Genomic DNA, 488,310 nt, shown 5'->3' with positions numbered 1-488,310 from the left:
GTGAACAGGTTTCTGGAGAGGCTCCTGGGTGGAAGGGGCCCCAAACTTGAAGGAGTGAGAAGAGAAGAGATAAGGCTGTTTCCAGTCCGGCCCAGGATGGTGGGTGGAGTCGTTCACCAGCAGATAAGGACTATCAGAGGAGGTCCCGTGGGGGAGGAGCCGGGGATTCTAGGTCTGCTCGTGTGGTTAAGGCTGTTTTTCCATTTCTCTTTGTGCTGGCTCTGTGCCCCACAGCACTCTAACCCCTTCAGTTCCCATTGGCAAACGTTTCTGTTGGCCAAATGGGAGCCAGGCCTGTCCTCCCGCAGAGAGTGCACTGACCACAGGGACAGAGCCTTGCCCTGCAAAGCTTGTCATCCAGGAGCACGTGCACACCACGCAGTGACGCAGGATGCCGAGTCCTGCGGTCAGGAGCCCACCAAGGTGGGAGGGGAGCGGGCAGAGAAGATGCAGATGAAGGGACAAGGACGGGACAATGAAGGGAACCTTTGCCTTCATTCAGTGAAGGGAGAGCAGGCTCCGCCTGAGAAGGGAGAATGCAAGGAAAGACACAGGCACCTGGGAGGGGTGAGGGGAGGGGACAAGACAGGAATTCAGGCTGCCTGGTGTGACTGAGTGAGCGGGGTGAGGGAATGGGGTCGGAGGGCCTGCCCAAGGAACCCTGAGCCACTGGAGGGGTCTGAGCAGAGGGTGGATGCAGAGGATGATGGAAGAAAACCCTGAGCCAGAGACCCGATGCGGGAGCTGCTGAACCAGGCAAGGCCAGAGGTACCTGTGGCAGCAGGAAAGGACAGATAAGAATGAACTTTCAGAATGCTCAATGCCACTAATTATCAGAGAAATGCATATCAAAACTACAATGAGGTTCTACCTCACACCAGTCAGAATGGCCATCATTAAAAAGTCCACAGATGATAAATGCTGGAGAGGGTGTGGAGAAAAGGGAACCCTCCTACACTGTTGGTGCGAACGTAGCTTGCTGCAGTCACTGTGGAAAACAGTATGGAGATCCCCTAAAAAACTAAAAATAGACTTACCATATGCTCCAGCAATCCCACTCCTGGGCATATGCTGAAAAGATACATTGAAAAGATCCATGCACCCCAATGTTCACAGCAGCATTATTTACAATAGCCAAGACATAGAAACCATCTAAATGTCCTTTGACAGATGACTGCATAAAGAAGTTGTGGTGTATATACAATGGAATACTACTCAGCCATAAAAAAGAATAAAATTATGCCATTTGCAACAACATGAATGGACTTGGAGATTGTCATTCTAAGTGAAGCAAGCCAGGAAGAGAAAGACAAATATATTGCTTACATGTGGGAACCTAAAACAAGACACAAATGAGCTTATTTACAAAACAGACAGACTCACAGACATAGGAGACAAACTTACGGTCACCAGGGGTAAAAGGGAATGGGAGGGGATAAATTGGGAGTTCCAGATTTGCAGATACTACTATATATAAGATAGATAAACCACAAGTAAATACTGTATAGTACAGAGAACTATGTCCACTATGTTGCAGTGACCTATAATGAAAAAGAATATGAAAAGGAATATATGGATATATACGGATGACTGAAACACTATGCTGTACACCAGAAGTTAACACAACAATGTAAACTGACTATACTTCAATTAAAAAAATTTTAGAAATTTTTTAAAAGAATGAACCTTCAGGGCTGCAAACCACAACACGTGGGGAACAAATGGCGGAGGTTTAGGGAGAGTGACGAGTCAGAGGGCTCTGAGGCTTCTTACCTGCATGGCCTGACTTGGGATGTCACTAACCGAACTGGAGAAAACATGGAAAGATGATGAATGTGGCTATTGAGATCCCAATGGTACGTGACAGTCAGAGCGTGAGACTGCACACCACTTCCAGACACCCACATCCACCCCATCCCCACCCTCCCACTGCCCTTGGCACAGCCATAGACCCCAGATGGAGAGCCTGCACGCAGGAGAGTGTGAGCAGAAAAGAAACCCAGGGAAAGAAAATGGAAAAGAGACTCCTGGGCGCGACGTGAGTGCCCAGTAAATAACTGATTGTTCAGGTTCCATCAGTGAGTCGGGCTTTCCAGTGGACACACAGAATTTACAATTTTAATTTCATCACTGCTAATTTGAATACACAAAGACAGGTCAGATCCCTACTTTAAAAAATGCCATTTTATACACACACACACACACACACACACACACACACACATATGTGTAAATGAATCTCTATGCTGTATACCAGAAATTAATACAACATTGTAAATCGACTATACTTCAATAAAAGGAAACAGCCATTGGACTATGAAAGAATATCTCTGGAAGATAGATAACTCAAGTTGTGATGACAGCTCACCTATTTCAGGAAGGACCACTCGCTACAATGAAGTGATTCTCCATTTTAAGAGGAAGTGACCCGAGCCTCACATGACATTAGGGTTCTGGAATTTTGTAGATGTCATATGCAATATGTAGATAATCATATTTCCAATGCAAGCGTGGGACTTAGTGCTGAGAAATCTATGCAAAGCAACGACTTCTCAGTAAAGTTCATGGCCGTTCCCTTCCCCGAGGTGAGGGATGGCCTGTGATGTCTCAGACAAAAAAGCTGCACTCGTGGGCTCTGTTTCCCCTGCACTTCTTGGACTGGAGAAGAGTATGATTGCTTATTAAATGCAGCTTGGAAGCTTTTTAAAAAAATTATTGCTTTAGTTGTACCAGATTTTTGGACTCATGTGCTCCGCAGATGACAATCAAGAAATGACTTGCTGGCTGTGGATAAATTAGGTTTTTTCCTTAAGGTTTAGCGGATGGAGGAACCATGATCTAAACCCCAGAAACTTTCCCTCGTTCCTGGCCTGGCTTCTGGGGAATTTGCACAGCGTTCTCCTGGGAGCAGTCTAACTAGAACAGCTTTCCAAATTGCTTTCAGAACAGCAAACATCTATATTCGAATGAAGGTTGGAAACTCTCGGTTGTTGATAAGAAAGAGAATTTAACGAGAAGCAGAAATATGATCTTAGCTCCTGTCCCCATCATCTCCGTTTTCCATGCCTTAGGATGCTACGCACGTACAGCCCACGCCACCGCCAGCATGCATTTTACATTTGGAGAATAATTATGAAAATCAGATTACATGCAGCTGCCCCATTAAGGAAAACCATTTGATTTGCTTTTGAACTGTGGCTCCCAAAGAGTCCAGTTCCTCATCAGCTTAATTAAGAATAAGGAACAAACATTCCACGAGCACGTGCCGGATTCCAGACCCTGGGCGATGCCCCATACTGTGTGGTCTGGGTCAACCTCAGTTCCTCAGTATTTTTGCCATTCTTCCCACCTTCCCCGAATGGACAGGCACTGTGTGAGCAAACAGATGTAACTGGTCCTAACCTTTCAGCTGAGGCAAACGGCACAAACAGCCTTAGCAGTGATAAGGCGGGAGAATGAACAAGCCACTGGTGTAAGTCATACAATGGAACACCAGCGAGCCACTGAAGAAAGCAGTGGCACAGATGTGTCTCGGAAACATGCCGAGCAAAGCAGCCACGTGCAACAGTACACAGTGGGCGAATCCACTTATTTGAAGCTCAGTGACAGGTGGTCTCTTTTCCATGTTGAGAGGGGGTCACCCTTGTGGCGAGAAGGTCTTGCCTGGATACGGCCCGGGAAACGCTGGGCGATGCACATGATCCATACCTGGGACTGGCTGGTGGTCACACAGGTTAACAGCGAAGTAAGAAAGCATCACTGGGGGCGCTGGAGAGTCGTGCATTTCACTGCGTGTCGATTTTACCTCCATCAAGTCTTGGGGAAAAGCGAGCGAATACATGACACCCTCAGGCAGGGTAAGTTGAGTTCTCTGCCTCACCTGCATTTGGGTTTCATTCCTTATCGACACGTCTCCTGTGATAATACAGCAGCTCGGGAAGCACCTAAAGAGAGGTTTAAAAGCTTCATTGCCTTCTCTCATTTCCCCTTCGTATAACTAAAATGAAATGGCATCTTTCAAAACACAGAAAGCAGCTTTTAGCTCTGTGGGAGAGGAAGGGGAGCTCATCTGAGGGCACACTGAGACTGTGCAATGTTTCCTTGTGTTGTTCATTTTCAAACCTCCCAGCAATTTCAGGAGAGTTAGAAGTGTGTCGGGAAGTGATGGAAATACTTAATTGATTCAGTGATGGAGAAAATGCCGTATTTCCCCCAGGTTACACTTCTGATGCAATCTGACTGCCCTTCGGGGCAGCATTTTCAAGCCTGCTGTAATCATCACATCCAAAATAGTCTTTTCAACGGCGTTATTTAATCAGTTTGCTAATTTAGTGATCTGGCAAGAGAGGAACCTATGATTTTCACTTTAAATGCTAGGAGCATGCAGAGATGACCATGCTTGCCTGGAATTTTAAAACGGTGGTTCTCACACTTTTTCCTGTACCACGTGAGCAACACAAATCACTGACTGCAGTGATCAACAGCCTTTCACTCAAGTGATTTTGGAAACATCAGCAAACTTTGAGACAAGGGAAGTTGGATTTCCATTTATTGGCAACTCCTCTGAGTTTTCTTTTTGCATATTAGGCGACTACATATACACTTTGTTTCTGTCATTATTTCATAGATGAGGAATGAGTGAAAGGTTGGCACCAGGTTACCTATCTTCCATGGAGGAGAACTAGTAAAGCCCCCTAAAAGATTATACCCTCTTCAAAAAGGCCTGCCACCCTAGCTAGCTTCAGAGAGCAAGTTCCTTGAAAAATGCCAGTACCTCTTACGTGGGAGGAAGAACAAAGGCCAGACCTAGTAGACAGTCACACCTTAGTCTAAATTTCTCTCACCATACATTTGCCACAGCTGTATCACCTGCCTGCAAAATAAAAGGCTTTGCTTTCCTCCTCCCATCTATTTTGGGCACAGGAAGGGAATGAGGGCTGTGCTTTGGGTGGAGGGGAGAACGATGAAGAATGGGGGCACTTTGGGTCAATGAGCTGGCTGCCGGCTGCCGGCTGCCGGATGGAGCAGGAGACTTAGCCATGATAGCACGTCATGAGAACATCACTGGAGCTGGGGAAGACAGGGGTCCAGGGCAGGGGTCTGTAAGGGGCCAGACAGGAAGTATTTCTCACTTGTCGGGCCATACAGCCTGTCACAATTAGTCAGCTTTGCTGTCATGATCTGAAAGCAGCTGCAGGCAATATATATAAGCAAGTGAGTGGCTATATTGCTATACAAGTTTGTTTTGCACACAGAAGTTTGGATTTCCTATCATTTTCACGTGTCACGAACTATTCTTTTGATTTTATTTTTCAAAACATGTAAAACATAAACCCATTCTTAACTCAGAGGCTGGACAAAAGCCGGCACTGGGCGGGATTTGGAAGCAGGTTGTGCCAAAACTGAATTTCATTCACTGCACATTTTTGCCTGAAAGTCCTAATAGTTGTCATGATGATGGTACCGCTGCAAGCCAACGTTTTAAGGTGCTGGTGATTCAGATCCTGCTGCTCTGAACTCCAAGGAAGTGCACAAAATCTTTCCTCACATTAACAATGCACTATGAACACAGCACTTCCAAAGTGGGTCGGTAACAATTCCACTTTTTATATAAGTTTGTCTGTAAAACTGTCTGCACTGTTATACACAGGTAGGAGTCTGTTGCAGTGTGGCTTGTCTTTTTGGAAAATGAGAACCACCAAAACGTGCAGCTGCGATGACACAAGTCATAGCAGAGTCCCACGGGGCCTGGGGACGTTGCAGGGAACGGGGCGGAGCTACGTGGCTGGCCTGTGTCCCCATCCGCGATGCGGGGTTCAGAAGGAAAGCCAGTTGTGCTTTTGACTTCTCACACTTCCGTGCTCACTCATTCCACAAACACCGGGTGTCAAGGTGGGTGTGGGGCGTGAGCCCTGGCCTTGGGACACACCGTGCACAAAACAAAGAAGGCGTGCCCAGTGGGGCTAGTGTTTTCATGGGAAGGGAATTAAATTAGCCATTGAAAAGACCCATGTACATATGTGTGTACATTTTACATATATGCACATACACACATTTATATACGTAGATACAAACCTTTATGGGGGCCTAACTTTGAATCCTCAAATACTCTGTCAAGAGGAAACGGCTGATTTGAACTCTACCTTTCTATCTCTCAGTACAAGCATTACAAACTATTTATGCAGAGCAAATGGAACTGACTTCAGGACTAATCCGAATACATTTTGATGGAGAAAGTGGATACTCAGACAGGAGGCGCACGATCTTCTGCTGAAAACGCGGTCTCCTGCATGAGTGAGACGGATTTCCCTTCGTTCCGGTTCATGACTCGCACATTAGAACGTGTCCCAAGGTCGCCCACCGCACCTGGTGTAGTTCGCGGCTAACAGAGACCCGGAGGCGGAGTGGCTGTGATCCAATTACGCTCTGGTGTCAGGAGAGTATTAAAATGTGAAGCTCAAGTCGGTGTGATAGATTATCTGAAGACTGTCAAAATTTCAAATTTGCAAGGAAATCAGTAAAATGCAAGGATTGAAAAGGCTATTCAATCATTGGTGCTAGTTAAATATTTATTATAAAGAACTGTTCAAATGTGCAGCTGATTTTTTTTTCCCAGAAGCACTATGGCAGCTGCAGCCGGCCCGCCGGGCCCTTGCCCTCGGGTGGCTGACCGTGCAGCTGCCCGTAATACAACCTGCAGAGGGTTATAAAAGTCAGCCTTGGCTATCGCAACTCAAAACGCTTTTCCACAACTAAATGCAGTGGCTTTCTTGTAATTGGAAAGAAAAATGCAAAATGAGTCTTTTTTTCTCTAGATGCATTATGCCTTCCCCACGGTAGATATTCAGTAAATATTTGATGAATCATAAAAGCCTGTCTCTAAAGGTAGAGACAAGCTAACGTCCACCACAGATGAATGGATAAACAAAGTGTGGTCTATGCAGACATGTCAACATGAGAGTCTGACACGCACTTCAATGTGGATGAATCTCGAGGACACAATGCCAAATGAGATAAGCCAGACACAAGAGGACAAATTCTGTAAGGAAGTCACTTGCATGAGGTTCCTAGAGGAGTCAGATTCACAGAGACAGGAAGTTGAATGACGGTGGTCAGGGGCTAGGGGAGGGGAGATGGGGAGTTAGTGTTGATGGGGACAGAGTTTCAGCTTTGCAAAGTGAACGGAGTTCTGGAGATGATGGTGGTGATGGCCGCACAACAATGTGAATGTTCTCAGTGCCACTAACCTGTGCGTTGAAAATGGTTGAAACAGAGAATTTTCCCTTATGTATATTTTACCGCTATTTTTTTAAGACTGCGTCTAAGACCCAATAATAAATCAGGCCCTGAAAGTAAAGGTAATGGAATAAACAGAAAAGTACTGCCTTGGGGTTTGGGGGAGACTAAGACCTTCCTAGGGAGGAGAAGTAACAGAAAAGAGAGAGGGAAGGTCACGCTGATGAGCCAAGTGTGGGAGAGCGGAGAGTAAAGGTCCTGAGAGGCAGGAGAGGGCGCACCAGAGGGCCAGCCCCGGGGAAAGAGGGAAGGAAAGATTGCTGCACCTGCATCCTGGAGGGGAGGGTGGAGACGGGGATGGGGAGAGACACACACAGACCCTGGCCTCCAGTGTGGGCCGCACAGCCCTGCAAGAAGGTCCCCAGCTGAACTGCAGAGCGGGCGCAGGAGAGAACAACGCTTCTCAGAAGAAGGGGCTACAGGTAGTCTGAGCCCTCTCCGTCCTCCTTCCCCTCCTCTCCTCCCCCCACCATCCTCCCATCCTCCCCCATCCTCCCCTATCCTCCTCCCCATCCCCCCCATTTCCCCCATCCTCCTCCCATTCTCCCCCTCCCTGACCTTCCTCCCCATCCCCCTGCAGCATTCCTGCCTCCAGTTTTCCCAGAGCTCCCAGCTGACCTCATCATGGCCCTTTTCCCCCAGACAGGCAATATCATCTCTGCCTTTGCACCCCACCCAAAGCCTTGCACCCACTCAGAGCTCAGTTGGTGTTTGCTGGCTGGCTGGCTGGCTGATGAAAGGCAAATGACTGACAGGCGGTTGGTGGTAATTATTGCCGGAGATTACTCCTGCCACTTGGGATTAGCGTGACATTTGCATCCACGCAGAAAAGCGTTTATCGATTGATGCATAATTATTTATGGCTCCTTCCGACACTCAGCCCAGGTGACAGTATTAGCGATGAGGAAATGAGAGAGGAAAGGGTGGAAATACAAGGACAGATTAGGAAGCAAAGCTTTACTGTCACTCGCTTTCTGGCTGCCTGTTCAGGAAGGAAGGGGGTCCTGACGAAGCCTGTGTTGGCGGGAGGGTTGGGGTCTAGTCTGCAAAGAGAGGGAGGCCTGAAGGGATCAAACCGCATTGACTTCGAGCCTCCCGGGCGTTTCTCAGTCTTGAATGCACACAGGTCACCTGGGGACCGTGAGAAACTAGGTCCTGGAGGAGGAGGGCTGGGCCGGACCGAGACCATGCATTTGTAACGCAGCGCCAAGGGAAGCCCAGGCCTCTGGCTTTTCGGTTCCTGTGTCTCAATCTGAGTGGCCCAGCTATACCGCACTCTTTTCTTAAAGGGTCAGCCCGGGCTTCTGGGATAAGAAAGTCGCCCCCAGGGACACCACTTGTTCTCTCAGCAATGTTGATGTTCAGAAGACATCCCTTGAACACGTGAGCTGTATTAACGAGATGCGCAGCCCGGATCCTATAAGAACAAAAGCTCGGTGGGAACCCAGGCCCGGGCCAGGGAGCTTGCTGGCATTCGCAACGTATTTTGAAATCATCCAACTACTTGTTTCAAATAATTACTTTTAAAAAATCACGTGCTGGCCACTCTCCTGTCCTCCCCCTTTTCCTTCAAGGGTGACCCGGTGGGAGCCGGGCAGCAGGACAGGGAGGAGGTGCGGGGCCATCCGTGCACAGAGGGCCATTGTGAGGGTCTGGGCGGTTGGCCCCCCACTGGCATATAAAGATCTCTCTTTGAAACCCAGCTCCTCATTTTAGTAAAGGATCCATTGTCACCAGAATGAGGCTCCCAAGGCCATTCTGAGGGTCTCTCCCATCCTGACCCCTTCACCTTCCGCCTCTCTTCTCCCAGACACTTTTCTAGAAAGGATGTTCTGTTCTCCGCTGCCCCCTTCACTCCTCCATCCCCTGCTCAGTCCTTCCCAGGGCGTGTTTGTAGTGACAGTGGTTATGCGTTGAATTGTTTCCCCAAAACATGTTGAAACCCTGACCCTGGTACCTGGGAATGTGACCTTATTTGGAAATAGGGTCTTTGCAGGCGTGATCGAGTCAAGATGAGTCCATAGGACGCGGAGAGCCTGTGTGAAGATGGAGGCAGAGGTGGGGGTGCTACGTCCACAAGCCAACACCCACCCAGGGTTCCCTGCGACACCAGAAGCTAGAGAAAGGCGTGGGAAAATTCTCCCAGAGCCTTCAGAGGGAGTGTGGCCCTGCGGATTGGGACCTTGATTTTGGACCTTCCATCCAACACCAGCGCCAAGGGAGCAGAGCAGTGCTCCCCAAAGGAGACCACCCATATTTGGAGGCTATCACCGAGGTCTGCTGTGCTTAGCGAGGTCAGGCAGTCCCCCAGCTGGGATGGGGGATCACCAGGGGCTCCTCCTTCTCCTGGACCTGCAGCTGTGCTGGCGATCTGCCTTCACACCTTATACAGCCCTCCTCTGTGAGCCGGACTTCATCCCCACAACCCGTCGTCTCTTATCTGGACCAAGGCCAAGGTCTCCTAATCAGCCAAACCCAAATCTGATCACTGGCTTAATTATTCAAAGGCTTCCCAAGTGCGGCCAGTCACTCCTTGGCCTGGTGGATGAGGCCCTCCACGGTCCTGGCACCTTCTAACTCTCCAACTTTGTGCCCCATCTCCCCCGACAGCAATTCACAGTTGTCCTAAACCAGCCATCCTCGACACCCCCAGGGCTTTGCACACACAGGTGGCTCTCTCCCCACCTGCCTTCTCCCACCTGACTGTCTCCCAGGCCCGGCTGGTCATCTCCTGGGTGTCTCTCCATCCCTGGACGCTCCTCCAGTAGAGTCATCATACTAAGTAGCAACTGGGTGTTTGCCTGTTACTTATTCATTCATTCGCTCATTCATTCATTCAACAAACATATCACTTACCTGCTCACATGGACAATCACACACACACACACAGTCAGAAGGCAGGTTGTCGTAAGTGAAGAGCAGGCATGTAACCATGTGGTATAAACACCACGTTGATACTGACGATTCTAACATTGACCTCTCCAGTCCGGGCGCCACTGGGCTCCAGACTCACGAACCTCAACAGGTCAGCAAATTACAAGGAGAACTATCCCACCTGTGCCTGCTCTGTAGCTAAGCTCACCCGGGAGCCAAGGGCGGATTTTATGTTTTTAAATGACTGGACTACATCGACAAAGGAATCACGTTTCCTGGCGACTCTGCTTTAACAATCAGATCCTTCATCACTGATGCACGTTTCAATATAAGAACAGTCGTTGTCCTCGGAGAAACGAAAACAGATTTTTAAATGCTTGATTCTTCTTTAATTCTGCTACCGATTATTTGGAAATCTTCACCCAGAGCAGCTGAGAGAACTCTGTTTTAAGTGGAAGCTTAAACTCCATAGAAGCAGCCCTTGGAGACGATCGGCGTATGCCGAGGTTTACCGTCGTTGCTGGAGTTTAAACTTGGGCGCCTGTACAGAACTTGGAACGTTCTTCATCCTGAAGCCTTTAGGCTGTGTGTCTAGTGGTACCTTATTAATTTCAGAGATGCATTATTCATTCCGCCCCGAAGCAGTCAGGAACTTGCAAGAGAATGGCTAACTTCAGCTTCTGTCACTGTGGTCTTCCTGAGTCATCCAGGCTCCGACGGCCGCCCGTGGCCCTATTCAGGAGCTGTCAAATCTGGAGGCAAAAACTGATGAAAGAGCTGCTTTTATTCCTCGTACTCACCAATCTTCTCAGCTCTGCTTGCAGTTCAAATCGATTTCCCTCGTTCTCCAGGCTGTCTCTGCATTTCCATCTCATCCATGAAGGAGGCAAACCATAGATTTTCCGTGGATGCGTCCCAGGATAAACATCAAGATTGGATCAGACTTAAATCACTGAAAAATACACACCTCTCCTCCCTCATCCAAGGTTTTCTTTTACAAATATATATATATATATATATATATATATATATATATATATGTATTTTAATAGAACCTCCTGACACCTCGTCCAAGCGATCAAGGCCAATGTCACAGCGATGAGTCACGTGGATGGCACGTGCCCTGCTGTGATGGGGTGACAATACACTTCACTTCTGTGCTCTTCACTTCTCAGCACCTGTAACTCCAGGCTAATTATGAGAAAAACACCAGACAAACTCTGGTTGATTCTCCACAGCCAGGCCAGTCCTCCTCAAAGCTGTCACGGTCATCAAGAACAAGGAAGGTCTGAGAAGGCGTCACAGCCAGAGGAGCTAAGGAGACAGGACGACAGATGTGATGTGGGGTCCTGGACCAGAAAGGTTGTCAGCTGAAAACTGAGGAAATCTGAGAATAGACGGGGTAATAACCAGGTGTTCATATTGGTCCATTAATTGGAACAAATGTACCCAGACTGATGTAAAGTCTTACTATTGAGGGAAACTGGGTGCGGGGTGTATGGGAACTCCCTGCACTATTTTCAAAATGTTTCTGTAAATCTAAAACTGTAAAGTGGAAAGTATCTTTTTAAAAAAAAATCGTTCATTTTTAAAGAGCTGTTTATTTTTTCCGCCTTTATTGCAGACTAAAGATTTTCAGAGTTTTCAAAGGTGATCAGGAGGTCAGCTGGGGAATCTGTTACACGTAAGCCGCAGTGTCCCCAAGAACCTTTTAGATATTTTTAGAATCCTTTTGGATCGATGGTTCTTAATTTCCCTTAAAACGTATTTCAGGTGCTTAACCCCCCTGCCTGTCCTGGCTTCGTCAGGAGGCAGGAGCAATGTGAGCTCACAGAGGGGTCACCGAGGGGAGCCCAAGCTTGGACAGGGGTGGAGGGGGCACCCCCAAGACTTCACTCAGCAAATATAAGAGGCTGTTGTTTGGTCCCGGGCACCTGCGGCCGGCAGGGGGCGTTCCAGCCACTAGATGCGTTTGCCCTTTTCTGTGCCTTTGGCTCTGCCACTTGGTGACTAACGTTGCCATCCACAGCCATCACCTCGTCGGATTTTTTTTTTTTTTGGCTTCTCAAACCCAGAAAAGGTGGGACTTATTTGCTTATTTTCTCTGACAAGAGAATGACATGCAGAAAGATAGTTTCTTCTCTAGCTCTGGCGTCTTGGAGCCCCAGGGCTGGGAAGGACTGGGTGTCAGCAGGGGGTTTCCAGAGGGCGACGCTATTCATATGTCACCATATATATATGTAAAACCTCCTACATGGATATGCAGATTAGATTGATAGATAAAAAAATACAGAGAGAGACTCCACTGTGGGCATCACCCAATGCATTACGGATCCGAATAAAACAAAACTCAGGAGAAGGAATCTGCCCTTTTTCCTACTTCACTGTTGAGCTGGGACATCACATCTCATCTTCTCCCTCCCTCCAGCTGGGATTGACATCATGGGCTCCCCTGGTTCTCAGGCCCTTGGACTTGGACTGAATTTTACCACCAGCTTTCCTGAGTCTCCAGCTTGCAGACAGCAGGTCATGAGGCTTCTCAGCCTCTAAACTGAGCCAATTCAATATGTTAAATCTCTTTTTATATGCAAAGATCTCCTATCAATTTTGATTCTCTGGGGAACCCTGACCCTCTTTCAATTCCTGGGAGAACCCCAGCTACTCTCCACCTGAGGCCTTTGTATTGGCGGTTCCCCTTCCTAGCATGCTGTTCCCTTCACCTCCTCACCTGCTAGCCTACTTCTGCTTGTTCTTCATGTCTCAGCGTAAGGGTCCCTTCTTCAGAGATGCCTTTTCTGACACCCCAGGCCAGGATCAATACATCCCCCTGGCACCCTGCTGGGTCTCTGAGACCCACTGGAGAGGCAGCCCAGTCTCCACCCAGGAGGCGACCACTGGGCTGAGGAGGAGCTGGCTCTGAAGGAGGGGGAGGGGCAGGCCCTGCTGAAACAAGGACCAACAGCTGCAGCTAATGGTCATTTGAAGCGACTGGTGGGTAGGGGGCACCAGGAGTAAGACAGGAGATAAAGGAATGAGCAGACACAAGGTGCTGAGGGGCCTTTGGGGATAAGAGAGGAGGCCAAAGTTTACTCTGAAATTATGGGGAGGAGGCACCTGCACTGTGCCTGCCCCGGCCCAGCGCCGAGTGTGTGTGTGTTGTGTGTGTGTTGTGTGTGTGTGTGTGTTGAGTGAATGAGTAAAGGAACAAAGGAGTGGGGCTTCCAGGCCTGACTCCTGAACACGTGCTTTCCCACTGGGAGACACAGTTTCCTGTTTCCACACCCGGGAGAGCCGGGAGGAGGCTGTTTTCAGACAGACAGGAAATGGGGCTCAGCCCAGGGCCGAGGCAGTGGAGGTGGGAAGGGTCAGATTCGAGGCCTGGCTGTTCCAACGGGCTCCCAGCGGAGCTTAGGTAACGTCTCTGGACAACAGCTTAGTGATGAATCCGACTTCACCTTTACTGGCCACAGTCACAGCTCAGGAAATTCCACCCCGCTGCATTTCCACACTTCCTCTCAGTGAGGACAGCACGTCAGTTTTCACCCTACATGTTCAATGTCAATTCATACCACAGTCTCTATTGAGTCCTAGTATTTCTAGCAGCAACTCCAGCCACTGAGTATTTCAGGGAATTTACGTTTAGATGAGCGGTAATTTCTGGGTATGATATAAGATGGAAGCAATTGTATTGGGGTCTCTGACTCAGTCTAGGCAGGTCACCTTCTACTTCACATGATGGATGGCTTCAGGCTGGCTGTGATCTCAACCATGCAGTCAGAATATTTTAATTGACCAGCATGTCTACCTCGTGACAGATGTCGTAGGAAAGTGTGTCCTCTGTTAGAAACGATGGAAAAGATGGGGGAGGTGGGAGCTGGAGAGGCTGTAATTTTCGCAGTTGATCCAAATTCATAGGATATGCATTCTTCTCAGAAATGGTTACTGTTTAGTTTCCTAGCAGGATAATGCCGCATCTCCTGCACAAACGTGCTTTGTTCTTTAACGTTATCTAATGATTTGGCAAAGGAATCCAGTCGTTTACTTGTCAGGAAAACGCCACGTATCGAGTCACAACCAGGAGCGAGGACGAGTTGTTCGGGATGACCGTGAGCCCCACTCTGGCGTTCATTCTTAAAGGCGGCTGGTTTGACCCCAGTAAAGGGTGTGGAGACAGCCTCCCGCAGTTCACGTCTCAGAACACAACGGGTGAGTGTAAATGGAAAACATGCCTGTGTTTCATTCCACATTTAAAGCAATCTTCGCTCTCCACAGCACTGCCAGATGATACCCACACTGGAAAGACCGAAACATCTCCTTGACTAACACCATCCCCGGGACGGTACGGACAAGCCAAGGCAGATCCCACCCGCACCGGGCGGGCTGTGCACCCCCGACGGGGGCTGTGGGCCTCAGCTCCCACTGCGTGCCAGGCCCTCCACGTACACTTCCCTGCAACACACGTTCCACCAGCCCTATTACACAGAAGGGAACTCTGAGGGCAGGGAGGTGAGTAAGGTTTATACCTAATAATAAAAGGAAGGGGTTTTGGGTGCCAATTTTTAAAAATTTTATTTTTTATTGACGTGTAGTTGATTTACAGTGTTAGTTTCAGGGGTACAGCAAAGTGAGTCAGTGACACATATACATACATATACATGTATTTTCAGATTCTTTTGGTAGTAAGAGAAGGGGTATTAATTCCTGGCTTGTCCCTCAGCAGACAGCACCCCCCACGTTACTGGCACGCACACAACCGCTACAGTGCAAATGCCGGAATACCACCTGGGGTGGAGTTCTGCAGGCTGACATAATTTGCTTCGGATGATAGATCAGTGGTTCTCATCGCGTGGTCCATGAGCCCCTGGCGTTTTTTATGGAGGCTTTCAGGGGCTCTGCAAGGTCGAAACAATTTTTATGATCAGAGTAAGATGTTACTTAATGACTTAGGTCCCCGGGGTGACGTCTGCACTCGTGCAAACGCGGCAGCGGGTCTCAGTGCTGGAGCCCGAGCTCGGAGGAGGGCGGACACCAGACCGTGCTGGTGGCCACTGTATCCCGTGCCCGGGGAGTGGAGCGAAAATGCCAGGCTCACCAGAGGATGTCCTGGGGGCACAGAAATGATCGATTTCATTAAATCCCAGCCCTTTTAACATTCTGCGCGCTGGCTCAGAAGCACAGATAGCACGTCTGTCTCAAGGAAAAGCGCCGTGCAGCTGGGCTGCAAGGGAACCAGCCGCTCTTTCCACGGATCATCAATCATTTTTACTTGAAGGGATGACTGACAACCTATGGTTATTCAGACTTGGGGATCTGGCAGACATTTCCTTGAAAATGAATAAAGTGAGCTTCAAGGAAAGCAACTAACAGCATTTGCTGCCAATGATAAAATGGGAGCTTTCATGTGAAAATTGGAATTTGGGGAAACTTGTATCCACCACCATCATGAGCTTGGCAGCTTCGCAATACTTAAAGGTTTTTCTAAGGAGATCAGTGGTGACAGTAATGAATGTGATCTTTTAATTCTGCATAATCATGACATGCGTCAGTATTTGGAAGATTTGCATAACTTTGTGAATCAGTATTTCCCAAATGGCCAGTGTAGGATGTTACAAAGTCATGCCTGGGCAAAAGACGCAGTCACAGTGCCAGGTGGACCAGTGGACTTCACGTAACTGAGTGTGAAAAGTCACTGATAAGGTTTCAGATTCCAAATCGCAATTAACCTTTCAAAAACCATCACTTGTTGAGTTTTGGTGAAGTATCAAAGGATATTCACAGACATCTGAAAAGGCTATTAAAATGTTTTCCTCTTTTCCAATGCATATCAATGTGAAGATGGGTTTTCTTCATGTACTTAACTTCAACTGCAACAAACTGAACACAGAATTTTTGTTTTTTGGTTTTTCCCCAGGTATACAAGATAAATATACTGTCAGAGCAAGAACACCTTGTTTCGGATTTCTCCCCTTTCCCTCCTGCCCCCACTCCCAATCCTTGTGTTTTTTAAAATAGACACTAAAGAGATTTCCAAAATTGCAAAACAATGCCACTCTTTTCACTATATTTTTTTGGAAATACTTTTTTTCACAAATGTTATTTATGTCAGCAAATAATAAGTTTGTTATTTTTAAATGAATTAATATTTTTAAAAATTCTGTTCCTAATATGGTAAGTATTAGTACCAACCCACATAAACAAAAGGTCTTTGGGGTCCTCCATACTTTTGACAGTGGTAAGGGGTCCTGAGACCAAAAAGGTTGACAACTGTTGTTATCATAATAATCATCTGATGAGATCAATAAAAAGATTAAAAGGAGGCAAATAAATTTATATTTAGCTATTGCTCCTGAGGTTCAAATGTTGGATTCTGTAAATAAGCTTTTAAGAACTGTCTAGTAAGTGGTTATGTATGCAGCCAATATATACAATGGAATATTACTCAGCCATAAAAAAGAATGAAACAATGCCATTTGTAGCAACATGGATGGACCTAGAGATCGCCATTCTAAGTGAATTAAGCCAGAAAGAGAAAGAAAAAATACTGTATGATATCACTCATATCTGGAATCTAAAAAATGACACAAATGAACTTACTTACAAAACAGAAACAGACTCACAGACATAGAAGACAAACTTACAGTTACCAAAGGGGAAGGTACGGGGGAAGAATTTGGAATATGGGATTAACAGATATATACTACTATCTATAAAACAGATAAACAACAAGGACCTACTGTACAGCACTATATTCAATACCTTATAAAAACCTATAATGGAAAAGAATCTGAAAAAGAATATGGGGGAAGCATAGCTCAGCGGTAGAGTGCATGCCTAGAATGCATGAGGTCCTGGGTTCAAGCCTCAGTACCTCCATTTAAAACAAATAAACCAAATTATACCCCCAAATAAACGTGGGGCCTGCTGCTCGCCCACCTTCTGACCGCTGCCCCCGACCTCACCCCCCACACTGGCCTCGTCCTCGGACATGTTCAGATGCTTCTCCGTCTGATGGGCCGGAGGCAGGAATGGGGCAGAAGGCTGCAACAGCCAGCAGGGCCCGGGCCACCGGGCCACCGGGGGTGGAGGCTGAAGGACCAGCGCCCCAGCTCCAGCCCTGTCCCCTGCAGGCGTGGAGACCTCCTGCTGTCAGACCCAGGTTTTAGAGAGAAGCTAGAAATGTGAGCTTGAGTACAGCCGCCTGACTTTAAACATTTCATTTTACTGAAAACACAGTTCTCCAGTTTTTGTTCCAGACTAAGGAATCCTCTCCTCTTCTGTCGTCTTTCAACACACAGTGCATTCAGCACATCTAATTATCCTAACGGTAAGTTTCTCTGCTCTTTAAAAAGAAAAGCAAATTCACAAATTAAAGAGAATTCTTAGCCTCAGGAGCTGCAGGGGAGGAGATGTCAAAGGGAAGGGCCTCTGCAGGAGTCCCCCCTGGGGCACGTGGCCTGCTGGGCCATGGCACGTCTCCATCAGCCTGGCCTACTTGCCGATCCTTCGTTCCAGTAACTGCAGCGTTTGGCAGCACAGCCTGTTCCCTACCTGATCTTAAAAGACTCACAGACAGCTGACGGGGACACAAGCGGCTGGTGGCACTGCTCAGGGAGCACCGGGCCGATGAAACTTGTGTGAAAGGTCGGAGAGTGTGGACAGAGGCCACCCCACGCTCACGGTAACAGGTAACGTGACCCACCACAGAGGCTTTCTCTTCCGTAAGCACTGTGGCAAGTAGGTTCGCTACAGTCAGCCTCTGCTGCAAACGCGAGACGGCTGGCCAGCAGGTTGGTTGCCCGCAAGGGACACGAGAACATTCTCCACCGGAATGAAGCCGCGGAAGGCTGGGGGCCATTCCTCGCAGAGTGGAGCGGAAGGTCAACTCGACAAATACCGAACCCCATCTAATCCCACGCAGGTATTTAGAGGCACATGGAGTAAAATCAGGATGCAAAGACCCGCTGAGGCAGGGCGGCACTTTGGGAAGGAATCTGCTAGGTTCTTCGTGCTTCTCTTCCACGACCTCCGACGCGCTGAGACGGCTATGGGAAAGTCGCCTCCCCCAGCGAACCGGCCTGGCTTCTGGTCTTTCGTGGAAAGCACTTTGTTAAGGGCTCTCGGCTTTCTGCTCATCTGCCCACTTAATACCACTGAGAAGGAACAGAGTCCCGATTTCTATCCGCCGATTTCATTTCACCTGGAGAAGGAGCAGCCTGCGGAGCGCACCTGCCACAGAGACACGTCTCCCCCTCACTGGAGACAGCGGGACCCAATGCGCCCTAACCTCGGAGCTGGTGCCAGGGACCCGGGGTAAGCCGGCCCTGCTTGGTTAAACACGTACCTTTTCAAAAATGACTTCTTGGGATTCCCACTGTCATGATACGTGAATTCTCCAAGTGTGTCTGAAAGTTTGCGTTATCTGGATCTTTCTGTTCTTAACTTACAGTCTGAACATGACGGTGTTGTAACATGGGTTCCTTATTTTGCCAAATGTATAAAAGTGAACTTGTAAACGACAAAAGAAGTCAGAGGGGAAAGTGTATTTCCCCAGGCTCCCAACTACTAGGAAAGGGAAAACTGTTTCTACTTACGTATCCCCTGAAAAACCCGTCGTTTATGCAGGCAGTGAGGGTGACAGCCCTCAGGTGCCTGAGAGCAGGGGGCCTGAGACTCACGCTGCTCCTGAAGCCCCAGGTGCACTTGGCAGGGACACAGAGCAGGTTTCGGGAGGATGCAAGTGAGGTGGGCTCTGCCCAGCTGGGAGGGGGACACCCAACAGCAAAGCGCCCCAGGGCAGGCCCCTGGGCATCGCCCGCACCCCGGATATCTTGACATGGCACCGTTTTTAGAATTTAAAGGAGGTTTATTCTTTTCAACTTTTTTCTCACGTGGCTAATTACGTATTCCCTGAAATATTACTTTGAGAGACACCAGGTGTGTTAGGCAGAATAATGGTCCCCTAAAGATGTCCGCATTCTAATTCCTGGAGCCTGTGAATATGTTACGTAATACAACCGGGGGTACTAAGACTGCAGATATTAAAATAAGAGCAGCCTGGACTGTCCAGGTCGGCCCAGTGTCACCATAGGGGCCAAAAAGATGGTACCGAGAGGCAAGTATTCAGAGGGTACAGGAAGATGCTACGCTGCTGGCTCTGAAAATAAAGCAAGGGCCCAGGCCAAGGAACATGGGCACCTCTGGAAGCTGGAAAAGGCCGGGAAACAGATCCTCCCTGGGAGCCTCCAGGAGGAGTGCAGCCCTGCTGACGCCGGGTTTCTGCTCTGGGCTGGGTTAGGCCGCTAGGCCTGTGGTTCACTCGTCTTTATTAACACCAACGTTAGCTTCAGTGTCCCTAACGTTACACTGGACTCTCTCTTCCACAGCACTCACACACACTTAGGTGACACTGTGACGGCTGCGCCCGCCAACACAGTCCCTCAGCATCGAGCGGGGGCCTGTGTGCCTAGAACCAGCAGGCCTGCGTCTCTGAGTCTCCCCCGGGGCTCTGCCAATCACTTCTGACACGTGGGACCCAACACTGAGACCGGGGGAGTCCAGGATGACGAGGCGTTTGCAGACCCTCTGACAGGACCCCCACTGGGCGGTACACATGAAAGAACGCAGCTCTGGCCCCCTGTACACTCCACGTGGTCCTCAGGAAAAGCCGCGCGGGACACCCTGCCTGGGGAAAGCTAACCACACCCACGTTGCAGCTCAGTATCTGTCTTTAAAATTTATTGACTTGGCTTCCCACAAGGATCGCAGTCAAGGATCACGTGAAATGTGTTTATTTGGAGAGAAAGTGTGTGGCACCGACTGACTCACTGCTGCCCGAGCTCCAGGGCTTCCTCTGGAGGGACTGGAGGACGCTCAGCATCAGTTACAGGAACCTTATCCCAGCTCCGAACTGGACGCCGTCGCAAATCCTAAAAAAAAAATTACGTTTTAAGGCAGGAAACCAATCCTGTGCTCTGCTCTACCCGCCCCGTCCGTCCACAGTTCCATAAACTTGAGCCTCCGGGAAGACAGTTTGGGCTGCCCGGCTGCTTCCCTCTCTGCTGTTAACCGCCAGCCTCTGGAGAATGGAAAACGGGAATGAGATGGAGATGACAGAGACGTGAACCCCCTTCCCTGCCCCCTCTTCAACTCCTCTGTGTGCCCCCAGTCCCGACCCAACTGGTGACAAGAGAAAAGGGCCTCAGAGAGAAATAGTTATGAACAACAGAGCCCCGGGAGGGAATAAGCTTTGTGTTTCTCTCTAAGGCTACCAGGCAAGAGGGGAGTTGTGCGGTCCTTTATGTGAGAGCAGAGCGGTGATGAGAGACGTGGCCATGGAAGGGCACCCGGCAAAGCACACCGCCCGGGAGGGCCGGGCACGGCGGGAGGACAGAGAGGACGGACGGGAGGGCACTGGGAGGAAGCAGGGCAGCGAGCAGGGAGGCGGGGAGGAGGGAGTGGGGGGACGGCGGAGCTCGGGGCAGCCCAGACCTCGAAGGGTCCCAGGGGCTTACGGCGATGGCAGTGCTCAGCCCACAGGGTTTCCGTGACCGCTCTTTACAGCCTGCTCTGACCCAGGAAAGGCTGCAAACAGGTGATGTGGCTGCAACGCTTGCTGGCTGCGGATGCTCCACAGGTTCTGCTCCCTGTGCAGTCGGGACCGGCTGATGGACCACGGATCCCATTTCCAGATGCACGAACGGGCAGGGCAGTGAGGACAGGGCTGCGGTCACACAGCAGGAGCAGCCGAGCAGGACTCTGGACCAGACGCCCGCGCGCCCGCGGGCCCTGCCGCCTCAGCTGCGAGGGAGGATGCGCAGCTACGGGTCCTCCTGTCTCCACGACGGCCTGGTGCACACCCCGGATGCACTCAGGGTGAGACTCGCGGCCACGGCGTGGGCCCCTGTGTTCTGAGATACCACAGCGTGGCTGGCGCACCACCGCCAGGCCCAGACTGCCCCACGGCGTGGAGGATGGACTCCTACAGTCGCCCAAGGCGACGTGGCCCACCAGCTGGCTGTGCTCGGGGGCAGGACCAGTGCTGAACACAGAACAAAGGGCCTAACCCGGGGGCCTAGACACCAGGAAGCAGATGCTTCAGGGAAAAACCACAGTCCGAATCCCAACCAGCAGCTGATGGTGCATCTGAGGAACGTGGCATCTTCACAAGTTGTGGGCAGTTTCTTGAAAAACTGGACGAGAATGGCTCCTTCCTTCAGAGGAAAGCTGGAATTTCTGTTGTCATAACACCTGTGCCCTAACCCAATCTCCGGATTTACAGCCTATGAAAACTGGCAGCAAGTTGTTCTTTTTCAACCTGACTTGAGCGAGGGATCAAAATATCTCATCAATTAACAGATTCAAGACAGAGAATCATTACTGCTGCTCCTGCCCTCCCGCAGGGTCAAGGGTGCTCATTAACCAGCTGCATCAGCAGAAGCCGTCCAACCGGAAGGGACAGACGCAGACCCCGCGATCCTGAGCAGACCTCACCCTGCCCTTAAAAGGCAAAGATCCACCATCAAAACTGCGACTGTGTTTGTATGACTTGGCGCTGCTCAGATCTGAACAACCCGCTTTTACACCTTACACGGTCAGGTCATCAATGTGCTCTATGCCTGTGTTCACCATTAAGAAAACAATCTGAAAATGAGCTACAAGAAAAATAAGTCAAGCCCCGGGCTTACACGACTCAGAAACAAGCAGGGTGCTAGTAGGGGCTCGTCCACTCGAACTGCAAACGGATCAAGCAGCTCTACGAGCACAGGCTTATGACCGAAGGCATATACGCGCGGCACGGGGGAAAGGCCCACCACGGATACCCCGAACGGCACCGCGGGGGCAGCCACAGGACGCGGGGCACCCAGCCAGCTTTGCCAGAAGCCCATCTTCCTGTCTTGACCGCCGTGCCAGAGTTCTTGTGACTCCATGCAGCAGGCACCTCAAAACAGCCCCCCGCCTCCCCCTCCCACCGCCTGCCGTGGGCAGCCCTGGCTGTGCGAGCGCAGCGCGGCTCTGGAGGCCTCCCTGCCTGCACTGCCCTGCCTCTGGCTCCATACCACCAGGGGGTGTTGATGAAGGTCACGCCAGGGCCCGGGCCCTCTGCTGCCGCTACATCTTCAGCACCCTGCACACGGCCCCCAGCACTGGGAGCAATGCTTCTTCAGCAGGCTCCCACCTCGCACCCAGCCATCACTCGGGGAATGGGCGCCATCCTCAGCACGGGGAAGTCAGCGCAGATGAGGGCCAGGACTCGGAGACCTCAGGGTGTGCCCAAAGGGAAAAGGCCAGAGAGGCTGGAAGGCAGAGCCAGGAAGGGGACAGGACTGAACCTTAGGCTCCACCTGGCATTCAAGGGCCGCCCCACACCTCACTTCTGCACCTGTAGAAGTGTCAGCTGGTGCCTGCTGGCATCTCACGTGTCCACACCTTGGCTCCAGCTGTTCGGTGGCCTGGTAGGCCACCTTGGTCCTTCCAGAAGCTTCAGCTCAGGTGTCACCTCCTCCAGGAGGCCCTCTCACGCCCACCCCAGCCACCATGATCCTCTTTCTCATCTTTCTCCGTTACTAGCCATGAGCTGCCCTCCCAGGGGGCCACCTTTGTCATTAGGGAATCTCCAGGGACCACACTCAGTAAGACACAGAGTGACAGAACGCTCCTGGACCCCAGAGACAACGGTGCCACCAATCACATCCGGTAGAAAACTCAGCAAACATTTCAGACCCGTTGCCACTTCTGTAAAGGTCTGAAACCCTAACTATAGAGTGACTGCATTAACTAAGCGGGGGGGGGGGGGGTCTACGGATGAACTGAACGCACATAATTCCCATCCTGCTAGTTGCCTAATTTTAGAAATAAAGATTAAGCGCTGGCGACATCACTCAAACGTCACAAAATTCCAATTTGGATGCTAAGACTTCAAACAAAGCCTCACACTGAGCGAAGGGCGCGCCCCGTGCAGGATGCCGCACACGGGGAGCATCTGCTGCAGCCACCTCGGTCCCAGAGCTGCCGCTGCAGGGGGAACGCGCTTCCTTATGCTCTGGTCTTTAAATACCATACGCACAGCAGGCTTCCTCCTCCTGGGAGAAACCGCGTTTGAAATTAATATCTGAAACATGCTTTTCAGAGGTAACCTGAGGGGAGAGAGAGGCAGAGCGGGAAGGTGAAGCGGGAGGCTTGGAGGGCAGCACCGCTGATTCCGGGAGCACACTGACACCCAGCGGCCGCCGGCGGTACTGCAGCCACACGCGGCCGCACCACAGGGTGGCCTCGCCCCACCTTCCCGTCTGAAGTCTGAAGGGCAGGAGGCCCAGAACTGGCAGGAGGCAGGACCCGAGGATCACACAGCCAGGGAGGGACAGGGCGGGGGCCAGCCGCGCAGCCCCACCCACAGGCCAGGCCAGTCCGCAGCTGCCTCAAGGCCAGTCCAGGGACCCTGGTCACTCCTCGGGGCTGATGGTCAGTCATGGTGAAACAGACAGTAAGGCTGCGGCTGAAAACCTGCAGGCGCTGCCAGTCTTCTCTGTCATTACACACGTTTATCACGTGCTGACTTGTATAATATGGACTAACATTAAACACGGTTAATCCACACCAACGGATCGTCATGGAAACAGCAATGTATTCTCTGAGACAGAGAAGTTGGTACAGAACTAAAGTCTGAATGAGGACACAAGCAAGAAGAGGGTGATTCTTGTCTTTCCACGGCCGATGCCCGAGGTGAGGGTGACTGCAGCCTCCCCACGCCCTGTCCTGCAGGGAGCGGTGGGGAGCTGGGCTCTGGTCCACCTGGGCTCTGGTGCAGAGGACAGAGCTCACACTCCGGCCTCAACGGGCAGGCCCTCCCCACCCCGGCACTGCAGCTGACCGACGGCTGACACTTCCCAGTCTCGGTTTCCCCATCCGGCAAAAGCCGTGCTTAGCTTGGTGCCTCCCACAAGGGGGGTACTTACCTCCCATCAGTAAGTACCAGTGATCGATCACCTTCCTGCCCCAAATGTTCTAATTGCTCTCAGAAGAGACGTGGAGCTGGTCAGACGCTCCCCACCCCTGGCTCTCTGCCAGGATTCCACTAGCACCTGGTCTTTAAGCCAAGGAGCCTTAAGTCCATACCTCTGGTGGGAATATGGCTTTACAGAAAGCAACCTGCAAAATTAGCTTTATTTACCAAAAACATTTGAAGAATCTCTGCTGTTACCTAATGCAAAACCCTCTTCTAGAAAAAAGTGCCCAGCCCTGAAATCAGGACACAACACCCCATCTACAGCATGTCTCAAACACAGTCAGCCAGGTGCCAGCCATACTGTGACACCACAGAGGCGAGGGGGCACGGTCTGCTTCCTATGTGAACAGGCGGCTGGGCTGAGCGCACCAGGAGCAGGAACAACACGAGAAATAACCAGCTTTGCTGACTACACGCCAGGCACTGCTCTATGAGCAGTGCATGTGTTCATGCATTTAGTTCTCAAACCTGCAAAGTAATCACTACCATTAGTGCCCATTCTCCGGACGTGAAAACGGAGACCCAGAGAGGTTAAGCAACTTACCCGAGGCCACACACTCCAGTGCACACTCAGCCTGTGCAACCAGACCCTTCTCAGCATGTGCTATGCGCCGAGCACGAGGTGTGGAGGGTGATTAACAGTCGACAGAGCAGCTGCGAGCTGAGGGTGCCCCAACACCACGAGGGAGGCACGGCAGCCCCGGCCCGAAGCACCTTCTGGCGAGAGCGGAGAGCAGACCACCATCCTGGCGGCCTGCAGGTCTGGACAACAGACACCGAACTGCACCTGAGAACTAACGCTTTGTTAAAAGCTTTCTTATGTGCTCCTTTCAAAACGCCATCACCCACCAGGCTGGAGACAGCGGGAGTAAAGCTGCAGAGCATTTCCTTAAACCAGGACAAACCACAGCTTCATGCTTGAAACCTGGGCTGTGACTCAGCACCGTGACTGACTGTAGACAGAACACCCAAAAGAAAAAAAAGTAGCCTAGAGCGCTGAGATGGGTGAGCATGAAAACAGGAACACGAGGTCATGGGCGGCACGTCTGTGTCCCCCAGGCCCTCCGTGCGGAAGCCCTCAACGCCCACCCCCGCCAGGTGACAGTATCCGGAGGCGGGGCCTTTGGGAGGTCATTATGGCACCTGAGATGAGGTGCCTCATTCAAGATGGGGCCCGCGTGGTGGGATGAGTGTCTACATAAGAGACACCACAGAGCCTGCTCTCTCTCTGCCAAGTAAGGACACAGAGGGAAGTCGCCATCTGCAGACCAGGCAGAGGACCCTTCATCAGGGCCCAGATCTGCCAGCGCTCTGACCCAGGGCTTCCCGGCCTCCAGACATGAGGCAGAAACGCCTGCCGGGAAGGACCCGGACTGCGGGGCTGTCACACTCGCCGAGCCGACCGCGCGCACTACTGAGGACAGCACTTTGGACTTCTTAAACGTTCTACAACACATACCGAATAATTCAAGAACAAAACCAACTTCCATAAATATAAATGGCCTTATACCACGTTCATCCATGTAATACCCAGCAAACCTTGTTCAGTAAAATGACTGGTGGAGAAAGGCCAAGAGGGCGGGTGCAAACCACCGCGGGGAGCGGCCTGGGGAGCACGGCCTCTGCGGCGGGAGCCTCTGCGCCCACCCCGACCTCCGAGCTCCTGGCTGCTGCCACCGCCCGCAACACCTCCCTCTGCCCTCAGCGCAGGGTCAGCGACGCCAGCGGCCGCCGCCAGCCAGGCCGGGAGAGGGGCTCCTGCTCCTTGGGCACAAGCACCCATAGTGTGAGGCGGGGGCCCGGGACACAGCACATTTTCCCTCACACTGGATGGGGAGAAATCCAACGGAGAAAAACACGGGTGTTTTCATTCTTCAGCTAACGATTCAATTTTCCCTGAAGTCTTGAGTCTTAAAGGCCACTGGTGAGATATTAACTAACGTCCAAAACAAAGTACCGTGACAAGAAAGAGCCATGGACCAGTGGAGAGGAACGCCCGCACCCACCTGTCGCCCCCCTGCACGCCCATGGGGACGCAGTAATTCAGCTCCAGCCGCGCGATGTTGCCGAGCCTGAGGACGATCCCGGCGCCGTAAGACCAGCGGATGCACTCCGCCAGCTTCCGAATGTGAGCTCTGGGGCCCTCCCCTGAAAAGCGAGAAGAGGGACGTGAGCTACAGTGCGTGGCCCCTGCTGCCCTCGGGTAAGTCCTGCCTCCCTCCCCGCTGTGTGGCCTCCGGTGATTTTTCAAGCCAGGCCTAGACAGTCGAGGAGAATGAATGAAGTGAGACAGGACCAAAGTCAAGCGGGCTGGGGGCCGCACTTCCTCCCCATTCTCATGGCCTGGCACACTCTGCTCCCTTTGCCTCGAATAGCATTTCCCCGGCCACTGACCACCCGGGAAGCCCTACTCCAAGCCCTGGTTTCCAGACCCCTCCCCCGTGTCCTCCTAGCTGGACGCACCTGTGACTCTTGGGCCCTGAGCACCCAGACAAGGGACCAGCTCATGCTCAGCTCTGTGGCCTTAATGACTGGCACAGAGTAGGGGCTCAAGAAAGTTTGCTCAATAAATAGACTTTTCTTTGTAAGACAGCATTAGATGATGGTTTTTCCTGCTTTTTTCATTCATTCAGCCAACACCTTTACTCTGGGCACTGCATCAGGAGTGTGGGAACTACGGAGGGCGCAGCCCCTGCACTTTAGACGACGTAATCTGAGTGAGACGCGGACACCTGCCGTGCCTTGCACTCTCGCACGGGCCGCCCGCGCCGCGGGGCTGCCACGTGGTCCTGGCTTTACCGTAGTTGAGGTTGCAGAGGTTTCCCGCGTTGAGGAAAAAGTGTGTTCTGAACAGCTCTCCGAAGCCGCCCTGGCCCGGTCGGAAAGGCAACGGGGTGTACAGGTGCAGGCCGCCGGCCCAGTACGCCTCTCCGCCCAGGTAGTCTCCTAGGTGAGCAAGGAGTGCAGATCAGAACGAGGTCACAGGCTCAAAATCACACTGATGTGCCACCATTTTCACGAGCGAGACGCGTGCTGTGCCCACCACTCTCCGTGCCCGCGTCTGCGAGCAGCTGCTCTTCTAACTCCTGCTGGCCTCATTTCAAACCATCTTTCTGAAATGATCTTCTTCTCCTGCTTTTATAATTTGCTTTAACTGAAAAAAAAAAAAAGCTAGTGTGTAATTAGGAAAGAATGAAATCAGGAATTTATCGTTATCTGTAACATGCTCGGAGTAAAGTAATAAACTCTTGCAAACCACTTCTTCCACAGCTGCGGGTGACCAGTCACTGTCACTTGGCAAAGAAATGCATTATTTTGCAAATGTTAAGACAACGATACAGAGACACAAGGTACACAAAGTGCCTCTGCAGTTCCTGGAAACGGCTGTACAGAACCAGGAAGAATCTGCTACCCACCCACTGCACAAGGAAGCCGTCCTAGCTCGGCTCTACAAAGACGCTCATTTGTAAAGATTTAGGACCACTTGCGGGTTTTGTTTTTTTTTTTTGGACAAAGGTTACCTTTGCTAAAATTCAAGACTATTCACTGAGAGCACACATACGTGTTATTTCTAAAAATGTTCCTATCCATTTCATTTTAACTACAAAGAGCCTCAACATTAACGCAACAACAACAAAAAAACTGAAATGTGTATACTTTGCTACAAAAGACTCTTTGTAAAGCGTCTTAGTCTCCTTTAATACAAAATGACAGATCATGAAAGAGAAAAATACCGGCTGCCTCCAAGATCAGCCTCAAGGAATGAGCTGCTTATTTGTTTAAAGACTCCAGCACCTCCTCCGTCCCTACTGATACTGAAGCTCCAGAGGAAACAAAGACTGAACAGGTAACAGGAGGTCAGCCAGGTCTGCCTTCCTTTCCCAGCAAGTGTCGCTCTCTTTTCTTAAATAACCTATTTTACTTTAATCACAAAGTAATATACTCATTGTGGGAAATCTGATAAATACATAGAAGCAGGAAAAAAAGGAAATTCTCCTTTAATTCCAGCATTCTGAGATAACCAGCTAACACCCTGGTATTCTTTTGTCCAGTGAATTATAACGAATAATAAGAAAATAAAATGTGAGTCATTTTATCCTGGCCTTTTGTTTGTTTGTTTAATATACTGTAAGCACTTCCCTCTAATACTTTGTATTCTTTGAAAATGTGATCTTGATGCTGGAATAATCACTTACATGTGCCGTAATATAATGACCTATCCTTTGACTGCTGCCATATTGGTGTTGAACTTGACAGTGGACGTGAAGAGGTGATGGGCTTCCTTGCACACACACATTTTAAACGGTCTTGAAGTAAAACACACACAAAGTACATACACCTAAGTGTATATGGCTCAGTGACTCTCCACACACGGAGCACAGACTATAGTGAGCACCTAGACTGAGAAACAGACACGTGCAGCCCCCAGAAGGCCCTGTTCTCCTTTGTAATCACAACCTACCACTCAGGCCAAGTGCAGCCAGCGTCCGACGGCACAGACCATCTCACCATGTCTACAAATCACACGGATGGAATCACACAGCATGCACCCTCTGAGTCTGGCTTTTTTTGGGGGGTGGGGGGCACGTTTCCAGTGCTCATTCGTGCCATCCAGCCAGAGGCTCTAACTTGTTCATCCTCACTGCTGTGTAATATTCCACAGTGTGAAGATAGTTTGGGACTATTATTTTCAATAATCCTTGCTCGTATGTTTTAGGCTTTTGATACGAATTGTCAAACTGCTTTCACGAAAAGCCACAGCAGTTTACCTTCTTGCCATGGAATCTTACCAATGGCCTTTTAATAAGGAATTTATGTTTTAACTTTCAAGCAAATTAAATCAGATTCCAAAACTTTCACAGTCACTAAAAGAAACTGTTACTTTTCAAAAAAGAGAGAGAGAGACACACTACTAAATCACTCTAAAAGAACACGCATCCATTTAAATAATGTTTTTAAAGATTCTAATACATGTGGAGATCCTCTGACAAAATGTCAAGTATTAGAGACAGTTCCAGAAACAGGAATTCTCACTCACTGCTGGGGGAGAGTATGAGTGAGACAAACTCTCCAGAGACCAATATGAAAACTGAAGAATCTCAAAACCCTTTGATCTAGCGAGTCCGCATCTGGAGCTTTATGTTATAAAGTCAAACTTACAGACAAACACAGAGATTCAGTTAGGCTATTAAATACGCTGGCACATTGTTATATAATTCTAAGGGAAAAGGAACCAGTCTAAACGTCTGAATCTTGGGGTCTGGTCTATAAAGACTGCAGTAAGGTAGGAGGATGAAGCAAGCAGCCATGAAAGATCACCAGGCTTTTGTCTTTCTGATTTACTGCTGCTGGGAATGCAAAATGCTAGAGCTATTTTGGAAGACAATCTGGCAGTTCCTTACAAAGCTAAACATAGTTCCATCATACAATCCAGCGACTGGGCTCCTTGCTATTTACCCAAATGAGCTGAAACCTTATGTCCAAATAAAAAACTGCACATAGATGTTTATGTCAGCTTTACTCATAATTGCCAAAGACCGGGAGTCCTGCAGGCAAGCTGTCCTTCGGTAGGTGAGTGCATAAACAACCTGTGGTACAGCCACACAGTGGAATATTATTCGGTGATAAAAACACGTGAGCAATCAAGCTGTAAAAAAATACGGAGGGTCGAATCACTAGGTTGTACAACTGAAACTAATTAATATTGTAAATCACTTATATTCAAATTTTTAAATGTATATATGTAAAAACAAAAATCTAAAAAATACATTATAAAGAAAAAAGACATGGGAGAACCTTAAGTGCATACTGCTTAGTCAAGAAGGCCAGTCAGAAAAGGGCACATACCGCATGATTCCAATTATATGCCATTCCGGAAAAGGCAGAACTATGGAGATAGTAAAGGTCAGTGGTTGCCAGGAAGTAAGGAGGGAGAAGAGAGGGAGGAATGAAGAGGTGGATGGAGCGTGGTGAATTTTTAGGCCGGTGAAACCCTTCTGCGGGATACTGTAATGGTAGATACACGCCACTGTGCGCTTGTCAAAGCCCATGAAACAAGGCCACACAAAGCGAGCCCTAATGTGGACATGGGACCTAGTCAGCAATCACACATCAGCGCTGGCTCTCAGCTCTAACGAGGGCCCCACAGGATCGCGAGATGCCACTGACAAAGGGTGCTATGGGCGGGGGCAGCGGAGCACTGCACTTTGTGCCCAAGTTTTCCGTTCACCTAAAACAGTTCTCAAAAATAAAGCCCATTACACAGCAGGTGTAGCCAATGTTTTAGAATAAGTATAAATGGAGCAGAATCTTTTAAGAATCATGACTCACGGAAAAATTTGTTGTAAAAATTGTTGTGCGTCTAAAACTTAGAGTATTGTAAATCATCTATATCTCAATAAACAAACTTAATGGAGACTTGCAGAAAATTTGGAAAGTGCAGAAATGCATTTTAAAAGATGTACTAAAATTATTCGTAATTCTCATCACCCAGATAAAACCATAATTAACGTTGTGCTGTACCTCCTCCAGGTCTTCTTATTGAAATGCATGCTTATCGTGATATTAAAGTTATCATATCATATTTCAAAAAAAATTTTAAGTCCCATTAATTTAAAAAAATCATGGCTTGTCAATAAGACGAATTAAGCAGCCATTAAAAACAGTAAAGTACTTATTCGTATTAAAGTCTTTTTGTACGTCATTACTGCGGGGTGGCGGGAGGACCAGGTCAGAACACAGCACGTCCACACACACGTCCACACAGCACGCATGTGTGGGCGTGTGTGTTTAAACAGGACGCTCACACGTGTCAGCTCTGGGCAACGGGACCAGAGGCCACCGTCGTGAACCTCTGCTTAGTTCTGTTCTCTCGTTTTCTATCATCTCCTCCACAGACGCCTTTCCTGGCCTGCTGTGTGGTGGATGCTGTGTCGGGTGCCAGTTCCACTGGTGACATGTGAACATCTACTATTGAGGCAGTTTAAACACACATATGCTTTCAAAAATGAGAAGCCACCGTCAGCTCAGTTTTTCCAGTTTGGCGTACATATCGTGGGGACAACAGACCTTCGCTCTGCGGCCCGACGCTGTGCATGCTGAAGCCCCGCACGCTCGTGGGTCCCCCGAGGTAGAATCTGCAAGAGGAGGTGGATATCAGAGGAGAGCCAGCGGGGACAGTCGACATCAGGAGGCACACGTGCGTCCTGCCTTGTCCGCAACTTTCCCCGTGCTGAATCATTCATGAATTTGGAAGATGCCCGGGAGTGTGCTGAGTTTCATAAAAATCAAAACTTCTAACCTAACCCAAATCTAAACATCTAAAGAAACACTTCAAACTTCAAGGCTCAGATAAAGACCCTCAGGGGGACAGTTTGCTGTAAAGGAATCGTCCCTGCTTGTAAGAGTTCACTAAGCTGCTCCTTTTCAAAACAGCCTCCTACGTGCTCACAATAATTAAGGTAAAACTTAAGTTACGTAAGTTTAAAAAGAAGAGGGACACAAATTATGTAACAGTATGATCCGAACTTTACAAATAGAGGAAAATACTAGAAAGAAAGAGACCAATACAGAGGTATTGTAATTTTACATTTTTTTGGTATTTTCTATAGTGATTTTTAATTAGGAGAAAAGTATATATTAAAAAATTTTTAATGAATTCCCTTGTGTTTCTTAATGAACTGGGTTATCATACTCTTTTAAACTATATCTGAGTAAAATGAAAAGCATGAATTAAAAAATTACTAGAAATCCCGTCCACTTTCTATAAAATCTAACAGCTTTCATTAGAACCCAGCTGTAGACCCTGGTAATTACTAAACAATGAATTAAAATGACCAGAGAAGCTGTGCCCAGTCTTCCCACCACGTCTGCCATGGGGGCGACAGTAGCACTGGCCCCGCGGCCCCACCAACGTCCCTGGGTCTGAAGCAGTACAAAGGGAACAGCGCGCTGTTCCTCTGATTGTCCCCCTGGATAAAAGCCTTTGTGAATTTATTCATTGGAACTTGAGTTTAAAAGTCTATAAATGTGTTTTTACTATTTGGGATTTCTAAGCAAAGCTTTTCTGAATACCCTATTAACATCCATTACAAAAACAAAGAGCAAGGTCCATTTACTTTTTTTTTTAAATGATAAATTCCATATATTCTTTTGAAAGAATTAAAATGATCCAGGAAGCACAAAAAGAGAAAAAGTTCTTCCTCGCCCTTCATCTGCCCACCGTGTCCCCGCTGCCAGGGCTGACTGCTGTCACTGGTTTGGTGGCTGACTTTCCAGACCCTCAGTGTGGTGGCTGCAAACACACACACACACACACACATTCCCCTGACCAGAGAGCAGGCAACTGAACACACTTCCATGTACACTTCCACTTATGGACGTCACCTCGTCCTTTTAAACAATTACACAGTCTCTTTAGAATGGCTGTGTTTGAATTTAATCATTTTCCTAGAGGCAGTTTTAGAATTTCTGCTATTACCAACAATGCTACTGATGGACATCCTTTTCTATAAATCCTTGTTCTCTCAGGAGTGTATTTCTGTACATTAGATTCACGGAGGTGAAAATGTTAGGTTCCAGAATTTGGAGTTAAAAAAATTTTTTTCTACTTCCAAACTGCCATCTGAAAAGGCTAAAACAACATTTTAACTAATGCAAGATGAAAGAATTCCTTGGCTCCAAGATAACTGTCAGAATTTCTATTAAGAGCAACCAAAATAAGCAACAGGTGCAACTTCACACTCTGCCGGCAGGAGCCGAAGCCGCCAGGAGCTTCCTGACAGGCAGGCTCCAGCACTGTTCTTTACGAGCCTTCCAAATGCTCTTATTCTTTTGAGATAGTGATTCCACACTGAGGAATTGCTCCTCAGAAAATAAAATGAACAAAAATTATTCACAAGGTTATGTTCTTCACAGGGTTACTTATATGCAAATAATGAAACATTAAAACGCTGCTTATGAAAAATTTCCCATGATTTGGTGAATGATTTACTCTATAATTTTAAGAAAGCAGAGAGGACACAAAACTGTATGCAAAACACAGTGTATCAACCATATAGATGTGTGCATAAACTTATCATGTGCACACACACATACACCTGCACAAGGAAACCGACTAAGAGGAAACACAGTTGACCCTTGAATAAGGCAGGTCTGACCTGCACAGGTCCTCCCGTACGCGGGTATTTTTCAACAGCACATACTACAGTGCTGCACGGTCGGTGCTTGGCTGAATCTGCGATGTGGAGGAACAGTGGGTGCAGAGGGCCGACTGTAAATTATACTTGGATGAGCCCCCCAGGGTCGTTCAGGGGTCACTGTAGTCCCAAATGCTAACTCTGCTTATCACTGAGCAGGACTGTTCTACTTTCTAAAATGTTTCTCTATTTTTATATTTCTACAACATCTATGAACTGTATTCTTTCATACTCAAAAGAGAATAGAAAACTGTTAATATAATGAAGTGAGTTAACTCTCCCTCTCCCCCAAAAAGCAAAAAAATATTAAGTATGAGATGTACTGTGTATTCTGAAATGAGCTTAAACACAAAAACTACATTAAAATTCGAAATATCTGCTTTCCTCAACAGTTAAACTTCTCTAAAATATCTTGTAGGAAACCAACCAGAAAGACCCAAAGGAAACCGTCTGCAAACTACCCAGTCCTCTCCTGTTACTTACCTATCGGCAATACTTGATGGTTTATCACCCATGGGTACCAACATTCCACCCCAGAGAGACGCTGAGAAAACCTATTGAAATATAAACAAACAATCGTTTTACTCCAGCGTTGCTTCCATTCCAATGAGCGTTGGCAGACAGAAGCTGCACTGAGACCTGGTCGCTGGCCCTGGGCCCAGCCCCCACGGCGTGCCAAGCCCTGGGCAGGGGCACGCGGGCTGCAGGAGGGGACACCTGGCTCGTGCACTAGAAGAGCTACAGGTCAAGGAGTTTTGTGGATACTTTTATAACTTGCAACTTCAAGTGTCAAATAAAGACATACTGGACACAAGCGAAAAACAAGCCCAAACCCTAAGCAGGGCCTGGCTCCTGCCCCCACACAGGGCAGCAACCTCGTCTCCCCCAAGCCCAGCGGGACCAGCCGTGGCCCCGGCAAGTGATTCCGCAGCTGCCCAGGCCTCTCTGGCTCAGCCGCAAAGCCCAAGGGGGCTGAGGGCCCAGGTGTCGCAGGGAAGGCAGGCGCAGGGTACTCCGCTCCCGCCACTAAGAAGTGCGAAGACAAGCTGCCCGCCCAGTCCTTGGGGACAGAGCCCTGTCTCTCACAGCTCAGGGGCAGTGACCTAAGCCTCGGTCAGGGATGCAACCTCCACACCCACGTAATCCACACAAACCTAACCCCCGACGCCTTACACCAGCACGAGGCTCCCCAGGGCCTCGCCCCGGCCCTCGTCTCCTGAGCAACCCCCACACTCTCCCCTTCCTGCCCTCTCTCGGACTTGCAAGTTCCCAGGCCTTCCAAGCTGCTCCGATACCTCTTCTTCAGAAGCTTCAGTAGGAGAGACAACAGACGAGAACTGGGACAGAGTGGGCAGAGCAGGCCCAATGGACACTATTCTGAGAAATCCAAGTCCTTGTTCAACCACATGACAGATGCTACAGATCAAAGGCCCCGGGCGCTCTGGGGGCAGCTCCCCTCCCGACTGAGAGCCCCCGGTTACCCCGGCACCCGTCCTCCACCCCCCTCCGCCTGCCTGCCCGTCACAACCTAGGGCGCAGGCCTAACAAGGGAGCAACAACAGAGCTGACTACCCACCTGAGACAACTCCACTGTGCCTCATGTCCCCAGGGACCTCAGGACCATGAGCGCCCAAGGCTCCCAGTCAACCCCCCACCTACGTCTTCCCACTGGCTCCCTCTCGCACCAGCCCCCCAATTCTTTGACACCAGCAGGACCTACGAACGGCCCCCTCGTTCCCTCCTGCCCATGCTCCCTCCTTACCCAGGCCCACCACTAAAACTCACCGACTTGTGTCCACCTCACCTGGCAACACCCGAGGCCAGGTCAATTCCAGCCCTCCGCTGCCCGAGCTGAACCTGAGCGGCTCCGCGTGGCGGGAGACGCCATCGTGGGCAGGCAGACGGGGCTCACTTCCAATCGCTCTAAGTGCTAGGGGCCTCAGAGACGCCTCCCCTGACAGTCTCAGCTAAGATGCACCCCTTCTGGTCCCTCTCTAGCCCTTTACTCTGCTGTGCTGTTCATCACATCACTTATCACCACCTGCTAAGCTACATGTAGATCTACAGCTTGCGGGCCACCCTTCACCAGAACGTAAGAGCAGGAACTGTGTTTTATTTACTGAGGCGTTCTTAGTGCCCAGTGCCTGGCAGCTTGTACACCTGCAAGGAGGGAAGGAGGGAGGGGTGGGAGGGAAAAGAGGCTGAGAAGGAGAGACAAGTGTGGAAGGAGAAGGCAGCAATAACGGAGTCGAATGACGAGGGGGTCATGCAGTGGAGGCGACACAGAAGGGGACAGAGAGAGGCCCCGGCAGCCTCCGGAAGAGCAGCGGAGGGGAAAGGCAGGAACCGATCTCAGTGCACCAAGCCCAGGACTGAGCAGAAGCAGTGACGGGATTTTTAAATTACACGCGTGTACCATTTCATTAAAACTCACTCCTTCCCAGAGTTTGTTTTCTTTTTTTAAGAGCAGATTGATTGATTGATTGGCTGCTTGATTTAATGGGGGACGCGAGTTCATTTACTTATTTTAAAGGAGGCACTGGGGATTGAACCCAGGACCTCATGCACGCTAAGCGCGCATTCCATGACTGCACTGTACCCTCCCCCAGCACCCCCTACTTTAAGGTAGCTAAGGGCACAGGCAGCAGCAGGGGTGTGGAGAGCGGTGCTGGGAAGACTGGAGAATAAACACCATGTCTCCCAGGCCAGGGCCCCACTGCCCCAGTGAGAATCCAGCACCTCCTCCTCATGTCCTGAGGGAATTAGAAGGAACTAAACCAAACTGGGTTAAAAAGATTAAACAAAGACATTCCTGGAAGCACCCAGAGCCCTGAAGACCTAGCGCAGTAAGATGCAGACTCCGAGTTTCCAGGGAAGCAGCATCGGGAGGTAAAGCAGGTGGCCCCCTCGGTCCCCCAGACACATTTTCTTGATGGCCCTGAGCTGATAAATGGGGAAGGGGCTCTGCCGTGGCACTGCGTCAGACTGACAGATGACGCTTAAAGAGACTAATCATCACTTCTCCCCGGAGGGTCCTCAATTCTGGCTGAGGTTAAAAGATCGAGCACTTCAGTTTCAAGCATTAGTGTTCCGACTTCCTGTTTAGTGCTGGACATATTCAGGAACTGAGACCTTCCAATAAGATTCCAAAAACGAGGGGCATAAACACAGGTGACTGTATTCTGGCTAGATACTCACCGAATCAAGTATGAGTTGTTTATTCAACTGAAGCTCAACGTCCTCTTTTAGGAAGCTCACGTCCCCTCCAGTGTAGCCTGCCAGCTCCTGTGGGAAGAATCCTCAGGTCAAATGGAGCAAACAGACTCACTACAGAGGTTACTAAATGTCACTGCAATTAGGACTCAGTTTTGCTGTTTTGGATTTTGGGAAAGGCAACAGACTACTTCCATCTCCGAGAAACTAAATCCGAGTTGTTCTAGATGGTACCAGGGGACTGACAGACACAGAGTCATCAAACTCATCAAGTAACTGCAGACAAAGTTATTTATTATTATACGCAAGAGAAATACACTGGCAAGACCAACATTTTATTACAGAGCTTGCAAAGGATGCCACGGCTTGTTTGGCCTAATCAGTGTTTGGGAAAAAAATTAGCCAACCTTTTACAATTTGACATATTTCATATGAAAATCTGATTTCGAGCTGGTCCTCTGAAGCTGAGGATCCAGCCAACAGAGCAATCAGTGCCCCCCTCCCCATGGCCGGCTTCTCCCCCCGAGGTCACCTGCTGGGCCTGCAGGCACAGGGGTTACAGTCCCTGCCTTCAGCTGTTCTTTAAGGGGAACCAGAGGAATCACTCACACCAACTCCTAACTTTCCTCCCGGCCTACCGAGCGACACCGTCACAGAGGCCGGAGCCTTACCCCTACTCTGTGCTCTGCGAAGGCAAAGCCCGAGCTACAGGGAGCAATTCCAGGGCTAGGAACCCCGAGAGTGGACGCACACCTTTGCAAGCCATTCTAGAGAGATTTTTACAATTAAAGGAAAACGTTCAGTGTTAAAACGAGACTACTGTGCATGACGCCCCATCCCTCCAGGGCCGCCAGGCCTGCGGCGGGCACGGGCGAAGGATCACTACCTGGTTAACTTTCAGCAAAGCGCCTCTTCTTGGTAGGATGGAGGAGTTCCGAGAGTCGATGACCATGGCGTGCTGAAAGAAATTTGGACTTGGAGGTATTTGCACTTCAGACAGGACTATATAATAACAACAGATGCTCCCTGGGCACCAACTTTAGCCTAGCACTTGCTAAGCACTCTCAAACTCTTGACAAAACCCCTGCGTTGTGAGCGAGGGAACTGAGTGGGAGAAACAATTCACGTCCATTAGGAGGGAGGCGCCGCCCCCGACACCCAGTTTGTTCATTCAGGGAGTGTGACACCTGACCCGAGTCAGCTCAGCCAGCTTTCAGCTAGAACGCCACAGCCAGCACTTATCACATCGTTTCCCGCTACCATGATGTTACTCAGGAAAAGCGACATGAGGTCACATCTGGAAATTCACAAAGTGACCAGGAGGCACCGCGTTGGCCACCCAAGCCGTGACACCTCTCAGTCCCTCCCGATGTCGGCGGAGACTAGTCTCCCGCGTGCAGCAGGAGCTGCACACCTCCCGGGACGGAAGTCCTTACCGAGAGAGACGACTTCAGCGAGTGCCCGCTCTCCTTTCGGACAGCGAACGACGCCGTCCTGGAGAGGCAGCCCAGCTCTCGCCACACGCCCTCCCACTTGACGGTGTGGCTGGTCTTCCACACGGGAAACTGCAAGGGCACACGGGAGACGGTCAGCTTTGCGGCCGTGCAGGCGGGGGTCGTCCCGAATCAGGTCCCGGGGTGGGGTGTGATTAAATTTCTAACTGACCCAAAACCTAAGACACATTTGTTTCAATGATGGCTGGGAGAGAGGAAGAGAAGAGGGAAGCTGGAGAAGGGGGGAACGGAGGGAGGCAGGCGGGAAGGCGGGAGAAAGGCGGGGTCAGCTGGGAACAGAGGGAAGCTGCGCGGCAGGGCCGCACTCTGGGCCAGCAGACAGGGCCGCTGGTCTGAAAGCGGCACGCAACCCCTCACCGACCGCTGTCTCTCCTGTCTCTAAGCTCACCCGACACAGGCCCCGCCTGGTTGTCTGCCGCCAGGCTGGGTGGCCCACATGCCCCACATCAGCTCCCGGAAAAGGGCAGTAAGACAAGGTTACGGCCGAGTGACGAGCTTCCTTCCTGCAGGCAGAGGCCTGAAGCAAGTGACTCTGGGTCGGGGCAAGTGGGACCCGCCTCTTGGCCTGACCCCCTTCCCCCGAGAACAGGCCAGCCCATCTTAGATTGCCATCTCAGAGAAAGGACCAGGTTGCTTCTGAACAGCGAACGACATTATCTGGTGGTCTCAGGAAGCACAAGCGTGATGCAACTCTTACAAGGGAGCCAGGGCATGTCACAGTCTCCTGAGTGAGCCCCACACTGGGCATGCTCTACAGCCCTCAGGCCTGCAAGAGAACTGAAGGCCCAGACCCCACAGTTGGCTTTCAGGGTGAGAACCTGGGGGAACTCATCTCAGCACGATTACCTGTCAGGCCCCCACAAGGCTCCGAGCCACGCCCCGGGGAAGCAGATGGTGGGAAAGCAGCCCTGTACACCTGCCATCTCTGCCCTGAGGGCCACCAGAGGTTCAGCTATTCTCCCACATGCCCACGGAGGGGGCAGAGCTGACCTAAATTACCTCTTCCTTTCGTATAAGGTGGCTCTTAACAAGAGAAACCCTGTTCTCAGAGCAGACACATTCTACATCTCTGGATTCCCATCAGGAGGATGAGGCAGGGACCAGGTGGCACCACTTTGCTTGCATAGTCAGCCCCTACTTTGTGCAGACACCAAGGACACAGGTGAGGAGGATGCAGTCCCTTCCTCCAGCACCTCTGCTCTCACGGCAGGGCTGGCCCCTTGCCCCCAGCCCCGGGCCTATCCCAGCACTCCTGACGTCTCTCATCTCTATGCTGTGTGGACAAATGAGGTGTTTCTACTCTGCTAGCGTCTGCTCTTTAAAAATGGCTTAGGGGACAGAGGTAAAAGGGACATGGGGGAGAGAGCTGGGGAGAAACCGCCCACCCTGCTGGTGGCCACTGTGAGCTGGGGGAGGGCGGGGCTGAAGAGAACGTCCGCCAGGTGCTGGTGTCCGCATCTCTGCTCAGGGCAGAGGGTCTGAGGGCTACTCCCTGCACACATGATGAGGTGACAATGGGCACACGTGCCTGTGCCTGAGCTGTGTCCTCCTGGGCTACCGCAGAGCGCTCAGAGCTTTCGTGACTTTGGGCTGCGAGGGTGTGCAGGGTGAGTGGCTGTAGTGTCTCGAGGGCCCAGAGGGCGCCGAGCACACAGCGGGAGGCAGGCTCAGGCAGGCACTCGGGGCTCTCAGACCAGAATCACTGGGAGGGGAGGAGGATCGGGCAGAAACACTCTCCTGCCCCCATTCCTGGAGATGCTGATTCAGCAGGTCAGGCAGAGTCAGGAATCTGCAGGTGAGGCCAAGGCTGCCAGTCTGGAGACCACACTTGGGAGCTTACTTTTATACGGCATTGTGTCTCAAGGTCTTTCCTCATTAACTAAAGCCTAGAACAGGAGAGGGAGCAGGCATGGATGCAGAAAGGAAGGCAAAAAGAGCAGCGTTCACCATAAAGCCTGAAAGTGGTCCAGTGATAGTAATTCCACGTGTCTCATCCTGCTAGAAGGAAAACTTAGGCGTAAACCAACACTAAAAGCGTTCGGTAACCTAAAGTAACCTTCACTGGCTGCCTGCAGCGATCGATCTTAGCACAGACGAGGAAGGGCAAACAGGTGGCGTTACAGGAAGTCAGAAGCAGGGAAGAAATCTGACCGGGTCAGAGGAGCTGCCACGGTAGAGGTTAGTCACTCTCCGGCCCTGGCAATGTGTCCTTGGCCAGTGAAGAGGTGCCCGGCGGGGACCACTGACAGGAGGATGGAGAGCAGAGGGTGACCCAGCAACCGTGCCTGCAGCTCCAAGCATCCGACCAGCCAAGTCTGTGCGCTCCCAGCCCGGTCCCTCCTGTCTTTGGGAATCAGTTAAATGGGCTCTTCGTTCTTGCTCAAGTGCACGCAACGAATGACTGCAAAGCCACTTACACTGTACTCGGCTGATATCCCTCTGTCTGTCTCCCGGAGTGAGCTCCAAGGGAACTGCCCAGTCACTTTATACAAGTTCACAGAGAAACTAGGAGACAAGGGGACAGAGCTTGAAAAGCTGGAGTGGTGATTGTAACCTGCACACATTTAAATTAACAGATTTAAACACACTTCTGGGGCTCATCTTCACGAGGAAATCTACAGCACGCTGTGACACTGTACAAGCGTCACCTGATTCTGCCAAGTTTCTTTTCACAAACAAGCCATCTACTTTAACTTTAAACCAGGCCACTGAACTCAATGAGCTGCATGGCTGCCTACTTTCTTTCGAAGTTTCCGGGCTGCGGTTTGAAGAAGGACAGGCCGTACGAAGTTTCTTTGGTTCCATAGGAAAACTGAAAAGTCACCTTTTCTGCACGACCTAGAAGATTAGGGAGTTTGAGGCCAAGGACCTGGGAGGAAAGGAAAAACGGCAGTGGTTTAAACGGAAGGAACAGTAACTTCTAAGAAAGACTGTGCTAGCTCAGGGACTCAAGAAACAGGACAAGAACATAGACCAGGACCGGCTTTCACCTGCAGCTTCACTCTTTAAAGCGCGCCTTCGCTGAGCGCACACACCTGATGGACTGGAGGGCAGGCTAAACCTGCCAGCTGTGAAGCTCAGACAACTCAACCGCATGGGTCTGGGGCTTAGGGGAACCTGACCAAGAAACTAGTACATCTCATAGCCCCGAATCAGGCCTGAACCACCCACGTTTATAGCGAAGCATGTTATAATCAGCTCCAGGAAGGGTCCCGAGAACTACGGGATGTCTTACTAACAAAGATTAAGGGGCAGGAAGGAGCTCTGGGAGCACCGCCAGTTTTTGGAGCACAGTCGTGTTTTACAAGCTCACAAGTGGAAGCTGCACTGTCGGGCAGGAGGGGAGCTGGACCGTACCATGCTGCCTTCGTTGTTCCCGACCATGGTGTTGTAGCTGCCCGTCAACCTTCTTAATTCCGTCACTTCAAAGGTAACGTCTAACCCATTTGGAAGCGCATCATCGCCTATTAAGTCGAAGATATTAAAGAATAAAGACAGCTGGAATGTGTAGTTACATATCCGGCCCCACCACTAGAAATGACAGAACACAAACTGAAGCCTCGTCTCACTTCACAGCCTCCTGTGGGAAACACGCTCTATTTCAAAGCTCAGTACCACGCCCACGTAAAACCACACCACATTTCCACACCAAAACCCGTGTCTGGTTTGTGGTCAATGATCCCAAACAGTCAGACTCAGCTGCAAGGAGTGACCAGAAGTGGATTGTTTAAAACACATATTATTTGCTAAAGGTACGTGTCCCCTACTAGTGTGGTCCTTGAGATTATTTGGGGCCTCGATTCAAATGACATTAAAACGAGGAATTCACGTGACAAGAGGGGGTCCAGTAACCCTGACGGAGAAGCAACAAACTCGATACAGATGTCAGAAGCAAGTGGTTTTATCCTTCCTCAAGCTGGGAGTGTGGGGGCCTTGGGGTGCCTCCTCCCCGCTGCGGGCCCCGGGGTGCAGGGCCGAGCGCCTCTCACAGAAAGGTGGGGGCTGGACATGAGCCGCACCCGGGAGCTGTCAGACTCGCAGGTGCTCAGGCACGGGCTCCCAAGTACCCAGACTCAGTTGGTCAGGGTGGGGCCTTGGCACTATCTTTTTTTTAATTAGGAGGCTTTGTTGTTTAGAGCGGTTTTAGGTTTATGGAAAAATGGAGCTGAAAGCACAGAGCTAGTCCCAGTTTCCATGTACGCCCTCCCCACACCCTCACACACATCCCTCCTCTCAGCAACACCTTGCACTAGTGTGGCACGTTTGCCCCAAGTGACGAACCAACAGTAAGACATCATTAACTCCAGGGTGACCGCACTGAGGCCACTCCTGGTGCTGCGCACCCGCAGCGTCTGACGGACGGATGATGTCGAGCACTCTCCGCTACAGTGTCACACGGAACAGCTGCACTGTCCTGAACCATTCCTTGTGAAAGCTCTCGGGTAGTTCTAACGTGCAGCCAGGGTGGAGGGCCGCTCGCAGAAGTGGACCCGTCACACTTACAACAGACCTGAGAGCGCTGACTACGTGCCACCCACGAGACTCGCCACCGAGACAGCACTCCGGGGTAGGGACAGGGCCACTCAGTCACTCACTTGTCTGACCAGCGGCGTGTTGCTTAAACCTCCCTGAGCCTCTTCCCTTAGCTGAAAAACACTTTTTCCAAAAGAATAACCATGACACTTGACCAGGTTTTCACGAGGACCCAACTGAATCGTGCGCAGAGCTCAGCCCAGGCACGATGGTTACTGCCACCGTCACTCTGAGGATGCAGAGATAACCGGCGGTCCCCCGGCAGCATCCCAGGGCGTCTGCGGCACTGGCACCACCACAGGCAGCTGCCCGGCTTGTCATGGCAGCCTGCCGGCCCCACCCCCAAAGCTTCCGCTTCAGGGGAATGTGCGTTTCTGCCAGGTCCCCAGGTGAGAGCTGAGCTGCTGGCCCGGGACCACACTCTGAGGACCACAGTTCTACTCATAATTGAATCCTCGAGGCTTAGCTGGGTACGTGGCCTCACAGACTTTATTTCCCAGCGTCCCTTGGCCACGTGGGTCTTGGCCGAAGGGATGAGAGGGGAGTGCTGTGTACAGCACCAGGGACAGGTACTTAAAGAGAGCAGTGTGCCCTTTCACCCTCCTCTCCTCCTCCCTGAGGCTGTGTTGGGGAACGTGGATACTAGATGGGTCCTCTGCCTTCACAGCGACCAGGGGACTCTAGAGACGGTAAGTGCCCAGCACCGGGGGGAAAACACACCAGCCCCAGGTGGCTTCCCAACTGTCACCAAAAGAGACTTCCCTCTGGCCTAAGCCTCTGTTGTCTGGGGTCTCTGCTAGTCACAGATGAATCGACATTCCAAATAGTAAAAATCTTCCATTTACACAGCATTTCATATTTTTACAAGCATTTTCATATACTGTGCTTCATTTATATCTCTTCAAAGTTGTCCTCCACTCAATCCTGAAGGTCGCTTGTTCACTGATTCGTTTCAACATGTACTTTTCAGTGGGTGTCTACTCAATCCAGAATCAAGTCCACCACCACCTACCTGCCTCCACGAGCTGGTCTCCCCATCATTTACTGCCTTTTCTTCCATCATGCTCATCCCCACATCTGCTGTCTGGGGCTAGAAGGCACTTGTGGTCCATCCAATGACACTGTCTCTCTCTGGCCACTGGGCCTATTAAACCCTCTCTCTCTCTATGGAACATTCTCCATCCCTCCCCTCACCACCAGCCCTGCTCCCCAAACGAACACAGACACACCTTCCAGGTCCCAGCCATGGATCACCCCTTCCAGGGCACCATCTCTGATCCCCCGTCCCCCCACCCCACCTCAAGAGATGCTGAGTGCCCCCCGCCCCGGCGGCACGACATCTCACCACGTGCTGTCCCCCCGCCCTGCCCCACTTGACCAGAAGCTCCTTCAGGAGGAGACAATGCCTTGTCTGCCGCTGTCTCTCCCCACAGCAGGTCTCAGGAACAAAAGAATAAACACTAAATTGAGACCAAATGAATACGAACAAAAAGTGAAATCTGACTCCTATGCCCACCTCCTTTTAAAACACGCATGTAGGTGGAGTCTGCCCAGGGCCCTTTCGGACACCTTAGTAGGGGGTTTCCCAAAGAAAGCCTGGCTCTCTCCTTCGGGGTCCTTCCTGGAACCCTGGTACCAGCCAGGAGTGCTCAGGCAATGATATCTTCAAACTCACCCGTCCTCCCTTGGCCTGACACAAAAATTCAGTTACTTTCTTGAGGCCACAGGAGCTTTCTATGCCTGGCCACACAAACAGCTTCTGTGTCCCTGGAGGACAGAGGGAGGGAGAGGCAAATCAAAGACAAACTACACCACAATACGGACCTTGACACGTATCAATCAAAACATCCACTTGTCGGAATATCCCTAGACGGAGCAGTTTTTCACGGGCTTCGTGAGATTTCCTCATTACCTGGAAGAGAGAGAAAAACAGAGGATGTATTTCTCTGAGATACAGAAACATAAACGGTGGCTGTAAGGCCGGCTGGAGGCTTAGCACGTGGTGCCAGGTGGCTGAGCACTGAGAAGAGAGCATCACTGAGACCAGACCCGTGAGTAGTTACTTTAGTCAAAAGATGACTTAATGAAAGGTTACTTTAATCTTCCAAAAAAAAAAACACAAAGGCCAAGTAAATCGGGGAGTGAGAGGAGCCAGCTGGACCTGGGCACGAGGCAGCTGCTGGTGACGCTGCCCAGGCACGCAGACGTGGTTCCAAGGGCAGAAGGAACCCATGGAGGAGACGAAGACGGTGCAGCCCAGGAAAGACACTGGTGGACAGCGGCGTAAGGGCCCGAGGAGATGGCGGGAGAGGGTAACAATCAAGAGCCCGCCCCACTGGGTCAGTCAGGGCCCCGAAGGGCGCGCACCAGAGTGCTGAGGGTGCCGGGGAAGGAGTCAGCACTCAACACCGTCAGTGCCCGGGACGACGCTGGGTGGCTGGGAAAAGCACAAGGAGGGGCCAGCCTGGAAAAGAGGACACCTCCTTCTCCAGGGTAAGGGTGAAGGCAAACACATCTAAGCTCGTGGGAAGTGAGGGGGTTCAGTTCCCTTCAGGGGAGCAGGGGCAAAGTCATCAGCAGAGAGGCTGGGGGGGTACTCAGTGAGCAGACAGACACTCCCAGGATCTTCAGAAGGAAACAGGAAAGAAGGCCAAGCAGAGAGGACACTTGCCTCAATGAGGTTTTTAGCCTTAAAAACATCTCCGATTTCACACATGATGATGTCATCTTTAGTTCTTCCAAGTCCATCAAAATGAATGTGTTGAACCACCACCTACATGTGACAAGGGGACACAGATTATTAAGTACAAGGCAGGAGAGATTAGGCACTGAGGCTAAAGACAAATGTCTAAAATTAACTTCAGAGATTTGTGTTCACGTTCAACAATCCATACTTCTTAATTCCACACCTTTTCAAAAAACTGGTCCCAGGAGCTTACCCTTCGTGAGGGCTGTACTTCCTGTGAACGAGGCCTGCAAGGTCTCTGTAGGTCAGCCCTAAACCCCGGAGGGTGCAGAGGTCCCCTCTACGTCCTTCCCATAGGCTCCCCAAGCCCTGGCCCCTGGATGATCTGTCACCGTGTGTATCTGGCCAGAGATCCGGGGTGGGTTTGCGTCTGGCATGGTTAATGCTGGCTCAAGAGCCCACATCCGCCACCTTCATCTACAAGTGTTTGCTTAACTACTTCACTCAACAGAAACGCACTGATCATCTGTGAGCCGAGTGCTGTTCTAAGCACTGAGAACACAGCAGTGAGCAAAACATGAACAGTCCTGTCTCAGTGGAGCTTATATTCTAAAGGAGGTAGAAACAGGCAAAGCGCATCGTCCAGCAGATGGCAGTGAGTCACAGAGACATCATGGCGGGATCGTGGTGTCAGGGAAACGCAGGACTCACAGGCGAGAAGGTCTTAATTAAACAATTAATGAAAATGTCCTGACATTTCCTCCACTGTATTCCATTTCAAAGGCTACAAAGTTTTTTAAAAAGTTTCATTCAAGACCCAGGGTCTTTCGTCTGGGAGCAGAGAACAAAGTATAAACTTAAGCACAATTTGAATCTCTTTGAAATGGTGTTTTTTTGTAACATACATACAAAAATTTGTTTAAATTTCTCACTTAAATAATCACCAAGGAAAAACTATTTCTCTAAAAATCAGAAACTATTTTTCTAAGCCACCAGTCTTTATAAAATGCAGCTGGCTGCAAACCTGTCTTTGATACAGGCGCCACCGCAGGTTCCCGTTTCCCCGCGGCCTGCGGAGCAAGTGTTTCCAGCCACAACAAAGCGGAGCCTCCGCAGGATACTCACATCCTTGTTCTCAAGAATTTCCTGTTTAGCTTCAGGTTCAACTTCAACAAACTCAGCTTCTTCTCCTAATCCTCCAAACTCAGGTCCACTGGCTGGGAGAGGCTCTAGACTCTGAAGGGGAAGAAGGAACCACAGATAAATCGGCTTACATTTAAAAAAAAGCAAAATCTCTCCTTTTTGTCTTCAGATGGTGCTCCAGACAGCTCAGTGCCGGGGCTCCCTCTGGCGCTGGCGGCAGGAGCAGAGCAGGGCGCACACGGGCAGCGTGAGCTCCTGATGAAGTACAAGCCTCAGGCCGGCAGTGAGCCCCCTCCTGCCCAGTGTGTGGTTAATACAGAAAACAAAGGTGAAAATTAATTAACTAAAGGGTCAGGCACAAACCTATGATGACCGTGTCATAAACTGAGGGCTATATCTAATCTAGTTCTGTACACTTGAGCCCCATCTGAAGACAAAAAAAAATTTCCTTTCCTGTGACAGAAAGTACCCTAATCTTTTAAATCAAAATTGGATACATTCTAGGATAATTACATTGACAAACCAAATTACTAAAAAATATTTTTCTGGACCCTGAGAGATTTGTTTAGGTTCAGAAGGTTTCATTCACACACGAAGGGGAATGGCATATGCTCATAACGTGGGCCGGCCAGGAAGAGGTCACTGTCTTCAATCTGAACTGACATTGTCTCAAAAGCATTCTGAATAAAGGTTCCATGACAGCAATTATGGAGACGTAATGATAGAATAGTACGTATAATACATGTCTGATATTACATATTTATTATACACATGACTGCGTAACCACAGGAATTCCCAGACACTCCTGGAAGTGGATTCAGAAGGTCCAGTGTGGCACCAGGTGATGGTGCAAACAGGCGACTGTGGGGAAATCTATGGTCATTACTATCAGGCTGCTTCCTCACTCCACTAGTTCTCTACAAATAAGCACCTCTGAAGCACACAGGAGTGTTTGGCTTCTGCAGCACGTGGAGCGACAGGGACTCTGGGCCACTGTCACCTATTCCCTGGACTATCCAACAGCCTCTTGTCAGCACATCCTCCATAATGTCGTTGGTTCTCTGGAAAGGCAATGACCTGACAGTACCATGTCCTCTTTTCCATCCTTTGCCTCAAAGACTCTGATGGTCCTCCAAGTGCCCTGGGGGAGAGGATGCATCTAGGTTCCTCAGCAGGACAGGCGAGCAACTCCACCATACAGCCCATGTCTGCCATCCCAGTTTCAACCCCCACCACTCCCCTGACCCTCGCATTCATGTCTGTGCACACCTTGTTCTCTCTGCCCAGGATTACGAGCCTCGCAAGGAGTTTAAAGAAACATCTTCAATGTCATCTCCTCTGTGAGCCACGCCTGACTTCTTCAGGCAGCATCAGCCCCTCCCTCACAGGGACACCTCTTACAAGTTTATGACCTTTGCACATACTCTTTCTTTTTCTTATTTTTATCTGCTGGGGCACATCAGAAGTATTCAAATATTTATGCAATAGAAGAGTGAGTGATTTTTTTGTTGTTCTTACATTTACTAGATATCTACTGAGTGCCTACTGTAAGCTGAGCACCAGGCTAAAAGAGCAGGGAATGCAGCTGTGAACAAGACAGACTGAGTACCCTTCCCTCAGTGGTTGAAGTGGGACGTTTACATCAGTAAAAAGGGGAAGACAGTGCTGGGCAAAGAAACAGGATTTATTTCACATAATTATCATTTCACTTTTGTTGTATAATACATAAAAAATGGAATCATTATTCTATTTCTCAAAAATATAAACAAATTAAAATAGGAAATTTTTTCTGCAACATTTCATGTACACGCTTTCTGAATATTTAAGTCCACATAGTGCAAAAAAGTATATTAAAGCTGTCCAGATTGTGTATGCAAAATATATACACTACGGTTAAGAATATATGCCCATAGTCATTCTTCTTAATCTGAATGCTTGGCAAATACATTTCATCTGGCATAAAGTTTATATTCTGTTATGCTAAAAAAAAAATTTCATTACGGTTCCTAAAATCACAAAGCATGAAACATGCTTCATCAAAGATCTGCCAGATCCTTCTACATTCTAAAATGTGAAATTTAGACTTTAAGTTCAAGAGATGACGTCTTTACAGTTGCACTAAAGCCTGATGTCCTAAAATTAACTGTTTCATGCACAGAGATTCATTCATTCACCCAATATCTACCCACTGTGTGACAAGCACTTACAAGATCCTCACCCTCAGAGAATTTACATTCCAGTGTCTGGATAAGTAGTTCGGGAAATGAATTTAAAAAATATTTGGATCTAGCTTCTGACCTTTAAGCTGATTAGTTTACTAGTAAGTCAACAAATTTTATTAAACACCACACGCCAAGCACTGAGCAAGGCAGTGCTAACTGAAGAAAGAGGATAGGAAATAAATCTAATGAGTTATGAACAGCATCTTTAAAGCGATAAAGACTAGACTCAAACTGAAAACATAAGAAAACGTAATACATATTCCTGGTAAATACTATTTTAGGAAACATTTGTTTCACATATAAACTAGACAGCAAATATGAAATGTTTTCTTACTATGAGCTCTGATCCTAAAATTCAAATAACACTCACTAGTGGAGTGTAAAGGTCAAATTAAAGAACTGAAATCATTTTCTGTCAATACATTGATCAGAGGAGCAGCAAATTTAGTGTCAAAAGAGCTCAATAAAAGTGAGACTTTTTTCCCTGTACAATTAGCACCAACTGTGCCAGGCACATAGTTGACCACTGGTAAATATTAGTTGAATAAAAGAATGAATGTTTACTTTGTCAAGATGCTACAAGGGATGCTAGACAAGTAAGATGCAGCCTTAACATCCAGAAACTGCGAGTCTAAAAGGATAAGTCAAAAATGCAAATAGAGCTAAAACAAGGCACCAGAGTAAAAATGTGAAGGAAGCTGGTAACATATAAAACAAGGAAATGAGGGGAGATAAGGAGATTCATGTATTAAGGGACTTTAACTGAGTTCTAAAAGATGGGGATACTTTGACACTAAAAATGGGTGTGGGGGTGAGTGATAAAAGAGGGGGCTGCGCGCAACAGCACAGTCCAAAGAGCGAGTTGGAAGAACAGTGTTTTATTTGAGGGAAATATCTGTAAAAGGAAGTTAACTCCAATTCGGGACACCAGGCTGACAAGTCTGTGCTAAATTTTTTTGGAATCTAATGGGGAACGGCTGAAGACTTATGAACAGGGCAACTGAAACAACCCATGCTGTAAAAGAGAATTCGTGTTGAGGGCTGGGACTCAGGAGGTCTGAGTTTTAGAACCTTCTGAGGTTCCAACGGTGTGACCTCGGTCAAATATTCATTCTCTGGGCCTCAGTTAAGATTACGACCGAGGAGAGCAGTTAGGCCGTTTGGGCAGGCGCCAAACATCCCAGCAAACGCTTTTATATGCATTGTGTCTTCTAATCGTCCCAACAGCCCGGTGAGTACGTACGATTACTGCCTCCACTTTAAAAGGAAGAACTAAAGTGTAGCGAAGTTCGTCTTTGCACGGTAAACAGGAGAAAGGAGGACTCCTAGATGACCTGGGTTGGAAGACTTTAGAAAACACTTGGTGCTCTAAGGAGTCTGGCAAGACTCCAGCAGCGGCTGGGCGGGAGAGGATGGAAAAGGTGACCAGTAAAGAGATTAGACGCTCGAAACCGCTTAAGACTGAACTTATTACTCTGCTCCAGGACATCACGGAAGGTCCGCTAGTCCTTTCTGGGCCACTCCCTGAGTGACCTTGGGCAAATCAGGTGCCTCCTCCGAGTATCGGTCTACCACTAGGAAGTCTGCAGTACCCGCTGGCAGCATCTTTGCGGCCTTCTCCACGCGGCCCGCGGCGGCACCGCGCTGGCGCGCCGCAGGCTAGGGGCCCGGCCGGGTTCGGCTCCCGCCTCCGGACCCCGCCGCACCCTCCCCAGGGCACCGTGGGCGCAGCCGCGAGAGCGTCTCCCCGCGGCGCCCGCCCAGAGGTCACGCAGCTCGCGGGTCGCTGGGCCTCTTACCCGGGCATGCACCGTCCCCATGGCTCCCTCTCTGGCCGCCGCCTCCCAGAGCTGGCTGAGCCCCACCAAGGTTCGGCTGATGAGGGCAGAGGGCGGGTGCTCGGTGGCGGAACTACACGTCGGTGCAACACCCACAAGCCCCCGGACGCGGAGGACTGGGGGCGGCCATGATGCCCCGCCTTCTCCCCGCCCCCTGGCTCGCGATGCCTCCGCTCATTGGCCCCTAAGAGTCCGTGACCCGGATGTTCATGCGGACGCCGGGAAGGCCTGTGACCCAAAGATGTCGCAAGCGCCGAGCGTTCAATGGTGCCCGCGAAGCTCCTGTCTCGTGGTGGGCTGGCCTGCGTGAGAGTCCGCTGGAAGCTGGCCCCGGCGTTGCCCCTGGGAGAGACCGGACCAGGTGGTGGGTGCGCCGGGGCTTCACCCACGTCTCTCCCTTAACCCTCCCGGCACCTCGTCCGGGTGAGTGCGGTGCGTATCCCCACGCCCCCGCGACGCGCGGACCTCCCACGCCCGGCCGCGGCGTCTGGAGCTGCCCAAATCCGGATTGGCGCCCTGCTCCTCTCCTGCTAGCCGCACGGGCCCTTCAAGTCACTGAAACCTCTGGGGCTCAGGCTCCTCGTTGCCAGAATAAAGGTGACAGTCTTGTGTATTTCGCAGGGATGGATTAAAAGTCTCACGCGTGAGACACAGAATGCCTAGCACAGGGCAGGGCACTTAGTGAGCAGTGAGTAAATGACATTATTCTTACAGCCGCAACCAATAAATGTCAGTGAGTGTCACCCAGGGCTTCGCAGGGGGGCCATTCACATCTGAGAGCGAGAGCCCCGGGGCTTCGTTTCCGTGGTGGAAACAGCTTTACCCCCTTAAAAGACAATATATGATAAGTAAGTGTCACGTTGTGGTAAGTGCATTGAGAGAAACAAATCAGAGACAATGAGAGAAGAAGGATTTTCAGTATCACGTGGACTCAGGTTTTCACCCCTTCCTAGAGACACTGACACCCTATTCCATTTAAGTAGCAGCACCCTAATCCTCCAGCATCTCTGGGGTAAATATTGAGACCACATTCCCCTTCTTGCCTGGAAAGAAGTTAGTTCCTTCCAGACCTCTCTGTTTCCTTCACTGCACCCCTTGTCGGTCTTCCCAGTTGGACTGTCGCTCCCAGGAGGTGGAGTCCAGTCCGTCTGGTTCACTCCATGAGCCCAGAGGCTAGCACAGTGCCTGGCATGATGCAGGATCTCGGTGAATATTTGCTGAATTACTGCTCCCCTACTGTAGGCTAGGTTAGACAGACACTGCTTATTAAAAATGCACATCCCTGGGTCTCAGCCCTGACCTACTGGGTCAACCTCTGGAAAGTAGAATCTGGAGATCTGAATTTCTGAAAAGTGTACCAGGGAATTCTTCTGCCTGCTAGATTGACTCTGTTGTTGTCAGGGCGGGGGGTGGGGGTGCTGTTTCTTGCCCACTAGATTTAAGAACCCCTCATTTAAAAAAAGACTTTGTATCCATGTCTTACTTCATCACTAGTTTCTAAAGTCTTTGAAGACAGAGGTCTGCTAACCTGCTTATAAGAAACTTGGCCAGAAACGGGCGGAAGGAGTGCACAGCAGTGGGGAAGTGGGGAAGAGGCAGAGGCAGGGCATCGGGAAGCAGTGCAGGATGAGGATACAGAGCAGTGATACAAGACAGGCACGACAGCCTCCAGGAAAGGGGAAAGGTGTGCAGGGCCAGGCCTCCGGGGGAGAGACTTCTGGGACTGGGCATGGATTCAAGAGGCAGAAGGAAAGCATGGGCTGCGAGCTGAGGAAGAATGGGGCTATACATTAGCTGTCGACCCAGGCAGGTCACATCCTCTTGTCACTTTTCTCCACTGTAAAATAATGGGATGAGATTGCTAAGGATTCTGCCAGTTCTACAAAAGATTTTTTTAAATTGGTTTATATTTCACACTAGGAAGTAATAGGGTCCTGGGTGTTGCAAGCTTTTGAGCGCATTTTGGAGCTCCACCTGCCAGGGGATCGCAATCAAGTTAGCTCCTACTTAGTGTTTGTGAGAGCTGGCTTGATAGACCTGCTGGCTGGGTTCAGCCATTTTTCTGCCACTGCTAAGCTGTGTGGCCTTTAGCAAGGCACGTACCTCTCTGAGTCAGTTTCCTCTTGTAAAGTGTGGGTAGTACTGGTACCTGCCTTATAGGATTGTTCTGAGGGGTCAGTGAGTTAATAGATGTAAAGCTGTGCCTTGCCCAGAGGGAGCACCCCCTGCAAGGATTAGCTGTCTCTATACCCACGTGCCATGCGCTTTCCATAAATGGTCTTATTTAACCATCGCAGGAAGGTGGGCTTTTTTAGAGGATGAAACTGAGGCCTAGAGAGAGTGAGTGACTTACCCTATATCCAGGTGGGACCCAAACACGGGAGAGGGTGACATGGCTCCCTCCCTCCCACCATCTGGCTCTTGGCCACCTCTGAGTAATGCCCACATATTCCAGGGACTGGGGAGAGGAGGCGAAGTGGATGATGGCTCAGAAGCCTTCTGAGCCTGGATTCCCCTCTTTGGGCAGTTTTAGAAGTGGGTGGGGTGTACATAACAGGCTGCAACCACCAGGTATCTGAGTGAGAGAAATTCAAAACAGTGCCCAGCTGTTACTAAGCAAGACACCGCGTGCCCTGGGCTCAGTGCCCTCACGCCCAGCTCTTGGGGCCCGGGAAACCTGCGTCTGGCTAAAATGAGACCCTTTGTGGGTCTCGCTGATCCCCAGCTCAGACTCAAAGGCTGATTTGGGTGTGAAAACTTGGACAGAGATTTCCAAAGAGACTGAGCAAATTTTAAGCACAAATCACACAACTGAGACACAGTCACAATTCATTCTGCTGGTTCCATGAACCTCATTTTTCTCATCTGTAAAATGAGGATAGCAGTTCTTAAGGCAAAATGGTATGGACTTCATGGGCCTGGCACACCGTAAACTGAGTAACCTAGCATTTCCTCCTTGTTCTCTTGAGTAAGCTTCCTCTAAAAGATAAGTCATGAGGTTGACCTGCAGGATGCAAGGAGAGCCCTGACACAAGTATTTGAGAGCCTGTTGTGTACAGGGTGACAGAGGACACCTCAGGAGCACAGGTTTACCCTCGAACACACCATCCCTGGCAGTCGCTGTGTACGTGAGCATTAAAGGCTCTGAGAAATCCTACAGTATGTATGCCTGTTTCTCTTTCTTTAATCCAGTATTTCCTGAATTTCTTCTGTTGTAAAGACTTTTTGGTCTTGGTTTTTTAAGTTTTCTGTGGCTCTCAGTGGTGCTGTTCACCAGAATTTCTGGTGTTCCTCTTTTGGGCAAAGGGTAGAATTGCATTCCCACGCCCCCAGCCGTGTGACTCGCTTTGGTCAACAATTAGGGGCTGAAGGGAGAGGTGGCACTTCTGGATGGAAACCTTTGAGCACCATATTCTTCCCCACCCTGACCCCAACCCTCCAGAGGCTGGGACAGGTCTGCCGGACACGTCGTATGAGTGAGAAGTAAACCTTGTGGGGGTCGGGGAGTCTTTGGCAAGCACAGCATAAGCTGGCCTGTGCTAACTGATGGAGTCACCTGGTGACATCTGTGGGGACACCAGTGTTCCAGAACACGTGGTTTATGAAGTGCTGATCTGGCCCCCCAGATGGAGAAATGCAGTTTAGTGACTACACCGGTTCCCTTCGTAACATGAAAGCCCAAGTCTCAGAGGCCACAAGGAAGGGGTGCTGGGTCTTCATGGATCCCCACTCAGGTCACCCTGACTCTTAGTTTGAGGCACCCCATGGTGTGGCCTCCCCAGGGCTGTAGCCTGTCTCTTTATTCCTCTCCCTGAGGTGTGGGGCTCGCCTCCATCACCCGTCTCCCCAGCCCCTGACATCTGAGGAGCAAAGGTGGGCCAGTGAGAGGACAGAGCACCGGGCGCCTCCATGAGACAGAGGCCCAGGGTGTGCGGCAGGGTGACAAGGACCAGGTCCGAGCCGCTGGTGGTACTGTGGGAGAAATGTGCGGGAGGGTGTGGCCTGGGGAGGCAGGAGGACGGCAGCTTCTCTGTGCTGGCGGTGTGGGAGGGAATGACCAGGTCTGGGCCTGAGGCAGGTGCAGGCTGCCAGACCCTGCCAGGAAGTTGTTGCTGTGGCCCATGGCAGTGTGGGGTGCTGACCAGGGGCCAGTCTCCAGAGATCGTAAGTGGAGGTGGAGACAGCGGGATTGGGACCAGCTGGAGGAGAGGGTGCATCTTGGTTCCTCGGATTTTGTTGGACAGCCAGCCGGGGGTAGGTAGAGGGGTGAGTGGGCCCTCACCCAAGCCAGACCCAGAGTCCTCCAACTGTGTGTGCCAGGCCCCCACGAGTGGCTGTGCGCACTTGGCAGAGCAGGCACATCCGATCCTTGGGGAAGAGCCTGGCTGGAGTCGCAGAGTCCAGGGTCCTAGAGGAAGAGGGACCTGGGAAGGGGGGCGGTCTGGCCCTCAGTGTCCAGGACAGAGCATGTGGAGGCCACCTGGCCTGGCAGGGCCAACTAGGGCAGTGGGACTATAAACCTTGGTGGTGGGGGCTGGCAGGAGAGTTTAAAGGAGCTTGGCTGTGAGGGAAGGAAAGCAAAACTGTGGCTCCTTGCAAAGGATGCAGAGACAAGGGAAAGTGCTTTAAAAATCACATTTATTATGAATTATTTTCTGACGAAAGTAATACATAGAAATTTAACAGAAAATATAATCATGAATAATGGCATGATGGGAAGCGCTGTGTTTTGGCACAGATTCTTTCCGTCTCTGTTCTATAGGTGTGCACGCTTACACATTTTATTCGCTTAACAAGACTGGGCTCATGCTTTGCATCAAGTTTTGCTGTCTGTGTACCAAATAGACTGCTGCTCCCTGGCATTCAGTAGACTGCACGCTGAGCATTGCTGATAGCGGAGTATTCCAAAGATCAGGCCTTGGTCGGGGGGTGGGGATGGGGGGAGGACTTATGGGCCCAGCCAAAGAGGAGGAGATGGGGTAGCATTTAAGGCACAGGTGGGAGGAGAGCCTTGGCCATTTCTTTAGAAAGTACCAGACTTCCTTGTCTTCATGCACATTTTTTAAAAATCGTAAAACATATGCTCATTATAAGGTTGAATAATTGCAAAAAGTAGTAAGAAAATAAGTCCTGTGAAAGCCTATCAGCCGTTAAACATACTTCTTTCCTTGTAACGATCACAGAACCAGGGTACAGGGTCTGTCTAAAGGGAAATACACGGGCTATTGCGAAATACTGCTGAAGTGCGTTGTGTGTGTTTAGGCCTATGCTGTGGTTCTGACAACAAAGGCAGTTGGGAAACCTGAGAGTCTGGCGCCAGGGCAGGCATGAGGGTGTGTCACTGGGAGTCCAGGTGGGTGTCAGGCACGTGTGGCCTCCCCCACTCAGGCCAGCTCTTTGTTTTGTGGCCAAGTGGCTGGGCGAGCCCCCCGCTCACCACCCTCGCCTCACTTGGGGAGCAAGCACTACCACAACAGGAGGCCCCCGGAAACGCAAGGAGCCGGCCAGGAGCCCCCGAGCGGGGCTTCTCTGTGTGATGGCCCTGTATTTTCACAAGCACTCCCTGCCTTCTAGGTGTTCACGTAGAGTCTAGACCCAGAACCACCTTCCCCTCTAAAGGGGACGCCCTCGCAGTGGGGCGCTTTGCCTGAACCCGCCTGTTCTTCGGCTCCGGGACACCTCCACGGCGTGGGCGAGAGTCGCAGCCTTCTGGGCCAACATTTGGGATTTTGAGCTTATCACTGCTTATTTGCTTTCGGTTATTCTCGAATGCATAAATGAGAAAAACAGACACACACAGCTCACCTGCGGTCACTCTGTGCTGTGCTTGCCCACAGAGTGCCGCACCGGAGAGGAGGTGGGTCCCGCCTCCTGCTCGACTCCATTCAAGCTGTGGGGGCACAGACAACAGGGAGAAGGCCAGTTGAGGACCCGGGGGTACCATCTTCTGTGCTGGGTTTTTTTAAAGGCTTATTCCATTCACATCTCACTGATTCCCATAATACATAATTCAACAGATAAGAAGATTTCCTTCTATTTTATGTAAAACTCTTTATCACATATTTAGGTGTAAAAGGTGTCCTAGAATATAAATAAGTTCCTGTCTTTCAATGCCCCCTGGCCAGGGGTGTCCTTGGGAGGATGGCACCCCCCTTGCCCTGCACTGACTGCTTCCTATACAGAGAGATGGGATCACACTTTTCTCTTCCTTCCAACCCCCAAGATGCACAAAGGACAGCCCAGCCCCCAGCCACAAGGTCCCCCCAGCCCAAACTCTGGCCATTTAGGAACCTTCACCTGGACAGCTGAGCGGGCTGAAAGGCAAGTTGGTGGCGGACCCTCCATGCTGGTCTTCCTCATGCAGTTTCCCAACCGTTGGAGCCCACCTCCGATGCATACACATTGGGCTTAAGGAAGCCCTGGACCACCTCCTACACCCTACACCCAAAGTGGCATCCCACCTATTTGTGAAACAAATATATTGCTTTTGGTTTCAATAAATTCATCACAGAGGCCATTTTCTATATATCACAGAGGTCAACTTCGGCCTCTGCTGGACAGTCCACAGGGCGGGCGTCCGGGTCCTAGGAGGAGCACAGAGGCCAGGGGTGCCCCTCATGTTCTGATTTGTGGCAGTCAGGCTGTTGGTCCCTCGCTGGTATTTGGGATCTGAAACAGATGAATTCTAAGTCAGCCACTGACCTGCTGCCCTGAAGTCTTCAGTGTCAGGGAGGACGAATGGACACTGCCAGGGATGCCAAGCATACCGCCACATGCTTTGGGACCTGCAGGGTGGCCCAGCCCCAGACCACAACTCCCTCAGCCCCCAGGGCTGATGTCACCATCCCGGCCCTCCAAAACCTGTGGCCCTCCCAGCCACCTGGACACCTTGCACTGGCTATTCACGGGCACAGAGGAGCCCATCCGTTTCCTCCACTCAAACCAGCTCACCTGCCGGGGCGCCCTACTGCAGCCCGCACGGCCGTCCCCCAGGCCGCCGCCTCCTGCCCCACTCCCTGGAGGATGGGCAGGCACCAGGGCTCACAACCGACAGCTTTTGGCCTAGAGCCTCTGGACGCCTCTCAGTCCTAAAGCGTCTTGAGAGCAAGCCCTGCTCCTTGCTGGGCCAGCGCAGCTGCCCCCTCACGGGTGACCCCACCGCCTCCACATGGCCACTTCCCAGTGCACACTGGGTCGTTCCACAGCCTGCTTTAAACCCTTCCATGTCTGCTAACAGCACTAACAGCTGTGGCCTTGTCTCCCGAGTGCCCCCATGTGCCCGGGACTGTGCTAGGGGCTCCCCAAAGCCTCATGGACGCCCCGTGAGGAGAGGAGCACCCCCCCGAACGAACAGGGGAGGAGGCCGAGACCCACAATGTTCAGGGTAAGGTCCAGCCCTTGTGACTGGAACAAGGCTCTGCTTGCTGAGTTAGTTTTCAGAACCCCGAAAGTAGCAGCAGCATCCAGACCATGGGAAGCACACAGATTGCCGAGTTCCATCACGAGGGACTGTGGTTCAGCAAGTCTGAGGTTAGACGGGAATCTGCCTTAGCTGGCACCTCGCCCCCAAATGGGGCCCCGCCTCTCCATGCCCCACCCACTCCCTGTGCTGCCGGCATCCCCACCTACTTCCCCTAGGCAAACCAGTGCTCTCTGACGCTAGCTGAACTGCATCTTTAGGGACCTGCCCTTCCTCTGCTTCATCGTCCAGCTCTCTCTTCCGCCATCAAAACTGGGCTCAGTGGACACACCTCCCCGCCCCCTCCCCGGGCTTCACCGTGCCCTGTGCAGCTAAGTCTTGACCATCTTTCAGCAGATGCACTGGCACCTCTGATTGGCTCAGCTGTCCCTGGTAAGACAGTGTTCCCTGTGATACAAGATAAACTCCTTGCCACCTACTGGGGCCCAAAGACATTTCTAAAATGGCATGTGAGGCCTGAGCAGATAGGAGGGTGCCTGTGGGACACACACACCCATAGGCACGTTGTTTACCTGGAAGTGGGGAGCAGGTGCACCACCACTCGGGAGCAAACCCGGGACACCGCCCACTGCAGCCACTGGATGTCGTCAGGCACGTGTGGAAGCCACATCACCAGTCTGGGGGAATAAAACAGAGAGACAACACATCATGTGAGCACAGAGACGGGCCGAAGCAAAAAGAACAAAACAAAAACCAAACCAAAGGGAGGTATCTTACAACAATACCACCGGGTCCAGGTAAACCGCCAGGGTCACTTCTAACACCAATCTGAGAAATTCCCGAAGACAAGCCTACCTAAAACCCCTAAGCAAAGGAAGGCCGCTTTTGACTCGGGAAAGCTGAACATAGAAGTAAAAGCAAAAGGCCTTGGTTTTCCAGGATCTGACCCATCTGTGGCCACCGATGCAGAGCATCCTGGGGTCGACATGTCCCGCCCAGCAGCGGAAGCAGCTAAGGAGGCCTGACTGCAGCCCTCCACAGACTCCCAACCCCCCAACACAAAAGGACCCCACGCCTCGGGCTCTGGGAAATGCAGAAACAGACCTCGATGCAGGGCAAGGCTGGGTGGGAGCAGGTGGCTAGTTGAGTAGAGCCAGGAAGGGACCTGGGAAGGTTCATGAAAGCCAGAGAACTGAGCTGGGTTTTGAAGGATGGTTTGGACTTTAAAAGATGGACTGAAGGACATACTTGCTAAAAGGAAGGTAAACCCAAAGTGAATCTGAAGAGGGCCGAGGGGAACAATACGCAGAAATAAAGCAGGCACAGACGTTTGCCTCGGGTCCCTCCCAGCACAGCATGAATGAACTCCCCAAGTACAAGTGCAGACCTAGAAGAAGGGACAAACCTAGAACAGCAATGAAGAGGAGGTGGGATGGGCTGGGGCTCACCGGTGAGACACCTTTCGGGGGCGTTCTACACAGACACAAAGGCACCTGAAACACTCACCTCTGGACCACAGCAATCGCAGACTCCATGGGCAGCGTACAGGGCAGCATCATATAGGACATCACCCTAACAGGGAAGGAGTTGCAGATCTTGCTTATGAACCCATCTTGGTTTCTAACTGCTTCTCTCAGTGCTGAAAATACAATTTAGACATCTTGTCTCCCACCAGCATAAAAATCAGCCTATCTTCCCCACATAGTGCTTGGAATTTCTGTGAAATAGACAGATCTTGGCAGCAGAAAAAGCAGCTTTCACAAATGAGATCAAATGGGGAATGTGCCCAAATAGCCCTTTGATCGCCTACTGGGTACACGGTCCTAGTGAACGGCTCTCTTTTAAACTGACTATTTCAGGAGGCTTAACTGCTCAAACCACCCCCTACCCTGACTTCAGAAGCTCTGCTTTGCACCTTCAGCTGGATTCCATCTCTTCGGCCTGGAATCTCCTAGCCTTCTACTTCCCCTTTGTAATGGCATTGTGATGCCTCAAATCACATTAACCTGGGCAGCTGCCGATTAGTGCAACTCCTACGGTGTAAGTGCCTCAGGGGCCAAGAAATGGGATCCAGTTCATCTTTGAATTTCCCCAAATGTCCCCAAGTGACTGAGAGCTGGATGGTGCACACATCTGTCCATCAGATAGCTGATGACCCGATCAAATGCACCAGCTTCAAAGAAGGTTCAAAACTGTGGTTTGGGGGAAGGGAGAAATTAGGAGGGCCCTTCTAGAGAGAAGGCTTTGAGATGGGTGGACAGGCAGAGAATGGTGTTCTCAAAGAACAGACCACCCCCAGAGTCCCCCGAAATCCGGTGTGCCTGGACCTTGGGAGCAGAGGGCACTGCAGGTTAACTCAAAGCTCAGCTGGAGTTTGTTTTCCTCTGGCCATGACCCCCTGGGAAGGGAGACTGAGCCAGGACCCAGGTGGATAGGAGGCCTGTGCTGCGAGGTGGGGGCCCCGGCGGCCTGCTATGGTTGTTCCACCCCATCTCTTCCCACAGGGCAGCATTACCTCCCTCTAACACACAGGAAAACCACCCTTTCCGCCCCTTGCGGGGTCACAGAGAGCAGCCTCCTCTGCTGTCCACCTCCCCCCCCCCCCGGAGAGCCAGCACCTATCAGGAACTTGGGCGACAGGGTCTCCAGGATGCTCTCATCCCAGTGCAGGATGCTGAGGCGCAGGTGGTCCAGAAGCTCGTCTCCCTGGGGCCTCGCCCCCCAGGCAGCCACCCCGGGGGTAGTCTCCAGGCTCACAGGTTCCCCGGGGAGTTCAAGGACTTCCAACTCTCCCGAGGATGCATTCAGGCATGGCTGGGGCCTGACACGGATGCCTCCGAAGGACATGGAAACAAACCCATCAGGTGAATTCAGGCAGCGAGGTCATCACTCACCCACCCATCTGCCCACCAAACCCGGGAAGCGGCAGGCCGGTTACTAGTACAAGGCAGGGATCCCCGAGGGCAGGCATTCCTAGCAGGGAGAAAGTGGGGGCTCTGGTTGTGTGGGCTCTGTGGCCACATGGGATTCATGAGGTTGAAAGATAAGGATTATAACCCATTTATAATAACCGAACCGCTGGTTAAGTCAGCATTCCAGGCCCTGTGGCAGCTGTTCAATTGCTACCATCATCATCGTCTCCTCTTTTCAGCTGAGGACTCAGAAGCACAGAGAGGTTAAGAAATTCTTCCAAAGCCACACAGCCAATACGTGGCAGAGTGCGATTCAAATGTAGGTCTGATGTCAAAGGTGGTACCCTTCCATCACACGGCCTTGAAAGAAGCATTAGGTAAGGGAGTTTGTGCACCACTGCCCTAGGTGTCGGTGCACAGGCTGATAGAATGAGTGGTTCCTGCTCAGAACTGGCAGGCTGGCTGGGGGCAGCGGGACGGGTAGTTCCGGATGCCCACGACTGCCTTCTATCTCAGGTTAAAAGACCAGGCATGGCTCTGGGATGCCCACACCTTGCTCCTCAGGTTACACGTCCCGGTTACGCTCCCCCAGATCTTTCCAGCCTCTATTAGACACACAGCTCACCCTCTGGGACTTCATTTTTCCCTTAAGAAAGTTTCAAGGACTCTGTTCCCAGAGCACATCTGTCTCACCCTGACTTGTCCTCTGCAGGAGGCCAGCCTGGCCGAGGGAGGACCTCGCTTAGATCATTAAACCCAAACCCAGCCCCCCATGCTGCCAACACCCACCCACATGCCAGTCCTTAGAATGACTGACAATTGCCTGGACATCATTTAATACAAATGCCTTTGCTACAGATGTGGAAACAGAGGCCCAGGGAGGGGAGATGGCTTATCCAAAGGCACCTAGTAACTTCTATAAGATCTATCACCATTATATATTCCCAGATTGCCCCCCAACTCCACCCCCATCCAGACTGCTCTTCAGAACCTCGGACTTTGACATCATTGTGCCTCTTGCACAACCACCCAAAAATGCCCCTGGGTATCGCACACCCATACATCACACACAGGGCACACCAGCTTTCCTGCAGAACCCACGACCCCGCAAGAGCACTGAGCCATGAGCAGAACCCTCTCCTCCCATCCCCACCCTGTCCCCACGGCAGAAGCCAGAGCCCAGGACTTCATCCCTGAGTCTTCCTCCTCCTGAATCTCTGGTTGGTCATCCCCAGGTCCTGTTCCCTTGGGCTCCTTCCGCCACCTCTGCTGCCCCGACCCCAGTCAAGCCTATGGCTGCCTTCTTGGCCTCCTGGATGCTGCTCTCACTTCTCTGCACTGCAGCGAGGGGACTTTCCAGAGCTCTCCCCTGACTGCCCTCACTCTTGGTTCGGCAGCCCTCCACAGCTCCCTATTGCTGTGGGCCCGGCCTTGCCCCTCCACTCTTCACTGATCGCCATTCCTGCCCCTCTCCTCTCTGTCCCCCATCCCCACCCCCATTACTCCAGTTACACAAGTTACATTTTCTGGTACCATTTGGACCAAGCCTGCACCTATGAAACCAACGTCTAGCATGATTCCCAAACCCATGACCGTCACAGCCCAGCCGTCACTCCCCACAGAGGGGGGGCCTTCAAATACCACAACTGGAAGAACTTCCCCGGCCAGTCTTTCCAAAGGAAGAAATCTCAGGACACACTTTGGCCTAAAACAAGGCCAGAAAATACCCAGGCATGTTCAGCCATGCCTTAGCTATCAAGAGAGTTTTGCCTGGAGTCCAAGAATGACTAGAGGTGTGGACATAGCAGCATCTCCTAAATCGTTGCCCAACAATTCCTAGGGAGGAGGTAGGAAGGCACCAAAACCCGCACTGGCAGAAAGGGAAATGGGACACAGTGTCAGGGATCTTTAGCTAAGACTGAGGAGGGAGGAAGCAGGTGACTGTTTTTCACTCCAGGGACATCTTCAAGTCCAGTTACTCCTCTGCCATGCAGAATTTTCCCTCTGCTCTGAACTTCACGACGTTCTGAGTCTGTGGAACCCTACGAACAGTCTGTTCTAATTTTCAGCAGGTTGTGTCTGAGCACACACGGTGGGTGGCTGCGTACGCACCGTGGCTGAAGCCGCCTGGGGGACGTGGAAAGACGTTAAGGACAACAATGACAAAGTGTCCCACATTTACCAAAGGCTTACATGGGCCAGGCCCCGTGCTGAGACTTCACTGCATCATCGCATGCCATTCCGACAACAGCGCTACGACCCTGCACTATCATTAAGCCTCGTTTTGCAGTTCAGTCTCAGAGAGGTGAAGAAGTGTGTCCCAAGTGGCCCAGCTACCTCGTGTGGGCAAAGGGACTTGATTCCAGGTTTGCCTGCCAGGCAGAGCTATATAGATTTGGGGTGGCCACTTCATTGCTCCAGGCCTCAGTTGTCCCACCTGTAAATAGGGACAACTCTGCCTGTTGCGGGTCCGCTCTGGGGCATGAGTGAGGCTGCAGGTAGCCTGCCTTTGCAACTCGCCCAGCAACGTGAGGACAGCGGTGCTCTTAAAGGGTGAACCGGACGGGCTTCTGAAGTGCCTGCCTGCTCCCTGCTCCGAGACACTGGGGTGTCATGTCTTCTCGCCAACAGTTGTGACCACCTAAACTGTTTCCAGACATCACCAGATGTTCTGGGGTTGGGGACACAGTCATCTCTGGTTGACAACCGCTGCCCTGGGGGGAGGCTGCCAGGTCGTCCACTACTAGTAACCACACCATCTCCTTGGTCTTGGTCAAAGACAAATTCAGAGGACCAATGCATGAACCAACTTTTAGTATCAAAGGAAAAGAGCCCCAGACACACCTAATGTTGGGTCCACTCTGACATTTTGAGAGCCCAGCTCCTGCAGCCTGGGTAAGCCAGCGGGGCTCAAAGGCAGGAACTTGCTCCAGGACAGACAGCTGGGCTGATGGGCAGGGCCCGTACCTGGCTGGAAGCAACTATTCTGACTGCTTCACATGAGGCCCAAGCCCAGAATCCCTGTTTATCTTCCTTCCTTGTTAAACTAGAGGTTCACAATAGTTCAAGGAGAAAAGGAGAACAAACGGACTGCCTTCAGCACGTAGACGGGTGACGCTGCGGAGGGAGGGTGAGCCCTGGGGCTGTGACAGCCGGGATTCAGAGCCCAGCCTGGCCTCCCAGGGAGTGGAGCGGGCCCTTGGCTGCCTCTCCGTCTCCCCCACTGTGAAGTGGGGCAAAGATTTCCTGTCTCACAGGGCTAAGGAGAGAGCTGAGCAAGACACTGGGTGAAGGTGCAGGGCGCTGGGTTTTAGAGCCAGCCTCACTCCCCCATTTACCAAGAGTGCAGACAGAAAGCTTGTGAAAAGGGCATGTCTATGCCCTCCTCCGACCAGCGCCACACCTACCGTTCTCTTCCAAGAACCTGGCCGCGTCTAAATAGCCTTGAAGGCATATTGCTCCAAGCACCTGTGAACAAATCAGGGCAGTTGACTGCAGACTCCAAGCTCCGAGTTGCTGCTGTGTGCACAGCCGCAGCGGGGCTGGGCCCAGCTCTGTGCTCCCCGGGGCTCGGCTCGAACAACCCTGCGTCCTCAGACCCCTTGCTGGCACCTCAGCATGATGGGTGCTGGTTTCTGCGGGCTCCCCTGGTCCCAGATGAATCCACCCTAAGAAATCCCGGGGCCTGATCTCATTGTCCTGAGCCCGTGATAGCTGCCTCTTCTGCTCTTCTGTGTACAAACCAGTCCTGCACAGCCTCCTTTCCCTGCCAATTTCCTCACCACGTGAGGGCGGTGAGGCCCACTAGCCACAACCACCACCAAAAACCAAAAAAGGTTAAATCACCAAATGCAGCCTTGACCACAGCCGCAAATAGTAATCATCAGGGTAATTTAAAAAAAAAAAAAATCCTGCTGCCCAGGCTGCCTCTTTGAAACAGGAGGAAAAGGGGCAGAGCACAGCCATTCAAGGAATGACACAGCAGTTAACACCAAGATGGTGGAGATTCAACTCCCAGCTGGCCTTGAGGCCCGAGGTGGCAGGAGATTTGACTTCCAGTAGACCTTGAGCTTCATCATACACTCATTGCAATATATTAACATGGTCAATGGCTCTCAGGTGCCATCACAGTTGCAAGGCTGACCTTGAAAGGTCAAAGAGTGGGCAGTGGCCCAGCTCCTGGGAATCCCAGCCCCCTCCCCAGGGCAGCTGGAATAACCCTCCCACTTGTGAGCATAGCAAGTTACCATAAAAACTAACAACCCTCACACCTCACGGCCTTTCTCTTGCCTTCTGAGACAGCCTGCACTCTGTCTACGGAGTGTGCATCTCTGAGTAAATCTACTTTTAGTCAACTGTGGCTCGCTCTTTGATTCCTTTCTGCACAAAGCCAAGGACCCACACTTGGTGGGGTGCATCCTAGGGACTCAGCTGAGGCCTGGGACATGGCCCTCCTCTCTCCCCACATTCTTTTTCCTGCATCAGTTTCTTAAGACATAGCCCTGACGTGGGATCTGAGCAGCAGCACTGTAGATGTCCCCAGGGGATTCCAGTGACCAGAGCGGGCAGCCCTGAGCTCCAATTTAATGATGGGGTCTGTTTCTGTTGGTAGGTTCGTTCAGAGAACTGGTGGGCCCCCTGGCAAACAGGGATGCAAAGGAGAACAGCACCCCTAGAACACACAGCTTCTCTTACATTGAGATCCGGAGGGAACAGCGTCTGGTATAGCAGGTAGACATTCTCTGAGCAGCAGCGCAGACTCAGCGTGGTAAGGTCCACGTGAAAAAAGTTCGTGGACTTGACTTTAGGGCAGATGTCACTCTCCCCATAGAAGGGGGACACAGTGATGGTCGTTTTGGTATCAAGGAAAGGTAAGATGTCAGTCATTCCTCCATCCACATATCTCTGTTAAGGGGGGGTGTGGAAAGGACACACTGTCAGAAGCCTGGTGTCTTCTGTGTGTTTCAGATTATGGGAAGAGGTTTCTCAGAGCCGCAGGTGGACACAGTGGGAGGACAGGGCTTTGGAATCACTCACCAAATCCTTACTGAGCATTTCTGGGCCAGGCCAGGGCGACTCAGGGTTGTTACATGCTGTTGTGTAGTTTACGCACTGCACAAAAAGTGCCTGGCCAAAAGGCAGATGGAGGCTGGCATCTGGCCCAGGTTCAGATGGCCAAGTCCTCAGCCCAGGTGGGCACCCGTAGGCGTGCCCATGTAATTCACATCAAGAAACCATTTGCCAGGGACGCTGTGTGCAATGGGGACAGAGTGTAATGTAGACCAGGTCCTACAGGAGACAGATGGTTGGCCATGGGCTTCATTCCAGAGGCCTCTTGCTACTTGAGAAATCTTGGACAAGACACTTGACCTGTGAGCCTGTCTCTGTCCACAACTTGGAAGTGAGAACCAGCACTGGAGACTGAAATGACACAGGGACCTGGGGGACTTGGACAGCCCTCAGAAACCGACATCTTATCCCACAACAAGGAGGCATTTGGGGTAAGTACTGTGAGAATCAGTTTTCCTGTATTTATATCCTTAAATAACATTAGTGCCCATGGCCAGGCTGGGGCAGGCAGTCTCTGGTACCGTTTGGACCAAGCCTGCACCTATGAAACCAACGTCTAGAATGATTCCCAAACCCATGACCGTCACAGCCCAGCCGTCACTCCCCACAGAGGGGGGGCCTTCAAATACCACAACTGGAAGAACTTCCCCGGCCAGTCTTTCCAAAGGAAGAAATCTCAGGACACACTTTGGCCTAAAACAAGGCCAGAAAATACCCAGGCATGTTCAGCCATGCCTTAGCTATCAAGAGAGTTTTGCCTGGAGTCCAAGAATGACTAGAGGTGTGGACATAGCAGCATCTCCTAAATCGTTGCCCAACAATTCCTAGGGAGGAGGTAGGAAGGCACCAAAACCCGCACTGGCAGAAAGGGAAATGGGACACAGTGTCAGGGATCTTTAGCTAAGACTGAGGAGGGAGGAAGCAGGTGACTGTTTTTCACTCCAGGGACATCTTCAAGTCCAGTTACTCCTCTGCCATGCAGAATTTTCCCTCTGCTCTGAACTTCACGACGTTCTGAGTCTGTGGAACCCTACGAACAGTCTGTTCTAATTTTCAGCAGGTTGTGTCTGAGCACACACGGTGGGTGGCTGCGTACGCACCGTGGCTGAAGCCGCCTGGGGGACGTGGAAAGACGTTAAGGACAACAATGACAAAGTGTCCCACATTTACCAAAGGCTTACATGGGCCAGGCCCCGTGCTGAGACTTCACTGCATCATTGCATGCCATTCCGACAACAGCGCTACGACCCTGCACTATCATTAAGCCTCGTTTTGCAGTTCAGTCTCAGAGAGGTGAAGAAGTGTGTCCCAAGTGGCCCAGCTACCTCGTGTGGGCAAAGGGACTTGATTCCAGGTTTGCCTGCCAGGCAGAGCTATATAGATTTGGGGTGGCCACTTCATTGCTCCAGGCCTCAGTTGTCCCACCTGTAAATAGGGACAACTCTGCCTGTTGCGGGTCCGCTCTGGGGCATGAGTGAGGCTGCAGGTAGCCTGCCTTTGCAACTCGCCCAGCAACGTGAGGACAGCGGTGCTCTTAAAGGGTGAACCGGACGGGCTTCTGAAGTGCCTGCCTGCTCCCTGCTCCGAGACACTGGGGTGTCATGTCTTCTCGCCAACAGTTGTGACCACCTAAACTGTTTCCAGACATCACCAGATGTTCTGGGGTTGGGGACACAGTCATCTCTGGTTGACAACCGCTGCCCTGGGGGGAGGCTGCCAGGTGGTCCACCACAACCCAGCATCTCGTCCAGAGCCTGCAGAACAAGTACCTGAAGTTCTTTTTCTCCACTGGAGGCGGGGCTCACAATTAACCCACGTGGGTCTGCAGATTTTTTGAATGTAACCGAATGGCAGCCCTGTCGGCAGCTTCTGCCCAGAGCCACGAGCTAAAAAGGACTGAGTCGGATCCAGAGAGGACTGAAATTCTCATCCCCGAAGAATAAAGCTCTTCCCTAAGTAAGTAACTGACTCTTAAGCATCTGATACTTTAACCAGCCCACTGGGCACCTATTTCGGTGCTCACATGAAGATTACATGAACAGCTCACCTTACGGCAGCCAGATAATGATTCTACAGGAAGTTAGTTTTGCTGCCCAGGCAGCCTGGAAGTGGGCAGGGAGCGGGGGCAGCTATGGGATCTCTGCCTGAAGCCTGAGGCAAAGGGCTCTGAGTTCAGAGAGAGGTCCTCAGGTCCCAGGGTCCCAGGGTGCCTGAGCCCAGCGCCACACAGGCAGGAGTTGTGCACACATGGTTCAAAAGAGGACTTACCACGCCTCTGAAGGAGGGAGGGATGAAGCCAAAGATGAAAGGAATGAAGGACGAACAAATTAAAGCCTGTGAAGACAAGAGAGAGAGAAACCACAGTTAAGAACAGTCTGCTTTTTTTTTTTAAATTCCCCTGGGTCTTTCTAAGCCGCCTCCAAGCAACAAGAGCAACAAGCCTGAAAATGCTCTACGTGCAGGGACGGTGCTTTAATAAATGGTTCAGTGACGATGAACCAAACTGCACCCTTACTGTTTCAGGCCCAAGTATATATTATCTGACAGCACTGTCTGCAGACTTCAGCTGCCTGTCCCTGCTACTGCAAGGCTCACCCCGGGCCACCGCGGCAGGACCAAGAATCCTGGACTCCCTGACTGAAATGGAAAGGGGCCAGATTAGGGCTTGGCAAATATGGATCTTCAGCAGAATCACCTGGAATCCTTGTCAAACCAGACTCTACGCCCCACCCCTGAGGGTCTGCCCTTCTAACAAGCTCCCAGGTGATGCAGATTCTGCCGGTCCAGGGACCACACCTGGATCCCACCATGCGAGAGCATCAAGCAGGTATGATGCTGATGCAATGGGAGAAAGGACGCGTGTGGGAACATACTGTGATGGCTGTCTAGAAAAAAGCTTCCGGAAACAAGGGTAAGTGGGAGACGACACTGGTGACTGAGAAGCTGCTGGTGCTACATGCCAGGCTGCTAGCTTGCATAGCCCTGTGTTAAGTGAAGTCATGTCCAAATAAATCTCACAAAAGGCACTGGCCAAATGAAGTGGTATTTTGTTATTGCCCCCGGTCTTCTCTGGGCAAGTAAGACATGCTGCTACCCTCGGGGGGCTTCACTGGAGTGGTCCTCATGACAGAACGGGCATCGTTGGGAGGAGGGACACACATGGGAAGAGGTCCCTGGATCAAGAGGTCATAAGCCAAGTATTGAAGGATGGGGAGGTGTGATTTAAAACTGAAACTGTCCTGGAACACTCAGGGTTGGCATATGCCCTGGACTGCACCACTGGATGCACATGGAGTTTGTGTCACCCTAGTGCGGGAAGCAAACCGGCAATGTGGGCAACCAGGTTCTTTTGTATCTTAAGAAACGAATGAGGCAGCTGGCCGAAACTAGACTGCCCCCTCTGTGTCACTTTCACAACGAAACGGCTTTCTTACTTGACAACACCCAAATAAGCAAACTGCTTACATCTATGACTTCGTCTTTGGACTGAAAATCAGACACCAGCACATTTTCTCCATCGGATACTCTGGTGAGCGAGACGAACAGCCTGCCAGAGAGGAGCTGGTGCACGTTGTCCGGGAGGTGTCTGTGCAGACTGTCTTGGATGCACTTGCTCAGATTGAAGGACGGGGGCAGGATGCTGATGTTCCGGCTCCTGGTGTGCAGGACGAGGTCCCTGAGTACCTGCAGCGTCTGGTCTGGGTGGGTGTGGGGAGGAGGAGACAAACACCCAAAGGAATGGACCACCCTGGAGATGGGCATGCTCTGTGCAAGACCGGAAACCTGAGGGCATGAAAGCTATCAACCTTCCACAGGCGGCTCCTGAGCCCGGGATGTGGCTAGTCCAAACAGAGATGGGTAAAAGACACACTGACCTCAATGCCTTAGCATACATACAAAAAAGTAAAAAAATCTCATAATACTGTGTTGTATTGACTAGATGTGAAAATGATACTTTGGCTCTATTGGGATAAGTGAAATTAATTTCATTTAGGTCATTCCCTTTTTCCATGTGGCTACTAGGAAATAGAAACTACCCATATTTCTATTGGTTAGCGCTGCTCTAGGCCCTGGCCACAGGAACAAGCCTCCAGAGGCCCAGGGGAGCCCCCTCCACACCATCAAGGCCCGAAGCCAGGTGCTCACAGCATCGCAGCGTCAGCACGAGCGGGCCTAATGCCGCAAAGAGCAAGTGCCAACTTGGGCGTGAGTGTGAATCCTGCCTCCACCTCTTATTAGCCAAGTGACTGAAATAAGTCACTTCACTGCCTCTCTAAGTCTCAGACGGTGTGGGTTTTTTCTTTAAACAACTTCACTGTGGTGTAATTTCTTTTTTTTTATTAATTGAGGTATAGTCAGTTTACAAGGTTGTGGGTGTAATTTCTGGACAGCAAACTGCACGTATTTCAGATGTACAATTTGATGAATTCTGATAGATGTACACGCCTATGAAACCACCGCCACAATCAAGATAGCTAACATTTCCATCACTCCCCCAGAGGTGCAAATTTTGAACTCCTGATTTATCCCTTCCCACTCCCTTTACCCTCCGATAACCATGAGTCTGTTTGCTGTCTGTGAGACAGACTGTATGTTTGATGTTTCCTTACCTATTTTTGGAGGCCGTGAGTATTTGATACACTACAATCGGCAGGTGCTCAACCCAAAGGCAGCACCTAATAACTAATGCCAGAACGACCAGCCTGTCCAGTGGGCCCGGGGCACTCTCACGCTCCGTCTGGCCCCACTCACTGGCCTGGTCCCCCTCCGGCTCATCAGCACTGCCCTGACATGCAGGAGTACCTGTCCCAGCCAGAGACCTGGTCACTCATAAATCCTGGGATGCAGAAGGCCAGACACATATCAGCAGGTCCTGACCCACCTCTGCCTTCCATTCAGCTACCCCTGCACTTATGGCCCCACTGAGCCCAGGCAGAAGGGACGATGTTTTGCACACAGATGGCTGGTTCTGCCACTCTTTCCTGCCTGGTTTAGAGGCGCTCTCAGGAGTCCTGTCCAGGTCACAGGCCCTGGGATCTGCTCCCTGGTGGTCCCCAAGTGAGACAGGCAGTTAAAGCAGAAACCTGGGGCTCCCAGAACCTGGGGAGCCACTCTTGCCAAAACCTCCAGACCCACTTTGCAGAGACTCGTGGTCCCGAGCCACTCCCCACAGGGCACAGCTCCAGGCTGCACCTGTCCTCTGCCCGGTAGCAACCCCTCTACACTGGAGTCAGTGCACATCAGGTGCTGGGGTCAGTGCATTTGAATGCAGTCCCAATTAAACATCTGATCATGTGGATGTCACAACCCTGGGACATAAGGTTTGGCTTTTACCGCTGCTAAAGCCCAAGGTGTGTAGGACGGCCATGTGGCCAGTCTGATCCTCCCTAAGGTCATATTTCCTGCCCTTTGCTCTTCCCTTCCTCAATGGGGAAGGCAGCCAGGGTGGCCTCTCCTAATCTCCACCTCTTGATCAGCCCAGGGTCTGCTCACTGATCCTATCCAATGGCAGGGCTGTGCTGATTGGCAAGGGATTCCTGACCACCAGGAACAAAGTCACTTCTGCTGGAAGTGTCCAACACAGTACTCCCTGGGTAGAGCAAAGAGTAAACTTTTAAGGAAGCCCAGATAAACAGAGGCTGATGATAAAGGTGCATTATGTTCCTGTCCCAAGGCCTTTGGGTGCCAACAGCTCCATGCTCCCACTTGCTCCAGGCCCTGCCTCCTGGCTCAGAACCCCAGGTCAAGGATGCTAAATAACTTAGGCCAGCTGGCCACCAGCCCCAGTCCCCCCTCCCACAGGCACCCACACGGAGAGATGCTTCATTAGGACGAGATTCAAATGCACAGGACTTCATTTCCACTGTACTGAGCAGGGCTGTGGTGGCAGAGAGGGTGGGATGGGGATGCCCAGGGATCCCCTCCAGCCCCCTAGGAAGGGTCTCAAACACCGGGAAAAGAGGTGAGGAGACAACTTTTCTACCTCTCCTCCCCGGTCCTCCCACCACAAACCACCTGTCCCGGACCCCCTTCTACTCCAAACCTGCAAGCTGCCCTCTGCCTGTGAGGCATTCAGCCCCCGGAGGGCTGGGCGGAGATCAAAAGCGCCCAGGGCGGGATGTCTCCAGTCCCTGTAGTCCCCAGCGGGAAGCGGCACCCACCCTGGGACACTGGATAAAGCCCCCTGCTGGTCGGACCCAGAGTAAATCTGCTTCCCTCCGACCCCCGCGTCGCGCTCCCTCGTCCCAGTCGCCCCGAGACGACCTGGAGCTCAGTCCCGGGTTGGAGGGCTTCCTTCAAGCCCGGGCTCCAAAAGGAGGTTGGGGAGGGGATCCTCTCGGGGTTCCCACGCTCAGAAGAGCGGTCCACCCGGCGAGCCTCGCTGCCACGCACGGCAACGGAGATGCCCGGGGCGAGGCGAAAGGATACACTGGAGGAGGCAACCGTCTCCTGGGGAAACAGCAGGTGTACCCGCAGCCTGTGTCCAATCCCGGCTCCACCGCGCGCCCCATCCCGGCGGCCCGGACGTACCCACTGGGATCCCGGAGAGGAAGGCGGCGCAGTGCAGCGCCCCGGCCGAGGAACCGAAAAACTTGGGCGCGTTGCGGATCAGGTGCGGGACGCGCTCGCTCAGGCAGTGGGTCACCCCGACGTGGTAGAAGCCTAGGAACCCGCAGCCGGAGAAGGACAGGCTCCAGTCGCGCTCGAGGTCGTACATCGCGGCGGCGGGTCGGGGGTCCCGGGTCCCAGGGCGCAGCGGCTCCGCCTCGCGCCCGCTAGCGCTCTCAGCCGGGCCTCCAAGTGCCTCGCAGGAATTCCCGGCGCAACGTCAGCCCCGCCGGCCCCGCCCACCTCGGACCAGGCGGCCCAATGGGTGCCTTGCCCACCCCGCCCTCCCCGACGGCGGAGGGCTGGGCCCGGGCGCAGGGGAGGGGTGGGCCTGCGCTCGGCGGACGGTAGAGAGAGGTTTTCAGAGAGTTTTCGGTAGTTCAAATGACGGTAGTGGGTGTCCCGGAGCGGAGCAGCCCTCTTCCTGTTCCTTTTCACCCCGTAAATCAGGGAGAAAGTAAGAGTTGCCGATTTGGGCATCTAAATAGAAGTTAATGTCTTTGCTTTGATTTCCCGCAGGTTTTCGCGTGATGTCTTCAATTCATGGCAAGTGGAGATTTTTCAGTTAATGATACTGATCCGAAGTTTCCATTTCGAAGTTTCACTTCTAAGTAAAATTTGCGATAACACGCGCTGGGTGCTGGAGGGTGGGGTGGGCCATGCAGGAGGGTGGGGGTCCCGGAGGCTCAGGCCTAGACGATTCCTGGAGCCCTTGTGGAGTGCCTAGGATTCCCTTGACCTCTGTGTCCTGCCTGGAGTTTTTCCACGGCAACGCACGCAGGGAGGTTAGGCATTTGCCCAACATTGCACAGTCAACAACCCATGTTACTTTGCCATCATGCCCCCTGTTTCATAGACAGAGAAGCCCCCTCCCTTCTCCACCAAGGCCCACGTGGAATGCAGAGTGCGAATTTTGGGGCCAGGCCTCCCACTCTCTGGGCATCAGTGTCCTCATCTGTAAAATGACCGGTAGAGTTGCTGTCAGAACTCAAAGTGTCACCTATGAAGCAACTGGACACATTTATGCACGACCCTGCCGCCCCCGACACACACACAGGTCTGAGGTGTCCCTCACTGGGGCTGGGCCTGTGCCTGGGGGCGTGGGGAGCCAGAAGCAGGGCGGAGGCTGAGGCAGGGCTGCCTCTGGGACTTCAGATCCTCAGAGTGGGTCATCCTGTCTCCCACCTATGGACCACAGAATGCCAGGGCGTGGGAGCTGCAGGCCCTGGTGACCACCTGGTTCAGCATCACACAGACACTTAATAGACTGAGGCCCAGAGTGAGGAAAGGCTGGTTCCTCTCTCTGTCCCCAACCACCTTGGCTTTGCTGGCGTGGGGGTGGGGGGCAGCACTCACAGGCCTGTCCCGGCTGACTACTCTCCGCACCCAACTTACTCAGAGCTGAGACAGCAGTGAGACGGTCAGAAAACTGAGGCTGCTGACAGCGTCAGCAGGGGCCACAATCCCTAGCCTCTTGCTCCTTACCTGGAACCTTCCTCCTGCACCTGCCAGCCCTCCTGGGTTCCATGACTACCCCTAGGACAAATGATAGGAAGGCTGTGCTCGCAGGCCCCAGATGAGTCACCCTTCCATCAGCCTCTGGCATTTGTATTCTCTTCCAGTCCACAAACACATTCATGGCCAGCTGCCCAGGACATCTGTCCACCCTGGCGTGACCCAGATGTGGGCGGGAGAAGATTCGGACTGAGGAGTCACCCCCTCTTCGTGGCTGCATGTTGATAGCAGGTGGACTCTCCCTCTGTTCCCAGATGAAGAGAAGGAAGGACTGGGCAGGGATCCCCTGGTCTGGCTCTCCCAGCCCCTTGCCCAGTGTTCCAGTGGCACAGGCTGTGGCTGGGACTGTGAGCTCTGACATAAGATGGCCAGACCCAAATGCAGGCTTCTCCGCTCATTAGCAGAGTTAGGCCTGGCAGGCATCGTTCACCTCTTAGCTCAGTTTCCTTATCTGGTCCATCAGGGAGAAAACCACCACATGAGGGAAAGTAGTATTTACCCACCACGTTTCTGACACCAATTTTGTCCATGTTTCCAACACCGCTTCTACAGCTTCCTTCTACCACCGACTGGTGTCCAACATTCAGTTCAGTTCTGACACTTGCTACCCAGAGTCAGCATAGAGCCCGCAGGTGAAGGGCTCCGTCCCACAGGACTGACCCCACTTCGGCCCCCAGTGGGAAATTGGGTCCCTAGGTGCCCACTTGGCTACAACGTCGAGGGTTTCCGCAGTTTCTCTCTTATGATTTGCTAGAACAGCTCACAGTACTCAGAAAAACTTTACTGGCCACCGAAGCACTTAGGAATTAACTAGTCAAATCTCTGTCCGATAGCCTGGGGGTAATTAAGGTTGCATGACACACAGGGTGTTACCCAGAAATAAGAAGCATCCATTTTCTTGCTGCCTTTCATGTTCTAATTCGTGGCACTCGTGATACAACGTGGGGAGGATTGGCAATAGCTGTACATACATTGTGCAGTATTAAACAATTCGTATTGCTATTAAGCTCCTGTATTCACAGATCTGGCCTTAACGCCAGAAAACTGACACTTCTTTACTCTGGCAACTAGGTAGGTATGGGGCAGGAACTACAGGTTGTTTTATCTCCATAAAAATATTTCATAAGATTTTAACTGTCTGCCATATTCAGTAATTTGGATTTAAAGCTTGTAAATCATTTTCACATGTATAGAGTGTGTCCAATTCATCTCAGTTTGCCTGGGACTTTCCTGATTTGGGTACTGAAAGACCTACATCTTGGGAAAACTTTCTGTCCCAGACAAACTGGGACAGTTGATCAATCCCAAGATTCTTATCCTGGGTCAGGCAAATGGCAGGAGTAGGTCTACCTGGTCCAGAAGTCTTCAATAGGACAGTCCTGGGATTGTTCATCTTCTTGGATGGGAAGTGGCCAAACCACTGGCCAAGAGACCAATGAGAAGATGCAGAGAATGGGAGATCAGCTCAGAATAGAAACAAACCTTCAGGCAGTCCGTCCTTGTTTACAGGTTCCGTATCTGGGAATTTTCCTGCTTGCCAAAGCGTGTTTGTAATTCCTTAATACCCGCAGCTCCTCCTCTGTCAGTCACGGACATCTGCAGAGCAGCCAGGCAATTCTGAGTTGCCCCATACACCCGCCCCCAGCTCTGCCGTCTTGTTTCAGCTCCTGCAATAAACAAGGATCCTTCTTGTGGTTTGTCTGTTTCTTTCTTTCCCATTTTGGTGCTTTTTGTTGGTGATTTTGCTATTTCAGATGGTCCCCAAGCGTAATGTCGAGGGCCATCTGACGCTGCCATTCTTAAGAAGGCTGTACCCAGCCTTAAGGAAAAATACAAGTGTGAGATGAGCTTGGCTCAGACATGAGTAACAGTGCTGGTGGCTGTGAGTTCAATGTTAATGAATCATAGACATTAAACAAAGTGTCTTCAAACAGAAGCACACATCACACAAGGTTGTGTATTGATCGGCTGACGAGAATGTTGTGAACAGAGGCTCGTGAGGACCCAGTCTTGTCTTTCCCCTAGGATCAGTGGTTCAAAACCCACTAATGAAGCAGTGACCTTCTGGAACATAACTGCTGGGTAGGGACTGGGAACTCTGGGGTTTGCTTCCCCCGTGGGACTGGAAATGCAGACAGCCGGCTGCTTTAGCTGTGCTGACTTAGCACAGACTAGGACGCACTGGGGCAGCATTGCAATCACCTCCTCCCTGCAGTGCGAGGTGGAGCGAAGGCGGGGGCGGGCCTCCTTCACCCAGCTACACCCAGATACCAAATCCCAGTACCTGAGGACTGAGCCTGTGGGAGTCTTTGGCTTCTCGGTCAACTGGCCAGATGCCTCAATTATTATCACTGCCCCGCCTGCAGAGGTCCTTCTGCCCCTATACACCTGGCCTGACATTTGCTGACCACCCTGACCAGCCCAGTGTCTGCCTGACTTCACCCCTCAGCCCAGCCCTTAGCTCAGCTCCCCAGCTCTGACTGTAAATCACTTCCCCTTCACCGCCTAGTTGTGGTTACATATACAGATCCTAAAATTTACCATTTTAACCATTTTAAGTGTACAGTTCAGTGGCATTAAGAACATTCACACTGTTGTCCAATCATCACTGCTATCCATTCCAGAATTTTTTCCATCTCAAAGAACAGAACTCTGTCCCGGTTAAACATTGACTCCCTAGTCCCTCTTTCATTCCCTAGCAACCACCATCCTACCTCCTGTCTCCAGGGATCTGACTACTCTGGGGACCTCAGAGAAGTGCAGTCACACAGTATTTGTCCTTCTGTGTGGGGCTGATTTCACTGAGCATGGTGTCCTCCAGGTGCATCCATGTTGTAGCTGGTATCACCATTTCCTTTTTAAGGCTGAATAATTGTCCATCATGTGTATTGATAGGGTTCAGGACACATTATCCCAGAATATGGCACCTTGGCATATTGAATATTTTAAGCTGAAGGATTTTAGAAAAGGCAGGTACAGGAAGGACTTTCTAACCTTCTCCCAAAGCAGGTCATAAGACCCTCAGTTGAGAGGTGCCCTCCGTATGCCCAAGGAAAGGAGCATCCTTCTTTCCAAAGATGCAGGGACGCAGAGACGTCATTAAGTTCCCCCAGTTCACTGCACTTACCTCAAACTGTCTGTTCCATCATATCTTCCTGTGACTGTCCTTTCTTCATCAAATCCAATAAAAACTCAGGTTGAACCATTTCTCCGGGTCTTCATTTTCTCACAAAGGCTCTCCTGTCATATAAAACTTAAATTACCTTCTAGGCTTCTCTTGTAAATCTGTCTTTTGTTACAGGAGTCCCGGTTAAGAATGTAAACTCGCAAAAGGAAAAGACATTTCTCTTCACTTTCAGTCTATTTCAGTCTATGTCTCTGTCATGCATCCACTGCCTATAAGTGTGCTGGCTCCTGGGGAACAGACTTGCTCTCGCTGGCAGTTGCTGGGAGAGTGTGGAGTCAGCACTGAAGGTCTCGGATAACACTGAGGGCTTATTCACCGAGCCATGAAGAGGTCAGACGGATATTCACTGCTACGGGCCAGAGGTTGCATCACTAGTGACCAGCATCGTCCAGCCTGCCAGATGGCGAACTCTTTTGCCCAAGCATCATGCCCCGCAGTGGGCCCTTAATGGTGTTTATTGAATGAATGACTGAGTGAATGGATGCTAAAGTGATACCCTTTATTCGTGCCTGGTGACATCTGGATGCTTCTTCAGATTTAACCACCTACACGTTTTCTTAACTCATAGACCCACATCTGATCTACAAATTCATTTCAACTATTCTTTAGTGACTTAGGAGATGTCTTAGATGGATCCCTCCAGAAGTGACCCAGAGACCAGGGTTTGAGTGCAGGCTGGTCCCAGGAGGCATTAGGAGGGGAGTGGAGACGTTCAAAGGGAGAGGCTTCTCAGTGGGAGGGTGACTCCTGTGGGCAGATGGGGCTCAGTCCTCTGGGGTACTTGAGGACAAACCGCACATTGTGGTTGGAAGGGGAGGGGGAACTCCGGTGTTTGTCCTCCAGCTCTCGTCTGCCCCTGAGGCCCCAGGAGCAGCCATCTCAGCACTGAGGTCTGCCAGGAGCAGGTCGGGCATAAAGTGGCAGGAGATCGAAGTAGGAAGCTGACCGTGGGCAGGGAGGGCCACGGGGAGGTAAGTGGAGCACAAACAGCAGGCGCCAAGCATCTCGACCAGACAAGTGGCTCGCAGCCTAGGGGAAGGGACAGGAGCCTGCCACAAACGGGAGGGCCCCATGGGATGGTGCGGTCAATGCTGTGTCGGGGGAGCCCGCTGCGCGGCGGGCTGAGCCGGGTGAGCATTTTGGAAGGCTTCCTGGACTCTGTCAGGAAGTTCATAGTCTTCACCGACCACTTCCTTGGTTCTTGGTACCGCACTGCATTGGTGCTGGGGACACAGCTGCGGAAACCAGGGGAAACAGCCACCTGAGAAGCAGCAAAGGCTGTTTACGCGGCGCTGGCTGCAGCAGGGCGTCGGCGCCATCCCGTTCACTTGGCAGAGACTCCAAGGCAGGCAAAGAGGGGGTGGAAGGGAAAGGCTTCAGGTGCTGACAGAGACTCTCCTCCACCAAATGCTAGTCAGCCTCCTCTCAGCTCCTTTCCCAAGACCTGTCCTTGGGCTTTGTCACCAGGAGTAAGAATCCTCCAGGGCAGCTTAGCAAAAGCCCCCGGCCCTCAACGTCTGATCGAATGTCCTCATCTCCCCCCACCCCTCAAGTGATGTCTGATCACCCTGGTCTGCCTTCAGTAAGCATCCTATTAGGAAAGCTTAGCAAGAATCGCCCTACCCTCTTAGTAATTTCCATCCCCCTCCCCAGCCCACCACCATTTACAGAAACTTGGCTGTAAATCCCCACTTTTCCTTGTCGTGTTCCGAGTTGAGCCCAAGCTCTCTCCCCACTGTAAAAGCCCCTTGCAGTGGTCCCCAGACCTGTTGAGATGGCCCTGAAAAAAATCAGTCTTCCCATTTTAACTGGTGTCCTGAACAGTTTGTCCTATGACAGGATGCGCTGCTCAGAGGCTGTCGGTCTGGGGAAGCTGGAGGTGGGCTACCCAGGATGTCCACTGTGATTGGTTAGGGAGCACATTTGGCTTTCTTTGGTACGAAGTGGGAGGCAGGGACAAAAAGGAGGGAAGCTGTCAGGGACTGATCCGGTCCTGGTCATTTGAGGATTTTGGTTACAGGGTTATTGTTTGGCTTCCAGGACTAGTTGCTAGAGATAGTGGTCTGACTTCCTGCAAATCTGACTTAACGAGCTGGCTACTCGTTAGGTGATGGGTTGGTTTCCTGGGCTGCTTGCTGCAGAATTTTATGTTTATATGTGGTTTGGCTGCTGTCCATTCGAGTATTCGTTCTCTAGTCAGGGAAGATGAATGGGAACTATGCTTACAATAAATAAAAAACAACAACAAAGATAAAGTATAGGCAACTCTTCCAAAACAAGGGAATTGCCAGCAATAATCGATGATCATCTTCTCTGTCCATTCATCCAGATTGTTTCTATATCTTGGTTATTGGGAATAAAAGAAATGATAATAATGTGATGAGGTAGAGATTCTAGCCAAGGCTACAATGGCAATTATTTGCAATATATAAATGTATCAAACTGACATGCATATACCTGAAACTTATGTAATGTTGTATGTCAAATATGTTTCAATAAAAACTAATAATAAAAGAACCAAAAAAATCAATCAACCAATCAATCAATAAATGACACAACATCAGGGGGAGTCAAGTGACATTCCAAAGAGAAACAAAGGGAGTGCGTATGGGAGCCACTGAGCTGGGAGTGAGGCAGCGTGCGGGGGAGGGGGGGGTGTGGGGGGGGGCGGCGCGGGGGCGGGGTAGCCAGGGAAGGCTTCTGGGGACGTCAGTTCCCCAACAACACACGGAGCTAGAGGGATGAGCCTAGTGAAAATGGGAGGGGGGAGGGAGCCAGCCAGAAGGAGACACAGTTGACCTGGATCCACAAGGTTGACAAGTTTAGGACCAGGTAAACTTGCCAGAGGCTAGAAGGTAGAGCAGGTATGGTGGAGGGAGTTGCCAAGAGAGGGGCGGGATTGGGCGCCCAAGGGCCTGGGAGGGCCCAGCAAGGAGTCTAGGTCTGGCTTTTTGTTGCAGTGGCAAGCCCTCAAGGATCTGGGCAGGGGAGTGACACAGATTTATTAACCAACCTGCCTGGAGTCCAGCATTCTTTGGATGGGACTTAGTAGGCTTAGTCGGCTTAGTCGGCTTAGTCGGCTTAGTTGGCTTAGTCGGCTCGTGAACTTGGATGGGAAAGCAGTACAGCGTTACAGGCACCACCTCCACCTTTCTGAAGTGTGGGATTGCCCTCAGACACTGGTGGAGGGAACACAACTGCAGTAGAAGTACCTGTGACTTGGTTCTCAATGGAAATCACAGATCTTTCCACATCACATTACAGTTGAAGATCTCAAGATAATAGTTGCGCTTGTTACTTTGAAATTATCGCGTCTGAAGAGACCCCCTGCTAGATCGCATTTAAGGTATGAACAAAGAAGCATATCTCTTACGGGATTACAATTAAAATGTAGTTTGATAATTGTATTTGGCAATAAGTCGTTCCCTTTGTCGTCCTGTGAATTCCATTTCGCATGTTTTAAACATTCTTCTGAGATGCGGTGACTGGCTCCATGATGAACTGGTTGTGGGCAGCTTGCGGAGAAGAGACTCTGGGGGAGGAGGCAGGCCTTGGGGGGACACTACAGGCACCCAGGAGGGGAGCAGCCTGGACTAGTTGGTGATGGAGAGATGTGACTGGCTTTGAGAACTACTTTGGAGGTAGAGAAAAATGGACTTACTGGTGGATTGGAGATGAGTGTGAAGGAAAAGAGGGGACAGGGAAGGATTTGGGAAGACAGATGGGGGTTCTGCCTTGGTCATGCTGAGCTGGAGAGGCTGCTGAACCGCTGAGTGAATGTCAGGTCAGAGAGTTGATGGACAGGTCTGGAGCTCAGGGGAGAAGCCAGAGCACACGATTTGAGGGTCGTTGGGGTAGAGATGATATTTAAAGACTAGAGGAGAATGTCCAGGAGGGTAAATAGAGAAACAGGGAGGACAGGGCCTGGGGCAGCCCCTACTCAGAGGTCTGGGAGGAAGGGGAGGTGCCGGGAAGGAAGGAGAGAGCTGGTGTCCTAGACACCTTGAGAAGGATGATGAGGGCAGGTACCCGGCCTGGCTTTGGCAGTGCAGACAAGACTATCTTGGGGGTGGGGGTGGGAGAGGGACAAAAATCTCAGCAGGATGGGTGGGGAAAGAATGAGGACCCCAGAGGCATCAGCTCTCTGAAGAAGTTGGAGGGAGAGGTGGGCGTCAGTGAAGGGAGGGCTTTTTAAAGAGGTTGGCGTTCAAGTGCATTTGGGGCAGCAGGGACAGGTCAAGGAGAGGCGTGGATGGCGCAGAAGATGGAGGGATCCAGTGAGGGGAGGAGGATGCCGAGGGAGCAATTGCCTTTAGTCAAGGTGGGAAGAAATCAGCCACTGACCACCATGATGGGGACAGGCATGAGTGTTGTCAACACGAGAAGGCATTGTGTTTCTGGGAAGAACCAGGTCACTGATGAGAGAGGTTGAAGGAGGAGGGTGTCGGGTTGTAAGAATGGTGTATAAAGGGCAAGAGTAAGGGAGATGAGTTTCTCAGAGAAGGGCAGAGACCTGAGCTCCCACACTGAAAGGCAGCCCGCAGTCTCACAGATTAGATTCAACAGCCAAATCTAAACCCCAGCCTAAGCCTGTAAATGCCTCAAGGCGACAAGGTAGAAGCCAAAGGACAGCCAATCACGCGCAGCCCTACCAGCTCCCCAGGTAAGGCCAGTGCTTAAGCCACAGCCAGTCGAGCATCGTCCTTGTTTGCTGGGCTTTGCCTTCCTGTCTATTCCCAGCTCCTGTTGGAGCGTTCCTTACCACTTCCTGCTGGTTCCCCCCAAATCGAATTGATTCTTGCTAAAAAAAACCTCAACATTTTTAATATGCCTCAATTTTTCTTTTAAGGTGGACCAGAGAAAGTAACCTGTGAAAGGAGGGAAATGAGGGCCTGAAAGGGGCTGTGGGTCAGGCAAGGCTGTGGGGTCAGTGTCTAGGGTGTCAGTGGGGCTGGAGCATCGCTGGCGCAGGGGAGCGGGTGGGGGTCCTGGGATGGGAGCATTGTAATAGGGTCCTGGGGTGACCTGGTGAGGGTGTGACATGGGCAGGGGGTGGAGGACAAGGCCATCTGAGGAGCCCCTGGGACTGAGAGGCTAGAATGTGGGTGCACAGTCCCCAGGGATGGAGCCGGAGCCGGCGGAGACAAAGCGCTGAGCCAGGGCGTGAGGCCCGCAGGGTGGTTCTCAGCAACCGGGGCAGGTCAGGACGGCGAGGCCGGCCTGGGAGTCACAGCGACGTGGGCTTTGAAGAGGGGAGGGGAGGAGAGGAGAGGAGCTGGAAGAGAGGTGAGGAGCCAGGAGGCTGCGGCAGGGAGGGAACCCAGCCTCTAGGTGGGGCGCAGCGTCTCCCTGTGGGGACAGCGGGGCGGAAGCCGAGGATGGAGGGGGCGGGGTTTGCTAATGACCTCGCGGTCATTAGCAGGGCAGGGCAGGGAGGGGGCTCAGCAGGGACGCAGGAGCTGCGGGAAGCGGGGCAAGGCTGGGCTGCCCTTTTCTGGATATCAAAGAGCGCAGAGCAGTGGGAGAGAGACCCTGACTGCGAGCTTGGTTTCTGAAGTAGCAGCCCAGGTCACCTACTCAGGGCAAGGGCCTGAGGCAGGTGTATCAGTGTTTGAAAATCAGGGGAGAGTTTCTAATTAGGAGACCTAATTATCCTTCTTTTAACGGAAACAACAAGGCCGAGGTTCAGAGGCTCAGAGCCCTGGGACCCATCAAAGGATGACTGACCAGCTCCGGTTCTCACCCTGCCTCAGCGGCCTCCACACTGGGAACATTGACAAGTGAAGGGTGGGGGTATAATTTAGGAGTTGAAATTTACAAATGTTAGCCACTATATATAAAAATAGATTTTTTAAAGTTTCTTTTGTATAGCACAGGGAACTACGTTCAATATCTTGTAATAACCTTTAATTGAAAAAATATGAAAATGAGTATATGTACGCATATGCATGGCTGGGACATTGTGCTGTATACCAGAGATTGACACATTGTAATGGACTGTACTTCAATAAAAATAAGTAATAAAATAAACAAAGTGCGTCTGAGATGATGGGGCCCCCTACCTTCTCTGGCCCAGGCAGGGGTTGGGTAGCACCAAACAGCCACTGGGGGAGGGCCCACGCCAGGCACTCCGGACTGTCCACGGCGAGGCCACTCATCTTTAGTGGATCCAGCCAAGCACCAGCAGACGCAGTTTTGAGACAACGGCTTCTCACCAAAGATCTGTTAAGCGGTACATGTTCATCAGTCTGCAACAGTGTGACAGCCGATGGACACCCTTAAGACTGAGGGACAGTGAGAGTCAACTGGCAGTGTCCCCATCTTTCCCCCAGGGGTGCAGAAAGGCTGCCGAGATCCAGCCTACCCACGGTGGAGGGAACTCAGAGTGCTTCAAACCCAGCTTGGGGCTGTGGGCCAGTCACACTGCATCTACACCCCTGACCTGTGTTTTGGGGCCGAGCCACGGCCACCCTTCATCCTCTCTCTGGGGCCCTTTCCCCAGCCCTCCTCCCTCCCCTCACCAGCCAGGGGACTAGGCTGACCATCAGCAGTCTGCAGCCGACAGGGGCAGAGCTGGGGTGGGGGTGGGGAGCAGACAGTTCAGAAACTCTGTGCGTTGGGGGTGGGGTAGCACCCCAGATGCTCCTGATGTCCTCCCCCAACCCCAGCTTGAAATCCAGTTTTAAAAATCGGAACAGCTGATGGCGGAACTGAAAAGACTGCAGTTTGTGCGTCAGAAACGTGGGTTGCCGCGTCGATCGATGCACATTACTTTACTTAAAAAAGAACCCAAACCCTCTTATATCTAAAGTGGCCTGGAGGCATTTGTGATGAAGGAAACAGGTTCCCCTGGAAAGAAACTTTGAGGAGAGCAGCAGGGCAAGGAGGCACCGAAGCCAGCCTTAGGAACCCATGCCCCACTTTCAAAAACTCGGAGAAGGATCCAGGCCAACTGCAAACTCAAGTAACTCCGGACGCTGCTCTGAATGCTGTGGTGCTGACCGGCGGCCCCTGGGAGTGAGGCAGGCCTGCAGAGCCCGGCTTGCACAAGGGGCCCAGCTGAGCAGGAGCGGCTGGCCCCCTTCTGGAAGAAAAGATCACTGGCTGGAAACAGAAGCACCTGGGTTGACCCAGTTGGCAGGGCACAGACGTGACGGATGAGGTCATCAGAGACACCAGGACACAAACAGCTGCCCCATTTCAAGAGCCTCAGGTGACATGAGGTGGCTGGGGTGGAATTTCTGGCTTGACTCTGCCTCTAGCAACAGCCCTGAGATGGGCTGGCCTGCACTGTTACCCAGAGAGGCCAGCTGGACAGGAGCTGCAGACGTGACCAACTCGTTTGTGGCCTGACATAAACTCGCAGGAGGCGGGGAGCAGGGGGAGGGCTCTCTGGGTCCCTCAGGGAAGTCGGGACCAGGCTGGATTGGCATCTGCATCTGGGTGGCATCACATGAGAATACACCAGATGAGCTTATTTCTTAAAAGCAGGAGGAAAAGTTGGAGACTGTGGGAAACAGGTAGAGCTAACTTTCAAAGGACTCCTGACCTCTGCCAAGACCTTGGAAAAACATCAGTGATAAAGGTCATTCCTCAAATAATTGACTGAAGAAATGGGGGAGGGCGGGGGCAGACCAACTTGGGGCTCTGACAGCAGTGGACACTGCAGGGAGGGTGGCTGGGCTGGAGAGCAAAAGATGGCACCAAGAGAACGGACAGTTGATGGGATGTGGGGACCAGCCTCCAGTGGTCTGTGGGGGCAAACCTGAATTTTTCTTGGATGTGCTTCTGTGCAAGACTGCCCTCGGGTGCCTATCTCCAGGAGATCTCAGACAGCCACCCCAAGGTTTCCAAAACACAATTCCTGAAGCACAAATTACAAAGAAGCTCACCTGATCCCCAGAACTCCTGTCCCCACCCTGCCCACACCTGCCTGGCTGGATCCCAGCCCCTCCCTACTCCTCTCTGCCCCAGGGCCATGGCTCTGCTCCTTCCTAGATGCTTGTCTTCTCATCCCTACCTGGTGAATCCTCTTTCAGTCTCCAAGACCCAGCTCGAATGTTGCCTTTTTTCTAAAGTCTCTTGAGTGTGTCCCCATGGAACCGCTGGCCGCTGAACTCCACCCATCTGAGCTCACACTGGCCATCACAGCCTGCCTCATCCTGGCTTTAGCCCATCATTCCTGAATATGTGTCTTCCCCACTGGATGGGGGTGCTCCCTGGGGTAGCCACCCACTCACTCCTCTCGGAGACACCAGGGGTCTGGGAAGCACTACATGCCAGATGTCAATTTCTTTCTTTCTTGACTATCCGATTTGATCGACACTAGCCATCTGTGCTACTGGGCATTAAAATATGGTTAAGGCACCAGAAGAACTGAATTTATTTTATTTTCAGTCACTAAAATCTCAATTTACACACCAAAGCAGTATGAGATATGGTCTCATTAAGTACAGCTTTATCGTTTTGATAGGATTACGTTTTGTTGAAAATGTAATATCCTAATCGAGATATGTCTTCATAGCAAAAGGTTTAGAAGGTTTAGGAAAAAAAGGATAAAATCTCTTAGTAATCCTTATTTATATTTATTACAAGTTGAAATGATAGTATTTAAGACATTGAGTTAAATAAAATACATTATTAAAAATAATCTCACCTTTTTCTTTTTACTTTTTTAATGTGGCTAGAAAAATAAAAATAGCATATAAGGCTTGCATTCTGTTTTTGTTAGGCTTTACTGTTCTAGACTTTGAGGGGAAAAAAGGCTGGAACAGGCACAGTGCACTAGCAGGCTTCATAACAAAGATCTGGTGTTCAAATGGCTGGAAATTGCCTGTGAGGTATCAGTATGATAAGGTTTACCAGAAGGCTAATGAGATCCTGGGTCACATTAACAGAAGCAGAGTGTCCATAATGAAGGAGGTGAAACTCAGCACCATGGCTATCCCAGGAGTAGGATTTTCCATGCTGGGTCTTGCATCTTAGAGGGGTTCTGGCCACCTGGAATAAGTTCAGAAGACTCACCCGGACATGGGCTGAGTCACAGGGGTATGAGGACCTGTTTGAGGTCCTGGGTACCTGTCCCTGCATGGTTGCTCCAGACAGAGGGAGTGAGTCTGTTCTGGGACCTCGGAGGGCTAAGCTGGAACCAGCAGCAGAAGGTGTGGGTAGGTAGACTCTCATAGTTATATCTCTCTCGGGAAAGAGGGATCCCTTATGAGCAGTAAGTCCCCCATTAACAGAGATGTGCAAGCAAGGCAAAGTGACCATGGGGGTGACGGTAAGGGAACTTGAACACGAGCCATTCCCTAGAGGTTCTCAGGGTCCTCTGGGGTTTCAGGCAGAGCTTCTCCAGGGCCCTGCACAGCTATGCCTGTGGGATGAGGAGGTCCTGGGATTCGTCTGATGTGGTCTGGTTCCCCACCAGGGGCCAGAGTCAGCCATGGCCTCTGATTGCCCCCGAGCTGGGGCCCATTCTACAGATAGCTGGGGGTTGCTTGCCACCAGGCTGGTGGGCCAGTTCAGGACAGTGTGAGCCCCCAGGCCCACAGTCTCGGAGGCAAGGATGCTGCTGCCCCAGCCTTCCCAAGGCAGCTCGGAGAGCCCAAGAAGTGAAGAATCCGACCTCAGAGCAGCAACTACAGGATTCACTGAGTAAGTAACAGGACATTTGCTCATGCACAAGAGATGTCCGGATGGAACTTCTTCATATGGAAATGCTCAAGTATGGACCCAAGTGGAGAGGTTGGTACCATGGGCCTCATGCACCGTCACCTGGCTGCAGCCGTGAGCCACACTTCTGTCCTGATAGGGCAGCTTCTGGGAGCAGGTTAGGGAAGCCAGGCTCTGTTTATAGAAGCCACACTCTGTTCTGCTCATGAGACCTTTCAAAGATAGTGAGGAAGTTGGGCAGGAAACTCCCTGGTGCAGCCAGCGCCTTGCTGTGTGGGGTGGAGCTTGTCACTGTCTGGGTCTCACCTGCCTCAGCTGGAAATGAGGAGCCCAGTTTAGATGTTTTCCGGACCCCAGAGACATGTCTGAAGCTGAGTTCATCACCTGCCCCCAAACCTGCTCAGTCTCCCAATCTCCATCTCAGCCCCGGGCACCGCTGTCCACCCAGTCACCCAGAGCGGAAAGCTGGGTGTCGTCCAGGCTCCTCCGTCTCTTTCACTCCTAGTCTCTTCAGTCACAGGTTCTGCCCCTTTGCCCTTCTGAATGCCTTCCACTGTGACCCTCTTAATCCCAGCCCCATTACCACCACCGTCTCTGCTGCCTACTGCACCAGTCCCAGCCTCTGGTTACACTGCTCTTATTCTTCCACACAGAAGCCACATCCAGTGGGGATCACACTTACATTAAGATCTGGATCTTGATGCCCAAACTGCCACCTGCTTGATTTAGAGGATGGTCCATTTCCCCAAATGTTTATGAGATTCTCTGTGTTTATAACCCTCAAAGCCAGTCCCCACAACACCCTTGTGGAGGGACAAGTGTGATCATGACACCTGCACCTGCTGCTCTCCATAGGTTAAGCGTGTCAGCTGCTCTGGATGGCCGAGGGAGGGGTGCTATTGCTTCCCAGCATCCTTGGGTGTAATCTGAAACTGGACCCCAACTTGGGGGGCAGGGAGAGACCAAAGAAAGGGGTGAGCCACTCCACGTTGGTTGGTGGCAGGTTTAATAAACAAGGGCCCTTACTTGTCAGACTTGTCTTGGGCAGTTGCAAGACAAGTAGATTTCTTCATGCACCCACCAGCATCTTCAAAGTTTGTAGGGGGGCCTTAACTGGACTCAGTCACGTCTCCAGTCTGGGTAGTCCAACACCATCAGCACCACATTTCTAATTCAAGGCCATATGCCTGGAACCCAAGGTAATTTATGGATTCAATGCCATTGAAATACCACTGGCATTTTCCACAGAACTATACAAGTATGTTTCACAGAACAAATAATTTTAAAATGTGTATGGAAACACAAACCCCCCCCAAATAGCCAAAACAATCTTGAGAAAGAAAAACAGAGCTGGAGGGATCACACGCCCTGACTTCAGACTATACTACCAAGCTATGATCATCAAAACAGTATGGTACTAAGCTGCAAGGATATATTGTACAACATGGGGAATATAGCCAACATATTATAATAACTATAAATGGAGTATAATCTTTGAAAATTGTGACTCATTATATTGCACACATGTAACTTATATAAGATTGTATATGAACTACACCTCAATTTTAAAAAACATTATGGTACATGCACAAAAAGAGGCACATAGATCAGTGGAATAGAATAGAGCTCAGAAATAAACCCATGCACTTATGATCAATTAATCTATGACAAAGGTGGCAAGAATATACAACAGAAAAACAGTCTCTTCAATATGTGGTGCTGGAAAAACTGGACAGCTACATGTAACAGAATGAAATTAGAACATTTTCTAACACTGTATACAAAAATAAACTCAAAAGGGATTAAGGCCCTAAGTGTAAGACTGGAAACCATAAAACTCCTAGAAGGGAACACAGGTGGAACACTCTGACGTAAATTGTAGCAGTATTTTTTTGATCTGTCTCCTCAGGCAAAGGAAATAAAAGCAAAAATACACTAATGGGACCTAATTAAACTTAAAAGCTTTCGCATATGAAAGGAAACCATAGACAAAATGAAAAGACAACCTACTGAATGGGAAAAAAATTTGTAAGTGATATGACTGATAAGGGGTTAATATCCAAAATGTATAAACAGATCATGTGACTCACTATGTTGTGCACCTGAAACTTACATAATAGTGTAAATTAGGTATACCTCAATTTTTTTAAAGTGGAAAAAAAAGAAGACTGTATCCTTGGAGCAGCTTCTGGAAGCAGCGAGGACAAGCTGTACGCACATCCTAGGACAGGAAGCAGGGTGGAGCCTCCAGCTGCCCGGGTCCAGCTCGCAGGTCAACTGGCAGTCACATTTTTTGAAGGTCTCCTCCAACATCTGGACAGTGGCTCCCTCGGGGGCACCCCTGCTGTCTGTGTTGTCACGTCCTCGTGGGAATATGATGGCTGATGGGAGAGTGAGCAGGCTCCCCTAGCACCCCAGGCCCCGCGGCCCAGCTGCCTGGGCCCCATGTGATCTGTTCCTTTAATTCACCCTCTCCACCCCCTCCAGTGTTCTTCAATATCTCCTTTTCATTTGTGGTGCTTCTTTGTTCATCTTTACCTCTATGAACTGAGTTGTTCCTTGTTTTGCATGTATGTGTTCCTTCTCATAATTTGGAAGGCCCATTGTCTGCCGGCAGTGATGCACGTAGGCGTCACCCTACCTGGTGAGGAAACAGGCTCAGAGAGGGGAAGTGACTTGCCTAAGGTGGCCCAGCCTGGGAGGCGTGAGCTGGGACCCAGCTCAGGTGTGTCGCCACAGGCTCCCATCAGCTCCGCTGCTGCAAGGCCAGATTTACACCTGTGTGAGTAGGAAGGCAGGGAGTCTGGGGAAGGTTTGTGAGCCACCTTGCAGTGTGCATGGGAGGGACGGGGCTGAGGGGCAGTGGGAGGCAGCCTCAGGGGATGGGGTGAGAGGAGATGAGGCTGGGCCTGCCGGGCACCAGGGGAGGAGGGAAGAGGTGAGATGTTTGAGGAGACCGCAGCAGAGGGCTCGGTGAGAAGAGGCGTGAGCCGGTGGGGCCACAGGGGAGGCCCAGTGGTGCTGGGTTTCTAGCCTGGCACCAGGAGAGGGTGAGGGGGAGTGGAGAGATGTGGGGGGGGGGTGGGGGGAGGGAGGATTGCTCTAGGTGATGGAAAGTTCCAGGCTGCAGGTGCATAGCCTGGAGAGTTGGGGTGGTTGTGTCAAGGGCTGGCAGAGGGCGGCCCCCTCGGGGAGAGAGGCGGGAAGAAGACTGCGTGATGACACGGGGTGTTTCACTTTGCCTGGTGCTGCCCTGGAGACACATGTTTGCCCCCGGCTGGCCCATCCTGCGGCCCACTGAGCAGGAGCTGGGTGGGCAACTGGCTGCGTGGGACAGGTCACCTGGCAGGGCGCACAGACAGGGCTCTCAGTCGCCCTCTCTGGGGGGCTTTCCCGGCGATCTGGGCTGCCCACTAACCGGCTCTGCCCACCCACCCCTTTCACCCCCGAACGGCTGGCCACCCTGCCCCAGCCCACAGAAGTGGTCCTGCTTCAGCCACACTTACTCTTTACAAGCAGGTGGCTGTTGACCTTGATGGCTGGTGAGTTGGGAGTGCTCTGTGCTGCCCCTTCTTCCTCCAGAACCTTGAAGGCCCTCCTAAGTCAGGCTCCCTCTGGTACGTCCCAACCACCACAGGGAGAGACAGGTGATGATGGTGACCCTAGCCCAGTCACCATCCCTCACAAACACTCACCTTCTGCAGAACGCTTGCCAGGTGGAGGCAGCATTGCTATTCCCTTTCCCTAGATGCAGAAACAAGCTCACAGAGGGCAGTGACTCTGCAGCCCTGCTGAGCCCAGTGGTCGCAGCCCAGTTCAAGGTCAGGGGGCTGGAACCAGAAGGCTGAGCCCTACCCTTTGACTGCAGAAGACTCCTTTCTGTTTTCCTTTCTGGAGCCTTGGGCCCTGGGTCCCAAAGGGCAGACATGTGCATTGGGCAGGGCAGGCTGGGTGGGGCCAGGAGCCCTGTGCCCTGACTCCCATCTGTTCTGACGGGGCCTGGGCCCAGCTGCTGATGCCCATGGTCCCTGCTCAGACCCCTGCCTGGCCTGGTCCACCCCACCAGAGCCCCACCTACCTCACCAGCCTCATCTTAAACCCCTCCCATCCACACCCTCTCTTCCCTCCAGTGGGTCCCTTCACTGAGTCCCGGAAACACCCTATGCTTTCCCACCTCAGTTCCTTTGCTCTAGAGCACCCTGCTTGAATCTCAGCCTCCCCCAATCCTCCCTCCCTTCAAAGCCCTGACCAAACTCCTCCTCCAGGCAGTCTTCCCTGACTGGCCCCCTTTCAGGGATGAACACAGCGATGGAAGGGCAGGGTGCAGGGGAAGGGCGCTGGCTCTGGGCCTGCCTGGGCTTCCCCAAGAAACTGCAGCCACTCAGTGGTCACATCTCTGGGTTTTGCGTTTGAGATCCCACCTAAAACACCCTCCTGGACATTGTCTCAGGACCAGTGCAGATGCCCCCTTCTGCTGCATCTCATCATTGACCTCAGTCTTACCTCCAGGACTTCCCCTCATCCCCAGTTTTTTTCTCATTAAAAAAAAAAAAATCATGTCAAGAAGTATTTTATAAATCCTCTGAAGCCCTTTTTGGATCAAGATGACACAATAGATAAAGGGAGGGAGGAAGACTGGCCTTGGGCAGTCAGTGTCCTCCCAGGGCCCCAGCTCCTGTGTCAGTGGGTTCATGGGACCAGAGGCCCTCTTTATCTGTCTTGGGATAGCAGGTCAGATGGCAGCTCCTGGCCCCTCCTTAAGGCTGGGTCTGGGTCACAGGAGTCAGGTTAGTGTCCCGGCTACGTGACCAAAAGAAGCAGCTGCACCTGGTGCCCTGGGAGTGGGCCAGGTCCTGGGGGTGGGAGCGAAGGCTGAAGCTCTGTCACAGCCCTCAGAAGCCCTTCGGATCCCAGGGCCGCCATGATGGGCTCGCCTCGCTCACCTGGACAGTGCACCTTGCTACGCTGAGGCTGACACGTGAACAGGGTTCACCCCTGGGGCTGGGATCTCTGCTTCTGCGGGCGAGTCTTGGTGACACTGTGAAGCGTAGGCCCCCTCTTCCCTTGAAGGACTGAGACAACACGGGCCTGGAGGCCCAGTACCCTGCCTCAGCTTGGCCCTAGCCGGCTGTGTGGCTCAGGCAAGCCCCCTGGCATCTCTGGGCTCCCGTCCCTTCATCTGTGAAGAAGGGATAACAGTTCTGCTTCACAGGACTGCGGGGCTGCCTGGGGAGGCCTCTGCTCGGCACCAGCCCTGGAAAGGCACCGGATGGGGACCTTCCACCCTTGGTCTGCCCCTGGGGACAGTAAGGAAGTTGGATCCTGTGTCCTGAAGGAGGCCTTGGGTGCCATCCCAGCCCCCACCCCCTTCTCAGTGAGCCTCTGTCTGGGTCTGTCTGTCACTCTGCCCTGCCGGCCTCCCACGTCTCATTTGTCTCATGGGCAGAGCCTCAGAGCTGGTGGCCTGAAGTCTTTTTATAAATATTCCGTGGAAATTATTCTCCTGGACTCCTTAAAGTAGGCCTTGGCTGCGCTCTCTGACCCCAGTGCTCACCTCGCAGGAGCTGGACCCACAGACAGGCCTGCCAGCGGGGCCCACGGCCCTGCTGCCTCTGGACTCCACTGGGACAACCTGCCCATTCACAAGCACCTGCTATGCGCAGGCTCTGCGCTGGGCGCTGCCATGTGGAAGGGAGGTGTTGGAGGTGCTGGGCCCCGCGTAGAAGGTAAATAGATTGCTTTGCACCCACAGGGACCAGCATTTTTCAGTATTTGCCGTGACCAATAAACTGCTCATTTTTCCAAAGTGTTACTGAATTCACAGCAGCTTTTGGTCGCAGTATTTTCTCCATCAGTGGAGGCTAAAATGACAACTGTGAGGTGAATCTCCAGGTGCAGCTGTGAAGTGAGAGCCTCGTTCTCAAAACGGTTGGGGTCTATGACATAGTTCAATTTCCCCGACTCACAGGTAGGGGAACTGAGGTCCAGAGAGAGGCAGTGACTTGCCCCAAGCCTCAGCGGCAGAGTCCACTCCAGAGCCCAAGTAGGCTGGTGTCAACTCGTCAAATCTGGGTCTTGCATCTGGGATGAAATGCTCTTGGAAGATCCCGGCCCATCAGGGGCCAGGTGCCACAGTCAGGATGGAGGCAGGGGCTGTGGGAAGGGGGGAAACAGGCTCTGCCTGCCACTGAGTTTTACTGCCTTCTTCTCCTCCTCCCTTTCTGCCAACGGCCTGGGCCATATGGCTTATTGGCGTCATGTGTTTGCCCCACAGCCTTTCACAACCTTCAGGTAATAACTGCACTCCCTCCACCCACCCTGCCCCCATGTGGTCCTTCATGGCCTCAGCCAAGGCCGCCCCGGACTGGGCTCTAAAGATCCACGCCTGGCCCCACCTCCACCTCAGGGCGTCATCAGAGTCCCTCTTCCCTTGGGCTGTTTCCCTGACCTCTGCAATCGCTGTCTCTTTTTGTACCAGTTGATGTTGGATGGTCAGGCCTTCCTAGGGCTCAGATCTGCACCTTTTCTCTTTCAATGTAAAAAGCGTAACAAGTAAATTTTACTAAATTGCTATATTCTTCTCCCAGCCATGAGTGATCTTATCCTTTAGAAGAGGGTGAGGGTCACCACCACTGAGGAACTGGAATAGTTTGGCTTCTGGCACAAACACAAGCCTCCAGATGGTCTTACACGATGGGGGCTGTTGGCACAAGCTGCTGGGAGTGAAAAAAGGAGCGGCCAGGCCCGAGGACACCATGGGCGCTGCGAGTCCTTGCCAGGCCTGTACCCAAAGGGGAAATGTGAATGACACCGGAGTAGACCAGGGTACTCCACCCAGTGAACAATGTGGTTCAGTTACACTGTTTCATGGAGCAGACTTCATTCCTGCAAGTTTTTTTTCAGTTGTGGGCGGGGCTTTGGGGAGGAGGTTGATGGTGTGGAAACTGTAGCTGGTGGCCATGCAGTGCTGGGCCCGAAGCCCAGGCTTCCCAACTTGCACAAGCAGAGGAATCAGTGGTGTCAAATCCACCTCCTTCACCACCCATGTTCTCAAAATAGGGGAAGGTGGAGTGAACACACCAGGTAACATTGCCCAAGGCTCACAGAGCAGCCACCACCTGCCCTTTCCATCACTTATGTCCCATTCCTTCAACAGGTGGAGGAAACACTGCTTCAAGCTGTCTTCATGGCTCAGAAAGTGCTTCCCCACTTCCGACTCCTCTTCTTTTTGGTGATGTCCCTGTCCCCATCTCCCAGCCCACCCCTGCTCTCTAGAACGGCCGTGGCCTTCTGGTCCTCCCCCTCCCCCTCCCTCCAGTCTTTCTCCACATTTTCCTCCTCCTCCTCCTTTTCCTTCTTGCTCAACTAGGGAGCCAGTAGAGAGGTCCCCTTACTTTCATTCTCACCCTCTAGATCCCACTTTGGGGCATTTACTGCCTCAGCAACTACCTCTCTGCAGAACATCTGAAAGAGGTACTGAAAGTTCTACCCTCGGTGAATCCGTGGTCTCTGGCAGATCTAAAGCCACCTTCCAAACACTGATGCTGGAAAGAGCTCACCATTTACCGCTGAAGACGGACTCCCTCTGGAGTCTATCGAGCCAGACCAGAAAGGGATAACTGTCTGCTGTCTTCTTCTTTTTTCATTTTGATGTGACCTCACATTTTCAGAGAAGTTGCAAGAATTGTACAAAAAAAGAGTTCTCATGTCCTCCTTACTCAGTAACATCTGGCACAGTTGCTCTCTCTCTCTCTGGATAATAGGCATATAGATAAGTAGATGTGGATATAAGATCTTGAGAGCTAGAGATTTTTCCCCCTGAACCACAGGAAATTAGGCTGCTGACACCATGCCTCTTTACTTCTAAGTATCTTGGTAAATTTCCTAAGAACAAAGACTTTTTCTTAGGTACTCACAGTACAGTTTCCAAATTGGTAAACGTAACATGAATGCAGCACTGTGATTTAATTCACAGTTCATATTGAGATTTTACCAATTGTCCCCATGATGTCACTTAGGGCTATTTCTCCTGCCGGCTAGGAGAGAATCCAGGACTGAGTATTGCTCAGTTGCCATGCATCATTAATCTGCTTTTCTTTGTCTTTCATAATCTTAACTTTTTTTTAAGACTACAGGCAAGTTATTGAGTAGGATGGTCCTTAATTTGCATTTAAGTTATGTTTCCTCAAGATTATGTTCAGGTTATGCATTTTTGTCAAAAGTGCTTCAGAGGCAGTGTGTATGTTTCCTACTGCCGCTGGGACAAGCTACCACAGACTTCACGGCCCAGGAAAAACACAAATTTATTATTTTACAGTGTGGGAGGTCAGAAATCCAAAATCGGTTTCATTGGGTTAAAATCAAAGCGTTAGCCAGGCTCTGTTCCTTCTGAGGGCTCTAGAGGAGAATCCACCTCCCTGCCTTTTAGGGGCTGCGCATTCTGTGGCTCACGGCCCCTCCCTCCATCAGCACCACAGTATCTTTGTATCTCCCTCTGACTCTTCTGCCACCCTCTTCCGTCGTCTAAGGTTCCCTGTGACTACATCAGACCCACCCAGGTAATCCAGAATAACAGTCCTGCTTTAAGGTCTTTAACTGAATCACATTTGCAAAGACCCTTTTGACACGTAAGAAAACATATTCGCAGGTTCTAAGTGTTTTTAGGATGTGGACGAGTCTCTGTCCCATTGTTTCCTGAGCACTTCCTTGCTTTCTGGCATAAGAAGATGTTCCGTCTTCCAGAATTCTCCGAGAAGCGCTGCTCCCCGCAGAGGGCGGCGAGGCGCCCGCAGCGAGCCTGTGCCTCGGGGCACACCTGATGCTCGCCCGGGGATGCGGGTCGGGGCTCCAGGACCTCATTGGCTGGCGCGCGGCTGACGCAGCGCCCAGGGCCCGCGGGGCGGGGCCCGGGCGCGCACCGAGCTTCATCTCCCGCCGCAGCCCGAGCTCCGTACTCTGGGGCTTCCCCGTGCGGCTCCCGCACCCGGTTCCCGCCCCATCCGCCGCCGAAACCCCTCCCGGCCCCCTTCCGACCCCATCCCCGGCCGAGCCCCGCCGCCATGCGCAGCTTTGAGAAGGAGGGCAGCTGGAGCCTGTCCTTCTCGGGCGCCGGCTTCCAGGCGCTCTACTACGTGGGCGTGACCCAGTGCCTGCGCCAGCGCGCCCCGCGCCTCCTGCAGGGCGCCGGCCGCTTCTACGGCTCCTCGTCCGGGGCGCTCGGCGCCCTCAGCGTCGTCGGCAGCATGTCGGCCTGTGCGTCCGGGAGCCGCGTGGATGGGGCGCAGGGCGGTATCAGCTCGCCGGCGCGAGTCGTGGCTGATTCCGACCCGAGAGGGTGGGCACGGAGAGGGGTGCCTCAGAGCCTCGTGCCCGGCGCGGTGCCCTGCGGCCGCTCCAGCCAGCACGCTCCCGTTTAATCTCGGGACTGAGTCGCCCCCATTTCGCAGAGGACGGACCCGAGGCTCAGAGCCGGGAGCAGTGTTCCCAATGTCAAGAGGTGGACAGAGCATTTGAACACAGGGCTGGGCACAGAAATTCTGAGCTGGAGAGGGGAAGACCCTCCACTCCCATCGCCCCAGGAGGGAGGTTAAGCCTTTGGGAAGGGTATGGTCTGGGCAGGTGTCCTATGTGGCTGAGGGCCCTCTCCCCTCCCCGCACTGCAGACTTCGGCTCCAGCCTTCTGGGCATGATCAAGCACGTGGAGCAGCTGAGCCTGGGCGTCTTCCACCCCGCCTTCGCGCCCATTGAGTACATCCGGCAGGAGCTACAAGACAGTCTGCCCGCGGACATCCACATCCTGGCGTCCAAGCGGCTGGGCATCTCGATAACCCACTGGCCCGATGGCCAGAACTGCATCGTCACTGACTTCGCCACCCGAGATGAGGTCATCCAGGTGAGCAAATGGAGGGACTCAGGGCCTGGTGGCAGGTGGGTGGCCTCCATCTCCTACCAGAGTGACTTACAGGAGCTTTTCAGAGGCAGACACTTCTCTGGGGCCCTTGAGGGGTGGGGATGGAAGCTCAGTTTGTTCACAAATTAGGACGTTGAGATGCACAGAAGAGTGGTAGGGGGAGTAGGACTCCCTAGCCTGCTGTGGGGAGGCCCCTGGGCTACACACGGAAGGAAGGGTATGGCTGGGGAGACCGCAAAGTCAGGCTTGTTTATACAGGGTCCCTGAAAGGGCTGCTTTTCCCAGAGGGGTGCCTGCCCAGCACCACCCCATCCAGGTCTCCAGGCGCATTTTGACAAGGTGGGCAAACATTTATTGAGTATCTATTATGTGCCAGTCACCATTGCAAGCACATTCCAAGTGACTCAACAGGAATGACACAGATGAAAATCTCTGTCATCTTGCGACTTCTATTCAAACATGTTTGGGTGCAGAAACTGACCACATTCTCTAGTAAGAAAGTAAGAAACAACCCAGCATTGGAATCAAACAGGAGGATATGACAGAGAGCCACGTGGTCAGGGAGAGGCCAGGGGCAGACCATGGGGATGCTCAGGAGGGCCATGTAGGGAATGGGTCCCCTGGAGAGCTCAGACAGGTCGAGCGACAGGTCCCGACCCTGTAAGGCCAGGAGGGCTGTGCTTCCCCCGGCTCAAGGACTGTCTCTGAGTGTGTGCTGACTGGTATTCTCAGTGTGTGCAGGGAATGGGCCAGTCCCTTGTGGTGGGCTCCTGAGGAAGCCAACTGGGGACCCCAAAGTGCATCCCAGCATCCGGGCCTGTACTGCACATAGTACCTGGCCTGGCACCTAGGTGCTCAGTAACCATTAGCCGCTGCCACTATGATGATCAGCCTGTGGGCTCGGGGCTCTGCACCTCCATCTGGTCAGAGCTGAGATGGCTTCTACATCTCCCAGGAAGGGTTAGAGGGATGTCTCCAAGTGCCCCTTGAGACAAGGCTCCACGTTCGATGGGTCTGGTAAGCTCTAGGTCAGTGGTTCTGAACCAGGGATGAATTTTTTTTTTCATCCTGGGGACATTTAACAACATTGGAGACATTTTTGGCTGTCACAACTCTGTGTGTGTGTGTGCATGTGCACAAGATACTGGCACCTCATGGGTTGAGGCCAGGGATGCTGCTAAACATCCTGCAAAGCACAGTTCGACAACTCTCCCCACAAAAGAGAATTCTCCAGCATCTTCTCCACTGCAGGACTTGTCAGAGCCTCTACTGGGAAGAGTAGACAGTATTTTCCAAAAAGGAAAGAATCAGGGTTTCCTGTTTGAGGTGTCCCTGGTTGGAATGGTTGGAGGGAACACGCTGTGGGAGACATACCTAGATTCTCGGTGGAGAATTCCTGGCAGGTGGATGAAGGGGAAATGGTACTTGGTGCCTGTCTGTCCTTTGGAGAAAAAATCCCAGCGGCTGTCCAGAGACAGCATTATGACACCCCCCTTGCGGGCTGCTCTGGGATTGGACGCCGTGCCCAGAGCAGGTTCTGAACATGAGGAATGTGAATAATTGTGTTTCCACTGACCTGTCCTCCCAGGCTGTGATCTGCTCCTTGTACATCCCTTTCTACTGTGGGACCATCCCCCCTATGTTCAGAGGGGAGGTAAGTATGCGTCGGGCGCTCAGTGACCGGGCCGCTGCCTTGTGCTCTGGGCTGCCCGGGTACCTACCATTGAGAGGTGCGTGGCTGGAGGAAACAGTGCTCCTTGTGCCCTTACTGTGTGCCAGGCCCTCCCCTATTCCGGGGAGTGCTCCGAGCACCCTGGGTTGGGGTGGACCTACTGACTCAGGGGCAGCTAGAGGTGATCGGCTGCAGCCCGTCTTCGGGGGTGGCTTCCTGGCAGCGTGGGTGCGGAGGACACCCTAAGGGCATCACGGCTGCCTGATTTGCAGCGCTACATCGACGGCGGGTTCAGCAATAACTTGCCTTTCGCGGACTCCCCCTCTGTCATCACTGTGTCACCCTTCCACGGGACAGTGGACATCTGTCCCCAGAGCACCTCGGCCAGCATGCATGAGCTGAACATCTTCAATGTCAGCTTCCAGATCTGCACCCAGAACCTCTACCTGGGCCTCTCCTCCCTCATACCCTTGAGCCCCGAGGTGAGTCTTGCCCCCGTGCCTGGCCTTGAAGGTGTTAGAGGCTTGGCCACGATCAAGTGCCCCATGAGTCATGCTGGTGGCCCTCTGGGTCAGACTCTGTGACAAGGTACCGTTATCATCTTCGTTTCTCAGGGGGGGACACCAAGTCTCAGAGAGGTTAAGCAGCTTTTTCAAAGTCACCCAGCCTGGAAGCAGCAAACCAGGCTTCAGATCCTCAGCCAGCCCAGACCCATGCTCTTAATTGCTGCCCTAGACTGTGGCCCAGTTGACCCTCTGAGTGGTGTCAAGGTACACGGACAGGAAGAGATGGACAAGCAACCCACATTCCCTGCTCTTTGCTCCTTGGTGTTTCTGGGAAATGGGTGATTTGACCACAGTTTATCATCATCTCACACTCCTCCACCTCAGCCACTCCCTGGCCCTCCCCAATTCCTTCACACCTCTTCTGATTGCATAGTATTTTGTAACTTATGAAACAAGGCCCTGTTCATTTAAGCTGATCCTCCCTATACCCACGGGGTAGACAGAAAATTTCAGCCTCATTTTATAGACAAGGAAGCCGAGGTTCTCAGGAAGGTGGGTGGCCATCCCGAGGTCACACAACAAAGGAAGTCAGAGAGCTGTCCTGACCTGCAGGTGCCTTTTCCCCAATAGTGGGGCCCTGACTGAGACAGGCAGGTGTGGGTCTCTGCGTTCCTCTGTCATCCCAGGCTGGTCCTGGAAATGAACATCAAAGGGCAAAGGGAACCCCCATTATTGATCTGTAGGGAAGCAGGTAAGGTCCCAGGCACCCCCAGCCAGGCCTGTTACCCCGTTTTTCCAGAGGAGGGAATTGAGGCCAGAGAGGGGGGTTCTGGAGCAAGAGCCCCCAGCCAGAGGAGTCTCAGAGGAGGGAAGGAATGAGGCTGCGGGGAGGGAGGCAGTTGGAGCAGAGTTGTTCCACCAGCAGCCCGGTGGCCCTCTCTGGCCAAAACTGGGCAGAGACCCCCCAGGGTCCTTGAGCCTGCTGAGGAGTCTCTTGGGAAGCAGAGGCTGGGATCCCAAGAGTGGGGTCGCTTCCAGTTGACGATGAGTCTCTGGTCTGTGACCATCAGCTCCAGGGTCCAGGCCTTCCCCAGCACCCCCTGACCTGTGTGTTGGCAGGTAGTGGCCGACAACTGCAGACAAGGCTACCTGGATGCCCTGAGGTTCCTGGAGAAACATGGTAGGTGGCAGACCCCCAGTAGCTAGGGATCGCCCTCTACATGAGTACCAGGCGGATCCTGCTTGCAGCTGTTTGAGTTTTTAGGGACTTCAGCTCATTTATTTTCCTCCTCGGCATCTGCTCTATGCTTGGCCTGAGCTGGCTGCTGGGGACCCCGAGAGGAATCACACACGTCCTACTCTCAAGCTGCCCGCCACCTGGCGCGGGAGAGGCGGGGACAGACCCAGGGAAAGACATCTCCCCAGGGAGACGGAGGGATGCCCAGGGCTGTGGGACCCCAGCAGGGGCACCTGACCCAGCCTGGTGGCTTGGGTGGTGAAGGAGGGCTTCCTGGAGGCCGGGACAGATAAGTGGGGTTTTAGCAAGAGCAAAGGAACAGAAGCTAGCACCTCGAGGCGCAGACCTCAGCAGAACCGCAGGAGCCCGTGTGTTTGTGTCTGTGTGCGAGCGTGTTTCCAAGGAGCAGGAGGTGGGCCAGAGAGCTCTTCTTAGCTGGGATGTCATCCCGCAGGGTAACGCTCTTCAGAGTGGTAGAGCTGAGATCTGAACCCAAGCCGTCCGGCTCCAGAACCCATGCCCTTGACCCCCACACTAGGGCCCCAAACATACAGCAGTGGGAAGCACGTGCTGAGCACAGAGTGTGTGTCCAGCCCTGGGCTTTAGCCTTATGTGTTTATCTCATCTCATTCTCAGGACGACCAAATAAAGCGGGTCTTAATTTCCCCCTTTCACAGGGAGGGGAACCATTGTGTGGAGAGGTTAGCTCACATTGCTAGCCGCTGTGACCCTAGGATTTGAACCTTGGACTGGGTCTGGGTCTTCAGGCTGTGGGTTGTGTTGACCACTAGAACGTGCACAGGGAGCAGGGAGCAGAGCAGGGCCCGGGGAGGGTAGGAAGGGGTCTTTCAGGATGAGCCGGGGGTCCATCCCTCCTGGGGCTAACAGGGCCCCAGGGCTGGGGCTGAGCACCGAGGGGCAGATGGTATAGGCAGCGGGAGCTCTGGGGAAGTCACTGCGACCGGGACGCTCTAGATGGGCTGAGCTGTCGTGCCCCTCCGCCCACCGACCCAGGACTCACTAAGGAGCCAGTGCTGCGGACTTTGGTGTCCAAGGAGCCCCCGGCCCCAGCTGATGGGAACCAGGATGCTGGCCGCGACGGAGACCTGTCTTTCAACTGCGCAGTGCCCAATGTGCTTGTCAAAGACGTGCCCAACTTTGAGCAGCTCTCCCCAGAGCTGGAGGCTGGTACTGCCCCTTCCCTCCTGCGCTTGCTCGCCGACCAGGTACCCTGAACGCAGAGGCCTGGGGCCAGGGACCCTGCCCTGAAGGTGTTGGTGGCCTGGAAGAGGACATGACTCATTTACTGACAATTAACTAAGTGCCAGGAATGGGGCTGGGGCTTCGAATGTGTTGCCCCTTCACTGTTGACCACCACCGTGGGCCTGAGTGTTTTTCTGACCCCATTTCCTTGCTGGGGAAACTGAAGCTCAGAGAGGGGTAGGGGCTCCCTGGGGTCTCAAAGCCTGCAACTGGTGGATTGAAAGCCAAGTCTGTGCCTGGGGAAGCCAGGTCTTTTCCCACTGCCCAGGAAAGGGTAGGGGGTACTGAGGGACACAGGAGAGGCCCACATGGAGGGTTCTGGACTCTTCAGATGGAGGGGGACTCATTTCATCCCCCTGACAATACTCTGAGGATGGTACTGAATTGTCCCCATTGTACAGATGAGGAAACCACAGCACAGAGAGCTTAAGTGACTTGGCCAAGTTCACACAGCAAACAACTAGCAGAACCAGGACTTCTGCTGTGACCCGTTTAGTCTGCTCTTCTGCTCAGTGAATGTCACAATTGCCACCCCAGGGACATATAGGTACATGTGTCGGTGGTGGGCGTGGGATTTGAGCAGCATTAAGTGAGACCTGACAGGTAGAGCTGGCCAGGCAAAAGAGAGGAAGGCGAGCATCTGGGCCCAGGACATGTCACGTGTGAATGTCCTGGGTTTGATGGGGCAGTTTGGAGGCCCCTGTAGCTGCAGCACAGTGGTTGAGGGAGGGGTGGGGTAGCAGAGATTGGGCTTGGGGAGCCTGGGAGGGTGGGGCAGTTGGCCTGGAAAGCTGCAGGAGGAAAGAGATGGGAAGCACCGGCGGTGGGGGGATGACCCCTCCTTTTCAGAGTTCACTACTGCTCTGAACTCTAGGTCCAGAGTTTATTGCACCTACCCGGGAGGGGATGGGCTGAAGAGGTGGGATGCCAGGAGGAGGGATGATGGTGGTCAAGGCCAGAGCGGGGACAATGGGGCGGGCGCAGGGATAAGGAGGGCACCACTCTCTGCACAGGAGACCACACAGGGCGTACCTGGATGGAACTGGATCTGTGCTGAGCCCCTGCAGTCTAAGCTTGGGGCTCTGGAACCCTGACGGTGTCCCTGCAGCCACACGGGGGCACCAGAGAGCCTCTCTGATGGGGCACTAGCGCAAGGCGCAGCCAGCATGCCCTCCCCGCGGGAAGGAAGTTGCTTCTGGCCCCGCCCTTACAGACACCCCTTAATCCCCACCTGCCCCAGGGAGGTCTGCCCTGTCAGCATCCCCATTTTTCAGAGGAGGTAACCTAGGGATGGGAAGGGACTCGTTCCAGGCCACAGAACAGGTAGTGGGGAGCTGGGTCTTGGCACAGTGTTGCCTGGGGACCCGGAGTCGAGGTTGGTGGGGTATGCGTGGCTGAGCCATGGTCTGGAGGCTGGGATTCGGGCTCTGGCTCTGCCCTGACCAGGATGCCGGGCCCTTGCGCTCTGGTCAGTGAAGGGGCTGGGGGCTTGGAAAATGGTCGTTGTGGTCACAGCTACTGCTGCTGCAGTTAGTAATAATACTGAGGCGCTGTTATCGAGGGAGGTATGGTGTGGCCACTGGTCCCACCCTAGGGGCCACAACAGGCTTTCCCGTAGGGGCGGGAGAGGTGGGAGGAGGTTGAGGAGCCTGACAGTCCATCCTGGCCCTGCCACTTCCGGCCCATGGTCTTTGGAAAGTCACTTCTCCACTCTGAACCTCAGTTTGCTCATCTGTGAAAGGGACACACTCTGCCGTTTAAGGGACAATAATGAGGGAGCACGAGCTGAGAGCCTGGCCCCCTGCCGGCTGAGGGTGGGGGTTCCATCAACGCTGCTGCTCCCGCTGTAGACCGGGAGGGGTGGGGGGGGTCCTCTGTGGACTTTGGGAGGCAGAGAGGGGCTCGGGCTGTCCTCCCTGAGGGTGACGGTGAAGGGGGTGGCTGGAGGGCTGGATGGCCATGCCACGGCTTCTCTTGCAGCACTGAAGGAGGCGTGTATGAGGGACCCCAGCCCCTGGGCCTCCCTCTGCCAGTCGGGGCCCGGGCGGGCGCTCACCTACCTGCTGCTGCCTTGCACACTGCCCTTTGAGTACGTCTACTTCCGGAGCAGAAGGTGAGGCCTGGCCAGGGGTCCTGGGAAGGGCCAGGGTTGTGGCAGAGACCTGTGCCCATTGCAGGAGGGCAGCTGACACGCTGGTGGGGGACGGGGGCGGGCAGAGTCTGGCTGGCCTCCTCGCGCTGCCTGATGTTGGCGGCATGACCTCTAGGAGTCTTGGTGGTGGGTCTGAGGGGGAGGTGGAGCAGCCGCTGGGCTCCATCCCTCGGATCTATCTATCTGAAGTGGGCCTCCTGCTCAGCGCCTGGCCCCTTCCATCTCTAGGACCTTTGGTCATTGCTCCACCTATCGGAGCCTCAGAGAAAATGTGCTGCGAGAGGACACCTCTAGGGGCTGGTCTGTGAGCCCCGGGCCTCTCTTGACCTCTCTGGGTCTCTGATTCCTTTTCTATAAAGTGAGGCCTTTCCAGGGCAAACTGGCTGTGGTTAGACCCCCACTAACCAGTCTGACTCTGCTGATTACTGCATCGTTTGTTCATTCATTCACCAATAGTTATTGAGGGCCTACTAATGGCCACGCCATAGCTGGGGGCTGGGAGGCAGCACTGACTCAGACCTGGTCCCTGGCCTCATGGAGCTCACATCATCACACATTCACCTGGATAATCCAGCGGTGCCTAGGGATACCTAAAGAGGTCTACACTGGCTGTGGATTCCTAGGAGAGGTTTATATTGACAGTAAACTGGGGCAGCTCACAAGAGGGATTCTTTGGTCATGGAAGGCTGCTTAGAGGAGACACTTTTGAGCTATAATCTGAAGGATGGGTAAGAGTCCACTAGGCCAAGAAGGAATGGAAAAGTATTTCAGATGGCTGGAACAGCATGTGCATAGTTCCTGGGGCAAAAGGCAGAAGGGAGGAAGGCTCATTTGAGGAGCTGAAATGGAGGTTAGTGTGTCTGGAACCAAAATGTGGCGTGCTGTCTGTATCTGGTGGGGCTCAGGAGGCCGGCAGGGGCTAGACACTAGGGGATCTGTGGTTAAGTGAGGAGTGTGGTCTTTGTTCTGACAGTTGCAGGAAGGCAGTGAAGGTTTTGGCAGGCAAGTGTCATGGGGAGATCTGTATTTTTCAAAATTCTCTATTCCCTAGAAGAAGGCCTGTGACAGTCTACAAGTCTCTGTCCTGCTCCATGCTGAGTTAGTGACTAGGTCAGCCCTGCTGTCTAGATTGCTGGGTGACCCAAAGCTCAGAGAGAACTTTCTGCTGACATGGATTGTCCTTATGCTGAGCTTTTATGCAAACCCCAGCCTTTTCAATTACAAAAAAAAAAATCCACTTATGAGCATTGATGAGGACGCCTGCCCAGACCACAGGGAAATTTATATCTGCTGTTTTCTATAACTTACATACTCAATATGTAGGTTGCAATAATAGGGGCACAAGGTCCCGAACAAGGGAGGTGACAGTCCAGTTTATGTTTTGCTTGTCACACTGTACCCTGTGGACTGTTTGCCCAGTTTGAGGCCCTGGTTTGGAGGCCCCTCTGAGGGCAATACGTTGTGGGGAGGGGAGCCTGCAGTGTCCAGTGAATCTGAGAAGGTGCCTGGCCACGCTCTCCTTCGGCCATAATTGGGTGATGCATGCCTCTGCTGGTCCTGCGGGGCCCACGTGGGGAGCCACGAGAGGGCTTTGAGCAAGAGAGGACTATGATCAAATGTCAGTTTTAGGAAGTTGCTAGCTGTTGAGAGGAGAGTGGGTGAAGGGGTGTGGAGTGGGGAGAACAGGCTAGTCTGGGGAAGAGAGAGAGGAAGGGACAGAGTTAGGGAGGAGGTTAGGAACTGCTGGTGAGGTGATGGTCCTCATTTGGCTGGTGAGGAAAATGAGGCCCAGAGAGGTGCCCTGACATGCCCAGGTCACAAAGCTGATGAACAGGGGAGCTGGGCTGCGCACCAAGCCAGCCTGACCCCAAAGCCCCACCCTTTCCACCCCTAGGCTTCCCACTTGTGCCCTGTGGGATCAATGACCCTGAGGGCCTGGCCGCCTCCATCAAGTTCACAGTCCATCAGGGATCATTCCCTGTGCCCCCAATGCCTCTGGAGGTGTCTGTGTGTCCGACTCGCTGTGCGATGGAGCCAGCACCACTGGTGCTTCCTACTCCCCACCCCCTTCCTTTAGTCCTGGTGCCTCAGCGCAGGGACCTCGGCCTGGCTCTGGACCCATGGGGAGGGTGGGCTCAGTGGGGCTGCACTCTCGGGCTCAGCCGGGCGAAGCTGTTGCTGCCTCTCTGTCCAGGTTGGTGGCGTGGCTGCCCGACGTGCCGGCTGACTTGTGGTGGATGCAGGCCATGCTGAGGAGCTTGGCCCTCGGCATCTGTTCCAAGACGAAGGACCAGCTCCTCGGGCTGGTCAGGTGAGATGGGCCGAGGGGCCTGGGGCGGAGTGGGAGAGGCTGTGCTGGGAGGGGGAGGCACTGGCTGATTCCCTGGACCCTGGGCAGGCGGCCCACATCATCAGTGTCCTGTTCCGTGCACCCGTGGAGCCCCTAGCGCAGGTGTTTGGTCCCTGCTGTGGGCCAGACCCGTGCTGGGGCTGGGTGTAGGAGCCGTCCAGTCAATCGGCCAGCCTCTGGGGAGTCACCACACCCCGCTTCACAGAGACAGCCTAAGCTCCTGGAAGATGACAAGTCTCCCTGCTCTGTCAGGTCCTCACCAGACCTTCGCCGTCCTTCCAGCCCCTGCCACATGCCCTGTGTGGGATCTGGGTTGGAGCTGCCTGCCTCTCCCTGACCTGCCCTCCCTTTTGGCTGGAGACTCCTGAGGTCCTCCCACACCCACTCCCACAGCTGACAACCATTTGCTAAGCCAGGAAATCAGCACAGCGCTCCCAGGGAGTGACCAGTCCCGGAACCTTCCTGCCATCCTGCTCAGCCAGGACGAGGGTCTCAAGTCCTTCCTTACTACAGGGCTTGGGAGCAAAGTGACCCAGGGCTTCCCCCAATCCCAGGCTCTGAAAATCTGTGTTCACCGGCTCTGCTTCCTCAGCAGGCTGCTGGCTCCCACCCGCTCCACCGTGAGACCGCTCCTCCCACGGACCTGACCAAGGAGCCCAGATCCGCCCATCAGGCCTGAGGGGACCCAGCTGGGCCTGCCCAGTGACTGGCCTCTCCTGACTCCTTTTGTGGCCCTTGCCCTGTGCTCACATCTTCCCTAGTCCCTGAGTCCTGACTTACCTTCCAGAGCTCAGAGCCTGGCCCCCAACCCAGGGCAGGTACCGGAGTTTTCAGCCGCGGGGAGGGTAGGGAGGACGGAGACCCTTGTTTCAGGCCATGTGGGCAGGTGGCTCCCAGGAGCTGGAAGAGGCTCCCCCCAACCCCGAGCCCCTCTGGAGCCTCTGCTCCAGAGCCAGTCCCCTGAGGCCCAGGTACTTTTTTTCTGGGTAAGGCACAGCCTCTTGGTACACCCCTGGGTCACTGTGTGCCCAGGCCACCCCGTCCCTGTCTCATCAGAGGGAGAAAGGAAGGTGGGAGCTGAGACACACATCTTGGTTCTGGAATCTCCATCTGGGGAGCTCAGGGCAGCATCCTCTGAGATGAGGGGTTTGGGGGCTGTGTTAGAGCTGTTGGCAGAGAGCCCTTTAGAGAAGACGGAGATAAGGCCACAGGCTCATATTAGATCAGGGAGCAAATGGAAATGATGGGGTGGGGTGTGTCTCCCCTCTGATCCTTTCTCTGTCCCACAGTGGCCCATGGGGGTGACCCTGACCTCCATGGTCTGCTTCACTCCAGCAACCTTGATCTCTCGCCTCTTACTGGGTCCACCCCCAGGAACTCTTGGCTGGAGGTTGGAGGGTGGGAGGGGAGAGAGGTATGAAAGTATTTTCAGAGTCCCAGCCGCGTGTGCCTCTGTTGGGGTGCCCAAAGGGCCTGGCTCCCACCACCTCAACTCTGCCCTGCCTTGTTCCTCAGGAAGGTCTGTGGTGTAGCAGCGCCTCTCCCCCAACCAGCCCCCTCTCCCTCGGGCACAGAGGATGCCGAGACGCCAGACCTCTTCTGCCCTCTCCTAGGAGTCGCTGCTCTTCCTCCCCTCAAAGCAGAACCCACACTGCACCCCTGGCCAGGCCCTGAAGAGACACTCAGCCCGAGGAGGGATGGGGATGGTGGAGAAGTGGAGGCAGATGTGAGAGGAAAAGGAGCAAAGTAATAAATATGTGAACGACAGACATAATCATTCATTCATTCATTCATTCATTCATTTGACTTATACTTAGTGAGTTACAGGCTCTGGGGACAGAGCTGTGAACAAAACTTACATGCTGCTTTGGGTGCAGGAGCAGATGCTAAACGGCAAACAGGAAAATGTGAAAATAAGACCACCCAGAGGAAGGGCAGTGCTGGGGGAAGCAGCGGGCTGAGAATGACAGGGGTGGGGAATGGGGTGGAGGGTGGAAGCAACGACCAGGTGGTCTGGGAAGGCCTCTCCGAGGAGGTGGAATTTGAGGTGAGACTGGAGATGAGAGACGAGGGCTAGGGAAGAGTTTTGTGAGCTGAGGGAATGGCAAGTGCGAAGGCCCTGGGCTGAGAATGAAGTTGATCTCTTCAAGAAACAGGGCAGCTGATGTGGCTGGAGCCATGGGAGTCACGGGTGCACTGTGAGCGTCGAGGCAGTTGCAGGGTAGACAGAGGCTGGGTTGTGGAGGGCGCTGTCCACGTGATTAGGAGTCTGGATGGGCAGTCATTGGAGGGGCAAGAGCAGGGAAGCCAAAAGATGAGTGATGAGCGAGTGAGTGGAGTTTGGGAGGGCCTGGGGAGGGGTGAAGGGGAGAAAGGAAGAGGAGAGGGGCAGAGAGGGAGGACGTGCGGGAGGTGCTCCAGCTCCCCATCCGTCTCTGTGATCTGCTGGGACTGAACTGGCCTTTGACCCCTCTTGGTGTCAGCTGGGTGGCACAGGCACAGATACTGTCCCTTGCAACAGGAAAGGGGCTATCCTACCTTGAGTCAGGTAATCTTCAGACTCCTGTGGTCCTCTCTGCACAGAGCTGGGATGCTCTGTCCCTCCTCCCAGGTGCTGGGTTTTGGATTTCCTGTGCCAGGAAAGCAGAGGTCTGGCCTTGTGAGTCTCCAGGTTAAGGATTTAGAGGCTCAGGAGGCCTCTGAGAATGTTCTTGCTCCCCATCCTTTGTCCCCCACCAGGGACACAGGCCTCTATTCCCATGGCCATCAGGCCTCCCTCATCACCCCCTCTCTTGTCAGTTCTTTGGGGCTTGCCCTGGGCTCCTCTTTGCTCCATTGCTTTGTTTTGTGTCTTAGACAGAGAGAGAATTGGCCACTCCCACCATCCTCTCCTTCCCTGAGCTGCATGCTGTTAAATGTGTCCTGCTCTCTCGGTTGAATATCTCAGTTGCTTGTAATTCTCTGGCCTGAAAACATCTCTTTGGTCTTTATTACATGTAGCTTACATGTCAAGTTCATCGGTTTGCAGCTTGATAGTTGCAGAGACTGTTGGCAAGCATTCCTCAGCGTATTTCACCGTTTACAAATACTTTCCCGCTTTCTCTCTTGTTTAATTGATTTTCTCAGGTGGCTTTAAAATCCAGCTGCCAGTGGTTTTCTTCCACTAAACCCAGCTCAGCACTCTAGGCCCACGGACCCTGCTGCTCCTTCTGCCTGGGGACAGCCTGGCAGGGGTAGAAAGGTGGAGATCTGATCCCTCTGAAGCTGCTCTTCTCCATGGTGACCAACCAGCCCATGCCTTACAACCACTCCTCAGGGACATCCCCAACCCAGACACGCTGCTCAGCAAGCTCCAGCCCCTACTCCCCATTTGTCCAGGGCCCTCTAAGCATATGGAAGCCAGCACTGCCCTCAATATGATATGACCAGCACCGGACCTAAGTTGCCCATCACCTCTCACCTCCTGGGCACTGTCTCTATTACTGTGGCCTCCAAATGAATGAACTTGGTTTGAGCAACCCCTGTGGATTTCACTGAGCCACTGTCTACCAACAGGGCCATGTTCTTCCTGATGGCTCAGCTGACAAAGCAGACAGCCCACGAGCTGCTCCAGGTCAGAGTTCCCCAATGTGTTACCTCTGTGTCCTCCTGAGAGTGGAGGAAAGATCCTGGGATCTGAATTCAGTTAAACTCAGGTTTGAGTGCCACTTCTGCAACTCAGTATGACGTGACTTAGGGAAATTCCTTTATTTCTCCCAGAGCCTCAGTTTTCCCCTGTATAAAATGGAGACAATAGCACATAACTCATGGAATATTGAGACAATGAAGTGCTCCTTGCAGACTACGTCACATGGTGGGGATTACTGCTCAGAAAAGGGGAGCAGGGAGTGACAATGCGTTCACTACACTTCTGCTTTGTGTTAGGCACCAGACTAGGAGGACCACTGGGCCCCCTTTGGGCCTCACACTGACCCTGGGTGGGAACTAGTCCAGACAAAGCTCAGAGAAGCTGAGATTGGGGCTTGGCCCTGTGTGACAACAGAGCCCTCTTGGACCCTGCACCATGGCGTCCTATCAGTGCGCTTAAGTCATGGGGCCACCACTCTCCTCTTTCTTCCCATGTCCTAGCCAAGGGCCTCTCTGAGCCCTGGAGCCCTGGCACAGCAATGGCCCCATTCTTGAACCACATTCCTGGGCTGGCTGCAGGCTCCCCACCCTGGCTTTCTGAGTGCCAACTGTCTGCTGAGTATGTCCTGATGCCTGAGGCAGAGCCCTGCTCCCAGCAGCTCACAAGCCTCTATTGCTATTTCTGTGGTGGTAATAGGAAATCTAACCCTCACAACTGCATGCCACTTTACAGTTTTCAAAGCCCATCATCTCACTTAATTCTCACAGCAGCCCTAGGAGGTAGGCATTATTCTCCCCCATTTTATGGGTGAGGAAACTAAGGCATGGAGAGGTCATGTTTACTGGTAAGTGTAGACCTGGCAATGCCCAAGTGTGTGCTCCAGGCAGCAGAAAGATCCCTAGACCAACACAGCCTCGGTGTACACTTGCTCTATGACACTGGGCAAATTCTTTCCTCAACCAATTCTTCATTTCCTCGTCTTTAAAATCAAGAATTGGACTAGCTGGTTTCTAAGGGGCCTCCAGCTCTGTTCTGAGTCTGTAACATAGATAATACCACTGTGGTCAGAGGGAAGAGAGATGATTCCAGGAGGAGATGAGCCACAGAAGAATGGGTTTCTGAACTGGATTTTAATGGAAACCTAGAATTCAGGTTGGTAGAAAGTCATTCCATGAGTGGGGACTGCAGGCACAAATGCAGATTGGGGGTGGATCATGACAAATTAAACAGACCAGGAATCTGAGGCTCAGAGAGGTGAAGTTCCTTGTCCAGGGTCCCACAGTCAATCCCTGGTGGAGTTAGCATTCAAGCCCAGATCAGGCTGTGGTTCCATCCTGTCTGTACACTAGAATGCTGGGCTGAAATACTGATACTCAGGACTCTTCTGTAGAAATATCAGTCTTGAACTAGACCTGTCCGGGCACAAATATGGTTGGAGCCTGTAGTTCCTGGACACTGGTGTCCTCAGGGGACACCCTGTGGGTGTGTTCACCTGCTTGAATCAGCACCCTGTGCCTCAGACTTTTCCTAATGTCATCTGTGGCAAGCAGGCTAGAATGGGCTGATCTGTGTCTAGGGTCACGTGATGCTATTGGGGCGACCTCTGCCCCAGCACTAACTCCTGGCTACACTAGGCATCCCCGGGCAGATACCTCAACCCCTCTGAGCTTTGCACCCCACCCATAAATCTGAGAATGCACACTAACTGGATATTTGGTGATGTTAAGGAATAATCATTCCTTCTTAGTCATGTTAATTTATTGGGAATGTGTTTTCAAAGAATTCTTATCTTTTAGAGATTTATGCTGAAATGTTTGTGAAGGAAACGATATAATACATGAGTTGCTTCAAAATAGTCTGAGTGGGGAGGAGTAGGTGAGAGATGATAAAATCTGAATTGGTAACAATCGACATTGGGTGATGAGCACATAAAAGTTCATTATGCTAGTCTCTTTAATTTTGTATATGTTTGACATTTCCTTAATAAAGGAGAACATAACCTTAAAAATTGGGTAGTACATACGAGTAGGAAAATACGCATCAAGATAGAACACAAAGAAAGCAAACCCAGCGCCACTGGGTATTGCAGTTTCCGAGAGTCTCGCGTTGGGGGAGCATTCGGATCTGGTGAGCGAGGCGCGTTCAGCACCGTGGACAGCGACCCGCGGCCGCGTCCCTGCCTCGCCGCCGCCTCGGGGATCTCAGAGCGCAGAGAACTAGCGAAGCCACGTTACTTAGGACAATTCAGCCTCTTACACACCCCCAGAGACGGGGTGTTTACCACCCACGGGGAAGATCAGGATCCGTGGGCAGTTTTGGCTCATAAGAAGATTCTGCTCCTTATTCTTTCAGGATTTTTTTTTCCAAAAATGAATCGATCATATATGTCTTTGTCTGTTCCTGGATTCTCTATCCTGACTCATGGATCTATATGTCTATGCTTATGCCAATCCCACACTGTCTTGATTTATAGTTTTAAGGTAAACAGCTTTATACTAAGTCTTCAAATCAGGTAGTTTGAGTCTTTCAACTTCGGTATTCTTTTTCAAAGTAGTTTTTGACTATTTCTAGTTACTTTGGCTTTCCGTATAGATTTTAGAACCAGCTAGCTCACTTCTACAAAAGAGCCCTTTGGGATTTTGCTTGGGATTGGACAGACTCTATAGATGAATTTTAGGAGACCAGGCATCTTAATGATGTTCAGTCTCCCAACTGATGGACAGAGTATTTATTTCTTTAATTTCTTCAATTTCTCTTGTCAGTATTTTGTAGCTTTTGTTATACAATCTTGCACATATTTTCTTAGATTTATTCCTAAGCATTTAATGTTTTCTGATGCTATTTCAAGTGGTATTTTTTAAATTTTAATTTTCAATTGTTTGTTGCTAGTATGTAGGAATAGAATTGATTTTTGTTTGTTGGCCTTGTGTCTTGTGACCTTGCTAAACTTATTTACTAATTCTAGTACCTTTTAGGTAGGGTCCTCAGGATTTTCTATGTTAACAGAGGTTTTTCTTTAGATTTCTATTCTGAAAAAATTAAACCAAAGGAACAGTTATAAGAAGTAATAAACTGTGGTGGGCAGAATACCACCTCCCCACCCTCCAGAAAAAGTCAGTGTTCTAATCCCCAGAACCTGTAAATATGTTACGTTACATGTCAGAGGGAACTAAGGTTGCAGATGGAATTAAGGTTGTTAATCAGCTAACTGTAAAATAGATTACCCCGAGTTATTTATCAGGTGGACCCAATGTAATTAGAAGGGACCTTAAAAGTGAAAGAGGCAGGAAGAATAGTCTGTATCAGAGTAATATGTTGTGAAAAAGACTAGCCCAGCATTGCTGGCTTTGTAGGTGGAGGAAGGGACCATGAGCCAAAGAATGTGGGCAGCCTCTAGAGGCTGAAAAAGGCAAGTAAATTGATTCATCACTAGAGCCTCCAGAAGGGAACACAGCTTTGCCAACACCTTGATTTTAACATAGTGACAAATGCATTAGACGCATGACCTACAGAACTGTAAGAATAAATTCATGTTGTCAGCCACTGAATGTGTGGTAATTTGTTACAGCATTAATAGAAAACTGATACAACAATGAACGTATACCCTCAGCTACGTTAACCAATTGTGACATTTGCCACATTTTCCTTCTCTTTCAATGTACATATACACACGCAATCACATTTGTGTTATAATTGTGGGGTTTTTGTAGAATCATTTGAAAACAGATTGTAGACATCATAATTCTACACCCCCAAATACTTCACACATACCTCCTAGGAAAAAGAACATTCTTTAGATAAACAAGATTACACTGTATAGCACAGGGAAATATATACAAGATCTTGTGGTAGCTCACAGCGAAAAAAAATGTGACAATGAATATATGTATGTTCATGTATAACTGAAAAATTGTGCTCTACACTGGAATTTGACACAACATTGTAAAATGACTATAAATCAATAAAAAATGTTTAAAAAAAAGAGAAAGAGCATTCTTTTATGTAACCACAGTCCAGTGTTAAAATTTATGGAATTTAAAATTGATACAATATTACTAGCTAATATAAAGCCCATATTCACATGTTGCAAATTGTCCCAGGAACGTCTTTGTCAATTACGTTTAGTCTCCTTTTATCTAGAACAGTTCTTTCAACTTTTTTTTGGTCTTTCATGACACTGATATATTTTTTACTTGACTATTTTATTTGTCTATTTTTGTTTTTTAATTTTTGTTTAAAAATTTTCTTTAAAGTTTTTTTTCGGCGGAGAGAGGTAATTAGGTTTATTTATTTATTTTTAGAGGAGGTACTGGGGATTGAACCCAGGACCTCCTGCATACTAAGCAGGCACCCTGACACTTTAAGCTATACCCTTCCCCTGACACTGACATTTCTGAGGAGTACAGCTCAGGTGTTTTACTGACTGTCCCCTGACTTTGGTTTTGTATTCTGTCCTCATTATTAGATTCAGGATATGAATTTTCGGTGGGAAAACCACACAAGTGATTCTTTGTCCCTCACATCACATCAGGAGGCTCAGGTGTCAGTTTGCCATGTAAACTGGTGATGTCTATTTTGATAACTTGGTTAAGATGGTGTCTGCCAGATTCCTTCAATATAAAGTGATCCCTTTTCCTTTGTAATTGATAAATGATCTGGAGTAAATGCACTGAGACTGGAAAAATACATTTTCCTCAACAAATCTTTATCCATTGATGGCTTTAGCTTCGAATGATATACTTATCTGATTAATTATTATTATGATGGCTGCAAAATGGTGATTTTATAACTCTTATCATTCATTCTGTATTTCTTAGTTGACATTTTACTGAAAAGAAGAGCTTTCTCTTCTCTCCTCATTCATTCATTCACTTATTAATTCATTCATTAATTCATTCGTTTTTCTTAGTTTCAGTATGGAATCATAAGCTTTTTTTTCCTACAGTTCCTTTCCTAATTAATTTTAACATATATCATTTAAAATATTTTCTTTTAGCTTAAATACATACGTGCATACACAGAGTAAATTATTTAGGTATAGCATACATATGCAAATCTTAAGTATACTTCAATAACTTTTTTATACATACATTTATATAAGACATAATTTGCAGGTCCTAGTGCAAGATTAAAATGTAGGGCCTCTTGTTTAAAAGGAGGAAAAAGTGTCATTAAAGTTACTAAAATATAAAACTTTTCACCTTCTCCCACAATCTCTCAACCTGTCATGGTGTTTTCAGTTTTCTATTTAATGCCACTCTCTCCAAAACTGGGATACTCACAGGGCACCTGCAGACCCTCAGCGGAGCTGGGAGACCCACTCCACGACTCATGGAGCAGCTCGTTGGCTGTCCATTTCCTCCTGTCAGCTTTGAGGCAGACCCACGAAGTCCTGGCTGGGAGTGGGGCATCACTCCTTCCCACTGACCTGCTGCCCCAAGGGTATTGCAACATCCCCACCAGAGAAATGGGTACCTGAATGGGTGGTGGGAGAGAAGTTCACCTTTGTTGATTCATCTACCAAATGCACTGGGATGCTGACAGCCTAGGACAGAGACAGGGATGGCTTCTATCCTGCCCCACCCTGAGAAGCTGTAGGGTGTCAGCATCATACCTGACTCTCTAAAGTTTGATCTCCAGACCCCATGGTCACAGGTTGAGACACTAGAGGACAGAGGAGTGGACAGTCAAGAACTTGTCCTGGGAAGGTGGCAGGAGGTGGGACCACACGTGAGTCAAGGCTCCAAGCCCTCAGCCCATGCTTCATTGATCCATCAGACTTCACTTACGAAGCACAAATGCACAGATAAAGTTATTAAGAATTTTAAGATGTGACCACAGAGCTTTAAAGCCCAAGTGCAGGGCTCTTCTGACTCCCCTGTGTCTGCATCTGTATATACATCTATATTCTGCCTATATCATCATGTAACCATCACTAAGAGCATCTTAGTGATGCCAGTATTCTGGAGGGTACTCATGTCTATTCCCAGTCAACCCCCTCCCGTTGCCCCAAATTAAACATTTTTTTGACCTCTGACTACAAATTAGTTTTGTTTGTCCTTGAATTGTATATGAATGGAATTATACAACACACTGCCTTTTGTGTTTGGCTTCTTTTGTTCTTCATTTTGACTGTGAAATTCATCTATGTTGTTGCATATACCAGTAATTCTTTTTTTAAAAAATCACTGTGTAGTAAGAATTCCATTGTATGAATGCATCACAGTTTACCCAGTCTAATGTTGGTGGACATTGGAGTTGTCTCCAATTCTTGTCTAATATGTGCAAATTTTTCCTAATTTGGTCTTTCAAGCTAGATCCTGTGTTCTTTGGACCTATTCCCATCATTTTCAACACTTTCTTTCTTTCTTTTTTTTTTTTGTCCCCAAAGATATTTTAGGCTCATCTTTTACTTTCTTTGCCTAGCCCCAGAGTCAGCCTCTTCTCCAAGAAACTCTAGTTCCTTTTGGTGGGGAAGTATTTAGAAACCAAGATCTGGGAACTGGGTATGCCTAGGGGAATACAGGGCCTAAAGGCCTTTTCAGCAAAGATAAGAAATAGATATGTGAAAAAAAAAACTTCATGTCAATACCCTAGATTCCAATATAAAACCACAAGGTTCTTCCTTGTCTTCTTCCATAGTGAGAACCTCATCTAAACATCAGCTTACTCACTCACTCAGTTCCTCCAGCCTTTGGCTGCCTGTCTTTGTGTCATTACCCAATCGTTCTTCATGATGTCTTGGGTGCTTGGAATGTTCTGTTTCATTTTTGTAAAGACATCCTCAAGCCTCCTCCATCAGGGATAATGCTCTTCTATCTCTGCCCCACTGTGTACACATGGCCCATGCCTCTCAGCCCACGTGTATGTCCCCCATGCCAGACTGCGGGTGTCTCAGTCCAGAGGAGGAAGGAGAGAGAGCAAGAAGGTCCCACCTATCCGCTTTGCCCCGGATTCTTGCTGGTGTAATTATCTCTGTCCTTCCAACTATAAGTACGTAAGGGTGGAGATTATCATTCCGCTTTCACAGCCAGGGACACCAAACCTCACAGAATTAGATCAGGACTTCATCGCTTTCATCTTTGTGTTTCCCCAGCATGTAGTAGGTGCTTAATACTGGCATACCTAAGAGATATTGCAGATGTGGTTCCAGATCACTGTAATGAAGTTAATACTGCAATAAAGCGAGTCACACGACTATTTTTTTTTGGTTTCTCACTGCATATAAGTTATATTTACATAATAAGGTAGTCTATTAAGTGTGTAATAGCATTACTTCTAAAAACCCCCCAATTTTCATGACTTTACTAACAAATATTTTATTGCTAAAAATTACTAACCATCATTTGAGGATGCAGGGTTGTTACAAAACTTCAATTTGTAACAAACACTTCTGCAAAGCGCAATAGAATGATGTACGCCTGTTTATGTTTCTTGAGTGAAAGGACGAGAAGTTGTTCTAAAATCTCTGTAGAAATCGGTTGTTCTTAACTTGTATTCTGCATAAGAAGTACTTTTAAAATGCAGATTTGAGAGGCACCATCTCCAGAGTCTTGGGTATCTTGAGGTCTGGGGTTGGCCCTGGGAATCTGCAATTAACACCGCCCCCCTTTCTGCCACCAGGATACTGTATGCATGTTCATCATAGCACCTGTCACTACCCGAAATTACCTTGGTTATTTACAAATGTAAGGTCCAAGAGGGCCAGGCTTTTGCCAGCCTCACTGGTCGGGACCTCCACCAGTGCCTGGTACCTATCGGATGCTCCCTAAATAATTGCTGAATGAATGAATCTTTAAGGTTGCTCCTAGCTGGAGTATTTCGTGATTCTGTGTTGACGGCTCGCTGTATGACAGAATCACCGGGTTGGTGAACGAACGCGTGATGGAGGTGATGCGGCTGCGGGCTGGGAGAAGCAGGGCGGGCCGGGGTCTTGGGCGGTCCCGGTGGCGGGCGGGTGATGGTGGCCGGGGGTGGGGCGCGGCAGGCAGGAGGCCCCACGACGTCACGTCTGCGGAAGGCAGCGGGCGCCTGGGGGGCGGGGCCATGACGTCATACCGGCCAGGGCGCCGCGGCGTCGTGACGTCACAGCCACGGAGCGCCTTCTCCAGCGCCGGCTGGGGCGGGGCGCGGGCCGGGCGGCGCCGTGACGTCAAGCCTGCGGAGCGGCGCGCGGCGGCTGGGGGCGACGGGTGCGGGTGCGGGCGCGGGCGCGGGCGCGGGCGGCGCGGCTCCGGGGCCGGGCGGCGGCGGCGGCGGCGGCATGGCGGAGAGCGAGGCCGAGACCCCCAGCACGCCGGGCGAGTTCGAGAGCAAGTACTTCGAGTTCCACGGCGTGCGGCTGCCGCCCTTCTGCCGCGGGAAGATGGAGGAGATCGCCAACTTCCCGGTGCGGCCGAGCGATGTGTGGATCGTCACCTACCCCAAGTCCGGTGAGCCCCGCGCGGACCCCGCCCGGCCCGGCTCTGCGGCGCGCCCGCCCAGACGCCGCGCCCGCGCCGGGGGCTTCCTGCCAGGGGCGGCGGGAGGGCGGGGGCGCGGTGGTCGCCCTCGCCGCCCTGCCCACCACCCATCCCGCGCCCGGAACCCGACAGGGCGGGATGGAGGGTGGTCGGCCTGCATTTGGGGAAACCAAGACCAGAGACCTTCGGAGATGGGCCCGGCGTCCATGGCTGGACAGCTTCCCGTGGGGCCTCTTTGGCTGGAGCTGCCAGTAGAGTAGGCCCAGGCCAGGCACCCCTCCCTGCATCCCCTGCCATTGCCCGGCTGGCTGTGTGACCTTGGACAGTCACTTAACCTCTCTGTTCCTGGGCCCGGTTCAGCCTTTGATGAATGCGAAGTCCTGGTGATGATCTGGGAAGGGGATAAAACGGTCGTCAAGGCTGTGTGCGTCCCTCATTCCCTGCATGGGCCCCAGGTGGGGGATGGGACTGACCATGCCCGGAGTGCGTGCCTGCTGTGTTCTCTTGTTTCAGGGCCGCCTCCATCACCCAGGTCAGTCAGGACCCCGGGGCATTCACATTTCCTAGCATTAACTGACGTCATTTTCATGACAACCGGGTGAGGTGGAGATGGTCATCCTCACTTTACAATCTAGGTACTAAGGCCCAGAGAGGGGAAGTGGCTTGCCCAAGGTCACACAGCTGATGAGTGGCAGAGGCGAGATTTAAAGCCAGGCCCATGTGTGTCCAGGACCTGATATAAGAGATTATCCTGTAGTGTCTCTTCTGAGGTTTGTAAGGAAAAGAGGCAGCTTTTCTGTTCTTCGAACATACCTGCAGGTTTCCCTTGTTACCAGTTTGTTGGAGAGGGAGGGAGATGCCTGAAACCAGACAGTGCAGTGCGTCTGTCACCTGGTGTGGAGGGTGGCAGCCTTGAGGTTGTGCTGGATGAGCAGGGGTGTGGGTTGCTGGAAGTCCTGTACACTTGGCAGTCCTTGCTGTGTGGGGCCCCAACACCCAGGGGCAATAGGCGCAGTCCTCTGGTCAGGGGGCTGTGAGTGGAGCGGTGGGGAAAAGAATGGAGGTGCTGCTGAGCTGTCCTTGGGAAGAGGGAAAGGATGGAAGTGCGCCCTGGACGTTCCTTCCACTGCAGCCTCACAGCCCCTCATCCCAATCATGGGGTCCTGAGGGTGTGGGGATTCAGATTTGTTCAGATTTTATAGCCACAGATATCATTCAGACATGTAAGACCCCAGCTGGGTGTCAGGGGTGGGGGCTGTACTTTGGACCCTCACATTAAGTGAGATCAATAAAGACTAAAAATAGCCTCATGTCAGTTTAGGACAGGGTTTGCCTCCCTATGAATTGTGAAAACTTGGTTTGGGGAGCTCTTTAGGATTCTGGAATTGCAGATGAGCAATTGTGGTTCTGTGTTACACCCTCCATTTTGCAGCGAGGAGACCAAGGGTAAGAAGCTAAGTAGCTGGAAGGGTGGGGGAGGCACAGGATTAGCGCTTACTTGAAAAGCGTGTACTTGGGGCTTGTGGGGGATGCTTTAGAAGGGCCCTGTGTTGAGGGCCTGGTAGGGTTCTTTGGGGACCTTTCTTGGCACCTTGGTGGGGAATGAGGCATTAGTTTAAGGAGGTTTTCTAGATAACCCAAACTCACATCTTTTTTGTAACTTACATCTTTCAAAGACAATCAAAAGTATACCCTAGACTTTTTCACAAGGACAATAAACATGTGGCTCTTTCCCCTGGTGACAGAGAACACAGCAGTGGCTGGAGATCCTTATGTGGGGTCCCTTGTACAGAGCCCTAGAGAGCTCCCTTTGTAAAACTTAAAAAAAAAGAAAAATTCCCACAGCCCTGTGGCCTTTGCAGGCTCTGGGTGTTTCCCCATCCGGCCCTGGCTGCTCCTTTGACCTTTGACCTGAGGGCTGGGCGACCTGGACTGCCTTGTTAGAACTGCGTGTAAGCGGGAGCAAGTGACATTGGTCACTTCACAGCTGACTACCTGCCGTGCTCTCTCTTTGTAGCTCACAGAGTCACAGCAGACTCCCCTCGGGGCTCTCTGGTCCCAGTTGGTCTCCCATTTCACAGATGGGACAGGGAGGCGTTGGAGGTTAAGCCACTTGCCCAAGCCCGCGTGGCTGGTGGGAGGCTCGTCTTAGCAGACGCGAGCTCGGGAGTGAAGGGGAAGCAGAATTGGGGGTTTTGTGGAGGCCAGTTTACTCTGTTCCTTGTTTGCTTTCCTCCCGGTTCTCAACCTTGGCCCGGTCCATTCCTCTCCTCCACTCCATGGGATGGTGACAGGATAAATGAGAAGTTTTCTCAGGACAGATGACCTGCACTGTCGTAAACCAGTGCTTCCAAAGGCTTCCACCCCGCCCTCCTGCCACAGCCTGTAAAGTTCATTACATGAACGGTCAATCAGGGAACTGAAGATTGGTCCCAAAAATAGGCACTAAAGGTTCTTTCTCAACCGGAGGACAAGGGTCCTGGAAGTCATCTCTAGTGGCAGCTGGGGTAGCAGGACGAGCAGCCTCGGGGGCAGGATCTGGCTTCCGGCAAGTCATAGCCCTGAGGTGATTCCAAGCCCCCTTTTCCCTGCTGTGAAATCCACAGCATAAACTGCATCGTTGCCGCCCTGGTGCTGGGATCCTTTGAGGGGCTGTTCCTTTGAACTCAGGCGAGTCGCAGTTTGCGATGGGACCTAGGATGCCCTGGGAGTGGTGAAGCGGCCCCTTGCTGAGTCCCATGTGCCAGATGCTCTGCCACGTTAACCTGGAGGCTCAGAGAAGGCAGGAACTTGCTCAGAGACATGCAGCTGCCGAGAGACAGTTAGGTCTAATCAGGTCCCCAGTCCACAGCCAGCCTCTCCCCCTCCAGTGCAGGGTAGCTGGATTCAGGCCCCAAGGAGGAGGGAGGATCCCACCTTCTCTTGTGTACTTTTGATGGAAGTCTCAGACCACTGTGGGATTTTTATGGTTTCTGTCACTGCTCTGAGTCCTGCACATGGACTTCAGGTGGCCCAGTTCGTGTTTCCTTTTCCCCCTGCTTCCTCTCCCTGCCAGGAGTGGTCTGTAGGAGGTACTGGTGATTAGAGATTAAGAGCCTGGCTTTGGAGCTGGAAGTCCTGGATTTGAACTATGATGCTTACCTACTAGATGGCCCTGAGCAGATGACATCATCCCTTTGTGCTGTGGTTCCCAGAGGGGTGGGAGAGACCACCTCACCGCCTTGATGGGCCGCTGTGAGGATGAGTGAGATGCTGGGCTAGGGCTCCGCCTGTACCAGGTGCAGGGTGAGCACCAGAAAGGGCCGTGTATTGATGCTGGCTTTCGCTCCCCAAGCACCTGTGGTGCCCAGATGCTCTCCTAGGTGCTGGAGGTGCAGAGAGAAGTCCCATCTGGTGCCTGTTCTCGGTGAGCGATCAGTCTGCTGGGGGACAGGCAGCTACAGGGTGGTTGTTGCTGGGACCGGGGCAAGTAGAGGACCAGCAGAGGTCCCTTCCCCTGAAGAAACCACAAGGCCCCTTGGGTTTCCGGTGCCCAAGTCTAGGAGATCATTGGAAACTTGCAGGTGGCCTGAGCGAGAAAGGCCTACAGGGTCCCTTGTCCACGCCTGCCATCTCTGGTGGGGACAGGGGTTCACAGGGCTGGGGGATATCTGGTGTTAAAGGCAGTAATAACTAAATCCTGCTTTTGTGTGTGTGTTTCTGATATGTGAGCTCAGATGACAGGCTAACACTACGCTGTCCAGGACAGTAGCCTCTAGCCACAGGTGGATGTTGAAGGCTAATGAACTGAAATGAGATAAACTTAGATGTTCAGTTCCTCGGTAGCACTTGCCGTATTTCAAGTGCTCAGAGCTGCATGTGGCTGGTGGCTGTTGTATTGGACAGCACACGTGACACACTTCCATCATTGCCCCAAATTCTATGGGACAGTGCCAGTTCAGACCGTGGTCCCAGCAGTGGGAGCCGCTGTGCCTTCTGAGGAGGGCCCTTCTCATGATTGCTTGTTGATTGTCATTCATTCTTAAAGCCTCTTTGGTCCCAGGATTTTTGTAGCTTAAGTCTCATTGTGTCTGGGGAGATGTCTTGTAGCTGTCCCCGAGGTCCCAGAGCCTGGCTCTGGAATATGCTCCTTGCCTTGGCCAGAGTGCCCACCTCCTGATTTTATTTTCCTTTTGGTTCCCACCAGTCTTGAGGTGCATCCTCATTGTCTTGTCACTGACTAGGAGGGAAGCAGTGAAATGACTGTGGGGGAGAGAGTGTCTGGCTCCAGTTCTAGCCCTGTCACCACGTGACTTCAGTTTGCTTATGACAGGCGAGAGGCTTGGACCTGATGGTTCATTTAAGTCTTAAATTTTAGAATAACGTGGGGGTGTGTCTCCCTACTGAGGAGAGGGGGCTTGGGGAGCATTGTGAATGAGGCAGTGCTGTCCTCTAGGAACCTGCAGTGACACTGGGAAGCCAGGCTCCTCATGCTGAAAGCTGACCGACAGGCCAGGGTGGTCATTCTCAGTGTTAGGTCAGGGGCTGCTGGAAGGAGGGCTCAGAAGAGGAGGGTCACTGGAGGTCTGCATGGAGGAGGTGGGCTGAGTGGGATCACCGATTGCAGCTCCTGTCCCACTCTCTACCTTGTTTGAGTGTCAGAACAGTCACGTGTTCTCGTGATTGTTTCCTTTTTTGGATAGAAACAGGCCCAGTGAGGGGAAAGGGCGGTATCAGCATTTGAGTGTTTGGTTCTCACATGCACGTGGTGGAGATGAACCAGCGACAGGAGGAGCTGGAAGAGGGACAGCAGGGATGGGAACTGGCATCTGCCCAGCACCTGCTCTGGGCCGGACGCTCCCCAAGTTTTCACATCTGGTCATCACATTTCACTTTCCCACAGGCGGGGAGGAGGCTGCTCGTGGCCTCAATGCGGGTCAGGAAGTAGACTACACAATGTCCAGGGAGGGACTTGTCACCCTCCCTGAGCTCACATTTGTTCCAAGATCAGTGTGAATGTCCCCTCTTCCAGCTCCACCACACAGGGTGATGGTGCACCCCAACCCAGTGCTTAGTTGCTCGCCTTCCAGGAGAGCATGCAGAGGCCCAAAAGTGTAGTGGAAGGCCCCGTTTCCCTTTCTCTCCTCCTCTCTCTTCCTTCCCTTCGCTCTTATTCCAGCTGTTTGCACATAATCAAGAAGGCTTGGAATTAGGGGAGAGGGGGGCAAACCCAAGTGCCTGGGTGGGCCTCGGGAATGTTGCTTGGTGGGGCTTGGAAGAGAAAGCCTGGGGAAGACTCCACAGGGTTCTGGAGAAAGAAAGGAGCAGGGGCATCTGAAGGGAGCATCTTTCTGACGCCAGTGGAACAGGAAGAGACCCCGAGTCCCCTGTCTGAGCTCCAGGGTCTCATCCTGGGCTCCTCATTTCTCATTCCTCTTAGACAGAGATGACCTCTCTCCATTTCCCTCCCATATGCACTCTGTTACTTGCTTCTGTGGATCCTGCACCCAGGAAGCTCTCAGATCTGTCTATGCCTCTCAGCCCCTGCTATTGTCTTGGGGTTCTTCCTCTCTCACCTGGAGTATTGCGTGGCCTTCTCCCTTGGTTCACTTTCCATTCTGCAGCAGAAGTGACCGCTTAGAAACACAGATCTGACCGTGGGCACTCTCTCATTAGACCTCTTCACTGATGCCCTGTTGCCTTCAGGCAGTGGTGAACTCTGTAGCCTGTCCTTCTATTGTGGTCTCATTTCACCTGTTCTGCGCCCTTACTCGCCAGCCACATGGGACCGTCTGAGCACGCCTGGTTCTTTCTTCCCTCTAGTCTTCTGCTCCTTCCGTCTGCTGTGCTCTTCCCCTCCCTTCCCCCCCTCTCCTTTTCCTTCCTTCTAATTACCTGACGAGGATGTCCCATTTCAAAACTCTCATCTGTTCACTGTGGGACTGACCATCCTTCCTGTGTCTCCCTCCTATCTTTCAGCACTTGAGTGATGCCACTTCGTTGTCTCCTGGCTTGCATAGCTTCTGGTGAAAAGTCAGTTGTGATTCGTTGTTCCTTTTGGAATGAATCTGTTTTTCCCTCTGGTTGCCTTCAAGATTTTCTCTTTGTCTCTAATTTTTCTGCACTTGGAATGTTATGTGTCTAGGTATATTTTTTTTTTCGGGGAGAGGGATTTATCAATGCAAATATTTCTTTAGTCCAGTTCTCTCTTCTTTTGAGATTCCACTTATGTACGTGATGGACTCTTCAGTGCTGTCCCACAGCTCCTTCTCTTTGTGTTTCAGCTTGGGTCATTTCTGTTGACTTATCTTCAGGCTTGTTCTTCCTTCTACTGTGTCAGGTCTACTGGTGAGCCCTTGGAAGCATTCTCTACTTCTGTTGCTGTGTTTTTATTTTTCCTATGGCATTTCCATTGTAGTTTCCATATCTCTGCTGAAATACCCATCTGTTCATGTACCTGGTCCACCTTCTCCATGAAATCCTCTAACATTTTAACCAGATTAATTTAAATTCTTTTGAGTCTGGTTCTGTTGAGTGTTTTGTCTCTTGACAGTGGAATAATTTCTTTTCCTTGCGTTTTTAAAAATAAGTAGTGCTTATTTATTTAAAATTTTTTTGAGGGGGGCAGGTAATTCGGTTTATTTATTTATTTATTTTTAGAGAAGGCACTGGCGACTGAACCCAGGACCCTGCGCTTGCTAAGCATGTGCTCTAGGGCTCGAGCGATAGCCTCCCCCTTAATGAGCAGTACTTTTGGATTGAATGCGGACTTAGTGTGCCAGCAGTAGCGCCTGCAGTCACTTGTATTTATGCTTGGAAATGGGCCTGTCTTTTCCTGCCAGGCCATTAGTGTAGGTGGCAAGTCGGTCTGGTAGGAGTTGGGCTGCACTGGGGTTCTGTCACTCTGGCCACTTGCGTGACTGCGGGTTTTAATTCCTGTAGCGTCACCTTGTGCTGAGCATGGGGGTTGAGCTTCCAGAGGTTCTTTCCTCAGTGTTCCTGCCGTACCTTCAGCTTTCGGTCTGAGTCTTAGAAAGGTTTCTCCCCCCCGCCTTGCCCCTCCCCTCAGCGGTGGGCTGCCGTTACTTGTTGCTCCGCTTTACTAGCTGAGGGAGGAGGGTTTTGACTGGGAGGTCCTCTGTCATCTGGTCCAGCTGCAGTCGCAGGCAGGCTCTGGCTTCCTGGGTCTTGGTGGGCTTTCTCGGTGATCCCCCTTAGTGGCAGCCAGCTCTGCCTTGCTGGTGGGTCTTGTGCAGGAAAGGGTTTCACATCCCTCTTTGGCACCTGGGGGGTCTCAGAGTCCAGAGATGGGCTCCTGCCCCGCCCAGAAGGCAGTTCTTTTCTTTCTCCCCGTCTCTAGCCATGTGGGGTCCTCACCAGTGCCCTGGGTGGGAGGGGGACAGGTTTTGCTTCCCCTCCCTCAGTGGCTTGCAGCATTCTTCCCACAGAGAAGGGTCCTGGCAGAGTCTTTTCCTTTCCTGCAGCCGTGATGCTGAGGAACACTGTCTCTACCCTGTCTCCCCAGTCTCTCTCATGAGCACCTGGTGAGTCTGCAGAGAAGAGTCTGTTTGGTGCCAGCTCTCTCCTTGGGTCTCTTGCTCTGTAAGCCCGCAGTTAGCCTTTGTAACTTTGTGGAAATTCTACCTGAGCATAGCACCTGGCTTCTCTTCCTCCTGGACGCGTCTTCCTGGGGTTCCAGCCTGCCATCTGCCCTGCAGCTTCAGCTCTCTGACGGGTGTGGTGTGTTTATGTGCGTGTGAGTGTGTGGTATATGGGTGTGGTGTGTGGTGTGTGTGTGTGTGTGTGTATGTTGAAGCACTCTAGTTCTGGAGTCTGACAGTTTTCGGTCCTGGGTTCATGGCCCACCCGTGTCTGTGGCCCCAGGCAGCTCAGCGCTGAGTCCGCCTGTGTGTGAAGCGTGACGTCGGAAGCCGCCGAGGGGCTTGTGTGGCTCAGATGAGGCCGCGGCTGCATGAGTCCCTGGAACGGTGCCTGGACGCCGCGCTGTCCTCGGCTGCCGTTGGGGCCACAGGGCATCTTGTGTGAGCAGCATGGGCCTCTCGTCCTGGTTCCCGTCCACGTGCAGCTTGGGCCTGGGAACGGGCAGTCGTCCTCGGTCTCCGCGTCCTCACGCGTGTCAGGACTGCCTTGAGAGCTGAGACGGTGTATGTGAACATTCCCAGGATGGGGGCAGGTGCGGAGGAGGGTGCCTCACCTTTGCTCTTTCCTTCCTGAGGAGGAGTGTTCAGGAGGCCTCAGCATCTGTTGGGAGAGCGAGCCCCACCCCTGCTGAGAGGCCTGCAGGAGCCCAGCCCTGGGTCGTGTGTCCAGCCCTGCTGGCTGCAGCTTCAGATGCTCAGCTGTTGCTTTTTTCGAGGGAGCTGGACAGATCCTGGCTGGGGCTTCTTGATGTCTGGCAACTGCAGAATGCCCGTGGGGCCAGTGCTGCTCTCTGCTTCCTCTTAAAACCTCACTGCCTAACAATCAGGTAGAAAGGAGGGGCGGTGACTGCAGAGTTTGGAAGCTCAGATGTGGTGGCTGAGCGTTAACCGACTTTGCAGGTAGAGACCCTGATGACAGCAGACGGGGAGGGCGACAGCTTACTGTAGAGCTGCAGGAATTGTGCACCTAGCACCTTGGGGTGGCAGCCATGATACAGGGAGGGCAGGAGGCTATTGCAAAGACAGGTGTCTTTGGGGGAAGCTGATCCAGAGAGGCTGTGGATTTGGGGGTGTCAGGCACAGCTGGAGGCTGGGATATGGTGCTGAGTTGGATGTGGAGGTCATGTGACAATGATGCACCTGCAGGGAAGGTTCCAGCCCCCTCCCCTCCTTGTATCCTGGAGTGCCTGTGGTCCCCCAGGGCAGAGAGGGGAGGTATCTTCTCTGGAGAAATTGACCCCAAAGAAAAGACTTATAAATATTTGTCTGTGGGCATCTCCCATCTCAGCTGTGAGAGCACCCAGGCCGGGGCTGCGTTCCCAGACACATGGATCCCTGCAGTCAGCAAGCCTTGCTCACTCACAGACAGCTGCGGCCAGTGGCTCATTTTAACCTGTGAATGGACTCAGGGTCTCCAGATCCTAATGTCTCCAACACAAAGGACAGAGACCTGCAAAAACAAAACAAAACAAGCAGCAAAAAGAGTTCAGAGGAATCAAGGACAATGTGCAGAGCAGAAGAAAACCTAAAAAAACAGAACACCTACACCCCTAGCCCTCTGTGAGCCCTCAGAGAGTTAAGGCAGATGTGTGTTCACTAAAGAAAGCAGGTGCACCAGGAAGGATCAAGGAAGGATCATGAAAGAACTCTTGGGGATTAAAGAGGTGGTAGTTGAAATTTTTAAAACTCACTTGTGAGGTTTGGATAGTCATGGAGAAGAAATACCCCAGGGAACAGAACAAAAATGTTTACAAATTGGTGATGAGTAGGTGCAAAAAGATAAGAAAATAGGAAGATCTCAGAGTTCCAGAGAGAACAGAGAAGGGGCGAGAGCAAAGTATTGAAACCAGGATTTCCAGAACCCCAGGACTTGAGTTACAGACCCCCTCGTCCCTGACAGCACCCCGGGCTGATGGATGAGAAGAAGACCATGCTCAAGCCCTTACTGGAAAATCCCAAACCTGAGATGAGGAGAATATCTCAAAGCCTACAGAGATAAAAACGGGCCACTTTCAAAGGACGAGGAACCTGGACCTGAGAGTTCTCCACACAGCACTGGCACCTGGAAGATGGGAGCAGTGCGTTCAGGGTTCTGAGGGGATGTGGTCTCCAGCCTGGAATTGTACACCCAGCCAGACTGCCAGCCCCGGGTGAGCAGAAACGGATGAGCTTTCATCTCAGACAGCCGTCAAGCTCAGGAGGCAGCTGGAGGGTAGGCCCTGCCACCGCGTGAGAGGACATCTACGAGGGGGTTGTGGACAAAGGACATGGTCCGTCCCGCCCGAGGGAGATCACGGGAAGATGGTTGTAGGGAGCCAGGGGGCAGGGGTGTGACCCCAAGAAATACATGGACCTGAGAGAGCACCCTGTGTATTTGGCCATCTGGAGAGGGTTTGCTATGGAATTGGAGAAATAATTATTAATAGGTACATAGAAAACCAAGCAAGCAAGCAAAGAAAAAGCAAAATCTTCTACAAGAAAAGAAGTGTAATCATTTCATGGTGTACTTTGAATTAGGCCAAACATTGTGCCTGGGCAATGCAGGAACTTGGCTGGGTCGTCACCTTCCTTAGTCTCAGGACATATTGATGGTGAAATGACAGTCTAAGCACAGAAGGTAATTGAGGGTAAGGGAACAATCAGCAAAGATTGCTCTGGGTATGACTGGGGTTGAGGGGAACAAGATTTTCTGTATGTATCTTTGACTTTTAAACTGGATACACATGTGATTTTGGTAAATAATAAAAATGAATAGAAATTCCAAATGGTTCCGGCTCCAGGATCCTGGTGGTTAGGGGCCCAGTTCTGACTGGCTCTGAGGGCAGAGTTTTGGTGGGAATTTTCATGGGCTCCACTGCAGCGTTGTGCCGGGTCAGGCTGGATGCCAGTGGTTTCCGGTAGGTCTCGGCCCGGGAGGCCCAGGGCCAGAATCACTGCCGCCACCGCAGGGCTGCCCAGGAGTGATTTCACTGCTGTCAGCAAAAGCGCTCCTGTAAACGATCGCGTAGCATCTGCTGACTTGAAAACGAGCTGTTGGAAAGTGTGTGGCTTGTGTTACTCCCTGCCCGGCCAGCCCTGTGTGTATCTGGGTTGAAAGCCTGGCTCTCCTCTGCCTCACCTTGGACTTGCGGGGAGGCAGACTGGCTTCCTGCCGCAAGCTCATCTCCCCGCGGAGGGTTCAGACGTGGGGGGATGGAGGGGTGGGGGCTCAGCCCCCACTTTGCCTGCACCAGCTTTTGTACATCTTGTCCGGTGGCTACAGGAGTGGAGGAGGTCCCAGTCTACACTGTGGCCCGGGATGGGCCCCGCCCAGACTCTCCGCTTTTACCCCCTTCTCCTCCCAGGGTGCTGGGGAGGCCATGCAGGAAGCGGGGACTCAGACCTGGGTTCCCACCCCAGATCTAGCTCTCCCCTTCCCAGCTGTGGGATCTTGAACTAGAACCAGAACTCCGAGCTTCTGTTTCCTTATCTGAACTGAATGTGCTTTTAAAACCTCTCTCTGCCTTGTGTGGGCGGTGCTCCAGGTGTCACCTGTCATGTGGGGCATGGCTTTGATGGGAGGGCACAAGTCCCGTGTTCGGTTGAGGCTGCCCACTGCAGTGGGAGGCTGCGGTGTGTTCGGGTGTTAGGAGTCCTGGTGAGCGGTGCCTATCCCGTGTTAGGGGCTCAGAGCCCGGCTCTCTTGTACAGCCTCTGGCCCCGAGCCGGTCTCATCTGGCCCTTCCGCTCATCCTCTTCTTTGGCCCAGCAGCCTGTGAAGAAGCAGGGACTCCCAGGGCCAGCCCTCAGCGCAGGCTGGTTGAATGGACAGAGGGGTGGTGGGTGGATACCCCTCTCAGGGGCCAGACCACCGGGTCCTGAGCAAGGACGGCGACCTAATCCCAGTCCTCAGCAGGCAGGAGGGTGGGGGCCTCTGTAGAAAGGACACAAGCTCTGTGACTCGGGCCTGCGTCCAGGTCCTGGCCTTCACGTTCCTCTGTGAGATGGGGATGGCAGTCCTGCCTGGCAGGAGATAAGGTGGAGTCTGGTGCCTTGGCTCTGCCTTCCTAAGAGCACTGTGGCTCGGAGCTGAGGCTGCCAAGATGGGACAGATGTCCATCCAGATGTGGACGGGAAGCCCCTGCGTGGCCCCTCCGCCCTCGCCCCACCCTCTGGGCCCGGCTGCAGTGCCTGCCTGGCCTGGCACCCAGCACAACAGCCACCGGGGAGCTTGGGTGGGGAGTCCTGGGGTGACTTGGAAGGAACAGCATGCTCTGTCTCAGGGACCATGAGTTCATGGGTGACGCTGGAGGGGTCCCTGCTCTGGGAAGTGGGCACTGCCGCCACCTCTGGGGACGGGCTGGGGCTGCGTCCACTGCCTTGGTTACCAGTCCTTCAGACAGAAGGTGTTGCTGCGGCCCCACTGGGTGATGAGCAGGGGGGCTCCACTGGGGTCCCGGCTCCAAGAGGAGGCCCGCGGGGCAGCCAGGCCTGCTGCTGGCCGTGGACACAGGTGAGCAGGAGGAAGCCGGCTGGGAAGGGAGCTCTGAGCGGGGAAGCCTGGGGGGCGCGTCCCCGGCTCAGGAGAGAGTTGGCTGGGGTCAGGAGGGTCACAGACGCCACTCTGACCCTGTGTCCCCTGGAGAAGAGGGGATGTCTGAGCCGGCTGCGTGCCGTCCTTCAGGCCGAGCGTGTTTATTTAGCACCTGCTCTGTGCTGGGAACCGTGTTAGGAATGCGATGTGAATGTGGTCAGCAGGAAAGCAACCCTCGGGTGTCCACGCCCTGATCCCTGGAGCCCGGGAGGGAGGAGTAAGGTTGCTTACCAGCTGCCCTTCAGACGGGGATTATCCTCGGCCATCTGGGAGTGCTCAGTGTGAGCAGAGGGGTCCTGACAGGGGAGGAGGGAGGCGGGAGGGTGCGCTAGTCCTGCAGTGTGACCAGAGGCTGGAAAAGGTGAGAAACGGGTTCTCCCGGGAGCCCAGGAGGGGACGCAGCCTTGCCAACACCTTGATTTTAACACAGTGAGACCTGTGCTGGCCTCCTGGCCTCTAGACCTACAGGATAATAACTTTGTGTAGTTCTAGGCTGCTGAGTTTGTGCTAATTCATTACAGCAACCATGGAAACTAATATAGAACTAAGACACACTCCCTGCCCCCCGTCAGCTCCGCTGTGGTGCGCAGAGTGCTGAGTGCAGTTGGACAAGAGGTACAGGGCCCTCGGGGTTGGGGAAGGGCAGCTGGTGAGACTCGGAGAGGTCAGGAAGGCCTCTGAGGCAGTGGCCCAAAGAGCAAGTCCAAGTTGACCAGGCAGAAGGGCAGCCTGTAGACCGGGGCCGCAGGGTACTGAGCTTGGGGAGATGGAAGACTGGCCGCAGCAGAGTGTCAGGGTGGGGAGAGGAGGCTGGGGGCCAAGTAGGGCTGCATCCCTGGATGTGAGAACGGCGGGGTTGGGTAGGGGTCCAGGCATGGCAGCCAGCATAGTAGATGGAGAGACTGAGTGTGGGCTACAGGGGTGCGGGAAGGGAGCACTAAAAATAGGTCCTGAAGGCCTCACTGAGAGAGGCCTCTTTTGGTGGAAACTGCCTGCAGTCCGAATTTCTAAGGGCATGGTCCCCCACCCCCACCCTTAGTGCAGCTGCCCTAAGCTGCTGGGTAGATGGGCCTCCCCAGGAGCAGCCAGCAGGTGGGAATGATACACCAGCTGTGACTTTGGGCACAGTTAGGCCCCAGGAGTCTCATCTGTAAATGGGGGTGATGATCCCCCCATCTCAGGTTGGTGGGAGGGTCCTGTGGTTAATGGACAGAAGTTCTTTCTGTTTGAATTGAAGAGCTGCCACAACACTTTCTACCTTCAGGGCCTTTACTCCTAAACTGCCTCCTCCAGGAAGTCTTCCTTGATTGACACATCCCCTTCTGATTACTTAGTGTCTAGGGTTTGCTCGTGCATTCAGAAAATGAGGCTTGAGCGTGGCCATGTGCTGGCTCACCTGGTACAGCAAAGAACCAGGCAGAACCACTCATGCCCTTATGAAGGGAGGGGTGGGAGTCCCTAGACTCGAGGCGCTCTGGGACCCCCCCCCCCGCCCCAGCCCTGTGGCCCATCAGCCCTCTTCTTGGGTGGCAGGTGCTGACCCAAGAGCTGGCTGGCCCTCGGGTTTCCTCTGAGCGCCCCTCCTCGGCTTCTCTCCCTCCAGGCACGAGCTTGCTGCAGGAGGTGGTCTACCTGGTGAGCCAGGGGGCCGACCCCGACGAGATCGGCCTGATGAACATTGACGAGCAGCTCCCGGTCCTGGAGTACCCGCAGCCAGGCCTGGACATCATCAAGGTAGGCTCGGGGCCCAGCCCACCTGCTCGGGGTGTTTCCGCCTGAGTGACGGTTGCTCCTGAGGGGTTCCTGGGGGCCCCGTGGGTGGAGGGGGCCCCATGGGTGGAGGGAGAGCAGGGAGCTCCCGGTACCCCCAGGGAGCCTAGAGAGAGACTGACAGGCCTGACCTGGTGACCGTGACCCTGGAATTGAACCAGTGGGTGCTGAGGGTGACTTAGGGGTGGAAGGAGGCTGGTGCCCAGGGTTAGGGGGGACGGGGCAGTGTCGGGGTGAGGTGCCCCTGCTCCACTTCCCCTCCGGCCGCCCGCTGTGGCTCACCCCGTCTGTTGCGGGAACTGGGTCAGATGCGTTTGCATCAAATATTTGGTATCAAGACTGAAATAAATGTGATCCCCAAATCCCATCCATCCTGCCCCTCAGACATGCCCAGAATGTTTTCTCCCCACCCTCCCCTCTGCCACTTTAGTTCAGGCCTCATTTCCTGCGTGGCCTGCCTGTCCTTTCTCCCCATGGACAGGCCTTCTGAAACACAGCTTTGAGGGTGCCCCCACCCCCTGCATCATTGTCCCTTGTGAGCTGGTCTCTGCACCCCTCCTGCAGCGACAGCTCACCTGCGTCCACCCCTCTCACCCCTCTGTTGGCCACAGCACTTCGGCCCCTGGTGACTCATCCACCGTGCCCTCAGCAGAGCGGCAATGGGTGCCTGCCACCCTTTTCCCGCCGAGAACTGAGCTGGCAGGGCGATGTCACAGCCCTCGCAGAACTTACATTCCAGTGAGGGAGCTGACTGGACAGGAAAGCTGAGAGTCCTGGTGCTCAAGGGGTGACCACCCCAGATGGGAGCAGAGCAGGATGGAACGGGGCAGGCCTCTCAGGGGACACGTCTGAGTCAGGGCCTGGGAGAGGGAGGGCCGGGCACATCCCAGGAGCAGCAGGAAGCCCTCAGTCCGGCAGCCTCTGCGCCTCGTGCCCCGGGCTGTTAGGCTGGATGAGCACCTGCGCGTCCTCTGAGCGCCCGCCGCCCCTCTGACCCCGCTGCAGGAACTGACGTCACCCCGCCTCATCAAAAGCCACCTCCCCTACCGCTTCCTGCCCTCCGACCTCCACAACGGCGACTCCAAGGTAACCCCCGCCCCCGAACCGGAGGCTGACAGGCCCTTCCAAGTGGTGGTCTGTCCCAGGTGTGAGTTCCCAGAGAGCCTCGGGGTGGTGACCCCCGTGGGGGCTGTTTTTGAGCCAATATCTCTAGCTTTTATCCATGTTTCTAATTTGGCTTGTCCTCTCAGTTGAACTTGAACTTGAAAGTCCAGCCTCTGCCTGTTTAAGGCCCAAGGACTCATGGCTGCTTTCAGTGTCTCTGATTTTTCCTATTTTCTCAACTGCATTAGATATATGAATCACTTCACCTGTAATTCTCATCACCAGGGTCAGGACTGTAATTTTTCTGTCTTCTGCTGATTTTAAAGTAGTGCTTAGAGGCACCCCAATGTTCATAGCAGCATTACTGACAACTGCCAAGATATGAAAGTGACCTGAGTGTCCATCAGCAGGTGAATGGATAAAGATGTGGTGTATGTATACAGTGGAATACTACTCAGCCATAAAAAAGAATGGAAAACTTGCCATTTGCAACAGTGTAGATGGACTTGAAGGGTATTATGCCAAGTGAAATAAGTCAGACAGAGAAAGATGAATACTGTATGATATCACTTACATGTGTAATCTAAAGAATAAAACAAACTAGTGACTATAACAAAAAAGCAGCAGACTCACAGGTACAGAGAACAAAGTGGTGGTTACCAGTGGGGAGAGGGACGAGGGATGGGGGAAGATAGGGGTAGGGGAGTAAGAGGTACAAACTGTTACATATAAAATAAGCTACAAGGATTTGTTGTACAACATGGGGAATATAGTCAATATTTTATAACCTTTAAAAATTGTGCATCACTATATAGTACACCTGTAACTTATGTTGTACAGCAACTATGCTTCAGTTAAAAAAAATGAAGTAGTGCTAAAGGACAGAAATATGATAAAACTCTGAAATAACTCCTAGCTGGTCCTATTGTATGGACAGGAGTGCATCTCTGCTGAAACAGTGACAGTGAGGAAGCCTCTGCCTTGTGCACAAGGGGCTGACCTCGCTGTGGGAAGCGGGGTCAGAAGGGTGGGTTGTAGGTCAGTGGAGCCCGCACCGGGCGGCCGGCCTGGAACAGAGGGTCACAGACCAAGCTGGTCCATCCCGCCCTCCGCAGGTCATATACATGGCTCGGAACCCCAAGGACCTGGTGGTGTCGTATTACCAGTTCCACCGCTCCCTGCGGACCATGAGCTATCGAGGCACTTTCCAGGAATTCTGCCGGAGATTCATGAATGACAAGTGTAAGTGTTTCAGCCTGTGTGACCTTACAGCAAGGACACTAAGTATTCACTGAACACCCATGAGTGCTTCATGTCGCACCCCAATAACCACGGGGGTCACCTGCTTTCCCACTGGTGGGCGGAGGAGCTGGGGCTAAGGGGCGTCGGGGGCGCATCCCGGGTTGAGCCGGTGCTGGGTAGTGTGGGTGAGCACCGCGGAGGCCCTTCTCTCCTACCATGTCCTTGGGGTTCTGAGAGGTTCCCCAGTTAAATGCAACCCCCTTCCTGCCTGGATTCTGAGCAGTGAGGTACCTCTATTGTCGGTGCCAGAGGTCAGGTTAGAGGCTGTGGCTTCGTGTGAGAGCCCTGCGGGCCTTTTGCTGGACTTGAGGATCAAGCTTGGACCCCAGCCCCAGGCCAGTGTGATGGGTGGGGTGCACTTTGGGGGACAGAGGGAGGCCATGCTCTGTGTAAGAAGCTTGTTCCCAGGGGAGAGGGGTGAGCTGGGGCCACGTGTGCTGGGCCCTTCCATGTCTCCCTGCCCTGGGGCGGAGCAGGCCTGGTCACATCCGCTACACTGGGCCCAGGGAGGGAGCCATCCCTTTGACCGCGTGGTTGGCAGCTCCTCATTATGGTTCTGCACCCATCTGAAAATGTACTTCCTGTTTTATTTCCCAGCTCAAGTAACCCTCTGCCTTATTGTCCACCTGTTCAGCCCAATCAGGGGTTGAGCTTCTATGGCAAGTTAAGGATAGAGTGCGTGGTGATGATCCTGGAGTACAGTGCCCCGAATCTGAATGGAACCCAGGGCGGCCCCCTGGAGCTGCCTCCTGAGCCTGGTTGAAGGCCAGACCCCACTCAGTGCACCCATGCATGAGCCACCCCCAGTGCCTGAAGGCGCTCTGTCCCTGCCCTTGAACCTTTGCTTCAGCTGTGCCGTGGGAGGAGGGCTGAAGGCCTCTGTCCAGCCTCCCTTCCCCCCAGCCCACCCACCATCTGGCTCTGGCCCCTCATGGTCTGCCAGGCATTTGGAGCAGGCCACTCTTGTGGTTCCCAAAGCTGTGTTTTTAAATCCCAGCAGGTGTTCCTCCCTTTTTTAGAACCAGCCACCCGCGTGGGGACCATGCCATCGTAAAGAGCAGGTATCCATCAAGTTCAGACTGACCCTTGGTGCAGGGCTTAAAGCCTCCTGCTCAGGCCAGAGCAGTTGAAAGTTATCTCATACAGGCCTCTCCACGTTGGGAAGGTCCCAGCCCAGCCCCCACTGAGGTTCAAGGCCACGCACACTTGCCCTGGTCCCTCCAAAGCCTCTTCACCTGAGTCCTCCGCCTCCCAGGCTCCCTTTATTCTCAGTGCTCAGAATCCCTGCTGTCCAGGAAGGGCGCCTTCCTTCTCTGTCCGAGGTCCTGAGGGACCTGAGCAGCAGAGGGCAGATCCCCCTGCTCACTAACACTGGGTCCCAGCAAGGCCTCTCGGCTGAATGCCTGTGCCTTGTGTTGATTCGTTCCTGCCCGTTTCTCCTTCGCCTTCCAGAGCCCCCTTCATTCCTCATAAAGTACTGGGTGAGTCCTTGGTGGTCTGAGGAGGGCCTTCTGCTCTGTGCTGGCCCCTAGGCCCCCCCACCCCCGGGACCCCTGACCGGCTGGCACCCGGGTCCCTCCGGAGCCCTCTTTGCGGGGGAGACTGCGGCTGTGCTGCCACCTGTGGCAGGAAGGCAGACAGAGGGGTGACGTCGGCTCCGGCCAGCTGGGTGGGAAATCGATCCCCTGCTTTCCTGGCCTCGCTCACACAAGTAAGTCCAAGAGACTGTCAGCGCCTTGGGGGCACAGGCCACGCTGTTTGAGGTGTGACTGCAGGGGCAGTAGCAGCCCCCCTGCCGCTCAGTGGACTCAGCAGTGGATTCAGCAGAACCCTTACCAGGGCCTTGGGGGTCGGACCCCCAGGGACCTCCACCAGGCACCAGCAGAGAGGAGGAGGCACCGGCACCGCCCCCGGTTGTGTCATCTCGGGTTCACGAGGAGGAGGAGATGCAGAAAGGTCCAGGGCCTGTCCAGTCACAGCCGGGGAGGGTGTGAAAGGCCAGGCTGCCTCAGTCCAAGCCCCCGCCCTCACTGCTCTGCTCTCCTGCCCGCCTCCCGTCGAGTCTTGTTATCTGCTTCTGACCCCGTGGTGGCCTTACATCCTTTACGGTCCCCATGCAGCCCTCGCCTCTGCTCACCGCTTCCCCTGCGGCCTCTTCCTCCATTTCATTGCCTGCTTCGCCCTTCCTGGTCCTTTGAGGCTTGTCCCAGTGTGGGAGGGGCCCTTCTGTGTGCACAGGGCCTCTTTCTGGTCACTCTGTGTCGTCGGCAGTCTCCTTGGTGGTTTCCCACCAGGCCGAAGGCCCCTCAAGCCCTCGACCTTAAAGGGGTATCCGCCGGGCCCAGTGTTTGCAAGGTGGACGGGCGCTTGGGTGAGTGGGGGTGCAGGCAGCGTGGCCACTCCTCTTGACCGGCCCCTGTCATCCAGCATGCCCGGGGCCCCTCACGTTCCTTGGCTGAGACCTTCTTATGATTAACATGGAAGTCCCTCGGAAGGCTCCCACGGGGACCCTTTTAGTGATGGGCATCTCCACTTGACAAGGTGGTGAGAATCAGTTTTTATGAAGAACGTTGTGAAGCAGCCTGGCTGCACTGATCAGGACGTCTGCCCGTGTGACCCCAGCCCCACACCAGAGCCCTAAGGAGTGCAGGAAGTGAGGGGCTGCCCTGTGCCAGGATAGGGCTGGTTGCCTCTCTCAGTCCCTGTGGCTTCCTGATTCTGCCTGGGGTTCTGCTGTGGCACCTGCCTGGCGGGCCCCATTCTCAGCTCTGTCCTGGAGCCTCCCACACCTCATTCTAACCGCAGCAGCGTAACTGACTGGTCCAGTATCCTGGTTTCTCTGGGCATCACTGTCTTCCCAGTCACCACTTGTTAGAGAAATTCATGGGTGCCGGGTCCCATCCATCCCAGGAGAAGAGGCCTTCACCCTAAGGGTCAGAGCTTCTAGGCATCGAGGCGGTGGGGGCTGTGGACCGTGGGCAGGAGAGTCTTAGGACCTGGGACTCGTGAAGGGGCTCGTGTGTGGGGCTGCCCCTGAAGCCCAGGACTTACTCTTTCTTCCTGAACGCAGCTTCTGGGCTGTAGGAGGGGAGCCTTCTGAAAGGGAAGGCAGGGAGCAAGGCCATCTCCCACAGGCCGCTCCCCCGTGACTGACTCACCTGTGCCCTTGTGTCCACAGTGGGCTACGGCTCCTGGTTTGAGCACGTGCAGGAGTTCTGGGAGCACCGCATGGACTCGAATGTGCTTTTCCTCAAGTACGAAGACATGCACCGGGTGAGTGTGGCGGAAGCAGGTACCTGGGGCTGCTCCCGCTACCAGAGCCTCTGGGAGCGCGCACGCGGGGAGGGCGGAGCCTGCAGGGAGCGTCGGGGACTCAGGAGCCCCAGGTGTCCCCTCACCACTGCCCTGAGCCCCGGCCAGGCTCAGCTTCAGGGTCAGGTAGCGTGCAGTGCGTTAGAAAAGCCCCATTTCTTACTGTGTTCCTGCTTCAACTGTCGCAGAGCAGCCAGACTGGCCCTGCTGCCACCCAGCACCCTCTCCGGAGGTGACCAGCTTGGGGCGATGGGCTAAGCTGGCAGAGTCCGAATTTCTCATCTTGGCCTGTTTGCCCGAGGGCAGCAGTTCTCAGACTGCTGAGGGACCCGATGGGTTTACCGGTGAATTGCTTCACAAGCCGAGTGTTTCTGAGGCCTGGCCCGGAGCTGGAGCCGGAGGCGGGCCTCGGGCGGCAGCCGTGAACGTGCCGGGCTGGGCGGCGGGGCCTCGCCCGGGCCCTCGAGAGCTTGCTGTCTGGCAGGGGCCGACGTGTGCGTCCCGGCCCCAGCACCAGCTGCGTCAACACTTCGCAAGCCGCGCTGTGGGCCGAGCGGTGCGAGGCCCCCACGCCCTGCCCTCCTGCGGGTCTGCCCCTCCCTGTCGCCCACAGGTGCCAGCCAGCTTCCTGCTGGCTTCCTTGCTGTTCCTTCAGCCCGTCGGGTGGGTTCTCTGTCTGGCACTCCACGCTTGCCGTGCCTCTGTCTGGAATGTTCTTCCCCAGTTGTCCACATGGGTCACTCCCTCGCTTCTTTCGGGCCTTTGTCCCCGTCAGTGATGCCTTCTGTGACCTTCACTTAGAGCCCCCATCACTTCTCTTTTTTATTTCATTTTCCGCATTTCTCGTCCTGCAGTGCATTTTACTGTTCAGAATTCATCTTACTTACTGTCTCCCGATCAGAGTGAGCTCTGGGGGCTGGGGTTCCATCTGTCTTGTTCACGCTTGTTAAGTTAGTGCCTGACACAGGCGAGGCCTTGGAACACTTGTTGAATGAATGGATGGCCTTCGAAGTAGAAACTCTCATCTCCTTTTCAGGAAACCAGAGGCTGTGCCATGTGCTGTGGGAAGACCCCGGAGGATGGGTTCGGGGGTTTCTGGGGCGCTGGTGGACGGGGCGGAGCATCCACAACCCCCGAGGGAGGCTGTGTGGCAGGAGTGTGGCTGCCTCGCTGCCATCGACTCTGCTTGTTCCTGAGCCCTGCATGTGGAACCAGGAGGCGTGTGTTGGTGTCTGGCCCTGCTCAGTGCGGTGTCTGCACGTCACCTGTGCCTGGAGAGGCAGAGACTTGTCGCTTCCCATCTCCATGCTGCGTTCTTCCACTGCACATGTTTGCCCATCCATTCGGGGCTGCCGGGCATTCGAGATGTTTCCATTCGAGGTGGTTGTGAATAGAGTGCTGTGGGTGTTCTGGTTCCCCGGGGGAAAGCGGGCATCTTTTCCATCGGGCCTGTGCTGGGGTCAGGGCGCGTGGCTCCGTGGTGCAGGCGGGGTGGGAGGAAAAGCCACAGGCCGTCTAGCTGCACACACACCTGTGGGGCCCAGATGCTGGCCGGGCAGGTTCTTCCTGGAGCCTCGATTGACTGAGCGATGAGTAACTTAGTATTGAAATACAAGGGAGTGGGACGCAAGGTTTACATGAACCTCAGAGCTAAACACAGCCTTAGTGCCAGGCTGCCCTGGACTCGGCCCAGAGGCTTCGTGATGCTTGTTGGCTTCATAAACCAGCAAGAGAGGAGACAGCCTCTAGCATCTTCCTGATGTGACCAAGACGCTGCCAGTGTTTGGGGGCTGCCTGGTGGCAGCTCAGGGCTCTGGGCAGAGCACTCGGTGATGCATAAGTTGAGAATATGAGGTGCTTTGGTGTTTTCCAGGGAGACGCTGGCAGCAGTGGGGAGGGGCTGCGTGGTGAGCAGTGTGTGGGGGCCCCTCCCGAGGCTGTTAGGCTGCATGGGTAATTCACCTGCTCCCGGGAATGGTGGAGCGATGGGCCTGGAGATGGCTTTGTGTCCGCAAGCCAAGTGTAACTGCATCTTGTTCCTTCTGCCTGGCAAGGTGGGCTGGCCCTGGAGCCTGCCTGGGGTCCGCAGGGGCCTCCCGGCTCTCCCAAGTGCCAGTCTAGACTCCAGCTGATGGCGTGGAAGGAGGATGAGGAAGAGGTTAAGCTGATCTTGCTCTTGGCACAGTTCCCAAGTGGTGTTACTCCTTGCTGCTGTTGAAAATGACCACAGCCATATTAAGACCTCATGTCTGCTTTCAAATTTCCCAGACAACCTGGATTTGAATCCCAGATCTGCTACCTGAGAGCTGAGTGCCCTTGGGCAGTCTCTTAACCTGGATTTTATTTCCAGACAAGGTCAATGCCAGGCTTGTCCTAGGGACTAGGTAAGGCTGTGTGTACCAAGTGCCCAGAGTCGTGTTTGGTAAATGTGTGGCCTCTGATGGGCTCTCCTGCTCGTGTCTTCCAGGACCTGGTGACGATGGTGGAGCAGCTGGCCAGGTTCCTGGGGGTGTCCTGTGACAAGGCCCAGCTGGAGTCCCTGACTGAGCACTGCCACCAACTGGTGGACCAGTGCTGCAACGCCGAGGCCCTGCCTGTGGGCCGGGGTATGTGCCCCTGCCCCCCTACCGCCCGCCTTCTCACTGCCTCTGCCTGGGAACCCAGGGCCCTCGTCCCCTTCCCTGCCGGGGTCCTCATGCTTTCTGGACCATTACCCTCATGTCAGTGTTTCACTGCCCTGCACCTCCTTTCTCCAGAGCCCTCTGCTTTGTGAGGGTCAAGAAGGTAATTGGAAAAGTGCTGTCAAGGGGCCCTGGAGCGACCCCTGCTGGTGTGTGCGCTGTGACCACGCACACAGTGTTGTAGTTCTCGGGGTGGCTGCCGGGATGTCTCAGGCTTCGTGGGCAAAGGGTGTTCGAGCGAGTGCCTTCCCAGGCGGCCCACAGGGCAGGTGTGAGGCTGTGCAGGTCTGAAGCACAGTGTGTGCAGACGACTCCCTTGAGCTTCTGTGGGCTGTGGAAGAGCAGAGGGAGGGGGCGGGAGGGTCCACACGAGGGGGTGCCAGTCCCCTGCTCCCTCCTGGGAGCCGGTGGTGCAGTGAGCAGCAGCTGCCCCATCTGGGGAAAGGTGTGTGTATGTAGGGTGTGTGCATGCGAGTAGGTGTGTGCGTGTGTAGGGTGTGTGCATGCGTGTAGGTGTGTGCATGTGTAGCTTTGTGTAGGTGTGTGTGCATGTGTGTAGGTGTGTGCCTGTAGCTGTGAGAGAGGAAGAGAGGAGGGGGTGCAGGCAGGAAGCGCAGCCCCACTGGAGTTGGCCAGCAGCCCTCCTGGAGGCCGATGCTCCCTCCAGGCAGCGAGAGCTCTGTCGGGCACCAGGCAGTTGGAGATGGGGAGGTGTCCCAGGAAGGAGTCGCCCCCCAGATCCACCTGGTGGGTTGCTCTCTGGGCCCTGAGGGCTCGTGGGATTTTCAGCGGTTTGTGGAGAGCTTGGGCATTAAAATCCCCTGCACCTGGTGGTGCCGAGGCCCTGTGAGCCACCTGCTGGCTTAGAGTCGCACCTGACTGGCTGCTGCGGACCAAGGCTGGTTCCCGGCTTTGAATTTGGAGCTCCCTCGGGTGTGAGAACGTTCCCAAAACAGTGCTGGGCGCTGCAGGCGGCTGCCCGGAGGGGAGAGAAGGGCTGGGCTCAGGCCCCACCTTTGGGCCTCTCTGGCCTTTTGTCCTCGCTCCGAAGAGGGCCGGTGGTGGCCGCCTTGGCTCTCGGGGCTGTTGGAAGGTGGGTGGAAGGCGCCTTTCCGTGAAGGCAGGGCAGGCGACTCTCTGGGAAGCAGACAGCAAACCACATCACCCTGTCATTTATTTCCTGGCTGCATCTTCACAAATGTTTATTATTTAAAATTTATTTGCTCTTTTTTGGTTTTGCTTTCGCTGTGTTTTGTTACCCTCAGATGTGACCTTCTCCGGATCCCTCTTCTGGTTCATTTGTGTGGTTGAGAAGCGTCGAGAACATGCTGCGTGCCATATGCTCCCTCCGACGTGTTTGTTTTATCATCGTTTACCTTGGTTTTGCTTTATTTCAGTTCTTTGATTTTGTTTTCTTTTAGCACATTGCCTCTTTGCTCAGAAGACCTCCTTGCGTTGGTGAGAACGCAGGGGCTCGAGCAGCCAGCTGCATTGCTTAAATTTGATTCATATCACAACATAAATTGCACTGTCTTGATTCCAAATCCTAAACCAGGTGGGTGACTCCTTTGATGAGCTCTCAGCTGCCTCAGCTGAGAAAAATTATCGTGGAAAAATGTATTTATGGTGTGGCTGGTCTAGAAGCTTCTAATTTTGCCCCTTAGGTATCATTAGAGGGTAGCAAGAAGAGTCTCTCTTGCTTTCTTCTCTCCACTACTTTCTTTTCTTTCTTCACTACCGAAGAGAAAATCCTTGTCACTTTGGTTATGTTAGCTCAGCATTCGCAGGGTTGCAATTTCATATCTGAGGTCCTTCCAGGACAAGGACGACTGCTAATAATGGAGCTAATGAAGGATGTTTGCTGGAGCCGGTTAGAGCTCTGATCTCAGAGATGCTGACGGTGAAGAGAGTTCTAAACTAGCATTTCAGCTCCCCCCGGGCGGTCACGGAAAAGCACGGTGCGGGCTCGGGGGCTGCGCCCATGGCTCCTGCAGGTGGGAAGTCAGGGCCCCACTCCTGACGCCTTCACAGTCGCCATGAACACGTGGCCAGGACAACTGGAGATCTTGGTGTTAAGGAAAGTGGGTTCAGCGGTTTTCAGTCATTTTGGGCACTTTCTTTCCTTTCCCTGCACGAGGGATGCCCAGACCCGGGCCTGCACAGCCGCCTGCAGGACCAGGGGCCTCGCAGGCTGGAGCCGCGCTGGCCGGCTGGCGGTGCCCCGACTCCTGTTGGTGTGGAGTGGGGAGCTCTGGCTGCAGCGCGCAGTCGGCCTCCAGGCTCCAAAGCTCATTCACCCACGGCTGCTTTATTCCCTGCTGTTGCACAGACAGGCGTCCTGAAGCTTTCACTGCTGACCTGTGGTCAGGCGGCTTCCTGCTCCCTATAAAATGTTTTGCCTTTTTGGATGATTTTTCCCCCCTTTTAAAATTCTCCAGAAACAAATGCCACCTTGGTGGAGCTGTTGAGTCCAGTGAACAGTGATGTCACGGAGGCCTCAGACCCACGTGACGCCCAGAGCAGTAGATGTGTCCCCAGACCCTGTCCGTCCTCCGGGGTGTGGTGACTCGCCCGCCCTCTGCCTCGGTGCTGGGGATTCAGCAGTGAACGGGGCCAAGCCCGTCCTCAAGGGCCTCAGCTCTGCGCACCCGTGGTGCCAGGCTTACTGCGCTGGGAACAACTGGGCTCTGGGAAGTGGGTCAGCGTGTAGTGCAGGTGGCTTGTCCTGCCCCCATAGGCCAGGTTCAGAGGGGTCCAGGAGTAGGTCTGGAACCTTCCAGATCCATTGCCAAGGCTTCCTTTGGTTTGGTAGTTGGCTGCCGCTTGTGCACAAGTGAACTCAGCACGTTCTGGTCTTGTCTGTGTTTCAGGAAGAGTCGGGCTATGGAAGGATATCTTCACTGTCTCCATGAACGAGAAGTTTGACTTGGTGTACAAACAGAAGATGGGAAAGTGTGACCTCACGTTTGACTTTTATTTATAATCAAACAACAGCAAACTTGCATGCTCATGGTCCCCGACACTATAGCTAAAGTCCCGTTTGCACTTATTTGTTACTTGCTGGACAAACTCTGGAAGCAGAGTGAAGCCCGGGGGGGGGGGGAGGGAAACGCTGGAGAAATCAGAGGAAATGGGAGTATTTCTGACCCAGAGCAGCTGTCTTGCCTTTGGAATTTGAAGTATACATGTCTGATTATAAAGATTGCAGTTCTGACGGCCTGTCCCATGGGTCTCAAGTCTGTGACATATGCAACTAGAATGTCTACCTTTTACAACCCACATTATTTATTGTATTTTATAGAGCTTTTCACTGGAAATCTAAATAAATGTCAGTAAACCAAATAAAAGTTCATTTCCGAGGGGACTCAGGAGCGAGCCACACCCAAACAGTAGAAGGATCTCAGGGTTGACTCTTTATTTTTGTAGTTTTAGTCTGTAAGGCACAGCCGTTCGGTTCTCGCCTGGTTCTGAGATGCAGGTGAGGACAAGGGTGAGCTGGGTGTGGGGGGACGTGTTTCTCCTGGTGGAGTTCAGGTCTCAGTCACCTCCCTAAAATGCAGCGGGAACTGCTCACGAGGGCGATGTCAGAGAGGATGCCCTGCGGCCGGAGAGCCTGGCGCGCGCTCATACAGGGAACCCAGCGGAACGCCGATGCCGAGACTGGAGACCCCGCCACAGAGACACTGAGTCCACTTGGAACCCGGGTTTTTGTTCCGCCGTCTTACTTTCATCCCCTGAAGCTGAAACCTGCTTACGCTGGCAACCAGATGCTGGTAGTCAATTCTAGAACTCCTGGGTCTTTGCCAGTCAGTTGTTCCACCTGAGTCTGCAGCTCTCAGCCACGGAGACCCGGTTTGCAAGCTGAGCAGCCTGTCTCACCCAGATGGGGCTGGCGATGTCACCCCACTGTATCCAAGGAAGCGGAGGTGGGCTTGTCATCGACCCCCGACCTGCTTCATTAACTGGCCCACATTTTGCTGGAGAAGCGACAGAGACGGCCAGGTGAGCAGCAGGGCCGGTGGCCGGCGGGCACGCAGGTTGCCGCCGCGGTGGGACTGGGCTGTCTTGGCTGCTTACGTGGCTGGGAGGTGCCCGGAGTGGTGGTCAGAGGGGTCACCGCTGTCTAAGGGGTCTGCTGTGCATGCTGACTTTGCAAAGGGCAGATGTACACTTTGTTATTTGTTGAGAGCAGCTTGAACAGGGCCGGTGGTACGTGGCGCTGCGGTGGGCTTGGCAGCACTTTTTCTGTGTATCTGCGAGGGAGGCTGCTTTCTGTGAAATTTCTTTTCTATTTTTCTATTTTTAGTACTGTATGGGTCTTACTGAGCGCCACACGTGGTACTTCTGTGCTTGCTTGCGTCTTTAATAAAGACACGTCCCATGCCTTGTGTCCAGCTTGTGCTGACGGGTGGGGAAGGGGCCCCCGTGGTCCCCTGAGCGTTTCAGGGCGACGAGAGTAGCCCCGCTGACCCCCACCCCTGGAGCTGAGAAGATCCTGGCCCCGAGCTGGGTTTGGCTGTGTCACTCCAAGGGTTGACTTCCCCTCGCTGTTAGTCCACCCGCCTTTGGTATGTCTTTTAAGCTGCAGTGAAAGGAAGGGTTGGGGAAGGAGAAGAGCAGGGAGAGGTTCTGGTGCCCCCGGGGCCCGGGGTCTTGGCCTCTATCTTGGAAGGTCCCCTTTCGACATGGTGGGTGGCAGAGTGTCAGGGACCCAGCCAGCTGACTGCATTTCCCGAGTCCTCGTGGGAAGGTCCAGGACATTGTTTTACTTGGTAGAGCTTGGCCTTTCTGGAAAGTCAAGTTTATTTTCAAATGGACTAGTTCCCTGAAGTCTCAGGTGAAATCCTAGAGTTTATTTTGGTACCTGGGGTGACCCTAGGCTCCCAGACCCCAGGTTAGTGAATAGAATTTCCAGTTTGCTGTGTCCCAGGAGGTCTGCTCCCCAGTCATTTACAAATCACCTAAAATAATATGGAAACTAAAGGTAGAGTCAGTGAATCAGAGGCAGGGCTGGGGTAGCATCAGGGTGTAGGTGGAATTTGTGGGGCCGGGAGGTGAGCACTGTCTGGACAGATGGAGAAGGTGACAGAGGACAGGTTGCTGATTTTACAAAACCACCACCACAGAATTTGTGAATGTCAGTGAGTCAGTGTTTGCCTGGCCTTTTGACTTCACAGGCCAAAAAGATTCCAGAAAGTATTTTGGGGACCAGCAGAGGGTTTTACTCCCCAACAGCAGGGTGGACGGCAGCTCCTCACCAGGCGGGACCGGCCCTGTGCCCCCTTCCTGGCTCTGATGCTCTGCTTCTCGGGACGCATCTTCCCCTCCACGCACTGTTTTCTCCTTAGTCCTAGGAGAGCCTTCCCACCAAAGCAGGTGAGCCACTACATTTTCCTGATCCAGTGTCATATTTGCACAGTGGTGGCAATCTTCGTCCTGCTTACTTTGTGGGATGGTCATAACAAGATTTAAGTGGCTTTGAAAGCATAAATAAAATTCACTGCTGGTGAGCGACCCCTAGTGGCCGAGTCACAAGCGACAGCCAACTTCCTCAGTCCATACTGAGATGTCCCTGGGTCCTGGATGTCAGTCTCAGCCCTGTGGATACAGGCAAGGACCTCCTGTCCCAGGAGGTCCCAAGTGTGGGACAGTTTTACCACCTTTCTGAGCGGTGGCTGCTGTTTGTAATGGGTGGAGGGAGGCCTTGAGTGTCCCTGAGGACTCGGCTCTACAGCTCCAGTTCTCCCATAGAGTTTGGTCCCAGCCCTACCCACACAGCATCATCTCCCACGCTTCACGGCAGAATGAGCACTTTCAGACTCGGAAGGTATGTTGGCCAGATGGTCCAGCCTTACCCAGTTCCTGGCAGTTGGACATCCAGTCCCCAACAAACTCACCATCTCGTGGGACAGCCATTCTATTGCTGGCGGTCCTCTCTGGTCACTTCTGCAGACCCCAGCCCAGGGCTGCCCTCATCTCTGGCCTCCCTCGCCTGAGATGCCCCGCCCTGCCTTCACCTGGTGAACATCTCTCTGTTCTCCGGCATCCCCTGCTTTCCCGCCGCCTCACTGCTCTGCATTTGTCTCCCTATGTGGACAGTGATACCCTGAAAGCGGGACCATGCTGTGTCTTTCCGTAGGTCGGAATTTGGCATATAATCAGCGCCTAATATTTGCTGAGTGAGTGGCATCTTTCATTGTTGGAGTGGATTTTGTTTTTTTTCTGAAAGCCATCTGCCGTGGCCCTTCTGTGCACTGCTTCCGGTCCTGCCCCTCGAGGCTGTGTCTTCCCAAGAAAGACCTATGCGGGCGTCCCACCTCCTCAGCCGGGAACAGGAGGGGTGGTACAGAGAGCCAGCACTCTGGATGTTCCGAGCCAGAAAAGGCACTTTAGGGACAGCAGGCAGACTGCTTTGTGTAAGAAATAGGGCATGAAATGGGTCTGGAAGCAGGTGGCATGCGGACAGGGCGGGGGCCCGAGAGGAGCATGCCAGGTGGGAAGAAATAGGATGCACACAAATGAGTCACCCAACCGGTTCTAATCCCAGCTCCGCCACTATTGGTGGGACCCCTCTCTATCTCCTAATGAGGAGGTCTCAGATCAGGTGTCTTGAAATTCCACCCAGCTCAAATATTCTGCGACTCCTGAGTGGTCAGACTGTCTATCAGCTCAGCCAGAAAGGAGCTGATGACTGGGGGAGATCGTAGAGTTTTAGCAAGTGATGGACTTCGCCAATGAGGGCAAAGACAATTAGTTACAGAAGCACCTGTCACATAGCTTGGGCCCACAACCACCATCTCCAAGGCGTTCTGAGCCTTTGCCAAATCCACACATCAAGTGACAACTTGATTCTCACACTTGGATCCCTGAAAGCTAGTTGGCACTGGATGTCTGAGCTGCAGTCCTTAAATCTGTCCCCTCACCATTGACGGGAGGAATCTGTGCTCTATTAAAAGCATCCTTTAAAAACCAGAGAATGCTAAATGTGTTTAAAATCTAAAAATCAACCAGAAAATGCATGTTATCCTCTTGAAAGTTGTCATCTTTACATAGATCTGTGGTGTTGGGCACCAGCTGGGAACAGTAGTCTTAAAATATTGCGAGCAAGGCCATCTTTGCAGAAGGAAAGTCCCCCAACAGCCAACAAGACTCTCTTCTGCAGTCTTTTGCACCCTCAAAAAACTTAAGAGAATTGGCTAAAATCTCTCCCTCCCCTATTTTTCCTGTCCTTCATTTCTTCCCTTTATAACCCATAGTACATGTCATTTCAGAAATTTTTTTTTTACTCAAATATAGTTGATAACTTAGAGCCCATCTCTGCTCAATAACTGCTGGCTCTTTGCGCCTCTGTGCCCCACTCAGGCTGTTCCCTCTGCCTGGATTGCTGCTCCCCAACTCAGCCCTGATTTAAGCTGGAAGCTCAGCACAGCCATGGTCTGAACCCCCGGATGTCTCCTCCCCGCTGCTGTGCCTCTCCTAACGTGCCCCGCGCCCAGCGACCATCTGCTTCTTGAGGTTAAGACTATGTCTCTTTCACTTTCCCTGGTGTTAGGAAGTTAGCTCAGGTGAGAGGGTCAGTGACGTGTGGATGGTCGGAATGTTTCCACTGTTCACTGAGCTCAGCCTCCCCTGGTCTCCTCAAGTCTCAGACTGCACACGCAGCATCTGTGACTTGCCACGTGGGCCCTCTCTGGCCGGGCCACACTGCTCACCCCGAGGCCCTGACCTTCACACCTCATGCTCTCTTCCCCAATCTTAGTGGATCATTTTGCCCTCCTGGAAAGCCTTCCTGGCCATTTCTAAGTGTTGCCAATTCACGTCCACCACCTGCCTCATATTGGCCTCAAAACTCAACCTCCACGAGGCCATCATGAGTGAATTTAGCTCACTGACACTGTCGTCCTGTGCAGACCCAGGCATCCACGCTTACCGAAGACATCAGGAGGGCTGCCGTGGTGGCAGAAGGCCTGATTTTCAGTGGCTGGTGGCTACTTCTCTCCTGGGTCCCTCCCACACTTGGGGCTTTCCAGAGAAAGGGAAGGCTGGAAACTTCCTTAGCCCAGAGAGTGAGTGACTGGGGTGTCCCCACTCTCACCATGAGACAAGATGTGACAAGTACCTTTCTCCTTAGAATAGAATGTGCCAGGAGTCAGAACCGTGAATTCTGAAAGAGTAATAACTCCCTATAATAGGATATTGGTTTCCACTCATTAAGAAAACACTTGGTACCCGTTTTCAAGACTCCTTTCCAAAGTATACATTTTCAGCCCCAAGTAGACTCATTCATCACTCTGTCCCCATCCTGTGTTTAGCAGGCGCTCCATTCCTATCAGGTAATCAATAAATGCTCGTTACCTAACTAAAGGCAAATTAAATGCTAAACAGCACGAACGACAAGCTGTTGCAAGAGCCTGGCTCTCAGCAAGGAGAATTACTTGTGGTTGTCACGGGTTTGTTAGTTGCCCGAGTGTCCCAGACTGGTACTTTATTACTGCTCCTTTGTTCCGGAGGTGGCAGGGAGGGCGGCATTCTTCTCAGATTGCTGCAAGATAATGTTTGGAGGGCAGGATTCATTAAAATTCTAAACACCAGTATCCTACGCCATGGAATCATGTTCAGTGGTAAGATAAGGAATTTTGATTCCTGTTTTCGTGGAAGGAGACAACCGATAACAAATAAGGGGAATGGAGAGCTTCCTAGCCCACTGGCGCCCTAAAGGGGACAGACTCGCAGGACGTGCTGCTCCGAGCCCGCGTCTGGTCTCTCCATGGACGACCCTGAAATCGGCAGGAAAATGGCTCTCTGTTTACAAACAATAATCAATTATTTGTAGTGATAAAGTTTAAAATGTGCAACTTAGGTTCTGGCTGATTGAACTAAAACGAGCAGCTGCATCATCTGTCAAGGTAAATGTCCATGAGAGAAAGCATCTATTTTAGTAAAGAAAAAATAACTGTGGTGGCTTTTCCAAAAGAGTGACTTACACCTCATTTATTTTAATTTAATTTAATTTTTGTCTAAAGACAACTCAGGAGAGTCCAGCCCCCATCTTGTGAGGCCACCAGAAGGATGGCAGTCAGAGAAATCTCTCCTAGCAGATTTCCCAGGGACGCTCTCCACCTCCCTGTAGAGGCGTCTGTATCCTTGTCATGTGCTCGCTCTTCCCGTCTGTATTAATAGACAAGGTAGAAACCAGCACTCGACTTCTGCGGGGTTAATCAGTTCCTGCTGCTTATTTCTCCACGTGAAGGCATCGCTTCCACTTACAACATCATTACTAATTACCGCGAGATAAGTGCAGGCTTGATCTTATAGCCTAGTCTCCAAGGGGTACTGGATCGCAGTGAAAACGTGGCCATGAGTACTCAGAACCCCGGGGACAGACACAGCTCCCTAGGACCCCTGAGTTTCTCCTTGGTTACTGAGGAAACGAGCTGTCTGCTGGATGTCATAGGTGTATAACAATTATTCCCCCCCCCCCCGTGGTGTGCATCTCCAGACTGTCATCAAAGGTTCTGAGCAGCAGATTCTCTTGGGCAGTGAGTGTTACTGGTTTTTTCAGCGGTGCTGAATGGTATCCTGGACAAGGTAATGGATTCACCCCTGTTAACGTAGACCCACTACCGGGCATCTAAGAAGGCGTCAGTGTTCTTTGGAAGTGTGGTCAAGGAGGACAGCTATCTCCTACCACCTCCTCCACGGAGCCACTGTCACATTACAGAACTCTGGTCTGACCAGTGATCAAGCCTCATCTAATAGACTTTATGGGCTTTTACGGAGACAATAAAAAAAGTGAGGTGAACTTAGAGTCTTGTTTTTTTAAAAAAAAACTAAATTAACTCTTCATATGGAAGTGAAAAATTTCCAGGAGCTGGGAAAATACTTTGGAGTGAAGATGCTCTTAAGGAGATTGGTGGGGGTGTGGGATGGGGCTATGTGGATGACTGAAGTCTGAGTGATCTTTGATACATACCAGTGGAAGTGTCAAAGCTGGCAATAAGTGTAAGAGGACCACGTAGGTCAGAGTGAGAGGGACTCTAATGCCCAAAGGCCATACATAGGGGGAAATTACCAGCGAGGCCTGAGAATGGAGCAGTTGGTGATTTAGTATGACCTCTTGGGACTGTATGATATTACAGTAGCTGATAAGAGTGAGTTTCAGGTAGGAAGCAGTGATTAACTGGGTTGACTGCCATTGAGAGATCAAGTAAGGTCAAGTTCAGAAATATTTATGAAAATTGACCAGATATCAGGGAATAGAGCCACACCTCTGGTAAGACTGGTCAAGAGTGAACAGTAACTGAAAGAGAGACAGCGTGTGTAGATAACTCTACTGGGAAGTGGGTTAAAGGGGAGCAGAGGAATAGCATGGAAACTAGAAAGGCATATTTTTTTGTTAAAGATGTGAAATACCAGAGCATAATGCAAGAGGGAAGGAGGGAGTGAAAGAGAGACAGAGATAGACAGAGTGAGTGAATGAGTGAATGAATGAGATTGTTGGCTATTATGAAAGAGGCAAAAGCCTAAGCCCTTGTGGTCTCAGGACTAACCCTCAGGATCCATCTACACCCTTGAAAAGTACTGAGGATCCCAAAAGGTTTTGTTTTTGTGAGCTGTATCTATCACTATTTACCATACTAGACAATAAAACTGATAAACAATTTAAATATTTGTTTACTAATTCATTTAAAATAACAACAAACCATTACATATTAACATTTTTATGAACAATTATGTTTTCCAAAACAAAAAGAATTAGTGAAAAGAAAGTTTATATTTTTACTAATCTCTTTAATATCTGGCTTAAGAGAAGACAGCTGGATTCTCCTGTCTTTTGCATTCAATCTGTTGCAGTATCACACATTATGTAGCTCTTGGAAAACCCTACTGTACACTTATGAGGAAATTTGAGTGAAAAGGCAAGTAACATCTTAGTATTACTCTGAAGATAGTTTTGACAATAATGGACTCTCTGAAATGGTCTTAGGACACCCAGGGGTTCCCAGACGACACTTTGAGAACTGCTGTCATAAGCAGAGAAGGCAAACGGGGATAGGATTTAGGACACAAGTGGCGGAACTGGCCTCTGTGAAAAGCAACCCTTCATCTTTTGGAACAAGAGCAAAAGAAGGGATGGGGCCAAAGTGGTTGTGAGACAACCTCCCTCCGTTTCCTATCTGTAAAATGGGAATAACCATAATACCTCCCTTGTAGGGCTGTGGGGCTATTATGAAGATTTTTAAAAATGATTAAATAACACGTGAAGTGCTTAGATGAATGCCTGGTAAGGGAAGTGATTGCAAAGGGCCAGTGACAACTACTATTATTGCTATTATTATCATCGACATGACTTGAGCTTCCACTCAGCCTGTGAGTGTGGGTGAGGGTTGGCTCATTTGGTGACTATCTACGGAACTACCTATGTGCCGGCGCGGCAGGGGATGAGAATACAGGGGTGGGCAAAGCAATGCAGTGCTGCCTTCACTGGGTCTCCTGGAGGGGCCAGCAGGACACAGACACACTAATTAATGCAGCAATCACCATTAAGGGCTAACATCTAGGACGGGCGCAGCACGTGGTCAGGGATTTGGACACATTCCTCCCCTCAACCTGACACCAGGCTCCGAGTAGGTACACTTGGTTTTTACAGGTGAGGAGTCTCCTTTGTAGGAAGGGACTGGCTTCCCCGTGGCCACGCGGCCCGAAGCCGTTCTGTGGGACCCGTCCAACCCAGCTCGCGCGGCGGCCACGTTAACAGAAACGCGCTTCCACGACGCCCGCTGCCCCAACCCCGGACAAGTTTCCGAGCTCCCCGGGAAAGGACTTCCGGCGGAAGTTCCTTCCGCGGGAGCGGAGCCACTGGGCGGGCACGGCCGCGCCTCTCCGCTGTCACAGCGCCGCCGTCGACTTGGCCAATCAGCGCTCCGCTTCTTGCCGGGTGCGGATTGTTCTCCAATCATCAGCGAGTATCGTCGTCGCTCAGGCAACAGCGTCCTAGCGACGCCTAGTGGGCTGGGCCTCTGCGGCAGGGGACCCTGGGGTCCGCGCGCGCGGATGTCGCCCCACGAGGCGGAGGATTGAGAAAGGGGCCGGGGTAAGGTGGCGCAGCCTCGGCGAGCGCGCGCGAGCCCGGGGGGCCGAGGAAGACCCCGGCGGGCAGCTCTGGGGGTCTCACAAACCCGGGACGCGGAGCTTCCCCTCCTCCGTGGCATAGGACCGGTGACGCGTTTGCTCGTTCCACACGTGTGTGTGTGTGGCGCGCCTGCCTCTGCCAGGAGCCGTTGTCGGCTCTCGGGCTCTTGCAGTGACTAGTACCGTCCTATTTCCGTGGGGAAGACCGACTACACACAACGTGGAAGGGGTGAACCTCTCTCCCTGCGTCTCTGAGGGTCACATCGCTCCACTTTACACAATGTTTCATGTCCCTTAGTTCATTTGCCCCCACAGCAATCTTTTGAATGTTAGCTCTGCCTTACAGATAACGACTTGAACCCTATGGGGTGAAGGGAATTGTCCCCAAATCACATAACTAGGAAGGTGCAGCGCCAGGATTCAGACTCAGCACTTCTCTCTCAAGTCAGAACCTCTGGTCTTTCTGGAACATTATTCTTCTTCAGACTGCACAATTTATCCCTGCCTCCCTCAGAAATTTTGTCTGGAAGCAGTCTGTGAAATGTTCAGAGGTTGTTTTAAGAGTATTGGCTAAACCACCTCGTATTTCCTTTTCCTTGTCTCCTGAAAAATCTGCCTTTCAAGATGGCTTGTTCGGATTCTTACTTCACTTTCAGGAAGAGTGATTTAATAATATTTCTCAAGTTGTATGTGCCCCTAAATGAATGGACTTAGAGAAATGCTGTAAAAATTTTTTTGAATTCCACATACTTCATCTCTTTCTTATATCCATTGTCTTCAACAAACATTTACTTGGCTAAGTTCTGGGGATTTGAAAGTGAATCAGACAAGGGCCCTTTGATTATCTGTGATGGTATTTGCCTCCCACTCAGCCGTCCTGCCGGCTTTATGAGGGCAAGGATTTATTTCAGTTACTTGCAGTCTCCCTTTCCCTACAACTTCAGTTTAGTGCTTGGCTCAAGATAGGTGCCTTAGATATTTGTCAAGAAATGCTTACCTGATGGATAGCACAGGGAACTATATGCAATACCTTCTAATAGCCTATAATGAATAAGAATGTGAAAAGGAATATATATTCATGTATATGTATAACTGAATCACTATACGGTGCACCACAAGTTAACACAGCATTGTAAACCGACTAAAGAAAAAAAAGGGAACGCTTACCTGAGACGTTAAATTTGCTGTCCATTTTGTCTTCTGTTTCCCTGCCCTTTTCCAGCTGACAACCTCTTCCTGTGCAGCGATCTCTACAGCGCCCATGCTGTGACCCCTCCAGCTGACTGGCACATGGAGACAGCCAGCTCCAGGAGGATGCTCAGCAGTGTGGAGCCTGCCCAGAGCAGGAATCCACTGGGCGACCATTGGCTGCTAAGAAGACAGTTGCTTTAATAAAGCCTCTTTACAGGTGTGTATCGAGTGGATGTTTAAGGTCAGTAGATGCTGAGAATCACTGAAGTTTTTCTTGGATGACTCCTTCCCCTGCCGGGATTTAAAAAATAAGCTGTTTAATTTAGATGAGGAACTGAGACAAGAAGTGAAGAGTTGCTTTCTTCCTTTAAAGACCACAAATGAGCTGACCTTTTTGTAAAGGATATTTATCTAAAAATACCCCAAATCTAGGCTTGTACATTATATAGATTGGATTCTTGTAATATGTGAGTATTAATTCACTTTCAACACAATACCATCTAGGAGAGCCACACCATTTAGAAGGAGGGAAGGACTACGTTTAGAAAACCATGAATAGAAGTGACGTATGAATGTGACGCACTTCCAGTCACAAAGAGCTTTGTTTTCCCACCTTTTTTCTCTGGGTTTTGACCTTTTACTGCAATTTCCTTTTGTTTAATTTGTTGTCATTTCTCTTCGTCTGTGTGTCTGCAGTGTTGCTGCTTCCGCTCTTCTCTGCTGACACTGATGAGCACGTACTATGTTCCGGGTACAGTTTGGGGCCTCACGTACCTTTTAAAAGTTTCTGCCTCACTTCCTGCATATGAAAAAGTAATTACTATTTTCATTTTATAGACGAGGCAGCAGGGATGCAGAGAAGTTGAGGGGCTACAGAGGAGATGGATGGAGGCGTGTGGCTTCTGCTCCAGGACTGCCTGGTACCAGGGCCTGTGTTCTTTTTTTTCCTTTTTAAAATTTCTATTGACGTATAGTCGGTTTACAGTGTTGTATCGATTTCAGGTGTACGGCATACTATTTCAGTCATCCATATACATACATATTTTCCTTTTCATATTCTTATTCGTTATACGTTACTACAAGATACTGAAATATAGTTCCCTGTGCTATACAGTATAAACTTGTTGCTTATCTATTTTATGTATACTAGTTAGTATCTGCAAATCTTGAACTCCCAATTTATCCCTTCCCACCCCCTTTCCCCCGTGGTAACCGTAAGTTTGTTTTCTCTGTGAGTCTGTTTCTGTTTTGTGAATAAGTTCATTTGTGTCTTTTTTTATTTTGATTCCCCATATAAGTGACATCATGTGACATTTTTCTTTCTCTTTCTGACTTACTTCACTTAGAATGATGATCTCCAGGTCCACCCACGTTGCAATTGGCATTATTTTATTCTTTTCTATGGCTGAGTAGTATCCATTGTATAAATATACCACAACTTCTTTATCCAGTCATCTGTTGGTGGACAATTAGGTTGTTTTCATGTCTTGGCTACTTTTAATAGTCAGGCTCTGTGTTCTTGACCAGTATTCTCACACCCTCAAATGTGTGTATACTCTGAAAGTCCTGCTGAGGCTTTGAGGTGACTAGTAAGAATACATACAATGTGGTAAAATGGGGAAGGAACTTCAGGAGGAAAGGGAGCACTCAGATCATCTGTGGTGGTTGACACTGTTGGGCCACACATTTAGCTGTGAGCTTCTTTTTTTTTTTAATTGGATGAAAGATTCTTTAAATTTTGTAGTGCTTTACAGTTTTCAAAAGTTTCCCACACATGACTTCATATAATCCCATAATAACCCCTTTCCCCTACGTTGCCCTCCCCCTTCCCTCTCCCCACTGGTAACCACTAGTTTGTTCTCTGTGTCTGTGAGTCTGCATTATTTTTGTTGTTGTCGTTTTATTAGCTGTAAGCTTCTTGAACTCAGGAAAGGGAAAACTGAAAAAAAAAGAAGAAGAAGGAGGAAATTGAATTTATTTTGCCCAGGAAAGTAAGGCATTTAATTCCTTTGGAAAAAAGAAAGTGTTGCTAACACCTGTGTTTCAAGGATATTTCTCTCCGGGTCCATCACCAAGCCCAGGAAGGCTGGGGTGACTACTTAGGGACAGAATGTGGATGACTACATTTGTATGGAGTTTTTGAAATGGAAAATTTTTTAATAGAAATAGTTTTTAGGAATACCTTCTGAATTTGGTTTTTCCCCTGGGAGTTTGTAAATGGTCCTGCACCCTGGGTTGGTTCCAGCTGTTTGTTTGTTTATTTACATAACATCTGCCATATGCCAAGCCCTGTCCAGGCGTCGGGGACCCTGCAGTGATGATCATGTCACTGTCCTGATACGCCAGGTGCCTCCACTCTCATTTTTCCTACTGGGGTGTTTCTGGGCTTACTTTGGTTTGCCTGCCTTTGTTGCCCAGTGAAACCCGGAGACGACACGCAGGACCTTACACTGTAACTGCCTGCCTGCCTTCCTCTCCAGTTCTGTCTGGTTTATCTTTCTGTACCTTCCCAGGACCTAAAATTAATAACAGCTGTCCAGTAGTGAACACAGCCTGCTGTGTGTCAGGCTCTTTAGATACACTGTGGTCCTGCCACAGCCTTTGGAGTGTGGCGCTTAACTGTTTGGGGTCACTTGTCCCCTGAGAAAGCCATGCATGCTTACTGTGGAAAAATCATCTCACACTTTTGCATTTAATCTCAGAGTGTTTGCAAATCTAAAAATGCACACACGGAGCTTGTCCCTAGATTCTAAATGAAGATTACTTGCCTTGATGAGAGAGATTATTTCCATGTTGCAGATGAAGTCAGGAGGTCAGGGTCAGGAGGTCAGTTAACTTGCCAGTTTGCATTGTAGATAGTGGAACCAGTTTGACTCCATGTCTTCTTGACTCCAAACACTTTGTTTTTCCGCTGTCCAAATGCAGAGATGCTCAGTAAATGAGTAAGAGAGTTTAAAAGGGGAGCTTTAGAGAGTACGGGTCCCACAATACGACAGAACATCCATTTGCTATCAGAACAGACAAGGGGAAGGTTTTTCTCAAGTATTTGCGTTTAACTGCCAGTCTTGTGTGTTGCTTGCAGCTTTTTCCAGTTTTGTCAAGTGACAATCCCCACCCCCACCACGCTACCAGTTCCAGCAGTGCTTGCTTCTGATGCCATTTCTGTTTGGCTGTGCACGGTTCTTACTCTTGTGTTGAACTGTTTTCTCTGGCGGCCAAGGCGCATGGATGGCACTTCTGTTATGGTTCTGATATAAACAGCATGTGTTAAAAACTGGACATCAGTCCTTACCTGGCATGTAGATCAGTGAACTAGCTTTCTGACTGCGCTTTTGCCTGTGGCTAAGAAGTTGTCTGATGGTCTGCGACTCGATGCTTGTTTGGGGGTCACTGGTTTCTATAATCCTTGCTGATTTCCGCCTTACGGTTTTGATGTAACCATATTCACGCATGTCTCAGAATTCTCTTTAATTAGAGAACCTACGCTGAGGGTGAAGTCAGGTCAGGGACGAATGAAAGAACTCATCGCAGTGCCTTGCTCACACTCAGACATTGTTCAGTTTCCAGAATCAAGGGTGAAGCTAGCCCACGCTCCTCGGCCTTGCCGTGTCAGGTGCTGCCAGCTGTGGACTGTGGTCCACGGAGCGTAGTGATGAACGGAGTGCTTCCCGTGCGTCAGGCTGTGTGGGAGGTGCTGGGTTTAGGAAGGTGAGTGCAGCTAATCCCCTCCATTGGAGGGGCTCAGTGATGAGCAGGGCCACAGGTAAACAGCCAGGAGAAAAGTCTGGAAGCAGAGAATGAAAGGGAAAGTAGATGTGGGATTAGACGGATGGGCTGGGAGGGGTTAATGCTTTGTACTTGGTGTCAGCCTGGCCCCCTGGCAAAGTGGTGGGGATATGGGCTCCTTTCACCTTCCTCTCCTTTTCTTTATTAAGTAAAACAACTGGCAGAGTGAAACCCGAAGACCAAGTTCTCCGTGAGGGCCTGGTCAGCTTTGTTTGAGGAGGACAGGAAGGCCTCACGAAGGAGGGGGCTCTACCCTCCGTCTCGAAAGGTGGATTGAAGTGTGGTGGGAAAGGAGGAAGGAGAACTCCAGCAAGAGCATGAATCAGTCCTGAGAGGTGAGGAGCCACGTGCCGTGCTCATCCGGACGCTGCGTGCAAAGACAGTGCGCCAGGAGCCGTGGTGTCTGGGCGCGTCTCCTGGGGCAGGTTGCCAGCCATGTGAAGGATCGTCTGCTGACAGTTAGGAGCGCAACTTCAGTCTGTCTACCCAGGAGGAGTAGTGCATGTTTGGGTTTATTTTAATTTAAAAAATTTAGGTTCACAAGAAAGTTGCAGAATTAGTACAGCGAGTTTCTGTGCGCCCCCAGCTTCCCCCGGCGGTAACGTCTCACGGAATAACCGGAGGCCACTTAGGGTGCTGCCATTGCTACAGAGCTAGTGACAAATAGAGACTTTATTCCGATTTCACCAGTTTTGACACGCACTCATTTTCCCCTTGGTGCATAATCGTATGGAAATTTAACACACGTGTGGTTTTGTCTCGCGAGAGTGTCAGCCAGGGAGCAGCATGACTGTATCTGCGCTTTAGAAAGCTACGTCCTGGCGGCAGAGGAGAGTGGGTCAGAGGAGAGTCAGAGGGAGCGGTTTAGGGGGCTGCTTTTGGAGCCCAGATGAGCAAGGGTGAACAGGGGTAGTGACGTTAGGGGTGGGGCGGGACAAGGATTTGGTGTAGGAGGTGTTCTCCAGGGAAGAGCCATGGTTCCTGCTGGCTGCTTAGAATGACGGCCGGAGGCCAGAGCCGTGGAGAAGCAGGCATGTGACACATCAGGGACTTTGGTCTTAGTAGGAAGCAGTTGGAGTTCTTAAAGCACGGAAATAGCACAAGGATATCAGCATTTTAGAATGACTATCCTGGCTGATGTGAGGAGAACGGAGGGGGCCACAGTAGGGGTAAGTGTGTGAGTGTGTGTGTGTGTGGCATTGCAGCGTGTATGTTTGAGATATACAAATAAGGGTGGTACCCATATAGTGTTGACATAAAGTGTCTCCATCCGAGAAACCTAAAATTTAGTGTGAAATTCATGTACAGGACCTGCCTGATGTTTTCGACCCAGTTCTCCAGTAACTAACAAAACTGCTTGATAGTTTTGCAGACCCAAAGGCTCCGTTCCCTGTGGCTTGAAAAGCTAAAGAAGAAAAGTCATCTAACCCTATTGCTCTTATTTTTCAGAATTTACAAATTCAGAAATAGTTTATCTTGAAGGAAATGAAAGGAAATAGCACCAAAACACATCTTGCTGTGCTCAGCCGCACGGCACCCACAGCACCAAGGCCGGGGGGACGCTGCTCCTTCCCGGCCGCCTGAGTGTCTGACAGGTGGGAGGAACTGGCCAGGTCACTCCACTGTGCTGGGGGAAGGCCTCGAGAGGAGGGTGCTCCAAAAGGTGGTCGTGATGCCGCGATCGCTTCCATGTGCCTTGTTTTAGTTGCTTCCACAGCAAGTGTGCTCTGAACACTGGTTCTCGGGCTACAGCTGTTTGGGAACTTCTGCGTTTATTATAGCAACAAGCACCGCATTATATGTGTCACAGCTGGACGTCCTGAACTTGGTGCTTGACAGCACGTGTTAGACCACCTGGTGAACTTGGAAAATGATTCCGCCTGCCTCCCCCTCGGTGAGGCCCGCAGGGCCGCTGGGCAGTGCAAGGTCACACTTCCTGCTGTAGGTGGCAGCAGCCGCCCAACTTTCTGTTCCTGAACTCGGGCTGGGAAACCATCCCAACTTGCGTTTGTGGCACCCGAGAACTGGCTCACTGGCTCGGGCCTGGCTGCACTATAAATAGGACGAGTTAAACACTCCTTGTCGGCTCCCAGGAGCCGGAGCGGGATGGTTTCCAGCAACTACATGTTAAAAGGCTGCCAGTGACACGGTCTGTGAGAGGGGAACCGGTGTTTGACGGCCGACGGCATGTGGTCAGTGTTTTCTAACCCAGCTTTTTTTTCTGTTCCCTGTTGCCCTGTCCGGCATCACACGAGGTGTGGTGGAGTCTGAAAATACTCATAAGGGGGAGGGAATTTCTGAGGCCCTTTCTGCAGTTAGATTTTTGCATCCATGATAGAGAAGCCACATTATGAACAAAACAAAATAAGCCTTTTCTTTAGGGTCTGTATTCTGGGGCAGCAGGCATTCTTGCTGATAGAAATGATCACAAAGCCACAACACTTAAATCAGTTAAACTCAAGCATGATTTTTTGGCCCCCCCGTAATCAGATGTGGTCCCTGCTCTCGTGACACTGATGACCTCACAGGGAAGTTAGACCTGAACAATCAGAAGGGTCATGGGTGTTAATTAAGGAGGCCTTTGACCCTGGTCACTAGTTCTCAGTACAGGGGATGAGAGGGAGAAATCACAGGAGGTGCTGAGACTTCTGCCTGGGATGGCGGGAGGGAGGGTGAGGATCTTAAACGAGATCCGAGAGTGGAGGGATGTGTGTGTGTATGTGTATGTGTGTGTGTGTGTATGGGTGTGTTTGTATATGTGTGTCTGGGGGCATGTGTCTGTGTGTGTGTGTATCTGTGTGGGTGTGTGTGCGTTGGGAGGAGAGTGCTATGTGAATGACAAGGCTGTGAAAATCCTTCATTAATCTGAGAAATACTCGTGGAGCTCCAGGGACTTGCCGGGTCTCCAGGGCAGGAGTACAGTGGTATAAAACTGCTGTTTTGTTTCATGGAGCCTGTAATCAAGTTTCTGCTTTCCCACGTAAGAGTGTAGTGACCAGCTGTGGTCAGGGCGGTGCCGGGGAAGGACAGGCTGAGGTGGGAGGGTGTGGCCGAGGGGAGCAGTGTGGCTTCTGAGAAGGTGATGTGACAGGCGGACATGGAGGTGGGAGGGGTCGGCTGAGGAGTGGGGAAGGATCTGGGCAGAGGGGCCCGTGTGGCTGAGGGGAGCAAGGAGGGAGAGGGAGTGGCAGGGGCTGCCTGGTTGGCCCGGCGGCATGGTAGACGTAACGTGCTGTGATACGGTTCTTAAAGAGCATCTAAAACGGAAAAGGTTGCTGTCTCCACTGTCCCGAGGCCCTGTACCCCTGTCCACGTGTGAAAATACATTCTTATATCGCTGTGTTTATAGTGTAGCCCCCACTGTACCTTTTCTCTTAACATTGTCCTAAACATGTTTTTATGTTGCGACATAGTATAATCCGATTATTTATAGTTTTGATAAATCATCACCTGATGAAAGCAGATAACTTTGAGAGGTTTGTGGTATATTTGGAGTTGATCTCTAGGCTGGCGTGGGTGTGTCTTGTAGGGGGTGTGGGTAGCCTGGAAATTTATGCTGCAGGAGACGGTATTTGTGAAAATGAGCCCTGGGAGGAAGGTGAGCGTCTGCGAGGCACTTGAGGAGACCCCCGCGTCGGGCAGACCCTTGGCAGGCGGAGGCGTGGCTCAGACACGCCAGGCAGCTGGCGGTGGAGGCAGGTCAGTTTATAACCATGGATTTTTCTGCTAAATTAAATTCAGATGACTGGCTAAATTGTTTTTTACAATACCCTATCATTTGGAATGTATGTGTAAATCAACTTGCATTCTTATAATTCGTATGTGTAGAACAGTAGACTAGGGGTTGCCAGCCGATTCTAAGGTCTTAAGCGAATATGAACCCGAGATGGGGGAGGCGGACTGGGCTTCACTTGTTGGTGTCACGAACCCCAGAATCCTAGTATTTGATTAGATATTTATGTAGATACCTGGCTTTTGACTTTCTACCTGTTCTTGTGAGTAGGTTGCAGAATTGTTAGACAGATTTGCGAATGCAAAGTGTCCATTCTTGAGACTTGACAGATTTTCTTATCACTCTGTGAATCTGTACAGACTTCGCTGTTCTTATCCACGTGCTTATGTGGGAGTGCGCACACCCCAGCCACGTGCACCTGGCCGGCACGTACACGCACAATCCTGGCACAGCTGGGCACAAAGCCCAGGGTATGTTCAGGCGAGTCTGGGCCTTGGCCTCATGAGTAAACTTGGCTTTTCTCTCTGGTGTTTCATTTCTCTGTCTCTAAAAATCAGGATAACAGTATCTAACTCGCCAGGCTGGTGATAAGCCCGTGGCCGGCGTAATAGGCGGCTGCAAGGTTAACCTAGTAGGCTCACCTAGATGGAACATGTGCCGGTCTTTTAACTTCATTTGGATGTCAAGCAGGGCATTTTACACAAGAGCCTTCTTACAAACTATAGACTAATACTTATAAATCAGCTTCAGGTTCTCCTAAAGCAGGGGTCCGGCTTGTTAAAGTACAGAGGGTGGGGCACCCACCCCCAGAGTTCCCCATTGGCCAGTCTGGGTGGAGCCCGAGAATCTGCATTTCTAAGACGGTCCCACGTGGTGCTGCTGTTGCTGGTTGGGACCACATTTTAAGAACCACTGTTTCAAAGCTACCTGTCTGCTTCAAGAGATGTTTAAAATTAATTTTTAAAAATGGAAAATAAATGCATATGAACAAAGAATGGTATTAGTAACAACAGAAGACCATGTTATCTCTGCTTGAGGAATCTAAAAATGGAATAGCTTTTTCCCCGCTTGGAGTGAACTGATGATGACGTCTCTGGGGCAAAGGCTTTGACCCCTGAGATGGGGTGACGTACCTAATCCACGCTCTCATCACCCCTAGGAAGACGGGCGCCACCGGGTTTTCGCGCGCTCTGTCTGTGTGGGTGGACGTGCTGCGGGCATACCTTGTTCCTGTTCTTTTAAAATGTGCTGCCGTTTTCTTTAAATCCCCACTTAAGCGGCAAGCTCCCTGAGGGGGCCAGGTGGGTCACACTTTTCTTTCTGTTCTTCCACTCACTAGTGTGTGGCCTGCAGTGTTTGCTGAAGAGTGAAAATGCTTACACCAAGCATGTTTAGGTGGAACCCTCAGAAAGGCTCCGTTTTCAGAGCTATCCAGATTTGGCGCTTTGGAATATTCATATTGTAACTGAAGTCCCACTAGCTTTTATGATCCTGCAATTGGTAGAAATGAGAACTGGAGAAGACCCAGCAGGTCACCCAGACCACCCTCCCTTTGGGGGAGGGTTACTCCCCACCGTGTGCTCGGTAGCCGTAGGAGGAATTGCTTTTCATGTGATTATTATTTTTCTCTCATGCCGTCTTCAACTAAGTGCTTCTTGAATTGAATCGCTTTGTATTCCAGTAATAAAATGCACAACAGGCAGTACATTTCTGGGTGATTATCTCACTCCTCAGGTGGTGTAATAAGGCATGAGGCCAAAGCCCCGGCATGCCTTATTGTTATTAGGAAGGGAATTTATGGATAAAATAAAGAAAGCAGTTGTTTGCATCAGCGGTAACGGCCACGAGGAATGCAGTTCCAGCGGATCCGGCCCCGGTGCTGGGAGAGCAGGTGAGGCAGGAGGCCAGTGTGTTGACCACGCAGGTAGCGCTGATAGCGAGACTCACCACTGCCTTCAAGGGGCTTGTTAATTTTGCACAAAGCAGCAGGAAAGCCATGGCCCTTGACAACAATGCGACCCTGATACCTGGGGAGAGCCCTTCCCTGGACCCAGCTCTGGGTCTGGCGCTGTGTGCCCCGGGGAAGTTGCTTGCCTGCTCTGAGCGCCCGTTTCCTCACCTAGGAAATGGGATGGCAGTGGCGAGTCTCTGGCATGGGGAGGCTTAAATGATGGGTTTTTCTTGAATCTTAAGCACATTTGCTGGCTCAGAGTGAGTCCCCATTAAATGCTAATTGGATCAGAGTAATTCTTTCCCTTCTTAAAATTCTTCATAAGCCTGAGTTTCTTGTCTCTTAACCTCTTCAGTCTGGTCCAGGTGCTTCACCTGCACAATCGTTCCCGTCACCCTCAGGTTCCTTCCTGAACAACATATGGTCCCGTGTCACCACTTCCCTTGCGCACACCCTCACCCTGCTCTGTCACACTTTTTTTTTTCAAAACTCTGACCCAAATTAGACCCACCTCACCCGCCTCCTCATGCAGCTGAACACGGCTGGAGAAAAGCCGCACCAGCGCCAGTACGGGCTCTTAAGTTCCTGTGCTCGTTCCCCGATGGGCTCTTCGGCCCCCTGGCAGTCATGCCTCTCCTCCCACCCACTGCCTGCCTTTCCTCCGAGATGACTGTTTCATTCTGTGTCCTCTCTCCTCCGTCCTGAGACGCCTCTCCCCGTCCCCCCTTGGTGCTGATGACCCAACTCCCGCTTCACTGGAGACACCAGCAGACGGGTCAGCCACCAGCTCTCCTCTCCGGGTCCGTAGTCACACTCCCTGCCTTCTCCTTTGTCACGCCACGTGAACTGTCCGTGTGCCTAGGAAAGGCTCCGCGGCAGACCCGCGGGGATGGCTATCCGCTCCTCTCTCTCCTGCCTCGCCCCTCTTGGCCTCGCAGCTGGATCACAATCGTGAGTGTTCACACGTGCTCCCGATTCTCCCATCTTAAAGAAGTTTCTCCTTTGCCCCCTCCCTCCTCCAAACGGGGGTCTCTTCCGCTGTCGCAGACTGTTCTGCTGGGAATTTACTGGAACTCACTTAGACAGGCTTCCTCCCAACCACCCAGTTCCACCAGTACAGCTGCTGTTAGGGTCATCGGTGGCTCCCGCCTGGCTTAATCCAAAGGGCAGTTGTTGGTCCTTATCTGACGCGATTATCACTGTAGCTTTTGACACACAGCATCACCCCCTCCTCCTTGAAACGCTCTGCACTCAGTTTCCTGGACGCTCCGTCTCCTGTGCCCCCCCGTGGTTGCCCTCCTCAGCCACCCCTGCTGGTTCCTCCTCACCCCGCTGAGCTCTGAATGCTGAGCACCCCAAGCCCAGCCCTGGCATCTGGCTCTACACCTGCGTTCTTGGTGGGCTGAGCAGGAATCATGCCTTTACACACATCGTACGCTGACAAGCCCCGAACTTCTGTCTTCAGCGCCAGTCGCTCCCCTGCACTCAGGCTCACATACCCAGCTGCCCATTCAGCATCTCCACCGGGATATCTAATAAGCGTCTCCAATTTACCATGTCCAGAACGGAGTTCTTGATCTTTCCCTTTCAACCTGGTCTAGCTGCAGTCTTTCCCACCTTGGTTATCCACTCGATCCAGTCTTTCTCTCGCATGCCAGATCAAATCTGTGGGGAAATACACTGGCTCCTCCTTCAGAATGTATCTGGAATCTGATTGTTTCTCAGCACTTTTCCCTGAAGCACCCTGGTCCGAGCCACAGCTTCTCTTACTTGGATGATTGCAGTAGACTTGTGGTTGGTCTTCCTGTTTCCTCCCTCACCTTTGTAGGTGTGTTCTTGACATCCAGCCAGAGGGACCCTTTAAGCGCAAAGGCCAGATCATAACCCTGTGCATAACCCTCTTCTGTGTGTGTAACCCTCCAGTGGCTTCACGTGGCTGAGTCTCACAGGAGCCCACGTGCTTGTCCTCCATCAGGCCCCTGCTGCCTCTTTGTCCTCCTGATGGCTTGTTCCCCTTCTGGTTTCCTTCAGCTCTTTGCTCAGCGTCACCTGCTCCCCTCCTCTGCCCCCTTTATCTCCACAGCAGTTACGCACGTGTATAGTTCTCCTACTTTGTTCATTCTGTGTCTCCGTAACTAGAATATGAAATAAGGTCCATGATGGGGTCCGTGATTTTGCCAGTCTTGTTTAGTGACCCCCAGGCTTCTAGAAGGGAGCTTTTTAGTACATTTGTTGTGACAGTATGAGCACGTACCAAGCCACGTTCTTTTGGAAGTTTACCTGTGCTGTGATTCCAGGTGTCAGTTCATCAGATGTATTGACTTGAGGAAGGGTGTGTGGGGGGCTGTCAGCCTCACACGGTGTCAGCCCCACAGGGACCTGCGAACCAAAAGCAGGGACTCAGACGGTCCGGGCAGACGTCGGGCCAAGCAGTCAGGGGCTGCCCGTGTGGGTTTCTTACACGTTGAGAAGTTCTGATTCACGTCTCCAACCCTGCAAACTTCAGAGTCTTCAGACCTAGTGCTTTAGAGGTGTTGCCAGGCCTGATCCTCCTGACTCGTGTTGTGCCAGGCACATCCCTCTATTTCTGAATATCATTAATTATGTACTTGCATTTAAATGTGAAGCCCAGTAGGAGAATTTTTTTTAATCCTGAGAAGAATGGCCAAGTTAGGAGCCCCAGACAAGTGATGGCTATAACACTGCCTTGTAGAGCTGAAATTAGACTTCTTAACTTCCTGGAGGGAAGAGAGAGTTTTATTTTCTTGCTCTTATGCTGAGAGTGACCGGAAAGAAGTGAGTGAAAAATTTCCCCGGATTTCTGAAACACCTGTAAGCCACAGACTGGCGGAGTCTGCGAGTTATAAATTCACGAATGCATAGAGTACTGTGGTGACCGTGGTTGGCGAGCGTCAGGGGCACGGCCTGGTTCGCTCTCACAGTTGGGGGGTGCCTCAGTGGGACCCCCTAGTGCCCGTGATAAACAGGGCACCCCCGGGACTATCTCTGGGATACACCTGGGTGTCTGGCTTTGGCCTTGCTTCCTCTAAGGTCTCCTAATCACATTTTCAATGACCATCAAGTAAACATATTATCTTAAAAGTTATTGCAAAGGCCCCCTCCCTCTAGTCAAAGGTGCCCAGCGAGCAACTTCCCCCTCTGCCCACCAAGTGACGCTCCAGCCTCTCGCCTCCTCCTTCCCTCCGTCCCCTCCTTTTTTTACTTGTGATATAATTCACATATCATAACATTAAATCCTTTTCAAGTATACAGTTTAGTGTCTTTCAGTGTATTCACAAAGTTATGTGACCATCACCCACAACTTTTGTCACCGTGGAAAGAAACCCCATATCCATTAGCAGCCCCATTTCCCCTGCTTCCAGCCACTGGTAGCCACGAACCTACTCTCCGTTTCCACAGATCTACTTATTCTGCACATTTTATATCAGTTGAATCATACAGTACATGGTCTTTTGGGTCTGCCTTAATATATTTTCAAGGTTCATTTGTGTTGTAGCATGATTCAGTGTTTACCCCTTTTTATGGCTGAATTGCAGTCCACTGAGTGGACAGACTGCTTTTCACTTACCCATTTACCTGGTGGGGGACCTTTGGGTTGATTCCACTTTTTGGCTGTTGGGGATATGCTGCTGTGAATGTTTGTGTGCAAGTTTTTGTGTGGACATAGGTGTTCAGTTCCCTTGACTATATACCTGGAAGTAAAATTGCTGGGTCGTGTGCTGACTCTGTGTTTCACTCTTTGAGATGCTGCCAGCCTATCTTCCGAAGCAGCCGAGCCATTTTTATCCCTACCAGCAAAGTATGGGGGTCCCAGTATCTCTGCATTCTCGCCAATACTTGTTACTGTTTATTTCTTTGATCAGGGCCATCCTAGTGGGTGTGAGGTGATGTCTTCTTGTGGTTCTGATTCGTGCTTTCCTCATGATTTGTGAAGTTGAGCATTTTTTCGTGTACTTGCCAGCCATTTGGGAGAAATGGCTACTCAGATCCTTTGCCCATTTTTAAATTGGATCATTTGCTTTTTATTATTGAGTTGTAAGAGTTCTTGATATGTTCTGCATATTAGATTCTTATCAGATATATGATTGACAAATAATTGATTCCATTCTGTAGGTTGTCTTTATACTTTTGGGGAAGTGTCTTTTGAAGCACAAACGTCTTTCATTTTGATGGAGTCCAGGTAGCAGCTTCCCTCTTTGGTTGCTTGTGTTTTTGCTGTCGTATCTAAGACGTCATCGCACAACCCAAAGTCACAAAGATTTATAGCTGTGTTTTCTCCTCAGAATTTTATGGTTTCAGTTCTTCAATTTAGGCCTTTGATTAACTTTGAATTAATTTTTGTATGTGCTATGAGATGGGGTCCAGTTTCATTCTTTTGCATGTAGATGTCCATTTGTCCTAGCTCCGTTTGTTAAAAAGACTTTTCCTTCTACATTGAATGATCTTGCAACTATTGTCAAAAATCAGTTAATGCTGCAAGTAAGGGTACATTTCCAGATTCTCAGTTCTGTTCCATTGGTCTGTATGTCTGTGCTTACGCCAGCCCGCACTGTCCTAATTACTGTTGCTTTGTAGCAAGTTTTGAAATCAGGAACTGCAAGTCTTTTAACTTTGTTCTAATTTTTTAAAGATTATTTCGGCTGTACTGAATCTCTTGAATTTCTGTATGAATTTTAGGATACACTTGTTAATTTTGGCAAAAAAGGCAGCCAAGATTTTGATGTGCATTAAGTTGTATTGGTCAGTCAATTTCAGGAGTATTGTAACCTCATCCATAAACATGGGATGTCTTTCCATTTACTCAGATCTTCCTTACTTTCTTTCAGTGATGTTTTGTAGTTTCAGTGTATGAATTGTGCACTTCTTTTTGTTAAGTTTATTCTGAAATATTTTCTTTTTGATACTATTTTAAATGGATTTTTAAACATTTTATTTTCAGAGTGTTCATTGCAATTGTCTTGAACTACAGTTGATTTTTATATATATATTTTAAATTTTGAAATGACTTTCTATATTGATACTGTATCCTACACCTTACTGAACTTTAAAAAAAATTATTTCTAGTAGTGGTGTGTGTGTGAGTATTCCCTAGGATTTTCTATGTAGAAAATCCTGTCATCAACAAATAGAGATGGCTTTGCTTACTAGTCTCCAATCTGGAAACCTTTTATTTCTGTTTCTTGCCTAATTGCCATGGCTAGAACCTTCAGTACAATGTTGAATAGACATCTTTGTCTTGTTCTTGATCTTAGGGGAAAACTGTTACTCTTTTTATTCTTTTATCATTAAGTATGATGTTAGCTATTGGTTTTCATTGATGCCCTTTGTTAGGTCAAGGAAGTTCCCTTCTGTTTCTAGTTTGTTGAGTGTTTTTTTTATCATGAAAGGGTGTAGGATTTTGTGAAATGCTTTTTCAGCATCAGTTGAGATGCTTGTGTGTTTTTTCTTGATTCTATTAATGTGGAATATTACGTTGATTTTTTTTTCTGTTTTATTTTAAACAATTTAAAAATTATGCTCTTTTGTGTTATTACAGTAACTTCATTTAATTAACTTGCTGTCAGCAACTTTTCCATAATATACACTGATTTTTATATATTCAGCCATCCTTGTATTCCTGGAATAAATCCCACTTGATCATGATGTCTAATTCTTTTTATGTGTTGCTGGGTTCCATATGTTTGTGTTTTGTTGAGGATTTTTCCTATGTTCATAAGGAATATTAGTCTTTAGCTTTCTCTTTTGATGTCTTTTTCTGGTTTCGGTATCAAGGTAATACTAACCTCATAGAATGTGTCAAGAAGTGTTCTTTTCTGTTTTAGGGGAGAGTTTGTGAAGAATTGGTTTTAATTATTCTTCTCAAATACTTGGTAGAATTCACCAGTGAACCTGTCTGGTCCTGGGTTTTCTTTGCAAGAAGTTTTTTGACTGCTACTTCAATCTCTTGTTATAGGTCTGTTTCCTTTTCAGTCAGTTTCAGTAGCTTGCATCTTTCAAAGATTTTTTCCCATTTCATATAGGTTATTTAATTTGTTGACATACAGGTAATTATTCATAGTATTGCCTTATAACCCTTTTGTTTTGCTTTGTAAGGTCAGTAGTAACGTCCTCTTTCATTCTTGATTTTAGTAACTTGAGTGTTTCTCCTTTTTTCTTGGTCAGTCTAGCTAAAAATTTGTCAGTTTGCTGATCTTTTAAAGAGCCAACTTTTAATTTTGTTGGATTTCTCTATGGTTTTTCTGTTATCAATTTTATTTATTTATGCTCTAATCTTTATTATTTCCTTCATTCTCCTCACTTTGGGTAGAGTTTACTCTTATTTTTCTAGTTCCTTAAGGAAGAAGGTTAAATTATTAATTTGAAATTTTCTTTTTTAACATGAGGGGCATTTACAGCTATAATTTTTACTCTAAGTACTTTTCTAGCTGCATCCCATAAGTTCTGGTATGTTGTGCCTTCATTTTCATTCATCCAAAAGTATTTGTTTATTTCTCTTATGATTTTCTTTTCTTTGACCCTTTGATGATTTAAGAGTGTGTTGTTTCATTTCCACGCATTTGTGAAGTACCTAATTTCTTTTTGAAACTTATTTCTAATTTCATTCCAGTGTGACTGAAGAACATTTTGACGTTTTCAGTCCTTTTAAATTTAATGAGACTTGTGTTGTGGCCTAACATATGATCTATCCTGGAGAATGTTCCCTGTACACTTGAGAAGAATGTGTGTCCTACTGTTGTTGGATGGAGTGTTGCATAGATGTCCGTTAGGTCTAGTCGGTTTAAACTGGTTCAGCTGTTCCCTTGTTGATCTTCTGGCTAATTGTTCTGCCCATATTGAAAGTGAGTATTGAAATCTCCAGTTGTTATTGTTGAAGTGTCTATTTCTCCTTTCAACTTTATCAGTTTTTACTTCATGTGCATTTGGGCTCTGTTATTAGGTGCATATATGTTTATTTTACCTTCATTCTTTTTATAATGCTCTTCCTTTCTTTATGTAGATTTGAGTTTCTGACCCACATGATTTTTTTCTTCTTTCTGAAGAATTTTAGCATTTCTTACAAGCAGTTCTGCTGGTGTTATTTCCTCAATTTTTGTTTGTATGATAAAGTCTTTACTTGTCCTTAAATTTGAAAGATGTTTTGCTGGATACAGAATTCTAGGTTGGTGGGGCTTTTTCCCTTTTAATTCTTTGAATATTTCAGTCTACTCTTTTCTTTGTTGTGCGGTTTCTGAAGATAAGTATGTATGCACCATACCTTTTTTTTTATTGCATGTCATAAAATTTGTGTTGAAAACTAGCCATCTTAAGAATATGGCAGTTCTCAAAATCATATTCTCTCTCCTTTCCATGGTTTCTTTGTTTAGTGACTTTTCTAAACTAACTTTGTAAAGTCTGCACTACTTGTAATGTATGGCTGCTGAAGTCCCCGACTGGTTGGCTTATTGATCAGCTTATGATGGGACAGAGCTTTCCTTAAATGCCTGGACACAACAGTCTTCTGGTCTTTGCTGAGGGACTCCGTGTGTGTGTTGGAGCCTTCCTCCAACACTCTACAAGGCAGGTGACAGCTCTACCTTGGCCTCTACTTCCTGCTTGTGCAGAGCCTCCAGGTCAGCCAGAGTGACAGCTTAGGGCCTTCCCAGGTCTTCCTAATCCAGCACAGAGCCTTGGACATGCTCACATCCCTTCTAAATCCTCCAGAACACGCAGGAGCTTCTCAAAGCCCCTGTGGACGTCTCATTCTTCAGCTTTTCCATTTAAGCTTTTTGGTTAGTCTATTATTTGCTCCACCTGTTACCCACCCTCTCAGGCAGCTAAGATTTTGAACAACAGTTGCCCCTGAAGTTTTTTCAACAAATGCCTTTTGATAATAGCTTGTTCTTACCGGGCAAACTCTGAATCAGTTCAAATACAGACAGCCTTGTGAGTGGGGTCTTTCAGGAAGCCATCAGGTAAGTCACATGATGAAAATTTTCTGATGATGGGGCTATGAAGGAGCTCCAACCTGTTCTCCGCCTTCCAGTGGCTGGCAGGCTGCCGGGGTTTCACTGTGATGGCAGGCTGTTAGTTTCCAGGCTGCTGCAGGTTCGGGGATGAGGGGAGATGTGAACAGGGGAAGTTAAAATCCCACAGAGCTTGGTGTTCATACCGAAATTCTGGTGTCTTTCCTGAATAAGTGCTCCCCAGATTGCCTCAAACCTTTGGTTAATTTCCAGAGTCCGGAAACAGCTGGTTTTTACAGTTTTTGCCAGTGTTCTCATTACTTTCGTGGAGAGGATTTTTGAGGTCCTGACTCCCCCATTTCTGATGCTGTTGTCGCCAGCTCTGCCTCTGACTGTGCGTTGGATGTGCAGTGAGACGCTTCGGGAGAGCTCAGGGAACCCAACTCTCCCCCACGGCCCCCGTCTAAGAAATGGGTCAATGGTAGTTGAGGTGCAGGTGGATTTTCCTTTCCAAATACCCCTTTGTTTTCCCATTTTTGAAGATTGTTGGATCTGCTATAAAAACAAAGAATCTAAAATCACAATTTTGTGTTCACTTTAGGAATAGTCTTTGAAACATTGGCATGAGGGTCATGACTAGTAGCATTTTTATAGTCCCTGGCTGTCCTTTCAGAAAGGGAATCGATTGGAAGTTGGTCACGTCTGTCATGTGTGCTTGAAGGTAACATAATCTGTTTTGTCTTACACCACAGGGATTTGGTGTGCTCAATGGCGATCGTACCAGATTGGCATACTTTGTATCCTCACACCCGAAAGTTCACACATTTAAGACCTCACTCTTCACCATGTAGAGTGTATTCGAGGAATGGCTTCCAAAATATGTTCAGACCTTCTTCAAGTGAGTACTCCTGAGCAAATCACGCCAACAGAAGATATCACTGTGTATGTTCAGTGTGTACGAGACTCTGCAAAGGCCCCACACGTCACTAGGCCTCACGATAAAGCTGTGACGTAGATTCTGTTATTGTCCCTGTTTTATTTATAGGGAATCTGAGACACAGGTTTCTAAAGCCACTTGTCCAAAAGTTACATAGTTTTTAGGTGGCAGGTTGGGATTTAAACCCAGAAAGTGTGATTCCAGGATCCATGGAATTAACTACTATGTTATCTAGGATACTGCTCCTCTCAGTTTTTGCTTAGTTAATAGTCTTTATTTTTTTGAGTAGTTTTAGGTTATCAGAAAAACTGAGCTAAAGTGAAGAGAGTTCCTGTAACCTGTTCACTCCCCAGCCCGTCTCCCCATCACTTACGTTTGCGTTAGTGTGTTACACTTGTTACAACTGATGAGCCATTATTGATATGTTATTAAAGTTCACACTTTCTGTGTTGTATGTTCTCTGGGTTTTGGTAAATGTATGATGGTGTGTGTCCACTGTTACCGTATCACACAGAGTAGTTTCACAGCCCTGAAAAATCCTCCGTACTCCGCCCACTCACCCCTCCCTCCCCCCACACGCGGACAACGTGGTCTTCCTACTGTCTCGGTAGTTTTGCCTTTCTCAGGATGTCATTTAGTTGGAATCCTACAGTCTGTAGCCTTTTCAGCTTGGCTTCTTTCACTTAGCAATATGCACTTAAGGCTTCTTTGTGTCTTTTCATGATGTGATAGTTCATTTCTTTTTATCTCTGAATAATATTCTCTTGTATGGATGTGTAACAGTTTATTCACTACCGAAGGACATCTTGGTTGCTCTCATGCCGTGGCAGTTATGAATAAAGCTGCTGTAAACATTTGCATGCAGATTTTCGTGTGAACATAAAAATTTAACTTACTTGGATCACTCGGTTTTAAAGCAATAAAATTTGACATTATAATTTCCCCAAAGTGTATGTCTTTTTATTTGTTCATTCCTTCCTCCCTCTCTTCTTTCACAAACATCTTCTGAGCCCTAATATGTGACAAGAATGTCACAGGTACTGAAGACAAAGAGATGGGTCCGATGGAGGGTCTGCCCTGGAAGAGCTCACAGTCTCGAGAGGGAGAGGAAGAACCCCAGGAGGGTGAGGCCAGTGTCCAGCAGAAGCACGCGCGGGGCACTGAGTGCACAGCGCCAGGACTCAGAGGGACGTCACGAACGGCATGACTGGGTTTTGCCTTAAAAGCGGAGGAAAGGCATTCCCGCCAGAAGTCGCCACCTGGGCTCACCTACAGTCAGCGAGACTTCAATCACATGGCCACAGGCATCTTTCACACGGCCACGAAACTCAGACCGTATTTCAGATGGCCACGTGATGTGTCTGCCCAAGTCTCAGGGTGTCTGCTCGTAAGGAAAGAAGGGAGAATGGATATCGGGGGATAACTGGCAATTTTCAGCACAAAGATTTATCATCAATGATACATGTGTCTCTGTCCACGCCTGCGATATACTTTGGATGTGTCTTAGTTTGACTAACCTTCTGACAGTGCAGAGAAGGGGTGAGGTGGGGTTACTGAGTCGGAGCCCTTTCACACTCGTCAGTCTCGCGGGCGCCACCAAGCTGCCTGCGTGTTGCCGTGCATGACGTTTAAACGTACTTGCTTCTGAGTGTCCTTGTACATCTTGTCCATTTGATACTCAAAACAATATTCTGTTGTGATTTTAAGTTGCATTTCTTGAATGGTGAGTTTAACACTGAGTCTCAAGTTTATCAGGCTTCTGTCTTGTTCTCTTGTGAGCTGCCCTTTCATGCCCTTTGCCCACGTACACACTGTGGGTTGGTCTTTTTAGTTATTTGTATGCGCCCTCTATTTTAAAGGTACGCATCCTTTATGGGCTTCATGTGCCATCAGTATCTTTTTTCCTTTGTCATTTGATGGTGTTTTTAATGGACTGAATTGTTTTTTCTTTTCTAAATAAAAATTATATGTATATTTTTATAAATACATTTAAATAAAAATTATATACATGTATGTAACGTCTCCTAGCACCCCCTTTCCTCTCCAAAGTTGATCATCATCCCATGCTTGGCTGGCCTCTCTTGGGTGTGCCATGAGTGTGCACATGTGTGTAGCTATGCACTTGTAAATTTATGGTTACAATTCATGGAGTTAATCTGTGAGCCACAGATATTAGACACCTTGTTTCCTTTTAAGACTTTTTTTGTTTTTTTGCTTCGTGTTTGTATCTCTGTTTGAATACTTTCTACTGACCTGACTATATTCACTAGTCCTTTCTTCTGCCGTGGACGTGGTCTGCTGTTAAGCGAATTAAATGAGTTCATCACTTTGATACTGCGGTCTTAGTTTCTAGCTTTTTCTCTTGCTTTAAAAAAATAGTTTTCACCTCTTTGCTGAAATCCTCCACATGTTTAGCATGTTGTCGGTTTTTCCTTAATCTCTTTAACGCAGTTATTATTCTTTGTTTAAATACCTGATCGTTTCTACACCTGTTCTCACTGGGTCTTCTGATGATTGTTTTGGCTCTTGATCAGGTCACCTTTTCTTATTTCACTCATCTTGCAATTGAAAAAGATTTAACTCCAGACATTTGGGTAAAGGATGGTAGAGACAGAGTAAATCATGTTTATCGCCAGAAAAAGGAATGCCCCTTCTGCTTGGGCTCCCAGTGAGATGGGCGGTGCAGTTCAGTCTCTCAGTTGGGCTGCGTTTGGACTTGGCTGTGGTTTTAGGTGGGTTCAAGTTACCCCTGGCTTCAAGTACTTCCCTGCAGCAGGTCTGGAGATCTGAGCACTGGGGAGACGCCAGAGATCTCTGCCTCACAGTCCAGCCGCTGGCTTGCATATGGCAGGGAGCGCTCTGCTTTCCAGCCCACCTGCCACTTTGGGGGAATTTCTGGGGCTCTCTCTTTGTCCTTCGGCTCAGCCCCTAGCTTTGTGCACCTCAAGAGGTCTCCCTCAGCCCTGCCGCCCTGCCTGCAGCGCCGGTGGGCCACTGGGGTGCACGTGGTGAAGGCCCCGCGTGCTTCAGAGGGACTTGCCTTTGTTCCATACTCAGCCCTCGCGAGCAGCTGCCGCCCACCTACGGAAAGCCCCGCGTGCCCTGCGGCGCGTCGCGCGGCTCTCCTGCCTCGCTCCCAGCTTTGCAGTGCCACCTGTGCCACGTGCGAAGACCCCAGGGGACGGGTGCCGACTTGCTCTGTGACTGAGGCTCTCGGGATGCAAATCCACAGGACTGGTCCACGTGGCTACTATGTGGTTGGTTGTCTTCTCTGTACCCCTGTCTAGAATGAAGTTACTTTACTTCCCAAGGCTCTGCAAGGATGGAAAGAGTCATAGGTCTTTTCTCTCTGAGGAGTGGCTGGTCCTTTCTGGGATTTAGTGTCTTTGCACCCTCAGTTTTCTGATAGGTTTCAAAAGCTCTCTCTTTTTAGCTTATCCTACTTGATCTCGTTAGGGTCAGAGTGATGGTCTGTTGTGACTTTCTATATGCTAAATGGATGTAGAAAATTTTGCCAAATTGCCCTCCGGAACGATTCTATCTGCTTGTACTCCCACTAGCAGGTTATGCAGTTTGGGCTGCTGCTTTCATGTTGAATCTCAGAAGTTACGTTAGGCTTGTGAGATGAAAACTTTTCCTTCAGGTAAATTAAAATAGCTTCAAATCAATATTTTTGGATATTTTTATGTTAGACTTATTGATTGCAAAGATGGGGCTTCTTGAAAAACAACCGGAAACACACATGAAGAATCTGAAAACAGATTTCAAGATGGAGACATAAATTACCAAGAGGGGTCCCTCTGTGATGCTGGGTGCAGGAGGAGGAATTCCAGGCTGGGTGAGCAGAGGAAGGAATATACTGTTCACCAGCTGTTGTGGACTCCCGTGCCTCCACACGTGGACCAGCCGCTTCTGAGGTTCGTAGCGACAAACAGAGAGAGAAGCAGGGAGTGGCCCCTGCGCATCTGGCATCCTCAGGATTCTTCCCCGCCAGGCTCTGTGCCGGTCCTCTTCTCCCTGTCTGCCCTCTCCCAGGTGAGCATCTGGCTCCATGTCCCAAAATACCACCTGTAACGAAACAGCAGCTCTATTCTGACCTCCGTGCCAAGATTCAAGTGGTGTCTGCAGTTGCCTCCCTGACTTTTCCATGTGGACTTCATCCAGCAGGCATCTCAGACACAACTGGCCAAACAGACCTCCTGATGCCTGGTGTTCTCTATCCCGGGAAAGGGCACCACCCTTTATCTACTTCCTCAAGTCTGAGGAATTAGCCTTGATTTCATTTTCTCTTCACTCCCTTGCCCCCACCGTCTCACCAAGCCAATCTCTCAGCGAGACCTTGTCAGCTCTGTTTCTAGGTTGTCGCTCTACTCTGTCTCCTCCCCCGCCCCCCGCACATCCAGGGCTACCACCGCATTCAAGCCACAGTCACCTCTTCTTGGATGCTTGGAGCTGCCTCCTGTCTGGAATTGCACTTCCTCATCTCTTGCCCCTGTGTAATCCACCTTCTACATAGCAGCCAGAGTGATTTAAAAAAAACCAATTTATATTAATAAGATCACTCTGCTGCTTGAACTCTCCCCAGCCTTCCCATTGCCCTTGGAGAAAACCTGGGTCCTTGTGCGGTCCCCGAGGTGTCACCCACCCTGATCTCAGCGATCATTGCTCCCCCCACCCCCAACCCCGTCTTGCTCGACATGTGCCGCCGTCCATCTGGCCTCTTGCTTTCCTGGACGCATCAAGCTCACCCCTGCTCAGGGGCTCTACATCTGAGGCTCTTCTCCCCTGTGGAGGGCATTCTTACCCCAGCCTGTCGGCTGCCTGCCTCATTGTATCATCGAACCACCTAGAGAGGACATCCCGAGCGCTCCACCTTAAACAGCTTCCCAGCTGCCCGCCACCTCTTTGTTCTGTCCTCCTGCCTTTGTGGCCCTTGCCAGCATCTGCCGTTACCTTACCAGTTATTTCTCTGTTTCTTGTCTTCTTCTCCCCTCCAGAGTCTAAGCTCTACAAGAGCAGACCTTCCTGTCTCCTTCCCTGTAGTGCCTTCAGTGCCTGGAGCCGCAGCTGAAATACCATGGGTACTCCGAGATATTTTGTGAATGAATGAACTCCATGTCCTTAAAAGTCAGTGTTTCAAAGGCTCTCTTCTCCTCTTCCTGCTGGCGCGTTTCCCCCATGGTTCCCACATGGCGGTTTCCACACCTGCCTCTCCAGCCCCACCCTCCCTGACCTCCAGAGACATGCATTCACTTTTCAGATGGGCATCCCCGCTCAGATATCCCAAACTGAGCTCATGAGCTTTCCCACGAACTTTTCTCTTCCAGGTATCCGTTGCTATAAACAAACTTCCCCAAACATAGAGGCTTGAAATCACAACAGTTGTCTGTTTTGCTCACAGATCTGCAATTTAAGCAGGTCCCAGAGACGGCTAGTTCCCTGTCCATGTGAGGGAGGTGCAGAGGCTGGGGGCGATTTGACATCCTGGGGTGGAATCATCTGAAGGCTTGTTCCCTCGAGCGGCCAGCAGCCGATGCTGGATCTTGTCTGGAACCTCCACTGGGGCTGTTGGCCGGAGCATCTACACGCGGCCTCTTGTGTGGCTTCTTGACTTCCTCCCAGCCCTGGTGTGAGCATCTTAAGAGGACCAGGCAGCAGCTGTGGTGCCTGTTGTGACCTTGTCTTAGAAATCACTTAGCATCAATTCTGCCCTAGTCACAGACTCATCCAGAGTCAAGGGGAAGGAACACATGCCCCACTTGTTGATGGGAAGAGACTTAAGATGCTCCTGTAAGAAAAGCATGTGCGGTGGGCTCTTGTTGCGGCATCTTGGAAAGTACTGTCAGCCCCATCTTCCCGAATGCCCTTTCTCAGTGAAGGATGTCGCCACTCACCCAGCCACCCACGCCGGACACAGGAGCTTTATCTCTTCTCCTATGTCACCCTGCACATCAAATCTGAAGATTCTGTGGACTTTCCTCCTCTATTCTAACGTATCTTGTATTCACCCTGGCTTTTCCCTCAATGACCATCACATCAGTGCAGATCTCTCTTGTTACTTGCCGGGCAGGCTGTGATCCCCCAGCGTGTCTCACATCGTCCTCTCCTCCCTTTTCTGTTTCTCTCCCATGTGATACCAGAGTAAAATTTAAGAATGAAAACTGTGATGGCATCCTGTACCCAGGGCCCAAAGCCAGAGGACAGGACCGCCCGGGATTTGGCCCCTGCTGACTTTCCCAGTCTCCTCTCCCGGCTGATGCCCGCTCTGCTCGCCCCCCTGTCTGTCCTCCACAGCAGCCCACTTCCCGCCCCTCCCGCTCTCAGGGAGCACAGCGCTGCAGTTGAAGTGTCACTCTTGCCTCTAAGATTTTCCAAGGACCTTCATCCTGTCACCCCAAAGCAACCCCTCTGTGTTCTGGGTCCCCAGTGTATCCCAGTTAAGTGATCCTCTCCCTCAAGGAGGCTCTGGGCCTCATGAGCAAGCAAGCATCAGGGGAGGTGGGCGTCGGCGATGCCACATGCTTTTTGGGAGGCTAGGGCACACGGCAGACCCTCACAGCACGGTGACTGTGGGGGTGCTGGCCCACTCTCTGGTACCACCTCAGACAGAAGACGGCTCCGGCATCCTACAGCTGTGAGGACAGCCCTCAGGGCTTCTGGGAGGGCCCAAGGTGGCAGTTTAAGTCTGTCATCTGGCCCAGGACACTCTGGGACTAAAGCCACCACTGACCTCATGCCAGAAGTTTCCATAGCTTGATAAGAAATTCTCACTGATAGGGAAATAGAGTTAGTACAGAGTTAGAGCTCCTGCTTGGGAATAATTTGACAGCAGGTGAGCCAATGTTAAAGGCACTGAGCATGTCCAGAAGTTACTGTGTAAGACAGAGGCAGGCAGTGAAATACGGTCACCAAGCCTTTGCAGTCTCGTAAACAGTATCAGAGATTTACCAACCACCATCGTGCTCGGCCGCCTCTTTCCCTCGTGGGTCATGAGATGCTGAGATGGAATAATCATGTCTTCCTGCTAACAACACTCATTGCTGCATGAGTTGATTTGTAGTTACTGAATCTACTTGCTTCTACAGCTGTTTTTATCTTAGATGGAGGGAAGGGAGGCTTCAAGTGTTACATCAGCTGCCCTTTGGTGACACAGGGACCCTGGGACCTAAACCGTTACAGCCAAGACTCTTTTTCCTCCCGAGAAGTGCAAGCCCCTGAAAGCTCCTTAGAGCTCTCTAGTGTCCAGCTGACCTCACCTCTTCCTCCTTTGTCTTTGAAAGAGTAATGATGTAGATTTAAGAATTACATGTTTTCCTTCAAAAATTGGCATGGGGATGAAAAGTGGATATAATAATTTGAAGATTTATTTGAGATGATATTGATTCTTAACTAAATTTTATCCCACGATCCAGGTTTTTCACTTGTAATGAGATAGATCCTTTTTAGGGAAGATTATCTTTGCCTTTTTTTTCTTTCTAATGTTATTACTATGACTTTATATTGATTGAAATATAAGTTTCGGAGGTGAAAAAAATGTCTGCACATTTGCAAGTTATCTACTTATAAACCTAGATATGGTAGAAGAAATACAGTTTTAGGAGTTTGATTCTAGTCCACAGTGGAACAGTTTTTAGCATCTTAGCTTTAAGCATGTTTATTAAATAGCCGTCTCTCTTTTCTAGCCACAGCTGTTGCAAATCCAATGCTGTCATCCTTAGATGTTAAACGGATTATATTTCAAAAAATTACTGATAAAGGAGATGAGTTGAAAAAAGCCTTTCACCTGCTCGACACCAGTAACAACATGACGGTGTCAAAGAACGAACTGAGAAGAATCATCGCAACCTTCCTGCTGCCTCTCACCAGAGAACAGTTTCAACATGTGCTGGCTCAGGTAACTGCAGAAAAGATGCCGCAGATTAGAGGAGCGTGTGACCTAGTCTGCCTTCCCCCTCCACTGCCCCAAAAAAAGTTTTGTCACAATCCACTTAATTAAATTCTGGCAATTTGGGATGGTCATCATATACTTGGGGCATATTTTTGTGTGTAGCACTATGACAGCCTTTTTCTTTCAGTTTTTTTTAAGGCTTCCATATAAAGAGTATTTGGTCAACTTATGTTTTGGCACTTAGTATTTGCATTCATCCATGCCTCAAGTGGTTATTGTACAACTACTGTACGCTCGACCCAGCACGGAGCAGGCAGATAGCTTTCGGCCATTGTTTCTTCAAATATTTTTCTTCCTCATCCTCTCCTCTCGCAGACGCTTTGGTGTTGTCCTGCAGACCCCGAGGCTCTGTTCAGTTTTTAAAATATTTTCAAATTACAGAGTGTCCATCCATCTTCAGGTTCCCTGGCTCTTTCTTATTATCTCCATTCTGCTGTTCAGCTCTTTCAGTGAACATTTAATTTCAACATTGTATTTTTCAGTTCCAGAATTTTCATTTGGTTATTTTTTTGTAATTTCTATTTATTTACTTCGATTTATTTTTTTCAATTATAAGCATATTTTTTAAAAACTCTGAGCATACTTAGAATAGCTACTTAAAGATCCTTAATCTGATATTTCTAACATCTGGGTCAGCTTAGGTTTGGCCTGCTTTGATTTTTTTTTTCCCTTAAACATTTCTCTGGTTCTTCATTAAAAAAATTTTTTTTCTTCAGGGGAGGTAATTTGGTTTATTTATCTGTTTTTAATGGAGGTGCTGGGGATTGAACTGAGGACCTTGTGCATGGTGAGCCCACACCCTACCACTGAGCTATATCCTCCCCCTGGTTCTTCATTGTTGAGTGTAGTTGGGTGATATCCTGACCAATGCTAGCCATTAGAAGTATAATGTGGGCCATATATGTACTTTTAAATTTTCTAGTAGCTACATTACAAAAATAAGAAAGAAATAAGTGAAATTTATTGTAATATTTTTACTTAACCAAATATATCCAAAATATGATCACATTTCAACATGTAATCACTGTTTAAAATTGGTAATAAGGTATTTTACATTGTTTTTTGTGTGCTAAGTCTACAAAGCCTGGTGTATATTTACACTTACAGCAGACCTTAATTCTGACACTAAACATCCATTGGAAATACTGTCTCTATTTTTAGATTTCGTAAAATCTGCAACTGAACTACTAGATTCTTACACCCAGTTGTTCAAACTTAGAAGTTTTCCAACAACTGAATTAATTTTAGAATTTAAATTAACTAGCGTCAACTGTAACAGCCGGGCCAGCTCATCAGCTGCCCTCCCACACTTCAGGCGCTCAGGCGTCACCTGCGCCCGGCTGCTCATTGGACGGCGCTGGGCTCTGGGCGCTGGGCGCTGCGGGCACAGTGCTGTGGGGGCCCCGCTTCCGTTGTGCTCCTCCAAGACTGTCTGTGCTACTGCTTTGGCAGGAAGTGAACTTGCAGGTTCGGTCTCTCTTGCTGGGCGGTCACTCAGCTCTTTTGTCTTTGGCTGGGACTCGTTGAGTCTGACCTGCACACGCGTGGTTCAGGCATCAGCTAGAGACACGGACACAGAAAGTGGGCCTCCTCCCCGCCTCTCCTGTGAGACCCCCCTCACATTTTTAATGGCTGTGATTGCTTTGGGTTCTGTGTGCTGGTTCTTCGGGCCAGAAAGACGCTTAACACTTTGCAGAGTCAGACATTATTTTGCAGAGTGTTGAGTGGATGTTTCCGGATGCCGAGACCGTCACAGAAGAGCTGCTGGATTCTTCTCACCGCAGCTCGTAAGGCCCGCGTGACTTCGGTCTGCCCATTACTGCCGATGTTCGCTTTGGCCAGCCAATTAAGAGGGGCTCTTTCAGCTCCATCTGTCTTTCTCATGGTAGAGTACTCTTTATCCACTTCGTAATTAACAGGAGTTTTGTGGGAGATGCTTTGAATCTGTGCATATCTGCCATTCCTCACCAAACTTGCATTTACTCATTATGTTTGCAGGGACTCAAGACTTCCTATTTTATTAAGTGGGTTATGATTCATTACTTTCATTATTTATTTTGATGTTTAAATTATCCCTAAATTAGCCAGCAGGAGCCCCTTCATGCTGGTTTCTAGGTCCTTTGACACGTCCCCATCATTCTTCGAACACTTCCTTGCTTTCTGATGCAAGACATCCCAAACTCACGTGTACTCTCCCTGCCTCAGCTTTAGAATCATCCATTTCTCCAAAGAGCTCTGGTTCCTTTTAATGGGAAAAGGTACCCAGAATCTGGGGTCTGGGCACGAGGGCTGCTCATTGCCACTGGATGTCACTGCCCCAGGCCCTCCAGGTGGGCAGAGCTCCAGGGGATACATTCCCCACCCCAGTGTGTACCCACACATGTACATCTACATCCATTTCTATATCAGTCTCTCTATAGATTGAAAACCATGAGTTCAAACAATACCACCAATTCTCAGCTAGCGCTCCAGGGTTCATTCTCATTTTCTCACCTACCATATTCGTAACTACCTTTTCAGACCACGAGAATCTTGGCTTCTTTTACTCTCAGTATATTTAATTCTTTGATTAGTCTCCCTGGCCTGTGACTCCTCTCCCGTCTCCAGCACTCCCCATCCCCCACGTGGGTGCCCTCCTCACCCAACTTGGGCTCACACACTGGTCTGGACCTCCATGGCTCCCATATTATGGACACCATTCTTCTCTGCCCCGTCTAACGACTTTAGGATGGAATTGTTGGGGAACAGACAGGGAAGAAGGGAAAGGAAAGAAAGATGAAGAGTTTTCTGCTTCTTTAAAAATGTTTCCCCTTTATTCACTTTCAAAATTTCACAAATAGTACATTTTGATTCTTTCACATGTCACCCTTTATTGTATCTACATTTTAAATTAAGGCTTTATTAAAATATAAGTTATGTATCATAAAATTCACCATTTAAAAATGTACAAGTTTGTGGTTTTTAATATATTCACAGAGTTGTGCAGCCGTCACCACTGTCTGATTCGAGAACATTTCATTGCCCCGAAGGAGAGTTTGTATTCATTAGCAGTCACTCCCCCTTCCCCCTTCCCCTGATCCCAGTGATGGACTTTACGTCACAGTAGATTGTCTGTTCTGGACATTTCATACAACTGGAATAATACAATAGATGATCTTTTGTCTCTGGCTTCTTTCACTAAGCATAATGTTTTCAAGTATGAATAAGTACTTCTTTTAATGGCTGAATAACATTCCATTGCATGGATACACCACGTTTTATCATCATCTGTTGAAGGACCTTTGGGTTGTTTCCACTTTTTGGCTTTTGTGAGCAATGCCGCTCTGAAGTTTCACGTACAATCGTTTACGTGGACATACGTTTTCACTTCTCTCGGGCACGTACCTAGGAGTGGAATTGCCGAGTCACGTGGTGTTGTTCTTTTGCTTTTAAAGAACATTTGTCCTCGCAAACACTGCATCAGTTTCCTCGTAAACTTGATTTCACTGCTACTTTATACCAAGTGGAAAGTTAAAATATTATTTCCTGCTAATGTCTCCCTATATTCCTGATCTAATGTTAATTAAAAAATTTGACAACCTTCCCAAGGTAACCAGCTCTTCAGGAAGAGGGAAAGTACACAAAACGTGAAATGTGTAGCCATTTTCAAAAGCTACATCTGTTTTTAAAAGAAATCACTGAGAACTGTAGAACTTCAGAGACTTTAAGAAACAGGTTCTGGTAGTCTATCTTCAATGATAAGCATGTTTTTCTGGAACCTTCAGTCCCTGTGACCATGTTTAACCAGGGAGGCTGGCATGCAGTGCATTTTCAGGAGTCCGGGTTCACTGGGAAAGAAGGGCCTGGCTGCTTCTACAAATCCCAGGACTTCTCAGCGTGTGCGACTTCTAGATCTTGTAATGACTAGTCTGCGTGGTGATACAAACTTTCTTTTCCAATGGTTAATAAAAGCCTAACTAGAAACGTATAAAACTGGTAAAATATTTCACAAGCAGCTCACCTTTAAAATTACAAAACAGTTTTCCTATTACAGTGAATTTTAAATTTCATTTCAATTTTTAATATTCAAGTTTTAATTTAATTTTGAGAGCCACATCAAAAATGTTTGGACCTCGGGGTGTCATGGTGACTGAGGATCAAGGCAAGAACGATGAGGAGGCATTGCTTGTGACCTGCCCTGCACCTTAGTTTTCACTGACAGTAATAGGAATTTTTAAAAAATGTGGCCTCAGTCTCTGAATATTAATATAACATTTTAAAAGAAGTTGAATTGGTGAACAGATTCCAGAGAAGGAGAACAAAGTCCTGTTCTCATCCTAGTGGTTGTGCCGGGCTGGGGAAAGAGAAGTCTTTGAAGACACCTGTCAGCATACTGGCGTTCATTTACAAACCACGCTCCCCCAGCCCCAGCCTAAGAATTTGCTTTCAGTGATTCATCAGGGGGCGGCTTTGATTCTCAGACATTTTGGCCAGAATCACAAATACTGGAGAGGCAAATCCTTAGCAGAATCTCTCCTTTTAGACTAAATTCTTGGGTTTTCTAAGGGCTTAGTTTTGGAGACAAGTCATTGCAAAAGTTGTCTGCCGCCTCAGAATTTGCATTAGATCATAAGTAACAATATGGACATACCACGAAAGCTTCAACAGGTTGATGGACTTTTTTCTTTTTCTTTTCTTTCTTTTTTTTCCCCTTCTTTCTTTCCTTCCTCCCTCCCTCCCTCCTTTCTTTCTTTCCTTCCTCCCTCCCTCCTTTCTTTCTTTCTTTCTTCCTTTCTTCCTTCCTTCCTTCCTTCCTTCCTTTCTTTCTTTCTTTCTTTCTTTCTTTCTTTCTTTCTTTCTTTCTTTCTTTCTTTCTCTTTCTTTCTTTTCTTCCTTCCTTCCTTCCTTCCTTCCTTCCTTCCTTTCTTTCTTTCTTTCTTTCTTTCTTTCTTTCTTTCTTTCTTTCTTTCTTTCTTTCTTTCTTTCTTTCTTTCTTTCTTTCTTTCTTTTCTTTCTTTTCTTTCTTTCTTTCCCTCTCTCTCTCTCTCCTTTTTGCAAGCAGGGTGGTTAGTATAATAGGCCCTGAAGTCACAGATTTCTGTGACTTAACAACTTAATGGCAGCCCCAGGCAGGGAGGTCACACCTGTGCTCTGAAATGCAGAACATTTCAGCATCCTCAGGAGGTGGTTTTGGGTTAGATGAGTTAAAACCGAGAGCAGCGCCTGTGCCTGTGTATAAAGTGTGAGCTGTGCCGGCATAAGTTTCTTCCCTTCCTCGCGAGCACTGTCACTACCGAAACAGTGAGGGTACCCAGCCTTGGAAACTGCACACTGCATCTGGTCTTGCCCTTCTTCTGTAAGATTAGGGGAACTTTGAAGTGTCTGCCCAAATTATATCTACTAAAAAATGCCCTATCAGAAATAGAAGCGCTGCGTGTCCTTTCCAGGAAAAGGCTCCTCGGAGGCCCACCCTGTGAACCCTCCTCCCTCTGGTCCCATTTCCTAGTTCTGAATGTTTTAAATGGTAAAGAGGAACTCGTCCCTTGGGGAAGACTGAGATAACCATGCTAGGCTTTGAGGCTAGAAGTTTAAGCGCTAAGTCAACTTGGTTGTGTAGGGTTGGGGGCCGTTCAGCTCTCTGGGAAATCGTACTTTGTGTATTTGCATGAAGCTTAGGAAAGTATATTTATATTGATTATGTATTTATTTTAATTTTAGTTTCATGATACTCTTTGGGAAATAGCTATTTTCACTTTTTTAAAAAATTGACTTTAGAAGTAATTTCAAACCTCCAGAAAATTTGTACGAATAAGAGTAATACAGATAATACCCATAGAACCATTACCCACATTTGCCGGTTGTGAGTGTTTCATCTCATTTGCTTCTCCGGTGCGTTTTCATTATGTGAGTGTGTATGTGTGTGTGTGTGTGAGAACAATATATGCAATACGTAATGTGTACATAATGTTTTTTTCTGACCCATCTAACAGGAAGTTACTTGTATTATGGTTCTTTACTTCTAAATACTTCAGCGTGTTATTTCCTTAAGAATAAGAACTATTCCCTTACATAATCACCGTACAGTTATCAACTTCAGTAAATTAAACTTTGAGATAATAATGCTTTTATTTAATCTGTAGTCCGTACTGACCCACTTGACCCAATGATATCCTTTATACAATTTTAAACTTAAAGTTGACCTTTATTTACCTTAAAAGCATATGAAAGTTCACGTGACACTCAGAGGATAAATTGTGCTGTGGCCTCAGACTCTTGGGAAATATATTTGTGTGTGTATATATATATATATGTGTGTGTATATATACACACACACACGTATACAAAAATACCTATATATATATATATATATATATATACACAAAATATATGAGAATATGTTTGTACTAATTTTACTTTATTTTTTGGATAGATCTAGATTTTAGATAATTTGGCAGACTACTTGTTGACTTTCAGCTGAGCAGAGATGGGCGTTCTGGCATTCACGCTGTTTATGCCTGTTGTGCTGAGGACGCGTGTCAGCTCAGAGCCCTGGGTTAAACACTGGAAGTGTCACTGGAACGCCCACCCCCGCGTCGTGAGCCTGCTGTGCTGGCCACTGCTCAGATCCAGAGTCTCTGACCAGCTGTCATTCTTCTCGTTTGCGTGTAGATCCCCCTCACCAGCTCTGGCGCCGTTCCGTACCTTGAATTCCTGTCCAGGTTCGGTGGAATTGACCTGAATATAAATGTTATAAAGAGGTAAGCTTTTTTCCTCATAGGAAAATGTGAAATTTGGAATGGTAAGAGTTAGGACATAAGGTCATGAGAGCTGATCACGTCAGCAGATACGTATGGGAGATGTGAGGAAAGAGCTTTGTCCACATAGAATTTAATGGAGTTAATCCTCAGTCCAAAATTTACTTAGAGAAGATTCTAACATCTGTATAGGGTACATTTCAGAACAAGAGAAATAATACTTACTGTATTAAGAATGGAAACATAGCAAATTAAAAACAGATTAACATATTTCATATGCAGTGTATTTCAGATTTGGAAATAAGGAATTTTCACTGAAGTAAAAATATTAAGATGCCAAATTTAAAATGTGTTTCTTATATGCATTTTAAGTGTATTTCTTTGGAAAGCGATCATATTTTGGTAGCTAGAAATAGATGAAACATTTTTAGAAAGAACTTGGTAGGAGCTCCTTTTTATTTAATAGCTGTAACATGAGCGTGGGGATCATTTGCTTTGTTTGCAAAACGAGTGTTCAAGTCTGAACTTTAATGTCTCTCTCAGCTGTAAAGTTCTTTGATTCTAATATATGATTTAGGAAATACTGTTTTAGTAAACAAATTATTTACCCAGATTATCTAACTCTAAGTGAATAAGCACCATTTTTTTCAGGCATTATGTAAATGATTATAAAAATTAAATTGGTCCCAAAATGTTAGCAAGTTTCGGTATTATAGCTTTTATGATTGAATCCGTCGTGGATGCAGCTTAGGTGTAAGACTTAGTGCAGCAGTGGGGAGGGGGAGATGGGGAGTTGTTCAGTGGATGTGGAGGTTCAGTTGTGTAAGATGAGCCAGTCCTAGCCATCTGATGCACAGCAGTGTGAATGTACTTAACCTTGCTGAACTGTATGCTTAAAAATGCTTAAGATGGTAACTTTTATGTCATGTGTTTTTTTACTACAATGAAAAAAAGAAAAGAAAAGAATTAGTGCAGCAGCTCCCACAAGAATGACAGTATTAGCCGCTCCATGATCTGGGACTTCTTTGCGCTCTGATCAGTTGATGCTCCATAATTGGTGGACAAGATAACTTCCAGGTTTATTTGAAAGAGTGACTGGTCATTATATAGGCTGCATATTCATATCCTTGACCTAAAACCATCCCCATTTGTGGGGTAGGTTTGTTGGATGGACAGTAACCTTATTTGAATATTCTTTGTTGAAAAAAGCTAAACAGTTGGAAAAACTGAAAGCAGGAGAGTTCCTTTTTGTTTGTGTTTAATTGTGATACCTCGGTCTAATAATGAAAAGTATCATAACTTACTTCCTTAAACATAAAAGGCTAAACATTTAAACTAAAATTTTCTGACTTACTCTGAAGTCAGAAAGATTTCTTAGTCTGAAAGATTTCTGACTTACTAATGAAGTTAAATTCTCTTTATTGTTGGCCATGCATTATAGTGCATAAAGACATCTCTTCTTAGTACTATGGCAGGCTATCTCCATGAACAACACTTCCATTGAAAACAACTAAAATGGTGGATAAAAGGTAAAATATTTTAATACATTAGTGAGCTGGCAAAAAAGTAATTCTCAGAGGCTATACATGCAGTAAAAATTGGAATCCAGAGAAGTAAGCTTTCTATAAAGCCAGCTTTTTCCCTGAGGGTAGTGGCCAAATCTTGATGAATTTGTGTTTCAGTTTTGTTGGCTATTTGGAGTGAAGGGGACAAGAGACAAGGCTGACAAGATCTGCCCAAGGTATTGGAACCTAATAGAAGACCAGGGCACATACTGTTGGGACCCCTATACTCTCTTGCAAGGATAATTTACAAATATAAACTCACATCACAGAGGGCACAAGGAAACCTACCTGTTTCAACACTGGCATTGGGTGAATAGGGGAAAAATTGTAATCACAAGTTCATTTTCATTAAAATCTGTGCCTAAAATAATGCTACCCATGTGGTCTGAAAAGTCTCAGGCTAGGAACTTACTTAAAACTGCTTTTGGACTGGGTGTGCCCTTCTGTAGAGGAAATCATCTACAACGTAGCCCTTAGAGGATGTCCAGAGGTAATATGTCATAAAAAACAATCTTGAAAACCATGAGGAAACAGAACGAGGCCTGCAAACAAATAACAATAACACCCAGTAGAATCAGATTTCCAAACACCTGGAATACTGCAACTATGAGATACAGAATCTGAAACCAGTGTTTTACTGTCTTTAAAGAAATGAACGGATGGATTCAATATATGAATAGGAAACAAGAGGCAATAAAAATAAAGATTTAGAGACGTACAATACAGAATTTCTGGTACTGAAGGATACGATTATTGTAGAATAAAATTCAGTGGATGGGTGAAAACAGTGGATTAAACACAGCTGAAGAGAGCATTTGTGGAGTAGAAAATAGATCTGAAGATATTATCCAGAATGCAGCACAGGAAGACAGAGAGGTGCGAAACATGGAGGTCAGAGGTAACTAAGCGCATGGAGGGTGGGAAGAGGGGGCCTCGTGATACGTCCTATTGGATTTCCAGATACCTAAGAGAAAGAGTAGGACAGAGTCTGTATGTGAAGAGATAATGGCTGAGAATCTCAAGCCAGATAAATAAAAAGGAATGCCTGTCTAGATGTGTCACATGTATCACAGTGAGCCTGCAGAACATCAAAATCAAAGAGAAAATATTAGAGGCAGTGAGACGAAAAACAGAATTGACTTCAGAGGAGTGACAGTTGGACTGACAGGAATGTCTCAACAGTGACAATCAAAGGTATGAGATTGTGGGAAAAGCTCCTCGGTGTGCTCAACTATAATATTTGCCATCCTAGAATTCTATACTATTTTTGTAAGAATAGAGTGAGAGCTTTTACTGTGGGAACCCCTGGGAGCCCCTCCTCCTCTTGCACTTGTATCTGTCCGTCCACTGATACCAGAGTATTTGCAAAAGGAAGATACTTCTGGCACTCTTGCCTATGGTGTTTGAGGTTACCTTTGACTTAGATCTTGTAGACTTTCTTCACACTGATTTGTATTAAATGAGGCCACCTTTGCACTGCATTATCTGCTTATTAGACCTGGACTCAATCCTAGGACACTGACAGAGTTGTAGTTCAAATTCCCTGAATTCGTGACAGTGGGACTTACTATTCTGGTCACAGCCCTTCCCGTCCGGAAATATGGTTTGAGAGGTCACATTTTGTATCAGCCAAAACTTAATACCCTTGACAGCATAGAGTGAACACAACCAGGAAATGTGTGCCGTCTGTTCTGCCCTGGCCATCTCAGCCTTTCCAGAACTGTCTGACATAAGAAAGTTCCTGAATGTCTGATGGTGGTTGATTAAGGTTGGAGCTAACATGAAGATTAAAGAGGACGTTTTGTGTCAAAAGACATTTAAGACCTAGAATGATACCAGAAAGTCTATGCCTCTGAGGGTATGAGAGCTGGAAGGACTGTTGTGGGCTATTGTATCTACCATGGAGGACCTCATGCCATTTATAATAACGTTAGTATCATCAGTAACCCTTGAGAAATATCCAAGGAATTATTCTACTTAGAATGAGAAAAGCGAACCTTTGAGATTTGCTTCTGATGGACATGTGGGGCATTCCTGCTTATGGGCCGAAAGTGTCTCCTGCTTTGATAGTCCGTGTGGCTCTCAGCACAGTGCTGCCTGCCTTGAAGGACAAGCACAACCTTCCATGCACACAGCAATCAGAACAGAGATCAGGAGAACCTTTGGGAGGCTTTCTCAGCACCATGTGATAAGATTCACTATCCTGAAGAGCTTACTGAAGAACCTGAGAATTACGCTGAAGCTAAATTCATTCATAAGACCATGTATCGCAAAATTCTTTTGCTGGAACAGGTACCACAAATTCAAGTGGATAAAGCAAACCACAGCAGCAGAGCGTTCATCAACAGAGCTGGTGTGACGTTAACTTGAGGCAGGTAGGCTGGGGAGGCAGAGAAGAAAGGAGGAAAGAAGGCTTTTGGCCAAGAGAAGCGGGAGTTGGAGGGGGAGACTGCCGCAAAGAAACAAGCAGCTAAAGGAACTCAGAAGAGAGTTAAGACATTCAAACGAAGGAAAAGGAGCCGTCTGCGCCTTGAATCTGCGTGCCTCTGTAGGTCAGTTCAGTTTGGACAGCTTGTTTGAATTTCTGAAGATTAAAGACACGATGAAAGTCAGTGAGAAACATTTAAAAAAAATAGAGACATTTCAGACAAAAACTGAGACAATTCATCTCCTGCAGATCTTGACTAAAGGAAATTCTAAAAGTTGTGCTAAAGGCAGAAGGAAAGTGATCCTCCTGGGGTCTGCAGGGCCCTCTGACCTGGCTGTCCCCACCCCCCGACTGGCGCACTGCTACTTTCCTCTTTGCTCACTGTGTCCCAAAGCCAATGGCCTTCTGTTGCTCCTGTCTTAGGGCCTTTGACAGGTGGTTGCCACCATCTGCAGTGCTTCTCCCCGGATAAGGCTGTAGGTCACTCTGCTCACACCCATGAGGTTAACACAGAAATGTGACTTTCTTAATCTAGAATGTGAGCGCCATGAAGGCAGGCAACTTGATCAGTTTCATTTATTGATGAATGCCAAACCCCTAGGACACCATTTGGCACATAGTTGGTGCTTAATATATATTTATTGAATAAGTGGATGGAAAAACAGCGATGACAACTAACAAATGACGTCTACAGGCAGCAACCTGACACGGATGCAATATTGAGTGAAAGAGGAAGAGACAAACGAATGCTTCTGTTCATATGTGAAGTTCAAAAACAGACCCACTGAACTGTATTGTTTAGGGATACATATCTTGGTGGTAAAATTGTAACAAAATAAAAGTAAATGCTATCAGAAGGGCTAGGATAGAGGTTACTACCAGGAGGAGAGGAAGGATTGGAGGAGGGCAGATGCGGGGCTCTTTGTGTTTGGCTTTATGCCTTGCTTTGAGCAATTGCTAAACAGGTGTTTGCCTTAATTGTAATTAAACTCTGCATATGTGCTGTATGTACTTTTCTGCATAGAGGTTATACTTCATAATAACAATTTAAAACTCAATGAATTGAATAAACAGATTAGACATAGCTAAAGGAATGAGTGAACTCGAAGATCAGGCAGGAAACATTAGGCAGGATGCAGCACACAGACAGACGGTGTGATGGAGCCTCGAAGCCCTGTAAGGTCTGTAAGCTCTGGAGCAATGAGGGATGCTGTGGGGTAAGAGCCAGAGGAACAGTGGCTGAGGATTTTCCAGAACTGAAGAAAGGTACTATTCCATGGATTCAAGAAGTCAAATCTCAAACAAGATTAAAAACAGAGGTGAGGGCAGAACCAGAGACCAAGAGGCCAAGAGATCTTAAAAGCCACCAAAGGGCAACATCTGCACAGAAGTGACTTATGAGTAGTCACGCTGGAAGCCAGGTGAGGGCGGATTAATGACTACGATGTGCTGGAAGAAAAATCACTGCAATCCTAGAATCGTATACCTGCAGAAAATATCTTTCAATATTGTTAATACTGAAATAAAGACATTTATTGAAACAAAAGTGGATTTGGCCCCCAAACCCAGGACAACTAATTCTAAACATGTACTTTAGGTAGAAGGAAAATGACCCCAGATGTCAGGTTTGAGATAATGCAGGAAGGAATTCCAAGTGAAGCTGTGTAGTTAATGTGAATCCCTGCTGACCACAGGGAACACTCGTGACTGTAGGAAATAATGATGGCTTCTGGAATCCAAAAATAGAATTAGAGCACATGATAGTAGTAATATATAAATTGAGAGGAGGGACTGGAGTTAAAAATCTAGAGTTGTTACACTGTCCAGTAGGAAGATGAAAGTTTGGATTAACTTGAGACTGAAAAGTATGCTGGTTGTAATGTCCAGAGCAATTACTGCAAGCTTAAAAATGAGTGTATAACTCCCAGACGTACAGAGGTACAAAAATGGAATGACAAAGATGGAATCAACCCAAAAGAAGGCAAGAAGCAGCAGAGGACAGGTAGAAATCCGGAACAAATCAGTCAATAGAATAAAGAAACCTCTTAAAAGACAAAGCTAGCCAACAGTAAAATACACTAAAAGAAAAACCTAAATGTTAAGTTTATAGAAAGGTTAAACTTGAAAGGATTTAAGAAGACATACCATTCAAATAAATACTCATCTAGAGAAAGCTGGTGTCACCAAGTTAACATCAGGCGATAGCCGGAGCTCCCCCGAAGCAGACACTGAGATGGAGGTTGGGGTGCAGACTTTCCAGAGGAAGCCCTGGCCGAGTGCGGAGGAGGGAGCCAGGAGGCTGGGCTTGGAAGGGTGGCCTCCTGGCCTCCCGGGCAGGGAGGGACGTCTCCACTTCCCCAGCGGATGGTAGGTACACAGGCATGTCTGACTTTCATTCCTTAAACATATGTTGCAAATAGTGTTTTGTATCTATTCAATATATAATTAAAATAATATTAAATACATTACATTTAACATAGGATCCTAAGGCTGGATTCCTGGTTTCATCTTTAACTCGGCTGGGGCACTTAACCTCTCTGAGCCTCAGTTTCCTCCTGTGTGAAATGAAGTTAGTGTCTGTGTGAAGCGCTCTAACGGTTCCCCTACCCCAGCATGAAGTCCAGTTTCCTTATCACGGCCCCCAGCACCACGGGGCTAATCTGCCTCCATCTCTGAACTCACCCCACATTCCTTGGCCCTGCTTGGAGGGCCCTGGTCCCCTCGGCCCCGCAGTAGCAGCCCTGGGGTGTGCCAGGCTCCTGCCCTCTCTGGGCTTCATGCTGCTGCGTGTTCCCTTCACTTTGCCTGGAGAGCTTTTCCTCCGAGTATATGGCTCCTGATGGCTCCTGGCTCCTCGGCTTGGGGGGTCTCTGTTCACATGACTGTTGCCTGCCCCTCCAGAAGCGTCGGCCCATCTCCCCCAGTCTCTGGTCCATCCCTGCCTGCCTTTATTGTCCTCACAGTAATCATTATTATTTCAGCTCACATTACTTATTTGATTGCTTGTTTCCTGTCTGTCACTGTCACTAACATTAAGCTTTTTCAAGGTTGGGAACGGTGTCCTGCTCAACCTGGTGTAGGAGGTGCTGGATGAATACTGTAAAGTGTCCTCTGTCACTCTCTACCCTGACCCTAGCCCTACAGTTTGTTCCAAAGAGGGGCTTCGAAGCCGTTAATAGATACACAGATAATACAAAATCAAAAATAGTTAATAAAAGCAGATGGAAAGGGGGGAGGGTATAGCTCAGTGGTAGAGTGCGTGCCGAGCATGCACAGATCTTGGGTTCAATCCCCAGTACTTCCAATAACATAAATAAACAAATAAACCTAACTACTTCCCCTGCTCCCCACCAAAAACCAAAAACCAAAAATAAAAAAACAAAAGGGAAAAAAAGTGGCTAAGAAAAGCAGGCAGAGCCAAGGGGTGGTACAGATGTGCACCCATCCTAAGTCCTTTATGGTGTGGGTACGAGAGCCCCGCGGAGTGAACGGGCTGCCCCAGGGGGCAGAACACTGCAGCGGCAGAGGGCTGGGGGTGGGCTGCGAAGCCAGAGCACCTGGGTCTGAACCTGGCGCCGCCACTTCTGCACAGTGACCTTGGGCTTCCCCAGTCTCCTCTGTAAAGTGGGGTGAGGATGGCGCCTAAGCCCATGGAGGTGCTGTGAGGGTCACACGAGACTCCCACCCTACCCTAGGAGGAGTCAGGTGAGGGGACCGAGGCGTGCAGGCGCCAAGTAACTGGCCCAAGTTCACGCTTCTGGCAGCTGGTTGTGCAGAAGGAATATCTTGCATTTAAAAATCTATAATTTAGGAATCCGTATAATTTTGGTCTCTGCATGTCCTCTGTAAACATTTATTTGGTTACAACATTTTAACAAACAGTGTTTCCTCCTTATCTTTAAGGGGAGGTGAGGATGAAACCAATTGCTGTCGGACATTAAAAGAACTTGAAGTCCACGTGGGAGAAAAGGTAACAGAGATCTTTCGAAGTTCTTTCCCCCACCCACCGTCAAAAGTAGTCGCTAGCAGAGGGCGGTGATGTGAAGCGAGCTGCGTCTGCTCACCCGCGTCCTCTTGTCAGTCGCCCAACTGAATAGATGTCCCGTGAAAGCCTGTGTGCAGACCGCTCCGCCGGCCTCGGATGGCATCTCTTGATGCATGGCACCAGCAGAAGTGCTGGAATGTTAATTCCTTTTGTATTAACTTTAGATCATTATTAGTAGGGCTGCCCTTTCTGTTTTTGTCTACGATTGAAGCAGGGTTTTGTTTAGGAAGAGAAAACGACTGCTTTTCAGCAGTAAACACCAATCACAAGCAGCAGGGTAAAAATAACCAGTAAAGCTCGGAGTGATAGATACTTAAGTATCGAGTAATTTAGCCACAAAAGCTACGACGTGTGTTTAGAAAGGGGCATAGAGCTCCGGTCCTGTCTGCCAATTACCGTCGGCTGTCACACTGCACAGCTAAGGAGGGAAGAGATGTTCCTGGCTTTGGGGGCTTGGAATCGGACCCTTTTTTAAAATGCATTTGAGCCTGTCAATTACACGAGCAGTTTGAGAGTCATGGTTTAATTTACTTGATTCAATATGTCAGTTTGCAATGTGATGAATTTTCTTTCCTTTCTGAACTCTTCTGAGTTTTTCATACATTTCAAAATCAAAAATAGCCAGAAACCCACAGAATGTTCGTCTAAATTTCCCTGGCTGGTGCCATTAACACCAGAAAATTCATCCTAGTGTGATCATTCTTTTCGCATTATGTGCTCCTAAAAACCTAGTCTCGCTATAGTTCATATTAGTAGGAACCCTGCTATAGTTATTTGCTTCTTCCACTGTGGTCCACCTGTTATTCTGTAAGAAATACGTTATAGGATTGCTATTATGTGTGGTATACGTCTTTAGTTTGTCTCCTCCTAAGCTCTGTTAATCATGAGATTCCCCTAGGAATGATGACCATCCCAGCCACGTAAATACTGTTACAGATCAATGACGCAACATTACAGCTCGAGTCAAGGGGTGTGGACGCAGGCCCGGCTTGTAAATTACTGAAAATAAGGCTTAGGATCAGGGGCGCGCCACCGCCGGCCACCCTGTCATCTCAGGCCTCCCTTTATCCCAGCCTCCTTCCCGCAGAAGCCCTTCCACTAAGAGTGAGTTTAAGTTAGTGCAGCTTTCGGGCGAGGTCCGGTGAGAACAGAAGGGTGACATGGAGAGGCCGAGGAGCACAAGTTCCCCCTGCGGCCCTGGCCCTGGGCAGGCACGTGGCGTGGGACGGGCTCTGTCATTTACCAGCCGGGTGGCTTGGGCAGCTCCTGGTCATGGGGCCTCTTCATCTGTCGGTGAGGGTGAGAACACCCATCTCGAAGTGCTGTTGTGCGGCTTAAAAATACCCCGCATGAAGCACCGGGAACACTTAGAGGAGGCCAGCGGCCATTATTACGGTTATTACTACAGCTTCCTTTGACTTATAGGTAGCAACGCAAATGAAGGCCATCCCTTCCCACCCACCGCCCCCAGAGAAGCAGAGCAAACCAGACACACTCATCAGCTGCTGGCAGGGCAGGAGCATGATTCCGTCCACTACTCTGGTCCTGCAAGTGGCCTACAGTCGAGCACTGCAGACTGAGAGGAACACCTAGCGGTTACTAAAAGAAGGCTCACTTCAGACATACGTTGTCATTGCTGAGTGATCTACACAGTTTGGAAATGAAAGATGCTAATTATTTTGTTTTAAATATAAGTCCACATGGCTGATTGGAGCCAAGAATGCATGCAAATGTCTCTCTGAATTTTGGGAGCCAGACTTTACTAAATGTGTGTGGTCTAGCCTTCCTAAACCTAAATAGTTAGTAGTTGGCACCCCAAACTGAGCAAACCCCAGGGCTTGTGTTTCCTAACTGTTTTCTTCTGCAGTGAGCTTGGTCTGGTGGCTGGGTCCTCAGCCTCTCCCTAATTCATGTGCACTTAAACCCGCACACCCCAGGCTCTCCGAGTCTCCTTTTCTCCATCAGAGGAGGGCGGGTTGGACAATCCCCAGGTCCCGTCTCTCTGTCCTTTGGTGATGGGGATCCGTGGCTTCATGTGAAGAGGTGGCTGTCTGATCCATGGGGCCCTGTATCTGAGGGAAGAGGAAGCTCTGTGCACCCAGGTGGTCCTCAGGGTGTCATCTTTGGGCTCCAGCTTGCCCCATTTCCTCATTTAGTCTCCACTCGGGTCCCAGGGAGCAGGTGCTTTGAGTCTCCCACGCCCCACTTGCCTTCCCCAGCTTGGCTTCGCTTTTCCTTGGGTCATGAGTCTGGCTGGCCTCTCTGGCTCCCACTCTGTGCCTGTGATGGTGCATGTCCATGACCGCTCCAAGTCCTCTGGTCTTCAGATTCCTTGCCCTCGTAGTCTCCAGGGAGACAGAGGGAGTTAGTGGGAATCGGGCATGTCTGGCCCAGAATCCCGCCTCTGCAGCCTCCCATGGGGCCTTGGGCCGGACTCTCACTGCGCTGCGTTCCCAGCTCTGAAGCAGAGGCAGCACTTAACGTCTCAGGGTGGTTACGAGAGTGAATGAGAATAACGTAAGTGATGCCATTGCATAAAGTCAGTGCTCAATAAGTATTAGTCCCTTCCTCCCTGTCAGTGAGGCTGGTTCTCTCTGTCGGCACTCCTGAAAATTTCCTGCGGTAGTGGTACCCCCTTAGCCACCAAGGTGGTAGGTTGTCCTACCCCACGAGAAACAGAAAACTGTGAACTGGCTGGGACAACAAGGAATTCGCATCTCTTCTAAGAGGTCAGGAGGGGAGCACAGGTCCAGGCTTGGCTAACTCATGACTCCTCCCGTCACCAGGAGGGGCCGCCCTTCCAGGCTTGACACTAGATATTGTGACGTCACATTTTCCCAGCGTGCTGTTTCTTCCTGTGTGACTCATTATAATTAACAGGGGAAAACTTCTCCCCATGGACTCACAGCCCAGGGTCATGTCCCCATCCAAACCAGTGGCCTGGACCAGGCCTGATTACTCCCTGGTGTGGTGGCTGGGCTCCCTCCCCTGCAGCATGTGGCCACCAGAGGGTAGATATCTGAACAAATTGACCAATGGAGGGAGGGTATTGTCAGAAAGGAGAAGGGGGCAGAGGTGAATGGATTTGGAGAAAGCGACCTAATGTCTGCTTCAGCCCTCCCGCAAAAGGACCCCCTCGGCCGGCTGGGCCTTCACCCATTGAACACTGATGTAAATTTTTGGATTTTGCCAACTCTGATAATAATAGTTAGCCTGGAGTGAGCACTTACTGGGAGCTAGTCTAAGTGCTTTACTGCATTGAAGTATTTAATTTCCAGGAGAGCCCCCAAGGCAGGTGCCACTGTTACCCACCTGATGGGAAGGGAAACCAGGACAGAGGCTAAGCAGTTGGGCCAAGTGTGCACAGCTGGTGGGCAGAGAAGCTGCAACTCCTGCCTTGGCAGCTTGGCTCCAGGGTCCTAGCTCTTAACTTCTAGGCCACCCTGCCTCTCAGAGGGCCTCTTTAGGAAGGGCATTGATGCTTACTTTGCATTCAGCAAATGTGACTTCTTGTTCTGCCTGGAGGTAGACCCTGGCCATCACAGAGACATCTCCGTAGTCACCGTCACTGTACCATGAACGGAGGTTGCATTCCAACCAGAGTCATCTTGTCCCTGTAGCATCGCCTTCAAATGGGCACTTGGGGATCTTCTTTCCTCTTCTGTCTGTGGCATCCTGCCCTCTTACACTCGTTCCCAACTCCTCAGTCACTTATGCTCCCTGCCTGCCCTGCAGGGTCCAGTCCCCATCCTGGAGCCATGGCAGCGTCTGAGGCCCGACAGTTAGGTTCCTCACATTCTTCAGGTGGGGAATCTGCCAGGAAAAAAGGACTAAAGCAAAGCTTCAGTGTGTTTCCAAGTTAAACAAGTTTTGGTCTTTTACTCTGTTTTATCTTTTGTCAACTCCTCACATGAGGCTAAGGCAGAAGTAAAAGAAGAGTATGACAAAGGAAAACCTCATCTTGCTTCTCAAGGTTTGGGTGGGGTGCGGTGAATGTTCACTGTAAGCCACGTCCAGGGAATCGCCGAGACACAGAACCCAGTGCGGGTTTAGAAATGTCATGACTCGTCTCCCCCTACATGCAAAACAAACTGTTCTTAATTGAAGACTAGAATTCAAGAATGTGTAATTCAGTTAAAGACATTAAAAGAAAAAACAAACCCTAAACAAACACCACCCAGAGCCCCAGGCTGTTAGCTCTTGTACCATGTCACCACCCAAATCAGGGATGCTCTCCCAAGCCCGGGCGCCGTGATGTCAGAACATCTGGTCTACCCAGTCAGCCATGACTAGCATGTCTGTTGGGCACTGAGTGATCTGACACAGCTTTTATGGGATTACCCTGGTTCCTCGGAGTAGAATAGATGCAGCCTTCGTCATTTCAGAAGCAATTAGTAAATAATCAGAGGTACTAAGCTGCTTGCTTGGTCTGTCATATCTTCATGAAAAAGAGACAAAAGTGATGGGTAGATTCATTTTCTTCAATAGGTGAGTTTTCCTAAAAAAGACATTTAAAAAATAATTGCTTGAGGAATAAAGAAACGGTTGTTTCATAAACACACCTTAGCATCAGAACACCACATTAGCGTGAACGGATGTATCAAATACAGTCTGTTTGCCTAATAAAAAGACTGTGTCAAACTCAACATGAGGCCATTTACTAAAACACACAAGCTTTTGGTTAATTCGTAGTATTCTCCAAATCCCACTTTTATCAGCTCTCCTCTGGTGCACTTGGTATTAATTGCCTATTATCGCAGGTATTTGAACACATCTCCTCTTTCATCAGAAGGAAATATTAGCATATCGCAGAGCTGTTGGGACAGATTGTATCCGAGGCACTTTTTCCTCCCCGCAGAAAGTCTATCAATCATAACTGAATATAGTGATTAATAATGTCACAGCTCTTCTTCGTGTGTCTCTGTGCAACTGAATGAAGAGTAGTGCTTACATTTTGATCTAGAGAATTTCAAATAACAAAACAATCAGCTGCCATTTTATAAAAAAAAATGATATTTAAGATGCTTCTACCCCAGGACCTATTTTTGGTGGCGCTATTATTAATTTACTAAAGGCTATAGCAGGAAGCTAGAGCAAAGATTCTGTTATTTCAGAATTTGTATTATTTCAGACTGAGTTTAATCTTAAAAAAAAATCTTGCATGTGGCAAGTCAGTAGTACCAACGAGGTGGCAGGGAGAAGGGTCTGAAACAGCGTGGCGCTGGTGGGGCAGGCTGCAGCCCTGGGCTCGCCCGGCTGGGAGTGCGTCTGGGTCCCGACACTCACGGTCCGAGGGGCCCTGAGCAGGCTAGTCTCCCCGGAAACTGCTTCCTCAGCTGTGAGATGGGGAAGCAGTACTGCAAGATTTTTCCAATATCGTTGAGATTCTTTGTGGGAATAAATAGAAAATGAACTTGCCATACTTCAGGATCGACAGAAGTTACTCCAAAAATTAGGAATCTGCATTTGGAGGAGAGAAGACAAGAGTGACTATGTGGAAACTTAAATGATACTCTGTGGTCATTTATGATTTATAGCTACAAAGACGGCTGTGTGCTGATGGTCCCCACGTTTCTATCTCCATCTGGGGCTCAGGACTCACCACTGTCCCCAGACCAGACCATAGCAGCTGACCGTCCTCCTCGCCCCACCCCAGGAAGCCTTCCTTCTCTGCTCTCCTTGCGTTTTAGTGCGTGGTTCTACCGTTCACTGAGTCATTCCAGCAGAAGTCTGTGATTAGCCCTGGTTCCTGTCTTTCCCTTACTGGCCCCTCTCCCACATTCGGATCCTCAGGAAGTCCTGTCTGCTGCATACCCTGAACCCATCCGCCTCTCTCCATCCCCACCGCCACCACTGTCTCCAGCCTGGGCTGCTTTTCCTGTTCCCACTCTTGCCCCTTTCAAGCTCTCTTTCACACGACGCCCAGAGCTACCTGTTCAAAACATGAGTTTTGAGTTCTCATCAGACCCCTTTGGTTAAGATACCCCAGGGCTTTTGGTTGCCCACTGAGTAAATGCTGGACAAACACCTTGGCTTCTGGCACACAGCCTGAGAGGGCTCCCCCCGGAGGTCCTTTGGACCACACTATCTAAAATTTCCCATTTTCCTTAACACTTCAGACATTCTGAGGTTTTGTTTGCTTTCTTGTTGATCACGAGGAAGTATGTTCCCTGAGAGTGGGCACCTTCTCTGTCTTGCTCACTGTTGTAACTTTAGTGCCTTGATCAGATCCTGACACCTGATCTGAGCTCACGAAATACTTGCAAGATGAGAAAATAAAGTTCTGCAGGAGACGTTCACAGTAGTTGGAATAGCCAGGAAGACGTTCACGAGGAAGGTGAAATTGGAGCTTGAGTTGGACCATGGATGGGACTGCAGTGCGTGCTGAGGTTGGGCTAGAGGGTGAGATGTGGGGTAGGTTTCGGGATTGTAGTCGGGTGTGTGAAGAGGATGCGGAGGTGGGGACAGTGAGGAGACAAGCTCTGTGACGATTCTGTGGGGAGTTATGTTTCTCAAGGCAAGATGGGACAGATCAATCTTGAAATGTAGGCTGGAGAAAAAAATGGAAGTTTTGAAGGTTAGGTGTTAACCCTAAAATACAGGGCTGGGGGTAGTGGTGGCGGCGGTTCACTGAATGTGTCTGACGGGGCGATGGCATGGGGGAGGCAGTATTTAGGGGATGAGGTCAGCAGCGGAATGGCTGCATTTGATGGGAGAGCCGCAGGAGGCGGGGTACCTGTCATCAGGTACCTTGGAAGTAATCAGTCGCTCTCACATCATCATCTACATTCGTTGAGCACCTCTGCAGTTTAGGGGATGCCGTGGAGTTCCTGAGACGGGGTCGGCTTGCCCCTCCTGGTGTGCCGCACTGTCCTGTGAGTGGTCTAGGGTCAGGGTGACAGTGGCCTCAGTATTCTTGGCCTATAGTGTTTGGAGTGGGGCTCCCATCCTATGAGTGTGGGCTGGGTTAGACAGAAGGAGAGACGGGAAATATTTCTTTTATAGTTGGCGCCCTAGGTATTTAGACTTGGGGCTTCTTTTCATAGTTGTGTCAGAAGTTCAATGAATAGTTAGGATGTCTTATTAGATGTTGCAGGGAGCATTTTGAAAATGAAAATCAAATGTAGAGGAAGGCTTACATGGTCTGTAGTATAGATAACAGCAAGTTTCCCTTTTCACCATGGCTGCAAGGAGACTCAAAATCAGATTTTTGGATTTTCGCTCTGTCATAGCAACCATGACTTTGAGATTGCTTTAGCTCTTTTTTTTTTTTTTTTTAAGTCAGCTCCCTTTTCCCTGTTTCCATGGGTCTCACTGAGATGTCTTGAGCTTGTTCAGGTTTTGGTAAAGGTGGGGTTTGCATCGGTTCAACAAGTAAGTGCCTAGTCCTCGGCTGTGGAGGAGAGCAAAGTCAGCCTTTGTTAAAGGTGAGCCATGCCTGGCCGCCGCCCCTCCCACATGTCCCCACACTGAAAGTTTGTGTTGATGAGGTTCTGAATGCAGTCTAATTTTTTCCTATCTGGTTTGGCTCATCTCTACCAGCTGGTAAATAGGAAATGTTCACGGTAGGAAGCCAATACTCTGCAGAGTGTAAACAGATGGAATCGATATAAAGTGACAAGTTAGACTGTGCTACTGAGAATACAGAGCCAAGACGGAGAACATAACAGTCAAGCTACTTATTTCGTTCCAGTTCATTTAGTCCTGAATGGCGCTTCATATCTGCACAGCTGTGTTGTTCTTTTCTCCCCCCCTTTCTTTCTTCTGGGTTGATAATGACAATTTCAAAGAAAAACTTTAATTAAAGATTTTATACGAAATAGCCAAAAGTAGAATAATAAGGAAAATGAGCATTGATGTGTTTATTGTTAAGAGAAATCCTTTTTCTTGGCTTCATTTAAAACATGTCCTCCTTGAATTCCAAACGAGTCTCGTTGTGGTGACGGAGAGGTGCCAGGCTGAGCCCCGCATTTTGCTGCAGAAACAAGACAGGGGGTGGCCCCAGGCCCCCTCTCGCAGCGTCTCCATCCGGGGGAAGCGGGTGGGAGGCCATTTCCCTCCCTCACCTTCTGCTAGAAACCAGGCGACGGAGGTGGCTCCGGGTGAGGAACCGAGCAGAAAGCAGTCAAACAGGAGGCACGGGGAGTGGCGCGGAAGGAGGTTGACGGTACCGCGCGGGCACCCTCGCCTCCTCCCGCCCCGGGAAGGGCCACCGCAGACCTGGGGCCTATTCTGCAGCCCGAGTGGGAGCTCTGGGCTTCAGGGAGGGTATGTTAGGCCTTTCTCACCTCCTTTAAAGCGTCAGTGGTTCACAGTTTTCCTTCCTGGAGCTCCAGGTGCTGGGAAGAGAGCCTCAGACAGAGGCCCGTGGAGCGGCGCTGCCCCGCCTGCTGGCTCGGCGCGCACACGCGAGGCACCTGGAGGCTTTGCCTCCGGCGGACGCTGGCCAGTCCGCCTTCTTCGTCCCTGGAGGCTGCCTAAGGCCCATCCCCTGGCTCTCTGGTTACACTCAGGTATCAACGAGTCCAGCATAGACTGGTCCAGAGCTAACCCGGAGCTCGGATGAGCTGGGCGCCCGGCTCCGCCCTCCTTCCAGCTCCAGGGGCCGCGGGAGTGGTGGTGGGGGTGCTCCCTGGCTCTTCTTTCCCCGGCTCGGCTTCCTTCCTCCCCAGCTCGGGGCGATGATGAGGGCCGAGGTGAGGGAGCAGGCCCTTCTCCCTTCACTGGTGTCCTCTGCGGGGATCGTGTACGGCTGTGCTCTTGGGGTGCAGGGGAAAGTGATTAGGACAGTCCTCTGGGGGCCCCCGGGCTGTGTGGTTTCCTGGGGAGGAGGGTCAGCTCTGGCTTAACCCGCTCCAGACCTCCTCAGCTCTGCTCCTGGCGGCCCACCCCGCATTCCGTGCTGCTCACATCCCCTCACCTGAGGAGCGGCCCTGGGAGCAGGACAGCTTAAGCCTCCACCTTTCTTTAAAAAAAAAAAACTTTTAATAAACTTTTACACAACTTTCCAAGTTTACTTTCCATTTACAGTTATTACAAAATATTGGCTGTTTCCCATGTCATACGATGCATCCTGGAACCTCTCTTACACCCGGTGGTTTGCACCTCCCACTCTTGCACCCCTACATTGCCCCTCCCGCACCTCCCCGCTGGTAACCACTAGTGTGTTCTCTGTATCTGAGTCTGCTTCTTTTTCTGGTATATTCACTAGTTTGTTGTATTTTTTAGAATCCGCATATGAGTGATATCACAGAATATTTGTCTTTCTCTGACTTATTTCACTTGGCATAATGCCCTCTATGTTGCTGCATGGCAAAATTTCATTCTTTTTATGGCTGAGTAATATTCCATTGCATACAGACCATGTCTTCTTTATCCAGTCATCTGTCAGTGGACACTTAAGTTGCTTCCATATCTTGGCAATTGTAAATAATGCTGCTGTGAACATTGCGGTGCATGTATCCTTTTGAATTAGTGCTTTTGATTTTTTTGGATCTATATGCCCAGGAGTGGAATTGCTGGGTCATATGGTAGTTCTATTTCTAGTTTTTTGAGGCATCTGCATACTGTTTTCCACAGTGGCTGCACTAACTTACATTCCCACCAACAGTGTACAAAGGTTCCCTTTTCTCCACACCCTCACCAACATTTGTTATTTGTGTTCTTTTTGACGATAGCCATGTTGAGCATCTTTTCATGTGCCTGTTGACCATCTGCATTTACTCTTTGGAACATGTCTATTCAGCTTTTCTGCTCATTTTTTAATCAAGTTGTTTGGTTTTTTTGATGCTGAGTTGTATGAGCTGTTTGTACATGTTGGATATTAATCCCTTATCGGTCATGTCGTTTGCAAATATTTTCTCCCATTCTGCAGGTTGTCTTTTTTTTTTTTTGTCAATGGTTTCATTTGCTGTGCAAAAGCTTTTAAGTTTAATTAGGTCCCATTTGTTTATTTTCACTTTTATTTTCTTTACTTTAGGAAACAGATCCAAAAAAAATATTGCTGCAATTTGTGTCAAAGAGTCTTCTGCCTTTATTTTCCTCTAAAAGTTTTATACTATCCAGTCTTACATTTAGGTCTTTAATCCATTTTGAGTTTATTTTTGTATATGGTGTTAGAGAATGTTCTAGTTTCATTCTTTTACAGGTAGCTGTCCAGTTTTCCCAGCACCACTTACTGAAGAGATTGTCTTTTTTCCATTGTATGTTTTCGCTTCCTTTGTCATAGATTAATTGACCACAAGTGCATGGATTTATTTCTGGACTTTCTATCCTGTTCCATTGATCTGTGTGTCTGTTTTTGTGCCAGTACCATACTATTTTGATGACTGTAGCTTTGTAGAATAGTCTGAAGCCAAGCGTGTAATTCCTCCAGCTCTGTTCTTTTTTTCTCAGGATTGTTTTGGCTATTCAAAGTATTTTGTGTTTCTATACAAATTTAAGAATTATTTGTTCTAGTTCTGTGAAAAATACCATTGGTATTTTGATAGGGATTGCATTGAATCTGTAGATTGCCCTGAGTAGTATGATCATTTTAACAATATTGATTCTTCCAATCCAAGAACATGGTGTATCTTTCCATCTTGTTTGTGTCATCTTCAGTTCTTTCATTAGCGTCTCATAGTTTTCAGAGTAAATGTCTTTTGCCTCTTTAGGCAGGTTTGTTCCTAGATATTTTATTCTTTTTGATGCAATGATACATGAGATTGTTTCCTTAATTTCTCTTTCTGATAATTCATTGTTAGCCTTCTACCTTTCTTGATTTCCACTTAACCCATGGAAAATCCACACATCCTGTCCGTGCCAACAACAGGTGTGCAGACTGCCCTAATCTGCCCCTCCTGCTCTGCTATCTCTGTTCAATTCTCAGCTCCTTTCCCCAGGAAGGTGCAGAGCAGATCACTGAGTCCACAGAAATGACGTGCCTGTCTGTCCTTCTGCAGGCACCTGTCCTGTCTCTTTAAGGACTTCCTTGGTTTACCAAAGCCTCTTCCCCATAAATGTTGTAACACCCATCTATCCATCTACCCATCATCCATGCATGCATGCATGCATTTCTCCTTCCCTGCCTCCCCCTGTCCATCCATCTATTTATCATCCATCCATCATCCATTTATTCATCCATCCATTCCTCATCCATCCATCCGCTTAACAAATATTCATGGATCCAGGCCCTATTCTTGGCCCTGGACTCCTGTCCACTGAAGACCTTCTTCCCCACAAGGTGTCTGTTCACTTAGGCTGGGCAGTGGGGAAGTGAAGGGGGCGGTGGAGTTGGGTGGAGCGGGGGAAGTAGTGCCGGTTCGGTCACTTACTGTTCCCCAGCATGGGCGTGTGGCTCTCTGGTTATTTGGAACTCTGTCCTCAGCCTTTGGTACTGATCAGCAATTCCTATCACACCACCATTTATTGAGTATGTTCCCTGCGAGGCACCTGCACACGTGAGCTCATTCCATCCGCACACACCGGTGCAGTGCCCCATTCATTCCCGTTTCATAGAAGCCGGGACTGAAATTCAGAAGAGTCAGGTCGCTGGTCCAAGGTAACCCAGAAAACAGCTGCCCAGGTTCTTTGTGTGGCTTTCCGTGGGAGGTGTCTGGACAAGGTTTCCCTTCCAGTTCCTCCCTGCCTTTGCTCCTCAGGGCAGGCACTCTCTGCTCCTTGTAGTGACACTTGGGAGTCTTCCCTCCATGAATTCATCTAAATCTTCTGGGGAATGTTTTAATTTAATTTTGCTCCTATTACTTTTTTTTCCACTAATCACTTACCACCCCCCCTTTTTTTACTTCTCTCCTCTGTGAAACGGGGTGGTGGTGGTGGTGGTGGTGGTTCTTCTTCTACCCCTCCCCTTCCTTCCCCTCCCCCTCCTTCCTCTCCCCCCCACTCCTTTAAAGCTTTCGATCTTGCTTTTTCCTAGCCCTGCTGTCCAGATGGAACTGTCCAGCCTGTTTAGTCCATCTTCTCTGTGGTTCCCTTCCCTAGATTGCTTGGTTCTCGCATCATCCCCCAGGGCTCTGAGAACACGGAGAGGGTCAGATGCTGCCCTTCTCTCCGTCTGCAGTGCCACAGTGAGAACCTGGGGTGCGGTGGGGAGCTGGGGAGTCTAGTGGGGGGCTGGTTGGGGCAGCTACTCCTAAGCCTGGCGTAGGGCTCAGAGAAGGTGGGAAGCAGCTCTTGGCTGGGCCCCTGGCCCCCTGGATGGGTCGGGCTGAGTCTGGTGCTGAAGATGGGGAAGGGTCGGGAGGAGAAGACTTCCCAGCTGCATCTTCAGAGAGCCTCAGGCCACTTCCTGGCTCCTGAGGCTTTAATTCAGAGTCATAATTAGCTTCTGTTTGGGTTTTCTTTTTAAATTCTCCGGGCTTCTCTTGTTTGTGCACCTGAAGCTGCTGTGACACCTACCACCCACTCAGATGGGAGGGAGGGGAGCAGGGGTTGTGAACTTCCCCTGTGAAGATGGTAACTATTTAGATCTTGGGGGGCCAGGCTGTTCAGTCTGACTGCTCAACTCTGCCCTTGCACGGAGGCAAGCAGCCCCGGGCAGTTTCATTTCCATAAATGAACGGAGTGGCTGGGCGCCAATAAAATTCACTTTTGGATTTTGAAATTTGAAACTCATATAACTTTCATGCATCACAAAATAGCCTTCTTTTGATTTTTTTCAACCATTTAAAAATGTAACACCCATTCTTAGCTTGCAGGCAGACAGAGTCAGGCGGCAGGCAGGAGGTGGCAGCACCCGGAGCCCGGGAGGGGAGCTGGGCCTCTGCAGGCACCGGGTCTGGGCGGGGGCACCTACCCCAGGCTGGTCCCTGCACTCATGGGGCAAGCCCATGCTTTCCTTTCTGAGAAGCTGGATTTGGAAGGAGGCCCTTCTCCTTTTGTGAGCTGTGTGGCAGTTTCCTCCTCTCTCCGTGGATTTGGCCCTCTCTGAGCCCTCCCCCTGAGAAGTGGTGGGGAACTGAAGGGGGGCGGAGCACCTGGAGAGGTGTGGGAGTGGACCCCCTGCTGCAGGGGAGGGGGCTGGGGACCACTTTCAGGCAGAACACACCAAGATGTCCGTGTGGAGGGCAGGGGCCAGCGATGGGCTGGAAGTGCGGCAGGAAAGCCTGGTGTGAAGGTGCCGGCTCCTGCCCCGAGTGGAGAGTGGACGGCAGGGCCGGGGCAGGGCCTTTGGGCAGCAGCATAGCTGTGAACTCATCACGCAAGTATTTATGAGCATCCACTCTGCCCAGGGACTGTTCTCAACTTGGGGGTGCAGCAGCAGATGAAGCCAGGTCCCCTCCGCGGCATTTACATTTCAGTGGAAGAAGAAAGACAGCAAACAGAAAGAGAAACATGAGACGTCCAGGTGTGGATGGACGCGAGGGAGAAAAGGGATGAGGGCGTGCTTTTGTGGAGGTGTCAGGAAGGCCTCCTGGAGCAGGTGGCACATGACCGAGACCTGATCGAAGCCCCTGAGGGAGCTGTCCAGCGGAGGAAACCCAGCATGCAGAAACCCTGAAGGGTGCACGGGCTCGGTGTGTGTGAGAAAGGTCAGGGAAGCTGTAGCTGGGGCAGAGGGAGGTGAGGAGAGCCGGGGGGGCTGGGGGGCGGCGTGGTGGGGAGGTGGAGGGGCTCAGATCAGCTGGAGAGCTTGTGAAATAGTTGGCTGTGGCTGGAGCCCAGGGACCTGGGGTGAGAGTCAGAGCTGGAGTCGGGGGTAAGCAGAGGCTCAGACAGAGTAACTCTGAATGCAGACTTGTCCCATTTTTATCAAAATGGTAGGTCTAGCTGGCCTAGGAAGGAGCCCGAAGCTGCCCACGTCAGCCCGATTTCTCCCTTTACCGTTTCCTCTTCTCATTTCGAGGGGGAGGGAAGTGGGGCGAAGCAGGGGCCGGGGGCTTTTATTCCTTTGTACTTTTTCTTCTTTCCCGTCATATGTGGGACAAGTCTTCACACCACGGCCCTAACTCCGGTGCCTTTGATAAGCCTCACCATCTGCAGCTCCATCTAGATCTTGCCAAACTTCAGTCTGACAAATGATAAGAAACTTGGAGACATACCTCTGGTGGGTGTGAGTTCTGTGCCAGATTCGCTGCTTCCCTGCTTCCCGCGCCGGAGATCCATATGGGTTGCTTTGGGTTTTAAAAAAGCACATCGCCTCATGTCCTCTCGTTTTACCAGGAGAGGTGAATCAGGATTTGGCAGCAGACAAGGTGCTGAGATTTTTCGTTTGCCTGTGGGCACAAGTGCTCTCCGTGGCCGGGGCTCCACTCTTGCAGACAAAGTGATGGGGCTGACGGTGAATGCACGAGCCCGTTTCCTTCCAGCTGACGCTGTGTGGCTCCTCCTCGCTGGGTGTGCCCCGTTCTGAACATTAAGATCATTTCGGCCGAACCCCTCTAGTTGGAGGAGGTGGGAGATGTGCGTACAGTTTAGCACAGGGCTTTTGTTGCACATAACAAACGCCAATTAATATTTGTTCACTTATCATAGTTTTGTCATCTTTGTCACATTGAATGTGACCGTCATTACTGTCAGGATTGGTCCCGAGGAGGCATGTGTTTGTAGACATGTAACAGGGCTTCCTTCGAGTGTGGCTCTTTTCCAAGCAGGTGAAAAGAGGAGGGATTCATTCATCCATTCGCTCAAGCAGATGCACACTGAGTCTCGCACTCCGCCGGTGGCTGTTCTAGACCCCGGGGGCGGGGGGAGGGGGTAGCAGTGAACAGAACCCTGCTCTCAGGAAGCGGATGTGCAGGAGGGAGAGACAGACAATAAAGACAAGCATTAAATTAGTTGATGAGAAGCACTTTGAAGAAGATGAGTGCTGGGGGCAGGGGCGGGGAAGGCCTTCTAGGTAAGATAACATTTGGGCCAAGACCCAAATGAAGTAAGGGAGGAGCCAGTGGGTGCCTGGGGAGGAACGTTCCAGGCAGAAGGAACAGCAAGTGCAAACAGCAAACGCCTTGAGGCAGGAGGAGCCTGGCTGGCATCTTGGGGAGCAGCAGAGTTGAGCCAGGGGCCGGGTGGCGAGATGAGAGCCAGTCTGTGGGGCCCTCGCCTTTGACCTGAGGGGCTGGGAGCCGCTGGAGGGCAGGGAGCAGAGGGCATGCTCAGCCTTCCATTTAAACAGAATGCCCTGGCGGCTGCATGGAGACTTTCTGTGGGGTCGGGCGTGAACACTGGAAGACCAAATGGGAGGCCGTTGCACCAGCCATCGGGCGTAAGGCAGAGAGACAGGGCTGGATGGCAGAAATGTTTTGAAGGGAGGGCTGCGGGCTCTCGGGCTAGGCTAGACGTGGGGTGTGAGATGAGGACCCAGCAGGATGGACCTGCCGGGGGGGACGAGGAGGCTGGGGGATGAGCAGGCTGGTCTGGCGAAGCTGGGATGTCTGTTAGGCTCTCAAGGTGGATGTCAGCAAGGCAGGTGGAGATCCTGACCTGCCTCAGAGGAGGGGACAGAGACAGACACCTGAGGGTGATCCGGTGGTCATTAAGGCCACAGGGCTGAGCCACCTGGGAGTAAGTGGTTAGAGAACCAGGAGGCCCGAGGCCCATGTCTGCAGGCACCCAGAGTTCAGGAGGCAGGGGAGGAACCTGGCAGGCACCAGACAAAGCCAGAAGGAGGAGGAGAACTGGGGGCAGGGGTGTGGGAGCCACGGGAGACGTGTGTCCAGGAAGAAGGGGCAGTGACCTGGGTGGAGGGCTGCAGCGGGGACAGCAAGACGGGCCCCCACGAGCTGCCAGGTCTGGCAGAGTCACCCTCACAAGGTCACAGTTTCTGTGGAGTGGTGGGTCCAAAACTGATTGGGTAGGGGAGACACGTGGGAGTCAGGGAGCAGGCAGCTCCAAGGGGGGATTTCTGCAAAAGGGAAGATGTGGCTGGAGGAGGAGGTGAGGCGAGGAGGGGGCTCGTTTCTAAGGCGTTTCACCGTAGTGGGTGTGAGAGTGGAGTCGGGACCACAGTGCATGAGTGGGTCCTTGCATGCCTGGGAGTGGCGGGGTCACATGTATCACAAGGGCAGCGTCCTGGGACGGGGGGAGGCCGATCGCTGGGTACGGAGGCAGACAGGCTGGGGGTGTGGGGGAGCTTTAGGCTATTGCCTTCCAGTTGCTTCTCTTTTCTCTGTAAATAAAGAGGATTATCAGTGGAGAGGACAGAGGAGGGGTGGGAAGGGAGGGAAGGAGAGTGGAGACTGTGGGAAAGGCTGCCTGGTGGTGGTGGGGCGTGGGGGTTGAGTGGACTACGCCGTAGAGGAGGATTACGATGCATGCCCAGTTGGGGGCGTTGGTGGTCTCGAGTGAGGGGACCCAGGTAAGTGCTCTCCAGCCATATCAGGTGCTTGGAATAGGTGGTGAGTTGGACTTGACATGGGTTAGAAGTTAGAATCTTGCCAAGACAGAGAGATGCAGGAGGAGGAGGGAGGTGGCGGGTGGTTATACAGATGGACCCATGGCTGGAGGGGAACAGTGGTGAGGAGGAGAGGGAGGGGAGTGTGGAAAGGAGCCGGAGCAGCAGGTGGAGGTCTGGAGGGGAGAAGGCTGTTGGAGGTCAGCCGTCAGAGGAGGGAGCTGAAAGGTGGGACTTTCACATGTTAATGTGGGGCTTGGTTTTGGAAAGCGGCAGTTATTGGTGACAAAGTGTGAGTCTGAGCAGGCAGCGGTACCTTCTGGATGGGAGAAGGACCGGGAGCTGAGACTGGGAGTCGGACCCCACGAGTGGTGCTGGAGGCAGGGCAGGTGTGATGGGGGCAGGAGGGCCCCAGATGACCCAGCCAGGAGCAGCCAGGGAGGAGCCCTTCTCCCACCAGCTCAGTGGTTCCTTCCCAGGAGGGCTCTGCCCGAGGGCTCCTTCTGGGTCAGCCCCGGATCAGAGAAGATGCTGAGGAAATAGGGAACAAACCTGATCATCTTGGAATTTTCCCTAAACTCCTTCCTTGAGGTGCACTAATTTCCCTTCAGCTCTGGGCTGGACTTGGATTTGATCTAGTACAGGATGTAGTCAGACCTCCCCGGATCTAGCCCTACTGACAGTCATCACTCTTCATCCACAGTCCCACCGTCATGCCCTCCCGTCCTGCCCTAGCCCCCTCCTAGCTCAGATGTCACCTCCTGCAGGAAGCCTTCCAGACGGCTCCACTGGAAGTGTTTGTTGTCTTCTGTGAAGACGACAGCTCCTTATTTGTCGCTGTTGTTTGGCACTTGTTCCCATGGGTCACCTTGACTGAATATTTATTTGCATGTCTTATCTTCTTCGTGGGAAGTGGGGTTCGGAGATGGACGTGAGTTTGAACCCCAGCATCATTATCATCTAGCCAGGTGATGACAGGTGACTTATGTTGCCTCCCCGAACCTCGGATCTTACTGAAGTTGGGGAAAGGTTACTTCCTTCGTGTGGGTCGGGAGGATTCAGTCACATGGCTGTGGGCTGGACACACGTGAGCCCCCGAGGGTGTTTCTTTCCTTCACATAGAAGTCGCTCAGGGCAAGCACACAGCTCTGCGTCTCCTGACCAAATGCCTTTGCAGGTCTGTGCCCAGTAAATATGCATTTGCTGAATTTGGGAAAGATGGCTATAAAACTTTCCTGTAATATCTTTTAAAAATTCAGAGGGGTTGAAATATATACTCATATTTTTCAGCTCCTAGTAAAAATAGTTTGCATATGGCTATGAAAAATAAAAATTGTCCAAGTCCAGCTATGCCAAAACTATAGTTTTAAAGTATCAATTAACAAAAAAGATTTTTTCATATGACTATAAAAGGGAATAAATTGTATATGAAGCTTACTGCTTTATATCAGAAAGTTTTTTCTAAAAAACTAAGACCATTTACAGAGAAAATTGCTTTGAAAACATTCAATAAATGTAAAGTGTCCTTTTTTTCCATAGACGTGTCATTTTGCAGTATCTACGACTGTGAGTCTTTGAAAACATTTTATTTTACAAGAAGTATTTAAACACTTTCACTTTTTTTTAAATTGTAGTCTTGATTTTTTACCACTGGATCTTTTGACTTTTCCTAAATCTCTTTTTATATACAGATTTTCAAAAACATTAAAACTGTTATCAAAGCCTTTAAGCTCATTGACATTAACAAGACTGGTCTGGTTCAACCACGTGAGCTGAGGAGGGTTCTGGAGACCTTCTGTTTGAAGATGAAAGATGACGAATACAAACAGTAAGTACATGAGAGTGTGGCGGGAGGCTGCTCGGCAGAACTTCAAACCAGCTTCACGGCGGGGCCTGGTCGGGCTCGGTGGGCCCAGGCTGGTCCTCCCTCCCGCCTCCCCTGTTGGCTGGTTCTGAAGGAGGCACTCAATGGGCATTTCTCCCGTGTTGGTGAAGCTCTCCACGGGTTCTCAAAAGCGAGAGCTAATGGTTCTAGTTCCTCAAGCACCCTCGGGGAGAGTCATCTGGCCTACAGCTTTGAGCACATCTCCATTATTTAAGCAATCCATCACCAAGTGTCCCTCTCTGCCTGCTTGGCATCATGCCCGCCATCCCATGTGTTTCCAGTTCACAGTTGATTTTTACTCAAAGCCTGGGGTTAGGAGAAGAGTGAAAAATTTCAGGATTTATTCGTCGGTTGGTATGCTCCCTATTGGCTCTCCATCCTGATATAATAACAGACACTGAATTTGCCTTTGAGGATGGTCGTTGCTGAGGTTGGGGTGGGCATTGTAGCAGGGGGATGGTGAATAACGAATGCTGGGCTGCTTCACGGCATTTGAGAGCCGCCGCCACCTGCTCCTGACTTGAGGGCAGTGTGTGGAGGCCTGCACAGTCATTTTTTTGAGCCTACAATAAACTCTGGATCATTTAGAAGAAGCCAAATGCTTGGCTTCTGTGGCCACTTGAATTTTGAATGGAAGCCACTAGAAGGGGGGCCATGTTGAGCGTAATTTATCTAGTACTCAGCCAAGAGGTACTCTTCCTCTTCCTGCCTCTCCCCTGTGTTTCTAAATACCCTCCAGGCCATTAGCAAAAGTACCAAGCCTTGTTATTTCACTCTGAGCCTGAGAGTTTCGTGATACACTGCAGTTACAAATCGCTATGAAAATGGGTCGTTGTGATTGCTTACATAGTTTTATAAAGACGACGTTGCTTCCGTTAGTAGAGGAATTTGCTCCTATAGCAAGAAGTCTAGAGGGCAGGTGACAGTGTCATGGGCACTGCAGGGTCTGAAAAGCAGAGACTTTTTAAAAAATGGTTATTTCCTAGTCTTTTGACTATTTTCTTCTTTTTCCCTTTTATAACCCACCTCAGAATATAACGGACATAATAGATGTTTTAATTTTTACATCTTTCTGGCTGGGAAAGTGTCCAGAATAAGATCCAAACAAAACAAATTAAATAATTTTGTGCACGCAATTATAGAACAGAAGCAACACTCTTCTAAAACAGGCAATCAAAAAACAAAGCAGTGTTTTATTTGACAATAAACCTTGTGTTTGGCACTGCAGTCTCCAACCTAGTAAATCTATAAAAAATGTTACTGTCTGTTTCCCCATCTCACAAGTATTGAATAATAAAGAACTCCACAAATTTTTATTTGAGATTTTTTTTAAACCTCAAAAACAATACTGTTTGCATGATAAGACTCGAGGAACTTAACATAATAGAATTGCTTTCCTTTAGAACAGAAGCGCGGGGGATCAAAAGGAGACCATTTCTTCAATTGCTTTAATGCTTTTCTTATTGAAGCTCAAGAAGATGCTCTTTCCTTGAGAAGCTGCTTCAGCGTTAACTTTGCCTTTTTAGTGTTTGAGCAGGAAACACAATGCAGTTTTGAATCCTTTCTTTTATCTAACAGCTTTCTACTTAGTATCAGCCTTCAGCGCTTGGTGAGGCAGGAATTGCCTTGGGCTTTGAAGTCAGGCACACCTGGGGTGGGGTCTGTGTCTGCCCTCCCTGGTTCTAGGGCCTCGGGCAGCTCCTGGGCTTCCCTGAGACTCAGCTTTCTCCTAAAGAAATGGGGACCGAGGGAGCCCACCTTGCAGGGCTGGTGTGACAGTTCCACATAACGTGCCAAGCGCACCTGTGATGTGGCCAGCACGCAGTAGGTGCTCGCTTCACAGCGACGCTATCGTAGTCATACAGATTCCACAAATGCCCTTCACTCTGAAAAACAGTTCTCTTTAGGCTGCAGAATATCATCCAGTCCGTGCAGCAAGAGGCAAGGGAGAAGATTATCGCCAAATTTACACTTAACCAGACAGTCCTGAGACCCGCTGGCTTTGGTTCTCGCTTTCCCATTCACCCCACCCTCCCCTCCATTGTCCCGCAGGACAAAGTATTTGAATCTGGGTAAGATAATTTATGAGCAGTCCTGAAAAACAAACAAACTCACTAGAGGTCGGCCTGCTGCTGGGGAGATGAATGAAGCCCAAGGCACAGTTCCGGGTGGTGATGCTGGAGAGGTTTTGGGGTTGATTGGCGTCATTCCCTTTGCACCTAAAGTCGGCTTTCCTGTGTGACTGACTTACCCTAGGTATCTGCAGACGTGTGGGTTCTCCTGCCCAGAGTTCAGCTCCCTGGGAAAGTGGCCTTGGCTGCTGCATCTTAGGTGTGGTTCTGTCTCCCATGCCTTGATTCTTGTTAAAAATAAAAGCCTTTTGAGATACTGCATCCTTGGGAAGTACTGAGGCTTTATTTTTGAAATTTTATCTGTGGGAAATATTACCATGGGATTCTGTCTGTCTGTCCTCAGTGAATACGTGTTGGGTATTATGAATAGGGGGGAGTTTGGCATTAGGACAGGGCAGGATTCTCTTATGAGCAAATACCAGTTTGCAGGAATGCTGAATTTCCCCAGAAAACAGGAGAGTTGGTGATGAGATTTTTGTCCATATCCTGGATATGTTCCCGGAGCCGCAGGGGAGCCGAGACTTTCTGTAGGGCAGCAACTTAAAAGGAACACCCTAGGTGCCACCTTCTGGGTTCCTGCGCTTGCAGCTTATTTGTGGCAGACTGAGACTACAGATGAAAGATGGAGCTGTTCAGGGAGTTTCAGTGTTAACATCTGGCAGCCATCATATCTCAGGATAATTTTTCTTATTAGAACAATAGGCAAGATCCATCAAAGTGGAAAAAAAGGTATGCATTGAAATGAATACATGACATTACTCTTTGTTAAATTTGGAAAACAGAAAAATAACAAATACTTTAAGTGATAATTACTAAATTTTTAGAAAGCATCATGAAATTAGGTAATTATAGAAACCAACACATATGGAGACAATATAACCAAACATTTTAAAACTGTCATTTTTTTTATAAATGTAATAATGCAGAAATTATCTGGAAAACCATTTATCAAGTGGCAGATTTGAATAAAAGAAAATTCATTTTAGAAAGAAAAAAGAATCCAGACATTCTATTTATCTTAACTTAGAAAAAGAGTATCTCAGTATATTTCAGGGAGAGACATTGCTTAAGTGTTTTAAAATTTCTCTTTATATATAGAAATCACAGACTGCTCCAAGAAAAGCTCCCCCCTCCTACCATTAACTGCTTTAAAATGACACGCTGTCCTGGGCATCCATTTCTCTCTGTGAAGTGATCTAGTTGGTGAGGAAGGTGGGCTATTTCTCCCCTCCACCAGCTCTAGATTTCTCTGGCTATAGAAATTTTATGCTGACTCATGGCCCAGATCCATCTCCCCTCCAATTATTAAAGGAAGCAGAACCTGTTTTGCTTTTGAGCACAGAGGTGGCCCCTCCCTCCTGCCAGAGGAGGGAGAAGACCCTCCCCAATGCAGGCAGGGCACAGGTCCTGGACATTCCTGTTTATTCAAATCTGTATGCAGCCATTTGGAGGCTGAGTGGAGTGATCTCCATAAAGTATCTGCATTTTTTATTTTTAATTAATTCATTTTATTTATTTATTTTTAAATTGAAGAACAGTTGATTTACAACGCTGTGTTAGTTTCAGGTGCATCTGCATTTTTTAATCTTACAGTAACATTTCCTAGGGTTTACTTCTTAATTCCAGCTCTAGCTAGAAACACACATTAAAATTAATGCCAACCCCAGTGTAAAGGAATCCTTGGTTAAAAAAAAAAAAACAACTTGCTTCATTTAGATTCTCTGTATCATAATTTCCGAATACTAACGAACATTTCTATTTTAGATTTGCAAAACACTACAACATTGATAAAGATACTGCAGTGAATTATAATGTATTTTTGAAGAACCTCAGTACAAATAATGACTTGAACCTTAAATATTATATAAGAAGTCAAGGTAAGTATTTTTAAAGATTTCAGTAGCCTTTGGCATGGTAATTCCTCATCTGTGAATCTGTCCTGTGGAAATACTTTTCAAATATGGAAAGTGCGTTATCCACAAAGACAGTCATGGTATCCTTATTTATGCGAATAACAAATGTCTAACAACAGGAGAAGGGCTAAGTGAATGACAGCATATCCATGTGGTAGCATGTACAGCCACGAGCAATGATTTCCACAGTGTTAACGATGACATGGAAAATGTATGTGGAATATTAATAAATAATTGGAAAGAACCTCCAAAATACAGATTGTCATTAAGTTTAATATCTCTGGGTGTTTGGTTCTTTCTGCTACTTCTGTATCTTTAAAATGTTTTGATAATGAACATGTTATTCCTTTAATGATGGGAAAAGTTTTAAAACAAAAAGGCAAGCAGTTGAGTAGTTGGTATGCTTACACTGGACCTGGAAAGCCAGGCCCACAGGCGTACACCCTCGAAAAGGAAGAACTTTCCTTGTGCTGGTGGTCTTCATCCCAGCCTCGTGTCTGGGGCTGTTGACCTGCTGCGTAGCTCTGGAGAGAACAGGGGTCCAGGTCCCTGAGGATGAATGTGTGAAGAATGCGACTGGAGATTCTCCCTTCCAGGCCTTGGGTCGTTGGAGATAAGAATTTCTTGCCTCAGAGTGTCACCACCTGTGACTGGCTCATGCAAGATGGGTTGTCACTGTGCGGTTCCAGCTTAATTCATTGCAACAAATATTCATTGAGTACCTTCTGTGAGTCTCAGATCTGTCTGACTAGCAAACTTAAAAATCACGAATTCTCTGATTTCAGCTTAGTTTCACTAACTGAGATAGCTTATAGCAGAGTCCAGGACTCTACTTTTCAAAGCCTTCCAAATCTGGGGAATTACTAGACAGTCTGACCCTGCTTACATTTGGTTAGTTCATGTGCACGTCCCTATGCTCCTAGGCCCCTCGCTGGGTACAAAGCCGAGTAAAATACTCTAAGAAGTGTGTGCGCATGTGTGTTTGTCTATATGTGTGCATGTATGTATCTTTTTCAATAGGGCAAGTAAGACACAAAACAAATCACATAAAAATAATATTAGAAACATCTATTTATTGTACTCTGTGTAGTTACTTTGTAAACCTTGATTCTGACTTTATTTCTCTCAAATAAAAGCACTGCGAGGGGGGTATTATTATCCCATTTTTTAATATGAGGAAACTTGGACTTAAGGACGCTAAGTGAATTTCCCAGTGGTAAATGGTTTGTTTGTGTTGGCATCAACACTTGAACTGTTTGGCTCCAAAACAATTTAAATACCTGTAAGAGAAGAACAAAATGTCACGGGTGCTCACAGGAGGAAAAGGGATGCCTGATTCAGGGGACACTTCTGCAGGACCAGGGTTCACAGGATGCGCGTGACAAACACCATGGGAATGAACATTCTAGTCCAAGCGCCCTTGCCGGGGAGCATGTCTGGCTGAAGCGTGGACTGAGAATTTAGCTCAAGTGGGACAGAAAGTGGTATCCACCCTGATGATAGAGAATTTTCATCACAAATAAGTTCACATATCTAATTTGATAACCATAATAACTGACCTCACCTACTGAACACTTGTTCCATGCCAGGCACCAGGCTGAGCAGGCTTCTCGACTGTCTCTTTTCGTATTCCCTGCAGCCCTGGGAGGCAGGCACTGATGCAGACGAGTAAAAAGATTGAAATAAACAACCAAAGCATTCCTACCACCCAGAAATAACCACTCTCAGCATTATTCCTGGTATCTTTCCATACATAGATATGGAAAGGGGAGACAGATAGAAATACATTTGTAAAGATGGATTTATATAGGTGCTATTTTATGTAAGTATTACCTTTTACTTGAATGTATCAGAAGAATCGAAATGGAAATGATGCTGAAGACAATGTTGAATATATCTCTTTTGGCTGCATGTAATGCCGTGGTCACACTTTCCCCTTCAGAACATCACAGACTTTGATCCCTTGCCTTCTGGTACTGAGTCTGCTATGCAGACGCCTGAAGATGGTCTAATTTTCTCCCTTATTGATGATTTGCTTTTTCTAGCTGGTTGCCTAAAGAATTATTTATCCCTGAATTTTGCTAGCTTAGCTAGGATATGTCTTGGTGTTAATAAGCTTTCTGCATCAGTTTTCCAGAACACAGTGAATTTTCAATCTGAAAATCAATTCTCTCTTCATTTCAAAGATCTTTTGTTTGTCTGTTTTTATACATCTTTGAATAAATCTTCTGTTCCATTTTTCAGATTGACCTCAGTGATACAAACTCTCCTTATGTTGGATTGTTTTCACCTTCTGCATTAAGTTCTCTTGAAGTGCTTTATTCTCTGTCTTTTCCCTCCGTATTCACCATCATCATCTTCAGTCTTTTAGCTAGATTAGTAATTTGATTTTCACTAAGGTCTGTTCTAGTCCTTGCTGTGTCTGCTTTATTTATTACTTCTATAATGCCATTTCCTTTGGCCTGCTATAGTGTTTTCCCCTCTCATTTTATTGTTTTATCATCTTGTTATTGAGCTCTTGTTTTAAAGAATTCATGTTCCTATTAAAATGTTCTGTGAAGTAATTTTGTACCTAAAATTACATTTTCTTCCAAGTTGGGATCTTTGCCTTTTTGCATTATTCTCCTCTCCTTTCTCCTCTTTCCACCAACCCCTTCCCCCAATGTTTTCCCCATAGAGTTTGTGTAATTTTTAGAAATTTGGATTGATTGAGCATTTTTATTCCATTATTCATCTTCAGTTAATCAGAATCTATCTTCAAATAATATTATGCTAATTCACATGAATTATAAAGACTTTAAACAGTATTTTCTGAATTCTTCTCTCCTGTCCTCTGTTACATGACTGTCATACACTGTACTTTTACATGCACTATAAACACAGGATTCATTGCTCAGCTTCTATTTGTCTGCTGAGATTTCCTGTCTGTTCATTCATTAGTATTATATTTTCCTTCAGATTCTCAAAACACTGTTATTTAAAAATTTTAATCTGCAAATTCCAACATCTAAGTCATTTCATGGTTTGGTTTTTATTGGTTAATTTTTTTCTTAAATGTGGATCACAGTTTCCTGGGTTTTATTTTTGTTTTTTGTTTTTTGTTTTGTTTTGTGTGTGTGTGTGTGTGTCTAATAATTTTAGAATTTATCCCAGATATAGTAAATTTTTCATTGTAGACACTATGGATTCTGTTACATTCCTCTGGAGAATTTAAGTTTTTGTTTCAGTAGCCAGTTTACTTTAGTAGAAGGCTAATCTTTGTCTTCCCTGAAGGGGTTAACACAGGAAATGTTGGTCCTGCTGTTTTGGTCTTAGCTGGGCCTCTGGTTGTCTGTTCTACACATCTGTAGTTCAGGGCCTAGCGAGAGATTTTGGCGGAGTTTATTCACAGACTTCGGAGATCCTCTTCGATGCCTTTCTTTTTGGGCTTTCCATCCCACGTTCCAGCTGCTGTGGTAGTCCGGATTCTCTTTTCTGATTCCTAAAACCGGTAAGACCCTGGGTTTATATCCAAACTCCAGCTACTTAGTATGTTTCCAGCTGAGGCCTGCCCTCGGGCAAAAGGCCAAATAACAGGAAACTCAATGAGTCTTACTCCATTTTTCCAAATGTTAACTCCAGTTTATGTCATTTGCTCTCCAATGCCTGCAGATAGTTTTCCGTTTCTATTTTGGCTGGAGTTTATAATTGTTATCTGCTGGGATGGTTGGTTCAGTGTGAGCCAGTTCACCATAACTGGAAACAAAACTTTCTGGCTGCCCATGTAAGTTTCTTCTTGCTTCAGTTTATGCTAGTAAATTTATTTATTTATTTGTTTTGATAATTTTTACTATTTTTTCTTTTGCTTATTTTATTAAGTATTATAAGAAGGGAATCTCCAGTTCATATATTTGCAGCAACCATTATCTATGACTTTTCTAAATATAGAACAATATTTATTTTCCATAATTTTGCTGTGTGTATCACTATGAACCCCCATTAGAGTTCCATTGCCCCAGGGTGGAGCGCGCACAGGACGCGGCGTCAGAAAGTGGGGCCTGGGACCTGCCCCACCAAGCGAGGCCTGCTTGGCTCCCCGTCTCTCTGCGAGGCTCCTGCAGCTTCTACGCTCTGAGAGCCCATGTTTCAAGTGCCGGGCCCACTGAAGCCACAGAATTCCAGACTGAATTCTAAAGGCCTGGCTTATTATTTTATCATGTAGCCAGAGGGATCCACTGGGGAGGACTTACTTTTTTTCTTTTCTTTTTCTTCCTTCTTCTTTTTTTTTTTGAGGTAGGAAATGGAATTCCAGATGACTAGCAGTTTGTTAACTGCAGCTGAGTAGTTATAAATGTGCTTAATTTGAGTGAAGCTTATTTGCAGACATTTTAGGAAATAAATCTGGGAAACCATTTGTGATTCTTTGCAGTCGACTTTGAGACTGAAAATGGCTATATCTTAGATTTATTTTATTCTCTTTTATTATAAAAGTAATACATGCCTGTTGCAAAGAAGGCCAGAAAACACAAAAACACAAAAGCACACTTCCCTGTAATCCTACCACTGTGTTCTTTTGGTATGTTATCCTCCTAGGTTTTATCTCTGCTGTGTAGACGGATGGATGGATGGATGGATGGATGAATAGGAGGAGATATTGGCAAATACTCAAAATAATATTAAAATGAAAATTAAATTATACTGGTTTTCCTCTTTTTCAGTCATGAAACAATATCAAGGAAAAATTTTTGCATTCGTGATTTAGACATGACCTTTTCTCCACCCCCAAACGGTCAAAAAAAAACCCCCAATTTTTATTATGGACATTTTTAAACAGATAAAAATAGAGAGATTAATAAAGTGAACACTTCCCCCTCCATTTACTGACCACCCAAACCAATCAGAGGCAGTTTTTCATACCAAACACATTCAATCACCTACAAAAAGTCTATTCCTAGACAGGCCCCTTGTTTTTAACGCCTGTGCAGAATTTCATAGGCTTGATGAACTGTGATTTATAAAACCAGTCTTCCGTTAATAGACATTTAAATTGTTCCACTTTTTCCCTTCTTATAAACAATACAGAGCATATCTTTACTTTTTTTTAATTAAAAAAGAAAAGAACATACTCTTACACATATGTGTGTGTTGAGTGGGCCTATTGTTCCACTGGTGAAAGGTTCTAGGAGGGGATTTGAGGATGTTCAGGTTGCAGGTTTTCCATACACAGGCCAGAGCTGATTCCTTTCTTTGTCATTTGCCTTAATCCTTGCCTGTTTAACAAGTTTAACCGTGCTGATTAGACTTTTTAAGTTACCAGTGAATTCGAGCAGCGTTTCATACATTTGTTGGCTTTAAGTCTTTTTTCCTGTGAATTATCTTTTTAAACCTTAGTCTATTGTGCAACTGGGGATTTGTAGTTATCTTACTGATTCATAAGAGCTACTCATATACTGTGGAAATTAACCTGCATTTCTCATGTATGTCAACAGTAGTTTTTCCCACTCATTTTTTTCATTGTCATTTGTGTGGTTTTTTACCAAACAAAAATTAAATATTTATATTGTCAGACCTATCTATTATTTAAGCAATTTCTGGCTCTAATGTGTCCTTTGGAACACAGTGATTATGTATTATATATATTATGTCGTATTTACCTTAATTTCCTTCGACTACTTTTACGGTTTTGTTTGTCTACTTGGCGTACATTTACTCTGCCTAGGTTTATCCTCAGTAAAGTAGCAAGTAGCTTCATTTCATTTTTTTCTAAAAGGTTCGTCCAGTTATATCAACATCACTTACTACATAGTTCATGTTTTCAGTTTATTCAAGTCTTAATTTTTACCAGACAGGTAATGATGCAAAGGAAACACTTACTATTTAAGTGTAGCTTTGACAGTCTTAATACACTGAAGTTCTTTTGTTTCAATAGAAGTCTTGTGGGAGGATCGAGTCAGAAATTCCAGAAAAGAGTGCCTCCGCAGTGCTGCTTCATCTGAAGACACCTGGAAAAACTACTCCTTGGATGAAATCGAGAGGACCTTTTGCCAAGAGGTGAGAGTGTCTCCCTAATGCCAGGGTCACCAAGGTGCGACCAGAGGAAGGGCACAGCTGTGGGAAACCAGTAGGCCTAGGTAGTATTTCTAAACTGTGTTTGGAACCTACCTCCACCTCCCCAAACCCTGAGACCTCCTCCAGCTCCTGATAACAACAGTGCACTGTGACAGCAGCGGTGATGAGAGCTGGGTTCCTATGTGCCTCCATGGTGCCACTCGCATACTGAATCCAATAAGAAATGTTTAAGATTTATGTAAAGGCATCATACAGCTTTACTGAGTAAAATAAAGGAAAACTTGAATAATGTTTGAATGCTGAAATGAAGCGGTCTTTTCTAGTTCTTGGAGTGGGAGATTCAATATTAACACCTGTTCTCCCTACACCTGAGTGGAGATGTGTATATATATATATTTTTTTTTTGAAAAGTTACAATAGGAGGCTTAGCCTTTCACGTATAAGGTATTTTATAAAGGTCTAATAATTAAGACAGAATAGCGCTGGTGCAGCAGTGAACATTCAAATTGATTTAAAACATGGTTGGAAAATGGCCTGATCGTTACATATGAATTTAGCCTATGATGGAGGCATTCCAAGAAAGTGGGGTGGAACTAGGGAGTGGAATATTCAGTAATTATTACTGAGATAATTTGCTAGCCAGCCATCTGGGGGAGGAAAGCTTGCACTCTTTCACTCTCCACACCAAAATTAATTCTATGTGCATCAACTATTTAAATTTTAAAATAGATAGTGTGGGTGAAAAATTTTAATCTTGAAATTTAGACTTTTAAGCATGAAGTAAAGCCCCCAAACCATAAAGAAAACAACTGATAAATTTGACTATATTAAAATGAAAAAGGTGTTGTACAGCAAAACTTTGTAAATACAAACAATAAACCTGGCAAAACATGTACCACGTAAGTGACAGATAAATCGTAACTGTCCCTAACATGTAGAACTTTTATAAATTATTAACCTAAAAATTTCAGTAGAAAATTGTCAATGAGGAAAAAATTAACAAAAGCCACTATTGACAGGGGCATTGAGAGGGAACACATTAATATTCTGTTGGTAAACTGGTAAAACTTATTTTCTCTTGCTGTTAATGAATGTATTGTTTTCATGAAAACATGACCATTCCAAAACACATGACCATTACAAAAATGTAAGCAATTCTGAAAAGTACAAAGAGGAAGGTAATAAATTATTAAAACTCTACCACCCAGAAATAATCAAAGGCAGCATTAGGTCACCGTAATTTGAAGCCTGACTTTATTCACACACATAGGAGGACGGCTGCCTCTGTGGGTAGGTGGATACATAGACAGAAATCATTTTATAAGAAGAGATTCATGCTCCTTTTTACAAATAAGGCATGTTCAATTTCAATTTCTTTGAATTTACCAGAAGTTAAAAAAAAATCATCATCGCCCTCGTCATTAGCCCTTTTACGGGGCTGTCCCTGTGCCAGGCAGTGTCGTAAGCCCCGAGCAGCTCCAGGAGTCAGAAAACCCAAGGGCTTCTCCCAGTGCTGTCCTCAGGTGAGGCCGAAGAGATCTCTGAACTTTGGACAAATATTTCTGTATCACAAGAGATATTAGGTCCCAAAAGGGATCCTGAGACAAGAAAAGAGGCTAAGAAAGCCATTAAGAGTTGGAGAGGTGATGGCATTTTAGGTTGTCTCCCTTACAGGCAGTGTGGGCTGGTTCTCTGCTGTGAAACTCCCTGTGACCAGCGCTTCCTGTTTCTTCCACCCTCCCTCCCACCTCATAATTTTTGCTGTTTATATTCTCTTAGTCAGAGTTTATAGCATTTACATTCTGTTCTGTTACCATAATTCCCCCAGTTGTTTTGCCTTCATTTTCTACTTACATGGATTTAGTGCACATCACTGTACTGCAATGCGAGCATGGCTTATCCTTTCCAGAGTTCTTTATTTTGACTTATTCTTTGGTTGGCTGGATTTCATTGTCAAGTAATTCCCTCAAGAAAGGCTCATGGGTGCTTTATTCATATTTGAGACTATCTTCCCCCCGACCCTTTTTTTTAAACTAGAACAACAACTTGGCTGAGTATAATTCTTCCATCATTCTTTCTTTTCCTCAAAGTGTTGTATTTCTACGTTGTCTTCTGGCATTGGGTGTCCTTGAGAAGAATCCTGAGGTCAACTGATTTTTTCCCCCTTTTCTACCAGGATGCCTGAAGTAGTTTTTCTTGATCCTTGAAGTTAGAAAGCAAAACTAAGCTTTCTTGCTTAGTTTTGGAGCATTTTTGTTAAAGTTTCCTGGAACACAGTATGTTCCATTGATGTACAGATTCCGTTCTTCTCAAGTCGCTAAAACCTTCTCCCTCCATCCTTCCCTCCTGTCTTCCTTCCATCTTTCCTTCCTTTGGGGGTGCTCCCAGATATCCTTAGATTGGGTCATCTTTGTCCTTGATGGCTGCTCTGTTCGCTCAGATTGCCATAACCCTTTTGCCTTTTTCCTCTGCCTTCATTGAGAGTCTTCCAAGCCATTCCTTTACTACTAATTTTAATCTCAGCCTTGTCTTGCTGTTGCTAATTTATTAGTTCCTGTAATGATGATGTTTTTGTTTTCTGTTTTCTTAGCTTTGAAGTATCCTTCTAATCTCTTTCATTGTTTTTTCATCTTGTCTTCAAGCTTTTCTTTTAATGAATTTATATTCTTATTTAGTTTCTTTTTTATGGTACAAAAGCTGGTGATGTATATATTTTTTTGTATTGTATTTTCTCACCAAATGGATTCTCTGTCTTTTGCTTGATTTTTGCTTGTTTCTTTCTTTTCTGTAGTGTGTTTGCATAGTTGCAAAACCAGTTATTTTCACTGTTTGTGCCTAGGATGAGATTCACTTACATTATGGGTATAACTGTATTATAATTTTCACTGCTGTACAGTTTTCCATTAGCAAAATATACACAAATTATACATACTCCTGTGGATGGACATTTGGATTGCTTCCTGCTTTGTGCTAACCCAAATGGTGTCACTGTAAGTGGTTGCTTACACATGTTCTAGGGCGTATGTGCAGAGGCTTCCCTGGGAGTTACCCCACAAGTGGCACTCCTTGCTATGCTGGAGGGACTCCGCTCCTCAGTTTGGAATGGCAGTGTCCAGCTGTTTTCTGGAATGCCAGTTTGCACTCCCAGCGGAAAAGCGTGAGCGCTCCCATTGTCCTGTGTGCTCGCCAACACTTGCTATCGGTAGTTTTACATCTTTACCAGGCTGATGCCAAGTGAATGGCATTTCAGCTATGATTTAATTTTCATTTCCCTTTTTACTGACGTGCCCAACAGCTTTTTGGGTTTTGCAACCTTTCCTTAGAACATTTTTGGTCAAAGTGTATCCATTTTTAACAAATATTTATTGAGTGCCTACTGCATGCCAAATTGTGCTTCATCTTAGGTAATTATTAGTGAACAAAACAGGCACAGTCTTGGCTCTTGTGGAGACTGCATGACCTCACATCAGGGAGAGAGACGTCACACAAATACACATTCATGAACACAGTTTTCCTCAAGGGGCTGACAGAAGAGGACAGGCTGTTATAGGAGAGACTAGCAAGGGGGCCTCTTCTAGATGGGGGATCAGGGAAACATTTATAAAAACCAAATGTGTAAACATGGAAATGGGTGTATCTTTCACTTGTCCATCAGTAATATGATGGCAGCCATACGTCATATAGAAGTGCGACGCAGAGACACCTGAGTCCTTAGGGGAAGCGTTTCATGATAAATTGTTAAGTGAAAAGAACATTCGTCAAAACTGAAAGCATAGTATGATCCCACTTTTGTAAACTTATAATATGTGTTTATGTGATCGTTGCAGTTTTGGAGCGCTATGCAAAGCCCTGTGAGTAGCCAGACTTCCAGGTGTCTTTATGTCCTTTTTTATACTTTGCTGAATTGCTTGCATTTTTTCCTTTTGCTTCATCGTGAACAGTCACGATGAAAATTCCTAAAAGGTTCTGCATGTCGCAGAGACATTACTGCTGTTTCACTCCTGTGCTTTTTCTAAGAGCTCTGGATTATGTCGAAACACCCTCCTGAAAAAGACCTTATTGGAGACAAATGTCATTAAGATATTAAAAGTGGATTTCATTAATCCAATAAATACACTGAGACCAGACTTCGTGTCTGGCTCTGGCTTCTCTCTATGAGCATCTTCCCCCAGGCAACCCGCCTCCCCAAGAGATGGGCAAATTTAGCCATATTTTGGGTTAATTCTGTGCAACTTTGTAAGAAGCTTAGGCCCTGTGACTCTAGATCCTTGTAAAGACTTCCCCGTAGGTTGCCAGTGTCCTCGTGCGCCCTAAGGAGTGTCCGTGAATCCGCTGCTTATTCCTTTAGTGGATGGTGGCTCTTGTACTATAGTTCAACATCCCAGCAGCCTTTTAAACAAGTCACCTTTTACACCAAGTTGGCCCTTATCTTCTTTATCTCTTTATTCCAACTAGCAGGAAAAAGTAAATTCAGACCAAGTGGAGAGGGTCGGAAATATTGAAGAATATTGTAGTAAACAGCAGGAAAACCTTTGGAAGGAAAACCAATCTTCACAGCATTTTTATGAATCATATAAAAATCAGTGGTTAACGTACTTTACTGCATTTAGAAGTCCCACAAGCAAAGCTCATTCACCCTGGTTCTTTGTAATTCCCCGTGGGAAAAAAAAAGCTAATTAAAGAAATGTCCAATGTGTACAATGTTTATGAAGTCCTTATATTAACAATTTCCCTTACAGTAAGAGCTACTTCTGTTTTTAATAAAATGTTACCAGCTTTTTGTTTGATTGACCTGACTTAATCAGGAAGAGCATCGCATGGGCTCACAGTAGGAATGGCTTGAAAGTATATTAAGAAAGATGTATCAAACTGGCAGATCCACCAAGTATTTTTAGCTCCGAAATTTGAGTTAGAGCGATTATACGTGCTGTTTTTCCCTGAGAAACTTGTCTGCCTTGTCAGATGAGTAGCTGTGATGGGGGATACTCTTTCGTAGGGAGCTCATCAATTAAACATTTGAAGTTCAGTACATGCCAGGGTAACCTTTTTGATCAGTCTTGGAAAGGAAAATGTGAAGAGGTTTCGATGAAAATAAAGTGGTTGAACAGCTCCGTGCAGCTGATTTCTGTGAATGCAATATTCTTAATTTTAATTCATCACAGTTTTCGAAGTCCTATGAAAAGGTTGAAAAGGCCCTGAGTGCAGGGGACCACTCCAAAGGTGGATACGTATCTCTGAATTACCTAAAGATTGTCCTCGATACCTTTGTGTACCGATTACCAAGAAGAATTTTCATCCAGTTAATGAAAAGGTAAGAGTCTCGTTGTCTCCTTGACTTTTTTTTTCTTTTACAAACGTCAACTGTGAGAATAAGGAACAGCTTCATTTATTTTTTATTAATGTTTTAGACTTTTTTTTTCTTACTATTGAAAATTTCAAACACATGCAAAGGTAAAGAGAATAATATAATGAATCCACTAATGCACCCACTACCCAGCTCCAACATCCCACACACGGTCCGTCATTTTATGCCCAGACTTTTTTTTCAGATTTTGTTATATTTATTTTTAAGTATTTCATGTTTTAAATATTATAATTGGCATTGTTTTTATAAATTTCAATATCCAGTTATTTGTTGTTAGTATATGAAAATATAATTGACTTTTGTATATTGGTTTTCTATTCTGTGACCTTAATAGACTCACTTACTAGTTCTAATTGCTTTTTTTTTAAGCTGTCTTTTTATTGAAAGTAATAAATTAAGACGTTCATCTTCAGGTGGTTTCACCTCTGCATATAAGAATCAACAACATGTACATTAGGACGCTCACAGCGTTGAGTAGACAGGAATTCATCTCAGTAGCAACAACATTCACTGACCTCAGAAAGAAAACTTTCCATTTGTAGTTATTGGCTAGTCTGACACATTGTAACTTTCCAATAATATAATACTTTAAAATTAAAAGGTTTTGAGGAATTCACATCTTCTATGGCTCTTCCTCAAAATGAAGCCGTTGCCCATTTGCTGGAGGCACTAAGACTCCATCCAGTCGTCCTGCGAGCCAGCGCTTACGGTGGAACCGTGGCTGCTGGTGTCGGCAGTCACACAGCACTTTTGGTCTTTGGCAAAGCTGATGAAAACCTGAGTTTTCAAGGGAAATAAAGCCATTAGTACTTGGTAAACTTGGTAAAAGGAAGAAAGAATGTCAGTTCACACACACACATACACACGTGTGTGGGCACAATGGGAGAGCAAATAAGGAGAAAACTAGATTCCATAGGCGTGCCCAGATATTTTTGAAACAAACACCAGACATCATATTTCATTGGAGGGACCTCACCATGTCTCTCAAGAAGAACTCTTAAAAACATGGTGAAAATACTGTTCCACACCTAATGGAATTATCAGTAATATTAAGTATCCAGCAGGGTTCAGATTTAACTGATTGCCTCACATTTTCTTTTATAGTTGGAGCCCAGATCCCAATCGAGTCTGTACATGGCAATTGACTGATATGCCACAATTCTTTTCTAATCTGTAGGATCCCTCTCCATTTGTTCATTTTTTCCCTTATGATACATTTGTAGAAAAAGTCTGGATATGTGAAGTTTCTTATAATTTAAGTCTGACTGATTGGAACCCACAGGGACATTTAACGTGCTCTCCTGTCCCCTCCCCAGCCCTCTGCCCTGAATTGATAGGTATACAGACCCAGGTTCAATTTCTGGGACGAGAACACATCACAGGGCATAGCGAGCATGCTGGCTGTCTTTTTGTGATATTAGCAGCCCCTGTTGACTGAACCCATATCCGTTAATTCACTCGGTATTGTAAAGTGGTGATTCTCTGTGTCTCTCATTTCTTCATTTACTGGTGGGAGCTCTTCTGTCATGGGAACTTCCCCTCTCCAGCTATTTGGTAACAGTGAAACACAAGGTGAGAAAGGCAGGGCATCCTTGGTCCTTTCCCTCCACTTATGACTTTTCAGAGTAATGATTGGTTTCCTAGCATCCTTCCAAAGTGAGCAAGGAGTGATTTTTCTTTAAAAAAAAGTTATTATGCACTCATAAATGTTAGCATATTTGATGTGTTTCGGTTCATTACAGTTACTCTTTTCATTGTTACTCAATTTGTTCCATCTCGGCCAGTGGGAACCTGAGCCCTGTTGCTGTGACTCTGAGAGTCTCTGCTAGCTTTTGTGCCCCCTGGTGCAACCAGATGCTCTGGGCTCTTCTGGTACCTCTCTTGCCCTAGGCCTGGAATCAGCCATTTCTCCAAGGACCCCTGTTTCCTTTCAGTTGGAAGTGGTATATACAGACCACACTGTGGGGGAGGAGTACTGCCTTTAATTTACCTGGTTCTCTGTCCAGGTAACTCAGAGAACCCTTTCTCAGGGGAGGTGGGGTGGAAGCTGATGGAAAGATTGTCTTGTGAAACTCCGAATAGTTGATGGACACCTTGGGGTTACCTGGAAAGGATACACACGAGAGAAGAAGGAAAAACCAGTATTCAACCAGACCAGCTGGACCCGTTTCCCACAGCCCTTGCCTTTCGTTCTCAGCACCCTGTACATCCAGAGGGAGTCACCTGTGTGTTACCAACATGGCTTCTAGAGTGAAAGGCAAAATTTGGCCCTAGGAGTCGGTATTGCCGTGGCTTAGAGGACAGTTCTACTGTCCTGCCCATACATGGTGCCGTCTTTTAGGAACTGCTTCTTGGACAGCTAAAAGTTTACAGCCATTTCTTTTTGTTTCACTTTCAGAATTATACAAATAATAACTTAGCAGCAACAATAGAAATCAAAATCAAAAAGTCACCGTCCACCTTACCTAACAAATTTACTATTTTCATTTTTCTACATTCTCTTCCACTTTGTATCCACATACATGTACAATTTTTATATATTAGTAATCGGAATGCATCCACAGTTCTATATCATGCTTTTCAAATAGGAATGCATATTATAGTCATTCTTCACATTGGTTTCACAGTCTTCAAAATTATAATTTTAATGGTTGCATACTGAGTGCTTTTCTCTGCTAGACATTGTGGGAGGTGCTAAGAATGCAGAAATAAATAACAGATAGCTCCAGAGTGGCTTACCAGAGTGACGATGGCCATGGAGACTATGACGGTGCATAGAGCGAGTGTGTTAGGAGGCTGAGGGTGGCCAGCGTTGCGGTGGCGTGAACCTGTTCTAGGCAGGGGCCCAGGGATTTCTGAGTCCTGACCTATGCGGCATCCACCAGAATTCCCAGTGGAACAGGGCACAAGGGGCAACAGCAAGGTGATCTCCCGAGAGCTGGTGTGAGGAATGATAATGCACAGGAGGCACCTGGATGTGAACGTTGTCGTGTCTTCCTGGCCAGCTGTTCCCTTTATAATCATATTGTTACCACTTTATCCCTCTGGTCTGTGTGGTCTATCTTATCTGCTGTGAAAACACCCAGACAGTTATCTTTTGATTCGTGTTGTCGGGTACCTCTTTTCCCAGCTGCTCACTCTCACTCTTTTATTGTTGTATTTTTGGTTTATTTGGTGTATTTGTAATTGGTGTGTTTCTTGTAAATATCTGTATTTTTTAATTCCACAATGAACATCTTTGCCTTTTCCTTCGTTCAGTTTAGTCTGTTTCCATTTATTGTGATGGATATGTTTGGATTTTCCCAGCACTTTGCTTTGTGCTCTCTGGGATTTACTGGGCTCTTTTTTTTTTTTCTTTTTTCTCCATCATGTTTGGTTCTGGCCGAGTTTTTCTCATCACTCTTTTTTTCCCCCACTGCCTTGAAACTTAAATATTTTGTTTCTATTCTTATATTGATTGCCTTTAAATTTTTAATATGTATTCTAAACTTATAAAGCATAAAGTAAATCAACATTTCTACCATCCCAAATAAAACAAGCACTTTCAACCGGCACGTTACCAGGGCTGGTGGCTTGATCTGCTCTTGCTTTGATAGTACTTGAATTAGTCATTATTATTGGTTATTTGTTTTTTGTACAGTCCATGCTTGTTTAGGTTTTCCCATATTTCCCAGGTTGTTGGTAAACTCCTGGCTTACCCCTTCCCTGCTTCTCAAATCTCACTCCTTCCTTCTGAATTCAACTTCCTGAAGTCTGTCCTTTGGTAGTCTTTTTAGTGAGATCCTGTGAGTGATAAGTCAGTCTTTGTTTTCAGAAATGTCTATTTTCCCCTTATTTTTAAGTGAAGATTTAGCAGGGGATAGAGTTCTTGTTTGAGAGTCTGTCCCTCTCAGCACCTGGAAGATACTCTGCATGGTCTCTGGCCTCCACTGTTGCTCCTAGTGCCAGTCCCTCCCAGGGGCTCTCTTGTGTTCTTTTCCTGGTTGCCTTTAGGATCTTCTCTTTTTATTTCTGTTGCTTTGAAGTTTCCCTACAATGTATTTCAGTGTAGATGTCTGTTATTTAATCTCCCCAGACTCATACTGTCTTGTTCTGAGGATTAATGTCTTTCATGGATTTGAAAACATTCTCAGCTGTTCCTTTTTTCTTTAATTGAAGTATAGTCGATTTATTTAGCTATAATTCTTTGAATGCCATCTCTACCCCATTCTCATTGGTCTTTTTCCTTCTGGAGCTCCTATTAGGTAAGTGTTGGACCTTCTCATTCCAGTTTCCGTATATCTTAGGCTGTCTTTTATATTTCTCATGTCTTTATCTCTGGGCTGCATTCTGACTACTTTCCTAGAACCTGTTTTGATTCACTAATGTTCTTCAACTGTGCCACATCTCCTCCCAGCCTTGCACAACCCCTGTCTCCTAACCTCTAAGCAGACGTTAAAACCCAGACCCCTTAGAGACTCTGTCAAATCCGAGGCTGTATCAGCACACGCTGCTCTGTCCTGGTCTGGTGCCTTAGGATGCTGTGATGACAGCTCACACTCCTACTGCTCTGGAGTTGGTTCCTTCCTTGCTTCTAGCCCCTATGCCTTTCCCTTTCTTGGTTTCAACCTTAGCTGTATATTTAAAATAATTCCACTGACGTGTTTATTCCAGTAGTTGTTGATATGGTTGATGGATTTCTGTGTGATTAGATCAGGAGTTCAGGCAACTGGCAACTGTGTTGGCGGAAACCTTACCTTTATGTATTCATGCTGTGCGGGAAGTTCGAAAAGTCTCTGGAGAGCAAGCAGACTGGGTGGAACCTTTGGGAGGTACACAGGAGTGTCTCATGTGGATAGTTGGAGCATTCCAGCCAGGGAAAGCAAACAGCATTTTTAAAGGGGCTGGTTTGACTGGGTCATGTTCAATTGTTAGGGCCTTTAATTTTATACACCAGCATGTATTTAATCGTTTCACTGTCATTTAAGTCTTTAGGTGCCTTTTAGTTTTGCATATGTTTATTTACTCATTCACTTGTTTAATCAATCAACAAATAATTCTGGAACTTATGTACTAGACATTAGGGACTCGTTGGAGAATAAGGAAGGTGCGATCCCTGCCGTCAAAGAGCTTTACCTGCTCTGTGGGGGAGGCTGACATCAACAAGTATATAAGGAACGAAATAAAATATGGAGTGTGATGAGGGCCATGGGGGACACAGCAGGGACATAATGGAGCATAACAGGAACTCAGACCATCCTAGAGCGGTCTGGAGGGGCTTCATTGAAAAAGCGAGGTTCAAATGAGGACCTGAGAGGTCAGGGGTGCAGCATGGGAAGAGCCTCGGGAGGACGTGGCGTGTTCTGGAGCCTGTTAGAAGTCAGTGTGCCTGGAGCTGGGTTGGCCCAGAGGGTGAGAGGGCCGAGAAGTGAGGACCAGAGGCAGGTGCAGCCTGGGGAGGGGCTGGGGAAGCGACACTGGAGACGGAGTTAGAAACCCCATCTTCAGGCACATTGCTTTCTCCTCTGGCGGGCATTTTCTCTTTCCTCAGAATGTGCTTCTAAAAGTCGGATTTGAGGACAGAGTGTGAATGCTTTTACGAATTTCTATGAGAATTGCAGAATTATTCCCTCAAAACATAGTAACGATGTACATTGCTGTCAACACTGTGTGAGTGTTCTAGTTTCATACTCTTCCCAGCACTGAATATTAACATTGTCTTAAAATATTGATAACTTAGGAGGGATAAAATGGTGCTTCGTTATTGTTTTAATTTGTATTTCTTGGAGGGATATTGAGGTTGGACATTGCATGAGCCTGTGCACGCTGTCTCCCCTGAAGAGAATTCTCTTCGGGTCCTCATTGGTTAATGGCCCTACTGATGGTTTTCCAAGTCAATTTCATCACCTTTTTGTTGAATAATTTTTTATAATTAGATAATGATTAACAGATAACCCTCTTCTGTCACAGGAACTGCTGCTGTTTCCCTATCATTACATGATACCTCATTGTTTCAAAGTTTACATTTTAATATAATCAAACGCATTAATCTTCGTCTTTTGTGATGTCTTCTGTGGCTTGAAAATCTTTAAATTCATCATTCTTACCCAGGCTTGATAAAAACTCTTCTACTCTGCTTGTTTCTCTTGTTCTTGGAAACAAAACACTTTAATCCCTCCCGACATAGGGTGGGGATCCAAATTAAAATAATTTTTCCCAAATAGATAATCTATTTTACCACCCCACTTATTAAATAATCCTTTCTTTCGACCTTATTTTCAATGTCTGCTCTGTCGTATAAATTCTATCCATAATTTGGTTTAATACATGTTTCTGTGTTCTGTCCTGTCGGTCTCGATTCCTCTTGTACGTGGACGCCTCTATACAAGGTTCTGTCTCCAATTGCCCATCCATCCACCTGCCTTTATATTTTCTGTTCTATCTTTAGAGAGAAAACTGGGTTCTCTGCACTGTCAGAGTTCTTTGTTTCTCACCTATTTCTTGAATTACATAGTGATTGTGAAGGACTAACCACTAATTATGTCACCTCCTAAGAAGAGAGAATCTGCTGGGCTCCACCATGTGAAAGCAGTGGGCTACGAAAAGTGAACTGGCAGTGGGACTACTGTCCCGCAGTGGGTGGCCCTGGGGTAGCCCTCGGGTAAAGCTGACATTCCTCTTTTCCTCTGCTCCCCTCTCAAGTCCCCCGCAAAGGTAGTACAGTGTGACTACTGGTATTGCCAGAAGCAAACACCCTTAACTTCCCTCCACCTTTGCACTCAGAGCATCACAAGAAACCATAATTCATCTTCTAAATTTCAGTTTAGTATTTTTGTTAACTTACCAGGATATGTCCATGATTGTATTGGACAGATTCTGAATGACTACTGTATTTAAAAGGTAATTTAAGGGTTCACTAAAAAACCTGTACAAGAGTGTCTCTAGCTCTATTCATAATCACCCCAAACTGGAACCAACACAGCGCACTTCAGCGGATGCTTGGATAAGCAAGCTGGTACATCCCGGCAGTGGGATATTTCTCGGGAATAGGAAGGAATGCACTATTGATACATACAACGTGGGTGAATCCAGAGACATTCTGCTGAGGGAAGTAGCTGGTCTCAAAGGTTTTTACTGTAGGATTCTATTTATAGGACAGTTGGCAAAAGGCCAAACAATAGGATTGGGGCAGAGATCAGTGGTTTCCAGGACTGAGGGCGGGGAGGGCATGACCCCAGAGGGGCAGCCCCAGGGAGGCTGTTGGTGATGAATCTGTTCTGTGTCTTGCGTGTGGTGATGGTTACATGAATCTGTGTGTGTGTTAAAACTCATCAAAGTGTACACACAAAAAAGCCCATTTTGCTGCATTTTAATTTGAGAAATGTTTTAGGCAGACAATACAGAAAAGAATAAAGGCGGAGGTAAAATAAAATGTTAACTCTTATGCCCGACAAAATGACTCAAGAAATTATTCTATCAAATTTAAGAATGGAAAGAAAAAAATTAGGCATCTTTTTGAGTTTGTTATTTTTTTTAAACACTCAAGATCTAGGGCCTAAATTTAAAACCCTTAAAGTTTGGTAATGAGGCATAAAATCTTGATCCAAATAGTATTTTAGGGACTTTAAAAGCTACTTTCCATATGTATATTTTAATGTAATGGCAGATTTAACTGAATAGATAAATTGACCTTTATTACTAACGTACTGTGCTCTTCAATGTCGCCTAGGCTTTCATATAAAGTAGATCTATTCAAAACAAAAGCAATGTTTAAATATGAAGAATGAGGTTTGCAGAATGGTTGAGAGGGTGGGATAAATGCATGACTCGCGCGCGTTCACCAGAGACTGTGCCTCGTCCATCTATCAGGTGCGCAGGTCCTCACTCAGAAGCGTCTCCTGGTGAGAATTTTCCCATTCGCGCAGGCAGCGTGAGTAGCCTGGCAGAAGCTATGCAAACAAAGAATTAGCCGTTGACCCGAATTACAGGAAGCGTAGGAGCAATACCCTGGGATATATTTTCAGTTATTGCCTAAACCTTTTTAACCCACGTTTCCTGGATTTCTTCTGTTTGTGTGACGTTCTAGAAAAGGCCAAACAACAGGAACGGAAGAGAGATCTGAAATTGCCAGGATTGGGGTGGGGGAGGGTGTGGCTCAAGCGGGGCCGCACGAGGGAGATTTTGAGGGTGAGGGAGCGGTTCTGGTTCGTATTCTATTGTGATCATCTCAGGCTGGGCGCGCATTGGTCAGGGTCCAGGCAGAAGGCAAAGTTATATGCCCTGAGTTTATTGAAGGCTCTTTTACCCAGGTGAGGGCGGGACTAAGTGAAATTAGAAGATGGAGAAGCATCTTTCCTGGGCCTGAAGGTGCAAGAAAGGGAGAAGTTACTGAGAGGAGGAAAGAAGGGTCTGAAGGAGAGGGCCACCCAGGAGCAGACAAGGTTTTTGATGTTGGAGAGTAGCCGCCGCCAGGCTGCAGCCCAGCATTTGGGCTAGGGAGTAACTAGCCCACCTGCTCTCTCCTTCCATCTCCTGCTGGTGCCTCCCACCGGCTAACCTGCTGGTGCCTCCCACCGGCTAACCTGCTGCAAGCCAGGAGCCCCAGGGGCCAGATGAAGCAACCCACCATGCAGAATAGAGAAGGGCGGAGAATGGATCTGGAGGGACAAACGAAAAATGTCCAGTGCCACCCACCATCCTGAGCCTCAGCCACCATAGAGGGATGAAAATCCTTGTCCTCTGTAGGGATGAAAACCTTTTACCCCCAAACAGGAGCTACCCAGAGTCCTGCCTCCCATCTGAAATCTAAATGTTAGCTATATCCGTGTTCTTTTTAAATAAGGTGGTGGGAGAATAGGAAACATACAAAACGTACAACACACAGCATGCAAGAGAGCTGTTAAAATTCACGTTATTGTGACTGGTCATGAAGGAGGTCTAAATCAATCACTGCAGCGTCCTTCATCTGCTGTCTACTCTGCATCCCCCTTGCTTTTTTTTTTAAAATTGAAGTATAGTCAGTTACAATGTGTCAATTTCTGATGTACAGGCTAAATTGGAAAATAGAGGAAACCATAAAGAAAAAAATAAATTCCCCATAATTGTAATAGCCAGAGATGGCCACTATTAATATTTTGGTATGTTTCCATCGAGAATTTTTGTATGTGTGCATGTACACACGCTCCATACATGCTTAACATAGTTGAAACCATATGAGGTATAAATTATGTTCTGTTTTCTCACAGAATATTATATCGGGAACATTTTTTATATTGTTTAAAGAAACCTTTGAAATTAATTTTTATTTAATGCATAGTGTTTTGTCAACCCTTGAGTCAAAGGGTTTGAACGCTTCCAAGGTTTACATTACATGTTGCTAAAATGCGCTTCAGAAGGGTGTTAATTTATTCTTACAAGGGAAATTCATGAGAATGTTTTTTACCAGCATTTAACATTGCCATTTTTAAATCCTTGCTAATTTGATAGGTGAAAGCACAGTTTCTCCTTGTTGTTTTGATTTGCATGTTCTTGACTGCTATTGAGTTTGCACGATTTTCATATTATGTTCTTTCTCTGTGAACAATTGTTTGTTCAGGTCTTTTGACCATTTTCTATGTTTCAAAAATATTTTTTACCCCAGTTCAAGTTACATAATATAAAGTTCTTCCTTAAGTGTGTAGTTTAATGGGTTTTGGCAATTGTATATATTTAGTAACCATGACCATAGTCAATACAGAAGACACTTCCATTGCCCTAAAATTCTTCATCTGCATGTAGTAAGCAGTCCCTCCCGTGACCCTCAGCCCCAGCAGCCACTGATCTGCTCTCTGTCGTGGTCGCTGTGGTTTTCCATTTCTCAGGGTTCCCACAAATGGAATCATACATATGTAGTCTTTTGTGTTAGACTAATTTTTCCGCTTTCCAGGTTTTAAGAGTTGTCCGCGTCGTTGCACATCTCAACACTCCATTAATTCTTACTGCTGAGTAGTATCCCACGGTAGTGATAGTTCACAGTTTGCTCAGCCACTCAGCAGTTGATAGACGTCTGGGTTGTTTTCAGTTTGGGGACATCATGGAAGATGCCGCTTATGAACGTTCACACGCAAGTCTTTGTGTGGACATGTCTTTATTTCCCTTGGGTAAAATACATAGTAGTAAGGCTGCTGGATTGTATGATGAGTGTGTTTAAATTTATAAGACACTGTCAAACTACTTTCCAAAGTGGCTGTGTCATTTCGCAATTTCACCAGCAACGTGTAAGAATTCCAGATGCTGCTCGTCCCCACCAATGCTCGGAACTGCCAGTCTTCCTAATTTTAGCCATTCTAGTGTATGTAGAGCTATCTCTGTTTTTATTTTTAAAATTTTTGTGTGTGTTGGAGGGGATTCGGTTTGTTTGTTGGTTTGTTTGTTTTAATGGAGGTGCTGGGGAATGAATGTCTCTGTTTTTAATTTGCATTTTCCTGATGGCTAGTGATACAGAGGTTCTTTTCCTGTGATTATTGGCCATTCTTATATCTTCTTTTGTTAAGTATCCATACAAGCCATTTGTCCATTTTTATTGGATTGTTTGCTTTCTTATTATTGATTTGTAAAATTCTTTATATATTCTGGATATGAGCTCTTTGTCAGATGCAGATTTTTCAAATATTTTCTTTCAGTGTGGCTTGCTTTTTCATTTTCTTAACTCTGTCTTTTGAAGTTCAATTTTTTTTATTTTGATGAAGTTCATTTTATCAATTAAAAAATTTTATGGGAAATTTTTGGGTGGTCCATTTTCAGAAATCTTCGCCTAATCCAGTAGCACAAGAATTTTATCCTATGTTTTCTTCCAGAAGTTTAATCATTTTAGCTCTTACATTTAGGTCCATTTCTAGTTATTTTTTGTGTATGGTATGAGGTAAGGGCCAAGGTTCATTCTGTTTTTGTACAGGTATCCACTTGTTGAAAAGGCTGTCATTTTACTAATGAATTACTTTGCACCTTTGTCAAAAATCAGTTGACCATGTAAGTGTGAGTGTGTTTCTGGACTCTAATCTCTTCCAGAATATGTAAGCATGCATCTGTTTTTACATCAGTACCACACTGTCTTGGTTACTATAGCTAAATAGTCAAGTTTTGAAATCGGGTTGTGTAATTCAGTTTTCCACTCCATGAGCATGGTACGTCTTTCCACTTAATTTCAGTCTTTAGTTTCCCTAGGCAAGGTTTTGTTGTTTACAATGCTCAGGTATTTCACATATTATACTTATTCCTAAGTATTCTTATTTTTTGATGCTATATAAATGGAATTTAAAAAATTCAAGGCTAATACTAACAAATACAGTTGATTTTTTAATATTGACTGTGACCTTATGAAATCCCTTGATTAGTTTGGTCTAATACCTTTGTTGTAGATTCTCTATTGTTTTTCACTGCCTGCAGATAAAGGCAAGTTTACATCTTCCTTTACAATCTGTATGCCTTTTATTTCTTTTTCTTGCCTTATATTACTGGGCAGGACATTAAATACAATGTTGAGCAGAAATGACGAGATTAGACATCCTTGCCTTATTCCTGATCTTAGGTAGTAACCATTCCACCTTACACCATTGTGTGCTGTTAGCCGTGGGTTTCTTGTAGATCCCTTAATTACGTTAAGGGATTTTCCTTTCTATTCCCATTGTGCTGAGTTTTTTAAACCATGGATGCTGATTGTTATCAAATGCTTTTTCTGCATCTGTTCTGATGATTATGTAGTTCTCCATTATTCTATTAATATTGTGAGTTACATTGATTGATTTCCAAATGTTAAGCTAACCTTCCATCCTGGTATTAAACCCCACTTGGTCATGATATATTATCCTTTTTATATATTGTTTGCTTTTATTTGCTAAAATTTGTTAAGATTTTGTTTTGTAGTTTTTTCATGGGTGTTATTTATCTAAAGTTGTTTTTTCTTTTAAAATTTTTTTCTGGGTTTGGGATCAGAGTAACACTGGCCTTGGGAAACATGTTGGGAAATGTCTCCTTCCCCTCTGCTTTCTGACTGGCATTATTATTATTATTATTACTACTACTACTACTACTACTACTACTACTACTACTACTACTACTACTACTACTATTACTATTATTTTCCTTAAGTGTTTGACAGAATTCACCTGAGAAGCCATTTAGGCTTGAAGTAAACATTTTGGGGAATGTTTAAAATCACAAATTTGATTTTTAAAATTAATGTAGAACTAGTTAAGTTTTCTATTTCTTCTTGGGTCATTTTTGGTAATTTATGTTTTTCAACACATTTTATTTCATCTTAGTTATCAAATGTATTGCCATAAAACTAGTCATAATATTCCCTCAATATTCCTTTTTAAAATATCTTTTTAATTTTAGCACAGTTTTACATTCACAAAGTTATCATGAAGGTAGTACAGAGAGTTTCAGTATATCCCATATGCAGCTTCCCTTATTATTAACATCTTACATTAGTGTGGTACATTTTTTACAATAAATGAACTAACATTGACACATTTTTATTAACTGAAGTCCATACTTTATTCATATTTTCTCAATTTTCCCCTAATATTCTTCTTTCTGTTCCAGGATGTCTTCCAGGATACCCCATTACATTTAGTAGTCATGTGTCTTTGGGCTTCTCTTGGTCCTGACAGTTTCTTAGATTTTCCTTATTTTTTATAACCTTGTGAGTTTTGAGGATTACTGGTCAGATATTTTATAGAATGTCCTTCAAGTGGGATTTCACTGATTGGACTAGGATAGTGGGAGGAAGACCACAGAGGTAAAGTACCATTCCCATTACATCATATCAAGGGTGCATAGTATTAATACAACTTGTCACCATTGGTATTGACCTTGATCACATGGCTTAAGGTAGTATCCTTTTCTGTTAACCTGTGTCTTTAAGTTAAATATATCTCTTTTTTGACAGCATAAATTTGGATCTTGCTTTTTAAAAATCTATTCTGATAATCTCTTTTAGTTGAAGCATTTAGTACATTAATATTTAAAATAGTTATTGATATGTTTGGATTTGGGTTTCCCATTTTTTCTCATTTTGTTTTTTGTTTTCTCTAGCCTTCTTTTTAGATTATTAGAATTTTTTTTGAATTTAATTTTAATTTCTGTAGTCTTTTTAGATGTGTTTCTTTGCATAATTTTCAGTGGTTGTTCTGTTGATTATGGCATACATTTTAACTGTTGCCAATCTACATACAGTTAATACTGTACCATTTCACATAAAACGTAGAACCCATGTAAGCATATTGGTCTACATCCTGCCCCACTGTGCCCTTTATACCATGGGTAGATATGTATTATGTCTACCTGTATTGACCTATGTTATAAACCTCACAAAATAATGGGGTGTTGTTTTTTTTTTTTTTTTGCTTTAAATAGCTATAAAGAAATTAAGAAGAAAAAGGCAAAAAAAATAGCTTTTTGTATTTTTCCAGCTATGTACTACATCTGATACTCCTTTTATTCCCTTCTGAGGAGCCAAGTTCTCCATCTGCTATCATTTTCCTTCAGCCTGAAGACTCTCCATAGTTGGGATACTGGTGTACTGAAGACGGGTTCCCTTAATTTTCTTTTATTTAGGAAAGTCTTTATTTCTCCTTCATTTTTGAATGAGATTTTCTTAGATGGAAAACTTTTGGGTAACTTCTTTCTTTCTGCACTTATATGATGTTCCCCTCCTTTTGGCTTCCGTTGTTTTGGATGAGAAGTCGTATGTTAAACTGTTGTCCTCCTGTATGTAATAGTACGTTTTCTCTTGTTATATTCAAGATTCACCCTTTGAACTTGACTTTCAGCTTTGTAACTGTGACGTACCTTGGCATGGCCTCTTTCAGGCATACGCTGCTTGGTGTGTGTTGAGCATCTTAAATCTGTAAATGTGTGTCTTTAATAAAATTGGGGAGAAATTTTGGTCTTTATGTCGTCAAGTATTTTTTCTGCCCCATTCTTTCTCTCCTCTCCTTCTGTGATTCCAATTGCATGTATCTAAGACTGTCTCTATTCATTTTATACATGTATGTTTACTCTGTGTTTGTTAAATTGGATGGTTTTTGTTGATGTGTATTTAAGTTAACTCACTCTCTTCTCTAGCTTCTCCATTCCTCTGTTAACTCTGTCAAGTGATTTTTAAATATTTCAGATAGTATTTTTTTCACTGAAGTAGAGTCAGTTTACAATGTTGTGTCAATTTCTGGTGCACAGCATCATGTTTCAGTCATTTACATACACACATATATTTGTTTTTATATTCTTTTTCATTATAGGATACTACGAGATACTGAATATGGTTCCCTGGGCTACACTGAGGACCTTGTTGTTTATCTGTTTTATATACAGCTGCAGACTTGATTTAAATGTGGGTGGTGCTCCCTCCCCTGTTGCGGGCAAGAATAAAAGGGTCAAAGGTGGCTTCTCCTCTCTGTCCCCCATTGCACCTCCCTCCTTCCTCATGCTGCAGACTCGGTTTCTGACTCCCCCAGGGCTGAGCGCACAGAGGAAGGAGCGGAAGGAAGGGCTGTAGGAACCTGTGACTGTTGGGCTGTTTATTTTTGCCTTTCTTTTTATTGCCTGGGTAGACTGCCCTAGAAGAACATTCTGGCAATTTGTTTTTGAAATGTTTCCAATTATCCTTACTAAGACTCTAAATCAATGCTAGTTTTCCATTACCGCACTTCCAGTGGCTTAAAACAACACAAATAATATCCTTTTACAGTTCAGTAACTTAGAAGCCCGACACGGGCCTCACGGGGCTAAAATCCAGGTGTCAGCAGGGCCGCGTTCCTTCTGGAGGCTCAGAGGACAAACCCATTTCTTGCCTCCTCCAGCTTCTCCAGGCTGCCTGCATTCCCTGGCTTGTGGCCCCCTCCCTACACCTTCAGTGTCACCAGTGTTGCATCTCCTTAACCCTTCTCCTGCTGTGACATCTTTTTCTGGCTGCAGCTGGGAAAAATGATTTTAACAACTCCTGTGTTTACTCTGGGCCCACCTGGATCACCCAGACCACTCTCCCCGTCTCACGGTCCTTACCCTTAGTCATATCCGCAAAGCCCCTTTTGCCACACGAGTTCACATCAGCACAGATCCAAGGGTTAGAACGTGAACATCGTGGGGTCTTTATTCTGCCTGCCACTGTAACTGAGCTCTCTGAAGGATGAATTTGAAAAAATTACTTCACAGACATTAGAATTTTAATCAATTCCCTTTGTTTCTTCCTTCAGTGTATGTTACTGCTAACAGAATATGGAGACAAGGAGATGTGTAATCAGTTTGATTTTTCCTTGCTTTCAAAAAATCAATTTGTAGTACTATTTTACCAAATTATTTTGTCTGCCTTGGATATGAAACTTCATATAGAGTCACTCCTGCCATTTTCAATTCAATATTAAGCATCTAATCTATGCAGTGTTACAGAAAAAAATGTAAAAAAAATACTGTGTTTGATTTTTTTGAATCAGATTTGGACTTAAAACCACCACCAAAGTCAATTGGAAGCAATTTCTAACATCATTGTATGAGCCTCAGTGGTTGGAAGCTAGCAATAAGATTCCCCTGACAAAAAGAATCAGGTATGTAACAAACCTGAACTAAAGTGAACTAAATTTTGGTTACACATGTCAGAATATGTAAAAGGCTCAGGAATGTCTGAATTGCTTTTTCTTCATTTCTTGAGTGACAAATTAGCCTTCACTGAGTGATTACCAACTTTTACGTACTGATTTAGTCTATAAATTATTTTCCATATATTTTTCTTATTTAAAATTGCCTTAAACCAAAAGCAAGGTATAATTATTACTCCAGTTTCTAGATGGAAAAAATAAGGCTATAAGGGGTCTTAACTAGGTCACATGCTCAGTGAGTCGTGGAGGTGGGCTAGGCACCCCCTACACTGCCCGCATCGCTCGCTGAGCGCTACGTGTGTTCTTGCAAAATTGTGAATAAACGCATGTTTGTTAAGTGTTGTGTGAGAAGGAGCAGTATATGCTAATGTGTTTTCCAGCCACTCTCCGGGTGGCACAGACACTGGGGGCCACAGGGATTATCTGCCTTGAGGGCCTTTATTTCTGTTTTCCTTCTAATGTCTATTATAACTTCAGATTTATATTATCACTTAAATTGTGGTGGGGCCCCCAAACATCAAAAAAAAATACTTAATAATATGACATTTTAGAATTTAGACTTTTGCTCTCAGAACTATTTTGTTTATGTTGATGTGCACCCCGGATAGATTGTCCTATATAAATCTTAAAGAGAAAGGCAGGCTTTATAATCTGGGCACGTTCGTTGAAAGCACTGTGCTCTACTGTAAAGTGAAATACACCACAGAGTTAATGTGCACTTCACGGGGTCCTATCCCTGTCTCGGGGATTTGTGAATATTTAATGAACTGCCCGGGTTACCAGCCTTCCAGGTATTCGGAGCCCCTGCGCTCCCATACATTCTGTTCCTGGGACGCCGCTCTGTGAGTTTATTTCTTAAGTGAAGTTACTTCCGTCCCTTTACAACTTTCTTGTGTCACAGCACCTTGCTCAAGACTGTAAGAATTAAACTGTGAATTTTATTTACTTTACAACACTGATTCTCAACTGGGGACAATCTTAGCAATGTCACAAGACGCTTTTGGTTGTCGCAGCTGGGGTGGAGTTCCAGGACAGGCCTCCCCACCCCCCCAACGCACTCGAGGACTACCCAGCCCCCGCCATCAGTGGTCTCGCGGTGGACAAAACTGATGCACAAAGTGCCCACTCTCGTCAGTGCTTGTGGTCGTCAGAAAAGCCAGGTTGTAACAAGTCACAGGAGGAACTCAGACTCAGCATTTCCACCACTTTATATGTTTCTTCGAAGTGGTCGTTATATGTTTTCCCACAACTAGGAAAAGCTAAGGTGGCTGTAAAGATGCAGCGTTAAAATCCCCTACACAATTTGAGAGTCGGTCAGCAGTCAGGCTGATGAGCTTTCATTCTTTCTTTAGTGGGAAATGTCAGCCTGTCTAATTAAACACTGAAAAGGGAGGCCAACAGGAGTGTATTAATATGAGATTCTCCAGCCCCCTTTCTGATCAGAGTCCCTATGGGAGTTGGCTTAGGTCTCCAGAGTGGACGATCAGAGGCCTTCAAGAGGACACATCCTGGACCGGAGCTCAGGGGGTGAAAGCAACAGGGAAGAAACGGGGAGGGGCCTGATGCTATAGGTGGTCACAGTGTTTGTGGCCATTGTCATGGGGGGTGGAGAGAGGCTGTGAAGGTTGGCGTCCTCACTGTTTCAAAGCTGGAAGTGTGTGCCTTCAATTACCACGTGGGTGAGGGGGCCTCAGCTTACAAGCAGGTATTAGGCTCAGCAGTGATCGTGGCGTCTTTCCTGGTCCTTTTTGAGACCAAAGGCACAGATTGGCAAGACGACTGGTCACAGCTACCCGCCCAGGAAGGGGAGGGCGATGGCACAACCAAGCTCACTGACGCCTGTGGGAATTGCAGCCATGCTGGCCCCCCTTACTAGGTGTCACGCTGAGCGAGTGACAGACGGGCCCGCACAAACACATCACACGTTCAGGGAGGGAAGCCGTCCAGAAATAAAGCACTGTTATCGTTGCTTTTAGGGCGATTTTTTTTTTTTGCATTAGGGACAAAGTTCAAGAACATAATCTCATTCCTGTGTTTTTCTTAATTCTTTTGCAGCATCAACTCTAGAAATCAGTCTCGCAAGGAAAATGTCATCACAAAGTTACTTAGACATGAAGATCACTATGTGTCTTTGAAGAAAGCACTGCTGATCATCAATGCTGTAAGGTTTTGAAACCCATCTCGGGTGAAAAACTCATTGTTTCAAAGAATGCTAGCACATAAAATGGGGCCAGTAAAAACTATATTCATTCGTTTATCCATCCAACAAACATGTTTTGAGCTCCCATTACATGCTGGGAATGACTCTGAGTGCTCAGGGATACAAAGCGTGACCTCAAGAGCTGGGTCTGGTTGGGAAGACAGAAGACATAAAATTTACCGCAGTACAGTAAGATAAATGCCAGCGAGTGAGAGCCGTGTGTGGCGCGGTTGTTTAGGATGGAGTGACCGATCATCATTAGCTGTTTAATTCAGGAATAATCCAGACCAACTGACCCTTCCTCCCACTCCCCAGCCTAGAGTTTATGGGTCCATAACTGACTTGTAACCCATAACGGGACCATTTTCTTAGTTCCAAAATAGCCTATTTCATTGTTTAATTGTACTGCAGAGGGAGACTTATTCATGAATTTGCAGCTTGTCTTAACTGTTAGCGCCCATCCTGCTGTACTGCTGATTTCAGACGGCAGCGTTCGGAGGCTCCCAGTGCACAGCAACATTTGCCAAGTGGTTTACTGAGCACGTCCAATAACGGAGTCTCCGGAGAATAACCAGGAGTACAGTGAATTACTTTGCCTCAGACTCAAACATGAGCGTGTACAAATGAGGAGTTTCTTGGCCTCAGTGCCGACCTTACAAAGCCCACCGACCAAGGGGCAGCGCCCTGGGGCAGCCCACACCACCTGGGGGTGGACTTCAGGGTTTGGGGTTCACTCTCTGTTCGAGGCCACAGCCCCACACCTCTGTCCATCTAGAATGCCGCTGCGCTGTGTAGATTCAGGGGTCCTGTCTTCCTGGGGGAGACGCGCTGGCTGGTGTACCTGCTGCAGTTAATCCTTAGGCCAACACGACCTGTCCTCTGAGAGCGGACAACAGTGACTGCTTCCCGGGCCCAGGCCCTGTTTTCGGTGACGTTCTGGTGTTCATTCACCTCAGCCTCTTGGCACCTCTGTCAGGTGGACACTGTCATTGTCTTTGTCTGCTCTTCTCATCTTATCCTCCTGGCTCAGGAAAGGGAGCATGGGGTTAAGTGACCGGCCTGAGGCTCCCAGCTCGTTAGTGGGGGTGGGGGCGGGATCCCCACCAGCTGCTCCAGAGCAGGGACCCGCCAGTGCGGGAAAGATGAGTGAAGGCTTCTGTGTGTTTGCTCACCTCAGCTTCTGTCAGTGTGTTGAAGAAGTAATTTAATTAAAAATAGTGAAACCTTCATCTCCACTAATGCCAACTACTCCCAACAGCAGACTATTTAACAGTCACTGATGTTCGACAAACAGCCTGATCAACACCCACGTAAGAAGGCGAGGAACTGAGTGCCCGCCCCACACTAGGCCCGGCCGTGGGCACTTAGGCTGAACCACAGATGAATAAGGTTAAGTCCCTGCCGGGGATGAGCTCACGCTCTGGAGAATCACACAAGAGCCACAGCCATCAGATACCTTGGACAGGCAGAGTGTGTGGTTTCCCTTTGGGACGCCTGTCCCCACCCCCAACCCCTGACCATTTGTCTGGGTCTTCACAACATTCTGGGACCTGAAAGGAGAAGGAGACGGAGAGGGAGAGCCGGGAGTGGGCAGGGATGGCATTCGCCTGGCTGCAGAGGACAGCCGTGGGAAACAGGTCCCCCTCCTGCTGTAGAGACGGACGCAGACTTATTAGGAGACTCTCTTAACCTGCTCCAAGTCACACATCCCACGTAGCTGCGTGTGCTGCCTCCACACGCTGCCACCCCCTCTCCCAAGTGACCCAGGCACCCTGATCACTTACATCTGAATCAGCTGTGGCTCACTTTCTGACACCCAGGAACAATCTGTCCCCTGCCTGTTCACCTACTCTTATTTCTCGGTGTTATTATTTGCAGCTCACATGATTTCATAAGTAGAAAGTCCAAAAGAACCTTCCAAAAATCTTAGAATTAATAACAGAATTGAGAAGTTCATTCGATGCAAGGTCAATAAGGAAATATCAATTATATTTCTATAAACTGCAACAAGCAATTAGAAGAAGTTTTAAAATATCCTTTCTAATATTTAAAAAATCAAATACCTAGAAATGTAGCTAACAAAAAATGTGCAAATTTTCTACACTGAAGACCACAAAGATTGCTTAAATAGCCATCCTTTACAAATTTTTAGAAAGGAGGAAGAAACACTTCTCTACTCTTTCTCTGAGGCCGATATTACCCTGATGCCAAAGCCAGACAAAGAGATCACAAGAAAAGAAAACCACAGGCCAGTATCCCTCATGAACAGAGCTGCAAACATTCTCAAGAAAATATTAGCAAACTGGATCCAGCAACGTATAAAAAGGATTAAATGCTATGACCGTGCGAGATTTATCCTAGGATTGCAAGGTTGGTTTAACTTCCAAAAGATCAGTTAGTGTAACACACAGTATTAATAGAAACAAGGACAACACTGCATGATCATGACAACAGACACAGAAAAAATATTTGAAAAATTCAACACTTATTCATGATAACTTTCAACCAACCAGGAACAGAAGGGAAACTCTGTAACCTGATAAAGGGCATTTGTAATAAACCCAAAGCTAACAGCATAGTTAAAGGTAGAAGACTGAATACTTTCCCCTGAAATCAGGAAAAATACAAGGATGTCAGCTCTTACTACTTCTTGTCAACATTGTACTGAAGTTCTAGACAGTGCAATCAGGAAAGAAAAGAAATAAAAGCATACGCATTCAGAAGGAAGAAGTAAAACTGTCTTTATTCACAGACAACATGATCCGGTAGCAGAAAATTCTAAGGAATGCACGCACACAATCTGCTGGAACTAATAAGTGAATTCATCAAGGTTGCAGGATACAAGATCAATATACAGCAATCAATTATATTTCTATAAATTAGCTACGAACAACCTGAAAATCAACTTCAGAGAGCAATTTCATTCACAATAGCCTAAAAAGAATGAAATACCTAAGAATAAACTTCACAAGAGAAGTTCCAGACTTGTGCGCTGAAAGTTATAAAACACTGTGAATAGGAAAAGAAGAGGAAAATAAATGAAGAGACAGTCTGTACTCATGGATTGGAAGACTCAGTATTATAAGGTAGCACTTCTTTCCAGATTGATCTGGAGATTCAGTGCAACCTCCATCAAAATTCCAGCTGGTTTTTTTTTTTTTCAGAAATGGAAAAACTCATCTTAAAATTCATTTGGAAATGCAAAGGTTTCAGAATTGTCAAAACAATTTTGGAAAAGAAGAATGAAGTTAGAGTCCTTAAACTTCCGGATTTTGAATCTGAGGCTAAATCTACAGTAAGAAAGACAGTGTGGTACTGGCATAGGATAGACTTAGTGGTGTATGGAACATAATTGAAGGTATGGAAATAGATCCTTACGTTTATGGTCAGTTAATTTTCAACCAGTTCAGTAGGGGGAGGATAATCTTTTCAACAAACAGTGCTGAGACAACTGGATATCCATATGCAAAAAGGTGAGACCGTTTCTTTACATCATACACAAAAATTAACCGAAAATGGACTGTAGACCTAAATAAAAGAGCTAAAACGATAAAAGTCTTAGAAGACATGTATAAATCTTTGTGACTTCGTGTTAGGCAAAGATTTCTTAGACACTAAAAGCATGATCTGTAAAAGAAAAAAATCTATAAATTGGATTCATCAGAATTAAAAACTTTTGTGCTTCAGAAGGTACCATGAAGGAAATGAAAAGACAAACCACAGGCTGGGAGAACACATGTAGTCCTGGTCAAGGACTTGCTTCTAGAATATATGAGAACTCTTGGAACTCAATAAGAAGACAACCCGATTTGTAAAATGGGCAAAAGATTTCAATAGACATTTCACCAAAGAATATGTAGGAGTGGCTGATTAGCACATAGAAAGATGCCCAACTTCACTAGTCACCGGGGAAATGCAAATCAAAGCAGCAATGAGGTATCGCTTCACACCACTAGGACGGCTACCGTCAGAAAGACAGACCACGGTAGGTGTCGGCAAGGTTGCAGAGCTGGGACTTTCATATGCTGGTGGAAATGTAAAATGGTGCAGCTCCTGTGGAAAATGACATGGTAGTGTCTTCAAAATTTAAACAGAAGTGTACCATGGGACCCAGCAATTCCACCCCTAGGTATCTGCCCAAGAGAAAGGAAAGCATGTCCACACAAAGACTTGCCTGCAGGTGTCCATAGCGACATTATTCATAATTTCCATATGGAGGCGATCCAAATGTTCATCATCTCATGCAAGATGAACAAAATGTGCCACTTCATACAATGGAATAGTAATAACAGAAATAAAAAGGAACAAAACGCTGATCCATGCCACATCAAAAACTCCATACTCAGTGATAGAAGCCAGATGGCAGGTGCATACAGGTGCATGTATAGTATGATTCTATTCGCATGAATTATCCATGCCTGGAAGTGAGGAGTGACAGCAAATGGACACAAGGTTTCTTTGGGGGTGACAAAAATATTCTGGAATTATATTGTGATGATGGTGGCACAATGCTATCTACTTATTGAAAACCATAAAAATTAGTTATCAGTGATACCTCTTTGGACATTAAAAGATTATCACTCCCAAACCAGAAAGCAAGCACGCACGCATCCTCTATATTATTTAATTTTCTCCAACAGAACCTTGTATCCTTTTCAGATTTTGGACCCCAAATCACCGTTGACATTTATACACTGCTTAATCACTGAATAAGTCTTTAGTCACATTAATATCCACAATATCTTTCTGTGAGGAAGTGGGGTTCTTTATTTCCTCTGCTTTTCCAGTAAACAGTTTCCCTCAATTTTGATATTCAATTCACTTACTGGTAATTTTTTATTCTGGGGGAAGAAAGTTGCCTCACAGCATTTTGCTCCTAATATGTTTCCTTTATGCAGCATGGCTGAAATTTTTCTCACTAAGTAATTGTCCATTTATGTAATTGATGAGGTTGGTGGTAGTGAAAACAAGCATAATTAATATTCTTAGTAAATTGGCAAGTTGTAATTGAATTTCCAGGAAATTCTATACCCTGTGTGGGTGAGCCACGTGTCCCTCAGGTGGGGTTGGGGCAGAAGGACTGGTTGAAGCTCTCTCTGCCAGCCAGCCTTCAGCCTGTCCTGGGAGGAAGGTCAGCCATTGCCCACAGAATCAGCCTCTTTCCTCACGTAGAGCCTTTTTCCTGCCTTGTTCTGACAGAGAACGTCGTAGGACCCGCACTTGCAAAGTTCTAGCATTCCCTTTCCCCACCCCTGCTCTTGGCACGCAAGTTACATAATCATCGGTTGAAGTATTCCTACTTCAAAGCATCATTCTATTTGGCCAAAACTCAGGCTTTATTAAGTGATGCTAAATGCATGTAATGATTTTCCTTCCCCCCCCCCAAATTCTCTTATATATTCTCATGCTTAGAAACCTGATGGACGGATAACAGGGGAAGAATTGCGACATATTCTGAATTGCCTGGTTGTAAAAATAAGTGATTCAGAATTCAAAGAACTAATGCACACGCTTGACCCTGGGTGCACGGGCTGGGTCAGCGCCAGCACGTTCATGGAGCTGCTTGAGGAGACCCCTAAGGTGAGCGTTACCATGACTTCATGTCTGCTTTTCTATTTATGGTGGGAAATTTAAGCATGCTTAGGGAAATAAAAGATGCAGGTGAAATGTGGTTTAAATAAATGAATGACTTCACTTTTTCAGCTGAGTTAATTTTTATCTTAAGCAAGAGTTAAGTGTTTAAAAGTTGTTTGATTTCAACTTTTAGTTTCTAAACCTCATGAAAAGATGATCTTTGGCATTTCTGAAAACCTTTCCTTGAATGACGGCACCTTTATGTGCCAGATGTAACTTCTTTTCACAGACCTTCAGTTGCCCTGCTCTTGCAATAAAAAATAAAAATAAAAATAAAAAACCTGCTTATTGCCTCTAGTGACTAACACTTGCTTTTAGTATTCATTTCTTTGGGCTGAAAAGTTGACAGTTTTATCATTAGAAATACTTCCATACCTTCAATAGCGATTAGCATTTAAATTTTTTAAAAACTTAAAAAAATCAGCTCAGTTTCAGATAATGCACTCAAAAGGCATTAACAGACTCTTGTTGAAATGTTTGTTAAAGCCTTTCTTTACCAGGTACAGATTAGCTTTTCATTAATACTGTAATTTCCCTAACGCCCACCTTGTGCACATCCGAAACCGTTGTCATTCGGTCCTTCTTCAGCTCTGACTCAAAAGTGGGTCCCAGGGCTCTTTCACATGCAGAAACCAACCACTGCGACTTCTCCAGAATTCTGCTGTGGGACAGACCCTGTGTTAGCGCTCGTAAATCATTACCTCTGACTGTCACATCCTCCCTGCATGTAGCCATCTTACTTTCTTTAAAAGCAAAAATATAGACACGGAAGCAATCTGCCCTCCACGTGGCCAGCAGTGTGATCTTTGTACCAATCAGATCCTGGCAGCCTCGGTGCTCAAACCCTCCAGTGGCTTTGGGACCCGTAGGACGAAGCAGAACTTCCCAGCGTGGTTGATGAGGTACCACGTGGTCCAGCCCTGCTGCCCCTCACAGGGTCTCCTCGCCACCACCAGTCGGGTCCTCGGCTCCCCCCGGGCTCCCTCCGCCAACCTTGGCACCTGCAGCTCCTGCCAGGATTCCCTCCGCTCCTTGTATCCAGGGAGGCCCTTCTCCAGCTCTCATCGCACCAGTGCCTCCCAGGGCCCCACCCTGACACCTCTGATGACCCCTGTCTTGCAGTTATTAACCTCACACACCTGTGGCAGTCACTGGGTCACACTTTTGTCATTCTCTGTTTTCACTGCCATCATACCTGTAGGGCAGATCCCTCTGCCAGGCACACTCACAAAGCAATTTGTTGAGTGAATAATTAACATTAACAAATGAATTAGAAAGATTAGAACATAGTGGTATGCAAATAGAAGGAAATTAAAATCATCACTAAGTCTAACACTAAGGAATTGTTACCCACTCATATTTTGTTGTATAAACTTAGAAGCCCTTATACCTGTGCACACAGACTATTTTTTGCAGCTTTATTGAGGTATAATTGATATATAAAAACTGCATGTATTTAACACACACAATCTGATGAGCTAGAGATATACTTTCGTATATGATATCTGTTTTATTTTAAAATGAGATCATATAATTGATGACTTTTTAGTCTGTTGTCATTTATTAACTTCTTGCTGACATTTAGTGTCAGTAAAGACCCTGGTGTAGAATATTAGAAGACACAGAGTGTTCCCTGCTCTTGTAATCTGGGTGTTCATTTTTCCTCCTTTTATAAATTTTGCTACAATGACTATTGCAGGGCCTGCTTGTTTTTTGCATCACCCCATGATGATTTCTGTAGTATAAATTTCTAGAAATGGGATTACCGGGCCAAATAATGTGTTTATTATTTTTTAAATTATTTTAATCATTTTAAAAGAGAAATAAATGTATGGAAGTACAAAGCACGAAATCTGCAGAAGAGAATACGGTGGAAGTGAGTTTTCCCCAGCTGCTTCCCAGACGCAGTCACCGCCACTCTAGAGTCTGCAGATTGTCGGCCTGTCTAACGTTACCCCTTGTCCACACGGGCAGTGTGCTTCCGTTATTTTTGCCCTTCTGACAGGCAAAAGTGTCATTTTTCTTTCACTTTGCTTTTATCAATTTCTAGGCGATGAATTTTTTTCATGTTTATAATACTCTTTTCAATAAGCGCAAGTTAAATTTTATTATCCCCATCTTCAGGTGGGAATTAGGTGGGCAGACACACTTACTCAAGGTCTACAGCTATCGGCCATCAGGGGCAACGCCGACGGTCCAAGTCCATCTGCCTCCAAAGCCCCTGCTGCCTGTATGAGTGGTTTCTAGTTACACGTCTTCTCTTTCCCAACCAGCTAAGCAAAACGTCCTCCTGTGAAGACACCAAGGCGCCTCTCCTCCTGGCGTGGGACTCAGTAAGTAACCCTTTCCTGCGTGGCCTCAGGGTGCTAGCCGCCCCGCCCAGGTTACACACGTGCAGCTTGGTAAATGTGTTTGTTTTTTGTGTTAGGTGGAAGAAATTGTTCATGACTCGATTATTAAGAATCTACAAGCTTTCTACAATATGCTACGGTCACATGACCTCGGAGACACGGGGCTCATTGGGAGAAATAAATTCAGGAAAATCATGCGCATATTCTGCCCATTTTTAACAACCGAACATCTGGTAAAGTAAGTTTTTTGGTGACAGCTCATGCCACATTTTCCGTAAAGTCTGTCTTACAATTTGAAACCTTTTCTATGTATTTTTGCAGTGTTACTAGGTCACACTGATAACAGCTACTATTGGTTGAGTCCATACTAACCCTGGGACCTTGGCTGAGAGTCTGGTGTGTGCTCTATGATTCAGCCCTCAGCACAAGCATGGAAGCAGCTGTTGCAGCTCCTTTTCGTGGACAAGGAAACGGAGGCCCGGAAAGTTAAACAGCTGCTCAGCGTCATGCGGGTGGAAGCAGCGGAGCCCGGTTCCCTCTCTGGTCTCCATGCCTCCGGTGCTCTTAATCGTTGCGCTGTTTTACCTCCCAGGGTCTGGCCATGATCAGCCATCCCATAAGCAGTGACTTGAATTACATTTTTGTTTCAGTTAGCTTAAAGCTTAATTTGTGGTGGATGAGCTGCAGCTGGAAGGGGGCAGGGATATTAGGAGAAAGAAGAGAGCAGTGTCCTGAAGGCCCCATGGGTCTCCCACCTGGTGTCCCTTTCACGCCCCACGTGGAGGGGCACGCCCCTTGGGGCGGTCCCTCTCTGCAGATGTCACTCTGCAGGAGATGATGAAGGGGAGGAACGGCCGGGCCCGAGGCCGCGGGACGGGCAGGGTCGGGCAGGCAGGACTGTCGGCTCCGCACTGAGGAGCTGGCTGCATCCGGCGGATGGGGTTCTCCTCTACGCCTGAGAGCCACCTGGAGGGCTTTGGAAAGCCCGGTGCCTGTGCCCCGTCCCCAGGCTGGGCCAGGTGCTGCCGCGCTGACGTCCCTGCTGGCCCTGCCGTGGTTGAGAAGCAGAGCTGCAGGGGACCGGAGCCTGGGACGTGGCTCCTGTGAGGAGAGCAGATGTCCTACGGGGAAAGGAAAAGGAAGGGGCTCGAAAAGAGGGGGTGACAGAGGACAGCAGCAGGGCACAGCTACTTTGGGGTGGCTTTGGGCAGTAGAAGGACAGCTCTGGTGACTCTGGACGTGGAAGGTGATGGCAGAGGAGGTGATGGCGCAGGGGCTGCTCGAGCAGGCAGCTGGGAGGCAGTGCCGCTGGCAGTTAGGGAACGCAGAAGGAGTAAGCCAGTTGGGGTGAAAACACCAGAGAAAGACTCCAGAAGGACGCGGGGCTCAGAGAGGAGCCTGGGCGGAGATGAGACTCCAGGATCCTCATCACACCAACAGTGTGTTCCTTCCCTAAACAAGCACTTGTCTGGGGTAGACGGTAGCCCGTCTGGGGTGAGAGGGCCTTGGGTAGGACCTGGCAGAATGCCACCAGATAGCCAGGGCCCCGGCTGGTCAGGGTGATGGGACAGAAGGACAGTGCCTGAGGTGAAGGGGGAGGAAGTCCCAGGGAGCAGGAGGAGGCCAGCGAGGTCACACTTGGCAGAGGAAGCAGGTGGGCTGAGCAGGAAGCGGGGCTGGGAGGGGTGGGGCCAGCAGGTGCCTGCAATGCTGATGCTCCTGTGGGGCAGGAGAATACAGTGCTGAGAAGAGACTCCCCTGCTTCACAGTCATGCTTTGCGCTTGTCCGTGGGCTGGGAGGAGAAATTAATGGAAAGCCAGAGACTAGAACCAGAATCTGGGGAGAAAAAGCAGACAGAGCCGGGACAGGAAGGAGACCTGGAGGAGCTAACAAAGGAGCCCTGCCCTCAGGACTTCTTTCTCAGGGCAGGAGAGGCCAGATCATCCGCTGAGGGGGAGGTTGGAGGTGGAAGAGGGAGCCTGAGAAACTGTTAAAGTTGGGAGCAACTTCCACAGGGCAAGAGAAGAGAACCTCTCGGGGTCTCTGTTTGCTTGTCCATAAAGAGGAAGCTGTCACCCAGACTGCAGGCATTTGTGTTCTACCTTAGTACATTTTATTTTCTTTATATCAACCCCTCTTTTCCTGAATTATATTAATTTATTAAAAAAAAAACAGCCTTTTCTCATCACCATACATGTAAAAACAGCATCACTTGCTATAAAGAAGTTACCCTAGACTGGGTATCATGAAAACAATATGATTAAATCCTGATGAGATGTCTCTGCCAAAGGCTCTGAGCACAAGATTTGCCATCGCTTTGTTCAAATGTAGGTTAAGAAGTAAAAAAAAAAAAAAAAAAACAAACAAACTACATTAGATATCATTTGAAGTAGAAGAAATGCAAATTTGCAAACACATAAAAAGATAGAGCAAGAAGGTGGAGAAATTGCTCCTCTCACGTGTGCGGGTGGAAGTGGAAGTGATAAAGCCTCTTTGGAAATCAGTTTGGTGTAACAAGAACCCACCTCCCGCCTCCCTGCCCACCCCCCCGCCCCACAAATGGAGCGACCCATTGTCTCTGTGGTTCTTCCAGAAATAAGTGTCATGAGCACACTTGGAGGTCCAGGATGTGTTTGGAGCACAGCCAGGGGCATGGAGTGGGATGGGGTGAGAAGGGAGCGGGGGTGAGGCCAAGCTTCTGGCCCCAGCACCTGGGTACTCAGATTACCCTGTGAGATGGGGGAGGCTGTGGGAGGAACAGATTCAGTGGTGAACATCAGAAATTCTGTTCTGGACACGTTAACTTGGAGGGGAGATTGGTGACACGTCAGCACACAGTGGCTGGTCACTCTGTTCACCGCCTTCTCCACCCCCCCCCACCTCCCAGTTACTCTCCACCTGTCACCCAGCTCCATTTTCATGGCTCTTGTCAAAGCTGTAAAGTGCAGGGACTTTGTCTCTTCATCCCGAAGCCCCAGTACCTCAGGGCAGAACAGTGCCTGGCTTGTGGACAGGGAGGGCTTCTTAAGTGTCAAGTGAGGGAATGAATGAATGAACTTTAGTGGGCTGGATGGGTAGGCAATTAGGTATTTGAGATGCAAGCCTCTCTTTTCTGTTCCCCCTTGTGTAGCCAGTCTTTGCCTAAACCACAAAGATGATCACCCTGCTTGAAGCACTTGGATGTCCTCTTGCCATTAGGAAAATACCCTGAAGCTTTAGCAGAGAGTGGCTTCCCAGCCCTTCAGGATCCTCGAACCTCTCCGGAGCTTGGGCTCTGCTGCCAGACTGCCTGAGTTCCAATCCTGGCTCAGCCCTGAACTAGCTGTGAACTTGGGTAAGGTACTTAACCACTCTGAGAGTTGCGGTAAGGATCAAATGAGATCAGATGGACACAAAGCCTTTCCCAAGCCCACAGCAAGCTCTGAATAAACGTTTGCTGCGGCTGGTCCTGTGGGGCTCAACTTGGTTGGGCTGAACCGCTTCCTATTTCTTGAAAGCACCGAGCTCTCTGTTGCCTCTGGGCTCTTGGATGATCTGTTCCCTTGGTTGGAGTGAACAGTTTCCCGGCCCCTTGAAGCTCCACGAGGGGGGCGTCGCTCCGTTCCGCTCACCGTTGTAGCGACGAGGTGCAGTGCTCATCACCTCGCAGCAGCAGCGCTTCCTGCCGCAGTTAGGACCGTTGCCGGTGCTTACCGAGCGAAGGATGGCTTCCGAGCTTGTGTTCTGACCCCTGGCTCCACGTGTGTCGCCCTGATACCATGGTACTGCTGTCGCAGCCACAGAGGGCTGAGCACATGCACATGCAGCATGCCGGCCCGGTGCTAAGACCTTTCTGTCCATCCTTGCACGTAATTTTTACAGTAATCCTCTGAGGCAGGGACTTTTATTATGTGTGAGGACACTGAAGCCTCGAAGGGGTGACGTGCCCCAGCCCAGTGTTTCTTATCCTTTGATGCTCTTGAAAGTTACCGAGGACCTTAAAGAGTTTTTGTTGCTTGGAGTATTGTGTCAGTCCTTACTGTGTTAGAAGTTAAAACGGAGACGTTGAACCTCTGCTGCCGCACGTGAAAGCAGACTCACTGCTTGTGTTCCTGCCGGCTCAGGGGAAACTTTGGGGTTTCAAGATAACGATTCATCAGATGATGACGAGATTACGGAAATTATAGCAGCTGTAGCCAAAGGTAGCTAGTCAGGAGCTAGTGAAACGCTGTAAAGAAGGTCAGCTAACATGTTTGAGTCAGATGACAAAGTCATTTACAGGTATGGTCTACCCGCAGGATGGGAATCAGAGACGGACTAAGCCAGGTTCACCCTGCGTAATTTTATCGGCATGTCCAGCTCCTTTAGTTAGTAATGTCTAGTCCAAAATCATACGTATATCAGACGGGCCATCATATATATGACAGCTCTTCACAGATCGTCTTTTCCTTCGTGTGAGAAGAAGTGAAGGTAAAGAAGGCACTTGCTATTTAGATCCCATGACAGTGATGTATCTTCACTTTGCTCTGACAGTCTTCACTTCAGTGAAGTTTCTTTCCCTTATCACTTCCTTGTGTGATGGCAGCAAGAGAGCACCCTTTAAATGGCCTTCAATAGAAACAATGTGAAAAAAAGAAACTGAGTTAATCTCTGAAAACTCACTGTAGCTCCTCGTGTGTGCCCCGAACGTTCCCGCAGCCCTAGGGCGTGTTAGAACCCAGTCTGCCTGTGCACATGCTCGGCGGTCATCAGAGCAGGGACAATCACACAGCACGTAGCCTCCAAAAGGTCCGCTATACATGCTTGAGAGACTCGGGGTGGGACAGACAAAGGGTGCCTAGTATTCATGCAAAAAGAGTTGCGTCCTCACTGTGCCCTGAAAGTGTCCACAGACCCGTCCCCGTGAACGGCCACCTTCTCTTAGGTCCGAGAGCTGGTGCCGGGGCTCACACCCACACCTACTGTGTGCTATAGCCTTGTGCATTGTAGCGAATCTGTGGGATTTTGTTTGGGGCCTCAGGCTTGACCAAGTTTGCAACACTGAGCACACGCAATGTTTATGATGAGAAAAATATTAACAAGCAGAATGTCGAAAAAGAAAGCAAGTCTGCATAATAGTGGTTTCCTATGTTTTTCTCAAATATTTGCACACCCCAAATTCCAATAAAAGACTTCCATAATTCCATACCCAAATTTCCAGTTAAATTTTTTCTTTATTCTACGTTTGTTAGATCTTTATTGCAATATTCTTACAGACAATAAATCATATACTTAAATGACACGCTCTGACGAACTCCATCATGTGTGTAGATCCATGAACCCATCACAAGCTGTCAGTCAAGATACTGAACTTTTTCATCACCCCCAAAAGGCTCCTGTGGCCTTTGGCAGTTCACCTCTCCCGCCCACCTAGCAGCCATGTCATACAGATGACTACGTTTTCTAGGACTTGATAGAAATGAAAGCGTACGAACTGTTCTCTTTTCTGTCGGGCTTTATTCATAAAGTGTAATGACATAGAGATTCACGCCCGTCGTTACGTGCGTCCTCGGTTGGTTCTTGTTCGTGGCTGAGTCGCATTCTGTTGTGTGGCCTTATCCCTCTTTGTGGATCCATTCATCTGTTGCGGACATTTGGTTTATTTCATTTTTGCTGTTACAAATAATGCTGCGCATATTGTACCAGTCTTTGTGTGGACATACATTTTTATTTCTGTTTGGTAAGTGCCTAGGGGTGGAGCAGCTGGCTCCTCCGGTGAGTGTGTTCAGTGGCCAAACTGTCTTCCAAAGTGGCTGCACCATTTCGCTTCCCACCAGTCGTGGCGGGGAGCTGTAGTTACCTCCTTGCCAACACTTAGTTGGGCCAGTCTTCTTTTAGCCATTCTAACGGATGTTTTCTAATTATTTTAAAAATTCAGACTCTGCAGTAAGTTTCAGGATGTTGCTTCAGGAAGAATCCTTTACAAGAAGCTCTTGGCGTGCATAGGAATTAATGGCCCGCCCACTGCCTCTCCAGTGCTTGTTCCAAAGGATCAGCTGTTCAATGAACATTTTCAAAAAGAGGAACAGCAACAGCCGGATCCTTCTGAGAGGTAAACGAAGGCAAAACACAAGCGTGTATGAAAACCACGGTGCCTGTTGCAGGATGGGTGGTTAGTAAATATTTGTTGACTAAATGAGTATTTAAATATTTTATGATTTAAATAAGAAACATGGCTAACTAGAAATGCAGTGATTAGAGTCAGGGAATTTTAGAGCAAGCAGAGATCTTAGGAATTACTGAATTGACCTATGAGTTCTAGAAATTAGAGCTCTGAGGTCTGAGAGGTTTGGAGACTTGCCTCGGGTTACCCACAAACTTAGTGGTAGTCTTGGGGGCAGGACCCAGGACCTCCACCTCCCAAAGAACCCGTCTGCCACTCAGCTATCACATACCTGCATTCACACTTACGCTTTTCCAGAAACCTAGATTCCTTACCACCGTTTAATATTTATTGCAAAATACACCCCTTAAACTGGTTAGCAGTTTCTAACATGAATGATAGAATTTAAGTATAAATGATTGCCAAATTGAATTGTAACAATAAAACATACTTGGGAAATCTATTAAAAATCGGGCTGATGAATATTCTAAGAGCCCCTCCTCATTTTGAAAAACAAAGGCTTCATCTAATGAAAAGATATTATTTTAATTTGCTTCTTCATAGCTTATGGTAAATCCATAAGGAAGACAGACTTCACTTTGTCACATCCCTTTAAAAAATTCTTAAGTCTAGAGCAATGGGAATCTTTTAATGCTGTGCTAATGAAATTTGAATATCTGGGCATTTTAGTGTAGCTGCTTTATAAATGGGCAGAAGGAAGGTGTTTTAAGAGAAAGGTTAAACATTCTGTGAGGAGCTATGTCTGTGTCCTAAAACCAGTGAAAGAAGTAATAGCAATTAAGCATCTCATAAATGTGGGCATTCCTGGGGAGCTCTTGAAAGTTGACAGAAGCAGCAGGAAAGGAGAAGTCCGTTCTCCAGGACCATCTCACCGCTGTCGAAATGGGCTCCCGAGACTGCTGGAGAAAGAGAAATCGTTATCGTTCAATTACACACACGTTCTCACACTCCCACACACAGCGCATAGAGTCTGCCTTTTATAAATTAAGTTGATTTTATGAATCCACTTGGACTAATCGTGGACTTCCCTTCCTTCCCATGGCTCTTTGATGACCTCTGTGATCCAGTTACCGTGAAACGGCCCGATTAATTTAAAGCTTATTAACAGGTTCTGACTTCTCATTTTCCCAGTTCACGAAAATATCCTTTTCCAGCCATGTCTGCCCAGCCACACGCCATATTCGGCCAGCTCAGCGCACAGCCGAAAATCTTAGCATAGGGATGAGGGCATCCGCTTCCCCGGAGCCCCCCACCCTGGCCTGCCGCCGCAGCGAGAGCTTGCTTGCCTGGCGCGGTCCTGCAGACCTGGCTCTGAACCCACAAGCCCTGCGCTGTAATAGGCCCCCAGGTCACTCCACCCACCTGAGCAGCTGTTTCCTCGGTTGTGAAAAGGGGCTGTGACTCCTTGTTGTCCTGGGCTGGCTCAGGAACGGGGGAGGGCTGTAGGAAGCGCTCTGCTGGATCTGAGCGCCTGCTTGTGATTTTAGAACCAAGCCCGCTGGGAGTAAAAGTGCCGTGACCGAGAACATGACCAAGGATGAAGTTACCGCAAAACTCAAAGCCTGTGTACAGCAGCAGGACCCAGCATTCAGAAAACGATTTCTTGACTTCAGCAAGGAGCCCAGTGGCAAAGTTACTGTGCAAGACTTCAAGAAGGTAAGAGAATGGGCCTCCCTGCGTTTCTGGGTTTCCTCTTTTCCTGAAGAAGTCAGTTGCATTACTGTCCTAACGTGCTCTAGGCGATAGGCAGCAAGTTTCTTCAGTGAGGGTTTATTCCAGGGCAAGGCAGATTCATTCCTGGGCATCTTTCAACAGTTTAAAAGGATTCTTCTGGCCAAAAATGTCTTTGGCAACTTTCTTCAGAGAATGCTTTTGATGTGGATATGGCTGGTTTATGATAGTTAAACTTTCAAAACACGACATCACTGATGCTTTCTTTGGCCGTCCGTGGGGTGCCTGGCTCCGTGTGCACAGTGGGGCAGCCTGGGGATGCGAGTGAAAGCTGCTCAGGCCCCCATCCCTGCCAGCCCGGACTTCCCGTGATGCTGTGATAACAGAGCTGTGGTTTGTTCCTCGAGAAAGTGGGAACAAACCTGGCAGTGAAAATGGGAAGCTCAGAGTACTGATTTGCATGTGCTTATGGGAACCGGTGAGGTTCTGCCAGAAAGGACTCTGAAAGGTTCTACATAGATTTCTAAGGAATTAATTTAAATCATTGCTTAAAGTTCCTATTATGATGCCTCCAGCTAATCATTTTCAGCTGTTTTTTTAAGGGAAACATCGCAGCGTCCGTGTGGACAAATTTAGAAGGCGGTGGAATATATTTCCAAGAAGAGAATGATTGTATCAGTAGCAGCTGTTTATCTGGCGCCTGCCCCCAGGCCAGGCGCTGCAGTAGGCGCTTCCTGGATCTCATTTCCCAGCCTCCTGACAGTGGCATCTTGGAGGGTGGGTAGAGGGGGAGCAGGCGAGAGGCAGAGATGGGATTAGACAGCCATCCAAACAGTCCGGACCCCCCCTCCCCAAACAGAACAAACACGGAGGGTCTGATGCTGTGTGAGCACATGGGGCGTGGTGAGGAGGCCAGATTCCAGAAAGACTTACGAAGAGGGGATAACGTGTAGGGGAGAGGAGAGGTCCAAGGGTGGCTCCTAGATTTCTGGTTTGTGGACCAGGTGGCTGTGTGATCATTAGTCATTGCTAATTCTGACGAGAAAGCAACTTCATGGTGCTAAACGGGTGGGTATCATCGAACCTCCCAGGGCACCTGGTCTTAGATTCTAAGCCCCGGATCTCCTGGCACCAGCTCTGACCCCTGATGCATGACAGCCTCCAGTGACCCCCGTGCTCAGCCGTCTTGATTCACAGAGTCAGTTCACGGGTTCACAGGAAACGAGGCATCAAGCAGAGGGGGAAAGCGGCTGCCTCGGAGAAGGGCTGTCGGTGGTGGCTGAGCGGGGACTGGCACCCAGGGCTCTCAGGACAGCTTCTCACCTGAGGTCACCCTTAGGTCCATCAGCTGAGCTGAAGCTCCTCCCATCTTAGCTTCCTCTGCCACCGATAAGCCAGTGTCTCCTGCGTTCACATCGCAGACCGCTCTCCTGAAACTTCAGTCTCAGGCACCCCCTGCCTGCTGGACCTCCCCACGTGGGGTCTGAGAGATGCTGGTCTCCTCGCCAAGGCTGCCCGGCCAGCGCCACTCCAGTCTCAGTCCAGGGCACCCTGTCTTCCAGCTGTTCAGGGCTGGACGCCTGGCGTCCTCCTTGACTGTCCTCTCTCTCTCACACCCACATCCAGTTCATCACCCAAGCCTGTCGGCCCCCTTGCGATTGTCCCTGATGTGACGATCATCCCCCAGCCCCTCTCCTGGCTATCGCGGCTGCCTCCTCAGCGCTCTCCCTGCTCCTGCCATGCCCTCTGCAGCTGAGTCATAACCCAGCAGCCCGGGTGACCCTCCAATAAATTGGTGACAGGACCCTCCAGTGGCTCCCCGTCTTGCTCAAATAAAAACCAGAGTCCTAGGAAGGCCTGGAAGGCCCCGCACGACCCAGCCACCCATCACCTCTCTGCCTCCACCTCTGACCGCCCTCCCCTTGCTCCGCATGCTCCAGCCGCACCAGCCTCCTGCTCTTCCTCAGATACAGACCCGTTTGGCAAGGGCTGTGCCCCCAACCTGGGGCAGTCCCTCCGATGCCCGTGTGGGTGGCCCCCTCACCTGCAAGTCTCGGTCCGACCGCGCCTCCTCCGCCGAGGCGAGCCTGGCACTCCCTCGGCAGACGTACCTGCCCCGACGCCCATCTCCTTTTCTCTGCTTTCTTTTTCACGGTGTTATCACTGACTGCCACCACATTGTACTTACAGTCCGTGTGCTCATTTCTTTATTGTTTGTTCGCTCATCTTCCTCCACTAAACGTATGCTCACAAGGTAGACATTTTTCTCTTTTGGACTGTGATGCATCCCAAGTGCTTGGCACACAGTAGGGCTCTGCAAACGTTTGCTGAATGATTGGATGAACTTTGAGAGTAACTAGGATCCCCCGTGGAGCCTTGACGCCACCAGCGGAGGGAGGGCAGCAGGTGTTTCAGAAGCCCCCTGGGATCCCTAGACGTGCAGCCGGCCCCCACACTCTGTGGCAGAGCCCCGCACCCCTCGCAGCCGTCACATGTTTCAGACATAAAGAAAGGGGAAAGGGAAGGGCCAAAGGCTTGAGCCAGACAAGTCTTTCCTTTCTAAAGGGCTTTTTTGGAAGCTCCTCCCAGGAGCTTTCGCTTACATTTTGTTAACCAGGATTGTGTTATATGGCCATACTGACAGGGAAGGATGGGAAACGGTATAAATATAAATACAAATATGTATGTATATAACGTTGTTTGGCTGGGTACATTGCTACCTCCAGAAAAGCAAGATTCTGTTCCTGTGGGAGAAGGAGAGAGTAGATACGAGGCAGGCAAACACGACAGCCTGCCATCCTCTCTCTTGTAAACGTTTTGAGGGTTCCTGTTACATGCTCGATATAGGACTAAGCCACATGGGGAACGTGGATAAAGCAGAAGTTTCATTGCTTAAGACCAGTGACTCAGAGGGAAACGCGAAATGACTAAAGGCCCAAGGACACATAAGTCAAGATTAGTCTAACTGAGTAATTAGGCTAATTGAGCTGTTCCATCCATCAGGAGGTTGAGGGCTGCTTCACAATCCCAGTTCCCCGCCATCGGCTGCTCCTGGTGGGGAGCTGTTATTCTTCAGCCTCAGTAAATACGCAGAACATTGTTTAGCTTACTGTTACTCTTAGTCCCAGTTCTGGGGTCCTTGCGGGGGCCCCTGGAGACAGACACAGGCGGCAGAGCTCATCAGCAAACTCACACAGGGCCCCCGAGACGTGGATTAGGGAAGCAGGAGTCTGCGACAGCCCAGCCCAGTGTCCCAGATTCTTAGAGCCTCGGCTCCTTGCTGCTGCACCTGCTTGAAGGCAAGGACATCTCACGCTGCTTAGTCGGAGGTGAGCCTTCCTCTTTCCACCTGGTGGAGCACCTTGGCCCTTTGGGCACTGGGCTCACTCACATATCTGGGGAATTGGCACCCTCCCCACCCACACCATCAATTCCTAATCACACACAGTCTTACCCGCCTAGGGGCAGCGACCTCGATGTAAGCCAAGCCCACAGATACCCTCGTGCATCTTGCAGCCGCTCCTAACAGCTCCCTCCCCTTGCAGATGCTCTGAGGGGGTGACCAGCTATGTGCCTGAGGTCCCGCACATCTTCAGCTTTGTTTATGCAAGCTCCACACAACCACCACAAGTCTAAATTTATTTCTCCGTCTTCCAGCAACAACTCTCTGGCAGAGGCCCAAGCGGGACTGTCTTGGCATCTGGCTGTGCCCAAGCTGGCCAGTTCCTGCCCCATGTTGGGCAGGAGCAGTTGCAGGCCCTCGGTGTCAACTGACCACACCTCTAGGGCTTAGTTTTAGCCTTTGTGTTCTCAGGGCCTTCCTCCCAGGCGGGCCTTTGCCTCCTGCGTACCACAGTCTGGGGGCCTGCATCTTGCTTTTGAAAGTTTTCCATTTAGGTCTTTAGACTCCAGCCCTGAACAGTTCCAGAGGTCAGAAGGGGAAGCCAGCTGCGCTTTGAGCATGCCCCCTCACATCTCCAGTTTTGCCACGTTAGTGCCACACCACCAGGGAACGCTCCGCTGGAGTGGCTGGCCGTTTGCCTGGCCCAAACCTGTTTCTCGGTCCAAAGTCCACTCCCAGAATCATCAGCTGTTCCCAGGGAGAATGCAACTGCATAGCCTCAATTCGCCTCTGAAGGGTCGGTCTTTCCGATCTTGGAATCCTAGTCCCTACAGACCTCATGGTTTCCGCAGCTTTCTGGCGCCTTTTTAGTATCTTTAATTGTTGTCTTTGGGAGTATTTGCCTTCTATGAACTGCTCCATCCTCCCCAAAAGCAGAAGTTGAGGCCTGTCAGTTTTGTCTTTTCAAAGTAACAACTTTGTTACTTTTCTTTGTGTGTTTGTTTCGTATTTCTATATTTCTGCTGTTACCGCCGTTATTTTCTTCCTCCTCCCGGACGGGGATTTGACTTGATTTTCTTTTTCTCATCTCCTGAGACAGAATGTTGGGTCGCTGCTCCTCAGCCTTTGCGTCTCTAAGGCATGAGCTGATGGCTGTCCATTGCCCCGGGGGGCAGGCGTGGCCACGTCATGCAGGTTTCAGTAGATCCCATTTTCATTGTCATTTAGTTCAAAATGTTTTATAATTTCCCTTGTGATTTCTTCTTCTGTCTGATGATTTGTTGTGTAGTTTCCACACAGCTGGGATTTTCTAGTTTACGTTGTATTGTTGATTTTAAAGTTGATTCCATTGTGATTAGAGAGTAGATCTTAAAGCCTAAATGACTTTCATTGACCCTTTGAAATATACCGAGGCTTGGATTATGACCTGATATAGAGACAATTTTGGTAAATGTTCCAGATGCAGTTGAAAAGAATGTGCCCTCATCATGGACCTTTAATTTTCTAAGTGTGTCAATTAGTTTGATCTTACTGTGTTTTTCAGAACTTCTGTATCCTTATCAGATTTTTGCCCGCTCATCCCATTAGCTAGTGAGAGAAGTGTGTTGAGGTCTCCTATCTGATTGTGGACTTGTCTAGTGAGATCCCTTTTAATTCTGTTGATTATTGTTTTAGTCACTTTGAAGCTAAATTATTGGGTACACGTAGACTTAGAATTGCTGAAACTTCCCGTGGTTGTCTCCTTTATCATTATGACATGACTCTCTTGACACAGAGTAATGCTACTTGCCTTCAAGTCTATTTTTGTCTGATAATAGTTGCTTCTGCTTTCTTTTGGCTCATGTTAGCGTAGTATATCCTCTTCTGTCCTTTTACATCGAGCTTTCTGGGTGCTTATATTTGAAGTAACTTTCATATGGACAGCATATAGCTGATTTTTAAAAGCTAGAATGTGACAGTCTCAGTCTTCTACTTGGAGTACTCAGTCCATTTCATATTCAGTTACTGGTATAGCTGATTTTATATCTAACATCTTGCTATTTTTTTCTATTTGACCCAGCTGTCTCATGCATCTTTTCCTGTCCTTTCTTGCCTTCTTTTTAGATTAACTATTTCTATCATTCCATTTTCCCCTGTGTCAGCTTTTTGGGGAATACGTTCTCCTGTCAGTCTTTAGAGGCTGCCCTGGAGATTGTGACATGCACCCTTGTCATCTTATGTGTAGTTAAATATAACTCTTTCTATCTACTGCTAGAATAAAAATACTTCACTTTCACTCACCCCTTCCTCTCTTTCACGCTGTTGTCGTCATGCAGTTAAATTTCGCATCTGCACTAAAGCCCACTAGACACTATTTTGTGTGGTAAGTAGGCCGTCGTGTGCCTCCACATTTACCCGTGCTGTTGTCCTGGCCACCTTACCTTTTTGTGTGCCTGCACCTGGGCTCATTTTCATTCTGCCCAAATACCTGCCTTTTGTCCTCCTTTGATGTAAATGTCCTGGCGACCAGCTCTCTGACTTTCCATAGTTTATCAGGGTTCCTTAGATTTAACCTCACACCCTCCTTCTGTCCAGGACCCCATCCGGGATCCCACATCACGTTTAGTCATCATGTCTCCTTAGGCTCCTCCTGGCTCTGAGTTTCTCAGACTTTCCCTGTTTTTGGCGACCTGACAGCTCTGAGGGGTACTGGTGAGATATTTTGTAGAATGTCCCTCTGTTGGGACTGCTCTGATGTGTTCCCCATGATTAGACTGGGGCAACATTTGGGGGAGGAAGACCACAGTGAAGTGCCCTTCTGTACATCACATCAGGAACGTGCCGTCAGCCTGACTTACACCCTGATGTTGACCCTGATGCCCTGGCCGAGGTGTGTTTTTAGGCTTCTCCACTATGAACCTAATCTTTTTTTCCTCTCTCTTTGCATGCTCTGCTCTTTGGAAAAAAGTCACTACGCGCAGCCCACATGCAAGGAGTGGGGAATGCCCGTGCGCCGCCCCTGTAAGGGCAGAGTATCCGCACAAGTTACTCGGAACCCTTCTGCCTGGAGAGTTGTCTCTTCTCTCGCACCGGCTGATTTGTTCAGTTATTTGCTTGTATCGGTATGGACTCCTGCCTCGTTATCCAGTGCGTGTCTTTATAATCCTTAATAAGGTTTCATTTTCACTCCTGATATTAGTTAACTTTTAATCTTTTCTCTTTGTTTCTTGAATAGTCTGGCTAGAGACGTATCGCTTTTATTGCTCTTTTTATCGAATAAGCTGTGGTTTCACTGATTTTTCACATACTTGATCCGTATTTTATTTCTTTGCTTTCTGCTCCTACCTCTGTTACTTCTTTTCTCCTTCTTATTTACTCCCACTTTCCCACATTCCCTGACGCACCGGGGATTTTTCTTGGAGTGGAGTTCCTGGGGTTAAACTCCAGGAAAGCGTACCCAGCCCGGGACGGGGCCCCTCGGGGTTTCTCCTTCTCAAGATAATCCTCACTCAGGCTCCAGCACTTTGTCAAAATCACCACTTCCCCGTTCCCACCAGTTTGTGGCCGCAGTGGCTTCCGCTCCAGGGGAGCTGATCTTGGCTGTGATCCTGTGTCCATCCTCTGCTCCAGACTTCACATTTCTCTGGTGGTTCTAAGAGAAGTCACTGATTTTCAGTTTGGTTTTTTCTTGTTGGAAGGATGGAAGTGATGACTTAAAAGCTCTTTACATGTTGAAACTGAAAGAAGAATTCTGCTCTTACTTTTGAAAGATATTTTAGCTGGGAATAGTGTTTTAGGTTGGCAGTGTCTTCTAGCATTTGAAAGCTATCATTCTGTTGTCTCTGGCTTCTGTCTGTTCTGTTGTTAAACAAACCAGCCGTCTTACTGTTGCATGTTTGTATGGAATGTCTTTTTTTTTTTTTTTTGTCTTTAGCAGCTTCTAAGCGTTTCCTCTTTGTCCTTGACGCTCAGCGGTTTTACTGGGTGTGGCTAAGTGTGCCTTACTTTATATGCATCCTGCTGGGCTTCACAGTTCTTGAATCTGTAAGTTGTTGTGTTTGAACAAAAATTTTTGTGAAAAATTCTCAGCCGTTATTCCTTCTCCTTTTACTTGTACCCCATTCTCTCGATTCCTCTTGGACTCCAGTCATGTGTGTTAGGCCTGGTCACAGTACCCACTTCTCTCCTTCATTCTGTGATGCATTTCCCATCATTTCTCTCTCAGTGCTTCAGTCCTGTCTTCCAGTTCATTAATCTTCTGTTCCACTTTTTTCCAATCTCCTTTCCTTTGCTAAGCAGGGAGATTAGGGACTGATGACCTTAAGCCAGTTAGGGACTGAGTTGACTTGAGGCTGGATTGCAGTTTTTCAAGGCCCCGTTTGCCTTTTTTTTTAAATTTTAGTGGAGTTACTGGGGATTGAACCCAGGACCTCATGCATGCTGAGGACGTGCTCTACCACTGAGCTATACTCCCCCTTTCTGGCTTTTTTTTTAAACTCCTGTTTCTAGAGGGTGGTCTTTAAAGTTTTTAACTCAGAGCCTGGTTATTCTCTGAGCCGTAACCCCTGAGAAATCCTGAACTCTATCTAACCTTAGTTTCCTCAGGACCACAACAAGGTGATCAAAAAAAAACAAAAAACAAAACAAAAAAAAAACGTAAGCTTTTCTTAAACTTTCTGCCTTGATTCTTAGTCTTCAGCCCCACATGGCTTCCAAATTCAGCAAATATCTTGAGAAAACTGGCAGTGCCAGGCTCAGTTCTCTGTTTTCCCTTCTCACCAGCAGCCTGACCATTCAGGTCTCTGACTTTGGTCCCTGTGGCCCCACGAGCTTATCACGGGCTCTACCTGTTTCCCTGTCTGCTGTTAGCGACCGCCTGCCTGGGCCTCAGCCCCAATGCTGAGCCCTCGCCCTGCTCCCGGAATGGGTGCGCGACCCTCTTCCCGCCCTTCTCTCAGGCTTGTGTCCCTTTGAGGCCTGGTTGTATTGGCAGCGCTCTCTACTTCAGACAGATGTTCTGCTGTTTTGCTGTGTTTTCCCTGGCTTTTCTGTTTGTTCACAATGGAAGCAAAGGTCTGCAAGCTGAACAGCAACCCTTCCCTTTTTGATGGGCACTCACTTCTTTTTCTCTTTTTCTTCCTCTTTAAACAATTGTTCTTTACATATCTCTACATATTAATGCCTCCATCTTCACGGGGTGGATTCCCAGGAGTAGGATGGCTTGGTTGAAGATAATATATATTTTTATTTTAACACATGTTGTCTGTGTGCTTTTCTTTAAATCCACTGTAGCATTTCGTATTTGTAACAGCTGTGTATGAGAGTGTCTTTTTCTCTAACCCCTGTTATATAGCATTATAGCTCTTTTTAATTTTTGCTGGTCTGATAGTTTAAAAGTGATAGCTCAGTTTAACTTTAATTTGCATTTATTTCCCTGACTACTAGTGAATGCATGGGCTGGGTTTTTTTTGTTTTTTTTTGTTTTTTTGCCACTAAGAGTTGTTCTTCTGTGATTTGCCTATTCACATCCTTTGCCTGCTGTGACTTATAAGAGATATTTGTTTACTGTAGACATTGTTATTTATCCCTGTCCTCATGAGAAGCCCAGGACTCCCACTCCACCCCCATCCTCTAGATCGTCGCCCCGGGACTCTCTCCCCGCAAGGGTCTGTATCTCTCTCCCTCCAGCCCCAGCCTCTACTCCCGGCTGCCCCAGCTCTTCACTGACCCTTTCCCTTTTGCATCAGCTCCAGCCTGCTTCTCTCCCAGGGGCACTGCTTCCTGCAGCCCTGCCCTCCTCCCCAAGAGGTACGTGCTACAAGGGCAGCTATCTGCCCCTTTCATTCTTTGCCCTGTCCCCAGCATCTAAAACAGGACCCGGCGCAAAAGAAGTGCTCAATATTTTTGGAACAAATCTAGTCAGTTTGGAAGCATTGTAGAATTGTGGTTCAAAATGCTGACTCTGGAGCCAGGCTGCCAGGGTTCGAATCCCGCTCTGTTACTTAGCAACTGTGTGCCGTTGGGCAAACCCCTCTGAGCCTCAGTTTCCTTATACCTAACTGGAGATCATTTTAGTAGCTACATGGTAGGATTGTTAGAAGCATTAAATGAGCTGATATACATGTATTCGTTTCCTAGAGGTTTGTATCAAATTCCACAAACTGGGTGGCTTAAAACAACACAAATCTGTCTCCCACAGGAGGCTGGAAGCCCGAAATCGAGGTGTTGGCAGAGTCGTGCTTCCTCTGAGGGTTGCAGGGAGAGCTTCCTTGCCTGGCCCAGCTCCTGGCCGATGCTGGCAGTCCCCGTCTTCCCTCGGCTTGGTAGCTGCCATCATTCTGATTTCTGGCCTCTTCCTTCTGTGTCTCTGTTTCTTCCTACGGTGTCCTCCTCTGTGTGTGTCTATGTCCAGACTTCCCTCCTCTTGTAAGGACTCCAGTTGTTGGATTTAGGGCCCACCCCAATGCAGTATGACCTCATCGTAACCCGACTGCATCCACAAAGGACTTGCTTCCATTAAAGGTCACGTCCCCAGGAACCTGGGTTAAGACATCAGCATATCTCTGGGGGACACAGTTCAGCTCGAGACCAGATGTGAACCGTTCCAGTAGGGCCTGGCACCTGAGGGCAGGGACTTTGCTGTTTTAGTCACTCTTGTATCCCTGGTGGCTTGAACAGTGCCTGGCATATAGGCATCCCCAGTATCTCCTGAATTAATTAATAGTCTATTAAGCCTTTGCCTTCTGCACTACAAATATATTTTCAAAATCTATCATTTGTCTCTTTGTTTTATTACATCTCTTGCCATTAAAATGTTTTACATTTTTATACTAACAAATATATCTATCACTTCTTCCTCTTTTCTTTTTCTTTTTAAAATAAATTCTGGGTTTGTAGTCTTGGTCAATACGGTTTCATTCTTCTACCCCACCCCACCCCCACCCAGGCCTCCCTCCTATATTTTACAGATAATCTCCCAGATTTTCTTGCAAGAATCTTTACTGCTTTATTTTTTAAAAAGTGAATGCTTAATCCATATGGAATTGATTTTTGTATGTGGGGTAAGACAGGGCTCTTCCATATCTTGTTTCTGTCATTTGTGAAATTCTCATCATACTAGGGTCTACAGCTGGAAATTCCCATTTTGTTACACTGATCTATACATGGTATTCTGTATCAGAGCAATATGGTTTTTTGTGGGTTTTTTTTTCAGTTTTGTACAACAGATCATTCCTTATTTTCCTTATTTTTCTTCCTTTTTATATTTTCTTGGCTACTCTCAGGCCAGGTTTATATTTTTCCACGTAAACTTTATCCAGTTACCCCCAAGTGCATTATTAGGACCATAAGTGGACTTTTTATTAAGCTTATGTATCAAAAGGTACCTGCTTTTGAAATTGAGAAGAGAGAAACAGACAGGCACAGGGGAGGGTGTGGCCACCCAGGGGCAGCTTTTCCTGCTGCACTTGACTTTGTGCTTGACTTTGGGCCCCGTGGTTTGTCCCCACCTGTCCTTTGAACAACAAGTGCGACTCCAGGCCTTGAGAACAGCCTCCTGTGAGGGAGGAGTGGCTTGTCTGCTTTCATCTGCAATCTTCACAATTTGTCACTGAAGTACTGGGCTCATTCGTTCGTGGAACACTCTTTAAGATTTTACACGTGTGCAAAAGTGTGCTAGGTTCTGGGTATTTGCCCCCAAGGCTAGACATGTCTGGTCGGTTTACTAGTCGCCCCTGGGTTTCCCCTTGATACTGGAAACTGTCAGGTCGCCTGGTCCTCTATGCTCATTTCAGTTTCTGAAGGTTGCGTTTAGACTCAGCATTTTGTCATTCTGAGCCATCGAAACACAACTTTAGTCTTGTTGTGTTCTATGGGGATAATATATTTTTTAAAAAACCACTAAAGTAAATCATCGCCATTGTTTTCATTGTCATCATCATGCCTGCAGCAAAGCAGAAAAGAAAAACCCACTGTTGTACAACTTGGTGGTGGTTGTTACCAAACCATCGGTCTGTCTGAACGGTCCAGAAGGTGGGAGGTTGGATCGTTTTTGGAAACGTGGTTCAGTAGCAGCGCTGACGGGCTGGGTGGAGTTAGATCAGGTGGACCAGACAGGTCTGGCCTACGGACAAGAAACTTGTAGACTGGGGGGGTGGCTGGGTGTGGTCATGGTATCTTCCTAGAGGTCACAACACGGCCACCAAGCTTGCAGAATCCCATAGACTCGAGGAGCTGGAAAGGACCTCAGAGCTCGCCCACCTGCCGTCACTCTGTCTTCCTTCCCCTCCCTCACGGTTGCTCACCTTCTCAGTGGATGCGTCCCTTACCTCACGACGCTGGGCTGGGTTGTGCCCATACTTGACATGGAGTGTGGCGGATGTGCCCTGAGCAGCAGCCTTAGACCTGCTCGCGTGGTGTGGTCTGGCCTGGGGCCCAGCCATCTGCTGTTAGGAGAGCTCGCCCGGGGCAGCGGCTGTGCCTTAGCTTGGTCCCCAGAATGAACGCAGTGAACCCCGACCTGCAGCCTGACTCAGAAACGTCCAGCCAAGCCCATCTCACACCGGTCACACTGCACTTGACCTGCAGACCCACTAGTGCAGGAATAAATGTTTAGTTGTTGCACAAATCACCACAGTTTGGGTGCTTGGTTATGCAGTCACTGGCTCGTAGTGTCTCTGTCCCTGTTGTCGCCCGGTTCCAGACACGTGGTCCACAAAGGGCTGCTCTCTCTGCAGACTGCAGGCGGCTCCTGGCGTGGGACTGGCGCTTTTCAGCGTGCGGCTGGCTAGAAGGAGCCCCCACTGCTGTTATTTGTAGAGCCCGAGCCTCAGCTGTGAGCCCAGACTCAGCCACCACGGCTGCGTTGTTGTCATGGGCTGCCAGGCATCCCCGGGCGGTACCCCCAGCAGTTATCTGGGTGTCTCTGTACTCAGGCTTGACCTTGGGGGCGGGTGCTTGCGTCTCCTCAGCTGCTAGCAGCGCTGTGAATGTGGGGGCTGGTCTCCCCCAGCTCCCCCAGTGCCAAGTCGTGAGACGGTGATGTCTCATGGTGTCCGGCTGACTCGTGTTCAGACCTCTGCTCCACCACTTCCTGCTGGGTCTTCCTAGCGAAAAGATGGCTTATTAGCCTTCAAGGACTTTGATCTCCTCGTTCGTGCGATCGAATTGGTCATGTTTCCACTGAGGAGTTGTGATGTTTAAATAAGAGTGAGTGGAAGTCACTGAGGACAGTGGCCAGCACCTAGGAGATCTGCAGTCACATTCTCTTTCTCGGTGACACTTTTGAAGCTTCCATGACTCCGGAGTCAGTGTTTACACCTCTGAAGCCAGCTCTCGCCCTGGTCATGAGGCCACTGATGCTGGGACTCGGGGCTGGGAATGCTCACCAGCCTTAACTCCCACATCTGAGCCACCGTCTCCAGAACAGCCCCCCACCCCCACCCAACGTCTGCCCACCATCAGTGTTCTCACACAAGGAGCTTTTATCTGAGATGCTCCACGACCTCTGAGCACATCCATTTCATTCTTTGCAGTATTCCTGTCACTTAAGAAACAAAAAGGAAATCCCCTTTCTTTACCTGCACTCGTAACAGGCAACAGCATCTCAAACTAAATACACTGTGGCCTGTGCAAGGGACAACATCCTGTTTGCCTCTCTGTGGGTTTGCCTCAGCTTTGAACACTCTGTCTTGCTGGGGCCACAGGGACAATCAGGTGTGTGTGTCTGAATATTCTGAGAAGCTTTTGCCAAAAGAGTTTCAACGTTCTATTCAGGGACAGATCTGTTTTGAAAGTTCCATAATCTTTTCCAGCCATGTTACTATCATGCCTAGCGCCAGACTTGCATGTGATCAGATAGTCTTGATGATTGGAATTCTCCAATTATTTCCGCATTCTGGAAGACTGTGGCAGCTAATAGGGGGAGAGGAGCTGGAAGAGCAGGTGTCGTTGGGATGGGGGAGTGGAAGGTGGGAGATGGGGTAAGTCTGACTTTCTAGAGAAGACTTTTTTGCCTGTTTCACTTTGACTATGAATGGATATGTCAAGAAATAGAAGTAAAATATTACTTATTAAAAGTAAAACCCAGAACTCTCTTTGGTTTTATCACAAGTATCTTAGATCAGAGGCTCTCCAGCTTGGGAGGAATGGCTGAAAAAGCAGTCTCCAGATTTTGTGCCCCTGAATTCTACCTTCTCTTTGGATTGTGTCCTTTAAATCTCTGGCTTATGAATAAACCTTGGTTCCCCTTAACTGAGGCAGACTGATATTTTCAAAAGAGAATGTTACTAAGTATAGTAGTAAGGGGGAAACAGAAGTTGTCGTTCAACATTTATTGAGTATCTACTATGTGCTCCTGGGGTACCAGGGTGAAAAGGAAGTGCTGGCAGTGTCTCTACCCAACAGCAGTTTGCTGGGGGGCTGCCATGTGTGAGGCCCCACATGAGGGACTGTCTAAGATAGAAGCCAGCCGAAGGGCCATGGAAGCTCACAGCAGAGTTCTGTCACTCAGGCTGGGAGAGATGGGAAGGCCTCCCCTGAGCTGGTGAAAGCTGGAGTTTATTTATTTATTTTAAATCCTTCTTTAAAATTTTTTTCTTCCAGATTTCATTGAGATATAATTGACATACAGCACTATATACTTTTTTGAGGGGAGAGTAATTAGGTTTTATTTATTTATTTTAATGGAGGTACTGGGGATTGAACCCAGGACCTTGTGCGTGCAAGGCATGTGCTCTACCACTGAGCTATGCGTTCCCCACCAGTAGCTGGGTTTTAAGGCTGTGCCTGCTGTAGCAACCAAGCAAGCATTATGGGGAATTCTGCTTCCCATATGGCTGAATAAACCTCTACCAGACCAACCTTCCCAGAGATAGCAGTGTTCAGTAAGTAAGGCCCTGGAGAATGGAACTAAGCAGACAGATTCTGGAGAGGAGTCCACTCTTGGGAGTGGGAATAGCATAGTGTAAGGTTGCTCTTTTTTAGCTTTTCACCTGGGTGAAGGCTGAAGTTGGTGCCACGTAAGGTAGATAAAACTTTGATGGAAATCCAGCAGCCTCTCCAGCCTGAAGAGGAGGAGAGCAGAGAGCGGTCTGACTCACTAATGCCATTGCACAGCAAAGGGAGAGTGCATGCCAGAGAGTGCATGCTCCAAGTTCTGTTCACAAATTCTGCCCAGATCTTTGGCTGACCTCAAACCATACAAGAGCAGGGCAGGTTGCAAAGAGACTAAATAAGGATGAAAGAACCAAACTGAGATTTAAACTGCTGCCCAAGAGACAGAGTCCAGCCGGTCTACTGCCTACTCACGCAAATAAACAAAATGTAACAGAATCCAAAATCTCCACACCAGAACCTTCATTATGTCCAGAATACCATCCAGATTTACTCAACATATGGAGAAATAGGAAAATGTGGCCTTTTTCAAGAGAAAAGACTGTGAGATGATCCAGATGTTAGAATTAGCCAAGTCCTTAAAGTAACTATTCTAACTATGCTCAGTGATGCAAAGGAAAGTATATTCATCATGAATGAAAGTATAGGAAATCTCAGCAGAGAAATAAAATTTATGAAAAGAACCAGATGGAAATTCTAGAACTGAAAAATAAAATATCTGAAATAAAAATTCACCATATGGGCTTAACCACAGAATGGAAATGACAAAAGGAAGAGCCAGTGAGCTTGAAGGTGGATCAATGGAAGTTATACAAACTGAAGAAGAGAAAGGGAAAAAAGTAAAAAAGAGTTTAAAATAGACCAGTGCCTCGGAGACATGTGGAATAACGTCACAGGCCCAGCACAGGTGTAATTGGAGTCACACAAGGAAAGGAAGACCAAGGAGGAAGACATACGTGGAGAAATAATAGCTGAACTTTCCCAATTTTTGGTGAAAAGTTTACATGTATAGATTTCAGGAGCACAGAAAATCCCAAGTAGGATAAATATAAGGAAAATGATAGATAAACTGAACACCAAAAGCAAAGAGAGCAGTCTTAAAGCAGTGTGTGAAAGATGACACATTAAAAGAGGAACAATGCTTTGCATTACCGTGGACCTCTTATCAGAAGCAGTGGAGGCCAGAAGACAGTGGGACAATCATTTTTACATGCTGGGAGGAAGGCAGAAACAAAAACAAACAAAAAAATCTCCCACCCCAGAATTTACATCCAGCGAAAATCTCCTTTAAGAATGAAGGTGAAATAAAGATGTTTTCAGATTAAAAAAAAAACTAAGATAATTCATTGCAGACAGATCTTCACTATGAGAAATGCTAGGAAGTTCTTCAGGCTGAAGGAACGTGGTACTAGGTGGAGACTCAGATGATCATGAAGGAGAAAAGAACATTAAAAATGGTAAATAGCCAATTAAATACAAAAGGCTATTTTTTCTTAATTAAAGCTGCCTTTGAGTGCTTAAAGCAAACATTTTAACATTGTCTTGGGTTTAGAATATATGTAGATGTAAAAAAGTGACACCTACAGCTTAAAGGACGGGCAGGGCACAAACCGTCGTGGTTGCAAGGTTCCTGTGTGTCATGTGACATGGTTCAATATTACTAAATAGACTGTGAAAAGTTAAGGATGTGTATTATACTCCCTAGATCAGTCGCCACAGAAACGATGCCAAGGTAGTGCTCACACAGAGACTGGGTGGTTCCCCCAAAGCACAGGGTGGTCTGCAGGAGCCAGACTCAGAAAGACTGAATCACTCCTTCAACTTCCGGTTACTGGGCACCTGCGGGAGCACCTGTCTTCACCCAGAGAGCCCAGCGACGATTCCATGACATGCTGTGGCCGCCTGTGGAAGAATCAGCCTCCGATCTAAGTCATGTCCCCAGAATGGTGGAAGTGACAATTTGGTGAATCAGAATACACCAGGTCACAGTTTGTTATTCTTTGAGGAACTTTCTTAGGGAACCATGCCTCCTAGAAAAGACCAAAGGACAAGATTTGAATGGTTAAACACTTGAAAATCTGTTTTGTAAACGCTGTAGTTTAGTCCTACATTGTACTGCAGACTGCTTCCAAGGGTTGTGATAAATCGAGTCGATTGCTGCCTGTTCATCTTAGAGATGACTGGTGTGAGGGGGGGAGGCATTAGAGCCTCTGATGTTTGAGAAGGGCTCAGCACCCCTGCTGGCAATGACGCTCTCTGGGTATCCTGTCCTTTGTGGTGCTCTGTGCAGGCGATGCACGCCTGCAACCTCTGGGCAGGCTGCTTAAGGCATGCCCCACCTCCCGGTGATTCTCAGCCCTCCAGGCTGTGAAACATTTGCTTACAGACATTTTCTTACCATCTTTTACATATGTTTTTATGAAGGACTAAGCAGGAGGAATTTGCAATGAATAATTCATGTATAATTGTTTTCAAAATATAAAGTTATTTTTCAAAAAAAGCAACCAATCTGTTTCAGAGCCCCCCGATGCCTGGGGCCGCGGCGTTCTGTCTAACCGCTTGTACCAGCCGTGCTGGGACAGGCTCCTGCGCAGAGCTGGGGCGGGCTGTGTGTGCGGAGCTGTCAGAACTCCCAGCACGCACTCCTGCCCGGGTCCCCAGGCGGGTCCTGGGGATGATCTTGGAATCCAGCGCCGCTCCCCCGAGCCCCCAGGCAACACAGCCACACCTGCGCCCCCTCCCTTTCTCTCTGGTTCCCACACTGCACCACGCACATCCCCAGCTTGTTCACTTCAACACGCACACAAGCCATGCCCAGGCCAGTGAGCCACGGTCATCTTCATAGATGGCCAAAGGTGCCTGCTCCTGGGTCCTTGCCCCACATGCCAGAAAGGCTGGCACCAAAGCAGAAAGAGCTGATGGCTCACAGCTGCTGTTGACACCCTGTTGCCCCGCAGTGGGTTTCGATTCTGCAGCTCTGGTCTTTGAGGGGCAGAGCAGAAGGCGCCACCTGTCAGATCTGGGGGGGCCGAGAACCTGTCTCCTGACAGCCTCCCGCGGAGACAGGGGAAAGTGGGAGATGGCCTCATAGCCGCTCCTTAGAGGCCCCCCGTCCTCCGGTGTTCCAAAGGGCATCTCAAGGTGTTCTGTTGAGACCCAGATTGGCCTTTGCCTGTGTGGCCTGTTTGGATACATGTGGGGACACCCGGGGTCCCTGGAAGAGCCCTTCCCCCACTTCCTACTGTCCTTTCCCATCCGTTTCCACCTGCGTGGTTCTTTGTCGGGGCCCCAAGGACCCTATTCCAACAGTCGGGCTCATCATAGTGGTTAAGAACTGCCTTTGAACCTCAGACCTGTCACTTCCTAATCACATGACTGGGCAACGCTCATAGCCTCAGTTTCCACATCTTTAAAATGGAATTAGTAAGAGTGCTTTTCCCACGGCTTATGTTAAGGATTCAATGAGCTGTAACATCGGTAAAGATCTCAGCAGGATGCCTAGCAGGTGATGGGCAGGAGTATTGGCACTGAATGACGATGATAGTGATGAAGATGATGACGATAGTGGGCGCTGTCTCATCACACCCTCCTCTTCCCTCCCCCCATTCAGCTTCCTATGGCACCAGAAGCCCTGATATGCACTGGCCTGTGTACTGCCCGCCCCCAGCTCTCAGGTACACCTCTTCTCCTAACCCAGCTCCAACCTCGGCACCCCCTGACAGCCTTCCTGCCCCTGTCCTGGGCGAGTCCAGCCATCCTGGGCATCTTTGGCTTCAGATGCACACAGATTTTGAACTGTGATTCAATGTCCTCTTCTGGAAGGAAAGCCATGTTTTCTCCTTTAAGTTGTCACTACTTTGAGAGCAGCAGGGTGGTGTCTTCTGTTACATCTGTATTCCCGGCAGCATCCCTTCTGGGGGCTTCATCTCCAGGCAGGTAGCTCCATCCAGCTCGTTGACTAACTGGCCATTGGCAAAGGGTACCAGCCCCGCCTGCGCCTTGAACAGCCCCGCCGCCAGTTTCTCCTAGGATGGTGTCATCTCCTAGGAAGAGTCAACTAGGTGATTCTGCTCCGCTGTTTGCAATGCAGGGAAGTGTGTCTTCCTGGTTGCCCCCACGCCCCACCCCCATCCCCCCAATGGAAACCATTGGTAAACAGCAGATTATATGTGCTGAAGTGAAGGGGTCACGGATAACTTTTAGCGAGGGACTCACATAAGGAGGGGAGGAAGGGATGTCCATGGGTCCTCCTGCAAAAACCACAGTAACTTGCAGATTAAACTGTGGCCCATAATGTAACTCCTCAATTAAAACTTTAGTTTTTCCTCCTCAAACCACCTTGCTATGTTTTGTTCGTGTTGCCTAGGATGTATGTGAATATAAATCTGGCCTATGAATCTTGAAAGCTGCTGCAGTCACAGCAGATGTGAACTTGGAAAGCCCGGCTGGCCCGGCCTACGGGGAGCTTTGCAATGGGGGCTGCAGCCCGAGTGCCATGTGACAAAGCCTGTGCCTTTGTTTACTCACTGGCTCAGCACACCTTGCACCAGCTGGGATCCAGGACACCTGGCCCCGCCCATGGGTGGGGGCAGATGAGCAACAATCACAGGCTGGGCCAGGCAGGGACCCCGGGACAGCCTAACAGCCTCTCCCCTCGCTGTCTTCCCTGCCAGGTGCTGGAAGATAACGGGATGCCCATGGCCGACGATCAGTATGCCCTGCTGACTGCGAAACTAGGATATAAGAAAGAAGGGATGAGTTATCTCGATTTTGCAACAGGATTTGAAGGTAGCTAACAGCCAAGTGCAAACCAGGCTCCCACCCTTGGCCCTGCCAGCTTTTCCAAGTGGGGCCACAGGGGTCTGGGGTTGAAATAGGGTGAGCAGAGATGTTGAAACGGCGTGTGTTCAAAGACTGGAAACAGACATTATTTGCTTAATTTTATCTGACTGTGTTTCGGCCTTTGTTTTTCACTCAGCAGAACTGTGAGTGTGGAATTTTGTCTGATAGAGCCGTCTGCAAACTCAGAGCACAAATGGTTTCTAAACTTCACTCCCAAGCCTGCCTTCCTCCAGTCACACCTCATGTCCTTTAAGGTTTTCCTCCTAAAAACAGATGCTGGTTGTCTGGAATTCATGACACCCATGCGTGCACGGGCCAGGCACGTATTTTCCTCCGTTTTTGCAGATAAGGACACGGAGATTCTAAAAGATTCCATGACATGCCCAAGATCACCGGCCACTGTCCCTCCCCTCTCCCCACCCCAAGTGGTGGTCAGGAAATTCATCGTGTGCAGTCCAGTCCGGGCCGGAAGCTGGGCCCCCCGTTTGCACCTGCTCCTGATTCTGTTCCCCTAGCCACACGCCAGGCAGACAGATGACCAACACCCAGAGAGCCCCTCACTTTTTGGCTGTGTGGTCCCTCACCCTCGTCTCCACTCTTACGGAGATTTAGGTGGACACATAAATCCTCTGGAAAGGCTGCAGAAATCATGCATATGTGCCAATGGAATATGCTTCTATTCTGATAAATTGTACCACAAGCTGGACGGGGCGGAGCCCGGAACTCTGCATTTTGCCATCCTCCCAAGGTTGGCCTAGGAGACAACTGGGCGATGCGGTGGGTCTCACTGGAGACACTGGGACTCCCCATAAGGAAAAAGAGAAGGTCCCATCCAATCCCCTCAGATTTCATTTGTCAATCCTAGAGGGAAAGAGGTTTTGCAACCCCTGGAAAAGCACGAGAAACTGTAGAATTTTAGAATTTTGACACTTTCTTTGGCTATATGTTTTGAAGTTTTTTGATAGAAATAAAAAGACGGAAAAGGAGCTCACATTTCTTTTTGGGAGTTCATCCAGTGTGCCAGGCGCACCCATTGCGGAGGTGAAGGATCGGGGCCCACCGTGAGCAGTCACGTGCCTGAGGCCCCAGAGCAGTGAGCCTGTTACCGAGCAGGCACCTGACACAGCAGCTGTCGGCCACACTGGCTTCCTCCCTGCCCTGGCTGTTCTTCCCCCACCTTCCCCTCCTCCTCCGTCCTCTGCCAGCGCCCCCAGCACAGGGCCAGATGCTGAGACCGGCCCGGGACAGGCATCAGGCATCGGGGGAGGTGTGACCTGCCAGGCGTAACAGGCTCAGGGGACGCCACTCCAGCCCAGGCGGAGGTGAGGCGAGGTCAGGTTCGAGACCGGACTAACGGATGCCCACAAGCTCCAGATGCGCTGCCTGCATCCATCCCGCAAACCACAGCAGTGGGGAGAAGGTGGCTGCAACGTGTGCAGAACACACGTCCAAAACCAAGTCCCAAGCTTGTGGCCTGGCTTCAGACAAGGCTGCACTTGGGTCATCACGACCTGCGGGAAATGGGTTGATGTTTAAGTAGATGTCTCAGTTTAAAGGGAGGAAGAGGGCCGGGTGCAGCAGTTAACCAGCTGGGCTTTGGATTCAGCTGTGCTGTCACGAGCTCTGTGACCCTGGGGAAGCCGAGCCTTCCTCTCCTCGGGTGTGGATGGGCTATTAATAGGTGTCCTCGTGTGTAAACCAGGCGTAAGAGGAGACTGTACCTCTGAGGGGTGTTTGGAGGGCCAGGAAGTGTAGGGGGCCGGTAGCGCAGCATCTAGCAGATAGACGGTTGGGAGGATTAATGAGTGGTGTCTGCTCACACACTCCTGTGTTTAGGACATGATTCTAGGAAACAGAGCAGGAATCCTCACTCTTTGCCTCTGAGATGGAGAGATGGACGAGACATAGTCCCTGCCCCGGAGGGAGAACGGAGAAGCCAGACGAGGGGACGTGCTGGATGGGAGCACGGCCCCCCGATAGTCTGGAAGACAAGTTCTTCTTGCGATGATGGGAGACACCAGATCAGAACAAAGTTCAGGCTGTGCTCAGTCCACAGGGTCGAATGCCTGTGTAGTGTTCTCCCAGGACTGGGGACACAAGTCAAGTGTCGAAACAGACACCAAGAGGTGTTTGCGCCCCTAATGGAAGTCTTCTGGTTTATGGCATTGTTTCAGATTCTGAAATGAATGGGCCGAAAGTGACTCCATCTCGGACTCCAGTTCTCTCAAAAGGTAGCTCGGACAGCTACTTCATAACTGCTGAGGAATGCCTGAAGCAGTTCCCGCGGAGAATGAAGGAGTCCTTCCGGGTAAAGTATGGCTCGCAGCTGCTTGGCTTCTCTGGACCCCCCGCCCCCTCCCTGTGCACATCGGTTCAGCCACCGTGGGCGTGACTCCTGGGGCCCGGGCACAGAGCGCTTCCTCCAGAGCCTGGGCCTACCTCTTCTCCCCTTCCCGGGGCGGGGGCTTATCTCCGGGTTCCCTTCCCTCCCTGAGGCCCTTCCCTGCTGGCACTTTGCTGGGTCTGCCTTCTGCCTCTCAAAAGCCTTGGAGAAGTAAGGCGACCCCCCTCACAAGAAGGGTAGGTGGGCAGGGGCATGACAGCCCAAGTTATAGCAAATTTAGGATCCTTTCAGCCATTCCTTCCGCTCCATTTCTGCACTCACCAGACAGGCATCACGTACTTACGAGATGCTGGGATCTCTGCTACAAGCTGGGCGTGAAGGATGAGAGGCCTGCTCGGGGAGCTCCATCCAGCCCAAGACACAGACAGTCAGCTGACAATTCAGACACATCATGACTGGCTGTCCAGCAGAGGGACCAGTGGTGTGCTATGGGGGCACAGGGACAAAAACCATTAAGGAGGGCTTCCTGGAAGAGGTTACTGCTGAACCACATCTTAAACCCTCTGCATGTGCTGACCAGAAAAAGAAGGGAGCAAACCTTAGAAGAGGGGGCTTGCTCAAGGGGGTGGCAGCAGGGCATGGACTTTGGTGGAAAGCTCACACAGCTCTGTATGACCAAGGTGTGGGTTGCATGTGGATGCTGTAACGGGTAAGACAGGAGAAAGAGCAGCCATTCAAACACAGAGGCAGATGCAGAATGACCTCAAGTGTTTTTGTGTTAAGAAGTAAAAGAGGGTCATTAAAGTGGGAAGGAAGATCAATTTGATGAGCTGACCACATTAGCTACAAAATGAGGTAGAGGGCACAAGGGAGCTAATAGTGTCCTGACCAGGGCACGGAGACCCCAGGGTGAGCAGGAGCAAACACCTGGATAGGCAAGGATGGGGTGAATCCGGGGGAGGAGAAGTGGGGAGTGCCCAGGGGGAGGAACCAGCCCCCAGGGGTGGGGCAGCTCCAGTTTGCTGTGCTCTGAAACATCTTCCCCACACTGGCTGCCAATTGGAGATCCATTTTGCTTACTGAGCTCCCATTTTAAAATGGATAAACTTACGATGACTCTCTGGCTGGGATTTGCATGATGGTTCTGACTTTGACTATTCTGTCCAGCCATCAGACCATGCGTCCTAATTCTCAGTTTGAAAAAATACAGTCACCATGAGCAGACATGGAGAGGGTTGGTCCTCACTATTTAATTTGATGTGATGCCCAGTTGAGAAGAGCAGGGTGCAGGCAGAGGTCTTTTAGTGGGTGGAGTGCCTGGCTCTGAGGAAGGAAAGCCTGGTGGGGTGGGGGTGGGAGAGGGCAGAAGTGGGAGCAGGGGTGCGGGGAGCACAGTCCCTCTGTCCCTCTGTGCAAGGAGAGGGGGCTGGAGTGGCCACCGGCCGCTGTTGCCTTTTCCTGCCACCTCATCCATCGCAACCCAGACCCCTCGTCTTGGCCCCTCCCCCCCCTTTCCTCCTCCGACCTTTCCCAGTGGGACGCTGGGGAAGGTTAGCTTCCTGCTGGCAGGAAGGTAGGAATTAGCTTCCTACCTTTATTACAGTGCACCTTGGTTCCAACACACATACGTCCCTTGTTTCCAAAGATGGTCATTATTCTAAATAATTAAATCATGAACTGATTGAATAAACATTCACCAACACCCACTCTAGCCTGCAAAGCACTTACGACCTGGTGGGTGAGACAGAGACGTGCACCCCTAATTGCCAGGTTCGCATGGTGCAGCCCAGGATGCGGGACACCCGGGTTCCCTGCAGGGCTGTAAACGGGGCAAAGCGTGGGTCTTGACTTTTGAGTGGGAAGGTACAGTCACTTTATTTACTTTATTGGGTCCGTGTTCGTGAGAAATTCTTGACTATCTCTCTCCATCAATAATGACAAAACGGTTTTATATTAGTTGAAAATGCCTTTGTTGCTGCTGCTGCTGCTGTTGGCCCAGTAATTTTGTAGCCATGTGAGTCCATCTCAGCACAGTTAGGTTTACGGAGTTAGTCTTGCCCTCACAGCCCAGGCCAAGCAAAGTCCAGAAACAGCTGAAGGAAATTATTCTTTGTGACCAAACAAGGGACATCTGTCTCCTTGACTCTGAGGAGGGCAGACACAGACACTCCCTGGGTGGGCTGGGGACATGACCTGGGGACAGGTGCCCGTGGGCGTTCCTTCAGCCTCACCCTCTGGACCGTGTCTGTGCAGGTTCAGGCACGTGTGCATGGATTCATGTATATTTCTAAATACAAAGAAGGTCAAAAAAACCCCCACACAAATAGGACCATTCTCTGCATACACTTCTGTGACTGCAGTTTTCCTTCACAGTCTGTCTTGGACACCTGGCCCTGCAAGGTGGTCCCAGCAAACAGCTCTGGTCAGAGCGTCCCCTTTCTCTAGGATGAGCCCCCATCCTGCCTCAGCCCCGGCTCTACGCCGGCCAGGCTCTCCTCTCTAGCCGCATCTCCACCCCTCTCCTCCTCCCATCACATCACCAGTGCTCTTCCTCCCCTTCCTGTCTTTGTCTGGGTTGTCACTCCTCCCTCCGTGACCAGCTAACTCCTACATAAGCCCAGGACTTTCTTAAGTCCTCTTGGTCCTTTGGTTTGGTCCTTTTTCTGGCCCTTCACGTCTGCGGGGAGATATGGGCTGCCCAACCTCTCCCAGCATGCGGTGCGTGTGGATGTGTGATTCCATGAGACGTTAAGGCCCCAGTTGTTCCTGAATCATTCACCGCAATAACACAACTGACTGCCACGGTGCCTGCCACGCAATAGGTAATCAGCGTGTGTTTGTCGAATGAATAAAAGACTTCACTTTACATGCCAGGCAGTGAACTGGCAGGTTTACATACCTGGCCACAGTTGGTTTACTTCCCACATCCACCCTACCAGGTAGGCATTAGTGTTTCCATTTTATAGATGAAGAAACTGAGGGTCAGAGATGGGGTGAAACTTAAAAAGCCACGTATCTAGTAAGTGTCATGGCCAGGAATTGAAATAACATTTGATTGACTCCAATAAAATCAGGAGACTTCATGCTGGGAAGTCAAAGACTAAGATTCAGGGAATGATTAAAGTTTTAAATTTGTGAAGGTTGTAAATATGGGTTCCCATGGCATCCAGGTTGTCCCTGTGGTCCGGCGGCTCCCGTTGCACGAGGGCACTTCGTTCCCACCTCTGTGGCTGCATGTATCACACTGACTTGCTGTAATCTGCTCACACGTCTTTCTTCCCAACTGGACTGAGGACCTTGATGTCAGGGACCAGGTTTTAGTTATCAGGGTGTCCCTGTGCCTCACAGAGCGCCGGCCAGGAGCTACATACTGCCTCCTTCACACGCAGCAGCCTTGCTCTGTGGATGTTTCCTATGCCGCGCTCTCAGGGCTGGAGCTGTAACGAGGAGCAGATCAGAGCCCAGGCCTCATGCCTACCTTCTAGGTGTGCAGCGAGCAGGAACATACGAATCTCCAGAATGTCAGCTGGCGATAAGTGACAGGCCAGAGATGCATCGGGGTGGTGCACTTTAAGTCAGGTCCACGGGGTTCAGTGCAGTGATTGCACACGTTAGGGGCTGAATAATTTTTGGTGAATGAATAGATGAGTGAATGCAGATAGATCTTTCCACAAAATCTCAAAAGGTTTTAACTAGACACTCGAGTCCCAGCAGGTCTTGCTTTAGGTTGTAAGTGACTTCTGGGGGTGGGGGCGGTCCTGGGACCTGGAGGTCCAGGCGGGGCTTCCAAAGTAGCCAGACAGACCCCTGGGTGGGGCTGCATCGGTGCTGGTGGGACCAGGGCGCTGGGACCACAGCAGCAACTCTTCAAGCCTGAGACACGGGAAGCACGCATGGGGAAAGCAAGGAAACTGACCCAGACATGGTTCAAATCCTGCTTCAAATCCGACTGCCGGGCACTCGCTCAGGCAACAGTAATGACCTCAGGCAACAGTAATAGTAACAAACAACATTTTAGAGCGCTTGCGGAGATTTGGCCAGGTGCCTCCTAAGTGCTTTGCCTCGGTAGCATATTCAGTCCTCACAACCACCCCAGAAGGCAGGGACTCCCCGTGTTACAGACCAGAAGCCCGTTGCAGTTAAATAGCTTGCCCTCCATAACTCTAAGTGCCAGCAGAGCTGGGGTTTGACCCTAAGCAGCCTGCCTCCAGGGTGTGCCCTGAGCCGTGCAGCCCAGCCCCAGGCAGGTTCCCTGCAGGCCTGTTTCTCCATCTGCAGGAGGAGCACCATCATGCAGTCAGACCTCCCTGACGCAGAGGCGGACCCCCGGCAGGTGGGGCCCCCGCACTGGCGACAAACCAGGGCTGGCCTCCGGCGGGCTCCTCAGGGTGCATTCAGCACGGCAGCTGTTTTCCTGTAGACAGAAGTTGCCAAACATGGTGAAAGTTGTGTAAAAGCATCGAGAGCGGGATTTTTGATTATATTGGAAAGTTTCAGCGTATTCTTCCTTCCTTCTGGTAGCACAAGCTGAGGGAGCAGAAGGGAAAGAAAAGCCTTTCTTGTCCCTTTTCCTGAACTCTTTGCATTAAACGAGGGCACCTGAGAACAGAGCTCGTAATTTTGGGGGAAAGCAAACATGGCAAGGCTGTTCCTGGAGCAGTGTCATCTCCAAAAAGCCACAGTGGAAACACTGCCCCGTCCTCATGTGGGGGGTGAGTCCACGCGCAGGGGCACGTTTGTCATCAGGCTCAGGGGACAGGCTCTGACGCGTGCGTCTCGTCCTCAGAACCCCTACTCGGCCTTCTTTAAGATCGACACCGACAGGGACGGCATCGTCAGCATGCGTGACCTCCGCCGGCTGCTGCTGCACCTGCTCCTCAACCTGAAGGACGAGGAGTTCGAGCGCTTCCTGGGCCTCCTCAGCTTGAGGCTCAGCGCCACCTTAAACTTCCGGGAGTTTCGCAACTTGTGTGAGAAGAGACCCTTCCGAGAAGAGGATGACGCACCTCAGAGACTCATCAGGTGAGAGGGCAGCACCAGTAGGCGGCTCCTCTGTGTCTGCAGAGGGGCGCAGAGGGTGCAGTTGCCTCCCAGGCGCTGTTTATTTTGTCTTTTCCATAATTCAAGGGGAAACACATTCAGGAGTATGCATTCGGTGTAGAAAGCCTAGAAAATACAGAAACAGGTTGGAAGATACCCCTGACCTAACCACCTGTGAGTGTCAGTTTTCTGTCTCACTGTGTATCATCCCCTTTTTTTTTCTTTTTTTGGAGGGCAGATAATTAAGTTTATTTATTGATTTTTTCCAGGGGAGGTACTGGGGGTTGAACCCTGGACCTTGTGCATGCTAGGCATGCACTCCACCACTGAGCTATGCCTTCCCCATCAGTCTGTTTTCTTTGCTCATAGATATATACATGTACTTCGATGTTTTTGTCTTTGTGAACCTTGGGTCAGAGTTGTACGTGTGTTGCTCAGTCTTCCAGGACCTCTTGGCACACTGCCCTCTGAGCCGGGGCTCTTTCACAGGCACCCACTGAGGGCTGTGCATGGGTGCCTGTCAAGGGAACACATGATCTTCCTCCAGGCACCAAACACTTAACCTGGGGGAACTGGGGACCCACAGAACACTGTATGGTAATTGATGGAAACTGAGTGTCATTTCAGTCTGTTTTCTATGCACAGCAATACATACATGTACTTGTATATTTTTCTTTTGTAAATCTGGAATCAGCAGTGCCAGCTGCTTTGGGAGATTCAGGGACCCCTTTCAGCCCCTTCCCAGGCAGTACCCCATCTCCCAGACCCCTGGCCACCTCCTGCCAGCCTCATTGATGCAGGACTCTGCGTCCAGCGGAGCTGTGACTCTGTGTGTCTCTTTGGCCTCTCTCAGTAAGAGCATCCGTTCCTTGACGCAGTAACGGGGCCGCCATCTAACCTGGTATCTGTCACATGGGCTCCCCATTGAGATTTGTTGACATATGTGAGCCGCTCTCTTGCTGATTAGTATAAGCACACTATACTAATATTAATACTAATATTTTTTGGAACATCACCATCCCCTGTGATAGCACTGGGTGTGTTTTCTGCTACAGTGATACAGCGCGGTAGCGACATTCACTGGGGCATTCTGCCCTTGAGGCACTTCCAACCCTCCGAGGCTGCAGGCCAGCGCCCCTCCCACCAGGCAAGTGCAGCCCCCTGGAGGGGGAGCCCCCAGAAGCCCCTGTCACTGGGCCAGACTGTGTGACACTTGGCTGGGCTTCAGGGGCCCTCTGATCCTGCACTTTAATTTTTCCCTCTGAATTTGCTGGTTTTATTTTGTCTATACTTAAAAGAAAAAGCCAGCAAGAAAGAAAAGGACTGTAGTCTCCAAATGAAACGATCATACAACACGTGAGTGGGACACCTGCTTCCAATTGCTCACGTTCTGAGGAGCTTTAGTAAGAGACGTGATTGCTTAACATTAAAACAAACAAAAAAATCCTTCAGAAAGAATTTTTTGGAGAATGTATGCAGAATGAACATGGAAAATTTCAACACAAAGTGCAATCTTCCATTCAAATGACTCAGCCTTCTTATATGTATTCATTTGTTTGCTCATCGAACATTTACTGAGGGTCTGGATGGTGCCCCCTGACTCGGTGGTACAAGGATGATAAGACGACCACGCCCTTTGAGAGGTCGGGGCAGAAACAAAAATAAAGAGCCACATTGAGACACAGGGATGTCTGAAGTGCCGCAGGGAGGGGAGAGGCGGAGCCTGCTTGAGGCGCACAAGAAAAGTGGAACATTTCAGCTGGACCTTGAGGTGGGAGTGGGAGTTTGCACGTGCAGGTTACGAGACGGTGGTTCAAGGCCAGTGAAGAGCATTTGCAAAACCACGGGGCGGGAGTGTGGGACTCACTCAGGAAGTGGGCGGAGCATGCAGGCGCAGAAGCGCATGCGCAGGGGAGAGGCGGTGCGCGCGCGGAGGGACGCGGGACCGCTGTGACCCCGCTGAGTGCCGGGCTAAGGCGTTCATCCTCTGTCGGTGGGCTGGAGAAGATTTTATACGCGGAGGCTCACTTCCTTCAGCAGCCCCAGAGGAGAGGATGGACGTCGAGGAAGCGAGCAGGATCCCAGAGAGACTCAGCTTGGGCTCCAAGGGTCCGGTGGAGACAGAGCTCTGAGACCCCAGCGAAGGCGCTGCCTCAGAGCCACGCCTCCCCAGGGCCCCACGCCAAACGTGTGCTTTGTGAGGATGTGTCTTTTAATACCCAGCAGCCCTTCAAGGAGGCATTTCTCCTTGACTTTGCAGACGAAGGAATGGGGTCTAGAGAAGAGTTAAAGTCTCGTCCAGAGGGACCCAGGTGATGGGTGGTGGGGCAGAGATGGACCCCAGGACGCCTGCTGGGAGGGGCCGCTTTCTCTGCATGGAGAGCTCGACTTCTCACCCTCCCCAACCTCACTTTTCTCCACCAGCCACACCTGGACGCCATCCCTTTCTGGAAGCCATCCTGCCCTCTCAGCTGGGCCCCTCTGGGCCCTCGTTTTCCACTCACGTCATCAAAACGCAATACTTTTGAAAACTTTGAAGGTTTATACGTTTGCTGAAGAGAGAGAGACCATCTTGTTTGCATCATAACTACAAAGCATCTTTGTCTTTAGATGTATAAATACCAGTTAGAATGATTGGTCCAATGGCCTGTTTCGTTTACGTCATCTGTTCCCTTCCGGTCGATTCCCTTGTTTAAAACATTCGGGCCTCATCCATTGATTTCCTGACAGCCCTCATCAAGTACATTTTTGTTCATGTACATCATAAAAGATGAAAGAGTACTGTCGAGGGTCCTTTTAGCAAAATCAGATGGTCTAGTTGTCACAAAACAGTGTATGATCAAGTCCCTCCTGATGAATGACTAACTGAATGAAAGTAACATGTTTCCCTATTGTTCTTAGACGTATGTCATTCACTCATCAAGGGATTTGTCTTAATCGTCCTCTGGTTAGTCTAATAATTGTGAAATGTCTCGTCTCTCAGTGTTCTTCCTTTGCCATTTGGACACGAGATAAGAATTCTGAATTTTCCACTACGTTCAGTGAGTCTAACGTCCGACTGCAAGGATGGTGTCACTGTCTTCTGTTACACCTTCTTGAAAGATGCTGTGACACTCTGGACGGTGCAATCAGAAAACTGAAGGGTGACGTATTGGCGGTTCATTTCAATATCGTATCATCCTGCTAGGAGATTCCATCATTTTTAATTTCCTTCTTACTCTTTCAGTCTCTTTTTTTTTCAGCATAACTGGAAATAATTCACGAGTAATGACTATTTCTTAGGATAATGAAATAGATCTAGTAAATTAAAATCAAGAGCACTAAGACCCCATGATGTATCATTATCTAAGAGGGTTCAGTGGACCCATTAGACAATTGCAAGATAGAATGAGTTTTATTTCATAAAGAAAATAAATACATTTTTGTTGTTTTTTTGGAAGACCTCTAGGAAAGAATAAAAGTCAGGAATGCCACTCTCTATTTTCTGGATCATGCAGAATTGTTATCTCTTCCTTAAATGTTTGATAGAATTCACCAATGAAATGATCAGACCCTGGAGTTTCCTTTGTCAGAAGGATTTTAAGTATAAATCTAATTAATTTAATAGTTGCAGGATCATTCAAGGTTTCTGTTCCTTCCTGAATGAATTTCTATTCTATTCCTGAATGAGTTTTATTAGTTTGTGTCTTTTAAGATACTGATCCATTTTTGTCTAAGTTGTTAAATTCATGGGGATGAAGTTGGCCATAGTATTCCCTTACTGTTCCTTTAATATCTGTGGGGTCTTTAGCAATATCCTTTCTTTCATTTCTGATATTGGTAGTTGATGTCTTCTCTCCTTTTTTGATTGATGTAACTAAAGGTTTATTAATTTTAATTTTAATTAATTAATTTTAAAACCATGCTATTTGTTTCATCAGTTTTTTCCTATTGTTTCAATTTCATTGATCTCTCTTCTTTGTTATTTCCTGCTTTCTTCTTGCTTTGAGTATAAGTTGATCCTTGAACAACACAGAGTTAGGGGCACTGACGCCCTGCACAGTTGAAAATCCGTGTATAAATTTTGACTCTCCCCAAAACTTAATTACTGATAGTTTACTGTTAACTGGAAGCCTTACTGATAACATAAAATCAGTTAACACGTATTTTGTATGTTATATGTATTATGTACTATATTCTTACAATAAAGCAAGCTAGAGAAAAGAAAACGTTACTAAGAAAATCATAAGAGAGTGAAAATACATTTTCAGTACTGTACTGTATTTATCGATACTGTAAGTTCCCATTGTCTTTGTACGAGATGAATCATCTGTCAGTTTCCGTAGCCATATTGTCTTATACAACACAAAACGCTGTTGGTGATATGTGTGCTACTAACACTGGACATCAGAAATGAAAAGGTTATGTGAAAAAAGAAATTCATATTTGTTTTCAGGTGTAATGATTCATGCACTGATAACAAAGAAGCTCAGTACGATTGCCATATGGTCGCCTAGTGTAATCGATTCAGTTGCTTCATGGCAGCCTTGCTGACAAGCTAGTGAAAAAATCATTATAAAATTTTCATGGCAGTCAGCATTAAAGTCATATTCATCATACAGGATTGGAAACATTGTTACTTTGAAGAAAACACTTACCTGTATTGATAGGCTGATACACAGTTTCTCCAATTGAGGGCTGCATACTGTACAGTAATGTAATTCTTTGAAAGAAAAGTTATAAAACAGTAAGAAAACTAACACATTATTAATTTTTTAAATGTTTTATTTATTTACCATTGTATTATTTAATTATTTTATTTTGATGGGGCTGGGAGAGGTAATTAGGTTTATTTTTAGAGGAGGTACTGAGGATTGAACCCAGGACCTCCTGCATGCTAAGCACACACTCTACTGCTTGAGCTATACCCTCCCTGACTAACTTTATATTAAATACCACTCCCTTTATGCCCGTGTAAGGATAGACCAGTATCTATGTATATTTTATGCACTCATGACACACCTTTTTCTTAATTTTTAAAATATTTCTGGACTATGCAATCCATCTGTGAGTTTTTTCAAATTGCTACAAATCTCCAAAAAAATTTTCCAGTATATTTATTGAAAAAAATCAGCAAATTTGAACCCATACAGTCCAAACCTGTGTTGTGCAAGGGTCAACTATAGTTTGCTCTTTGTTTTAATTTTCTTAGGCTGGAAACTCAGATTGTTTTATTTGAGAGCTGTCTTTTCTAATATAATCCCTTAATGCTGTCAGTTTCCTTGTAGGCCCTGATTTAGCTGCATTTCACAAATTTGGATACTTTGTAGTTTTTTTTTTCATTCAGTTCAAAATATTTCCTTATTTCCTTTTAGACTTCCTTTTAAAACCATGGATTATTTAGAAGTATGCTTTTAAATTTCAAAGTATTTCCATGGTTTCCAATGATCTTTCTGTTACTGATTTCTAGTTTAATTCTGTTAAGTTTAGACAACATACTTTGTATGATTTTATTTCTTTTAAATTTGTTTATGTTTGTTTTATGACCCTAGAAATGGTCTATCTTGGTGAATATTCCATGTATACTTGAAAAGAATTTGTATTTGGCTGTTGTTAGGTGGAATGTTCTATAAATGTCAATAAGATCAAGTTGGTTGATAGTGTTCAGGTCTTGGAGATTGTTGTTTATTTTCTGTCTGTTTGTTCCATCAGTTACTAAGATGGGACTGTTGAAGTCTCCCAGTTATTTTGTATTTGTCATATTTCCCCTTACACATCTATCAACTTTTGCTTTATGTATTTTGAAATTCTGAGAAAAATCGTGTGTTTGTATTTACCATTTATGCTTCTCTCCCTTTATTTCTGAAGTTCCAAGTTTCTCTTGGCTGTCATTTTCCTTCCCCTGAAGAACTTCCTTTAGCTTGTCTTTTAGAGAAGGTCCACTGGAGACAAATTGCCTTAATTTCCTTCATTAAGAATATCTTCATTGCTCCTTCATTCCTATCAGATTTTATTTTATTTTATTTTATTTTATTTTATTTTATTTTATTTATTTATTTATTTATTTATTTATTTATTTATTTATTTATTTATTTATTTTGCTGGATAGAGAATTCTGGGTTGACAGTTCTTTTGTTAATCACTTTTCAGATGTTGTTCCATTGTCTTCTGGCCTCCACGGTGTGTGGTGAGATATCTGCAGTCATTCAAATGGTAATTCCCCTGTATGCAATGTGTCATTTTTCTCAGGTTGCTTTCAAGATATTTTACCTTTGGTTTTCAGTAGTTTTCATTGTGTTTTGAGCATGATTTTCTTTGAGTTTATGTTTTTGAGGTTTGCTGAACTTCTTGAATATGTAAAGTTGTGTTTTTTCACCAAGTTTGGGCAGGTTTAAGCTATTATTTCCTCAAGTTTTAAAATTTTTTCTATACCCATCTTTTTCTCTTCTTTTGTGCTCCAATGATATGAATGTTTGACCTTTATCTTTGTATCACAGGTCTCCATATCATAGTCCCTGGGGATATTTTTTTTTCTGTTGATCAGATTAGATAATTTCTAGTCATCTGTTCTCAAGCTCACTGACTCACTCCTCTGTCATCTCCATTCTGCCATTGAGCCAATCCAGTGAAAATTTTATTTCAGTTGTTGTATTTTCCATTTTCTAAAGGTTCCACTTGGTTCTTGTTTAAACGATTTCTTTGCTCAAAACTTGTCTTTTCCGTTTATTTCAAGGATGTTTACTCTTGTGTTATGGTCATAACAGCAGCTTTAAAATATGATCATTTCAACATCTGGGTTATCTTGGAAGTGGTGCCTGTTGTCTTTTATCTTGAAAAATGTTGAGATTTTCCTGGATCTGGGTATTCTGAGTTTTTGGACGGTATCGTGGGCAGCTTTAATATTGTATTATGACATGCTGGTTCTGTTAAAATCCTTGGTAGTGTGTTGATTTATTTATTTACTTTTAAAGCAGCAGTCAGTCCAGTTAGTTTCAGAACGCAAGTCCCGCCCTGCCTCCTGCGGTTTCCATGTCAGTTTAGCGTTCGAAGCCGTTGTCGCCCTGTCAGGTCAGCCCACGGGTGCCGCACCCAGGAGCCCGTCTTAACTGCTCTGTAGTCAAGTTCTCAAAGCGTTCGCTGTGCTGCTTTGGGTTAGCTTCACATACGCGCACGTCAGAGGTGCCCCTGGAGCTTCCCTTATGCATCTGGGCATCCCTTTTTCGGGCTCTCTCCTCTCTGTGATTTCTCCCCACACATTCCAGCACCCAGGAGCGCCCTGGTTTTGGTCTTCTGGTTGAAAAATCCTAGGTCTTAGTCTATCTGTGCTGTTGAGTGCTTCTCATGACTGGGTCCACCTCCCGGGCAACACAGTGAAAGAAAAAAAGAGAGAGAGAAAATAATGGGGATTCCTCCAAGCCACCTTGAACACAGGGACCCCTTTTACCATTTCCTCTGATTAGAGAGAAGAATCCCAGCTTTGGGCACTGACTGGGCCAATGCCATTGCTGGCACCATCATAGAAGTGCAGTTTTGTAACTGGGCTTCCCTCAGATCGGGAATTGGGCAATAAAAAGAGACAAAATGGGGGACCCCTCAATACTCTTTGTACTTCAGGGTCTCACCTGTGTAGATCTTTGGTCAGAAGCGTAGGCTTTCTTTGGGGTCTTTTTCTGTCACATCCACTGCACAGTTCCAGAATTAGGACTGCCCTTAAGCAGTCCTTAAGCTGTGAATATGGGAGGAAAAAACCCAGTGAAACTCATCACTGTGTAAGTCATTCTTCAGCTTTTGACTTCCCTCTCCATCATCCTCCTGTTACTCACTGTTTAGTGTCCTCGGAGAGTCACTCTTTGTATCCTCTCTGGAGTTTTTGGAAGTAATCAGCACAAGAGAGAGGATGAACTTGGCCCACTCCACCTTAACTGGGACCCGAAAGCACATCTCAGGACTCTTGCCCTGCCTGGAATACTGTTCCCCAAGATCACACAGCACCTCTGCATCATGCATGTCTCAGGGAATCGCTCTCTGGCCTTCTTAGCCAAAGTGCCCCCAACCCTGCCTTGGTTCTTCACTCTTGGTCACATTCAGTATCTGAAGTTGTTTGATCTGCTTATTTTTCATGTGTTCACTGCACGTTCCCACCATCACAGGATGAGCTCCTTGAGGACGTGGGTTCTGTCCGCCTTGCTCATCACTGTGGTTGTAGGACCTGGAGCAGCACACAGTAAGAGTTCACGTGTGTCTGTGACTGACAGACTGGCTGGTGGGAAGGCTGGATCTTGTCAATCTCTAAAGAGGCAGGCAATAGGAGAGGAAATAAGTAGCTTCTGGAAAAGGCCATAGAAAACCCTTCTGATCTCTCTAGAGGAGACAAGGATGTGAAATGGGATGGGGGGGAATGAATGGGAAATGGGAAATCAGTAGAAGTCCCTGATTTGAGCATGGGCCACTAAGGAAACTAATCATGCCTTATGGCTGAGAGAAGATGTGGGGTTGAGGATACATGTTTGGATAGTGAGATCAGTTTGATAGCGAGTTGACTTTGTAGAGACAGAACATGCCTCTCAGGACCGCCATCCTCTTAGGGGAAGTCCAGGTGAGTCCTCTGGGTACAGGTGGATTTAGGAGGACCCTGACAGTGAAGGCAGGGAACTGCGCATCATTAGGATCTACAGTCCTTTAAGGCAGTAGTTGTGACTGTGCAACATCATCCTCCCAACCCTCCAAAGCCTTAGTGGTAAAGGAGCAGTAGAGGAGGAGACGCTTGATCTTTGGATCCCTTTCCACTCTCGAAATTCCATGATTCTGTGAGGTCCAGTAGGCAGTTGGAGAGAGATGGAATGGAGGAGCAGGTGAGGTTACCGTGCTGGTGGTACAGAGGTGTGGTAAGCAGCGTCGGGATGGGAGCTGGGGACATGAGAAGGGTAACCTCTCAGGAGAGTTAGTAAACTTTGGGTGGGAGGAGAAACGAGGAGTCGTCGAGGGTGGGGGGAAGGCAGAGCGGGAGAGCCTCACTAACTCGGGGTGCACGTTTGCCCGGCCCTGGGGAGGGTGTTCCCACCCAGGGTGTCATTTAAACTGCAGCGTCACAAAGGCGACTGGAGAAGACAGAGATGGTTAACAGGGTCACATGTAGCAGAGTAGTCAACAAAACCCCCCAAGACGGAAGCCCCTGGTGAATCTCAAGAGGGGGGAGGCTCAATCAGGGGAGGTGTGCCAGCCACAGTTCACCTGGGTCCCCCACAGGCTGTCACCTGCCTGGGGAGGAAACGGAAGCAGGCACGACCCCATCTGGTCCACGTCAGCAGCAGCATGGGAAGAGGGAGGAGACCCTGCCCAGTCTGCAGCGCGTCCTCAGCCCCTGCCCACTGAGGAAATACGAGAATTTTTGTTTGCCAAACCACAGTTCATGTAATTCACCAAGGAAGCGTTGCTCTGAACAAGACCCTTTCTACGTGACACATGGGTCAACAGCACAGTGCGGGTTTCTGGGGTCAGGAGAGCCACCACGTTCTCAGTGACCAGGGGGTACTGAGCTCTGTCGGTCATCAGGGAATCTGAGGGGTGTCCAGGATCGCTGTCTGAGAGCCCCACCGTTTCTCAGAAGGGATGTGAAGGAGGAGGCCCATGAAGAGCAGCTGTTACCTCCTGATCGGTTGGTTCTGGTTGCTGTCCTGGGCTTGCTGTCTGCTTTAACTGAGGGGTGGCGGAGGAATGTCCTCCGGCAGGCGGAGGCGGCAGGCTTCACCCTCCAGGGCTGCACAGTGCCTGACGCTCTGTCGGCACTCAGGCAAGACTGCGTTTGTTGAACTGAAATAGAAACATAAACTGAGAAGATCCTCAGCGCGTAAGAACCAAAGGCGGCCTCACCTCCGTGAAATGTACCGTCTAACGGATCCTTTCCTCCGAGGAGTGAAGTTAGAGGGGGGTGGGTACAGAACTGGAGATTCAGGTGGAATGCAAATGGTAGTGAGAAAGGCTGGCCTCTGGCATCGGAGGGCCCCGAGTTTGAGGGCCAGGACCCCTGGTACTGACAGTGCAGTTTTGGCTGCCTACCTAACCTCTCTAAACCACAGCGCCCCTTTTGCAAAGTGGGGGAGCAATGCCAGCGTTGCTATGAAAACTCAGATCCTTCATGGCAGGTGACCGACAGTTGCAGCCTGACGGGTCACGGAGCTCACGGGGGCCATGAACCCACACAGGGCTCCCCACCCAGTGTCACACACACAGGGTCAGATGCAAAGCATCACGTCTTGGGGATCACGTAAGCCCTTGACCGCCGTGGTCTGGAACACACAAACTCCTGCATTTTCTCACCTGGCAGCCTGCTGGTTGACTAGATTTTTTTTCCTTATAAGCAGCGCATTTGTTGGAACGTAAATAATATTTCTTTAAAAGGGCGACCTGGGGCTTGTTTGCTGTCCTCCCCACCCTGGTTTTACGGGTTCCCTTGAGGAGAAATTCATGCAAGGATCCCTGTGGGGCCTGGGTCAGGGGTCCCCTTCCTCACTCTCAGCTGGACGCGCTCCTCACCCAGCGCGCCCGTGAGTAAGTGCGGTCCCGAGCAAAGCAACCCCGAGGAAGAGGTCGTGAAGGGTTTTTCGGGGTTTCACGCTCCCCTGATTTGCTTTAGTGGGTGGAAGAACCCAGTGTACCCCAAATTCCTTCAGCCACTGACGTCACTATGCCTCACGGTGGCCCTGCCACAGTCTTTCAAAAAGTGCCTTCAGCGCCCAGCAGTCTGTGAGGAAACAAAATTCTGATCCTTTTGCGTCTCACAGACCCAGTCTTGGAACATGAGATGAGACAGAACCTGTCTGTGTTACGACTCCACCTTGTACCTTCAGAAATTAAAATTTTTAGTTGTTTTCTACCAAAGACAATGTTATATTGTTTTTTTTTGACCCTCAGAGAATAAGCAAGCCCTTTTTGTTTTGTGAACTGTGGGAAAAAGTTGAACAGCATTTATCTGGAAATAAACAAGGACTTAGACAAAATTTAAGAAGACTTCCCTAACGTGCAGCTGGGGAAATAAGACTGTGTTTTAAGAATTGAGTTAGACCAGATGTGAGTAACAGACTTTAACGGCATCTTTGAAACAAACTGGGGTAGCGGAGATTAATGAGTCCATTAAATTTAAACAGAATTATTTATAATTTTTTTTTCTTTTAAGACCAAAACAGAAGGTCGCAGATTCAGAGCTGGCCTGTGAGCAGGCTCACCAGCACCTTGTCACCAAAGCCAAAACCAGATGGTCGGACTTGTCGAAGGTAAGACAATGATGATGTCCTTAGAAGGACAGGAGATCTGCTTCAGTGTTCTGAGATCACTGGGATGGCTGAGCTGTTTAGTTCCAGTCACTGAGATGGGAAAGCACCTTTTTATACCCAATTTGGTGGCTCATTTTATTCTTAAAATACGTTTTCAAAAGAAATTCTCAGTCAAGGTCAGTTGATCTTTAGAAAAATAAGTAATTGGAGGAGTGACACGGACAGATATTCCTGGGTCTATCCCGGGTTTGATAGGAATTAAAAATTGAAGTGGAAAACTGTAAGATGGTGTCATACTTACTTTTATTTAAGGAGGTATTTCTTCCTGTCCTGCCAAGTTGGTAGAAAGCACATTTTGAAGGCAAGTACCCTCCACGTGGACACACTCCGACAGTGACAGTGGACAGTGGACCCAAAAGGCAAGCCCGGGTCATCCTGGAATCTAGGAGGTGGGGTCGCCGCTTCATACTGCAACCCGGGCACCATAGTGTCACTTTAAAAAGTATTTACAAACTGCTTTACGGAAGTATTTTTACCTTATTTTGAAGACTGTCTCCACTTTGTTTCATTCGGTTACTTCCCTGCTGTGTTCACTGTCTCGTGGCCTGTGCCCCATGGCAAGTCCCGCCTGCCAGTCCTGTTAAGCACCGAGGCTGCCTCTCCCCGGCCCCCATCCTCACAGTGTTGTCTGTGCCAGCCCAGGCCGGCAACTCGCGCAGACCGGCCGAGGCCAGGCCAGCCTTCCAGAGCGGCCCTCCGGGCCAAGGAGTGCAGGGCGCACTCCGGGCTGTGAGCTGCGGCCCACGTGGCAGAGCAGCAGGGCCAGGGACGGGCAGAGCCTGACACTGGCTGCCACGCACCCCCTTCCCTCCGGCCTTCAGACTCCCGCGGCCTGACCTATTCGAGCAGAGGCCCCCTTCTCCCCGGCCTGCCTCTCCTCTCAGCTGCCCTCCCTCACCGAGAGGCCCCTCCCTGCTGGCTGACTCTGGTCCCGCTCTGGGCGTTGCTCTCCATGGGCCCAGGGACTCCCAAGGGCCACTTCCAGGGCCCCTCGCAGCTTCATCCAACCTCTCTTGATTTAATCAGCACAGACTGACCGCGCATAGGTTTGTGCTCGGGGGGGTTGGTGGTAACCAAGATCTGTCTGCTCCCGCCCAGCAGAGCTCATGGACCAGGGGAGGTGACCGTCAAGGAGCAAAGGCAGGTTATTAACAAGAGGGATGCAGTCAGGAAGTGGCTGGAGGCTGCGAAGGTCTTAGTTTCTGCCTCGTTTGGTCCATCCTTCCTGAAATGCTTCCACCCCCCGGCTCCACGGCACTGAGCAGGGCACCCTCCCCTCCTGCCCGGCCTGCCCCTCTAGCTTCCTCACCCACACTGTGGGCTCTCCCTCCTCCACACCTAGATTCCGCGGCATCACCCAGCCGTCCTCGTCCCTGATGATCCGGAGAGGGAAGGGGAGGAAATACGGAGGGTCCCAGAGGAAGAGCAGGCAGAGCGGGTCTGGAGGGGGCAGGGCGGGGGGAGGAGGCACTTGGTCCAGCGTCGAGCACTGTGTCACCTCTTCCGGACCCCGCAGGACTAAAAGACCCTGCACGGGCTCTTATTATTCCACTGGGCATCTCCGTCACTCTCCCGGTTTATTTTGAGAAAAGCACTGAAGGAATTCATTCTGAATTCTAAACCAGCGGAAAGTATGACACAGAAATGGGATTAGCAGTATCCGGCCCGACCGGCTGGTGATGAGACAGAGACAGGTGTTCTCACAGGCGCTCGCACCCCTGCTCTTCACCTCTGGGTCCCGGCATTTACAGATGGTAAAAGTGACCGCAGGGGTGGGGTGTGTCTCCCTTCTGCCGCATTTCTGTTGGGAGCTCACCAAACAGGACTTGCTAATATCAGAAAGGATGTATTCTCCAGTAAAACCGTGCTTGGACTTGAACAAGAATTCACCATTTAGTCATCTGTTCATCTTCAAATAGAGTCACAGGGCACATGCCACTCAGCCGTGTGCCGCGGGGGACATCTCCAGGTGAATTCTCAGAAGTACGCAGGAGTCGTCCCATTTGGGGGCAGTTTATCATGCTGGTTTCTGTTGAAGTGTTTTGGGAAAATAAGTTTATTGGCTTTCCCAGCAAACATTACTGTGCGCTAACTATGCACTGTTGCAAGGTATTAAAGGCACAATGAGAGAAAAAAAATAACATGGTCTCCGCCCCCAAGAGACTCATGGTATAAACACCAATAAGAACACTAGAGAACTGTGTGTATTACGATGAAAGAGGCTTGCGAATGATGGTGGTACCCAAAAGGAAGAGGGCACTTAAGAGATGAGCAGGTGCTGGACCGGGTGCTGGGGTGTGGAGGGTGTCAGGACTGAACCAAGGCAAGGATGCGTGGGACAGACTGGATCGCGGGGGCTACGAATAGTTCAGCGTGGCCATATCAGACCTATGGGTCACACCAGTGGTTTCAGTGCCAAGCAGCGCAGGGCAAGCAGGGGGCAGACCGCAGCAGGCTGTACGTGCTGTGGCTTTTAAAAATTTGCGGTAAAACACACGAAACTTAAAATTTACCACTTCAGCCATTTTTAAGTGTACCTGTTTGTTCTCTGTATCTATAATTCTGGTTCTGTTTTATTATGTTTCTTCATTTGTTTTGTTTTTTAGATTCCACATATAGGTGAAATCAACCATACAGTTTTTGTCTTTCTCTGTCTGACTATTGAATCGGTTTCTCAAGTCCCACAGAGGGAAAAAAAAGCTTTGGGGATGTTTGGCGAGAAATGGCATCGTTACTGTTTGGAGCCTTCCAATTAATAAGCATAGTGTATTTCCATTTATTTTGATCTTTTAAAAATATCTTTCAGTAAAATTTTGGACTCTCCTCTATAGAACTCTTACAATCATTTGTAAGGTTTATTCCTAGGACTTTCTATTTTTGATGCTATTGTAAATATTACTTCTAAAAATTCATTTTATGTGTCTGGTATATGAAAATGTGGATGATTTTGCCTATTGATATAGAATCCAGATTTCTTGCTAAATTCTCTTACCGTAATACTGTATCTGTGGATTCGTTGTGTTCCTGGATATACAGTTATGTCATCTGTGAATAGTGACAGTTGTATTTCTCCCTGCCCTGTTGTTCTGCCTTTTGACGATTTTAACTTGCGTAACTACACGGGCTGACACCTCCAGTGCAAGGCTGAGCAGAAGGCAGCAGAGACGCTCTCACCTTGTTCCTGATCTCTCGGGGAGGGTTTCTCCATTTTCCCGCTAGGTATGCTGCCTGGAGAGGGAGGTGCGCCTGTTGCATCTTTCTCACAGTGTAGTTAGAAGGAGGATGGAGTGAGCTTTTATCTGGAAATAATTTAAGACAGTGCTCGGTGCCTTGCGCGACCTGCTCTGTGATCCTCTTAAATGCCTGACAAATCCCCAGATACCTTCTGCTCCACTCAGGGATATTACAACAGTACCACAACATCTTGTCGTAACACCTGGAGCCCCACAGCCCTCATTTCCCCTTTGACAGCCAGGTGGCCCAATTCACTGCATCGTGGAGATGGTGACCTCAAAGCAGGGTTGGCCACAGTCTCACTGCCCAGGCTCTGGTTGACCCTTATTCTGTTTCTTTTTTCTTTCTTTCTTTCTTTTTTTTGGGGGGTTGACCCTTATCCCAAGTTGTTGGTCCCTGGAAGAATCCAGGTCACGCACCTGAGACCAGTCATTACCCAGCAACAAGCCCCTCCTGGGATGTAATTCTTATTCGTGTTTTGTTCTGTCACCTTCCTAGACGAATGGGAGGTGGGGATCTGGAACGTAGATAAAAAGCTAATTAAGCAGGAAGATGGGGAGAAAAATGTCTTAGATTGTTCCAGGTATTGATTATTGAAAACCCTGTTTACTGTCAGAGCACATTTCAGCTGTTACTAAAGGCTGTCTTCTAACATTGTAGAATTTTATAGAAACTGACAGTGAGGGCAACGGCATCCTTCGCCGACGAGATATCAAGAACGCGCTGTATGGCTTTGACATTCCGCTCACGCCGAGGGAATTTGAGAAGCTCTGGATGAGGTGAGTGGTATCCGAAGATGGCTCTTTCCCCTCCCGGCGGCCCTGCCCGCTGCGGCCCGTTCAGCACCAGGCTTTCCTCACTGCTCAGGGCTAGGGCGGGGCCTCTGTTGTCTGTCCTGGTCCCCACAGAAAGCAGCCAGGCCAGCAGGTGGCCTTCAGGAGCACGGGGAACCAGTGAATGTGTCTCACCAACGTTAGACTCGAGAGGTTTGCGTTTCCAAGGACCCAGGAGTTTGCCCACGCCCTTTTACTTAGTTTCAAAGAACTAAGCCACTCTCCGAGGGCTTGCCTCTAATATGACCAGCTGCGCGGACACACCTGCTCTGGGTAAAGGGGAAAGCAGTCTCCCCGCTGCCCGCAGATGGAAATTAGTGCTGCACGACTGTTGTGGAAGATTAGTCATTTGTTGGGAGAAAATAATCAAACTTCTGGCAACTTGGAGTCGTTTCCCCAGGGTGCCTTAGACTGAAAGTAGCACCTAACATCGGCCACGTGTTTCCAAACGTCTTTTAGATTTAGCTGTTTCTGAGCCAGGCCCCGTTACGACAGCCCCTGCGGAGGTGTCTAGGTTCCCAGATGCACTAGTGACGCCGTCCATTCCCAAGTTCCAGGTCCGTCTTTGAATTACTCTTTCTTCCTTGCGTGTTAGTTGCCACTCGCCTTCCCCCAGGATGGCGTACCGGCATGGCATGTCCTCTCAGGGGCAGCTCACGAAGCCGTTCAGGAAATGTTTGAGCTTTTCATCTGTTCAGAGCGGAGGGCTGGAACGTTGGCCGAGTTTAGAATTAGGTGGGCTGTTTTGTGTCTAATTTAGAAAAGCAACTTGAAGTTCCTACCAAATCCTTATTTTTTTTTTAAATCAGTTCCAACACAGGGCCAGTTTGGTCTCCCCATACTCTGTCCTTTTTGATGGACTGAATGAGTAGGTCCATCTGAGTGATCAGAAAGTTGGGGTACAGCAGGCGAGTGCATGGAGCTCTCACTGTGTAGACCTTTTGGACGATGCGGAGCTGACTGTGTGATCCTGACGCTTAGGGAGCTGTCGGGGGGCAGGAAGCATCCACCCAGATACTGGGGTGCAGCGTCAACTGTTACAAATGCCAGGAGATGGATCAGGTCAAGTGGAACGGGAGATGAGAACAGGAGCGCCAGGGGGCCATGGCGGAGCAGGATGCCGTCGTGGTAGGAGTGATACTGAAATCATTCCAAGGGTCAAGGTGGGGCAGGAGGACTGCCTGACACATGGGGCAGTGGATGAGGCGTTCTCCAAGCTGGGCCCCAGGCCAAGAAGGGGGAAGGGGAGGCCAATTACGTGGCTGCAGCCCTCTCCTCCGGCGATGTTAACGAGGCGTTCAGGACCAGCGAAGTTTGAGTGGGGCTGTGGTGTGGATCAAGCCATGGTTTAGGATGACGAGTCAGGAAGCAATTCAGAGAAGGGATGAAGGGGGTGGGCATCGGGAGACTGTGGTCTCCATCAGGGAGGGACGGGACAGGCTGCAGGCTACAGAAATGAGAAAAGTGGGAATCAGAGGTCCCTGTGGGGATAGCATGCGTACGTAGCTCTCTTCCTGAAGGGGGCGCAGAGGACCATGTCCATTTTTGTGGAAGGGAGACACTCACTGTTTGGCTTTTGGCTAAAGTTTCTTTATAGGTGTATTAACGTTTTTAAATGCACTAATGTCTACTCTTTGCTGAAAACTGTTTGAGATCAGAATTTTGCCTACTTTTGTTTAGTAGGCTGTACTTCGTGGACGGTGAGCGGTTGGAGTTCTGCAGCCAGATGTCTCATCATGACTGCTGCCTCCACCCCTTACAGCTGTGTGGCCTCTTACTTAACTTCTCTGTGCCTCACTCTGCTAAGTTAGCTCAAGTGATGTATGGATCAGGGTGGGCTAGCTGTGTAACAAACGAGGACGACATCCCAGGGGCTTGCCCAGATAACAATGTGACAATTTAGTGTGGCTGTCGGGGAGCGCTGCCCACAGTCATTCAGGGACCAGGAGTCCACCAGCCCCTGGATCTTTTGTTGTCTACCCACTGAGCAGGGGAAAGAGCGCTGAGGACTGTCTGGTCAGCTTTGTAGGGACCAGGCCTGGAAACGGCAGTTAAGAATCCCTTCACGTGGCCACGCCCCCTGCTGGGAGAAGTAATCTGGGTGTGTGTCCAGGGGGAAAAGAAACGGAGATGGGGGACTCATGATGGAAGTACCTTGAGGGAGGTGGGAAGAGGGGCATTGTAGAGAGCTGAAACTCCAGGAATTTATCTACCAGCATCTGGGCAGGACAGCAGAAACCACTCTAATATTTACAGTCAAGGGGGACTTAACGCAGAGGCTGATTACAAAGCTGTCAGAAGGACCAGGAGTCTGAGGGGGACTGTGCTGTTACTCAGAGGCCAGGAGGCTGTGCCCACCTTGGGCCGGAAGAGCAGGGTTGGGGGTTACCCAGAGATCAGGAAATTGCTCCCCAGCAGGGACTGAAGGGCGAAGGGAGATGGGGTATTTCCTGGAGATCAGGCAGGACCACCCGCAGGCTTGGCGGGCTTCAGCTCAGGAGTGACATTTCTGCCTGCAGCCCGTGGCCCAGCGCTGGGTAGTGGCGCCAGCTCACTGCATGGGACTGGACAGAGTCGGGGGAGCATGCGTGTTGAGTGAGCCTGGCTCAGTGAGGGTTAAAAGTACAAAAGATTCCGGCCTGTTGTGAAAGGAAACCTGCTAACTGAAGCGGGTCTGGATCTTTTAGCAAGAGATTTCAGGAGCAACGCGTTTAGTTTTGGAGAGATCGCTGAGAATAAGTTACGAAATAAAAACACATTCATTCATTCATTCATCGGAGCAATCATGAAGTAGGAGTTTTTGGAAACTTTCTAAGCTGCAGCCCTGTGCTATATTCTGGGGTTGCAGAGCTGAGGACAGCCCCCACCCTCTGGTTGCTCACAACTCCCCAGGAAGACAAACGTGCAAATGTGGGTGACAGCAGCAGCATGCCAGGAGGGAGGAGCCGGGCAGCCCGGGCTGTGGGGGTTCAGGGAGGGGCCCCCAGGAGATGCGATGCCTGAGTTGAGTCTTAATAAACAGTTAATAGCAGAGTTGGGGAAAGGACATCCCAGTGTGCAGGAGGCCCCGAGCAGGGGAGTGGGAGGTCCCTGGGAGGAGAGGAGGCATGCTGCCTGTATCAGCAGCAACCTGAGACCCACGGCCTGCCGGGCACAGGGAACACCAGGACCAGGGCATCCCTTCGGGGTGCTCAGTGTTCTGAGCCCCTTCTGAGGCCTCGTTCATTGGGTAGAACTCAGCTATTTTGGATCTGAAACCAACTTTCCTGAAAAACTATGAAGACGGTGTGCTATCAAAATGTGTAGGAAAGCAGGGGTCTGGGGAACTTCAGTGTCGACGGCCAGCGTGTGCAGCCAGCCAGCCAGCCAGGCACACTTGATGGGACGATTTGGAGAAAATGCCCAATGTGTGCACATGTCTTTTTTGGTAGGTAAGTTGTATACTAGTACTTCAATACAGAAAGAAAAGACTGTGTAAAAGTCTTTAAAAGCCTGTGTTCCACGGGCATCAGCTTGTGTGAAGAAGACTCATGGCTTTAACATGAAGTCAGGTCATCGCTCTCGGCTCAGCCACAGCAGTGTCTAGAAGGGGCCTACCAGGTGCCATGCGGGGGAACACCTGGACAAGGAGAGCCTCGAGATGGGAAAGGGCTTGAAGAGGCTGAATGAACAGTTCAGAAGGGAGAGGGCAGAATGGGACGGTAGGGACTGAGCTGGAAGAGCTGAGTGTGAGAAGGGCTCAGCTCGGCGAGCCGGGGCAGGCCCTTAGCTCCATGTGAAGGATGTGTTAGTGACTGAAATCGGCTAGAGCTCCACGGGGCAGTCTGGGAAGGAGTGGGTTTCCCATCTCTGGCATGGCTTTACCCCAGGCCTATTGGGGAGCGTAGGGGCGGAATTACGACCCCGGGTGGGGACTGGAGCAGATGGTGTTTAATCTGTGATTCCACCAGGACTTTCTGAATGTGCCCATTGGGTACCACCCCCTTGGGCAGCTGGACACAGTGTACTCTGAAGGACAGCAATTTGAGCCATCAGATCACCCTGGCAGATGGCCCCCGAGAGAATCCATCATGTCCCGAGCTGCACAAGACCACGTCTCCCTCTGCCGCCTGGCCTGGCTTGTCAGGGGGGCTTACACCAGACCCTCTAAATCTGGGCTCAGTGGTGTTCACGTAAGACTCAAGTGCTTAAACTGAGCGTAAAGCAGTAAGACTTTCTCAGCAAAGCAATCGGTGTGAACATATTCAAATCATGTGTACAACTGAATTGTTTTGTGTACGATAAACAGGCCGAGTAATCTGATTATATCATAAATTAGTGGCCGTTGCCATATGCAAATGTAAGTTTTTATGGGTCCTCTGTTTATGTGCACATTTTTCCTGGCACATCTGTTGCCGAACCATTTTAAAATTCAACCTTTATAGGCAAGTTGATTTTTTTTAATGTTACACAAAAGGATTATATCATGAAGGGCGAGGTTATGTAAGCTGAATTAACTCTCTTATTATTCGCATTCATAACAATATTTTAGTTGCAATTGTGCAATCTGGTCTCCCATTCCTTTGAGATGAGAATAGAATGTTCATGATCTTTATTAATGAAGTAATTAAGAAGTGGCTTTTCATTCAGTTCAAGTGTCGTGATTTAGAGTTTGTGGTCGGGAATCTCTGGAGCATCCCAGGCCGGGGCGGCAGCCCTCCCCTGGGGGCACGCGTCCTTCACGATGACGCGGCGTGCCGCCGAGAACTGTGAGTTCTTCAGCGACGTAAACAAGGCCAGGTTTCTCCTCTAGAAACTTGCCTTCAGTCGGGGAGAGGAGACTTGGACGGAAGAGGTGGAGTCAGAGGCCAGATGTGGCCCGGCCTTTGGGTGGCGAACAGCAGCAGCAGGCTGGCCCCCCGCCCCCACGCGCTCACCCCTCCACCCTCACCACACCCAGAGGGATCTGGGGGAGGGGGAGCACAGGAAGAGAGAGGTTCCAGAAGGTGCGCACGCCTAGCCAGGCGCTGTTCGTCAGGCGCTGTTCGTCAGTGCACAGCCTTCCGGGAGCCCTCCTGTGAGAGTGGGGAGCCCATGGGGATCTTTGTTCTAGGGGCATCTTTTCTCAGAGTCACGTCACAGCATCACTCTGGTGGCGCAGGGCTAGTAACAGGCCCGGCGCAGTTCAGTGAGAGACCCATGGCCCTTGAATCACTCTAGGAGCTCAGGAGATGGAACCTTCCCCTTTTTGGGTTCTCTGATGAAAACAAACTCTGCTGCCCACAGCTGTCTCCCCGCCAGCGGTGGGAATAGCCATTTGCTAGCGGCACAGGCCCTCCGTGCCGCCTGGAACATGAGCCATCACAGTGTGGGCCTTGGGAGCTGGAGACCCCACAGCCTCCTTTTGTGAGTGGGTCGCTTGGTTTTGTTTTAGAAAGAAAATTCACTGAATAACGGTAGAATGGTACTTTGGGAGGTTGCGAGCACCGTGGTCATATTAATAACAGACACGGAAAGGTCGTGAAGCGTCTCATAAGTCCTTGTGAAGGGGACGCAGTCAGGGCACTGACCTGAGATGCCAGGCCTGGGAGCACCCAGGTGGTCCGCAGGGGAGGAAGCTGAGCCCAGGGCGGGTGAGGGCCTCACCGGGGTCTCGAGGCCCCTGGGCTGGTGTTGGACTCAGAGTTTGCCACCCTGTCTGCCTCAGTCACAGGAGGAGAATCTCCCCACCTCCTAAGACGGAGTCCCTAATGCAAACAGGCCCGGATGCTGGTGAGGCAGGTGGACATCAGACACACGGCCTGGGGAGGCGGCAGGCCCGTGGGCGCAGAGGAAAGGAGGGGAGACAGGGAGGCTCCGGGCCCTGCAGGCTCCTCGGGGAAGGATGGACGGCGGTCCAGCTCCCAGGTGCTCTGCACAAAACGTTTGCCTAACCTGCTCACCCGTCATCCCCCACCGCCCCCCTCCAAAGGATAAGAAAGTCGGGGAAATAAATACGGTTTCCTAATTGTTACTCCAATGAAAAGGTTGCAAAGGCCTGGGTGTGGCGGAGGCAGGCGTGGGGCCCCAGGTCCTTGGCGTCTCATCCAACGAGCAGAGGGAGGGCTCTGCCTCACAAGGGAAAGCCGTCCGCACTTCTGCTCCATCACACGGCATCCAGCCTGATGGGGAATTCTGCCGGAGACATTGTTCAAACACTATCTCGGTCCTCCTAACTCTGAGTTCATCCCAGAAAAATCACCTCCACAAATGCCGTCTTTATCGGTTAGATGAGGACCAAGATCTTGCCGTAAAAATAAATGCTTTTTTTCTTTAAAGAAAATTGGCAATTTGCCTTAAGATTTTTTTATTGAAGTAATTCTATTCTATTTGAATAATGCTGGGAGATAAAAACCCTCCATTATGCCTTTTTAATGAATTACAATTCAGAAAAATCCCAATAATAGAAAATGACATAAAAGGTACATAGCACAGTTCTTATCTTGTTTTCCTTCCTAGTCCCTCTCATTGGTTGTATGTAATTGGCGTCTCTTCAAAGAGAAAACGGGGAATTTGAATCGAGTGGCGTTCAGTTATTCGAGTTTTAAGATTGAATCTGCTTTTTTGGTGGATTTTCTTCTAAACCTTAGCAGAGGTCCTCTCACATGTAGGTGCTGCTCAATTGAAAAACCACTGAATGCACAGAGGGGCTGATTTCAATTTTCTGTGGTCACAGCTGTGTTTCTAACAGATTGACAGGTGGACGAATCTGGTTGCTCTTGGGGGGGAAGGCCAAGGTCGCCTTGTGTGGGTGACCATCCTGCTGATCAGAGCGGTAGGTTTCAGTGGATTACCAGGGGACTGTGTTAGGAGCAGATTCTGATCTGGTCTGGGGTGAGACTCGAGATTCTGTGTTTCTGACCCCCGGCGAGGCCGGTGCTGCAGGTCTGCAGGGCAGAGTGTGAGGGCTAGAGGCTGTTCAGGGCGGATGTTGACACAACCGCAGCCCCTCCCCTCGGCCACCACTGACCAGTTCTGTTTGTTTGTCTTTAAAGCTACGACCCGGAGGGGAGAGGGCACATTACGTACCAAGAGTTCTTACAGAAACTGGGGATTAGCTATTCAGCAGATGTTCACCGGCCCTACACGGAGGACTATTTCAACTTCATGGGGCATTTCACTAAGCCCCAGCAGGTGCAGGAAGAGGCCCGAGAGCTGCGGCGGGGCGCGGAGAGGGCCGTGGCGGCCAGGTGAGTCTGGGGGTGGCGGGCCTGCTCTCCCCCCACCCCGGCAGCCCACGCCGCTCTAAAGTGAAGCCTCCCGGTGCTGGCAAAGCTGTCGTGCAACTGTGATACCCCTTCACTGCTGCAGATTCTGGAGATGGGCGTAAGCCACAGAGTCACGGAGGAGCTGAGCAGCTCTCAGCCTGCCCCGCCTCACCCAGTCACATTCTCAGGTCACTCAATTTTATAGGTCACCTTTGAGAATCAAACCTTTTAGGTGTTTGCCACCCTAAGCACCTAGCCCCTCCTGTGGATAACTGGAGTGAATGCAGTTTGCATGAGGCGATACCTGGCTTTACCTGGTTCAGGAAAGTGCCAACACCCAGGGCCCAGTGTCCAGAGAATGGACAAATGAACAAACACATTCGTTGACTCAGTACTTCTATTTGGGGACTTTATCCCGAAGAAATACTGCAGAAGAAGCCAACAGTTTAGCAGGTGGAAGGTATGACTTGCAATGTGTCCTCAGCAACAGCAACCAGAGGGACACCTGTCGGTCCCACGTGAGTGGACTGCTCACAGAGCCTGGCCCCGAAGAGTGTGAGGTGGTCCAAGCCAATTACAGCCATCACCATGAAGACCGTGGGCGTGCTTGTGATAGGAGGCCAACTGGAAATGAAATTTTAAACAGCCTGTATACCATGACTGGACCTACCTCAAACATATGTGCCCGTCCTCAGGGACCAGAAGCCACTATGCAGGAGGCAACGTGTTGTGTTTGGAGGGTGGGGCTGCGCGTGATTATTGTCAAAGTTTAAAACTAGTCACTAATGTAATATTTTAAAATGTGAAAACAATGGATAAAGAAAATGTGGTGTGTGTGTATACATATATATATATATGTACACAAACACACAGTGGAATATTATTCAGCCATAAAAAAGAATGAAATCTTGCCATTTGTTATTACATGGATGGACCTTGAGGACATCATGCCAAGTGAAATAGGTCAGACAAAGATAGTCAAAAACCATGTGCTCTCACTTATATGTGGAAATGTGGGATCTAAAACAAAAAACAAAAACCAAGCCCACAGATACAGAAAAGAGATTGGTGGTTGCCAGCAGTGGGGGTGGGCATGCCGATGTGGGCAAAGAAGGTGGAAAGACACAACTCACCGTTATGATAGAAGTAACCCCTGGGGGTGTGCTGTGCAGCAGGGTGACTGCAGTTAGTACTACTATACTGCATATTTGACAGTTGCTGGAGAGTAGATCTGAAAAGTTCCCCTCCTGTGCATGGTGATGGACAGTAACAAGACTCACCGTGCGATCATCTTACAGTGTGTACAAATACCACGTCATTATGTTGTTCACCTGAAACTCATATAATGTTGTATGTCGGTTATGCCTCAATAGGAAAATTAAAGGCAGGAGAAAATTTTGCCATATCTGATGTGACCCTAAAGCAATGGGACAGACTTTCTCCATCAGTCTCAGCCCTTGGTGGCTGCCCACCAGCACTGCCCAGGCCTGGGACCCTACTCCCCACTCCAGAGCCCTGCCTTAGCTCCATGGCACTCTTCTGCATGTTTGTCTGTCTCCTGCTGTCCCTTCGGCTCTCTGTCCCCACCACCTCTGAATGAGCGAATGAGCTGTTACTAAGGGATCCCCAGAGAAAATCAGTGCTCCAAGGACACAGGGGTGGGATGTGCTGGCTCAGTGAGGTTTAAGAGAAAAGCAGTTCGAAACACCCGTGAACTCAGTCTAAGCTACTGAGTTGTAAAGCCCGAAGGCAGAGACTTGAGTTTGTGAAATTTCAAGTAAAAATATGCACAAGATTGGTATAAATCAAATATGCCACAGAACCAATGAAAAAGTGGAATTTATCTTACCCAGACAGGGCCCGCCTCATTAACCACGGCCCTCCCCGCCCTCCTGCCACGTGTGAGCGATGAGGCTCTGAGAGGCATCTCGGCCTCGGCACTCCTGCACGCTTTCTTCTCTTCCTGTTTCTGTTCATCGCACAAGCGTGGATCTGTAGCTGGAAGAGCTGCCTACCTGCCACCAGACCATGCGGCCCAGATCACCAAGCCTGGTTACGACTTCACACCCACTCCATCCTCTTTGCCTCGACCATACTCTCTTTCCCAGAGACAAGCCTGACTCATGAAAATTCATGACCGACTTCTTTTTCTCCAAGATGTCAAGATTGTGAAATTGTCAAGTAACTCGCCTTTCAGGATGGTCCACTCTTCAATTTTGGTGTCAGTGGATCTTTCAGATCATCCATAAGATGCAATGTTTCCAGGAATTTTAGCCTTCTCATTTATACTGAAATTCTAATAAGACTGATAAAATAGGAATCATGTTCATGAAAGTGACTGAAATCTTACATTTGCCTCTTAAATATAAGAGAATTCATTTCATTTGAAATGCCCTAAATCCATTTCTTAAATTAAAAAAAATCCTTTTTTAAACCCATCTTTGCTTTCCATGCCTTGCTCTTTTTTGCCCAAGTCCGACTTGAAGATGCAGAATCAAGGTGGTGACAGTGGACCAGCCTGTCGTCCAGACCAGGAACCAGATGCCGTGTCGGCTGACACCCATCTTGTTGGCAGCATGGCGGGATCTGCACTCCCAGTCCTCACTGACTCTGCACACACATTTCCTCTGCAAGGGAAATAATTACCGCTTAGAAACCAGTCCAAGAAGTGCTGCGTGCCTCCATTCTCTAAAAATAGGCATCTCCAAAAAAGTTTTGATTTTTTTTTTATACCTTCATTTGCTTTCCATTTTGAAGGATTAAGGGGAACATGATAGCTGTGATGACGAGTGATCACTCTGTAACATGGGGCTGAATTCCAAGTACACCTGTGAGGGAATCCAAATGTGCTGCTTTTGGTAAATATGTACCCGACAGTTTAATGAGGCTCGTTTCTACCAGTGGCTCGAAGGCTCACACCAGCCAGCCCAGAACTGGAGGCCACGGCGGGAGGGAGACGGTGACCCTCGTAGCTCCAAAGTCACGGCCTCCCCTCCCCCACCCCAAATATCCCCTCAACCTCCCCTCTTCTGGGTTTCCCATTTTTCTGTTGCTAGGAATTGTTTTTTCCAGGCACACTCAAGGATCTAGCCTCTCCACAAATACGCGTGGAGAGAGGTAGACAATTACCAGCAAAGGTTTCGTGCTTGGGGTTTCCAGCATGTTCTTTCCCATGAGTAAGGCCGCCACAGCTGAGCTCCAGTCGGAAAGCTCAGTGCGGTGGGAAGAGCGCCGTGGCGCCCTGGGAGAGCCGAGGCGGTGGGATGTCGTCAGTCCCGCCCAGGTCAGGAGCGGGCTTGTTGCTCCTTAAAGATGGCCTTGCTTTTTAGTCCTCATGTGTATATATATATATATATATTTTTTTTTTTAAGTCTGGGAAGAATTTTCCCAAAGGACTGAATCAGAAACTTGAACACGTTCCCAAGAACAGCCTGCCCGGTCGAGCGGGAGCTGCAGCTGGACGCTGCCTCTGTGCCTGCGGGGGAGAAGCCTGGCCGGGCCCGGAGGCCAGGTGGGCCGGGCACCGGTTGGTTCTCCTGTCTGTAAAATGAGGCAATCATTACCCGCCCCCTTGCGGGGCTGTGGAGAAGGATAAATGGGACAGTATTCATGAAGACAGCATGGCTGCTGGTTTGCCAGTGGATGTGCACAGATGGTACAACACAGTACCTGACAACAAACAAGAGGTCCCTGGACCGCCACCCCTAGTGCACACTGCCGGGACCGAGGCTCTCCGGCCCCCCTGCTCCCCACTCCTGCAGTCCTGCCTCAGGGCCTTGGCACAGACTGTCCCTGGGCCTGGGGATTCTTCCAGGGGAAAACCTCCACTGAGTCCTTCACCTCCTGTCTCTGCTTGAGTGTCACCTTCCCAGGGAGGCCCACCGGCTCTCCCTCCTGGGAATGCACCCACCCCTGCCGTGGGCGTTCTCAGCCTCTCCACCTGCTCTCAGCTCGCCTCCCGGCCTGGCCCCAGCTGGAATGTAAATTCTCCCAGGGGGGCCCATCTGATTCACTAGACGTAACCCCGCACCTCGAACAGCGCCTGCCACATAATAAACGCCCAACAAGTCTTTGTCAAAAGAATGAAGGTGTATTTCCCACGTCTGTAATGCCACTGGATTTTTCAATTCTTGGCTCCATTTTTAAAGTACTAATTCTAGTAAAAAGACAAGGTTGTCATTTCTCTGACATAATTTTGCTAATGATAATCGCAAGCAAATGATAATGATACAGACTGACTTTTTTTCCAGAATACCATTCAGTGTTAAGTGTTACACCAAGGCTGCAAAGCATCTTCAAAATTAGCTGTTAGGCGAACCATCAAATCATCACATGGAAATGATCATGCAACTCTTGCTTCAAAGAAATGATACGTTTTCCTGGCTTTGCTGTGGGTCTAAAATGTATTCTCTTGCAGGGATAAGCTGAAGGAGCATTATCAAGATGTCAGCAAAGCACTCACCAAACAAGACGAATCCAGAAATGGCTACATAGCCTTGTGCCAGATGCAGAAGTTGCTGCAGGAATGTGGTTGTTCTCTGAAGGAAGAGGAGCTGACCGATCTTCTAAACAGGTTTTCTTTGACAAAGTTAACCGCACTTCTCTGCACCGAAAATCATGCTGTCACATTGCTTTCCTGAATTTCTTCTTCTTGGTCCGCTCGAACAGCGTTGAAATGACCTCCACACCACCAAAACGCCAGTCTCTATCTGTTTACAGAAGTAGAAATATAATGTTGTCATCATGAAACTTACATAAGGTTATAAACCAATATGGCTTCAAAACAAAAACAAAAATAGAATGAGCCTGCACGTATTCCGGGCTATATTCTAATGGGCTGAGTCAGCCCAAAGCAGAAAGAAAGACTTGACAGATGCATAAACTTTTCCTGATGTGTCTCAGCAACACGATCATCATTTTTTCACATGATTTTAATTGTACACAAGTTATTCATGCACTTGAGCAGGAGGCACGTGGTGTTGCAAGGCTTATGAAAATCAGGAGCCTCCAGCCCTCCTGTTCTCCGCATCTCTCCCCCCACCACAGAATCAACAGCTTCCCACGCTTTTAACGCAGCTCTTTCAGTTCTTCCCTAAGTAGTTCTAAGTGACAAGCTTCCACAGCCACTTCTTGATTTTTCACTCTCAGGTGGTGTCTGCCTGGAAGATGCGGATTTAACTCTTTTTCACCTGTCACATCCCACCCACCACTCACCCTCTCAGCTCCCCCTCCATGAAAACACATACACACCTATCTCCATGGGCTCCCCATCTTGCTGCATCACAGTCTGGGGCAGTTCAACATTCAGGGTTTACATTATTGGGACCAGCTGATCACTTTTCTTTTCCTGTATAGCATTGTGTTTTTCCTGGAATTAATACTTATTTTTTCTGTTTCTTATCACACTAATTAACCCCTCAACTCACCCCACTTGTAAAACGTTTTTCCAGTGTGTCTGAACACACTTCAGCAGATCTGTCAGCTTCATCTTCTTGGGTGACCCATTTCAGGTTCTTCCATTCTCAGCCATTTTCTTGATTTATTTCATGAATTAGTTCCTCTCCTGTTGGTTTCTTTCTGAAGCTCTTATTGTTACGAATTAGTGAACCACCTGCAGTCTTTCCTGGCCTCCATCACTTTTTATTCTTGCTCCACCTTTTGGGAGATTTCCTTAGTTTTAGTTCCCAACACTTCTTTTGGAATTTTTTTGTTCTCAGAATGTTCCTTTTCTATAGCATCCTGTTCTTGTTTCATAGATACGCTAATTCATTTCTCTGATGATATTAACAATAGATTTTTATGAAAGTTTTCTTCACCTGAGAAGTTTGTCATCAGTATTACTTTTTCTTACCATCTTCCAGGTTAGACATTTTCCTCAAAAAGGTGCTTATATTAAGAGTGAGACACTGAAAAGCAGATTACAAGTTCTGTACAGATAGGTAGAGCTAATCAACTTTAGTTTGAACTACTTTGGTAGGGTAATCTGGCAGGTCGTTTCCTTGGAGGATCCCCCAATGTCAGTATATTTAAAACTTTTCCCTTGGGCTGATCAGATTTCCCAGGGACTAGGTTTGCCAGATAAGATTTCACCCAGAAGTGACCAGAGAGGGAGAAACTGGAGTGATGCGGCCACAGCCAAGGGTTGCAAGCAGCCGCCAGAAGCTGGAAGAGGCAAAGAACAGATGCCCTGCAGTTGAGAAACACTTACCATCTCCAGAGAACACACCTCCAGATCTTCCGTTGTGGGTGGTGGGAGGGTGGGGGACAGGCACCTAGCCGCCTGGAGTTTGGAAGGGGCAGGGGGTCCCGTTGCTTCCCACACAGGCTCTTAGACAATCCTTCGGTTTTAACCACTTTCATCCCTACTTGTCGACGTAGCTGGCACCCACTTCTGGAGGTCGGACGGTGTGTGCAGAGTGTACCCAGGAGCTCTTCCCCGTTCCTTCTGTTGATACATCCATTTTCCCTCATCCATCAAAATCCCAGCAGCTGTTTGTCTTCTTTCACTTTCTCTCTGTCCTTCGTGGTTTCTGTCCGTGGTCCTCAACTCCAGCAAGCATCAGAAACTCGGCCTGCTGGGTCCCTCCCCCAGGTGCTGAGTTAGCAAGTCTAGGGTGGGGCCCGGGAGCCTGCATGTCTAAGGAGGTCCTGGGCGGTGCTGATGCTGCTGGACTGGAGTGCCCGCTCTAAGAACCACTGTTTTATACCTTTTTTTTTTTCCCACTTCACTTGTATTTTATTTTGTCCAAGGAGTGGAACAGAAATCACCTGAACATTCTTCATTCTTCTGTCAGGTTAGAAGGGTTTTAAGTGGGCACAGAGCCAGTTATGTGCGTTCAAGCCGCTTTAATTACAAGTCTTACCCACTTGCCATCTCACACCGAGATGACGCAGAGTTGATTGCTCCTCCTTGGACAGCTTCTGTCTGCACTTTCTATCTGGCAGGATACTTTAGCAGAACATTAGACAAGTCTTATATTCCTCTCTTTGTGGAGTGAGAATATTAGCAGCCCTCCCCTCCCTTTAGAAAAATGACAGCAGTTGCTCTAGAGTTTGGGTACACATAAGCCACAGGGCTGAGTCCACTGTCAAGTCACACCCTCCTGCTTCGCGGGAAGCGCAGGTGCCTCATTACAGAGCATCCCCACATCCTCCTCCCATCCCTCACAGCCCTGTGCTTATCCACTTCACTCATCCCTGTGCTGTGATCGCCCAGTGTATTGTTATTGTCCCTTTGGACAATTACCTGTTAGATCAGCTAAGAATAAGGAAATAGTGGGGAGGATATAGCTCAATGGGAGGGCGCATGCTTGGCGTGCACGCGGTGCTGGGTTGAGTCCCCAGCACCTCTGATAAATAAAAAAAATAAATAGAACATAAATAAATGAGCCTGATTCCACTCCCTTTAAAAAACCAAAAACCAAACCAAAACAAAAAGGAATAAGGAAAATAAAGGATATTATTTCGCCTTTATTTCTTTCTTCTTTTATGCTCACTCTTTCCCTCTCTCTCCGTCCTCTCTTTCTTCCTTTTTCTTTCTTTCTATCCAAGTGTCTGACCCATATGGTTTTCCTTCTCTGTGAAGAAGTGTATTTTAGCATTTTTGAAAGACAGGGTGACTGGTGATTAATTCCCTCGGTTTTTGTTTGTCTGAGAATGTATTTATTTCTCCTTCATTTTGGGGGCATAAGTTTAGTGGATATCGAATTCCAGTCTGGGGTAGGGGGAGTCTTTCTCTAAATAGTTCAGTCCACTCTCTTCTTGCTTGCCTGCTTCTCTGATGAGAAGCCCTGTGTAACTCTCACCTGTGTCCTCTGCAGTGAGCTTGTGCCCCCTCTGGCTCTTTCAAGATTTTCTGTCTCTGGTTTTCTGCAGTTTGCGCACGACACCCCTAGCAGTAGGTTTTGTGGTGTTTTGGTGTTTTTCTGCCTCATGCTCTCCGAGACTCCTGGATCTGTGCTTTGTGTCCGTCATTAATTTTGGAAAAGTCTTGGCCAGCATTTCCTCCCATGTTTTTCTTGAGCCTTTCTTCTTCTCCTTCTGGAATTCCAGGTATGTGGATGCTCCGCTCCGTGACATCGCCCCACAGTTCTTGGATACTCTGTTCTGGGTTTTTTCCCCCATCCTCTTCTTCTCTTTGCACTTCAGTTTGGGAATTTTCTATGGACATACTTCAAGCTCACTGTTTTTCCCCTCAACCATGTCCAGGCTACAGACGAGCCCACCAAAGGCCTTCTTCAAGACTGTGAGTCTGTTTTTCATTCCCAGCATCAACTTCGCTTCCTCCTTCAAGTTTCCGTCCTCTGCTTACACTGGCCATTTGTTTCACGTGTTGTCTGCCTCCTCCCTTAGACTCCTGTACGACTTAATCACAGTCATTTTAAATTCCCTGTCTGATAATTCCAGAATAGGTCATGTCTGAGCGGGGCTCTCACGCTTGCTTTTTTGCCTCTTCAGAGGTTTTGGGTTTTTTTTTTCTTTCTTGCCTTTAGCGTGCCTTTAGTTTTTTGTTGTTTTTGAAAGCCAGACATGACGTACTGAGTAACAGGAGCTGAGGTCATCAGGCCTGTAGTGCGAGGTTCTGTGTTAATTTGGGGTAGGAGCTGAGCTGAGTTTCACGTTGCTGCAGCCATTAGGTTTCCTCCAGCGACCCTGGTTTTGTCTCCTCTGTTGGATTGAGCTTCTCCGGGAACCCCTCCTTACACAGAGTCTCTGTCTGCAGCTTTCGGTTGTAAGCCACTGTGAGTCTGCTGGCGCTGACCCGATGTGGTGGTCAGAGGTGGGGGAAGGACTCTATTCTCTTGTGATTGAATTTCAGTCTCTTAGTTGGCTTGAGTCCCTGAGCTGCAACCTTCAGAAATGTTTCTTACCCTTTTTTCTCCCTTAGGTGAGACAGGAAGTTGGGAGGGGCTGGAGTTGGCTGTTTGCCCTTCTCCCAGGTGGGATCAGGCCCTGGGAGAGTCTTTTCCCTTGGAAAATTACCATGGAGACGGCTCTGGGCTTATTTCCCAAGGACTGGTCTTTCCCATCCCCTGCCAGAGCCAAGAGGGGACCATCCTCAGATTCTCACTGTGATAACCTGGTGGGATTCTTGAAGGTAAAGCCCATGGAAGTCGGGGGCCCCCAAGACAGGGCCCCCAGGAGTTCTCACTCTCACTCTGGTCCGCACATGGCCTCCACCTGTTGTTCACGGTACCATTTAAGTGGTCCTGCCAGCCCACAGGTCCAAGGGCTTTTGTTCCAGGAAAGCAGACCTTGGCTATAATCCTCTGTATCCTCCCGTCTCTCCAGACTGCAAGGTGATGACTTGGCCTGTGACCTCAGGTTCCTGACAGGACCAGGAAAAGTCATTGGTTTTCGGTTTTCTGGCTGCTTCTTCCTATAAGATGAGAGCGGCACTTCCAAGTTCTGTGCAGGGCTCCTTCCTCTTTCTACCACTTTTCCTCTCTCTGTCCCATCTTTTGTAGCTGCAGTGTTTCTTTGGAAAAGATAGTTAAGTATAACCTTCTGTCCTAGGCCTCCACCGGGTCCTCTCTACTTGCTTCGTAAGCTGATTCTAAACCTCAAAAACCATTCTACAGCATTTCACGATTATGACTATGTAGTTATTGTCCAGTGTCCAGGTGATGAATGGAAATTAGCTTTCTTCTCAGTGGCACTGTCCCTGAGCCTCTGCGTCCACCTTGTCGTAGGCAAGCCTGGGGGTATCGGTACATCTTTTCTAAGCCATTTGGGGAAAGGTGGTTCTTTGCTGTAAGATGTTTCCAGGAGCATAAAGAGTAGGGTGATTTCTTTGACTATCACTGTTGTCTGAACTTGGGGCTCAGGTGAGTTCAACATTGTCAGCCTTCAGCTTTCCCCAGCATTCTGCCCTACTTTGTGCTCTCTCCAGTTTTCTCCCTGGTGCCCTCCATCCTGGGGCCTGGCTCCCCATTCTCCTGTTCGAGATCCGCCATCCAAGAACGTCCTGGGCCATCCCTGCTATTCTCCTGGAGTGGATCCCCTGTTTTATATACCACATCTTTTTATTTCTTAATTTACATTCTTATTTTGCTGGAGTACCCCCTGAAGTAATCTCTTAAGAACAGGTGGATGGAAAATAAATTTTCTGAGTCCTCTGTCTGAAAATGTTTTTTATTTTCCTTCCTACAGATTGCTAGCTTTGCCTGAACAGAGAATCATTTTCCTTAACAATTTTGAAGGACAGTGCTCCATTGTGTTTGAGCTAAGTCCGGTGTCATCTGTGTGTATGTGTGTGTGTATTTGTGTGCACGGGTGTGAGTGTGTGTGTGTGCATGTGGGGTGGGGGGAAGGAGGACCATTTCATTCCCAAGTGTCTATATATTCTCTTCTTCCTTAAACAGGGGCTCCTCTCACTAAATCTATTTCCAGCTGAACAAGAATTCAAATGCATTCAGTGAATAAATCATGGAAAAATAGCACCAGCTAAATAATTAACTGAATGATTATAAGAGAGTCTTGTTAAAACGTAGTTAGGCTTGATACTTCCATAAACAACCACAAAAGGGCTGTGAGATTTCTGCAGTCCACCTGTCAGTGGGGTGATCAACTTTTTTACGAATTGAAACCTTAATAAGGATCCATCGTTCGGTCGCTTGTTTCTTCTCAAAGACCTCTTGATGATAAACATCTCTGTTATTTGTAATTATATGTAGATTATTCTTTTCTAGGTCCAAAATAGACTTTTCTAAATAATACTGAGATTAGCATATGCATTTGATTTTATTACTAAATTTTAATACCGAGTTGGCAATTTATCCTGCTGATGAAATAGAGCTGATTATCCTCGTCCTCGGCGTCTCCGCCACGGCAGCCAGCGGCGCGGGCCTGCGGAGCGCTCCCTGCAGCTGCGGGTCGGGCGAGCGCAGCTCCTGGCTCGTGCTCTGCAGCGGCAGATAGCTGAGTGGCTGGAAACTTTCTCTCCGGCTTCCCGGCGTTTCCAGCTGTTCTTCTTTGACACACACTCCATCCTGCTCAGAGGAAGTTTAGGGGTCACAGTGCCAGCAGCCCCCAGGGCATGTGTGTTGCAGACGTGTGAACTTTGAATACAACCGGACTTCGGTCTGAGTTACTTTACGTCTTCAGTTAATATGCCCTGTGCGCTCGGGAACTTGGATACGCTCTCCCAGTGGGGTCTTCTAGAACTTGAAGGTCTTTTCCTCCATGTCGGAGCACAGGGCAGGGAGGAGCCTGTTTCTCCGTGGAGGTCCTTGTTGAGATGGACACTCAGATGGAACTTCTATTTGAGAAAATACTAAGCTATACGGGTTTCATAAAAATGTTTCGAGTGCTTTCAGCTTGACAGTGTAGTTTCAACCATCCTTGGAAAATAATTTAACTTGTTTCACTCAGTTCCTCTCTTCCTTTTCACTGTCTTTGACGTGTCTTCCCTTCTTTTCAAACTCCCCTGCCATTTCCGAGCTCAGGCCCTCGTTAGCCGAGGTCTCAATGACCACAGCCCCTACCCTTCACCCACCGTGCTTTTGCCTCCAGACCGTCTCTGTCACCGCTGTCAGATTTATCTCCCCATGACACTACTCTGAAAATGTCACGTCCTGGCTGAAGCACCCAGTCATATGGCCAGATTCCTTAGCCAGGCCTCCTCCCCTCACCCTCTGCTCTTCAAAGCCGTGAGCTCTACTGTCCAGCCTTCAAGTGTCAGGGCTTCAGGGCAGGACAGCCTGCGGCTCCAGCAGGCGGCAGCAGCCTGCACGCTCTCCTCTCCTAGCCCTGCCCCGTGCCCCTACACCGCAGTGTTTGTGTGTGCTCGGCTGATGTCGCTAATGCACATGCATGCACCTACCAGCCAGGGAACGGTATCTCAACGTCATTCATATTCTCCACACTGTTCTGTGCTCAGCAAGTGTTTGTTGAATGAATAAGTGATGGGTTTTTAAATTAATATATTGTTTTCTTTTTTGGGGGACAAGTTGGGGAATCAGCTGTCATGATAATTCCATCAATTACCTTGACTTCTTGAGAGCGGTGGAGAACAGCAAGCCGACCAAACCTCAGCCCCAGGAGAAAGAACAGGGCATGTCCATCAATTTTGCAGCACTGAGTCCAGAGGAGGTTCTGAAGAACATCCAGGAGGTGGTTGCCTCCTCCAGTCCGGCTTTGTCAACGGTATGTCAGGCTGCAAGTGCTTTTATTGTGGAAACTGGGGTTCAGGTCCTCAGACAGGTGCCGACACACACCTCCCAGCCCTCCTCGTCCTCCTGGACCCCTCCCGCCTCCCTCCACTCTCCTTGGGCATCAGAACTCGACGAGCTGGTCAAGATGAGATTGTTCATTTAAGCAAATGTGAATCCATTTCTGCCCTGTACAGAACTACCATGATCATACCAGCACACGCTCTCTGAGGGAAGAGTGCTCAGTGTTTAGCAAATGCTGGGTCTGCATCGACAGCAGGGGGTTCTGGGCAAAGAGGACAGAGGGCAGAGGCCTCAGGTGAGCACAGGCCCAGGGAGATGAGCGGCACCAGGTGGCCAGGGCCAGGTGGTGGCACAGAGGCTCGTGGAAGGTCAGCAGGGGCCGCCGTGCACACTGATACTCAGGCTGCTGTCTGTGTGCCGCTGTGGCTCGTGCTGATGGGTGGGGTTGGTACTGTAAGGGGCATTCTGGAAAACAGCGCTCTCGCCCTGCTCCCAGGGGGTTGCCGGCCCCCCACGCAGGTCCATGCGTGAGTCCCCCTGCAGCGGCGGCCGCGGGGAGAGAGATGCCGTGTGCAGAGGGCAGGGCTCGCAGTTCAGTGAATCCGGAGACTTTTGTGTGATGCTGGGCACGCGCTGTCCAGACGACACAGTCAGAACAGAATTGCCTCCATGTCTATCATGTGCGGACTTATTTAGGTAGAGTTTTATAGATCTCCTCGCTTTTGCACATTTGATTCCCCCACCCACCATGAGGCTTGGCAGCTGGATTGACACCCAGGGAGCCACATGGCCCCAGGGAAGTGCAGGTCCTGTGGCCAGAGCCAGCCTGACCCAAGCTCACCCCGTAGGTCCCCCAGGCGTTGCAGCGCCACAGCGCCTCCTACCGCCCCTGTTGCAGAACGCTCGGTCCACTCTTAACTGTGGCGATCATTCTCCTTAACATCTGCTGAGATCCACCAGGTGCCAGGTGCCTGGACTGGTGCATTTTCAGATTGCCGTGGGAAAATTTAGAGCAACACAAGTTATGAAGTCCTTCTTCTGCCAAGAAGTCAAGCTCAGAGAGGTCAAGGGCTTATGGTGGGCAGCACAGCCAAGGTTCAAAGGCCACTCCTGGCTGTGGAGCCGGAAGTTTGTCCAGTGTACACGGCTATGTCGCAGCACCATGGGCTAAATAAGAACTCAAAGCTAGACAGCATTAAGGTTAATTTGTTACAAACGTTAGCCACTATATAAAAAAATAGATTTAATAAAGTTTCCTCTGTATAGCACAGAGAACTATGTTCAGCATCTTGTAATAACCTTTAATGAAAAAATATATGAAAATGAATAAATGTCTGTATATGCATGACTGGGAGGGACACTGTGCTGTGCACCAGAAATTGGCACACAAGGTTAATTTGGTTATTATGCAAACACCACCGCCCCGTGGGCCGACCGGTGTGCCTGACTAGCCCTGAATGGGAATTATCCACAAGGGAACTTGCGTTCGGGTCTGCAAGTGCATTCAACTCTTATTTAAAAAAAATAAGATCTTAACCTACCACTTGATACAGGTTATCTAGGGCAATAAAAATGAATGATTTTTGTTTCAACAGAGGGAAAAAAAAAAGTGCTTTCTTTTTATAGCAAATGTTTTGCACTTTGGTTTGACTGCTCTGCTGCTGGGTTGGCGCTGTCTGCCCCGGTCCCTCCAGCACAGGCACGGGCCGGGGCGGTGGGGTCCTCGTGGGAGGCCAGGCCCCTCGGGCTCTGGCGGGGGTGAGGGGGGGTATGGTAGGGACAGCAGCCTCAGTGTGCAAGCCCCAGGGCGGGGGTGAGACGGGGTGGTCCCTCGACTCCTGGTCCTGGCCACTTCTGACCTCGGACTCCAATCTTGAGGTCCCCGCCCCACAACCCGAGGTGGTGGGATCAAGCCTGAGCCTCCTGTTACAAGTGATTCATTTCATTAAGGAGCTAGAATTTAATGATGGAGAGACCTCGGGCAAGTTTCTTCCCCCGGGAACCTCTCTTCTCAGTAAAATGGGCCTCCTTGGGCCAGGTGAGGCTTCCCTTACCAGATGGGACCAGGGTTCCTCTCACTCCTGTTCCTCTTCATGTCCAAACAGGAGCAACTAAAGCGAGTTTGCTCAACAACACACCAGCTCTTACACGGGGCGCACACCCTGCCTGCCTGTCTTTCAATCCTGGTGCATTTATTTAGTAATTCAGAGTCCACAGGGGACTCACATCCACATGATTGCATCTTCTCTCGGAAAAGCAATACTTAAGAAAAATACTTTTGAAACATTCACTTGACAGTAACATCTGCCTTTTTTTTTTTTAATTTAGGGATTTTCTGCATTGGATAAAGAGGACACTGGGTTTGTAACGGCTTCAGATTTTGGACAAGTTCTTAAGGAATTCTGTTACAAACTGACAGATAACCAGTATCACTATTTTTTGAGAAAACTGAGAATTCATCTAACCCCCTATATAAATTGGAAATATTTTCTCGAGAACTTCAACAGTTACCTTGAGGAGGTAAGAATGTTGGCAACACATAAGCATTTCTTTTTGAAAAAGGGCTAAAATTAGTTTTTGCAAAATACGTAATTAATTAAAACCACTTCAAAGAAATTGGCGATCACCCCAGTGAATTAGCTCATTCTAAATGAAAAATTGATATAAATTCTACACAAAGCATTAGAAGGTAAATATGTATCCTTTACTTCATTGGAAAGTTATTTTATTTCCTTTATTTTCAAAGAAGTTTAGGAGAACCTGCTTCTGTCTGGTTGTTTTAGAGTTCTAAGAATCTTAGGTCCCTGAAGATGGGCCGGCGTCCGGAGAAGTGAGGCCCACTGTGTGTCAGGCCCCGAGCCAGGAATGAGGGAACTGGGACCCACTCAGCTGATGCGTATCGGCCAAGCCTGGGGTCGGGGTAACGGTGGAGATAGTGTGGCCCTGGGGGAAGTCGGAGAGGGCTTCCTGGAGGAGGGTGGCTGGCTGATCACAGCGCCCTTGCTCCCTCCTGGGACCACCCCTCTGGCTGCACAAGTGTTTCTTCTTAGGCTGTTTCTCTGTCTCTTAATGTAGATGAACCAACATCACTAGTGAAAGTTGCAGTCCAGTCTCAGCCAGCTTGGACTGCCTTGGTCACCATTCTGTGTGAGTGAGAATGGACACCCAGGGGCCATGGTCCCCGCCTTCACAGGAGGAGAGATGAAAACAAATGTGGAAAATCAAAAAATTATGCAACAGCTAAATCACAACAGGCTTGTGCTAAACTATAGTTAACATATTTAACTGTCATATAATATATTAAATGGCTGGACGCTTAGGTCATTTTCAATTGCACACTTTTGTATATAACGAATATCTGAGTTCATAAATCCTTAACCACTTACCTGGGATGAATTCTTAGAAACGAAGTTACTAGAGCACATAGCATGAACATTTTTTTATTAATTTTTTGGGGGGGGGGCGGCGGGTAATTAGGTTTATTTATTTATTTTTGGAGGAGGTACTGGGGATTGAACCCAGGACCTCCTGCATGCTAAGCATGTGCTCTGCCGCTTGAGCTATGCCCTCGCCCTCAGCATGAACGTTTTTAAGGTCTGATATGAAGATCGTAGCAGTAACAGCAGCAAACTCTAGATTGTGCTTTCTGAGGGCGAGGCGCTCTCCCCAGTCCTTTCTGCATATTAACTCCTGTAAGCCTCCTGATACCACTGCGAGGTGCCTGCTAGTAACACCCTGTTTTATAGATGGGCACACTGGGGCACGGACACTAAGTAATTTGTCGTAGTCCCCCAGAAGGTGTGTAGTAGAGCTGGCGTGTGAACCCAGGACTCCAGGCTCCACGCAGTGCCGTCTCCTCTGGGGGGGTGTGCTTTTTTTCAGCTTTGCCGTGTAGATGGGCATTCCTAACAGAACACAGTGTCGTGTTGCATGTCTTAAGACTTTATATATGGTCTTATATCAATTTCTGTCTTCTGCACTTTGTTTTTCTTGCTTAATATCATGAATTTAAGATTTATCTTTGTTGCATCCATGTTGTCAGATTGGCTTGAGTTCCTTCACTTAAGCCATTATAAAATCCATGTATTAAATGGATTTATTCTATTGAATGAACGTACCCTGCTCAGTTACCGTCGTCCTGCTGGTGACATGTAGGTGGTTTGCGGTTTCCTCTGTGACAATCAGAGCACAGCCGGCCTTCTGTGACCGCCTCCTCAGCACACTCAGGGTCATTCTGCGTGGGTCTGGGGTGGGGGCGGGGAGCGCAAGGTCAACTGCACAGACAGGGCCATGGTGCGGGTCAGCGTGCGTCCCACCAGCCCTGCGGGAGAGCTCCGGACGCTCCCATCCCCTGAGCCCTCGGCACTGTCAGGACTTTTCCCTCTGCAGTTACCAGCCACCTGGCCGCCTCAGTCTGAGAACTGCCTGAAAGGATTCCCATCCTTGGTTGGTGTGGGTGTGGCAAATGCCCTCTCCTGAGCTGTAACTCAGTGACTCATACTATTTTCAATGTGAATTATACTTTTTTTCTGATTTTAAAGGAAATACATATAGTGGCAATTTGGGAAAATACCAGAAAGTATCAAAAAGGAAATAATCACTTAACCCCGTGACGACGGTCTGATGACAGGAGAAACCTCCGTGCTGTTCAGTGTCCTGTGCTCCCGGCCATCTCGGGCATGTTCCTATCTCTCTTCCCCAATGAGGGAGGGACAGGGTGGGACAGACAGCTCGGGGGTCAGGTCCCCGCATGCCTCCTCGATCGGCAGCCACCCCCAGGCAGTCCCGCTTCAGAGCTGGCGGTCTTCCCCTGGGCCGCCCTGCCTTGGAGAGCTTTCTCATCTATTTTAACGCACCTCCCCCCCACCCCCGATTCTTTTATTGTGGTAAAGTACACATACCAGCAGTTTCACCATCTTAACCCTTCGTCAGAGCACAATGGATCGGTGCATTAAGTCCATTCGCGACTTTGTGCAAACTATCACCACCATCACCTCCAGAACTGTCTTCACCCAACAAGACTGAAACGCGATCCCTGTTAAACACTAACTCCGCCACCCCCATCCAGTCCCCCCCGCCCCGGCACCCACCTTCCTCCTTTCTGTCCCTAGGACTTTGACAACTCTGGGTGCCTCATACAAGGGAAATCATATACGCTTTGTCCTTTTGTGACCAGCTTTCTTCCCTGAGCATAACGTCCTCAAGATTCATCCCTGCCGTGGCAGGTGTCAGAATTTCCTTTCTTGCTAAGTCTCGTAACAGTCCGTTGTACATGCTGACCACATTTTGCTCATCCGTTCATCTATCAGTGAATGCTTGCCTTGCTTCCGCGTTTTAGCTATCGTGAATAATGCTGCTGTAAACAGGGTGTGCAGATACAATGCGTGTTTCCACGCAGTGGAGATAACACCGGAGATAGAGCCATGAGTCTGGCTTTCTTCCCTTAATATCAAGCTGCACCAAGTCACTTAAAGTTCTTCCAAACATGAGTTAAAATGTCTGTATAACATTCCATCAACTCCTTGTTTCTAAGCATTTAGGTTTTTTCCCAGATTTTGCCATTGTAATGTACTCTGCCCTGAAAACTTTGTATGTAAACCTAGATCCACATTTTAAATAAAGTGACTGAGGTCCAAGGATAGGAATACTTTTATTGACCTTGAAAGCAGCCCCGTTTTTAAAAATAATTTTTCCTATTAGGTTGAATCATGTGAAATCTCCATTTTTAGAGTCATAAATGATTGAACATTGACAATTTCATGTGGTTTGAGCTAATATTTATAGAAGTCATTTCTGTCCATTTTACATGACTTGGAAGATACCAGTCATTTTGAAGGAGAGAATTAAAGTCACCCCCAGGGACAAACAGTGTTAACATTTTGGTATATTTACTTCCAATCCTCTTTTCTATACAAATATCCTTTGGGGACGGAGTCAAGGACAGGGGTAGATATTGCTGGATTTGGGGCTTTGGGGAGATTTTCTCAGCTCTTTTTCAACAAGCATTTACTATCTGTATCAAAGTAACATATGCCCCGATGGAAATGAAACTGAGTCATTGCAGAAGACTTAAAAGCAGGTGTCGGCTGATCAACGATCCCCCCAGTTCTGTTCCCCAAAACCAACCAGCGTAATTTCCAGTCGCATCTCCAGCTGTGCCCCTGCCCTCTCTCAGGGCTTTCCCCCCACCTCTGTTTCTTAAATAATCACTCCCAGGCATTTTCACTTGGCTTTCTGTCCCAGCCGCTAGCTTCTCCTCCTGGGCCCCTGCGGGTCCCTTGTGGAGCTGCCTTCTCGCTTGCTGTGGCGTCATTGACGTTTCCACGTAGGGATTTGTCTCTGAAGAGTGGGCTTTGTTGGAGGTGCACCATCCCACCCACCCTCTCCATCAGCTGGCCCCCTGCGTCCCAGGCACAGAGCAGGGTCCTGGGGTCAGCAGTGGGCCAGGGGCCTGCATTCTAGCAAGGGAGACAGATGAGAAATGAGAAAATAGAGCAAATGTCAGATTCCAGAATGTACTGTGACATAAAGCAAAGCAGGACAGGAGAAGGGCGTGGGTGAGAAGGGGACATCTGAGCTGAGACCCAGTGGAGGGGAGGGAGGGGCCATCGGGGGCACAGCTGGTGTAAAGACTTGGCAGCAGGGAGCCCGACTGGCTGGGAGTGTGGCTGCTGTGGGCGGGGGGGAGGGGGCGGAAGAGGTACTGTCAGTGAAGGACGTGGCGGGTGGCCCTGTGACAGTCTGAGTAACACAGAGACCCAGGGAATGTTTGGGGAGAGGAGCATCGTGCCTCGACTTACACTTTAGATAAGTCACCGTGGCTGCTGGTGGAGAAGTCCTGGGGGCCAAGGACCAGTAGAAAGGGCAGCACGGCCCTGGGGAGGGTGCTGCTGGCGTGGCTCAGGTCTAGATACATTTGGAAAGTGGAACATGAGAGAATGAGTCAAGAGTGGCCCCAGACTTTGGGCTTAGAATGCGGAAGAGGTGTTCTGGGTCAGGGGTCAGCTTAGCTGGTGTAGCCGATGCCCCGTCGTTGGACTTTAGGTGGCCTCCAGTTTTCTGTGTTTGAATGATTAGTCTGCCCTCATCAAGCTCCTATAAACGTGTGCCCATACCTTTCCCTCAGCTTCCCTCGGAGGACTTCACAGACCTTGCTGAATCCTCACGCCGCTCTGTCCAGAGGACACGCAGTCTGCAGGCGGAGCGTGCTGGCTCGCAGGTCACTGCGAGCATCTCTGTGGACTTTGGAGTTCCAGGACCGAGGGGCGAACATTTTTAAGACTGCAGATGCTGTTGCTTGCTCCTCCTGACACAAGTTCTGCTGGGTTTCCTTTGCAGAATCTCCTTTGCCTCTGGAAGCCTTTTGCTGAACATTCTTGCGAGGAGGTTTTAGGATTCACTGCAACAAGAGAGACACTGGTTGTGCTCTCTTGTGCTTAGAGAGTGGAGGGAGCGTGGTGGCTGGAGGGGATGTGGCAGGGGCCAGAGATGGCACCTCCTCCTGCGTTCCCTGTCCGCGTGCAGTAGGCGCTTGGGATTAAGTGGTACCAGCCCCCCAGCTGGCCTGGGGGAAGGAGTCCGGGGGGAGGCCTTGCTGAGAAGCCAGTGCTTGAACTGAGGTGCATTTCCCCAAAGGACAAGTTGAGGTTGGGACGCGCAGCCTCAAAGTATGTGCGGTGCAGGGCGACCACGGGCTGTTCAGCGTATGTGGGGGTTTTCTTTTGTCCTGTTTACTTGCTGATGTGGAGGGGGCATAGATGGGGCAGGCCACCAGGGGCAGGACCTCAGGTCCCTCTCTCTGAGCAAAAGGAGGATGGTTGAGACTCTGAGCAGGGACGTGGGCGGGCATCCTGGGGGGCGGCTGGAGCGGTGAGGGGGCTGTGGAGGAGCCGAGATTGTGCCCCTGTGACGACTTCTGCGGTGTAATCCTGGGCTGCTGTTCTTCATAGAAGGGAAAGAGGCAGCAGATAATAGGAAGAGTTAATGCATCATCGTCAAGCTCATTAAATCCGACACCAGCCATCCTTTCCTCAAGGGGACACACCCGCGGCAAGTAATTAAAAGCAGATTACCAAAATGTAATTAAGGCAGTCAGCACCTCTCCTTGCAAAGAAGCTCCCCGTGAATAATCCCCGGCCAGACCAAATCCATTCTTGGCAAAGGGACAGCTGGGATGGCAGCTAACACGTCTTATAATAAGGCCATGAGTAGAAGGAACCCACACGGAGAGCAGAGTCACGATTTTACACTGGCTCGCGATCCATTTCTTAGATCAGGCGCACGGCTACGTCTGTCTCCAAAGAGCGTGCGTCGATCTGTGTCGTGTCCCCGTCACTCCCGACAGATGAAACCGCCTTAGCTCCTTCCAGAGCGGAGGCTGCACTGCTTTCTGGTCCTGCCCCGGCTCTGCCCTGGCGTTTTGGCTCCTTGCTCCCTCTGCTGCCTCATTAAGCACCACTGAAGTCGAACGGTGTTTCTTGAAGTGGGGGTCACGGGCCAGCGCAGATGGCCCCGCTCAGCGCGTGGGCCCCACCGCCCTCCTGTGATGCCGGCAGGCGTTGCAGACGGAGCGAGAGAGGTGCCCCCAGCCGCTGGGAGCATCACACCTGGGTCAGGACCAGAAGCACTGGCCTGTGTGGCGAACAGAAGAGGAACAAGGCTTTACAACTGAAATGCTACCCAGTGGCTTGGTTGAAAAGTGAAAAGTAAAAATAAAACCAGGACAAGCACTGGACTTTAGCGCCAGCACCTTTTTCATAGGATTCTCCCCACCTGGGCGAAAGCATTGTCTGAATTTCCGCCCTCCGCAGAGGCCACTCTTTCACTTCTGGGAGAAACACTTTACGTTCAAAATGCTGTGTGCAGAATATCGAGTACCACCTCATTTTTAGAAATCATTCCTGTTTAACATTTCTTTTAAGTCTTAAAGTACAATTTCAGTATCTTCTGTGAATATAAAAATAACGCTCAGAGCAGAAATAGAACTTTTAAAAGACACGGTAGAAACCCATATAAAATCTTTCTTCTTTATTACCATGGAAATAATGGGATTTTTTTTTTAACAAAATGCATCCTTATTCACTGCAGAGTAATTATTGTGTCACATTCTAGCTAACAGAGAGCCAATGAGATCGGTCCTTACCTTGTGTTTATCATATACTGTCTTTAAAGTCACCCAGTGAGATGTTAAGTAACTTGAAGGTGATTTTTTTCCAAGGGAGAATTTAAGATTGTAGTTTTCAGCTGCAGAAGAGCCCATAAGACACATCAAAACGTTTGTGCTCTTTTCTGAGCATCATATTTATATTGGTTGCCAACAGTGTTACTTCGATTTATCTTTCTTTTTATTGTAAATACAACGGTGTCCATGTATTTTTAATGAATGTTATAAAGAATGGGGAAGCTTCCTTTTCAGGAAAAGGCCTGAATATGATTGGAAATAATTTAAGGAAATTATTAAGCTATGTCATTACTGTTATCTACTCCTGCCCCTGATGGCAAGAAAGACTAGGTCCTCTTTCTTCAGTGATTTTCGAATGTTTCCCCCTAAATTTCACTCACTTTCCACTTGCTGGCAGAACATTTGTCCTGTTCTGGAGACCGTTGAGGAAATGACAGGTGGTGAGGGATAACTCTGGCCGACTTGGACACTTGGGGTGGCCTTGGTGACAGTTTGCGACAAGAGGGCTGCTGGGCCCACCAGGCCTAAGCTCAAGGAAAGGGAATATTGTCACCCACCACCTTGAGCAGGACAAAAGTCACACCGCCACACAGGATGAGCAGTTAGGGCTGCAACCCGCTCAAGCTCCCTGACCACCACTTAGAGTGATGCGTAGTCATTCTTTTAAGGGGAGACAATTCTCCCAAATCCAAGTTGGTTAAAGCCTCTGTGCCTCCCGGGACCCCCAGGGTCTGGAGCCTCCAGTCAGAAGGAGCAGGAGTGCCTCCCACCACCCCCGTCCCCGGAGGTGCTCTGACAGCTGCCAGAAGGGGGCCACGCCACGCTTCCCTCCGCCCGACTGACCTCTGGTGGGGAGTGGTCCCACTCCCGCCTTCTCCATCTGAGAGACCCCCTTTCAAACCCAGCTCTTTAAGGAAGAGGATGAGATGACCATGAACCCAGTGAGGTTCGGAAGAAAGCGCAGCCAAACTGAATTTCTAGTAAGGCAGGAGTGTGCAGAAATTAGGAAAACTGGAATCAGTGAATTTTCTCAAGCCTAAATGTTCTGTGACCCCGGGGGGCAAGGCCTTGCTCACCTTTGTGTTCCACCCTGGGCAGTGCCGGCAGGGGCAGGCCTTCCCGTCTCTGGGGAGCCTGTGCTGGCCACTCACCCTGGCATTCTCCAAACGCTTTCGCAAGCGCTCCCCTCGAATGTGGGCTGGCATTCTTTCTTGACTCCTACCTTCAGTGGGACTCTATCTATGTGTTCAAAATAAACAGACTGTGGCGTAGCCCACCCAGGCAGACCCCCACTCACTGGGTTCCTCTGAAGCCATGACGGTCTAATTTGTAGTCTAATGCGATTGCAACATTTGGATCAATTAAGCACCAGAGTTGAGCTGTACCATTGATTCTACAAAGTCATGACCATATCAAGAAGCCAGGAGTCAATCCAAGAAGTCATTGACCCAACTAAGTCCTGCTGGGAAAATCCAAGCCACAGACAGCACTAGGGTCTTAGTTATTATCATCGTTATCTGGTGGGGGGCAATCCTACTCCTTCCGACTGGAGGCTCCGGGTCCAAGTGGTGCCCGAGGGGCGTGGATGCTTTAACCAACCCAGATTTGGGAGGGTTGTTTAACCTAAGAGTGACTGCACCGTGTGCAGCTTGGAGGGGAGCTCTTGTGTTCTGGCCTCCGATGCCCCATTTGGGAGACTCTCACCTGGCCACATTTGGCAAATGTGGGTGATGACGCGTGCCAGGCGCGGGGCCAGCCTGGTGTCCAGGCTGGTGGGAGGGCAGGTGAGCACACCCAGAGCTTCCCTCAGGGTGATGACTGTTCCAGCCAAAGTGACTCTGACCATTCGTGAACAAACCAGAACGTTCCATCTCTTGGCTTTGACTGAGGCCTGAGGTCCGTGATGAGAGATTAAGAGAAAGAAGCACATCTCCTGCCTAGTGATTTTGCCTGGCCCGTTACTGCCATCTTCTTGTCACCCACAGTCAGACCCCAACATCCAACTGATGGTTGATACGCATTGCACTTGTGCTGTGAGCCAGGCCCTGTTCTAGGCACCAGTTAACTCAGCTAATCCTCCTGAGAGCCTTTTGAGATGCAGCTACCATCATTGTCCACATTTTAAGGATGACAAAACTGAAGAACAGAGAGGTTACAGCTCCACCCCCCGTCACACAGCTAGAGGTGCTGTTGCTGGGAGTCAAATTCCAACAGCACCAGGGCCCTGCTCTTGGCCCCCTACCTGTCAGTGGGAACCATCTTAGTGTCCACCCTACGATTGCTATTTGGATTAAGTGAGTTGATGCAAAAAGCTTTGTCTGGTACCGACCGTAGCAAACACCAAGAGTTTGCGCTACTTTATTTTTCATTCTGTCTGATTGCAGTGAGCGCGTGTTTAATGGTCAAGGTTTAGTAATGATGTGATTATACGGTGGGTGATTTATTTGGGTGGAAGAATCTATTTTAATAGTTTCATAAATGACTTTAGCCAAGAGCTGATGGAGTCATTAAAGGGTTGAAGGGATGGCTTCAGTGTTTCCTCTATTTCCCTGCATTTTATGGCCGTGCTGCCAAAGGACTTGTGGGTTGGGTGTGTGCAGAGGTGTCGGATGGATGCTTTGTGAATGTCACGCTGTAGGCTGGAGGTGAGGTCGGAGAGCAGGAGGAGGAGGACCCAAGTCTGCATGGTCCGGGGCAGAGGCGGCACAAAGGACTCTCTGAAGAGTTTGCACGGCTGGGAGGCAGGGCTGCCCGGCTGTCAGGATTGGCGCATGCAGGGACCCAAGATGGGGAGACCCTGTGGGCACGGCTAGAGCACGGGTTGGAGTGGGGAGGGGGTGAGACCGGATGGCGAAGGGTTTGGGAGGGATGCCCAGAGGCTGGGCTGTTCCAGTGGGGCTCCCCCACCTGGCTCCATGGGCATCTCCAAGCATTGGCCTCCCCGGGGCAGGAGCTGGTCTCTGAGGCTCACTACTCTGTTTCCAGGGCCTATGCGGGGCCCCTGGGCAGGTGTATGATCTCACACGTTCCTCTCTTCGGGAGGCTCTGTAATCTTGTGCCTGTGGTAGAATCAGGGAAGAGCAGGAAGAGCCCAGCTCTGACGTCAGACCATCCTGAGCTCCGTCATCAGCTCGCAGGGGAGTAGCCTGGGGACTGCGGGCAGGTCCTGACTCCTCGGAGACAAGCCCCGCTTACTTTGTCTAGAAACAGGGGGAACCACGGCTGCCTCAGAGGGCAATGGGAGGATTAGAGAAACTTCTGGAACGCTCCAGCCCAGCACCCGAGTGAAGGAGGCAGAGTGAAGGATGGTCACCGTGTCTCCGTGCCTGGTCTCTGTGTCACCAGGACTGGTCTCGGTGCCGTCAGTACTGGGTCTCAGTAAGCCTTGGCTCAGTGGACTTGAAGCTTGACTTGACTGTAGGCTGTCTAAAGGGAAAGGAACCTGGAATCTCCCGCTTTGCCTCGTTCGTTATCTGGAAGGAATCCCTGCGGAGTCAGAGATCCCAGCGCAGGCAGCGGTCATGCCACCGAGAACGCTGGCTCCGTGCCTGGCGTTCTGGTGTAACTCCCTCCCTTCTGCACACAGCATCCTGGATGACTGATGCCAATTCATCCATCACTGAGCTCTCCAGACCTCCCAACGATGAGAGTCTACCCCTGGCTGTGTGCGCACCAGGCTGTGTGCGCACCAGGCTCTGGCAGTTGCAAGAGTTGGTTGCTTGATCCAGCGAGGGGCGTCTGTACGCTGGGTGCGCTTGCCCAGAGAGCTTTCACTTTATTTTCTTCTGGATTTTTTAATGTATTGTCTCTTTTTTCTTTTGACAAGCAGTTTTGCTGCTGTTGTTATTTTTAGCATTCATTAATTCACTGTAAATACAAATGAAGATACAGTACAATTAATTTCTTGGCTAATCAAAATATTTGATCAAATGAAGCAATTTTTCAATTCTTAGAAGTAATTATACTGTTCTTTAAAAGGAAGTGGAGGAATTCTTTACTGAGTGTTTCTAATTAGGAGTTTTTGCTACCTGCTGTGTTCTTATTCTGTATGAAGTTTCAGGATTTTTTTTTCCTCCTGTAAGGAATCATGGAAAAACTATAATTGTCTCCCTAAGTATTCAGAATAAAAGTTAGTAGAAGAATCATGCAGCCTGATTAGCTAATTGTAACCTTCAGAATAGGTAAATTAATACACGGACATATTTCTAATCTGACAGCTAGACTGGACCTTGCTAAACCGTGTTGTCCCAGTCAGGTGACTGCCACCCTGGGCACTCACAAGAGGAGGGTCACGAAGTCCCTTTGCAAAGTGTCCAGTGTCAAGGAACACTGATGGCCAAAAAGTCACCGTTTCTTCTCTGTACTTTGAGCTCAGCCCTTTTATTTCTTCCTAACTAGCAATTCAGAACCAAATCTGTCAGCTGTTGCTGTGTAACAAACAGCCACAGAACTTCCAGGACAATAAGCATTTGCTCGACTTTTGCTGTTTGTGTGGCCAGTCTAGGCTGGTTCAGCTCTGGTGGCCTGACTGGGACATCTCTGCTCACGTGTCTCTCACCCCTCTCATTGGACCAGCGTGTAGCCAGGCACGTCCCTCTCAAGGCAGAACCACAGACACAAGACAGTCTAGCCAACCACACAAGTGCTGTTTAATTCTTTCATTGTGTTGTACTTGCTGACATTCCTTTGGCCAGAGCAGTTGTATGGCTGAATCCAGAACCAAGGGATAGGGACATAGTCTCAGCTCTTCAGTAGGAGGGACCTGAGGCACATGGCGAAGGATGTGGACACAGGGAGAGTCGAGGAAATGGACCTTGAACACGATGTGTCTCCGTCTCCAGCTCCACTAGCTTATGTGACAGTTCAACCCACCCCTTCCCTATCATGTTCACTCTTCCCTCTTCTATAGAGAAGTAGCTTAGGGTACAATTTCATAGAAAATTGATTTTATAAATCAGCCAGGAACGTGGCTGGACAGGATACTGGAAGGCTCTTTTCTGGAATCATCCTCCTATGAATACAGCTGTTGAAACAACAGTACAATACAACTGGATATGAGCTAACAGGATTTCAGGGTCAGTTAACCCTCCGGGGTACGCCCTGCCCTGGCTGCTGGTTCTCGCCCTTGGCTAGGTCTCACCCCAGGTTTGGGTTGGGGCCACAAGCGTCTCACATAGGGGCCCCCCCAGACCCCTCCGAATGTGATTCCCGGCAGCAGAGGCAGGGTTCTTTCATCTTGATCACAGGCGGGTTGGTCCGGTGCCTTCCTGAGCGGACAGGCTGCCGCCTGTTTGTCCGCTGCCCCCTGGGATGATTCTGCCCCCCGACTGGTGTGGCCGTCACGACTTTACAGACAGAGAACCTTGGCCCGGAGAAGTGAAGTGACTTGCCTGAGGTCCGGCTGGAAGACGGCAGAGCAGGGCTCTAGCCTGGCCGCGCTGAATCGGAGCCCAGGGCTCCACCTCCAGGGCCCGAGGCAGCAGGTTCGGAGCCCGGGTTCTGTGCACCTGGGCCCCTCCCCAGGCCCCCAGGGTGCATGACCACGTCTCAGCCCCAGCTGCCCCTCCGGGCAGGCCGGCTTGACCTGCGGGCAGCAGCGTGCACCAGAATGCCTCTGTCCTCGAGGACTCAGGAGAGAGCCGGTGTTCCCCAGGAGCCGGGACTCAAGCCCAGGTCTGTCCAGCCTCTCGACTCGGGCAAAAGTATCTGTTGAAAGACCCAGCAGCAGCACCAAGGCTGGCCGCCGTGTTTGCCGGGCGTCGGGTGAAGCACTGCATGTGTCATTTTGTTGAAATCTCAGGCCTGCCCTTGGAGACAGTTCGGTTTCTCTCCCTGCTTTATCCTTGTGGGGCAAATGAGGCAGACAGGGAGGGGTGTGCGTGTCGCCCGAGGTCACAGAAGCGAGCAGAGCTGAGCTCTGACAGCTCTGATGGGCCCTGGAGCCCTCAGCTGACACCGAGTTGCCCTCGCCCTCCAGGCCCAGCTCCCTCTGAGTCGGCAGAACTCGGGGTCCTGGCACTGCTCCCTGGCCATGATCCTGTGGCCGGGGTAGGGGTCCACCCCTTCTCCGCGTTCACTGTGAGTCGCTGAAGGATGGCAGGATGGCCTGAGCTGCCAGGAGGACAGGACACGCGCTGGGGGTCCCCCCCAGTTCATCAGCCGGTACTGTGTGTGCTGAGAGAAACCCCGGTCGGAGTCAAAGGCAGCGTCAGAGGCAGCAGGCTGTGGAGGGAGGGGAGCCCTGCAGCCGGGCTGAGGGCGTGGGCCCCGGATCAGTGCTGCACGGGCTGGGGCTGCCTCCCTCTGGCCCCTGACCTCAGCTGTCTCCTCTGACCCCCTACTGGTTGGGCAGCTTCTTGGGCGAGTCCAAGCAATGGCTGATTTAGAGCCACAGGACTCCGCTGTAATGCTTGCTTTTTACTGAATAAGATAATGTGGATACGTCTGAGACAGAGAAACACTCCATAGAAGTGAGGTGCTGTCAGCCGGCTCTTGGACGATTGTATACTTCATACGCTGGGACATTATTTCCTTTATACGTTTTGCCAACTCTGTTGTGTCGTCACAAAGAGGAGCAGGAGTTTTCTCTTTGGCCCTGGTGGTCCGTGTTTCTCAGCGACACCCAGAGGGACAATTGTTTGGTGAAACAAGACTCCACGTGAGCACCCTTGAATCAAAGGGAGAAAGTTGGTCCAAAGCAAGGAGGTCGTCCTCTAATCGGGTCAGACCTGCAACACGTAAGGTTCCACTTTGTTTTTTCCACTTAAAAGTAACAGAAACAGCAGTGCGTGCGTACGGCTGTCAGATGAGAGGCTATGGGGAGGGGAGCTGAGGACGCAGGCCCAGCGGCTCCTGGTCCAGGCGGCCGTGTGGACAACAGTGGGCGCCGGGTGCCTCATCCCTCCCCCTAGTTCTCTCCGAATTGCAGCTGTGATTCCTGTCCTGAGGGGCCCTTTTATGTAAAGCATAGTTAGTTTTGGAAAGTGACATTTGCATCTGAAGATAGTGGTGTCTTTTCTGATTAGGAGAAGCATTTCTTCTAGTTACAAAAAAAGCACTATTTTTCCCCATTCAGATATCATGATCACGTGAGAAGTGCCAGGGACACAAAGCGCCAGACCCGGAGCCATCTGTTCTTCCCCGGCGTCTCCAGTCACTCGGAGCGAGGCTGGCGGTGGCTGAGCGGTTCTGTGAACCAGAATGTGGGCGCCCAACAGCCTCGAGCCCAAATGCTCCTGATGGAAGAGCCAGGAGGCCCTGCCCTCCAGAGGCCAGTGGTTCTCTGGGGATCACTGGGCAGAGGGTGGTGTGGCTGCGTCCCCCGGGGCCTGGAGACTTTCCGGTCAATGGCTGGTCCCTTGCGCACCGAGGAGATGGCAGTGGTCCCTCTAGGGGCAGAGTTATCAGTGATCCTTGTTTCCAATTTGTGCCGTTTTTGTAGTTTCTAAGTTTTCTACAGTGAACACAATAATTATCTTTGCAAGCAGCAAAAAGATATCTCCATCAGGCAGCGAAACCACCTTTGTGCCTGGTCATAGTCACCCTCACTCTCTGTGCCCGCAGCCTGGCTTCCGCTGTGGCTCTGGGGAAGCTGAGAAAAGCGTGGGGTGTGCAGGCAGGTCCCCCGGAGTGGTACCAGCATGGTTCTCCCGACCTTCACACCGCTCATCGGGTAAGTGCCTCCGACACCCGGGTCTCAGTGATTTGTACCTGTGCCTCCTTCACTCCTGGATCAGGGGCTTCCTCCCATCAGTTGTGTCAGGGACATGGTGCACACAACCCGTTCTGGTCTCTGCTCACCTGTGAGACTGGCCCTCCTCTCCCTCCCCGCCGGAGACCCACACCAGCCCCACCCAGGAGACTATTTCAGGACCAGTTTTTACCTCTGTCTCCCCAGCATCTAGAGAAGAGCCTGGCACATGGCAGATGTTCCAGGGGTGTCTGTGGGTGACTCAATACAGTGATCACAGACATGCGTTGAGTGTTCATCCTCTGTGAGTGCATCTCGTGCGTGTGTGTCACACGCCCGGCACAAGTGCTCACCTGCCGCACCCCTGGGACCCCGGGGTTCGGTGTGACCTAGGTGTCACTCTGACCTCTGCACAGGCAGAGAGCGGGGGCGGATTCACATCCAGGGCTGTCCTGCTCAGCAGGGCTCCCAAACCAGCCTCTCCTCCACATCACTCACAACCAGGCCATCCCTGTCCCCCGACCTCAGGACCCTGACCGTCGGGGGAGGCAGGACTCCCAGCTGGGGAGCCCCAGCCTTCTGCCCGCCTCTGCCCTCACTTACTCCTCATCCAGAGAACAAGTGCTGATGCTAGTGTGTGTGTGTGTGTGTACTTGTGTGTGAGCATCTGGACCACTTTGTGGTCCTTTCCCACTGAGCACATCGTGAGCATTTACCATGGTATTAAACCATTTCTTGAAGCATTCTAAATAGCTGCATTGTAACCCGTCTTCCAGAACTACCACGTTTTATTTAACCATTCTCCTAATTTAGACAATGTAGGCATCTCACGTTCACCAATTTTTAAATTTTTTGTAAATTTTATGAATTTGGTAAATAATGCTGTAACGATCATAATTCCATGAGTTCATCTTGTTTATTTCCTGAAAGAGAGTCTTCAAAAAGGCAGAAACCAAGTCAGAGGATATGTACTTTCTATGTCCAGATACCTTGTTCCACTTCTTCTGGCACTGATACTATCAATTAAAACATTTGCCAGTTTGTTAGAAGAAAAATGTGGAATCTTATGTTTATTTCTCTTTTTTTTTTGCATCGTGACAAGATCAGAGCTGTTTAACAGAAGACCCAGGGTGGCTGCCCTGAGCAAAGCACAAGGACCCGCCTCCTCTTTCTTTTGATTGGCTGTGTGGTTGTCTGTTTATCGTTCTTTCTCTGAATAAATATCAAGGTCCCACTGTGCACTAGGTCTTCTGTGCACTTGGAGATTCAGCAGTAAATAAAAATAGAGCCCTTGCCTTGACGTTTCTTTTCTGTTAGAATGAGGAAGACAATTAGGGTCAACATAAGTTGGATCAGAGAGCAGTGTGTGTGACAGAAGGGAAGCAGGGAAAGGGAGAGGGAATTTAGACTGTGGCTCGGGAATGTGATAAAAACCCTGAGGGTGGTGTGAGAGCAGCAAGTGCAAAGGCCCTGAGGCAGGAACGAGTCTGCTGTGTGTGAGGCACAGCAGGAGGCCTGAGCAGAGTGAGCAAGAAAGAGAGTCACAGAAGTGAGGTCAGAGCGTGTCATGGGCGGGCTGGTGGCCATTGTGACACCCTGCCTGTTACTCCGGTCGACATTTGAAGCCATTTGAGAGTTTTGCTTGATCTGATGTGCACTTAAGAGAGGTCAGCCTCAGAGGAAAATGACTATGGCTTTTTGATTATGGCTCTGCCCCCGCCTACCCCTCCATCCAGAGAACAAGTGTTAATACTTGTGTGCACGTAGACATGTGTGTATGTACTTTAAAAAGACTGAAGGTGGAAGCACGGGGGCAGTTGCAGTAATCTGTGCAGGAGAAGATGGCGGCTTGGACCAGGAGGTGAGGCCGGAGCGGTCTACTTCCAGGTATGTACATACTGAGGGCAGAGCCACTGTGATTTGTGGGTGGTTGGAGGTGGGCAATAGAGAGATAAGTCACAGAGGACTCCAGGCCTGAGCTCCTAGAAGGACAGTTTTCATTTGCTGAGACGGTGACCTCCGGAGGACCGTGTTTTGAGGCTAATGCCTCAAGAGAGAAGAAAGACTTTTCCTTTATGAAACTCAGATGTTCTGTCTGGCTTAAGAGACCACTCCCACCCAAGGTTGTATTTGAGTCAGGCCACCATACTGTCCTCTGCTTTTATGATATTGCAACAAACAGGCTTTGTGATGTAACAGCTCAGTCACAGAAGAGGCTCACGTCTCACTGGTTAACAGTCTGAGAAGGTGTCCACCGACTTATATATTCTGGACCTAGTGATTCTGATTCTACCATCTGATTGTATCAAGTGTATGGTGTAACATCTGGTGGGTCAAAACCATAATCCCTAGCCTTTCCCAAAAATCTCATAGCAGTTCTCACATATTTATTTTTCTGTATCAACTTCAATATCTATGTCTAATGATTCTGTTGAGATTTTTATTAGAATTTTATTTACTTCTAATTTGAGAAAGACTTTTATCTTTTGAAATGGAGTCTTCACATCCCAGAACAGACTGTGTATGTCTTTTTAGTCCTGTCTTGCTTTGATAACCTTCAATAGAATATGTGTAAATTTCTTTGTGTAGGTCTTGTATTTTGGGAATGTAATTTATCCCAAGTTATTTAATAGCTTTGCCAGTAATGTGAATGCAGACGTTTTTTCATCTACAATTTCTAACTAGTATTTACTGTAAAAAAAAAAGTTACGCTTTTTTGTATTTTTTACTTGAATCCAGCCACTTTCCTAGTTGTCCTGAGATTTTCTAGTTGCATAATCATATCCACAGATAATGGTAAATCTTGTTTTTCAACATTTATACTGTTTATTTCATCTGCTTATCTTATTTCAAAAACTGGAGCCTCTAAAAATGTGACTAGTGGAAGTGACAGTGAGGGTGCCTGTCTTGTTCCTGACTTGAATGGAAATACCTCAGCATCTCACCATGTGATCTGTTTGTAGACAGTGTCTGATTAACACCCTCATCTCAAGGATGTTCACTTTATTTCCATATAGATTATGTGCTCTGTTCTGTTCTACACCATTTTATCAGAAATGGCTGCTGACTTTCGTTAACTGCCTTTTTGCCGTCTTATTGATATGTGACCTTTGCTAATGTAAGGAACTGAAGATTTGCTAATTCTTGATTCTTAGCCTTGGAGGAAACCCTAACTGATCATGTTGTGCCCTTTTAAGATATGGTGCTAAATATACCTAATAGGTTTTTAAATTTTTGGGGTGTATTTGCATTTGTACGCGTAAGCTAGATTGGCTTATATTTTTCTTTTCAAGTGTTTCCTATATGATATTTTTGTATTAGGGGAATAGACAATGAATTGGAATACTATATATCCCATTTTGTGTTCTGAATAATTTGACTAATGTAAAAATTATCTATCTTGATCGATGGTAGATTTTTAACAGTTTTAAAGCTTCTTCCGTGGTTATCTGTCTATTCCGGCTTTAACTTTTACCTAACTTAAATGTAGTAATCTGTAGCAATCTATTTTGCTAGAAGACGATTCAATTTCCTCTGAAGTTTAAAGTATGTTAACCTAAGGTTTCCCATCCTACTTTGTTAGAATTCTTCCGTATCTGTTGTTAGAACAGTAGTGTTTCCACCTTGTTTTGCGTGTTCACACATTCAGAGAACACACACATCCTCTCGTGTGAGCCTTTGTTCCTCCTGGATAGACGAGGAAACTGCAGGAAGTATGGTTAAGTGGTTTGTGGGGCTCACACAGCCAGTCAGTGGAGGCCGGCCTCAGACCCAGGGGACCCCACCTTGCCATTCTGGACGATACACCTGTGTTCTTTCCAGTTATGTTCACCTGGAGGCGCATCCTCCTCAGGCCCCAAACGTTGACTAGAGTTAGGACAGATCAACCTCGAGCATGACTCTACATCCAGAAAAGGCTGCTCTCTGAATGCCAACACCCCTTGCAATGTTTAGAGAAATGCCCATGCACTTGATACAGGAAGTGCATTTTTGGCTGTTAAAAAAGTATGATGCATCTGTAATATCACTTTATTTTCTAGAATGAACGAAAGAAAGGCATTCATTCACTCTGCAGATGGATCCAAATGGACCTGTTTAGAAGCTTCTGTTAACCTTTGGGTGGTCGGGGCTGTGAGGGCCGTGGTTTGAGTGTAAGTGTATGTGTTCGTGTGTCTGAGTACGTTCCCAGCAGCATCCTGTGTCTGATACAATTTCATCAAGTAACGTTGTGGTCCGTCCTGAAGGATAGTCACACATAATACACGCATCGCTGTGCAGTTGCTGAAAATGAAACGTGACCAGGTTTTAGTCCTAGCTGGGGGGTTAGATGTGATAATCTGGTAAAATGCTGGTGCATTGAAAGAGCTGTTATCATAGCCAGTAGCCACGAAGGGCTTTGAGGCAGAGAAACCCAGGGTAGCTCAGAACAGGCCCTGGTGCGGGGACAGCGTCCATGCCTCGGTACCCCTGGATTCGCACGGAACCCAGTCTCCCCTCCCACGCCCACCTCACACTCCAGAGCCGACCTGTTGATGCAGTGACCACAGGTCTAGCTTCCGGGGCCTTTTCCTAATTGCAGCAGGCAGATGCACGTCAGGGCTGCGCCGCTGGCCCTGCCCACTGCCCTCGCAGGAGGCTCAGGACTCAGCCGCCCGCAACCCTGGCTCCACCCTCCAAGCCCCAGTCTCCTCAGTGTCCAGGACAGACACAGAGCTAGATCCTTGTCGTTTTCAGGGCCGCTGATGATCACTAGGTAACAACCCTCTCCTGCTCTTCCTGCTGTCTCTCTGTCCACCACAGGGGTCATCAGGGGATGTTGAGTGTGGGCTGCAGGCCCCCCAGCCCCTCCTAGCTGACCTGGCCACGAGCCCTCTTGCCAGCACGTCAGCCTAAACATGTGGTAAGGAGACCCTTCTGCTGCTCCTCTTTCCCCATGGCCCGCTCCTCCTCCCTCCAGAAGGCTGTCCCTGAGCCCAGGCTGGGTCTGTCCCTCCTCGGGGCTCCCAAGCACCATGAACAGCATCACTGAGCTCTGGAAGCACCTCCAGGCACCCAGCTGTCCCTGCCCTCAGAGGGGTGCAGACAGCTGGCTGGTTCCAGCGTCCCCACAGCTGCCAGCCCCAGGGATCTGCACTCACCAGGATTAAATCCCTGTGGGTCTCAAAGTTTCAGACTTAAGGGACTCAGCCAACAGTGGTGCTGCCACATAATGTGGTGGCAGCCATCAAAAACTGCCTTTCAAAGTCTAACTGCTGTGAGTGTAAAGCAACTAAACTGAGGTCTGGAAATGCAAGCAGTTAGGTACACATCCCCATTGATTCCCTCACCACTCGGAGCAGACACGAACCAGAAGACAGGCTGAATGCATTGAACGAGTGACTGGATGAGGGTGAAGGGTGCGCCCTCCCCAGGGCCTGGCCGGGCACGGTGCCCTGCCCCATGGGACTGACTCGCTCTGCTTCTCCTTCCTGGCCAGTCTGCCCTGGCTGCCACTTCCCCCAAATCTGCACCTGCCATCGGATCCTGTTTAGACCTGCCTCTGGGTCGCAGCGTCTCCTTGCTTGTCTTCCTCACTGAGCCGGGCCTCCTGGGGACCTGCCGTGCGAGGGTGATGTGCCCAGAGCCAAGATGGCTTCGTGATTTATTAAATGGATCAATTTTCCATTCTCTTTTGCCCAGACGGCTGCTGAGTGGGCTGAGAAGATGCCCAAAGGCCCGCCACCCAGATCTCCCAAGGAAATAGCATACCAAGAGATCCTGGCTCGGCTCCGCAAAGCAGTGGCCTCCCACTACCACACCATCGCCCAGGAGTTTGAGAACTTCGACACCACGAAGTCGGACACCGCCTCCAGGGACGAGTTCCGGGCCATCTGCACTCGCCACGTCCAAGTTCTGACGGATGAACAGGTGAGAAATGCACTCGGCTTAGCACCCTAAGCAGCGTTGTGTGAGGGCCGGGCCGCCCTTCCGCAGAGTGTAGAGTTTAAGGCTGTTCTCTATTTTTTAAATACTTGAAGGTTTTGAGGGGGAGTTGTTTAAATTTTTACCAAAGACTCACAGGAACCTTCCTTCTGTTTATGTAACGGGTATGAACTGCACCATCCCATTGGTGCGTAGGATGTTACTTCCTGAGCAGGACTGGGGCGCAAGGGGGCACGTGGAGACTGAGTTGCTCTGCCCCTCCCTCCGCCCCCTCCCTCCTCCTGGGCTCTGCCTGGTTCTGGTGCTGGCGTTTTCCGATGCTCTGGGGCTCTTGCCCACCCTCACCCACAGTGGGCCTCTCCATGATCCACAGGCTGGACACAGGCCGCTCTCTCTGAGGTCCTCCTGCCCGTCACAGAACCCCCACAAGAGGCTGTCTGCAGCTCCTCCCCAGGACTGAGCTGGGCTCTTTGTAGCTCAAAGCTCTGGCAGCCTGCGGCCCTGGCCTCTGTGACCCTTATGGCTTTCTTAGGCCAAGAGCACCTCCCAGCGAGACTGTGTCCCAAGGGCCTGCCTTGCTTACTGCCCCCAGTGGGTAATCACACTGCACATCAGCACGGGGGAGGGGTGCCCCAGATTGCTTGCTCCTCACTGCGCCCTGAACACCCAAACAGAGCCCGGCACAGAGCAGGTGCTCAGCCGTCCGGGTGAGTGGCGGTGTCCCGGGGTAGCGTCCACATTCCCCGCCCCCACCCCCGCAGCCCAGGGCCGAGCAGCCGGATAACACAGAGCGCCAGGGATCCAGTCACCGAAGCAGGTTCCCCTTCTCCCCAGAAAATGCGTTGCTACCTGTCCTCTCCTGTTCTCAGACAACTGATGCCCCATTCATTCCCAGAAAACAGTCACAGGAGAAAGGGAATCCAAACACCCACACAAGCAACTGCGCCTCCCTTCCTGCTCCCGGTTCTGCCCGGGCCCAGCCCGGAGCTCCCGAGGGCTCCCCGTGTGGGAAAGTCACTTTCCCCCAGAGGTGGGTCACTCCAACCTCAAGTCTCACTTTCTCAGAGTTTTAGGGTAAGGACTGAAAGTATTCACAGGGAGGGGTGATCAACATGCCCTGCTCTGAACTCACTGCCTTGAAGGATGAGCTTGTTAAAGATAATAATATGAATATCAGGTTTAACTTTCCTAAAATACCAGCTTGTTAGGACTTATGATCATTTTTGCTGAGCAAAATAGTGCTGTTTCCAAACAGCGCTGTCCCGGGGCGCGTCCAAGCCAAGGGAGCTAGTTGCAAACACTCCTCTCTATTACTACAAACGGAAGGAAGCCTTTAAAATTAATACAATTGCATTTATTATTCTATGGAGCCGGCTAATACAGGTTTTGCTAATAAAGGTTTTACTAATAAAGATTTTTCATTCCATCTAAATGAGTAAAATTTTACTCCAATTTATAGATAGCACATTAATGACACACTGGCGTATCTGGCATTCATATCAGGGAATTTGATTTTAATTGTCCAGTAAGAAAGCGTCAGCATTTCCAGCACATACAGCACCGCCCCCAGCCCCCTGCAACAAAGTCAAGCACTTACTTTTAAACGCTGCTTTCCAAAAATATGCGGACACATCTCAAATACAGTCTGCATCATCCAGAGCGTCCAAGCCTGGCATAAGTACCACGGATTAAGTCAGTGATGATTAACAGAGATTGTGCTGTATCTGGGGAGGACGCTTCCAGACCCTGGCTGGTGAGCAGGAGGCAAGAGCCCCGGAACCTGTCTGTTTTCTCCCTGCATGAGCGCCTTGGCCCGCGGCCTTCTAGATGGAGGCAGCGTCTGGTGCAGTAAATCAGAAGAAATTTGGACTCTTCACATGTGTAGCCCCCTCATGCCATTATTCAGAAGAGTTCACTAGAGATGCTGGGACAGTTCCGACTATTTGAACAGCATTCGAGTACAAATTCCATGACTTGGCTTAACTGCATTGCAAAAATTTATCCTAAAAAATCCAATCATCTTGAATCTGACTGGCTTTCTCGACTTATAGAGAGAGGTCCATAAGCAGGTGAACTACCACACCTTTTGAAACTTTTTGGCACAATTAACCTTCCAGGAAAAGAGAGCGACTTTCGGAGCAAATGCAGTTGGATTCCGACAGGTCTCCATGGCTCTGCCTAAAGCCTGTGAGAAAATTCCAAGGATCTGGGTCCACTTGGATCTTGCTTAAGCATTAAGATGGAGACCCACAGAGAGACCCTGTCCTGGTGGGCCATTCAGATCAGTCCATAGTGACTACATAAAGACTTTGAATATGCAGCTGTATTAGGGAAAGGATCTGCCAAACATTTCTGAACATTTTAAATGTGGTATTTCTAAAACAGACACCTCTAGGAAGTGAGAAGAATGCAAGTAGACTTGGGTTTTAGCCTGGCTTCTGCACTCATCCAGCTGTGTGACCTTGGAGAATTACTCAACCTCTCTGAGTGTCAGTGTTCTTCCCTATGAAACGGGGGTGCACAGTACTCCCCAGGCTCATCCAGGTGCCCTCTCTTCTGGCTAGGCTGCAGTTCTGCCTTCCCCATCTTTGCCCACCGCAGCCTGTCCCTGCCCTTGGCCCCTTGTGCCTGGCCGTGCCAACTCCATCTTCCAAGCCGAATTAAGCCCTTTCTAACCACAGCCTTTCCTGGTGGTGCTAGCCTTGCCCTGCTCTGCCCTCCCCACTCCACGCCGAGCTCTCCGTCATCTAGCAGAGCCCTCGGGACACTCCTGCATGCTCTTGGACACAGAGCTGTCTGTCCTGGTTGCACAGTGAGTGCCCGCAGGCAGCAGGCACCCACTCATTCACTTACTGGGGGCCCTCTGTGCACAGAGTGGCGATGTTAGGTCCTGGGGGCCTTGTACCTTATTTCTGCAATTCCACGTCCCTCCTGCCGCATGCTGGGAGAGCAGAGCTGGGGGCTGACCTGCACCAAGGGGTCAGGGCGGTTTCCCTGAAGACCCGATGTTGGGATGTGGGGGTTGCCTCTGAGAGGAGACGAGAGACAGCGGTGCAGGCAGAGGGAACATCCCCGAAGCAGGAGCCGTGGGCTTGCCCTGTTAGTTGGAGCTGTGCCAGCCAGCCAGTGGGCATAAGAGACACCCTGCCCGTGGGGTCTGTGTTCTTTCAGGGGCAGACAGACAGTAAACAAAACGCCATGTGTATGCCGGGTGGTGATAAATGCCATCGAGGCCAAAAGGAGCAGGAGGGAGGGCAGCGCCTGGGAACTGGGAGGGTGCATGTCGTGAGTAGGGCAGCTGGAGGCGCCCCCTGAAGAGGTGACATCTGATTAAAGACCTGGGTCAGGTGGGCCACTGGGAGCACAGGAGGTTGGCTCATGGGTGTGTTTCAGAGTTGGAAGCAACAGAACTTGCTAATGCTGTGGGTGTGGAGAACAAGGAGGCTGAAGGCCGTGGGCTGAGGGGGTGCTGCTGGGGGGCCGGGGGAAGAGCAGGTGTCGGGGGCCCCTCTGATCTCTTTGCCCCATCACACCTCCTGCCCACTCACACGTCCGGTTCCCTTTCCTTTTTGCTAAAGTACATCTTTACTTGCTCTTTCAGGGAAGAGTAAACCTGAGATCTTCCCTATTTTATGCTCATTCTTAAAAGATAGTTTGGCTGGGGATAGAATCCTAGGTCTGTGTTTTCTCCGCCTAACTTTAAAGTGATTTCTCAATTGCCTCCCAGCATCTCTTGATGAGACATCTGCTAATTATCACATCCTGACTCCACGCTGCAGCTTTTCACTGCATCCTTATGCGTTCACGCCCATCCTTGGTATCCATCCTTAGTAACATGACCTTCCTCCTGCTTGCCCCCAAGTCTTGCTAACATAGGAGAGCAGGAGCGCCCACAGAGCAGCCTGCCTTCCTCTCAAGCCGTGTCTCTCTCCTCTTCCTGGAAGCCTTCATGACGGCTGTGACGTGCTCACTCCATGGCTTAGCACCGCCTGTCCCTCTGCATTTCTGAAGGGTCTTCCCATGGTCTGACTGGTCTTATCATGTGTCTTTGGGGCTCTTCAGCAGTGAACAAACATGTATTGAGCACCTGCTGTGTGCCAGCACCTTTGCAGACAGTTGGCATTTAAAGGTGAATCTTGGGGGAAACTTCGGGAAGCTTCCCAGCCAGGCAAGGTGCCACCTGCAGAGGTGGGTTCATCAGGATGCGGGAAGGCTCTGGAGCACTTTCCTGGAGGAGACTGGCAGGTGGTTACTGCCCTCTGTGACCATGAGGTCTCTCTGAGCCTGTGTGTTCACTTTCTCCAGGACCCTCACTTCCACTCCACCAAATGGTTTTCCCTCCTTGATCAAAATTAAGGCAGCATGAATCCGTATATGTGATAAATGACTCTGAACTATACACACGCATTTGAAGTTGTCCTGTTAAATCATAACCTTTGAGGGAAACTGGGTGGAGGGTACCAGGTGCAGGGCAGGAGCGCCCCTCCCCTGGCCCCTGGCGGCGGGAGGCTGGGGGTGGGGGGCTGCGCCCCTCTACATGTGCTGGAGGCTGGGACTCCGCTGGGCCTTAGGCGCTATTCAGAAAACCAAACTGGAAGTAAATTGTCACTCTTCTCGGCTCCCTGAAAGCCCTCAAGTTATCCAGTGGCTCACATAGGCTGCGTTGACTCCTTCTGTGACATCCGTGCCACGTGTGGCTCTGACACAGACTGTGACATCAGGCGCACCAACACAGAGCTGTCAGCCTCTCCCCAGTTTCCCAAACGCCTCCCTTTTCATCTTGTGAGAAGACACTGTTTGCCCCGAGGGTGAAATAAATTGTGGATGCAAACACGGTGGCTGAGGGCTGCTGTTTGCGGGGCCCAGGGCTGCCTGGAAGGAGGCGGGGTGGGGGGCTGGCTGGGCTCCCCTGGGGCCAAGGTGGGCTGGGATTTGATTTGTGTTTTCTCATGAAACATTCTCCTATACTGCAGCTCAGTCTCTGTGACCAATCACAAGATTTAATAGCCTTCAGCTGCTCGCTAAGGGCCCAATTCAATTGAAAGATGTCCTGCCGCCGCCAAGGGTGATCCTCCCGCCTTTGCTTCCCCAGTCTTCCCAGGGCTCCCACCACACCGCGGCAGGAGGATGGCTTTTCTTTTTCAAGGACTTTTTGGTTCAACAGGGCCCCAGGCCCCCGCCAACAGGTGCGCGTTCTGCGCCAGCTTCCGCCCCACTTGCGCTGGTGCTGGGAGAGTCGGTGGGTTTCACGCTGACCCCTGGGAGGTGACTTCCGCCTCTTTGCAGTTTGACAGGCTCTGGGCTGAGCTGCCCGTCAACGCCAAGGGGCGGCTGAGATACCTGGACTTCCTGAGCGGCTTCAGCTCCGAGAAAGCGGTCACGCCGCCGGCCACCGGCGACTCGGCCAGGGCGCAGAGAGGCAGCAGCGTTCTCGAAGTCTCGGAAGGAAGCAGGTCCGCAGGGTCATCACCCACTCGCGACCTGAAATCGGGGTCGAAACCGCGGAGTCACCCCTGCGTGAGTGCCCGCTAGTGTTCCCACAGGGTGCAGGTGGCCGAGAAGGTGGCACAGGGTGAGCTTGGGGCGGGAGGCACGGAGAGGAGCCGCTAGTGGGCTCCCTCAGCCACCATCCTGGGAGGGGAGGCAGGCGTGGGCGCGGGGCTGGAAGGGAAGGAAAAGGAGGATTCGGGAGAGGACCTGGGGGCAGGGCGCGTCAGCCACACCCAGGGCTTCATCCTGCAGGAGAGCAGGTGCCCCGGGGCGGACAGCCCTGCCATCCCTCAGGGTAAGTGTCGTTACACCTGCTTCACGACTGCAGACACTGAGGCTCTAAGAGGCATCCTCACAGGCTCAGGGTTCCTTGTCAGACACAGGGAGACCCAATTTCAAACCCAGGGCTGCCTAGCTGTGCGGCCCTGGTCCTGGGTCAAACCCGGGCCTGGAATGGGGAGATGGGCTCCACTTCATCTGCAAGAAGCATGACAGAGTCTCCAGGGGAGGGTGGTTGAGAGGATGCCAGCCAGGCACATGAGTAACCACCTCTGAGCTCCGTGCACTCAGACAGTAGCTTTTACTCGTTCATTCCGTCAACATGTGCTTATTGCACACCTACTATGTGCTGGGTCTTTTCTAGAGCTGAGCGTGAACACAGGTCCCTGCCCTTGTGGAGTTTACCATCTTGTGGGAGACGATGGGCAAGAAACAGTAAACAGAAAAGTAAAGTGTTTAGCAAGTTGAAGGTGGTGAGCAGAGCAGAGTGTAGGGGAGTCGGGGGCGCATGTCCACATCCCAGGCCCTGGGACCTGTACCGTGTCACCGGCCATATGGGCGAGGGAGAATCAAGGTTGCAGATGTAACTACAGTTGCCGATCAGCTGACTTTAAGCCAGGATTATCCTGGAGGGTCTGGGAGACCCAAGGTAATCACAGGGGGTCTGTAAATGGGGATTTGGAGGCAGAAGGGTCATTTTGGAGAGATGCAATTTGAGGAAGAGCCCCCCTACCCCGACGTAGCTGGCTCTGAAGGTGGAGGACAGGTCCACGAACCAAAGAATGTGGGGTCCTCTGGGAGCTAGAAAGCACAAGGCTATATATTTATTTCCATAGCTCTTTTGGTTATGATGATGTGGCTGGCACACATATAGCCAACTGATGGAAATAAAAATTAAATGGTAAAATTACCCTTTTTGTTGTGTTTTTCATTTTATTTCTGAAATAAGGCTGCCCAGGAACTTGTGCACCTCAAAACCCGAGTCGGAGCTGTAAGTTTTGATGATTCCTTCCGTGTTACAAGATGGTCTTCTCTCTTGCTAGACCCCTGCGAGTGCAACCCCGCCCCTGCAGAACTGTGAGCCCATCGAGACCAAGCTCCGGAAGAAGGTCCAGGGGTGCTGGCGCGAGCTCCTGAGGGAGTGCAAGGAGAGGGACGCCAACCGGCAGGGCGACATCGCCGCCACCGAGTTCCTGGGTGCGTCCATCCGTTCCCGGGTCATACGGTGTCCCCTCCCAGCTCCACCCAGCCCTCGCTGTGGAGGCAGGGGAGTGATACGACAGGGAGCCGGTGGGGAGTGTCTGGGCATCTCAGTAAACCCCAGTGTCGGGGGACAAGTTCTGCCAATGCCTCAGTCCCCACCGAGCAGGACCACGCCTGCTTGATGGCGTGAGTACGTGTGACTTTCAATGCTAGAAACACAGGCTGGGTCATGATCTCAGGCGAATGTAAATGGTGACAGACTGAGAGCTGAGGGAGGCGGGACAGGGAGGGGGTGGGGACGGCTGGGGACACAGCTCTGCCCTGTCAATTGGTTTCTTCGCCACGTATCACTCTGGTAAACTTCAAATAAAACCAGTTGGATTTCCACGCCCTATAGTTGTTGCACGCTGTTTATGCAACGTTCTCCATCACAGGAAAGGAAATCTGACCAGGTCACTCCTCCGCCTAAAAGCCGCCTCCGCCCCCCTCTTCTTTACTATATGAACCCCCTTTAAAGGAAAACGTTTATCCTGAGAACCTCCACTATCAATGTAAATGACTTTTATGATAACCATGGCTTAAAAGTGAACACACAAAACAAGGTGTAAACTCTTGAAGTAAACAGCTGCTACCAAAAAAAAAAACCAAAAAACCACTTATAAATGAAATATAAAAATTGGAAACCTCATAATTAAATGTTGTGACATTGACTTAACGTGATGTGTTTTGCTGAAACCAAATCGCCAGTGTCAGTTTTAATGCACGTTTGAGTTCTGCTTGTTTTTTAGTTAATTCTCTTGATGTTGAGCACGAGGAACCCTAACTTGTGGTGTCATTATTATCATCCCTGCTGTTTTTAACTATGAACTCCTGCAAGCCAGCCATCCCCTGCTGTGGCAGTGCCTCCACGCACCAATACTGTGGAAAAAAAAATACTGATCAACTTTCAGACGTCATTCTGTATTTTCTACACATGTTGGATGATGACCTTCTGCAAGTTGGGACCTCCAAGCCTTCACTAGACAATCCTTTGGGATCCCCCGCCCATGTCCTGGGGGCACAGGTCTAGCCGGGCCTCCTGGGCTGTGCTGGTCTGAAGGTGCCATCTGTATAAAATCCACTTTCCGTGGTTTTCCTCATCAGCCTCACCAGTTAACATCGCACAGTGTCCCACTCCTGGACACCTCATTGCTTTCATGTTGTCAAATGGAAGTCTCAGTTCATTCATCTTAAACTAGACTCCTGTCCTATCTAAGCCTCTTTCAGTTCTGAGTTGTCACTTTGGCTTTGATAAAAGCCCGAGCATGAGGACTAGTGCAAAGTGGGGGGAGTGTTGACGGTCTGACGTTGGCACATGCTGACCTCCGGACAGCCAGAAGGACTCGCCAGTGTGGCATCCATGTGACCCTAGTCAGAAGGCCAGACGCCAGCCCTGAAATGCATGATGTTCTCTTCAGGGCAGCCCATGTGTTACGGAATAGGTTTTACATATTATAGATCAGCGTTAGAATGAAAACCCCAAATGCATAAATTCCTGTAGCCTGGCAGACTCTCGAGAGCACCCCTGAAGCCCAGATGGAAAATGCTTTCTCAGAGGGCAGAGTCTGAACGCCTGACCCATAGTCGGGGCCCTGCCAGGTCCACACCCAGCTCCTAGAACCCTCCTCCCCCTCACGCCCACTCTGCCCTGGTTCCCGTCCCGTGGGACTCTGCTCTCTGCCCCTTGTGGTCACAGCCCCGCAGGCACTGCGTCAGTACCGCTGCGACCACACAACAGTGACCGTGCAAAGCGGGCCCAGCAGGGTGCGGGGTCCCCTCCCGCCTGGCTGCGCTCACTTGGTGTCACCTGCCCGTCCGTCTCCCTGTCTGTCCCACCACCAACCCTGAGCCTGTGAAGCCAGGTCCCAGCCAGGGCTGAACGCCGAGATGGCATCCCAGCGAGTGCTGAGCGAGGGAGCAAATGAATGAGCGCAGATCAGACGAAGGCGTGAACGGTGGCCACCAACTGACCTGACGCCTTTGCCTTTAGCGCTGGTGGAGAAGTTCAGCCTGGGCCTGAACAGGGACGAGTGCCAGCAGCTCATCCTCAAATACGACTTAAAGAACAACGGCAGGTTTGCTTATTGTGACTTCATTCAGAGCTGCGTCCTCCTGTTGAGAGCAAAGGAAACACCGCTGATGCAGAGGATGAAAATCCAGAACGCGCACAAAATGGTACGTGACCCATCCCGAGAAGACACGCGGGGCTGGGTGCAGCGGGGCGCTTTCGTTTTTCCCGATTCCTCATAAATCTGGATCAGCTCCCTTTATATGAACGGGGGCACCATGAGGGTCCAGACACCTCAGACTGGGAACCAGTAGCCTGGAGCCCAGGTTCTCAAACTCACTGGGTGGCAGATGCCCGTGGGCACGTCCATGTGGAAGGCCGAGGCTCACTGGCCACCGGAGCAGGTATGGGTCAGTTAACTGGAGGGGCAGGCGGGGTCGGGGGTGTCTCAGCAAAGGGAAACATTTGTAACTTGAACGTAACCGCATATTCCCTCATCATTCGAGTCGGCGGGGCCAACCTTTCTCCGGGCGTGGGCGCTCGGACCCATTGTCTTTCTTGTGTAAATTACACCCGTGATACATCGTCTCTGTTTGTTTCTTTGAAGAGGAAAGAGACCCTAAAGATGCTTAAATAGCAACTGGACAGCTTGTGCGTCCAGACTTTTACCTTTTTTCTCAATCGTTTGTAATTTCATGATTCTCAGCCACACCCAGTTCAACCACAGCGTTCACCGACTCTGCTTTCTCGAGTCTTTTCCAAAATATGAGGTTAAAGAAGGCTTTTTCACACTTGTACTCCATCACGTGTGACGTTAAACCACACTGAATTTAATGACAAGGACGACCGGCATAGTCGATTTGGGAAATGACGCCGCGATTCCACCACCTGGGCTCCGCGGCGGACCAGCGGGTGGGGCCCCGGGCCCTCCTCACCCCGCAGCAGAGACGGTGGGTTAGCCCAGCAAGCAGCGGATTCTGCGCAGCTAAATCTGTAATTTTGTGCCAAATCGGGCCCATCTTGATGTAATTTCTAGTTTAGACAAGAGCTGGCATCAAAGGCTCGGGCCAAGTTAGGAAAGAAAAACAACACGAAGACAATTCTTTGTCTGGCTCGGTTTCTCTCTGAGTGGCAGTACGCTTCCCTCAGGAGATCACCGGGGACCCAGGGACGTGGCTGGAGAACCATGGAGAACGCACAGCCTGCACGGCCCCTGCAGGCTCTGGGCCTCCTCTGCCTCTCCAGACCTCAGTTTCCCCTTCTGCAAATGAGCTGCTGGCTCCTAAGAGCCTGTGAGGGGTGGCCTGTGGGGAAGAGTGCCCCGCATCCCCTTTCAAGCCCTCCCATGCTTCCAGATACACTGCCCACCCTCCCCAAGGCGTCGAAAGGCTGGCTGGTGGGCTGCTTGGGGAGAGCCCGGATAAGACTGGGCGTCCGTGAAGTGAGAGGTGCCCCAGGACGGCCCCACCAGGAGTCTGGGCCTCTGGGCAGACGCCCCAGCTCACCTCCATGTGCCCCTGCCTCGCCCCAGCTCTGGTCTTTGGCCCAAACCCATCGACAGCCACTACCCTGTGGCTCAGGCTTCCATCCCCCGCCCCCGCCCTGGGTGTGATTGACAGGTGGTGAGACTTCTCCCGCGGGAGCCTTTCCTAGGAGAGAGAGGGGCCAGCACCTTGCCCTGCCCCGGCCTGGTCCCGGTGCCAGTCCCATCCTCTCTGCAGGCGGCCCACGCTCCCCTGTCTCCCTGCAAAGAAGCTAAAAGGGTCATTTCCATTCCTAGTGCTTTGGGAGCTTTCTCTGCCACCTTCAATAGCAGAGACACCCCTCTGGGGAAGTGAGCTGGGGTTTTCCCTTTTTTTGGCACCGCTAGAGGCAGAGGACTTCTGGATGGGTTGGTGTACTGGGCTAGGGCGGGAAAATTCTTTCTCAAGCCAGTCTTGGGTGTAAGAAGAACAAGTGAGCCTAGAACCCCTTGTCCTCCATATGTGCAGACCAGCTGATTAGATAAATTGGCAGCTAACGAAGCTATGTGGTATCTGGTGAGTTTCTATCATAGGTGCTAAATGATGTAAAAACTGAAAGCAATGTAACTTTGTGCTCATTTGTTTTCTGTAGTGCCATGCTAAAATTAAACTTTCCCAAAACGTGTTACACATTATTGCCTACAGTTCACCTCTGTGATATTCAGACATGGGTTGGGGCTAAATCATGCTAAAATATCTTGTTTTCAATCTAATAGCACCTAAATGAAATAATCACAGAGTAGTGTACTGTCTAATTACTAGATATAATTACAACCTTGTGTTTTTTTTTTAAAACTCTGTTCATTCTAAGAACCTACTAGAAGACCCAACCTGAATCTCTCTTTCCCCTCAGATTGTTTTGAAATTGGCTAGTTATCTGCCTGGCCCTCCCCTCAAGTACCTGGGGAGGAGCTCCTGGGAGGTGGCCTGGCAGGTATTGGTGTCAGACAGAGCTCCGATGGGTCCTATCCTGTGACTTTGCCACCCTGAGCCTCCATTTCCCAATCCAGGAAATGGGCATGTAGAGAGCTACCTTCCTCCAGGCTGGGGGAGGAGCTGAGGGAGGTGTGAAGAGGACGCTGCTGTTTGTGGGGACCTGAATGCACAGCAGGGATGCTGGTCTGCCCACCCGCCTCCCGCCACCCCCCCATTGTTACTAAGAGCAGACTCCTTTCTGGAGCAGCCAATGGAGCGCACAGTGGGGAAGGAGCCAGGGTTGGGGGCAGATATGGGAAGGAGTTTGCAGACCCCTCTCCACGCCCCTTGAGGTCACAGCCTGTCACTCCATCCTTCCCCCCCATCCAAAATCTCCCTTCTGACCTCCTCTTGGGTCTTTTCCCAGAAAGAAGCTGGTGCTGAGACTTCTTCCTTTTACTCTGCTCTGCTGCGCATTCAGCCCAAAATTGTGCACTGCTGGAGGCCGATGCGGCGCACGTTCAAAGCCTACGATAAGGAAGGGACGGGGCTTTTAAGCGTGGCTGATTTCAGGGAGGTGAGCACAGCCCTTGTGTGGCTCTTGCTTCGGACAGGAAGCAGTTGCCAAATGTCACTGGCTAGAAAACTTCAAAAAAGTATCCTGCAATCCCCAGCCGGAGGCCCAGGTGTGGGCAACTAGCCCAGACCTCACTCCCTGGGGACGCCCAGGTTATCCAGGGCTGACCCCACTGGTCCCTCAGCTGCAGACCCCAGGCTCTCCTCCCTGAAGGTTTCAAGAACCCTACAGGGACATTCCCCCGTGCCAACACCTGAGCCCAGCCACCCCCTGGGCACCCCGACAGCTGCTGTTGCTCCTCAGAGGCCCGGCTGCACCCCTCTCAAGGCCACACCTCCCCCTGGTCTCCCCGCGGGGAGGGGGAAGCAGCGCCTGCTTCTGCCTCGAAGCATCTCAGAGCAGAATGACAACGTCGGGGAAGTGGGATGGGGGCTGAAGCAGGGTCCCAGGTGTGGCCACTCAGGGACCCCAGACCTCAGGGCTGCTCACCTTCCCACAGTGCAGTTTGGCTAAACAGCTTTCCCTACAAAGTCGGAACTCTGGTGCCTTAAATGCCGCAGGAGAAAGTGCAGCATTCCTGGGGGAAGCAGGGTCTGCAGGGAGCCTCCACCCCACCCCGCCCACCAGCTGTGACTGCGCCCCCACCCCAGCCGCCCCTCTGGAGCAGAATCCTTACCTGATGTGACCCTGCAGAACCTTTGGAGTGCTTCTCCCGGAGGAAAGAAGGGGGCCACCCTCCAGGGCAACTTAAAACTCCCACGTTGAGAACAATGTTGAACTCCTTGAATTCATGGTTTCTTGCCCCGACTCCCTGCTTCTCTCTCCATCCCCACCCAGGCCACTGAGGCTGAGAAAATAATTAATGTCTAGAACATCAGATTAAAAATCAAATATTACAGCCAGGAAAAAAATTCAGTCAAGACGTCAAAGAGAGAAAGGGTTATGACCTCAAAACACACTTACAAAAAATGTTTTATTCCTTAGGTTTATCTGTGCTTCAACTAAAAAAAAAAATTTTTAAGTGAAAAAACCTTTTCTTAAATAATAATCTAGGAAGGTGAAGCGCGGTTGGTGGACCTGGTGCCGTTGCAGGTACAAGGGCCCCAGGCAGCACGGGTGCTGGGGAGCCAGGGGCCAAGGGCCCCCACCCACGCCGCACACAGCCGGCAGGGCCGGGCCTGTGGCTGCAGCAAATACTGCTCCGCCATCTGCCCTCAGTGCTCCGCAGAGGCTTCCAATTCACATCGTTTGTCTTTACTTTGGGGTCAAGTGAAATTCTCAGCCAGCGATGCTCCTTCAGCATCCAGGCAGGGAAGGGGAGGAAGTGAGTGAGCTTCTGTTCGCCTCCTCCCCAGGCAGCTTCCGGGAATTCGGGGTGGGCGGCAGCGGGAGGGGGCAGAGGAAATGGAGACGTTGCTCTCAGCCCACCGGCCCCAGAGCCAGGCCAGCTGACCTCAGCCCTGTGGGCTCAGGCCAGTCCTACCTGCTGGCCCTCTCTGGGAAACAAATTATAACAAAATATTGGTAGGCAATGTATGACCTAATCTTAAATGTATTTAATAGGATACCTGTCTATTCAGGTGTGTCTCAGTTGCATATAACAGAGGGGAAAAAATAACTGCAGCTTAGATGCCATAGAAGTTTACTTCTCTCCCTTGAAAAGAATCCCAGGGGTAGGAAGTCCAGAGCCAGTGTGGTGGCTGGACAGTTGTCGGGGACATCTGTGTTTTTGTTCTACCATCCTCAATACCTGGCTTCCTTCCTCAAGGTCGCCTCATGGTCCAAGATGGCTGCTGGAGCCCTGGTATCACTTCCGCATTTCAGGCAGCAGAGAAGAAAAGAGGAGAGAAAGAGGGTCTTCTTTAAAGGAGGCTTTAAAGAAGTCTCACTAAGTTTTAACTGGCCAGAACATAACGTGGCTATAAGAGAGGCTGAGAAGTATCACCTTTTAGCTGGATGCACAGCAGCCTGGGAGAAAGCCAGGGTGACGAGGATAGGGCAGTTGGTACTGGTTGGACACATAGCAGGCTCTGCCTGGACTGTGTTACTGTTGAATCATCACGAGTCCCTGCACCCTGCACCCTACACCTCAGGGCCCCACCCTAGTTAAGGCCCTGTGGCCAGGTCTCCCCTACAATTGCTTCTTCTCTGCCTCACCACCCTTCGGGGAGGTGACGGTTATTAACGCCCCCCCTCCCTGTTCTGGGAGGGCCGGGTGGGGGTGGGGAGAACCGGCAGCTCCCATTTGAAAGGAAGCCGTGGTGTCTTCCTGCCTCACACCTGTGTTGCTAGTCGGGGCTGCCCCCGTTGGTGGGGGTGGGTGGTGAAGGCAGAGACAGAGGGATGGGGGAGAAGGAAAGAGGGGGAGAGAGCTGCTGGGGCAGGTCTGGAGGTGGGCCGGCCCGGCCAGGGAAGGAGGAGAGGTGGGCCCCCAGCACCTTCTAGGCAGCCCACTTCCTTGAATGGCTCCCAGACCGGCCAGGGCCCTCCTCTCTCTTGCAGGCCCTGAGGCAGCACAGCATCAACCTCTCGGAGGAGGAGTTCTTCCACATCCTGGAGTATTACGACAAGGCGCTGTCCTCCAAAATCCCCTACAACGACTTCCTGCGGGCCTTCCTGCAGTAGACGCTGCCAGCAGGGGGTCCGCCCGGGGGCCTGTCCCCAAGACTGGTGAAACCTGTCACTGGGGGATCTCATGAACTTGCAGAGTGTCCCAGACGAAGCCCACGCCGAGCCCACGTCTTTCCGAGCTCAGCCCAGGCCCGGCCTCAGCAGCGGTGGCCTCTCCAGGGGCCCCGAGGTGGCCCCGCTGAGTCTCAGGGCCCCTCATTAGTCTGAGCAAATAAAAATGTTAATCTTCGCAAAAATGATTCTTGAGACTTTAAAAGAGCCACCAACAATAAACTATAAACTCAGACTTTCTGAAGGTTTTATTCATAAGAGACTTCTGGGTGCCTCAGGGATGCCAAAGGCCCCCTCCTCCCGTTCAGGCCCAGCGCTGCCTCAGCCTGGGTCAGACTTGTGCCCCTGCTGGGCTTGTCCCCGTGGCCACCTTCCTGCCCCTGGGGGCACGGACACCTGCCTGACATCATGGAGGAGAGGCGGCATCTAAGACAGGCCCCGTCGTTGCCTTGGGGCTCAGCCTTTCCGCGGCCTGACCGAGCTGACAGCTGGTGGAACCGCCACCAGCGACCATTTGAGGAGGGGCTCTTCCTTGGATGTAACAGGGTCTGACCAGCTAAGAGGTTTAAATCACCACAATCCTTTGCACACACCATGAAACAGATGGGAGACAGAATTTGCAGCCTTCTGGAAGGTTCTGGAAGGAACAGGGGAAAGGCAGGCAACAGAGCTGCCCCTGAGCTGTGTGACCCCAGGCTGTCAGAGTGGGTTGGGGACGAGGAGCCCCCACTGTCACCCTGAGACCTCGCTTCCCTCCGAGGGAGGCCCCAGCCACCAGGAGGTGGGTTCCCCAGGGCCTGGACAGTGGCCTTGGCTTCAGCTCCCCTTTGTGGCTGTCACTGCCATGACCTCTCCTCTCTCTTCCCCTGCTCCCTCAGACACAGCCACTGCCACTGATCAGGGAAGGAGTCAAATGTTCAACCAGAAACCACGGGAGCACCCAGGATGCCGGGGCCAGAGCTAGCCTCCTGTGGGCCCCACTGGCCACACCAGCCACTCCAGCTGGCAGGAAGGCGTCCCGACCCCCATCGTAGAGATGGAGACACTGAGGCTCAGGCAGAGGGAGGGGAGACGCCTGTGGGATGTGCGGGGAGTGAGGAGGGGGCTCCCTGCTTCCTGCCCTTCATCCAGACCCCACAGCCTAGAAAGGGGGCATCAGGGCCAAGGCTGAGGCAGTCCGGCTGGACCCAAGATCTCAGAGAACCTGGGGGAGTGCTTGGAGGAGGCAGATGCTGGCTGCTGAGGAAGGGGTGCCAGGCAGCCTGAATTCAGAGAGAAGGGGAGGGAGGGTCGTGGTCTCTGCTGGCCCCAAGTCAGAGCCATGAAGTAGGAGCGCCCTCAGCTGCAGCAGCTCCTCTTTCTAAGGGGGGAGGGACGGTGGATGCCCTGCCCTCGTGCCCCTGCCCCAGCACCTGGGGCTCCGCCTTGTGCCCAGTCCCCACCCCACGTGCCCCACTTCAGCCTTCCTGAGATGCCTCTAACATACCCCTGCACACTGCACCTGCTCCTCAGGGAACGCCCACTTATCCTTCAAAACTAAATACAGAGCCACCTCCTGCAGGAAGCCTTCCTGACATCCCCAGGCTGAGCCAGGCATTTCATCTGGTGCTGTTCAGCAGCCTTGTGGGTCTGTCATTGAGGGGCTTAGGGAGCCTCCAGGTCAAGAAGGGGCTCATGAGGCATGTGGCTCATCCTGACACAGAAGCAGGACTCACAGCCCCTGCAGCATTGTCACAGGGGCTCTGGTGTCAATGAGACTGGGTTCGAGTTCCAGCTCTACCATGATACTCAGCCAAGTCATTTTGCCCTGAGCCTCAGTTTCCACATCTGTAAAATGGATGATCATTCCCCCACTCATAGGACGCTGTGAGGAAGGAGCTTGGCTCTGCCGTGGGGCTTTCTCTCAGAGTTAGCAGAGCCTCCGAGCAGGCGGGTGGGCTGTTAGCCACCCACTCCATAAACTCCAGAAGAGGTGGGGCAGCCGCTTTCCCAGTGCCTGGGCCCTTCAAGCCTGAGTCAAGAGAGCGGTGCTGGGCTGAGGGTCCGGGTGTCCAGCTGCCCACTGCTCGTCCCCTGGCCCCTGTGCAATTTCCCTCTCTGAGCTTCCATTTCTGAATCTGCAGAATGAAGATAACCCCTGCTTTCCCTGGGCCTGGCAATCCATCAGTCTGTGCCTGGCCCCACGAGTCAAACATAGACCTGCTTCCTTGAGCCCCTGTACAGTAGGTCAAAAGACAATCGAAAGAGACAGGAGTGGTGAGGGCCGATCAGGGTGCCCTGGGTCTATGGGAGCTCGGAGATCCCCGGCCCGATGCGTGGAGCTGACCTCAGGACAGGCTTTCAGCAGGGGGTTGAGGGACAGGCCAGCCCAGGGCCCTCAAAGTCAAAGCCAGGAGGCTGAGAGGGCTGGGCCACTGCCTAAAGGCAGCGGCACCTCCCAGATGGGACCACCTGTTCCCTCCCTCGTCTCTTTCCTTAGCCTCTGTATCCTGATCAGCAATCTTCAGCTCTGGGCAGGCTTCCCAGAGCCTAACCCAGTTGGGAGCACCGTCACCTCTGGATCCCACTGTGTTGAAAGAACTGAGTGCCTGTTTGTCCACCCCAGTGGGACTCCTCATATGAGAGCAAATGGCCCCACTTGTCTCCCCTTCATGTATCTGTGCTCTTGCTTTTGACCTTGAAGTTCCTATCTCTGAATAATGTTTTTTCCCCACTCCTTGAAGCCACACACAGCCACGTGACTTGTTTTGGCCAATGAGCTAGTAGTAAGCAGGACACATCAGAGGCTTGAGAAGCACCTGTGGTTTTTGGCTTCGAGACACAGAGAGCTGGAAAGAGCAGCCCTCCCACCTGAACCACAGGAGAAAAGCTGCACAAAATGCAAACCAACAACTTTCCTTAAACCCTCTAAGAATGGAGTTCACCACCACCAAGTCACTAAAATCCGGAGATAGACAGACGCCCGCGGGGAGAAGCAGCAGGGAGAAACAGGGCCCAAGCATTTGCTTACCTGGGATAGACACCATAAAACATCATTTAAGCCAGGAATAGGATTCAGCTGGAAATTTTTAACAAATTGCCCAAAACCAAATGTGGGCCAGAATGTGAAGGCTCGGGGGGGCCCCCCGACACAGAGTGTTTGCTTCCCCTAGGAACCACATCAGGCGCTCACAGAGATCAGGGAGAGTCCAGAGAAGGCAGCCTCCCTCCCGTCTCCCCAGCTGTGCGGCTGGGGGCGGACACCAACAGCCACTGCTGCAACTGCCAGGGCCATCTCCCCATCCCAGGAAGGGAGCAGAGAGCACCACAGGCAGGGAAAAGGACAACAAAGCTGTAGCCCGAGGGCACCGGTCAGAGCCCAACGTGGGTGAGGGGGCAGAACTGAACAGGCTCTGCCCCTGGGGGCGGAGGGGGCAGGAATGCATGCGAAGCCCAGTATTACACCTGTTGCTGTGGGCGGATGGGGGGCGGGGACGGTGGCGCTTGTGAAGGCTCACAGCGCTGCTGCCACTGAGGCTGAGTCGGAACCTCAGAGAAACCCCCACCCCCATCCTCCACCACCGCACCGAAGCTCATCAAGCAAAATAAAAGAGGAAACAGCTCAGGGAGCCCCAGGAGCCCATGTCTTCAGGGCGCAGCACAAAGGAAGACCCCACAGAAGCTGGGAGCAAACTTCAAGGCAGCCCAGCTCCTTCCAGGATTAACCCCAGCCCCACACTAACGTCCTAGCAGAAAGAAAGACAGATTCTTCTTGAAGCGTAAAAAAGACTTACTTCAGTATCTACTGTCCTGTTGTATCAGAAGTTAGCAAACCACAGCCAGCGGACATGTAGGGGCCTGTGGCTTATCTTTATACAGTCTGTGAGCTAAGGATGATTTTTACATGTTTAAAAGGTTGGAGGAGGAGAAAGAACAAGAAGAAGGGCAAGAAACGATAGATTGTGTGGAGCCTCCAAATCGTTTCCTCCTGACGTTTTATAGGAAAGTTTGCTGACCCCTGCTCTACAAATGTCCAGCTTCCAACTTAAAATTATTGGCAATTCAAAAAAAAAAGACAGTCTGAAGAGACAAAGTAATCATCAGACTCAGATATCACACAGATTTTGGAACCATCGGAAAGGAAATTCAAATTAACCAATTTATATGTTAAAGCTCTAGTGGAAAAAGCAGACAAGACACATAATCAGATAGGAACTTCTAGCAGAGAGGTGGAAGCTGTAAGGAAGTATCAAATGGAAATGCTAGAAATGAAGACACAGCAGCAGAGAGAGTGATTGCCTTTGACCGACTCATCGGAAGGCTCTACGCAAACTAGGAAACAATGAGTGACCTTGAAGACAGATGCGTAACTTGTACCCCAAGTGAAATGCCAAGAGAATAAAGGGTAGGGGAAAGAAAACAAAATATCCAAGAGATGTGGGAGAATATAAAATGGCCTAACATGTACATAATTGGAAACTAAAAAGAAGAAAGAGAACTTGGGCAGAAGAAATACTTGCATAAATAATGGCTGGGAATTTTCCAAAATTGGTGAAAGACACTAACCTACAGAGGAAAGAAACCAGCTGGACCAGGCAATGTATGTATGTTAGAGATTGACAGACAGATAGATGCATATATGTGTATCTTTAAAGTTAGGTTATATGTACTTTCAAAAGTTATAAATAAAAAGTCAATACAGGAGATAAAATGGAATCGTAAAGGTGAAATCAGCAAAATTGAATGAGTAAGAACCTCTAAAAATTCTCTCCTCTAAAAAAGCAACAAGAAAACTGGCAAAAATGGTTAGAATCAACTTTTTCAGAATTCTAGAAGTTAACCAAAGATTTGCAAGAACCCGAGTAGCACTTATTCAAGAAAAGCAGCTGAAACCCAGCCAAGAACAGCAAGCCTTGTGGCATTTTAACTTGCCCTGGTCACCTCCAGCTCCAAAATAGCCTTGAGCTAAAACTGCTCTCATTTCTGATGCGAAGTGGCAGTCACTGGGGGGCGCAGAGTAGAGCTGGCTCTCCCTCACTCTCGCCCCCACACACATCCTTCATCAACCCTACCTCCTGCATCTATCACCACCACCTCTGCCACGTCCCTGTTCCAAGCCGGGCCCATGGGAGGTGCTCAGTGAATGTTTGTGGGGTGGATGGATTGATCTGTGGGTGAGTAGATGGATGGATGGATGGTGGTAAGATGGATAGATGGTGGTTGGATGAATGGATGGGTGGATGGTTGTTGGATGGGTGGATGGATGGATGGTGATTGGATGAGTGGATTGATGGTGGTTGGATGGATGGATGGATGGGCAGGTGAGTGGATGGTTGCACAAATGGGTGGATGGATCAATGGGTTGCTGGGTGGATAAAAATGGCAGGACTTTTATAGCATAGGGAGCTTTGGGACTGGAGTCATTATATCTGCCAGTGCTTTTCTTGGGCAACTCCTAGACCCATAGTTTGACAAGGGCTGAACTGAACTTGTCCCTTCCAAGAGCCCAGTCCTAAAAGCCATCTTGAGGGACTCTGTTTTGGGAGGCCAGGTGCTCAAGCTATTTGAACATGACAGGGCACAGAAATGCATATGCCTGCCACCTCTGGAGTGCTCCCACCCCTGGGGAAGCTGGAGCCAGCAGAAGGATGCCAGTCGCTGGCACGTGGATGGTCTTCAGCCTCTGAACTGTCCAGGACTCAGGACTCGGCCAGGGGGACGCCACTCCACCCCCGCGCGCCCCACATGACACCCAGAGACACAGAGGAAGAGGCGCTGGGAGGACTTCTCTTTCTTTTTACAAAGACTTTATTGTCTGACATGCTTGACAGAGAAAAAAATTACAGCCACAATCAAGTTATGCTGAAATGACTGAGGAGCACACTGTGGTCGTTCACACCTCGAGGACTTTTAATGAATTTTCTTTTAAAGTAACAGCTGCCTTCATAACTTTTCTTTTGCACATAAAAATACACCATATTCTGAAGATACCTTAGGAAAAAAATTTATTTTAAGCTTATAGTTCTTGGTCCGCATAGAAATTCAATAGAGGCGACGGAAAGGGCCTGGAGTCTTCTCCACCCAACGCGTGCACACACGCCGTGCATCTGGGGGGCCCCGGCGGCCCTGTAAACATCCCCGGCTACCAGGAACCACTGGGGCCGAATGGGATTCCTGCAGCCCCCCACCCCACAGAGCGAAGCTGGCCTCGGCCAGTGTGGTGCTCTTATTGGGCTCCCTGGATGGTGCCCCGTGCCCCATGGGGAACCCCACTCGAGCAGGGAAGGAGTCTGGGTCTCCTGGGATGCTTGGCTCAGAGAATAAGATCCCCCAAGGCTCCAGGGGCCCTCTATGAATAACGAACCCGACAGGAGCTGAACATGACCCCTGAAAAAAAAAGAGCCTTGGACCATGCACTGCCTTGTACGGGTGGAGCTCTGCGTGGTAGGAAAGCTGGGGCTATGAAGCCAGAGACCAAGGCTCAAATCCTGCCTCTACCCCTTTGGAGATGTGCACCCTCAGGCAAGTTACCTCACCTCTCTGATCTCAATCTCATCTCTGAAATGGGGCCAGCAGTACCAACCTTGCAGGAGGACTGCCTGAAATGAGATTTTTCTGCAAAGGGCTCATTAAATACTGGTTCCCAGGCCTGGGACTAGGGGCGGGTGAGCAACACTCCCCTCAGGTGCAGAATTTAAGGGGACACCAAAAAACTCAGTGGTCAAGACACATGACATTGTTTTAATGCAATGGTTTTAAAAATGAAAATTGGATACAGGAAAAAAACCTATGATAAAGAAAATACCCCAATTTTAAATACAGGCAGAGCCTAACGCTGCAGTGTACCAGTCGGGCCTCGCGCGTCTCACCCTAAGCAGGCCCCACTGTTTCCTCTCCCGCAGACGTGTGGCCCACCCCCCAGTCCTAATTAAAAGGAAAAGAAGTCCCCCGGGGTGGCACTGCCATAGCTCAGGCCCCGCTCTGCTTCCGAGCCACCTTCCTAGCTGAGGGCGGGTCCCACCGGGCAACACAACTGGGCCGTTCAGCATTCCTCAGCTGTGGGCACGCAGACAGGCTCCGGGGGGCGAGGGGAGCCCCACGGGGGGACAGCCCGTTCCAGGGCAGGGATGAGAAGCGCGAGGTCCACTTTGTTACATGAAGAGGGCTCTGTGTGTGTGCGCGCGCGTGCAGGCACGTGAGGGGGTGCCCACACCCGCACGTGAGCATACATGTGGCGGGGCCGCACGGGCCTGTGGACCCTCCAGGCAGCCGAGCTCTGCAGACCAGCGCGGCCCCCTCGGAACCAGGGCCGTCTGTGACTTGGGAACCTGCCAGCTGGTCCTGGGCCCTCAACAGGCTCATTCTGCAGAACCAACCGCCCATGGCCAGGCTCCGAGAGGGTGCCTGGGATGCTCAGGTCACTGTCCACATCAGCAAAAGTGCCCACAGGAAGAAGACAGGCAAACGACACGAGGCAACCGGCTGTCTGGCCTGGCCAGGCACAGCCCGAATTCCTGAGACGTCCCTGATCGCTCCCTCGGAGGCCCTCCGCGTGTGGCAGGCATGTCCCCTCTCCGCTTGGGAGGACAGGAAGGGCTGCCTGCACCCAGGCTACAACACCTTCCAACCACCCCCCAACTCTGAGACTTGCAGCCACACAGACCCTCAGTGAGACGGAGATTTTGTGCGAGAACTTCCAAAATCTGTCCAAGAGCCGTGGCTTCCCAAACCCACAAGGGTGTCCAACGGAGAAGGATGAAGATTCAGTCATTTCCCAAGCGGGACGGGGCCACGAGCTTAGCAGGTCCTTTAACAAGGTACACATGGAATGTACACGCAGAAATTAGCAATGAGTGCAGAACCCCTGCTGGGGACCCGCAGGGTCCTGACTCCAGGTGACAGAAGGCTGACGAGTCAGAGGTGATCTTCTTCATTCCAAGGCCTCAACCCATCTGCTGGGCTGGTCCCCAACCGGACGGGCTGTCTGCGTGGAAGGAAGGGTGGTTGGGGGTCCGTGCTCTCGGCCAGGCATGTGGAGCTGATGCGGGTGGGAAGGGTGGGGGGCCGCAGGGGCAGTCAGGAGTTCCGGGGTGTGGGGAGGTCGATGACTATGGGCGGATTCACCGGTTGGTAGTTCACGGTGCACACAGATGCGTTCACATAGGTGGTCGTCCCATCCGCCATGACGCCGTACCCTGGGAAGTAAGCACACACCTGTCAGGGCTGAGCGGTGAGGCCAGGACCCGGACTGGTGAGGGTGGTCTGGTGCATGTGGTAGTCAGAGGGCACGCAGCCAACAAGGGGCTGAATATGGCCTGGATGAGCTACTGAAACTACAGTTTAGTCTCTTCATCTATAGAGATGATGATAAGCTTGCTGTGAGGAGCAAATGAGATAATGACCTATGTCCAGTGTTCAGCCCGGTGCCTGGAAAGCATACGATAAGACATCATCATCGAAGTCATCAACATCACCATCATTATCACGATCATCAGCATCACCACCATCACCAACATCATTATCATCATTTTCACCTTCATCACCATCATCATGACCATCACCATCACCCACATCCCCATCACCATCGTCACTATCATCAGCATCACAACCATCACCAACATCATCATCATCAATATCACCTTCATCATCACCATCACCATCATTACAACCATCATCATCACCATCACCATCACCGTCACCTACTTCTCTTGGCTTCTGTCCCCATCATGCCCTCTTCCCACCACATCTGCTTGAAGGATCCTCCTCATCCTTCAGCTCAGATCACCTCCAGACTAAAGGGGCACTACCTCCACTCTGTGCAGGTTACTCATTCCTTGGCACCCCCATTTTGCCTGTACAATCATGCAGGGCTGTGGTTTGGATCACATACAGCCTTGGATCTGATGGCACCACATGCCCATAGCAGGTCCAGAAAGCGACAGTCATTATCATTAACCCCAGCACACGCGTTGTCCATCTCTCCCATGACCTTTCAGATTCTGCCTCTGATTGCTCACTTGCTGCTCAGAAGTCTCTGAGCTCCTCGGGGCCTGGAAAGGTCTGATCGCTCCTGCCCCTGACAGCACCCTGCAGAGGGAAGGGTCTGAGCCTTGTTTGCTTCTGGCAGAAAGCGATCTGATGTGGACAGGCCCAGGTGAGGCCCAGAGGCCCTGGCCCCAAGCAGACAGAGATTCAGGAGAGCAGGAGACAACGCTGGGGGAAAACACTTTGGTCCCCATGTCCTACAGGAGCCCATGGGCTTCCTGGCAGGGTACAGTGGAACCCGGAGGCCCTGGACAGGTGGGACAGAGGTTCGAAAGGAGCAAAAGGAGGGTTCTGCCAAACGGGTGAAATCAGGCTCTGGTGAGGAAGTCTTAGGTCGGACAAGGAAAGCCCCAGGGGCAGTGACAGGCCGGGGGCATCGGGGTGGGCAGTCAGCCTGGAGCCGATATCACCAGGCACCTTCACGGCCACCTTGCCCAGTGTCCTGAGATGGAATGGACACTCCCCACCACTCCAGCAAGGTGGACACAGCATGCAGGTCCGCCCCTAGGACAGAAGCCAGAATGCCGTGTCTGTCTGGGGCGGGGAAGGGAGGAGAAGGTGCCACTGGAGCCTCTCAGGCAGGCAGGCAGCACTCCACATTCATTAAGCACCTACTGTGTACCAGGCCCTAGGAATGTAACCAACGAGACAGGGCCACCTGCCAAAAGGAGCTCATGGCATGTCCCCAAAATCGAATGCCTCCTGCATGTCACATCCAAATGCCTCCTCCTCCAAAAAGCCCCCAGCCATCTCCAAAGACATCCCAGGCGGAGTAGCAGGGCTCTGAGGAAGCAGAACTTACTTCTAAGTCTTGCCAGATTTTGCTTTCATCTTCCTGCCAAACCCTGCAGCCACAGCTAACTGATAGTCAGTGTGTGGATAAGGCTTCTACCCGCGTGTGTAGGAAATGGCTAGTTTCCTCTAGGTGAGAGACCGGGGAGGTGACTGGGTTCAAGGGAGGCGAGATGGCTCCCCCAAGGGCTGGCAGGGCACAGCCGGCGCGGGAGCCCCCTCCTCCACCCCACCTGCTGACCTTCGTGGATGTGGCCGAAGACGTGCAGCCGTGGCTGGACGCGCCTCTGCACCGTGTTGAGCAGCTCCACGCAGCCCACCCGCTGCATCTTCTTGGGGACCCAGTCCAGGAAGCCTGCACAGGGGGAGACAACAGGAGAGCAGTGACGGGGCCCGGGCAGGCCCAGGCTGCAGCCCTGCAGTCTCAGGGACATGGTGGCCTGGGCACGGAGCAAGCTCCCCGACCTGGCCTTGCCTCAGTCCCCGGGGAGGGCGGCCTGGCTCTAGGTGCACTGCCTGGGGCCTCGCACCCCACCTCGTCCCCTGCAGGGCCACACAGAGAGCCAGGCTTACAAGAGCGCGAGGGGGCAGGGCCCATGGGGTGGGGGCCAGTAGCTGTGAGCTCCCCCAGACCATTCACACTCCAAGCGACCCCACTGCATAGCACAGGGAACTATATCCAATAGTTGTAATAACCTAAAATGAAAAAGAGTATACGTCTACATATAACTGAATCACTTTGCTGTATACCGGAAACTAACACAACTGTTGTAAATCGACTATACTTCAATTTAATAAAACAGAAACAAAACCAAAGTGGCCTTGAGGCTGGCATCCACCCACTGCAGAGAGAAGCAAACCGAGGCCCAAGAGGGATGTGTGCGGCCCAAGGGCGCCCCAGCGGCCAGGATCAGAGCAGAGCCTGGGGGCAGGATTGCCACATCGGAAACTTTCTAAATTAAAATCACAAAATCATGAAAATGAACTTCTTCACCCGCCGCAGCATTGCTCATGTGGCCCGCGTCCGGGTCTGCGCGCACCACCAGCCTCCCGGAGCCGCCCCATACGGTGGCTGCTTGCTATTTCCACATGGCTACACAAATGAAGGGTAACTGATTACTCCGAACGAACCACTAGTGCTCATCTCAGCCCCTCTCTGTGTGGGCAGGAGAAACTGCTGGGAAGAGGAAGACGGATGCTTCCACCCAGAATCAGACAGGCGGCAATGGGCCTGACTTAGTCATGAGAGAGAGAAAGAGGGAGGGAAGAAGGGAAGGAGGGGAAGGAGGAGAGCGGGGGTGGAGGAAGAGGAAGAGGAAGAGAGAGGTGGGAAGCAGGCAGGGGTAGGCTTGAAGCGGATATCTGGGTTTAAGCCCTAGGCTCTGCTACTTAATGGCTGTGCGACCTTGGACAAGTCACTTAACCTCTCTGTGCCACGTTCTACAATTCATCCAACAACTGGGCTGGGCTGGGCTGGGCTGACAGGCACCCCTGAAACAGAAGCTATGTGTTGTACATGAAGCAGGTGTGGTGAGGCATCCAGGGAGCAGGACCCAAAAGATGCTGTTGGAGGAATGGATGGAGGGGTGGCAAGGGGGGAGGGAAGGGGGAAAGGGGAGAGGGAGGGAGGGAGGCGGGGAAGGGAGGAAGGAAGCAGAAAAACCTGCCCAGAGTCTCACAATAAGCCGCATGTCATGCCCAAGCCACGTCAGGGCCCTGGGCCTCGGGGCTGCACCCCTTTGGAAATGGGGGCAAGGCAGTCTTCCTGTGAGCACTTCGTGAGGGCTGGGGGAGGCCCCCAAGGGGCTGGCGGGGCGTCTGGCACACGTGGGTGCTCAGGACGGCTTCTGCCTGAACACATATCTCAGCAGATGACGCTGGAGCTGCGCTGGGCCTCACCCAGCAGCCCTTCCCACCCGGGACACCCTGCCGCCCGCAGAAGCGGTGCCGAAGCCTCCCCTGTCAGTGTCTGCAGGCCTCCTCTGACAGTCTGTCCCAGGCTTCCCTCATCCCCGACCCTGTCCCACTGGGCTAGGCCATTCGGTGCCCATCTGCCCAGCGGCCTGGAGCCTGGAGAAAAGCACCGCATCGGGTGAGCCCCTGGTCCAGCATCGTCTGGACCCACCCAGCCCCAAACACCAACGGAGTGATGGCAGGTTTGGTGGCGGCCGTGGTGGGAGGAAGTAGCCAGTCTGGGCTGGGCTGCTGGTAATGTGGACTTCATTCTAAGGACTGAGGGAGCCACAAGGGGTTCTAGAGGGACAGCACGGCATAACTGACGGTTCAGGGAATTCCCTCCTACTGCTGCGAGGAGAGCCGACTGGGAGGGGCAAGACGCAGAGCTGCGGGACCAGTGATGCCATGCTGGCCATCAGAGAGGCAGAGGACACTGGCGTGGACCAAGGTGGGGACAGCAGTGATGGAGCGAAGAGCAAAGAGCTGCAATACAGTTTGGAGGTAGAATCAAGGGGACTGGCTGATGGACGGGAAGTTGGGTGTGAGGAAAGGGGGAGGGGAGGACTGAGAAAGCCCCTGATGGGACCACCAGCAGGCTGATGTGGAGACCAAGAGAGCGGTGACATCAGCTTAGACCAGGGTCGGGGCTCAGGGGCGGGGAGGAAAGCTGCTGAGGGCAGAAACCACAGGCCCTGGGGACTGTTGGGATGCGTGGTCTGATGGGGTCGGGGTGCACGGGATGGGGCCTGGTGAGAGTGATCTTGGTGGGATTCCGCCCCCAGGATTCAGGTCTGGAGAGTCAAGGGCCTTGCCTGCCCTTTGACCTCCCTGAGCTCCAAGGTCCCTTGTGTGGAAACGGGGCAGCTGATTCTGACGTCACCAGGTAACAAATCAAGCCCCCAGCACACAGCAGGTGCTCGGGGAGTAAGGGGGACAGTGAGCTGGGGACAGTTGACTCTTACCCAGCGGTGGTCCGTGGGTTATCAGGATGTCTACACCTTCGGGAATGAGGTTCCATTTCTCGAGCAGCGCTTGGCCTCGCGGGAGGTTAAAACCCCATCCATAGAACCAGGGCTGCCTGTGGGGGAAGAGCAGTGGGTTCAGAGAGGGCCACCAAGAGGGCGGGGCCGTGACGGGGCAGGAGGAGCAGGCCACAGAGCCGAGCGGCCACCAGGACCAGCCTGATACCCAGAAACTCAAATGCAAGGAAAGGTGGGGATTTGCCTGGACTCAGCCTGATACTGACCAGCCTTTTTCCTCTTGCTTAACTGTAATTTCTTTTGTCTGTGATGAACAAGTTTTATTTATGTAATTTTTTTAAATGAAAGTAAAAAAAAAAAATCAACGTCTGCCAAAGACCTCTCTTGCTCCAAGCCCTTCTAAGGAAATCCAGACAAGGACATTCTCACCTGTCCCCCGCCGTGGGAAGATGCTCCTCCATCCTCCGTCCCACAGTGGGGGCAGGTGGAGCCCCAGCCAGGAGACAGTGGGTCCCAGGTGGAGGATGCTCATTCCTGCTTCCTCCCAGAGCTCCCAGCAGGGGCTCCACGGGCTGAGTCCACCCTCAGCATTAAGGTCAGGGCTGGGTGGACCTGGGCCAGTTAACAGAATCCCAACCTGTTGCCTGACCCAGACCTAGACTGATCAATGCAGGTCATTCCCCTCGACTGGCTGAACAGTGAGCATGTGGCCTAGATCCTTCTAGTTGGAGGGAATTCAACTGTTTCTTTCAATGATGAGAGAGAAGAATGCTGTCATCCCTGCATATAAACCAGTGAGCTTCTTGCCTTGGGAGCTGTCAGCACCTATTAAATTGTCCCAAAGGGAGATGTGGAGCATGTGGAGAGGAGCAGCTGGATCAAACCATACCAGACACCCACCGCACCCCTGCACTTCTCAGTTAGATGGGCCGAGAGAAAGCCACCTGAACTGGGTTTTCATTTGCAACTAAGTATCAACTAAGAATCATCCCTCAGGCCTCAGTCGTTGTAAGAGCCGCTCGTTCACACAGCACTTCAGCATTTGCAAAGTCTCCATCATCACCACCACTGTTGTGGGTCAAACTGTGTCCCCCCAAAATATACACATTGAAGGATTAACCCACAAACTGTAAATGTGGCCTTATTTAGAAATAGGGTCTTTGCAGATGTCATCAAGATGAGGTCATACCTGTGGGCCCTAATCCAGTGACTAGCGTCTTTATAAGAGGGTCATGTGAAAACATGGAGACACAGAGAGATAAAGATCATGTAACATCGGATGTAGTGTTGGAGTGACGTGTCTACAAGCCAAGGAATGCTGAGGATTAGCAGCAACCACCAGACGCTGGGAGAGAAGCATGAAACAGATTCTCCCCTTAGTGCTGTCAGCAAACACTAATCTTGTTGACACCTTTATTTCAGACCTCCAGCCTCCAGAACTGTGACAGAATAAATTCCTGTTGTTTTAAGCCACACAGTTTGTAGTCACTAGTTATGCAACCCGAGGAAACTAGTATCATCATCACCACCATCAGCATCACCACCATCATCATCATCACCACCATCAACATCACCACCATCATCACCATCACCACTACCATCATCATCCTCATCCCCAACACCTTTATCACCACCATCATCATACCCATCATAACCATCATCACCACCATCACTATCATTATTATGGACCCCTCCTGAAACCCACCCATGGAACCTGGATGAAAAACCTTTGGCCTAGGGCAGGGTTTTTCAAACTGCATTTTGAAGGGTCAAACAGCATTTTTTAAAAAGGAAAGGAAAAAGGATAGGAAACACCAGAGTACATCATAACATGGAAAGGATACTTTAGTTAAATATATTTGTATTTAAATAGACACCCACAGAAGGGTGAACTGAGTCACAATGCTGAAGAAGAAAAAAAAAAGCTTTTCCTACCAGTTCCTGGACAAAAACAGTTGACAGTCTTAACATACTGAGATCAGAGCTCTGCAATTTCTGAAGCCCTCGGACCCTGGGCATCCTCGAAGCCCCACATCGGCTGAGCCAGGGTGGGGTCACTGCAGGGATGGCTGCAGCAGCCTGGAAGCTGCTCATGCAGCCAAGCCCAGTGGTCCTCCCAGGAGCGCACAGACCCACCAGCTTACAAGCAAATGAGCAACGCCTTTCTGGGGCTGCCTTCCAAACACAGCATCCATTTTTCAAAAACCTAATCAAATATTTACAAGAGGGGACGAGGCCTCATCAGCATGGAGGGAAGGCGTCTGTTAGTTCTCATGAGCCACAGCCAGGGGTGGCAGCTTTTTGGAAAAGACACTCAGAAATCCACCAGAGACCCCACAGACCCCCAGGAGCCGCCCCATGCGAGCCTCTGCCTGCACCACCTTCCCCTTCCGGTACTAACGAGCCGTCCTCTGGGGGTGACGTCTCCCCGAAGATACACCTTCGTGGTTGTGATTCTTGGAAACACATCACCTCAAATGCTGGGAAGCCGGACTCCGCCCTGTCCCTGGGGATGCCCAGAGAGGCTGCTCAAGAGAAGTTGGCATCAGACACCCTGGCTGTGCCCCTGGGTGTGATGCTGCAGCTCTCCCAGACTCTCCCCGCCGTGTAAAATGGGATAGTGCTACCTATGGCCCCAGGTCTTACCCCATGATGGGGGGCCTTCTTGCTTGAGGCTGTACCCCACTGCTCAACGCAGAGGGAAGGGAAAGAGGGTGGGTGGGAGGAAGCTTAAAAGGATTAAACTGTGCCCCCACCACGAAGATGCCTCTAGACACGCAGGAGCTCTTCACTGGGAAATGGGGATGTTCTAACCTGTATTGAAATTTCGGGGGAGCAGAAACAGTCAAGTCATGCACAAAAGTGTCCAGAGGAGATGCTTCTCAGGACAGCCTGCTGGCCGGGGGGATGCCTTTCTCACTAGGGGCCAGGAATGGGCCGGAGCAGTGGGAGAGATGACCCTTGGGGGTGACCTCACTCCCCACAGGCCTTTGACCCACAGGATCTGGAAAAGCCTCTGGCCACTCCTGCACGACGTCCATTCAGGTCCTGCTGTGCGAAGAAGAGCCAGAGGGGCAGGGGGACCCTGGCCCTTCCTGAAGGAGAATTCGGCCAGATGCCCCTGGAGTCCTTCATTTGGTCACTTGACCCTCTCGTTTTGGCCAGCAGGACCCTTTGGGGCCAGAGGTGAAGTGCAAGGCTGCCAAAGTTTCCAGACAGTGGACGGGGAGGCAGCAGCTCGCAGGGTCCTGGCAGGAGCCTGTCCCCCACCCACCTTGGAGGCAGTTGTGGTCTGAGACCCACGAATGCCTGGGACACGAGGCTGGGCGCTGCCAGAGCCCCGATCCCCATCCCCAGAGCAGCTAATGCCTGGAACCAGGCTCACTGCCTGAGGGCCAGGAGCCCCAATGTCCACCCACCATCCAAGACACATCACAGACCCCAAGGAGGTCGGATGGATCAGAATTCCCACTGAGCGACAGGAGGCGGCTTTATGTCCTGAATTTCTGTCTTTCTGTTCTAAAGTAACCATTGGAATAATTTTCTTACAGAATGATAGTTGCCATGACAACCAGAGCAAATTTTCCTTTTCTGAAACAGATGTCTCATTTAGTTGAAAATTAGAATGTGAACAAACCCATGGGAAAAATTAATTCAAACTTTAACAGAGCGCTGAATACAATGTAATCTCTCAGAGGTTAACCCCTTAACAGCTTTTTTGTGCGCTTATGGTAACCTTAGAATCGGGTCTAATTAGGCCCGCTTAGCCAATATAAATGACCTCCTCGTGGCCGATCATTAAACGGTCTCCCCCTGAAGCATGAATTCCCAGTTCCCTAACGGCAGGCGGGAGGGGGGCGATACTCGTCTGCAGAAAACGGCTGAAGCACAGCCTGCCCTGCTCTGGTTTTTCTATCTCCCCAGGTAAGCGCACAGCCCCTGGAGATGGGGTGCACCAGGGGCCATTCAATTAGTCTGGAGTATGGGCCCCATTTCCCAGGCGTGCTGGGGTGTTGGGGTGGAGGAGCCCGGGGTGCCGCTGGGTGGAGCTGGATCCCATGGTGCACCCAGGCCAGGGCAGAGGGCGGGGTGGGGAGGAGGATGCCAAGGGGGAACCGAGGGGGCACACGGGGGTCACCAGGGGGACACCACACAGACATAGCTCCAAGGCTCTCCATGAGCCCGCAGTCCTCACAACCACCCTGAGAGGCAACTATCGTCACTGCCTCATTTTGCAGATGCAAAAACTGAGGTGCAGAGAGGTTCAGAGACTTGCCCAAGTTTACCTGGTAACCAAGTGGCACAACAAGGACTCAAACCCAGAGAGCAGATTCCGCAGCTCTCTGCTTCAGTCCCAGAATTACGACAGGACGGCCAGGAATCCTGCCTCGTCTCCCTCCATAAACCCCACTTTACCAACCACTGTCACACCTTAGCTCAGTTGATCCTCAAGACAAAGACGTCAGGAGGCCCCCAGTGCAGAGATGAGGAAATGATGGCACAGGGAAGTCAAGTGACGTGCATGAGGACACACAGGAGGCAAGAAGGACCTGGCCCAGGGCTCCTGGCTCCTGCATCCTGCGCCCAGTGGGAAGCTGACCCAAAGAGGAGCCCCCTGGGGTGGCTGGGCCACAGTTCTCCCTCTTCAATGGCAACTGCCTGCCTGTCCCTCTGAGCAGCTCCTGAATGTCCCCTGCCTGCCACCCTCTGAGTCTGGCTGTACAGGGCGGACACTGCCTATGACTCTGGCTCCTGGTGCCCTGCCTCTCATCCACCCCGTGACTCTTCTACTCCAAAACCTTCCATGGCTCCCCATTACCTCCAGGACAAGCCCAGACCTCATGGCCTAGCCCTTGGGCTCTGCTCCAGCCCACCTTTTGGACTGTCCTGCTCAGATTCCCCCTTGAGTTCACCACCCACCAGCCACAACAATCCTGTTTCCTGAACACAGCCCAGCCTTTCCCCACCTCTGGGTGTTTGCTCGTGCTGTTCCAGCCATTATTCGTTAAGGCCTGGATCAAAGGTCACCTCTTCCAGGAAGCTTCCCCTGATCACCTCCAACCCCAAGCACAGGTGACCTTCCCCACTTTGAGTGCCCTTATACTGGCTCCTTCAGGGCAGGCCCGAGTCAAATCACCCCTGAATCCGTCCCGTCCAACAGATGGCTGGGCCTCAGGGAGGGTTTGGACAAAGTGTGCAAGAGTGAATGAATGAATGAATGAATGAACTGACAGGTGCTCCACCTGGCAGGCAGGCAGGTGGGAAGAACTAAGTATTAACCATCTCCTCCCTGCACCCTCCCAACAGGAGCCTTCCCCAGAGCGCCCGGAAGTCAAGAAGCCCCAAGCCCCACAGCCAGAACCAGAACCAGAAGTCTCGCCATCTGCTAAGCCTCCCGCGCTCTCTGACCCTCCTGTGACCTTCCCGGGGAATCCTGTGTCCATTTCACAGACGAGGCCCAGAGGCGATGCTCACACCCTCAGCTTCATCCCGACCTGTCGCCTTCAGGGGACATTCTCTGCCTCCCCCGGCAGCCCGTTCCCCAGGGTGAGGGGTGAGGGTGGCTGCCCTGCCAGGTAGAAGGGGACAGCCTCTCACGGTGGCCTCCCGCCCTGGGCCAGGTGACCTCTCACTTCCACCTCTCTCTCTACGGGGTGAATGCTGCAGTCTGAGCGGGGCAGAGGCCTCTCCCCCCAGCAGCCGCCCCTGAGCTCTCAGACAATCCTGACCAGGTCCACTCCCTCTCCTGCTCCAGGCCAAACACTATCTTGACCTTAATCGCTGTCCTTCCTGCCCCAGCACCCCTTCCTCCAAAGGCCAGGCTTTCTGGGGCACTTCCCTTCCCCTGCCTCCTCCCACAATCCAAGCCTCCACCGCTGCCTGCCAGCTATGATGGAGACAGTTTTGTCTGGCTCCTTCTCTCTGCATCTTCCGGGCTGGGGAGCCGAGGGGGAATCTGGGGGAGACGCCGCTGCAGCAGGGTACCCGCTCCACCCACCCGGTGGGGCAGAAGGCTGCCACCCCCGGAACAGGACCGGGAGGAGCTGACACACATCCCCAGGACTGTCAGTCACACACCTTGCCCGGCACACACTTAACAGCAAGCCAGCAGCAAGATAAGTGGAACCAAAGAATGGGGTCCTTTGTCATTCCTAATTAATTTCCCTCCACCCTTCCGATGTGCAGAATCATTCATCTTTTGTTTCGCTGGGACTCTGCGGCAGGGAGAAGGCAGATGATTCGTTTCAAACATTAATCTCATGTAGAAGAGGGTGCATGTGTGCGTTGAGGGGACTGCTATAAAGAAAACAGCAATGTGAAATCAAGAAAGATAAGACAGGAAAGAGGTGGAAGAGAAATCCCGTGTGTGTGTGTGTGTGTGTGTGTGTGTGAGAGAGAGAGAGGGAGGCTGTGTGTGAGTGTATGAGAGAAGACCCAATGCGTGTGTATGCACGTGAAAGTGTGTGTGTGCACGTGGTGTGTGTGTGCATGTGTGTGTGTGCATGTGTATTGCACAAGTGGTATGGGGGTCATGTGCTCAGTTGTGTGTGTGCACATGCAAGTGTGCGTGCATGCGTGTGTGTGCAGAGGTGGCACAGGGTAGGGCCAGACCATGAGGATTTCTTCCCCCCATCAAAACTCGTCCACTGCCAGCCACATGGAAGGCTGGCGAGTATAAGATCCGGCGTTGGAAGGAAAGAGCAGTGAGCAGCAACAGGACTACAGGTGAGAACACTGCTGGGTCCCTCGGGGACCCTCCCAAGCCCGTCATGTCGCCATCGCAGGTAGGGGTGGAGTCGCCGTCAGCCCAAGAGGCAGGCTTCACAGCTTCCCTTGAACAGACACAGGCTGTTCCCAAGTTGATTTGGGCTCAAGGCAGGGGAAGGGAGGGAAATACCACTGAGGTTCTGTGATGCTCCGGCTCACAGCTCCCTGGGTCTCACTCACCCCACCCTGGCTGGGCCCCGGGTGTGGGGCTCAGGGAGCACCTGTCACTGACGGGCTCAGGAATCTAGGCCCCTGAAGGCCAGCTCTGTCTGGGGTCTGCAGCCCGACGGGCTGCGGGAGGGACGTGTCAGGGACAGGAATCAGCGAGGCTGCGCGGAGCTGCCCCAGCCCAGCGCCTGGGCGGGGGTCCGGCACTGCGTCTCCCTGTGGCTGAGATCCTGGGCCGGTCGCTTTACCTGCCCATGCCTCCCTTTACCCGACCGTAAAATGGGGACAAAAACAATCCGGCCTCGCCCTGCTGAGGTTAAATGTCAGACTGAGTGGGACAATTGTGTAGCAGCTCCGGGAAGGGTGCTGAATGCGTGCCTCAGGTGTGGAAGGGGAGGCAAAGTCTCACGTCCCTTGCCCGAGCAGAGCAAAGCCACCGCCTCACACTGAAACCACCGAGACCCGCAGGGCAAATGTGGTAAGCACATTGCTGGCCGCCAGGACTGCCAGCCGCTGGACCCGGGAGTGCGAGTCTCCGAGGCCGTGAGGCAACAAGAGGGGAGGACTCGGTGGTTAGCAGGGGCTGCGAGCGAAGCTAGGCCCCCAGGGGGCTCTGGGGGAAAGTGGACCCGGGGAAACAGATGCTTCCACCAGAGGGAAGCCTCCCGGACCCCTGACCTGGGCTCCCTCAGCTGTGAGCCTGCGGGCCCAGGAAACTCAGCCAAGAAAGCGTGGGAAGGGGTCCCTGGCTGTAAGCACCCACAGACTGGGGCGGACAAACCCTCTCTGAAAGGCACCCCAAACCAGGATGCTCAGGGTTCCCCAGGCAAAGCCTTGCAGAACGTGAGCGTGCAACCCAAAATTACAGCACCCCAAACACCTTGGAGAATTATTGGAGAGAGACTGAAAAATGAGCACTTCTTAAGATTAAAAAGATTTTCGTAACAGAAAGAGCAAAGGGTAAGGTGATTGAACTGGGTCCCAGAGCCACCCATTCCTCACACAGAGCCAAGAGGAAGGACCGAGGGTCCAGAGGACAGCTCGGGGGCAGCCGTCCAAACTGGGCTCACCGTGGTCACCCACCAGCATCTGCCCGCGGCAGGGACGGTGGGCACGGGTGGGCTGTCTCAGGTGCTGGCCTCGCCAGGATCCCGCCCCACCAGCACCCTGTTCCTAGGACCTCAACCACGTTCTGGTGAGAGATGTTGAAAGCCAGGGAAAAGCTAGGAGTTCATTATTTCATCCTCTATTCTTTTTTCTCTAAAAGATGTATTTTATCAAGTTTTTTAAAAAGCATGTTAGCACCTCTCTGTCCGCAGTTCTGAGCTGGGGCCTCCACCCTTCCATCCAGGCCCAGCTGGGCTCCCAATTACCGTGGGACTTTAAGCAAGTCATGGTCTCAGTCTTCCTGGCTGTACAATGGGGACAGAGTTAGATCTTGTTGGTGCTTGTGAAGATTCGAGCAGCCACAGCAGCAAAAAGCGCAGAGCCTCCAGGACCATGGGGAGCACACCCACAGGCAGACCCCAGGCACCTTCAGGGCATGGGTTTAAAGTTCCCAGGCTGCTCAGTTCCTGCCCTCCCCCACTCCCCACCGCACCCCCAGCATCCCCAGTAGGCCTGCAGTGTGCACACAGGGAAGGGGAGGGAAGGATGGCAAAGGCTCACATGAGAATCCATATCCAGCCTCGCCTGGGGGCCGCCCAGCCCCTGCCTGCAACACCCCCTCCAGGCTGCACAGAAACAACCTTGCTCTCCCTCAGCTCCCCCTCTAGGCAGTCGAGGCAGTAGCTGGAGAGGTTTGGGGGTGAGTGGGACCACCGTGTATCCAATGCCTACTGTGTGCCAAGCAATTTACACACAACCTCCCTGAATCCTAGGAGTAACCTGTAAGGGAACTGACCCACTGTCATTTCACAGAAGCCAAGATCCTGACGTGAGGTCACTCAGAGGGGCCCCGCCCGCCAGGGAGTGTGTTGGAGCCCTGCACATCCTGGCTGTTTGGAGAGAGCTGGTCCCTGGGGCTTCTGGCTGCTGGAGAGAAGTGCAGGGCACCCCTGGTGGCCGTGCCTGGCCCCAAGGCCGGGCCTGCCCGCAGGCACCCAGATGCCCAGCAGCAGCCGGGCCGCCACTTCTCAAAGTTTCCTGCCTCAGCAGGTTCAGACGCCTTCTTTCAAAATACCAGAAGTAATTAGACCAGATGGACTAGCTCGTGCCAATTTCACTCCCTCCCTCAGTCTTTTTTTTTTTTTAATCAAGGCCGTTTTCAGTTAAATGAGAACAAAAAATGCATCCAAAACCCATAAATGAATACGGTATGTATACGGAATTTTTTTTAACACTTAGGATTTTGTAACAGCTGAGTTCTTCCTCTTCTTCTGTGGTTGGTTCCCGCCCCCTTCCTCTAAGCTGCTCTCAGCGAAGGCTCAGCGCTGAGGCTGCGTCTGCGGGGACCAGAGATGACTTCTAGAAAGTCACAGTGCCCTGGGAGGGGGCGGCACGGGGACACGGCTCTCACCACTTCCGCACTGGCCTAGACCAGGATGCGGTGGCGGAGCCTCCGCGGGAGTGGAGTCCGCAAAGACAGACTCTGGTCCCTGCTCTCCTGGAGCCTCGCCTGTTCTAGTCGGGGAAAGAGACAGGAAAGGAATCGGTTGCCAGGGTATTTAGGGCAGTGTGGTCCTGGAGCTAAGTCGACTGGCGGACAGGAGAGAGTCCGGCCCCAGACCCCATGTGTAAGGTGAGGGGGCCACATAGCAGCCAGGAAGGACCGACTTCCACACTTGGTGCCAGAACAGGTGGGAAGACCCACAACGGGATCTCGACCTCACCCCATCGACACAGTCAGTGCCAGCGGACCCAACACCCACACAGAAGAGGCAGCACAGCAGAGATTCGGGGAGATAATATGGAAACAGCTTCATGGCTTCAGGGGAGGGACTTCTTAAAGAGGACACCGAAAGCACTTACCACAAAGAAAAACACTTAATTCATCTGCTGCCCCAAAACTGAGACCTTCTGGTCACCTGAAAGCACTGCTGAGAGAGGGCGGAGGCGGCTCAGAGGAGGAAAAGCCACTCGAGACATGACATCTGATGAAGGGCTTGCATTCGGAATGTGCAGAGAGTCCCTGCGGACCCATACAGAATGGGCGGGCAACCCAGTTACTCTATGAAACGGGCGAAGGACCTGCGCCCTTCGCAAAAGAAGGAACCCAAGCGGCCAATTCAAGATTCTCAACCTTAGCGGGCTTCAAGGGCATGGAAATTAAAGAGACATCGAGACACCAAGACGGCCACCAGTTGGACACAATGTACATGTCCTGTAATACCTGGCGCTGGCAAGGAGGCGAGGCGAGCACTGCTGCTGGGGGGGAACCGGCACAGCCTCTGCTGAAGAGCTGGACAGCGTGTGACCTGAGCACTCCGCTCCTGGGGGCGGGGGCCCGCGGGCACGAGCACACACGCTCAGGAGTATACGTCTGTGTGCACGAAGAGACATGTAAAATGCTCACGGCAGTATTATTTATAATAGCCCCAAAGCAGGGGAGTTTGGCATTGGGCAGAATGGATAAATAAACCGTGATGTATTCATACGAGGAAATCCCGCACAACAAGAAGGAAAGAACCAACCACAACCGCCACGATGGCACGGAAAACATCTTACAAACATAATACTGACTAAGAAGCAGGCACGGTACAACACCTGAGTCCATTTTCATAAAGTTCAAAAGGCAGGCAGGACCTACCATCTCAGGGTGAGGGGGCCAGATGAAACACAGCTTGCCCCATACAATTTGAACTTCGGACAAACAATAAATAATTTTTTTTAGTATAAGTACATTCAAAATACTGCATCGGACATACTCATATTAAAAAATTATTCTCTCTCTGCCTCTCACCGACCCCTCCAAAATGGGATTGGTAATGGTGTCCTGTTGCCAGGGCAGAGCCAGGCCACATTCATTCTTGGGTCACCAGAGCCCTGACGGTCCCCGTGGGCCTTGGAGTGTGTGCCTAATGAGAAGTCAGAACCATTCAAATCCGAGCCACCGGTCTCGGCCGCAGAGCATCTCCCGGCGGTAACACTTAGAGGAAAGGCCATCGTGGTAACCGTCAGTTTGCTGTCTGCTCCCTCCTCCCAGTTAGATTTGGTGGGTCCTCGACATCAAGGCCACCCTGGTCACACAGTTGTCCTCCCAAGTCTGGCACCAGAAGGTCTTCCCTAAGCACAGGCTCGAGCATAGCTCTGCTTACAGAGCTTCATCAGCGTCCGGCAGGGGAACAGTGGCTCTCTAAGTGGGTGGGTGGGGTGCTGAGAGGACACCAGGCCCAACCACAGGGTACCTCCGCTTGCACGCCTCTTGTAACGGGCAGCTCACCACTCGGTAAGGCCACACTGCCTCGCCTCTGGGGTTCTGCCTGCGGGATGGTCTTCCCACACTGGTGAGAACCTGCCTCTTGTCACCACCTTCTGTGTCTCTGCTCTGCCTTCTAGGACCACATAGAACAGGTCTGCCCCTCGGCCTGGGTCAGCTCTGCCCATATGCCCCAGATGCCACTGACAGTAGATCACCCGTGGCTAATGGCTTATGTGATCCCTGGTCCCCGCCTGCTGGTGTTACGATGCTACTGAACTCTCCACGTGCTCATCAATATGTTAAGGGCACGGGAAAGAGAAGAGGAAAGCCCTGAACATCTGAATTTAATAATAATCACCATCAGCCTCGCTGTCTGTCCCCTCCTAGTGAGCTGCCATATGCCCAGGCGGCTGGCTGAGCTCACCCAGCCTGAACTCGACAGCCCGCTGTGCGTGGGGCAGACCCCACGCAGCAGGCAGTCGGCAGCCGGGCCACGAGGTTCCCTTCTTGGGGACTGGTTAGTGCCACTTCCCCTGTGTGACCTCACCTGGGGACACCACAGAGAGGACCCTGGTGGGCCAGTGCCCCCTTGCCCAGATGCAAGACAGAGGCTTGGAGGGACGTCGTGACTTGCCAAGGTCAGACGTGCAGTGAGAGTCAGGGCAGTGGGGACATCCCTGGTGTGCTGGGTCCGGGGCACAAGCATCACTGAGAGTCAGTTCTGCCCATGTAAGCGCTGTGTCCCTTCCAGGCCTTGGGTGTGATGTGTCAGGTCCCCACGGGTTGAGGACATAGGGCTACAGGCTGAGAGAGCTGTGACTTACTGAGCACTGGGCCCAAAGTGATGGCCACCACCCACCACGGCAGCCACCAGCCCGGCCTGGCAGTCCAGCCTCTGGCCTCTGCTCTCTCGCTGAGACCCGGGAAGCCCTGCGCAGCCCGCAGTGTACCCACGCCCACCCCCGCCTCCTAGCCTTTGCCCTGGCTGTTCCCTCTCCTTGTCACACCCTTCCCCAGCCCCCATAGCTACTTGTATCTCCTCAGCCTCTGGCTCCCCTTGGGAAGCCTTCTCTGACCCCAGCTCCCAGGGCTTCTCTGCAACCCTTGTTGAATCAAGGAACTGGGAGCTGATGTGTCTCCCACAAGGATGTAAACCCAGTGAAGGCAGGAGCTGCCTCTGCCTGGTGCATGGCACATCCCCAGGGTGGCCATGGGACAAATATTTGATCAAGGAATCAACCAATCAGCAGGTGGCCATGAGAACATCATTCTGATCCCCAGATCTCAATGTCCTCATGAGGCAATAAGGCCATTCAGAGAACCAAGGGACAGATGACGAGCCCACGGCACCACGCCTGGCGCACAGTAAGTCTTCATGAAAGGGCCTCCATCCTGGAGCAGACCAGAGTCAGGAGAACCACTCACTGTGTGGCCTGGGGCAAGCCACATCCACGTCTGGCCTCCGCTTGCCCGTCTGTAAAATGACGCAGTTGCAGGCCTTGCCCTGCCCTGGGGGCTGCTGGCTGGCAGTGGACTAGAGCTGTCTCTGCCCTGGTCTCCACCTGGGAGCTCCCCAGTAATAACAACCACCACCAACCTCCAGGGCCTGGGCTTCGTCTGGATGGGCCCACACAGACCTCACAACCCTGCTAGAAGGCGAGTAGTATCATTTCCCTACATGGGGACCAAAGAGGCCAAGGCACTTGTCCAAAGTCACACAGCTAAGCAGTGGTGGTGCCCCAATTCAAACAGCCCTTCCCTCCCACTCAACTCCCCAATCACTACTGTCACTGAGACTTCTGGTGGGGAGGGGGCCTGGCGGTAGGAGCCCACCTTCCCAGGCACGCAGGCCCCAGAGAGGCAGGCGGCAGCAGGAACTCAGGACTAACCCCATGGTGCCATGGAAGCAGACGCAAGCAACTGGCCCACACAGTGGGAGACTTAGCCCACCACCTGCTCCCTGCTCCCTGGCCCAGACAAGGTTGCTACAGGGAATGTCAGCTCGTGGCCTGCATCTCAGAATGCAAATGGGGGACCATTTAGCCCTCAGAGTTAACGGCTCTGAACCGACATTAGGGCCACACACTGGATTCTGGGCAAGGCTGTGTGGGAAGGGGGGCTCCACACAGCAAATAGCAAGAATGAAGTCTCTGTTCACGGAAAGCCTGGTGCGGGCCCTGGGATCAGCTGAACCCTCGTGACATCTTTACTGCCACCCCCTGGAGGAGGTGAGCCATCGCTCCCACTTTGCAGAGGCGGAGACTGAGGCACAAGAGGTTCAGTGACTCGCCCAGGGTCACCCAGTTCAAAAGAGGTGAGGCCAAGATTTGAGCCCAGGCAGTTTGGTTCCAAAGTCATGTGGTTAACTTCCACAGGATATGACTTTTTCAAAAGGTGGTGTGGGGGGGCATGCGAGACAGGGTGTTGAAAACCACTGGGCTAGCCCCTGACCCTCCTGGCCCCCTCCCCCATCGCCCACGTCCCCACCTGCACCTCACCTCGTAGTCCCATCACTCGGCTCACCTCCAGGCTTTTGCTCCCACAGGCTCCTCCTTCTACAATGACCTCTTCCAGTTTTTTGTCTAAACAGACTTCTTTTCCAGGTCTGGGCTCTACTAGCCTGCCAGGCAGACTCAGCTGCCTCCTGTCCTCAGCCCCAAGCTCACCACATCCCCAGGTGCCCCACCAGTCCTCATCTGGGACCTCAGAGATCCCAAGGAGGGTGTGTGGAGACCTTGTACGTGGTGAGGACTGGGGAGATGACAGCAGGCATGTCCTGGGGCCCAAGGAAGGCAGGATAGCCCAGCATCTCCCCCTCACCCCAGGTGGAGGCCTTGGCAGGATGGGGCCATGTCCCAAACCTGCCTGCAGCCTCTGGCCAGCAGGTGGTCACCATGTGGCGTCGACCAGGGCAGCCCAGGGGTACCCCAGACACACTGTCTGTAACAGCTCTCCCTGAAGCCCCTGCATGTGTACAGGCCCCATGTCTCCCCCAGATCACCCGTCAGCCTCCCTGCGTGTGCTGCTCTGGCTGATGGCGCAGCCTCTGGCCCTGTTACCCCTCCATGTCTGTGGATTCCCTTCTCTTCCCTCATGGCTCAGGTCACCTCACCCCCTCCAGGGAGCCTTCCGGGGTCAAGTCACTCTTTCAAGCACATGAGGACTCTCCCTTCTGTGTGTGGTATCCTCCTCATCTGCCAGCATTTGGCACCCTGTGGCTATTGCCAGCTGGGCCTCTAAGGGCCAGTCAGTCTGTCCACCTGTAAAATGGGGACAACAAATCAGTTCTCACAGGGCTGCATGAGGACTGGAGACAATTCCTACAGAGATTTAAGCCCAGGGCCCAGCTGACTGTAATTGCTCACGGATGATTTGCTGACAGATCATCATCGCCATGCTCTTAATCATCACCACCACCGACATCGTCATCACCGCCACCGACATCGTCATCACCACCACCATCATCACCTTCATCACCACCATCATCACCATCATCACCATCACCATCACCACCATCACTGAAGCTGCTCTGGACACAGTGACCATCACGCAGAACAGTCATGATCCTTTCTCGCTTTGATCCCCACTCAGCCAGGTGAGCTCGAGGATAAGGCCCGATTGCTCTGTGTCCCCAGCAGAAAACAAAGGCTTGATGTGCACTTGTGATTTAAACGACTGCCGTCCATGGTACAGCAAACCAGGCCTTCGGCCTTCCATGAAAATTTCACCTGCCTCTCCTCAGTCTGGCTGATCACCATCACCCTCCGTACATGTAACTTTCGTGTGTGTCTGAGGGACAGACAATAGGGAGGGTCCTAGCATACAGAACAATGGTTACAAGCAGGGATTCTGAATTGGCACAACATTGAAAACTGACTATACCTCAATAAAAAAAAAAAAGCAGGGATTCTGAAACCAAACTGCCTGGATTTAATCCCAGCTCTGCCCACTCCTAGCTGTGTGACCTTCAGCAAGGCCCTCACCCTCGCGTGCCTCAGTTTCCTCACCTGGAAAATGGGGATAATAAACTCATGATACCTGTCTATATGTGAGACAGTATCACAGGTATAATTATCTGCCAGATATGGGGAAACCAAGGCTCAGAGAGGTGGAGCAACCTGTGCAGTGTCACACAGCAAGTGAGGGGAGAGCTGGCCCTGAGTGCCTCCGTTTCCCCCAGCCCCACTTCCCTCTGTGGCCTCAGCCTCCGCTCGTCCGTCCCCGCCCCACACAGCTGCGCCCTCAGCAGCGTCAGGACAGCGCCCGCCCGCAGGCCACCGGGCACACTCACCACGGGGAGCCGTAGATCCGGAAGCCCCGCACGGTGACCTCCGAGTCCTGCAGGTAGATGCAGTTGGTCAGCAGCGACTGCACGTTCTCGTAGTTCTCCGGCTTCAGCTTCGACACGGAGGGGAAGTAGTAAAAGTCCTGCTTGATGAGGTCGGCCATGAACTCCTGGTCGAAGGTCAGCTCGTGGTTGCCGGCGATCACGATCTTGTACTCGTACGGCAGGCTGCCTGCAGGGGCCGACACGACAGACACGACCGCCGCTGCCGGCTTCTGGAACCACAGTGCCGCTGAGGGAGGGGGCGGACAAGAGCCACCGGAACCCCTGGCGGAGCCAACGGACCCTCCCTCCCAGCAGGTGCCCTCTGATCAGAGGCAGCAGCAGCCCCGTCATCGTCGCTGCAGCCTGCTCACCCCGGCTTCTGCAGGGGGACCCGCCGCCAGCCCCCTAGATCCACGGGAGGAGGCTGGACGGCTTCCTCCAGAGCCTCTGAGCTGCAGCGTGCCTGGCCTCATCCTCAGGACCTCCCTGCCTCTGTTTCTCCTGTCTGGGCCACTTGTCCACTGGAAGGGGACCCTGCCCTGGGCCCCAGCTCAAGCCCTCCCCAGCCTCACTGTCTCAGACCCCTCCACTGGGGGTCTGACTTGTTAGCCTCCAGAGTAACAGGAATTGCAAGTTCTCTGCAGAGCCCAGAACCAACCTTTGGAGACCTTACGCTTGGGAAAGATCACGGTGGCTGTCCCCACTCCCACTGCCATGAAATTCAAAGTCAAAACACAGTCTAAGTGGGATCAAAACAAAACTGTGCTTAATACACACTGAACTAATCCTAGGGTCCTTCCAGCTCTGCTCTCTACAAAGTCCAGGCAGTTCTTCCACACCATGCTCCTTCCCCTTTCCTCCTCTGGGTCCTACTGCAGGCGCCCTAAGCAGGTGGGTGCACTGCCTGCCCCGTGAGCTGGCTCCAGGTAGCCCTTCGGCCTCAGTAAACTGACTGCCATCTGCCCCTGCGCCCTACCAGCCCCCGGGAGCCAGCCTGACCCCAGGCTCAGGCCCCTAACTCCCCACTTCCTACCAGCCTCAGCGGCCTGGCTCCCCAGGCCTGGAGAAAGTCACGATGCTACCTGTGGACCCTGATTAGGAGAAAAAATGAATGTTGAAGGTGAACCCCAAGGCCCAAGCCTCTCTCCCAGCCCCACTCCGAGGAGGTGCCCTGGTGCGTCAGGCAAACAAACACCAGGGATGTGTGAAGGTGCCAGCCCAGCACGGGGGCCTCAGGGAGACGGAGTGTCCAGGCAGAGAATGGTGACATTTCACAACCACTTCAGAGAGCAGTAACTGCGGCCACTGAACGGAACTTCTAAATGACTTGAACCCTGGTTTTTGAAGGAGTCGGTACAAAAGACACGAAACTTTACTATGCATCTGTTTCAGCAAGAAAGTCACTTCTCTTGTCCTGAATTCAGCATAAATGGCTAGTTAGCAGATCCCAGGGGGTCCTGGAGTGTGCATGTCTGAGTCCTACTAAGCGCCAGGCACTGAGTCAGACGTGGAAACCGAGGCTCAGGAAGCTGGGGGAGTGACATGGTGGAGGACACAGGGCCAGGAGGTGGCGAAGCTGGATTCTTAGCTAGTCCTGTGACCCCAGACTTTCCACCCACTCAGGGAGAGCCTGGAAAAGTGCCTCGACAAGGTGGGGACACAGAGCTCTGTCCTGACACAGTGAGAGCCGTGGCCATGCCTCTGGCTCCGGCCTCCTGTCTGGGGGCCTCAGGGGAATGTGAAGGGGAATGTGCCCAGAGGACCTTGATCTCTAGGCTCCTGCACATGGGGAAGGGGGGGCACTGAAGGAGCAAGAGACCCCCTGAGCTAACACAGACCCGCACCTCAGAAGGCATCCTCTCCATTGCCAGGTGACCATGTCCGCACAGGGCACACACAGGGCAGGGCGCCCCACTTTGGAGCCAGCTGACCTGGGTTCAAGTCCCTGATCTGTCCCCTCTCATCCAAGCAAGTCCCTTAACCTCTCTGAGTCTCAGTTTCCCCTCTGGTCAAGGTGAGTGTGCTGATAACTGCCCCTTTCTGGGACTAAGGACCTCATCTGGGCCCCAGGCTCCACCAAGCCCCTTCCCGGTGGCACGCCCACCCAGGGGTTACAGTGCAGGAACAGCAGAGCCTTCCCACCCTCGACCATGACCCAGAACTCCATCTCCTCCGGGGTGTGAGCCTTCCGTCAGAAACCCAATTCCAGAAATGCCTCTTCTCCAAAGCCTGAGGACTGTGTGCCTTCCCGGGAACTGAGGTCCACAGTGCTGGACCAGACTGCAATCAGACTCAGCTCCTGATAAGGTTCTAGGAAGAAGCCCGTTCTCCCAGCCCCGCCGTCAGCTCCAGGAGGGAGCAGGAGGGAACTTTACTGTGCCATACAGTAAAGTTCCAAGTACCATAATTACAACTATTATTAGTCTAATTGCAACGAAAGGGAAGCATCCAGAACTCAGATAGAAACTTCTCCACTCCCCCACCCCACCCCTGCAGCTGGGACCTGCACGTTCCGCCTGTGCAATACGGCGGCAGCGAAGGGCTCTTGGATGGCTGCCCGATTCCCAGCCTGGCCACGGAGAAGCCGGGGACCCCGGCACAGAGAGAGAGGTTTTCTACCAAACAGGCAGAAAACTACCATCTGTTCGTCACTGCCTCACCAGCCACAAAGACTTCTTTACAGGTGTGAGAAAATAGTGTCTCTCTTATCTGATGTTTATCAACTCTGGGAGGCCAACTGATGCCAAGCGTGGGCTCCAGGCGCAGACAGCTGGGTCCCAGACCCTGCTCTGCCACTCCCCAGCTATGAGATTTAATCCCCCCAGGCCTCTGTTTCCTCACCTGTAAAATGGGAAGAATAATGCCTCCTTGCAAGACTGTTTTGGGATTACACAAAACAATGAATGCAAACGCACAAAAGACTTTTGATGTTTGAAAAAAGTCAGGCTCCCTGGGCCAGAGTTTGCAAACTAGAAGCCTGCAGGCCAGCCCTGCCCACAGACATATTTTGTTTGGTATAACTTTCTAGGTTTTTTTTTTTAATTTGAATTTGTTGCCAACATTAAAAATTAGACAAATGCCCAATAAAATGTCATTCTTTCTATTTTCTAAAAAATCAATCAATCAATTTGAAAATTCTCAGGACCCTGGCCCAGGCAAGTGCTCAGTATCTGTGCCTCCCGCAGACGGGAAGCAGAGGTCGGTTCCCCCATCCCCACCCGTCCCCACTACTCACAGCAGCCCACCTCACTCACTTTAAGGTCCTGCGCACTCCGCAGCGTTTGGGTTTTGGGCCTTTGCACAGTCCCTGGAGGCACAAAGGGAACACAAGCCTGGCCCCTGCCCCCGCGGTGCTGCCCACCAGGCCGTGGGGGTGAGCTCTCCAAGCCCTCTGCTTCCTCGCCTCACCCATCCCCTGCCATCCCAGCCCACCCCGCCGGGCCCGGCCTGGGGTGCCAAGCAGTCTGCTTGTTCCCCTTGCAGGAGAGCTTCAGAAGCAAAGAGTAGATGTGTTGGCTTCACCCATCTCCATCCTGAGCACGAAGGGTCGTGGAGGGCAGCACAGAGAAAGCTGCTGTTTCCTGGGACCCACTGTGGGGCAGCCACCATTAGTAAGGGGCTGGGCCCTCAAATCCCCACAGACCCTCCCTAGGAAGGCTGTCACCTCCACCTCGAAGCTGGAGAGTGAGGCTCTGAGGTCAGGAACCTGCCCCCAGGTGAGCTGGGGAGGTGATGCCAGACACTGGTCCAGCTGACCCCACACCTCTGGGTCAGCAGCTCAGATCCTTTCAAGGCCACCAGACCGCAGCCAGCTGGGGAGCCCCTTGCCACACCGCAGGAGGGGCTGGAGCAGTGGCCGCCGCTGACTGCCTTCAAGCTCTGGTGCTCTGCGTCTCCACTCACATCACCCGTCCATCCCGCTCCGACCGCTACCCCGGCTGGGGGAGCTGGAGCTGAACTGATGTGTTCATGTCTTGTCTCTGACTCGGGGTGTGACTTAAGCAAATTAGTGAATTACTCCAACTGTACGTACAGTTTCATTTATTTCCGCAGCTCCCGACTACCAGGGATGAGGAAGTGGGTAGGAGTGTCAGCTCTCCTCTGTTCCCCGACCTCGGATCAGAGGAGGTAACTGAGGCTTCTTCCCTTCCAGGGAAGGGTGAACGGGGACAAGGACCAGCTCTCGTACAAAAAGCCAGGCAGGGGGCAGGGGTCACAACATGCTGCATGACACCCTCAAACACTGTCTGGTCTGTCCCAGAAAGGCGGGTGCCACATGGTTTGGAGGTGAGGGGCTCGTCTGTGAACACAGGAACCTTCCAGCACCATGCCCTTCTAAGCTGGAGGTCCAGCCACAAACACACCTGTCTGGATGGTCACTTGGACTCGGCAACTCGCCAACTATGTGTAACCTTCAAGGACACTTCAGTATCACTATCCCCATTTTACCTCTGGGAAAACCAAGGGTCAGAGAGGTGACACAAATCAATAATAAAGTGGTGAACAAGCACAGAGGGCAATGGGCATTTGACAGTCTTTGTGGCTTGGCCTCATCAAATTCATCCTGCACTGGCACCATCATGCTACACTGCCTCAGTGAGGAGACAGATCAACGGATGGATGATGGGTGGAGGACAGATAATGGGTGGATGGAGGACAGATGGATGATGAATGAATGGATGGATGGATTGTGAATAGACGAATGGATGGAGAGAGATGGATGAATGCACTTACAAATCGATCAATCCATCCTGAGCTAGCTCTGTCTCCTTTATGCCAACTGACCTCTGTCTGCCTGGATCCCTCTCTTTCCTCCAAATTCTTCCTCCAACTGTCCTGGAGAGACTTGTTTTCAGACCAGCCTCCCTCACCCATAATCCTGACCGACCCTCCCTGACTCTTCTCCCATTGGACCTGCTCTCTTGCAGGCAGAGGTGGGAGACCAAAATGAAGGCTCCGGTGTGGCTTGACGGCCACGGAGGCCAGTGGGAAAGCTGTTATCCATTCAGGGGCTGCTCCCTCTGTCGTTATAACCTAACGCTGCATCAGGTGCTCACATTACCCCATAGCACTTATCAACCTGACTGTGGATAAAATGCTCAATGACCAATCATCAGAGGCTCTCTGGCTTAGCTTCACATCCCCCTCCTGTACTTGGGTAGTGAATGGGGGAGTGTTTGGGGGGGCCTCAAAACTAATTAATTTGTAGGGACTTGGTGGAGAAAAAAATGAGATGAGTATAAACTCTTCTGCCCGATGCCTGCCCAGAAGAAATTAATGCTGTTCCCTTTGCCCCTCCTCATGGCTGTCCTTCCCGGCAGCACCTGATCCCTGGCCGGAGGAGGGGTTCTCCAGCAGGTGTCTGGGTGGCCGTGCCAGCTTGGTGATGCTCCCAGAGGGGACGAATGGGCCCGATGCCTTTTTACACCCACCTCCCTCAGCTCAGAAGCAAAGAATCAAGCTAGCCTGTCGCAAAAGCCCATCAAGCTGGAAACTTACTTTCTTCCCTGAAGATGGGCCCTACTGTAAACGCCCGAGCCCTGGTCAGCTGCCCACAAGCTCTGACTGAGCGCGAGCTGTGCTCCAGAAGCTGGATGAGGCACTGCTGGGGACACACTGGTGACCAAGGCTCAGTCATGACGGCAGCACCAGAAATGACATGCAGAGCTTCCAATCCACACCACTTATTGGACAGAGGAGGAACCTGGAGCCCAGAGAGGGAAGGGGCTTGCCTGAGGTCACACAGCCAGACAGCAGAGAACCAGCACTCGAACCCTGGCCTCCCACACCCAGAATGCAGAAGAGCTGTGTCACATCAGCCTCTGGTAGGACATGCTCAGGGAGCTGAGGGCAGGAAAGTTCGGAGGACATTCAGGCAGAGTAGTGCAGGGACTCGAGGGATGGCTTAGCTCCCGGGCTGGGTGGGCCATGCTGGGTGAGCCAGGGCTCTGCTCTCCCAGCCTCGGATCTCTGGGAAGCAGCACATCCTCATGGAAACCAGCGCTCCTCCCTGCTTCTCAGAACGGGTGGGCATTGTTAAGCATTTGTATTCTGTGTGATAACGTTCAGCCCATCTTTCCAAAATGCTTCCCTCCTTCTCAGCCAGATCACTTGAGATCCTGGCCTTTGCTAGCCATGGATTTGCTGGGGCTAAAAAAGGCTATCAGGTATTAATCAGCAGAGCCCTGGAAGATGCCCATGCTGTTATAACTTTTAATTTGACATCGATACCCCAATAGATACGCATCCACATGTAGATTCCATACAGCAGAAACCGTGCACGCAAAAGAGGGACGCAAAGGAATCTCCGCTACTTGTGCTTCCAAGATTAATCTCCCTCCGAAAGGTTTCAGCTCTTCACCGCTGACACTCACCCATCCCATTTAACAGGAAGTGCTGCCTCCAAACTGCATAATCTGTTAAATTCAACAAGATACGTGCACGCTTCTCCCTCATCTATGCCGTTCCCGGAGCGGCGCATGGAGCCCGGCGGGGCTTTCGTGTTCTCTAAATGCAGCCGCCATCAGGCAAATGCCCACTCACGGCTCCTTCCGCCCATCCCCGCCTCGCGGAGCACCGCGGAGGGGAGCGGAAGAAAGAGACAGCGTGACGATCTCTGATTGCATTTTGAGTGCGTCTTTGACAGTTCTGTTTAAACACTCGCCGACGTCTGGGAGATTCACATGAGCAGACTTCTTGGGATGACGCTCGGTCTAGAATAACTGGCGTGGAGAGAGCTCCGCGAGTCGGGCTCCGGCCGCCGCGGGGGCTCCACGCGGCTCGGGCGCCCGGCCGCCAGCGCCAGCATCCCACGGCCGCGCGCTCGCGGAGGATGCGCACCAGCGATGCAGGCCGGGGGTTCTGTGCGCGGCCCGAACGGCGCGGGAGGCTGAACACCACGGGTGCCCGGGCCAACGGCGGGGCTGAGAGACGGGGACACACTGCCCGGGCTGCGCCCTGCGGAATCTGGTGACCCCGCCGTGGCCCTTCCCTGCTGCTGGGCCCTGTGATGAGCGATTTACACTCAACGCTTCTAGACACCGTTAGAAAGCAAGTCTGAACCCCATCTCTGCCTCTTGCTGGCTTCCGGCCTGGAGTGAAAACCCTCACTTCTCTGGGCCTCAGCGACCTCCTCTATAAAGGCAGAATGCTTAGAGTTCCTCGCAGAGTTCTTGCTGCAATCACACTAGGAAAGACCTGCAAAGCGCCCGCACTGTGCTCCTACCGAGGTTTATTTTAATCAGGCGTGGTAAGACTGGAAGACACGGAAGTGACTGTCCTGAGGACGAACTTACACTCCCAGATCTCTAGAAACAGGGCAAGAGGGCGGAGGACGGGCCAGTTTGGATAATCTGGGCAGGCTCTGGGGCACAGGGCTGTCGCAAGTTGCCTGCTGCCAGGCCCTGGGGTGATCAGGGCAGTGTGTGTGGGAGCCCCACACAGGAGGTGGCCGGGGTGGGGTGTGGTCTCTGGATCGGCTGGTTGGCTTGTGAAAGGTATGCCCAGAGGTAAGTCCTTTACCATCTCTAGAATGAGCTAACCCTAAAATTAGTGGGGGGGGGGGGTGTCCCTCCAGGCTCTGCCAGCCCCCGAGATGCCAAAGACCCTGAATTCAGAAACGAAAGGCATGATTTATACAAACTGAATGGCAGCTGTTATCATCTTTAGAGGCTGTTAGGAGGGTTAAATGCCATGCTCAATTATGAAACCCAGAAATGTCAGCTGGGGAGATGAAGAGGAGAAAAGAGGTCACGTGCCTGGGGTCACACGGCAGCACTGGGTCCAGGTCACCAGCCCAGGCCTGAGTGGGACAGACACATCCCGAGAGGGCAGGCCCAGCCCTGCCACCCAGCCTTGCCTGGCCCGCTCGGGTCCCACGTGCGAGGGCCCTGGATTCACAACCAAACATTGATGCCCAGATTTAAAAGGCGAAAGCAATTTTTCTTCTGTTTCCTCCTAATAGCCAAAATGTTTAACTTTCAAACATTTGTTTTTCCTGGGAAATGTTTTAAAAACAGGAACATTCAGTCCTAATCATCATTAAATGCTCGTTTTAATTGCTACTGCAGAGCACATGTGACTTATGACTTTGTGCTTCTCCCAAAATTTAGGTCTCCTGTAGCCAGAAAGATTTTGTAGGGCCCTCCCCAGAGGTCATAGCCTGACAGAACACACAGGCCCAAACACTTCAAAAAAGGCCCACCATGGCCCTCACAAGCTGGTACCCAAGGATGCAACACGTATTCAGAACTCAAGGCTACGATGCTGCCTCCAGGCCAGGCCCCACTGGTACCCTGACCTTTCCACAGCCCTCTGGGCTGCTTCAGGCCTCCTAACCTCTACACATGCTGTTCAACTCACCTTGGACTCTCTTCCTGCCCTGCTTTCTGAGTCAACTCCAATTCAACTCACCCTTCTCCAGTGGGCCCAAGTGCCATTTCCTCCAGGACGCCTTGTATGAGCACTTGCTTTCACCCAGCCCCGGCACTCGGGCCCCCTCCCGCCCAGCCTGTGCTCCCGCTGTCGGCTGGGGTGTCAGCCTTTCCCACCAGCCCAGTGCTCCTCCCGGGCTGGGACCTACGCCTGGCACAGGGCTGGCTATAGGGTGGGATCTCATACATATGCACGGAATCATTCACTTAGGACAGATGCCAAGGGTCAGATGGTGAGGTCAATGACTCACCGAAGGTCCCGCCAGCAATCCACGATGGAATATTCCAGAAGGCTAATTTAATTACTGCAAATTTGTTTGACCTCAGCTCTGCCCCAGCTCACCAGACTCAGGGTAAGGCCTTGACCTTCTCAGGCCCCAGTGTCCCCATCTGTCCCATGAGGAGGTGACACAGAGGTCCTGAACTCTGAGAGTCCTTTCAGCGTTCTAAGACCCTCCAGGTGGTTCCGGGATGGGGGTTCCCAAAGCAGGTGTTAATAGCATCAAACAGCAGGACAAAAAGGGTGCTTACACAGGACAGGGCATTTTGCTGACATCTTGTGAAGTCGACAGTAAAAGAATAAAAAGGTATGACCCTCCTCAAGATGCAAAACACGCTGTGGCCAGAACCCCAGGTGGCTCAGGGTCCCAGGCTTAGGAGCGAGGTCTGACCTGGAACCTACAGGTAGGCCCAGGCCCCCTCCCCCAGCACCCCTCACACCATTCCCTTCACCCCAAAATCTCCATAGAAGAGAGGGTGCACACTCTCAAGGGAAGATAACAGCTTCACAGAGCCACATTTAGGGACCATCAGGCTCGAGGGAGGATGGGCAGTGAGGCTGGAGGCTGACCAGCAGGAGAACAACGTGACTGTGGAGACCCCAGGCCCCTTCCCCACTGAGCTCTTAAATTCTGGAAGCCAGTGTGGAAACTGGGGAACTCATCTCTGGGGGAAAGACAGGTCCAGGAGGAAAAACTTATAGCTGTTGATATCAGAGACTCCCCAGAGAGATGGCCAGGTCCCCATCATGGTCCATCCCCGCCCCCAACACACACACACACACACACACACACACACACAGCTTACCCACAGCTTTCAGATGTCTGGTTCTCAAACACAACACATGGGATCACCAGGCCTCTGAGAAAAAACCTCCAAGCTGAAAACAGAGGCAGAGGCCAAAACAAGAAGAAAGGAAATTGGAGGAAACAGGGCTGATGCCAGGGTGGGGGGTAGTTTATATATAATTACCACCGTCTGTGAGATGATAGAAGATATTGCACCCATGAAACTCTAGAAGGGTGCTCTTAAAAAAAATTAAAATGTGGCAGAATTTTAAATTTTTGGTTAAAGAGTAGAAAGATGGGGTTGAGGAACTCTCCCAGAAACTGAAACACAAAGACAGTGAAGTGAGGACCAGGCCAGGAAAGAGACAAAAATCAGAGAATCCAAACCAGAGGTCTAACATCTGAGTACTACGGAAAAGAAGTCAGGAGAAAAGAGAGGAGGGGAATTTCGGGGAAAAGTGTATGAGAGAATGTCCCCGGATTAAAGGACGATGTTTGCTTCATTAAAAGGGTTACCTCAGTGCCCACAATAATGAATGAAAAACACCCACCCTCGAGGCACACTGTCCAGAAACAAAACAGGTCGTAAACAAAGGATGAGATATCTGAACAGCGACACTGGAAACTAAAAGAATATGGAGCAATGCCCTCCAAATTCTGAGGGAAGATGATTTTTCTACCTAGAATTCTACATCCAGGCAAACTATCAGTGAAGACTGAGGACAGAATAAAGACTTTTTCTGACACGCAACTTTGCCAAACATTACTCTCCAGTACATTCTTTCTCAGAAAGCTACTGGAGGGTGTGTTCCACCAAAATGAGGGAGTAAACCAAGAAAAAGTCATGGGATCCCAGAAGCAGAGGCTCCAAGACAGAAAGAAGGCAAAGGAAGAAGATGGTGAAGGGACATCCCAGGACAACGAGTGTTCACAGGCCTGGACGGCAGCCAGTCCAGACCCGGGGTCGGAGGCTCAGGAAGGACAAGAAAAACGAGCCAACAGACAGCCTGGCACAGCTCACCACACTGCTAAGGGGCACTTAAAACTCTGAGGGAGACGGGGGTAGACCAAGATGGGGGCCTGGAAAAACAAGCACACAAACCAAGCAATTAACTACTTCAGGAAAGACAATAGGTTATACAATGGATATTTAACCAAAAACCATAATGGGAATATATTAAAAGGATAAGAGAAGAAATGTATATATATGGGTAGAGAGACAGTCTCTATATTTTTATTTTTCATTGTAAAACATTAAAAAGTATGTGTAAAATGGAAAAATAAAAAAACAGCAATTTAAGGCTGTTACTTAGAGACACTGTGGTAATAAAGCAGCAACTACCAGGTTGGCACGGGGAATGGGACTCAGGACTGGGGAGGGGAGCTGGGGAAGGGGCTGGGCTTTACTGTAAGCCTTGTAGCACGTTGTGACTCATTGTGTACATGTATTACCTTAATGTAAATAAAATGTTTAATTAAATAAAAAGAAGGCATCAGAGAGGGGAGGGTATAGCTCAGTGGTAGAGTGTGTGCTTAGCATGCTTGAGGTCCTGGGGTCCATCCCCAGTACCTCCACTTTAATTAATTATTAATTAAAAGCCTAATTATCTCCCCCTAACAAATAGTAAAATAAAAGTCAAAAAACAAGAAGGCATCGGGGCCAGGCACTCCCAGTCGACTTCCTAGCTCCCCCAGGGAAGCCTGACCTCTCACTTGTTCTGCCTGTTGCTCAAAAACCTAGAACCATATTAAAAGGGGTCACAGGTAAGACTGATCAGGAGACAGAACAGGCAGGAAGCCTAACCTGGTTTACCCCTCTAAGATTCGGAGGGTCTAAGTGCTGGGATGACTCTGGCAACCAGGATCAAAGGCAGGTGATCAGGCCAGGCAGCGCCTCACCTGGCAGGGCAGACTGCCACTAATGACATCACAGGTGGCACCTGCTGACAGTCGGAGACAGGCCTCTGCATGCCCTCTGTCTAACCCTCACAACAGCCCCAGGAAACAGGCAGTATATTGGCAGAAGAAGAAGTTGGGGGCTCCGTGAGGTTAAATAACTACCAAATTGGTAAGCAGAGAAGTGGGAGTCTGAACCCAGATCCATCTGCAGCTGAAGCCGCGATGTCTTCATGTCTGTCACAACCACCAAGATATAACACATATGCTAGAGTTTTTGCATAAAACATTCCTCAGAAAAAAAGTCACCATATACTTGAATCCTTACAAAGTCTCCCCTCTTATGAGGAGTTCTCAATGACTCTATTTTAAACAACATAATTTTGTTGGAGATATCTGTGGCTGCTGTAAACAAGCCTTTATAAAGACCATTTTGAAAAGCAATACAGATGTTAGAACAAATTAAACGAGTTCGGCAAAGGTGCAGGATACGAAAACGATGGGCAAAACAAGCAGTTGCGTTCCTATATACTAACGATAAACAACCTGAAAAGGATATTAAGAAAACAACCCTATTTGCAATAGCATCAAAAAGAGTAAAATACTTAGGATTAAATTTAACCAAGGGGGTGAAAGATTTATACATTGAAAACTCCAAAATGTTTGCTGGAAGAGACTAAAGAAGACACCAGTAAGTGGAAAGACATCCCGAGCTCCTGGGTTGGAAGACTTCATGTTCATGTTCTTAAGATGTCAAAACTACTCAAAACCAACTATAGATTCAATGGAATCTTGACCAAAATCTCAATGACATTTCTTTCAGAAACAGAAAATCCATCCTAAAATTCATATGGAATCTCGAGGGACCCTGAACTGCCAAAATAATCTTGAAAAAGAAAAAGTTGGAAGACACACTCGCTGATTTCAAAACTGACTACAAAGCTGCAGTAATTAAAACAGTATGGCAGTGGCATACAGACGAGCATATAGACTGCTGCAACCGAACAGAGAGCCCAGAAATAAGCCCTCACACATATGGTCAAGTGATTTCTTACAAAGGTGCCAAGATGATTGAACTGGGGAAGGACGGTCTTTTCAACAAATGGTGCTGGGAAAACTGGACATCCACATGCAAAAATGAAGCCAGCCCCTTACTTGACAGCATAAACAAAGTCAACTCAAACAAGAACAAAGATCGAAACATAAGAGCTGAAACTAGAAAACTCTCCAAACACGGGGGAAGCTTCATGACACTGGGTTTAGCAATGACTTATTGGCTATGACACCAAAAGTGTAGGCAACAAAAGGAGAAAATCTATCAAAATTTAAAACTTCTGTACATCAAAGACAACTTCAGCAGAGTGGAAAGGCTACCCACAGAATGGAGGAAATACTTGCAAATCATATTTCTGGTGAGAGGTCAGCATCTAGAATATACAGGGAACGCCTAAACTCAACAACAACAAAAAAAACCCAAACAACCTAACTCAAAAACAGACAAGGACATGAATTGAGATTTCTCCAAAATGGCCAATAGGCACATGAAAAGATGTTCTACATCACTGATCCTTAGGAAGCTGCAAATCAAACTATGAGATGACAACCACACATCCATCAGGATGGCTACTATCAGAAAAGCAGAAAACAGCACGTGCTGGTGAAGATGTGGAGAAAGGACAGCTTTGTGCACCATTTGATGGGAATGTCAAATGGAACAGCCACTGTGGAAAAACAGTACAGAGGTTTCTCAAAAAACTTAGAACTAGCATGTAATCCAGCAATTCTGTTTCTGCGTATATAGCCTGAAGAATTGGAAGCAGGGACTCAAACAGGCATTTGTACACTCATATTCACATTAGCATCATTCACAATAGCTAAAAGGCGGGAGTAACTCAAGTGTCCATCAAGAGACAAACGGATAAATACAAGGTGGCATGTCCACACAAAGAATATAATTCAGCCCTGAAAAGGAAGTAAATTTGACTCATGCTACACCATGGAGGAACCTTGAGGACATTATGCTCAGTGAAATAAGCCTGCCACAGAAGAACAAATACTGCATGATTCTATTTATATGAGGTCCCTGCAGTCAAATTCAGAGAGACAGAGTGATGGGGGCTGGGGGAGGGGGAGGGGGAGGGAGTGTTTAATGGAGACAGTGTTTCAGTATGGGAAGATGAAGAGTTCAGGAGATGGATGGTGGTGATGGTTGCACAACAGTGTGAACGTACGTAATGCCACTGAACTGTGCACTTTAAAAAGGTTAAAATGGTAAATGTTATGTATGTTTAACCATAATTTAAATTTTAAAAGAATCTTAGAAAGAGAACCAAGGGCCCTGAATCCCAGACACTAGAATTGTGAGTAGGTAGAACGGTAGGTTCTAGGAACTCTTAACAGTCCTAAAAATGCCACTTTTACAGAATCTGAGCACCCTGGAGGCCAATTATTCTAATCTTAGAAGCAAATAATTCTAGAACTCCAGACGTCATCAAGGTTTGAGGTGGAGAGGGACTGAGTGGCTGTCTAGAGTCTCGGCCCCCTCACCCTCCCCTCTTCATCAGGAAGACCTAACTGAGAGGCTCCAGGCCAGGAGCCTGTACCTGCTTCCACCCTACCAGAAAATTCCTAGCATGGGTTTCACCTGGGGTTTGACAGCCCTAGGGGGATATATCGGGCCCTCGAGTTACTGGACAAACCTTCTCCCAAAAAGTCCCGCTGGTACCTTCTGACACCTACAGACAACCCATTTAAAGGGGGAAAAATTGGCCCCAAACAAGATTTTTTGCAGTAGCAACTGAAATAAGTATTTGGAAATGACTAAGACTAAAGGTTCCTAGTTTTTAAATACTTCTTAATAAAACCAACTATTTTTGGAGGGGAGGGTAGAGCTCAAGTGGTAGAGTGCGTGCTTGGCATGCACAAGGTCTTGGGTTCAATCCCTAGTATCTCCTTTAAAAATAAATAATAAATCTATTCACCCCCCCCCAAACAAACAAACAAGCAAACAAAACCACCTGTTTTAAAGCTAAATAAACATTTTGGGTATTAAGATACATGAAAGCAAAATCACCTTGCCACTTGTGTTTATGCATTCCTTTATCCACAGTCACTTCCCTTGGCCCTCGTAAGTGTCGGACCCTGTGCTGGGAGCTGGGAACAGAGAGGTCCCGAACCAGCCCATTCTCCTGTCGTCCTAAAGTGGGAAAGACACACACGAGCAATTTGGGATCTGCAGTGGGGGTGATACCAAGTCATAAGGAACCATAAACAGCAGTGAGTTTTCCTTTCCCGGACCAGGAGTAAGGGAGGGGCTCCAAAAGGGTGGGTAAGAGGGGAGATCTTAGAAACAGGTGTCATGGGTGAATAGCAGCTCCCTAGGCAGACAAGGCTGGGAAGTGTATCCTGGGAAGAGTAACCCCACACAAGCAGGCATAGAGGTGGGAAAATTCACCTGCCAATTTGGCAACCGCCCAGAATCCCTGGGAAGACGAGGGTGCGAGTGGAGGCAGGCCTGGGAGGGACAGATGGGGTCACACCAGGAGGGGCCTGACTTCACCCAGGACTCCAGCAGGGAACCAGTGAAGGGTGTTAAGGGGGAAGGGGACACAGTTGGATCAATGAACAAAAAACTTCAATGAACAAAAAACAGTCTGACAAACGTTAGTATGGAAAGTGACTATTTTGAGAGGTTGGGATGCTACCAGAGGCAGCCCCACTTTGTCAGCTCTACTACCCCTTCAGTGTCGTGGCTGTCAAACCAGCCCAGAATTAGCTCCAAACGGCCCTCCGCGAGCTCTCAGATCTTCATTTGCATCGTGCACACTCGGAAAGGTGTGAAATTCTTCTTCTTAAGAAAAATCAAAGAAATAAACCTATATACACTTAAAAAAAAACCCTGATTTCCTTTAAAACAAATTTCAAAGCACTAAATCCTAACTTTTAACTATCTGATTTTTTAAAAAGGAAAGCATCCTTTCATGATATTAATAATAGTAATTAAAGCTACCATCAACTGAACATCTACTTTTTTGCCAGGTACTTTAGATGCATTCATAAAATAGCCACAACCAAAACAGTAGCTGCATTTATGATCATGTGTTCATCTCATGCCAGGACCTATCCTGAGCCCAGATCAGCCCCTGCCTCATTGAACCTTCTGAATATCAGCCCCTTTTACAGATGAGAAAACTGAGACTTGGGGTGAGGACATAATATGCCAAAAGTCAGGTGGCTTGGCAGAATGAAGCCACAATCCAAACCCAAGGGGTCTCTCCAGACCTATGTGCTTAAACAGGATCCCAACTGCAGTGTCTTACTCAGCCCTCACAACAGCCCTACAAAAAGTGTTAGCCCCACATTGTAGATGGGTACACTGAGGCCCGAGACAGTAGTGACTTTCTCAAGGCTGCCCAGCAGGCATGTGGCCGGGCAGGGCTGGGGAGGCAGTCCTGCCTGCTCCAAAGGCTGCATCCTTTCCACTGGCCCTTCTCTCACTTCAGAAATTTAATTTATAAGTAATGAGTAATACTGCTGAGTGCCTACTGTGGCTGGTGCTGTCCGTGGTGCTGAAGACGCAGCTTGCCTGAGACAGACAAGATCCCTGCCTTTGAGAAGTGGACCTTTCTGGGATACTGGCAACAAAGAAACAAAGAATTAAGTACCAGGTCAGGTGAGGATAGCAGATGTGAAAAAAATAAAGCCATGTGAGTGGGTCAGGACACACTGGGGTGGGGGAGCAGATCAATCTAGGGCCATCAAGGCCTCTCTACGAAGGTGATCTGGGTGACCTCTGGGAAGCCACATTCATACACTGGGTCTCAGTCTCCTCATCTGTAAAGTGAGGATGACATTACTCAGCTTCAAGGGACAATTGACCAACAATACGAAAGCACCTTTAAACTGTAAAATTCCATTTGGAAAAAAATCATTGTTGTTCAGCCCTCATGCGACTCATATACGAGGCTTTGCAGCAAAACGTATTTTTCGCACATGAAACATAGGGTGTTAGACCTCCTCGTGTCCCTTCGGCAACCTACATGTGATTTTGTTATAGCCCGTGATGCTACAAACTGTTACTTCTGACCACAAATATCAAAACAGACAGGAGGAATCTGCTAATACAAAGGGCTGGGATTTTCTGAATACACAAGGGGATGTTATCACATAAAAAGGTCACCTTAGATATTAAAAAACTTTTTTTTAATTTTTAAAAGAGCATAGGCCTTGGGTTAGAATCCTGATTCCACTTCTATTTGCTATATGATCTTGGGCAAGCTCTTTGCTTCTCTGAGCTCAGTTCCTTCATCTGTAGAGACAGTAACAGCAGACACTTCAAGGAGTTTTCTTATCCCCACAGCAGCCACTAATCCCCTGTGGCTCTTTAATTTCAAATTAATTACAATGAAATGAAACACACAAGTCAGTTTCTCAGTCACACTTGCTATGTCTCAAGTGCTCAATGCCCACAACAGGCAGGTGGCTGCCAACCTGGAGACAATGCAGATCGAGGGCCTTGCTGCTCATCAGCTGGGAGATGGTCAGAAATGCAGGCTTTCCAGCCCATCCCAGACCTGCCGAATTGACATGTGCACTTTAACAAGATCCCCCCACCACAGGGGATTCTCATGCACCTGAACTTTGAGAAGGGCTGGCTATGAGAGACCAGGTGGGGAGACACCCCATGAGAAGGGGCAGCTCTGTAACAAAGACAAGGACAACAGGACAGGAAAGTTTCCACACCCTCTCTAACCGCTGCTCATGATCGGCGAACCAAACTTGTCACAGAATTTCTGCCAAAGTCTGTGCTGAGTCCAGGTGCAGAAGGCAGGCAGGGGAAGGTGATGTGAACAGGGAAATGGAATCTCTCAGACATTTCAGAAGTTTGTGTGCACACAGGGACAGACTATTTCAATTCTGTGCTGGCCAGGAATTTCTGGCTTGCTGACTATCCCTGTTCTGGAATGAAGTCCAACATGAAAACGACATTTTCAAAAACCCACAGGCTGACTTCATATCCAAACACATCTCTCCACACTTGTAGGAAGAAAAGAAAAAGAAGCATAACCAGCAAGAGAAGTTTGCTTCCCCCAACTCTTGAATGGCCAACCGGCTATTTTTCTTCCAACCAACAATTTCCTCCAATAGTTCCATAGCCTGACAGGAGCACTGACAAGTGAAGATACATTTCGGGGTGAAGAGGAAGGCTCACAGTGGGAAACTCAGCAAAGCCTCAGAGCCCAGGTTGTTTTTAACATTTCATCTCTCGTCTGCACAACCACCAGCTTGGGAGGAAGGCACTGCCATCCTCCACCAGGCAGATGAGGAACCTGAGATGAGTCTCACACCTGGGAGGCAAGTGAGTGTCTGACCTGGGTGAAGGCTACAAACTTCACCCAGTTCTGTCTCCATCATGTCATGGCGTTTTCTTGTTTGTATTTCTCTTGAGTAGGAGTCTTAATTGTTCTGCTACCCACTGTATCCTTGGCATCTAGCAGAGTCTAGAACCAGGTAGGTGTTCCATGAATAAATGAATGAATGAATGAATGCACCCTAATGGCAAGTGGAAGCTCCAGCCTCGGAACCCCAGTTAGCCTGCTCCTTTGAGCTGGAAGGCCTGCACCCCACTTGTCCAAACTCAAGTGACATTTCCTACATGAAGGAACCCCACCTCCTCTATTTGCTGCCCACCCAGCCTCTGCTTCTCCCACTCGGCCCCCAGGCACTCTTGCCACATGCCTCCTTGCTGGTCCTCAAATGTGCCACCAACACTCCTGACCCAGAGCTGCTTCCTCTGCCCAGAATACCCTCCCAGACATGTGCACGGCCAGCTCCTCCACGCCGACCTCGGCTCAAACATCGTATCATCAGAGGGTGATGTCTCGCCCTGTTCGCTTATCCTGATCTCCCAACACATTATAGTTCTGTTTATCTGAGGCCTGTCTCCTGTGTGTTCACTGATGCATCCTCAGTGCCCAGAATCATGCCCAGCACGTAAAAAGTACTCAGCAAACGCTAGCTGAGTAAAGAATCAAATGCAAATGGGAAAACACACAATAATGATGATGGCTACTTTGGGGTAAAGTTAAACAAGTTAGAGGGGAGACACTGACAGCAAACATACACGAGATGGTAGCAAGAGGCGACAAGGTGGGTGATTCCCTCAGGGAAGAGTGGAAATGTTGATTAATTTTAGACTGAGTTAAGTCAAATATGCGTATTAAAATCTTATGAGTAATCACTAAACAAATCAACAAAGAATGTAGCATTTCCAAACCAGTAGAGGGGGAAAAAAGAAACTTCAATCAATCCGAAAGAAAGCAGAGAGGGGAGACAGAAAGCACAAAATGAGTGACAGAAATGTTTTATATACTGGGGAACACTAGACAGATATTCATTGTTATTATTTAAACACAAAAATCTGTACCAAGGTCCTCCTACACAGGAACACCAGGGACAGGTTTGATCTACAAGGGACTCACAGCTGGCGGACATCAGACATGCTACAGAGGATGGACCAATCAGAGGGGCTTGCACATTTCCTCCTCCCAGTAATCACAGGCATTTGCCAAATGCATCTGCCCTTTTCACCTTGGCTCCCAGGAAGCTCAGGCTCCAATTTCTAGCTCACAGAGCCCATTTTAGCCCTAGGTCTTGATATTTTAGCCCCTCCCTCTGAGCTGCTCCGATTTCTCTTTTTTTTTAACCCTGGCTTTTAATTTATCATTAACATTCTACCATTTTACTATTCTTACTGTTTTTATAAACCATCTCAAATCCTTTGACACAAGATGGAATGTAAATAAGCAAGCAAAAAATCCAAACAAACAAAATATACAAAATAAAACTAAGGAAGAACTTTCAGGCAGCCCAGACCTTTCAGAGAAATGCATTTCTACCTGATTTAAATATTTAAAATTTTTTTAAATTTAAGGCAGAGATTTTTAGAATGATGGTCTGAAAAAAAAAGGCACCGCAAAACATGTTTGAAATACACACACACACACACACACACACACCAGTGGGTCTCATTTCATCTACAAAGCCATTCTGTTGTAAATAGATAATTAGCACTTAAGCACACCTTTCAAGGGGTTTATACATTAACATGAAAATACTGTAATTACGGCTGGCCAAAATCGCTTGACTACCACTTAGAATTCTAGATTTTTCATCTTTATTAGGAGTTAATTTTCTCTCTTTAGCCCCTCAAACACAGCTTGGCTTTATGAGAATTTTTTTTTTTTTTTGGTGAAGAATATAGAAAAGTCAATTTTTTGAATGGATACCAAACCTCCACTGCACTGTTCCTCCACTTTTTCATCTCAGCATCCGTCGCCCTCTCTCTGGGCAACCACTCATTTCTCAGTCATGTTGGCCGCGTTGACTGCACACCACCAAAATCCCTCGACACCAACCCGCTTCCGAGCAGAGGGTGCCGTGAAATGACATGAGGCCCAGAATCAAAAATTTCTTTTCTTTTTAAATAGTCCATCTTGAGTTGTGGGAATAACAATGTGTTCCTGAAAATGTCTGGTTCAGACCATTGTATCCAACTCATGAGCAAATGAAACAGAATCCATTTTAAGGCTATCGTACACATCCAGCAATGATTAGTATAAGCTCTTTTTTTAAAAAATGAAGTTGGCTGGATATTTTGATTGAACCAACCACATCACAAAATTTCTCTTTTCCTTTTTCATTCCCTTAACAAAGACGTGTTGACAAATCCACATCCACCTTGTGCAGGCCTGCAGGGCTCTGGGGATACTGGTCAACACTCCCCCTCCACCCCATCTCTCTCAGCAGACAAGCCCAGTGATCTCACCTTCACACCGTGGCTGAACCCCTGCCCTGCTCTGTCCCCTTGGCCACCTCCAGGCCCACTCCCAGCTCCTCCTGCCTCTCCTGGGGCCCCAGCGTCCTCCCCTACCTGCGGCGGGCACACTCCACCCAGCAGCCAAAGGGGCCCCTGTCCCTCACCTGCCTGAGCTCCCAGTGGCCTAACACTCAGAATAAAGTCCACATCCTCAGCAGACTGGGCCTCCCTCCCTGGCCTCTGTGATCACCAGGCTCAGCCCTGCAGGCCTCTGGCTACTCACCAGGCAATTCAGGGCTGGGTCCTTCTCAGCTCAAGACTCTCTTGGTGGAGCCGTCCTAGACCACTGATGTCAAGAAACCTCCCTCAACCCCCGGTCACTGTCACCACGCTCTGATTCTTGAACTGATTCATTGATCCAATCTCTTTAAATGATCTCCTCTGTTTACTTTACTGCCTGACTCCCCTTCCAGCAGGGGCCACATCTGGTTGGCCATCACCAAATCTCCAACTCCAAGCCAGTGAACATGCTAGACATGGAATGACTGGGACGGCTGTGGACCCCTGTCCCCCTGCAGTCACAGGCTGGTAGGAGAGGCAGACCTCACCTAACCCACATCAGGACTCTGAGGCCAACAGGAGTGGGGACCAGCAGGGGCCACTTCCCTGGACGGCACCTTGACAGCCAAGCCAGAGCGGGGCTTAGTTAACACGTGGTCCAAACGTCACATTTTATGGACGTGGACACTGCAGGAGAAGCGAGCCCCTGGCTGGTGAAGACCAGAGTCAGAGAGGGCCCCAGGAACTCCTGAATTCAGTGCTAAGTCCCCTGCTCTGGGAAAGAGGCTGTGAGTCCTGACCCCGGTCAGGGTGAAGCCCATCAAACCAGACCTGCCTGCCCAGCATGGGCAGCTTACACCCTGGGGCCTCAGCCATTCTCAGGAAGTCCCATCCCACCCTCGGCACCCTGGACCCACGGGGCAGGACAGCTCTGACCAAGGAAACCTGGACAGTGTCCCACCCCACACTTAGGCCCTGTCCCTCAGGCTTGAAACACTGATGCCCACAGCAGAACATTCCACGGCCCGTGATGGTACTGAGCACGAAGAGATGAAAGCGAGAAAGGATGGGGTGTGGCCCAAGTGCAGGGAGTCGAACGCACACAGGTAAGAGACTCAGGGAAGAAGGGCGCACTGGTGTCCCACACAGGGGGGACGGGAAGGATGGAGGTAAAAAGGTTAAAGGAAAGAGACAGAAGCGAGGACTTGCACAAGCTGCTGGGCGCCGAGCTGTGGGCACTGGAGGTAACTCAGCCTCCGGAAGGCTGGCCTCGCCCCGAGGGAGAGGAGAGAAGGACCCGGACTTGGGAAGTGGGTGAGGAGCTCAGCAGCCTCTAGCTGTGTCAGGAAAGACTGTCTCCCACAGACTCACAACTCTGCCCCTGTGAGCAGCCACCACTCCAGCACCGGGAGCCCGAGGCCCCCACTCCTTCCTGAAGCCCCTCAGCTCCTCCTGCGGCCCTGCCACGGGCTCCTGAGTCAAAGGGCAAAGAAGCAAAAGGACTCTGACCCAATCCCCTGGAGCCCTCAGGCCCTCGACGAGGTGGCAAATGAGGGGAAAATAACCAAAGAAACCAGCTCGGAATGATTTCCGTTTCCCTTTCTCTCCCTTCCTCCCTCACAGATTTTAATTAAGGGTTTACTTGCAAAAGACCTAGCTCTATTTAACGAAATCCTTGGACCCCTTTTAGATTGTCTTATATATCGTTTTGTGCTAGTGCGCCAGTAAAAAGTTAATTATAACTTCTAAACACTCCATTGCCAGGCCCTCATCTCCCTCCCCTGCCTGATTCCGCTAGGGGTGGTGCCACTTAATTAACTGGTTCCTCGTGTGCTCTACAGACCCCTCCGTGCTTTAGTCAACAGACCCCCACAAGCCGCCCCGGAGGCCTGGCTGGGCTGGGCTCTGAGGCACTGACCTGGGCGCCATCTCAACCCTCGAGGGGATCACGGGATCCTACAGGAGGAAGGGAAGCTGGCAGAATGGCCCACTTGGGAGCCCAAAGCGTCTCAGCAGGTGACAGGTGTGAGTGAAGAGGACAGCAGGCAGCACAGACAAGGACAGGGCGGGAGTAACAGGAGGTGGCAGCTGACACCAGCCTCAGAGGGAAGGGAGAGGGGGCAAAGGAGCTGCGGTCACCAAGTCTAAAACACCATGCTGGAGGCCGGCACCTTACTACACAGAACGAGTCTAAAATCCCAGTGGACAGCCAGGAGGAGGTGTCTCTTAAGAAGACTGAATAGTATCACAGATGGATCTCAAAGAGAGACCTGGTCTGGAGAGAGATGGAGGCATCTTCAGGTCTGAGTGGAAGCAACAGCAGGAACTGGGGCGAGGGGAGTGTGGGGACCTAATCTGGAAAGATGATGGTTGAGAGGCCAAAGGCTGACCCTGGGAGTAGCTACCTTCAGTGAGAAGGAAGAGAACCAGGAACAAAAGGAGGAGATGGAGAAGGGGGAGCCCAGGGGGTGGTGTAGGAGCTGGGGAAGGAGAATCCAAGGTGGACAGAGCAGCATCCAGTCAGGTGAGGAGGCGAGGGCAGGAGGGGTGAGAACCTGGCCTGTGGCCTCTGGGCAGTCACTCGGAGGCCAGCACCAGGATCTGAGGCTACAGGAGCCCTGGGGGTGGGAGTGAGGACTGCAGAGGCTGCAGGCTTCTCCTGGCTGGGGGGCGGGGAGACTAGCCTGGCACCTGCCAGTCACAGAGAAGGAGCTTTCTGGCATCTTGCAAATTCCAGCTCATGAACTGACAGTTCTTGAGGGCACAGCTGTCACTCAGAGCCGGAGGCAGAATTTGGCCCGGTATTCCTGCCCTGGGGAAGACATGGGTGGTGTAGAGGCCTTGGGGTCAGCTGATGCCTCTGCAGCCAGCATCCTGGGAGGTGGGTGCTCCTGGGCGCTCAGCCTCCCCTCCTGCCCTCAGCATCCCTGGCTTCCAGTGGGGAGCCCACCTACCCACCTGGAAGACCTGGCTCCCTTGGGTGGGCCCCGATCACCTGCTGGCCTCAGCTCCTAGCCTCATCCTGGAGACCCTGTCGGTCTCTGCCCTTTTGTAGACCCTCCCCAACTCCCGTGTTGTGACAGCCACAGCTCACACTCTTCCATGTCACAGCCCTGCCTTCCCCAAAGCCCCACTCACTGCTGACCCACCCCATGGCAATCATATGCGGACGCAGTGTCCAGCTCACAATACACACATGCCGCTCACTTTTGTTCATCCAGAGTCCACCGCCTCTATCCAGGGCTGACACTGGGGAAGAGGCTCACCCTGCCCTCCGGGGCTGACGATCTAGGTGGGGCAGAGGGGAGGCATGAGGACACCAAAAACCCCCTCCATGAGGTGAGGGCTGCCACCAAAGCCTGAATAGGGAGCTCTGGGTGCAGAGGGAAGAGGGAAAAATGCCACCCAAGGGGCTGGGGAAGCTTCACAAGAAGTGACACTGGAGGGGTGGGTAGGACCTGCAGGGTGGATGAGAAAGAGCGTTCCAAGCTGAGGGATGAGCGTGAGCCTAGGCCCAGAATGGGGAACTGGAATCGGCCAGTGTGGCTGGAACAAAATGGCTCGGCTAACGTTGAGGCTGGTCAAGTGGCCTGTTTGTTTTGCAGGGGACTCAGATCAGGGAGAGGCCACTTTCTGAGGCCTGGAATGTGCTAAGCACCATAAGGGAACATTACTCTTCCATCCTCTTTGACCCTATGGGGTTGGTAAATAATTCTCCCCACTTTACATATGAGGCACAGAGAGGCTGAATGACTAAGCTAAGGTCACACAGCAAATAACAGGCTGAAGCAAAGCTGAAGACAGATCTGTTTGACTTCCAGGCGGGAGCTCTGAGCCTCCATGCCATCCCTCCTCCCTGCACAGACACGACTTGCTGGACCAAGCAGCCTGTGGGCTCCACACTACCTGTCCATCGTCACGTGATTAGCCGTGGAGGAGCGAGAAGCTTCCAGCACATTCTTTTCATTTTCAGCAAGTTTTGCTCTTGTTTTCACTCTTGATGCCTGGAAAGCCTGTCCTTAGCAATTTTTTAGCTGCTCACTGGGACATTTACAAATCGAGCTGGCGTTTCTATTTCATGAATATATTTGGGATAATGACAGCAAACGAGAAAGAGGGTCGGCTCAGAGGCGCCCTGTTCCCCCAAGTCCAGCCCCCTCCAATGAACACAAACCCAGAGACGCCTGAAGGGACACAACAGGGACACGACTCACAGCTGAGCCGTGAGCAACGCACCTGACAGCAGATGAGAGTCTCGTGAGTTTAGCCACACGTCTCCCCAGTTAGGTGCCTAATCTTGTCTTACAAAGAGGGCCTTAATCAATTTTTCAGATTTCCTCTTGTTTGTCTGGGGGTGGCCCTTGGAATATGATTTTTTTTTTTGGAATATGATTTTAAATGCTTTCCCTGAGATCAATGAACAGGGAAGAAGCTGGTTGTGAATTTCAAATCTGTAACTTTCTCCCCCAGAGGAGGAGGGGCAGGGCCAGCAGGCCTGAGAGGTGGGCAGGGGCCCGCTGGCCTAGGGAAGGGGCTCCAGGCGACCTTCTGAGTGGCTGGATGACCCCAGGACTGACCTGAGGCCAGCGCTACCCCTGCCTCCATCCTGGGACACACTGTGCACCAGACATCACAGAAGCCAACATTTCTTTAACAACAATGAGATTTTACTGTTGCCTTTATTTGATGTTACAAGAATAATACACGCTACTTGTAGAAAATTAGAGGGAAAAAGAGAGAACCACAAAGAAGAAAATTTAATCCCCCACAATCCCACCACTCAGATGTCAATTCTGGAACATTCCAGAGTCTTCATTTTCACTAGGCTTGCCACTTCCACTCTAACTCTGCAATCCAGGCCTTTTAAAAGGTCACTCCCCTACATAAACCTTCCCAAAGACCCCATTGCACTTCGAATCCACCCCAAACTCCTGCCGCTGCTCCCGGGGCCTCCGAATAGGGGTCAGCCCAAACCCTCCAGACCTCACATTTACTTCCCTTCCCCCAGGGCCTCTGCCTGGAACGTGCCTCCTACATCTGCCTCACTCTCACCTCCGTGTCCTGCCCAAGGCCGCCTCCTCAGGGAGGCCTCCCCTGGCCACTCAAGGGGCACGTGGTCACCCCCCGGGCCAGCTCTCTGCAGACACTCATCACATGCGTGAACGGTTCTCTCACTGCTTCTGGTGTCTCCACCCATCACTGTCTCCCCATCACCAGAACGCGAGCGGCCCTGTCCTCACTCCTCACAGTCACCCCATTGCCGGGGACACACTTGGCACAGTGTTCTCAGTGAGGGTGTGTGTGTGTGTGTGTGTGTGTGTGTGTAAGAACTGCAGAGACAGCTGAGATCGTAGGTCAGTGTTTCTCGTAAACTCCACACACTTTTACACACAAACTCGTCTACCGCTTCTCCCTGCAGCTCACCCTGGAGGCTTGAGTCAAATTTCTTCCCCTTCCACCATGGGACCAACCCAGGACCCCTACCTCTACCCCAAGGGAAGTCCTGGGGGCAATAATCACATTTACACAGCACTTTGTAGTTTACAAAACTTAAAACATTTCCTTCATCCCAGTGGAGCATCAAAACAGCCTACCTCCAAAGACGTAGGCAGAGCAAGGGCAGCCGGACCACCCCCGTTTAAAATGAGGCCAGGAGGGTCACGTGGCTGCTGCAATCACCCGGGAGGAAGCTGACCCCCATGTCTGGCCCCAAAAGGCACAGTCCTCGCCTTTACTTCATATCAGAGTTGTTTCACCATAAAAACGAGAGAGGTGATACGGAGGACATGACAAGAGCTCGGCTCCAGAGTCCAACTGCCTGGGTTGGAATCCCAGCTCTGCCACTTACTAGCTGTGTGACCTTGGGCAAGTTACTTCACTTCTCTGGGCCTCAGTTTCTCCTCTGTCAAGTGGAGGTGACAATAGCTCCTGCCTCACTCGGCTGTCAAGAGGATTAAGTGATTTAATAATACACACAAAGGGCACCTGGCACGTATTAACACTCAATGGACACTAGCTCTTTACAAAACCACACCTGTCCGGATGCACCGAGTGAGCGCGCGGCCCATCTCCCCGCCGTGAGCACCACACCACGCCCCTGGGCCCCTGAATCCAGGGGCGCCAGCCCACAGATATGAGTCATTTGGTTCCGTGGGCAAGTTCCCAAAAAGCCAGCTGCAGACAGAATGCTATAAACCAGCTCCTACTGACCCTCTCACTCACGTGCGCGTTGAGGACAGAGAGCTGCTCCTCACCCTTCAGCCTGAAGCCCCGCCCAGCCCCGCTTGAGTGACAAGCCCTGACATCAGCGAACACTTCAAGGCAGCCCAGGGAAGAGGCCCAGGGCAAGTACCCTTTTGTGAAAGGAAGACCCCTCTGTACCTTCACCCTTCCCACCTGCAATAACCCAGGCAAATAAATCAATCCAACGCCAAGGGCAAATTATGAAGAAAGCCTTTAAATTCCCACTGCATAGAGTTCTGACTTCTGTTAAGAGGCAGGTAGAGAGATTTTCCCAAAATGCCCAGCTCACCATGCTGGGCCTCCCAGGTCCCCGGTTTTCCCTCATCGTCAGAGTCTCAGGGAGGCCCCACCCCTCTTTCCCCGCTCATTACCCCCATGTCCCCCCAGCTCCCGACCCCAAACAACACACTCTGCCTCCTCCCAAGTGCCCCCAGCACGTTTTGGCCTCAGCTGTCCCCTCAGCCTACAGCAGCTCCCCTCCCAGCCCAAACTCCCAGATCCTTAGGCAAGGCCCAGCCCGAAGTCGCCTTGGCCCAGAAGCCTCCCCCCACCCGGGGGAAGGGCCATCCTCAGTCCCCACGCTGAGATCCCTCAGCCCTCGGCCACCGCCCTCAGGGCACACGGAACTGTTTGGTTCTTCTACTCACTCAGCCTGGAGAGGAGCCCGTCGTGGGCCGGGGGTACATCAGAAACAGTCCCCACCACTGGGAACCTCAGCTCAGGGGGCGGTGGGCGACATCCTCTTCTGTCCGCCCCAAACACCCATTCCTCAAATCCAGCCAGGCCGTGGCGGGAAGGAGCCTACCACGCGGGCCTGGCACACAGTCAGCGCCCGGCTAGCAGCAACTCCTGCTCTCTGCCTCGGACATGGACTCTGGTTCAGCCTCACATCTTCTGAGACCCACACCAGGGGGGTGAGGAGCCAACCTCAGTGAGGGTCCCCTCCGAGGAAGCAGCCCAGACCTGGAGGCAGCTTGGGGCAAGGGGAGCAGCCTGGGGCAGACTCGCCTGCAGGAGTCCTCTCCCATCCCAGTCTTCACACGGTTCAGCCCAAACAGGGCCCTTGATTAAAATTTCCCGTTTAAAAAATCAATATTTTAAGCTCCAAGCCTGCCAAGTGGAGGGGAAGGCCTTGCTTGTAAATATTTGTCTTGACTGGCAAAGCCCGGCCTCTCCCTGCAGTTACCCGCCTCGCTCCTGGCCCTCTGCTCACGCAGCTCCCAGCCAACTGCACAGCGGGACGCCCCTGGGGAGGCGGGGGACCGTCTGGCAGCCACGAGGGGCTGTGCAGGGAGGTGGGCCGGCCCTGCACCCACGCCTCTGAGACAGCAGGCTTGTCCCCGGGCTGCCCAGGGGCCGTCCATCTGTCCCTCGGGGCCAAGGCAGAGAGAGTCCCTGTGAGGTTTCTCTGGATTCCAAGCAAGCGGCTTTCCCGGGGGGCACCCCAGATTTATGTCTTTCTTATTTTGGAAGAAAACAAAAAGTCAAAGACCAAGCCCTGGGTGCGTGCTTGCAAATCGTGGCCCCTCATCTCTCACGGCGTGGGACAGGGCTCTGCTGCTTGTACCAGCAGCTGCCCACGGAGGAGGCCACACCCGGTCCCCTGGGCCCCCACGGGGGGCATGGAGGCCTAGAGGGTCCCCTCACTGGGGAAGCCGTCGATGGTGGTGGGTGGTTGAGCCGGCTCATACCAGCTGAGTGCTGGCCCTGGCGTCACCGGTCCCAGCATCATTCATTCATTCGCCCATTCAGCCACTCACTCACTCACTCATTCATTCTTCAGTTACTCACTGAGCACCGACCTGCACGAGGCACTGGGGACTAGACATGCAAGAGGACAAAAACAAGCCTTTGGGAGGGGGTCTCCAGACCAAAAGTCCCACAAACAAATTGAAAGTCACAGCAGAGACCCCTGAGATGTGATGGGAGAGTAGGAGGCAGACAGGTGACAAAGGCCAGGGAGGGCGGGGCACGGGGAGGAAGGGCAGCGGGCAGGGGGCTGCCCCAGCCTGGACGCTTGCAGGCGCCACCTCCTCGAGCACCTACCCAGCCACTCGTTGAATTTCTTCACCTCACTCGGGAGCCCCAGCTCCGTGAAGTCCCCGGCGTGGATCAGTACGTCACCGTAGGGCATCTGGATGGGGTCCGTCCTCGAGTGGGTGTCAGACACACAGACAAAGCGGGTGTAGCCAGGCGGCTTGGGGGCATCATGAGGCACGGGGTCCACCCTGCGGGGCGAGAAGATCATGTGGTCACAGGGCCACGGGGCTGGGAGCCTGCAGCTCTCATCCCATCCACTGAGCTCACACCCAGCCTTCGCGACAGGCCCGCCTGCGTCCAAATTCTGACCCTCTCGCTCACTAGCCGGGCAAAACTTTCTCCCCGAGCCTCAGTTTCTCCTCTGTAGCACGGGAACACCCAAGGGTTGCTGCGAAGTTCAAGGAGGTCACGGGTGGGAAGCTTGGCAACTGTCCCTATGTGCACTTGTCCGACCACTGAGACAAGAGGAGCCTCTCAACCATTTTTTCGTGATCAGCCCCTAAGGGACCTTTTCAGATGTTTTTTTCTACTCACCCCTCTAGTGAAATTTGAATACCGCAAATATACTGTATACCTGTTCAGTTACTGCATGTGTAGCTGTGCTTTATAATAAGAGTGAGATTCTTTCCACCCGCAAAAAACCAGTTTCCACCCTCTTGAGGATGCACGGACTAAGGTCCACTGTCCAGCTCAAAGAACGGACTCTCCAGCGCCGTGCAGAGCGCAAGCAGTATCCAGGGAGAGTCATGTGTGAAAGGGGGCATTTCTTGGGAACTTGTGAAATAAAGGCACTGAATTCAGATAGGCAGAAATTTTCCACAACTGTTAAGATGGTCCGATCATGTTAAGAGCAAGGACTTTCCAAGGTTGTACAGGAAAACAGTTCTGGAATCAGAAGACCAGGCTTCAAATCCCAGCTCTGCCATTCACCACGAACATGTAACCTTAAGCAAAATGCTTGGCCTTGGTTTTCTCATCTGTAAAATGGAGCTACCTCACAAAGAAAACTACTCAGAAAATTAAAAAGAGCTACACCAATGTAAGTTCTTGGTTCTCGGGAGCCCCTGGTAGCCCCCTCGTCCCACAGATGAGGACACTGAGCAAGTGGCCAGGGTGCCACAGGGAATAAATGCAGACTGTGGGGAAGGAATCCAGCTCCCTGCTCCCCATTCGGTGCTCTCTCCCTGAGAGCCACACTCTGCCTTCTCTGCTAAATGGTTCTGCCAGGCTCAAAACTCTTAAAAACAACGCGATGACATTTCAACGAGCTGCTCTCTCCAAATGAGTATGCCGCTCGAGGAGTTGTGTTTAAATCTAATTATGCGGCAACCCAAAAGCAGTACCATATCAGTTACATAAATACTTTTAAAGACATCTTTCTAATTATCCTTTTTTTTCAGACAATATACTTCGAAGAAATTTAATTAACACCTCACGAGAGACGTGGGTTCAGCATGCTAATGTGCAGGGAGCATTAGCAAGCTCCATCCGCCGCTGTCGCAGCCCCACGCCCGCGTCTCCCCATCACCACTCTGCATCGGGAGGGGCTCGCGGGGCCCCTTTCTGGGGGCAGTTAAGTCAAGCTAGAATCCCAGCAGGTCAGAGTTAGGCCCGACCAGGGAGGAGAAGAAAAGTTCCTGAATCTAATGATGACCAATGGGAAGGTGCTGGGAGCCATTCCTTCCCTCTCCATCCATTCATTCATTTAATCATTCATTCATTCCCTCATTCATTCAACACAATACATCCTGAACACCTACTGGGCTCCAGCCCTGAGCTCAAAGCTGGGGAACTGAATGAACCAGGCCTGATCCCAGACTCATGATGGAGACAGACATGGCCAGGCAGTGACAATAAAGCCACCAGCCTTGGCAGGACAGCAAAGGGGCTGGGGGCCAGAGAAGGCCCTAACGTGGCCTGAAGCCCCTGGACTTTCCAGGAGGAGGTGACACCTGAGCTGGTCTGGAAGCTCAAATCTACCCCCCAAGGAATTCCTGCCACTCCTTGGTCCCCTGGGTCCCTCTCCCCATCTCATGAGACAGAGAGTCTCGCAGGCAGCTGGCCTGAGAATCCACCTGTCTGCCCCTAACATGGTTGATTGGACCATGGCAGACGGTCTCTACTGGGCTGCTGGCCTGGCACAGGAATGTGAGAGCAAATCACATTCATTCATTCATTCATTCTCCTTACAGATACTGAGGTTGGGAGGATCCCACAAGGGAACAGAGACCAAGTCAAAGAGCAGAAGGGAGACACAGGGAGCAAGATGCCACCCCCAGGGCCAGCTCGGGCCCCAGCAGTCTCTCCTCCTGAGATGCCCTTGGTGGAGGAGCCCTGGGCAGGCCAGCCAGCCCAGTACACGTGAATCCTGAGGGCGCTGCTGGTGGAGCCCAAGCTCTTTAATTAACTCTGCTCTTGTTTCCCTCCACCCCAGGGCTTCTGAGCTCAGTGAGGATGAAAACTTAATAATCCCCAGAGGAAAAAAATAGACTCTCATTTCCCTGCGTGGTCCTCCAGCTATGTGGATTGTAACAAATGCTCAACCTTGAAATAATAACAACAGTGTCGCAGATTCCCAGGGGTTGAGAGCTCATTATGTGCTAAGCACTTTACATGCATCAGCTCTCTTCGCCCTCACAATGACCGCCTGAGCAGGGTGCTATGGGTGTGCCCATTTTATAGATGAGGAAACTGAGGACCAGAAAAGGCTAGCTTTCCCAGGATCTCAGCTATAGAAGCTGGTGGAGCTGGAATTTAAAGCCGGTTTTCAGTCCCAGAACTCACACCAGTCTGGACTATTTCCAAGCCCTACTTCATCTCATCCAGTTAATCTATGGACAGATGCTTATTGATTGCTTCCTAAATACCAAACACCAGCTAGTCACAGGGATATACCTGTGGACAGGACACCCACAGAGACCACCTCCTGCAGCTCCCAGAAACCCAGCCCTTGTTTAGAAGTAAGGAAAAGAGCAGGAAGAATCAAGATATGGAGAAAGAGAAAGAGAGAGAGCGTGTAAGAGGGTGGGAGGGCTTCACAGCATTATTTGAGCCCTAGATCCAGCTGTGCCTGAAGCTGGATCCAAACCTGGACTTCCTAGCTAATTATGTGAGCCAATAAACTCTCTTTTACCCTTAAGGTAACTGAAATTGGGTTTCTGACACTTGCAATGGCTAGACCTTAGCCAAGCCCTGAGTTACAGCAGCCCTGTGAAGTAAGTAACTGAGGCCTGGAAAAGTTAGTCCCACGTCCAGGGCCCCGGCTAGTAAGTTCAAGAGTAGAATTTGAACCTGGGGCTTCAGCACAGGAATTAGGGCATTTAACTTCACTCCTTCTTACGACTAGAAGAAACAAAGTGAAATGGTTATTTCCCAGTGATATTCTTCAGGGACCAGAGAGAAGTACAGAGACAAACGTTCCTGGTTTGCTTGGGGCCAGACCAGTGTCCTCAAAACGTCTGCCTGCTGAGGTGGCCCCACGCAAGGCTACGGCGCGCTCTCCCCCTGAGACCTGAAACCTCTCCCCGCCTCTCCCCAGCCTAACATGGGATCTTCCCTGGGGACTCGTGGTGGCAGGGATGGTGCAGAATAGGGAACACGACCATTGGTGTCCAGACCTAGGCTGGCACCCAGGCTCGGAGACCTCTTTGCAGGGCCCTGGATCCTGCCTGGGAGGTCTTTAAATGGGCTGCCTCCAGTCTCCACCAACAGAACTCCTTTTAAGGGACAGAGAGCAGGTGCCATGCCTGGTACCAGCACCCCAAAACATCTATAAGGCGGACCCCCAGAGTAACCCTGTCTCTCAAACAAGGCTCTTGTCTTCTCACTGAGCACCAGGCCACCCAGGTCGGAGGTGCTGGTGTCTGGAGGGGCTCTCCCCAGGCCACCCCAGAGTTTCTCAGCCCCCAGGGTAAGGGGTCTTTGGTCCTAAAACCCAGAGGCCCAGATCCAGACAGTCATTCCTCAGGCAACGGTAGCCTTGTTACCACCAGGGTCCCTGGGGGTAACTGCATAAATCACACGGCTCGATCGGAGGCCACGTTTGGACTGTCACTGTCATGATTAAATATAAACTGTGGGTTTATCAAATAAGGCCCCTCGCTCCCTCACCCTAGAAACAAAGCCCAGGGCGGCGATAAATCACGTGTCGGGAAGTGGCATCCATCCTCCTGCATCCCCCTCCGTGGCGGCTTTCCATGGAAACCCGCGCTCCCCCTGCGCTTAGGGTGTGAGTGGAAAGAAGGCGGAGTGGGCGGCGGCAGCACCCCACCGAGCTCCTGCCGGCCCTGGCTTCCCCCAGCTTCGTGCAAAGTTGCACTTCAAAGCTGAGGTGACTGGAGCGGGCGGTGAGAGAGCACTGGATGAGGAGTCCAGAACGGGGGCTCACTGCATGCTCTCTGGGGGCCCTGCCCAAACCCCCACTGCCTCCGAGCCCCACTGCTGATGGGAGCCTGGAACCCTGGCCTCCAGAGGAGACAGCACAGAGCAGGCCAGGAGATGGAGTGGGGCAGGCCAGGGTCAGTCTGCTCTGCCCGCTCCAGCTGGGTGACCACGAAAAGCCACTAAGGTTTTCCTCCACAGCACTGATCACCACCAGTATCGTACGCTGTTGCACACTTCTACAATTTTTGTGACATATCCCACTGGATTGTCAGCTCAGCGTGGCAGGAGTCTGCCTCCGATCACTGCTCTGTCCCAGCACCTCACCCGGCCAGCAGGCACCAACGACACGGAGCATTTGAGGACTGGCTCCCCTTTCTGCAGCTTCACCTGCTTAGTCCTCAGTCTCACCATGAGCAGCATTACACAGGTGAGGAAACTGAGGCCACCAAGAGACACCCCTAAACGAGTGGCAGAGCCAGGGTTCCAACCCAGGCAGGTGAGCTTGGAGCCCACATTCCCAATTAAACAGCTGCTCACAAACATCCGGACTAGATGAATGAATGAATGAATGAATGACCTGCAGTTGTTAAATTGGGGAAATCACCCCGCTCTCATCTGGTCATTCACTGCCTTTCCTCAGGACACAGCCTGGCCCCAGGGGTCTTTTTGGCTCCTGCCTGGGCACCCTCTGCCCAGGGCACATTTCCCCACATCCTGGCCCCCTCCCAGCTCAGATCCTGTCACTCCTTCGGCCTTGCCCAACGCATCCTCCTCTGGGTCTCAAATTAAAAGTCATCTTCTCCAGAGGGTCCATGCTCAGCCCCCCGGCTGTCTTCTCTCCAGACTCTGTTGCCTGAGCTCTGTTCAGAGACTGGGGGCTGCCGAGGTGTCCGCCAGGACCAGGTGGGGGTCCCTGACATCTCGGCAGGGTTCTACTCCATACGATGTCTATGGTGCCGGGGGCCCTCTGAGCAGGCGGGCACACGGACACAGGCACACAAACTCCCTTGCTCTGCCGGAGGGCAAGGTGCTCTCGCCCATTCCTGCTGGCATCCAGGGACCTCCGGCACTGTCACTCCCAGCCTACGATGACCAACCCCAACAAAAGAGGAGAAAACGCTGGACAGAGGAAGGCCTCCTTCCCCACAGCAGGCTCAAGGTCCCAGAAACCAAGGAAGAATGTGCCTGAGACCCAGGGCCTTCCATCCAAATCCACCAATCAGGCTACAAAATGGATACTGGAAGCAGTTTCCCAAAGAGAAATCTACCAAAAATTAAAGTAAGCAGCTACTGACAAGGCCAGCCCGCAGCCGCCACGGAAGCGAGCGTTTTTCAGAGCACGCGCTGCAGGGAAGAGGGTGTTCCCGGTGCTGGAACCCACCCCCAGGCTTGCTGCCCCCCTGGCTTCCAGAGCCCTTTCTCATACAAACAACCTCTCTGCACCCACCCTTTACAACAGAGGACCAGTCCTGAGGGAACCACACAGTAAAAAGAAGCAGGAACCTACCCAGCTCACCTCCAGGCCTGGGTGTGAAGACCCCTGCGGCCCCTCTCTAAGTAGGCCATCTCCGTAAAAGGACAGCGGCTAGTACCCGCATTACCTCTGCTCCCTAGAGGAAGCTGGAGCCTGTGTCCTCACAGGGCACCTGACCCAGCCTGGTGGTCAGGGGGTCTGTTCCGGCTCAGGAGCATCCCTATCACAGCTCTGACCTTCCTGTGCTGTCACTGGGGACTTGTGGGGCTCCCCCCTCATCAGGGGCTTGTCAGAGGCCCAGGCCCAGCACAGGGGCACCCCGAAGGGGCCGAGAGAAGGTTCAACAGCAGAGCAGACATTAATGCCTAAACCCTCAGACAGAGGCACGTCCGTCCGTCTGCAGACGTCACAGCAAAAGGATGCTAAGCGTGGAGAGAGCCCTGGACTGGAGGTGGGTGTCATCTCTGGCACCTTCCAGCTGTGTGGGCTTGCCTGGGTCACCTGTCTAGGGTTCTATTTCCTCATAAGGTAAGCCCTGCGGGGCAGGGCTGATGGGAGGGCCAGTGGGGACAAAGGAGGAGGATCTCCCAGCAACACAGAGAGCTGCCCAGGGCAGGGCCAGCAGTTTACCCCCTTCCATTCCATGCCACCTGCAGCTCTCTGGACCACAGGAAAAAATCCAAGGAGTGGAAAGTTTCTACCCATGCACAGGGGTCCCGAGTCTGTGCTTTCGCCATGGCCTCATTGCTGGGGCACCCCTGGTATTTTCCATCAACCCCAAAGGGTGGCAGCAGAACTCCCCAGTCCTTTAGGAAAGCACCTCTGCTTTTTCAATAGAAGCAAAGGGGTCTGGGCAGAAAGGGGGGGCAGAGGGAAGGGAGGACAGCCAGGCCATGACTGGGGTCTGGCCCTGCCAGGGGGCCTGCAGCAAGTCCCACCCCCTCTCTGGGCCTCAGTGTCCTCATCGACACAATGAGGAATGTGAATCAGACCAGGGGTTACTAACCCAAGTACCAAGAGGGGGCAGCTGGAACTCAGTCCTCCAGACTTGCCACGAGGACCCATGTGGGCCTTTAGGTTTTGTACAGCAAAGTCAGAAGTCTGGATTTTTATGTGCAATCACCTCATTTTCAAATATTTGGAAAACACTCTCCTGGCCAAATGAAACAAGACTCCGGGCCAGAACCGGCCCACAGGCGAAGACCCTGCAACTCCTCACATGAACCTCCCAACTCAGAGCCTGGCAGATCCCGTGATTCCTGCACCATTCCGGCCAACGAGCATGAACCCGTCGGGCCCAGAGGCACCCCAAGTCCAGGAGCCCACCCCAGCGGCCCCTGCCACCCACGCCTCCCGCCTGGCGGTCCCCCCGCCTGCCGCCCACTCACATCTGCACGTGCGGGGGCTGGAAGCGGCCCTGGTTGATGTTGTAGAAGGTGAAGGCCTGGGTGGGGTTGGAGCTGTACTCGTCCACCTCGACGAGGAGCCGGCTGTGCTGGTGCCTCCGCGCGGCCATCACGTGGGACTGGGAGAACGCCATGCCCAGGCCGCAGGGCAGCAGGGCCAGGGCCTCCGCCTTCAGGACGCCGGGGTCCCACCTAGCGCGCCACATGGACCTCCGCTGGCCGCCCGGGCATCTCCCGCCGCCGCCGCCACCGCCTCCCGGCCCCGAGCCAGACCTGGGAACAGACTGAGGAGATGGAGCAGAACCGTGCGACAGTTAATCTGTTTGGGATTTGCTTTATTTAATGTCAGATGAAGATTTAGAAAGAGGGAGAGGGGCGGGGGGGGAGAGAGAAAAAAAACACAGTCCTACAGCTCAAAAACTCATTACACATCTTTCCAACTCAGCAGTTTGATGAATATACTTTGGTAAAAAGAAAAGGGAAGGGAGGGAGGGGACCAAAAAAAAAAAGAAAACCCACAACGCCATGGACGGATGCATGCATGGTCCAACATGTTTAAATACTTAAGACTTTTTTTTTTTTTTTTTGCCTTAGACAAAAAACCACAGGGTGACCGTGAGATGAGGAAGACAATGGTTGGTATTCTGTAAACAGGTAAAGTAAGTTTTACTTTTCGGAATTGAGGAATAGGAAGGATTCACCTCCAACCCCTACCCCCCCCACAGAGCCCCCCTAAACACACACACACTCCCACACCACCCCACATCCACACCCCGACAAGCCCGAGCAGGTGGAGACGGCGGCTGCAAATTCCTTCATCAACATCCATTTCGCCTAAAGACATCTTTTAGCAGCGCCTGGAGAAGGGATTTTCCCAGCAAGATTGCTGAACACGGACTCAGCTCAGGGGGTGGCCGTGGGGGTGGGGAGGGGGATCTACTTTTTAAAATACTTTCCCAAATGCCTTATAAGGATCTCGGGGATTCTGCTGTTCCCAGTCAAACCTGGAATTCACTCAGAAGCACAGCTTACCAATGCTTATACGTATATTTGAAATTTCTGTCATTGGAACGTGCAGTTTGGATTTCTAGTTGCTGGATTTAAACGTCCCTTTTTGATTTCAACTGGGCTAGGTGGAATTCCGGAAACGTGGGCCGTGGATAAGATGCCATTCCACCCCGGCACACTTACACACTTGCCACGACAGCCAACGCCTCCTCACTAAAAACCATCTTTTTTCTTGCAATTATTTTTTTAAACTGCGTAAACAGAAACAAACCTCAAAGATTTGTTTCATTCTGTTTTGTTTCAGTTTTTGGTCATTAAAACCCTCTGATGATTCCATTTGCGCTGCCTTTAACCAAGGAGAAAATAACGTAATTTAAACGATTCCTGGACGGTCAAGTCCCAGTCACGTCAAACGAAGAAAAATCCCCTTTGCTTTGCGCATGGAAGAAGAATCGATACAGGCAGAAAACAAACTAGATTAAGAAAATGACAAAAATTAGAGACTGGAGAACATTCTAATTATGTGCAAAGGAGAAATGGATTATTAATTTTTTTAAATCTCAACAATCATGCCCATACAAGGTGCAATAAACAGCAGTTTCTCTGCTCCCTCCCCCTCCCCAGCAAGGACAAAAAATGCATCCTGATTCATAACACATATCACTCTGCTCCACTTGGGAAGGAAAAAAATCCACCCGGGACTGGATGCACTTGCTCCTGTCCTTTGTCCTGTTAATTGTTTTCAAGCAACTGTGCTCTCCCAGCGGTCACAGGGTGGTAGACCCCTGAGGTGAGTGAGTCAGGGTGTCCCGGCCTCGGGGTTGTGCCGTCTTATTAACCCTGGGAGAGGCCTCGGGCAGCAGAAGCTGAGGGCCAGGCCCCAGCCGCCCCGATCTGAACACGGATTTGAGTCCCCATGTGGTGCTGACTTGCTGAGTGACCTTAAGCCAACCTCCTAACCTTTCTAAATCTCAGCTTCCTCTTCTGCAAAATGAGTTTGATCACAGTAACACCACCTCCCAGGGCAGCCGTACAGGTTAAATGGTTGGGGAGTCTGAGCCCAGGGCCCGGCGGGTACCAAGTGCCCGGCTACTATTCGCTGTTACTATTATAACCATTATTCAGTGCGATTTGATACCTGTGTATCAGACGGCTGCTGTGAGCAAGTGCTACCCAGGTACTGGGGCATCTGTGGTCCAGGGGTGTCCAGAGTGAGCAAAGAGGGCAGCTCCGGGAGCCCAGAAGATCCTACATTTTCTCAAATGCAAGCTGATCACATCAAGCCCCTTCTTGAAACCCTGGCCCTGGCTTTCCATGGCTCCTCTAATGAGGACCTCTGGCCTGTGGGCCCTACCCATGCTCCAGCCACACAGGTCTGCGCCCAGAGGACCTCTGTGCCCAGAGATCTCCAGCTAACGAGTGCTGTGCGCCTGTTCAGAGCATGCAACACGTTATAAGAGGTCTCTCTAAGCCTCACCACCCACCTATGAGATGCGTGTTCCTATCCTCCCATCCTGCAGATGAGAACAGTGAGTCACAGAGAAGTGAAGCCTCTTGCCAAGCCCAGCACAGAGAGAGGGTGGTACTGAGATCTGGACACAGGCAGCCTGGCTGCAAGGTTCTGGCTCCTTCTGCCAGGACTGCCTTGCCCTCTCCAGCTGGCTAAACTCACCCTTCACCCCTTAACAAAGCCAGGATTTCCTCAGAGAGGCCTTGGTCAGGGGTCCTGGTCCCAGAGTCCCCTGAAGAGCCTGGATGTCCCCTGGGGGCAGGGCCTCGGTCTTCCTCCCTCAACCTGGTCCAGCAGCTCCAGCCCCGACAGTTCTGCGACCTTGAGCAAGTGGCTTAACCTGTGAGAGGCTCGTCTACAAAATGGAGAGAAAAACAGTCCCTACCTCATACAGTCGTGAAGATTAAATGGGGTCACACATGTAAACTGCTCATCCCAGAGCCCAGCACAGAGTAAATGCTCCAAAATGTTGTTCTTGCCATATCACCGTCATCGCCCAGGGCCTATCACAGGTGCCGCACAAATACTGAGTGAGTGAATGTATGGATGCAGGGGTGGACAGAAAGATGGAGGAATGGAGGGAAGAAGGAAAGAATGGATGGATGCAGGGATGGGCGGAGAGATTCAGGGATGGGGAAGGGATGCAGGGATGGAGGGATGGATGCAGGGATGGAGGGACAGACAGAGTATGTTTGCTGCCAGTCAGTATTTACCCAGTACGGGCCTGGCAGAGGGTGGGTATCAAGGGAGCTCAGCCAAAGGTTAAAGAGTCATCACCTCTCTCCTACCACCCTACAACCCTGCAACAAGGCTGGCCAGGCTGGGCACAGCCCTCGCGAAAGGGGGGCCCCAGGGCCCTTCGCCCATCCCTGCCCCCAAGGAGACGGCTCTCACATGCCCTGCGGTCAGCCGCAGTGGGGGAACTGCTCTGCACCAGGGGACTCAGCCAGGAAAGGCAGCGGCAAGGCGTCCCGGGAGGCACTCCGCAGTGAAATGCTGCATTTCACATAAAGGGGGTTTGCAATGGGCCCTGCTCAGAGAAATCAGGGAAACTGGGAACGCAGAGCCTTCTTTTAATACCCATTTAATATTTATGGAGCCGCAGCAGCAGCAGCCACAGTGCGGAGAACGCAGCCGATCCACGGAGGGGGAGCAGCTATTCCCAAACAAACGGCTTTTAACTGGGAAGCATTTGCACCTGGTCCACAAAACAACACAGCATGCAGGCAACGCGGGGGATGCTGGGACCGCCGTGGGGAGACCACCTGGGCTTCCGTCCTGGCTCTCCGTCCAGCAGAGTGACCTTGAGCAAGTCACACATCCTGGCCAGGCCACAGGTGCCTCCTCCGTGCCAGTGGGCAGGAAGGAAATGGGACTACAAAGAGAAGAGGGGGACGAACTGATCAATGTGTTTACTTATTCAACAAATGTGTACCTTGGCCGTACGTGCCGCCACTGTTTCAGGTGCCAGAAAGAGCAGTGAGAGAGTCAACAGGTCACTGCCCTCAAGGAACTGGACACGGGGGCGATAAAGCAAACACAGAGGTAAATAGAAAAGATGCTTTCAGATAATAATACGTTATGTACCTGGAAGAAGACGGCGCAGGTGAGGGAATCACAAGTAATGGGGAGAGGAGGCTTCAAACTGGTGATCAAGAAAGGCCGAATTAAACAGGTAACATCACCTCAAAAGCGAACGCTGAGAGGCAGCCAGCCATGCCCAGACCTGGGAAAGAGAACCAAGGCAGAGGGAACAGCAAGCGCAAAGGCCCTGAGGCAGAGGCAGCAACAATAAATGGTCTCACTTGTTATTTTTCTTGGCCACTGGTGTGCCTCTGCAATGGAGAAGGGCCTGGACTCTGAGGTCAGAGGAAGCAGGGTTCAAATTTGGTGCTGCTTCGCTGTGGGACCCTGGGCAAGTCACTTGACCTCTCTGTGCTTCCGCTTCCTCATTGGTCCCGCTGAGAGGGAACAGAGGGGATGACGTGAGCCTTGGGCCTGCCCCTGCATGAAGGCGCAGTCAGCCCAGATTGAGGGAGTTGAAAAATTCTTGAAATTTCTGGGTTGAAAAATTCTTGTTGAGAAACTCCCTCCTTTTTTCAGAGCTCGCTTTTCAAAAGTCTTTATTCTTTTACAAAGTGGTTTCTCTTTCCATTTTCCCCTCAAAGGCATTTATTTGTCCTCAGAAGCCTTGGGTCAAGTCAGGCCAGGAGGAACCTGGATGTCACTGAGACTCCAAGCAGCAAGTAGCTACCAGGCACAGAGGGTACAGAGAGCTCACACCTAGGAAAGAGGCCAAGGCAGCCCCCCCCCGCCCCACTGCCCCCACAACCTTGTCTGACCCCCTCCTGCGGCATCACCAAGGCAACACACCACACCAGCTCCCAGAACCAAGGTTGTAACTCACACTCTGACCAAGCTACTCCTGAATCTCGAAGGAGCACCCTGCTGCCCCGAGGGGAAGCCTGGCTCCTTAGATCTGCCCTGGAGCCCACACCTGCCCCCAGCCTCGGTCTCAACACTCAGGCCAAGCCCTTCACTCCGGGTGTCCCTGGCACACTAGGAGTCCCGCCTCTGAGCCTTCACACATGCTGTTCCCCCCGCCTGGAAGGCTCTGCACACCGGCCCCACCTATGCACGCACACCTGTTCCCTGGCTCGGGGCCTCAGGGAAATGTCCCCTCGACCTCCCCAGGCTGGGTCAGGCACCTCTGCCCACAACTCCCCGGGCCATCTCTCACCAAAGCTCCCAGAGTCGCGTCCTGTGTCTGAGCTGTAGTAGAAGCCGAAGAACAAAACACTACGTGAGCGAGTGAGTGAGTGAGAGAGAGAACGCACGGGTCCTGCCGTCTCAAGTCCAGGCTCAAAGCAGCTCACGCCTCCTCAGACCTCCGGCTTTTCCTCTGTGAACGTGTGGATGCTAAGATCTCCCTCCCAGAAGCCACAGAGAGGATACAGGACGCGGTACCTACAAAAGTTCCTGGCCGAGAGCTCACGCACAGTAGGTGCTCTCTCAGCATCTCTGCCACCACAGTTAGAGAGTCCCCGGAGCGCTGCCAGGAACTGCTAAGAACTGAGCAGAGATTTTCAGACAATCGGGGGTTCCTGGCCCCTTCCCTCCACCCTGTTACTGGGTGAATCAGCGGCCACTTTACTCCCCAGGGTGTCATGAATGGGCACGGCCAGTACCACCGGCCCTTGACTAGTTTTCCAGGCCAACTCTTTGCCACTCACTCACCTGGGACACTGCAGGACACGGGTCAGCCCTGAAACACCCACTGCCCCCCATCGGAGGCAGACCCTGTTCTGGGACCCAAATGACTCAGATGTGAAACTGACCCTCATAGGGCTTGGGGCCCAGCGGGAGTAGCCAGACAAATCAACAGGGCAGCTCAGACCCCTTCATGAGGAGGTGGAGAGGAGGGAGCCTGGGGGCCCCTAAGCAGGCCCTACCAAACAACAGGACCAGCCAGCATGTGCCAAAGGCCCAAAAGAAGACACCGAGAAGGGCCTTAGCTTCCACAGAGCATCGTAACAGCGGGCGGATTCCTGCAAAGGAGACACCTGGATGGTCCCAGCAGCCCAAGTCTGCCCAGCAGACAGACAGATGAAGGAAATCTACAAGCAACCACCTCTGTGACCAAAGACCACTCGCCTTCGCCACGGGGCTGGAGGCTTCCACTTCCACCTGGCACAGGCCCCTCAGAGCCAGGGTGGGCCCGGGACAGTCCCGGTTCACGCCTGCTGCCCCCTTTTGTCAGCTTGACCAGCAGCCTCTCTGGCTCTCAAAAGTGTCCCCATTTCAGTTGAAAATGTCCCAAAGGGTAAAACTCACTGTCATAAAAGCCAACCCGAGGCGGTTAAGGCAGCCACCCCAAAAGGCACCCCTGCCCCTTCCCGTCACTGGCAGGTTTGTGGGTGTAAGTGTGAGGCTAGGACAATACTGTGTTGTCCCGAGGCCGAAACTCGGACAACAGCCAGTGACTACACGGGATTGTCTGCAAAACAGGAAAAGTCCCGGAGAAGCACCTGCCCCGACAGCCTTCCCCGCCGCAGCGTTCCGACGGAGCCCAGCGCCCGGGAAGCTTCCCCAGGAACCCAACCCCATCTTGACTCCGACTCTTCTCCTCCTCTGCCCATGAGTAGGGGCCGCCAGCAGCCCCAGCCCCTCCAGCTGGTCGGCCGAGCAGGCAGGCAACTGTCTCCGGCCGGTCGCCCAGAGCAGGCCAGCTCAGCAGAAGGCACTGCTGGCTGAGACTTTGCTGAGAACTTCGCTGCAATGAGACGCGTCACAGGAAAACCACACTAACGCCTCCTACAGAGTGCCCCTGCCAAGCCAGGGGCAGCAGAAGTCATGCTTAACAGGAAGGTACCAGTGTGTGGGGCTCTGGAATGGTTCTTTTACATGCTTCCACACCTGCTCAAAAATCCCTTTTCAACCAATTTTTTCCCCTTGTTTTGCTAGTGACTGATAAATATGCAATTGATTAGTCAGTGGTTGAAAATGTCAGAAAGGGTAAAAAAAAAAAAATGGAAGTCACAGGAAAGGAAAAAGAACAAATAGCCCAACAGGAAAAAGAATCAGACCCAGTCCCCCCGCCATGTCCCTAAAATGACAGCCTTATGTTTGACTTCCTTCTGTAGCAACTGTGCGTTTCCAAAGAAAGAAAACACTGCAGCTGATATTAGCAGCTACGCTGAACACGCTGATGAGCTAAGTCGATGAAGGAATCCACAAATATTGTGAAAATTAGACCATATTCCTTGAAAAAAGGATCAACCACAAGTGACTTTAAAGCAGGTGCCACTTTAAAACCTTTTAGCTGGGCCCATTTTGAATTACGACTACCTGATTTTAAATCACACTTTCTAATTCCTCGCCCTCCACGCAGGAGTCGCCGCCGCTTCATTTTCCAATTATGTACTTTTTCTTTCAGAATGATGAAGAGTGCTCCTTACTGGATCATGTCCTGTGTGCCACAAATAGCTGCTCACTTATTCCTTTAATTTTAGATTTGAATGCACTCAGTCCACCCGGCTGGCCTTCAGATTCTGAGTATTTTCCATTCCTCTAGCACCGAACGAGGCCAAGTTGCAAAGAAACCCCCACAAAACCCAGGCTAGGAAACATGTTTGTAAACCAGTGCTCTGCTCCATAAATTATTATAATTCTTGTGCTTTCTATATCCATCTCGCAGATCAGCAATCACATAAATACAGTGAATGGACTGATTTTTCTTCTGCAAAGTGCTATGTCCTAGTTTTCAAAATGAAGCATTTGTAGATTCCCGTATCTGTGGACTGGAGACGGGAGGCTGCTCAGATCCATTTCAAACATGCACACAGACGTAACCACACACAAAAGGAAATGAAAGGTAAATGTGTAAAACTCGGCACCCTGCACCCCTGTCCCACGTATGCGTCAAGTCACACTCAGTTAACGGTGGTCTGGGATACACATGGTTGGGAGCGGGAGAGGCAAGAGGGTCTGGGTTGCTCAGTATTCAAATACAATTTGCAAAGAAAGTGAATGTGGATTTACAGTTCTCATGGAAATCTATTAAACAGATGTCACTGAAGCAGAATCAAATCGGCACTATGGTAATTCTACACTTAAGTCTGGGATTGGGGTTTTGCCATTTTTATGATCAGTTTAAGAGCATTTTTGTGTGTGTGATCATGCGGGAATTTGCAATTAAGGATTAAACCTCCAATGTATGATCAATTAACTAATGTGCCTGAATGACAAAGTTACCAAAGGAAAACTCCATTCTCCATTCCCCCCAACACACGCCCCTTTGTGCAAGGAGCCTCGGGTGGGGGAAGGAACATTTGCCTTTTCCACGAGCACCGCGATGCCAAAAAGCACTTCGTTGCGAAGGGGGAAAGGCAGGGTGCAGGGAGGAACTCGCACTTCTCGGGTAGCCAGTGCGATAGATTTTGCAGCCTTGCGGGCTGCAGTCCTGTCGGAAAATGCAAAAGAATGAAATGAAGGCGAAACGATGACGGGTGTGTTGGAAATGGGATAACAGGCATCATTTTCTCCCTAAAGTGATGAAAGTAGCCAGGGCGATGCCAAAAATCTCTTCATGTGTATCAACGCTCAGCCTCAAATCTTTCTTGCAAGGAGGGGATGGAAATGCGAACACAACATGGAATAGAAGCAAACTTCCAGGTGTGGGTTGAGCTGTGGAGACAGGGACCTGCTCAATCCTCGGCTCTGAACTCAACGCGTATCACAATCGACCGGGGGGAGGGGACTTTTTTTTAACTGCTTCGACTTATGATGCACCCCCAGGTTCCGACACCAAGCTGGCCAGGTTCACGTCCAAGAAAACTCCCCAAAGGGTAATTCACAGAGAGGCATGGAAAGCCCAAAGAAGTTCTCAAGCCACTATCTGAGTTCAAATTTGAAACATAATCTCAATTTGTTAAGATTTTTTTTTTCATGAGATTGTGCTGCCCTCGTCGGCCATAGATATTTTAAATGGAAATAAAGCATAACTTAAGTCTTGTCTCCTTAGCGGCGGGGGGGCGGGGGGTGTCAATATAAAGCATTTGTTTTGGTAGCAGAATGGCCAGGTCACCAGGGAGAGCCACAGCAAATCAAACGAATCAAGGAGATATTTATATCTTCCCCTCCAAAACCACCCCCTCAAAAGGAGCCCCCTCTTTTTTTCTTTCCCTGAGGGTCACTTTTCCCTTCTGCATTTCCGTCACTTCTTCAGACCCAACTCAAACAATGTCAGTGGCCGTCTGGAGGGGATGCTAGCTGGTGGCCTCATTCCGTGGGGACGTCCACACCACAGGAAACACGGCTGCAGGGAACGGCTTTCAGAGCTACACAGCATTGTCTAAGTGGTTCTTGCTGTGTGTAACATTCTCCTCAGCCCCTCTCCTCCTTGCCCCGTAAGTGTTCGGCTTGTCTGATCCTTGAGGGTGAGACGTTTGGCCAGAAGGAAGACCCCACAAGCAGCCTGTCTCTCATCTGAGATGCCATTAACTGTGTGACTGGTGGGCACACAGCAAGCCTGAGAATCCTTTCCCGGGCTCCTGCACATGGGGAGTCCCTTCCCCCAGGGTCCCTCGTTCCAGAGGTGCGGGCAGACAAAGGTGCCAATTGCAGAACGGAGAGATCTCAGAGAGAAGAAGAATGGAAAGGGAGGGATGCTTGAAAAGACCCTTTTTCTGTTCCTGGTGAGGGAGGGGCGATGGGAGAGACATGTCACATTGTCACATTAAAGATTTTGACAGACAATTCAGGGATAACGCAGAATCCCACCCCTAACTGCAGCTCACCGCCGAAACTTGAAAGGCATTAACTAACCACCACTAATTGCATGTTTTTCTGTGCATAATATTTACTTGCTAAAAGTCTTTGCCCGGCCGATTAATTTCCTCTGCCCTGCTACTCATGATCAGTTCACAGGCCTGAAACTGGGAAAGTGATCATTTTGATAGATTCAAAGATGATTGCACTTTGGGGACGGGTCTGGAACCCGCACCCAGAATGCTGATTTTTCTCCTTGAGTGCTACCCTTCGGTGAAATCCTGCTACCAGCCTTAATTCCTCAGACACGTGCAAAGAGATGTGTCCTGTGTTCGGTGAGTGCCTGCAAGGGAAGGCAGCAAGTTCAAGGAAAAACAAATGAACTTAAATTACTTTAGTTGGGTAGAGATTTAATAGTCTCTCGGGTGGGCTGGGAAATTTTTAAAAAGCAGGCTTTTCTTGAGTGGTTACTCTGTGTGTCAGTCTGCGTTCCTGACACAGTCTGGGCACCAGCAGAGAGACCCTAAACCCCAGTCTCCTACTCCAACTCAGACCTATTCCATCTGTCCATAAACAGCCCACAGGGTTAGGGTGTGTGTGAGTGATTTTGAGTGTTCACACAGTAACTGCATATGAGGTATGACATCTCACATGTAGGTGACACTCTGGGCCTGCCCACACCAACATTATAGCGATCTAGTTTAATTCAGGTCTTCGGAAATTCCTAGGGCTGAGAAATGAAGAGGAAAGCAGCCCCACACTGAACCACTTCCGAATATACGATTAAACCTCTGTGACTGGATTAGCGCCTTTCGACTAGCCATCAGCCAATTAATGTACCTCCACGGAGTGAGCACTCAAATAGATGTAACCATTTCGCAGAAACCCATCTTAAGGAAAAAGATTTTACAAGTGTTGTGGGGCTGCCACTCGGAAAGCCAATTTGCAGGGAGACGGGCATCATGAAGCACAGTTTATTATGCATGGCTCCCACACCGCGGTCCCCCGTACCCGGCGCCCGGCTCCACAGCCCGGGTGTGCTCCCCATCGCCAGAAGCCTGCCTCAGCTCAGCCAGATCCACCACCCCCTCCCCAAATGGTCTCTTAGAGCACTGGCTCCCATGGATGGAGGCCTGGCTTCCAACTTGAATGTGGCCGTCAGCCGGTAGCCTCTCTGACATCCCCCAAAGCATTTTAGCCAATGTGACAAATTATTCATGAAGTTGGTTTAATGTTTTTCCCCACAAATACCAGTTAGGGTAGTGATGATGGTAGCGTCTGCCTGAGCCCCCACCCCCACCCCCAAATGGCTGATCCCTGCACAAGTCTCCCACCACCACTCAAGTCCTGTGCGGCCAGCTCACCATTCACCAGTCGGCTCACTTTTGTTCCCTGGTTTAATTTTATAATTGTTTGCGATGTAAGCTCTCCTCTGGGCCGTTCAATGGAGGCCTTAGAAATGGGGAGGGAGAGGCAACCAAACCTCCAAGGGGAGCTGGGAGAGGCTCTGACCCAGCACTGGGGGACAGACGACCCAAGAGAAGTCAGCCCAGCAACCTTGGGGGCCAGTTCCACAGTGGGGCCTCCTGATTCCACCTGCAGCCACCCAGCCCCAGGGGAGAGGGGAGGGGACGGGATGCAAGACACCTGGGTCTAGGTCCCAAAGCCCTGGCCTGCCACAGACTCCTGGACATACCAGCTCTCAGACTGACCCTCCTCCATCTCCACCCAGGTCAAGGAAGGCTGTGCATGAATTCAGTCTCCCATAACGAGTCCTCGAATAAACACACACAAGAGACAAAACTGCTCCTCAGCCTTGGCATTCGATGAAATATTGCCTGTGAGGGCTGAGACCTGCCTGGTTAGCCACTGAATCCCCTGTGCCCGGCACATAGCAGACAGGACTAAATATGTGTGGAATGAGTGAGTGAATGGATGGATGGATGGGTGGATGGATGGATGGATGAAGTTTCCAGCAATGCCTAGAGAAAGTGGCCACCAGACCAGCATTAGTCCCCGCCTCCCTCGTCCCCAAGTACCAGCAGGGGCTTCGCTGCGCACAGTAGGCTCTCAACGACTAGGGGCTGCTATTGTTATCACCATCTTCATCACTTGCACCCCACCAATCCGCTTCTTCCACCAGCAACTCTGCCGGCAGTCAGCAGCGACTGCCGAGCTGGGGAAAAGTTTCGCTGACCCCTCGGCCCCAGTCAGAGTCCAGCGCCCCCGCCGAGCCCCTCCCGGCGGCACCCGCGCTGCGGGCAGGGCAGCAGGGGTGCCCGGCCGGGGCGCCGGCACCCGGCAGACGTGGCCAAAGTAACTTTGCGGGCGCCCCTGCGCCGCGCCGCGGGCGTCACCCCGCGCCTGGAGAGGGTCCCGGCCGCGCCCCCGCCCGGCCCGGCGCCCGCGCCCCGCGCCCGCCGCGCCCCGGCCCGCGCCCCGGCCGCCCCCGGCCCTACCTGGCCCCGGGCTCCTCTTCGGCGGCCGCGGCGGCCGCGAGCAGCAGCGCGCACGGAGGGAGGCAGGGGCCCGGCTCCGGGGAGGGAGGCGCGCAGGGGCGGGGGCTCCTTCGGCGGCGGCCGCCTCGCCGCGCGTCCGAGGCAGCAAGTGGGAGCCAGACTCCTCCTTCGGGGGGCGGGGGGCTCCCCGCCGCCCGCTCCCTCGCCCGCAAGCCCGCCCGCCGCGCGGCTCCAAGCCTCCCCGGCTCCCCTCCCGCCGCCGCCTTCCTCCCTCCCCGCCTCCCCCCGCCCCGGCGCCGGGAGGGGCGCACTCGCGCCCTCGGTCCCCGGCCCCACGCGGCCACCGGCCGGGGCCCCCTGCAAGCCGGCCAGGCCTCGGCCCTCGGCCCCCGCCCGGGCCCGGCGCCCGCATCCTGCCTCCCAGGGGAAGGGACCAGGGGAGCGGGCCCGCGCGCGGGGAGGAGGACCGGGGCCCGCGCTGCGGAAAAGGGCCGGCGGCTGCCCCGCCGAGCCCCGCGCCCCTCGGGCCCGCCCCCAGCCCCGGGCCTGGCCGCGCGCCGGGTGGGCGGGGAGCCGGGCGGGGGCGCTCTCACCTCCGGATCCGCGGCTGCCGCGGCGGGCACCGCGTGCTGGGGCGTGTGCGGCTCCTTCCGGGGCGCCACGGCCCCCGCCCCCGGCCGGGACCCTCTCCCAGGACCGCGAGGGCACACTGCCCCGGAGCCCTCCCACCGAAGTCTGCGAATCCCCCTCCGCCCCCCCTTTCTGAGAGATGTAGACCCCCAGCCCCTAGGCTGCATAGGCCCTGCCTCCGCTCTTGCACCCGCATCTCTTTCCCCTGTTGGGGGGGGGGGGGTCCCATGTCCCCAGTCCCAAGGTACAGTCTGTGGCCAGAGGAGGTCTAAGCCGGAGTGGGCATGTGAGCAGGTAGGGACCTGAGGATCTAGTCTCTGGTTTGAAGAAGGCCTGCCTTATTGTGGAGGTGGGAAAGCACCCCCACCCAGCAGCGGTGGTCCCACCCTGGGCAGTTTGAGAGGGCCCCTTATCACCTCTAGGTCCTGTTGTGGGTGGAGACTCGTGTCCACAGCGCAACAGGTCAGGCTCTGCCCTCCCAGAGAACAGGGGAAAAGGAGGTGTGGCCCCTCAGAGGCCCATCTAAGGCACCCCGACAAATGTCTGTGGGTCCTCCGTGCCCAGTACAGTCACATCACAGTATGCCTCAATTTCTGCATTCATCAGAGCTTCAGACACAACCTTCAAGGTCAGGACACCCTGTGTGGATGCCTCAGGCCGCCTGCCCTTGGGGAGAGCTGGTCCAGTACGGAGGCAGACAGGGACACAGAAAAAGTCCCCTCCTGGGTGCAGGAGGATAAGTGGGAACAGCTACCCAGTGGGGCTTCCCCGGCTGAGTAAGCATACCAAAGGGTGAAGATACAGAAAAGGTATTCCAGGCAGAGGGAACAGGGCTTGCAAATGTCTTGGCATATTTGGGATGGCAGCTTCACTGGGGCTGGAGAAAGAGGAGACGTGGGGATGGGGAAGTTGAGGGAAGAGGAGGGGCAGGAGCTAGCTCTGGAAGGGCCTTGAGTGCCTGCCTCAGATGGGTAGACTTTGCCAATGAGAGCCATGGACGGTTTTTGAGCAGAAGCACCTCATCAGGTTTATCTTTTTAGAATTTGCTCAGGCAGCCCTGACGGGAGGAGGAGAGGCTGGGGCGGCTGAGGGCGATGATGGAGGCCTGGACTGGGGCCTTGGTCAGGGAGGGGGACAGGGGCTGGCAAGGGGGCTTCGGCTAGTTTCCTCCCTCCTGCTTCCTTGTCTCTGGGCCTCACTTCGCAGAACTGCTGGAGCAATTCTGGGGCAGAGTGAAAAGGCTGGGCTGGAAATACAAGGTCAGCCGGGCGAGTGGGAGGGACAAGTGAAACACCTGGTGGGTGAGCAGAGTGATGGCAGACCCTCCGCTTCTCCTCGGGAGCAGGGAGCTGCCACTTGGTCTCCCTCCAGGGCCAGTCCTGGAAAGTAGGTTCCCCAATCCCCCCATGATTACTTGCCCTGGCCCCCGGGGCCATGTCTGCCTGGCCCTCTGAGGGTCAGAGCCCCAAGGCAGGCTCTCCCAGGCCAGGCAGAGAGGAGTGTGGGAGCAGTCACCAGGGAATTTAGGAAAGAAGTCCCAGGTAAAAGCACAGACCTTCTGCTAAGGAGAAGGGTTGGTGAGTGGCCCAAGTCCACTGTCAGCTCCACTGTTCAGGTGGCTGCAAGCTCCATTTGGTACCTGTGTTTTCCTGGGAGCTGTGTGTTTGCCAGGCCTGTGTTGGTGGCCAGGAATGCGGAGGGCACCCAGCTGTAGCTCCTGCCATCCAACCTTTGCCAGTGAAGGCCAAAGGGAGACATGCCCAGAGACCAATCTGGATCGATTGTTAGGTAGGGGAGGGAGAGATGTCCACCCTGGGGGATGGAGCAGGGCTTCCTGGAAGAGGGCCTCGGGCTGGGCCTGGAAGAAAGGGCAGAACATGGACAGGGGAGAGGATGGGCGTTCCCAGCAGTAGGAACAGCAGATGCCTAGGTTCCCAGGTGCCCGGGGAGGGCAGGGAGGGGCGGACCCCTGAGGGACTGGAGTATTCCGTAAGGCAGGCCTTGAATGCCATGCTCAGCAGGTCATGGGTGCCCCTGAAGGCATTTGAGCAAGATGTTCTGTGGTGTCTTATGTCCCAACACTCAGGACAAGTCCAGGGTCGAGTGAGCGAATGAATGGAAGGAGGTGAAGAATGAGATCCCCTGACCTACACTCCCCGGAGCACACGGAGCGTCCCAGCCCCTCCAGCCAGGCTGCCCAACTCTGGAACCTGAAGGAGCAGCCCAAACTCAGCGGGAAGCGTCTGTCTCCCCCGGGGCTGCAGGCTTCCCGAGCGCAATGTCTCCATGGGTCTATCATGCCTTCCTGGGAGACTGGGCTCAGGCTCAGTAGCCCAACAGATTCCACCTGCTACCTTCCAAGGACAAAACCACAGCTCATTGGTGCCTTGGGAGCCCCAGGAGGACGTGTGGCTGGGGACGGTGGAGAATTTTTGTCCTGATCTTGGGTGAGAGCAGAGACGTTCCTGTGATACTTGTCCTCCAAGGTCAGTTTCCTCACCACCTCTGATCCCACCAGCCCTCCTCACTTAGCTCCCATAACACCTTCTCTTACACACTTATTGAGCACCTACTGTATGCTCGGCTCTTACGCCTTCATTTGGAACAAAGCAGGAGCTCCCCACCAAGGGGCCTGCCATTACCAGCACCACCCAGTCCCCGGCACTGAGCTCTGAACTTGACCCTCACCTACCCTGTTCCAGGCCACTTCCTGAAGGTCAGGCTCCCTCGCACCCCAGCACTGCATCCCGCAGACCTGGAGCTCAATTGGTGCCCAGGGAATGGGCTTTGAAAGACAGAATGAGGAGTGCGGGATGGGCAGGGTAGACCTACTCTAAAAGAGCAACCAATCTGGCAAACACTGCAGACATTCTGCTTTTGGAAAATTTAATAACACAGTGGCACTTGTTCGTGGAGACTAATAGAAACACCACACAATCCCACACTGTAAACCAGCCAGGGGATGGCTCGTTCAGCTGGGAAGCATTTCCCAGGCACCTACTATGTGCCGGAAGCCAGAGAGAGAAGTAGGAGAAGGCAGGCTGTCTGCCCTCGGAGAGACAGCAGATGCCCAGGACACCGGAGAGAAGAGGGCAGCTGAGGGCAGGGAGAAGGGTAGCAGATGCAGCCCAGGGATGCTTCAGAAAGACATGATGTGTGTGCTGTCTCAGAAGAAGACTTGACTATGAGGATAAATGGGACAGGGACAGCCCAGCACAGGGACCAGCCTGTGCAAAGGTTCAGAGTGTTAAAAGAGTGTGCTAAGATATCCCCTGGCCAAGAAACTCACTTTCCCAGAAGGTATCCTGGGCAATAACTGCAGGCTGTCTATAATAGCCTCAAATCGGAAACAAGCTAGATGCCCAACCAGAGGAGACTGGTTTTTTATATTATGGTATGTCCGGGGAATTTCAAGCAGCCAGATCATGTTGCTGAACTGTGACATGGCAGGAGAAGTGATGTCCATGCTCACCACACATCGCATGAATAAGGGAAGTAGGTTCCACGAGAGTGCACCTGACTCCGGGTTTTGAAACATGAGAAATAGGAAAAGGGAGAAAAATGGAAATGGGTGGTATTTGGAGCAAACTGTCCGCCCTCAGGATAAGATTATGGGGGTTTTTAACTTATGGGACCTTTTTGTCATCTTGAAGTTTTCTATAATCATCAGGATATCGTGAGGGATGGAGAGGGGGACATTCAGGGAGGGGTGCGAGCAGAATGTGGGGTGCATGTAGGGCAGGGGCTGGGATGAGCTGGAGGCACGGCCATGCAGGACTCTAGTGACTTGTTGACAGAGTGCCACGTTTTCACTCTCTCCTTGGGTCCTCAGAGCCAGCCTACAGGACACAGTTATTATTCAGCATGTCAGGCACCATGTCAGGGCCCGGGATCACCCTGGCAGAAGAGGCCAGAAGATTTTAGGGGAGGTGGATGACATCATGGGCCATGGAGGTTGGGAGAGGCTCCCTGAGGAGGTGACCCCAGCTGGGACTGGAAGGATGAAGTCTAGCTTTGCATCCTCACCTCTGCCCCATCAGCCCTTCCAAGGTCTCCGCCTGCCGGCATAGGTCTGTCTGGATCCTGACATAGCCTAGAAGCAGCTCAGTATCAATGCAGCCGTCTGGTGTGAGCCTCATCCCGAGCCTTCCTCTTGGCCCAGAGTCCAGGATGGAAAAGCCACACCCTGCTCACCTCTGGTTAGGCTCGGGCACAGCCTGCAATGACTACCCCAACTTTTGAACTGTGCCCTGATCACTTGTTCAAATCCTGCCTCTGCCACTTACAGCTTGTGAGTGAAACTCAGTCTGTTCTATTCTTATTATTGTAAAGCTGGTACAATAAGCTCTGCCCTGAGGGCAGTGCACGTATTGTGCCTGGTACACAGGTGACACTCAGCACGTCATAGAGGCTGTTAACACAGTCACAGTTCTAGACACCAAGTCTGGGGATATGGATTCTAGCCCAGTTCTGTCATAACTTGCTTGGGACCTTGGGGCAGCCCATGTTTCTCTGAGCCTCAGTTTTCTCAGCCTGAGCAGAAAAGTGACATAGCAGCGCCTGAGCTTGTTCAAAGATGAGTGACGAGATGCGGAAAGACCCCAGGAGCCCCTCCTCCTGCCCCTAGCGGAGGGCCTGGTCAGGCTGCTGTCCAGATGAATCCTCTACCCCGTTTCCAAGGCACTCCCGCCATCTGGTCCTCAGGCCATCACCCAGAAGGCCACGTGCAGGGCAGGGCCTCCAGATACTTCACTGATTATTCTACAGGGGTCTGCCCCTGGCAGAGGGTGAGGCTTTTGTCACTGGACAGTTGACCCAAAATATGCTTCAGGAATGGTGTTCCCTGCCCCAGGCGATGCAGCACCAGGACTGGAGTCCCCAGGACCAAGACAGAGGCCAAGGCCAGGCAGGGCCATCCACCCCCTACAGGCTGCAGGAGCCGGGACCTGCACCCATGGCCCCGCCCTTCACTTGCTGCCTGTGAGCACTTAATTGTTTCTAGAGAATTTTTCCAGATTCCTAATAGCTGGTTTATTTCTCACAACAGTCTGGCTGGGATCTCAGCTAGGGGCAACGTTGCCTGTGAAGGGAGACCAGAAGGCCCATTTTACAGATGAAGAAACTGAGGCTCCAAGAGTTTTTTTTTTTCTGAGACCTGTCCAGCTAGTGTATGGTAAAGTTGGGACTACAAGGCCAATCTTCAAACTCCAGGACACCTATTCTCCCCTCCACTCACCCTGCTCCTGCCAGGTGTCAGACCAGCACCTTCCAACCCCACTAAAGGCCCCCAACAAATCTAGGTACCGTCCGAGCACTGCCAGGAGTGGCTGAGCTCTGCTGAGCTGTCCAGGGTCCTGACCGCGCCCAGCCCTGCCCCGCAGCCTTCTCTGGTCCTTCCCTGGCTGCCACTTCTTCCGACCTCCTGGATATCAAAGAAGTGGGAACAGACGAAGCTGGGCCTGCCCAGGGCTCCTGTCTCTGCACTGCCTATACTCCCTGTGGGCTCTTGGATACCACATTTCAGCTCTCGAACTGTGGTTTCCTTTTCTGAGAAAATGCGTGCAATGTAAGGCAGGCCAGGAGGTGGTTCATATTCAATTAACTTCCACAGATATCATGGCCACCTCCTCTGCACGAGGCAAAACCAGAGACACAGAGGGCCTCAGAGCTGGCCTTGCCCTTGAGCAAGGGGCCCAGAAGGTGGGGTCCTGGAAATTAACCATGACCACACACTGCTGAGCAGAGGGGAACACAGGCTAGGGGCTCACAGGGGTCCTCTCATCCCTCGTGACGGCAGAGAAGGGGAGGTGCTCAGACAGTGCCAGGTGATAAGGCAGAGGAAAGAGAGCATTTAGGGGGAAGGGGCTGAGTAAGCAAAGTCCTAGAGACACGAACCAAAGGAAACCCTGGGGTGAAGGAGGGAGGGGCTCATGAGAGACGGAGACAGAAGTGGCATCTCTCCCAGCACCACCCGTGACCCCAGAGCAGAGCCCAGGGAAGGGTGGGTGGAGCCTGGGCAGATCTCTCGGCAGTGGACGCTGTGAAGTGGGGGGGGGGGGCGCACGGAGGACTGGTGAAGAGGGACCCTGGAGATAAAATGGCCAGGGCTCCAAGACTTACTGGTAATAGTAAGCCCCAGGCACCTTACGTGTGTCTCCTCATTCAGTCCTCACTGCCTGCACACCAGCCCAGGGTAGAGTGGTAGGCCACGGCTACCTGAGACACAGTGGGGGCCACAGCCCACCAGCAGACCCCTCCAGCTGACTCATGATTGCCTCCATGTCCCTGAGGTCTGCATCCTGCTCTGAAAAACAAGTGAAAGTACTGCCCGCCTCCTGGGGTCCTGGTGGGATCTGGCGAAGCACAGACCATCAGCGGATCCTGAAGGCCATGCCTTCCAGCTTTGGGGGTAGTTGGCTCCACTGCCGGAGTTCACCAGACCCCTCCAGGTGGCTCTGGCATTTGCTGGGTGCCCTGTGTCTTCCTCTCTCACCCCCTAGAGGGCTGTCCTACCCTGACCACCCTGTCCAAAAGCAGCTTGCATTTGTGGGCACTGGGACACGGGTGACCCAACCTCACAAGAACCCCACAAAGGGCCCAGATGCCATGACTAGTGGTGGGAGCACCAGGTCCAAGGCTGTCTGACCCCAGCAGGGATGCTGGAGCCAAACATGAAAACAGAGGGAAGAAAGCAGGGTTTGCTCCTAGGACCCATGAAAGGGGTGAGTGAGGGAAGTCCTGGCCTGGATCCAGCCCCCTGCTGCCCCGACCCACGTCAGGAGACCTGTAGGAGGCTTGGGTGATAAGGTGCCCAGGACACCAGCTTGAGTCCTGGCACAGGTACCCTGGCTGGGATCAAGCAGTGAGCAGGGCCCCCAGGGTAGTCCAGACCCCAGACGAATGCCCCAGAGAGCAGAGAGCTGGGAGGTGAAGTTACCAGAACCAGCTCAGAACAGGCATCTCCTTCCAAGGCCTAAAACTCCTGCATCTGGAGGCACCCCGAGTCCTTCCCACCTGCCTCCTGAATCCAAGCCCTCCTACCCTCATGGCCTTCCCGAGGCTCGCTCTCTGCTCTCTGCAGTCAGGGTATCCCTCCATGGCTTGGGAACCCTCAGTGGCTCCCCATTGCTCTTTAGCTGCATCCTGCTGGTGGGAGTTGGAGGTAGGGGAGGGGAGCTCTGCCCATCCCACCCAGGATGCACTTATCCAGGCAACGAACCCCTCCTGGACCCACCATGGGACTGTAACTGTTCTGCCTCTACTTTGGCCCATGGCCAGTGACAGGGTCCTAAGCCTGGGAGTGCCAACCAAGTGGGACCACCTAGTTCTGGCTGTGACTCTCAGCAATCACACGTCAGTGATGGTCCCCAGGAGACCTGGCAGGCCTCTGCCCCCGCGCCTCCTTGACCACTGGTGTCCCCATCCTGTTCACTGCTGGGTGCCAGCTCCACTCCCACTACCCAGCAGGTATTCAGCAGATACTAAATGCACCAGATGTATTAGACAGAGAAACCCCGGGAGGTGCTCCCCCACGCACTTCTGCTGATGCCTGCAGTCTCCCCACTGGAGAGCTGTTATCCTTAGTGAGAGGCAAAATCCCAGGGAGGCATCGCAGTCGGGGTAGGGGTGCCAGCCACCTCATGCAGATGGCCCCCCAGACCCCCTCCTTCTGAAAGGAAGCCCCTCCCCTGCATTCCTGCAAGGGCGCTCATACCTCTATTTGTACCTCTCCCATGCCCGTGGCTCCTCACTTGCCCAGGGGCCTCTTCCATCTTTTGGGTCTTACCTGTCAGGTTCTTCCTTCTGTTAAGCTTGAGTTTCTTCCCCTCTTGTTCCCCATCCACCTCCAGGATTGCACCCTTGGCTCCTTCCAGGATGGTCCAGAGGAGCCCTACGGCCATCAGCAGAACTCCCTGAGTCCTCTCCTCCCCAGACTCACAGCCTCATCCTGTAAATGTCCCTCAGCTAACCTGGCCACACAACCCCTGCCCATCTCAGTCCTCTTCTCTGGATGAGCCCCAGGCTCTCTCTCCGCACAAAGTATGGCATCCAGACCAGCGCTGAAACCAAATGCAGCTCTTGGGCAGGCATGGAGTCAGGAAAGAAGCCAGCAAAATCCTGTTGTGCTGCTGCTGAGGCAATCATTCACACTCTAGTCTGAATGTTTCCAGCCCTCTCCTAACAGCAGTTTTGAGTCAGAATCATCAAAGTAGGGAGAGATCTCAGTGCCCTTCTATTCCAAACTCACCCTTTTCCCATACTGTACAAAGAAGAAACTAAGGCCCAGATTGAGAAAGAAACATAGGAGGGGGAATACTCTGTCTTCTGATTAGAGGGAAGACTAAACAGTTCCTGAAGAGGAGGGCCAAGGGTGGAGGCGAAGGAGCTGAAAACAGACTTTTGTGATTTCTCCATCCAGGATGGTTGATGCCAGAGGCCACAGGGCTGCTGATAATCTTACTGCTCCAGTTCATCAGGATTATCACCTATTTTACTTTATTTTATTTTAGTTTTTAATTAGAGTATAGTTGATTTACAAGGTTGTGTTAGTTTCTGGTGTACAGCAAAGTGATTCAGTTATACATATATGTAATATATATATATATTCCTTTTCATATTCTTTTCCATTATGTTTTATTACAGGACCTTGACTAGGGTTCCCTGTACTATAAGTAGGACCTTGTTATTTATCTATTTTACATACAGTAGTTTGTATCTGCTAATCCCAAACTCCTGATTTATCCCTCCCCCACCCCCTCCTTATTTTATTTTAAAGTAGGGTTGGAGCTGTTGGGTGACCCGGCCAAAAGGTGCATTACAACTGCCCAGATCTTCATGACCCACGCTTCCATCCCAGACAGTGCTCTGCAGACAGCCGAGGGGATGAGGAAGATGTGTGTGCACATGCAGTCCCCAGGCCACCACCCCAGCGGAACATCATTCATCCAGTGTCCCGCCTGACTCCCATTCCCACGCTCGCCAGCACCACCCCACCGCTGCAGCCCATCACAGAGACGACAAAAGTTGCTGTTTGAGCACACACGTTATGCCCTTAATCCTCATAATCACCCAGAAAAGTGGCATTATTATTTCCAGTTTACAGATAAGAGGCTGGGGCTGAGAGAATGGATTTGCCCAAAGTCACACCTTGAATCCCGGGTAAGGCTGGAGGGACACAAGTTCTGGCACAATCCCATCCCTGGCCCCTGGCTCTCTGCTGCTGCCTGGGCCGGAGGGACAGCACAGAAGCAGCTCAAGCCCCACACCTTCCACTGTGTGCCCCGAGCAGACATCACTAATCGATAGCACTGCTCTTTCCTGTTAGCCAGGATGCCGCCTCAGAATCCTTGCACAGGGCCCCAGGCAGCCATTGTGAAGGGCTGGCCCTACAAACATTGCCTGCCTGCCGCTCCCGAAGGACCTACTGGACCGGCTGCACTCCTACCTGCCCACGGTCCCAGCCGGCAGCTCTGCCCTGCCCTGTGTAACAGCCACAGTCACTTCCCCGCGGGGTGGAGTCTAGTGCCACTCGGGCCTCACCATGGTCCAGCGGAGCTCCAAGGACCCTCCACAATGCCCTCTCTCCCCAGAAACCTGCCGCCTCCCCACAGCTCTCGGGTGCCTCTACTTCCCCGCCTAGAAGGTGATCAGTCTTTTTACCCCTCTGAGCCGCCGAAGTCCCCCTGGCCTAAACCCAAAGCTGCAGCCCATCCTGAAGCCCCCTTTCAGAAGCTGCCCCTCCAGCTCTGCCTCGTTCAGGGACCCTTCTAGCCAGGATCCCCTTCTCTACATCTTCTACAGCACCCCCAGTGGACCAGTGTCTCTCCGCCTGCATTTATACCTGCTCGTGTCTCCTGACCTAAGAAATAAGACCTCTGTCCTTCCCTCATCACACACCAGCTACTGCCCGTCTTCCCCCTTCTCAACCAAGCTTCCTGAAAAAGGCTGCACACGCGCTCTCTCTGCTTCCCCGCCTTCCCAGCCCCTCCTCAGGCCCGCCAGGGTCACCAGCAGCCTCCTGGTGTCCCCAGCAGTCCTGCTCATCCCCAGCCATCTGGGCCTTTCCCCCTGTTCTCAGGACAGAGTCCAGCCATGGCCCTCAAGTCTGCATGTCCTGATGCTAGGGACATCTCCAGCCTTGCTCCGTGCCCCACCCTCACCCTATTCTCAAACACATCTACCAACTTCCTTCTCATTGGCTCTGGGATTACCAGGCTAGCTCAGTCCTCTACCCTTGGTGAAAAAGCCACAAAGATATTGCTTCTCTAAAAATACCATGCGCCAGGCATTGTGCCAATCCCAATCGCCACTCTCTCATGTTTCATTCATTGCCTCCAAAATTGTTTACTGAGCACCTACTTTGTGCCAGCCCCTTTTGTAAACACCAGGGTACAGCAGTGAACAGTGATGTAGGTATTACTGTCCCAGTTGTACAGGTGTGAAAACTGAGGCTCGGAAAGAATGAGTGACCTGCTTGGGCTCACACAGCCATGAGGGAGGCCCATGCCACGGCCTCCCTGTGGGCCACCCCCTCCGAGTCAGGCCCAGAACCCCGCCCACGCCCACATCCCACCTTCTGTTGCCCCCAGAGCCCAGCACCCTCAGGGCTTTGTTCTCCTCCCTGGCAGCCCCCTCCTACCATCCCCGCCGCCGGGCCACCAGCCTGGCTGCTGCCTTCCCTGGGAGCCGCTGCCAAGCCATCAGCTCCTTTCATCGCCCCGAGGCAGCCAGAGGGCGCGCCAGCAGCAGCCTTGGCAAACCTGCGTCCAGCTGCTCCCCACTCGTCCTCAGGCACAGACGCCAGGCCGGCAGGGTGGGACCCCAGCCCCAGGCTCACGGCTACAGGCGGCAGGGAAGGGTCAGTGCCGGGGGATCCTGCCCGCCCCATTACAAATCAGGAAGCTGAGGCTGGAGATCCAGGCCTCCTTTGAAATTTTCTATATTAGTCAAATCAACCCAACAGAGTGACAATCAGATGTCTGTAGAAGGTAGCTCCCTCCACTGGAATGATCTACATTCAGCCACTCACTGTCCCCTCAGCGTTCAGCAGGAGCAGGCCTTTTCGCAGAGGAGGGTCCTAAGCATCACTCAGGTCAAAGCCCCCTCTCAGCACCTGTAGCACTCACCGCAGGTGCCAGCCAGCAGGCAGCCCAGACAGGCACCTAATGGCTAAGGAAGCTCAGGATGGGAGATGGGAGCTTGTGTGGCTCCTTTGTGGGTCCACTTGGCAGACTGCTTCTCCCATGGATGGGCACCTGGCTGGCCCTTCCGGACAGCTCTATTTGGCTCCTGGCAGCAGGACCTCTGTCCCATCCTGACTGTGCCCCCAGAGGCAGCTGAGGGCTAGACAGGGGGACACCTGACTTCACAGAGAAGCCGGTGGCCTCAAGAAGCTGTCCCTTGCCCTTGGCTTTGAGATGAAGATAAGAGAACCCAGCCCTGACTCCAGAATCACCTCCGTGGAGACCTTCCGGGTTCTCTGAGGCTTCACTTCCCCCTCTGCCTGGTCAGCCTGCTGACAGGTGAAGGAAGGTGATGGGTGGGGCCTCTGCCCTTCCCCATCCTCCTGCTGCTCCCTTTTCAGAGTGAAAAAGTTCTGAGCGGCAGGAGGGCCCCCAGACACTGGAAAGGCAGCCAACCCACATTCTCTTTGTCTAGGAGGAGCCAGTGTCTGAAACGTGTTGGGAAAAAGCTGTATTTTATTCTCAGGCCCCCTTAACAAAGCTGAGGTTACCCCCATTTCACAGATGGGAAAACAAAGGGAGGCAGCTTACCGAAGGGCACACAGCACGTCAGAGGCAGAGATGGGACCAGGACTAGGGACACAGGTGCCCAGCCCCACACTCTCTCCTCCTGCCCCTGTCCATGCTCCAAGAGATGCTATGAGTGAATGTCATGGCCATGGGGTGGAGCGGGGAGTTCTGGTTAGACCTCCTCTCCCCAGGCCTCGGCCTCTCCCTCCAGGAGCCTGAGCTGGGCCTCTGCTCAACCATGATGCCCTCTCGACACCCACCTGGTGAGACCAGAAAGCATCCCATCTGCCAGTGCTCCCACTGTCATGGGGAGGCTTCATAGATGAGAGTCGGCCCCTGTGAGGGCTGGCCTGGGTTGATGTCCACCCTGGCTGGTCACCTGAGTCTGGACTCCAGGGAACAGTGGCCAAACACCAGCAACTTCAAGAAGGAGGCATGAGGGCAGACAGGCTCTCAGATGGGGGGCAATTCCAGAGCTGTCACAGCTTCCTGGAGCCGGCAGAGCCTTGGAGCTTATTGGGACCAGGTTCAAATCCCGGACCTGCCACTTGCTGCCAGAGTGACCTTGGGCAGGTCTGGACCCCACGTCGGAGCCTTAGTTTCCTCATCTGTTAGATGGGTTTTACACGCCTGCCTCCCAGAGCTTGATCTGTCCTTCCAACAGGCGCCTGGCACAGAGCAGGAGGAGCTTGTTTATGTTGGGTGTTGACCAAAAAGAATCAGCAAGGGAGGAAAAGGTGGAGGCAGCGCAGTGTCTGCCCTCACGCAGGCACCAGCAGAGAGCGCACAGCAACTCACTTGCTCCAATGAAACTGGAAGCCAGGTGGTGCCATGGGCTCCAGGGCCCCAGTGTTTCCGATAAATGTGATCCAGTACCTCCCACCTCCCGCCTTTGCCTGTGCCCCTGCTCCATGTGCCTGCGGTCAGACCCATCCTTCTAGGCTGTATCTGTACCCTCTGGCCTGACTTGTCTTAGCCCGGAGCTGGTCACATTATCCCAGCTGTCCTCCTCTCTTTGACAAGGATCATTGGTACCACTCGGACGGCCCCTCTGAAGCTCGTGTTCAAAACATCAGCCACACACGGGCCCAGGAGCCTGAGGAAGCCAAGTGGACCCCCCACCACTCTCTCCTGGCACCGAGGGAAGATGGGCAGGATGGGACAGCCTCGAGCAGGAAGCTGGGTGTTTATACTGCAAACAGAGGCTGAGGAGAGATGGTGCTGCGTCAGGGAGATGCAGACGCCCAGGTGCCAAGCTGCATGTTTGCCCTGCTCGCAGGGCTCCCAGTGCCCCCAGAAGCCCAGAGCTGGCTTGGCCCCATTTGGCCTCCTTGCGTGTAGTGTGTGCCGGGTTTCCATCTCCACACTGTTGGGGGAGCAGCCTTGAGTGCTGCCCCACAATGAGCTGGCATCCCCTGAGTGGCCCTGGTGAGCAGGTGAGCAGAGATGCAGGGCCAGCTCCCTGCACCAGTCCCCTCTCCCTCTCTCTGGCACAGCCTCCTGCCCACAACATCACCCTCTAAACCACCATCAACACGCTGCCCTGGCAAATTCCACTCCACCCTCCATCCCTGTAACAAGCAGTCCTCATGCCAAGCCCTGTGCTTAAGCCCAGCTCCTGCCCAGAAGCTGTGAGAAGAGGCCAGAAGCCCGGAGCCGGAGTTCCAGTCCTGCCACTCACCAGCTGGGGGACCTCGCCCAAGTCACTGCCCTGCCCTGGACCTCTTTCCCTCATCTGTCTAATGAGGTGGCGCTACTCGTAACAGCCAGCTCGCAGCACCGTCACAAGTAGTAAATCAGTCAGGGCAGGTGCAGTGCTCTGAAAGTGCCTGGCACAGCACGCGCTCACAGCGGTCACTGCTGGTACCACTGCTGTCATCATCGGTGCCAGGAACCGTGAGTCCAGAGGGGGCAATGGTGCTTAACACCCATCACCTCCACCCTCATAAAGCCCTTGCTAGGTGACCGTTGTCAGAACTACGGAAGAAGAAGCTGAGATCCTACTGAAGCCACCAGGCATGCGTGTGGAGCCCGGATTGACCCACACAGCCTGATGGAAACCGCTGGGCAGGAGGAGGGGAGAAGCGTGCAGGGCTGTGTCAGGCTCCCTTGGGCTCCCCAGCAGCTGAGCCCAGTGTCCGTGCGCCCTCCGAGACGGCTAGCTCTGTGGCCACATCTCAGGCAGGTTCGGGGCGGCCTTCCACCCTGCCCACCCAGCGGCCCCTTCCTCCCTGGAGAGGACTTCGAGCTTCCCCTTCCCGAGGCTGCAGCCCCCACAGGGCACAGGTGCCCTCCAGGGCCCTCGCTCCAGCCTGATGAAATGCGGTCTGCACCGAGGTCGCCTCCGTCATTAGACAGGGCAGGTGGGGTGGGAAGCGGCCATGAGGAATTTCTGTCCTCTCCCAGAGCTCCCTTCCAGGGGTCCCCTGCCCAGAATTCCTTTTAGGCCCATCTCGTGTCCCCTCGAATGTCTTGAGCCCAGGCCCTGGCAGGATGGTGTATCTTGAACAAGCAACAGCCCTGGTAGGAATCCAGGCACCTGCTGGCCAAGGCTGCCCTGAGGTCTGGGAGCAGCCGGGACCAGCCTGGTGTCCTCAAATGGCGCGCTGAGAGCCTCTGCACTGAGTGGAGCCGTGTTCTGACGCAGCCGCCCTGGGCCCGGGCTCCTGATCTGTAAATGAGTTCCCACATCACAGGACTGTGAGGAGAAATGCCCCAGATTGGGACTGGGTGACAGCAGGCACACGGTGAGTGCCCAGCAGAAGAAGCCAAGTGTGCGGTCATGCTCCCCCGGGCCCCCTGTCAGATGCTCGGTGCAGACACAGACATGGCAGTGCGTGCAGGGCGGGCAGGAGGGGCAGACGCCTGGCGAAGTGGGGAGAGCCCAGGCAGGGGTCAAGCAGACATGGGTTCTAATGCTGACTCCATTATGTGGCAGCTGGGTGCCCCTGGTCATGTTATCTAACCTCTCTGAGCCTCTTTGCAAGGACTGAAAGGGGGGGGGGAGGTGCACAAAGAGGTCTAGGAGGTGTCTGCACACAGTAAGAGCTTAATTAATGTCAGTCTCATTTAGACTTCATCCCTTGAACTTGTGAATATTCGGGGAAAGATGCTCATTCACTCATTTATGCACATGCGTGCTCTCTCTCTCTCTCATACACACACACACACACACACACACACACGCAATTCCCTCCGCTGGTGGGGAAGACAGAGGGTCGAGTGGCTAAGTGCCTAGGATACCGCGAGGCCATGCATATGCCTGGATCCCCTGGGCCAGAGAGGCCCAGAAACACAGGCTCCTGAGAGTCCCTGGAGAGGCTTGGGTTCAGATGGGAGGGGGGTGAGGTTCTGAGATCCTAGAAGAGAAAAACCTCAGAAGCCAGGGGCGCCCCACAGCCTGCGGCCAGGGAGCTAGTGCAGTGGTGACCGTGGGTGGGTCATTCCCCTTTCTGGGCCTCAGCCTTCCTCTAATGCAACGAGAAAGCCGTCTGGATGGCTGCCAGGGATGGCTATCAGATAAATACCTGGGAATAAAATCCTGACGCTCCTTGACAGTACGCAGAGCCCCTGTGCACAACCCCAGCGGGTGCTGGTCAACCTTCAACAGGCGTCTTACAGGGGAAGAGTGCTGATGTGCAGCATTTGCTGGTTTCCATGGTGTAAATGCTCCCACAAGGATCCATTTCAAGCCACCAACTCACACACACGAGATGGAACAGCTGTGTACAGGTGGCCCTTGGGAGCTGACACGCACCATCTCCACGACACCACAGCCTTCCTTTCTTCTAGGTCCCCACCCAACTCCTGCCATACCAGGTGTGTTCCTGCCCCAGGGCCTTTGCACTTACTGTTCTGTCTTCTGCCTGGAACATTTATCCTCCAGTTGAGTTATGGCTAGCCATGTCTTGCTTTCCAGGTCTCAGCTCAAATGTCATCTCCTCCAGGAAGCCTACCCTGATCACCTCAACCCTGTTGTTCCCTCTGCCCTACCCACACCCCTGCCTCTCTGGGACTTCCTGCTGTTTTATCTCCTTGTGGTGCTTGACTCTCTTTGAAAGTGTGATGCATGTTTATCTGTCACACGTGTTTCTGTGTTTCTTATCTGTCTCACCCACCAGTGTTTGCTCCATCAGAGCCCAGCCTCACCTGCTGGGTCACAGCTGTGTCCCTGGTGTTTAGCACTGTGCCTGCCTGGCACACAGTAGGTGCTCAGACAGTATTAACAAGAAAGAATGGTGAGTGAATGAACAATGAATGTCGGGACCTACCTGGCCTGGTCCTCCTGGGCCCTGCCTGGCCTGCTGAGCCCTCCCCGTCCTCGTCTCCCCAGCTCATCCGGAAGCAGCTCTAATTGGCAGAGGCCCCTTGACAGCCCTCATTGTGGAACCTGTAATTGCGCCTCCTGCCTCTCTCCCCCAGCCTGAGTCTCCCTCTTCAGCAGAAAGACAGCCCCGACCCTATTGTGCGGCTCCTGTTGACACAGGGATGACCTCACCAGGGGCCTCCTGAGATGGGGCCCAGGAGGGAGGAGGTGGGAATGGGGGGCCCCGGGGGATGGCCAAGCCCAGGTTGGGAAAGCCTGGAGGCTGTGGCCAGGGACAATGGGCCAGAGGAGAGTGAAGCCCTTCCTGAGGGAGTTTCCAGGGAAAGACAAGGGTGCTTTTCATCAGAGAGAATAATGGAGGGGAGGGTTAATCCTTAAGAAGGGGTCCTGAGGGAAGACTGGGGCAAGAGGCCATGTGCCTGAGCAGGCCTTGGGGACACAGAGAGACAGACAGACCTGGGCCTGAAACCTCCTTGCTGTGTGGCTTTGGAGCCGGGACTCCCTCACCCTGGCCAGTATCTTCACGGAGGAAATGGACAAACGGTAATCTGTCCCCGGCTGAACCTTCAGGTGAGACTGCAGGTGCTGGACTGACACCCTGACTGTAGCCTGTGAGAGCCCCTGGAGCTAGGAGGACCCCGCTAAGCTCTACCCAGATGCCTGACCGCAGAAACCATGAAGCAGTAAATGTGTGTTGCTTTAAGCCACTGGCTATTGCAGTGGTTTGTTATAAACCACTAATACGCCAGGCAAACATAACAGTGATAAAAAGCAGTAACAGCAGTAAGACATACTTATTTTCTTGAGCATCTACTATGTGGCAGGCACAATTTTAAGTGCTTCCCATGCCTTGTCTTATTTATTCCTCATATTCACCACAACCATCTTATAGTTACCATTTACAGATTTAAAGAACAGGCTCGGAGAGGTGAACATGACGGCGAGGCTGCGTGCTAGGGGAACTACCCGGTTTCCTCCCAGCTCTGTCCCTCGTCCGCGCACTTTTCCTCCGTGGGTACAGACCCTCTCTATCTTTTCACAAAAGGGATGATGTGGACACAAATGCACCTACAGTATCATTCTGCAGACATATTTCCCAGAAACATAATATCAATTTTACCTGCACCTTTAATAAGCATTTAATTCCTTCAATTGTCTGGTGGTCCATTTGCCGGGGAAACTGAACTACCTGGTCGTTTCTCATTTCACCTGCCGTACGGGAAATAGATTCAATTAGAAAAATCTATTCCTAATTTGAAAGCTCTGATTTTCTCATTTCCTACAGGGAAGACATGTAAATTGTGTGTTATTTAACACCCTTTCATGGCAGGTGAGTTCCACGGGGGGCAATTATAACCCGCTCTCCACTCCACTTACAGATTCCTGACAAGGGGGGAAGTGGGGGCGGAGGAGGAGGGAGAACAGGAAAGTGTTCTGAAGGCTGGTCTCTAACTGGCTTTAGGAGCCACTGCATTGGAAGGGCTGGGGCAAGGCCAGCTGGTTTGGTGCCCACCTGTCCCCATCACTGGCAGCTGTCACACAGGTCAGAGACCCCAAGTCCTCTGGCCTTTCCCTAACTAGACCTGAAAAAAAAAAATCCCTGGGTGTGGGGGAGCAGCCCGGATACCCAGCTCTGCACCCCAGTCTCTGTCACCCACTGTGTGGCATGGAGCTGCCCCTCCACCCTCTGGCCTTGGTCTCCAACCATAAGATGGGGAAGTTGTAATACTCTCCAACCTGAGCTGTTGGGGGCCCCAAACCCAATATCAAGTGTGAAATTAAAAGGGGGGTGCTTTGCAAACTACAAAACACTGCCCTCCATGAAGGGTGCTTGTATTCGGAAGTACCCTGAAGTACCCTCCTCCCCACCCCCACCCCCACAAACCATCCAAAAACCCTGCCAGCTCTAGTTGGACCCAAATCTTTCTGGCTAAGGGGTTTTTCTTCCCATGCAGTGTGGCTCTGTGTGTCCCCCCTACACACACATACACACATGCACACAAACATATTCATATCCCTGGGGAGATGTCTCTGAAAGAATGTTCAAGAAGCCAAAACCACAGCAGGTGTCTAGGGTGGAGAACCAGGGGTGGCAGTGGGGGACAGAAAGAGCTCATTTTCACTTTATGCCCTTCCGTACTGTTTGGATTCCTTCCCTCCTTTCTTTTTCTTCCTCCCTTCTCCCCACCCCTCTCCCCTCCTTCCTTTCTTCTTCTCTTCTATTTATTTTATGTTCACATATTACCTACTGACACAAGTGAAACGTGGGGCCCCGGGCCCCTCCCTTCTTCCCCAGCACAGAGCCCTCCTTTCTGACCTGCCTCATTCCACACTCAGGTCACAACATTGGAGCACCTTCCCCAGGCAGACCCTGGGCTGGGCACGGAGGAAGGGTGACTTCAACCTGGAGCTGCCCCTGAACTGGGTCTGGAAGAACGGGCAAAAGTCCTCTTCTCCATGCATGGAACTGTGAGCAGAGCCTTCCCCAAAATGAATACACTGAACAGGGCTCCCCAACAACCCACCACAAGCCGGGGACCTCCGCTGGCCCGCGAGCAGGGGCTGGCGCCACCTGCTGGGGACAGGTGAGAAGTGCGTCTGGTGCCCACTTACCGCCTTGGTCTTTCAGGAGGAGGCGGGGCTCAGCCCTGGGCAGGTGTGTCTTCGGCTCCCACTGGGGGTTGGGGAAGGGGCGCACCATCCTCCTCCCCACAAGTTTCTCCAAACAGCTGCTCCATGTGCTTTTCATAGACGTGACGTTTTTACACGTCAGAGATGTGTCACTATAAATCTTCATTAACTCCCCAAACGTGTACCAGGGGCTAGAACCTGTGCTAGACACTGATGACATGGTGATCAACAAGATAGTCATGGTTCCTGTGGGCTCTGAGGGTGGGAGGCAGAGATTAAACAACTCATTACTCGGGAGCCATTTAATTACAAGCATAATCATATTTAATGAGGAAGGAGAGAGTGCAATATTGCTTCAGCTGCCCTCCCGCCAGGTCTGCAAGGTAGGAAAGATGTGATAAATATTTTACAGATGAGGCTCAGAGAGGTGGAGAGGCTCCCCCAATGTCACACAGCAGGAGGAGATGAAGCTCAGGCAGGGCGTCAGGTCTGCCAGGCACCAGGAGGTGGCAGGGTGCAGGGTCCCCGGCAGACCCAGCCCCCAACGCCTTCCCTAACGGCTGCAGGGAGCAGCTGTGTCTCCAGAGGCAGCTTTCAGTGGGCTTCCGCATCACTAGGAGTTAGGTCATGTCCCCTACAGGAGCTGCTCTTCTCCCATCTAAAGGGACGAGCAGATGGAACATCGAGCCCTCAAACGCCATCTGCCAGAGACCGTCTTCCCCACCTCTACCCAACCCCTTTTCATCGAATGAGCCCAGCATCACTCAGGAGAGAAAAGGTGCTGTCGGTCGCTGGGCCACCTGGGAATTACTGTCTCCTCCCCCGCCTTGGCTCCCCTCCGGCCCAGTGGGAGGTCAGACTAGACACTCTAAAGACCTAGGCTGATCTGCAGTATTACAATCCTCTTCGCCTGCCTCCCCTCACCAGGGACTGCAGAGAAGCACCCCTCGGTGGTGCTGCGGTCAGTTTCCCCGAGGTGGCTTGTCTTCAGGAGACAAAAGCCCAGATGGTTTGGAGACTGCGAAGGCAAACAGGACTCCCTGGCCGCAGGGCAGCTCAGGGATGCTGCAGCCAGGACAGGACTGCCTCCCTTCGGGACAGTGATGCAACCCCCTGGCCGCTGGGAGGGCTCTGTGCACCAGACCCTGGCGACGGGAGGGTGCTCTCCCCCTCCCTCTCCGAGTTTTGGCCCCTGCGGATGTCTGCAGCCAGTCCTGGAGCTGGCATCGAAGGCCGCCTGGAGGTAAGCCATGCCCTTCTCTGCAAACGTAGTGGAAGAGGGGCCGGCTGGAACTCCTGATCCTGCGCTGCTGTTTGTAGGTGCCCTTGGGGCAGTTATCTACCTCGTCCCTTGGTGTTCCACCTCATCCTCGACCAAGGAGGCTGATGCCAGTGCCTGCCTTCTAGACGGCGGAAGGATCCGCGGAGACGACCCTGTACCCGGAGGGCAGAGCGCTGGGGCGTCGTTGGCGCTCACGATGATTGGTCCTGACGGAGAGCGTTGCCCAGGCAGCCCGTGTCAGCCTCTCCAGATGCGGAATGAAGAGCGCTGGCTGTGCACACACCAATCCCCTTGCCAACACTTGGCCCTTTTACATCCATTATCTCACTTAACCCTCACGAAACCCCTGCTTCCATCTCCATTTTTTTCAGCTGAGGAAACAGAGGCCTAAAGAGGGCTATTCCCAGCGTCGCACTGTGCTGGGGCAGCACGGGATGCACACTAGGCAGCTCTGGAATGAAACCCTAGTCTCCGAGAGCCTTAACTCACTAGAGGAGCAGCCTGGACCCCGAACCCCGCACCCCGGTCCTTGTGGAAAATCACAGACCCCCTGATCCACATCACAGGTGGCACCTCCCCATTGCAGCCACAGGGGGGCAGCAGCGTCCTGGCCATCACAGGGCCGCGCTGGGATCGCTGCTGACCTGGGACCCACCACCAGTAGGGAAGGGGGCCCTAGGAGGGTGGCAGGGCCAAGCACAGAGGAAGAACTATAAGTTCTGTTCAGTATACGAGTTTTTAAAAATTACAGCTAGTTGCCAGCATTTAGAAATCAGATTTCATGCCCAAATCCGGAGTTTTAGGCTTTCTTGAAAACCAGAAAATTGAGCAGCCCTGGGTGGGTGCCCACCAGTCCCTGCCGGTCTGGGCAGCTTCGTCCCCTTCGACACCACTGTCCCTCCCCCAACATATTTATATTTGTGGCTGTTGGGCTTCAGAAGGCATCTGCATTTGAGGCCAAGGGGGCTCCCTGGCAGCCGTGCCCTGCAAGGCAGGGTTTCTCAACCTCAGCCCCGCTGACATTTTGCATCAGACAATCCCTACTTGTCCGGGGGCTGCCCTGCACATGGGAGGATGTCAGCAGCACCCCCAGGTTATGACAGCTGAAAGCATCTCCAGACATTGTGAAACGTCCCCTGGGCTACTGCTGGGAGCCTTTAGAGGAGGGAGAAGCCATGGCTTGCTTACACACACACAGTCAGTGAGCACTCCCAGCACCCCTCTGGACAAGTCCCTGAGCTGCAGGGACATCCCAGGGACCAAGCTGGACCAGTGACCTTCCATCCTCCTACAGCTTGGGTCTTGGAGGGGCGGGGACAGACATGCACACAGGGTTGGTAGCAGAGTGTGGCTAATACTGGCATGGAGGGACACTTGAGCAGACCCCCAACCTGAACAGGGGGCAGGCACAGTTGTTCCACGATCCAGGCAGAGGGACCAGGACAGCAGTGGCCAGGGAAGCGCCCACAGTTCAGTGCCGCTAGGTGTGCTCACAGGCAAGTCACCCTGGTAGTCCTGAGGGGCAGCCTCCCTGGCCCAGAACCTTCTCCTGCCACCCCAACCCCCACCACCATCACTGCAGGAGTCTCCCTCTGCTCCAGCTCATTGCAGGCCCGGCACCCTGCCCTGACCCCTCATATACTCTGGGCTCCAGGCCAGTTTGGGTCCTCTCCCCCCCAAAAGGGGGCATTCACTGTAAGTGAGAAGGAAGAGCTGGCTTCCTATGGCTATAGCCCTTCTGCCGCATCCTAGCCCCCAGGGGAGCTCTGCAGGGGTGGGGGGATGGATCCTACAGCAACTGCCGCCACCAAGTCCCCACATCCTACCACCGGGGCTTGAGGCTGGCCTGTAGGGTCCAGCCAGGGTCTTCCAGGCCACAAGTACTACACTCTTCTGGGAGTTCTGAGACGTCCCTTTGCTGGCCCTGGATCGGGGAAACTCAGTGTCCATCGTCTCCAAGGCTCAGCCAGGAGTCTAAGACCTGGACCTGATCGTGGCTCGGGTGTCAGGTAAGGAGATGGACGGACGATGGCAGAACTACATGCTGCCCCACAGCCCAAGGCTAGGAGGGGGATCCTCTCAGCCCCATAGCAGTGAGACGCAGGCTACAGATGAGAACACCGGGGCTCAGAGAAGCCAAGCAAGGCAGCCAAGGGCACACAGCAAACAAAATTCTGGTGCCGGGGCTAGAACTCACGTGGCCTGGCTCCTAGCCCAGCGATGCTTGCTCTCCCCTTCACTGTGAGCTCATTTTCCCATTGGGTTGTTTCCTTTTTCTGATTGGTTCTCAGGAATTCTGGATGTATACTGGATAATGACCCTTTGTTACATATGTTGTAAGCACCTTCAACTACATGTCTTGTCTTTTCAATCTATTTATCATCTTTTGTTTTTAAAAAAAAATCTTGATATTAATGTAGTCAAATATATAAACTTTTCCTTTACTTTTCTATTCAACATCATAAAGATATTATGTTCTATTTATTGTCTTCTTGTCTAAGTTGCCTGTTGTATGTTAGTGTCACACATCAGACCTGATACGGTGTGAGGCAGGGATCCAGTTACATTTCTGTTGCCGTGGAGACCAGATGGTCCCAGTGCCATTTCTCTAGGATCTGAGACCTCAGTGCCTTAAATCAAGTTTCCACAGATGCATGGCTTTGTTCCAGGCTCCACATTTACATTGGCCTATTTGTCTGTGTAACAATACCTCAACTCTCTTAATTTTTACAACTTGGTGTTGTGAAATCTGACACAGTCTTTCCCTTGTTTTTCATCTTCAGGAAAGTCTGGGCTACTCCTAGGCATTTTTGCTTCTGCATACATTTTTAATCAGCTTTTCAATACTAGGACAAATTTTCTTAGGATTTTGATCAAAATCGCATTGGATCTGCATATACTAATTTGGAGAGAATTGAGTCTTTAAAATATTGAGTCTTCTTAGCCACAAACCTGAGATATCTCTGCATTTATTTAGATTTTCTTTGATTCTTACCATACAGTTTACAATTTTCTCCAAAAGGAGTTATCACATCCTTTGCCAGATTAATTCCTAGGTAGCATACATCTATATTTTTTACTATTGCTAAATGTTACCTTCTTAGATTATTTTTTCTAACTGGGATAGCTGATGGTGTAGAAAAATGCAACTGGCTTTTTTGTGCTTTCGAACTTGAACAAAATCGCAAAACAAGTGATTTTGCAATTGCAATTCTAATAATTTGTTGGTGGATACTTTTGGATTTTCTGCGAAGATGATCGTATTATCTGTGTATAGTCGTTTTATTTCTTCCTTTCAATCTTTATGCTTTTTGTTTATTTTTCTTGCATCATAACCCTGTCTAGAACCTAACTCAATGTTGAAAAGAATTGGCATCACAGATTTGTTTCTGATCTTAAGGGTAATACTTTCTTTATTTCATTATTATGTATGATGTCATTTATATCTATACTTATTTCCCTTTATCGAGTTAAGGACATTTCTTTCTTTTTTTTCAACTTTATTTATTTATATATTTATTTTACAATATCACATCTTTTAAATTGAAGTATAGTGGATGTACAATATTATATGCTACAAGTATACAATATGGAGAGTCACAATTTTTAAAGGTTATATTCCATTTATAGTTATTATAAAATATTGACTATATTCCCCAAGAGACATTCCTTTCAATTCCTGGTTTGAAAAAATTTTTGTAATGAATGAATGTTAACTTTCATTGAATAATTTTTGCATCTAATGAAATAATCATTTATTTTTTCCTTTAAACTGTTCATGTGAATTATGTTAATTACTTTCCTAGTAATAAGCCAACCTTACCTTCATAAGATAAACACAACTTAAACATGGGGTACTCTATTTTTCAATTATTACAGCCAAATTCACTACGCCAACATTTTAAAAGAGTTTTTGGATCTGTGAGTGAAATTAACTTGAAATTTCTCTTTAGCCTACTGTCTTTGACTATCAAGCATATGCTAATCTGATGAAGTAAGTTGAAAGGGTGTTGATGATGTTTCTCCACTCTGGAGTAGAAATTTGGGTAAGCTTGAAAAGGTCTGTTTTTTGAGTGTTTAGCAGCATTTATCTGGAAAGCCATTGAAAACTGGTGTTTTCTGTATAGGAAGATTTTAAACTACTAACCTAGTTTATTTAGTAATTACGGGACCATTCAGGTTTCCTATTACTTCTTGAGTCAATTTTGATGAGTTGTATTTTCCCAGGAATTTGTCAATATCATTGAACAGCTCTAGTAAATAAGGTCATTTATTATATTTTTGTGTCATCCATTTAGTCTGTGCTCATCTCTAACGATGCCCTTTCTTGTATTCTCAACACTGATCATTTGTGCTTTCGCTTTTATCTGATTCAGTCTTGTAAGAGGTTTGTCTAATGTTTTTATTCTTTTTAAAGACTCATCTCTTGTGTTCAGTAATCCTCCTCTCTGTTTTCTATTTCATTAATTTCTAGGCTTATAATCATTTGATTTCTTCCACTGCCTTTGGGTTTGTTCTACCATTCTTGTTCTAACTCTTTAAGTTAGGTGCTTAGCTTATTAAGTTTCACCGTTTATTTATTACTACAAGCATTTAAGGCTATAAGCACTTGTCCAAATACTGCTTTGGAGGCATCTCGCAAGTCTTGACACAGATACTTTTGTTATTGGTCAGTACTAAGAATTTTCTTATTTTGGTTATGATTTCTTGTTTGGCCTGTGAGTCATTTAAGTGTCTGTTTTCAAGTTTCCGAAAGTATGAGCTTTTACTAGGTATCTTTTTGGTTATCCACTTCCAACTTATCTGGACTGTGATCAGGACACAGAGTCTGTATACAAATTGTGCCAGATGCTGTGGCTTCAGCTCAGATCTCCCTGAGAGAATGAAGGAATTACTCCCCCAGATGCTCAGAGAGCTGCCCAGAAGGCAGCCCTCAGCTGTTAGCCTTTGGGGGTTGCGTGGACGAAAGGAATTTCCTTGTCCGGCCAAGGTCATGCCGCCTTCAGGGAGCAGCCTTCATCCACTCAGTGTAGGCGTTTAAAGGCCGGGGCCCTTACCCCACGGCTGGAACTCTGAAGGACCATCCCAGCTGCAGGGCTCCCCATGGAACTGGCCAAGGCTCCCATTGATACCACGCTGCAGCTCCACGTCTCCTGCCGTACAAACCTGCTTCTTCCCTCCGTTCACTGGTACCGATCCCAAGAATGGCCCCTAAAAAGCCTCCTGCCCCCTAATCTCCATCTCAGAGTCAAGTTCCCAGGAGATGTGAACGACAACCCTGATCTTTGAAGCTGGTTGAGGTTAGCTTTATAGTCTTCTAAACGTTCTACACATGCTTGAAATTCCTCAAATTTCCTGCATCTTCAGAGACAGCCTAAAAAAACACCCCATCATGCGACGAGCATGTCTGTCCTCCCTGTTTCCTCCATTTTTTTTTTGCGGCTATGATATTAATTCTGTATGCACTGAGAGTTGCTGAGCTTCCTGGCAAGTTGAGCCTTCCATCATTATCTACTGACCATCTGATCTCTAATAAGGCTTTTCTTCCTGAAAGTCTGTCTTCCCTTCTGCATACAGCCGCAGCAGCTCTCCGTGAGTTAGTGTTTGCCTAGTGTGTTTTTCTATCCTTGGACTTTCAGCATTTCTGGGTCCTTATGTTTCAGCTGTATCTCCTGTAACAGAACAGAATCTAGATGTTTCTTAAAATCCAGGCTGACAGTCTTCTTTGAACTGAAGCGTCTGGTCCTTTTACATGTATTACTAATAGTTGATATTAGTTAATATCAAGGTTAATCTCTATAGTCTAATTTTCTATTCACTCTAACCTTTCCTGCCCTCAGCCCCATTACTTACCTTCCTTTCACTCATTTGGGGTTTTTATCTTCTTTTTCTTATCCTCATTTTTCCTTTTAATTGTTTAGAAAGTATACAGGCTGTGTCAATTATTTCATGCCTACCCTAGCCGTTTGAACACTGAGCACTCAACTAACTCTAAACTTAATCAATACATTTGCCCTCTCCTCGAGTAATTCAAGGAATTTGAAAACTTTCACTTTGACCATCCCTTCCAAAATTATATGGTGTTGTTTAGTATTTCAGTACCAGCCTATTTTTTTCCTACCATAAATTAGATATTATTGTGAAGCCATCCAGTTCTTCCTTTTTTTTATATAGTTTCTCTCCAAATATTTGCCAATTTTTTTTGCACATTTTTTCCTTCTTATGTATCTGATCTTTCCTCTGGAATAATTTTTATTCTGCCTGAAGTACATTACACTTAGACTTTTCTTTAGTGAGGTCTCTTGGTGGTACACTCTCACAGTTTTTATTTGTCTGCATATGTCTTGATTTCTCCCTCACTCTTGAAGGCTAGCATAGAGCTCTAAGCTGATGGCCATTTTCTTTTCAGTACATTGAAGATACAATGCCACCGTCTTCTGGCTTCCATTGATGATGGTGGGAAGTCAGCTGTAAATCCTTCAGAGATCATCTCTTTTTCTCTGATGCTCTTAGCATCTCCTCTTTTTCGTTGACGTCCCACAGTTTTACTGTCATGTGTCTGGATGTAGATTTCTTTTGCTTTACCTTACTTTGGATTCACTGGGCTTCCTGGATCTGAGGTATGGTATCGACAACAATTTTAAAGACTACAAGCCATTATCTCCTCGTATATTGCCTATTCCTCCTTTCCATTATCTTCTAGAACTCTGAATAGAGGTACCCTAGGCCCTCTCACCCTGCTCTTCTGGGTGATTCCTGGTGTCTCCATTAGTTTGTTAATCCTCTCTTTGGCTGTATCTAGTCTACTGTTCAGTCTGTCCATTGAGTTTCAGATTACAAATCTTGTATGTCTCATTTCTGCCATTTTCTTGGGTTCTTTTTCAAATCTGGCTATTCACCACAGTCTCTGATTCCCTGTTCATGTTTCCAAATTCCTCTTTGATTTCTTTAGAAACACAAAAATATTTCTTTAAACTTGTCTGTAGTTTGCATACGATCATTTCACATTTTAAAGGATCCATTTCTACTGTCCCTTGTTTCTGCTGGTTCTCTTTTTTCTCCCTGGGAAGGTTATTATTTTTTTTCACTCTGAGCTTCTCTCTTTCCTTGGAACTGCATTTGTGGACGTTCTACAAGGCTGACATGTAGCCAGATTCTTCAAGGGAGTCACAGGGTAGTTTCGGCCAGTTGACTCGGGGTATGACCAAGCAGGGGCCACTTCAAATTCCCCACTTGAGTTTGTTTGAACCACACAAGTAGAGTGAATTTACACTGAAAAGTATGTGAGGGCCAGCTTGTGATTACAAAGTCTCGAGGGAGATTTTTCTCTCTCTCAACCCACTGTCAAGGTCAGAACAGGAAGGCTTCCTCTCTGTCTCTTCTACAGGGTGAGACTCGCTTCTCGTTCTCTCCTTACACCCGGACGTAGACCTCTGAACTCACACTTTGAAGCGCAGGCGCGTCCCCCGGTAGATGTCCCCCTTGAGTGGCGCCTGGCGTTTAGCTCCTGTTCTTTGCCTCTCACGCGGCTATGGAAACAAGGTCAAAGGCTCCCACCACCTCCACTTCATTCCGAAGATCCATCATTTCCCCACTTTCACACCAACTCAGCAATGTGTAAAAAAAAAAGTTAAAAAAATATTTTATCCAGCATGTTCATCACAGCCAGGGGAGCTGTTAAAGGTATCTCAACTGGCAGAGAGACAGGAACTGAAGTTCTCTTTCCAGAACCTACTCTGGCTTTTAACCTGTTCTTCTCCGTTAACACAGCCACAGTGTGAGTACCCGTGGGCTTGTTGTGGTGGTTGTTGCTGTGGCCATTGTGTGGTTTTCCCCTCAAGAAGACGGCTCCTCAAGGGCCAAGAGGAAGGGAGGCACAGTGTTCTTAGTCCTGATGTGGGCACAGAATAATGAAGACATCTGAGAAATGTGTGGAGAAAGCTGAATGAGCAAACCAGCCCTCATCACAATACCCGACCTGCGTCAGTTACACCATCTATGAGTTTCAAGTACAGCCCTGCCTCATGGTCTCTCCCAGGTGTCGAAAGCAACGATGGCATTTCTGCAAGATATTTGCACATCACTCGCTGTGAATCATGGCTTTACCTTGGAGGTTAGAACCACATTTCAACCAGGATATGGTCACAGAAAGCTTCCAAACCGATCAGGAGAAAAAAGTTTTCATGCCACAAAATGAAAATACTTCTTGCCAACTGGAGTCAGACCAACCCAGTGTGGGGCCTGTGGATTTCAGCAAGCGCAACCAGAAGTCCCGACCCATGGGCATCGGAGCCTGGCAAAGAATGGGCTGGGCCTGTCTGATGGAGCACGGATGCCTCAGCCCTCGTCTTTCTTAAAATGGAACTAATCCTGGTACCTAAATATACACAGGTCTTTCAAAACCTTGCTCCTTCTCCCACCTACCTTCACACTTGTGACTCAAGGGGAAAAAATAATCCACCAGCACTTCATCTTCTTTAAGGCGCTGCTGCCAAGCTTGTATTTTTTTTTTTTTTCACAGCTGAGTTATTTCTGATCTGGGTCCTGGCAAAAAGCAGTGTAGAGCAACAGTGGCGGGGAGACATTTGGAAGCTGTGCCAAGCCAAACAGTGTTTAAAGTCTACATCGGATCTGCCAACCTCGTGAAAGTGTATTTTAACTTGACAAGAAAACACCTTTAAAACACTCGTGATGTAAAACCAGTGAAAACGAGGGTCAGAAAGAAGTTATAACGGGAGGCAGCCTCGCAGCCCGGGAACATGTGGCCTCAGGGCTGGGGAAGAATCGCAGAAACACTGGCGCTGGGGAGGCCCCAAAGGCCCCAGTGACAGCGGAGCTCAGAAGCAAAAGGCAAAGTCGCGCGTGGGACAAAGCCGGGCCTGAGGGCTTCCTGACTTCTTCTCGGCTCCAGGACTGGAGCCAGTCGCTTACACTGAGTCTTCATTTTCTGAACGTAAAAGAGAAGTGATGCTAATAAACCTACCTTATCAGTTGTCACAACAATCAAATAGAATTACACACGTAATTATATAGAATCACAGTGTTTGTTGAGCTCCTGGAGCAGACTAAGTGTTTGCTGGGTGACAGATGCTGCATTTTTACTGTTATCAGCACGTGTGAGGTGGTGGTGATGGAGGAGAAGAAATTAAACTGGGAGGGGAAGTTATTTCAAAAAGCAAGGGCAGAACCAAGGTGATGGCCCAGGAGAGCTAATGAGCCGTCACCCCTCCTATTTCCATCTTTGGCCTTTTTCGCTCTACTTTCTAGAATATTTCTAGAAATATGTGTAAGATTGGCAGATGTCAAATTTATAAAATTTACAGACTTCCACTCCTGTGTTTTTTTTCCCCATTACCTATTTCTGATACCGTGGTCATACTTTTCAATTACCATCAGCTCAACATCGAAAGTGGCCTCGGGCTCACTCAGAGCCCTCATACATATCTTCTGGCTTCTGCTTCATAGCGACTTGGTGAGGTAATCTCCGTATACCCATTTCACAGGTGAAGAAACCGAGGTACAGAGAAATAAAATGACTTGTCCAATGCCAGGAAGTCAGCAGGGGTTTGAAGTCAGACCTCCTGGCTTGAGATCAACCTCCCTGGTGGGAAGGTCGACCTGCTTTTCTCTTCTCAATCATCAAGGTGACATTTCCTGAGCCCAGGTCCTGTGCTCACCCAGGGCACTCAGAAAGAAACTGGACCACTCTGTATCCCGAGGGGGCTCACAGGCGAAGGGGCCAGACATTGAAAGAAATCAACGGGGGCTTCCAATAGAGGCGGCAGAGTAAACACCTGCACGTGCCTCTCCCCTCGCCAAACCCTGTGAAAAAGGCAGCAAAGGGACTTTTTGGAAGCCAGAAATGAGGAAGAATGGGAAGGACTGGGGAGGAGGTGCAGCAACCACATTTAGGAGCTGAAGAGCAGATGGACTGGCTTCACAGGTGAAGGAGCCAAAGAGTTAAGACTGACTGGACTTCGTCATGAATCCCCAACATGCTCGCGGTCTGGGTGGTACCAGGAAGTGACTGGGGCTCGGCTAAAACAAGGAGGAAGACTGATCCGTCATCTGTTCAAGAAATAGTTAAAAAACCAGAATCTTTTCCTCAATTCAAGCCCCCACCAGCAAGCCTGGGGGGTTTATGCCGGAGAAGGCAGGACAGAGACCGTCAGGACCGTATAGACGGGATATTGAGTGTCCTCAGAGTTTCCCACCCGTGTCCTGGAACACTAGCTGCGTGGCCCTCACCCTCCAAGCAAGAGATTGGAAGAGGAATTTGACCAGACTAAGAGGGAAAGCTTTAAAGACAGACATTAACATTTCCTGGACGAAATACCAGGCCAAATGACTCAGAGAAGCCACGTCACCAGATCCCACCCACACCCTCAGGAAGATGAGCCCCTCTTCGTGCCCGTGAGCAGACAGCCAAGGACGCTCAGGTACGCAAGGAGAGCAAGGCACACGACGGTGAAGAGAAGGCAACAATCAAGCAGAGAAAAGCAACTTGGAAGGAAAAGACTATTTGAGGGGAGAAAAACTTAAAAAAAAAAAAAACCTACAAAGACATTCTTAGAGAAGGAAGAAAAGAAGATATCCATGAAAGAAGAACAAGACCTACTGAAAAATGAACATGAGGGGAAAGAGCCCTTGAAATGAAAACAAAAGCAGCGATTCAAACACTCAGGGGAAGAGCTGGATTATACATTTGAAGACACATCAGAGAGCAAAAGGATGAAGATGGGACAAGGAGGGACGCTGGCTCATTTTATGTGGCAACTTGAGAGGATCCCAGGGTTCCCAGTGTTTGGCTAAACGTTATTTCTGTGTCTGTGAGGGTGCTTCCAGGGTGAGATTAGTATTTGAATCTGGAGACCAAGTGAAGCAGATTGTCCTCCCCAGTGTGGGGCGGGTGGGTCTCATCTAATCCTCTGAGAGCCTGAATAGAACAAAAAGGTGGAGGAAGGGAGAATTTGCTCTCTCTGCCTGACTGCTGGACCTGAGGCATCAATCATCTCCCAGCCAGGGGCTGGAACTTCCACCAGCCTCCGGTGCTACATCACCTGCTTTACTGGGTACCCAGTTTGCAGACAGTGAATCATGTAATTTAGCCTCCATAATTTCATGAGTATAAATGGATGGATGGATGGATGGGTAGACAGACAAATGGATAGATATACAGAGATAAAGGGATAGAGACATAGAACCAATGAGATGTATAGATGTAGCTATAGATACAGACACAGAACGAATAGGATACAGAGATGGAGGTAAAGACATATCTTACTGGTTCTCTTTCTCCAGAGAACGCTGACTAATACAGGAGGGGAAAAAATGGGACACTCCAAGAGTATGACATCCAATTGATAAAAGTTCCAGAAAGACAGACCAGAGGAAATGGAAACAGGGACTTCATCAACAATTTGGAGAATTTTTTCAAACAAAAGGATCTAAATGTATAGATTATAAGGACTTACCAAGTATTCCTCTGGGCAAAGTGCAAAAAGAGACTCAGAGCAGGGCACATCCTCATGAAACTCAAGACGCTGGGACAAAGAAGAGATCCCACTACCTTCCAAGAGGGAAAGGGTCACCCTCGAGGGTCCAAAATAGCTTCAGACCTCTTGACAACATGAGCAGCTGGCAGCACAGGAGCAATGCCTTGTGAAATGTTGAAGGAAAAGTATTTCCAAGCTCGATTTCTTCACCCAGACAAGCTAGCGGTCCAACGTGAGGGTGAAATGAAATTATCTGTAGACATGCACCGTCTTGACACATTTACAGTCAATCCTCATTATTCACCTATTCCTTATTAGCAAAGTCACAAACTCGCTAAAACGTATCTGTAACCTCAAAATCAGTTGAGGTGTATTTGTGGTCATTCACAGACATACACAGAATGGCAAAAAAAAAAATCTGAGCCACCTCAGGCGGCACTCTGCCTCGGCTCTCCCACTGTAAACATGTCCTTTTTGCAATCTATTTAGTGTCACATTTTGTTGTGCTTTTGTTGGCAATTTTGCTGTTTAAAGTGGTTCCAAGCAGAGAGCTGAAGGATTGTCCAGTGTTCCCAAGTACAAGAGGACTGTGAGGTGCCTTTTGGAGAAAATACGTGTGTCAGATCAGCTTTGTTCGGGCATGAGTTGTGGTGCTGTTGGCCTGGAGTTGAATGTTCATGAATCAGTGGCAGAGGTGTTGTCACACAGAAAAGACACATACACCATCCATTAAGCAAGGTTAGGTACTGATCAGCTGATGAAAACGCTGTGACCACAGACTCATAGGAACCTAACCCAGTGTCTCTTGTAGGAGCAATGGCTCAGTATTGGCTAATTCAGTGCTTCTATGGCTGCTTCATCCAACATAATTCCCTCGAATAATACTTTCCTTACACGCTTTCTCAGGAGATTCCTAGACAAGATGCTTCACCAGCATGAGGGGGTAGATCAAGAAAGAGGAAAACCTGGGGCACAGGAAACTGGAGAAAGGCAAGTGGTATCCCCAGGCTGCTGGGACAGGGAGGCCCCAGGACAGCAGCCCGGCCCTGGGCCTGGGGGTCCTAGTTCATCAGGCCCAGGCTCCTCTAAAAGTGGAGAAGGCCTGGTGCATCTGAAACTCCCCCGAATCAAGTTCTGCAATGAATTAGCAACAAATGCATAGGAAACTAAGCAAAGGAGAAACAAGACAATTATTAGCGGGGGCAGGGGTACCACTGTGCAGCGAAGGTTGTCAGAGATACAGCCTCCTCTTCCTCTTAACACTCGTGAGCATCTTCTCCATCAGGCCCTGTTTGAAGCAAGCATTTTATATGGACTAACTCCTTTAAAGCTCCAGCCCAGCAAGGCTGGGCAGGGGACTATCAACCAAGAGGGTGGGTAACGAGTCCGGGATCACACAGCCAGTAAGCGGCAGAAGGAGGGCTGGAACCCAGGCGAGTGGCTCCAGAGCTCATGCCCTTAATTACTGAAAACAGAGGTGGCTGGCATTCTCAGAATACACGGGGAGGCCTGAGGACATGGGAAGCTGTGTGCAGTGGGGATGCGGCAGGAAACAGCGAAATCCTTGCCCTCCAGGATAAGTCAGCCGATAAAGCCGATAACTACAGAAATCAAGATGCAGTCCCAGAGGCATGGAGGTAAAGACCGAAATCATTATTTGATGGAGGTGAAATAATTGCCTCTGGGGAGGGCGTATGGGGAGTTGGGACAGCAGCTGGAAACTGCTGTTTCTCTTAACAAATCTTGTAGAACTATTTGCCTGTAGAAGTCGGATCAAAATACAAGCTGAAAACAAAGAAAAAGAGTAAACAAAATCCCCTGATCCTAGACAGAGCCTGCCAGCCTGGGCTGCCAGGGCAGGGCCGGGCGGAGAGTCTGATTCCCCTGTGACTCTGCCTTTGACCTGGGAGACGCCCCTCCAGTCCTCTAGCACCACCGGGACCATTCCCCGCCCCCCGCCCCCCGCCCCCCAGGGCGAGTTGCCGGGGGCGGGGGGGGGGGGCAGGTTGGTGGAAGATTCCATCAGGGAATGGCCTGCCGAGACCCCATCTGCATCAGCCTTCCAGCTCGTTCAGGGGCTGCTGGTATTGACATCTCAGTATCAGTTGCAAATGAGGGCTCTTCCCAGGGATGTTCGGCCTGGCCCCTCTTCTCAGGACCAGACTCCCTGAAAGAAGCCAGGCTGCCGAGGGCTGTCACCACACACATTAATGACATGGACACAGGCTGACACATTGGGCCCTCAAGAGAGACCCCCAGAACCTGAGGTCACAGAGACAAAGTAGATTCCACCCGGGGGGGCTGCCTCAGGCATGCAGGAAACCTCATCCCATCTCGTGACCCAAACCCAGCCCAGAGGGGACTCCCAGCCCCCTCCTCCCAATGCCGCCACGCTGACTCACAGTGGTGGGTGGCAGCTTCACTGGAGATTCCCAGGTGACAGCCCTCTGATCCGTGAGACAGTGTCGGATGCCTGCTGCAAACACATTCCCCCGCTGCTTCGTGTCAAACTCAACAAGCAAAGCTGCTGCTGACCAGAAAATTCGCTTCCTAAGGGGAATTTCAGATCCTAAAGGATCAGTTTTGTTCCCTCGGAGCTGTGACAACCGTGATTCATCTAGTCTGTCCCTTAGCCTCTCTCAGCCCAGGGGGACACTCATTCAATGGAATTAATGCTTCTAGCCACTTTCACAGGGTTCTTGTGAGGACCAAGTGAATCATGCAGGCTAGGGTATCTTGGGAAAAAGAAGGGTGAGAAATCCAAGGAATAGTCTGAGAAACGTCAGCAACCAGCCCTCTCAGGTGTTAAAGCAAATGGTTAAGTCCTGGATGAAACAGCAGAGCAGACGTGGATGGAAAGGAATGGGGAGAGAGGAGGCTTCTGGTCACACAGGATAAAGTTGTCTTGAGTAGACAAAGAACAATGGAAGATATAGCACATTAAATACGTCCATTTTGAGGCATTCTCCCCATCTTTCACATATACTGACCACAAAAGTGGTTTCCAAAGCAAAGCAGGTCTTAGGAAGACTGGCCAAAAGTATAAGTAAACATTGACCAGATCTCTAGAGTAATGGGATGTTTCCAAACTTTAAAAATCACTGAGGACTCTTTAAGGGAAAGGAGAAGGATTTGACTATATAAAAACAAAAAAATCTTCTGTACCACAGGAAAAAATTAGCAGGGAGAAAAACGGACTAACAATCAAATGAGTGGCAAAGGGTTAATAACAACAATCTAAGGGGGGAAAAAAAACAAAAACTAGACTCATTGGGAAGAAAGGCCTTAAACCAACAGGGCTTTTATTTTCTTTTATTTTTTTGGAACTTGACAAAATGATACCAAATTTCATCTGGAAAAATAAACATGTGAGACCAGCCAGGGAAATTCTAAGGAAAAACAAAAGTAATGAAGGGGGGCTGGTTTTACCAGATGTTAAAACGTGTAATGAGAGTACAATAATTTTTAAAGTTTAGTGTTGGAAAAGAGCTTAGCTGCTCAGCCCAGCCTGAAGCACAAAAGTCTGTGGAAATAGATGTGGGAATTCAGCTTCGGCAAAGAAGGAGGCACTTTGTATCAGAGGGAATGGATGTATTAGTGAAAGCAGGGCGTTGTGATAAGTGGGGAGTCAGCCACCCAGGAAAAATTAAATTGAATCCCTACCTCACCCCTTATACCCAGACAGATTCCAGATGGAGCCAAGATTTAAACAAAAAATACTGAACCATAAAAATTCTGGAAGAAAACAGAGGTGAAATAATTCATAATCTCAGAAAGGAAAGATCTTTCTAAGCAGGATATCCACAAGCTATAATCAAATTCATTGGAGGAAATAAATGAGAGGGGAGTCCAAAGATGAGTTTCAAAGAGATGAGGAATAAGCTCCCTCCGATATCAAAACACATGATTAACGGAGAACAGAGGAACAGTCTTTCCTGCATAAAATAACTCAGACCATGGTGACAGTGTCTTCTCCAGCTTATGAACAATGGGAGGGAAGTTGAATAAACTTGAGAACATGTGAAGAAAAATACAAGTTTTAATCCATTTCACAAATACTGAAGAATCAATTATTTATGAAGCAAATCAGATCCTAGAAAGACTGGCCAAAAATATGTCATATTGACCAAGCCCCTGGAGGGGTGAGACCCTTCCGGGCTTTAAAATGATCGAGGAAATTACACAGGGAAAGGAAAACTGATCCAACTGCTTATTTTTTTTTAATCTTTTGTACCAAAAATTCAAAGTTAAAAAAACATACTTCCAAAAAATTTTTAAATCTCTGGGTGAAAAAAAAAGCATAAGCTAAGTAATGACAAAAGCCAAACAGGGACTGTCATTTCATAGGATTGATTGCCTTTGTTTAAAACATGCTCGTACAAGTGAGAAAAGGACTTAAACCCTAACAGGAAAACGGGCAAAAGCTGTGTATTGAAGGGAAATTCCCAGATGAAGAATTTAAAATGAATCATAACTATAGGAAAAATGTTCACTCTCGCTAATAATTAATAATGTAAGTAAAAACAATAAAATACTCGTTTTTACCTATCAATTGGACAAAATTTTAAAGTTTGAAAATACCTAAGTTTATAGGGAAACAGTCATTCTCAAACACTGTTAGTGGGCATATAAATTGATCGATTCCATTCCTTTCTGTGGCTCTGTAATACTCTATGTGTGGGTGTAGAAACATTTATGTAACCAGTCCCCATTTAAAGGCATTTAGAGTTGCTGGTTCCTTTTTTTTATTTTCCAGTTTGAGGTATAAGAAGCAGTATTGTGGTAAGCATCCTTGTACATACATCTTTGCATACATGTGTGAATGTATTTGTAGGGAAAATTCTAGGCAACAGAATTGCTTGGTGAATGGACCTTGGCATTAAAAGTTTTGATAGATTTTGCCAAACTGCCTTCCCGTGAGGTTATAGCAATCTACACTGGCTAATTGGCATGTGTCCCTGTACCTTCTCAACAGCAAGAATTATAACACTGATATTCTTTCAAGTATTTTTTTAAGACAAGGAACAGGGCAGAAATGGACAGGAATTACAAGTTGTGGTACAAAAGTAAAAAACGTTTCTCAGTTCTGCCTTTGCCAATTATTTGCCATTTCTTCTCCCCACTTTGAGCCTCAGTTTCCCCATGTGTAAAATAAGAGGACTGGAATAGATTGGCCCTTCCCAGACCTACTCACTATGTTCAATATCTTGTAATAACCCTTAATGAGAAAAATGTGAAAACCAGTATATGTGTGTATATGCATGACTGGGACATCGTGCTGTACACCAGAAATTGGCATATTGTAACTGATGGTACTTCAATTTAAAAAGTAATAATAATAAAAGAATTTGGTTGTACAATAAAAAGAGTGAATGTGTCTTACCCACGAGTGTCCGGGCTGGCAGGGCAGCTGAGAGGCCATCCCTGCCCATGATGCCCTCCCACACACCAGAGACACAGTCACATCGGGGGCTCCAGCCCCTCCCTCTGTGGTCTGGCCAGACACAGAGTCTCCACTTCCCCCAAACTGAGCCTTGAACAGACACCTTATCTGGGGACTTCCCCTCCCCCTGTGCTTTGTTCACCTGCAAAGTCCTTCCGTCCACCTCTAACAAGCTCCTTTGCGCAGCTGTCTGTGCTCTCGCTCATAATCCACAGTGTATAATCAAAGGGCAGAGGGTCAGTAGGAAAGCTTCATCAGAGCTTTCTGGCTTGGTGAATCTCAGGGGGGAAAAAGCATGCATGTTGAAAATAGTGCATAGGGTAATTACGATTAAGACTGGGTGTGTTTATATATGTGGAAAAGGACTTGGAGGGAACACAGCACATCATGACACACTTATCTCCAGGCCCTTCGCCAGGATAACCTGGACAATGAAGCTGAGGGCGAAAACTCGCACACGTGGAGTGCTCACTCGGCACCAAGCAGCTCCCAAACCCTTTATCAGGTGCTCCTTCATTTATTTTTACATTTTGTAAGGTCTCCACAATTTACATGTATGACTTTTATAGTCAGAAAACAACTGCTGCTTTTTGGCTTGTTAGAGTTAGATCATAATAGAGAATTATTTTCATTCAATTAAAGACAGGTTCTGGACTCAGACGGATAAGGTCAGACGCCCCCCACACACACAATGCTGGATAGTCCCCTCCTCTTCTGCCCACTCCCCTCAACCCTGCAGCCTCCCTAGAAACTGGGCCCAGCAGCCCTCTAAGTGTCCATGGCCGGAGGTACCAGGCCAGAACCCACATTCCAGGAGTCCCCTCCCCTAGTCTGTTCAAGTTCCCATGGTTACTGGACAGCAGGTGGCAGTTAAGAGTCTAGACCCTGGAAATCAGACCATCCCTGACCCTGCTGCATGCCCCTGTGTGAACTTGGCCAAGCAACTCTGTCCTCTGTGCCTGTGCCCCGTCTGTGAAGTGGCCATCGTAGTAGTACCACTTCCTTTGTAGACAAGTGCAAGAATGCAATGGGATGAGGGAAGCAAAGGGCAGAACCCAAGGTCTGGCACACAGTAGGTGCTCACTAAACAGATGCTACGGTCATCCTCATTATTGCTATTTGTTACCGATTTGTTGGAGGATGCCCAAAGGCAGCAGACAGGCAGTCCCCTCAAGTTCTTGTTTAGAAGTCCTCTGGACGGAGGCCCAGAAAACCAGAACGTTAAAAGGATAAATAGTCCCCACAAGCGGACAAAGTCTGAGACCGCTGTGGGGGGAGGGTTCCGCACAGAGAAGGGTTTAAGCCTCGGACAATGGGCGCCGTCTGAACTAACCAGGGCCGCTTCTTTGAGTCGTGAGAAGAGCTATTTTCTTGTTTAAAGCCTTAAAGGGCTATTAGGTTGGGCAAATCACTGGTAAAACAGCTGGAAACTTAAGTAGCAATTTAAACAGCCCCACTGCCCTTCCATCCCCGGGTGGAATGCGAGAGCCGCCGGCCGGCGAGTCTCCGGCCCTACATTGTCTGGACTAAGAGGATTGAGCAGGGACCTCTCCGCAGGCTCTGAATGCTGCCCGGAGCTGCATTGAGCAAATCCACAGTTTCTACCCACCCCCTCTTCTTCTTTTTGTTTTTTTCAAGTGAGCAGACCGAACTCTAATTTTCCCTCTTTTTTCTCCCAAGCCCCCTTGAATCGGCCCATTCTTTCATTATGTGGAACTAATGAAGGCCTTGCAGAGTCCCTGCCCAGGAACGGGCCTGTAAATAAAACATGTTTCATTGATCAACTTCAAAAAGTCTTCGACGGGGTGGGGGCAGGGGGCGGGGGCGGGGGAGGGTCTCAGGGCCGCCTCGCCGGGAGGGGAGGGCGCGGAGGCCGTGAGTGACGGCGCGGGAGGAGGGGCCGCGCACAAAGTGCTTCTGTCCCCGCCATCCGTTTTGTTTGTTTTGTGGCCGAAGATTATGCAGGCGCCGGGGCCGCCCTCCCGAAGCCCCACCATTCACCCGCAGTGGACTTGGAAAGGAGGGCTGGGTTGCTTTAAATGTTTTATTTTATTTTTCCTTTATCTCCCCACAAATAAAAATTTGGGCCAACGAAGCAGAGCTCTGGCCTTCGAGCTGTCCCCCCAGGGAACTGTGACCGCTGGCTTCAAGCTTCCATTAACATCCATTCCAGCAGCACCTCGAGCCCCTGAGAGCCCCCTGCGGGGGCGGGGGCCTGGCGCCCAGACAGGGTCGCGCGTGGCCGGCCCACCCGAGTGGGAGCACGCAGTCTGAGGCAGAAGGCACGGCAGCCCAAGGGCAGTTGAATCCCTGCCTTCAACAAATACGTAGCAAGCGCCCACTATGTGCCAGGCGCCTCTACTGATTAATTTCATTTTTATGGGTTTTTTTTTTTAATTGCGAAAGCAGGGAATACCAATTGCAAAATAATTCCATGACACATGATGGGTACACAGTGAAAAGTAAGAGTTCCCAATGCAGACCGCCTAATTCCAGTCCCCGGAGGAAACCACCACTGGATGTCGCTTTTTGAGACTTTCTTCACAAGGAGAGAGAGATTTTTAGTTACTATGCTTCTTGCAAGCACAGGATCACAGATATTGGGTTTCTTAAAATAATTTTTTGTGCTTTTTGAGGGGGGGGAGTAATTAGCTTTATTTATTTGTTTGTTTGTTTGTTTGTTTGTTTAAATGGAGGTGCTGGGGGATTGGACCCAGGACCTCAAGTGGCCATCGTAGTGGTACCACCTCCTTTGTAGACAAGTGCAGCCATACCACTGAGCTATACCCTTCCCCCACCCTCATCTTGTTTTAAAACTTGCTTTTGTCACAATGCAGCAGGAACATTTTTTCAAGATGCTCTTTCATGACTTCATATTAGCATTCTGTTGTTTGTGCCATAATTTACTCCGCTGTTCCCTTACTAAAAGGTATTTAGGTTGTTTTCAAGTTTTCCTTGTTACTAGTGATTGTGTCCTGACCATCCTGGAACAGTCCTCTCTGCTCATGAGCAAGTATTTCTGTAGAGATGCCTGGATGGGCAACTGTTGAGTCAAAGGTAGTTTTGCATTTTATTCTGTTTTTCCTTTTTATACAATACATGGAGTAAGGTGCATAATATGCACTAATCTTTATTCAGTTCAATACATTTGACACAGGTACATATCTCTGTAGTCCCACCCAGACCAGAACTCAAAACATTTCTAACCCCCCCAGAATGCTCCTGTGTGTGCCCTCCCACTCAATCCCTACCCTAGAGGTAAGGAAAGAGCATTTAAAATTTTGACAGATAAACACTGCTCCAGTTTTGTCAATCCCATTGACCTAGTTGGCTCCTTTGGTAGGACGGAAGCTAGAATTTTTTCTCCAGAAACACTCTACCCTCTCTAACCTTTAGGAATCCCTCCTCTGTAAATTCCCTATTCATATCCTTTGCCCATTTACTCTAGTCTATTAAGAATTCAAACTCATGGCCACCAGGAAGCTTGGCATTGAGCCCCATCCCCCACCTGCACCCCCCCCCCCCCGCCACCTGCCACCCGGCAACACACACACACTCTGCTTCACACTTCTAAACTCTACCTTGTTAGTTGAAGAATTTAAATGCCCTCCTTTGTTTGCTTCTGGGTACTTGCTTTCCTGGTATTTTTACCCTGAAGCATCTTGAACATATCACTTAACCTCTTCCAGCCTGTTTTGCCATCTATAAAATGAGGGTAGTCACCCCTTCCTGGCAAGGGTGTTTTGTGAATGGAGTGAGGTTGTGAACAGCTGGCCCGTGTTAAGAACTTAGTGAATGGGACCCACAGAAAGGGGGACTGACCTTAGCCTTCACTGGATTCTCCCAGCCCTTCCTCTGGCTTCAGAAGGGAGCCCCTGGAATCAGGTTTCCATTGCCAAAGGCAAGGGAAGACTAGGGATCTGAGGCTCTGGGGTCCACAGAGGTTAAGGGCCCCACAGTTTAATTGAAACTAGTTTTTTTTCAAATCCCTGGGATCAAAAAGTGTCTAGGCTGTTTCTCAAAGAGTGTGCCAAAGAATCTTAAGAGGTGCTGCTTGGTTAATATAAAGGAGGTGAGGGAATGTGACCAAATCCCTGTGGGGTACACTGGGCCAAGCAAACACCTGGGATGTCTCTGCTACAGGAATTTCCAGAGCCTCTACTATGCCAATAGCTGGGACAACTCTCCAAAAGGATGGGGTATATATAGAGTGAGGTGGTTCCCAATTGGATTTGACCCTGGTCTCCCAGAGTAGCAGGCCTTTGCTCTCAGAGAAAGCCACCTGCTGAGAAGACTCGCGGTGGGGGTGAAACAAATGCCTTAACAAATGCCACCCAGGCCAGAGGGATCTTTCTAGAGCACAAATGTGCTTGCCTGGAGCCTTCCTATGGCCCCCAGCACCTCCAAGATGAAGTCATAGCGCCTGGGTAGCCAGACTGGCCTCCCTCTGTTCCACACCTTTGCCTCCAGGCCCACCAAACTATTTGCAGTTCCCTCTGCTTCCCAGGATGTTTTGCACCAGTCCCTCCACTTGGAATGCTCTTCATCCTCCAGCTACCTGTTGAACTCCTATGCATCCTACAAAATCCAACTTACCTCTTCTGTGAAAGTTTACCCTCTCACACACCCTCTCCCCACCCAGCCAGAACTGCTGAGTTGATACCTCCCTCTTTTATCTTAAAACAGCACCTTGCACAGGCCTCAAATGTCTCTCTAGAAGTAATCATCTACTAATTCTATCCCCGACTAGATTCTAAGCTCCTGCAGGGCAGCAGCTGTGCCCAGAATAGTCCTCAGCATATAGTGAGTGCTTTGCAAATGTTTGATGAATGCCTGAACACTTGTCACTCTAACAGAATGTCACCCAAACAAAAGCTCAGTGGTTTGATGACTTTTTCTTACTGAGTTCTATGGAATCAATTATCCAGGACCAGAATCCCAAAGAGGAAGTTGAAGCCCAGTCATTGGTTTGGCAGGGAAGGCACTGCCAAAATTGCCACTGTCCCCTAAGCTAAAGTGAAGCAGCATCCTTCAGCAAGTCCTTCCTGGGTACACCATGGTGGCAGAGGACAGCATTATTTTCCCTATCCCCCATGCCCTTGGAGTGTGGCATTCTCCCTGCTCTTCTAGGCCTAGTGCCAATGCCACCTCCTCCAAGAAGCCCTCCTGAGGGCACACAACGTGTTCTCGGCAGAGGTTTCCTTTCTTCTTCCTTCTCTCCTAGTGCCGACATCTGCAGTCTGGCTCTGGCACCTCCTTTAGACACTCCCCAACCTCCTGTAGCCTGCAGCCTAGTGGGCGCATCAAGCCAGGCACCCAAATCACCCCACCTCGGACGGACACATTACCCACTAACCTCATTCCTGGGAACCTGAATCTTGACTCAGGGACAGAGACTCGCTGGAGCTGATTCATCTTGTACTCGGAGAGCAAGACCCCAGCTCCTGCTACTTGAATCCCTAAGCCACCTTGGTCCTGTTTCTTCTGAGGACTGTGTTTTAGTTGTCCTTTCTTGTTTTCAGTACAACACCCACCTCCTTCCAATAGCTCTTGTGTGGTTTAAGTTATTCAGAGCCACATTCTTTCACAACCAAGCTCCTCATCCCGCCCAGGCTGGCACTCCCTACACTTTTCTTTACATGTGCGTCTTGGCGCTTCCTCTATCCTGTCTAAAATTTATATCAGTATTTATTGAGTGCCAGCTGTATGCCAACAAACCATGCTAAGAACTTTACATGTCTTCTCATCTCTCCCTCTCTGAGCACGTATGATGAGAGCTTCTCATTGTCATTGTACACATGGGGAAGCTGAAGCTCAGAGAGGCTGAGGAACTTCCCTGAGGACACCCAGCTGGTTACAAAGTTGTGTCTACTTAAGTGTAAAACCAATTCACGTGGTCAGTTGCAGGAGACTTGCAGTATAGCAAAAAGGAACAAAGGTAACTTTGAGAGGCAGGGCCCTCTGGCCAGGATCTCAGCCACTTCCTGCAAAATGTATGTGCCGAGCCTCCCTCTCTAGTGAGACCTCATCACGGGAAGGGGCCAGGCCTCTTCCTGTGTCCCTAGTGTCTACACAGGAAGTCATTGTTCAGTCAATTTCTTGCTAAAGGAAATGAATCCTCCTCCATCTCTTTTGGGCAATAACACAGCAACTAATAGTGTCTGTCCTTTCTCTAACAGTTTAGGTGGGACCAACGCAGCCTACAGCAATGGGTATTTAACTTTACCTGGACTCAGTTTCTCCATCTGCCCGTGATCTCAGCCGTTGACTGTGAGGATCCAGTGAGGTGATGACTGTGAATGAGTCTGGGAAAGCTTAACAGTCTGCACAAGTGTTCATTGTCAGTGTCACCCTGGCCTGCCCTGTGAGGCTAGTTATCCAAGAGCACAGCTGACCTTGGGGCAGAGCAGGAGAGCGCGAGTCCCCTGGTCAAGCTCTCTTCGGCCAATCTCCTTCCCTCCCCCAACATTCCTGGGAGATAAGGGTGTCTGGGAAGAATGCCACAATGGCTCATTGTGCGTGGGAGCTGCATCTGCCTGCAGCCTGGTGTGGGCGGCCTGGGGAGACCTGTATCATGCTCATACAAGCTCTTCCTCCTTTGGGTTGGGGACATTCTTGGAGTGAACTACCGTAGACCTAGGACCAGAGAAGGGCTGGCATCTTCCATTCAAATGGCAAACTGGGGCAAGTCCCTAGAGGGTGGGAAAGCCATGGGTCTCTGGGACAAGAGCCCTTGACTTCTTCCTAGATCCTGGGAGACCCTCCGTGGGATGTTGCTGACCAGCATCATCGCCTCCTGATTGTCTACAATTGCTGCCACCAATTAGCCCGGGAGGAAATGTTTGAGCAAGGTTCATCCATGTTGTAACATATATCAGAATTTCATTCCCTTTTAAGGCTGAATGATATTCTATTCCGTGTATAGATCACATTTTGTTTGTCTGTTTACCTGTGAATGGATTCCACCTTTTGACTATTGTGAATAATGCTGCTATCACATGGGCATATTTTTATTGGTTCAAGTCCCTGATTTCAATTCTTTTGACTATACACCTAGAGGCGGAATTGCTGAATCATATTGTAATTCTCTGTTTAATTTTTTGAGAAACTGCCGTACTGTTTTCCAAAGTTGCTGCACCATTGAAGGAAACTTGACAAACGCACACAAGTGGGTAATTTCCACCACAATCCAGGGAAGAACATCTACAACACTCCCAAAATTTCCACTTGCCCTTCCTGCCAATTGCCCTATCTCCATAACTCAGGCAATCACTGGTCTGATGTCTTCGACGATGGACTGATTTTGCCTGTCCTAGAACTATACAGGGATGGAATCACACACAATGATGTACTCTTTTGTCTGGCTTCTTTTGTTCAGCATGCTTTTCAAGTTTTACTCAACACATACACAACCTGTTTTCTCTCATCTCATTCAAATTCATCATAAGCATTCAATTCTCTTTGAGAATTGATTTTTAATTAGCTATGTATTCCCTTGCATAAGTTCAACATATATTTTTAACCAGCCTAAGCTGACCCTCATTTTTGGCCGTTATAAACAACACTGAGTGGAACAGTGTTCTGCCTAAATCTTTCCTTATGTCTCTGATCACTGCTTTGAAATAAATCTGTGGAGGTGGAGTAACTGGTGGAAGGGATCGAGTTTTTGTCTCTTTCTATCTAATGCCACTCTCCCATCCCTGCCCCCATCCCAACCTGACAGGTGGCTTCTTTTGATATTCAGGTCCTGACACAAGTACCAGCTCCCCACGACCTTGCCTGACTGCCCCCACCTTCATGGTTCCCCACCCCGCCATCAGCTGATCCCTCCACCCTGTGTTCGTTCTCTGCATAGCCCTTTTCACCACCTTAGGCTTTTCTTGTTTCTTGTCAGTCTCCCTCAAATGGACTGTGAGCTCCCTGAGAGCAGGGAATGTCCGACCTACTCACTCATGTACCCTTAACACTGAAAACAGAGTCTGGCATGAGGCAGGTGCTCGGTAAACATCCTTGGAATGAATGAACTACCTGACTGCCATGGTGTCAATGCCCTGTGCCCAGCACTTTCCATGAGAGTCTTACACCTACTCTGTGTGGTAGGCACTATTAGCTCCATTTTATGGGTGAAGATACTGAGTCACAGAGAGGTGCAGTGGCTTGCCCAAGGACACACAGCAAGTACGTAGCTGAGCGTAGGTTCAGGTCCAGCCTGTTATTTCCCTCCACCTCATCATGGGACATCTAAGACTCCAGGACAGAGGGATGAGCAAGGAAGACTGGAATCAAGAGTCCACAGCTCCTTCTCATCCTGACTCTGATTGCCTGGGTGACCAAGGGCAATACTTCCCATTCATTCATTCATTCATTCACTGGTGCCTGGCTCTGCTTTATGACCTTGGGCAAGTTGCCTAACCTCTCTGTATTGCATTCCACAGCTATAAATGAGGGCAACAGCACCTACCCCATGGGGTGGTCGTGAGATTTCATGAAATAATATATGCAGCATTTAGTAGGCAAGAATGTAATTTGGCTCAGCCACTATGGAAAATACTGTGGAGATTCCTTAAAAAACTAAAAATGGAGTTGCCATATGATCCAGCAATCCCAATCCTGAGCATATATCTGGAGAAAACTCTAATTCAAAATGATATATACACCCCAGTGTTCACAGCAGCACTATTGCAACAGCCAGGACATAGAAGCAACATAAATGTCCATCGACAGATGAATGGTTAAAGAGGATATAGTATACATACACAATGGAATACTACTCAGCCGTTAAAAAGAATGAAATAATGCTATTTGCAGCAACATGGATGGACCTAGAGATTATCATATTAAGTGAAGTAAGTCAGACAGAGAAACACAAATATCATATGATATCCCTTCTATGTGGAAGCTAAAAAAATGACACAAATGAACTTATTTACAAAACAGAAACAACCACAGACATAGAAAACAAACTTCTGGTTACTCGGGGGAAGGGAGACCAGGAGGGATAAATTAAAGTTTGGGATTTGCAGATACTAACTACTATATATAAAATAGATAAACAATGAGGTCCTACTGTACAGCACAGGGAACTATATTCAATATCTTGTAGTAACCTATAATGGAAAAGAATATGAAAAAGAATATATATATATGTATAACTGAATCACTGTGCTGTGACACATACATCACACCAGAAACTAACACAACGTTGCAAATCAACTACACTTCAATAAAATATGTTTTAAAATATATGTAGTGTTTAGAACAAGACCTGGCACCTGTATTTGTAAATGGTGTCATATCATGGAGACATCCCCCAATCCTGCACACTGATTAAGCAGGACTAGTTTGGCTGTAAGAGACAGAAACCAGCATAACTGTCTTAAGAGCAGAAAGAATGACTCATCCAGGGCGTCAAACACTGCCTGGTCCCTCCTTCCCCACCCCCAACTCTCTCTCTCTCTTCTTTTTCCCTCCCCATCTCTTCCCTTTGCTTCCCTCTGATTGGTGGATCCATTCTCTCAGGCCAGCTCTCCATCCCATGGGAGAACCACAGTGACAGGCAGCTCTGACATCTACCCTTGCTGCTCTATGCCCATATGCACTCCCCACCAGCCCTTCTTGGAGAATCCCAGGGAAGAGATCTGATTGGCTTGATTTACTCACATGCCCTTGCCTGATCCAATTTTACAGCCAGGGGCATGAAATACAGTGAACGGCCCAGCCAGAGCCACCTGTTTACCACTGAGGCCTTGGGTTGAGGTCTAGAAGGGACACGCAGTGGTCAAGAAGTCTAACTAACCTGCACACCCCAACATCTTGACCTGAGTAAGAGACAGATCCACTAACCGATGAGTTTCAGATTTCAAAGCTGAACCAGGGTCAGGTTTGGTGGGGGATCGTGTAGGACAAAGGGCCCCAAGTCACCATTCTGGGCACCTGAGGATGGCAGTCCAGCTGGCCGGCCCAGCTTCCTCTGGGGGCACAGAGGATGGAGGTGGCCAGGAGAAAGTGGGCAGCTGGATGCAATCATCAAGGCCCTGAGCAGGGTGTGAGCTGTAAGGACAGGGTACCTTCAGCCTGGTTCTGACAGGCACACAGCTTGGGGAAGGGCATCATGAGAGGAGGGAATGGAGCGCGCTGTGCTCAGAGGTGTGAAGCAGCATAGAGTGGAGGGCAAGCAGGACTTTACCAGGCAGAGGGTGGACCCGTGTACCATGGCCCTGAGTGGACTTTGTCCTTTAGGCAGCAAGGAGCAGAGAGATCAGGTCAGCCTTTGAGCACCGACTCCAGCTACCCTTATGCATATGGGTTTGAGCCTCTGTGGGGTCATTCAAGTGACAGCTGGTGGCCCAGGAGATGGAGAGGAGAGGGTGTATGACATCCACAGGGCTTGGTGTGTGGGGTGGAGAGAGGTGAGAGGTGCCAGCCCTGAGGCTGGGAGGCCTGGGAGGCCTGGGAGGAGCAGGCTTAGGCAAGAGTGGCTGACAGCCCACTTGGCAAGTTTGAGGTGCCGTGGACACGTTCAAGAGGCAGCAGATCTGTGGGGCTGGGCCGAGGTTTCCCTCCCCATGAAACGAGGTGAGTGGGCTGGGCTGTCTCCAGGACTCGTTCGCAGCTTTGCCTGTGGACGCATCTACGGCCTTGCAGCCTAGTCAGTCCAGAGGGGATGGTGGGGCATGTGTGTGTGTCATGTCACCCCCACTTCCCACTTCTACACAACCCCACCCAGGACCTAGAGTGAAGTATCACCATCCTAGATGAGGGAATTTTTTTGGACATGTTAGAAAGATGGGAGAACATGAAACTGGGTAGTACCTGAAATCAACCACATGAACTGTGAACTGTTAGAATTTGGCTGCTTTTCTCAATAGTGAAACTGAAAGAGTAAAACCTATCCCATTACAGTGAGGAGCGCCCTAATGCCTTTTGACCTTGTGAGTGAATTTTATGAACAGGTGATGGTTTAGAGTGCATCTTTGGAAGTCACACGGCCCTGGGTTCGGATCCCACATCTGCCATTTGCTAGCTCTGTGGTCCTGGGCAAGTGGCCTGAGTCTTCATTTTTTCAGGTGTAAAGTGGAGGTGGTAGCAGTTTCTACCTCTCAGGATAGATGGTGTAACCCATAGACTATCTGAGCACCGTGCTAGGCACACAAACACTCCATACATGGTACCTATGTCATACGTGGAGAAGGAGGCAGCCCATAGGTCAGAATACCCCGAATGCTGATTCTCAGGCGAGTCATTTCAGAGCAGCATGGAACGTGAGCTAGCGATGCACAGAGCTCCTGGGGACTGAGACCCTCATTTGATAAGTGGGGTTCAAGTGATTGCAAAAAAAAAATAGCCTCAGAGGTCTAAAGAAGTGTGCAAAAATGAAGCAGTGTTATTATAAAAGTTCATTTTTAATAAGGGAGGATGACAAAAGCCTCTAAAGTCATCCAGATTGAGGCTTAACCTCCCTGTAATGACATTTTATGCTTGCAGGGAACTTTATTTTCTCAAAGAACTTTCGCAACTGTTATTAATCAAGCGAATTCTTCCTGAGGGGAATTTTTTAAAAAGTTAAGGTATGCTTATGCTGAGAACAAGGGGTCAGCAGGCTGGAGTCAGGGCGGCAGAGGCTGCGTGTCTGGAAGGAAGAGCCGCCCTCCCCCTCTCCACTCCCCTTTGCTGCTCCTCAGACCTCCACGAGGTGTCACCAGAGGAAGCCAAAGGGCCCCGGAGGACAGCGGTCCTGCTGGCCAGCCCAGCTTCCCCGCGGGGCACGGAGGGTGGAGGCAGCCAGGAGAGGGTGGGCGGCTGGATTCACTCCCCAAGGTCCCATCTGGAGCTGATTCCAGACTTGGATCAGCTGTGAGCCCCACCTTTGGGAACCCCCAGTCTGGGAGGAGAGAGACGTGAGACCCAGGGTGAGCTGGACTCTGATGGGAAAGCCCCAGGGTCTGTAGGAGCCCAAAGGAGGCCCTACACCCTGCTTGGGGGCAGGGGTTGAGGGGGTGGGCAGAAGAGGAGGGGTGAGCCTTGTGAAGAAGGGCAATGAGGGTGTTCCTGGCCTCGCAGGAGGTGTGAAAACAGGATGCCTGTGGGCCCTCCTGGCCAGTGGTTTGGTGAGGATAGGTTCACTGGGAAGGGCAAAGGGGGCCTTGTTAGCCTCACCAAGTGTTCCTGGATTGTTTGGAAGATGACGGGGAGCCAACAGATGTCCCTCCCAAAGTGACTGCCCGATACGTGCCTGGGCCTCTATTCACCCAACTGTTTCCAGAGGCTGCAAGACACCCCTTGCCAGAGTCCAGGCATCCAGGTGCTCACCCCTCCAGCCCCTCCCAGTGGCACAGACACCAGTCTCTGTGAGCAACTCTCCATCTGTCACCGCCACACACATGCAACGCTTTACAGTTCGCCAGGTACTTCGAGAACATCCACTCCTCGGTCCCCACCTTCTCCCGTGGGACTTTATGCGTTGTCTCGTCCATCTCAGAAATCTCCTCTCATACTTGGTGCCAAACTCTAGGTCATGTGCTCCGGGGCAGAAGTGACCGCCTCTTTCTCTACCACCTTCTTGGGGAAGGCATTCATGGAGGGATGATGAGTGTCTCTCCACCTCCCTTCTCCCAGCTCCCTGGCTCCTCTGCACAAACCATGATCGCCTTCTGGAAGGAAGCACTTGTTCCCTGTACACCTCAGAGGGGCAGGCCGCCGACCAGAACTTGATCTGAGTGAGAGCTGCCTCGGGGTTCTGGGAGTCACAGTCTAACAGGCCACCACCCTGCTTCCTTTCCCTCCTTGATTTGGGGAAACAGAGTCTGGAAGAAAATGCCCTGCTACCATTAAACTTGGGGGGTGCTGGCCAGGGGTGAGGGGCCTCTGATGCACAGACACATTAAAGAGTGCTGTTTCTAGTCGGGCTAGAGCCCCCTGAAAGGGCCTGTCTCCCCAAATTCACATTTCTTGCACAAGAGCATTTGTGGTTCCCAGGGAGATTTCTCTCCCGGAAACCCAAAGCCGCACCATGAGGAGGGCAAAAATAAAGCTTGATAATGGGGTCTTCCAAATTAAGCCACCTGCCAGGATCAACCATGGAGGAGGAGATGTCTGGAGTAATGGGAGTAAGGTTGGCCCTCCCTGGTCCCCTCCATATGGGAGACCCCTTGCCTCAGGCACTAGGCCAGTGCCGCAAGCTGCTTGTGACATGAAGTCAGATTGGGAGCAAGGGCGGCTGGACACCTGCAGAAGGTAGTGCGAGTGTGTGTGTGGTCATGTGTCTGTGTCTGAGAGGCTGTGTGTTTGAAGTGTGTGAGTATGTGTGAGGGTGTGTGTCTGTGAGGATGTGTGTGAGTGTGAGTGTGTGTGAGAGCCTGTGTCTGTTTGCCTGAGGGTGTGTGTTGGAGGGTATACGTGTGAGTGCGTGTT

General features: G+C 50.1%; 6 protein-coding genes, 3 long non-coding RNA genes and 3 other non-coding genes across 29 annotated transcripts; 6 read left to right on the top strand and 6 right to left on the bottom strand.

Moving 5' to 3' along the window:
* Positions 1-16,971: 16,971 nt before the first annotated feature.
* TRNAS-AGA (transfer RNA serine (anticodon AGA)) lies at positions 16,972-17,043 on the top strand. The gene has a single exon. It is a non-coding gene; the product is annotated as a tRNA-Ser (tRNA).
* Positions 17,044-19,942: 2,899 nt separating this feature from the next.
* On the bottom strand, positions 19,943-50,675 carry SAMM50 (SAMM50 sorting and assembly machinery component). Its single transcript, XM_072973656.1, has 15 exons — positions 50,480-50,675; positions 46,441-46,551; positions 45,301-45,402; positions 44,454-44,541; positions 41,454-41,560; positions 40,835-40,965; positions 40,514-40,601; positions 38,019-38,147; positions 37,469-37,540; positions 36,568-36,654; positions 33,853-33,923; positions 31,241-31,308; positions 26,972-27,118; positions 26,179-26,320; positions 19,943-20,096 (listed from the first exon to the last, which is right to left on the bottom strand). The coding sequence occupies exons 1-15, from the start codon at positions 50,498-50,500 to the stop codon at positions 20,051-20,053; spliced, it is 1,410 nt and encodes a 469-aa protein (XP_072829757.1). The 5' UTR covers positions 50,501-50,675; the 3' UTR covers positions 19,943-20,050.
* A 4,464-nt stretch (positions 50,676-55,139) lies between these two features.
* Positions 55,140-72,807, bottom strand: PNPLA3 (patatin like domain 3, 1-acylglycerol-3-phosphate O-acyltransferase). Its single transcript, XM_015241684.3, has 9 exons — positions 72,452-72,807; positions 69,386-69,618; positions 68,189-68,254; positions 65,546-65,755; positions 64,258-64,318; positions 60,557-60,772; positions 59,445-59,577; positions 58,511-58,615; positions 55,140-57,187 (listed from the first exon to the last, which is right to left on the bottom strand). Exons 1-9 carry the CDS (start codon positions 72,636-72,638, stop codon positions 57,103-57,105), a joined length of 1,296 nt encoding a protein of 431 aa, XP_015097170.1. The 5' UTR covers positions 72,639-72,807; the 3' UTR covers positions 55,140-57,102.
* Positions 72,808-72,849: 42 nt separating this feature from the next.
* On the top strand, positions 72,850-75,733 carry LOC140700304 (uncharacterized). Of its 2 annotated transcripts, XR_012078702.1 has the most exons (4): positions 72,850-72,904; positions 73,049-73,140; positions 74,152-74,275; positions 75,554-75,733. It is a non-coding gene; the product is annotated as an uncharacterized lncRNA (long non-coding RNA). The 2 variants fall into 2 exon arrangements; XR_012078701.1 differs by lacking the exon at positions 72,850-72,904 and having other exon boundaries at positions 72,954-73,140.
* An 18,673-nt stretch (positions 75,734-94,406) lies between these two features.
* Positions 94,407-94,532, bottom strand: LOC116277519 (small nucleolar RNA SNORA56). Its single transcript, XR_004186982.1, has one exon. It is a non-coding gene; the product is annotated as a small nucleolar RNA SNORA56 (small nucleolar RNA).
* A 1,301-nt stretch (positions 94,533-95,833) lies between these two features.
* On the top strand, positions 95,834-107,756 carry PNPLA5 (patatin like domain 5, triacylglycerol lipase). Of its 3 annotated transcripts, none has more exons than XM_072973654.1 (9): positions 95,834-96,155; positions 96,566-96,795; positions 98,402-98,467; positions 98,758-98,967; positions 100,111-100,171; positions 101,243-101,416; positions 103,472-103,604; positions 105,838-105,954; positions 107,509-107,756. In XM_072973654.1, exons 1-9 carry the CDS (start codon positions 95,963-95,965, stop codon positions 107,741-107,743), a joined length of 1,419 nt encoding a protein of 472 aa, XP_072829755.1. In that variant the 5' UTR covers positions 95,834-95,962; the 3' UTR covers positions 107,744-107,756. The 3 variants fall into 3 exon arrangements, with proteins under 3 accessions (XP_072829755.1, XP_072829754.1, XP_072829756.1); XM_072973653.1 differs by lacking the exon at positions 95,834-96,155 and adding an exon at positions 96,213-96,399; XM_072973655.1 differs by lacking the exon at positions 95,834-96,155 and adding an exon at positions 96,227-96,399 and having other exon boundaries at positions 106,586-107,651.
* Positions 107,757-117,815: 10,059 nt separating this feature from the next.
* On the top strand, positions 117,816-144,849 carry SULT4A1 (sulfotransferase family 4A member 1). Of its 5 annotated transcripts, none has more exons than XR_012078699.1 (8): positions 117,816-118,053; positions 131,900-132,030; positions 133,072-133,152; positions 134,286-134,412; positions 137,651-137,745; positions 140,252-140,390; positions 141,731-143,943; positions 144,026-144,849. XR_012078699.1 is itself a non-coding variant. In XM_072973652.1 (7 exons), the coding sequence occupies exons 1-7, from the start codon at positions 117,885-117,887 to the stop codon at positions 143,446-143,448; spliced, it is 855 nt and encodes a 284-aa protein (XP_072829753.1). In that variant the 5' UTR covers positions 117,816-117,884; the 3' UTR covers positions 143,449-144,849. The 5 variants fall into 5 exon arrangements, 3 of the variants coding, with proteins under 3 accessions (XP_072829753.1, XP_072829752.1, XP_072829751.1); XR_012078700.1 differs by lacking the exon at positions 144,026-144,849 and having other exon boundaries at positions 141,887-142,020; positions 143,336-143,451; XM_072973652.1 differs by having other exon boundaries at positions 143,336-144,849.
* A 7,606-nt stretch (positions 144,850-152,455) lies between these two features.
* Positions 152,456-361,131, top strand: EFCAB6 (EF-hand calcium binding domain 6). Of its 9 annotated transcripts, XM_072973642.1 has the most exons (33): positions 152,467-152,559; positions 153,820-154,005; positions 157,724-157,909; positions 171,975-172,120; positions 179,842-180,053; positions 186,756-186,844; positions 194,738-194,804; positions 212,904-213,040; positions 216,994-217,106; positions 223,051-223,172; positions 228,353-228,501; positions 244,008-244,118; positions 246,225-246,330; positions 251,782-251,949; positions 254,277-254,336; positions 254,432-254,592; positions 260,252-260,425; positions 261,985-262,153; positions 281,057-281,171; positions 283,400-283,533; positions 288,356-288,591; positions 299,762-299,858; positions 303,813-303,931; positions 310,999-311,193; positions 315,629-315,784; positions 323,163-323,358; positions 325,716-325,907; positions 345,938-346,165; positions 351,467-351,697; positions 352,993-353,146; positions 355,182-355,366; positions 358,065-358,214; positions 360,717-361,131. In XM_072973642.1, exons 4-33 carry the CDS (start codon positions 171,991-171,993, stop codon positions 360,837-360,839), a joined length of 4,479 nt encoding a protein of 1,492 aa, XP_072829743.1. In that variant the 5' UTR covers positions 152,467-152,559; positions 153,820-154,005; positions 157,724-157,909; positions 171,975-171,990; the 3' UTR covers positions 360,840-361,131. The 9 variants fall into 9 exon arrangements, with proteins under 9 accessions (XP_072829744.1, XP_072829743.1, XP_072829745.1 ...); XM_072973644.1 differs by lacking the exon at positions 157,724-157,909 and having other exon boundaries at positions 179,848-180,053; XM_072973646.1 differs by lacking the exon at positions 157,724-157,909 and having other exon boundaries at positions 358,069-358,214.
* LOC140700302 (uncharacterized) lies at positions 186,481-193,677 on the bottom strand. Of its 3 annotated transcripts, XR_012078696.1 has the most exons (4): positions 193,517-193,677; positions 192,980-193,232; positions 188,819-188,948; positions 186,481-186,821 (listed from the first exon to the last, which is right to left on the bottom strand). It is a non-coding gene; the product is annotated as an uncharacterized lncRNA (long non-coding RNA). The 3 variants fall into 3 exon arrangements; XR_012078697.1 differs by lacking the exon at positions 188,819-188,948; XR_012078698.1 differs by lacking the exons at positions 188,819-188,948; positions 192,980-193,232.
* On the bottom strand, positions 276,174-276,248 carry TRNAA-UGC (transfer RNA alanine (anticodon UGC)). Its single transcript has one exon. It is a non-coding gene; the product is annotated as a tRNA-Ala (tRNA).
* LOC140700523 (uncharacterized) lies at positions 290,556-291,243 on the top strand. Its single transcript, XR_012078934.1, has 2 exons — positions 290,556-290,921; positions 291,034-291,243. It is a non-coding gene; the product is annotated as an uncharacterized lncRNA (long non-coding RNA).
* Positions 361,132-366,764: 5,633 nt separating the features above from the next.
* On the bottom strand, positions 366,765-437,453 carry MPPED1 (metallophosphoesterase domain containing 1). The gene is made up of 7 exons (XM_072973955.1): positions 437,340-437,453; positions 425,076-425,377; positions 417,837-418,018; positions 389,236-389,461; positions 373,631-373,746; positions 370,954-371,067; positions 366,765-369,070 (listed from the first exon to the last, which is right to left on the bottom strand). Exons 2-7 carry the CDS (start codon positions 425,297-425,299, stop codon positions 368,952-368,954), a joined length of 981 nt encoding a protein of 326 aa, XP_072830056.1. The 5' UTR covers positions 425,300-425,377; positions 437,340-437,453; the 3' UTR covers positions 366,765-368,951.
* Between the last annotated feature and the right edge of the window lie 50,857 nt (positions 437,454-488,310).

The sequence above is a fragment of the Vicugna pacos genome, chromosome 12 (assembly GCF_048564905.1).
Source record: "Vicugna pacos chromosome 12, VicPac4, whole genome shotgun sequence".
Lineage (NCBI taxonomy): Eukaryota > Metazoa > Chordata > Mammalia > Artiodactyla > Camelidae > Vicugna > Vicugna pacos.
The sequence above is the reverse complement of the archived record's forward strand: the minus strand, read 5'-3'. Positions and strand labels throughout refer to the sequence as shown.

What these genes read in the sequence shown, in the direction of transcription:
- PNPLA3 (XM_015241684.3), bottom strand. Translation starts at nt 72,638, where the DNA reads ATGTACGACCTCGAGCGCGACTGGAGCCTGTCCTTCTCCGGCTGCGGG. An exon ending in GCGATTGCTGTGGTCCAGAG is followed by an intron (nt 58,616 to 59,444) that starts GTGAGTGTTTCA and finishes TTATTCCCCCAG; the next exon opens with ACTGGTGATGTGGCTTCCAC. An exon ending in CACCTGCTCCCCACTTCCAG is followed by an intron (nt 57,188 to 58,510) that starts GTAAACAACGTG and finishes CATCTGTTTCAG; the next exon opens with ATCCCAAATACCAGCGAGGG.
- SULT4A1 (XM_072973650.1), top strand. Translation starts at nt 117,885, where the DNA reads ATGGCGGAGAGCGAGGCCGAGACCCCCAGCACGCCGGGCGAGTTCGAG. An exon ending in GAGATTCATGAATGACAAGT is followed by an intron (nt 134,413 to 137,650) that starts GTAAGTGTTTCA and finishes TTGTGTCCACAG; the next exon opens with TGGGCTACGGCTCCTGGTTT. An exon ending in AGTACGAAGACATGCACCGG is followed by an intron (nt 137,746 to 140,251) that starts GTGAGTGTGGCG and finishes CGTGTCTTCCAG; the next exon opens with GACCTGGTGACGATGGTGGA.
- PNPLA5 (XM_072973654.1), top strand. Translation starts at nt 95,963, where the DNA reads ATGCGCAGCTTTGAGAAGGAGGGCAGCTGGAGCCTGTCCTTCTCGGGC. An exon ending in CCCCTATGTTCAGAGGGGAG is followed by an intron (nt 98,468 to 98,757) that starts GTAAGTATGCGT and finishes CCTGATTTGCAG; the next exon opens with CGCTACATCGACGGCGGGTT. An exon ending in CTCCCCAGAGCTGGAGGCTG is followed by an intron (nt 101,417 to 103,471) that starts GTACTGCCCCTT and finishes CTTCTCTTGCAG; the next exon opens with CACTGAAGGAGGCGTGTATG.
- MPPED1 (XM_072973955.1), bottom strand. Translation starts at nt 425,299, where the DNA reads ATGTGGCGCGCTAGGTGGGACCCCGGCGTCCTGAAGGCGGAGGCCCTG. An exon ending in CAGCCCCCGCACGTGCAGAT is followed by an intron (nt 418,019 to 425,075) that starts GTGAGTGGGCGG and finishes CTCGCCCCGCAG; the next exon opens with GGTGGACCCCGTGCCTCATG. An exon ending in AACCCACGGACCACCGCTGG is followed by an intron (nt 371,068 to 373,630) that starts GTAAGAGTCAAC and finishes CCCCCTGTGCAG; the next exon opens with GCTTCCTGGACTGGGTCCCC.
- EFCAB6 (XM_072973643.1), top strand. Translation starts at nt 171,991, where the DNA reads ATGGCGATCGTACCAGATTGGCATACTTTGTATCCTCACACCCGAAAG. An exon ending in TTCATCCAGTTAATGAAAAG is followed by an intron (nt 228,502 to 244,007) that starts GTAAGAGTCTCG and finishes TTTTTGAATCAG; the next exon opens with ATTTGGACTTAAAACCACCA. An exon ending in AACCGCGGAGTCACCCCTGC is followed by an intron (nt 351,698 to 352,992) that starts GTGAGTGCCCGC and finishes CTCTCTTGCTAG; the next exon opens with ACCCCTGCGAGTGCAACCCC.
- SAMM50 (XM_072973656.1), bottom strand. Translation starts at nt 50,500, where the DNA reads ATGGGGACGGTGCATGCCCGG. An exon ending in GGAACAACGAAGGCAGCATG is followed by an intron (nt 40,966 to 41,453) that starts GTACGGTCCAGC and finishes CTTTCCTCCCAG; the next exon opens with GTCCTTGGCCTCAAACTCCC. An exon ending in CGTCGGGCCGCAGAGCGAAG is followed by an intron (nt 27,119 to 31,240) that starts GTCTGTTGTCCC and finishes TTGCTCACCTAG; the next exon opens with GAGACTACCTGGGCGGAGAG.